Here is a 533,634-nt window from a genome sequence, read left to right as displayed (position 1 = left end):
TTGTCCCACAGAATCTCCAACATTACTGAATTACAAATTTCATAGGAAATAGTATTTCAGTGGCTGTCAATCTGTGGGGATAGCTCACAGAATTATTCTCTTTGGGAGAAGCCATAACTATGAAATTATCTTAAAAACCAACTTACAATAAATGGCCCTTCAGAAAGCAAGAACTCAGTCTTTAAGACATGCCTGGGATAAAACCAAATTTCTGTGTTTTTGATAGGCCATCAATCTGTTAGCACTTTGAAATCTCCACCTGATTTGGGTATATGACAATATAGTGAAGTTTTTCTCAGTAATGAAGACATGCTGTTATTTTCATTCTTATTGTCAGAAAGGCACACATTAATCACAAAAATTATTAATTTCCTTGCTGTAGCTCTAACTCTTCTGACCTGAGATCACCATGTGACATTTGTTCCACTTGTGACATAACTAATTTATGTAGATACATAAATACATTCTAGGGAATTAAAACCACTTTTATATGGTCATTGAAAATGGATTCTCATAAATTCACAACATTATAGACATATTTCTATTTAACAAACAAATTTAATAACAATGCATGTTTTTTTTGTTCTTTAAGTCTTCATAAATCCTGGTTTGAAATAGATTTTTGAAACAGTTTTCCCTTTAGTGCAGTGGTTCCCAACCATTTCTATACCCCACACCCCTAGAACACTTCTGATATATTCTCATGCCCCTTACAAAAGTTCAAAATAACAGCAACAAATTATGCATATACATTATAATTTTGAAAATCCAAGTTTTTGCACCCCCTGGAATACCGTCTCGTATCCCCAGTGGGTGCAAGCACTCTTGGTTGGAACCCCTGCTTTAGTGGAAAAGCAAAAATGAAAAGACTGAATAATCCTGTCACTCAGAAAGCTCAGAATTACATATTCCAAAGCATTCCTATGGGCAGGTTTGCTGAATCTGTTATTCAGGGATAAGAGTCACATTGCTGAATTGAAATGTACATATCCCTGAAAGAGAAAGCTCTGGAACAATTCTCACAAGTCACATGCATCTATGTTTTAGCAGATAGAGTTATGTGAAAGAATTGATTCAGATCTAATATTTTGGCATGAGCTTTCTTATGAATTGAATGTACACTGGGCCATTTTTGATTATCAAATTATGACAAAGTAGATTACTTCTATACAACAAATGTTAATCAATTTCTAATTGGTTTAATCAGCAAAACATAATTGCTGATACATAATTGTAATTTTGCAAAAGCAAGTTCACTGAACTACAATTTCCTGGGTTTCTTGGAGGAGTTTCATAGCTGTTAAACTGGTATGAATCTAATTCAATGTGGTGGCTTTCTTCAAAAAAAATCCCATTGTTGATTAAGAAGGTCCTTCACTAGCACTCTTTGTAGAATTGTACTGTACTTTGCACCCAGTGAGCATAATACAATTGTATAGTCTCTTGCTTCTCATGTATTTTAAGAAAATGAATGATGATAAGGTTCATGCATATGTCTGTGAATCCATGTAACATATCTGCTCACTATTTTGGTATGCATAGCTTTGAAACATTTATATATCATCTTCTTGAGAAATATTGGTAATCCGAATTAACTGTAGTTCAACATACTAAAAAATCCTATTCTCTTTTAGCTGAGTCTATAGTTTTGGGGGGGATGTATAGGAGTCGGGAATAAAATTACTTCCATATTTCAACACTCTTGCAAGTTGTTATACACACCTGTAGATCTGTCTGCCAGTCTGCCTCTTTCCATCCAATGAGTGAGGGATGTCCCTCAGTTTTAGAAAGCCATCAGTGCCTTTGTGAGAATAGCAGCCATTATGCCAGCTCTCTTTATTCTTTTAGCATTCCGCTAACCAGCATGGATCTCACAAAGCATAGACTACCATGTTAAGAAAGGATGTGAAGACAACAATCAACAAATATGTTTTATGTAAACCCTTATAATTTGATAGATATATAATGTTAATCATTTTTCTAATATTTCTTTTCTATATTTTTGAGACTTTTAAAGTCTTTATCATATGTGAGGATTTATTGCTTTGTTACATTAATTCTTTATCAAGTATTCTCCTTCAACAAAAGAAGACTAATGAAATAATTGCAGTCTGTTATAATAACTATCTGACCATAATGTCACCTCATCAATACAAAACACGTTCACATATAAAGCCACAGTAATGGTGATGATAATAGCAATGATGATATTTTTATTATTTCTTTGTTTGTTTGTTTGTTTATATCCTGCCTTTTATTCCTTTTAGAAATAATCTACATCTTCCTCCTTCTATTTTGCCAACCACAACAATAATCCTATGAGGTGACTTGAGCTGAAAGAGAGTGACTGGTCCAAGTTCACTCAGCTGGTTTTCATAGTTAATGCAGGACATGAACTCACAGTCTTTTGCTTTCTAGCCTAATGCCTTAACCCAGGCATGTCAAACTCACGATGTCACATGACATCACACGATGTATCACGGCTTTTTCCCCATTGCCGGCAATGGGGTGAGCGTGGTTTCGTCGTTACGCATCTGGCCCGTGGGCCGGCAGTTTGACATGTCTGCCTTAATCACTAAACCAAACTGGCTCCTATATAATTATATAGTCACAAGTGCATAGTGAGTACACCAGATGGAGATCAGTTTGCCTAGAACCCTTTATGGAGAAATAGCAACATCTCAAAGGCAATTTTCAGCAGCTGTAACAAAATTAACAAAAGCTTATGGGAATTGTAGTTCAACAGCAAACATTCACATGCTTGAGCTAGAATAAACATGCTAAGTTCCACATTTAGCATGTTTACTATTTCTAAATTCTTACTTAGTCAATTTTAGTATGTTATAGCATAGTAAAAGAAGAATTATTGTTGTGGTGATGTGACCAACTTTTCCTTTCTGATTTAGCCTAATAAGTTACATGTTTAGTTCCCTACTGAACAAGGAAATGTCCAAATTACCTAGTTAGATTCAACACATACTATCAAAATTTACAGACAACATTAGCATGATCAGTTTTTTCCTTATTCACAATACATGATATTTTCACAGGGCTTTTAGCTCTGAGGTAAAAATTGTCCACAAATAGCTATTATAGCTATTATAAATTGACTGTTGCATTACTAAGTTATTAAAATACCTTTTTGATGAACATCAAAAATAGAATGTTACACTTGGCACTGAAAAATCTAAAATGTACTGCTATGTCTTGAAGTTCACTGAGTAACTTTGGATTTAGGACAAAAAACAACCACAGCTGTTGGTACCATATTTCAGTTTAACACTGGGTGGGAGAGGTTCTAATGATGTCTCTGAGGGATGGCACTTGAGCTGCTATGTCTTGCCATAGCAAATGGTGATCTGGTAGCTACAGAGAATTATTAACCACTGATATTCTTACTACTCACTGACACATTGCCTCCTTTAACAATAAGATGTGGTACAGCCCACTTATGTGATCAGTTAAGACACACGTGTGTCTTCTGCACATACTTGTTTACTTATCTTTAGAAATTACAACTGCTTCTAGCATAGTTATAACACATTTAGGTGACTAATTTTGTTTTGTTTTGTTCAAGTAGGCACAGAGAATAGGGAATGAGTAGATTGAAACAAACTTCTCCATTTCTATAAAGCTGTGAATAGGAACTAACCTAGCTTTGATGGCTTTTCTACCCCTCATTTTAATCCTAAATATCAAAAAGGACAGCTATAATCTTATAGCTAAATTATACATGTATGTGCCTGCTTCACATACTTGAAAGATCACATCTATCTATGTCCCGAGCATTGCTAAACTGGACTGTGATACACATTAATCCATTTTTATGCACATTTTAAAAAATTTATACAAACATTACAGAGTGAGAGGAAAATTTCTATTTGTGATTGCAAAATATTCTTGGTAACATCCATATATCACGTATGAAAACGTGGTAAAAGCCAGGAATAGCCATAGTGATAACTATTAGCACATCTACTGAAGATACATGGCTGGACTACTGACTTCAGTGGAACAGGAGCAGAAAAAGATGGAGCCAAACAATGAATTAAGATGCATGTCCATAGTACTGTGGGAGTTATTGAAGTTATGGCAATAAGTGCTTTCTGCAGATTATGTCTTTTAAAAAGTATGGACTGTTCAAGCCTTAAACTAGTCAGTCCTTTCCTTTTTCCTTTTTATTTACTTTTTATTATAAACTGTTTTATGACACTGGCTCCATTACTAATATTGCTGGGAAACAAATTCTGCATTAGAAATTAGGAGGATACAATTAGAAAAATGAAATCACCTAGGATTAAATCTCCCAAGCTAATAAATAGGAAATAAGTGTAACAGGGGCAACTGAAATAAATACGACAGAGCAGTGCATGTTATAATTCTGTTTATATTAATTATTCCTAAACTTCCATCTGTGCTAGTAACTATGCATGTACCATTTTGTGAATATTTTAGATTTTGGGCAGGGGGAAAGGAAGGATTCCTAAGTGACCATTCTTTTATACCATCACAAACCTCTGAGTTTCTTAAGAGAAGGAATGCTTTTTAAATCAATGATAACACCTCTACCTCCTCTTTGAAGAAAAGGAAAAGAGAAGGAAAAAAAATAGACAATTAAGCCTAAAAGGAAAAGAGAATAAGAGTGATAATCATGACACAGACGATGATTTGTTTCTCTGTAAAACTTGGTAAAATTAGGAATCAGAGGTATATTTACAGTGTTGATTTTATATAATCAATCATTTCTTTAAAATGACTATGGAAATAGGGGAAAATGCACTGTACTATATTAACATTATGTCCTAATCTGGCAAAGTTAGGATGTTCTGGTAAATGGGCTTTTAGGGCCATTGATCTTTTCATATCAAGTGGAATGCATGTATTATGAGTGCCTGATGCTAAATCTCAGAACCCACTTTGCCTTCACCTCCTGAGCAGAAGATCAATATAGTCAGACACTATCTGTTCATTTGAAAGTTCAAGTTTAACATGCTTAGTATGTTATTTATTGTCAAAAACAAAGTGAAAGTAGTTCTGTGGACAGAATAAGAGGACTTTGGACAGCTGAATGAAGAACAACACTAGATGACAATGGGTAGGTCACTACAAAAATAATCCAGACCTGCTGAAGCACCAAATAAGATAATCCCTAGACATCCTATTCTAACCTCTCACAAATTGCAGATGGAATGTGATCATAAAATGGGGATTTATTTTATTTATTATTTTTGTAAGTAGCATATTTAATATTCCTTCCTCCTCCAATTTTCTCCTCCACAACAACCCTTTGAGGTGGGCTGGGTTGAGAGAGAGTGATTGGCACAAGATCACCCAGCCATCTTTCATGCCTAAAGCAGGACTAGAACTCACAGTCTCCCTGTTTCTAGACTGTAGCTTTAACTATTAGTCTAAACTGGAATTTCATTTATTGAGAAAGGAGAGAAAAGTTTTAGATGTTGAGTTTCTTCAGGTATAAAACTTTGTGAAAAAATGGTCAACTCTTGCTGAATATTTTATGCAAAACAAATCCTTCCAGGAAAGGTGATAATGCATGCCAAACAACTTCATTTCATTCAAAATACACAGAAACTTTATTAGTTTTTTGGTAATGAAAATAATTTGGATAAAGTGTTGGTAGAGAAGGAAGACTGCAAATATGCTGGCTTCCATTTTATTGCTAAATGTATAGATATTTTTATGGAAATGTTTATAAGTGTCCTTTGCATTGTCCTGTTCTAGCTTCTTATTTTACACATTGACTAATCATAATTATTTAGAAGTACAAAATAGCTGCAGACCAGACCATCAATTCTAGGCTACATGGAAAATATTTCCTTTGAGAAGGCAAGCTTGCTCATGCACCAGCAATTTGCATGTTCTGAATTTTTCTTTAAACTAGTCTTTTCCTTTTTAAGTTAGTGTCTGCCCCTCAGACTACCTTTCTGAGGAATCCAGAAATAAGGTAACCTTATGTCTAATGCAGAGATAATGTCACAATCCAGGATTCAGGTGTAGTAAAATTCATTATAGAAGCCTTCTCAGGCATTCATTCTACACATATGCACAATAAAAATGGGTTCCTTTTCATAATGAACTGGAATGTTGTGAGGCTCTTTTAATCCTTGCTTAGCAACACTATTTGCATAGAACTTTTATTAGATAAGAATTTACTGGGGTTGGGTTAAAATGAGCACTATTCTCTACTTGAAATAAGTATTTTTCTCAATGAGTTTCCAGGCAACAAAAGCTTTCCATTTCAGTAGCCTTTTTTCCTGCCCTCTTTTAGCCTTTTGTCCAGTATTTTCAGAACAATGGTGGGATTTTTAGAATTCCTGTCATCTGCTAGCTATAACATGGACTGTATATTAATCAGATGATACATATGTTGAAGTAGATTTGGATCAGTTGTGCATGGAGTCTCTTAACTCTGATGAACATAGAATAATGGGCACATTTAACACAATAGCTTAATTTTCCAGAAATATTTGAGATTCAGTTGGTTTTTCAATGATACTGCCATGAAGAGCTGATAAAGAATTTTTTAAAAAATTAACTCAAGATCTCACAGATTTTTTTAAAAAAGGAAAACCTTATCTCAAATCCCACATTTTCAGCATTCTTCAATAAAAGATCTGATTGGTTCTTTTCTTTAAGGGAATAAATTCACAATGTGCTAAATTTATGCCCTTTTTATCCATCAAAAAGGTTCTCTACCAGAATGTGGCTTCTTCATACAACTAGATTTAAGAATATTAGATATCTTGGATTCCTCCAGTTCTAGGCATGTCTTCTATAAAATGTTTGTTCTATTATGCTATTATAATCATGCCTAATTCAGTACACAGGAATAATTTAAAATTATGTCTCTTTTAGGGGAATGGTTTGTAAATTTCTAAAGAGTGTAACTCTGTAAGGCCTTATCTAATATATGTAAAAGTACATTAAAGGAGCCTTGTCAGGTTGACTATATTCTGTGGTGGTGTTTTATCTTTTCTTAAAAAGAAAGTTAAAATTGCTTGCCATAATATTTTTATTAAAATAGAATACAAAAAAACAAAAGTTAGAGAATTAAGAGAAAGGAAGGAAATGCTAAAAGAAAAAAGTTGTAACTTCCAACTTTTTGCAGTACCATAAAATGCAAAAAAAGCACAGAAAAATACACTCTCGAGCTTTTCCGTTACACTTCATTATATTTCAAGCTATTTATAAAATAACAAAATCATTCTAATCGTCAACACCTAGAATCAAAGTTTCCTTTTTTTCAGTATGATGCAAGATAAGATAAGATAAACTTTATTGTCATTTTTTTTACTGTGGGCACAACGGCACACATCAAAAATGAAATTTAGTTGCCCGCTCTCAAAATGGAACACATACATGACACACATCTAACCATACTATATACACATATGCAGGGCTTTTTTTCTCATAGAACACCCAGAATGGAGTTCCAGCACCTTTTTTGGATGGAACTTTGTAGGGTAGGCAAGGCGGGTTGTATGACGTGTGAGTTCCGGCACCTTTATTTTTTTACAAAAAAAGCACTGCACATATGTATAGACCCACACCCCTACATATACATAACAAATAAATATTAAATATTAAATACTGTCCATCTTAAATATATAATGGAAGGAGGAAGCTAGAGAGTTCACAAGGTTAATGCTGTATGGAATGAAACTGGCTGAATCTGGATGTTCTGCTGCAGATACCATGAAGCTTCCTCCCAGAAGGTAACAAGGAAAACAGGTCATGAAGAGGATGTGTAGTGTCCCAGATAATTTTACAGACCCTGCTCAAGCAACGCTTCTGTGCTATGTCCTGGATGGAGGGGAGGGAACTGCCAATGATCTTTTTGGCCATCCTCACCACTCTCTGCACTGCCTTCCTGTATGAAGCAGTGATGCTTCCAAACCAGACTGTGATGCTGTATGACAGGATGCTCTTGATGCTCTCCCTGTAGAAATTGGTCAGGACAGGGGAAGGAAGATGTGCTTTTCTCATGCGAGGCAGAAAATGGAGGTGCTGCTGTGCCCACTTCACCAGTTTCTCACTGTTGAGCAACCAAGCCAGCCTACTTGTTAGTTGCACACCCAGGAATTTGATGCTGGTAACCATCTCCACAGGTGAATCATTTATGCACAGAGAAGTGTGGCTGTGCCTGCCTTTTCTGAAATCAACAATGATCTCTTTGGTTTTCCGGTATTTAAAACTAGGCTGTTTTCCTTACACCAGTTCACCAACCCCTCAACCTCCTTGCGGTAAGCTTCCACCTTGTCATCATGAATAAGGCCCACCACTGTTGTATCATCTGCAAACTTCACAATATGGTTGGTGGCAAACCTAGCACAACAGTCATGGGTCAACAAGATGAACAGCAGCGGACTTAGGATGCAGCCCTGAGGAGAACCTGTGCTCAAGAAAATGGTATTAGAGGTATTTGTTCCAACTTGCACATATTGCGGCCTGTTGGTAAGAAAATCAAGAATCCAGTTGTACAAAGGAGTGTTTAAGCCTAGAAGGCCCAGTTTGTCTAAAAAATCCAAAAGTGGTTTCCAAATGGAAACAAAACTACCTAAATTCTTCTTTTTAATCAAAACAGTTTTGCTATCTCTGCTTACGCATGGCTTAAAAAAAAACCTTCTTGGATAACAACCAAAAAAGTATTTTAGAAGAAAGCCTTGTTTGCATTTAATCCAGAATCTTAACCTACCAAAAATAAAAATAAAATTCATTCAATCTAGAGCTACCCAAAGCATAGTGAGGTGCTCATTTTTAGCTGTGACAATATGTGTATCCCACAAGGAAGCTTTTCAGGTCCACAGATTAGTATAATTTCAGTAAACATCAAAGGTCTGTCTGCATTTAAGAAACATTTGAGGAGATGGAACAACATTTAATTGAAGCCCTAGTAGAGTTGCATCAATACTAATAACCAGTTGTTAAATATTCAGTTCTTGAAGGCGTTAAGCGAGACGAGGTGCTCAAACAGCAACAAGTTTTTTCTTAACTCAGAACAGAACAGAAGCAAGCTAATATCTGCTCCACAGCTATTTATATGGTTGGCCTCTAGGCGGCGACCAATAGGTTTAAAGTAGCAGTTTCCCACCCCAAACCTACTTAACAGACTGGAGACAGCAAGTCTAGCTCAGCCCAGCAACCATTACATAACACACAGAAAGTAGGTCAGCCATTAAGCAAGCAGTCAGACACAAAGCAAGTGAATTACACAGATAAGGCCAATACATTACACCAGTTAAGACCAAATCCAGCAAAAACTCAGATATGTGCCTTTCATCTTCACAATAAGCAGGAAAGGGACGTTATTAGAATATTGCTACAGCCCTAAATATTTAGGGGTCACTCTAGATAGGACCCTAACATACAAGGAATGCTGTACCAACACTAAACTGAAGATCAGTGGATGAAACAACATCCTCAGGAAATTAATAATAATAATAATAATAATAATAATAATAATAATAATAATAATAATAATAATAATAATAATAATTACTATTATTATTATTATTATTATTATTATTATTATTATTATTATTATTATTATTATTATTATTATTATTATTATTATTATTATTATTATTATTTAATTTTTATACCGCCCTTCTCCCGAAGAACTCAGGGCGGTGTACAGGGCAATACAATAAAATACAATATATAAAAATTAAAAGAAATATTAAATACAGTAGCCCAATTAAATAGATTAATACAAAATGTTAAAATACCCCTAAACCCATCAGACCAGGCCGGCTTGTTCAAATAAATATGTTTTTAGGTCACGTCGGAAGGAGCGAAGGTCGGGAGCCATCCGGAACTCCACCGGTAAACGGTTCCAAAGGTCTGGCACGCCCACAGAGAACGCCCTCCCCCTGGGGGCCGCCAGTCGACACTCTTTGACCGACGGCACCCTAAGGAGGCCCTCTGTGTGGGAGCGCACTGGACGAAGGGACGTTGATGCCGGCAGCAGATGCTCCCGTAAGTAACCCGGACCCATGCCATTTAGGGCTTTATAGGTAGTAACCAGCACCTTGAATCTTACCCGGAGGGCAACCGGAAGCCAATGCAGCTCACGGAGTAGAGGTGTTACATGGGAGTATCGGGAAGCCCCTACCACCACTCGTGCGGCTGCATTCTGGACCTGCTGGAGCCTCCGAGTAGTCCTCAAGGGCAGCCCCATGTAGAGAGCATTGCAGTAGTCCAAACGGGAGGTCACGAGTGCATGAGTGACTGTGCGCAAAGCATCCCGGTCTAGATAGGGCCACAACTGACGCACCAGGCGAACCTGAGCGAAGGCCCCCCTAGTCACAGCTCCTATATGATCATCCAAGGAGAGCTGTGAATCTAGGAGGACACCCAAGTTACGAGCCCTATCTACAGGGGGTAATATCTCACCACCCATAATTAGCGATGGAATATTCTGAATTTCCCGAGACGCCGGCACACACAGCCACTCAGTCTTGTCAGAGTTGAGTCGAAGCCTGTTCCTCCCCATCCAGACCCGGACCGCCTCCAGGCAATGGGACTGTCGGGCCTGGCACGCCCGACATTCGGACGGGCCGCGGGGCGACTCACCAGACTGCCGGCACCTGCAGAATGCCCCGCCACGCCCCGAAAACTGCCGGCACCCGCGGAACGCCCCGCCAGGCCCCGACAACTGCCAGCACCCGCGGAACGCCCCGCCAGGCCCCGAAAATCACCGCCGTCACCCACGGAGCGCTCCGCCAGGCCCCGAGACTGGTTGCCGGCGTCCGCAGATTCCTGGAGGGCCGGGACGGTGCTCGGCCGTTGCCCCGCCCCAGCGCCCGTCTGCCCGGCACCCGCCAAGACCGCGGAGCACCTTACCCGTTCCCAGCGACCCCTGCCAATCTCCTCTTGCTCCTGGCGAGCTGCGGCGCTCCGGAAAAGACCGCCCGTCAGCTGGGAGGACGGCGGCGGCCCGCTCGTCAGCTGGGGAGGCGCGGATCGGCCCGGCGGCTCCCGGAAGTGGCCAACGAGCCGGGGGGAAGTGCAGTTGCCGTGTTCAGCCGGGGAACGAGCTACCGGCCTTCAGAAACTGGGGACACATTGTGGCTGGGTGCCAGGGTAACTCTGGGGGTGGTGGAGAACCCCCACGGGTTGGGGAAGGGCTCAGGGCGAGACTTGCGGCGGATTGGGAAACTGAGGGAGAAGGTGGAAGCGCGCGAGACTCTGGGGAGAGGGAGGGTGGTTTGGGCTGGGGGGTGGCTTACCGGCTGCAGTGGTGGTGGGGCGGGTGCCAAAGGGTGGGGGCCATGGGAGGCGTTAGTTAAGAAGGGTGTGGGCGGGGTGGAATGATTAGGGGTGTGGTGGAGGGTGGTGGCTTGGCTGGCTATTTAACAGCGTTGATGATTCTGTAGAATCAACGCTGACTTCATCAGTCTTCGAGCATTTGTTTATGAAGCTAATAAACGTGGCTTAGAAGAACCAGCTCCCGTTCCGGTTTCATTTGTTTGGTGACTCGTCGGACGGGCCCTGAAAGTAAGTCAGCGTTCCTTTAACCTTTGTGGAGAGTTCTCTTTGGGTGTTTGCTATGGCAGAAGGTACGGAGGATTCTGCGCCGCTGGCTGAGGAGCAGGAGGAAGCTGGAGCTGCGGCTGGGCTCTTGGAGTCGGTGGAAGTGGGGGAGGAGGCGTTGCCCTCGGTGCGGCGGAAGGAAAGGCCTCCCCCACTCGACGGCCCTGGTCCGGGGCCTCAGGAGGCTGGAGTGAGGGTTCGCAGCAGTGATCAGTGGCCACACTCTGATGGGGGTTACAGAGGACTTGGCCAAGGCCAGGCGGGCTGGCCTAAAGGTGCGTCTACAGAGTGGAGGGAGCGGTGTTACATGGAGGACAGCGGTGAAGAATGGAGCTACTCCACCGCTCCGGGCAGCCGCACTATGGAGGTTCTCAGAGAGCGGTTCGGGGAGGTGAGGGGTCGGGAGCCAGAGTTTTGGACTGTTCCAGATGAGTCAGACCAGGGGCAGTGGTCTCTCCCAGGGGCCCCTGCCCGGCGGTCTAGTCCGCCCCGCTTCCGTATGGACAGCCCAAGGTACCAGGGGCCAGTCCGTCAGCCTGAAGTTCGTAGAGGTCCTGGGGTCCCGGCTCCCGCAACGGCAGTACCGAGTGGCACGGCTCCTTGGGATAGCGTGACTGGAAGACCGAGACAACAACCGTCACGCCCAGATGGGGGGGTCCCGATCCAGGGGGTGCCGCTGGGACCTTGGGGTCCAGGGCTGCCGTGGGGCCCTCCGCCCCTGACTGCGGTCTATGATGGACATCCAGACCGTCTGGCAATGTTCCTGGGCCAGGTGATTAACCATATGGACCAGTACGGGCCAGCCTATACGTCCCAGTGGGCGATGGTAGTGGCCGTGACAGCGTGTCTTCAAGGAGAGGCCGCGGCCTGGGCGGCCGACCTATACGGCGATCATGCCCGTGAGCTCGGGGACCTTGGCCTTTTCCTGGAGGCTCTACGAGCCCGTTTTGAAGATATCTCACGGGTGCTCCGCGCCGAGGCCGAAGTGTTGGATCTGCTCCAGCAAGGAAGACCAGCGGTGCGGTATGTCGGGGAGTTCCAGAAAGTGGCCGGGAGGCTACGGTCATGGCCTGAACGCCTTCTTGTACACCACTTCAAGGCTGGACTGGACAGTGCCCTGCGGCGAGCTTGTGTGGTAAGGGGGGTGCCGGCCCGTCTGCAGGACTGGTTCTGGGTGGCTGTTGAGTTGGACATTGGCTTGCAGGATACCCGAGGAGGGCCTGAGGGGGTGACCGGAGCCCGGCGGCCGGCCGAAAAGGTGAAGGTGGAGGAGCGGCCTGGCTTGTCGGCGTCCAAAGCCCCTTCTGTACAGCCACCACGGCCTGGTATCAGGTGTTTCAGGTGTGACCAGCCGGGTCATCGGGCGGCTGAATGCCCGCTCCCGCCAGCCCGAATGGCCCCCCCTGCGACCTCGACACGGGCTTTGTCCGCTAGGAAGACCTCGGAGCGGTCCCGAACTGCCTATCAGGCAGTTGATGACAGCCGGCGAGCGACTACCCCATTGGCGACCGGACCCGTAACCACCCAGCCCACACCGACGGAGGACCTTGAGGATCTGGAGCTGGAGGAGGACCCAATGGTAAGCGCCCCGGTGTGTCCCTTCGTGTTCCCGGTGGTATTGGTGAGCCCAGTGTCTGGGCAAAGGCGGGCAGTTAGGGCTTTGGTCGATTCTGGGAGCACCCGGTGTCTTATCAACCGGAAAACAGCGGCTGCAGTGGGTATCCGGTTGCAACGCCTGGTAACCCCCCTTCGCTTCCAGCAAGTGGATGGGTTGCTCCTCGGCGGAGCCCCTATCACCCATGTCACCGAACCAGTCCGGCTGGAATTGGGGGCCCACTGGGAGACTTTGCGTTTTGTTGTGGTGCCCTCTATGACTGAAGCTGTTATCCTGGGCCTTACGTGGCTTGATAAATGGGGTCCCACGATTTGGTGGGAGGGGGGGTTGTCGTCATCTCTGGGTGGGTCTGGGTCCCGAGCCCCCTCTCCACCATTCTTTTCTGGGGCCGGAGGACACGGGGTCGCGGGAGAAGGTTTGCGGGGTCAAGGAGGACTCAAAGGTGCATATACCCCGAGTTTACTCCGACTTAATGGACGTCTTCGATGAGCGGGAGTGCGATTCGTTACCACCCCACCGGCCGACGGATTGTGCCATCGAGTTTGAACCTGGTGCCAGACTGCCTAAACCCCGTATGTACGCCATGTCCCCGAAGGAGATGCAGGAGTTACGGCGGTACATAGATAAGAACTTGGAGAGAGGGTTTATCCAACCAGCCCGATCTCGGGTGGCGGCGCCAGTGCTCTTCTGCGAGAAGAAGGATGGGGGCTTGCGCTTGTGTGTGGACTACTGGGGGGTTAACGCGGTGTGCGTGGAGCACCTCTATCCCCTTCCTTTGATGAAGGACCTGCTGGCCCATTTGGCAACAGGCCGGGTATTTACTAAGTTGGACCTGAGAGAAGCCTACTACCGGGTGAGGGTCAAAGCAGGGGACGAGTGGAAGACTGCGTTTAATTGTCCCCTTGGTAGCTTCCAGTTCCGAGTGATGCCGTTTGGCCTACAAGGAGCTCCGGCTGTATTCATGCAATTGATCAATCAGGTCTTGCATGAGTTCCTGTATCGGGGAGTTTTGGTGTACTTAGACGACATCCTAATTTACTCGGACACATTGGAGGACCATGTACTTCTAGTGCGCCAGATGTTGACTAGACTGTTGGAAGCGCAGCTCTATGTTAAACTGTCCAAATGTGAGTTCCACAGGGCCCAGCTGGACTACCTTGGGTATCGTATATCGGCGGCAGGAGTGGAGATGGATCCTAGAAAGGTACACGCTATTCAACAGTGGCAGCCTCCGCGAACTCGTCGACAGTTGCAGAGTTTCCTTGGCTTTGCCAACTTCTACAGACAGTTCATCCCGCGTTTCGCGGCCATCGCCCTGCCGTTAACAGATCTTCTGCGCACACGACAATTAAAGACACGTCCACGTCCAGGGCTTAAGTTGGAGTGGTCCACAGCGTGTCAGCGGGCATTTGAGGAACTGAAGTCCCTCTTCGCTAAAGAGCCCGTTTTGCGACACCACGACCCCGAACTGGCCTATGTCGTACAGGCGGATGCAAGCGATGTTGCTCTTGGGGCCGTCCTTCTTCAGCGGAATAGTGCCGGGGTCCTGCAGCCGTGTGCTTACACCTCCAAGAAACTGACTCCCACTGAACGGGCCTGGGCAGTGTGGGAGAAGGAGGCTTTTGCGGTCCGTTGGGCCTTAGAGACTTGGCGACACCTCCTGGAAGGGGCCTCCCGTCCATTTGAACTGTGGACGGACCATAAAAACCTGGAGGCCCTACAAACCCCTCGCCGCCTGTCGCCTAAGCATGTCAGGTGGGCGCTATACTTCTGTCGCTTCAGGTTTGTGCTGAAGTATGTGCCGGGGGGTCGAAATTTTCTGGCGGATGCTTTATCCCGCATGCCACAGTTTGACAGCAAGAGGGAGGAGGTGGTGCAGGCACTCATCCCGACACTGGTGGAGGAGGGGGATGCTTCAGAGAGTGCTGGACGGGTGATGGAGGAAAATTTGAACCAGGCCATCCAAAGGGCCCTACAGGAGGATGCCTGGTTACGGGGTAATCCGGGACTATTGACTATGCGGGACGGCCTGGCGTGGCATGGAACACGGTTGTATGTACCTGAAACTGTGCGGCCACGCGTTCTGCATGGGTGTCATGACACCAAACAGGCGGGACATTTCGGATTTGTGAAAACCTTGCATCTGGCACGTCGTCAATTTTGGTGGCCCCGCATGAAGAGTGACATCGAGGAGTACGTGCGGCGTTGTCATGTCTGTGCTACTACAAAACCCCAGGTTGGGAAACCTTTGGGGCTTTTGCAACAAGTAGCTGACCCGTCTCGGCCATGGCAAGACATCGCCATGGACTTCGTTGTGGACCTCCCAGAGAGCAAGGGTCACACCGTTATTTGGACAGTGGTCGACCTGTTTTCCAAACAGGCACACTTTATTCCGTGTAAGGGTTTACCATCAGCTCGTCGACTAGCTTGGTTGTTTCTCACGCAAATATACCGACTGCATGGAGTGCCATGACGTGTAATCTCAGACAGAGGGGTGCAGTTCACGGCTCGATTTTGGAGAGACTTCTTGCGTCATATCGGCTCGTCACAGGGACTGAGTACGGCCTATCACCCCAGCACCAACGGGGCCGCAGAACGAGCCAACGCTGCCGTTGAACGTTATCTACGAACCTACGTCTCGTTCCGGCAGACGGATTGGGTAGACCTGTTAGCGCTTGCTGAAGTGGCGTACAATAACGCCGTCCATAGTAGCACTGGCTTCTCTCCATATCGGGTGGTCACAGGTCATGAATTTGTACCCTTTGCTGAATGCCTCCAGGAGGAGGGGTCTTCGTGTGCACCGCAGGACTGGATGCGTCAGATCACGGCCATCTGGGGGGCGGCGAAGGAAGCATTGGACCGGTCTGCCGTGGTGGCCAAAACACAGGCGGACAAGAAGCGGAAACCCTTTGTTACGCCGCGGGTGGGGGACCTAGTGTACTTGTCCACCAAGTACTTACGGTTACAGGTACCGTGCCGCAAGCTGGGACCCAAATACCTCGGGCCATTCCGGGTGGTGCAGGTGGTAAACCCGGTGACGGTGCGACTGCGGTTGCCTAAATTCTTGGGTAAGGTCCACCCGGTGTTCCATAGCAGCCTGCTGAAACCCGCTCCAGCGGCTACTACGGCGGCAGGGGAGGGGGGTCCTGGACCGGTTCACGCTGACCAGTATGAGGTGCAAGAGGTGTTGGACTCCAGGGTGCGGAGGGGCGTCATACAGTATCTCCTTCGGTGGAAGGGGTACCCGGTGGAGGAGGCAACGTGGGTGTCACGGGAAAACGTCCATGCTCCACGTTTGGTCCGAGCATTCCATCGGGCCCATCCTACCAGGCCGGGAGGTAGGGGACATGGAGGTGTAGGCAGAGTCACTGATTCTATAACCTTGTTCTCTACGTCCGCAGGAGGACCCTTGGTAGGGGGGGCGGCATGTCGGGCCTGGCACGCCCGACATTCGGACGGGCCGCGGGGCGACTCACCAGACTGCCGGCACCCGCGGAACGCCCCGCCACGCCCCGAAAACTGCCGGCACCCGCGGAACGCCCCGCCAGGCCCCGACAACTGCCGGCACCCGCGGAACGCCCCGCCAGGCCCCGAAAATCACCGCCGTCACCCACGGAGCGCTCCGCCAGGCCCCGAGACTGGTTGCCGGCGTCCGCAGATTCCTGGAGGGCCGGGACAGTGCTCGGCCGTTGCCACGCCCCAGCGCCCGTCTGCCCGGCACCCGCCAAGACCGCGGAGCACCTTACCCGTTCCCAGCGACCCCTGCCAATCTCCTCTTGCTCCTGGCGAGCTGCGGCGCTCCAGAAAAGACCGCCCGTCAGCTGGGAGGACGGCGGCGGCCCGCTCGTCAGCTGGGGAGGCGCGGATCGGCCCGGCGGCTCCCGGAAGTGGCCAACGAGCCGGGGGGAAGTGCAGTTGCCGTGTTCGGCCGGGGAACGAGCTACCGGCCTTCAGAAACTGGGGACACATTGTGGCTGGGTGCCAGGGTAACTCTGGGGGTGGTGGAGAACCCCCACGGGTTGGGGAAGGGCTCAGGGCGAGACGTGCGGCGGATTGGGAAACTGAGGGAGAAGGTGGAAGCGCGCGAGACTCTGGGGAGAGGGAGGGTGGTTTGGGCTGGGGGGTGGCTTACCGGCTGCAGTGGTGGTGGGGCGGGTGCCAAAGGGTGGGGGCCATGGGAGGCGTTAGTTAAGAAGGGTGTGGGCGGGGTGGAATGATTAGGGGTGTGGTGGAGGGTGGTGGCTTGGCTGGCTATTTAACAGCGTTGATGATTCTGTAGAATCAACGCTGACTTCATCAGTCTTCGAGCATTTGTTTATGAAGCTAATAAACGTGGCTTAGAAGAACCAGCTCCCGTTCCGGTTTCATTTGTTTGGTGACTCGTCGGACGGGCCCTGAAAGGGACATCACAGAGAGGGCATCACTGGGGTGGTTTGGGGTGGAGATAAAAAGCTGGGTATCATCAGCATATTGATGATACCCCACCCCAAAACCACGAATGATCTCACCCAGCGGCTTCATATAGATGTTGAACAGGAGAGGCGAGAGGACCGACCCCGAGGCACTCCACAAACAAGAGGCCTCGAGGCCGACCTCTGCCCTCCTGCCAACACCGACTGCGAACGTCCCAGGAGGTAGGAGGAGAACCACCGTAAAACGGTGCCTCCCACTCCCAACCCCCAAAGACGCCGCTGGTCGATGGTATCAAAAACCGCTGAGAGGTCTAATAGGACTAGGAGAGAGGAACAACCCCTGTCCCGAGCCCACCAAAGATCATTCACCAGCACGACCAATGCCATCTCCGTGCTGTACCCGGGCCTGAAGCCCGATTGGTAAGGGTCTAGATAATCAGCTTCCTCCAGGAACAGAGGGAGCTGCTGCACCACCACACTCTCAACAACCTTCGCAAAAAAGTGAAGGTTGGAGACTGGTCGAAAGTTGTTTAAAACAGCTGGGTCCAGGGCAGGCTTCTTGAGGAGGGGTCTCACCACCGCCTCCTTCAAGGCGGCGGGAAAACTACCCTCATTCAGAGAAGCAGTTATCACTGCCTGGAGTCAGCCTCGTGTCCCCTCCCGAGCCGAATAAACCAGCCAGGAGGGGCACGGGTCCAATAAACAGGTGGTGGAGCCAAGCCTCCTCATAATCCTGTCCACCTCTTCCAGAGTCACAGGGTCGAACTCCTCCCAGATGACATCAACAAGATCACCCATGTTCTCACCGTCAGACTCTGCCCAGTCAGAGGCCAGACCGGTCCAGATCTGAGCAATTTTGTCCGACAGATGCTGGCGAAACTCCTCAGCACGACCCTGCAAGGGCTCCTCCCTCACCTCCTGATTCAGGAGGGAGCGAGTCACCCTAAACAGGGCAGCCGGGTGATTATCTGCGGATGCGATGAGAGCAGCAAAGTAGTTTGACCTCGCTGCCCTCATCGCCGCAAGGTAAGACCTTGTAAAGGACCTTAGTCGCAATCGGTCGGATTCAGACCGGCTAGACCTCCAACAGCTCTCTAGGCCCCGTCTCCGACGCTTCATCTCCCAGAGCTCCGCAGAGAACCACGGAGCCCACTGGGATCTGCACCGGGTCAGGGGCCGCATGGGTACAACTTGGTCGAGTGCCTCAGTGGCTGCCTTTTACCAGGCTTCCACAAGGGCCTCGGCCAAGCTGTGAACTAAGGCGGCAGGTGGGGACCCAAGGGCCGCCTGGAACCGCTCAGGGTCCATTAGGTGCCTGGGGCGGAACCATCTAGTTGGTTCAAGAGCCCCATGATGGGGGTTGGCAAAATGGAAGACCAGCCGCAGGAGATGATGATCGGTCCATGACAGGGGCGTAACAATTGGAGAGCCTCCACCCAGATCATCCAACCACCGGCCAGATAGAAAAATCAAATCGAGTGTGTGACACCCCCCCATGAGTCGGGCCCTGAATTACTTGCATCAGGTCCATGGCCGTCATGGAAGCCATGAACTCCCGAGCTAAATCAGATGATCCCCCCAGGGATGGCAGATTGAAGTCACCCAAAATTATAAATCTGGGGAACTCAATCACCAACCCCGAGAGGATATCGAGAAGCTCAGGCAGGGCTGCTGCTATGCACCTAGGCGAAAGGTACACAAGCAGCAAGCCCAACTGAGCCCTAGGGCCACATCTCATGAGGAGAGACTCACATCCGGCTATTTGGACAACGGTGGCCTCCCGGGGACATAAGGTCTCCCTCACGACTACCGCCACACCCCCACCCCTACCCTGAGCCCAAGGCCGGTGCAGCACCCGGAAACCCGGTGTTGTGATTCAGGGTCAGCCTGTGGGTTCGGCAGTTGGGTCGGACGACTCAGAGGAGGAGGAGGGGGTGTTGAAGACCTTGCTGATGAGAGCCCTCAGCCAGGCCCCTCCCACTTGGTCACCACGGAGACCCAGCTGTGTGAGCCTGACAGCATGGATGAAGATGACCCACAGCTGGCCCTGTTCAAGGACGCCCGACGCAGGAGGCAGTCAATTAGGAGTAAACAGAGGAAGGCAATGGGGCTTCTCGGAAGGAAGCAGAGAGAAGCCACGCCCTGAACTCTATATAAGGGGAATGTGTGGGTAGGGCTGGTTTGCTGAAGGCAACCGCTTGGATAGTTCGTGTTTCTTAAAGCTCCTGTTTCTTGGTTCGTGTCTTGTTTGTTTTTGTAGCTGGTACAGAACAGTTTGCCTTCAGCCTCCCACCCCTTACTAATATTATGGAGCAGCTACGTGCTGAGAATGCCCAGCTCACCCAGCAACTCACTTTGCTGGCAGCTCAGGTGGCTCAACTGCAAGCTCAGGTTCATGCTGCACCCCCACCATCACCCCCACCCAGGAGAAAATGCCAAGTTGCAATGCCGGATAAATTTACTGGCAATCCAGAACTGTTTCCTGCTTTCCTGGGACAATGCCAGCTCTTTATCAGCGTGAGAGCAGCTGATTTCCCCACTGACCGGGATAAGGTGGGGTTTGTGTTAAGCCTTCTTTCGGGTGATGCAGCTCGTTGGGGCACGCCTCTGCTGGCTCAACCTAGCCCATTGTTGGACAACTTTGTGGGGTTTTGTGATCATATGCGTCTGATGTATGAGGACCCTATTAAGACGCAGACTGCTACTCGACGTCTGAAAGCTCTGAGGCAGGGTCAATGCCCCCTACAGGGCTATATCAGCGATTTTCAGCTGCTTAGCCAGGATTCCACCTGGAATGAGGCTGCGCTTGTGGATGCCTTCCAGGATGGATTGTCAGAGGAGATGTTGGATGAGCTGGCCCGTGTGGATATTCCCTCAGACCTGAATGGGCTGATCCATCTCTGCTTGCGGATCGATGCTCGGTTGCAGCAGCGAAGGAGTCGCCGTGCCACCCCACAGACCCCTGCAGCCCCTGTTGTGCATGAGCCCCCAGTTCAAAGGGAGGAGCCAATGGAGCTGGGTGCCGCCAGGTCTCATCTATCGGTGACTGAAATGAACAGATGACAATCGTGGGGGTTGTGTTTTTACTGTGGGGACCCTGGTCATTTGGCTGCTTTTTGCCCAAAGAAGCGACAGCGGGCATCAGTGACCGAGTCTGCCCTGAGAAAGTCCCCTACTTTTCTGTCGGGAAACGCCCCGAGCCCGATCTAGACGGTGTGATAGATCGGGCGTCCCATAACAACACTGAGCAATGTCTTTCCGATGCTGCCTGTGGACCTCCACGGCATCTGATATTGGAGGCACGTCTGATCCTTCCTGGCAAGCCAGAGGGGATTCCAGTCCATGCCTTAATTGACTCTGGGGCCACCACAAATTTTATGGACTCAGCATTTGTGGCCAAATGGGCTGTTCCCCAGTGCCCGGTGGATCCGCCCATGTTAGTGGAGACTATCGATGGTCGAGTGCTCCTGTCTGGGCCAATTACGGCCGCCACGCAACCATTATGTATGACCATCAGTTCCCATGTGGAGGCCATCCAGTTCTATATCACCTCAGATCTGCATTTCCCCGTGGTCTTGGGACTGGCGTGGCTCCGGGCGCATGACCCACAGATCTATTGGTCACAGAACTTGGTCACCTTCCCAAGCTTGCAGTGCGTGGACCACTCCCGCCATATCTGTGCCGGCCAGGTGGAGGGTTCCCCAGGGGTTTCCTTGCCTCCCGAACTGTCCGACTTTGCTGATGTGTTCAGCGAGACAGAGGCGGATCAATTACCCCCACACAGGCCCTATGACTGCCCCATTGATTTAGTCCCTGATGCGCCTCTCCCAGTGGGGCGTTTGTACTCTATGTCGGACCCCGAGTTGGCTGCATTGTGGGACTTTCTGGAGAAGAATTTGGCTCGCGGTTTCATCTGGCCCTCGTCCTCGCCAGTGTCTGCACCCATGCTCTTCGTCAAAAAGAACTCCGGTGAATTGCGGCTTTGCTGCGATTATAGGAAACTCAACGCCATCACGGTGCGCAATCGTTACCCGCTGCCCCTCATCCCCGAACTCTTGGACCGACTCCCGGAGGCTAAGATCTTCACGAAACTGGACCTGCGTGGAGCTTACAACCTCGTCAGGGTTCGGCCGGGTGATGAGTGGAAGACAGTGTTTGGTACTCGCTATGGACATTTTGAGTACACGGTGATGCCGTTTGGCCTGACCAACGCCCTCGCTGTGTTTCAGCATTTCATGAATGACATTTTCTGGGATTTGTTGGATCAGTTTGTCGTGATCTACTTGGATGACATCCTGATCTACTCCCCGTCGCATGAGGTGCACCATCAGCATCTCCATCAGGTCCTGCAGCGACTCCGAGAACATCGGCTGTTTGCCAAGTTGGAGAAGTGCCAGTTCTACCGGGTGACCATCGATTTCCTGGGTCACCGCATTTCTCCTGAGGGCATCGCCATGGAGCCGAGTAAGGTTGAGTCTTTGCAGAGTTGGCAACCCCCGCATCGCATGAAGGATGTTCAGCGACTTCTTGGGTTCACCAACTATTACCGAACTTTCATCCCTGGGATTGCTGCCTTGACAGCCCCCCTCACCCGGCTCCTGCAGAAGAAGACTCAGTTCCAGTAGAACGCTCCAGAACAACAGGCTTTCCAGACTTTGAAGGAAGCCTTCATGAAGGAGCCCTTCTTGAAGCATCCTGACCCGCAACGGCCATTTGTTGTGGAGGCGGACGCCTCCGACATTGCCATTGGGGCAGTGTTACTCCAGGCAACGACGCCCAGCGGTACCCTCTTCCTTTGCGCGTACCATTCACGAAAACTGAACCCTTCGGAGCGCAATTATACAATCTGGGAGAAGGAGCTGCTGGCCATCAAAGTGGCGTTCGAGGCCTGGAGGCATCATCTGGAGGGAGCGCGGCATCAAATCGAGGTCCGGACGGACCATAAGAATTTGGAAAGCCTGCAGACCGCTCGGAATTTGAACCAACGCCAGATCCGGTGGTCTCTTTTCTTTGCGAGGTTTGACTTCCGGGTTTGGTACATACCTAGCGGGCACAATCAAAGAGTGCATGCTCTGTCCAGGAAGCCCGAATATTCCCGAGTGGAAAACAAGCTTCTGCCCAGGACAGTGATCCCCATAGAGTCTTTTGCTGCGGTGCGGGAGCCGGTTGATATACGGGCTCGGATCTGGGAGGCACAGCAGCAGGATGTATGGGTGGCTCAGTGGAAGGAGGAGGTGGGGCCAGATTCTCCTTGGACGGTCACAGATGGACTCTCGTATTATCGTGACCGGCTCTACGTTCCGGGAGGGCCACTCAGGGGACTCATCCTCAGCCAGTGTCACGATAACCCGGCGGCGGGGGATTTTGGCCTGTTCAAGACCCTGAACCTGGTCTCCCATACCTTCTGGTGGCCCCGAGTCCGACACGACATTCAGTCCTATGTTACCTCCTGCATCCCATGCAGGCAGGCCAAGTCAGCGACAGGGGCCCCGCCTGGATTACTGCAGCCTTTGCCAACACCCAAAAGACCCTGGGGGGCTGTGTCCATGGACTTTCTGATGGATTTACCCCCATCCTCTGGTTTTACGACAGTGTATGTGGTGGTGGACATGCTGACCAAGATGGCGCACTTCATCCCCTGTCGCGGCTTACAGTCATACTAGTCGTATGTTCATTCAGCAGGTGTTTTGGCTGCACGGCCTCCCTGATAGAGTCGTCTCTGATAGGGGGGCCCAGTTTACAGCCCGCTTCTGGCAGGAGTTGATGCATGCGTTGGATATCAAGATTTGCCTCTCGTCCGCACATCATCCTCAAACTGACGGGGGAACCGAGAAGGTCATTGGTATCCTGGAACAATATCTGCGCTGCTACGTCAATCTGCAGCAAAACAATTGGGTCGACTATCTGGCCATAGCTGAGTTTGCATTTAACAATTCGCAGCACACCTCCACACAGATGACACCGTTCTTGTCCAATGTGGGATATCACCCCCAGTTTTTCCCCCTTTCTCCCGTGGACTCACCGGAGCCGGCAGCGAACGACTTCATGGCAGAGTTACAGGCGATCCATTGATTGGTGCGACGTCAGTTAGAGAAGGCCAAGGCCGATTACAAAAAATTTGCTGATTGGTCAAGACGGGATACGCCTCCACTATCGGTGGGAGATCGGGTCTGGTTGTCCACCAGGAACCTACCGTCAACACGGCCGGTGAGAAAGTTAGATCACCGATATTTAGGACCGTTCCCAGTCAAGGCTGACATTAATCCAGTCGCCTATCGCTTAACTCTGCCACGTTCCCTGCGCGTGCACCCAGTTTTTCATCGGTCTCTGTTGGTCCCCAAGCAACCGGCCTGTCCACTCCGCCGAGCGGAACCTTCCCCATCAGGACCTCATGATGGAGGCAGAACCCCTGAGTACGAGGTCGCCAGCATCAGGGATTCCCGTTGGCTGAAAGGTCGTTTCCAGTACCTGATTGAATGGAAAGGTTACAGACCAGAGGATTTCACCTGGGAAGACGCAACCACCATTCATGCCCCTGCATTGATGACCGCTTTTCATGAACAATTTCATCCCGACCGCATCCGGATCGGCAGACCCGGGGGAAGGGCCCTGCGCTGCGGGATAGTGTTGTGATTCAGGGTCAGCCTGTGGGTTCGGCATTTGGGTCGGACGACTCAGAGGAGGAGGAGGGGGGTGTTGAAAACCTTGCTGAGGGGGTTGAAGATCTTGCTGATGAGAGCCCTCAGCCAGGCCCCTCCCACTTGGTCACCACGGAGACCCAGCTGTGTGAGCCTGACAGCATGGATGAAGATGACCCACAGCTGGCCCTGTTCAAGGACGCCCAACGCAGGAGGCAGTCAATTAGGAGTAAACAGAGGAAGGCAATGGGGCTTCTCGGAAGGAAGCAGAGAGAAGCCACACCCTGAACTCTATATAAGGGGAATGTGTGGGTAGGGCTGGTTTGCTGAAGGCAACCGCTTGGATAGTTCGTGTTTCTTAAAGCTCCTGTTTCTTGGTTCGTGTCTTGTTTGTTTTTGTAGCTATAAATTTGGCAGGCGTAATTCCAGCCTCTTGCCTTCTTGTAAAAGGGGTTGTCCCTGCCTTTTCTGCAGGGCCGGTAGCAGGCTGGTACAGAACACCCGGTGGGCAAATATCAACCAGGGGGACACCTCCCTCTGGGCCCAACCAGGTTTCCGTGATGCAAGCCAGGTCCGCACGCTCCTCCTCAACCTCAAGATCACGGATAAGTGGAGCCTTGTTAACTACGGACCTGGCATTGAAATACACAAGCCTGAGCTCGGGTGGCTGCTCATCCCTGTTCCCGGGACCACGGGACGAAACCAGAGGGTCGGAGCGCATCACCGCTTGAAGACAGCGGGGACGCACTCCCAGGTACTGATACGGCCCTCTGTTCGAGCATCTGCTGCCATTCCCTAATGTCATGGGAATAGGTATTCCCACACCCCGCTCCGGGGGCCCAGAGGCAACCCGCCCAAGCCCCGTCCGACCGTGATCTATTCCAGTCCTGGCCTAAACAGCGAATGGTGGACACCCCCCAAAGTCCAACCAAGAACGCAAACCCTCCCCCCTCCCTAACCCTATAAAATATTTAGATAAGAAACAAATCAGTAGCCTCTTCTTAAATTTATACAAGGGGTTCCTGTCCCTACCCAACCATCTCTCAGGGTACCAATAATTGGGCAATAAACCTTTATTGTCAAAGTACAACATGTTTACATTGAGATTAGCTGAGCCTCCCCCCCGTGCTCTCTCCCCCCAACACACAGTGACAACAAACCCTCCATCCCACCACACCATGTGAACCAACTACACCACACACCGGTCTCCCAAGTCAATTCTGCATAAGATTATGTCCCATTTAAAAGCCTAACAGCCCACGGATAAAAGCTATTTTTCAGCCTGTTGGTACGGCTGGCTATATTCCTGTATCTCCTACCGGATGGTAGTAGAATAAAGAGATACCGTCCAGGGTTTGAGTCATCCCTGAGAATCTTCCTCACTCTTCCAAGGCAACGAGCCCTGGCAATGTCATCCAGTGGTGTCAGGGAACAGCCCACAATGTCTTGTGCTGTGCTCACTACCCTCTGTAATACTTTCCTGTCTGCGGCTGTCAGACCAGCATACCAAACCACAATACCATACGAGAGGACGCTCTCTATGGTAGACCGTGTCAAGGTAAAAATCACCTTTGTAGAGGGCGACGGACCGTGCTTCAGAGAATGCATGATACACTTGCAGGAAGGCAATAAAAACACGACGCATAATCTTACTAAATACCTTTTACTTACAAAAATATAAAAACTAAATATATATTATACAGAGAGCTGGCTAGCTACATCCTAACGTAACAGACAGTAACAGCAAAGAGAATAAAACAATACAGATAACAACCCAGAACTTTCTCTAGACATGCGCAATAAACAGACTGAAACCATAACATAGCTAGTCATATGGGATTCACTATGGTTACCAGATAAGTTATCACAACAGGTGCAGAGAGCAGGGGAAATGTACAGTTAGAAATGAACTTTCTGACGAACACAAAAAAACGTGCAGTGACATTCCCCTTCTTTCGTCAGCAAAGTGAAGACTCAAGTAAGGCACATCTTCTCACGCAGATACTCATGCTGGGCTGTAGGAAGTGGTTTGTTCAGCATGTCAGCAATTTGATCACGTGTAGGCACATACTGTAATGACACAAAACCTTGTTTAACCAGTTGCCTTATGTTTTGATATCGGATGTCAATGTGTCTGGACCTTGAACCTGTAAAACGTGTTTCAGAAATATAAACCACAGATTCATTATCTTCCATCACTGTGATTGGTCGAATCGGATGTGTCCAGATATCTGTGATTAAAGCATCAAACCAGGTTAAAGAATTGCATGCATCAGACACACAAGCATACTCAGCTTCTGTAGAGGAACAAGAAACAAGATTCTGTTTACGCACATGCCAGTAAACAGGACATCCATTTAAAAACATCATGTAACCTGATGTACTTTTCCGTGACTTCTTATCACTCGCCCAATCTGAATCTGCAAAACAACATAACTCTGCATAGTCAGTATGTGTGGGTTCCAACAACAACTTCATGTCTTTGGTGTGTTTTAGATACCTCAATAACTTTTTAACACATGTCCAATGAAACTGTTTTGCCTTGCCTACGTGTCGTGATAAAAGATTAACACTAAGTGCAATGTCGGGTCTAGTCCAACTACTAATATACAGCAGCGACCCAATGACTGAGCGATATAGTGTTTGATCTTCGAACTCAGGACTTGGTTCATGTGCCAAAATGTGAAAGTCAGTTTGCATGGGTATACTCACAGGCTTAGCGTCCTCCATGTTACAGTGATGTAACAGTTGTTCAATCTTCTCTTCTTGTGTGAGACTAAACCCCTTCTGAGTTTTGGCAATTTGAACACCTAAATAAGTGTTAATACACCCTAAACACTTCAACGTGAAAAACTTTTGTAACGCTTTAGCAAAAACCTCACTCATCTGCTTATTTGGACCAATATAAACAATATCATTGACATTTTTTTTTTTGCCACGCCTCCTGGAAGATGGCCGCTCGCAGCTGATCGCGGAGATCAAAGGATGCGAGTTTGGCATGGAGCCCTGCAGGGGGCTGCTGTTCCCTAGCCCGGATGGGTGACAGGACCCTCCGAGGCTTTGGTGGAGCCCGTAATGAGCGCCAGTAGTAACAACGGGGCGGTATTGGAAAGGGATGGCGAAGCGGCAAGGAGGCAAGGCTCCCGGACTCGAAGGGGCCAAGCGGAACGGCTCGATCAGGCTGACGGTCGAATTACAATGGCCGAAAGCAACCGGCGGCACCCTACGGCAACCTGTAAAGCGGCCGAGGATGGTCGGGCTGCAACGTGCAGTTTGCAGCCTTTTCTGGCTCGCTCAAACCAGCAAAGAGCATATACCAGCCGGCAGCTGCCGATGGGATCTTGCGGCGGTCCCCAAATCAGCTGTTAAGCGGCCAGCTTGGATGCGAGTAACCGGCGGCACCCCGCGGCAGCCTGTAAAGCGGCCGGTGATGGGCGGGCTGCAACGCGCAGTTTCCAGCCTTTTCTGGCTCGTTCAGACCGGCAGAGAGCATATACTAGCCGGCAGCTGCCGGTGGGATCTTGCGGCGGCCTCCAAATCAGCTGTTAAGCGGCCTGCTTGGATGCGCGGCATGTGGAAGCCTGCAACGGACATACAACGACCTGATCGATCTCCCTTCGATAGACAAACGGTCCGGCCCTGCAGCCACCTGCGGAGGAGCTGTAACGACCTGGGGCTGCCTACAAAGGTAGCCTGGACGGCGAGGCTCCAGAATTGGTGGCTGCTGCCCCCCATCTGCCCATCTATAAGATCTTCGCGCTCCCCCCCCACGACAGAGGTCTGTGGGATGATGGCCACCGTCTGTAGGCTAGAGCGCCATTTAAAACCCTCCTATATCTGGTCTGGAGGGCGGAATTCACCAGGGACCACCTGAAGCTTTATTTGGAGGTGGGATGTGCCGAAAGGCCCCCGAGATAGCAGTTATCCTCTCGGGATCATAACTTTAAGTCCAGATAATCCCTCCTTCATTTTTTCACCGGAGACTGACTACAGCCCCTCGGTCGCGATGACATCTTAGGCATGGAGATAGATGAACTACCACCGCTCATCACCGGAGCTACGAAGTTATCCACCAACAGACTATGCTAGCATTCACCGGACTCTCTCTCCTCCTGCGACCTACCCGGAGCTGGATGGTGACCCCCTGAGATCCTGATCACTGTGAGAGGGTGACCATGTTCTCAGGAGCCACTACTTCAGCTCTGTGGTCTTGATATGCAGTTGTTCCTACCAGCTCGTCCTTTACTCCTATTTCCACCTCTGATGGCTTACACCAGAAGTGAGCTACTTGCCCTGAGAGCTTCCCCACTCTCTCAGAGATGGCCATCAGACCTACGCCGCCGTTTCCTTAATGACGGGTCCTGGGACCCCGAGAGGTGGCATGGCGCCAAGAAGAGGCTCTTGGGTTTTCTTTTAAATTTTTTTGAAGGGTTAGGGAGGGGGGAGGGTCAGGCCCAGCAAATCGAGGGGAAGATCCCACCGGACCTGTCTCAGCCTAAGTTGGCCAATGGTCGCGGCAATATGAGGGCCATGGAGAGTCTTGTAAACCAGGGGGATGGGACAGGGATACCGATCCCCACAGTAATTGGGAATGGCAGCAGATGGAGGAGCAGAGGGTCATATCGTATTCTGAGATCACGCCCACGCTATCTTCTTGCTGTGGCGCGCTCTGACCCTCTGGCTCCCGCTTGCTGCCCTGGGGAAGAGGGAGGTCTGACTCCTGAGCTCAGGCTGATCTATTTTAATGCCAGGTCTGTTGTGAATAAAGCTCCCCTCATCCATGACTTGATCGAGGAGGAAGGCGCAGACCTGGCATGCATCACGGAAACCTGGCTGGGCCCAGAGGGAGGGGTCCCTCTGACTGATTTATCCCCCCCAGGTTTCCGTGTGCTACATCAACCTCGAGCTCAGGGTAGGGGAGGTGGCGTGGCGATCGTTATCAGAGAGACCCTCCATCCGCGGGAGGCCACTGCCCCTCAGATAGACGGATGTGAATCCCTCCTCTTAAGGTGGGGTCCTGGTGGTCAGTTGGGCCTACTTCTGGTATACCTCTCTCCAAGCTGCACAGCAACGGTTCTACCCAAGCTACCTGACGCCATCTCAGGATTGGCGGTCGAATTTCCAAAGCTTATGGTACTGGGAGATTTTAATCTACCTTCCCTGGGCAGTGCATCAGAAGTGGCCCGAGAGTTCATGGCCTCCATGACGGCCATGGACCTTACTCAAATTACTCAGGACCCAACTCACGAGGGAGGAAACATGCCGGATCTAATTTTTGTCTCTGGGCAGTGGCTAAATGGGCTGGGTGGGGTTACTCCAACATCACAACCCCTTTCATGGACAGACCACTACCTCCTGCGGTTGGGCCTCCGTCACGTCACCCCCCGATGTCAGGAAGCGGAACCGACCAGGTGGTTCCGCCCCAGGCGCCTGATGGACCCAGATAAATTCCAGATGGCGCTTGGACCGATTCCCACCTCCCTCTCCCACAACCCGGTCGAGTCCTTAGTTAATGCCTGGCAACAGGCTGCTTCGGAGGCGCTCAACCGCGTTGTCCCTTTGCGGCCTCTGACCCGGCGCAAGTCCCGACTCGCTCCTTGGTTCTCCAAGGACCTGCGGGAGATGAAGCGCCAGAGAAGGGGCCTAGAGAGCATTTGGAGAGCCAGTCGGTCCGAGTCTGACCGAACACAGTTAAGATCCTTTTCTAGATCCTATCTTGTGGCAATGAGGGTGGCAAAGCGCGCCTACTTCACCACCCTCATTGCGTCCGCAGATAATCGCCCGGCCGCCCTATTTAGAGTGGTCCGCTCCCTTTTAAGTCAAGAGACGGGAGAGGACCCCCTACATGGACGGGCTGAGGAATTTAGTAAATATCTGGTGGACAAAATTGCTCAGATTCGGGCTGGTCTGGACTCTGACTGGGCAGTATCTAACGAGAGGAAAACGATGAAGTTGGCCAAGTACATTTGGGAAGAGTTCGATCCTGTGACTCCGGATGAAGTGGACAAGATCATGGGGAAACTAAGTGCCGCCACATGTTTGTTGGACCCGTGTCCCTCCTGGCTAGTCTATGCTTCTCGGGAGGTTACACGAGGCTGGCTCCTAGCAGTTATCAATGCCTCACTGAGTGAAGGGTACTTCCCTGCTGCCTTGAAAGAGGCGGTGGTAAGGCCCCTCCTCAAGAAACCGGCACTGGACCCAGCTGTTTTAAACAACTTCCGTCCTGTCTCCAACCTTCGCTTCCTTGCGAAGGTCGTTGAGAGCGTGGTGGCACGACAGCTCCCTTTGAACCTGGAGGAAGCTGAATATCTAGATCCGTACCAATCGGGTTTCAGACCGGGGCACAGCACGGAGACGGCATTGGTCACGCTGGTGAATGATCTCTGGCGGGCCCGAGATAGAGGTTATTCTTCTGTCCTGGTCCTATTAGATCTATCAGCGGCTTTTGATACCATCGACCATGGTATCTTACTGCGTCGTCTTGAGGGGCTGGGAGTGGGAGGCACCGTTCTGCGTTGGTTCTCCTCCTACCTCTCGGACCGTTCGCAGACGGTGTTGGCAGGAGGGCAGAGGTCAAGCCCTAGGCCTCTTAATTGTGGAGTGCCTCAGGGTTCGGTGCTCTCGCCCCTCCTGTTCAACATCTATATGAAGCCGCTGGGAGAGATCATCCGTAGCTTCGGGGTGAAATATCATCAATATGCTGATGATACCCAGCTATTCATCTCCACCCCGAACCAACCCAGTGATGCCCTCGATGTGATGTCCCGTTGTCTGGAAGCGGTACAGATTTGGATGGGAGAAAACAGGCTTCGACTCAACCCGGCCAAGACTGAGTGGCTGTACATACCGTCATCTCGTTTAGTCCAAGAGGTTCCATCTCTGACTATAGGAGGAGAGATGTTACCTCCCATTGATAAAGCACGCAATCTGGGCGTCCTCCTAGATTCACGACTCAGTTTTGAAGATCACATTGGAACCGTGGCTAGGGGGGCATTTGCCCAGATTCGTCTTATATACCAATTACGCCCCTTTTTTGACCGAGATGCCCTACGTACAGTCACCCACGCACTCGTTACCTCCCGTATTGATTACTGTAATGCTCTCTACATGGGGCTGCCCTTAAAGACCACCCGGAGGCTTCAGCTGGTGCAGAATGCAGCTGCGCGGGTTGTGATGGGAGCTTCCCGATACTCCCATATTACACACCTCCTGCGGGAGCTGCATTGGCTACCAGTTGCCCTCCGGGTGAGATTTAAGGTGCTGGTACTTACCTTTAAAGCCCTACATGGCTTAGGTCCGGGATACTTGCAGGACCATCTGCTGCCGGGAACAAATTCCCATCGTCCAGTACGCTCACACAGAGTAGGCCTCCTCAGGGTACCGTCAGCTAGGCAATGTCGGCTGGCGACCCCCAGGGGGAGGGCCTTCTCTGTGGGAGCACCAACCCTATGGAATCAGCTCCCCCCTGAGCTTCGGATAGCCCAAAACCTCCAATCCTTTCGCCGCGGCCTCAAAACACACCTGTTCCACCAAGCTGACCTAGACTGACAGGCATCTTAATTAATTTATATTTAGTATTTTTAATTCATTTTTAAATTCTCTAATTTTTTATTGCACTGATGTTCTCAATTTCATTTATCTTGATTTATGCACTTATTATATGTTTTATTGTGAGCCGCCCTGAGTCCTTCAGGAGATAGGGCGGGATATAAATCCCATCAATAAATAAATAATAAATAAATAAACAAGAATTATCTCATACCTATTACCGGATCTTTTAGTAAACACGCATTCATCTGTTTCGGACTTAATAAAGCCCATTGAATTTAGTTTGTCAGAAAGACATAAGTACCACATTAAACCAGACTGTTTCAGACCATAAAGACTTTTGTGTAGAAACCAGGTATCCCCTTCTTGCTGTCTGAAACCTGGAGGACCTTTCACGTAGATTTCTTCATCAAGATCAGCGTGTAGATAAGCCGTTTCAACGTCGAACTGGAACACTTCCAGGCCAAGGATAGTTGCAGTGGCTAATGCAAGTTTCACACTTTCAGTCCGCACTGTGGGTGAGTATGTATTTGTATAGTCCTCAGGATAACATTGAGCGAAACCCTGGGCTACGAGTCTGGCCTTGTACAACGACTCACCATTCGGCTTCTTTTTGATCCTGTAGACCCATCGAGTACCAATAACTTTCTTGTTTGCTGGAGGGCTTGCAGGCGTAAACACTTGGAGTTTCTTTAGACTTTCCATTTCAGCCTGCATTGCCTCAAACCATTTATCTTGTTCTGATTCAGGAAGATGTTTGATCTGTGTGAACTTCTCAGGTGGAAGTGTAACATTACAAATCAAAGGTACAGGTGTTTTTGTTACTTGCCACGAATAACGTTTTGGAGGGATTCCCTTTGTGGTCCTCTTGGAACGTCTCGGGCCAACCGTCCATTCTTCTTCCGTGTCGTCCTCGTCTTCATCATCGTCGCCAGCAGCAACATCAGCGGCTTGCGAAGACGGAACAGTAGGTGGAGAAGAACGCGTGGAAGGAACATTATCCTGTGAATCTTGATCATCAGGTTGTGTGGCATCAGCAACATCATCTCTAGGAAAATAAACTCCAGGATCGTTAGAATGAATCCTGGACCAGTCAGCATCTTCCTCAAAAGTAGCAGATTGTGAAACCACAATAACATGATGAGAGTCAATGTATTTGCTCCATTTTGAATTATCATCAATGCCCATAAATCTCATCCTTTTTGCTGCAGGACCCCCTTTCTTTCTTTGGGCTAAAGGAATATTCACCATAGCATAGGAACCAAAAATATGGAGATGTGAGAGATCAGGCTTGTGTCCATACAACATGAAATAAGGGGTCTGATTTATCACACTACTCCAAGTACGGTTGATGATATGGTTAGCATATTTGATAGCTTCACCCCAGTATGGAAGACTGAGGTTAGCATCTTCAAGGAGGCAACGCATCATGGTTTGCAGAACTCCATTTCTGCGTTCTGCCACTCCATTTTCAGCTGGAGTATAAGGAGCAGATGTCTGATGTACTATCCCATTCTCACGCATCCAGTCCTGGAAACGCTGAGACATGAATTCAGCACCACGATCACTCTGGATTCTGGCAATGTTGACATCGAATTGGGTATAGACAAGACTAGCAAAGTCTTTAAAGATCTGAAAGGTCTCAGATTTTTCTTTCATAGGATATACATATCCATATCTAGAATAATTGTCAACGATTGTCAAGAAATATCTTTTACCACCAAGTGTTGGTGCAAAAGGACCAACTATGTCAGTGTGTACCAAATCAAAAATGCGTGTTGACAGGCGTGTAGCGCGTTTTGGAATTGCTGCTGCTTTGGATTTGGCTTTCTTGCAGACAGCACAGTCCAAAAACACCTTACACCCCTTTAGATCCAAACCTCTTGCGAACTCTGGCATCTTCTTCAGAACACGGAAACTGGCATGACCCAATCTTCTGTGCCACTTATGGATACACCTGGAATGCAAAGGTTTACCTGTTAGTGAATTCTCAACATTAGCATTTTTATTAGGAACCCCAGGCTTGCTGTGAGCAACCTGTGTCTTTTTTGTATTTTTATCATTATTAGGAACCTTTGGAGTAGCAACAGGATCTCTCTCTGGGACGTCTCTCTCTGGGCCTGTGCTTTTTGGAACATGTATACTTGCCTGCTCTTGCTGCTTAGGCTTTGGTTTTAAGTAATAAACACCACCAATCAACATGGTTTCAGCAACAATATCTCCGTCTTTGACTATATAACTTGCTTTTTCAAGATGGTGGACCTGAAAATGAGAAAACCTAGACAAATGACTCTGACTAAGCAAATTACTACTGGCAGATGGAACATAGTAAACATTTGGAATGAGAGCACCGAGCTCTTCAATGTAGACAGTTCCTTTTCCCATGACCTGAACAGGATGATTGGAAAAAGAATAAAGTTCACGAAGTTCAAGTTCAGGCTCGTACATCTCAGTGTAAAGCTCTTTTCTGTAGGTAACATGTAATGCTGCTCCACTGTCCAAAGTCCAAAGAAGTCGTCTGTCGTACTCTGGTTGAGGCTGTGGATCGTTGGTCACAACCAATGTGACAAGTGGAGCTTGTGGATCACGCCTGGAACCACGACCTTGTCATCCGCCTCTACCTCTGCCTCCTCTGGAATCTGTTCCTCTGGGCTGGTATCTGACGGGCGCTGGAACTCGTTGGGGACAATCCCGGGTGGCATGTCCCACACGATTGCAGATGTAGCATCTTGGCATTCTTGGAACGTAGGTCCTTCCACGGAAGGCACGCCTCGCTGAAGCTCTTGATGCAGGTGGTTCCCTTAAATGTGGCGCAGCTTGCATAAGTGCCTCTTCTTCGGCTAAGATCCTGCATACATGATCCACTGTGCGTTGAGCAATAGGCACTTGATTGATCTTGGAAATAGCATCTTTCCACTCATGATTCAAAGAATTGATGATAATGCTGATCATTTGAAAATCATCAATAGGATAGCCTTTTTCACCCAGTTCTTTTCTAATACCTTTCATTTTAGTCAAATGTGCTCCAATATGTTCACCAGGTTTTAATTTGGAACCATGGAACTCAGACAAAAGCAAACATGTAGACTCAATTGATGTAGGCCGATAACATGTCTCTAACTGAGTCCAAATTTGTTGGGCAGTTGCATCATGTGAAAACGTGAGCTGCAATTCAGTGTCCATTGACATCAATAATGTTGTGCATGCTCTATTATCCAAGTCCCATATGTCAGGAGTCCATGGCTGGGCAGGAGGATTAAACACCATCATGTGAGTACCTTCTCTGCGTAACAAAAGTCCAACCTCACTGACCCATGCCCTGTAATTCTGTCCTGACTTCTTTAATTTTGAATCACCAGCCAGTGGTACAATGGAAGGTGTTTGATGAGGAAAATACAATTGAGGTACTGGCTGTGCAGGTTGTGCAATCCGACCATAACCTGCAGGGGGCACCAGTGGCGTCTGTGCCTGGACATGCGGCAGTTGCATTGAAGCTGCCGGTAGTCTTGGTGCTGGCTGTGACTGTCTTTGAGCTGCTATTCCACCCTGGCCAGCAGGAGGCGCTGGCGCTGGGGCTGGTGCATTAGCATAATCTGCAGATGACACTGGCCTTCGCATATAAGAACCCGGTGGCAATTGCATGTGGGTTAAATATGGCTGTGTTCTGCCAGGTAGAGGGGCTTGCATAGAAGCAATATTAACAGGAGAAGCAATAGTAACAGGAATCCTAGCACCATCAGGGACTGGAGCCTCAGATAACGGCAGAAATCTTGTATCTCTGAGCAAAGACTCCTCCATAGACAATTGCGAGAGTGAGAGCTCCAATTCATGTCTTAATGCAGCTTCACCAGTAGATGGTGCTATAACATTTGCTTCAGGCATCACTGTGGCTCTGTATGTCCTTTGGGACAGCCCATAATCATGTGACATAGGAGCCTCCGGTTCCCAATCGTCTTGCATGACACTCAATGATGGGCGTGACTTTGGCTTTGGGAAAGAAGGAGGCAATATGGCTTCTCCTTGTGGGTGTGGCAATATGGCCGGTTCATGCTCATAATTCCTCTCATATTGCTGAACCATTGACACATATTCCTTTGCCTGCTGCAAACGCCTTTCAAAACCCCCAATTTGTTCACAGTAGCCTTGCATAGCCCTATCTCGAATAGTTTGCTTGGGGCTTGAAGGAGCAGAAGAAATTTTCTTTGGCTGAACTTTAGGTTTCGCTCCAAGCCCTTGAAATTCATCTTGAGCCCCTGGAGTGTGAACATTTCCAAAAGCAGCTGCCAGGGAGCTTGGAAAAGTAGAAAAAGGAGTGACTGACCTTGCATCGTAGACAGGAGCAGGTGCGTCTTCTCCAAGGCATGTGGCCGAAGCTATCGGAGGTCTTAAAGTTGAAGGGAGATGCCCAACAGACAAACTCCTGGCCTCCCGTTTCAGCCGTGGCTTCCTTCCTGACATGTTTCAGCAGTTAATCACCGCTGCCTCACTAGCACTAACTAACTGATAACAGCCGCAGAAACATGCATCTCCAAAAACATAAATCAAACCATCCTCGATACCAAAATGTCAAGGTAAAAATCACCTTTGTAGAGGGCGACGGACCGTGCTTCAGAGAATGCATGATACACTTGCAGGAAGGCAATAAAAACACGACGCATAATCTTACTAAATACCTTTTACTTACAAAAATATAAAAACTAAATATATATTATACAGAGAGCTGGCTAGCTACATCCTAACGTAACAGACAGTAACAGCAAAGAGAATAAAACAATACAGATAACAACCCAGAACTTTCTCTAGACATGCGCAATAAACAGACTGAAACCATAACATAGCTAGTCATATGGGATTCACTATGGTTACCAAATAAGTTATCACAACAGGTGCAGAGAGCAGGGGAAATGTACAGTTAGAAATGAACTTTCTGACGAACAAAAAAAAACGTGCAGTGACAGACCGGTAAAAGAGGGTCATTAGCTGTTCTTCTACCCTGTTCTTCCGCAAGACCCTAAGAAAGTGAAGCCTCTGTTGGGCCTTTCTAGGCATTTGAGTTGTGTTAACTTTCCAGGTCAGATCTTCACAGAGGTAGACTCCCAGAAATTTAAAGGAGGAAACTCTCTCTACACAGTTCTCTCCGATGTGAACTGGGGCAGGTTCCTCCTTTTTTCTCCGGAAGTCTAACACCATCTCTTTCGTCTTGCCGATGTTTAGGTGCAAGTTGTTGTTACTACACCATATGGATAGTTTTTGTACCTCCGCCCTATATGCTGTCTCATCCCCACCTGTAATAAGACCCACCACAGTTGTATCATCTGCGAACTTGATTATCGCAGTGGATGGGTCAGATGATACACAATCATAAGTGTGTAAAGAGTACAGGTAGGGGCTAAGCACACAGCCCTGTGGCGTGCCGGTGCAAAGCTTCAGGGGGGTGGACAAAGCAGAGCCGACCCTCACTGTTTGTAACCGATCCCTAAGAAAGTCTTGAATCCAATCGCAGAAGGCGGGGGAGAATTTCAAGTCAGTCAGGTTCTCGATGAGAATGCTCGGCAAAAAGGTGTTGAAAGCTGAGCTGTAGTCAACAAAAAGCATCCTGACGTAACTTCCAGGCTTCTCGAGATGACTTGCTACAGAGTGTAAAGCAGTAGCTATGGCATCGTCTGTCGACCTATTTCCCCTGTAGGCAAATTGATGTTTATCAAAGTCCAGTGGGAGGCATGTCCTAAGATGTTGGAGAACCAATCTTTCAAAGCATTTCATGACTACAGAGGTTAATGCAATAGGTCTGTAGTCATTCAGGCACTCAACTGCAGTTTTCTTGGGGACTGGGACAATGGTAGCTGCTTTCAAGCACGATGGTACACATGCTGTTTGCAAGGAGATGTTAAAAATCCTTGTCAGGACCCCTGCTAATTGATCGGCACAATTCCTGACCACTATCCCCAGCACCCCATCTGGGCCTGCGGCTTTGCTGGGATTCACAGCTTTCAATACAGCTCTCACTTGGTGTTCACACAGGGTGAGTGGCTGAGAGTCAGAAGGCCGGCCAGCAAAGGCTACGGGGTCTGGTCTTTTAACCTTGTAGCGGGCGAAGAAGATATTCAGCTCCTCAGCCAACGAGGCATCGGTGTTTGCCATGCTCCTCGTGCTGCCCTTATAGTTGGTTAAGTGCTGCAGTCCCTGCCATACTTGCCTTGGATCGTTGTTCGCTAAATGGTTCTCCACCTTTTGTTTGTATTGTTGTTTTGCCATCCTAATGCCTCTTCTGAGATTTGCCCTGGCCTCTCTGTATCTGTCCCTGTCCCCCGCCTTAAAGGCAGAATCCCGGGCTCTCAGGAGTGTTCGTATCTCTGCAGTCATCCAGGGTTTACAGTTCCCGTAAACTCTAATGCACTTATCCGTTGTTACACTATCAGTGCATGTTCTAATATAAGAGAGTACAGCATCTGTATATGAATTTAGATCTTGTTCTTCAAATATACTCCAGTCAGTGGTTTCAAAGCAGTCCTGCAACTGACTGAGAGCACCCACTGGCCAGGTTCTGACCCTTTTTGTGACTGCCTGAGTCCTTTTCCTGAGAGGAACATACTTTGGGCACAACAGGAGTGAAAGATGGTCAGATGTACCCAGGTGGGGAAGAGGGAAAGCTCTGTATGCCTGTTTCAGATTGGAATACACATGGTCCAAAGTGTTCTTCCCTCTGGTGGAAACTTGCACATACTGTACAAACTTAGGGAGAACTGTCTTCAGACAAGCTTGATTGAAGTCCCTAGCCACGACAAGAGCGCCCTCTGGGTGAGTTTGCTGCTGCCTGGTGATGACATCATACAGCTTAGAAAGTGCCATGTTGACATTGGCATCAGGTGGAACATAAACAGCTATAATAATTACCACAGTAATTTCTCTAGGCAGATAGAAAGGCCTACATATAACAGTCATCAGTTCCACATCTGGGGAGCAATACGTGTATACCAGTCTGCTGTTAACACACCATTCACAGTGTATGTACACACACACAGTCCTCCTCTGAAGTGGCTGACAGACCACTCAGAGACAGCAGGCTTAACATCAACTGGTTTATTTAGAATTGGACAAACAGGTGTTAGGGTTTCGTACTTTTATAGCCGGCAGCCGGCCGGCTAGTCCAATCAGCGGCCGTTCTTCTCCCGCCAGGATTACGGAGCCAATCCGCTGTCGGCTGTGTTTGACAGCTCCTTCGTCCGCGTGGCTGGGTGCGTGCGTGGTTCCGTGCTTGTGTTGACAGCGGAGAGCTGTCATCTGGCTGCGCCTGCGCCTTCGCTAAGGAGGTTTTGACAGCTGTCAAAACTCCCACGTGTTCGGCTGTCATGGTGTTTACCTCACGAATAATACAACTGTTTAACTATTAACGTTAACAATCTTACATATAATACATCCTCCTTTACCCTTCCCGGAGCATTTATCTCTGTCAGAGCGGTGAAAAACTCGGCCTATCAACTCCACAGCTTCATTCGGTATCTCTGAATGTAGCCAGGTCTCCATGACAACGATCACACAGCATTCCTGGAGAGGCCTGCTTTCTGCTAACTGCAGCTGTAATTCGTCAATTTTATGGACGAGGGATCTGGCATTGCTCAGAAAAAGGCTTGGCAATGTTGGTCTAAAAGGCTGCCTTCGAAGTCGAGTCAGAATCCCAGCCCTGCAGCCACGTTTTTGCTTTCGCTCCTTTCTCTTTCACTTACGTCGTCTCCTCCCCAGCCCGAAGACAATCCATGGAGATCCTGGAGGCCTCGCTATGCAGTTCGGTATGTTTTGTGACTGCTGAAAATCACTAGTAATTTCAGATTGCCTTGCAAGCCCGATGTTTAACAGCTCTATACGTGAGTAGGCTATTTTAGCCCCTTGCACTACACTGTGCACATTCATCCATACGCATATTAATCCAATCACCACACACCAGTACCGGGAGCTCAGAGCCGCTGCGTGTGAATGCGCCGCCATCTTGAGATATATCATCATCAGAATGTATAATGAGCTCTACCTGGGATTAAAGGTCCTTAAAACAGCAGCTTTGACTCATTGACTGGTCAAATATGCCTACCCAGTTTGGGATAAATCAGCATACATGCTGGGAAAATAGATGTTGTTCTGCATGAAGCTAGCAGAATTATTACTGGATGCTTTAAAACTATCTCTCTAGTAAGATCTACCTCCTAGCCAATATTGCCCCATCTGCTATTTGCAAAGAAGAAGAAGCATACAGAGACAAACTTAAATCATCTATATCTAGGTAATGATCTCTCTATGGCAGGCATGTCAAACTGCCGGCCCACAGGCTGGATGCGTCACGCCAAAACCACACTCACCCCTTTGCCAGCAATGGGGAAAAAGTCACGATACATCACGCGACAATTAAGGAGCTATTAAGAAAAACTGGGCCTGCTTTTTTGCTTTAAGATCCTCAAATAATATTCTGCTTATTAAATATTCCCCAAAATATTTCTTTCTTGGGGGGAAGTGCTGTTCTCTCATGAAACCAATGGAGAAGTTGGTATCTGGATCTGACAAAAGCTGGAAAATATGGAAATCATTGAATAGACTGTGCACAGAAACAACAGATCCAGAGACACCCTAAACCAGTGTGGCGAACCTTTTAGATACCGAGTGCCCAAACTGCAACCCAAAAACCACTTATGCATTGCCGGTTGCCAGGTGGGCATGGTCCACCGAGTGGGCATGGCCACTGAGTGGGCGTGACCAAATGGGCATGGCTATGGTAGTCATGGCAGTGTGGGTGGGCGTGGCCAGGGTAGGCGTGACCACCTCGATGTCGATCCTGGGGAGGGATGCCTGTGGGGGCCAGGCAGGGTTGGGGAGATCCAGGGGTTCTCTGGCAGGTGAGGCAGTGGGTAGGGGGCTCGTCGTGTAGGTTGAGGTGAGGCAAGGGAGGGGGCAGGGCAAAGGTGCCATTGCCATCGGGCAAGGCAAGGCAGGGACTGGGGCTGGTTGCAGACAAAGGGAGGCTCCAGTGAGGAGGAGGAGGTGGGTTTAAGCAAGTTTAGCAACTGGAGTGGGGATCCCCCTCCAAAATAAATGTGCTTCATGGGTAACCTCAAAGCATGACAGAAGACACCAAAACCTGCTGCAACCATCCAGCAGATGGGAGGGGAATAAAAACAAAAAACCCTGCCAATCTTCAATGAAAGCCTCAGACAGGGGGAAGAGCACGAGCAGGCGGGCATCTTGCTCAACTTATGGCTTGGAAGAGAAGGGCAGCTACACCCCCTCCCAAATGCTGCCCTTTCACAAAAGCAAGATGAAAACTACAAAAAGCGACAAGGAAAAAAAGTTAAAACAGAAAAGTGTCTTGCGATGGTTTTCTTCCCCACTTCCTTCTAGCTGCAGGTTAAATACCCTTGGCTCATAGTTTGTAAGTTTGAGGGCAACACATGCAGCACTCAGGTCATCTGTTAGTCTGCTTCTGGTGTCAGATTTGATTTAATTCAAAGCTGAAAACAGCTGCTCACAAGTGTAAGATGATCCAAACAAAGTAAGGAAAGCAATCCCAAGTACTTTCATGGATTTAAAATTATCTGGCAGAGATTCCACACTTTGAGGATTCCTTCTCAGAACTAACTGTGCTGTCCTTTGTCATCCCTTCCATCTTCTCTAGTGTTTTATGCAGGTCACGGAATTTATTTTTCCAGATAGTGTTTTCTTGAAATTCCAGTAGCTCCATTTCCAGATTCCCCAAATCTAACCACTCTAAGCAAGAAAGATCATTTTTTTTCAAATTTGGCTTTATCTGGAGAAGTAAGAAAACACAGTGTTGTCTCCATCTTAAGGAACTGTGAAAATCTGTTACTAAAATTTACTTTTTCAGCTGCTACAATGCTAGAAAATTCCTTGTAGATTTCCTGATGGGTTGTAGGATTGTATGCAAATGTTGTAGAATTTTCTAAATAAACTTTTAGATTATAAAAATATTTCAGTTGACCACTTTCAAGGTCTCTTTCAAAAACCTGCAGTTTTCTCTCAAATGATTTGATATCACAAAACATCCTTTCTGCTGCTTTCCCTGCACCTTGTAATTGTTTGTTCAGCAGACTGAAGTGGTGGTTAAGTCTGTAAAAAACATGAGGTTGGTAAGCCAGGCCATATCAGTGAGCTATGGATATTCTTGCCCTTTTTCTTACATAAATAGCCTAACTTCATCCAAGCAGGCTACAAATCTCTCCAGGACTCATCCTCTTCTCAGCCACCGGACATTATTGTACATAAATAAACAATCATACTGTGCCTGAACCTCCTCAAGAAGTACTTGAAACTGCCGACAATTCAGAGCACAAGCCATGATGTAATTCGCTATTTTTGTGATGTCTTTGAGGACATCGTCAAATTTTTTGCTGCTTTCCCTGGCACAAAGAGCTTCCTGGTATATAATACAATGGAACTGAATTACTTTATGTTTTGTTTCTTGAATAAACAACTGTATGAAACCAGATGTTGTTCCCACCATAGAAGGTGCTCCATCACTTGTAATTGAAACCACCTTTTCTGGTCTTACGTCTTGTGACAAAAAAGCTTCCTTCACAGCATTATAGATATCTACTGTAATGTAGCACCGGGTTAAGGACCACGTGAGACAGCTGGTACTTCCGCAAAGAGTTGTTTATTCACAGGAGAATCGGACTGCTGACAGTGGGTTAGAGTCACCCTTTTATACACAAGCTTTCAACCCTTTGACCAATCCCTGCGACACATTCTCCCGCTGCAGAACTGACCAATTGGCTGTCGGCAGCCCTTGACAGCTCCGAGCTGTTAACCGGCTGCCGCGCGGGTGCAATCAGCTGGTGGCAGCCTTGACAGCTGAGAGCTGTCAACAAGCTGTCGCGTGTGCACTTCGAACTGTCAGAGAGCTGTCAGCAGTTTTATTTTTTATTTTTTATTTATTTTATTTATTTTAATTCCATTTATATCCCGCCCTTCTCCAAAGACTCAGGGTGGCTTACAAGCTTAGCAGTACCCTTCATTCTATGTATATGCCTGCTTATTAGGGCTTTCACACACCCCCAAGCGGCATTATTACAAAGTCAGCTTAATTGCCCCCAACAATCTGGGTCCTCATTTTACCTACCTCAGAAGGATGGAAGGCTGAGTCAACCTTGAGCCTGGTGGGTTTTACCTCATAACTAATGTTGTTCCCAAACCTTTAACAATCGCAACACAGCACAACACAACACAACACCCCTTCCCCCCCATAACAGGAATGATTAACAAGAGCTAGAATTGCATTTGCGTTGGGGACAGAAGTCCTTTTCCGTGTTTGATCTGATTGTTCCTGGACCATTCATAATCATTTAGATAGGCAGGGGCTCTTCTGGTTCTGCAGGAACGGCAGAGGGGTACTCTGGTGTCCTGTTCCCCTTCCGCCCTAACGGGAGAGGACAGTGGGGGTGTACCTTTGGCCCCAATGTCCCCAAATTTTGGGTCACCCTGTGGGGAAGCAGCAGGGTTAAGGCCTTGAGGTGTATACATGGAAACAGAGGGGTTCTGTTGTCCCAGTGGCCTGTTTGTTACAATGGGTGGTGATAAGTGTCGGGGGAGGTGAGGGTGATTCTGTATGCCCCATTTCCTGAGCTGGTCCACATGCCTCCTGATGTGGCTTCCCCCCCATAGTTCCTTGCCCAAATGAGTTGACCAGTGATGAATGTTCTGGAAGGGATGGGTTGCTCAGCTTCGGCTGCTGCACTGTCTGAATGCAGTCTATCCAGTCTGGTCACCAGTCAACGGCCCCAACGTAGTTCAGCGGGTGACTTCCCGGTGGTTGTGCAGGAGGTGGAATGCTGGGCCAATAGGAACTGGGCCAGCCACCGGTGCCAGTCTCCTCTGATGATTCTGCATAGTGCGTCCTTTGTAGTCTTTACCATAACCTCTGCAAGGCCATTTGAAGACGGGTGGAAAGGGGCCGAAGTGACGTGTCTAATTGAGTTGTCCCTGATGAAAATCTGGAAATCATTGGAAGTAAATTGGGGGCTGTTGTCTGAGACCAGAACATTCGGGAGACCATGAATGGTGAAAAGCCCCCTTAGTACCTGTACAGTAGCAGCCGTGGTCATGCTGGTGACAGGGATGACCTCTAACCATCTAGAGTAACTGTCCACCACTATCAGAAATACTTGTCCCTGGAAGGGCCCTGCAAAATCTATGTGTATTCTGGACCAAGGGTTCTGTGTTGTTTCCCATTTGTGAATTGGGGCATGAGGTTGTGCTGATCTGGATTGTTGGCATAGATAGCATCTGGCTACATGTGCTTCTATATCTTGGTCTAGGCCCGGCCACCACAGGTAGCTGCAGGCCAATGCCTTCATTTTGACTATCCCTGGGTGGCCATCGTGTAATGTCTGGAGGGCCCTAGTTCTGTGTTTGACTGGGATTACAACTCTGCTGCCCCACAGTACGCAACCTAAATGGGAGGACAATTCATGTCACCTGGTAAAGTAAGCCTGGAATTCTGTTCCTGGGCTGTTTGCTTGCCATCCCGAGGTAACCCAGGCCAACACTCTGCTAAGGTTTCTGCCTGTACCCGTGGCTGCAGCAATGTCTTTTGCTAAAAGTGGGCATTCTGGCAGTTCTTGTATTACCAGGATGTGACCTGCCAGAGCTGGGTCCGGGTGGGTGCTAGGCAAAGGCAGTCTGCTTAGCCCATCTGCGTGGCACATTTCTTTACCTGGCTTATAAACCAGCTTAAATGTATAAGCGGATAGGAATGTTGTCCACCTCAAGATCCTGGGAGACAGGATCTTGAGGTGTCTGTTTGTCACAGGTGAATAATCCTAGCAAGGGTTTGTGGTCAGTAAAAATTGTAAGTTGTCAACCGTATAAGTAGTCGTGGAATTTTTTTACACTAGCTACAATTGCTAATGCTTCCTTATCAATTTGGGCATAATTGCGTTCCGCTTTGGAGAGTGTCCTTGAATAATAAGCGACAGATTGTACCCCGTCCTCCTGCAAGTGGCTTGTTTTCTATAAAATGGGTGATAGTGGAGTTGCTGGATAGTAATTTTTTCAGTTGATTGAAACTATTTTCATGGAGTGAAGTCCACTGCCACGGGGCCCCCTTGTCGAGTAGTCTGTGTAGGGGTTCAGCAATGGTTGCCTTTTGGGGTAAGAAGGCATGATAGAAATTTAGGAGCCCCAGAAAGGCTTGTAATTCTGTTTTGTTTTTTTGGAGCTGGGGCTGCTTTGAAGGCTAATATTTTGGAATCGGTGGGGTGGATTCCCTGAGCATCAATTCTGTATCCTAAGAACTCTGTGGAAGTCACCCCTATGGAGCATTTCTCCCTTTTTAGCTTGAGACCTGCAGCATAGAATCTGCTTAATACCTCCTGCAGTCTCTCAGCTAAAACTTCTTCTGATTCCCCTGCAATTAGTATATCGTCAAAATAGGGGCAAACGCCGGGGATTCCCTTAAGAGTTTTTTCCATAACCTCCTGAAATATGCCCGGAGCCACTGATATGCCGAACTGAAGCCGGTTTACTTTAAAAGCCCCGTGGTGTGTCACTATGGTTTGTGCATCTGCTGTCTCCTTAATGACGGGGAGCTGTAAGAACGTATGCGCCAAATCAAGCTTGGCAAAGATGGCACCGGACCGGATTTTGGAGAGGACATCTTTGACTGCGGGGACTGGGTAAGCATGGGGGTTCAATGCGCGGTTTAGGGTCACCTTATAGTCTGCGCAGATCCTTACTTCACCGTTAGGCTTAACTGGAGTGACGATAGGGGTTTCCCAGGTTCCCCCCTCCACGGGTTCTAGTACTCCGCGTTTTACCAGTCAGTCCAGTTCGCTCTCAATTTTACTTTTGAGAGTGAACTGGACTCTTCTGGCCTTGATCCTGACTGGCAAAACTTCGGGTTTTAGTTTTAAAACTACGGGGGAGCCTGTGTATTTCCCTAAAGAGCCATCGAACACGTCTGCAAATTGCTTGCAGACGGCTTCGAGGCCTCTGGCCTGGGTGGAGTTGATTCCTTCTATCCTGATTCCTAAGGCCTCGAACCAGTCGAGCCCTACCAGACTGACCCATTTCCCTTCAGTGACCTGGACAGTTAGCTCCCCTCGGAACCCCTTGAATTCTACCCGTAGTTTGGTCTGCCCCCTTAGCTTAATCGGTGCCCTTTGGAAGTTGGCTAGCAGAATTTTGGTGGGTTGCAGGGGAATTTGTCACCTGCTATGGCTACAAATTTCCTGAAGGATTCCCCATGAAATGATGGAGACTGAGGACCCAGAGTCTACCTCCATTTCGCACGGGACCCCTTGCAACCGGACCCTAATTCTCACTTTAGGCCTTAGCTGGTGGATTGATAGGGGTCCCCTGCCCATGCGAACTGTCTGTACTGAGGACCAAGGGAGTTCTTCGATTTGGGGAAGAGTGGTTCTCCTACCTGGCAGGGATGCTTCTAACTCGTGAAGGTTCTCCCTGTTCTGGCTGTGACATACAGTGTGGATGTGCCCGGTTTTTCCACACCCATGGCACTTGCCATTGCGGAAATGGCAGGTGGCTCTGGCATGGGTCCCGCCGCAGCTGGCACATCTCGATCTCATGTTCTGGTAGCTGGGGTTTTTGCTGGTGGCCCCCAGTTTGTTCAGTCTCTGGTCCCCATCACGGCAGTTTTGGAGCCTGTCAAACTTTTGAAGGATGGCGTCGACCTCATGTTCCCCATTGTCGCAGTCTCTTACGATGTCCTGATGGACTGACCCATTTGGGCCGCTGCCTGGTTTGGCCGAGTTTTCTTGATGGCTGTTCTCGTATGCCATGATTTTCATGGTGACCTCCGCTAGATCCATTGTAGGCTTCGCAACTATTTTCCACTGTAATCGTTCGTTTCTTAGTCCCACTACTATTTGGTCTCGAATTCTGTCCTCGAGGTCAGGGAACTGGCATCTGCGGGCAGCGTGGTGTACCCCTGTGATGAAGGTGGTCGCTGATTCTCCTGGTAATTGGTATCGTTGGGCGACGTTTAGGTGCCAGAAGAGTTCCGACCTCTTCGGCATGAAGTGTTTACAGAGACGCTCTGTTAGGTCTGTGTATGGCACAGTGGCAATCGGGTCTGGGCTGCAGAGTCCGACAGCGATGTCATATACTGCCAGTCTGCTGAGGCACAGTAATGCCGCGGCTTTAAGCCGGTCTTCTGTAATCTTGTTTACCAGGAGGTAGTCTTCCACCTGCCCCCAGTGTGACTCCCAGCCCTCAGGGTGCCAGATATTGAATTCCCGGATGTGTCCGAGGTTAGCCATGCTGTCCTGGTCCAATTTCTGCTTCACGAGTGAGTTGGCAGAAAGTTTCCTTCTTCCACAGCCCAGTGGCTTCAGCTAGTGACTTCACAAACGGGCTTGTGGAATTGGTTCTCCTTTCTCGGCTTGGTGACTTCAGCTCAGTGACTTAGCTCTGTGAAGCAGATGAATCCCACCTTCATCGCCAATGTAATGTAGCACCGGGTTAAGGACCATGCAAGACAGCTGGTACTTCAGCAAAGAGTTGTTTATTCAGAGGAGAATCGGACAGCTGACAGTGGGTTAGAGTCGCCCTTTTATACACAAGCTGTCAACCCTTTGACCAATCTCTGCGGCGCATTCTCCTGCCACAGAACTCTGACCAATCAGCTGTCAGCAGCCCTTGATAGCTCCGAGCTGTCAACCAGCTGCTGCGCGTGTGCAATCAGCTGGCAGCAGCCTTCACAGCTGAGAGCTGTCAACAAGCTGCCGCGTGTGTACTTCGAACTGTCAGAGAGTTGTCAGCGGTTTTATCTCATAACTAATGTTGTTCCCAAACCTTTAACAATCGCAACACAGCACAACACAACACAACACAACATCTACACCTTGTGTTCTTTCAGGCAAAGACATCAGTTTCAGCAGCCCTTCTCTCATGATGTCACCAACAGCATAACGCAAAATTACTGCCAGTCTTGCATGATTATTAATATCTGTGCTTTCAAGCACATGGGCCAAGCACATGGAGTAACAGGCTGCCTTTTCTAGTTCAGTGGTGAGCTGCTGACTAATATCACTTGTGAAAGATCGCAAAGTTGGAATTGATTGATTGACCTTTTTTCCCCCAAAAAAACTTCATTTCCTTGCACATGGTGGGGGCAGGACTGAGGTGAGCTCCCATGACACCAGGACCCCACAGAACTGCCTACCCTAGCCGCAGATCCCTGAAGGAGTGCCCAGCTGCATTTATCTCCTCCTCAAGGCTACTGCTTCTGTGCTCGCTCTCCTTGGACAGGTTGTTCATGGTGGGTGCAGGAGGGCAAAGGTCAGAGGGAGGCCCACTCCCTCTCCATGCAAGGAGACTTGGCTTTGTAACCAAAGCAGCCTTAGCAATAGGATGGGAGACCACCAGGGGATGGCAAAATGGCAACAGGGCTGCTGGTGGCCAAGTGCTAAGGCAGGACTTCCCTCAGACCCTCCCTCCCTTTTATTCCAATCTCCTTCCTTCATTCCTTCCTTCCTTCCTTCCTTCCTTCCTTCCTTCCCTCCCTCCCTCCCTCCCTCCTTCCTTTTCATTCCCATCTCTTTCCTTTTTTCCTTCTCTTTCTTTTTCCTGTTTCCCTCCCCTCCTTCCTTCCTTCTCTCAAAGAGTAAGAGAGTTGGAAGAGACCTTTGAGATCTTTTGTCCACGCCCCTGCTCAAGCAGGGAACGTATACCATTCCAGACAATGGAATATCCAATCTCTACTTAAAAGCCTCCAGTGATGGAGCATCCACAACTTCTGAAGGCAAGCCTTTTCACTGGTTAGTTGTTTTCACAAGTCCTTAGTGCTAGGCTGGTTTTCTCCTTGGTTAGTTTCCATCTATTATTGCCTTCTGATGCTTTGGAAAATAGGTTGACCCCATCTTCTCTGTTGCAGCCATCAAATATTAGAACATTGCTATCATGTCACCACCACTAGTCCTTCTCACTAAGCTAGACACACCCAATTCCCACAAACATTTGTCATATGTTTTAGCCTCCAGCCCCCCAACCATCTCCTAGATAAGGGAGATGCATCCTGCAGGGAAGTGGCAAGACAGTGTGAAGCACCCCCAAAGTATTCCCCTTCCCAACAGAATGGCAGGCCCCAAAAATTGGTTACAAAGGCAGGGACAAATATAAAGAGGGAAACAATACATTTCTTTGGGGGACCTGACACAGGTTTTCTCAGCTTGTATCTCCCCCCCCCCAGCCCCCCCGGCCCAGATATATTGACTTCATTTTCCAGAATTCCCAGTTTACACAGCTATTCATTCAGTTCTGAAAATCTGAATTGTTTAGATCAGGAAAAGTTATTTTTACATCAGCAAGAATTAATGCCTTGGTTGCTGATGCAGGGTTTCCTATGCTGAATATTTTTCTATATCTTTCAAATCCTCAGCTGAATTAATAGACTGTGTTTTTATAAGTGCCCCTCTCTATCTCACTTGGCATCTTTAGTCAATGTGGGCTGGTCCAAAATGAAAGTTAAATTAAAGGAAAAGAATACAGGTCTGCCTTGCTCCTCTTTTGATAGGACTACAGTATATCAAATTGTACTAAGTTGGATATTTGCTGCTTGAACAAAGATAACTTTTTTCTCAGCAACAAGACTGCAAGTAGGAAATCAAGTCCTCTGCTTCTGAAATCAATTGAGAAATGAATTATTTATGCAAGGCCAGACTATGGACTCCACAGTAATATGGCTCTTTTTTGTTTTTGCAACATTTAAGAATGCCAATAATATATTTGCTGTGATTTTAATTGTACTGCAGATTTTCTTGTTAGTGCTTTATTTCATTAGCTGCTGCTCATAAAGATTAAAGAAATAAAAAAATGTTAAAAAAACATTTTCTATGAGCCTTTTTTACTTACTATTCATAAGTCCCAATGAATTTTTTTGTTAAGTCGCGTGCTTCACAGAGAGGCGGACACCGAGCTGGGGTAACGATGAGTTTATTCATAACAGAACGAACTGGGGAAACAGGGAAGCCTGGCGTCTATTTGTACCTGCCCAGGTGGATGGCATCCAATCAGTTCAAACCTGGGCTTCCTGCCAGTGCAGGTGACAATGGGTGTAGATCCTGGCTTCCCACCAGGCTGATCATGTCTGGGGCTGTCAACAACTTAACTCATTAGGCTTATCCTGCGTGAGCAGTTATCGCCCGGAGCTGTCCAACCCCTCTGCTGATCTGCACCATCAGCCTCCTGCTGTGCTGTCCTTTGTGTATTTATTTTATTTATTTATTTATTTGTTTGTTTGTTTTTATATACCGCCCTTCTCCCGAAGGACTCGGGGTGGTGTACAGAGTAAGGTAAGTATACAGTAAAACAATAGTAAAAACAAATGAAACCCCAAAATCTATCAGGCCAGGCTGGCTTGCTGGAATAGGTAGGTTGCTGGGAGGCATACACTGCACCCCTTCCCCCATAGTGAGGAGGATCCTCCGTCGTTCCTTCTTAACTATATACAGCTTATTTACAATTTTTACATTTCACCTTCCAGATTACTCCCCCCCCAGGCTAAGAGTGAACATAATCACTGAGGTAGCTGGGGGCTCTGTGTGTCCTGTTTGACCTTCTTAGGCTTGGCTCTGTAGTGGTTTCGGTTCTGCTTCCTGTTCCTTGGTCTGTTTGTGTGTGTGCGTGTGTTTCTGTGTTGGCTCTTTGTGACCTGCTATCCTCAGGCTCTTGCCTACTTTCCCTGTCAGCTCCCTGCCAGGCAGATGGATGCCCCAAAACTCTTCCTGCTGTTCCCCTGGGTGCCTGTGGTTGTGGCTGTGTGTGTGTGTTTGTGTTTGCTCTGCCTCCTCCCTTGCTGTTTCCATTGATTCTCCACCTGTCCCCTCAGGGGCTCTCTTCCTTAGTTGATCTAAGTGTCTCCTCCACAGGAGTCCCCCCTCCACCCTTACTCTGTAGGAGAGGGGGCCTGTCTGTTCTACCACTTCACCTGGCACCCATGGATGGCCTGTGCTGTAATTTCTGGCCCAGATCTGCTCCCCTATGTTGAAATTGGTTTTGAGGGTTGGGGGTTCTGTGTCTGCTGATACTCTGTCTGGGTGGAGTCTGTCTAACGTAGTTATGAGGTGTCTGCCCCACCTGAGCTCTTTCCTGTGGCTGTGCAGGGTGTTGCATGTTGATGGAGGAGGAATGTGGCCAGTCTCTGTTTCCAGTCCCCTTGTACTATTCGTTTGAGTGCATCCTTGGTAGTCCGCACGAACCTCTCTGCCAATCCGTTACTGGCAGGGTGAAAGGGGGCTGATGTGGCATGCCTAATCCCCAAGGTCCTCAGGAACCCCTGGAAATCCGAGGAGGTAAATTGCGCTCCATTATCAGATACTACTACATCTGGTAGCCCATGCGTGGCAAACACTCCCCTTAGTGCCTGTATCATGCCCGCTGATGTCATGTTGGATAAAAGGTACCACCTCTAACCACTTGGAGTGACTATCTACGATGACTAAGAAGGTGTGACCCTGAAATGGCCCCACATAGTCTATATGGACCCTGGACCAGGGGGTGTGAGTTTGTTCCCACTTGTGGACTGGGGCGTGTGCCTGATCTGGGCGAGACCTTTGGCATGTGTAACATCCTGCCACCAGGCCCTCTATCTCTTTATCCAAACCAGGCCACCACAGGTAACTCCTAGCCAGAGCCTTCATTCTTACCACTCCCAGGTGACCCTTGTGAAGGGACTGAAGGACCTTCTCCCTAAGTTTTGTGGGGATGATGACCCTACTCCCCCACATCAGGCAGCCCTTATGGGTCGAAAGCTCGTGCCTCCTCGTAAAAAATGCTGTGAACTCTGGTCCCGGTGACTTGTCCTGCTACCCACTGCTAACCCAGGACTGAATTATGCTAAGAATCTTGTCCCTGGGGGTTTCGGCTGCTATGTCGCCAGTGTCTAATGGGCACTCAGCCAGCTCCTGTATTGCTAATATCTGATTAGCAGGAGCGGGGTCTGGTCCAGCCTCCCTTAGGGGGAGTCTGCTGAGTCCGTCGGCGTGTCCCATTTCCTTCCCTGGTTTATGGATCAGCTTACAGGAGTATGCTGACAGAAAAATGGACCAACGGAGCATCCTTGGTGATAGGATCTGTGGTGTTTGCTTCTCCGTGGTGAATAGTCCCAGGAGGGGCTTGTGATCTGTGTAAATGAGGAACTCCCTCCTGTACAGGTAGTCGTGGAACTTTTTTACCCCCGCGACCACTGCCAGTGCCTCCTTATCTATCTGCGCATAGTTTCTCTCCGCCGCTGACAGGGTCCTGGAATAGTACGCTATGGGAGCCTGCGTGCCATCCTCCCTTAAGTGGCTGAGGACCGCCCCTATCCCATAAGGGGATGCATCGCACGCTAGGCAGATGGGCTGGTCCTCCCTGAAGTGAGTGACCATTGCATCCCTGGCTAGCATGTTCTTAAGGGTCCTGAACGCGCTTGTGTGTGTGGCAGTCCAGTCCCAGGGTGTTTGTTTGTCCAGGAGCCTGTGCAAAGGCTCCGCGATGGTTGCCTTGTGCGGCAGGAATGTATGATAAAAATTTAAAAGACCAAGGAACGCTTGCAGTTCCGCTTTGTTTTTTGGGATTGGGGCTTCCTTGATAGCCCTTACCTTGGAGGCTGACGGGTGGATGCCCTGAGCGTCTATCCTGAAACCCAGAAACTCTGTCTCCGTGACCCCAATTTTACACTTGTCCCTTTTTAGTCTTAGACCCACATCCCTGAAACGGCCGAGTACCGCTCTTAACCGTGATGCCAGGACGTCCTCCGAGCTGGCCGCTATGAGGATGTCGTCGAAATATAGGCAAACCCCGGGGATCCCCTTTAGCATTTTTTCCATGACTTCCTGGAAAATCCCCGGAGCTACGCTCACTCCAAATTGCAGTTGGTTTACCCGGAACGCCCCTTTGTGGGTGATGATGGTCTGGGCCCTTGCTGCCTCGGGGTCTACTGGCAGCTGCTGATAAGCCTGGGCAAGATCTAATTTTGCGAGTACCGCTCCGCCTTGCAAGGATGCCAGGATGCTGCTTACGGCGGGAACCGGGTAAGAATGCGCACTTAACGCCCGGTTGATTGTCCCTTTGTAATCTGCGCAGATTCTAATGTCCCCATTTGCCTTTAACGGGGTGACTATGGGGGTCTCCCAATCCGCCCCATCTACCGGCGTCAGCACCCCCTGTTCCACTAACCTATCCAGTTCCTGCTCAATTTTATGCTTGAGCGCAAAGGGAACTCTCCTCGCCTTCATCCTGACCGGCGGGACTAAGGGATTTAATTTAAAAGAAATCGGGGTCCCGGTGTACTTCCCCAACCGTTCGTCGAAGACATCCGCGAACTCCCTGCAGATGCCCTCCAGCGAGGGGTGGCTCTGCATTTGGTGGATCCCGGTGATCCCAATGCCCAACGCCCTGAACCACCCTAGCCCCACAAGGCTGGTCCGTTGCCCTTCGACAACCAACACGCTCAGTTTCCCCTTGAACCCTTTGTAGTGGACCATCACCAACGCCTCCCCCCTGACCTTAATCGGAGAGTTCTGGAAGTCTGAGAGGGTCAGTTTGGATGGCCTCAGGGGAACCCGCTGGCCGCTCCGCTTGCAGATCTCACTGAACGTCCGTGCGGAGATAATAGATACGGCTGACCCAGAGTCAAGCTCCATTACACAGGGGACCCCTTGAATTTTGACCCTCAGTTTGATTTTTGGAATGAGGGGTGGGTGTCCCCCGGTCTCGCAAACAACCGACCGTCCCGCCGTGTGGCTAATTGTAAGCCTTGGCGACCGCTCCCCAGTACCTGTGGCCAGCTGGGAATCTGCCTCCACCTCGTGTAGACTATCCCTCGGCCGGCTCCGACAGACCGCCGCGATGTGGCCGGTCTTCCCGCACACTCTGCACTTTGCTGATTTGAAATGGCAGGTAGACCGGGGGTGCTGTCCTCCGCAGCTGGTGCAACGGGTAGATCGGTTGGAGGTTCCTGACCCACAGCCGATGCATGGGGTAGACCGGTGCTGTCCGAGTGAGCCAGGCTGGGTAGACCTGGGGCCGCTGCCGCACTGCTGGGTAGACCGGGAGCGATGGGCGCTGCAGCCGGAGAACTGGGTAGACCAGGGGCCGCTCACTCCGCATCCGCACTCCTGATGCCGCTGCTCGGCTGGCGCTGGGCGTTGCTCCCTCACGCGGTCCCGGGAGTAGGTGGCCGATTGCTGCTGGCGGTGGATGGCGTCTACCTCGAAGACTCCGTCGTCCGCGTCGCCGTGGCCGGACAGCTGATGGATGGCCCCGTTCTCCCTTGCGTTGGACTCCTCCGCTACGTCCCAGGCTAAGAACTCCTCCTGAACGTCCCGTAGGGTCAGCTTCTGCTTGGCAAACATCTTCTGCCGCAGTTTCCGATCCCGTAGTCCGCAGACGATCCGATCTCTCAGGCGGACCTCCAGGTTTTCGAAATTGCAGAGTCTCGCCGCTTGTCACAGGGCAGCCATGTACTGCTTCGCGGACTCGCCTGGACGTTGATCCCATTTCTCAAAACGGTACCACCAAGCTATTTCTGATGTTTCGGGCTTAAAATGCTCCGTTAATTTGGTTATTAGTTCGCTGTACCCGACGGCGTGAATGTCGTTGGGCGCGCACGGACCGACCGCCAGCTGGTATGTCTTCGTGCCACAGCTGCAGAGTAGCCCCGCCACTCTCTGTCGGTCATCCTTGACCCCATTCGCCCGTAGGTAGCACTCGAGCTGACCTACGAACGCCTCCCACTTCTCAGGGCGGTTGCTGTTGAAGATGGGGTATTGTCCCAGTTGCGCCATTGCCTCGGTTCGGTCGGGGTCGTCCTGCGTCGGTTCCTGAGCTGCCAATGGGGGGGTCATCCGTGGCTAGCGTTTTCCGGAGCAGGATCCCACCTTCGGCGCCAGTGTTAAGTCGCGTGTTTCACAGAGAGGCGGACACCGAGCTGGGGTAACGATGAGTTTATTCATAACAGAACGAACTGGGGAAACAGGGAAGCCTGGCATCTATTTGTACCTGCCAAGGTGGATAGCATCCAATCAGTTCAAACCTGGGCTTCCTGCCAGTGCAGGTGACAATGGGTGTAGATCCTGGCTTCCCACCAGGCTGACCATGCCTGGGGCTGTCAACAGCTTAACTCATTAGGCTTATCCTGCATGAGCAGTTATCGCCCGGAGCTGTCCAACCCCTCTGCTGATCTGCACCATCAGCCTCCTGCTGTGCTGTCCTTTGTGTATGCTGGGAGGCATACACTGCATTTTTTTGTTTTCAACTGGATTTTAATCTTTAAAGTTTTTTCTATCATTATGGATTCAGAATTTTCAAGCTCTTTTACAAGTCCACCATATGGGATAAAAATTACCCTTCAGGTTTTCCGCATTTCCAATGTAACGTCCCAAAGGTGCTTTTTCAAGAGGCAAATGGACTTTCTTGTTTTTCTTTGAAGATGTTTTGCTTCTCATCCAAGAAATATCTTCAGCTTTGAGTGGATGTGGGGAATGGAAGGATTTATAATCCTTGCAGACAACTAGTCATTTGCATTTTTAGAGAGTCATTGAGGCCACTTGGAGGTTTATTTATGTCCTCAAGGTCAGATGAGTAATGCAAATGGGTGTAAGATCTCACTGTTGGATACTGGGTTCTTCGCTTCAATGACAAGACGAGGCAAGTGAGTTCAGCAAAGATCATTGTTTATTGCTTGCAGGATCTGAACTGAGAAACAGGGCTACGAATGCAACAATTTATACCCGGGCCTCTAGGGGGCAGCCAATAGGTTTAAAGCAACCTATTGCTACCCTAGAAGCAGCCAATGGCAGCGCTGGAGACGGGTTGTCTGAGGAGCTGGGAGCCGTTAGCCAGTTTCCCTGCTTAAGCAACCTTCCAGAAATTAACCCATGTGGTGTTCCCTTAACAAGACAAAGCCCATTACATTACACCCCTCCCCCCTAGAATGTACAAACATTATAACAACAAAAGGAAAATGATTACAGCAATACAAGTTTACAAAGATACAACAATAGTGTGCATTTACACGTTTTCCATCCTGGCTAATACAGATGCTTCCTAGCTAGCAGCACAATAATGATACAGACAACATTATAGCTTCATTATTTCAGAACAAAATCTTGTAGATATGCACGAGGCTTGCAAACCCTTGTGGAACGCGTGGGGGACCCAGGCACTTCCTGGTCTACCAGCTTGCCTGCCGGGCTGGGTACACCAGTGACTTTAAGCTCAAGTGAGTCTGGTTGACTCGGAATTCTATGGCTGGCTCTTCCAGGTTGACCCACCCCAGAGTCAGTTTGCTCTGCAGAGTTAGCACAGTGGCTGTAGTGTTCTGGTTGGCTTTCTCCATCAGGGGACCCAAGTTGCACTCCTGGGCTTTCCTCCCCTATGGCCATCTCCCCATTGCTCTGGCTGCTTGGGTCCTCAGAGCCTATGAAATGATCGGCCTGGCTGCCGGTTTGCGGTCTGTGAAAAGGACTTGTGACAAAGTCCTTGCTTTGTGGCCATTCTGGAAAACACTTTCTAAGCTGATCGATATGGTGACAGACAACTCGCCCACCCTCTAGGCCCACTTCGTATGAGAGAGGGCCTGATATTTTGGTGATTTTCCCTGGCACCCACAGGTTCCCATACCCATAGTTCTTGGACCACACCCCATCACCAACTTGCAGCCCCCTTGGGGGTTTTGGGTGAGAGGCCTCCGCTGCCACCCAGTCTGGGTGCAACATGTCCAGTTTCATGATTAGTCGCCTCCCCCAGTGCAGCTCTGCTGGGCTTTTCCCTGTAGCCGTGCATGGCGTGGAATGTTGGCACAGCAAGAAGTCGGCCAGTCTGTGGTGCCAGTCCCCATTCACTATACGCCTTAATGACTCTTTTGTGGTGCAAACCATACATTCAGCTTGACCATTAGTAGATGGGTGAAACAGAGCTGATGTCACATGCCTAATGAGGTTTGCTCTAAGGAAGGCCTGAAATTCTGCCGCAGTAAATTGGGCCCCATTATCAGACACTATGATGTCTGGCAGCCCATGCATGGCAAAGAGTTTCCTAAGCACCCAGATGGTCCTAGCAGTAGTCATATTTGTGATTGGTATAACTTCTAGCCATTTAGAGTGGCTGTCGACCACTATAAGAAACAGCTGTCCCTGAAAGGGCCCAGTGAAGTCTATATGAATCCTAGACGAGAGAGTGTGAGTCTCCTCCCACCTGTGAACTGGAGCATGCGGCATTTCAGGCCTTGATTGCTGGCATGTATAACACCCATTCACCTGGGCCTCAATGGCTTTATCTAATCCTGGCCACCATAAGGAGCTTCTTGCCAAAGCTTTCATGTGAACAATACCCGGATGACCTTCATGAAGTGATTGCAATACCGTCTCTTAGTGAGGTAGGAACTATGACCCTGTTCCCCCAAAGAACCCTTGTGAGCTGATAGCCCTTGTGAGCTGATAGCTCGTGTCTCCTAGTAAAGTAGCTCTGAAACTCAGGACCTGGGCTTTTATCCAGCCACCCTGTGTGTACCCAAGATAGCACTCTACTTAGAGTCTTGTCTGCTGCCGTTTCTGCAGCAATGTCCCCCGCATGGAGGGGTAACTCCGGCAAGTCCTGAATGGACAAAACGCGGGCCGCTGGGGCCAGATCTGGTTTGATTTGAGGCAGTGGAAGCCTGCTCAGGCCATCTGCATGGCCCATATTCTTGCCAGGTTTGTGAATTAGCTTAAAAGTATAAGCTGATTAAAAAATTGACCATCTAAGCATCCTAGGGGATAAAATGTGGGGTCTCTGTCTGTCTGTAGTGAATAACCCCAATAGAGGTTTATGGTCTGTGAAGACCATAAAGTCCCTGCTGTATAAATAGTCATGGATTTTTTTTACTCCAGCAACTATAGCCAGTGCCTCTTTATCAATTTGAGCATAATTTCACTCGGCGGAGAACAGTGTCCTTGAATAAAAAGCAATTGGAACTTGAGTCCCATCTCTCTCTAAGTGACTTAGGACTGCACCCACCCCACATGGGGATGCGTCACATGCTAAGCAAACTGGTTTTGACTCCTTGAAATGAGTGATAGTGGAACTAACGGACAGAAGGGCCTTCAATTCCTGGAAAATCTTTTCGTGAACACTAGTCCACTTCCATGTAGCATTTTTATCCAAGAGCTGGTATAGCGGCTCTGCCACTGCGGCCTTGTTAGGAAGGAACGCGTGGTAAAAATTTAGGAGACCTAGGAATGCCTGCAGCTCTCCTATTGTTTTAGGGCTGGGTGCCATTTGAATGGCTTTTACTTTAGATTCAGCAGGGTGGATGCTGTCAGCATCAATGCAAAACCCCAAGAATTCAGTGGAGGGGACTCCGATACTGCACTTATTCTTTTTAAGCTTGAGGCCTGCTTCATGCAGCCTTTGCAGGATGGCTCTGAGCCTCCTTGCTAGCACCTCAGTGGATTTACCGGCAACAAGCACGTCATTGAAATAGGGGCAAACCCCTGGAATGCCCTTGAGTGTATGTTCCATGATGCCCTGAAAAATGCCGGGGGCTACACTGACCCCAAATTGCAGGTGCTTTACCTAAACGCCCCCCTGTGGATTACAATAGTCTGTGCCATGGCTGTGGCCTCATCAACAGGGAGCTGCTGGTAGGCCTGAGCCAAATCTGATTTTGCAAAAATGGTGCCACCCTGCAAAGATGCCAGGATGTGGCTTACTACGGGTACTGGGTATGCATGCTGTTTGAGTGCACAGTTAATTGTGCATTTGTAATCTGCACAGATTCTGACCTCCCCATTGGCTTTAAGAGGTGTTACAATTGGGGTCTCCCACTCACCCTCATCTACTATTCAACAAGTTTATCTAGTTCAGTGTCTATCTTGTGTTTAAGAGCAAATGGAACCCTACGAGGTTTAATCCTGACTGGCACTACATTTGGATCTAGTTTAAATGCTATTGGCGGGCCTGTGTATGTCCCCAGAGCTGAATCAAACACATCTGCAAATTCCTCGCATACTGAGCTAGACTCTCGACTTGTGTCCGGTTGATCCCGGTTACTTGGATGCCTAGTGCATCAAACCAATCGAGCCCGATCAGGCTCATTTGCTGATCCCCTACTACGACAACATCCAGGTGCCCCGAAAACCCCTTAAATTTAATGGCTAGTGTGGCCTCACCCTTGACTGAGACTCTGGCATTCTGAAAATCAGTTAGTACAATATCAGATGGCCTTAGCTTGGCCCATCTCTTGCTGCGACTACAAACGAAATTAAATATTTCAAGGGAAATAATAGAAACGGCAGAGCCCGTGTCCAGCTCCATTTTGCAGGGGACCCCTTGCAGCTCTACCTGAAGTCTATACTTTGGCTTAATTGGGCAGCGAGCCCCGGTACGGCAAATGTTCCTGCGGCTGGAGCAAAACCCCATGCTATACTGTCCCAGGGCCCTGGTACCTCTCCTGGTCAGATCTTCCAACTGGCAATTTGATGGCCGGTCCCTCTGGTGACCTCTGCAGATGGACGCGATGTGGCCCAACTTCCCTCAGGCCTGGCACGTGGCTGTCCAGAACCTACAGTCCAAGCATTGGTGGCAGCCACCACAACCTGGGCATCTAAGGAAGAGATCTGTCTTGTAAGTAGTCCTCTGTTGCTTGTTGCTGCAACCCTGTTGGTCGTGGTGTCTGTGTAGCTTGTTGACTTCTGTGTCATCTTTGGGTTCTTCAGTGTGTTTGGCGTCCTCATGGTGGACAGCTTCTTTGCATTGTGTAGTTTTGATGGGCTGCATGGCTCGTATGGCCTCACTGGCGGCTTCGTCCACCATGACTTCCTTCAGCGTGTCTGGGAATGACAGAGTCTCTTGGGCGTAGAGCTTTTGCTGTTTTGGAGACCGCAGACAAGCCGGTCTTGTAGCCTCTCCTCGATGTCGGAGAACTGGCACAGGCGTGCAACCTGCCTCAAGGCCACGATGACACGGTTTCTGGACTCTTTGCTCAAATGCATAGTGCCAAGCAATTACCAACAGCTTGGGCTGGAAGTGGTCTCCGAGCTTCTTCTTCAAGTCCGCAAATGATACTGACTCCAACGGTGTTGGCACTAACAGGCTCTCCACTATGTCGAACATTGCTGGGACACACACACAGAGGAGTGTGGTGGCCTTCAGTCCATCCTCGGAGAGCTGGTTCACTCAAAGGTAGTTCTCGACCCTGGACAGGTACAAGGACCACCCTTCTGGCTGAGTTATGTTGAATTCTTCCAGCTTTCCGACCTTGGCCATTTCTGCTGGTCTGCGCAGCTGGTGCTCGGCGTCTTCAAATCCTGCTCCTCCATTACCCAGGGACTGGTCCTCTGGGCGCATGGCCACTAGCGTGGCTGTGCTAGCCAACCATAGGGGGGGAATTGCTTTTCTAGCCAGGCGTGCACTGCCTCTCCCCTAGTGACTCTTCAGCTCAGTTGAGGCGCAGGATCCCACCTTCGTCACCAGAGTTGGATACTGGGTTCTTCGCTTCAATGACAAGACGAGGCGAGTGAGTTCAGCAAAGATAATTGTTTATTGCTTGCAGGATCTAAACTGAGAAACAGGGCTGCGAATGCAGCAATTTATACCCGGGCCTCTAGGCAGCGGCCAATAGGTTTAAAGCAACCTATTGCCACCCTAGAGGCAACCAATGGCGGCGCTGGAGATGGGTTGTCTGAGGAGCTGGGAGCCGTTAGCTAGCTTCCCTGCTTAAGCAACCTTCCAGCAATTAACACACGTGGTGTTCCCTTAACAAGACAAAGCCCAATACATTACACTCACTTCAGCTATTCCCTCAAGAAAGTCGAAGTCTTGAAAGAGGCAGCATTTCAAAAGGATCTTTTATTGAAAGGTAGTGATTGCAGAGAAGACATGATATAAAATTCCCACGCAAAAACATTAGATTAAACTCCCATTGTTCAGACCCCTCCCAACTGCCCAGTCCATTGAGAACCAATCAGAGATGTGAAGGTGTTGTGAGAACTCCAAACTGAGAAGGTGATAAGAAATTGTTCTCAGGGATCATGACCTTAATTCTACGGAGACAAGACAAAGCAGATGGCCCCAGGCTCATCCCTTTTCCCCTCCCATTCCCCAGGAAAATACATCAAAGCAAAAGAGGAACAAAGTAAAATGGATACATCACAGAAAGACCTGAGGTTTCCCCTACCACCACCACCACCAGAATGGCAGCATCCTGATAGGGATCTACATTATGGGGACCTCACATGAGCCTTGTTGGAACTGCTGAAAGGACTGTGTTGTAGACTGGTACTTTCTAAACAATGAATAGATGCAATAAAATTTATAGTTAACTACAAGTTTTTAATGTAGTTAAAACTGATCAATGTGCATAGAAAATATTATATGTCCTGCTTTTAACAATTACATTTAGAATTAACATACAAAAATACAGTATATTTTAAAATTCAAATCTGTTGAAAACAGAATTCCAAACCAAGTCATCATTTGAAACAATTCACTGACAATTCCTACATGCCATTCTTTTCTGGTTTGTTTGTTTATTATTTATTTATTTATTTATTTATTTATTTATTTATTTATTTATTTATTTATTTATTTATCTATCTATCTATCTATCTATCTATCTATCTATCTATCTATCTATCTATCTATTTATTTATTTATTTAATGTGCTACTGATCTCATCAGAGACCACCATTATCCTGTCTTATAATCAGAAATATAATATTATAGCAGGCAATGCAACATCTACATGTATTATCACTGCTTTATTGGAATTCCCTTATGTATTTAGGGGTAAGTTTTTTAATTTGGTCAGCAAAGAAATTGCTAGGCATGTATAGCACACATGATCTTTGTTTTATTCACTATTCTACATAATATTCTGCAATTCTTTTAGGTTTAAAAATTAGAAAAGAACATTCCTTTATTTTTTTATTTAAATTGTACAACACCCAACTTTCAACAACTTTCAGTGGCTCACATAATCAAAATAAATAAATTATAATAAAACCAGCTAAAAAGTAAAAATAGGTAAACAATGACAAAAGGACAGACTGGAAGGAAATAAAACAAGAGTCCCAATCTCCCTCACCAAAGAAATTAATGAACAGCCATGTCTTCAATATTCTTCCAACCAACAGCAGAGTGGAAGTCATCTAGATTAGAAGCAATCTCATTCCAGGAGCCAAGCACTTCTATAGAAAAGATGCACTTTCAAGGTTACCATCGATGACATTGGTTAATCAACAGACGTCAAACTGCATTACCTCTGTGGCCAGAGAAATATTATAGGAGGGACTTCTGGTCTTGTATCATAGTGATGCCGAGCTCTGTATCCCATGAGTCTAAAGTCATTCTGGAGAGGTGACAAAGGAGGGGCCCCCTGCTGATTGTGGAACAATGGTGATTTATTCATTTGATCTGGGGGAAGCTCTCCAACCCGACAGGAGAAAGGCTAGCCACACCTCATTGATTCGCCCAGTGATGGTGAACCTTTTAGAGACTGAGTGCCCAAACTCCCCCACCCCCCTCCATCCCTGCCCCATGGGCCACCCACCACCTCCACGGCCTACTGCAGATCACCCAGGTGGCCCAGTATCACCATGGTGACCATGCCCTCTGCCCACACTCCGCAGCATCATCTGCACATGACAGGGCATGAGGGCAGAGTCTTGTCCCTGCTGCCTGGCTGCCATGTCCTTGGCTGCACTGTTCCACATGGGCCACACCCAGGGGCAACTTTTCTCCAGGGGGGCAGCTGGTGAGGACGGGGCTGTGGGGGGAGGTGGGGCTGGCGCAACAACGTGCATGCCCAGAGAGAGGGCTTTGATTGCTGCTTCTGGCACATGTGCGATAGGTTCACCACTACTGGACTAGCCCAAGCTACCAGCAGCTGAAGTCCAAAAGCATTAACCAGAACAACTGTGAACAGCGTGCTTGGAACTGGGTGAGAATATCGATCTTTTCTCTGCTATTTTGTAACTGGTTTCCTGGAAAAGATCCCCAAGAAGCAAAAAAAATCCTCCAAAAGTGAGAAGGGAAGGGATCACACCCCCACCCTTCTATAGGTGGAAGCAGCAAATTAATGTTTATGGGGGACAGAAATATATTGAAATGAAGTTAATAATACTACAGTCTGAATAAATCTGAAAATTATGAAAACTGTTAAGATTTAACATCTGAAAGAGAATTGATAAAATTATAAGAAAATAATTCATAGTCTTAAAAGTGGGGAAATGAATAACTACTGATATCTAGTGGAGGATTAGAGTATAAAACTACAGCTTCATTGACTTAGAAATTGGCAAGACATCCAGAAATAGAGAAAAACTTGTTCTTTTGAACCTCAGTGACTTTTAGCCAAATAAAAAACAGCTGCACAGAAGAAAGAAAATAAACTGGGCTATCTACTACAGAGTGAGAACTACATTTATTTTGTGAATTCTAAGCTCAAGAAGTGTTTGAAGAGAAAGAAAACTTTGACTTTTGGCTAATCTTCTTGGGGGGAATTTACTGGAAAGCTCTCAGGTGGCTAAACATTCCGTATTGCAATTTTGACTGATTGATAATTGTAGGACGCCTGAACAGAAGAATTGTTATAAAATACTGCTTTCAATGGTGCTTTGACAATTGGAAACACATTGGATTACAAAAACCATATATAAAGATAAGAACTATATAAAATTTAGTTGTTTGGATTTTAAAATTGGCTGGTTTAACAAAGCTAATTACAGAGGCTATGGTACTGGTGAAAGACTATCTGGTGGGGGAGACAAAATGGATGTTGCATACCTAACTAAAAGTGACAGGAAACCACACCTAACATTCCCTTCTAAAGGCCCCAGCCTGGAACATTGGAGATCTTCAGGAGCAATACTCAAAGACAAGACAAATACTTTCCAGGAGGAAATGTAGGTAATGCTGCAACAGATTCAAATGACAATCTGTCATGTTTCAAACCATGATTAGATTAAAAACATCTTTGATGACATAAATGAGCACATCTCTAACCTAAACTTACAATTAAACTCTCAGAAAACAACAATAAAAAATGAACAAACAAATCAGATAACAGAACATAAACCAGAGGAAAGTGACCTAAATGGGGAAGCTACAAATGAAGAGAACCACAGCTTAATACAAACAAACAAAAGAAAATCTGTAAGATTTTGCCACAACAATGAAAATGGAAAAAATATTTTATCATTCAGGTCTTCAAAATAAACTTAAGGTTAAGAAAGAAGATCTAACAAAATGGATTATAGAGCTGCCAGAAGAATCATTAGAATTTGGAAGAAAAAATGTACATTCTACTTAACTTGTCTTTCCTATTCCCAACGATATTCACAAAAATACAGGAAGAATCCCCTGGCAAGCGGAAATCCACATGGCAAAAGAAGGCTAGAATTAGATTTAAGAGACTAGATGGAGTACTATATGATTAAACACTTGTTTGAATATGGTTAAAAGAATAGATAAATTTTGAATATAAAGGGGCCTTACAGTAAGAGGGATAAGATATATAAGTAGTATAGTATTTTTTATAATATATGAGATGTAAAAATATTGGTATGGTGTATGTGCATGAAAAGTTTGGATATTTAAAGGTAATTAATTTTGAGAAAATTATGACTGATAACAATGGTCTGAATACTGAGGGGAAATTAAGCTTAAATAAGAATCTTGAAACAGGACACATAGTGAGTTAATAAGATGACTTTTATAAATACAATTGAAACAAGCTGATCAGAAAAGATGTTATATGTGGATGTTATTGTTATTGTTATTTGTACAAACAAACAAGAAAAATGTTTATATCCTACCTTGTATGTATCAAAAATATTAAAAATTATATTCACTTAATGTTCACAAAGGAGAATATTACTGGAAGAAGAGAAGATCAAAGATCAATATATCATTAACTAATATATTGATTATGGAATTATAGAAATTATTGTTGATTGTTTCTAAATATATGAACCCAGACAACACACTGTTTACTAAGCACTAAAGATTGCTATTGTAAAATATCAATAAAATATATTATATAAAAAAGAAATATTATAGGAGGTATTCCATTAAGTAGCCAGGTCTTATGCCATGTAAAGCTTTAAGCATTCTCTGCTCTGACCCTGACTGACAATCTATAGAAATTAGCTTAGACGGCACACCAGGCTTGATTGCCCAAATCAGTTACAGACTTGATTATTGCCTATTTGTTGAATATATTGTGTTTATCAGGAAACAAAATGCAAGAAATAGCCCTTAACAAAAAATTAATTTGAATCTGTTCTTATTATCAACCATTATTTTGACATATAAAATCCCCCTTCAAGGCTAGGGGGCTCAATAATCATCTTCAGGGCCAGGGAGAAGAATTTGTTGAACACCTATTGCAGAGCTTTTCAACCAGTGTTACAGGTACCACCTGTAGTACATTGGCACCTGGCAGGTGGTACGTGACCATCCTAGAAAAGTGGTAGCGGGGGAGGGGAATGAGCTCAACTGGTGGCAGCATCACAGAAGCCTGAACAAGAGATGCCTAGAGCTGCAGGGCTGTCAGGGCTCAGCGGAAGCACCAAGATCAGGGCTCAGTGGAAGTGCCAGGATCAGCACCAGGCTCCAGCTGACCTTGGCACTGATCCTGGCGCTTCTGCTGAGCCCAGAAGAAGCACCGATCAGCTGGAATGTTGCAGCATCCCAGGGTTTTGTGATTTACATTCAGATGCTTGACAACTGATTCATATTTATGACGGTCACAGTGTCCCAGGGTCATTGAAGTGACCAAAACCTGCTGCCACCACCCAGCAGATGGGGGGAATAAAAATCAAACACCCCCACCCCACCCCCGCTGCCAATCCTCAACAGAAATGCTCACAACAATGAAAACCTCAGACAGGAGGAAGAGCGCTGCCAGGCAGACAGGCGTCTTGCTTGGCTGTGGCTTGGGGGGCACTTTTTTCAGTGCCATTGTAACTTTGAATAGTCACTAAGTGAACTGTTGTAAGTCAAGGACTACCTGTACTTCATCACATTTTTTTCCTTTTTTTTTTTGGTCATCAAGTTTTTGACACCTTGAACTTCCGGTGGCGACGCGACGCTGAAGACAGCCATCTCCGGGCTGTCCGCTCCGCGGCTTTGTTGAATTGCTGAAAATAGCGCCGATCAGCTGTTTTGGTGATTCGGAAGCCCCCTCCCCAGGAGAAGAGGAGGGGGTGAGGCCCCAGGTAGGGGTTGAGCTCTCCGGGGCCGCCTGAGCTTTAAGTTTGGGCGGCTGAAGGATCGAGCCCCCCCCCGAAGCCTGGGTTTGCTCCGGGCTGCGCAGCGCCTCTGCTCCGTGTTTTTTGGAGCAGAGCCAAGCGTTAGCAACCACCCCTGCCAGAAGGAAAGACTCTTGAGTGTGAAGATGCAGGAAGAGCAGTACAGGAGGTCAAGGTGAAGTGGACTTTTACTTTTACTCTCTAGTTCAATGGATTTTATGGCTTTAAAGTGAAAGTGCGCAGTAAGTGAAAGTGGGGGAAGATGGCGACTAAAACTTCCAAAGTTCTCCGGAGTGCGGGGGCTTCCCCGGTGCAACAGACCTCGTTGCAAGCTTTGCTTCCTCCTGCACCTGCTCCGGCATTGACGCTTAAGGATTTACAGGATGCCTTTGAAAAGCATTCACAATTAATGTCAGATATGATGGATGAAAAGATGGAAAAGCTGGAGGAGAAACTGGAGGAGAAGATGGAAGAGAAGTTTAGAGCAATGAGGGCAGACATCTTGCCTGCAATTGAAGGTGTGGCTGTATGTGTGCAATGTTTGGATGAAAAAATGGAGGATCTTAGTCAAAAGAATTCCATATTAGAAGCAAAAGTATTAGAGAATGAAAATATAATGGATAAAATGGATGGAGACTTGACCCTCGTCCAGTACCATCAGATGGAGTTTGCTATCAGAATCAGAGGCTTAAAAGAGAATCCTAAAGAAGATTTAAAACAGTTGGTCTCTGAGGCTTTGGAAGCTGTACTGGGCCAGTCAGCAGCTAAAATTGAGGGAAGTATAGACAAAATCTTTCGTGTGAACTCATGGATTGCAAGGCAGAGGAAGTTACCTAGAGATGTGGTGGTTTACTTTACAAAGAGAGCAATTAGGGATGAAGTTATCCAAGTTGCTTATGATACTAAGCTTGTGGTTGCTGAGCAAGAAGTTTTGGTCTTAAAAGAGATTCCTCCAAAGATTTTAAGGAGAAGGAAAGATTTTGCCTTTTTGGCACAAGAACTTAAGAAATGTGACATCAAGTTTAGATGGGAGATTCCAGTGGGCATGGTGGTGATGCATGAAGGCAAGAGACATCATTTGGTCACAGTGACTCAGGCACGTGATTTTTACAGTAAAGTTTTAAAAGCAACCCCTCCACCACTTTTGGTATCTGTAAAGGGAAATGGCGAGGGAAAGCCTCAAGATGCTGAAGGAATACAGACAGAGGAGAATGGTGCTGGAGGGGATCAAATTACAGTTTCATCGGCAGCTGCTGGAGAGCAGAGGATGACGCGTGCCGCCTTAAGACGAGTGAGACAAGAGCAAGAGCAAGATCAGCAGAAAGTTATGGAACCTCCAAAGCGTACTTACAGCGAAGCTGTGGGAGGGGCACAGCCTAAGGAAGTTAAAGGGGTCCTGGCAGACGTGCTCCAGAAGCTTCGGGATGCCAAGAATGGCGACTAAGTTCCTAACCTGGAATGTTAATGGATTAAATTCACCACAGAAGAGAAAGAAAGTTTTTCAATATTTAAAACAATTTAAGACTGATGTTATCTGCTTGCAAGAAATACATATTAGGGTTATGGACCAAAAGTACTTGTTGAACTCAAGGTTGGGCACACAATTTATTGCTTCTGCAATGAATAAGAAAAATGGAGTGGTTATTTATGTTAAGAATACTCTGACAGCGGAACTAATTGAAGTAGATAAACAAGGAAGATATGTTATGATAGACTTGCTGTTAGAAGGCAAAAAAACGCTTTTAGTTGGACTGTATGCTCCTAATCAACAACAAGCTGACTTTTATAGTTCACTACATACAAAGATTACCCAGTTGGATTATAAATCTTTTATTTTTATGGGAGATTGGAATGGTGTCCTGGATGTACAGATGGACAAATTGGGTTTTTTTAAACATGCCCCGAGTCATGCTAGACTGCCTAAATCTTTTTTTGAAATGAAGGATGATCTGGAATTACGAGATATTTGACGTGAAACGCATTTACATGAAAAGGATTATACTTTTTTTTCTGATAGACACCAATCTTTTTCTAGGATTGATTTTATATTACTAACTAATGATTTTTTTTCTAGGATTAAGAAGATAAAGATTTGTGCAAGAACTATATCTGACCATAGTCCAGTCTGGTTAGAGATCAACAAGGACAATAGAGACAGGCGCTCCTGGCGCGTAAATGAGAATTTGTTTAGAAATCAGAGAAATGTGGAAGAATGCAAAAAGCAGATGAAGGATTTTTTTGAAATTAATATGAATAAGGATACTTCTATGGACATGGTTTGGGATGCTAGCAAAGCCTATATGAGAGGGCTGTTAATATATATGAATAATAAATACAGACGTAATTTGGAAGTTAGGAGGAAAGAACTGGAGAATGAAATTAGGGAAAAAGAAAAGGCCCTAATTTTGAATCCATCGGATGTGAAGATTAAAGAGGTTATTAACTTGCTAAGAGGACAATTTGATAAGTTGATGGCTGATCAGGTGGCAACTAACTTACGGTTTGCTAGGCATAATACTTTTTGTAATGCCAATAAACCAGGTAGGTGGTTAGCCTACAGGTTAAGGAAAAAACAAAGGGCTTCTAATATAGATAAAATTGAACATAAAGGCAAGGTTGTGCTTCAACAGGATCTTATTAAGGAAGCCTTTGTGGACTTTTATTCCAAATTATATGTTAAGGATAAGATTAATGAAACAGATATTGATGTATATTTGAAGAATGCTAGCATCCCGGTTCTTATACAAGAACAAAAGGAAGAGATTAATCAATTGATAACAGAAGAAGAAATTCTTTTAGCAATTAAGCAATTGAAGGTGGATAAAGCGCCAGGCACGGACGGACTGACTGCGGTCTATTACAAAAATTTACAATTGGAGCTGATAAAGCCATTAAGGGAATTGTTTCAGACAATTCAGAGGGGAGGAAGGGTGCCTCCGTCTTGGAGAACTGCTTTTATTTCCTTGATTCCGAAGGAAGATCAGGATGTCACCCAAGTAAGAAACTACAGACCAATATCACTTTTAAATACAGACTACAAGATATTTGCTAAGGTTTTAGCCAATAGATTGATGAGGGTTTTGCAACAGATGATTCATGGGGATCAAACTGGGTTTATTAGTGGTAGACAAATGAAAAATAATGTGAGGCATATAGTTGATGTGGTGGAGTTTTTGGAAAGGAACAACCAGATCCCTGCGGCGTTAATTTTTCTAGATGCTGAAAAAGCTTTTGATCAATTGGATTGGCAATTTCTGATGAAAGTTCTAGATAAAATGAATTTTGGGGATAAATTTTTACAACCAATTAGGGCATTATATCAAAAGCAAACTGCCCGAATAATAGTAAATAATAGCCTGACTGAAGTATGCAATATTGAGAAGGGCACAAGACAAGGGTGTCCGTTATCACCTCTATTATTTGTTTTAACATTGGAGATATTATTGATCAAAATACGGAACTCGGAAAAAATTAAGGGTATTCAAATTAGAAATCAGGATTATAGATTGAGGGCGTTTGCAGACGATCTGGTTGTTACGGTGACCCAGCCAGAAAACTCTGTTGTGGACCTGATGGAGATAATAATGCAATATGGGAAGGTTTCTGGATTTAAGGTTAATGTACAAAAAACAAAAATTTTAGCCAAAAACATGACAGCATTGCAAAAGGCCCTTTTAGAAGGATTAACTGGATTTGAGATTGTTAAAAGGGTTAAATATTTGGGGGTGTATTTGTCACCCTCAAATGTAAAGTTATATAAAAATAATTATGAAAAGTTATGGGGAAAAATTCAAAAAGAATTGGAGAGCTGGGAAAAATTGCAATTGTCTTTACTGGGAAGAATTGCAGCAGTGAAAATGAATGTCCTGCCTAAATTTTTATTTTTATTCCAAATGATACCGATTCTTAAAAAAGACTCTAATCTGGAAGAATGGCAATGGGGTATCAATAAATTTGTGTGGGCAGGGAAAAGGCCATGAGTTAAACTTAAGATTATGCAGGATACTCGTGAAAGAGGTGGTCTTAAAATGCCTAATCTTAAATTATATTATGAAGCTGCTGCGTTGTCAGGAATAAGTGATTGGATTAATTTGACACAAGGGAGATTATTAAATCTTGAGGGCCACGACTTGTTATTTGGCTGGCATGCATATTTGTTGTATGATAAGAAGGTAGATAATGTGTTTAAAGTGCATATTTTAAGACAGGCATTGTTGAGAGTATGGAAGAAGTATAGACATAAGTTAGACTATAAGATGCCGTTGTGGGCAATCCCGAAACATGCAATAGAAAACATAAATGTTGGCTTCAAACATGATGTGACTACGTACAAGGAGATCTTAAGCTTGGAGAGGAACGTCTGGTGTTTGAAGCCGTACAATCTCTTGCGAGATCAGAAGATCGTTCAAACTTGGTTTCAATATGGTCAATTACGTGCCAGGTGGAAAGAAGATCAGAAAATTGGTTTCTCAATGACTGATGAAAATTTGATAAAGCAAATTAGAAATCAGGGTCCAGCACATATCAAACGGATTTATCTTGCATTGATAGATATTGACTCAGAAACAGAACTTGTTAAAGATTGTATGATAAAGTGGGCTCAGAATATTCAAGAAGTTATTACAATGGACACGTGGGAAAAGATCTGGGTGAGGAACGTAAAATTTATGCAAGCCCAAAACCTAAGAGAGAACTTTTATAAAATGTTTTATAGATGGCATTTAGATCCTAAAAAGCTTGCAAGTATGTATCCGAACTATCAACCTAAATGTTGGAGATGTGGTAGTGAAGATGCAACGTATTTTCATATATGGTGGACCTGCAAAAAGGTTAAGGCTTTTTGGATAAAAATTTGGTGGAATATGCAGAAGATCTTCAAGCAAAGGATAAAGTTTTGTCCGCAATTGTTTTTATTGGGTATAATTACAGATGCTACTGTTGTGGACATTAAGTTGATGTTGAATTTAATCACAGCAGCAAGACTCTTAATAGGTCAATATTGGAAGAAGGAGGAACTGCCGACTATAGAAGAATGGACTCTAAAAGTTTCTGACCTGGCGGAAATGGCAAAGATTTCGGCTTATTTGAAAGATCATTCGCAAGAACGTTATATTATGGAGTGGAAAAAGTGGATTGATTATATCCAGAACAAATATGGGACTAAAAAGTTTCACTTAGCATTTGAATAAGTTTTCTTCTCTTTTTCTTCTTTCCTTTTATATGTAATATTAGTATTGCTTGTAGTCATTTTATATGAGCTAGAGTGCGATAGACTTAATAGTTTATTGTTGTTAGCATATGGATGTTTATGATTGTTCTTTGTTTCTATACCCTGTACTTAGCTCTGGGAAGTCGGGGGGGAGGGGGGAATGGGGGGGAGGGATAGGGAGGGTTAGGTAGGGGTGGGTGGAGGGAGGGGGGGATTGTTAAAAATAAAATGTATTGTAAAACTTTTCAATAAAAAAAAAAGTTTTTGACACCTTGCTAGGTGACTGGTGGTACTCGGATGTTGCCATATCCTAAAAGTGATACAATGGGTGAAAAGGTTGAAAATTCCTGACCTATTGTATAAAATCACTTGGATTTATCCCAGTTAGAAGCATTGTGAAGTGCTAGTCCTTATAAGATGCCTAGGATTGTGTCTTGCTAAATAATTTAGGAGTGATTTGACCTTGCTGGACCAAAAAAGGTGGACAGGGTTCTCTGCACTGTCAATGCAACCATCTTCAATTAGACCCTTGTCCCTCCTGGCTGGTGAAAGCCTCCAGGATAGTGACAAGCAGGTGGATTCATGCAATAATAAGTTCCAGGCATGATGGCACATGCCTGGAACTTTTTAAGGAGGCTCTGTTTGTCTTCACTTGACTTCACCTACCTAGACAATTTTATCCAGTCTTCCATCTTATTTATTTATTTATTTATTTATTTATTTATTTATTTATTTATTTATTTATTTATTTATTTATTTATTCATTATTGGGACTTATATGCTGCCCTATCTCCCAAAGGACTCAGGACGGCTAACAACAATAACGTACAATAAATACAGAAGTTAAAATAAAAATTAAAATTAAAGGCCCCTGTAGAATAAATAAAAATTAAAATTAAAATAAATTAAAAATTAGAGTTAAAAATTAAAAACATAATTAAAATCCCTGTCAGTCCAGGTCAGACAGGTGGAAAAGGAGTGTTTTGAGACCGCGGCGATAGGACTGGAGATCTGGGGCCATCCGAAGCTCAGGGGGGAGCTGGTTTCATAGGGCTGGAGCTCCCACAGAGAAGGCTCTCCCCTTGGGGGTCACCAGCCGACATTGTCTAGCCGACGGTACCCTGAGGAGGCCTTCTCTGTGTGAGCGTACTGGGCGATGGGAAGTCGTTCCCGGCAGCAGATGGTCCTGCAAGTATCCTGGGCCTAAGCCATGTAGGGCTTTAAAGGTAAGTACCAGCACCTTAAATCTCACCCAGAGGACAACCGGTAACCAATGCAGCTCACGCAGGAGGGGTGTAATATGGGAGTATCGGGTGCTCCCATCACTACCCGCGCGGCCACACTCTGCACCAGCTGAAGCCTCCGGGTGGTCTCCAAGGGTAGCCCCATGTAGAGAGCATTGCAGTAATCTATACGGGAGGTAATGAGTGCGTGGGTGACTGTACGTAGGGCATCTCGGTCCAGAAAGGGGCGCAACTGGCATACCAGGTGAACCTAGGCAAATGCCACGACTCCAATATGATCTTATGGGGAAAGTGGTAGAAAATGTGGTTGCTCAGCAGCTCCAGGGGATCCTGAATGAAACAGATTTCCTGGATGTCTTTCAGTTAGAATTCAGGTCTGGCTATTCAACAACCTTGGTTGCACTCATGCATGATCTCTGGTGGGAGCAGGATGAGGGTAGTGTAAGCCTTCTCACTCTCCTTGATCTCTCAGCTGTCTTCAGTACCATCAGTCATGGTATTCTTTGGGGGCAATCATGTGAGTTGGGGCTGGGTGACAGTTTTACACACCAAAATTGGTCCCAATCATTGTTGATAGGGAATGAGAGATTCAGCCCCCAGCCATTTGCTGATGGTGTCCCACAGAGCTTGAGAGTCTCTCCTCTTTTGTTTCATATCTACCATACATGAAGCATTGAGTGAGATTATTCATCACCATGGCTGAAATTCATTAATATGCTGATAATACTCAGTTCTACGAGGGCAATACAAAAATAATCCTCCATTTGGTTATCCATGATTATCATGAACCAACACCACACTGGAAGACAGCATGCCTCGATGCTTGTTATGGATGGCTCATCTGAGTTTTTGTAACATTTCACAGTAAACTTCTGAATCGATGGTCGAAGCACACTCCATGAACTTCACTAGCAGTACTCCTTTGAGATCTTCACATTTGGCGGGATTTTCTATGACACCACTTCTGGTGTAGTGTTGGTTCATGATAATGCTTGCCTGCACACTGCTAGACACACCCAAGAACTTTTGAAACAGTTCCATTAGGTTGTTTTTTATCAAAATCCCCCCCATAGCCCAGATTTGGCGCTGAGCGACTCCTGCTAAGGAATTTCAAATCTTGTAAGACATTATGACAAATGTCTCAATTTGAATGGCAATTATGTCAAAAAGCAATATAATGTATTTTTCTAATGTGTATAATAAAAGTTCTGTATCTGCGAGTGTCTGACATTGATAACCAAATGGAGGTTTATTTCCAAATTGACCTCATATATCTCTACACATGGTGACCCAAGTACACTATCTCTGCCCTCTCACAAAGCCTGGAGGCTGGATGTTCCTGTAGAGACCTCGATGGAGAACAGAGTTGACTGAAGACTGAGTAGCTTTGAGTGCTGTACTCACTTCTCTTGCTCAAAGTGCAGGTAATAGGCATGACCAGGAGAGTTTTTTACAGCTCTGGTCTGTGCACCAGCTGCAACCTTACCTGTATCATGACTCCCTTCACTCAGTTACTCAATGCCTCTCATCTTCTCTACTGCAATGCGCTGTACAAAGGTTATCCTTGAAATCATTCAAAAGCTTCTGCTGGTGCAAAGTGTGGCAGCAAGAGCAGTCTTTGTGGCTCCTAGGATAGTGTGGGAGGTCAGTTTCCCAGAGAAGGAAGTATTAAAAGAACAGTATATTTCCTCAAAGGTTCTTAAAGAGGCAAGAAAGCACACTCAGAATCAGGTCAAAAGTTCATGACACAGGACTTCCGGTAGCGCTGCCACACCAAATGGCGGCATTTCAGAAGCCGCCCGACCTTGGGAAGCATTAAGCGCTAGGAGACAGCGAAAATCAGCTGTTCCATGGTGCCAAAGTCTCTCCCTCGGGAGAAGAGGGAGAGACAAGCTTGTCTGGGTAGAGGTAGAGCTCCCCTGTCAATTCCTCAACTAGTTTGGGGGTTGATAGGGTGAGTTCCCTCGGAGCCCAGGCTCTCTCTGCTCCTAGGATGCTTTCACTCCAAAAGGAGTGGAACTAGACGCGACAACTACATCTGCTGCTTAGAAGGGACTGTGAGTATTTTTTTTTCTTTGAGAAGCAGGCAGAGCAAAGCAGGAGGATTTGAATTTTCAAGTTGGATTTTAACTTTAACTCAGATTCATTATCTTCTTCAAGTTTTAAGCTGATGGAAATGGAGTAAAAATGGCACTGGAATGTTGCTTTCTTGTGTGAATTGACTGTTTTGGAAAATTGTTATATTTTGCAACATAGCAAGAGATACAATCTGCAACTGATTCTACCCAGTACCGGATTTTGTGTATTTGAAAGCTTGTCCTTTTTTTTTTTATTGAAGGATAAGGAACTTTGAGAGAAAAACCTTTATTTTTTCTCCCTTTCCATTTTTTTCTGAACTTTGATTCTGCTAGAAGAAAGAGGAAATCGAAACTTAAGAGATGGCTGCAAGGCGTGAGGGAGGCCCTACAATTTCTAAAAGTGCCATTTCTTCACCTTTATCACAAGCTGCAGGGCAAACTACAATGAAACCTACAGTACAACCACCTTCCCCCCCACCACCTGCATTTACATTGGCAGACATTCAGCAAGTTGTGATGCAATCAACGCAAGTATTACAGCAAGAAATAAAGGAAACAAAGGAAGAATTTGTTAATCAAAACAAGCAGATGAGGGAGGATATAGTGCTTGCACTTCAGGGCTTGGCTGCACACATTGAACGCCTGGATGTTCGTGTGGATTCAGTTATGGAGTATGTTGAGAATTTGGAAAATAAAATTATCAGTGCTGAACAGAAAGTGGACAGAGCAGAGATTAAAATTGATAGAATAGAAGATGAAATTACCATTTCACAATATAGAGACATGGAGTTTGCATTGCGTATAAGGGGTTTGAAAGAGAACCCTAAAGAAGATTTGGAATGGGAAGTGGCGCAGGCAGTGGCTCCTGTCTTGAAATGTGAACCTGAAGAATTAGTTAAAGAGATGGATAAGACATTTAGGGTTAATTCCTGGATTTCTAGACAGAAAAATTTACCTAGAGATGTAGTGATTTACTTTTCCAGGAGATCAACTAGAAATGCAATCATCCAAGCTTTTTACCGGGAAAGATTCCAAATTGCAGGCCAAGATATTATAATTTTAAAGGAGATACCCCCAAAAATTCTTAGAAAAAGGAAAGACTTCACCTTTTTGTCTGATGAGCTTAAGAAGTGACAAATTCAGTTTAGATGGGAAATACCCATTGGAATTGTGGTGAATTATGCAAGGATGAGGTATAGGTTGAATACAATTTCAAAAGCAAAAGATTTTTATACTAAGGTCCTTAAAGCAGGCTCACCACCATCTCCTCGAGTTAAAAGAACAGAAGTAAGACAAGAAGATAAACAGTTGAGTGAAGGGGCAATGTCACTGCCTCTTGAGGAGACGCAGCAGGCTGAGACTATGGAGCAGAGTTTGGTGTTAAAGGAGGACCCAAGGGAACAGAGGATGACTAGGGCTGCATACAAGCGTAAGGAAAAAGAGCAAAAACAGAAGCTTGTATCTAGTTTAACTACACAAGATGCGGCTGTTTCAGAGCCTGTGGGAGGAGCAAGCCCGAAGAGAGCAACAGGTGATCTTCATGTCATGTTCCAAAGGCTCCTGGTCACCAGAGATTGTGAAGTTCCTGACATGGAATATTAATGGCTTAAACTCACCACAGAAAAGAAAGAAAGTATTTTACTATTTGAAACAACATAAAAATGATATTGTTTGCTTACAAGAGACTCATATTGCATTAAAGGACCAAAAGTATTTGGCTAATTCCCAGTTGGGAACACATTTTGCAGCCTTTGCTCTGGACAAGAAGGCTGGAGTGGTCATTTATCTAAGAAAAGATTTTTCGGCTAGATTAATTGAATCGGATAAACAAGGGAGATATGTTAGTATTGAACTGATGTTACAAGGAAAGAAAGTTCTTCTTATTGGATTATATGCTCCAAATCAACAACAGCAAAAAAGTTTTAAATTTTTACATCAAAGACTAATCGAATTGGATTAGAAATCTGTTATTATGATGGGGGACTGGAATGGAGTTTTGGACTCATTTGAAGATAAGAAGGGATCTTTTAAAAACCCTTCTAATTATTCAAAACTGCCCAAAGCCTTTTTTGATTTGAAGGAGGATTTGGAGCTAAGAGATGTATGGCAGGAAAGGAATATGAAGGACAGAGATTTTACTTTTTTGGGATAGACACAAATCTTTCTCTAGGATTGATTTTATTTTAATTACTACTGATCTTTTCTCTAGGGTTAAGAACGTTAAGATTTTTCCTAGGACATTGTCAGATCATAGTCCTGTTTGGTTGGAGTTCTTTGCTGAAGATGATAATAAAAGATCCTGGAGATTGAATGAAAATCTATTTACAAATGAGGTGTTTTTGCAGAAATGTAGAGAACATCTGAAAGAATTTTTTGTTATAAATATGCATAAAGGTATATTGATGGGAATGGTTTGGGATGATAGTAAAGCTTACATGAGAGGGGTCTTGATTTATATGTATAATGCTTATAGGCGTAAGCAAATGCAAAAACATAAAGATCTTGAGGAAGAGATTAAATCTAAGGAGAAAGATTTTATTTTGAATCCATTGGATAATAATTTAAGGACCTTGATACATTTATTGAAAGAACAATTTAGTATGCTAATGGCTGACCAAGTAGCAACTAATTTGTGTTATGCTAGGCGTAATGCTTTTTGTAACACTAATAAGCCTAGTAGGTGGGTGGTTTATCAATTAAGGAAGAAACAGAAATTACGTACTATAGATAAAATAGAATATAAAGGAAAAGAAGTCTATCAACAAAAATTGATTAAGAGGAGTTTTTTAGATTTTTACTCAAAATTATATTCTAGAGAAAACATACAAGCTTTAGATATAGATAAATATTTACAGGAAGCACATTTTCCTAGGCTTTCAAAAGAAAAACAACTTGAGATGAACCGTTTAATAACATCAGAGGAAATCTCTTTAGCTATTAAACAGTTGAAAGTGGGCAAGGCCCCGGGAACAGATGGATTAACAGCAATTTATTATAAAATGTTGTTGATTGAAATGATTGAAACTTTAAAGATGTTGTTTAATGAAATTCAGACTTGAGGAGCAGTTCCTCCATCTTGGAGGACAGCCTTTGTATCATTGATTCCTAAGGAGGATCAAGACCTTACTCAACCTAAAAATTATAGACCTATATCACTTTTGAATATAGATCATAAGATCTTTGCCAAAGTATTGGCTAATAGATTAATGCAAGTTTTAAAGCAAATGATTCATAGTGATCAATCGGGATTTATATCTGGAAGGTATATGAAATATAATGTAAGACAAATTGTAAATTTGCTTGAATATTTGGATAAGAACAACCAAGTCCCTGCAGCATTGATATTTTTGGATGCAGAAAAAGCTTTTGATCAATTGAATTGGCAATTTTTATTTAGAGTTGTTGAGGAAATGAATTTTGGAGAAGGATTCTTACATTCTATTAAAGCTATATATCAACAACAAACTGCACAAATTATAATTAAGGGGGGGGTTAACAGAGATGTTTAAAATTGAAAAAGGTACAAGACAGGGATGCCCCCTATCACCATTGTTGTTTATATTAACGTTAAAGATTTTAGTAATTAAAATTCGAGAGCCCTCTATGATAAAGGGAATTAAAATAAAACAGAATGATTATAGATTGAGAGCTTTTGCTGATGACTTGGTTGTGACATTATCTCAACTGATACAATCGGTTATAGATTTGATGGAAATTATAACTCAGTATGGTAAGGTTTCTGGGTTTAAGGTAAATAGTAATAAGACTAAGATATTGTCTAAGAATATGTCTATTAGTGAAAAGGAAATGTTAATTAAACTAACAGGTTTTGAAATAGTAAAAAAGTTAAGTATTTGTCAGTGTATATTGCAGCTTCAAATGCAAAATTATATAAGAATAACTAAGAAACACTATGGTTGAAGATACAAAAGGATTTAAATAATTGGAAAAAAATTACAATTATCTCTATTGGGAAGAATTGCAGCTGTTAAAATGAATGTTCTGCCTAAGTTTCTTTTTTTGTTTCAAATGATACCTATATTGAAAAAGGATGCCAACCTTGATGAATGGCAGAAGGGTATTAATAAATTTATCTGGGCGGGGAAGAAACCAAGAGTTAAATTTAAGATTCTGCAAGATGCTAGGGAAAGAGGGGGACTCAAGGCGCCTAACTTGAAATTGTATTATGATGCGGTGGTCTTGACATGGGTTAGCGATTGGCTTAACTTAACTAATAAAAGAATACTTCACCTTGAGGGTTGGGATTTGGTATATGGATGGCATGCATATTTGCTTTATGATAAAAAGGTAGACAGGGCTTTTAAATCTCATATTCTTAGAAGTGCCTTGCTGCGTGTCTGGAAAAAGTATTATTATAAGTTAAATTATAAAATACCAATTTGGGGAATTCCCGGACACGCGATAGAAGGTGTATCTATGGGAGTGAGTTTGGATATGTTTTCCTATAAGGAATTACTTAGATTGGAAGGGAATAATTGGCAACCCCGACAAGACTGAGTGGCTTTGCATACCGGCATCCCGGGTTATTCAGGATATTCCATCTCTCTCTATGGGGGGTGAGGTGTTACCCCCCGTAGATAGGGCTCGCAACTTGGGAGTCCTCCTAGATTCACGGCTCACTCTGGAAGACCACATAGTGGCTGTGACTAGGGGGGCCTTCGCCCAGGTTCACCTGGTGCGCCAGTTGCGGCCCTATCTAGACTGAGATGACTTATGTACGGTCACTCACGCGCTCGTGACCTCTCGTCTAGACTACTGCAATGCTCTCTACATGGGGCTGCCCTTGAGGACCACTCGGAGGCTCCAACTGGTACAGAATGCAGCCGCAAGAGTTGTGTTGGGAGTCTCCCGATACTCCCATGTTACACCTCTGCTCCGTGAGCTGCATTGGTTGCCAGTTGTCTTCCGGGTGAGATTCAAGTACTGGTAATGGTGTTTAAGGCCCTACATGGCATGGGTCCGGAGTACCTTAGGGAACACCTGCTGCCGGCATCAACTTCCCTCCGCCCTGTGCGTTCCCACAGAGAGGGCCTCCTCAGGGTGCCACTGATCAGAGAATGTTGATTGGTGGCCCCCAGGGGGAGGTCCTTCTCTGTGGGCGCCCCGGAACTATGGAATCGGTTACCAGTTGAGCTCCGGATGGCGCCTGACCTTCGCTCCTTCCGTCACGATCTAAAGACATTCTTATTCGAACAAGCCGGCCTGGCCTGATGGGGAATGGGTGGGGTCTTTTATTGTTATTTTAATATTTGTATTCACTGTTTTTAGTTGGGCATATATTTAATTCCTTTTTAACTTTTGTACCTCTGTAATTTTTATGCTTGCCCTGTTCACCGCCCTGAGTCCTTCGGGAGAAGGGCGGTATATAAATAAAATTATTATTATTATTATTATTATTAGATGAGTTAAAACAAGAAAACATAAGTTACTCTTGGTTCCAATACACCCAACTGAAAGCTAGGTGGAAGCTGGATCAGAAGGTTGGCATCACAATTACAGATGAAAACTTAGTAAAACAAATTAGAGATTTAAATCGTGCGCATATAAAGAGGATATATAATGTTTTAATTGAATTGGACTCGGAAACGGAATTAGTTAAAGATTGTATGATCAAAACATGTTGTTGTTAGTTGCGAAGTCGTGTCCGACCAATCGCGACCCTATGGACAATGTTCCTCCAGGCCTTCCTGTCCTCTACCATCTTCTGGAGTCCATTTAAGCTCACGCCTACTGCTTCAGTGACTCCATCCAGCCACCTCATTCTCTGTCGTCCCCTTCTTCTATTGCCCTCAATCTTTCCCAGCATTAGGCTCTTCTCCAGTGAGCCCTTCCTTCTCATTAGGTGGCCAAAGTATTTGAGTTTTAGTTTCACGATCTGGCCTTCTAAAGAGCAGTCAGGGTTGATCTCCTCTAGGACTGACCGGTTTGATCGCCTTGCAGTCCAAGGAACTCGCAGGAGTCTTCTCCAGCACCATAGTTCAAAGGCTTCAATTCTTTGGCGCTCAGCCTTTCTTATGGTCCAGCTTTCACTGCCATACATTGCAACTGGGAAGACCATAGCCTTGACTATACGCACTTTTGTTGACAGGGTGATGTCTCTGCTTTTTAGTGTGCTGTCTAGATTTGCCATGGCTTTCCTCCCCAGGAGCAAGCGTCTTTTAATTTCTTGGCTACAGTCCCCATCTGCAATGATCTTGGAGCCCAGGAAAATAAAATCTGTCACTACCTCCATTTCTTCCCCATCTATTTGCCAGGAATTGAGAGGGCCAGATGCCATGATCTTGGTTTTCTTAATGTTTAGTTTCAACCCAAGTTTTGCACTCTCCTTCTTCACCCGCAACAAGAGGCTCTTTAGTTCTTCTTCACTTTCTGCTATTAGAGTGGTATCATCTGCATATCTTAGGTTGTTGATGTTTCTTCCGGCAATCTTAATTCCAACTTTTGATTCATCTAGCCCTGCCTTTCTCATGATGTGCTCTGCATATAAGTTAAATAGGCAAGGTGACAGTATACAGCCTTGCCGGACTCCTTTCCCAATTTTGAACCAATCAGTGGTTCCGTGTCCAGTTCTCACTGTTGCTTCTTGGCCCGCATATAGGTTTCTCAAGAGACAAATAAGATGGTCTGATATGCCCATCTCTTTAAGGACTTGCCACAGTTTGTTATGATCCACACAATCAAAGGCTTTAGCATAGTCAATGAAGCAGAAGTAGATGTTTTTCTGGAACTCTCTAGCTTTCTCCATGATCCAGCGTATGTTGGCAAATTGATCTCTAGTTCCTCTGCCTCTTCAAAATCCTGCCTGTACTTCTGGTAGTTCTCGATCCACATACTGCTGGAGTCTAGCTTGTAGGATTTTAAGCATAACTTTACTAGCATGAGAAATGAGTGCAATGGTGTGATAGTTTGAACATTCTTTGGCACTGCCTTTCTTTGGAATTGGAATGTAAACTGATCTTTTCCAATCCTGTGGCCACTGTTGAGTTTTCCAAATTTGCTGGCAAATTGAGTGTAGCACTTTTACTGCATCGTCTTTTAAGATTTTGAATAGCTCAGCTGGAATACTGTCACCTCCACTAGCTTTGTTGTTGCTCAGCTTTTCTAAGGGCCACTTCACTTCACATTCTAGGATGTCTGGCTCGAGGTCAGTGACCACCTCATTGTGATTATCAGGGACATTAAGCTCATTCTTGTATAGTTCTTCTGTGTAATTTTGCCACCTCTTCTTAATCTCTTCTGCCTCTGTTAGGTCCCTGCCATTTTGGTCCTTTATCATGCCCATTTTTGCATGAAACGTTCCTTTCATCTCTCCAATTTTCTTGAAAAGATCTCTGGTCCTCCCTATTCTATTGTTTTCTTCTATTTCTTTGCATTGTTCATTTAAGAAGGCATTCTTATCTCTTCTAGCTATTCTTTGGAATTCTACATTTAATTGGGCATATCTTTCTTTTTCTCCCTTGCCTTTCGCTTCCCTCCTTTCCTCAGCTATTTGCAAAGCTTCCTCAGACAGCCATTTTGCTTTCTTGCATTTCTTTTTCTTTGGGATGGTTTTGGTTGCTACCTGTTGTACAATGTTGCGAACCTCTGTCCATAGTTCTTCAGGCACCCTGTCTATCAGATCTAATTCCTTAAATCTATTTGTCACCTCTACTGTATATTCAACAGGGATATGATTTAATTCATACCTGACTGGCCTAGCGCTTTTCCCTACTTTCTTTAATTTAAGCCTAAACTTTGCAACAAGAAGCTCATGGTCTGAGCCACAGTCAGCTCCTGGTCTTGTTTTTACTGACTGTATACAGCTTCTCCATCTTTGGCTGCAGAGCATATAGTCAATCTGATTTCTGTGTTGACCATCTGGTGATGTCCATGTGTAAAGCCGTCTCTTGGGTTGTTGGAAAAGAGTGTTTGCTATGACCATCATATTCTCTTGACAAAATTCTATCAGCCTGTGCCCTGCTTCATTTTGTACTCCAAGGCCAAACTTGCCTGTTATTCCAGTTATCTTTTGGCTTCCTACTTTAGCGTTCCAATCCCCCATGATGATAAGGACATCATTTTTTGGTGTTAGTTCTATAAGGTGCTGTAGGGCTTCATAGAACCGGTCAATTTCATCCTCTTCAGCACCGGTGTTTGGGGCATAGACTTGGCCTACTGTGATATTGAATGGTTTGCCTTGGATTCGAACTGAGATCATTCTGTCATTTTGAGGATTGTATCCCAGTATTGCTTTTCCTATTTTTTTATTGACTATGAAGGCTACTCCATTTCTTCTGAGGGATTCTTGCCCGCAGTAGTATACCTGATGGTCATCTGAATTAAATTCACCCATTCCTGTCCATTTTAGTTCGCTGATACCTAAGATGTCAATGTTTAGTCTTGTCATCTCTTGTTTGACCACGTCCAGCTTTCCTTGATTCATGGATCTTACATTCCAGGTTCCTATGGAGAAAAAATATTTACAGCATCGGACTTTCCTTTCACCACCAGACATATCCACAGCTGAGCGTCCTTTCGGCTTTGGCCCAGTCGCTTCATTCTTTCTGGCGCTACTAGTACTAGCGCTCTGCTCTTCCCCAGTAGCATATTGGACGCCTTCCGACCTGAGGGGCTCATCTTCCAGCGTCATATCGTTTTGCCTTTTGGTACTGTCCATAGGGTTTTCATGGCAAAGATACTGGAGTGGTTTGCCATTTCCTTCTCCAGTTGATCACGTTTTGTCAGAACTCTCTGCTATGACCTTTCCGTCTTGGGTGGCCCTGCACGGCATAGCTCATAGCTTCATTGAATTACGCAAGCCCCTTCGCCATGACAAGGCAGTAATCCATGAAGGGGGATCAAAACATACAGGAACCAATTCCGTTGGATACTTGGGAGGTAATCTGGGTCAGAAATGTTAAATTTACTTAGGCTCAAAATTTAAGAGAAATTTTTTATAAAATGTTTTATAGATGGCATTTGAATCCCAAAAAGTTGTCTAACATGTATCCTAACCTACAGTCTAAATGCTGGAGATGTGGTAGTTTAGATGCTACTTATTTTCATATGTGGTGGACTTGTAGAAATTTAAAAGCTTTTTGGATTAAAATTTGGTGGAACATTCAAAAGATTTTTAAGAGAAAGATAAAGTTTTCTCCACAATTGTTTTTATTGGGTATTGTTGTAGATTGTGATACTAAAGAAATCAATTTGATGTTGAACTTGATAACAGCAGCACGGTTACTGGTGGGACAATATTGGAAGAAGGATAGTTTGCTTACTATAGAAGAATGGGTACTTAAGGTATCAAATCTTGCAGAAATGTCTAAGATTTCTGCTTATTTGAAGGATCACTTGCAAGAAAGATATATTTCAGTTTGGAGGAGATGAATAGATTATATTCAGAATAAATATGGGACTAAAAAGTTCCATTTAGCTTATGAGTAGATTTTAGATTGTTATTAATTTTAGTATTAGTATTGATTATATTTTTGTTTAAGTTATTATTATTATTTTAATAATTTGAATGTATCTATATTAAAGGGGAGTTAAAGCACATTATGAATTTGGTTAATTTTATAATGGATAATCTTAGTTAGAATATGATTATTATATCTATAACCCTGTATTCAGTTCTGGGAAGGGGGTGAAGGGGGGTGGTTTGGGGCGGGTGGGTTTTGGGGATATGTATTGTAAAAAAAATTGTAAAACTTTTTAATAAAAAAAAGTTCATGACGCAGGAAATAGCCTCAAACAGCAACAGGAAGCAACTCCAAACAAAAGGATCCAGAGGGTATAAAAAACACTCCCTACATGTGGTTAGTCCTTTTTTTTCTGCCTGGTTCTCCTCTCCAATAAACTACAACCTTCTTTCCAAAGCAGTTGCCATGTTTATTCACAGCTTGGATGAACCACAATGAAGACCTTTCTTCCAAAAATTTGGCACACCAGAATGGGACTCCAAGCTAAACTCTCCAATGGACTGAGACTGGTAAGCCCCATCTTGCCAGCAGGAGACCCCTTGTGCCTGTGGATGGATTTCCCAGGCCCTGCCCATGTGGAGCCAGGGTGTCATGGTTCTGACTAATGAGACAGTTCAAAGAACATTCAGGCATTGTTTCTTCTAAAAAGTCTATAATAATGAGAACAAAGCATCGGCACACATGGATGGATGCCAAAATCTGAATTCTACTCCTCTGAACACATTGTATCAAACACAATTACCTCCCTTAATTTAAACATCATAAATCACATTCTCCAATTACCATATTTTTCGGACCATAAGACGCACTTTTTTCCCCAAAAGTGGGGGGGGGGGAAACGAGGGTGCGACTTATGGTCCGAAGGTGATCCGTATGGCCAGCCCCAACCTCTGCGAGTGGAGCATGAATCGGCACGTGCTGAGAAATGCCGATCTCACGCTCCTGCACTCTCCCTCGCTCGGTTTCAGCTTCCCTTACTACAAGAGAAAGCAGGCTGAAACGGAGTGAGGGAGATTGCCAGGAATGCGAATTGGCTGATCTCGCGCTGCTGCAATCTGCCTCGTTTCAGCCTGCTTTCTCTTGTAGCAAGGGAAGCTGAAACCGAGTGAGGGAGTTTGCAGGAGCGCGATATCAGCCAACTCGCATTTCTGGCAATCTCCCTCACTCCGTTTCAGCTTGCTTTCTCTTGTAGCAAGGGAAGCTGAAACCGAGCGAGGGAGTTTGCAGGAGTGCGAGATCATCTGATTTGCATTTCTGGCAATCTCCCTCACTCCGTTTCAGCTTGCTTTCTGCAAGAGAAAGCTGGGCTGCAGGGCCGCCTCCACGGGTACTGCTCTAATGCAGAGAGGGAAGGACAAAGAGGGAGGGAAGGAAGGAAGGAAGGAAGGGACAATGGGAGAGGGAGGGAGAGAAAGAGAGAGAGAGAGAGAGAGAGAGAGGGAGAGAGAGAGAAGGAGAAAGAATTTTTTTCTTGTTTTCCTGCTCTAAAAACTGGGTGCGTCTTATGGTCCGGTGTGTCTTATGGTCCGAAAAATACGGTAGCTTAAAATGCAAGCTTCACTTCCATTTATAGCACTATTCCTTATCTTATTTAAACAACCAGGTTAGCATTCTCCTCCCCCGAGCTTCATTTTATTCACAACAAAACAGTTTGAAGAAAAAGGCTTCCTTTTATATTGTCAAAGCAAAAACATCCAATGTTTGCAGCATTGACATCTGGGCCCCCCTTGCAAAAAGGATAGATCCTGTAATGTAAACAAAAGCATATGTCAGGGATTATCTCTTGGTTTGTTGGGGTTTCTTTCATGAAACTTTTTGATGAGTCAGTCAGCCTTCACATTGCTAGATTTCACCCAAGTAGCTTCAGACAGCGAGTGCCCCTTCCATTGTACTAGATACTGCAATTTCCCTTTAAAAATTCTAGAGTCAAGAATGACTTTCACTTCATAGTGTGTCTGACCCGCTACTACGAGGGGCCCGGGTACCTACTTAGGGGGAGGTCTCAAGGTGGAGTCCCGAAAAGGTTTCAGCAGGCTGCAATGGAAGACAGGGTGAACTTTCCCTAAAAGCCTAGGAAGTTTTAGTTCTACTGTGACGGGGTTTGTGATCCTTATGATGGGAAAAGGCCCCAAGAATTTTGGTCCTAATTTCTTGCTAGGTAATTTGAGGTGTAAATATTTAGTCAACAGATAAACCTTTTCCCCAACTTGGAATGTTCTTTGGAGAGCCCTCTTTTTATCAGCCTGTTTTTAATAGGTTTCAGAAGTCTTTTTTAATGGCATTTTCGTGTTTCTCCAAACTTCTTCCCACCCCCTCACCCATTGATCAAGTGTCTGGGTAGCGGAGGGCACCTGAGGATATTTAGATATTGGGCTGAACTCTTTTCCTGTGGCTACTCTGAAAGGCATGTAACCAGTGCTGCTGTGAACAGAATTATTGTAAGCCACCTTGGTGAAAGAGTGGAGGTCAGTCCAGTTTGTCTGTTGGTAGGAAACATAGCATCTGATATATTGCTCCATCATTTTGTTAGCAGATTCTGCAGCCCCATTGATAGCCAGATGAAAAGCAGATGATAAGCCTTGAGATGATCCACTTAATTTAAGAAAAGTCCTCCAAAATTTTGCTGTGAACTGCACTTCTCTATTCGAAATTATTCACTTAGGGGTGCCATGCAGTCTGTAGATATGTTTCAGGAACAATTTAGTCAGTTGTTGGGCAGATGGGAGTCCTTTGCAGGCAATAAAATGAGACTGCTTTGAGAACAGGTCTATCACAGTCCAGATGACAGGGGGTTTCCCTGGAATTCTTTTCATAATAGCACATACGGCACAACTCCTGACAGTTTTCCACATCTCATTTTAGCCCCAGCCACCAAAATCACCAGCGGATGAGGTGTAGAATTTTTAAATATCCAAAGTGTCCAGTCTGTTTTACATCATGACTGTGTTTGAGAGCATTGAGATGGAGAGCTTCAGGCAGATACAGTTCCCCCCCCCCCGTATGCCAAACCATCCCTGCATGTTAAGAAGTTTTGATTATCTTTGAACCATTGATCAGTGAGGAGCTCTTGTTTTATCTTCTTTGATTCAGGCTCATCAGGATTAGGGGTTCTGCAATGTGTGAGTTGTGTCGCAGGTTGTGAACTGGGGATAATTGCCTCGTTGACCTCTTTGCGTTAGCTTTTGTACTGGGGCAATCAGGATAGTGCATCAGTTAAGAAGTTTTTTCCTCCCAGTATGTACTTTATTTTTTTTATTGAAAAGTTTTAAAATACATTTTAAAAACATAAACTCCCTCCCTCCCCTTCCCCCCCTGACTTCCCAGAGCTGAATACAGGGTATTAACTTTTACAAACTTAAGCTAAAGTAAGCTAACTGACTAAAAAAAAAAATTAAAATTCTATCACACTTTAACTCCCCTTAAACATAACTAGATAACTAAATACTAATAACTAAATAATAATACATCTTATAATACTAATACTTATTCATATGCTAAATGAAACTTTTTAGTCCCATATTTATTCTGAATATAATTGATCCATCTTCTCCATTCCAAAATATATCTCTGTTGCGATTGTTCTTTCAAATATGCTGAGATTTTTGCCATTTCTGCCAGGTTTGAAACTTTTAAAGTCCACTTTTCTATCGTAGGCAGATCCTCCTTCTTCCAATATTGAGATACCAAAAGTCTTGCTGCCATTATTAAATTCAACATCAATTTGGTTTCTATAACAGTACAATATGTAATAATACCCAACAGAAATAACTATGGAGAAAACCTTATCTTTTTCTTAAATATTTTCTGCATATTCCACCAAATTTTAATCCAAAAAGCTTTAACTTTTTGCAAGTCCACCATATATGATAATATGTTGCATCATCACAACCACACCTCCAACATTTAGGCTGATAATTTGGATACATACATGCTAATTTTTTCGGATCTAAATGCCATCTATAAAATATTTTATAAAAATTCTCTCTTAAATTTTGTGCCTGTCTGAATTTTACATTTCTGACCCAATCTTTTCCCCAAATATCCATCATTATTGGCTCCTGAAAATTCTGGGCCCATTTTATCATACAATCTTTAACAAGTTTCGTTAATGAATCTATTTCTATCAATGCATTATATATCCTTCTTATATGCGCTTGACTTTGATCTCTGATTTGTTTTACCAAATTTTCATCAGTTGTTGAAATGCCAATTTTCTGGTCTTCTTTCCATCTAGCTTGTAACTGCCCATACTGAAACCAGGTCTGAACTATTTTTTCTTCTTCTAAAATATTAAACGACTTTAATTGCCATACATTCCTTTCCATTCTAAGAATTTCTTTATATGTAGTCACATCATGTTTAAATCCCACACTTATATTTTCTATTGTTTTTTTAGGTATTGCCCAAATTGGTATTTTATAATTTAACTTATATCAGTATTTGTTCCAAACTTGCAACAGAGCATATCTTAATATATGAGTTTTAAAGATATTATCCACCTTCTTATCATACAACAAATATGCATACCAACCATATAATAAATCATATCCCTCAATATTCAGTAATCTTCCTTGTGTTAAATTAAACCAATCACTAATTGATGATAAAACCGCAGCCTCATAATATAATTTAAAATTGGGCATTTTAAGACCACCTCTTTCACGTATATCTTGCATTATCTTAAGTTTTACTCTCGGTCTTTTCCCTGCCCAAACAAATTTATTAATACCTTTCTGCCATTCTTCCAAATTTGAATCTTTTTTAAGTATAGGTATCATTTGAAACAAAAATAAAAAATTTTGGTAAGACATTCATTTTCACTGCTGCAATTCTTCCCAATAAAGACAATTGTAATTTTCTCCAAATATCTAACTTTTTTTGTACTTTTAACCATAACGATTCATAATTATTTTTATATAAGTTCACATTCCCCTTCATGGATTACTGCCTTGTCATGGCGAAGGGGCTTGCGTAATTCAATGAAGCTATGAGCTATGCCGTGCAGGGCCACCCAAGATGGACAGGTCATAGCAGAGAGTTCTGACAAAACGTGATCCACTGGAGAAGGAAATGGCAACCCACTCCAGTATCTTTGCCATGAAAACCCTATGGACAGTACCAAAAGGCAAAACGATATGACGCTGGAAGATGAGCCCCTCAGGTTGGAAGGCGTCCAATATGCTACTGGGGAAGAGCAGAGGGCTAGTACTAGTAGCACCAGAAAGAATGAAGCGACTGGGCCAAAGCCGAAAGGACGTTCAGCTGTGGATATGTCTGGTGGTGAAAGGAAAGTCCGATGCTGTAAATATTTTTTCTCCATAGGAACCTGGAATGTAAGATCCGTGAATCAAGGAAAGCTGGACGTGGTCAAACAAGAGATGACAAGACTGAACATTGACATCTTAGGTATCAGCGAACTAAAATGGACAGGAATGGGTGAATTTAATTCAGATGACCATCAGGTATACTACTGCAGGCAAGAATCCCTCAGAAGAAATGCAGTAGCCTTCATAGTCAATAAAAGAGTAGGAAAAGCAATACTGGGATACAATCCTCAAAATGACAGAATGATCTCAGTTCAAATCCAAGGCAAACCATTCAATATCACAGTAGTCCAAGTCTATACCCCAACCACCGGTGCGGAAGAGGATGAAATTGACTGGTTCTATGAAGCCCTACAGCACCTTATAGAACTAACACCAAAAAATGATGTCCTTATCATCATGGGGGATTGGAAAGCTAAAGTAGGAAGCCAAAAGATAACCGGAATAACAGGCAAGTTTGGCCTTGGAATACAAAATGAAGCAGGGCACAGGCTGATAGAATTTTGTCAAGAGAATACGATGGTCATAGCAAACACTCTTTTCCAACAACCCAAGAGACGGCTCTACACATGGACATCACCAGACGGTCAACACAGAAATCAGATTGACTATATGCTCTGCAGCCAAAGATGGAGAAGCTCTATACAGTCAGTAAAAACAAGACCAGGAGCTGACTGTGGCTCAGACCATGAGCTTCTCGTTGCAAAGTTTAGGCTTAAACTGAAGAAAGTAGGGAATAGCACTAGGCCAGTCAGGTATGAATTAAATCATATCCCTGTTGAATATACAGTAGAGGTGACAAATAGATTTAAGGAATTAGATCTGATAGACAGGGTGCCTGAAGAAATATGGACAGAGGTTCGCAACATTGTACAACAGGTAGCAACCAAAACCATCCCAAAGAAAAAGAAATTCAAGAAAGCAAAATGGCTGTCTGAGGAAGCTTTGCAAATAGCTGAGGAAAGGAGGGAAGTGAAAGGCAAGGGAGAAAAAGAAAGATATGCCCAATTAAATGCAGAATTCCAGAGAATAGCTAGAAGAGATAAGAATGCCTTCTTAAATGAACAGTGCAGAGAAATAGAAGAAAACAATAGAATAGGGAGGACCAGAGATCTTTTCAAGAAAATTGGAGAGATGAAGGGAACATTCAATGCAAAAGTGGGCATGATAAAGGACCAAAATGGCAGGGACCTAACAGAGGCAGAAGAGATTAAGAAGAGATGGCAAAATTACACAGAAGAACTATACAAGAATGAGCTTAATGTCCCTGATAATCACAATGAGGTGGTCACTGACCTTGAGCCAGACATCCTAGAATGTGAAGTGAAGTGGGCCTTAGAAAAACTGAGCAACAACAAAGCTAGTGGAGGTGACAGTATTCCAGCTGAGCTATTCAAAATCTTAAAAGACAATGCAGTAAAAGTGCTACACTCAATTTGCCAGCAAATTTGGAAAACTCAACAGTGGCCACAGGATTGGAAAAGATCGTTTACATTCCAATTCCAAAGAAAGGCAGTGCCAAAGAGTGTTCAAACTATCGCACCATTGCACTCATTTCTCATGCTAGTAAATTTATGCTTAAAATCCTACAAGCTAGACTTCAGCAGTATGTGGATCGAGAACTACCAGAAGTACAGGCAGGATTTCGAAGAGGCAGAGGAACTAGAGATCAATTTGCCAACATACGCTGGATCATGGAGAAAGCTAGAGAGTTCCAGAAAAACATCTACTTCTGCTTCATTGACTATGCTAAAGCCTTTGATTGTGTGGATCATAACAAACTGTGGCAAGTCCTTAAAGAGATGGGTGTACCAGACCATCTTATTTGTCTCTTGAGAAACCTATATGCGGGCCAAGAAGCAACAGTGAGAACTGGACACGGAACCACTGGTTTGTTCAAAATTGAGAAAGGAGTCCGGCAAGTCTGTATACTGTTGCCTTGCCTATTTAACTTATATGCAGAGCACATCATGAGAAAGGCAGGGCTAGATGAATCAAAAGTTGGAATTAAGATTGCTGGAAGAAATATCAACAACATAAGATATGCAGATGATACCACTCTAATGGCAGAAAGTGAAGAGGAACTGAAGAGTCTCTTGTTGCGAGTGAAGAAGGAGAGTGAAAAAGTTGGGTTGAAACTCAACATTAAAAAAACCAAGATCATGGCATCTGGCCCTCTCAATTCCTGGCAAATAGATGGGGAAGAAATGGAGGTAGTGACAGATTTTATTTTCCTGCAGATGGGGACTGTAGCCAAGAAATTAAAAGACGCTTGCTCCTGGGGAGGAAAGCCATGGAAAATCTAGACAGCACACTAAAAAGCAGAGACATCACCCTGTCAACAAAAGTGCATATAGTCAAGGCTATGGTCTTCCCAGTTGCAATGTATGGCAGTGAAAGTTGGACCATAAGAAAGGCTGAGCGCCAAAGAATTGAGGCCTTTGAACTCGTGCTGGAGAAGACTCCTGCGAGTCCCTTGGACTGCAAGGCAATCAAACCGGTCAGTTCTAGAGGAGATCAACGCTGACTGCTCTTTAGAAGGCCAGATCCTGAAGCTAAAACTCAAATACTTTGGCCACCTAATGAGAAGGAAGGACTCACTGGAGAAGAGCCTAATGCTGGGAAAGATTGAGGGCAATAGAAGAAGGGGACGACAGAGAATGAGGTGGCTGGATGGAGTTACTGAAGCAGTAGGCGTGAGCTTAAATGGACTCCAGAAGATGGTAGAGGACAGGAAAGCCTGGAGGAACATTGTCCATAGGGTCGCGATGGGTCGGACACGACTTTGCAACTAACAACAACAACAAATTCACATTTGAAACTGAAATATATACCCCTAAATATTTAATCTTTTTAACAATTTCAAATCCTGTTAATTTTTCTAGGACTTCCTTTTGTTCTATAGTCATATTTTTAGACAGTATTTTAGTTTTTTGCCTATTTATCTTAAATCCAGAAACTTTTCCATATTGCAAAATTATCTCCATCAAGTCTACAACCGACAAAGTCGGTTGACTTAATGTAATAACCAAGTCATCCACAAATGCCCTTAATCTATAATCTTGATCTTTTATTTTAATTCCCTTTATCTTATTTGAATCACGTATCTTGATCAATAATATTTCCAATGTTAAAACAAACAACAAAGGTGACAACGGACATCCCTGTCTTGTACCGTTTTCAATTTTACAAGCCTCTGTTAAACTACCATTAATTATTATTTGAGCTGTTTGTTTTTGATATATTGCCCTAATAGGTTGTAAAAACATATCCCCAAGCTCCATCTTCTCCAATACTTTAAATAAAAATTGCCAATTCAATTGATCAAAGGCCTTTTCAGCATCCAAAAAAATCAGCACTGCGGGGACTTGATTATTTTTTCCCAAAAATTCTAATAAGTTTACAATATGTCTCACATTATTTTTCATTTGTCTACCACTTATAAATCCTGTTTGATCACTATGAATCTTTTGCTGCATAACCTTCATTAATCTATTTGCTAAGATTTTAGCAAATATCTTATAATCAGTATTTAAAAGCAATATTGGTCTGTAATTTTTAGTTTGAGTAAGATCTTGATCTTCCTTTCGAATTAACATTATAAAAGCTGTTTTCCATGAAGGAGGAACTTCTCCAGACTGAATTGTTCTAAATAATTCTTTTAGAGTTTCCACCATTTCTATTTGTAAGTTTTTATAATAAATGGCTGTCAAACCATCTGTTCCAGGTGCCTTACCCACTTTTAATTGTTTAATTGCTAAAATAATTTCTTCAACAGTTATCAATTGATTCATTCCTTCCCTTTGCTCTTGTGTAAGTACAGGGATATTCACACCTTGTGAATATCTATCTATATCTAGACTTTGAGTTACATCCCTAACATATAATTGAGAATAAAATTCAACAAAAGCCTTTTTAATAAAAATTTTCTGAAACACCTCTTTACCCTTATATTCTATCTTATCTATATTATGTAACTTTTGTTTTTTCCTTAACAGATAAGCTAACCACCTACCTGTCTTATTATCATTGCAAAAAGTATTATGTTTAGCATACCGTAAATTAGTTGTCACTTGGTCTCCCATCAACATATTAAACTGCCCTCTTAACAGATTAATTGCTTCTTTTACACTCTTATTAGATGGGTTCAAAATAAAAGCCTTCTCTTTCATCTTTATTTCCTCCTCTAGCTCTTTGCGCTTATATTCCAATTTACGTCTATATTTATTATTCACATATATTAACACTTTTCTCATATAAGCTTTACTTGCATCCCAAACCATTTCAATGTACCTTTATGCATATTTGTTATAAAAAATTCTTTCATATATTTTTTACATTCTTCCACATTTTCTTCATATCTAAACAAATTTTCATTTAACCTCCAAGACCTCCTATCTCCCTTTCCCTTGTCCAACTCCATCCATACTGGGCTATGGTCTGATAAGGTTCTTGGACATAACTTAATCTTCTTAACACTGGAAAAAAATCATTAGTAGTCAATATAAAATCAATCCTGGAAAAGTATTGATGTCTATCAGAAAAAAAAGTAAAATCCTTTTCATCCACGTTTCATTCTCTCCAGACATCTCTCAATTCCAAATCATCTTTCATATCAAAAAAAGATTTAGGCAATCTAGCATGATTTGGTGTGCTTTTAAAAGGTCCTTTTTTATCTTTCTGCATATCTAGCACTCCATTCCAGTCTCCCATCAAAATACACAATTTATAATCCCATTGAATAATTTTATTATGTAAAAATTTATAAAATTCTCCTTGCTGTTGATTAGGTGCATATAGTCCAATTAAAAGTATTTTCTGCCCTTCTATTAAAAGTTCAATTATAATATATCTTCCTTGGTTATCTGCTTCAATTAAATTAGCTGATAAATCCTTCTTCACATAGATAACTACTCCATTCTTCTTTTCTGAAGCAGATGCAAAAAACTGAGTCCCCAATCTAGAATTTATCAAATATTTTTTATCAGATACACGAATATGCATCTCTTGCAAACATGTAACATCATTTTTAAATTGTTTCAAATACTGAAATATTTTCTTTCTCTTTTGTGGTGAATTTAAACCATTAACATTCCAAGTTCGAAACTTTGTCACCATCTTTTGCGACATGAAGCTTTCGGAGCACGTCTTGCAGATCCTCAGGCACCTGCCTCTTTGGTCACGCACCTCCCACTGCTTCACTATAAGTAAATTCTTGAGTTGTAGTTATAGATTTCTGTTGTTCTTGTTCTTGTTGCTTTCGTCTAGCTGCAGCCCGTGTCACTCTTTGAGTCTTAGATTCTTCTAACAATCCCTGGGGCTGCGCAGTTTCCAAAGTTTGCTGAGCTTCTTTTGCAATCAATGAAATAATTTCTGCATCTCCCTGTATATTTTCCATTTGTGCCTGTCTCGCTCCTTCTTCCTTCCTTCTTTTAAATTTTGGGGATGGTGGAGAACCTGCTTTCAGTACATTGCAATAACAATCTCGTGCCTTCAAAACTGTATTAAGACGATATCTTGTACCTACGTAGTTCACCACCAATCCATTTGGTATCTCCCATCTAAACTGGAGCTGCCTCTTCTTTAATTCATCTGCCAAAAAAGCAAACTCTTTCCTTTTCCTTAAAATTCTTGGAGGAATTTCTTTCAGAATCAAAACCTCTTGAGCATCCACTTTAAATCTGTTATTGTAAAAAGCTTGAACAATCACATTTCTAATTGATCTCTTTGTAAAATAAACTACCACATCTCTTGGTAATTTTCTTTGCCTGGCAATCCAGGAGTTGACACGAAATATTTTATCTATATCCACCATAATATCCTCAGCTTGACACCCCAAAATCGGTTCCAGAGCTTCTGCTAAAATCTCCTTCAAATTTTCCTTTGAATCCTCTTTCAAACCTCTTATCCTCAGGGCAAACTCCATGTCTCTATATTGTATCATTACCACATCATCGTCAATCTTATCCATTTTATTCTCTGTTTCAGACATTTTAGCCTCCAATCTCAAATTATTTAGATTTACTTCTCCCACACATTCATCCAGACGCTCAATACAAGCTGCCAGCCCCTGAAACGCCAATAAAATGTCCTCTCGTATTTCCTTATTTTTCTCATCAATAAGCTCTGCCATTTGCTTAGATATTTGCTCAGATTGACTTTTTAAAGCATCTTGTAAAGCATCTTGTAAATCTTTTAATGTCAATGCAGGTGTAGGTGCTGCGGGGGGTGGCATCAAAGTCTGTAATACAGACTGTTGCTGAATTGGTGATGCGCCCGCACTTCTCGAAGTAGAAACTCTGTGTGGTTTAGAAGCCATTTTAACCCCCAATTAACTTTCATCTCTCACCAGCCAAGCACTTTCAATTCTTGTTACAAAGAATCACTCAGGCGCCATCTTCCCCTTCTTTTTAAGATGATTGTTAAAACAGAAAGAAAGTTGAGATTCCAGAGTTAAAGTCTTATACTTGCTAATTATACAGCTCCCACATCTGCTCTGCCTGCTTCAGTTGCTCAAGATAACAATCAAATCCAGCAGGAGTGGATTCAGCATCTTGCTCTGCTTAAAAGCAGAGAAGTCCTCCGATCCGGAGTATCTCCGGGCTTCGGGGGAGTTCTCACCCTTCAAGCCCCAGAATAAATATTCTAGGGCTCTAGGGGAGCTCTACCCCTACCCAGAATGCTCCCCTTCCCCTCTTTGCCCAAGGGGAAGGGTTTTCAAGCTGCAGAACAGCTGATTATCGCTGCTCTGCGGCTTTAACAAGATCGGAGGGGCTGGCGGTCGATCCCGACTGTCTGCGCCACTGAAGAGCCACCCGGAAGTCACCTCCCAGTATGTACTTTAGAGTGAAGTTGAAATGATTAAAGTACTGTGGCCACCACACTTGTTTGGGGGACAGTTTGCAATGGGTCTTCAATGCCTCTAGGGTTTTTTTAAATCCTAAAAAGTCTTTAATCTTCAAAAACAAAGCACTGGCACAGCATGGTAGAATGCCAAGATCTGAATTCCCCTCCCTTCAGCACCTAATATTTCTGAAAAGTGGTTCAGTCTGGATCATTCATTTTCCTCCCTAACCCCCACACTTTTGAGAGCTGAAGCAGCCGCAGCCAAGCAAGGCACTGCCATTTTTCTTTCTGACTATCTATCTTGCCTCTATTCTATCTTGCCTCTAGGTTCCTTATCTTTTCCTGTAGCAGTTCACATAGTTTACATCTAATGCATGTGTAGTTTGGGTGTTCTTTGGGCATGAGCACATACATGGAATATTTATTGCATACCACAATAGTGTCAGTCATCTGTTCCATGAGTATGTTATTTGAAAATCCATCTTTTTGGTTGGTGGATGTGCTTTGCTGTTAACCTTGTTTCTAGCTTCTCTGTTCTGGGTAATTATTTTTTCTGTCATATTTTCTGCCTGATTGTGTTTGTTTTTCTGCCTTGGTATTTGGTGTAGATAAGTATGTGGTGGTATGCCCTTGGGTTTTGGAATAGGGCTATTTAATGAAGGAAAGGGCTGCTTTCTCCTCCACAAGGAGTTTGCTTTTAGCTTTCTGCTCTCTGTTTAAAAATTCTTCACTATCCTTCCTTTTCTTAATTTGCTCCTTGTTTGTCTCTGCCCTCTCTGCCTTGGTTTTGACTGCCTTTCTGTGCTCAGCCAGTCTTTCTAGCTGCCCCCAGTTGCCTCCAGCCATTTCTGGTTTCCAGGTTTAGTAACCAAGTTTTCTTCACTGGGCCTTGCCACCAACTGCCTCCATCTGTCACTCCATCTGTGCTGCTTCCAGCTGCCTTACCGTCTGTAGCTTTGCATTGCCACCAGCCACCACCTCTGTGGTGCCCCCAGCCACCTCACCAGTCAGTAGCTTCACATTGCTGCTGGCTGCCTCTTCTCCACTGCTTAAGCATCTGGTGCACCATGTCACCCAGTTTGCTGCACCAGTCTCTGCTTTGTTGGCCAGGTTGGGTCGTTGGGCTGCTGGGCCTTTCAGGTAGGCCTCCATAGGCCTAGTGGTCTTCCAATGCCCCTTTTGTGATCCTGTGTAACCACTCTGTCAGATGGGGGGGTCTCTAATGTTGATACTGTTTGTCTAATATTGTAAGAGTTGGTAGAATATGAAGGCTCTCCTAAAGTCCACTAACATCTCTAAAGTTGTAAGTGTGTTCACTCCAGCTTGTTCTGGCTGCACCACAGGGCCTGTTTTTCATCCTCCCCAGCTGTTTACAGATTCATCATGATCTCAAATGAGACCAATGACTGTTGTATCATCTGCATACTTCAGTTGTCATGGTTCTGACTAACGAAACACTTCAAAGAACTTTCAGGCATTGTTTATTCTAAAAAGTCTTTAATCCTGAAAAACAAAGCATCGCCACAGCATGGTGGGATGCCAAGATCTGAAATCCCCTCCCTTCAACACCTAGTATCTGGCACAATTCCCTCCTCCAATTAGCAGTCATAAATCATGTTCTCCAATCAGTTTGAAGGGCAAAGCTTCCCTTCCATTCTGTAACAAGCCATTTCTTATCTTATTAAAAACAATGGGGGGAAACATTCTCCCTCCTCCCCCCAGCTTCATCTAATTCTAAGAGCAAAACAATTTAAAGGAAAAGGCTGCTTCTTATATTGTCAAAGCAAAAACATCCAATGTTTGCAGCGTTGACATCTGTCACTTGGCACTGCTACATGTATAACCACTGCTGTCTTCTGGTTTTTGTCTACTACCACTATGTCTGGTTGATTGACCAGTACCTGCCTGTCTGTCTGAATCTGGAAATCTCACAGGATCTTAGCCCCCTTATTTTCCACAACCTTCGGTGGGATTTCCCATCTAGGCTTAGGAGGGTTTAGCCCATATTCTGTACAGATATTCCTGTACACAATGTGTCAGATCCCCTTTTTTGGTGCCTTGCCATTCTGGTGGAAGGGGTAGGAGGATGCTTTGGGGAAACATTCTTTGCATATTTTCACTTTTGCTGTAGTTGCTTGGGAATTAGGGAGGGGGATTGTCATCAGAGACAGGATGGACTCCCTCCCAGCTGCTTTCAGTCTGACTCCAAGGACACTGTGCCCCGAAGATGAACTGTTATCTGTCCTGTGCTTCAGTGTTCTCAAAAAAGATATTGCAGCACTGTATTGGCTGCTGGTGGACAGGGCAGCAGGGTTGGCTTTCAAAGTGGGAAGAATAGCTTGGTGCTTGGTGCAGGAATGTTAGATTCCACTTGTCTTTACTGCAACAACTGTTTCTCAGTAAAATTTCTTTTGATTAACCACATAGCATCAAGAGTTGTACTTTCCTGAGAGGGACAGATGGGGCAGGTCATTACATTAAACAGAATGTGCAATAGTGGTCAACCCAGAGAGGCACCCACCTTTACCATGGGGACCATGCAAGGAATGTTGGTGCAAGGCAGCAACCAAGATGAAGCTGAGTGCTGGAGAGAAGCCTCTGCCAAGTCTAATCCTGCAGCAGATCTCTCTGAATGGATGGAGGAGGCTGCCAGCCTGGGAGATTCAGTAAAACACAGGTGGTCCATTGGTTTCAGAAAGAAAGGTGACTGGGAAGTGAGGACCAAGAAAGTAGCTCTCACCCAAGGCAGCTGAGGCAGCTGATGACATGACTGGCAAGTGGAGCTGGAAGAGCTCGGATATGAAGAGAAAGAAAGTGGTGAGGTGAATCATGCTGACTTCCTCATGAGGAAAGCCATACACATCATGATGGAAGCATTTCAAAGCCTCAAGGCATGCAAGACCCCAGCCAAGACAACCTCTGGGGATGCTCATCAAACCCAAGATGAGGAGGATGGTGGGACAACCTCATCATTAAACACTGGAACAGGAGTCTCAGCACCCCCTCCCCACTGGCCAATGGCAGCTACAGGACAACACAGAGAAGTCCTATCACTGCACCGAGGGGTGAGAGCCACAGGCCCACAGAGGGCAAAAGCCCCACCACTGAGGTTGAGATTCTATGGAGACTGCCAGCAACTGGGGTTTTTCCTGGCTCACGTCCTAACCTACATGTAAGAGTATGAGCCAGATATCCTTGTCGAAGGTGCCAAATTGAGGTATGTCATGTTGGCATTGGAACAGGCAGCTGATTGCTGGATGGTGACCCTCCACAATGCAAATGATCCTGAACTGAGGAACTTCAACCTATTGGCTATTGGTGGAATGGTCAGGGGGGTTGGGTTTCAAAGTGGAAAGAATAGCTTGGTGCTTTGCACAGGAATGTCAGATTCCACTTGACTTTACTGCAACCACTGTTTCTCAGTGAAAGTTCTTTTAATTTAACACAGGTGTCAAGGGCTGTACTTTCCTAAGAGGGACAGCTGGGGCAAGTCCTTACACAATGTCTGCTATTTGGTTGTGCCGTTCAGTGTATATTTCTCTTGCATCCTGGTTGTATCTTGCATCCTGCCATTGTGTGATGGCTGTCTCTGAAACTTCTGTGCACCTTAAGTCCTGTCTAGTGTGATTCCTGCCTCTATGTATCTGGTGTTTGATGCCTTTTCTTCTGCTGCTATGATCAGTGTCTCAGTGCTGTCTTTTAGTCCAGCCCTCTCCAGCCACTGTTAGAATTTTCCAATGTCTGCCGCCTCAGCTATCTGTTGATGCTACATCCCGTGAAAGGTCTTATCTTGCCATGGCACTTCCTCTGCTTGATTTTTCTCCCTCATTAGCTGTTGCTTCAGGCATTCTCTCACCAGTTCACCTTTGTGTGCCATCTTACTGATGTCCTCCTGGATGATCTGGATTTTGTCTAGAAGAGTGACTTTGTTCATCACCACACTCTGACCACCCTCTTCCCATCTAGTGCAAAGGCTTTGGCTGTTGGACTTGGGGTGGAAGCCTCTGTATATTGTGAGCAGCTTCTGGGTCTTCTCTTGCCTTCACTTTTGTTTTCACTTCACACACAAACACACAAACACATATATAGAATTGATTGGATACTACTACCACAATAAGGGACGCGGTGGCTCAGTGGGTTAGGACGCTGAGCTTGTCGATCGGAAGGTCGGCAGTTTGGCGGGTCGAATCCCGAGTGCCGCGTAACAGAGTGAGCGCCTGTTACTCGTCCCAGCTTCTGCCAACCTAGCAGTTCGAAAGCACGTAAAAATGCAAGTAGAAAAATAGGGACCACTCCAGTGGGAAGGTAACAGCGTTCCGTGCGCCTTTGGCGTCTAGTCATGCCGGCCACATGACCACGGAGATGTCCTCGGACAAGCGCTGGCTCTTCGGCTTTGAAACGGAGATGAGCACCGGCCCCTAGAGTCGGAAACGACTAGCACGCATGTGCGGGGGAACCTTTACCTTTACCTTACCTACCACAATAGACCTAAAACAAGAGGAGATACATTTTCTGTAAATATTTTATTAATTTCAAGTTTTACAATCATTAATACTTAATAAACAACTTAGTGTCTGGGTTCCTTTATCATTCAGTGGTATATATTAACTTTCACTCGAAATATCCTATACTACACTATCCAGTATTTCCCTGGTCCTTTCTTCTTCCAGTAATGATCATTTTTCTACATCATGCAAGAATAATTCTTTTTTAAAAAAATATATATTTCATTAACTTTTTAACATAATCACCATTAATATTTGGTAAACAGCATGTTGTCTGGGTTTATATTTATAAACAATCAGTAACAATTCGTTTCTATAGTTCCATACTCCAGATAGTAGCTTTCCTTGATTTTCTCTTCTTCCAATAATTTTCTCTTTTATCAACCTTAAATTAGTACATGTCTTAGTAATTTTAGTAGATAACAATTAAATATAAACATTTTTCTAATATTTCTACAACAATCACATCAATGTGGAGCTTCTTTTCTAATTAATCATCTTAATCACCTTGTCATAGAACCTGTTTTTAAAGTTCTCATTTAAATTTGTTTTCCCCACAATGTTCAAAAACCATTTTTACCTGTTAAGATTTTTTTAGAATTAATTACACTTGTATTTGTTTTTTTCCTCATACAAGCCATCCCAACGCTTTTACATTTCTCATATCTTAAAACAAAAACAAAGACAAAAAAAGAAATAATATACTACTTGAAAAACATGTCCGTCTTAAGCTAAAATACATTTATGTCCAAATTTTTTCTATTCTTTTTAAGCACATTCAAACCAATATTTAATCTTTAAGTATTGTGTCTAATAAATCCACAGCTAATCTTTTAAAACTATACAAAACATTCTTATTAATTAAATTTTTCTCAAAATCCATTATACCTAAGTATCTAAAACATTTTATGCTAAGTTGCTTAAGGAGCCTATCCCTCTTAAACTAAAAATCATTTATATCCAGAATTTTATTTCTTTAATCATATTTGAACAAGTTCTTAATCTTTGAATATTCCATCTGATAAGTCCCATCATCTAATTTCTTAATTCTAAATTTAGCTTCTTCCTTTTTTTGCCAAACATCTTTCCTAATCAGTATGCTCCACTGGACCAAAAGGTCTTCCCATAGCTTTGTAGATATTGTTATAGGTACAAGAAATGAGTCAAGTAAGATGCTTTTGTGGGAGTGTTTCATCCCATCTTATTCCTTGAAAATCTTTTTCTTTCTTCCTATCTTAGTTTCTCGTATCATTTTTTGTCTCTCAAATTCTCGTGGTTCTTCTGACAGCTCTGTAATCCATTTTCTCAAATCTTTTTTCTTGTCCTTAGACTTATTTTGCAATCTTGAAGTGTAGCTTGTCTTTTCCATGTCCAATATTTCCTGCAAGTTTTTCTGCATCTGGGTTAAATCATAGTTCCTTCCATTATTAAATTCCATCTTTAAATCTCTTTCCTCTAATTTATGCTCAATTATCTGCTTTACTTGATCACTCTCTCTTTTTATTTTCTGAGAGTTTGTTTCTTGTGAAGTTAAATTGAAGATATGTTCATTTAAATTTTCAAAGTTATTTTTCATTTCCTCGTGGTTTGAGGTTATTGTCATTGGAATTAATTGTAGCATAGCATACATTTTCTCTGCAAAGTATTTGTTTTTTCTTGATATGTTTTTATGCAGACTTCTGATGCTCCATAATAGCCAAAAATCAAGTTTTCCTTTCTCTGCAAACAGCTTTAAAGTCACAGTTCAATAAGTATTTATAATCCAGGGAGTCAATTTTTTTTCTAAATTTTATAGTTCTCGCTTTATAGATAGTCCAAAATGTTTTCTTTTCTTTATTATTGCTGTTCTTTGTTTAGCTAAAATGTTGAAGGTCACTATAACAAATTATCTTTTCCTGGGCTTGCCAGTTCCTATGTTTAGAGTTATAAAGCAGCTATAATTATGTATTTTCATCCACCACTAGGTATCAGCACCAGTTCATTTTTCAGTTTTCAAAACAGGCAATTGCCTTCTGTTTTCATCAATAATATTTTGCCAGGAAAATTTTAACTTCCACCAATTTCACGGTTATCCAGATTTAAATCTTATGTTCATTTCATTTCAGTATGTTTCTTTCCTCCATAAAAATTAAATTTGCCACTTCCGTCTGTGGGAGGATAAAACAAAAATCTCCCTCCTGTCACTTTCGGGTCATTCTATGTCAAGTGGTCTGGAGGTCTGTGCTCGACCATCACAGATTTTGATGAAATTTTGTGTGAACATGCACACATGTCTCAAATGAACATTGGTAAAGTGTTACATTTGCAGATGCAATACTTGTGGAGATAGTCATTTGTTTGACCCCATACTGCAGCCTTCTACAGTATGACTGTGAGGTTCCAGCAACGTTGAGACATAATATCTTCAGCAATATTTTGTTGAGAGAAACAAAACTTGGCCATCTTGTACAATTTTTGTGCTCTATTATTTATTTATTTTATTGGATTTATATACTGCCCTTCTCCCGAAGGACTCAGGGCAGTGTACAGGGCAGTTAAAACAAAATATACAAGGTTAAAAATAAATTAAATTAAATTAGTCCCAACAAGTAAATCACATTCTAAAAATTAAAAATCCCAAACCCTCAGTCCAGGCTAGCAAGCTCAAATAACCAAGTTTTCAGGTCACGGTGAAAGGAGCAAAGGTCGGGAGCCATCCGGAGCTCAACAGGGAGCTGGTTCCAGAGGGAAGGTGCGCCCACAGAGAATGCTTCCCCCCTGGGGGCTGCCAGTCGGCATTCCCTGGCCGACAGCACCCTGAGGAGGCCCTCTCTGTGGGAGCGCACAGGACGATGGGAAGTTGACGCCGGCAGAAGGTGCTCCCATAAATAATCCGAACCCATGCCATTTAGGGCTTTATAGGTCATCACCAGCACCTTGAATCTCACCCGGAGGGCAACTGGAAGCCAATGCAGCTCACGGAGCAGAGGTGTTATATGGGAGTATCGGGAGACCCCCATCACAACTCGTGCGGCCACATTCTGCACCAGTTGGAGCCTCCGAGTGGTCCTCAAGGGCAGCCCCATGTAGAGAGCATTGCAGTAGTCTATCCAAGAGGTCACGAGCGCATGAGTGACTGTACGTAGGGCATCTCGGTCTAAATAGGGCCACAACTGGCACACCAGGTGAACCTGGGCAAAAGCCCCCCTGGTCACAGCTCCTATATGATCTTCTAAACTGAGCTGTGAATCAAGGACAACGCCCAAGTTGCGAGCCCTATCTACGGGGGGTAACACCTCACCCCCCATAGTTAAAGATGGAATAAACTGGGTAACCCGAGATGCCAGTATGTACAGCCACTCGGTCTTGTCGGGATTAAGACGAAGCCTGTTCCTCCCCATCCAGACCCTCACCGCCTCCAGGCAACGGGACATCATGGCGAGGGCATCACTGGGTTGATTTGGGGTGGAAATAAAAAGTTGGGTATCATCAGCATATTGATGATACCCCACCCCAAACCATGAATAATCTCACACAGCGGCTTTATATAGATGTTGAACAGGAGGGGCAAGAGGACCGACCCCTGAGGGACTCCACAATGACAGGCCTCGAGGCCGACCTCTGCCCCCCTGCCAACCCAGGAGGTAGGAGGAGAATCACTGTAAAACAGTGCCACCCACTCCCAATCCCCTGAGGCGCCGCAGTAAGATACCATGGTCGATGGTATCAAAAGCCACTGAGAGATCTAATTGGACTAGGACAGAGAAACAACTCCTGTCCCGAGCCCGCCAGAGATCATTCACCAGTGTGACCAATGCCATCTCCGTGCTGTACCTGGCCCTAAAACCCGATTGGTAGGGGTCCAGATAATCCAGATAATTAAACAAACTTGGCCATCTTTTACAATTTTTTGTGCTCTATTAAACAAAATAATAAAAACATTCTCATGAGCAATTTTCATCTAGATAATTTGGAGCAAAGTTGGTCAAAAATATTGCGGCTCGAAAAAAGTTTAAAGTTTGGCTTTTTATATCTCTGGAAGAAAAGGTATGATAAACGTGAAACTTTGTGCATAATAAATTAGCAACATAAGGTTTTTGAATATAAAATTTCATTCTCCTATTGCTTTCCAATAGTTTACAAATTGAGTGTAAAGTTGTTTTTTTTGTAAAAATGCCAAAAATAGGGTATTATCAGCCCACTTTTATAAAAAAAAAACAACCTTCTGGAAACTGTTAAATCATTCTCATTAGAAAGAGCATGTTTCAAACCCCCTAAAAATAGGGTTGTGTTTTCATCGCTGATGTATAAAGCCCTAAAAATACGGGCAAAGTTGAGGACATTGCTGTGGAAATATCATATGTATTCTATTTTTTTGTCTTGTTTGTTTTATATAGACATCATTACTACTATTATATTGCATTGGTCCATGGTGACATTGTCATTACCAGTTCAGGCACTTGCAGCAGCAACCCCATTGCCATAGGGGCATGCCTGATAGCCTGTAGTTTGGTTTCTTCCTCCAGGTTCCAAAGCCTTGTGTGGGTATCTGTCTGGTTCCCAAGCTGATGATTGGTCAGCTTATCTTAGGTTCCCAAGCCTAAAATGGGTATCTTATATAGTTCTCAAGCCAAAGTCTGTACTGTTCATATGAACTGCCAAATTCCAATAATCGTTTATTTATTATTGAATTTAGGCACCACGTTCTTTAGCATTGCTTCTGGGAATTGATACTGTTGACCTGACAACAAAACTGAAGGTGCTGGAAGCACGCAAATAATATGTGGTTCTGGAACCCAACAAACATATTGTCTTTCAGGCCAATAAAATGAATGAACAGGGCCTTGCAGATGCATAAATGTTACCAATGCAACATTTTGTTCAATCGAAATTTCCATGATGTTGCCTACCCCCCATTTTTTTCATAAATGCAGGCAATATAACAACCAGGAAATATGTCGGTCAATTTTAAATTCGGATCGACAGTATTGGACATTTTGGCTACAAAGTTAATTGTGTGATTTGAAACTTTACTGACAGAAATCGAACTTGAATCAACTGGCACAAACTAGTGATGATCTCTTGTGTCAGCTATTGTGCTGCTAACTTTCCATCTATCTTCTTGCAGCATCCTGCTTTCTTCGATTTCTTCCTTCGGAACGTATATGTTATGTATGCAGGCACCTGCATAGCAACAGCCACCAGGGGGCGTTGGCCTGAACAGTTTTGGTGGGAAACCCAGTTTCGGCGGGAAACCTAGGGCCAACCCCATTGGCTTTCCGCTTACCTGGCTAGGTATTTAAGGAGGCCAGGTAACCCTCACTCCTCAGTACGCTACCCCCTTCCAATAAAGAGCTGAACACGTACTCCGGCTGGTGTCTCTTCCTTGCGTCAGACCCACTACACAATAGTGGCGACGAAGGTGGGATTGCTGCCGACAAGGAGCTGAAGTCACTGGGGGAAGCGCTCCGCGAGCTGAAGGAAAAGGCATTTTCCTTCCTTCTTCCCCCCCCACGACCACCAGCCGACCGAGCCACGCCGATCGCCGCATCTGCGACTCGAGACCCAAACCAACACCGTGATGGCAAGAGCCGGCCAACCCCGCGAATTCGACACCCACCAACCTGAGACATGGGCCCGTTACCTGGCTCACGCCAAACTGTACATGCGGTTCAATCAGATCTCAGAGGATGGCGCGAAGGCGGCAGCCCTGCTCTGCATCGGGGGACCAGCACTCCTGGAGATCGCAGCGAACCTGTTCGCCCCGGAGGCCATCAACTCCGTCGTGTACCGGGACCTCATGGCCAAGCTCAACGCCCATTTCAGGCCCAGACGTTCCAAAGTGGCCACAAGGTCACAATTTGAAAAAAGGGACCAGCGCCTCGCCGCCCTACAAGAAGCCGCCGTTGCCTGCAAGTTTTTGAACTTGGAAGAATGGCTACGGGACTGGTTGATTTGCGGCCTATGAGACAGGCAGTTGCAAGAACGCCTTTTCGAGAGAGAGGAGGTTTCACTCCAGGAAGCCGAAGATGCCATTCTGGCCCACGAAGCGGCCTGTGGGGCTGTCCAAGCAGTCCAGGAGACCCGGGCCGGCAGCCAGGCGGCCAGCATCCACCGACAGGTCGCCACAGCTGAGGACGAGCTGAACATCGACCTCATCCAGCGGAAGCCGACCCCCGACCAGCGAGCCAGATGCCCAGACAACCCCAGGCCTCCCGGAAATGCCACCAACCCTCAGAAGTGCGCAGGGTGTGGTGGGAACCACGTGCGCAGCCTCTGTAAGTTCTGGTCGGCCACGAGAGGAGATCCACGAGCTGCAACCGGAGGAATCGCCGTTCAAAGGTACTGGGGCCCTGACCAAAAAGCGAATTGGCTATGTTGAGAGCCGGCAGGCCATTAACCACACGACTAGCCGCCGGCTGCTCAAACCAAAAATTAGACTAACAATCCACTTGCAAGGCGTCCCTTGCAGCATGGAGCTTGACTCCAGATCAGCAGTCTCGATCATTTTGGATGAGACCCTTAACTATTTTTTTTTTCAAGATGGTAGCGACCACGGGCGGTGTTTTGTGAGCTCCGTGACGAGCTTTCGCAATGGAAGGCTGGGAGCTCACTTGAGACCCTGCCGAGGCTTGCATCTGGTCGGGGGTGGAATATCGGGCGAGCGTCGCTTTTGCGGCATGGAGCCTTTCCCCCTGGAGCCTCTCCCCTCGGAAGGCAGCAGCAGCATTGATCCCCTCTTGGAGGGTAGCGGCAGCGGCAATTGAGCAGCTTGTGTTCTGCTGCCGATCTTCCTGGCACCTGAGATCAGCTGTTGGGCGCCGTTTCTGACCGTTTCTGACCGTTTCTGACTGCTTTTGAGGTCAGTCCTGCAGGGCAGTGGCAAGGCAGTTTTGCAAGGCAGCAGCGGCTTGGGCGGCCCCCCAGCTGGCTGCGGACCATCTGGCGCCTGATTTCAGCTAGCGGGTGCTGTTTCCCAGCTGCCTGGACTGTTTTTGGATGCTGTTGGCTTTCTGGCCTGTAAAATGGCCACAGAACATCTGGCGCCGGAATCACCTGGTGGGCGCCGTTTCTAACACACTGGCTGTGCGGAGGCTTCTTTCTCTGAAGATGGCAGAGACCTGGCGGCCTGGAAACTGGCTGCGGAATTTCTGATACTGAGGATTAACTGGGTTAGTCTCTGGCAGCATGCTTGTAGCCTTTTATTTTATTTACTTGCTACTGCTGCTTATGGGGTTGGCAGCTTGAAGATTGGCCCTGATTGCGATTGTGATTGCATTGGGATTACATCGGATGATGGCTCGAGACCGATGCAGGATTTGGATGGATTGAGATCTCCTTGCTCTTGTGACTTCCTTTGATGGTACGGAACAAACCCGGGACTGGACCGTGGTGAGAGGGCAGCCCTGAACTGGTCATCAACCTCCCCGCTGGTGTGAGAGGCCAGTGGGGGAGGTTCTACCTGGTAATGACGTTTACCCAATCCAGACTGGATCTCACAGCTGTGGTGAGAGGTCAGCTGTGAGCTCATCATCTGGACCGGCTCAGGTGAGAGCAGAGCTGGATTGATGGACGAAGACATGTTCCGGTTTTAACATCTTAACAACTTTAACATCTTACAACATCTGACAACATCTGACGTTCCATTATGAACAATGGCTCACACAGATATTTGCTCTGTATGGTCCGATTACAATACTCTGGGTCGGACTTGTACGCCCTTAGGGGGGCTTCTCCCTCCTGGTCACGACCAGCCCGTTCGCTTACCATCTCCCTTGATGACGGGCCCAATTGTTGGGATCCCGAGAGGTGGTTGGGTTTACCTAGGGGCCTCTGGGGGAGATGCATTAAGAGGCCCCTGATATGTTTTTTAGCCGGTTATTTTAAAGGGTTAGGGAGGGGGAGGAATAGTGGGGAGGGGAGGGAATTATTAACCAGCACTCAGTCTGGGCCCGTTATGGGCTCTGGTGGGATGGGGTTGGGGGTGGAGGCTGCTGGCTCCGCGTGTGCTGGGGTGGGGTGTTAAATCCCCACGACGATAGGGAATGGCAGCAGGTGGTTGCACGGAGGGCTACATCAATATCTGGGATTGCGCCCTCACTATCTTCGAGCGGTGGTGCTCTCCGACCCTCCGGTTAGCACCCTTTTGCCTAGGAATGAGGGTGATCAGGTCCCTGAGCTTAGGCTGGTGTATCTCAACGCCAGATCCGTTGTTAACAAGGCTCCCCTCATTCGTGATTTGATCGAGGAGGAATGCGCGGATCTGGCACGCATTACCGAAACCTGGTTGGGCTCGGAGGGAGGGGTCCCTCTGACTGAGCTATGCCCCCCAGGTTTCTGTGTGCTACACCAGCCACGGGCTCAGGGTAGGGGTGGTGGGGTGGCGGTGGTGATTCGGGAGACTTTATGTCCGCGGGAGACCACCATTGTCCAGATAGGCGGGAGTGAGTCCCTCCTTCTGAGATTCGGCCCTCGGGTCCAGATGGGCTTGTTGCTCACATAGCTGGCACCCAGCTGTATGGCAACAGCCCTGCCTGGGCTGCTCGACACCCTCTCAGGGTTGGCGGTGGAGTTTCCCAGGCTTATAGTGCTGGGTGACTTCAACCTGCCTTCCCTGGGAGGGTTGTCAGAGGTAGCTCGGGAGTTCATGGCTTCCATGATGGCCATGGACCTGACCCAGGTAATTCAGGCCCCGACTCATGTGGGGGGTCACACTCTCGACCTGGTGTTTTTATCTGGGCAGTGGTTGGATGATCTGGGAGGGGGTTTGCCAGCCATCTTCCCCCTGTCATGGTCCGATCATTATCTCCTGCGGCTGGTCTTCTGCTATGCCACCCCCCGCTGCTGGGCTGCGGAACCGACTAGGTGGTTCCACCCCAGGCGCCTAATGGACCCAGAACGGTTCCAGATGGCGCTTGGGTCTATACCTATAGCCCTCATACACAGCCCGGCCGATGCCTTGGTGGATGCCTGGGAAAGGGCGGCCACTGAGGCACTCGACCGTGTTGTACCCTTGCGACCCCTAACCCGGCGCAGATCCCGTTGGGCTCCATAGTTTTCTGTGGAGCTCCGGGAGATAAAGCGTCGGAGACGGTGTCCGGAGAGCGGTTGGAGGTCCAGTCGATCCGAATCTGACTGATTGCAGTTAAGAACCTTCATAAGGTCTTATCTTGCGGCGATGAGGACAGCAAAGGCTAATTATTTCGATGCCCTTATCGCGTCCGCAGATAATCGCCCGGCTGCCCTGTTTAGGGTGACTCGCTCCCTTCTTAATCAGGAGGTGAGGGAGGATCCCTTACAGGGTCGGGCCGAGGAGTTTAATGATCATCTGACGGACAAAATCGCTCAGATCCGACCGGTTTGGACTCGGACTGGGCAGAGTCTGACGTGGAGGACTGTCTTAAGCATGTTATCTGGACTGAGTTCGATCCTGTTTCCCCTGATGATGTGGACAGGATTATGGGGAGGCTGAGCTCCACCACCTGTTTATTGGACCCGTGCCTCTCCTGGCTGGTTTTTGCGGCCCAGGAGGAGACACGAGGCTGGTTCCAGGCAGTAATAACTGCTTCCCTGAAGGAGGGTGTCTTCCCTGCCGCCTTTAAGGAGGCGGTGGTGAGACCCCTCCTCAAGAAGCCTGCCCTGGACCCGGCTGTTTTAAACAACTATCGTCCGGTCTACAACCTTCACTTTCTGGCGAAGGTTGTTGAGAGTGTGGTGGTGCATCAGCTTCCACTGTTCCTGGAGGAAACTGGTTATCTGGACCCATACCAATCGGGTTTCAGGCCCGGGCACAGCACGGAGACGGCATTGGTCGTGCTGGTGAATGATCTCTGGCGGGCTCGGGACAGGGGTTGTTCCTCTGTCCTAGTCCTATTAGACCTCTCAGCGGCTTTTGATACCATCGACCATGGTATCCTACTGCGGCGTCTCAGGGGGTTGGGAGTGGGAGGCACCATTTTACGGTGGTTCACCTCCTATCTCCTGGGCTGCTCGCAGTCGGTGTTGACGGAACGGCAGAGATCCGCCCCGAGGCCTCTCGTTTGTGGAGTCCCTTCAGGGGTCGGTTCTCTCTTCCCTCCTGTTCAACATCTATATGAAGCCGCTGGGTGAGATCATTCGTGGTTTTGGGGTGGGGTATCATCAGTACGCTGATGATACCCAACTTTTTTTCTCCACCCCGAACCAACCCAGTGATGCCCTCACTGTGATGTCCTGTTGCCTGGAGGCGGTCCGGGTTTGGATGGGGAGAAACAGGCTTTGTCTCAATCCTGCCAAAACTGAGTGGCTGTGCATACCGGCATCTCGGGTTGACCAAACTATTCCAATGGGGGGTGAGGTGTTACCCCCCGTTGATAGGGCTCACAACTTGGGTGTCGTCCTGGATTCACGGCTCAGTTTTGATTACCATATAGGAGCCGTGACCAGGGGGGCTTTTGCCCAGGTTTGCCTGGTGCGCCAGTTGCGACCCTATTTAGACCGAGATGCCCTACACACAGTCACTCATGCGCTCGTGACCTCCCGCTTAGACTACTGCAACGCTCTCTACATGGGGCTGCCCTTGAGGACCACTCAGAGGCTTCAGCTGGTGCAAAATGCAGCCGCGCGAGTTGTGATGGGGGTTTCCCGTTACTCCCATGTAACACCTCTTCTCCGTGAGCTGCATTGGCTTCCAGTTGCCCTCCGGGTGAAATTCAAGGTGCTGGTGATGACCTATAAAGCCCTAAATGGCATGGGTCCGGGATATTTGAGGGAACACCTGCTGCTGGCATCAAGCTTCCTTCGTCCTGTGCGCTCCCACAGGGAGCCGCCGGTCAAAGAATTCCAGCAGATGACACCCAGGGGGAGGGCCTTCTCTGTGGGGGTGCCTGCCATTTGGAACCAGCTGCCCATGGAGCTTAGGACTGCCCCCGACCTTCGATCATTTCGCCAAGTCCTGAAGACCTGGCTCTTCGAGCTTTCCGGCCCAGGCTGAGTTTTAATTGGGGGTTTTAACTGGGGTTTTATATTTTTTCAGGGACTTAGTTTAATCTTTTTAAATTGCTCTTAATTTTTGTATTGATGTTTTATATACCCTGTAAACTGCCCTGAGTCCTTCGGGAAAGGGCGGTATATAAATTCAATAAAATTCAAATTCAAAATTCAAAACTACATAAATAGCCGGAGCAAGCAGCGGATTAAATTACGGCCTACAAATTTAAACCTGACCTATTTCCAGAACTCGCCGGTCAAGTTAAAAGGGGAGGCTACTGTCTCGGTGGGGTTTAAGGGTTGCAAAGAGCACCTGGAGGTTGTAGTGGTAGAGGGCCGGAGGGCCAGCCTGGTCAGCCTAGACTGGTTCGAGGCCCTGGGAATCACAGTCTCTGGGATCCACTGGATCCAAGGGGACTCCATCAAGGCCATCTGCAAGGAGTTCGGAGACGTCTTCGACGGGACGGTAGGCAGGTACACAGCCCCCCCATTTCATTCAAGCTGAACTCGAACGTTCCCCCCATTAGGGTCCGGCCACGGCAAGTCCCCTTCGCGCTCAAACACAAAATAGAGCGCGAACTAGATAAGCTAGTGGCCCAGGGAATCTTAGAGCCCATAGATGGGGGGAGTGGGAAACTCCGATCGTCACTCCCCTCAAATCCAATGGGGAAATTAGGATCTGCGCCGACTACAAGTGTTCGGTGAACTGCGCCCTGAACCTGCATGCTTACCCGGTCCCCACGGTCAGCCACGTTCTCGCTTCCCTCCAAGGTGGAGCCATCTTTGCAAGGCTCGATCTTGCGCAGGCGTACCAGCAACTCACGGTTACTAAGGCAACAGCTGACATTCAAACCATAGTAACACACAGGGGAGTGTTCCAGGTGAACAGGCTGCAGTTTGGGGTCAGTGTTGCTCCTGGCATTTTCCAGGAAGTCATGGAGAAGACACTCAGGGGCATCCCAGGAGTCTGCCCCTATTTTGATGACATCCTGATCATTGGAGCATCAGCAGAAGAGCTGGCAGGTAGGCTCAGGGAGGTACTGTCCAGGCTGCGCATAGCTGGCCTAAACCTAAGAGGGAGAAATGCAGCATAGGTGTTCCCTCCACAGAATTCTTGGGATTCAGGGTAGATGCCAAGGGAATCCACCCCACAGAGTCCAAGGTGAGGGCCATCAAACTAGCACCCACACCCAAGAACAAGGCAGAGCTACAGGCATTCCTGGGCCTGCTGAACTTCTACCACGCATTCCTCCCACACAAGGCAGCCATTGCAGAGCCACTCCACAGGCTACTGGACAAACAGGCAGCATGGGTCTGGACTCCCGCCCACAACCAAAGCTTCAGGGCTTTAAAAGCACTACTGTCGGATAAGTCCACAGTAACCCATTTCATCGAGACAAAGCCCATATGCATCGCATGCGATGCATCCCCTTATGGTGTGGGCGCAGTACTCAGCCACCTCGAGCCCAATGGGGCACAAATTCCCATAGCACACTATTCTAGGACGCTGTCTGGAGCGGAAAGAAACTACGCCCAAATAGACAGAGAAGCCCTGGCAATTGTGGCAGAAATCAAAAAATTCCACGATTATCAGTATGGCAGGGAATTCACTGTCTACACGGACCACAAACCACTCCTAGGCCTGTTCACAACGGACAGGCAGACCCCCCAAATCCTGTCACCCAGAATGCTCTGGTGGTCCATCTTCCTTGCAGCCTACAATTGCAAGCTGGTGCACAAGCCAGGGAAGGAGATGGGCCATGCAGACGGCCTAAGTAGGTTACCCATCGACGCCCCCGAACCAGTTCAGTCTTCTCATCTCTTGTTTGACCACCTCCAGCTTTCCTTGATTCATGGATCTTACATTCCAGGTTCCTATGGAGAAAAAATATTTACAGCATCGGACTTTCCTTTCACCAACAGATACAACCACAGCTGAGCATCCTTTCAGCTTTGGCCCAGTCACTTCAATCTTTCTGGTGCTTCTAGTACTAGTCCTCTGCTCTCCCCCAGTAGCATATTGGATGCCTTCCGACCTGAGGGGCTCATCTTCCAACATCATATCTTTTTTCCTTTTGGTACTGTCCATGGGGTTTTCATGGCAAAGATACTGAAGTGGGTTGCCATTTCCTTCTCCAGTGAATCACATTTTGTCAGAACTCTTTGTAAACTGGTTTTGTTTGTGAACCTTAATGCCATCAAGCCAAATGGAAACACAATCCTTTTTGCTGGGGCACATCATGCTAAATTCAGCATCCTCATAGAAATCTCAAATTCTGTCAGTGATTTCCTTTGGCAGCAGTTTGCTAACTTTTACATCTGGTAGTGCACAAATGCCTCTTTCTTTATTTTTCTCACTGTTTTAACCATACATTCTGAAATGCCAAATGTTTTTGCTATCACCGGTATCGACCAACTCTTTGGGGCCAAAGTCCATAATTGAACCTTCGTTGATCTATCAAAAATTTTAATTTTTGTTTTCATGTCTTCGATTAGGTCAGCATAATCCTGGCAGTATTATCCCTACTTGTCAACTTCTGAATTTTTAATGGAGAAGTCCCTAAATCAGTCAAACTTCAATTAACAGTGTCCAAAATGTCCATGTCATAATTATCTGATGACGAAGAGTCTGCCATGCTTTGGACCATGGAAACATTTTTGGCTTTACATTTGGAACAAATCTTTTGATCTGGCTTCACATTTGTTTTCGCCACTTTTGTTAAATCATTGGATATGGCTAGATCGACTTTCAACAGCCCATGTTTAGCTACTTGATTTTGTTTATCAGATGGGTTGCAGCATGACTTTTGCTTCATTTTGTACTTTTTCAGATACATCGCTTTGTAATGCAAGCAGATTTGGCCATTCTCTGTGAGCTCAACCTCCAATCATTGAGTAATGAATATTTTTTCTTCAGCAGATAAACTCCACATAATGCAGCCCAATTTTGTTAGAATAAAATGAACTATGGTGGCAAGTTGATGACAATTTTTCTCCAACAGTGCATTTGGGCAATGTAGGATTGCCGGTTGACTCATTGATATCCATTTTGCATATTATGGAAATTTTCAATAATATGAAGTGTACAGTATTATTGCAAAATCTGAAATACAGAAGTTATATAAGGTTCTAATGTTATTACAGAAATATGACAACTACACTTGAACAGTTCAGAATTCTATAGCCACAACATGCTAATGTGTGGCATCACTAAAGTACTTACAGCACATTTAACCACTGTCATTAGTGTAGAAGCACCACTAATAGACTAACAGATTCATATAGCATTCAAGAAATGAATTACACACTTTAAATTCCAGCATAAATGAAATGACAATGGCACAATATAAAAGAATGCATGTTGACGTACATGATGTTGCCATAGCAACATCCTCAACTTTGTCACTATTTTTAGGGTTTTATACATCAGCGATGAAAAACCAACCCTACTTTTTTAGAGGGATTGAAACATGGTCTTTCTAATGAGAATGATTTAACAGAGTTTCCAGAAGGTCTTTTTTTGTAAAAGCAGGCTGAAAATACCCTATTTTTGGCATTTTTATAAAAAACATCAACTTTACACTCAATTTATAAACTATTGGAAAGCAGTAGGAGAATGAAATTTTATATTTGAAAATCTTGTGTTGCTAAGTTATTACACGCAAAGTTTCATGTTTACCATATCTTTGAAATCTAGCTAATCCACAGGTGGCACGATGTGTGGGTAACTGGCACAGTTGGTGCACATCTCTAGGTCTTCTCCAGTTTCGTTTCTCTGTAACCATCTCCCTGATAAGGAAGACACATTCCTTTCTCAAGTGGATAGAAGCAGGAGAGGAAGAGCAGAAAGCAAAAGATATCCCAAGTGAAAGCAAATGTCCCCCCCCAGCATAATAGCAGGCTCCAAAGCAAAAGCACAAGAGTATATATGCAAGGAAACTAATGAGGGTTTGGGGACCTAACACGATTAATGTACATTCAACATGACAATAAATTTATTATTCTATTCTATTCTAAAAAGGAGACACATAATACCAGTGCAAAGTGGTTACAGGTTCTGATAACAGACCATAGCACTTTCCTAGAACAGGAACCAGAACTCTCATAGCAACAGACATCCAACAGTGGGTCAAGAAAATGAAGAGCTAGACAGCACTGGTCCAGATATAACCCACACCTACTGGGTAGAAAAAAATAACAGCAGTTCATGAATGCCTAGTAGTACAAGTGAACCAGCTACTAGGAGCAGGCACCCACCCAGACTGGTTAACATAAGGAAAGACAATGTTGCCTTGTGTATATTTGTTTCAATGTATAGACTACTGAAATCAAGGGACTGCCAGTGGTTTACACAATGAAATACACAATAAGCATTATACAATAGATATATACAAATAAAGGGACATATCAAATTTTAAAAGAATAACATTAAGTAACAATGACAAATTGTAACATATTCAAAATAAAACCATGGTCCCAAATGCCCTCCAATGAAGCTTAATGTCAAACTGCTTCTAGATGGTAATAGAATGAGAGCCAACTAGGTGTTCATTGGGAGACTTTACAAAAGGATCAATACAAATATTGAAAAGCAGCAATACTGAATTCCTGCCCATATTACTTCCCCAGAGTGAGGACTCAATAGTAGCTTCTCCCTTGTAGAACAAATTGGCTGAGCAAGACAAACTTACTGTTTGTCCATCAGAATTTTCTTTTTGCAGCCCTTTGCAATCTTTTTTTTAATCCCATTTATATCCCGCCCTTCTCCGAAGACTCAGGGCGGCTTACAATCTAAGCACAAATCAATGTGCTTAGCAATAGCCTTCATTCTATGTATATGCCTGCTTATTAGGGCTTTCGCCCCCGCCCCAAGCGGCATTATTACAAAGTCAGCTTATTGCCCCCAACAATCTGGGTCCTCATCTGATAGTACTGGTGTAGTGCATTCCCACAACGATGTTGATAAGAATATGGCTTAAGCACTCTGAATCACCTGCCTCCTCTCGGGGGTCTCCAAAGTAGTTCCAAGCATAGCATGTTATAGTAATGGGTAAAGATAAGGGCATGAGTCACTACAGCAAGGTCCTCCAATTCCACATAGAAAACCAGCTGAAACTGGACAAAGTTCCTCCTGGTTTCAACTTCATTTGTTGCTCTAGAACATGGGTCCTCAACCTGTGGCCCACAGCCCGGTAGTGGGCCATGGCCTTCTGGCCACTGGGCCACGGGACAGGCTGGCCAGTGTGCTCGTGTTTGAATGCACCCCCCCCTCATTTACACAAGCTCAGCAACCGGGCACAAAAATGGGCTGCTGCCATGCCTCAGGGCATGAAAACGAGCTGCTGCCGCCGCACCTTGGGGCACAGAAAGGAGTCACCACTGCATCATGGGGCACAGAAACAAGGCACTGTGTCACGCAAGAGCAGGGTAAGGCTAGTATCACATGGGTGCTAGCCCTGCCCCATTTGCGGTGCGCACGTGCTTGCAGCCCCGTGCATGTGTTCACACACACACATGTAAATTGCTTCTCCCTCCCTTTTCTTCCTGTCTGCCAACCGATAAAGGTTGGTGACCTCTGCTCTAGAACACAGGTGTCAAATTCGATTACATCATGTGATGTATCATGACATATTGTTTTTTGCCTTTGTGGAGCTGAGGTGGGCATGGCCTGCACATGATGCATCTGGCCTGCAGATCACCAGTTTGACACTTCTGCTCTAGAGGGAGCAAACTAGTTCCTTTATGAGTAATGCCATCCCTGGAAAAGATATAGAATTTTTGCAGACAAACATTCAGTTTAAGTTTGTTATCTAGATCCTTACAGCCTCCAGGCACCAAGACAATGGCATCACCAGTCTGGCCACTTCCACCAATTTGGTAGCAACACAAAGATTGATACTATTAGCATATTGATGATACTGAACACCAAACCATTGTATGACTTTTCCAATAGGTTCATGTAATTGTAAAATAAAAATGGGCAGATGATCAGCCCCTGTGGCATGACATAAAGATGTAACCATCACGCTGCTCTCTATTATTCCCATCACCAAGCCAACTATGGTAATAAAGTCAACTGGAATAAATTACAGAACATTTCACTGCCAAAGTCAGAGATTTCTTAAGTGTGACACTGTGTCAACAGGGTCTACAATGATTATGACTTATTTATCTGAGTCCTTGTTGGTCTATAACTCTCAATGAAGAGGATAGAATATTTTCTAGAACATTGCCATTGCTGATCAAAACCTTATCCTTCCTGGCTTCTGTATGTACCTGGAAGGATCCTGCCCATATGAAGTAAAAACTTAAATAATCCTGAAACTTTATCAGTGAAATGCATTGATTGTTCCAGACAGGAGCTTTTGATGTTAGTTCTTCCCTAAAAGGGAATTAACAGCTTAAAATATAGCCACTGCACAACAATCTGCAAATACAGTAAGACAGGTGATGTAACAGTGTTTCTCCTTTAATTCATGGTCCATAATGTAAAAAAATACATCACTTCTCCTGTACCGTCCTTTTTTATCATCATCTACAAATCACAATTAACAACAAAACAAAACTCTAGGCATATCTACTCTGAAATAAATACATGAAATTCAATATTGCTTACTTTCAGATAACAGTATATTAAAGTCTTACAGCATAAGAACTAAAGTTATGAAAGATTTATGTGCAGTACAACTCCGAGCAGCACACTGCCTCAGTTATAGACCATTTGATTCATGCTGTAACCTATCACCCTGATGCTATTTTCTGACAATATTCCATTTTCTTACACTCAGGTAATCATAAGTTTCATGTATAGTCAAATGCAGTGTATTCAAAAGTTGTAAGATTCTCAAGTTTATTTATGATCAACTAGATTTTATTTTACTTTTCTTGTCATCTTGTTATTCATCTGTCATTCTTTTATACATCTGTGGTTTTAAAACTATATCTAGAGGGCAACCTCACTTGCATTTAGGTTCTACTCCAACATTAGCCATAAGTTAGACCAACAGACTAATATTTAAAAATAGAAAATTTTAGTTACATTTTTTTGGGGAAAAAAAATCTATTTTTTTTTTTAAAAATGAATCTTTTGAAATTTTGAATTTTTTTAATGAATTAGTCATGAAAAGAAATGTAGGCATGGAAATAGAAACTGATGTTGTTGTGATTTGCAAAATATGTTCCATGTGTGTACTAATACCCTTAGAAGACTCAAATTACACATGTAGCAAATGTAAATTAAATGAATTACCTGAAGAAAAATTAAAGGTTCTAGAGGCAATCTTAGCCACTTTGAGATTCAACCTACAAAATGCACCTAGTAGGCAGCAGGAGATAATACAGTCTCTGTTGTGTAGTGAGTTCTTTGGAGGCAGTAAGCGAGACGAGAGGTTGCAAACAGAAATATTGATTTATTGAGGCAAACAGGAACAGAACTGAAACAGAGGCTTCTGCGCAGCTACTTATAAGGTTGGCCACTAGGTGGCAGCCAATAGGTTTAAAGGAACCAATTCCCACCCCAAGTCCTCCAATAATCTTCTTGGAGACAGCTTGTCTGGCAAGTCAGTGACCGTTACAGACACCCCAATTGAGCAACCTTAAGCAGCATTCAAAAGACACATGAAAGCAGTTCAAGTAAATCCCAATACATTACACCCCTCCCCCCTAGAATGTACACACATATTATTAAGATTATTTAAGAATAAAGTCTTGTAGATATGATGGTGGTCTGCATGACCTTGCAGACTGCCTGGGTGATCCAGGCAACTCCTAGTCCACCAGCTTGCCTGCCGGGCTGAGTAGACCAGGATTCATGAGTTCACGAGAGTTGGATTGACTTGAGTCCCTTTGGCTTGCCATTCCAGGTCATCCCAAACCAAAGTCCAGTGAAGAAGCAGAGTTAGCACAGTTGCTGCCTTGTTTGGGTTGACTTTCCCCATCAGAGACCCATGTTGCACTCCCAGACTGTGTCCATCTATGACCACTTCCCCGTTGTACTGACTGCATGAGTCCTCAGAGCGTGTGAATTGCTCTGTTATGTTGCTGTTTTCTGGCTCTAGGAGTGGACCCGTCGTGAGGTCCTCACTTTGTGGCCATTCTGCAGCTGAATGGCCTTCAGCTTGGACTCCGATGGGTGGATTCCTTCAGCATCAATACAGAATCCCAAGAACTCAGTGGAAGGGACCCCAATGTTACATTTGTTTCTTTTCAATTTAAGTCCCACTGCATGGAACTGTTGAAGAACAGCTTTGAGCCTCCTAGCCTCTGCATCAATTTTGTGAAAGCAGTTCAAGTAAATCCCAATACATTACAGTCTCATCCTCAGAGGAAGAGTTGATGGCCTTGCACCAGCCTTAAGATCTTGTACAAGATACTTTCCCCTTCCTACTAGCCCAGCCCAATTCTACATTTATTTAGAATTATAAATCATTACAAAGTACAAATCCTTTTGCAGCAATAAATATAGAATTCACATTTAGCATCCTCACATGCTCAATGCAATTTCTCCATTCTTCCCTTTTTGCAGTGTTGTCAATGCACTCCCCAAACTTTGAAAGGAAACTCATTTAAAAATGAGAATTGAGAATGGAGGCTTTGTACAACTGGAGGGTGTTTCCTCCTCCTCTTTTTCCCCTTTCCCCTCCTTCTCCTTTTCCTCTTTCCCCTTCTCCATTTCTGTGGATTTATGCAAATGGGGTGGAGCTCTTTCCTCTGATTCAGTGAGATTGCTGTGAAAGGACTTGTACTTCATAAGAATTTACAATTCTAGATAAATGTAGAATCCACATTCAGAACTCAGCATCCTCACATGTTCAGTGTGGTTTCTTCATCCTTCCCCTTGTGCAGTATCATGAACCCATCTCTCAAACTTTGAAAGGAAACCCCTCAGACTGAAACTAGAAAATGGAGAAGGGAGCATCCATTGAAATCATAAAAATCAGGGGAAGGAAAGCACAAGCATATGTGCTACCAGGGGCACCTCCTTTTCCCTGTCTCAGGACAAGGAATACAAGGGTTGTTGTTTAGGAAATTATTGTTACTCCCTCCGTTCTTTGTAGGAGATGCTGCAGGTAGAGGGACAACCCATTCATGGAGCTCTCTGGCTGACATCTCAAGCAGTCATCCCCAGGATGGCAGCAGCAGGTCCACAATCTGGAAGTGGATGGAAGCTAACCATGGTGTGCAGTCCAGGTCCTTGCCAGGCTAGGATTATCATCCTGGGAGGTGGGAAGGCATCTGCTGGGGTAAGCCAGCTCTAGTTATGAGCTCCACAACCCCACTGCACCTTGGGCCCAGAATGGGAAAATGTCTCTTCTCTGCCCATTTGGTTTGCAGCGATGATTCCCCTCATCACAAAATGTCCTTGTCCCCACATCCCATCAGCTAGCATATGAAGTTGTTCTTCTGGTGAGGTGCCAAATTCCCCCCATGTCCAGTGGCTGGGGTGACTTGTTATGTGCTGACCAAGCTGCACCCACTTGGCCATGCCCACCATTCATGCCAAGCTGGCTGTGCTGAGCCATCTGTGCCACGTCATCTGCACTGATCCAGCCAGAACCACTCTCTGTGTTGACCCAGCGTGCTGCCCAGCTGGCCACATCCACCTGGCAGCAGTATGTTGTCCTAGACCCTGTGGGAAGGAAAAGAACTCATTAATGAAGCTACAATTTTTCCTACTGAACATTATGATAGAGGTGGGTCTTATGTTACTGTCAGAACCCACTTCAATCCACATCTTTAAAAAGAAGTACTCTTGGAGACAAGGTTGTCCAAGCAGGAACTTTGACTAAGAAATAGAAGATAGTAAGTATAATAGACACGATCTGAGAAATCTCTTCACAGATCGATATTTTTAAATGTCCCCAAGCAAGCCCCACCCCACAGTTCATTTGGTCAGTTATGGATCAGCCAAGTTCCAGGTGGTAAGCCACTTATGGGAAGAGGAGAAACATCAGTCCATTCATAGCAGAATCATTCCCACCTCCTCACATTCCATCCGAAGAAACAACCCAGATTCCGGAGGGTTTCATTCCACCTGCTTTCTTAGTTGCCCGTAAGATGAGAGGGAAAATTAGTGCAGGTTCGCATCCCACCAGGCTCAAGGTTGACTCAGCCTTCCATCCTTCCCAGGTAGGTAAAATGAGGACCCAGATTGTTGGGGGCAATTAAGCTGACTTTGTAATAATGCCGCTTGGGGTGTGTGTGAAAGCCCTAATAAGCAGGCATATACATAGAATGAAGGCTACTGCTAAGTTTGTAAGCCGCCCTGAGTCTTCAGAGAAGGGCGGGATTTAAATGGAATTAAAATAAATAAATAAAATAAATAAAATGCCTCTCATTGATTTTATTGTGATGGATAGCAGGCAGGCAGAATAAATAAAATATTACATTTGAGGAAGGAAGTGAAAACAATAAAAACCCATGCTTGTTCCCTCTCCTCCTTGGGAATGGCAGAATCCAGGGGGGTTGAGATTTGTGTTTGCACAGAAAAGAGAGTTAGAAATGAAATATAAATGGATTCTGACAGTTGCATTATAATTTGAGAGAAAAGACTGCAGGTGTGCACTTGAAGCAGAACTTGCTCTTTGTTGGCTGTGCATCCGAGAAAAGCTGATTTTGAATTACAGGAATTGGGAAGGATAATTGAAATGGGTAAAATGAATGATGTTGAGGAAATCTATGCCTAAAGCATGCATTTCTTTTACCTGACAAGTCCATAAACAGAGAGACACCAACCACTGCTCCGATTGATGATCCCAAGGAAGTGTTCTGTACCAGCCTACTACCGGCCCTGCAGAAAAGGCAGGGACAACCACTTTACAAGAAGGCAAGAGGCTGGAACTAAGCCTGCCAAATTTATTAACGTAAAACAGAGCAAACAGAGCAAACAGAGCAAACGCGAACCATGAAACAGGAGCTATTCAAACGGTTGCCTTCAGCAAACCAGCCCTCCCACACATTCCCCTTTTAAACAGTTCAGGGCGTGGCTTCTCTCTGCCTCCTTCCGAAGTGCCCCATTGCCTTCCTCTGTTTACTCCTGATTGACTGCCTCCTGCATCAGGCATCCTTGAACAGGGCCAGCTGTGGGTCATCTTCATCCATGCTGTCAGGCTCACACAGCTGGGTCTGTGTCGTAACCAGATGGGAGGGGCCTGGCTGAGGGCTCTGCGGAGCCTCAAGGCTATCCTCAGCAAGCTCTCCAACACCCCCTCCTCCTCCTCTGAATCGTCTGACCCAACTGCCGAACCCACAGGCTGACCCTGAATCACAACACTATCCCGCACCGCAGGGCCCTTCCCCCAGGTCTGCCAATCCGGATGCGGTCGGGATGGAAATTGTTCATGAAAAGTGGACACCAAAGCAGGGGAATGAACGGTGGTCGTGTCCTCCCAGGTGAAGTCCTCTGGTCCGTAGCCTTTCCATTCAATCAGGTACTGGAAACGACCTTTCAGCCAACGGGAGTCCCTGATGCTGGCGACCTCGTACTCGGGGGTGCTGTCTCCATCACGAGGTCCTGATGGGGGAGGCGGAGTGGACAGTCCGTTTGCTCGGGGACCAACAGAGACCGATGAAAGACTGGGTGCACGCACAGGGAACGTGGCAGAGTTAAGCGATAGGCGACCGGATCGATCAGCCTCGATTGGGAACGGTCCTAAATATCGGTGATCTAACATTCTCACCGGCCGTGTCGACGGTAGGTTCCTGGTGGACAACCAGACCCGATCTCCCACCGATAGTGGAGGCGTATCCCGCCTTGACCGATCAGCAAACCTTTTGTAATCGGCCTTGGCCTTCTCTAACTGACGTTGCACCAATCGATGGATCGCCTGTAACTCTGCCATGAAGTCGTTCGCTGCCGGCTCGGGTGAGTCCATGGGAGAAAGGGGGAAAAACCGGGGGTGATATCCCACATTGGCCAAGAATGGTGTCATCTGTGTGGAGGTGTGCTGCGAATTGTTGAATGCAAACTCAGCTATGGCCAGATAGTCCACCCAATTGTTTTGCTGCAGATTGACGTAGCAGCGCACATATTGTTCCAGAATACCGATGACCTTCTCGGTCCCCCCGTCAGTTTGAGGATGATGTGCGGACGAGAGGCAAATCTTGATATCCAACGCATGCATCAACTCCTGCCAGAAGCGGGCTGTAAACTGGGCCCCCCTATCAGAGACGACTTTATCAGGGAGGCCGTGCAGCCGAAACACCTGCTGAATGAACATACGATTAGTGGTGCGGGCTGACAGTAAGCCGCGACAGGGGATGAAATGCGCCATCTTCGTCAGCACGTCCACCACCACATACACTGTTGTAAAACCAGAGGATGGGGTAAATCCATCAGAAGGTCCATGGACACAGCCCCCCAGGGTCTTTTGGGTGTCAGCAAGGGCTGCAGTAAACCAGGTGGGGCCCCTGTCACTGACTTGGCCTGCCTGCATGGGATGCAGGAAGTGACATAGGACTGGACGTCGTGTCGGACTCGGGGCCTCCAGAAGGTACGGGAGACCAGGTTCAGGGTCTTGAACAGGCCAAAATGCCCCGCCACCGGGTTATCATGACACTGGCTGAGGATGAGTCTCCTGAGTGGCCCTCCCGGAACATAGAGCCGGTCACGATAATACAAGAGTCCACCCGTGACTGTCCAAGGAGAATCTGGCCCCACCTCCTCCTTCCGCTGAGCCACCCATACCTCCTGCTGCTGTGCCTCCCGGATCCGAGCCCATATATCAACCGGCTCCCGCACTGCAGCAAAAAACTTGACGGGGATCACCGTCCTGGGCAGAAGCTTGTCTTCCACTCGGGAATATTCGGGCTTCCTGGACAGAGCATCTGCTCTTTGATTGTGCCCGCTAGGTATGTACTGAACTCGGAAGTCGAACCTCGCAAAGAAAAGAGACCACCGGATCTGGCGTTGGTTCAAATTCCGAGCGGTCTGCAGGCTTTCCAAATTCTTATGGTCCGTCTGGACCTCGATTTGATGCCGCGCTCCCTCCAGATGACACCTCCAGGCCTTGAATGCCACTTTGATGGCCAGCAGCTCCTTCTCCCAGATTGTATAATTGTGCTCCGAAGGGTTCAGTTTTTGTGAATGGTATGCACAAGGGAAGAGGGTACTGCTGGGCGTCGTTGCCTGGAGTAACACCGCCCCAATGGCAATGTCGGAGGCGTCCACCTCCACGACAAATGGCCATTGCGGGTCAGGATGCTTCAAGATGGGCTCCTTCATGAAGGCTTCCTTCAAAGTCTGGAAAGCCCGTTGTTCTGGAGCGTTCCACTGAAACTGAGTCTTCTTCTGCAGGAGCCGGGTGAGGGGGGCTGTCAAGGCAGCAATCCCAGGGATGAAAGCTCGGTAATAGTTGGCGAACCCAAGAAGTCGCTGAACATCCTTCACACGATGTGGGGGTTGCCAACTCTGCAAAGATTCAACCTTACTCAGCTCCATGGAAATGCCCTCAGGAGAAATGCAGTGACCCAGGAAATCGATGGTCACCCAGTAGAACTGGCACTTCTCCAACTTGGCAAACAGCCAATGTTCTCGGAGTCGCTGCAGGACCTGATGGAGATGTTGATGGTACACTTCACGCGACGGGGAGTAGATCAGGATGTCGTCCAAGTAGATCACGACAAACTGATCCAACAAATCCCGGAAAATATCGTTCATGAAATGCTGAAACACGGCGGGGGCATTGGCCAGGCCAAACAGCATCACCGTGTACTCAAAATTTCCATAACGAGTACCAAACGCTGTCTTCCACTCATCACCCGGCCGAACCCTGATGAGGTTGTAAGCTCCACGCAGGCCCAGTTTCATGAAGATCTTAGCCTCCTGGAGTTGGTCCAAGAGTTCAGGGATGAGGGGCAGTGGTTAATGATTGCGCACCATGATGGCGTTGAGTTTCCTATAATCGCAGCAAAGCCGCAATTCGCCCGAGTTCTTTTTAACGAAGAGCACGGGTGCAGACACTGGCAAGGACGAGGGCCGGATGAAACCGCGAGCCAAATTTTTCTCCAATGCAGCCAACTCAGGGTCCAACATGGAGTACAAACGCCCCACTGGGAGAGGCACATCAGGGACTAAATCAATGGGGCAGTCATAGGGCCTATGCGGGGGTAATTGATCCGCCTCTGTCTCGCTGAACACACAAGTTGTACAGTTCGGGAGGCAAGGAAACCCCTGGGGAACCCTCCACCTGGCCGGCACAGATATGGTGGGTGTGGTCCACACACTGCAAGCTAGGGAAGGTGACCAAGTTCTGTGACCAATAGATCTGTGGGTCATGTGCCCGGAGCCACGCCAGTCCCAAGACCATGGGGAAATGCAGATCTGAGGTGATATAGAACTGTATGGCCTCCACATGGGAACTGATGGCCATACATAATGGTTGCGTGGCGGCCGTAATTGGCCGACACGAGCACTCGACCATCGATAGTCTGCACTAACATGGGCGGATTCACCGGGCACTGGGGAACAGCCCATTTGGCCACAAATGCTGAGTCCATAAAATTTGTGGTGGCCCCAGAGTCAATTAAGGCATGGACTGGAATCCCCTTTGGCTTGCCAGGAAGGATCAGACGTGCCTCCAATATCAGATGCCGTGGAGGTCCACAGGCAGCATCGGAAAGACGTTGCTCAGTGTTGTTGTGGGACGCCCGATCTATCACACTGTCTAGATCGGGCTCGGGGCGTTTCCCGACAGAAAAGTAGGGGACTTTCTCGGGGCAGACTCGGTCACTGATGCCCGCTGTCGCTTCTTTGGGCAAAAAGCAGCCAAATGCCCAGGGTCCCCGCAGTAAAAACACCCCCCCCGATCATCGTCTGTTCATTTCAGTCACCGATAGACGAGACCTGGCGGCACCCAGCCCCATTGGCTCCTCCCTTTGAACTGGGGTCTCACACACAACAGGGGCTGCAGGGGTCTGTGGGGTAGCACGGCGACTCCTTCGCTGCTGCAACCGAGCATCGATCCGCAGGCAGAGATGGATCAGCCCATTGAGGTCTGAGGGAATATCCACACGGGCCAGCTCATCCAACATCTCCTCCGACAATCCATCCTGGAAGGCATCCACAAGTGCAGCCTCATTCCAGGCGGAATCCTGGCTAAGCAGCCAAAAATTGCTGATATAGCCCTGTCTCAGAGCTTTCAAGCGTCGAGTAGCAGTCTGCGTCTTTATACATCAGACGCATATGATCACAAAACCCCACAAAGTTGTCCAACAATGGACTAGGTTGAGCCAGCAGAGGCATGCCCCAACGAGCTGCATCACCCAAAAGAAGGCTTAACACAAACCCCACCTTATCCTGGTCAGTGGGGAAATCAGCTTCTCTCACGCTGATAAAGAGCTGGCATTGTCCCAGGAAAGCAGGAAACAGTTCTGGATTGCCAGTAAATTTATCTGGCATCACAACTTGGCATTTTCTCCTGGGTGGGGGTGATGGTGGGGGTGGAGCATGGACCTGAGCTTGCAATTGAGCCACCTGAGCTGCTGGGTGAGCTGGGCATTCTCAGCACGTAGCTCCTCCATAATAATAATAAGGGGTGGGAGGCTGAAGGCAAACTGTTCTGTACCAGCCTACTACCAGCCCTGCAGAAAAGGCAGGGACAACCCCTTTACAAGAAGGCAAGAGGCTGGAACTAAGCCTGCCAAATTTATTAACGTAAAACAGAGCAAACAGAGCAAACACCAACCATGAAACAGGAGCTATTCAAACGGTTGCCTTCAGCAAACCAGCCCTCCCACACATTCCCCTTTTAAACAGTTCAGGGCGTGACTTCTCTCTGCCTCCTTCCAAGGTGCCCCATTGCCTTCCTCTGTTTACTCCTGATTGACTGCCTCCTGCATCAGGCATCCTTGAACAGGGCCAGCTGTGGGTCATCTTCATCCATGCTGTCAGGCTCACACAGCTGGGTCTGCGTCGTAACCAGATGGGAGGGGCCTGGCTGAGGGCTCTGCGGAGCCTCAAGGCTATCCTCAGCAAGCTCTCCAACACCCCCTCCTCCTCCTCTGAATCGTCTGACCCAACTGCCGAACCCACAGGCTGACCCTGAATCACAACAGGAAGTAAGTCCAACTGAGACATTCCAATCTCTAATGCAAAACTTTATTGAGTACACTGATGAATAGAAAACTAGCTCTGGTGAAAATGGCATCAGAATAATAAATTAAAAGTGTAGAACCTCCCTTCTCCTCTGATAGTGCAGGTCACATTCCCCAATTAAGTGTCAGACATTTGTTATGAGGAAAATCTTCAGTTCCCAGCCAAATGGTTCTCCGATGATCTTGGTTTCTAGGCTAGACCATTTACAGGTGTGCTGAGCACTCCAAACATCCCCTCCGCCCTGCATCTGTAGGCAAGCTAAGAAACAATAATGCTGAAGCATAATAATGTTTCTTTGATGCTTGACAGGCCGCCCCCTAGAAATCAGAAGGAACCTGAAAAACAATAAGTACACATTACTTCTCTTATGAGGGCCCCGGTTTCCAGGGATATTTATTATGGAACTTCTTTATTAAGCAATCTGTTATGAGCTTTTGTCCATCTAGCCTCCGCTATCAAATAGCCCTTCCACTGGATTAGGTACTGGAACTTCCCCTATTTGACTTCATAATGTGTCTCCCCCTGCATGCACACACACACACACACACTATTTTTGGGCTGGGGACTTTTTTCTCAACTAGCTTCATCCTAGAGCCCTGAAAAAGTTTCAGCAGGCTGCAATGGAACACTGTATGTACTTTACCCAATATTCTGGGAACTTTAACTCTACTGTGACAGGACTGATGACCTTTACAATTGGAAAAGGCCCTATGTACTTTGGACTAGCTTTTTGTAAGGTAGTTTCAACTTTAGATATTTTGCAGATAGATAACATTTTTATTTCCTACAAGGAATGTACCTTGCGGAGCTCACCTTTTATCTGCCTGTTTATTCTGACTCTCAGTTGCTTTGTCTAAGGCTTTCTTTGCCTTGCTCCAGACACTCTAGAACAAATCTACCCACTCAGCTAAAGTGCCCGAGGATGGAGGCTCCTGAGGGTATTCTGGCATAGGTGCAAATTCTAGCCCTGTGCTACTGTGTACTGCGTTATTATATGCTACCTCAGCAAATGGCAGGAGTCCTGCCCATTTAGATTGCTGGTAGTTTACTTAATAATGCAGGTACTGTTCCATCATTGCATTGGCTCATTCTGTGACCCCATTCATACTTGGATGAAAAGCTGAACTAAAACAGGTCCATGACAGTCCAAATCACAGTGTTCCCCCCCCCACTCACTGGTCATTCCATGATAAAGTCCATGGCTATCTCCTCCCAGGATCTGATCAGTTGACAACTTGCTGAAGCAAGCCCAGGCTCTTCCCTGGCATTCTCTTGCTGCCTGCACATACAGCACAGCTTTTCCCATAGCTCTCAATGTCCTTTTTTCATTTGTGGCCACCAGAATTGATGGTTGGCTAGATGCAAAATCTTTAGAAATCCAGAGTGACCCGCTTGCTTGGCATCGTGACTATGTTGCAAAACATGTAGCTGCAAGCTGTCTGGGACATACAGCTTGTCCCCCTTCTACACCAATCCCTCCCTTAGAGTTAGCTCTGTTATGTGCTCCTGGCTACTTTCCTTTGTGACCAGAGGCAAGCTCGCCTGACCAATAACCAGCCAAGACACAGTGAAGGCCTTTTGTTTTGTTTATTGCAATAAGGGGGAGAGAACCTATCAAAGCTTGGTTCAACCCAAAATATTCCTTTCTTTATACAGCCCTGTCCAGGCTGCACATCCCTCCTCTTTCCCCATTGGCTGAGGTACTATGAGGTCACACTCTTTCCGTCCGGTTCTTACACATATCCTGCTAACATATTAAATCATATTCATATATACAATAAGAAGAAAAATTAGACATTTAAATAGCTATTTTGAGCTCTGTGGATATTTACATCCCCCTTTTAGAACAATAGGTTCTTTCCTGTTTTTCAATTCAGTATGTCTTTCCTCTTATCTTATTCAGCTTGTTTTCCTGTTTTCAATTCCTTTTCCCACTCTCAGACCCAGCTAATTTTGCCTATGTGTTTCTCTTACATCCTTTATGCTATCCTTTCCTGTTTCCCAGCCATTATACTTGCTTCTTCATCAGTAAATTTCTACTGCAGCAAGTTCAATTTTAAATTTCTCTTTCAATATTAAATTTTTGAAGACTTTTCGTTTACTTCTATCAGCTCTCTCTGATGAGCCCCAAACCATGCATCAGTTTGTAGCTCGTTTTAGTTGCTGGATAAAAGCGTAAGTAAGAGGTGAGCATCTTTTCTTCTCTTGCCGCCTTTTCAACTCAAAGTGAAACGGGTAAAAACTGAGCCCGCTGTATATAAGACCAGGTTTTATTTTCAGGGAAACACTTATAAATAATTTGAGAACCAAATGATGGGATTGTTATTAGGAATTCTAGGCTTCATTAATAGTATTGTAAAATATGATATTAGCACATGACAATTTAGGCCTTTATTTTTAACTTCAGGAAATCATGTTTTCTTCTTCTTTGCCAAAGCCATTTCTTTTGGTATGTGAGAACTCATAGTTTCAGCACTAAAGAATAGAGAATGTCCTTGAATAAGTTTGCAAGGTTTAAGATATAAACCCAGATGGGCAAGAGTAATGTAATCTTTAAATTTGTCACTTCGGGAACACTATCTAGAATCAATATTTTCTATTGTTCAAGTGTCACATTTAATCAATGTCTTTTATTGTTTGATCACTTGCTTTCTGATGTATCACATATATCAAATGTATGTATCATTTATTTTGTGTACCCTATAAAAACTTGATATTCCTTAAATTCTTTTTGCTTTGCCTGAATGATGATTGTAGTGATTCATATTTTTGGACAAATAGCCCCTTTGTAAGGATAAAAGTTATCTTCTCAAATTCAGGGATCAAATTCTTATCAACTCCACCCAAACTCGGGTGCCTGAATTTGTAGGCAACATACACAGTAAGAAACTTATGAAACAGGTTTAGGGACAACAATTAGACTGTCAGCTGTGAATATTTGGTACTTGAATCTTAGTCTTGCTAATCTAACATCTCATTTCCTTCACTCAATGAATTGGTAATCCAAAACTCCACATTTATTATCAGGTAAGAACCGAGCATGTTATGGTTGTTGCCTGATTATTTTCCTATCCCTTTAAGAACCATCTAAATGTTACCTGTTTTAAAACAATCTTACATAAAAACATACTACTGCTATGTACTTCCTCCATGGGAAAAATTCCTACGGCCGTCTGTAATGTTTGCCTCAAAAGGTGCCTGAAGATTGTCGTTATTTTTTAAAAAAATAAGAGATAATGCTTTACTGAGGAATTGAAAGTCTAGTGTCATACAAGCCCTGGAGCATTCCTGAATAGCCATACTAAGTACGTAGCATTTATTGATATATCCCCAAAGTATTGCGTTTGGAAACTAATAATTAAAAATTCTGGCAGAGTAGCAATACTTACATAGAAAATTGAAGAGTCACAGAAATAGTGTTTTGTTTTATCTTCACGATTTAGAGATTTTGGACAGGCTATGCTCCAATCGATGTAAACGGGGTTATTTGGCTTGTCACAGCTTCAAGAGACCTCTAATTAGATGATGGGCCTTATTGCTTGTTAGAAATTGGGTGCTTTATTCCGGTTTAAACTGGTTTAATTATTGATGGGAGCAAAGAGATAAATGGACAAAACAAGTTTGAGCAACAAGATTTAATAGCTGCGCACATCTCTCGCGGTTCATCTGGAAAAGGGAATCTGTCCAATTAAGGAACAAATTAACTCGTTCCTTATTCGCCATTCACTTATGGCAAAGAAAGTAATCCGGAACAATTAACAATTGGCTGGACGTGGGTAGAGGCGCATAGACAGTATCTGAGGAGGGGCCACGCTCGCGCTGCGTTTAAGAAATAAAGCCGAGCCAACAAGGCGGATGACGCTGGTTCTACGGTGGCGGATCCGGAAGAGGCGGGCTCGTGAGTGTGGATGGACGAGGGTGCCGGGGCCTGTCTGGATGATTGTCTGACTGCAGGACGAGCGATGTGTGGGGTGAGGAGGGGCGGGATTCTTCTTCTCTGTGTGGGAAGGTAGGGAGCGAAGACCGTTGGAGAGCCGTAGGTTACGAGGCGTCATAAAAGTAAGACGGACATAGCAGGCCCGGTCCCAGGTTGTGGCGCAGCGAGGCTGAACCGGGTCAAGTGAGGTTGAGCGTGCTGTCGGCAGAGTGGCGGGGTGTTGTTTCGGGTACTCTGAATCGGCGGAGGGGGAAGAGGGAGGGGGACCTGAGAACGCCTGGCTTTCCGCGCCGCGGCCGCTTCTCCTTTTCCATTGTAGGCCTCTCACGAAGGCCGGCGACGCAATGTGGTTGGCGGCGGCGTCTTTGCCGGCAGACAGCAATTAACACCGCATCACCTTCGGCCCGCTTTTCTAGTGAATTACAAAACAAAGAGGCACTCAGCAGCGTGGTCTCTTACTTTTCTTCCTCTGGGCCCTAATCTCAACCTTTTTTACGCGCCGACTACCGAATGCCGCGTTCCTTCTTTGTGCAACGTTTCTTCACTTCCAACTCGCTGTGCTCCTTGTTGGTTATGGCTCACCCGTTTTGCTTTCCCAGCTTTTCAGTTGCCGTTGGCCTGCTGTGTTTCGCCTTCGAATATGCACCTAACAGCCCCCTGCCCCTCCCGCAAATCTCATACTGTGGCCCTTTCCTTGAGGCTGGGGTCTTACCTCTTTCGTGTTTGTCAGGAAAGAGATTGATGTGGGTATCAACGTTGTTCAAATGGGCAAAAACCTGAAGTTTACCGCCAGTTGAATTTATAACGATTTGCACTGGTAAAATATTCACTACTTTAGTTTTTTTCAGCCATTCAGGATTAAATAGTGGAGGACCCAAGAATGTAAATTCGTGTCTGGAAAGTAGGCAGGTGCTTTAGCTCTGCACCAAATTCTTATTCCAGTAATGAATCACCTTTAACAAGCTATTCATCCCTTCATTGTACCTGCTTAACTTTTTAACTATTGACATACATATTGTCTTCTTTTCTGTTTCACTCTTGGTCAGCATGGATTTTTTTCCTTATTTCTTGAGTTGTTTCACTAATGAAATAGCATTTTACTTTAGAGAAAAGCTTTGAATTAATTAAATTTCTAACCAACAAAAGTTTTTTTTTAAGCCTATGTTTTGAAGTGCAGTTGAATTTCATCATATGGAAATTATTGTTGGTACTCTATTTGTCTAGTTAGCATAGAAACTTGGCACAGTAAATTAATTATTATAAATGTCCTTTTAGTGATTTTTATGTTATGTGAAACCTATAGTTATTTCCTCCAGCTCTTGGAATTTAAGTGTGGATTGAGAAACAATTTTCTCACAAAATATATCCATCATAGAATGTTTCTATTTGGCTATTTGTGATTTGTAGGTATAGAAATAAAATAAGCCATTGTAGTTTGTTGATCGGTTCTTAGATAAGGGAACTGAGGAAACCAAGATTCAGATCCTCATTTATTCATGATCAGTTGCTGCTCTTGAGCTAATTCTATTGTCTCGCGTTTAAGTTGCAAAAATAGGACAATTCTAATATATGTAAATTTAAAATATGTTAATATATCGGTAATTTTTAACTGGAGAAGTAGTAAAAGGCATTATTTTAATGTAATGTAATTTAATTTAATTTAATAATTTAATTTAATTTAATTTAATTTAATTTAATTTAATTTAATTTAATTTAATTTAATTTAATTTAATTTAATTATGGGACTTGTATGCCGCCCTATCTCCTGAAGGAGTTAGGGCGGCTAACAACAATAAAACAACAATAAAAACAATACAAATATTAAAAGAGATTAAATTTTACAAAGCCCCACTAAAAACCAATAAAAATTTAAACAAAATTAAAAATCCCGTCGTCAGTCCAGGTCGGCCAGTTGGAAAAGGTATGTCTTTAGGTCGTGACGAAAGGACCGGAGATCTGGGGCCGTCCGAAGTTCTCGGGGGAGCTGATTCCAAAGGGCAGGCGCCCTGACAGAGAAGGCCCTCCCCCTGGGGGTCGCCAGCCGACATTGTCTGGCCGACGGCACCCTGAGGAGACCCTCCCTGTGTGAGCGCACAGGGCGATGGGAAGTCGTTCCTGGCAGCAGACGGTCCTGTAAATATCCCGGGCCTAAGCCATGTAGGGCTTTATAGGTAAGAATCAGCACCTTGAACCTCACCCGGAGGGCAACCAGCAACCAATGCAGCCCACACAGGAGTGGTGTAATATGGGAGTATCAGGATGCTCCCACCACAACCCGCGCAGCCGCATTCTGCACCAGCTGAAGCCTCCGGGTGGTCTTCAAGGGCAGCCCCATGTAGAGAGCGTTGCAGTAATCTATACGGGAGGTAACGAGTGCATGAGTGACCATACGTAAGGCATCTCGGTCCAAATAGGGGCGCAACTGGTGCACCAGGCAAACCTGGACAAATGCCCTCCTGGCCACGACTCCTATATGATCTTCTAAATTGAGTCGTGCATCCAGGAGGATGCCTAAGTTGCGCGCCCTATCAACGGGAGGCAACACCTCTCCCCCCATATCCAAAGATGATAAATCTTGGACAACATGAGATGCCGACACGTAGAGCCACTCGGTCTTGGCTGGGTTGAGTTGGAGCCTGTTCTTCCCCATCCAGATTCGTACTGCTTCCAGGCAACGGGACATCATGTTGAGGGCATCACTGGGTTGGTTCGGAGTGGAGATGAAAAGCTGGGTATCATCAGCATATTAATGATACCTCACTCTGAAACCACGTATGATCTCACCCAGTGACTTCATGTAGATGTTGAACAGGAGGGGAGACAGGACCGACCCCTGAGGCACCCCACAATCAAGGGGCTTCGGGGTTGACCTCTGACCTCCTGCCAACACCATCTGCGAACGGCCTGAGAGGTAGGAGAACCACCATAAAACAGCGCCCCCCACTCCCAACCCCCGGAGACGTCGCAGCAAGATACCATGGTCGATGGTATCAAAAGCCGCTGAGAGATCTAATAGGACCAGGATAGAGGAATAACCCCTATCCCGAGCCCGCCAGAGATCATCCACCAGCGTAACCAATGCCGTCTCCGTGCTGTACCCGGGCCTGAAACCCGATTGGTACAGATCCAGATACTCAGTTTCCTCCAGGACCAACAGGAGCTGCCGTGCCACCACGCTCTCAACAACCTTCGCAATAAAGTGAAGGTTGGAGACAGGACGAAAATTATTTAAAATAGCTGGGTCCAAAGCAGGTTTCTTGAGGAGGGGCCTCACCACCACCTCCTTCAAGGCAGCAGGGAAGCACCCCTCACTCAAAGAAGCATTGATCACTGCCTGGAGCCAGCCTCGTGTAACCTCCCAAGCCGCATAAACCAGCCAGGAGGGACACGGGTCCAATAAACACGTGGCGGCATTTAATCTACCCATGATCCTGTCCACTTCATCCGGAGTCACAGGGTCAAACTCCTCCCAGAAAGTATTGGCCAGACGTGTCGCTTCCCCCTCGTCAGATACTGCCCAATCGGAGTCCAGACCGGTCCGAATCTGAGTGATCTTGTCCAGCAGATGCTGACTAAACTCGGCCCGTCCCCGCAAGGGATCTTCCCCTGTCCCTTGATTTAAAAGGGAGCGGGTCACCCTAAACAGGGCAGCCGGGTGATTATCTGCGGACGAAATGAGGGCGGCAAAGTAAGTACGCTTCGCCGCCTCCATTTCCACAAGATAAGATCTAGTGAAAGATCTTAACTGTGCTCAGTCAGATTCGGACCAACTGGATCTCCAAACGCTCTCTAGGCCCCTCCTCTGGCGCTTCATCTCCTGTAGGTCCATGGAGAACCATGGGGCCAACCGGGACCTGCGCCGGGTCAGAGGCTGCAAAGGAACAACGCGATCAAGAGCCTCAGAAGCAGCCCGTTGCCAGGTATCAACCAAGGTCTCGACCGGGCTGTGGGAGAGGGAGGCAGGAATCAAACCAAGCGCCGTCTGAAACCTTTCCGGGTCCATCAGGCGCCTGGGGCGGAACCACCTGGTCGGTTCCGCCTCCCAGCGGCGGGAGGTGGTATGACAGAGGCCTAGCCGCTGGAGATGATGATCTGTCCATGAAAGGGGCTGCACAGATGGAGAAACCCCACCCAGATCATTTAAAAGCTTGTTTTCACTTCTAAAAACTAGAATGACTTGGTGCCCAGTGAAATAGTTACAATTAGACGTATTTAGACTGATATAATTTATTATGGTAAGACTATTCTGCTGTCTTAGATTTCTGTATTAATTTTGCTTTAAGTGTATTAGTATACTTTGGAAAAATCTAAAAGTGCATCTATGGTAAACCAGTGATTGTCAAACTTTGTGCTACTATGATATGTACAGATTTTTAATCCATGAATAAAATAAATAATTTTACTGAAGATAAGGTTGGGCATCAAATAAGCAACTTTTTTAATAGTTAAATTTTCATGATTATATGAAAAGGATTGTTGCACTTGGGTGATCTGTATGTTGAAAGCAGGAGCTGAATCCTACAATGAGTTTTCTCATTGTTCAAACGTTGGTGTCCAAGCTTAATTAAGGTATTTTTTTTTAATTCCCACTCCCCACAAAGTTGCTGTCAACCCTAGGATGGGGGATGCCTTGAATCCGTAGTAAGTGAACCTTTGTGATAAAGAATTTGCTATTTTGGAGCACATTTGTGACAATATTTACAACAAACAAATTAATTGTAAACTTGAGTATTATATGAAGCCTTAATTAGCAAAAGTAGAGCCATCTATTTGTGAAAAGGAATATTGTTAGTACATGTAAAAACTTACTCTTTGAAGTTCACTATAAGTGAAACTTTATTTTAGTAAAATAGTTTTCCGAGGGATGTGTCTGTAATATTTATTTTTAACATGAAGGTACTCATTATAAGACCAATTAAAATATATGCTACTAAAACTTTTGTATTTGTTTGGTTGTTTCTGTATCCCAAGGAATGCTTGTACTTTCTTAGGATATTTACAGGAAATGAGATGGAGAAATGCCCTTTTCTTGACATTGTTTCCCTGCAAATAGTAAACCCAGAAATAGTTTGAGCCTTCAGGACTATTATTTCTTGTCCTCCATAAATGTATCCAAACTTCCTTTAAAATCATCAGAATTACTGATTGCCATATTTGTGGATTAATTATGCTTTCTGTGAGTGGCTTTTCTAAATTTTGTGGTCTTTGTTAAAATGTTCTGGAATTTTCAGCTTCATTAAAAGATCACTATTAAAACACTTCTCAACCACTTTCTCCTTTCCAGGCATGATTTTATACACCCCAGTCATGTCCATCTTCATCTTCAAGACTTTTTAAAAAATAAAATATTTCAACCTAATCATTTTAGTTGCCTGCTTCTGCACTTTTCTTGCTCTGTGATGTCTGTGCACAGTATTTCAGATGAAGATTTACCATAGATTTGAATAAAGACAATACAGTATTGGAAGTTTTATTTTTGGTTTCATTACTAATAAAACCAAGATTGGAATTTGTTGTTTTCACAATTGCTAGACAATGAGTTAGTATCTTCATTTATTTGTCCACTCTAACTGCTAGAACTCTTTTTTGCTTTTTTTAAATAAAGAGTTCAGATCATTGCATACATGAAGTTAGCGATTTTTTTTTTGCCCTATTTTCTAATAGATTGAATATTCCCACATTTCAGAAATTCTAGTGAAGTAGTCAACATTAGTTTTCTCTTTTATCACCTTGAGTAGTTTGGCAAAATTTACAAATTTAGCTGACTCATTGCCTCATTGATTTCAGGGCACAAACTTAAGGAACAATACTATTTACTCTTATGTATTGAGATTGTCCATTGTTTTGTGATCTTACATTTTTAATCAGTTAACAATCTGTAAAAAGACAAGTCATCTTATTCTATAACTGGTAAGTTTACTGTAGAATCTTTTGATGAGAATTTTATCAAAGGCCATTTGAAAATCCAAGTTAGCACTTAGACTTATATGCTGCTTCATAGTGCTTTACAGCACTCTCTAAACCATTTATAAAATCAGCATATTGCCTCAACGACCTCAGAAAGATGGTAGGCTGAGTCAACCTTGAGCTGGTCAAGGTCAAACTCTTGGCAGTAGGAAAAGTTAGCCTTCAATACTGTATTCTAATCACTGCGCCAATCCTATTCCATGCCACTTATTTGTATGCCACTGAGTAGTTGTAGCAAATGCCACTCAAAAGTTGCTCAGTGCCACTTTTACTCATATGCCTGTTAATACCTCAATTTTTAGAAATTTTGTTGCTATTAATATTCCCATTATTTCTTGTCCTTTTTTAAAATTGATGTCACATTGGCCATCTTCCATTAATCTGGCATTAAGCCTTATTTAAAAAAACAAAGCTATATATGTGTTTGCAATGTTTTGTTAGGACGTTTATAATTTTATTTATTTTAGAAATCTTTTGTGGATACCAAAAGTGCTGGTTATTTATTATTAATTGTAATAAACTAGCAATAAAATACCAGATTCTGCAGTGCTTTACATTTGAAGGAAAAAGAATATTTGGAATATGCAGAGTCATATAAGCAGCTTTTGTGAGCAGCTTCTGAAATCAAACTTATCTTTTCCTAGGATTTGTTGTAGCTGCACAGAAAGTTAGCAAATTCAGAGAAAAGATGAGGCTGTTTTTAGAAGTTGGCAGTATATCCTTGTGCTCTGATATAGCTGATCAGTAATTCCAAAGGAGAGTGAATACTTAAGGGAGAAATATAAAGTATTTAGTTTCTGCCTATTGTCTCTATATGCTTGAGCATCTCACTTTTATTATTGCTCAAATCTTCAGTGGCAAATTTTCTGCATCAGATCTTCACTAAAGAAATATAAAGTTAGTACTTGTTACTGGCACAACAATGATTGGCTGATTCTTTTTTTTTTTTTGATCGTTTTAAAGCAGCATGCGTCACCCTCTGCTCTCTAGGATCATCCAAAGAAGTTGTAGCTTGATCTCCTCCAGCACCGTTCTCCTCTGTCTGTCCATCTTCAGCCTCTTGATGTTCTCCTTCTCCCGATCCCTTTGCAGCTTCCAGAAGTGTTAATGGGGTTGCTTTTAAAACTTTATTGTAAAAATCACGCGCTTGCATCACAGTAACCAGACGGTACCTTTTACCTTCATGCATCACCATCAACCCAACTGGAATCTCCCATCTGAACCTTATATCTCGTTGCTTGAGCTCTTGCACAAGAAATGTAAAGTCCTTCCTTCTCCTTAAAATCTTTGGAGGAATTTCTTTTAGAACCAAGACTTCTTGATCAGCAATCACAACTTTAGCATCATAGGCAGCTTGTATAACTTCATCTCTAATTTCCCTTTTTGCAAAATAAACCACCACATCTCTAGGCAACTTTCTCTGTCTAGCAATCCATGAATTCACACGGAACACTTTATCCATGCCTGCTTTTATTTCAGATGCTGGCTGATTCAATACCACTTCGAGAGCCTCAGAAACCAGCTGCTTTAGATCTTCCTTAATATTCTCTTTTAAGCCTCTAATTCTAACAGCAAACTGCATCTGATAATATTGAGCAAGACTCAATTCTCTATCCATTTTGTCTCTTAAATCTTCATTCTCCAATACTTTTGCTTCTAATGTGGCATTCTTTTGAGTCAAATCTTCCACTTTTTCATCCAAATCTTCCACACATTCAGCCACTTTATGCACTGAGGACAAAATGTCTACCTTCATCACACTGAACTTCTGTTCCATCCTCTCTTCCATTCTCTCCTCCAATTTCTCCTCCATCTGTGCAAATTTATCACCCATTGATTCCAAAATTACCTGGGTATGTTTTTCAAGAGCATCTTGTAAATCCTTCGATGTCAATACATCAGGAGGATGCAACGCCTGCAATGATGATTGTTGCACCGGAGAAGTTCCACCACTCCGAAGAGTTTTAGGGGGAGGTTTAGCCGCCATCTTTTACTTTCAATTGTGACGCACTTTCACTTTAAGTTTAAAAAGTCCATCAAGCTCGAGAGTAAAATAAAATAATCCTCTTCACCTTTTCCTCTTGTACCGCTCTGCCTGCTCTTTTTATTCCATAGTCCTTCCTTCAGGCAGGGGTGGTCGCAGACGCCTGGCTCTGCTCCAAGAAATCCGGAGCAGAGACGCTGACCAGCTGGGAGCGACCCAGGCTACGGGGGAGTTCGATCCTTCAGCCGCCCAAGCTCCAAGCTCAGGCGGCCCCTGAGAACTCGACCCCTACCTGGGGCCTCACCCCCTCCTCTTCTCCCGAGGAGGGGGCTTCAAAAAAAATAAAAGAACAAGATCAGCAGAAGTCTATGGTACTTCCACAACGCACTTACAGCCAAGCAGTGGGAGGAGCACGGCCTAAAAAAGATAGCCCTATCAAAGCAGTGCTCCAAGAGCTTTGGGATGATCTGCATGGCAACTAAATTTTTAACTTGGAACGTTAATGGACTAAATTCACCACAGAAGAGGAAGAAAGTTTTTCAATATTTAAAACAATTTAAGATAGATGTTATATGTTTGCAAGAAACGCATATTAGGGTTGCGGATCAAAAGTATTTATCGAACTCAAGGTTGGGCACGCAATTTGTTGCTTCTGCAATGAATAAGAAAAATGGAGTGGTTGTTTATGTTAAAAGTGCTTTAACAGCAGACTTGATTGAAGCAGATAAGCATGGAAGACACGTTATGATAGAGCTGCTGCTAGAAGGTAAAAAGACGCTTTTAGTTGGATTATATGCTCCTAATCAACAACAAGCTGACTTTTTTAGCTTACTTCATACAAAGCTTACCCAGTTGGATTATAAATCTTTTATTTTTATGGGGGATTGGAATGGTGTTTTGGATGTACAGATGGACAAGGCTGGAGCTTTTAAGCGCGTCCCAAGTCATGCTAGACTGCCTAAATCTTTTTTTGAAATGAAGGATGACTTGGAACTGCGAGATATCTGGCGCGAGAGACATTTGCAGGAAAAGGATTATACTTTTTATTCTGACAGACATCAATCTTTTTCCAGGATTGATTTTATTTTGTTGACTGATGATTTTTTTTAAGGATCAAAAAGGTGAAGATTTGTGCAAGAACTATCTCTGATCATAGTCCAGTTTGGCTAGAGATTGATAAGGAGAATAGAGACAGGCGCTCATGGCGCGTAAACGAGAATTTGTTTAGAAATCAGAGAAATGTGGAAGAATGCAAACAGCGGATGAAGGATTTTTTTGAAATTAATATGAATAAGGGCACCTCTATGGACATGGTTTGGGATGCTAGCAAGGCCTATATGAGAGGGGTGTTGATATATATGAATAATAAACATAGACGTGCTGTGGAAGCCAGGAGGAAAGAACTGGAGAATGAAATAAAGGAAAAAGAAAAGGCTTTGATTTTGAATTCAGAGGATGTGAAGACTAAGGAGGCTATTAAACTGTTAAGAGGACAATTTGATAAATTAATGGCTGACCAAGTGGCAACCAATTTGCGGTTTGCCAGGCATAATACTTTTTGCAACACTAATAAACCAGGTAGATGGTTAGCTTATAGACAGGAAAAAACAAAGGGCTTCTAATATAGACAAAATTGAGTATAAAGGAAGGGTTGTGTTTCAACAGGATCTTATCAAGGATGCTTTTGTGGATTTTTATTCTAAATTATATGCTAAGGAGAAGATTAATGAAAAAGACATTGATATATATTTGGAGAATGCTAGCATCCCGGTTCTTACGCAAATACAAAAAGAGGAGATTAACCAATTAATTACAGAAGAAGAAATTTTTACAGCAATTAAGGAATTGAAGGTGGATAAAGCACCAGGTACGGATGGTTTGTCTGCGGCTTACTACAAAAATTTACAATTAGAGATGATCAAACCGTTAAAGGAACTGTTCCAGACAATCCAGAGGGGGGGAAAGGTGCCACCATCTTGGAGAACAGCTTTTATTTCTTTGATTCCGAAGGAAGACCAAGATGTTACTCAAGTTAAAAATTATAGACCGATATCGCTATTAAATACAGATTACAAGATATTTGCTAAGGTTTTGGCTAATAGACTGATGAGGGTTCTGCAACAGGTGATTCATGGGGACCAAACGGGGTTTATTAGTGGTAGACAAATGAAAAATAATGTGAGGCATATAGTTGATGTGTTAGAGTTTTTGGAAAGGAACAACCAGATCCCTGCGGTGCTAATTTTTCTAGATGCTGAAAAAGCTTTTGATCAATTGAATTGGCAATTTTTGATGAAAGTTTTAGATAAAATGGATTTTGGGGAAAAATTTTTACAACCGATTAGGGCATTATATCAAAAACAAACTGCCCGAATTATAGTTAATAATAGTTTGACAGAAGCATGTAATATTGAGAAGGGCACAAGGCAAGGGTGTCCGTTATCGCCCTTGTTATTTGTGTTAACATTAGAGATATTATTGGTTAAAATACGGAATTCGGAAAAAATTAAGGGGATACAAATTAGAGATCAGGATTATAGATTGAGAGCATTTGCAGATGATCTGGTTGTTACAGTGACCCAGCCAGAGAACTCTGTTGTGGACCTGATGGAGATAATAACACAATATGGGAAGGATTCTGGATTTAAAGTTAATATACAGAAAACCAAAATTTTGGCCAAAAATATGACAGTTTCGCAAAAGGCTCTCTTAGAAGGATTAACTGGATTTGAGATTGTTAAAAGGGTTAAATATTTGGGGGTGCTTTTGTCGCCCTCTAATACAAAGTTATATAAAAATAATTATGAAAAATTATGGGGGAAAATTCAAAAAGAATTGGAGAGTTGGGAAAAATTGCAATTGTCTTTGTTGGGACGGATTGCAGCAGTGAAAATGAATGTCCTGCCTAAATTTTTATTTTTATTTCAAATGATACCGATTCTTAAGAAAGATTCTAATTTGGAGGAATGGCAGCGAGGTATCAATAAATTTGTTTGGGCAGGGAAAAGGCCACGAGTTAAACTTAAGATTATGCAGGATACTCGTGAGAGAGGTGGTCTTAAAATGCCTAATCTTAAACTATATTATGAAGCTGCTGCATTAGCAGGAATAAGTGATTGGATTAATTTGACACAAGAGAGATTATTAAATCTTGAGGGCCACGATTTGTTGTTTGGCTGGCATGCATATCTGTTGTATGACAAGAAGGTAGACAATGTGTTTAGAGTGCATATTTTAAGACAGGCATTGTTGAGAGTTTGGAAGAAGTATAGACATAAGTTAGATTGCAAGATACCACTGTGGGCAATTCCAAAACACGCAATAGAAAATATACATGCTGGTTTCAAACATGATGTGACTACGTACAAGGAGATCCTAAGCTTGGAAAGAAATGTTTGGTGTTTGAAATCATATAGCCTCTTGCGAGAAGAGAAGGTTGTTCAAAATTGGTTTCAATATACTCAGTTACGGGCCAGGTGGAAAGAAGACCAGAAAAATGGTTTTACAATGACTGATGAAAATTTGATAAAGCAAATCAGAAATCAGGGACCAGCACATATTAAACGGATATATCTTGCGTTGATAGAGATTGATTCAGAAACAGAACTTGTTAAGGATTGTATGATAAAATGGGCCCAAACTATCCAGGAAGTTATCACAATGGACACGTGGGAAAAGATCTGGGTGAGGAATGTAAAATTTACACAAGCTCAAAATCTAGGAGAGAATTTTTACAAAATGTTTTATAGATGGCATTTAGATCCTAAAAAGCTTGCAAGTATGTATCCGAATTATCAGCCTAAATGTTGGAGGTGCGGTGATGAAGACGCAACATATTTTCATATATGGTGGACTTGTAAAAAGGTTAAGGCCTTTTGGATAAAAGTCTGGTGGAACATGCAGAAGATTTTTAAACAGAGGATAAAGTTTTGTCCGCAACTTTTTTTGTTGGGAATAATTATAGATGCTACAGTTGTGGACACTAAGTTGATGTTGAATTTAATTACGGCAGCAAGACTCTTGATAGGTCAGTACTGGAAGAAAGAGGAACTGCCGACTATAGAAGAGTGGACTTTAAAGGTTTCCGACCTGGCTGAGATGGCGAAGATTTCGGCCTATTTGAAAGATCACTCGCAAGAACGCTATATTATGGAATGGAGAAAATGGATTGAGTTTATCCAGAACAAGTATAGGGTTAAGAAGTTTCATGTAGCATTTGAATAAGTCTTCTTTCTTTTCTTCTTTTTCTATTTTTGTTTTCTATATATATTTAATATTACTAAGGTTTGTTTTATCCTATATAAGCTAGAGAGTGATGGATTTTAGAGTTTATGGTTGTTAGTATATGGTTGTTTATTATTGTTTTTTTTTATATATACCTTGTATTTAGCTCTGGGAAGTCGGGGGGGGGAGGGGGGAGGGGGGAGAGGTAGGGGGAAGGGAGGGGGAGGGGGGATTTTTTTTAAAGAAAAAATTGTATGTTAAAACTTTTCAATAAAAAAAAACCAAAAAACAATGATTGGCTGATTCTGATTAAATATTGTAAGTTGGTAGAGGAGAAATTGGTTCTCTGAATCTGATATTGATTATCATTTATATTGGTTGTGTTTTACTGTATACCTTTCCCCCTGAATTCTTCCTTAGAACTGGCTTCCAATTTTACAGGTTCCTGAACACTAGAATTATATTGACCTCTTAGCTTGGTTGATTTATTCATGAATTGAGGAATATATTTCACTTGAACTTACAGCTAAATATGGCTCTGTTCTGTTGGCAAATATTTGGGAGCAATGTAATAGCATTATGGTGATAGATTCCAGTGATTTACAGCACAAATTGATTTATGATTTATGAGGTTTTTAGGAGAAATAAACTTAAATTTCTTAGATGTGTATGAATTCATTTGAAATCAAACCAAAGAATAAGTCATGACCAGCTTGGATACATTAAATTCAATGTTTTTTTAACCTTTACAGCTTGGGTCCAACCTGTTCTTCTAACCCTTGATTTATCTTTTGATGTTACACAGTGTTATATGTGATGTGTTACCATATTGTTTACAGTATTCTGATAAAATTACATAGCCAGCAAGGAAGCCCCAAAGTTAAATACAATTGGCAGTGATAGGACAGCTATAACAATTTACAAGTAGTAGCAAGTAGTAGACCAGGTTTTGGCAGCAATTAATGGAGTTAACTTTGAACTATATGCACTCCTCAATTTATAACAATTCATTCACAACTCTTCAAAATTATTACAGTGCAGAACAAAGGAACATGCGGCCTGTGCTGAAAAGTTACAGCACTTGCAGTGCCCACAGGGTCAAGTGATGAAAATTTGGTCACTTGACATTTTTTCCCCTTACAATCAAACACAGAGATTCTGCAATTCTGCTCATCCACCTGTCTCTCCTCCCTTCTGTGCCTAAAATTCCAAGAAGCTCCAAAGACTCATGAAGCAACCACCCCCCACTCCATTTCCATACAAAAGATCAAACATCTGGGAAATAGCCTTTTCCTAGTTGTGGAATAGCATGAACCACTTCCAGACAGAAAGTTGACTGGCCACTGCTATAGTGCAAGCTCCATTCAGTTCAAAACCCAACTGGTATTCATTTACATGCCATGGAGTTTCAATTCCTGCTATTTTCTTTATTATCATTTTAGTCTCATCTATTTTTGTCATCTTTGTAGTACAGGTACTTTAAACAGCATTTTGGGGTTGATTATTTATTTATATAGTACTAATATTTTCTAGGGACTCTACAAAAAGTAAAAAAAATCACAGTTCCAGTCTGCAGGCCTAAAGTCTAAAACTATGAAAACAATGGAAGATACATTAAAACAAATATTAGACACTAATTCTTTGCAAGTGATTTTTTGCATCAGAATATTTATTGAAAGAGGCAGTCCTGAAAAACACAGGCCCAGTAGCAACTAATCTAATAGGCAAAACTGTCATATGTCAAATTTTCCTGTAAACATAAAATATAATTGAAAAATGATTTCAAATATTCTTATTTAAGAGTTCCTTCTGGTGGAGAATGGCAGCTTGATACTCTCTCAATGCTGCAATTAGAAAGCGTGAACATGGTATATTAGATGTTATGAATATGCATCATTGTTGAACCCTAAAATTTTGATCAACCAGTGATTAGATAAAATGGCTTAAAACCAGCTAACTCACTGCTGTGGATTTACATATTAGAATAGAATAGAGCTGGAAGTGACCTTGGAAGTCTTCTAGTCCAGCCCCCTACTCAAGCAGGAGACCCTATAGCCGGGGTGGCAAACCTATGGCACGTGTGCCACAGATGGCACACAGAGCCTTCTGGGCACATGCGCCATTGCCCCAGTCCTAGGCCTTCAGCTGGGTTTTATAAAACCTTTTTGCTTTAGTCCTCCACTGCTGTGTGCAAAAAAAAGGTTCAAGCAATCAATGTCAACTCGCAAGAAAAAAAAATCTTGCAAAGTTGGAATTGATTGATTGAACTTTTTAGTCCCACCCAGTCTGCCATTACCACTGCAGCCACGCCTTCCCAATGGGCCACACCCACCCAATGGGCCACGCCCACCCAGCACCCAAGGATACATAAGTGGGTTTTGGGTTGCAGTTTGGGCACTTGGTCTCTAAAAGGTTCGCCATCACTGCCCTATACCATTTTAGACAAGTGACTGTCCAGTCTCTTCTTTAAAACCTCAAGTGATGGAGTGCCCACGATTTCTGAAGGCAAGCTGTTCCACTGGTTAATTGTCCTCACTGTTAGGAAGTTTCTCATTAATTCCAGGTTGCTTCTCTAGTCAGTTTCCAACCATTGATTCTTGTCCTGCCCTCTGGTCCTTTGGAGAATACTTTGATGCCCTCTTCTTTCTGGCAGCCCCTCAAATACTGGAATACTGCTATCATGTCACCCCCTGTTCCTTCTTTTCTTTAGACTAGCCAAACCCAAGTCCTGCAGCCATTCTTCATATGTTTTAGTCTCCAGGCCTCTGATCATTTTAGTTGCTCTTCTCTGAACTTTTTCCAAGTCTCAACATCTTTTCTGTGGTATGCTGACTAAAATTGGTTGCAGTATTCCAGATGTGGTCTTACTAGTGTTTTACAAAGCAGTACTGATCTTGACTCTATGCCTCTGTTTATACAATCCAGGATTGTATTAGCTTTTTTGGTGGCTGCTGCACACTGCTGGCTCATATTCAAGTGATTGTCCACTAGGACTCCAAGCAAGGTCTCTCTCTTACTGTTTTTGAGCCAGGTCTTGCCTAATCTGTATTTATACCTTTGAATTTTCCTGCCTAAATGTAAAACTTTGCTTTTCTCCCCATTAAAATTTATTTTGTTGGATAGGGTCCATTGTTCAAGTTTGTCAATTTATTTTGGATCCTGAGCTTGTCTTCTGGGGTGTTGGCTATTCCTGCCACCTTAGTGTCATCTGCAAATTTGATGGATTTCCCTCATCTAAGTCATTTATGAAGATATTGAAGAGTACTGGGCCTAAGACAGAGCCTTGTGGTACCCCACTGCTTTCTTCTCTCCATGTGGGTGTAGTACCATTGAGGACTACTCGCTGAGTATGGTTTTTCAGCCAGCTACAGATCCATCTGGCGATGATGTTGTCTATCCCACCTTTTCTAGCTTACTAAGCAGCAGGCTGTGGTTTACTTTGTCAAATGCCTTATTGAAATTTAAATATACTATGTCCACAGCATTTCACTGGTCTACTAATTTAGTCACTATCAAAGAATGAAATAAGATTGGTTTGGCATGATCTGTTTTTAACAAACCCTTGCTGGCTTCTAGTTATAACTTTGTTTGCTTCTAGTTATTGATAGATCTGTTTTTTGATTATCTTTTCCAGGATCTTCTGAGGTATTGATGTTAGACTGATTGGTCTGTAGCGTTGGGCTGTAATTTCTTTTTGTGTGAAGATTGATGCAAGGAATGAGTTAAGCAGCTCTGCTTTTTCCCTACTGCCTATTACTTCCTTGCCATCTTCTCTCTTTAATAGACCTTCAGTTTCCTTGACTTTTTTCTTGTTATTAATATGTTGAAATAAACTTTTTAAGTTGTCCTTGATTTCTGTTGCAAAAGTCTTTGTTCATTCCAAGCCTTTGCTTTTCTAACTTCATCCTTGCACTTTCCGGATGTCTGCTGATAGTCAGCCTTAGTTATGTGTCCCTCTTTCCAGTTTTTGTACTTGTCCTTTTTGTCTTTCAGTTTGTCAGAGAGAGCTTTATGCAGCCATGCTGGTTTCTTCTTGAATTTTTTGCATTTTTTCAGTGGCATTATGGACTGAGCTTTTATGATCATATTTTTCAGAGTTTCCCATGCTTCTTGAATAGTTTTCCCTTTTGGATTTTCATCCATGGAATCTTTCCTAGGTTCTGAGTTTATTAAAATCAGCTCTTTTGAAGTTTTAAGACACTGGTTGGATTATTTTCTGTTGCTTTGTTTCCATTATATTGAATTTAAATATTTATTTATTTATTACATTTAGTTATTACAAATATGATGTGGTCACTTTCACATCTATTTCTTCTGATTGCTTGGGTGGCCTGTAATATACACCTATGGCAATGTCACTTTTCCCCCTTTTATATTAACCCATATACATTCTGGAGGGATTTTATCTTTGATCACATGCATTTCTGTAGATATATAGTGTTTTCTTACATAAGCAACTCCCCCTCCTCTTTTTGTAGATCAATTTTTTTTGAACAATTTGTATCCATCCATTAGTACATTCCAGTCATGGGTTTCAGCCCACCAGGTTTCTGTAATGCCAACTAGGTCATACCCTCCCTCGTGTACTATTGCTTCTATTTCACCCTGTTTGTTCCCCAAGCTTTGAGCATTTGTATATAAGCATTTAAGAGCTTTCTGCCTGTCTCTGGGTATGTTTCCTGCATCTCCTGATTGTTGTTTGAGTTTTTCTTTTTTTCATCACTCCCTACTTCATTATTTGATTTGTTTTCTTGGGATTTATGACTGGTTTTGTGTTCTAGAAATTCTAAAGATTGGTCACCCTTCCCCCTCGATTTTAGTTTAAAGCCCTCCTGATAAGTTAGGCCAGTCTTTTTCCGAGTATATTTTTCCCTGTTTTAGTGAGGTGCAGCCCATGCCTGACCAAGAGTCCTTCATGTAGGAAATTTTATTTATTTATTTATTTTATTGGATTTGTATACTGCCCTATTCCCGTAGGACTCAGGGCGGTTTACAGGGCAGTTAAAACCATGAATACAAAAAATTAAAAACAATTAAAACAATTAAATTAAATTTAAGCCCCAAGAGTAAATCTAAAACCCAGTTAAATTAACAACCCCAGAGTCTGGACCAAACAGATCAAAGAGCCAGGTTTTCAGGTCCCGGCGAAATGAGCGAAGGTCGGGGGCAGTCCTAAGTTCTATGGGTAGTTGGTTCCATAGGGCAGGCGCACCCACAGAGAACGCCCTTCCCCTGGGAATAACCCGCCGGCATTTATTAACCGGCGGTACCCTGAGAAGGCCCTCCCTGTGGGGGCGCACAGGACGATGGGAAGATGATGCCAGCAGCAGGTGTTCCCTTAGATAGTCCAGACCCAAGCCATTTAGGGCTTTATAGGTTATTACCAGCACCTTGAATCTCACCCGGAGGGCAACCGGAAGCCAATGCAGCTCACGGAGAAGAGGTGTTACACGGGAGTATCGGGAAGCTCCCATCAAAACTCGCGCGGCTGAATTCTGCACCAGTTGAAGCCTTCGGGTGGTCCTCAAGGGCAGCCCCATGTAGAGGGCATTGCAGTAGTCTAACCGGGAGGTCACGAGCGCATGAGTGACTGTACGTAGAGCATCTCGGTCCAGATAGGGACGCAACTGGCGCACCAGGCGAATCTGGGCAAAAGCCCCCCTGGTCACGGCTCCTATATGATCTTCCAAACTGAGCCATGAATCCAGGAGGACTCCCAAGTTGCGAGCCCTATCAACCGGGGGTAATACCTCATCCCCTATTGTTAATGATGGAGAAGGCTGGTCAGCCCGAGATGCCGGTATGAACAGCCACTCAGTCTTGTCAGGAAATGCAGTCCATGGTCCAGGAAACCAAAGTTTTCTTGGTGACACCAACCTTTTAGCCAGTGGTTTATTTCTAGAATTCTTTTTCCCCTCAGTGGGGGTTGGCCTTTCGTTGGGAGTATTGATGAGAACACTACTTGTGCTTCTAGCTCTTTAACTTTACCGCCTAGTTGCTCAATATTGTACTCAGGTACTTTGTTGTGTCATTTGTCCCAATGTGAAGGAGGAGGAAAGGGTAGTAATCTGTGGGCCTAATTATTTTGGTTAGGTTCTCAGCCACATCTTTGATTTTTGCTCAAGGGAGATAACAGACCTCCTTGGATTGTGCGTCTGTCTGCAGATGGCTGATTCTGTTCCTTTGAGGATAGAATCTCCTGTTACCAATACTTGCCTTCCTGTTTTGTGGGGTGCAGTCTGGGGTGGTTTCTGTTTATCTCAGGTGTGTTTGTTGATATGACTCTTTTAGGGGTATTTGGTGTTGTTTCTTTGCTAGGTGTCTACATGTTTTCTTTGAGGGGGAGGTTGTGGGTTTACGTATTTACATATAGGGGGAGAAATTGATTGCTCAATTTTAATGGGGCTGCTTCTGTTTGGGTTAAATTAGGCAGTAGGGGTTTGTATGCTGCTTCTTCCTTTGATTAAAACTTGCAGGGTTTTAAATATAAATGGGCTATTTGATACGCATCTGTATCAAATTGCACTTTGAAACATCTATATGTAAATGTGAAATCAATCAACTTCTTTTTCTTACATAATTCCTTGAAAAGGTGTGACTGACCTCTCAATAGAGGACGTGTGAGCAACCCCGGACAATCTGAAGAATTTTTTTCTGTTTGGATTTGAAAGGTTGTATTGCCCTAATTTTATATAAAACAATACTGTTTAATCTGATTACCACATTTATCCTTTTTGCATTATTTAGTATTCTGACATCCCTGCTTGAGAAAGATTATGACATCTTAAAAGCTTGCTTGCTTGCTCATTTATTTATTTATTTATTTATTTATTTATTTATTTATTTATTTATTTATTTATTTATTACTGTATAGATATTCCTTGACTTATAACCAATTCAAAAATGGGAGTTTATGGCCCGGATTTGAAATTTTGATAGTTCAGGGTACTCTGTGGTCACATGACCAAATTTTGGATGCTTAGCAATCTAACTGCATTTACATGTTGCAGCATCCTGCAGTCACATGACCATTTTTACACCTGTTTTGCCAAAATGCATCATTTCCAGCTTTTAGCAAAACCGCGTTGATAATAAACCATTGATAGTAAACCAGTCAGTTACAGTTGCAAGAAAAAGTATGTGAACCCTTTGGGATTACGTGGAGTTTTTGATGTGTCATCAAAAATGTTAGCATGTGCCAGAGATTTCTGTAGGTCTTTAGCTGACACTAGGATTCTTCTTTACCTCATTAAGCATTATGCGCTGTGCTCTTGCAGTCATTTTTACAGGACAACCACGCCTAGGGAGAGTAGCAACAGTGCTAAACTTCATTTGTAGACAGTCTGTCTTACCGTGGACACAAGAACATCAAGGGTTTTGGAGATACTTTTGTAACCCTTTCCAGCTTCATGCAAGTCAACAATTCTTGATCGTAGGTCTTCTGAGAGCTCTTTTCTGCGAGGCATGATTCACATCAGACAGTGCTTCTTGAGACCAGTAAACCCAAAACAGGTGTGTGTTTTTAAAGGGCAGGACAGCTGTCAGCAACACATCCAATATCATCACACTGATTGGAGTCAAGGTTGGCTCACTCCTGGCTCCAATTAGCTCTTGGAGAAGTCATTAGTCTAGGGGTTCACATACTTTTTCCAGCCTGCACTGTGAATGTGTCCATCTTATGTTCAAATAAAACATGACAACAGCTAATGTTTGTGTAGTATTATTTTAAGCAGACTGTGTTTTTCTATTGTTGTGACTTACATGACGTTTAGAGCGCATTTTATGGCCAATTCATGCAAAACTCCACGTAATCCCAAAGGGTTCACATACTTTTTCTTGCAACTGTAATAATTGGATTCATTTAACAATCTTGGTGATTTGCTTAATAATCATCATACAAAAGGTTATTTTACAATTGTTATGACAACAACTATAATAGATTGCCTCCATTACATTTGATGATAGAGGACTACCTGTATATTAGTGACATGACTTTTTGTAGTGCTGTAACAATAGTCAAGTCTTGATTTAACATACTCTTATTTATTAAACTTTAGATTTTTTTTCCTTCTGTTTAGTCATGTTCACTTCTCCTGGCCAAGTCTCTTCAGTTTTCTTAAGGTTTTTAGAAATGGTTACCGTATATACTTGAGTATAAGCCGAATTTTTCAGCCCACTTTTTGGGCTGAAAAATTCCACTTCGGCTTATACTCCAGTCAACAAAAAAAACTTACCGAGGACTTGTGCGCGGCCGAGGCTTTGGTGCTTCCGGGATCGCGCGCACCTCTCCCAAGCCACCGCCGTCCGGAGACCTGCCGAAGTTTGGGGAGGTTTGGGGAGGTGCGCGCGCACCTCCCCAAACCTCCCCAAACGTTGGCAGGTCTCCGGACCTCCGCGCCCTGCCTGCCTGCTTCTTTCCGCAGCGGAAAGAAGCAGGCAGGCAGAGCGCGGAGGAACGGAGACCTGCCGACGTTTGGGGAGGTTTGGGCGCCTCCCCAAACCTCCCCAAACGTCGCCGGGTCTCCGTTCCTCTGCGCCCTGCCTGCCTGCTTCTTTCCACAGCGGAAAGAAGCAGGCAGGCAGGGCGCGGAGGAACGGACACCTGCCGACGTTTGGGGAGGTTTGGGCGCCTCCCCAAACCTCCCCAAACGTCGCCGGGTCTCCGTTCCTCCGCGCCCTGCCTGCCTGCTTCTTTCCACAGCGGAAAGAAGCAGGCAGGCAGGGCGCGGAGGAACGGACACCTGCCGACGTTTGGGGAGGTTTGGGCGCCTCCCCAAACCTCCCCAAACGTCGCCGCGTCTCCGTTCCTCTGCGCCCTGCCTGCCTGCTTTCCACAGCGGAAAGAAGCAGGCAGGCAGGGCGCGGAGGAACGGACACCTGCCGACGTTTGGGGAGGTTTGGGCGCCTCCCCAAACCTCCCCAAACGTCGCCGGGTCTCCGTTCCTCTGCGCCCTGCCTGCCTGCTTCTTTCCACAGCGGAAAGAAGCAGGCAGGCAGGGCGCGGAGGAACGGAGACCTGCCGACGTTTGGGGAGGTTTGGGCGCCTCCCCAAACCTCCCCAAACGTCGCCGGGTCTCCGTTCCTCCGCGCCCTGCCTGCCTGCTTCTTTCCACAGCGGAAAGAAGCAGGCAGGCAGGGCGCGGAGGAACGGACACCTGCCGACGTTTGGGGAGGTTTGGGCGCCTCCCCAAACCTCCCCAAACGTCGCCGCGTCTCCGTTCCTCTGCGCCCTGCCTGCCTGCTTTCCACAGCGGAAAGAAGCAGGCAGGCAGGGCGCGGAGGAACGGACACCTGCCGACGTTTGGGGAGGTTTGGGCGCCTCCCCAAACCTCCCCAAACGTCGCCGGGTCTCCGTTCCTCTGCGCCCTGCCTGCCTGCTTCTTTCCACAGCGGAAAGAAGCAGGCAGGCAGGGCGCGGAGGAACGGACACCTGCCGACGTTTGGGGAGGTTTGGGGAGGTGCGCGCGCACCTCCCCAAACCTCCCCAAACTTCGGCAGGTCTCCGGACGGCGGCGGCTTGGGAGAGGTGCGCGCGATCCTGGAAGCACCGAAGCAAGTCCTCGGTAAGCTCCGGGCGGTCACTTGCTTCGCGTCTCCTGAGGGAAGGGGGGGCGACTGGAGCGGGCGTGTTTCCTCGCCTGCTGGGCGCCGCGATTTGCCCGGGGAACGCGCGGGCCCCGAATGGCAGCGTGGAGCGAGGAAGCTGACAGCCAGGGCTTCCCCGAGAGCCGCGGCCACACAGGGTATTCCTGTGTATTCAGGCTTGCAAAATGGCGGATCGAGCCTCTGCTGGCGGCAGAGGCTTGCAGAACGGCGGATCGGCTTATACTCGAGTCAACAACTTTTTCCAGTTTTTGGGGGTGAAATTGGGGGTCTCGGCTTATACTCGAGTCGGCTTATACTCAAGTATATACGGTAGTCATTGTTTTCTTAGGGCTAAGAGAAAACAACTATCCCAAAGTCACCAAGTTAGTTTTATACCTAAGGCAGGACTAGAACTCATGGTCTGCCAGTTTCAAGTGGATGCCCTTGACCAGAGGTCTCCAACCTTTCTGGGCTCGCTGACCAGAGGGAAGGAGAGCAGCTTCAAAATTGGTGCAGCACTAGCAGTCCCATTTGCACATGCAACATGCGCTGGTGCCGTGCACATGCATGAATGGCTGTGCACACCCTCCCCCACAGCGGCTAGTGCCCCATTCTCACATGCTTGAGCAGGCCACGCATACCACCCAGGCTAGCAGTGCATGCACAAACGGGCTGCAGACACCTGCCCCACACTAGTGTCCCCATTCGCGCCCACACACATACGCAAATGGGGCCACAGGTGCGAGTGGGGGGGAATGCGCGCCCATGCATGCATCAGCCAGCCATTTCCGTGGCCCCTGCCCTTGACCATTTGCATCAAACTGGTTCCCTAAATTTTGAATGCAGTGGAATAAATTTACACCCATTCTCCCTGCCCCCCTGAAATACTGGTATCTGCATCAGTATTTTATTCTAATATTTGCATGCTCATCTGGTTTTGCTCAGTGTCCTGATGAGAGAAAGACACAAGCTATATCCATCCTCAGAGTGAAAAAATTAAAGAAAAGATTCCAGCCAAGTGATCCTTTGCATGTTCTCGGTATTTCTTTACACTTTTGCAATGTTACTTTTTGTTCCTTGCTAGTTACCACAGGACTTTGAATGCTGCTTTTAACTCCTTCATTTGTTAGATTCTCCATTTTCCTTACAAACCATTGTGTATCATTGCACTTTTCATCCCATCTGCCACATTTTGTTTGAGTTGGCATGGGAGTATTTTTTTCCATCTCCTTTTATGTATCTCTTACCAGAAAGAAATACTGTCCTCCTTCTCTTTCCAGGTTTGTGTGTTACTAAGAAAACATTTGTAAGTCATGGTTTATTCACATATGATGTTATAATTTTATGATGGTTTGTTTTGGCTATTATTAAGTTTAAGTTCTCAATTAAATAAGCATCTGTTTTCTTTTTCTCCTTCCCTACAGAGGTTATTGTGAAACAATAACAGCCTTCATATAAAAACATTTTTTCTGCGTGACGATTGTGATAGAATTTGTAATGTTGATTTATTTCTACCCCTGATGGAGGATTAGATTTCTCACTGCTATACTGGAAGACATTACAGAAAATTCAAAATGTCATCAAATAGGAGTCAGAATCCTCATGGACTTAAACAGATTGGTCTTGACCAGATATGGGACGACCTAAGAGCTGGCATTCAACAAGTTTATACAAGGCAAAGCATGGCAAAGTCCAGGTATATGGAACTCTACACGTATCCTAACAAGTATTCCTAAATAAGTGGCTTTAATGGTTTTATCATCATACTCTTATTCTGTTTCATAACTGAAGCAATATGAAGTTTGGGATATTAGCTTCTTAAATGCATTTCTACTGTCTGATTGTGAATGCATGAAATCCAAAATTTATATGTACAAAAGATGATTGATCGTATACAACTTGAACCATTTGATTTAGGATTTTCACAATAGATTTAAATATGAAATTCATAAATTATACATCCTAATCCTCTTAGAATTGGAATTAAGTATAGCTTCTTCCTGAATCATTTGTTGTCACAATTTAGTATATAGAATTGTTGGCAATCAGTACTAAATTTCAACTGCAGCTTTATTAAAAAGCAACCCAAAGATTTTGTATCAACGTATCACCATCATTATTGAAATCAGCTCTCTTAAAGTCTAGGACTTTAATTTGACTTTGTTCTATTTCTTATTCTTGCATAATCATGAATTCCAATATCGCATGATCACTCCCATCCAAGGATCCTATAACGTCAACACCTTCTATTATATTTCAACTCTATTAACGTGTCATCACTTGTCTCTTGGGTAAGAGACTCTTGGTGGTGAACAGTCATGAAAACAAAAACAGTTACAAAACTATATATGGCAGTCATACATAGAGATTTTGCTTATTGGTAATCATACAAAAGTAGGACTAGAAAGTTATGCAATTGCAAGACAAATAAATTTCAAGACATAATGAGATTTCCAATATTTGAACAACTTACTGTTAAGAAACATCTCTCAAATAATTAGTCTAAATTGGCTATATTGTAACTTATGAATCAGGAATGCCATGTTTATACCTTTGCTGTGAACTCTCATCTGGCCCATTGTTCATCCTCACTGTTTGCTCTAGTAGTATAAGAATACTGTTAATAACTTACAAAGAATATAGTAAGAATATAAAAATCATTGTTGAATCCAAAGCAGTTCATTGAAAATTAGTGGGGCATGAATTAGCTGAATTGTTGATCTACTTTCAGTGATTTAGTATTTAGTGTGTGTGTGTGTGTGTGTGTGTGTAAATAATGGTATGCATTATGTATTAATTTACCGTTTCATTGTAATATGTAGCATACAGCATATCCTTAACTCTTTCATCAGTCATGTTTATAACTACTGCACTAGTGTACATCAGTCTAATCAAGCCCGGGGAGCTGGTGTAACCACTTCTAAATCTAAAAAAGGCCAAACACCTGGAGGAGCTCAGTTTGTTGGCTTGGAATTGTACAAACGACTTAAAGAATTTCTGAAGAATTACTTGACAAATCTTCTTAAGGTAAGATAATTTTATCCTTTCCAAAGGCACATTCAGCTAGCAGTCTTCTTGCCCTGGCCATTGAATCTACTGCCACAATCATTTGTGTCTAGCATCGGAGCAGGAGGTTGTTTTGAAAACGTCATTTTGAAAACAGCACGATCAAGCTCAGGCCATTCAGAAGGCCAGAATCACAAGGCATTTTCTTCAAGGGTGCTTATTTAATTTCAGGCTTCTTGGCAGCTCTTATTATAATCAGTAACTGCAACAACATCCTCCAGCCTCACAGCTATTACAGAAGTTTTCAATCGCTCCAGGAATTTCCAAAGGCTTCAGGGCGTGGCTGGGTGCCTGCCTTAACTGCCAGCATTTTCTTCATAGTTTTTTTTACTGCTTCTACTGTGCTGCCCATACCATTAAGTTGGTCTTGCCGCCACCAACAAGATTTGAAGTGTGCTGGCTGTATCATTAAGTTGGTCTTGCCACCACCAACAGAATGATAACGTGTGCTGGCCGTACCATTAAGTTGGTCTTGCCGCCACTACCAGGATTGTGAGTGTGCTGGCTATCCCATTAAGTTGGTTGTGCCGCCACCACTTCTAGCCACCACTTGGCTCTTTGCTACTGGGATCGCGCTCTGTTGCAAACACACTGAGATTGCCATTACTGTGATATCCCTGATTTTGCAATGGCAGATAAAACTACAAGACCTCAGATCTTTCAAGGTGCCTCCAGTACTTCTTCCAGACACATCAAATCCAGGTCAGCCAAGCAGCAGGCTGATGGGAAACTCAGATGCAAAGCTATCTCTGGAAAAAGTCTTCCAAAGCTGCTGAGAAAGAAGCAAGCGGGAGGCACCAGACATTGGAAAAACAATTCTGCAAAGCAAAGGAAAGATGCAAAGGTTGGTCAGATTACTTCTGTTCCCATGGAGGCATCGGTTTTTGGCCCTCAACAAGCTGCTTCAACCTCTGCTGCTCCGAGTGCCTGGTCTCCAGAAGGAGAAACAGGTCAGTTCATTTTTCCCATGGCAGAAGAGGTGGAGATGTCCGGTGAAGGGCTTGGCCTTCAGATCCCTGCTCCTCCCAATACAGCTAGACCTCTGGGCCAGAGGCCACATTCACTCCTACAACAGCAGAGATTTGCCCTCCAGATACTCAGGAGACTTATCAGATCGAATGCAGTTTCTGATTTCTCAGGCTATTGCCCAAGGCATAGCTTCAACCCTACACCAGAGAGCTCAACCTGAGTCGACAGCATCAGAGATTCTATCTCACAGCAGTGTATTGTATCTCTCTCAGGCAGAAGCAGCCATATACCAAGGGTCAGTTTTCTCCTCCCATAGGAGATGAGCAGAAAGAGCAGGGGATGTCAGAAGATGAGGACTTATCTCCTGATCCCCCTCCTTTCATAGGCCTGTTTAATCCGTCCCTCTTTAAATCCTTAGTTCACAAGGCCAGGAGCACTGCTCAACTTGGTCCTGAAAGTGTCCCTCAGGCTGAACCTTCCACCAGCCAGTAAGGTCTTTTCAGAACCAATGTTTACCCAACAAGACATTCCTTGTCCACCTCTTTTCCTCAATGTAGTCCAAAGACAATGGGGAACGCCAGGTCCCTTTCCATCCCTGGGGGTGGGATTGATAAAAGTTATTTGATATGGCTCCAGCACTGTCAGAGGTGCTAGCAGTCCCCATGGTAGATGAGCCTTTGGCACCATGGGTTTCCTCCATCACTGTGTCTGGGGATATAGCGGAGGTTCTGGAGTCAGAGAATAGGAAAGTGGAGCTTAATTTCCGCAGGCCCCATCAAGCCTCAGCATGGGCAGTAAAGGCAGCTATATCAACTTCCTTTTTTGCCAGAATTTCACTCCTCTAGCTTCACCAATTCCAGGCTAGGATCCCACCAGAAGAGGTACGGATGCACCAAGATTTAAGCAAAATTAGTGGCTGCATCAGAATACATGGCTGACTCATCATTGCACGGGGCCAGATTTTCCTCCCGGGCATTAGCATCTAATGTTACCTCCCGTAGACTTATGTGGCTCAGACAGCAGCAAACGGATGCTAGGTCCAAGTGTCGGTTGGCCTCAGCCCCTTTCAAGGGAGGCCAGTTATTGGGAGAGGCACTAAACCCTTATCTGAGAACAAGGATAAGCGTAAGGTCATGTCCCATCTTCTCAGAAGAGCAGACAGGGGAGCTACCCCTTATGCCCATAAGCAGTCGTTTCGCTCAACCGACACAGGATCGTAATTCACTCATTACCTCCGCCCTTATCCTCCCAGACCAAGAACGTCAATTCGATATATCTGATAACGGACAGACCCATACAGCAATTTCAGTCCAAACGGCTCTTTCGAGGTGTGGGAAGCCATCTTTTCAGAAGGTCCAAGTGACAGCAAAGGTGCCTCTCCCATAGGGGGCAGGTTGGCTCTCTTTGCACACAAATGGGAGAACACCACTACAGATTTCTGGGTCCTCAACACCATCAGATTCAACCTGACTAGAGTTTAATCTATCTTCCCCCCCCCAAGACATTTCATCTCTTGCCCACCATCCAAAAGTCCGGTCAGAAGAAGCCTCATGAAAGAGGCCATTCGGCATCTCCTGGAGATCCAGGTCATAGAACCAGTTCCGGCAGGGCAGAAGGAACGGGGGTGCTCTACCATTCGGCCTATCATCGGCCCCCAGAGCATTCACAAAGGTCCTGGCGGTGCTGGCCACACATCTGAGGATCATTCCGGTGTGTGTCCAGTGTTATCTGGATGACATCCTCATTCAATCCTCCTCAGTTCAATTGGCTCAGTCAGAGCTGGCATTGCCCATCAAGACCCTCCAGGAACACAGGTTTTTAGTAAATTTTCAGAAAAGTCAGACAGTTCCCTCCACCCACCTCCTTCACCTGGGCATGGTGATAGATACAAGGAACTGCAAGGTTTCCCTGTCTCAATGTCAGGACAGTATCCAATCCCTAGTCACCTAGATTCAAAGGGAGCGAGTAGTCACCCTAGCAATCCTTTCTCAACTGCTAGGAAAGATGGTTTCCTGCATAGCAGGTGTTCAATGGGCTTGACTCCATTCCAGAACCCTCCAATGGTTCTTGCTCCCATTCCAAAGACTAGGCACCAGTTCCTCTAACCACAGGGTAAGGGTCCCGTCACAGACCCTAAAATCCCTCCAGTGATGGGTCTCCCCAGCAATGGCCAGGGGAACCTTATTCAAGGAGCCCAACTGACTCATCCTAGCATTGGATGCCAGTTTGCTCAGGTGGGGAGCACACCTGCAATTCCAGATGACCCAGAGTCAGTGGTCCCGGTCAGATCTTAAGCACAACATAAACTGCTTGGAGCTCAGAGCTATACATCTGGCTCTACGCCACTTTTGCCACACAGTGGCAAGACAACACATTGTAGTCATCACGGACAACATTGCGGTGAAAGCCCATATCAACAGAGAAGGGGGTACCCACTCCAGGTCCCTCAGGGCCGAGGCTCAATTATTAGGAACCTAGGCAAAGACCAACCTCTTGTCCCTCAAGGCGGAGCACATCTCGGGGGAGACGAACCGGCAAGTCGATTTCTTGAGGGCAACAATGGACCACTTCAAATGGCGCCTGCATCCGGATCTCCTCAGGGAGATATCGGAAAGGTTCGGTCATCCAGCGCTGGACTTGTTTACTACCCTGGCGAATTCCTAGTTCCTGGGATTCTTCTCCCAGTTCCCGTCTCCAGGGGCAGAAAGGGTAGATGCCCTCCATAGTCCATGGTCCAGAGAGCTCCTGTATGCGTGCCTTCCTCTCCCTCTGATCCAGGCAGTTATCCGGGAGATACTGCAGGAATGGGCAGAGGTGATACTCATTGCTCCCCACTGGCCATGACGGCCATGGTATGCCGACCTCGTAGGTCTATTGATCTCTCCTCTGTGGAGGATATCCAAAGATCGAATCTCCCTCAGCCAGGGGGTTCTACAACATCCAGAGCCTCAGTGGCTCCAGTGAACTGCCTGCCAGTTGAAAGGAGACTCCTAACAAAGGAGACCTACTCATCAGATGTGATTACCATGATTCAGGCTTCAAGACAGTCTGCAACTAATAGAATTTATGATTCCACATGGAAAAATTTCTGTAACTGCTGTTGGAGACAACAATTAGATCCAGCTACAATTCCTGTTCCAGGAATTTTGGATTATTTACTGGAGGGGCTTAAGAAGGGCTTAGCACCGAACACTATTCTCAGGCAAGTTGCTGCCCTGTCTACGGTGCTCACATATGGCAACTCAGAACCCTTGGCTCAACACTCCATGGTATGTTTCTTTATCAGGGGAGCAATCAACTGCAAACCACCCGTGGTTCACAGATATTCCTCCTGGGACCTGTCCAAGGTCTTGCAGGCTTTCAATTCACCTCCATTTGAGCCCATCAGAACCTCCATTCTACGGTTCTTGACACTCAAGGTCAACTTCCTAATAGCTGTCACATTGGCTAGGCGCATCTCGGAATTGGCAGCACTCTCAATTAGAGATGACATGTATTTTTCGTAACGACAGGGTGGTCTAACGCTTAGACCCATTCTTCGTCTCCAGAATCAACTCATTATTTCACAGGGCCTAAGATATTGTGCTGCCAGATTTTTGTCCTGAGCCGTCCCATGATTTGGAACGTAGATGGCACACCTTGGATGTTCGTAGAGCCTTGCATCACTATATTTATTTATTTTATTTATTTATAATGAGACTTGTATGCCGCCCTATCTCCCGAAGGACTCAGGGCAGCTAACAACAATAAAATACAATAAATACAAATATTAAAAAAGAATTAAATTATGTCAAAGTCCCACTAAAACCAATAAAAACATTTAAAATCATAATTGAAACCCCATTATCATCAGTCCAGGTCGGCCTGTTGGAAAAGATATGTCTTAAGGTCACGACGAAAGGACCGAAGGTCTGGGGCCATCCGGAGCTCCCGGGGAAGCTGATTCCACAAAGTAGGTGCCCCAACAGAGAAGGCCCTCCCCCTGGGGGTTGCCAGCCGACATTGTCTGGCCGATGGCACCCTGAGGAGACCCTAAGCGAACTGCCTCTTTTCGCAAACCTGAAACTCCATTCGTTTCATTCCAGCCTTCTTCAATGGGTCAGAAGGTGACTACCTCTTCCATCGACAGATGGATTAGGCCTTGCATAGCAGGGGTGTACCAGACGCACTCCTTGCCAGTCCCAAGGCGAATTACCACAGACTCCACTCACAGTGCTGCAACTTCAGCAGTGTGGGCGACACAGTCATCAATAGAAGGGATATGCAAGGCGGCGACGTGGTCATCCCCTTCTCCATTTGTGAGGCATTATAAGTTAGATAAGTTCGCCTCAACAGATGCTTCATTTGCCAGTGACAGATAGTGGGACACAGGCCCAGACTTCTTCCTGCCCATAGGGGCAGTGAGGCTTTGGTATGTCCCATCTGTAGATTCTCCACTTGTCATGCTGGATAAGGGGTGTTGTCTTACCTGACATGCCTTTTCTCAGCATGACGATGGAGAATCCACTCCCCCCCCCAGGGTCAATCCGGTCCTGTGTCAGGGGAAATTGAGCCACCACCTTGAATACTCATCAACTGCGCCTTCTCGTGACTGGGGATTCCTAGTCGGAGGAAGAGAGGCATGGCAAAGGTTGATTGACTTAGTCGCTAGGGCAGAAAGGCAAGATCAACCCATCTGTGGATTCTCCATTGTCATGCTGAGAAAAGGCGTTCAGGTAAGACAACGCCCCTTCTCCAAAATAAAAAAAGGAACCCTGAACCCAGAGCTTGCCAGAGTTCAGTTTTAACTGATTGCTCTCTGTTCACAACTCAATAGATTCTAGGCAACAAGAAAGGGCCATCACAGCATCACTTATCTCACCACATATAGAATTGTACAAATGAGTATCATCAACATATTGATATCTCATCCTGATGATCTTACCCAGTGGTTTCATGTGGACATTAAACAGGAGTAGAGAAAGCATCTGCCTTTGAGTGCCACTTGATGGTATCAAAAGCAGCTGAGAGGCCCAAGCAGAGCAGAGACATATTGCCTCTTCCTGCTCCTTCTAGATGTAATAAAAAGAACAGGACCAATGCTGTTTCTGTCCCATTGACTGAAAGGGGCCCAGATAATCTGTTTCCTCCAGGATCCTCTGGAGCTGCAGCACAACCAATTTCTCAACTGTTCTGCAATAAAGGATAAACATTAGAAGAGGGATCTATCAATGATTTCTAAAGGGGGTGAAGGGGGAAAACTATACTCTCCAGACCTCCACGAAGGTAGACTTGGTGAGCAGACTTCTGCCTTAACTCTTACCTAGAATATTGTTCTGCACAATTTTTGCCAGTCTAAGCATTAGCCCATTTTATAGAATACTGCCTTGTCCACTGGCTCTCATGGTCAGATAACTGTTTGTTGTAGTGTACACATTTTGTAATATATAAACACATTATGTGTATTAACACACTATGTTTTGGACTCATACTTCTTCCAGGCATTATTTTTAGTTGGAAAAAAACAACAGGAAACAAAGTTTCTTGATTTAAACTTATCAGAATTTTCTCCAAATGTGAAAGATGGAAGATTATTCAACCTAAAATCAGGCTCTGGATTATATTGTATTATATTATGTTTGAATTTAAACCATGCTTTAAATAATTTCAGGTACATCATTGTGAGAGAATTTGAAAATGTTTTTGCTTTTACCTATGCATTTCCTTTTCATGATTCAACATTATAGGAGAGGAGGAATGTGCAAATCCATCAGATACTGTCAGTACATTTAAATTAAAAATACAGAACAACTTTTGTCATTTTTGCTTAAATGGCAGTCTTTCAAATTCATCCTCTGAAGTATGCTTCTTAGAACCCCAGTTTAATCCAGATTGATGATTGAATTTGTGCCATCAAATCAACTCCTAACCACATAGATATTGTCCATGACATGACAATCTATCCCTACTCTGTTCTTTTAGCAGTTGTTTAATTTGGAGATTGGTTCAATATTGTATCAAGCATTACTTTGTTCTCCAATAAACATTTTCACCAAATCATTATTTATTGTCTCCCATTATACCAGTTTTCAGCAAACTATGTTTCTAGTAGTCCAAGTCTTTAAAAAAATAATTGAGATATGTCATAAAACATGGAGCAGGCAATTATTTTTCCCTCAGCTTATAGATATTACAGGGCTATGCTAAATAACAAAGTTGAAGAGTAAATTTTAAAACATCAATGAGGTATTGTAGAAAAATTTCTTGGTCTCTTGTCTAAAAGATTTCAGCCAATATTGCAAAAACAAAAGACGGTTCAAGTCTAAAAATTGATTATTGAAAGGAAATATAGTTATATTCTTTTTATGTTAAGGAGTTATAATGAACTTCTGTGGCATAAAGTAACTGACAAGGGAGAGATAGAGGCCCATCCAGCAAGTAAATAGACAAACATATGAAGGGTCCGTTAGGTACTATTTTGCTCTTGAAAAGAGGCGACACGGGAGAAGAAATCTTGCTTGTATTTAGCTTAAGTTCTGTTGATGAATTGTCTCTTTCAGGATGGTGAAGACTTGATGGATGAGAGTGTATTGAAATTCTACACTCAACAATGGGAGGATTATCGATTTTCAAGCAAAGTGCTGAATGGGATTTGTGCCTACCTCAATCGACACTGGGTTCGTCGTGAATGTGATGAGGGCCGGAAGGGAATATACGAAATTTATTCAGTAAGTTGTTATAAAGGCTAATTATTTTCAGTGGAAAAAATGGCCTTTTTGTTTTGAAGGGGGAGATAAAATGTGTGTTTCTTTGTTGATCCACTTGTCTTTTGCTTAAATTTTTCACCTGTCTGTAGACAACCTAAAATAAATTCTTCTGCATATCAGCTATATAAGGTCATATTTTACTTTCAGATCAAAGATAAGGAAAGGGAAATCCATACTTTAGTTTCAGATCAAAATGAAAATAGGGGAAAAAATGTCAAGTTATGAATTGAATAGAGCTAAATAGTTGCTTGCTGGACCAAGAACTCTTTTATTATTATATGCTGTAAAATGAAGAACCTCATATTTAATTTTAAGTGGAAAGAGAGAATACATTTCGTCCACCTTAATATGCTAGATGACATAGGGGGTGGACGAGCTGAGATTCTTGTCTTTACATTTTTAATGGAATCCCTCAAAAAGTGTTTCTGACACAATCAGAAGGGCAGAAAGAAATTTATTTTCTTAAAGTGTTGTTTTGTGACTTACTTTCATTTTACATGTAGGCTTTGCAAATAAGCATTTATCCCTTTTTTGGATTGGTCGTAATCAATTCCATTATTTTACAATGTTTAAAGCAATTTTTATTTGAAGAATTAATTTTTTACAGCCTTGATAAAATGTAGTAATTGAGTTGTTGCAGTCTGAGGTATCATTTTTCCTTCTATAACCAAGGAAGTGTCCTGCTGTGGAGCCCTGCGATGTTTTTATCAGTATTCTTCTTAGAAATTTTTTTGTTTGTTTCTGGCCCCTGTACATCTTTTTCATATCCTGACATACACTTTCTTTGTATTACATCCAGTATACATGCTGCACAGAAAGTCCTACTTTAGTATAATTCATAGCCACATTTGAGATTGACTATTAATGCTATGATTACCGTATATACTTGAGTATAAGCCGACTCGAGTATAAGCCGAGACCCCCAATTTTACCCCCAAAAACTGGGAAAAGTTCTTGACTCAAGTATAAGCCGAGGCTGGGATCCGCCGAGTGGCTTTCAGCACTGGAGAAAATGCAAAATCGCTCGAGACCAAACTCGAAGGAATCAGCTGCCGGTGGGAGCGAGGCGATCCGTGCGGTCCCGTGACAGCCAGTCGGGCAAGCAACGCGAAGAGCGGCAGGGCTTTATTTTTGCACCGTGGAGCTCCCCCTCCCCCTCCTCCCAAACTCCCCCTCTCTCCCCCTTCCCCCCACTTCCCAGAGCTGAATACAGGGTATTAACCGGCGGCGGAGGCTTGCAGAACGGCGGATCGAGCCTCTGTCGCCGGCGGCTGGATCCGCGCTCCACAAGCCTCTGCCGCCGGCTGGATCCGCGCTCCGCAAGCCTCTGCCGCCGGCGGAGGCTGGATCCGCGCTCCGCAAGCCTCTGCCGCCGGCGGAGGCTGGATCCGTGCTCCACAAGCCTCTGCCGCAAGCCTCTGCCGCCGGCGGTTCCAGCCTCCGCCGGCGGCAGAGGCTTGCGGAGCGCGGATCCAGCCGGCGGCAGAGGCTTGCGGAGCGCGGATCCAGTGGGGGGGGGAAAAGCCCTTTAGCAGGATTTGCCTGCATGCCGGCGGAGGCTGGATCCGTGCTCCACAAGCCTCTGCCGCCGGCTGGATCCGCGCCCTGCCGCCGGCAGAGGCTTGCGGAGCGCGGATCCAGTGGGGGGGGGAAAGCCCTTTAGCAGGATTTGCCTGCATGCCGGCGGAGGGTGGATCCGCGCTCCGCAAGCCTCTGCCGCCGGCTGGATCCGCGCCCTGCCGCCGGCAGAGGCTTGCGGAGCGCGGATCCACCCTCCGCCGGCGGCAGAGGCTTGCGGAGCGCGGATCCAGTGGGGGGGAAAAGCCCTTTAGCAGGATTTGCCTGCATGCCGGCGGAGGGTGGATCCATGCTCCGCAAGCCTCTGCCGGCGGCAGGGCGCGGATCCAGCCGGCGGCAGAGGCTTGCGGAGCGTGGATCCACCCTCCGCCGACATGCAGGCAAATCCTGCTAAAGGGCTTTTCCCCCCCACTGGATCCGCGCTCCGCAAGCCTCTGCCGGCGGCAGGGCGCGGATCCAGCCGCCGGCAGAGGCTTGCGGAGCGCGGATCCACCCTCCGCCAGCGGCAGAGGCTTGCGGAGCGCGGATCCAGTGGGGGGGAAAAGCCCTTTAGCAGGATTTGCCTGCATGTCTCAAGTGCTACCTAATGTGCTTTCAGCCTCAGTCGGCCACTCCACATTGTAATCACGAAGGTAGCTCTCTAACGGAAAGGGAAGGGAAGGAAAGGAAAGGAAAGGAAAGGAAAGGAAAGAAGGAAAGGAAAGGAAAGGAAAGGAAAGGAAAGGAAAGGAAAGCCCACCATCTCTCCTCTGCCGCTCGCTCTCGCCGCTCCAGCCCTGGCAAGCCAAAGAGACGAAAGGCCCCGAGCGATAGGAAGGGGATCTCTGCCCTAGAGCGGGAGGGGGGAGGGAAAGGGGGGGGAGGAAAGGCCCGATTGCTTTGTGTTGAGCTGGTTCAGCTCAGCCGGACTAGGCGGGGCTGCGGCTCCCAGCTGATGCCGCTGCCGCCATCCAAGTCCGGCCGGCAAGAACTTTTTTTCTCCCCGCCCCGCAGTGACGAGTAAAGCGCGACTTACTTCCTCCTCCATGCCCACGTCGCCTTCTCGCCCAACAATCCCAAGTAAGGGGCGGCCTCAGAAAGGGGCTCTAACTTTCCCCTACCGCTCGAACTTATCTTGGAGAGGAAGGCAAAATCGGGAGAGGGAAGAAGAGCGAGGACTGGAGCAGCGCTTGCCCGGCTTCTCTTCCCTGCAGGGAGCGGCGGGGTCGGTTCCGCCTCCACCATGTTCTCTCTCGAGAGCCTTGTCCCACCCGCAAAACGCCAGCGCCGCCGCCGCCCCCTTCCTAGCCAGCCCTCAGCCGCTTCACAAGCACCCGTTGCCGGCCCAGTTCTATCAGACCCGCGCGGCGCCGCACGTACTCTGTTTACACGGCCCCCGTACTTCCCCCACACGTCCCTTCTCCCGCCTCCTTCCCATAACGGCCTCTACCTACCGGACGGCGCCTCAGCTCCCTGTGTCCGCCACCGCCGCCGCCACCCTGACCAAACCCTCTCTGCCTGCGCGCGCCCTCCCTCCCTCCCTCCTTCCTCTCTGTCTCTAGCTGGGCGAGGCTTCCAGCCGTTGCCGTGACGCTGCACGCCCAGCTTCTCTCTGATTTCCCTGGCCCAGTCCAGTGATGCTTGAGAGGAAAAAAAAAGCGAGCGGGCGGGCGAGGGGGGGGGAGGGAAAGGCAAGAATGACCGCTTTGTGTTACCTGCCATGAAACCAGTCCTTGCAGGCGTCGCACTCTATCATGAAGCGGGTTACATCGTAGGGCAGCCAGGCAGCAGAAAGAAGCAGGCAGGCAGGGCGTGGAGGTCCGGAGACCTGCCGACGTTTGGGGAGGTTTGGGGAGGTGCGCGCGCACCTCCCCAAACCTCCCCAAACTTCGGCAGGTCTCCGGACGGCGGCGGCTTGGGAGAGGTGCGCGCGATCCCGGAAGCACCGAAGCCTCGGCCGCGCGCAAGTCCTCGGTAAGTTCTTTTTTTTTGTTCACTGGAGTATAAGCCGAAGTGGATTTTTTCAGCCCAAAAAGTGGGCTGAAAAATTCGGCTTATACTCAAGTATATACGGTACATTTGGAAGAGAGAAAGTGACACTTAGGAGTAATATCCTTCAATGTTAATGTTAAATTTTCTTAATATTAACAACTGTATTGAAAAGTAAACCATGTCATGATTGTCTGCTTAAATTTGTCTAAATTTTATATTAAAAATGTTCTTTTTACCTTGAATTTACAGAAATGGACCTGTAGAAAAAATTAAGGTTGAAGCTTGCCCTCTTGTGTTTCATACCAGCAATATTATAATGTAGAACAGTTGTGAGATCAGGACCTCTTAATTAGTTGCTCTAATGAATAATATCCTCTCACTTTACTGGTGTCCCATGACAGTGTGATAGACACAAATTTGAACAATGTTCTTGAAGAAAGAAACATTTGAAAACCGGAGAATGTGCAATATTATAGATAACCATGAGTACAGGAATAAGCATTTCTAATATTTCTCTTTTTAAATCCTAGCTTGCACTGGTGACCTGGCGGGACTGTTTGTTCAGGCCACTAAATAAGCAGGTAATATTTCTATTGATAGATATATTGGCTTGGCTTTGTGTGTGTATGTGTGTGTGTGTAAATGCAGCAAAAACAGTATTAGTGGAGAGGGACTATGACGTGATTTTTAAAAATTTGTTCCAAACTCAGTCTGCCTAGAAAAATTATGAATAGAATAAAAATTAGTTTATTGTATCACTATATTCTCCAGCATGATGAGTGGAGAATCCACAGATGGGTTGATCTTGCCTTTCTGCCCTAGAGACTAAGTCAATCAACCTTTGCCATGCCTCTCTCCTTCCAGCTAGGAATCCCCAGTCACGACTTAGTCTTAGCCCGAGAGAGACATCTACCAGTAGGGTTTTTTTCGGAACCAACCTTCACTCAACAAGACATTCCCTGTCCTCCCCTTTTTCTCAATGTTGTCCAAAGACAATGGGGGGCGTCAGGTAGCTTTCATCCCCAGGGGAACAGATAAAAGGTTATTTAATGTGGCTCCAGCACTGTCAGAGGTGCTAGCAGTTCCCACAGTAAATGAGCCCTTAGCACCCTTGGTTTTGTCTTGCTGTGTCTGGAGATATAGCAGAGGCTCTGAAGTCCAAGGATAAGAAGGCGGAGCTTAATTTCCGCACGACCCATCAAACCTTAGCAGGGGCGGTGAAGGCAGCTTCATCTACTTCTTTCTTTGCCAGAACTTCCTTTCTCTGGCTTCGCCAACTGCAGGCTAGGGTTCCACCAGAAGAGGTACAGATGCACCAACATCTAAATAAATTAGTGGTTGCATCTAGGTACATGGCTGATTCCTCTTTGCACGCTGCCAGATTTTCCTCCCAGGCATTAGCATCTAACATCACCTCCCGCAGGCTTCTGTGGCTCAGACATTGGCAAGCGGATGCTAGATCCAAGTGGAGGTTCGCCTCATGGTTAAGGTTGGCTCTAGTAGAAGGCAACACCATCTTGTATTCTTCCCAGGTTGTATCCTTCCTTCCCTTATTGTTTTCTGCGCTGATATCAGCACTGATTTTTAAAATGCAGTGAGTTACAGGCTTCGGCTGAAGCCTTAAGGTATTTTTAGCTTCTAGCAAGCCATGAGTATAATGGCCACTATTTTGGACACCGCTTTAGTTGTTCCCAAGTGGGGGGGAGAAATCCTCCTTTTCAGCGAAGTTAAATTAGTAGCAAAATAGTCTTATTTGGGCACATCCAGCTACAGCCTTCTTGCCCTGGCTGTTGAATATACTGTTACAGTCAGTTAATTGTTTTTAGCGTCAGAGCAGGAGGTCTTTTTACTGACAGCCGCTATTTTAAAAACGCCATTTTGCAAACTGCACGATCATTTACCAGGCATTCAGAAGAACAAAATAACTCTCTTCAAGGTGCTTTCAGGCTACTGGGCAGCTCTCATTATAATCTCAAAAATGGCAACAACAGCCTCCAGGCTCATAGCTTTATGGAGCTGTGCAATCGCTCAGGCATTTCTAAAGCTTCAGGACATGGCTGAGTGCCTGCCTTAACTACCTTCTTTTATTAGCAGTGTTACTGCTCATAGTATGCTGGCTACCCCATTGACTTGGTCTTGCCACCACCAAAGGAATATTGGAGTGTGCTGGCTGTACCATCAAGTTGGTCTTGCCACCAACAGGACTTTATGTGTGCCGGCCGTACCATTAAGTTGCTCTTGCCACCACCTCCAGGATAGCGTGTATGCTGGCTATCCCATTAAGTTGGTTGTGTTGCCGCCACTTCTAACCACAACTTTACTGTTGAGTTCTCCTTGCTTTTGTAAACACATTGTGATTGCCATTTCCAGACTATCTCTAGTGTCATAATGGCAGACGAATCCTCAGAAGCACAGGTACAAGGTGCTTCCAGCAGTTCACCCAGACGCAAGAAGCTCAGATCAGTCAAGCAGGAGGCAGCTGGGAAGCTCAAATCCAGAGGTATCTCTGGCAAAAGGTCTTCCAAAGCTGAGGAGAAAGAGAAAGAGGCAAGTAGGAGACACCAGGCATTGGAAAGGCAATTCTCCAAAGCAGCAAGAAAAAGGATGGATAAAAAGATTGGTCAGAGCATGTCTGTTTCTATGGAGGCATCAGTTTTTGGCCCTCACCAAGCTCCTTCCTCGGCTGTTCCTACTGCCTGGTCCCCAGTGGGTGAGGAGGTCAATTCAATTTTTCTGTGATGGAGCAGGTGGAGTTGACTTCCATTCCCAGTGAAGGGTTCGGCCTTCAGACCCCTGCTCCTCCTACCACAGCTAGGCCTCTGGGCCCAGAGGCCACATTCACTCCCACAGCGGCAGGGCTTCGCCCTCCAGATGCTCAGGAGCCAGAACTGTCAGAACGTCTGCAGTTTCTGATTTTCCAGGCCATTGCCCAGGGCATAGCTTCAACCATGCATCAGACAGCTCTGCCTGAATCGATGGCATCAGAATATCCATCTTATAGCAATGTGTCATATCTTCCTCAGGCGGAATCCGCTGCATATCAGGGGTCAGTTTCCCCCTCACATTCCTCCAGAAGCAGGATGACATTCACAGGCGACGAGGACCAGAGAGAACAGGGAATGTCAGAAGATGAGGACTTATCTCCTGACCCCCCTCCTTTCATAGGCCTGTTTAATCTGGCCCCCTTCAAATCCTTGCTGCACAAGGCCAGGAGTACTGCCCAACTTGGCCCTGAAAGTGTTTCTCAGGCAGAACTTTCCACCAGCCAAGCGTCTACAATCCTCTTCAGCCCAGTTGGCTTAGTCAGACCTGGCATTGTCTATCAAGACACTCCAGGACCACGGGTTTTCGGTTTTGGAAGAGTCAGACAGTTCCTTCCACCTGCATCCTTCACCTGGGCACAGTGATAGATACAAGGAAGCCCGAAGTTTTCTTCTCTCAGGAACGTCAAGACAGTATCCGATCCCTAGTCTCCCAGATTCAAAGGGAGAGAGTAGTCGCCCTGGCAATCCTTTCACAACTGCTAGGAAAGATGGTTTCCTGCATAGCAGTAGTAAGGATCCCATCACAGACCCTGCAGTCCCTCAAGTTGTGGGTCTCTCCAGCAATGGACAGGGGGACTTTATTCAAGGAGCCTAACCAACTCATCCTAACATCGGATGCCAGTTTGTTTGGCTTGGGAGTGCATCTGCACTCCCAGTTAGCCCAAGGTGGGTGGTCCCAGCCAGTTCTGAAACACAACATAAACTGGTTGGAGCTCAGAGCTATTCATCTGGCCCTGCACCACTTTCTCCACACAGTGGCAAGGCAACACATTCTAGTCCTCACGGACAACATTGCGGCGAAAGCCCATATCAACAGGCAAGGGGGTACCTACTCCAGGTCCCTCATGGCCGAGGCTCAATTATTGGGAACTTGGGCAGAGACCAGCATCTTGTCCCTCAAGGCAAAGCACATCTCGAGAGAGATGAATCGCCGAGCGGATTTTCTGAACAGGGCAACAGTAGACCACTCCAAGTGGTGCCTGTACCCATATCTTCAGGGAAATATTGGAGAGGTTCGGTCATCCTGTGCTGGACTTGTTCACTACCCAGGCGAATTCCCAGCTCCCGAAGTTCTCCCAGTTCCTGTCTCCAGGGGTGGAAAGAGTAGATGCCCTCTGCAGCCCATGGCCCAGAGAACTCCTGTCCTCTCCCTCTGATCCAAGCAGTTATTTTATTTATTTATTTTATTATATTTATATACCGCCCTTTCCCGAAGGACTCAGGGCGGTTTACAGGGTGATTAAAACAAAAAAATACAAAAGTTAAAAACAGTTAAAAAAAAATTATATCCGTCCCTGAACAAATAAAACCCCAATTAAAATTAAAATTAAAATTCTCAGCCTGGGCCAGAGAGCTCGAAGAGCCAGGTCTTCAGGTCCCGGCGGAATGAACGGAGGTCGGGGGCAGTCCTAAGCTTCACTGGCAGCTGGTTCCAAAGGGCAGGCGCACCCAATGAGAAGGCCCTATCCCTGGGTGTTGTCCGCCGGCAATCTCTTACTGGCGGTACCCTGAGAAGACCCTCCCTGTGGGAGCGCACTGGACCAAGGGAGCTTGATGGCGGCAGCAGGTGTTCCCTCAGATAACCCGGACCCCAAGCCATTTAGGGCTTTATAGGTCATCACCAGCACCTTGAATCTCACCCGGAGGGCAACCGGGAGCCAATGCAGCTCGCGGAGTAGAGGTGTTACATGGGAGTATCGGGAAACCCCCATCACAACTCGCGCGGCCGCATTCTGCACCAGCTGAAGCCTCCGAGTGGTCCTCAAGGGCAGCCCCATGTAGAGAGCGTTGCAGTAGTCTAAACGGGAGGTCACGAGCGCATGAGTGACTGTGCATAGGGCATCTTGGTCCAGATAGGGTCGCAACTGGCACACCAGGCGAACCTGGGCAAAAGGCCCCCTGGTCACGGCTCCTATATGGTCTTCAAAATTGAGTCGTGAATCCAGGAGGATGCCCAAGTTGCGAGCCCTATCAACGGGGGGTAACACCTCACCCCCCATCGTTAGAGGTGGAATAGTCTGGTTAGCCCGAGATGCCGATATGCACAGCCACTCAGTCTTGGCGGGATTGAGACGTTATCCAAAAGATACTGCAGGAACAGGCAGAGGTGATACTCTTTGCTCTCCACTGGCCATGACGGCCGTTGTATGCTGACCTTGTAGGCCTATCGATATCTCCCCTGTGAAGGATACCTCAAGATCGGATCTCCCTCAGCCAAGGGGCTCTACAACATCCAGAGCCTCAGTGGCTTCAGCTAACCACCTGGCATTTGAAAGGCAACTCCTAGCAGAGGAGACCTAGTCATCAGGCGTGATTAATATGATTCAGGCTGCAAGATGGCCTGCGACCAATCAAATCTATGATTCCACATGGAAGGATTTCTGTAACACGTGTGGGAGACAACAATTGGATGCGGCTGCCGTTCCTGTTCCCAGAATATTGGATTACTTACTGGAGGGGCTTAAAAAGGGCTTAGCACCCAACACTATTCGCAGTGCTCTGTCCACGGTACTCACATATGGCAACTCAGAAACCTTGGCTCACCATCCCATGATGCAGTCCTTTATCAAGGGAGCAGTCAACACTAAGCCTCCGATGGTCCACAGATATCCCTCTTAGGACCTGTCCAAGGTCTTACAGGCTCTCACTTCATCTCCATTCAAGCCCATCAGAACCTCATCTTTAAGGTTTTTGACATTTAAGGTTGCCTTCCTAGTAGCCAGCACATCGGGTAGGCACATCTCGGAATTGGCAGCACTTTCTATTAGAGAGGACTTATGCATTTTTCACAAGGACAGGGTGGTCTTACCCTTAGACCCTTCATTTGTTTCCAAGGTCAACTCATTGTTTCACAGAGCACAGGAGATTGTGTTGCCAGATTTTTGTGCAGAGCCATCTCATGAATTGGAACATAAATGGCACACCTTGGACGTTCATAGAGCATTGTGTCGCTATATTAAGCGAACTGCCTCCTTTCGAAAATCTTCAATGGGTCAGAAGGTGTCTGCCTCTACTATAGGCAGATGGATTAGGGCTTGCATAGTGAGGGCGTACCAGGCACAATCCTTGCCAGCCCCAAAGTGAATTACCGCACACTCCACTCGCACTGCTGCAACTTCAGCGGCATGGGCAACACAGGCATCGATAGAGGAGATATGCAAGGTGGCAACGTGGTCGTCCCCTTCCTCATTTGTGAGACATTATAAGTTGGATAAGTTCACCTCAGCAGACACTTCATTTGGCAGGAGAGTTCTCCAAAGTGTAGTGTCAGATAGTGGGACACAGGCCCAGATGTCTTCCCGCCCATAGGAACAGTGAGGCTTTGGTGTATCCCATCTGTGGATTATCCACTCGTCATGCTGGAGAAGGGGTGTTGTCTTACACTGAATGCCTTTTCTCAGCATGACAATGGAGAATCTACTCCCCCCCCATCCATCTGGTCCTGTGTCAGGGGAAATTGAGCCACCACCTTGTATAATCATCAACTGCTACACCTTCATCGTGACTAGCTGGAGGAAGAGGTGTGTGGCAAAGGTTGATTGATTTAGTCTCTAGGGCAGAAAGGCAAGAGCAACCCATCTGTGGATTCTCCATCGTCATACTGAGAAAAGGCGTTCAGGTAAGACAATGTCCCTTTGACTGTAACTAATTTAAAACCAAATTTGAGACTTTGGTGAATGGTAATATGATGAAAAATAGATTATTATTCTGTGTATAACTGAGATAGTTAGATTTCATTGTACATAAATTATTCATTAATTTTATCTCTGTTTTAAAAATTTATTTAAATAAAAATGTTTGGGCTGGAGAAACATTAGCAGCTAAATAAATTAATCTAGAGATGAAATAATTAAAAAGATTGTAAAATTTAACATGAGAGAGCCACATTGACAACTTTAAAAATGAGCATGGCTGTGGCCATCTTCCTTATTCATTTTCGGTAGACACATTGAAAGGAGGGAGGGGGGATTGCCAGGTGCTTCACTAGTCTAAATAAACTTTTGTCCTGTGGGAACCAAGGTCATTGGCGGCTCCCAAAACTGCAGGGTGGGTGTTTCATGAAAAGCCTGCCAAGAAGATGTATTGGGGAATGTATTTGCTTGCATAACCTTAGGGGTGAGATTTCTTAACTTTGTATTGGGGAATTGTTACATGTGTCTTCAGACTTGGTTTCACTTTTGACGTGCTGATAACTTTATAACTAATAAATATGTTCTTTGAGGAATTTCCAAGCCTCAGAGTTCTGCTTTATTTGTCTCTGTCGGAACCATGACAGAGTGGTGATACTATCTTCTGGTGATACAGAATATATGTTAGTTTCTAAAACTGCTATAGTGTGGAATGCTTGGGGCATGGGTAGGGGAGGCAATTTGAATTGTTTACCCCAGGCATCTAATGGAGCTACTTGGTTTCCAGAAGGTAGAAGTTTGGAGAGTAGTTCAATTTAGACCCAAACCAATCTCTAAAACCTTGAGAGGATTGCTCCTGAACAACTTCTCTGTTTAGTAATCTTGGTGATTCATTGATTCTCTGAGGAGTTCCAGGATATGAAATTCCACAAGAAATGTCCAGTGCACTGTTGATGAAAGATGGAAGAATCTTCCTAGACATTAATGTGAATACTAAGTTTGGACTGCATGATAAATGTGCAAGAGAAACTTTCCTTAATGCAATCATTGAATGCTACATGAACAACCTTTTTAAAGATAATCCAAGTCTTACAGATAAGAAAAGGCTGCAAATACTGATATTCAGATGCAATGAAATATCAGCTGGGTTACTTTTCAGATGAAATATCAGGACCCAGTTCAAAACCTCATCCCAAGAAAGCAGGAATCTTGGAACAGTTTCATTCCAAAAGGATCTTTTATGAGGAGAAGCTGATAGCACGTATAATAGGCAGGATCTGAGGGTTTCCTGCTCAGATCAATAGGTTAGAAGAGTCCCAAGTAAACCCCACCCCAGTAGTTCAGTTTGAATGGGTCAATCCTCAGGTGTTAAGTTCTCTGTGGGAAAGGAGCTGATAACGGGGTCCATTCCCATGGTTGTGAAGAAGTTGTTGGGTCTTCTCACCTTCCCTTCCACAGTGAGAGATAAGCCAGATGGCCAGAGGCACATTCAAGGAAGAGAGAGTTCAAAGAGCAAGTTGGTAGAAACAGCAGAAAGGATACATTGTAGCAGAGCAGAGAAACATAATGCTGAGCCTTTCCCCCCTTCCCCTCAGGAGGATGGCAGAATCCTCAGAAACAAATGAAAAAGAGATGAAATAGGTCTCCCCCCAGGGAAAGAATGGGCTCTTGACATCCTGCCCCCCTTAGAAAAAAAGAGATATCCACCTGTAGAAATAAAATAGAAAAAAGGGAGAAAAGGATTAGTCTGGTTTATCTGGGTATGCAGCATGAAACTTACTAAGTAGTTGGGGGGGCGTTAACATGTTTCTGAACCCACTCGTTTTGGGAAGTTGGCAGGTGTTTCCACGCTACCAGTTATTGGGTGGAACCATGATGTTTTCTGGAATCTAGGATTTCTTTTATTTCAAAAAGCTGTTCACCTTCTACCATGATAGGAAAAGGACAAGGGGCTGCAGTGGGCCTTAAGGGTGACTGCAATTCACGTTTTAAAAGGCTGCAATGGAAAATTGGATGAACCTGTCTGAATGTTTTTGAGAGCTCCAATTATATTGTGACAGGATTGATTATTCTTTTAATGGGAAATGGTCCCACAAATTTTGGTCCTAGCTTTTTTGAGGACTGCAGGGATTTTAGGTATTTTGTTGACAGGTAAACTTTCTCTCCTACTTGAAATGGTTTGGGTTTGCTTCACTTCTTATCTGCTTGGAATTTATATGCTTCCCTAGCTTCGTCTAATGCCTTTCTCACGACTGGCCAGGTATTTTGCAATTCTGCAATCCAATCTTCAAGGAAGGGATGATTGGATCACTTGATGGGAGTTCAGGCATCAGGTTAAAACTTTGTCCTGTTGCCACCTGGAAAGGAGTGTAGCCCAGGCTGGAATGTACTGCATTGTTATAAGCGATTTCTGCGAACGGGAGTAGGTTGGTCCAATTGTCCTGCTGGTAGTTAATGAAACATCTTAGGTAGTGCTCCAGTACTAAGTTCGACTGTTCAGTCCCACCATTCATCTGCAGATGATGAATAAATGACAGCCCCTGTGTGGTCCCCAACAGTCCTAGGAATGCTTTCCAAAACTCTGGCGTGAACTATCTGATATGATTCGTTGGGCGGCTCATGAAGTTGATAAATGTGCTGGATGAAGAGCTTTGCAAGTGCCTTTGCATTGGGGATTTTTTGGCATGGGATCAAATGTACTTGTTTAGAGAACAAATCCGTCACGACCTAAATGACTGTGTTCCCCTCACTCTTTGGCAACTCCACAATAAAATCCATAGAAATTTCCCTCCAGGGCTCTGATGGGGTCGCTACTGGTTGCAACAAGCCTGGGGTCTTTCCTTGCCTTCTCTTAGCTGCAGCACAAATAGCCAAGTAACTTTCAATGTCCTTTTTTATTGACAGCCACCAAAACTGCCTTTTCACCAGGTGTAAAGTTTTTACAAATCTGAAATACACAGCTGATTTTGAATTGTGGCATAGCTGCATGAATGTCAGTCTCTGGCTTTTTGGGATTTACAGTTTTCTTCCCACCCATGGTAAACCATTGGTCATGGTGCATAGATTCTTGTGGCTTAGAAACCATTTGTCAGTTTCTAGCATTTTTTTTAATTCAATCCCTGCTTGGCTCACTAGGGGCTTTTGGAGTTTGATTTGTGCTCGGGTGGTGACTTGTGCTGCTAAGTGCTTAGATGGCATAAGTGGATCTGTTATCTTTGTTCTGTTGTTATTGTACTGGGGCAGCTAAGAAATTCATTCCTCCCAGTAAGTGTTTTAGAGTGAAATTAAACCAGTGGAAATGCTGTGACCATCTCGCTTGTTTTGGGGTAAATTTTCTGGGCGTCTTTAGTGCTACCAGGTTCTTGTGGTCAGTCCACACCTGGAAAGGAATTTTGTTCCCCTCCAGGAAATGCCACCATGTTAGAAGGGCCCATCAGACTGCATAAGCCTCCCTCTCCCAAACTGCCCACCTTTGCTCTGTCTCTGAGTTTCCTTGATGTGTATGCGCAAGGCCGCAATTTCCCTTCATCATTTCCCTGTAGCAGTACTGTCCCCACAGCTACATCGCTAGCATCATCCTGAATCACAAAAGGCTTTTCAGTGTCAGGGTGCCTTAAAACTGGTTCTGCAGAAAAGTCTTTTCAACCTTTCAAATGTGGTTTGACATTCTCCTGTCCATTTCAATGGCTAACAAGAGCCTTGGTGGAGCAGTGGGCTAATGCCTCCTTAAGTAACACCAGCTGCCTGCAATTAGTGCAGGTTCGCATTCCACCAGGCTCAAGGTTGACTCAGCCTTCTGTCCTTCCGAGGTAGGTAAAATGAGGACCCAGATTGTTGGGGGCAATTAAGCTGACTTTGTAATAATGCCGCTGGGGTGTGTGTGAAAGCCCTAATAAGCAGGCATATACATAGAATGAAGGCTACTGCTAAGCTTGTAAGCCGCCCTGAGTCTTTGGAGAAGGGCGGGATATAAATGGAATTAAAATAAAAAAATAAATAAACTTGGCTTCAGCTTCCCCTCCTCTTTGGTGTTTAGCAAGTTAGTAATCGGTAGCACAATCTGCGCAAAGTAGGGGATGAATTGCCGGTAAAAAATAGCAAATCCAAGGAAACTTTGCAATTGTTTCCTAGTGCACAGTGGGACCAATTCTAGTACAACTTTCTCAGGGTCCATCTCTATGCCATTTGGTGAGATGCGATACCCCAGGTAGTCAATTTTTTTCCTTGCGAAATTCACATTTAGACAGTTTGACATACAGGTCAGCTGCCTGGAGGTTTTTCAGTACAGCTCTGACTAATTTTATGTGCTCCTCCTTTGTTTCAGTGAATATCAGGATATTGTCCAAGTAAACAAGCACCCTTTATACATGTCATCCCGGAGCACATCATTTATTAATTGCATGAACACTACAGGTGCCTCTTGAAGGCCGAAGGGTAGAACCCTGAACTGGTAGCATCCTAATTGAAAACTGTTTGTCTCCGTCTTTAATTCTAATCCTGTAATACATCTCCCTTAAGTCCAGTTTTGAAAAGATTTTTCCTTTCGATAGGTGTGCTAGCATGTCTTTCATGAGAGGGAGGGGGTATAGGCTACTCTTGCTCACTGCGTTCAGAAATCTATAGTCCATGCAGAGGCAAAGAGTCCCGTCCTTTTCTCAAAATAGCCCGGGGGCTGCGGTCTTGGGCTTTGCTGATTGGATAAAGCCCCTTTCCAGATTTTTGTTTATGAACTTTTGCATCTCCTTTAGCTCCCATGGGCTCATAGAATACAGTTTTGGCTTGGGTAGTTTTGCTCCTGGGAGGATTTCGATGGAGCAGTCTGTGGGTCGGGGGGGCAGTTCATCAGATTTCTCCTCGCTGAACACTTCAGCTAAATCCCGGTATTCCTCTGGTATGTCCTGTAACTCTTTTCCCCCCCACCGCTGCTGCACTTTCAGAGGGGCTACCCCTAGTTCAGGGTTGAGTTGGAGTTCTTACTGCCTCTCTGTCTGGGAATCTTGAGTTCTCCTGACCTCCAGTCCACCCATGGGTTCCACTTGGTTAGCCATGCCATGCCCGGGATAAGGAGGCATTCCATGCCAGGGGTCACTACAAACATTATAGTCTATGTGATCCCCCTATTGTGAGTTGGACGGGAAATATTGCAAGAGTAGCAATGGACCCATCTATTTTTTAAAAAAATGTTTTATTGATTTTCTAGTTTTACATTTAAGCATTCAAAAACCAACGTGGCAGCTGGGCCAATCGATAATACAATAACATACAAGTATCTTCAGTACAAGTCTTAAGCTACTACATCAAATTTTTCCTCTTTTTTCCCCTCAGTATTCACTGTCTCCTGTCTAAACTAATAAAATTCTTATTAAATCAATTAAATAAAAATGACATTCTTACATTTATCAATAATTTTTGGCTTATACATATCCTTATTTTAATATTCAGTCTTTATAGATGATCAAACTCCTAATTAGTTTTCCCCAATTTTTAATTTCCCATTAATGTTTAACTTTAACATTTAGTATTTATAATTTCCAAGTTTTAAGTAACCAAAGTTCCAATTATCACAATTTATCACAAAGTCTAATATTTAGAATACACATCTTATCTATTTGGATATATTCTATTTGTCACCATCTTACATCAACTAATTGATAATACAGTATAACATTCTTATTTTCTATTAATTTCCAAATGTCTTAAATTTAGTAACCAAATTTATTCGTTTCAAAATCAAATACTTCCTCTCTTTTTCTCTTAATGTCTATTTATCTCATATTTGAGCTAGTAGTTTTAATTATATCAGCTAAGTAATATGTTTATTACATTTATCAATATATTTTACCTTATATATTATTATATATTAATTAGCTTTACATTCAATCTTTATAAACAAATCAATATTCAAATTTAACTTTTAATATTTATACTTCCAAATTTTAAAATAACCAGTTATCTTTATCTCAATTTGTAACAAAATCTAGTATTCAAAGTACGTATCTTGTCAAATCGAGTATATTCTATTTTAATCCTTACTAATACATCAAAGCCCCAATTTTTTTCAGCTTTATTCTAGCTTTCTTTCTTTGCCAACTCACCTTCCATATCTGTGCTTTTAAATTATTGTATAGATCTCCCTCTATTATTATATATATTGTTTGAAATAAGAAAGTCCACCCAATCACCATTTTTTTGAAGGAGCTAACAAATCGTCTCTCTATTTTTCTCTCTTGGCGTAGTTGTCCTGAAATGTTTATCTTCTCTTTGGTCTGTTCTTCCTCTTGATCCTCAGGTTTCTTCTGGTTTATATATAAAGTCTTTTCCGTTTTCAAAGTTGTCAATCCCTTTTCTGAGTTTTCCGTTAACTGTGTTTGTTGATCAGTTGAATCTTCTATCATAGTATTTGATTGCTCCATTTCTTCTATTATATTCTGTGTAGTTAATTCTTTGGTTGTAATCAAAGCTTGGGTTAGTATATCTTGTTCTTTTCTATACCCTCTTATGTCATCAGTGGCTTTAAGAATAGTTTCATGAATTGCTTTCAGCATAAATAAAATCTCTTCCTGATCTTCATCTTAATAGTGTGAATTAAAAGCTTTACAATCAGTGAATGAAAATAATTTTATCATTGAGAATAGAACACAGCTGGGCTTCTCACAGCTGATTGCCAAGGTTACAAAAGTCTTATCTATACTCTGGGCTTCAAGTCAAGTCTCTTCTAGACAGTAACATCCGCACTGCTTTATATGTGCTTGGTGGTAAGTTTGACTTCGGCTGTCTGCAGCCTAGTGATGAGCCATATTGCTATGGCTGTCCTTTCATTCACTGATTTGGAGGGCTGCACTGGATCAAGTGGAAGGGCTCCTGTGATCAAGCGGGAATCCCCTCCTTGCTGGTTGCCCCTACAGGGCGACTTTCGATCCTTTCCATGGTACCCCAGTGATGCGAAATTGGATGTGGAAGATGGAGCTCAGCTTCCAAATGTTCGAGGTGGCTGCGGCAGCAAACCAGAAGTCTGCAATGGACCCATCTAATTGACCGAATGAGATTGGTTTCTTCAGCCTACTCATCGGAATCCCTAAATTCCCCACTAAAGTTGGGCTTATGAGGCAATGGGTGTAGCCAGAGTTATTAGTGCTCTTGAGTGTCACCATCTCAGGCATTCTGGGGCTAAATAGTTCTACTGTCCTGGTGAGTGGTGCAGTGGGTCCACTTACAGGGGTTCGTCCTCCAAGTTGTCATCTGATGACTCTCTTGGTGGTGTTGGAGTTCCCTTCCCCTGCTTTGATGGAGTTGGGAACTTGACAACCTCCACACTTTTCATGGCCTTCTCCTTTGGCTTCATCAGGCTCTTCCCAGGCTTTCTGACTAGCATTCGGTCAGGCTTCTGGATGGGAGTATGTGAACGGCATTCGGTGGCACGGTGTCCTTCCTTTCCACACTTGAAACATCCTGTTGTCCTTGGGCTAGTTGGTGCTTGCTTCGTTGGTTCACAGGGTGGCTCTGCTGGTGATTTCCCCAAGATCTTCTTTCCTCTAGCTCAATCAATCTCTGCTTCCTTGGCCAGGATGTACCAATTTTTGGAGCCAGTTAGGGTCCCCTCGAGGGATGCAGGCATCATACAAGTCATAGTTCAGGCCATCTTTGAAATTTATTTTTATTTATTTTAATCCCATTTATATCCCGCCCTTCTCCGAAGACTCAGGGCGGCTTACAATTTAAGCACAAATCAATGTGCTTAGCAATGGCCTTCATTCTATGTATATGCCTGCTTATTAGGGCTTTCGCGCCCCCCCCCCCCAGCGGCATTATTACAAAGTCAGCTTATTGCCCCCAACAATCTGGGTCCAGAGCTCGGTGTATTCTGCCATGGGCCGTTGCCCTTGCCTGACAGTTCTGATGTGTTCCAGCGCTTTCCGAGCAGCCATGGGGTCTTCAAATCTGCGTCTGAGGGCTGCCATGAATTGATTGAAATTCTGGAGTTCTGGGGCATTGGCATCTTGGAGATCCGCTACCCAGTCTGCTGCGGTGCCATCTAGGGCTGCTTGGACAATCCGTATTTGGCCGCGATCACTTGGTATGTCTCGGCCATATTCCTCCATGTAGTTCAACACTTGGGTCAGGAAAAATCCCAGCCAGCATGGCTCCCCGCAGTCCTTCACTCCTAGCGACAGGAACTTTTGGATGGATCGATACCCCTTCTTCCACCTGTGTTGGTGTCCATCTCCATCAGCCAGTGCGACTCGCCCGAGGGTGGCAGTGGCGGTAGCAACGGCTGCTTCTTCCATGGCGCTGGAAGGGCCTGGGACTGTTGGTTCACACGCACACCCCTTCAACTGTTTCTTCGACTGAACCTGGGTTAACGGTTCCCTGGCATGGGTTGGCTTTCTCTTCCTTCATGGAATGAAAGGTGACTCAGCATGTTGATAGCTTGCTCCAGGAACCAGCTGGAACGGGGTGGTCAGTTGTCCTCGTCTTCACTAAGGCAAAACCTTCCAACCCAGCTGATGACTGCTGCATCTAAGCATCACTTTCCTGGATCTCTTCTCTCAGTCCTCCTTCTTCCCGACACCTATCGACAACCTGGGTTTGTACTGGTGTTCCACGACTACTACCTTGTCCAACGAGCTCGAGGATTGAGAACTGTATTGGCTGGGCTCTGCTTGGTGGAAGAGCTCTTCCCTCTCCGTTCAGACATTGTTTCCTTAGCCGCTCCAGCAAGGGTCTTCCTTCCGGGTTGACTATTACTGCAGATCCTGCCTAATGTCAGGTCCCAGTTCAAAACCTCATCCCAACAAAGCAGGACTCTTGGAACAGTTTCATTTCAAAAGGAATTTTGAATAGTAGGCATAATAGGCAGGATCTGAGGGTTTCCTGCTCAGATCAATAGGTTAAAGGAGTCCCAAATAAACCCCACCCCAATAGTTCAGTTTGAATGGGCCAATCCTCAGGTGTTAAGTCCACTGTGGGAAAGGAGCTGATAACCAAGTCCGTTCCCGTGGTTGTGAAGATGTTGTTGGGTCTTCGCACCTTCCCTTCCGCAGCGAGAGATAAGCCAGATGGCCAGAGGTACATTCCTTTCTCACCCCAAGGTAACATCAAGAGAGAGAGAGTGTTCAAAGAGCAAGTTGGTAGAAACAGCAGAAAGGATACATTGTAGCAAAGCAAAGAAATATAACTCTGAGCCTTCCCCCCTCCCCCTTAGGAGAATGGCAGAACCCTCAGAAAGAAATGAAGAAAAAATGAAATAGTTTTTTTCCCCCCCCCGGAAGAGAAAGGGTTCTGACATAAACTCCCTCCTTCACCTTAACTTGGCTGGATGATGTGAACTGCTGAGCAAAATGTCCTGCAGTATTATCTGTGTTTGATTCTGTGGATCTTGAGAACATTTTGTGGAATGAACTGTGGATCAGCAAAAATTTTTTATAAAGGGTAAGATTATAAAGGGGGACGTGGTGGCTCAGTGGGTTAGGACGCTGAGCTTGTCGATCAGATGGTCAGCAGTTGGGTCGAATCCCAAGTGCCACGTAACAGAGTGAGCGCCTGTTACTCATCCCAGCTTCTGCCAACTTAGCAGTTTGAAAGCATGTAAAAAAAATTCAAGTAGAAAAATAGGGACCACTACGGTGTGAAGGTAATAGCGTTCCGTGCGCCTTTGGCATCTAGTCATGCCGGCCACATGACCACAGAGACGTCCTCGGAGAAGCGCTGGCTCTTTGGCTTTGAAACGGAGATAAGCACCTGCCCCTAGAGTTGGAAATGACTAGCATGCATGTGCGGGGGAACCTTTACCTTTACCTAAGATTATAAAAATACTTAAAAATATTTTTCTCGGTAAAGTGGAATTACGCGGGAAGAGCCGCGGCTGCTGTGCCCTCCCTCTGGCCTTTTGAGACCCCAGCACAGTACAGTGGTACCTCGGTACTCATCATTAATTGGTTCCAGGAGGAGCTATGAGTACCAAAAATGTTGAATACCAAAACAAATATTTCCCATAAGGAATAATGTAGTGAGTCATAAAGCAGCCAACATCAATAAGTTCTAGCTTGTGCGTCAATTACCAAATAATGAGTACAGGACAAAATGCAGTTGAGTACCAATGTACTACTGTAGTGCAACTTTTACAGCTTGGCAGCCCAGCTGGGGGGGGAGAGGGGGCCACGTGAGTGGTGGGCTGGTGCCTGTGTGTGCATGCGCACAGCTCAACTTGCCCAAGTTGGCCTGGTTCTGAATAGGCCATGGCCCAGTAGTGGGCCACGGCCCAGGATTGGAGACTCCCCTGTGTGGTGCAAGCAGTGGCAGTTAACTTTGGAGACTGGCAGGTCTGAAATGCCTTAGTGGGTGCAACGAAAAGGTCTATAGGCCAAGTTGCATGGTAATTATTAGTGCTAGACCACCAGCAAAAAGAATTGCCAAAGGGCATGCCCTATTTTTGTCTTGCTCTCAATGTTGGCTTTGTCCCCTGGGGTCTATTTGCCCTGTGAACTGTAGTTTTCAGAATCATAAGCTAGGGCTATCCATGGACTTTCCTTTCCTTTTCTTTCCTATCTGGCAGTATGTAGAACTTGGAGAGAATGGGAGCTTGGATCTGAACTATTGTGAATGCTTCATTATGGGAGGGGAAATTTCTTATGTCTTTGAAGAAGCACTGTGTGCCTTCTGTATAAGGAACCACTCTCGGATTCAATAATTTTAAACTGCTAAGACTCCAGCTTTCTCTGGAAGAGAAGATAATGAGTCAGTAGCTATTTTCAGTCAGGACTTAGATGTGGGCATGGATTAAAAATTTAATTGTTTGCTCTTATTTCTAACCTTTTGTGGGACTTAAACAGGAACTTGCTGGTCCAGACATGTCAAACACAAGGCCTGGGGGCCGGATTCGGCCCACAAAGTGGTTTCATGTGGCCTGCAAAGCCACCCTGGAAACAGTGAGGGAACGGCCGCCGCTGCCTTGGCCCCAGCCCAGGCCAGACGGGAGCCAATGTACAATTTCATGGTGGTCATCTATGCTGAAATACATTCAGTCTTAGTACCACAAGACCATCTGGAAACAGCAAGGGACCGGCCCCTGCTGCATCAACACTGCCCCCTGGGCACACACTGGGGAGGTATCACCTTTTGTGAGGAATGAAGAAATGTACCATCACCTGGAAGTGGCCAGCACATGGCTCTGCCTACTTCGGGCAGGCTAGGGGCTGGGCAGCGTTGTGCTTCTCTTCAGATTCATGCCACCCAGTTCAGCCTCTTGGCACTGTGAGGAGAGCAGACCGCTGCCTGCCAAAACTGGGCAGGCTGGGGGCTGGGCAGCATTGTGCAGGTAACATCAACTCTCCCGCTGCTCATGGCATCCCCTACCCCAGAGCCCACCAAGCCACATATGTGAAGTAGGCGAGGGCCATGTGCTGGCCACTTCCAGGCGATGGTGCATTTTTTCATTCCTCACGAGGATGACACTTCCCCAACTGTGTTTCTTGCCTGTTTTTCTCCCTCCCTCATCTCAAATATTTTTCCACCACTCTGTTCGAAGGAAGGAAGGAGAGGGTCTGAGGGAAGTCCTGCCTTAGGACCACTCGGAGGCTCCAACAGGTGCAGAATGCAGCCGCGAGAGTTGTGTTGGGAGTCTCCCGATACTCCCATGTTACTGCTCCGTGAGCTGCATTGGCTTCCAGTTGCCTTCCGGGTGAGATTCAAGGTGCTGGTAATGACCTGTAAAGCCCTACATGGCATGGGTCCGGAGTACCTTAGGGAGCACCTGCGGCCGGCATCAACTTCCCTCCGCCCAGTGCGCTCCCACAGAGAGGGCCTCCTCAGGGTGCCACCGGTTAGAGAATGCCGACTGGTGGCCCCCAGGGGGAGGGCGTTCTCTTTGGGTGCGCCTGACCTGTGGAACTGTTTACTGGTTGAGCTCCGGACGGCTCCCGACCTTCGCTCCTTCCGACGTGATCTAAAAACCTATTTGTTTGAACAAGCCGGCCTGGTCTGATGGGTTTGGGTTTTAATTATTGTTTTTAAGTAATTTATTTATTGTATTTGGGCACTATGGTTTAATCTGTTCTTAATTTTTGTATTTTGGTATTTATTGCCCTGTTCACCACCCTGAGTCCTTCGGGAGAAGGGCGGTATACAAATTAAATAAAATAAATAAATAAAATAAATAAATTAGTCCTGCCCTGCTGCCCTCTCACCATCCCCTTGCCCCCTCCCCCTGACCTATCCTGGGAGGTCTCCCATCCTATTGCTAAGGAAGCTTTGGATGCAAAGCCAGGTCTCCTCACATGGAGAGGCCTTGTACCCATCATGAGCAACCTGGCTAAGGAGAGCAAGCAGAACAGCAGCAGCCTTGAGGAGGAGGTAAGTGCAGCTGGGCGCCCCCTTCGGGAAGTGGGGCTGGGCTTAGTGCCGCAGGTGCTTGAGGGCTGGGCTGGGCATTTCACCTCTGCACCACCGTCCACTCCCCCACCCCGCATGGCCTGAAAGGAACAGTGAGGCTCCACCAGTGGACCAACCATGCCTTGGCACTTGTCCCGGTCCCATTCTCCTTCTGCCAGAGACCCTCAGATCTGTCCCACTGCTGTCCAGGCCCCCATAGGTACTCTTGACGCGAATGATGTAGAGCTGGCCATGCCCACCCAGTAGGCCACACATATTCCAGCCACGCCTACCCAGTAGGCCGTGCCCACCCTGGCCACACCTACCCAGCTTTCTGAGGGCAACCACAATGCTGATGCAACCCTCAATGAAATTGTGTTTGACACCCCTGTGCTAGTCTGACTGAATTATTTTGTGTTCTTAATAGACTGTAGTGCCCTTTGGAACTCTTGCAAGAATTGAAGGTTGGAGACAATTTTACAGTAATTCTTTTCCTTCCTGAGCAGACAGGTAGTTTTCACTTACAACCACAATTGAGCCCAAAATTTCTGTTGCTAAGCGAGATGGTTATTAAGTGAATTTTGCTCCATTTTATGACTTTCTTGTCCCAGTTGTTAAGTGAATCACTGTTAAGTTAATAGCACAGTTGTTAAGTGAATCTGGCTTCAACATTGACTTTGCATAGCAGAAGGTTGCAAATGGTGCTAACATGCCCCTGGGACATTGCAATTGTCATAAATATGAAACAGTTTACAGGCATCTGAATTTTGATCATGTGACCATGGGGATGCTGCAATGGTTGTAAGTTTGAAAACGGTCATAAGTCACTTTTTTCAGGGCCTTTATAACTTTGAATGGTCACTAAACAAACTGTAAGTCGAAGTACCTGTATTTCTAATTGATGCGTATGGATATGAAAAGACCAATGAAGCCCTAAGATACTGCATTTTGGAGCACCTTTGAGCTCAGTTTATCCTCTATCGTTTTTATCATCCACATGAAGTCATTTGATGCTTTGGAGTACAGTATCATCAATATGTTGTTAATATCTAGTTGTATTTCTTTATCATATTTAATAACTCATGTGTACATAGTATTTAATAGTTAAATTTTAATGTTAAACCCCAGTAATTAAAAAAACTGAAATGCAAAAATTCTAACCTCATAAAGAGCTGAATGTATTAACCTGAGGTCTGTTGCAATACGTTGTGGATAATAATAGGCCATAGTTAGTCAAAAATGTTTCAATTATCTCATTAGTAAAGGTAAAGTTTCCCCCGCACATGCGTGCTAGTCGTTTCCGACTCTAGGGGCCGGTGCTCATCTCCGTTTCAAATCCGAAGAGCCAGCGCTTGTCCGAGGACGTTTCTGGTCATGTGGCCAGCATGACTAGATGCCAAATGCTGTTACCTTCCCACCGTAGTGGTCCCTATTTTTCTACTTGCATTTTTACATGCTTTCAAACTGCTAGGTTGGCAGAAGCTGGGACGAGTAACAGGCGCTCACTCTGTTACGCAGCACTCGGGATTCGACCCGCCAAACTGCTGACCTTCTGATCGACAAGCTCAGCGTCCTAACCCACTGAGCCACCGCGTCCCTAATTATCTCATTAATGTACCATTAATAAAGGGATTTTGTATGGCATGTACTTTAAAAAAAAATGAGCTGAAGACCAAAAGTAAGTTTTATTTATTTGAATATTTTTTTAAACAATTCAAATTATTCTTCCCCGGTATTTTATGTAAAATTATTACATTAATATATTAATTTTCTTCTATTTTATTAAACATAATATTTTGGTGCAACGTTTGGAAGGAATCTAGGGATCACATCTGAGGGTTTGGGGCACTGCATGCCACCCAGGTACTCATAGTATCCTATTTACTACAAAAAGATCCATTATATTATTGGAGTGATTAATTTGTATATTTGTCCAATTCATATTTTCAAAGGTTACAAATGCTGTGTTGAAGCTGATTGAAAAAGAAAGAAATGGTGAAACCATCAATACAAGACTGATCAGTGGAGTTGTGCAATCTTATGGTAAAATTAATATTAATTGATTGTTGGTATTTTTTGTTTTATTTTCTTTATCCCATTGTAATGATTACAGCTTGGTTTATATTCAGTCCCTTCTTGTTTCTTTGTAAAGGAATTTGAAATGTGTAATATTTGTATCTTTTCCATATCTACAACATTATATATATATATATATATATATATATATATATATATATATATATATATATATATATATATATATATAGCCTGATCAGATGTCCACTTTGAGTTCCTTTTGTTTACCTTTCTTACTTTAATCCTGTCATATCTCACAAGTGGATTTTTTTTCTTGTTTTTTGTTTGTCTCCTCTTAAGAATTTCATTAGTTTCACATATTGCCTTTTGTAAATCAAGACAATAAAACTTTCCACTCAACTTGTATGTATTCTTTAATTAAGACATTTATTGATTTCATTTGTAAATCCACTGTAGCATCTTTTTCCATATCACTTTTTTAAAAATCCAAATCCACATTCAAATCAGTGTTTGCTTTATTCAGTAAAATTTGTTGTTCTTCTTAATCCTCAGTTATAGTATTAGATAGTCTTGTAAGTGATTTCTGAGAACACTGTTTCCAAACATCCTTACTTTCTTCTATACTCAAATAGTACAAGTAGTCCTCAACTTAACAACAGTTTAGTGACCTTTAGTGACCGTTCAAAGTTACAATGGCACTGAAAAAAGTGACTTATCACCGTTTTTCACACTTACAACCTTTGTAGCATCCCAATGATCATGTGATCAAAGTATTTTAAACATCCCACTGGGATGTTTTCATTCTTTTATATCTATATTGTTCCTTTTCAAAATCAACACCTAAGACCACTTTTTGCTGTTTCCAAAAATTAAGGCTTTTCTTTTCAATCATATTTACATAGATATTTACTGGGTCATAAAATTTGTTCATTTCTGTATTCAGAAATAAACAAAATGCTAGAAAAAGAACAAAAACCTTATTTGTTTTGCTACAAATAGGCTTTTTTCTATATTTAATAAGATAAATAAAACATTAATAAAACAATAGATAAAAACAATGCAAAACCATATATTAACATATAGTTTCTTAGGCATACATGGATGTATATAATTTTATATGATTATTTCAATAAATGATTACCATGTTTCACTATAATTGTCCTTTCATAATCTGTTATCTGTAAACAACTTACAAATCATGAGTGACATCAATCTGCTGGGTAATTGGGGCGATACTTTTTTCTCCAATGTTTCCAGAAATAAAGCTGCAGAAAATTCACTTTCATTGTCCAGCTGTCAGTTTCCATGTAATAATTCAAAATAAGGTGTGCGTCTAAAATGTTCAGCTTCATCTTAAATTCAGCTTAATGCTTCATCTCAGAATTTTCAGATATAGAAAATATTTTGGACTTATCAGAACCCATTAAGTTTATATTTAAAAGGAATGAGTAAATCATGATGTTGGTGGAGATATAAAATAGAATAACACTTCATTAAAGCACACTTTTTTTTCCTGGACTTCTGCTTGTGAACAAACTGTGCAGGAAACATGAAAAAAAAATCACTTCCTTTGCTTTCCATTCAAGTATCCCCATTTTTCATGAGAAACAAGTGGGGAAAATCATGGTTTTTTTTTCTGCTGCCTTGATTTTGTAAACATGAAAAATTAAATGGAAGGTAACAGCTGGTCATTAATTTAGAGATCTGCCTATCTCTAGTCTAAGGTTTGTGGAAAACTTTCTACTATGTAGTGAAGGTCACATGATGTTTTTCATAGGATTGAGTTAACTAATATCACTTCACACTTTCCTGTTACATTTTCTTTTGTTAAATGTAGATTTAGATCCTGTATAACAGGTAAAATTTAATAAACTTCAACAGTATTTGAAATTAGATTTATTTAATCTTAATAATTCCTTTGATGAAGCATCCCTATTATGAATAAATCATGTCTGGAACTTATTTCTAAGAAGATATACATGGGATTAGACTGCAATTTGTGAAATAATAGCCACACTTTTATTTTGGCTTCAGGAAGAAAAACATTATTTTGTTCTTGCAGCCTTCTCTGCAGTCATTCAAATTTAACTTATTTTTAAAAATTATATAATTGTGCATTTAAATAATATCTTAGATGCTATATTATAATTTATAGCCTGCATTTAAATTGTCCTTTTCTATCCTATTAAACTTTTATTAAAAGTTGAACACTTTTAAATGAGGTAAAATTCCATTATATCTGCTAAATGAAATCTGTGCAATTTTAGTAAACTTATCCTAAAATTAATTTTGTGGCTTTTTTTTAAATTTGTGTGCTTTTAGTGGAGCTGGGACTGAATGAAGATGATACTTTTGCTAAAGGGCCTACATTGACTGTATATAAAGAGTCTTTTGAATCTCAATTTCTTGCTGACACAGAAAGATTCTATACAAGAGAGAGCACTGAATTTTTGCAACAAAATCCAGTTACAGAATACATGAAAAAGGTACTATAGTTATATTGCAAGTTCCTGGTTCTAAAAATAATTGGTACTATATTTGAAGTAGGAATTTAAGCACCTCTTTTGCCTGGTAGTTGCTGAACTGCAGGTAGGAGCTAGCTACAAAGCTAAATATACATATAGCGAGTATAGTGTGTTTTTCCTTGGCCTTGTTTAACTAAAGCTATGGGATTTAGATCCAATATTGAGGTATTAAGAAATAAAAGAACTGAAATAATTCTTAACTGCAAACAGAAGGAAATGTCTGAAACATTTCAGCTATTTCAAGAATGAAAATAATAAACATGGAATCTTGAAATATTTAACATAGTTTTAAAATCTCAGAAAAAGTTGGCCAGCTCTGGAAGCTTTTGTGTATTGTATTTCCATTCAAGTGTAGTTATACACCTATTTTATAAGTTCTATAAACAGCTAGCTTGAACCTGGAATTTGTGTAACTGTTCCATGGAGCAGTTACAATGCATTTACAGTGCCTTTTTAAAACAAGAGTTGTATTTTAAATTATTTTACATTTGGAATTTAGACAACTTGTATTTATTTTACAGGCAGAGGCTCGTCTTTTGGAAGAACAGCGTAGGGTTCAGGTATACCTACATGAGAGCACACAAGATGAACTAGCACGGAAATGTGAACAAGTACTAATTGAAAAACACTTAGAAATCTTCCATACAGAATTTCAGAACTTATTGGATGCTGACAAAAATGAAGGTGAACTTTCCCATGTTTAATGATAGTTAATAAATTATGAATTGAAGGTTGAGCTTGTTTCCATATGATTTACATTATTGATATGATTTGGAAATAATTTCTCATCATCATCTACCCACCAAGAATTAACTGATTGCAGCTGGGTAATGTCAAATATGAAAGTATTTTGGTTTCTCAGTGAATGTTTTCATTAATTTGTGAGAAATTAAAGTTATGCTCTTATGAAAAATATTAACTTTGATTATTATTATTGATCGCCTTGCAGTCCAAGGGACTCGCAGGAGTCTTCTCCAGCACCATAGTTCAAAGGCTTCAATTCTTTGGCGCTCAGCCTTTCTTATGGTCCAACTTTCACAGCCATACATTGCAACTGGGAAGACCATAGCCTTGACTATACACACTTTTGTTGGCAGGGTGATGTCTCTGCTTTTTAGTGTGCTGTCTAGATTTTTCCATAGCTTTCCTCCCCAGGAGCAAGCATCTTTTAATTTCTTGGCTGCAGTCCCCGTATGCGGTAATCTTGGAGCCCAGAAAAATAAAATCTGTCACTACCTCCATTTCTTCCCCATCTATTTGCACGGAATTGAGAGGGCCGGATGCCATGATCTTGGTTTTCTTAATGTTTAGTTTCAACCCAACTTTTGCACTCTCCTTCTTCACTCGCAACAAGAGGCTCTTTAGTTCCTCTTCACTTTCTGCCATTAGAGTGGTATCATCTGCATATCTTAGGTTGTTGATATTTCTCCCGGCAATTTTAATTCCAACTTTTGATTCATCTAGCCCTGCCTTTCTCGTGATGTGCTCTGCATATAAGTTAAACAGGCAGGGTGACAGTATACAGCCTTGCCAGACTCCTTTCCCAATTTTGAACCAATCAGTGGTTCCGTATCCAGTTCTCACTGTTGCTTCTTGACCCGCATATAGGTTTCTCAAGAGACAAATAAGATGGTCTGGTACTCCCATCTCTTTAAGAACTTGCCACACACACTTTGTTGTGATCCACACAATCAAAGGCTTTAGCACAGTCAATGAAGCAGAAGTAGATGTTTTTCTGGAACTCCCTAGCTTCCTCCATGATCCAGCATATGTTTACAATTTGATCTCTCGTTCCTCTGCCTCTTCGAAATCCTGCCTGTACTTCTGGTAGTTCTTGATCCACATACTGCTGGAGTCTAGCTTATAGGATTTTAAGCATAACTTTACTAGCATGTGAAATGAGTGCAATGATGCAATAGTTTGATCATTCTTTGGCACTGCCTTTCTTTAGAATTGGAATGTAAACTGATCTTTTCCAATCCTGTGGCCACTGTTGAGTTTCCCAAATTGGCTGGCAAATTGAGTGCAGCACTTTTATTGCATCATCTTTTAAGATTTTGAATAGCTCAACTGGAATATTGTTACCTCCACTAGCTTTCTTGTTGCTCAGCTTTCCTAAGGCCCATTTCACTTCACATTCTAGGATGTCTGGCTCGAGGTCAGTGATCACCTCATCGTAGTTATCAGGGACGTTAAGCTCATTCTTGTATAGTTCTTCTGTGTAATTTTGCCACCTCTTCTTAATCTCTTCTACCTCTGTTAGGTTCTTTCCATTTTGGTCCTTTATCATGCCCATTTTTGCAAGAAATGTTCCCTTCATCTCCAATTTTCTTGAAGAGATCTCTAGTCCTCCCTATTCTATTGTTTTCTTCTATTTCTTTGCACTGTTCATTTAAGAAGGCATTCTTTTCTAGCTATTCTCTGGAATTCTGCATTCAATTGGGTGTATCTTTCTTTTTCTCCTTTGCCTTTCGCTTCCCTCCAGTCCTCAGCTATTTGCAAAGCTTCCTCAGACAGCCATTTCTTGCATTTCTTTTTCTTTGGGATGGTTTTAGTTGCTACTTCTTGTACAATGTTGCGAACCTCCATCCATAGTTCTTCAGGTACTCTGTCTATCAACACATTTCTGTGTTGACCATCTGGTAATGTCCATGTGTAGAGCAGTCTCTTGGGTTGTTGGAAAAGAGTGTTTGCTATGACCATCGTATTCTCTTGACAAAATTCTATCAGCCTGTGCCGTGCTTCATTTTGTACTCCAAGGCCAAACTTGCCTGTTATTCTGGTTATCTTTTGGCTTCCTACTTTAGCATTCCAATACCCCACATGATAAGGACATCATTATGATAAGGACATCATTTTTTAGTGTTAGTTCTATAAGGTGCTGTAGGGCTTCATAGAACCGGTCAGTTTCATCCTCTTCAGCACCGGTGGTTGGGGCATAGACTTGGCCTACTGTGATATTGAATGGTTTGCCTTGGATTCGAACTGAGATCATTCTGTCATTTTGGGGACTGTATCCCAGTATTGCTTTTCCTACTCTTTTATTGACTAAGAAGGCTACTCCATTTCTTCTGAGGGATTCTTGCCCGCAGTAGTATACCTGATGGTCATCTGAATTAAATTCACCCATTCCTGTCCATTTTAGTTCGTTGATTCCTAAGATGTCAATGTTCAGTCTCGTCATCTTGTTTGACCACGTCCAGCTTTCCTTGATTCATGGATCTTACATTCCAGGTTCCCATGGAGAAAAAATCTTTACAGCATCGGACTTTCCTTTCACTACCAGATACTTCCACAACTGAGGGTCCTTTCAGCTTTGGCCCAGTCACTTCATTCTTTCTGGCGCTACTAGTACTAACTTTGCTGTTCCCCAATAGCATATTGGACGCCTTCTGACCTGAGTGGCTCATCTTCCAGCGTCATATCTTTTTTCCTTTTGGTACTGTCCGTGGGGTTTTCATGGCAAAGATACTGGAGTGGGTTGCCATTTCCTTCTCCAGTGGATCATGTTTTGTCAGAACTCTCTGCTATGACCTGTCTGTTTTGGGTGGCCCTGCACGGCATAGCTATAGCTTCATTGAATTACACAAACCCCTTTGCCACGACAAGGCAGTAATCCATCAAGTGGTTTGTTGATTATTTTAGTATATTTTCAGATCTTAATCTCTTCTTAATTCTTAGATTAATAACTGAGATGGTGACGTAAAATATTAATGCAAATTAAAATAAGTCTTGCTTCCTTTTCCCTCCCAGATTTAGGACGCATGTATAACCTTGTGTCTCGAATTCAGGATGGCCTTGGAGAACTGAAAAAACTTTTGGAAACTCACATTCATAATCAGGGTTTAGCTGCCATTGAAAAATGTGGAGAAGCTGCATTAAATGTGAGTATTAGATTGACCACATGTCTTAAATTCATATCACATTCATTAACCGAATCTGAAGAAGTTTGCATCAAATTTCAAAAGGAATAGTAACTCAAAATTTCATTTAGGGAGGTCATGAATATCTATCATGATATGAAGATTTTAGGACTATACATGTAGCAGGCAAGAATGAACCATTCCTCATTCAGAATTGATTGTACCATCTTGCTACTTAGTCTTCTGCAGATAGTGAAGCTTTGCTATGAAAAATCTGTTACTGTGAATATTTAAACAAGCATGTTCAAACTATTTCAGTAAAATAATAATTACTGATAGGAAAGCATATTTGTAGCTCACGATTGAACTGTGCGGTCCCTGATACTCTGAAAATAGCAAGGTCAGAGATTACTAAGAACTCCGCAATAATTTGTAACAGGCTTTGGGGAAATAGAATGTAAAATCATTGCATGCTTCAGTTGAAAAATATTCTTTTTTTTTTTTAATTGAAAAGTTTTAAAATACAGTTTTCCCTTAAGAAACCCCCCTTCCCCCTCCCTGCTCCCCCCCTACCTCCCCCCAACCTCCCTCCCTCCCCCCCTCCCTCCACCCTCCCCCTCCCCCCCCGACTTCCCAGAGCTAAATACAAGGTATATATATAAAAAGCAATCATAAACAATCATATACTAACAACTATAAGTTCTAAAATCCATCACTCTCTAGCTTATATAGGAAAAGACACACCTTAACAATATTAAATATATATAAAAAACTAGAATAAAAAAAAAAAAGAAAAAAAAACGAAAGAAGACTTATTCAAATGCTACGTAAAACTTCTTAACCCTATACTTGTTCTGGATAAACTCAATCCATTTTCTCCATTCCATAATATAGCGTTCTTGCGAATGATCTTTCAAATAAGCCGAAATCTTCGCCATCTCTGCCAGGTCGGAAACCTTTAAAGTCCACTCTTCTATGGTCGGCAGTTCCTCTTTCTTCCAATATTGGCCTATCAAAAGTCTTGCCGCCGTAATTAAGTTCAACATCAGCTTAGTGTCCACAACTGTAGCGTCTGCAATTATTCCCAACAAAAAAAGTTGCGGACAAAACTTTATCCTCTGTTTAAAAATCTTCTGCATATTCCACCAGACTTTTATCCAAAAAGCCTTAACCTTTTTACAAGTCCACCATATGTGGAAATACGTTGCATCTTCATCACCACACCTCCAACACTTAGGCTGATAATTCGGATACATACTTGCAAGCTTTTTAGGATCTAGATGCCATCTATAAAACATTTTGTAAAAGTTCTCTCTTAAATTTTGAGCTTGTGTAAATTTTACGTTCCTCACCCAAATCTTTTCCCACATGTCCATTGTAATAACTTCCTGGATATTTTGGGCCCACTTTATCATACAGTCCTTAACAAGCTCTGTTTCCGAGTCAATCTCTATCAATGCAAGGTATATCCGTTTAATATGTGCTGACCCCTGATTTCTAATCTGCTTTATCAAATTTCCATCAGTCATTGTAAATCCATTTTTCTGGTCTTCTTTCCACCTGGCCTGTAATTGAATATATTGAAACCAAGATTGAACAACCTTCTCTTCTCGCAAGAGGCTATATGATTTCAAACACCAAACATTCCTTTCCAGGCTTAAAATTTCCTTGTACGTAGTCACATCATGTTTGAAACCAGCATGTATATTTTCTATTGCGTGTTTTGGAATTGCCCACAATGGTATCTTGCTGCTTAGCTTATGTCTATACTTCTTCCAAACTCTCAGCAATGCCTGTCTTAAAATATGCATCCTAAACACAGTATCTACCTTCTTATCATACAACAAATATGCATGCCAGCCAAACAACAAATCATGGCCCTCAAGATTTAATAACCTCAATTGCGTCAAATTAATCCAATCACTTATTCCTACTAATGCAGCAGCTTCATAATATAATTTAAGATTAGGCAGTTTAAGGCCACCTCTCTCACGAGTATCCTGCATAATCTTAAGTTTAACTCGTGGCTTTTTCCCTGCCCACACAAATTTATTGATACCTCGCTGCCATTCCTCCAAATTAGAGTCTTTCTTAAGAATCGGTATCATTTGAAACAAGAATAAAAATTTGGGCAGGACATTCATTTTCACTGCTGCAATCCGTCCCAGCAAAGACAATTGCAATTTTTGCCAACTCTCCAATTCCTTTTGAATTTTCCCCCATAGTTTTTCATAATTATTTTTATATAGCTTTGTATTAGAGGGCGACAAAATCACCCCCAGATATTTAACCCTTTTAACAATCTCAAATCCAGTTAATCCTTCTAAGAGAGCCTTCTGTGAAACTGTCATATTTCTAGCCAAAATTTTAGTTTTCTGTATATTTACTTTAAATCCAGAAACCTTCCCATATTGTGTTATTATCTCCATCAGGTCCACAACAGAGTTCTCTGGCTGGGTCACTGTAACAACCAGATCATCTGCAAATGCTCTCAATCTATAGTCCTGATCCCCAACTTGTATCCCTTTAATTTTTTCCGAGTTCCGAATCTTAACCAATAGTATCTCTAATGTTAACACAAATAACAAGGGCGATAACGGACAGCCTTGCCTTGTGCCCTTCTCAATATTACATGCTACTGTCAGGCTATTGTTAACTATGATTCGGGCAGCTTGTTTTTGATATAATGCCCTAATCGGCTGTAAAAAATTTTCCCCAGAATCCATTTTATCTAGAACTTTCAACAAAAATTGCCAATTCAATTGATCAAAAGCCTTTTCAGCATCTAAAAAAATTAGCGCTGCAGAGATCTGGTTGTGCCTTTCCAAAAACTCTAACACATCAACTATATGTCTCACATTATTTTTCATTTGCCTACCACTAATAAACCCCGTTTGATCCCCATGAATCACCTGTTGCAGAACCCTCATCAGTCTATTAGCCAAAACCTTAGCAAATATCTTATAATCTGTATTTAAAAGCGATATCGGTCTGTAATTTTTAACTAAAGTAGCATCCTGGTCTTCCTTCGGAATCAAAGAGATAAAAGCTGTTCTCCAAGACGGAGGCACCTTTCCCCCCCTCTGGATTGTCTGGAACAGTTCCTTTAACGGTTTTATCATCTCTAATTGTAAGTTTTTATAATAGGCCGCAGTCAAGCCATCCGTGCCTGGTGCTTTATCCACCTTCAGTTCCTTAATAGCTCTAAAAATTTCTTCTTCTGTAATCAGTTGATTAATCCCCTCTTTTTGTACTTGCGTAAGAACCGGGATGCTAGCCTTCTCCAAATACTTATCAATATCTTTTGCATTAATGTCCTCTTTAGTATATAATTTCGAGTAAAAATCCACAAAGGCATCCTTAATAAGATTCTGTTGATACACAACCCTTCCTTTATACTCAATCTTATCTATATTAGATGCCCTTTGTTTTTTCCTCAGTCTATAAGCTAACCATCTGCCTGGTTTATTAGCATTGCAGAAAGTATTATGCCTAGCAAATCGCAGATTGGTCGCCACTTGGTCAGCCATTAATTTATCAAATTGTCCTCTTAACAGTCTAATAGCCTCCTTGATCTTCACATCCTCTGGGTTCAAAATCAAAGCCTTTTCTTTTTCCTTTATTTCATTCTCCAGTTCTTTCCTTCTAGTTTCCACTGCACGTCTATGTCTATTATTCATATATATCAACACTCCTCTCATGTAGGCCTTGCTAGCATCCCAAACCATATCCATAGAGGTACCCTTATTCATATTAATCTCAAAAAAATCCTTCATCCGCTGTTTGCATTCTTCCACATTTCTCTGATTTCTAAACAAATTCTCATTTACGCGCCATGAGCGCCTATCTCCTTTTTCCTTATCAATCTCCAACCACACTGGACTGTGATCAGAGATAATTCTTGCGCAGATCTTCACCTTTTTAGTTCTCAAAAGAAAATCATTAGTCAACAAAATAAAGTCAATCCTCGAAAAAGATTGGTGTCTATCAGAATAAAAAGTATAATCCTTCTCCTGCAGATGTCTCTCACGCCAAATATCTCGCAATTCCAGGTCATCCTTCATTTCAAAAAAAGATTTAGGCAGTCTAGCGTGACTTGGAATGCGCTTAAAGGCTCCAGCCTTATCCAACTGTACATCCATAACTCCGTTCCAGTCCCCCATAAAAATAAAGGATTTATAATCCAACTGGGTAAGCTTTGTATGAAGTAAACTAAAAAAGTCAGCTTGTTGTTGATTCGGTGCATATAATCCAACTAAAAGCGTCTTTTTACCTGCTAACAACAGCTCAATCATAACATATCTTCCATGCTTATCTGCTTCGATTAGATCCGCTGTTAAGGCACTTTTAACATAAACAACCACTCCATTTTTCTTATTCTCTGCAGAAGCAACAAATTGCGTACCCAGCCTCGAGTTCAATAAGTACTTTTGATCCAAAACTCTAATATGCGTTTCTTGCAGGCATATAACATCTATCTTAAATTGTTTTAAATATTGAAAAACTTTCTTCCTCTTCTGCGGTGAATTTAGTCCATTAACATTCCAGGTTAAAAATTTAGTTGCCATGTATATCCTCGAAAAGCTCTTGGACCACAGCTTTGATAGGACTAGCTTCCTTAGGCCGTGCTCCTCCCACAGCTTGGCTATGAATGCGTTGTGAAGAATCTGAAGGCTTTTGCTGATCTTGTTCTTTTATTTTCTTTGCTCGTTTTAAAGCAGCACGTGTCACTCTTTGCTCTCTAGGATCATCCAAAGAAATTGTAGCTTGATCTCCTCCAGCACCAATTTCCTCTGTTTCCTCCTCTTGTTGTTCTTCTTCTCCAGATCCCTTTCCAGCTTCCAGAAGCGTTAATGGGGTTGCTTTTAAGACATTATTGTAGAAATCATGCGCTTGTTTCACAGTAATCAGCCTGTACCTTTTACCTTCATACATCACCATCAGCCCATCTGGAATCTCCCATCTGAACCTTATATCTCTTTGCTTAAGCTCTTGCACAAGAAATGTATAGTCCTTTCTTCCCCTTAAAATCCTTGGAGGAATTTCCTTTAAAACCAAGACTTCTTGTTCAGCAATCACGACCTTAGCATCATAGGCAGCTTGTATAACTTGATCTCTAATTTCTCTTTTTGCAAAATAAACCACCACATCTCTAGGCAATTTTCTCTGTCTAGCAATCCATGAATTCACCCGAAACACTTTGTCCATAGCTGCTCTTATTTCAGATGCTGGCTGGTTCAATACCCCTTCGAAAGCCTCAGAGATCAGCTGCTTTAAATCTTCTTTAACATTCTCTTTTAAACCTCTGATTCTGACAGCAAACTGCATCTGGTAATATTGGGTAAGGCTTAACTCCCTTTCCAATTTGCCTCTTACATTTTCATTCTCGCGTGCTTTTACTTCTAATATAGCATTCCTTTGAGCCAAATCATCCACTTTTTCATCTAAATCTTCCACACATTCCGCCACTTTATGCACTGAAGTCAAAATGTCTACCCTCATCACGCTATACTTCTGTTCCATCCTCTCTTCCATTCTTTCCTCGAATTTCTCCAATTTCTCCTCCATCTGTGCAAATTTATCAGCAATTGATTGATTAATTGATTCCAAAAGTACCTGGGCATGTTTATCCAGAGCATCTCGCAAATCCTTCGATGTCAGCACTTCAGGAGGGTGCAACGCCTGTAGTGATGATTGTTGCACCGGCGAGGATCCTCCACTCCGGAGAGTTTTAGAGGGAGGTTTAGCCGCCATCTTTTAATCCTCAATTATGACGTACTTTTAATTAAAGTTTAAAAAGTCCAACAAGTTCGAGAGTATAATAAAATAATCCTCTTCACCTTTTTCCCTCTTGCACCGCTCTGCCTGCTCCTTTAAATCATAGTCCTTTCTTCAGGCAGGGATGGTTCGCAGACGCCTGGCTCTGCTCCAAAAAAATCGGAGCAGAGACGACGGCCAGCTGGGAGCAACCCAGGCTTCGGGGGAGTTCGATCCTTCAGCCGCCCAAGCTCCAAGCTCAGGCGGCCTCGGAGAACTCTACCCCTACCTGGGGCCTCACCCCCTCCTCTTCTCCCGAGGAGGGGGCTTCAATTTCGCCCGAACAGCTGATCGGCGCTGTTTCGGGCGAAAAAACAAACAGCTGAGCCGCGGGCAGCCAGGGGAGGCTGTCTTCGGCGCCGCGCCGCCACCGGAAGCACGAAAAATATTCTTGATTTTTTTCAAGAACATATCTTTTGTTAGCAATAAACTATTTTCTTTTTTCATTTGGAAGATTAAATAATAGAATAAATAAATTGCTTTCTTCAATGAGAAAACAATGGAAAATCTTAAATGATATAAATGTAGCATTTTATTACAAAACAGGCACATGACTAGAATCCTATTCCATGATTTTTGCCAAGTATATTAAAATGTCAGAACCCACTTCAATCCACATCTTAAGAAAGACTCTTGGAGACAAGGTTATCCAAGCAGGAACTTTTACTAAGACATAGATAATAGAGGGTATAATAGACAGGATCTGAAGAATCCCCTCACAGATCGATATTTTTTTTTATTGAAAAGTTTTACAGTACATTTTATCTTTAACAATCCCCCCCTCCCTCCACCCACCCCTACTTAACCCTCCCTATCCCTCCCCCCATTCCCCCCTCCCTCCCCGACTTCCCAGAGCTAAGTACAAGGTATAAAAACAAAGAACAATCATAAACATCCATATGCTAACAACAATAAACTATTAATTCTATCGCACTCTAGCTCATATGAAATGACTACAAGCAATACTAATATTACATATATAAAAAAAAAGAAAAGAAGACTTACTCAAATGCTAAATGAAACTTTTTAGTCCCATATTTGTTCTGGATATAATCAATCCACTTTTTCCACTCCATAATATAACGTTCTTGCGAATGATCTTTCAAGTAAGCCGAAATCTTTGCCATTTCCGCCAGGTCAGAGACTTTTAGTGTCCATTCTTCTATAGTCGGCAGTTCCTCCTTTTTCCAATATTGACCTATTAAGAGTCTTGCTGCTGTGATTAAGTTCAACATCAACTTAGTGTCCACAACAGTAGCATCTGTAATTATGCCCAGTAAAAACAATTGCGGACAAAACTTTATCCTTTGCTTAAAGATCTTCTGCATATTCCACCAAATTTTTATCCAAAAAGCCTTAACCTTTTTGCAGGTCCACCATATATGAAAATACGTTGCATCTTCGCCACCACACCTCCAACATTTAGGTTGATAGTTCGGATACATACTTGCAAGCTTTTTAGGATCTAAATGCCATCTATAAAACATTTTATAAAAGTTCTCTCTTAGGTTTTGGGCTTGCGTAAATTTTACGTTCCTCACCCAGATCTTTTCCCACATGTCCATTGTAATAACTTCTTGAATATTCTGGGCCCATTTTATCATACAGTCTTTAACAAGTTCTGTTTCTGAGTCAATATCTATCAATGCAAGATAAATCCGTTTGATATGTGCTGGACCCTGATTTCTAATTTGCTTTATCAAATTTTCATCGGTCATTGAGAAACCAATTTTCTGATCTTCTTTCCACCTGGCACGTAACTGAGTATATTGAAACCAAGTTTGAACGATCTTCTCATCTCGCAAGAGATTGTACGGCTTCAAACACCAGACGTTCCTTTCCAAGCTTAAGATCTCCTTATACGTAGTCACATCATGTTTGAAGCCAACATTTATGTTTTCTATTGCATGTTTCGGGATTGCCCACAACGGCATCTTGTAGTCTAACTTATGTCTATACAGATCGAAATTTTTAAAGTGTCCCCAAGCAAACTCCACCCCTCAGTTCATTGGGTGAGTTCCAGATCAGCCAAGTTCCAGGTGGTAAGCCACTGGTGGGAAAAGGAGAAACCAGTCCATTCGTAGCAGAATCAATCCCATCCCCTCACATTCCATCTGGAGAAACAAACCAGATTCCCCCATGCCCTTTCTTAGTTTCCCATGAGATGAGAGGGAAAATGCCTCTCATCAATCTTATTGTGTTAGGTAACAGGCAGGCGAAATAAACAAAATTTACATCTAAGGAAAGGAAGTGGAAGCAATAAACCCTCATGTTTATTCCTTCTTTGGAATGGCAGACTCCAAGGGGTGTGAGTGAGAGAGATTTGGGTTTTGCACAGAAGATACAGTTAGAAATGAGATATAAATGGATTCTGACATCCTGCCCCCCCTTTAAAAATAGGAGAGATCCACCTGTAGAGGAAACAAAAATATAGATGATAGCCCGGTTTGCTGGGATATTCTGTATGAAACTTCTTTAGTGTAAGGTTTTACACCTAGCCTCACAATTGCCCCAGCATTACTCAGGAATTTAAAAGAGCCAAAAGAAACTCCTGAGCCGAGGTTTCAGCAAGCAAACAACTTTTATTTTGATCAAAATAGAGTTGGATGACCCCATCTCTCTTCGTGGCTGGTAGAGAGATGAAGGCAACAACCAGGAAAGATGTCTTCCACCTTTTATACCCCTTCAGAACAAAGAGATCTGGTCTTGGTGCTAGGAACCAAAAGGTACAGAAAAATAATTCCTACATGATGACTCATACACAACAACCCAGGTTCCACCATAACTCCTTTTCCCCCTCCCCTCACCATGCTCTTTTCATGTAAGCAATCCCCTGTAGCTAAAGCATGAAACATTTGCTTTTATATAACTAATTTCCCAGTATAAAGCACCTACAAAGCTGCTTGCACATAAAGATGATTACAAAGTATCACTACTAATGCCAATATTACTTACATCAACCTTAAGCATAATAAAATCCCTTCATTCCTCCCTTTTTAATATAAAAGCCGAATAGGCTTAGGGACCCTTGGAAGAGGGGAATATAGTCAGAAGGTAAAGGTTTCAAAATCATTGCTTTTGCCGGTTTATCGTTATTTTGATACAAGTGGCAGCAAAAGTTGGTCTGGATAGAGTGGATCTAACAATTCTCTAAATAAATCAGATAAGGCATGATAAACACAACAACCCTCCTAAGGCCAAAAACCACAATGAACAATATCCTTTTCCAATTATCAAACATTCCCAAAAACTATCCTCCAACATCCAGTGCTCCTGTCCATGTCTGGACAGGAACATGAGTCAACTTTCGCATTTTGTCAGTGACTTCTTTGACATATACCTTATGTGTAATGTTGGACTGGGGTCTAATAATACAGTGTAAGGCCACAGTGACGAAATAGAGGACCCATTTGGTTGGACAGTGCTTTTCTTTCGAAGTCAAATGAAAATAAGTGATGTTCTCTCAAGCTTCACATTTAAAAATGAAACAATTCTTTTGGGCCAGATCAATTAAAAAAAATGTCTTTGATACTAGGGAATCTCAGTTGTGGTTTCCAGTTCATGAAGATCAGCTTGGACCCATATTTATATCTGGTTCAATTGATAGCAAGTTCAAATGATGCTGAGAAATCCATTGGTCTGGTTATCTTGAAGCACATGGGTTGCAGAAATCCTCTGATTATTTCAGGTTGGGTAGGATGTGGAAACATATATTGGCATTTAATGAGTAGGCCTGTCTCCACACTTAGTCCATTTAGCCTGATTATAGTCAATAGCTTTACATGCATAAAAAAAATTCTGGCACTCGTCATAAGTCTGGTATTATTCTTCCCCAAAAGGAAATGTCTGTATGTTCCTCCAGATGTCCAGATTTAAAGTTGTTGGTAAAGCTGCACTGTATTGACATGAGCATAACAAATGACCCCTTTGCAAGTATAATACGTAGTCTTGTTATAAACACAACTCCCTTTTCTTCCATAAAATATTGGGCCCATGGTCCGTCCTTCTACCAAAGAAGGTATGAGGGAAACAACAGTAGCAGAAGAAAAATATTGCAATACATAGTCCAGGTTCCAGGAACACAATTTCCAGAGTAGTCCAATCGATTGATGTTTTTCTCGTACGTAGATGGAAACAGTTCAACAGGTGAGGCAGGTTGAAATTTCATTTGCAGACCGTCCAGCTATGGAGCTTGTCACTGGAGAGGGAATGATGGGACTTTCCATGGACTCAAGCCTTGATTCCTTAAATCAGGAGAACTTGGCATGGTTGAGACCACTCAGGACTGGTATTTCTAGGTGACAGTTCTTTTCACCTGAGCCCACTCTCCAGGAACAACAATCGGCAGAGACAGGTGGTAGGGCAGGCTGGGCCTGTACTGAGACAGAAGACAAAACCTGCGCCAGATTAAATATTGAGTAATTTTCTACTCTTCCTCATTGACATTCTTGAACCTTCATGTAACAAAAGCCTCCCATACATCATTTAAAAGGGACAAAGACAGCTTTCCAATTGAGGCCTATATTGAAATGGCCTCACCGCCAAATTTTGCAAAGCTTTTTATTTACTTATTTTTATCACAGATTTGTACAACCTTTTTTTTATAGTTGCGTCACAGTTTCTATTGTAGGAATGAGAGAAACTGTGAACGAAGAATGGAATGACAAATACCATACAGATATTTCCACTTTTTCAACACAATTTGAAATTCACATTCTTCATGGCAAAAATCCCAGAGATTTTTGATAAAGCAAACCAGTCTTTCATTTATTACACATCCTATGAGGTGTTGAGTGTTCATTGGTTAGTACCATCAGCATTGATCCCTTGCGACCCCCTTTTAGTGGCTGCTTCTATGTTCTAGCTATTGCTTTTCTTTTTCTTTTCTTTCATTCTGTCGTTTCAACATCCATCTCCCATCATGCAACATCCACCTCTCATTTTCTTCTACTTCCCATGTTTCTCTCTTTCTATATTTCTATAATACATTCTTGTTCCTTCAACATTCTAAGGCTTGTATTAAGGCATACAATTCACACGTTTGAGCTGACCCCGTTAGTAGCAGTCTCCCTGCTGCCAACAAGTTTAATGCATGCAATTCACAAGTCTGTGCAGACCAACTTAAAAACAACTTTCCTGTTCCTTCCTTCTATTATCCACACTTTCCCTTCTCTTCTGCCACTCTGGTCTAACTTCTGTCTGTTCTTCATCTTCTATCAACTTTACATGAGCCAACTGTGTCCCTTTACTAGTAATCTTTTCTTTCTTTTCTCCAGAAGTATTCAAGACTCCATAAGCATTCTTGGAGTCAGTGTATGTATTCTGCTTTTCCCTTATTAAAATCCACAGGTTAGTGCTGACCAAGGGAGGGAAATTCTCCCAGCTTCCACTCACATTTTTCTTTTCCTCCATTTACTATCACACCTTCATTATGTCCCTCTTTTTCTTTTCTTTTTTTCTGTTTTTCCCCCAACTACTTTGATATGAACAAGTGGTTACATCCTTTCGGCTTTCTGATTTAAAATTACCCACACTTAATAAGAAATGCTAACCACCAAGACTTACCCAAATGTCAATTTTAGACAATAATGCTACTAGCTGCCTCTTTTCCTAACAGTTTTGCATACAAATCGTTAGTCAAAACAACATAGCCATTCACAATCCTAAAATTCTTCTCAACTGCTTCCCTGTTCCAAACAAGGACCGAACCACAAGTCCCACAATTCTCCCAGATATCACCCTTCATCAATGTGTCCTGCAACTCCACAAAAAGGTATACAAGCCCAAAGAGACATTCTGAGCCACTGAAACAGTTTTATATCAAATTCTAGTATTGCTTTTAATATAAAGTTAGTCAAATTCCAATTTAATCAGATTCCAATCAGATGGAAACAAATTTCCATTAAGTAGGTTAAAACTTACAATTCTAAGCAAAACAATTCAGAGTAATTTCTTTTGGTTGGTGAATATATAGGTCTAATTAAAACTCAAAAGTTTTCCAAAAAAAGATTGTCCAACAATTACACTCTCCTCTTTCGGGTAAAAAAAAATTGCAAGCTGAAACTGCAAGAGTGGGCATTAAATTTCACATCCCCCCCCACCTTCCTCAGACCAGAATTCTAAGCAGAGGAAAAAAACAGTTAAAACGACCAGCCCCCCCCCTTCTATCTCTCTCTCTCTTAAGACAATACAGTGATGTGGAAGAAGAAAGAGACTGGAGGGGGAAAATATAAAAGAAATTTTACAAAAATCTCACCACTAAAAAAAAGTTTGCTCTCCTTCACATGCATTTTCCATAAATTCACTCAAACATTCTCCATGGAACTCTGCACATGCAGACACTTGCTATTGCTTTTCCATTTACAACAATAAAATCAGCAATTTACTGTTCCTTTCACAGCCTGGGACGGGGTGGGGGTGGGTGGGTTTTGAGGGCTAACACACACACATTTACACATCAGCAAATTAACTCATTCACGTCCATTCCAACTGCTTGCATAAACAATTTCACATACAAACATTTCATTTCATACTTTTTCCAGGCAAACCATACATTTTTAAATAAGGCCTTTTTGTTTGGTGTTATCAGAGGGGATTTTAACCCTCTTCCAAGTATTGGAAATAACACAGAACAACACAGACAGACATATATTCACAAATACTAGTAAAACAACATTCATTTAGACATATGGCTTGTCCTGCAAAAAGTGAGAAAAATCATGAGGTGATTCCAACCAAATATGGTTTTATAGGGCCCTTTAACCATCTCCCATTTTGCTCACCATTCCAAGTCCAAGCTTAATGTTCCAAATGTCCAAACATATATAAAACAAAACAAAACACACATCAATTTGGAGTTTGAGGCCAAAACAGGCCTCCCCTTTTAATTAAAAGGAGGGGAACATTTATGGTTACTTCCAATTTATCCCACCAACTTCAAAAGAACATGGGGAAAGACTAAAAGGAATATTGAACCTGGGGTCTTTTGTAGGTGTGAAGGGGGAGGTGTCCTCACCTCCGACAAAAGGGAATCAATCGAATAGTCCAAAGAGCCAGATTAAAAGAAAAAAAGAGAGAAAAAAACTTGCTTTCATTTCCTTGAATCTTCTTTTCTTCCGTGGTTTTAGCTGTTATCAGATAAACTAGCCAACCGGAGGTTTACAAAGTTTTTCAAAGTTGCCTTCTTGAAGATTATTTTTACTGCTATACAGCAAGAAAAAAAAAGCACCACCAGACATTGTCTGACAGGGTTAAACTTGACAGCCACTTGTGGTTTCAAAACCTCCGAATTCTTCAAAACAAATTGCAGAGGAGTACATTTTGATTTATTTCTTTAAATTACTCTGACGATTCCCCATATCTTTTTTTCTTTTTCTTTTTCTTCAAGATAGTTTCATGGCTTCCTCCCTTTTCACTTAGTTAATTTGTAATTTAGTAATTAATTTTTGCTCTGGAGTACTAGTCAGGGAGATCAGACCCCTATCTTATTCCAAAATTACCAAAATCTCTGCAAAAAAATTACATTCCAGTTTAATTACTTTCCTTAAATCACTCTCTAACCTGTATTAAAAGACAGTTTCTCGACTTCCTCTTTTCTTACTCATTTCTTCATTTACTTCTTTATGCTTCATTTATTTTATTATTTTTTATATTTATCTCTAGAGGAACCTCCTGTCTTATTCCAGGATTACCAAAGCTTTTTTATCTCTTTTACTCCCCAAGGCGCCTGTTGCAATTTCTCCCGTCAGTAGAGAAGCATGAAACCTCATTGAATTCGGGCATTCATGTTCCTCAGACATGGATCCACCGGCAAAGATGAAGCATAGGAGTCTTCTAGGTCAAATGCCCAGGAGCGCTCTAAGACTCACGCTTCAGTCACTGTTGGTTTCTTCCCGCTGAGAAATGAAAGCTCCCTGGGACCCTAACAGGGATCTTCAGATGTGGGAGGAGAGAGCCTTTGAAGCTTGTCCCCATGTTTGGGCGCCAAGATGTAAGGTTTTACACTTAGCCTCACAATTGCCCCAGCATTACTCAGGAATTTAAAAGAGCCAAAAGAAACTCCTGAGCCGAGGTTTCAGCAAGCAAACAACTTTTATTTTGATCAAAATAGAGTTGGATGACCCCATCTCTCTTCGTGACTGGTAGAGAGATGAAGGCAACAACCAGGAAAGATGTTTTCCACCTTTTATACCCCTTCAGAACAAAGAGATCTGGTCTTGGTACTAGGAACCAAAAGGTACAGAAAAATAATTCCTAGATGATGACTCATACACAACAACCCAGGTTCCACCCCTCCCCTCACCATGCTCTTTTCATGTAAATGTTTCATGTAAATGAAACATTTGCTTTTATATAACTAATTTCCCGGCTAGACTACTGCAATGCTCTCTACATGGGGTTGCCCCTGAGGACCACTCGGAGGCTTCAGCTGGTGCAGAATGCAGCCGCGCGAGTTGTGATGGGGGTCTCCCGATACTCCCATATAACACCTCTGTGAGCTGCATTGGCTTCCAGTTGCCCTCCGGGTGAGATTCAAGGTGCTGGTGATGACCTATAAAGCCCTAAATGGCATGGGCCCGGATTATCTAAGGGAGCACCTGCTGCCACTGTCAATTTCCCATCGTCCTGTGCGCTCCCACAGTGAGGGCCTCCTGAGGGTACCGCCGGTCAAGGATTGCCGACGGGCAATCCCCAGGGGGAGGGCGTTCTCTGTGGGCGCGCCTACCCTGTGGAATCAACTGCCAACGGAACTCCGGACTGCCCCCGACCTTCGTTCATTTTGCCGGGACCTAAAAACCTGGGTCTTTGAGCTCTCTGGTCTGGACTGAGGGGTTTAAATTGTGATCTTAATTTTTTGTGGCTAGACGTAATTTAATTTAATTTTTATTTTATATTGTATTGTTTTTAAATTTTGCCTTGTAAACCGCCCTGAGTGCTTTGGGAGTAGGGCGGTATATAAACCTAATTTTATATATATATATATATATATATATATATATATATATATATATATATATATATATATATATATATATATATATATATATATATATATATATATATATATATATATATATATATATATATATATATATATATATATATATATATATATATATATATATATATATATATATATATATATATGAATGATTTTTTTTTACACCACTTCAATCCACATCTTAAGAAAGAGAGACTCTTGGAGACAAGGTTATCCAAGCAGGAACTTTTACTAAGACATAGATGATAGAGGATATAATAGACAGGATCTGAAGAATCCCCTCATAGATCAATATTTTTAAAGTGTCCCCAAGCAAACTCCACCCCTCAGTTCATTTGGTCAGTTCCGGATCAACCAAGTTCCAGTGGTAAGCCCCTTGTGGGAAAAGGAGAAACATCAGTCCATTCGTAACAGAATCAATCCCATCCCCTCACATTCCACCCGGAGAAACAAATCAGATTCCCCCACCCCCTTTCTTAGTTTCCCATGAGATGAGAAGGAAAATGCCTCTCATCGATCTTATTGTGATGGGTAAGAGGCAGACGAAATAAAAGTTACATCTAAGGAAAGGAAGTGGAAGCAATCAACCCCCATGTTTATTCCTTCTCCTTGGGAATGGCAGAATCCAGGGGGGGGTGAGTTTTGGGTTTTGCACAGAAGATACAGTTAGAAATGAGATATAAATGGATTGTGAAACAAATGTAAGCCAGTTTTTTCTGATGATACAAGTATCTGCCCATGTTGGTACTTTCTGAATGGGTCCATGCAGGCTACAATGAAGCTACTGCTGTGGTAGCAATAAAGGAAGGAAGTGCCCGTATTTAAAGATTATACATATATGTTTCTTTTAAATTTACTCCCTGAGAAAAAGATAATGAGTTTCAATCACTTGGAAATACAGGTAGTTTCTGCATACAAGTAGTCCTTGGTTAATGACAATAATTGGGACTGGAATTTGTCTTTAGAAGTGATGTGGTCATAAAATACAACATTATGTGACCATATTATTTAGAAATGACAATTCCAACAGTCCCAGTTAACTGTTGTTAAGCGAGGTTTATGGGTCATTAAATGTTATAGCTTCCTGCTATTTCTAACAATCATAGTCAGTGAGGAAGTTGGCAGAAAGCTGTAAATAGGTGGCTCACAAGCAGGCCAGCTGGTAGGTAAGTAGCTGCTGCATGGTGGGAGAGGTACAAAAAAATCTAGTACCACATAACTATAGAAATATTTATGGGGGAGGGAAGGGTATGAAAGGGTCGAGCTCAGTGCAAGGCAGGGAAGTTTGGGGTGGTTGCTGCAGGGAAAGGGAGAGTGAAAGCACACTAGTGCAGTGAAGCTTGGAGTGGCGGCTATAGGGCAGGGGAAAGTGCACAAGATTCTGGCACTGCATGGCACAAGTGCAGGAAATGCTGGATAGGTCCAGCTGGAGGTGACTGTTATGGGGCAGGCAAAAGTGCAAGATAGTTTTGTGCAGCATGAGCACAGCAAGATTTCAGGTGGCTCCTTTGGGATGGGAAAGGTTGCAAGGTTCTGGTGCAGAAAACATACAGATTTGCAGTAGTTGCTTCCAGTGAAGGAGAACATGTGGTCTGGCATAATATAAGCAAATCAAGACATAGAGTGAATCCTTCTGGATAGGAGAGATTTACTTGAGCAACTTGCAACCTTCCCTTCTGGCTTCCCCATTGACTGCTTGTGGGTTTCATTTTTTTCCCATTTCGAGCACAAAGTTCAGAAATAATTTTCAGGTGGAAACAAATTCTTCTCTTTAATTAAGACAGTTTTGTCAGCTCCACCAATTCTATCACCTTTACCATCCATTCTTCCATTGTGAAAATTGATATGTCTTTCTCTCTCTGGGCATACAAACATCTTGCTGCAGATAACGTATATAATTATAAAATCTCTAATTTTCTTTCAAGTTCTTTGTCCTTCGACCCAAAAGGAAAACTATATTTATTTTAAGAGTCTTCTGAATTAAAATGAAAATCTGGTTCAAGTATTTATTTGCTTTAGCACAAATCAGTTGAGATCCAGTTTGGTCTAGTGATTAAAGCACCAGACTAGAGAGCAGAAGAGTATGAGTTCTAGTCCTGCCTTAGGCATTAAAGGCAGCTGGGTGACTTTGAACCAGTCACTCTCAGTCCAGCTCACCTTACAAGGTTGTTTTTATGGGGAAAATAGGAGGAGGAAGGAGTAACACCAGCTGCCTGCAATTAGTGCAGGTTCGCGTCCCACCAGGCTCAAGGTTGACTCAGCCTTCCATCCTTCCGAGGTAGGTAAAATGAGGACCCAGATTGTTGGGGGCAATAAGCTGACTTTGTAATAATGCCGCTTGGGGTGTGTGTGAAAGCCTTAACAAGCAGGCATATACATAGAATGAAGGCTATTGCTAAGCTTGTAAGCCGCCCTGAGTCTTCGGAGAAGGGCGGGATATAAATGTAATAAAAATAAAATAAATAAATAAATAAATGTTTGCCACCTTGTTATTTATGAAAATAATAAACATGTAAGGACCTGCCTCCGTTTCCCTACCAAGAAAGCAGAACTCTTGAAACGTGCATCATTTCAAAAGGAACTTTTATTTCCAGGTACAGACAGCAGGAAAGCTAGGCAGGATCTGAAGGCTTCCCGCCCAAAACGATAGGTAAAACCCGCGAAAACATAACCCCACCCCATCCATTTGTTTGGTTCAAACAAGCCAATCCATAGGTGTCATTGAGCTATGGAAAAAGGCGTCTCTCTCAAGGTTGTTAGGTCTTCGCTGTTTCCTTTCTCTGCACAGAGATAAGGCAGATGGCCCCAAGGCATTCCTTTCACATTCCAAAGAGAATACATCAAACTAGATACAGGAAGCATTGTATATGCAGTACAAAGCCCTCTGGTCTTCCCCCCTCCCTCCATAGGAGAATGGCAAAACTCAAACAGCTAAACATAGAGAATATAAGGGATTAATAATTGAGGGTTCTGACATGTCACACACACACACACACATACACCCCAGAAAAATGAGAGATCCACCTGGAGACAGATAAAATAATAAGGAAAGAACTGAAACAACATTTGTCAGGCTTATCTGGATAACAGGCATGGAACCTTTTCAGGGGCTCTGACATGTTTCTTATGTACCCACTCATTTTAGGAGGGTGGGAGGTCTTTCCACACTACTAAGTATTGGGTCAGCACATGATGTTTTCTGGAATCTAATATTTCTGTAATTTCAAAATGTTGCTCCCCTTCCACCATAATGGGTTGTGGCGGGGGGGGGGGGAGAGCTTTAGCTGGCCTTAAGGAAGAGGTTAGTCCCCGTTTAAGCAGGCTGCAGTGAAATACAGGGTATACTTGTCTTAATGGTTTTGGGAGTGCCAGTTCCACTGTTACTGGATTAATTATGCATTTTATGGGGAAGGATCCTACATATTTTGGCTGCAGCTTTTTTGAAGACTGCAAGGATTTTAGGAATTTGGTTGAGAGGTGTACTTTCCCCCCCTATTTTGAATGGTTTAGGTTCTTTTTTTTAATCTGCCTGTGTTTTATAACCTCCCTCGCCTTATCCAAATCTTTTCTAACCACAGGCCAGGTGTTTTTCAGCTGTTTAATCCACTCTTTCAAGGAGGAGATGGTGGGTTCGTTGACAGGTAACTCAGGCATCAGGTTAAAACTTTGTCCTGTTGCCACTTGGAACAGGGTGTAACCAGTACTTGAATGCACTGCCTTGTTGTAAGCCACTTCCGCAAAAGGTAGCAACTTAGTCCAGTTGTATTTTGTTAATTTATGAAGGTATTGTTCTAGTACTGAGTTTGAACATTCTGTCCCACCATTTCTTTGGGGATGATGACTAGATGACAGGCCTTGGCTGGTACCATGTAGGTCCAAAAAGGCTCTCCAGAACTCCAGAAGTAAACTAGACTCCCCTATCTGATATAATGTGGGGCCCTGTGCAGCTGGTAGATATTCAGTACAAACAATTTGTACTTTAGTGGTGGGAATTTTCTCTCACTACCCAAATGACAATGTTCTTCCACACTCTGGCAGTTCTACTATAAAATCCATAGAGATCTCTCTTCAGGGTGCTGAAGGGTTGGCAATTTGCTTGTAGTAATCCCAGCATTTTCCTCTGTCTCCACTTGGGTGCTGTGCAGATGTTGCAGCTAGCCACATAGTTTTCAATGTCCTTTTTTATAGACGGCCACTAGAATTGCCTTTTAGTCAGATGGAGAGTTTTCATGAACCCGGAATGCCCAGCCATCTTCGAGTCATGGCAAAGTTGCATGGGTTTTTGACACATACAATTCTTTTCCTACCCAGAGCAGTTCATCCCTCAACAAGCAAAGGTTTTTATGGCTAAGGAGCCATTTGTCCTTTTCCAACGCTTGCCTAAACTCAGTTCCTGATTCGCTGCTTATACTGTGGCATCCTCGATAAGGCATTGGCCAAAAAGGTCTCCCCCCCATACCCAGGATGTACTTAATGGAGAAATCAAACCAGTGGAAATGCTGGGACCACCGAGCTTGTTTTGGGGACAGCTTCCTTGGGATTTTCAGTGCTTCGAAGTTTTTGTGATCAGTCCAAAAAGGGGATTTAGCTCCCTTCCAGAAAATGCCTCCAAGTGAGTAGGGCCCAGCATACTACATGTGCCGCCTCCTCCCACAATGCCCACCTCTGTTCAGTTTCAGTGAGCTTTTTGGAGTGCAAGGTTGCAGTTTCCCATCCTGATTCTCTTGGAGCATACCGCCCTCACTGCCACATCGCTAGTGTCTGCCTGAATGACAATTGGCTTCTCTGGGTCCAGATGTTTTAACACCGGCTTGGCAGAAAAAAAAGTCTCTTTAGCTTCTCAAAAGCTACTTGGCACTCCATTGTCCATTTCAATGGCTGACTGGATTTTGGCTTGCTCACCCCATTTGTTTTTAGTAGGTTAGTGATAGGGAGGGTAATCTGAGTGAACGGCACTCAGCTGCTCGATGGCCTTCTTTACCACATCTGAAGCAGGTGGTTGAACACAGATTCACAGTTGGGGTCTTTTTTTCCTTCTGATGGGGAGCATCTCCAGGTTCGACCCAGTCGCCTTTGACTAAGTGCCAGGTCGATTTCCGCCTCCTCCACTATGATGTACCAGCCATGGAGGCATGCTGGGTCCCCCTGGGTGATGCAAGCCTGGTAGAGATCGTCGTTCAGGCCAATCAAGATTTCCTCTGGCCAGTTAAGGCAGCCTGCCAGGTCTCGAAACCCCTCGGGGTACTCGGCCATGGGTCACCTGCCCTGCTTTATAGTCTTGATGCATTCTCTGGCCTTCCGATCAGCTAGAGTGGCCATGAAGAGGTTAAAATTCTGGAGCTCGGGTGCGTCAATGTTGTGTAGGGACACCATCCACCTAGCAGCCACACCTTTCAGAGCCAGGGTCACGATCCTGATGCATCCTCGGTCCCTGGGGATGTCTTGCCCATATTCATACATGTAACTCAGGATGTGGACTAGGAAGAAACTGCTGGGGCGATCCCTCTTACTTTAGCCCCAGGGCTGGAACTTTGCAGTCAGATGGATGAGTTCTTCTTCTGGCCCGGCATCCTATCTCCTCCAACTGGGGTGCTATGGGCTGGGGTAGTGGCCTTGGCTGCCATTCCAACAGCTTCTGAAGCACTCCTGGAAGGGCCGGGGTTCGGATGCTCACTTTCCCGGATTTCTTCTTCCTTTTCTCATCCCATGGCTACTGAGCCATGGCAGGGATCAGCCTCTTCTTGGAGGTTTCTGAACACCTCCACCAGCACAGCGATGGCCTGGTTAAGAAAACAGCTGGAGCACGCTGGCCTCTCACCCTCCTCTTCACTGAAATTGAGCAATCTCTCCATTTCATGCTTTCACCCAGGTTGATGGCTGCCACGCTTGAGGGTTACTTTTCTGACTTTCGTGTCCCAGTCATCCTTCTTCCCCACTCCGATTGATCATTTCGGTTTCTTACAGGTCTGCCTCATCGAACAAGCTGGCAGAGTCTGAGCCACTGCTACTCAGGCAAGCTTTCAGGAGGGCCTCCTCCAAGCACTTGCTTTCCCTCTTCTCCCTGGTGTGATTAGACAATATTCTGCACAGTCCTCATGGTAGGAATTGTCCTCCGGGTTGACCACTTTGCAGATCCTTCCTAATGTAAGCACCTGCCTCCATTTCCCTACCAAGAAAGCAGAACTCTTGAAACTTGCATCATAGTGATAGTTCCTTGTACTTTTAGAGTTCTCGGTTCTTTGGATAGAGTCAATTTTTTTGTATTAGTTTTTTCAATATCTTGTTGTATTGTTCCAGTTTTGTTATATTCTGATTTGCAAATTCTTTAGTTGAAGTCTGGGTTACAGCTTGTAAATTGGAGTTGGCACCTAAATTTTCCAGCCTGGAGATCAACATCTCAGAAACTTTATGGATTGTTTCTAATATGAGCTTATAGTCAAGTTAGGGTTGTGGCTGATCAGTCTCCATTTTGAAGTAGTGGTAAACAGTCCTTAGTGGAGGCTAATTTTTAAACAAAAGTTAGTAAATGTTCACCTCCACAAGCCTTGAGTTCACCTCCAGCTGTTTCAGATTTTTATCTTTAGCTGATAATGTCAAGGGCAGTTCCAAAATAAACAGGTTTATTTGCCAAAAAGGCCACAAGATGTCCCCAGCCTAGTTAAAATCTTTTTCAGACAGAGTAAATTTATCAGTTTTGAGTACTTTTAAGTAACTTTTAAGTAGTTCTTTTCTCTTTTCTCCCTTTTTTAAATCAAATAGACAGAATAGCCAGTTTCTGTAAGGATAAGAGTTTTGGGTCGCCAAAAATAGAAAGGAAGTAAGTCAAATTAAATAGTATTACTCTGTTCAAGGTTTTCTTTTTTCTCCCAAAGTGATCAAAGGCTGCCCTTAAGGAGGGTGGGGGGAAAAAAAGCTCCCTTTTCTCTCTCCTCGCTGGGGGAAGCAAATTCAAGGAGCTTTTGGCAGGAAAAAGTAGACAATTAGGAAAGGAAGAAGGCAATTCTCACCCAGTTTTCAAATGCTTTCAAGTGCTTTGTTGTAATTTTGGCTTCGGCAGGAAACGGCTGAAACAATGGGCCATGGGAGTGGCCAATCCTTTCTTCCTCGATTTGGAGAGTTGCTCCAAGCCGACAGGAGGGCCGCCGCCCTTCTACCACTGACTGGAGAGACCTCTCCCCGCTCGTCACCCCTCCAGGGCAACTTTCGACTCCTTTACAAGGGTCGCCTGATGAAGAAATCCAGACGACGTGGGGAGCATTCCCTCACATGTCTGGCTGTACCGGAACTGGAAGCCCACTCCAGGACCTTAATGCGCTTCTTCTTGAGCCGCTCCTTTGTTGCCTTGGCCATATGTTTTGGGTCATTGTCATGCTGGAATACCCCATCTATGACCCATTTTCAATGCCATGTCTGAGGGAAGGAGGTTCTCACCCAAGATTTGATGGTACATGGCCCCATCCATCATCCCTTTGATGTGGTGGAGTTGTCCTGTCCCCTTAGCAGAAAAACTCCTCCAAAATATAATGTTTCCACCTCTATATTTGATGGTGGGGATGGTGTTCTTGGGGTCATAGGCAGCATTCTTCTTCCTTCAAACACGGTGAGTTGAGTTGATGCCAAAGAGCTTGAATTTTTTCTCATCTGACCACAACACTTTCACCCAGTTGTCCTTTGAATTATTTGGATGTTCACTGGCAAACTTCAGACAGGCCTCTACATGTGTTTTCTTGAGCAGGGGGACCTTGCAAGTGCTGCAGGATTTCAGTCGTTCACAGCATAGTGTGTTACCAATTGTTTTCTTGGTGACTATTGTCCCAGCTGCCTTGAGATCATTGACAAGATCCTCACACGTAGTTCTGGGCTGATTCCTCACCATTTTCATGATTATTGAAACTCCACAAGGTGAGATCTTGCATGGAGACCCAGACCGAGGGAGATTGACAGTTATTTTGTGTTTCTTCCATTTGCGAATAATTGCACCAACTGTTGTCACCTTCTCACCAAGCTGCTTGGCGATAGTCTTGTAGCCCATTCCAGTCTTGTGTAGGTCTACAATCTAGTCCCTGACATCCTTGGACAGCTCTTTGGTCTTGGCCATAGTGGATGAGTTTGTTTGTTTGTTTGTTTGTTTTATTGATTGATTGATTGATTGATTGATTGATTGATTGATTGATTCTGTGGACAGGTGTCTTATATAGGTAACAAGCTGCGATTAGGAGCACTCCCTTTAAGAAAATGCTCCTAATCTCAGTTCATTACCTGTATAAAAGACACCTGGGAACCAGAAATCTTGCTGATTGATAGGGGATCAAATACTTATTTCACTCAATAAAATACAAATCAATTTATAACTTTTTTGAAATGCATTTTTCTTGCTTTTTTGTTATTCTGTCTCTCACTGTTAAAATAAACCTATTAAAATTATAGACTGATCATTTCTTTGTAAGTGGGCAATGTACAAAATCAGCAGGGGATCAAATAAATTTTTCCCTCACTAACTTGTATAAACAAGTATGAATACACCTATTCTGTGTTTTTTTCTGTAATCAGTGATTCTCAAACATTGCAGTCCCAGGACCCCTTTACATTCTTAAAAGGGATTAAAGACCTCAAAGTGGTTTATGCGGATTGCGTCTATCTCTATATTTATTTTGGAAATTAAAACTGAGAAATTTTAAAATAAATATTTTATCTTTGTGGAACCTCAGTGTTTCAGGAATTTGAAACCACAATTTGACAACTGCTGAAATGAATTATTAGAAATAGACAAACTGATTTCATTTGTTTTGATATAATAAAATGTCTGGGTAAGATTTTGTTGAGGGAACATATGTTATTATCCGTTAAGAACAGGTTACCTTGGTACTATAATCAGAAGCTTTTTGTTAAAAGAAATACACTGGTACTGTTTCAGTAGAAGATATATGATTAGGTAAAATGTTAAATGTAATCAAGCTTTCCTTTACAATCAATTTAAATAGATGGATATGAAAATATTTCTCCAAAGCATGCAGTTGAAAGAAATTAAGAGAGTTTGTCACTGCTTTTTTAATTTTTTAGGATCCCAAAATGTATGTGCAAACAGTGTTGGATGTTCATAAGAAATACAATGCACTAGTCATGTCAGCTTTCAACAATGATGCTGGCTTTGTTGCAGCTCTAGACAAGGTAATATGTTTAAGTACTTTATTTATAACTAGCAAGTTACTGATTTTGGAATTGTCTGAACATTTCACTTATATATTTCACAGGCTTGTGGTCGCTTCATAAATAATAATGCAGTAACGAAAATGGCACAATCATCTAGTAAATCTCCAGAGTTGTTGGCACGGTATTGTGATTCTCTGCTAAAGAAAAGGTACCTATTTTGGAGGAAGTTGTATCTTCTGATTTCCTAGATTATTCCCCATTTCACTGATATCTCACTTTTAAACATTATTGCCTATGGGTTGTTGTTTTTTAAGTTGCCCTGGAAGCTACAACTGTTGTAAAATTTTGCAGACTAGATTTTAATTGCATTAGCTGCCATCATATTCTTTAGCCAAGTTCGGTTTCCTTCTGCTAGTAGCGTGTTATATAGTAGAGAACCTGAATCATTATATATTATGTTCTTCTTTGTTTACTTGCCCAGTCATACACATTTACCAGGGATTCTCCATGCAGTAAATTAAATAGGATGTTTCACTTCAGAACAAATACTGAGAACTAGGAATTCCAATCTAGATTAGTGGCAGCAGTTAGCTTTCAGTTATCAAAAACTGAAAGCTTCTTCAACCAGGGATTTGTTGTATTATACATCTATATTTAGTGTGAGAGTATTCTTATTGTCTTGAGCTGTATTCTGTTTAGGAATTATTTTTTAAATGAAAAACAAGTAAAACTATAAATAGATACCGTATTTTTCGGACCATAAGATGCACCTGACCATGAGATGCACCCAGTTTTTAGAGCAGGCAAACAAGAAAAAAAAAATTCTGAACCAAATAGTACTGGTATACTAAAACAGGGCTTTTCAACCTTTTCATCCATTGTACCACTTTTAGTACAAGGCAATGTCCGAGTACCACCAGTCGCCCAGCAAGGTGTCAAAAACTTGACCCCCCACCAAAAAAGGGGAAAAAATGATAAAGTACAGGTAGTCCTTGACTTACAATGATTCACTTAGTGACTGTTCAAAGTTACGACGGCACTGAAAAAAGTGACATGACCATTTTTCACACTTATGACTGTTGCAGCATCCCCAGGGTCATGTGATTTACATTCGGATGCTTGGCAATCGATTCATATTTATGATGGTCACATTGTTCCAGGGTCATGTGATCGCCTTTTGCAACCTTCTGAGAAGCAAAGTTAGTGGGGAAACCAGATTCACCTAACAATCATGTTACTAATTTAATTTCTCTCTCCTTCTCTTTCTCTCCCTCTCTCCCCTTCCCTCTTTCTTTCTCTCTCCTCTCTCTCTCTCCCTTTCTCTCCATCTCCCTCTTTCTCTCCCTATTTTTCTCTTTCCCTCTATCTCTCCCTTTCTCTCTCTCCCTCTATTTCCCTGTCTCTTTCTTTCTCCTCTCTCTCTCTCTCTCTCTCTCTCTCTCCCTTTCTTCATCTCCCTCTCTCTTTTCCTCTCCCTCTTTCTCTCCCTCTATTTCTCTCCCTTTCTTTCTCCTCTCTCCCTCTTTCTCTCCCTCCCTATTTCTTTCTCCTCTCTCTCTCTTTCTCTCCCTCCCTCTCCCATTGTCCCTTCCTTCCTTCCTTCCTTCCTTCCTTCCTTCCTTCCTTCCTTCCTTCCTTCCTTCCTTCCTTCCTTCCCTCTTTGTCCTTCCCTCTCTGCATTAGAGCAGTACCCACGGAAGCGGCCCTGCGGCCCAGCTTTCTCTTGCAAAAAACAAGCTGAAACGGAGCGAGGGAGATTGCCAGAAATGTGAATCGGCCGATCTCGCGCTCCTGCAAACTCCCTCACTTGGTTTCAGCTTCCCTTGCTACAAGAGAAAGCAGGCTGAAACGAGGGAGATTGCAGCAGTGCGAGATCAGCCGATTCGCATTCCTGGCAATCTTCCTCACTCCATTTCAGCCTGCTTTCTCTTGTAGCAAGGGAAGCTGAAACCGAGCGAGGCAGATTGCAGGAGCGTGAGATCGGCGTTTCTCAGCACGTGCCGATTTGTGCTCCACTTGCAGAGGTTGGGGCTGGCCATACAGATCACCTTCGGACCATAAGACGCACCCTCGTTTCCCCCCCTACTTTTGGGGAAAAAAAGTGCGTCTTATGGTCTGAAAAATACGGTAAATCAGTGGAATGTAATTTTCTGTTATGTGGAGATAAGCCATTGTAAAATTGTTTTACTTGTTTATTTATTAAATTTTTATCCTGGCTTTATTACTTTACAAATAACTCAGGCAGCAACCATACATAATACTCCTTCCTGCTCCTGTTTTCCCCATAACACCAACCCTATAAGGTGAGTTTGTCTAAAGAGAGTGACAGGCCCCAAGTCATCCAGCCAGCTTTCATTCTTAAGGAGACAGTAGAACCCACAGTCTCCTGATTTCTAGCCAGCATCTTAACCATTCCCTAAAACTGGGAAACTAGAATACTTTTATATTATTTGATTTGAACCCAATTTATTAAGAATCGAAGGAGTCCAATTACTTTTTTCTGGTTTTAAATCAAATAAGAAAACTTTTTGTTGGCTACCACAGGTTTAAGTTATGGAAAAAAATGCTCTTATAAAATAATGCTATATATATATAATTGAAATAATGTTGCTGGATTATAACAATATTAATGCCTTTTTGACTGCAGCTCAAAGAATCCAGAGGAAGCTGAACTGGAAGATACACTTAACCAAGTGGTAGGTTTATGTATAATTATATGCATATTTTTAGAAATTGATTCACAATGATAGTTGGAGGTGGATTAAAGGAGGATAACTTTCCATATACCTTTCTTGTTTCTATAATTAAAGCACTTATTTTTATGTGATAGTTATTTTTGGAAATCCATATTACTCTCAGTTGATAATTATTTGAAGCAAGAAGTATGTTTTTAGATTGCTTAAAAATATATAGTTATTTCAAATATATAGTTATTTTTGTGTAAAGCAATATATAATATTTTATAAAATATATAAAAATAATTATCTTTTGCTGAGATAAATATGAAGTTGGCTATAAAAGTCATGTTCTAAAAATAAATACCAAAAATCCATGCTTCTTCTAGATGGTGGTCTTCAAATATATTGAAGACAAAGATGTATTTCAAAAATTCTATGCCAAAATGCTGGCAAAGAGGCTTGTGCACCAGAACAGTGCTAGTGATGATGCTGAAGCAAGTATGATCTCCAAACTGAAGGTGTGTTTCCCTTTTGTTTATGTTTCTTTTATTGCTCATATCTGCCAGAACCTTGCTGTATAATGATACTCATAAACTATATAAATATGTATGTATTGATTGAAAATATCTAAAATATCTAAAGAAATCTGGTAATTAAATAAATATTATATTTTATATTTTAAATATAATATAAGAGCCTTGGTGGAGCAGTGGGCTAATGCCTCCTTAAGTAACACCAGCTGCCTGCAATTAGTGCAGGTTCGCATCCCACCAGGCTCAAGGTTGACTCAGCCTTCCATCCTTCCGAGGTAGGTAAAATGAGGACCCAGATTGTTGGGGGCAATTAAGCTGACTTTGTAATAATGCCGCTTGGTGTGTGTGTGAAAGCCCTAATAAGCAGGCATATACATAGAATGAAGGCTACTGCTAAGCTTGTAAGCCGCCCTGAGTCTTCGGAGAAGGGCGGGATATAAATGGAATTTTTTTAAAAAAAATGATTTTCTTTTGTTTATTATAGAATAGTTTCCTCATCTATCTCCCAGTCCAAGATATTGATTTAAAATGGTTCACTATTGCCCATAATAAACATTTATTTTCAAGCATTCCTAAGTTAAATATTTTTTTATTTTGATAATATTCAGATTTTTAAGCTGGACAGTTTTGAACTTTACAGAAATAGTTATTTGTTCACATGAAATCATGTAATTAAATAATTACGCCAGGATTTGAGAATCCAGGGTTTTGTTTTTTATAGGTGAAGTTTATTCAGAACAGCTGTATATGAAATATGAATATTAATCTATTTAAATCAGTTTGTGACTATCATTTGTTCTCAGAAATCTCTTAAGCTGAACTTTGTTGCTTTAAAACATTTTTGAGCATTGATTCTAGAACCTTCTGTTTTCAAAATGTGTATTGACGTCCCATACAAAGAATTTAAAAGTGCATATGTTTACTTGCTTATGAAAGACAGAGTAAACAACAATCATTTGATAAACTTTTTTATTTTTAGTGAGCTTTTAAATTGCCACAAGTGAACGGGTGATTTAAAATAATTATTTTTTTGTGCTTTGGTTGTAATTTCTCCATAAATCTATTTTATTTTATTATTAAAATATATTTTATTGATTTTTTTTAACATAAACACCTTGATATTTGGTAAACAGCATATTGTCTGGGTTTATGTTTTCAAAGTAATCACTAACAGTCAGTTTCTGTATTCCAAAGTCCACATTATAGCTTTGATTGATTTTCTCTTCTTCCAATAGGTTCTCTTTGCAACCTTAAATTAATACAATCTTTATTAATTTGATAGATAACAAGTAAATGTAAAGATTTTTCTAAAATTTCTACCAATAATAATCACATCAATATCATGCTTCTTTTCTATCAGGTCATCTTGGTTGCCTTGTTATGAATCCTGTTTACAATTCTTATTTAAATTTATTTTCCGTACAACAGGAGTGTCAAACTGCTGGCCCACGGGCCAGATGCATCATCTGGAAGCCACACACCACATTGCTGGCAATGGCAAAATAGTCCCAATATGTCTTGCAAAGTCACGTGACATTGCAAGTTTGACATATCTGCTCTACAATGTTCAAAACATTCTTACCGGTTAAAATTTTCCCAGAGATAATTATCTTTAAGTGTTTAATCTATTTTCATGTCTTAAAAAGTAAGTAAGAAAAAGACATAAAAGAAAAACATAGAAAAAGAAAAAACAAGAGAGAGAAAAAGAAAAAAAGGAGAGAAAAATAAGAAAAAAATATACTAAAAATACATATCCCTCTTGAACTAATATACACTTATTTCCCATTTTTTCCTGTTCTTTTTACCCATAAACATGTTTAATCTTTAAAGGTTCCATTTTATTAATCCAATATCTAGTCTTTTTACTCTATTCAAAACATATTTTTTTCTGTTTAGTTATCCATTGGAATTTTCTTAAAATCAATTACATTTAAATATCTAAAACATTTCTTTTATATTGATCATCCCAAGCATTTTTGTATTTCTCAAATTAAAAAACAAAAGAAAAAAGAAAAGAAAAAATACTGTTACTTGGAAAGTTCATCCCTCTTAAACTAAAATATTTCTATTTCTTCAACTATATTCAAACAATTGTTTAATTTTTAAATATTCCCTCTCATATACCCCATCATCTAATTCCTCAATTCTCACTTTAGCCCTCTTCTTTTGCCAAGCATCTTTTCCAATCAATATATTCTTGTAAATGTTGTTGTGTATATACTAGGCAAATCAAACATCATGTCTTTGTAAAAAGATTTTGCCCTTTCATATTCATTGAAGATTTCTCTCATCACTCCGTCTCCCCATTTCTTGTGGTTCTCCCAACAGCTCAGCAATCCATTTGGCAAATCAAATTTACTTTGTGGTCTTAGGGCAGGGCTTTTCAACTGGTGGTACGCGAGCCTCTGGCTGGTCGTACATGAGCCCAGCCTAGCTAATTATAGTGGGGGAGGGAACGAGTCAAAAACGGAGCCTTACAGACCTGGAGATCAGCTGGAGGTGCAGAGCTTGCCAGAATCCCCAGGATCTGTGGAGACATGCTAATTGGAGCTTCCGGTGCACCCGGAAGAGAAAAGGAGGAGGGTGGAGAGAAGAAAAGGTATAAAAGGGGCAGACTGGCCTGTTTTTGGAGGAACAGCGTGTGGAGCGGCGACCAAGGCAGGGTGAGTGAGGAAATGGTGTGTTTGGGGGGGAAGGGTAGTAAGCGAATGGCTCCTGCCCACTCGCTTGCGGAAAACATACTGCTTGCTAAGTGAAGCCCCAGGATCAGCACCGGGAAGCCCACTGATCCTGGGGCTTCACTTAGCAAGCAGCCTATTTCCTGTAAGCAAGTGAGCTGGGCAGTTGCTGGGGATCAGCTGAGCCGCGCTCAGAAACGCTGATCCCGGGTTCCTGGCCAGCTCGCTTGCAGAAAATAGGCTGCTTGCTAAGTGAGCTGGGCAGGAGCCCGGGATCAGCTGAGCCACGCTCAGAAGTTGTGCTCAGAAATGCTGATCCTGGGCTTCTGCCAAGCTCACTTTCAGAAAATAAGCTACTTGCTAAGTGAGCTGGGTAGGGGCCCAGGATCAGCTGAGCCACGCTGATCCCAGGCTCCTGCCCAGCTCACTTAGCAAGCAGCCTATTTTCCGCAAGCGAGCTGGGCAGGAGCCCAGGTGACACCAACGCTTGTGGGTTTTTTTGCAGCGCAGACCCGAGGGCTGCTTCATTCCCACTCGGCCTCTCACAGGACCCGGGCTGCCTGCACTGGTGGGAAACACAGCACTTCTTTTTCTGCAGTGGTGGAGCGCAGGCGTCGCAGTGGGTTTCCCTTTCTGTTAGATATCGGAGGTTTGAAAGGCAAGCTGCTCCCAGGGCATAAAAGTAGAGAGTCCAAACAGCGAGAGTGACTCAGCTCTCTGACTCTGCTTCAGGCTGAAAAGTATCATAGTTGGGTCTGGAGATTTCTTTGCCCAAACGAAGGGTGACTTGGTGGCGATGTGGGTTTGTCTCCCTTCCTTTGGAGGAGGGAGAAAAGCGTCGGTCTCTTCCTTTGGGCAGGTGCAAATGTAACTTAAGAACGGTAGCAATGAGGCCAGAAATGGGTATCTCTTGACAGCGCTTGGGAGAGCTATGGGAAGAACGATGTACATGGAGAGGATTGGGGAACCTGGCTCAAATGCTGGGCTCCAGTAGGGGAAAAATGATTGGGAGAAGTAGCCGGTTCGTAATATACGTGCCTGAAAACGGGAGGTGAACTGGTGACATCCCTGCCCTGCCTGTGCGCATGTGTTGTGATTCAGCATCAACCTGTGGTTTCGGCAGCTGAGTCGGACAATTCTGAAGAGGAGGAGGAGGAGGGGTTTGGAGAGCCTTTGGTGTCAGAGGAAGGTTCTGATGCACCACAGAACTCTCAGCCTGGCCCCTCCGGTCTTGTTCCTCCTCAGACCCAGCTGTGTGAGCATGAAGGATTGGAAGAAGACGATCCACAGCTGGCTCCGTTCAGGGACACTAGGAGCAGGAGGCTATCTAGCAGAACTGAGCAGAGGAAAGCAATGAGACAACTCAGGAGAAGGCAATGAGAAGCCACACCTTGGGACTGCTGTTAAAAGGGGAATGTGTGGGAGGTGCTGGTTGCTGAAGGCAACCCTTTGAAGAGCTTCTGCTAGAGTCCTGGTCTGTTATTGTTTAACTCTTGTTTAACCTTTTTGGTTTAAGTCTTGTTTGAACTTTTCGTTTAACTTTTGTAAATAAATTTGGTTGGGTTAGTTCCGGCCTATTGATTATATAAAAAGGGGTTGTCCCTGACATTCAAACAGGGCCGGTCGTAGGCTGGAACAGAACAGCATGCATAGGCTCAGGTGCATGCGCTCTCTTCTGCCTCTGCGCGCGCAAAGGCAGGACCATGATGTCGGTGGTTTACTTCACCCAGCCACTCCGTGTGGTTGAGAATGTGCTGCTGCCTGCCAAAACCAGGCTGGGATCTGGATGGCGTAGCATAGGACAGTGGGAGGGAGGGAAGGAAGGAAGGGACAAAGAGGGAGAGAAGGAAAGAAAGGAAGAGACAATGGATCAGAGGGAAAGCACCCATCCCAGTCCCATTCCCCTCCACCAGAGACCCACAGATTCCCCCCCACAGGCATCCCACAACCTGAGTGATGAGCTGGCCACGCCCCCCGCCATTGATCACATGACCCTGGGACACAGAACGTCATAAGTATGAATCAGTTGCCAAGCATCCGAATGTAAATCACATGATCCTGGTGATGCTGCAACAGTCATAAGTGTGAAAAATGGTCATAATTCACTTTTTCAGTGCTGTTGTAACTTCAAACAGTCACTTAGCAAATTGTTGTAAGTCGAGGACTACCTGTACCTTATCATTATTTCCTTTTTGGGGGGGTCAAGTTTTTGACACCTTGCTGGGCGACTGGTGGTACTCTGATATTGCCTTATCCTAAATTGGTACAATGGGTGGAAAGGTTGAAAACCCCTGTTTTGAGTACAAGTTACCTTTTCCATGTTCAATGTTTCTTGTAAGTACTTCTCCACTTGAGTCTCCACTAGTTTATATTCAGCTGTCTGCTTTACATGATCTCTCATTTTGTTTTCTGATCATTTAATTGTTGTGACATTAAATTGAGAGTGCATTCATTTAAATTTTCAAATTCATTTTTAATTTTCTCGTGGTTTGAAATGAATATTATTTGCATTTGTTGTAACAGAGCTTACATTTCCTCCTGGTACGTATTTATTTTTTCTTGATATGTTATTTCTGCAAATCTCTGATGCTCCATAATGACCAAAAACCCTTTCTCTGCCAATCACTTTAAAGTCACAATTTTAAAAATATTTATAATCCAGGAAGGTCAGTTTTTTCTAAGTTTTATAGTTCTCACTTTGTAGATAGTCCACAATGTTTTATTTTCTTACACCTGCTCTTTATTTAATCAAAACCTTGAAGGTTACAATAGGCTTTCTTTCTGGGCTGTATATTTAGGGCAGTATTTTCATCCATCACCACATGTCAGCACCAGTCCATCTTTCAATTTTCTGTATTTTTTCCTCCGTAAACTTAATTCACTGCTTCCTTTTAGAGGAAGGTGGAACAAAGACACACACACACCCTCACTTTCAGAGGATTTTTACTTCTGGAGGTTTTCCTTTTATTCCCAGGAAATCAGTCTGATAGAAGAGAGAGAATCAATATTCTTACCCAGTTCACTCATGCTGTTTACAATCATGCTTAGTTTAGTGCTTTTTGGCTTCGGCTGCATGTAGCTTGGGTTAGATTCACGAATGATGCTAGCCTTTCTTCTGTCAGTTTTTGGAGAGCTTTCCCCAGACGTCTGGATCAACCACCGACTCCCCAGGATCGGCAGGGCTTCCCTCCTTCCTTGCCAGCTCTCCAGGGTGGCTTTAGGCCCATTTAGGGTCCCTAAGCAGAGAGAAATCAGCCATAGGACGTGGATCTTTGCAATCCCTCAGCTGTGGCACTAGCTGCGCAGAACTGGAAGCCCATAAATATATTATTTTAAATAATCCAATAATTATAATAACTTAAAGTGAACCATTTTATAAGGAATTGCAAGCTGCAGCTACAGAATTTGTATACCATAGAAGAAATTAAATGATAAATTTACATTAACTTTTAGTGTGCAGATCAAGGCTGGAAATTTTCTACGCTCAGATGCTAAAAATAATTAAGTTGCTAGAAAAATCAGTTTGTTTATTTTGGTCACACTGAAGCTCTAACATAAGTATTACTGTTATACTGTTTACAGTGTATTAAAGGACTTATAGGTGAGATCTTTCTGTAGTGTATGCATTACTTTCTCTCAAAATGTATAATTTCATAATTTTCTCTGATTCATTACAGCAAGCTTGTGGCTTTGAGTATACATCCAAACTTCAAAGGATGTTCCAAGATATAGGTGTAAGCAAAGACCTGAATGAGCAGTTCAAAAAGCACCTATCCAATTCAGAGCCATTGGACTGTAAGCAAAATTTAAATGTATTTGTTTTCAAATCTGTAAATTAATATACTTTTTTATAGATTGGTGAAAGAGAATAGCATGTTAATGAAGGAAGTCTTTTTTTTCTATTCCTTTTTAATCAATGCAATATTGGACATAAATTATATAAATGGATTTAGGATTCTATCAGTAAGGTAACTCTCCAGAAACAAAATAAGAAGGGACCTAAGTGGGCATGGCAAAAGAAAATTTGTTTTAAAAAATGGGTCAATATAAGAAGGGTTTCAGGAGACAATTTATATTGCAAGCAGTGAGAAGGGTCAAAAAGTACAGCAATTTTTTGTTCTATAAGACAAGACTATGTATAACTTTAGGTGATTTGTCCTGAACTATGAGAGATTCCAACTTCAATTTTTAGAAACTGCCTTATCAGTAATTATACTGCTGAGAAAAAGAAAGAAGGCTGGGGTGAGAAGAGTGATTAGAATCCAAGAATGGACTTTTATGTGCAAGACTATTCTGATATTCAGGATAAAATTTTAACTTGGAAGTCTTATTAATTTTAAATGGTTTTACCCTTGGCCTCCAGTTAGGAAATCTCAAAGCTCTAGCAAATACCAACAAAAAAGATAATAACTCTCTCCAGTCAGGCTCAGTTCCTAGAACTGTATAGATATACATATTTAATTTTCTTGACAATTGTCCCAAACTACTTAACTTAGTTTATATGAACTAAGTTTGGCCAGGAGTTATCGTGTGGCTGAATTAAACACGGATAAGATCTTGGACATGGAATTGTGCAGTTAATATTTTTATTAGTTGAAATGATTGCATGATATTTGTAATTTACTTCAATTACTCTTGTGTTTGAAATAATTTCTATGCAGTTTTCTCCAATATCTTTTATGAATCTCTGAAAACAATAGACTTATTTCTTAACATTTTCAGCATATCATATAAATCTGTTTTGTTGGTCAGTGACAGAAACAAAATTACTGACTATTCATGTTTTTATACTAGTGGACTTCAGCATACAAGTGCTAAGCTCTGGATCTTGGCCCTTTCAAATGTCTTGTGCATTTGCTCTTCCATCAGAGGTGAGACCATCTTAGTTTCTAAGTGTATATTTTAAGATTTAGGGAGATTGTAATATTGTGGAAGGCTGATGGTGAAGTAGAATCTGGTTGAGGCATTAAATCTAGCAATGTCTTTTAAGCCTTATTTAATTTTTAATTTGTGACATACACATACTAAGTTCACATACTTAGTACAGTGAGCTCTATTTAGTCCCATCTCATCACATCAGAAGTCTGTAAATTCTGGATGGATTTATTGATTTTGTCAATAGATGTCAGAATAACATATTTTAATTCTTTTTCTCTTTTTTTTTGAGAGAGAGGATTCTGATTGTCCAACTAGGATTCACCCATCTTTTTCTGCTTGTACCCATTGTCACTCACAAATCTATCTTTCACAGCAAATCAGTGATGCTGACTACTTTTTTTCTGTTGTTCTTTATTTGATGTTGAGTCAGAGAGATAGTTTGGACATTCTCCAGGTGTACTTTCCACTCCGTCTAAGCTGATTGTGTGGTTTTAAGCATAATCCTACGAAGTAATATATCCAGTCCTAGAAGCTATAGAATCAACACCTCCTAATACAATATGCCTGTACACGTGATTGAGCAATATGCTAAAGGTCTCCCTCCCAGAATAGATCAGCAGGTTATTGGTCCAAAAGTAAGCCTTCTTTGCAGTTGTCCTAAACTTATGGAGTAGTTTGTCTCTCTATTAAGTTTCTGGAAAGTGGTCAAGATGATGGTCTTCTGCTAAGCTTTAGGAAATAAGGAACAAGTTGAAGTGCAGCTTTTTTTTAGTTGCTGATTGTAAATCTTATTTATGGAACTTTTTCATATTGGATTATAAATCCAATAAATATTATAGCTGCCATGAGAATCAAGGAGTTACTACACAATTAATGCCTTCATTCAGTATTGTTGAGGATGAAATGCCCATTTTCATGTTAAATTAATGTTTTTCATATACTTTACTGATGACAGTCTGTTTTATGTCATTTATGTCAAATAGTATTATGCAACATTGGACTCTGGTAGACTCGGTAATGGATTTTATGATTGTCAATGAACGAAGAAAAGAAACTGTCAAAGTGCTGGTTTTTGTTTAGAAATTAAGTCTAAAATCTATTGTAGACAGCATGCTTTCTCCTCAAAAGGGTTGAGGGTTCTCATAGCCAGTTCATGTTGAGGTAGATTAACTGGCACCAAAATCTTTTGACAAATTTGGCTGAATAACATCAACAATAACTGGCTCCAATTATTGACTCCATTTTTGTATTATCCTTAAGACTTAAAATGTAAATATGGTATGGTTTGATTTGATTTGAAATGCAGCTGGAGCGCAGTTATCAGAGATTTACTGCTTTCTATGCAAGTCGTCACAGTGGAAGAAAATTAACATGGTTATATCAGCTATCAAAAGGTGAACTAGTTACCAATTGCTTCAAAAACCGATATACACTGCAGGTAAAGTACACTGTATTTTGGTTAACAAGCTATTCAAGTAGAATGTTAAGAAATTTGTTTTTTCTGGCACTATAGCTTGAATTTGGAAATTTTGCTAGTATTTCTATCTTTTAGTAATCCTTTAGAAAAATGCAGGAGGGGAAGGCATAATGCATGGAACAAATGTTATGGCTCACATGTAGACACATTTCTATGCTACATATTAAAGTTCTAAAACTCCCCTCATCCCTTCCATGTATGTTATTTGCCTTCTTAATATATATTTGTTTAAATCACACAAAATATGCTGCTAATATATACTAATATTAATATATTAATATGTATGTATGTATGTGATTTGTATGCCGCCCTATCTCCCAAAGGACTCAGGGCGGCTAACAACAATAAAAACACAAAATACAAACATTAAAAGGTATTAAATCAAATTATCCCATAAATAGTCCAATTAAAAACACAATAAAACAAAATTAAGAAAACCTCCCTTCCATCAGTCCAGGTCGGCCTGTTGAAAAAGCCATGTTTTAAGGTCGCGACGAAAGGAACGAGATCTGGGGCCATCCAGAGCTCCAAGGGGAGTTGATTCCAAAGGGCAGGTGCCCCCACAGAGAAGGCCCTCCCCCTGGGGGTCACCAGTCGACATTGTCTGGCCAACGGCACCCTGAGGATGCCCTCCCTGTGTGAGAGCACAGGGCAATGGGCAGTCGTTCCTGGCAGCAGAGGGTCCTGCAAATATTAATGTGTGTGTGTGTGTATTCAGTTGTAAATAAGCCACTTATAGATAAAATTCCTTGAATAGTTAGTGTGCATGTACAGTATATTCAGAAAGTATTCAGACCCCCTTCACTTTTGTCAATTTTGTTATGCTGCAACCTGATTCAACAATTGTTGAAATTTATTTTTTTCTCATTAATCTACACTTAGTACCCCATAATGACAATGTGAAAACAGAATTTTAGAAACGTCTGTAAATTTATTAAAGAAAAAAACTGAAATATCACATTGGCATAAGTATTCAGACTCTTTGTAAAAACATTTGGAATTTAGCTCAGATGCCTCCCATTTCTCTTGATCATTGCTGATGTGTTTGTACACCTTGCTTGGAGTCAACCTGCCGTAAATTAAATTGATTGGACATTATTTGGAAAGGCACACACCTCTCTATAGAAGTCCTCTCAGATGAAAATTCATACTGTAGCAGAGCAAAAGCCATGAAGCCTGCATACCTAATAGACAGGATTATTGTGAGGCAAAAATCTGGGCAAGGCTACAATAAAATTTCTGATGCACTGAAGTTCCTAAGAGCACATGACCTCCATAATTCTCAAATGGAAGAAAACTGGCAGAACCAGGACTCTTCCAAGAGCTGGTCGCCTGGTCAAACTGAGCAGTCAGGTGAGAAGAGCCTTAGTAAGAAAGGTGACCAGGAACCTGATGGTCACTCTGACTGAGTCCCAGAGATATAGTGTGGAGATGGAACAGAGTTCCAGAAGGATAACCATCAATGCAGCCTTCCACTGATAATGGGCTTATGGCAGAGCGGCTAGACAGAAGACTCTCCTTAGTGCAAAACACATGGAGTTTGCAAAAAAGCACCTGAAGGACTCTCAGACTGTGAAGAACAAGATTCTCTGGTCTGATGAAACCAAGATTGAACTTGGCCTCAATTCTAAACGTTATGTCTGGACAAAACCAAACACCGCTCATCACCTGTCCAATATCATCCCAACAGTGAAGCGTGGTTGTGGCAGCATCATGATGTGTTTCAGCAGCCTGGACTAGGAAACTGATCAGAGTTGAGGGAAAGCTGAATAGAGCAAATTATAGGGATATCTTCAATGAAAACCTGCTCTAAATGCTCAGGACCTCAGACTGGGCCAAAGGTTCACTTTCCAACATGACAATGATCCTAAGAACATAGGCAAGACAAAAAAGAAGTGGCTTAGGGACAACTCTGTGAATGTCCTAGAGTGGCCCAGCCAGAGGCCTGATTTGAACCCTATTGAACATCTCTGGAGGGACCTGAAAATGGCTGTCCACTAATGTTCCCCATCCAGCCTGACTGAGCTTGAGAGGATTTGCAAGGAAGAATGGCAGAAAATCCCCCAAACCAGGCATGCAAACTTGTTGTGTCATACCCAAAAAGACTTGAGGCTGTAATTGCTGCTAAAGGTGCTTCAACAAAGTACTGAGTGAAAGGTCTGAATGTCAAGATGATATTTGTTTTTTCTTTTTAATAAATTTACAGACATTTCTAAAATTCTATTTTCACTTTGTCATTATGGGGTACTGAGTGTAGATTAATGGAAAAAATGAATTTCTACAGCTGTAGAATCAGGCTGCAGTATAACAAAATTGACAAAAGTGAAGGGGATATGAATACTTTCTGAATGCACTGTATGTATCTAGCACTCAAATATCTCAAGTCTCTTCATTTTTGCTTTTTTCTTAATTATGTAATTTGAAAACATTCACTGGACATGCAGGATTTGTCTATTGAAAATCTGATTAATAGATATTTTTCAGCTTACATGAAATAGCAAACAATACAGAAAGAATTCTTTGATATGAAAGATAAAGTTTTATACTGTTCTATTTGCTTTGATAAATTTCTTCACATGAATTTGGAAATTCATTCAAATAAAAGTTATCTCTCACTTTTTTAAGGCATCTACATTTCAGATGGCAATCCTGCTGCAGTATAACACAGAAGATGCCTATACAGTCCAGCAGCTGACAGACAGTACTCAAATAAAAATGGTAAAGCTTCATTTCATGTTATTATAGTTTTAATTATTGTATTGTCCCCCTTACTACATCCATTTATTTCTTCTTTAAGTCTAGAATTGTAATGAGAATAAACATTTTCAATTTTTTCAATTCTTTTTTAAACTGCTTTATTAAATTTCAAAAAAATACAAAAGGGATGAAAGAATCAAAAGAGGAAAAAGTAAAAAAAATGAGGAAAAAAGGTAGAGTAATAAAAAATATAATAGAGACTTCCAACTTTTCTCAATAGATAGAAAAACTAATATCAAATAATTTCTTACTCTAAGTTAAACATAACCGATATTAACTCTAACTACAATATTTCTCTTAAACAAATTTATTTTTTTTCTTTTAAAGTTTTTATTAAATTTTCTTCATACAATTCAATAGTATTTATTCAACAAACATGTTGTCTGAATTTATCATTCACTAATACAAATTTAATTACTAATTCTTTATTCTTTTTCTCCAGCCATTGATAAAATAAGCCCCAAATTTAAAAGTATTCTGTTTCTTCTTTTTCTTTCAACTTCTGTCCATTTCCACACATTCTAGTATTTTTTTAATTATTTTTTCCTCTGGTGGTATTTCTTCATTTTTCCAATATTGTGCGAATATGATGGATGTACAAATACTTCCATTGTTGAAAGCCATCCTGGAATTTTCAAGTATATTTTACATTTTATTTTTTCCCATGTTAGTTGTAATGCATTTCTTACACAGTGGTTTTGAAAATACTTATGAATTTTGTTTTTCCCATACCACAGGAAAGTGTGCCAAACAAGTTGTAAATCATGTCCCTCCAAATATAACAACCTTTTATTTCTAAGAGTTATCCATTATTTTACCCATGTTAGTACAGATGCTTGGTAATATAAAACGCACTCTGGCAAACCAGAACCTCCATTTTCCTTAGCTTCTTGTAGCATTTTCAATTTAATTCTAGCTTTCTTTTGTTGCCATATAAATTTCAAAATTAGTGAATTTAAATCTTGAAAAAAAATTCTCTAATTTTATAGGTATCATTTGAAATAGAAACAATATTTTTGGTAATATATTCATTTTCACTATAGCAATTCTTCTAACATCGACAATTGCAAGTTTTTCCAGATCCAGTTTTATTTGGTTTAGTAATTTTATATAGTTATCTTCTTTTATTGTAGAACATCTTGTTGTTAAGTATATTTCTAAGTATTTAACCTTTTTGACTATTTGTAGTTCTATTTCTTCTGACATTTAGGGTTTTTTGTTTATCTGTAAGATTTTTAACTATCACTTTAGTTTTTTCTCTATTTATTTTCAGTCCTGTTATCTATCCACACTCTTCTATCTTTTCCAATAATTTAGGAATTGTCATCTGCAAATGCTTGCAGTTTATAAGTTTCACCTTTTATTTCTAGTCCTTTAATTTCTGTATCTTGCCTATATTTCTATTTAGAACTTCCAAGGTTAGGATAAATAACAATGGAGATAGTGGACATCCTTGTCTGTACCTTTTCTTATCTCAAAGTTCTCTGTGTAGTCTCTGTTTACAATCAATTTTGCTGTTTGTTTGTATATATTGTTTCAATCATATTTATAAAGTTTTGTCCAAAGTCCATTGTTTTTAGTTGTTGAGTCATAAATTGCCAGGAAACATTATCAAACACCTCTTGAGCATCTAGAATAGTAGTGCCAGTTGTTTCCCGGGATGCATTTCATAATATTCCAATATGTCCATTATAATTCTTAAGTTAGTTTTAATTTGTCTCTTTGGTAGAAATCCATTTTGATCTGGATGTATAAATTCATGTAAAAACCTTTTCAGTCTCTCCACTATTATTGAAGTAAAAATTTTATACACATTTAATAATGATATTGGTCTGTAATTTTTTATCTATGTCAAATCTGAGTCTTCTTTTGGTAAAAAATATATATTAATGTTTGCTTCTGTCCATCTATTTGGGAGTTTAGCCTCCAACAAAAGTTCATTACACATGTCTTTCAATGGTATACTTAATGTATCTTGTAGGCATTTATACAACTCTGCCAGAAGCCCATGTGGTCCAGGTGTTTTTTTTATTTTTTTGTCTTCTTATAGCCTCTGTCAATTCCATCATTGTTATTTTTTTTATTTAACATAGTTTTAAAATTTTCTGAAATTTTTGGTAAATTATTTTTTTCCATATATTGAAGCGTTTTCTCCCATGAAATTTTTTCTGTATCATACAGTTTTTCATAGTATTCTTTAATTATCTTTCTTATTTCTTCATTTTTAAATTGTAAACAGCCTTTTTCATATACTAGTTTATTTTTCAGTTTTTTCTCCTGTTATTTAAGTTTATAGGCTACCCATCTTCCTGGTTTATTTGCATTTTCAAAAAAGTTTTGTTTTGCTCTTCTAATTTGCTAAGGCAATTTTTCTGATTCCATTAAATTTAATTTATGTTTTATTGTTTCCATTTATTTTTTCAATATTTTCTTTTGTGGATTTGTTTGTTCTAATTCTAATTTTTAAATTCTTCCCTTAGCAGTTTGTGTTGTCTTTTTTGTTTGTTTTCCCCCCGCCATATATGTTATAGCTACACCTCTAAAATATGCTTTGGCTGTATCCATACATTTTGTAATGCTGTATCTTCTTTTTTATTTTCTTTAAAAAAAGAACTCCATTTCTTTTGTTGCTAGTTCTATAAATTCTTTTTCTTTTAACTTAGATTTGTTCAAGGTCCATCTTAGGTTTTTTTTGTATACCTTTCCATGTACCTAATTTTATCTCAATCTCCTGCATATTGGTTCTTAATTCAGGCATCATCCAAATCATGTCAATTCTGGACCAGGATTTATGGCTGTTTGAAAAGAATGTGTATTGTAGTTTTGCTGGGTTAGTTTCTCCCCAGGTATCTTGTACCCCAATTTCCTCTATCATATTAAAAAAAGTCTTAGATAAACTTTTTCTCTCACTTTTTCCTGTTTTGCCACTTTTATAGTCTAATGTCCCATCTACTATTGCATTAAAGTCTCCTACTAGACAAATATTTTGGTATTCCATTTCTACTATTTTTCTATGAAGATTTTGATAAAATCCTTCTTGTTTATTATTTGGTGCATATATTACTACTAAAAGTATTTGTTTTTGATGTAAAATTATTTCTGCCATCACATTCTTTCTTCTTCATCTCAATAAATCATTTTGGAGTCTATTGTCTCTTAAATGTATACAGCTACTGTCCTGATGCATAGTAAAGGTAAAGGTAAAGGTAAAGGTTCCCCCGCACATGTGTGCTAGTCGTTTCCGACTCTAGGGGCCGGTGCTCATCTCCGTTTCAAAGCCGAAGAGCCAGCGCTTGTCCGAGGACATCTCCGTGGTCATGTGGCCGGCATGACTAGACACCAAAGGTGCACGGAGCGCTGTTACCTTCCCACCGTAGTGGTCCCTATTTTTCTACTTGCATTTTTACATGCTTTCGAACTGCTAGGTTGGCAGAAGCTGGGACGAGTAACAGGCGCTCACTCTGTTACGCGGCACTCGGGATTCGACCCGCCAAACTGCCGACCTTCTGATCGACAAGCTCAGCGTCCTAACCCACTGAGCCACCGCGTCCCTGATGCATAGTAGTGTTTCCCAATTTTTGGGTAGAACAAAAGTTTATAGTATTGTTTTTTTATATTTGTCTCTTGCAAATAAATTATATCAATATTTAATTTTTGTAATTTTTTTTAAAAAAGTTTCTTTTTGATGGAAAGTTCAGTCCACTTATATTCACTGAAAAAATTCCATTTTCTTTCTCCATTTTCTTTATTTATATTTAGGTCTTGTCGATCTTGTGGTCTTCTGTTCTCTTTCCATTCCCTCACCCTCTTGATCCAGCTTCCCTTTCTCTCTTTCTGTTTGTATAGTTGTTTCCTCTGTTGTTTGTTCTGTCTGTTTCTGGCCTTTTCTATCCTTTTCTATTCATCCAGGAATGCTCTGTTTCTTTCATCAAAGTCTTCTGCCTTCCAAACTGAATCCAGTCAATATCTTGTATTATTCCAGTTGATTAAGATCCCTTCTGGCATTAACCATCTAAAATTTATTCCTTTGGCAATTAACTTTGTGGTCAAAAAGTGATATTGTCTTCGGGTATCTCTTATTCTCTTAGGGATCTGTTTCAACTCCACAATTTCTTATTTTTATATTGTAATAGTTCATCTCTAACTCTTCTCAGTATTTCATCTCTTATTGTTTTTTTTATAAATCTTACATGGGCTTCTCTGGGTAATTTATATTTCCTCACATAGCTTGAATTCATTCGAAATATTTCATCTATTTCCATTTGTATCTCTGCTCTTTCTATTTTTAGGGCCTCCGCCAATAGATTAATGATCACTTCTGCTATATCTTCCTCCTTGTCTTCAGGTATATGTTGGAATCTTAAGTAGTGTACACCTTTCTCCATTTCCAAGGCTGCAACTGCTCCTTCTAAGCTTTGGTTTGCTTTTTAATCTGGTCCAAACTCCCAAAGCTTCCCTTCTTCGTTGCCTCTCCAGGGCAACTTTTCGACCCCTTGGGGTCTCCAAACAGAGCGAAATCAGGCTAAGAAGCCAGAGCTCCGGTTTCTTCCACCCATCTCATCATGACATCCTTGATCTTCTCTCCACTTAAACAAAGTTAGTTATCCAATCATTAATTTGAAAATACTTATCCATTACTATCAACCAAGATTTAAAAAAATAATCTCCAGTTGAAAAATAAACTGAAACAAAATCTTAAAATAACCAAAGTAGTCAGTTCCAATATCTCAATCAATTCATTTTCCCAATCCACTCTTTTGTTAAGTTTTACAGTTCTTTCATCTCTGTGCATGTTGCCTCACTAATGTAATCTTAAAAAATAAAATAATAAAGTTCCATATTTCTTCCAGTCTCTTCATCCATCATAACAATAAATTTGATTTCAAATTTAAATGTGAAACAGATTTTGAGTCTTTATGTTTGAATATTAATTTAAAAATGTTAATTATGACTAACATCCAGACAAATTACTATAAATAAAGGCATTTGGGTGGATTTCCAGTGACAGGAAAATAGAATTTTAGTATCTTTCAAAAATTCTTATTTTTTTCTCAAGTCTAGAAAATTTTAAATATCATACAGCACAATTTCACTTCTCTTAATATTACATTCAGCCAATCTGCTGAGTATTTTTGTGTTTAAATTCAGTTTAAACTAAATGCAGTGATTGTATATGTTCTTTACTGTCCTCTGCAAAGCTTATTAACTAGGGAATTAGGTATTGATTAACTCTTTTTTTACTTTTCTGATTTTTAGGATATTTTGGCACAAGTACTTCAGATTTTGTTAAAATCAAAATTGTTGGTAAGTGTTTTTATTTTGGGAGAGTGGTGAAATAATTTGTTAATATGTTCTGACATCGCTTTTTTATTTTTCATAGGTTTTAGAAGATGAAAATGCAAATGTTGATGAAGTGGAATTGAAACCAGATACTTTAATAAAATTGTACCTTGGCTACAAAAAGTAAGAATGATAGTTGAATAAAACTACCTAGTCAGAATTGTTTTTCTTTAGGATACTAGAGTAAAGGTCTGTATTTATTAATGATTGCAATAGCACATTTGCATTTCTGTCAGATTACTATTCCAGCCAAAGTCTCACAATTCTGTATCAATTTTGTTCACGCTGCAAATGAATGGAAACCAACTAGGATTAAATCTTGGCTTTTTGAAAGTTTATTAATAAATAACTTGTGATGCTGTTCTTCAGTGTAAATCAAGTCTAGAATCCCCATCATGTTTCCATAGTAGCCAAATTTTACATTCCCTAAAAAACCATAAATTAAAACTACAGTTTCTGGATGCGGAAATTACATATATAGAAATTGTAAAATAATCTATGGATTAGCAAAATGGACTTGTCAACCGCATACTGAAAATTGAAGTCAGAATAGGACGTGCATGAGATGAACCTGAAATACCATTGGATTGTTAAAAGCTTCAAGATTAAAATGTTCATGATAACTGCTTTATATGAATAAAAATTGCAAGAGTTTGAGTAACATGCAAGAAAATGTCACTGAATCATTGAAATTCTTCACAAACCATTTTGCTTAATATACTTACATGGATAGAGAAATGCCAGATTAATAGGCAACTTTCAGGAAAAAAAGAGGCAGGAGATCAGTCAGCTAACAGAAAAGGTAAAAATGAAGAGAGCAGTTGTATACCTTTTCTGTTTTGAAAACATCAAGGTAACACTGAATATATTTAATTTATACACTATAAGAGTATAGTGTATAGCAGGATTAGAAAAAATACTGAAGTCAAAACACTAAATGTAATACTAACTTGTATATACTAAAGAAAATAGTCCTTGTCAACTAAAAATAAAGGAGACAGTGGAAATTATCACAGTAAAAGTGAAAAATTTTGGTATACTGTTAAATATCAACCTCCAAACTTAATAAAGGTACTGCTGAGAACCAAGAGGTCAAGCTGTTGGTTTCTTCATTAATGAAGATTGATAATGTGTTGAAGAAATAAACATTCTTTATCATCTCTATAAAAGTTTATTATAGAGGAAAGTGATCACAAGTTGGGATAAGATTCTAAAGGACTAGGCCATTTTTATGACAAAAATCACAATAATTAAAATGTATGCACAGATATGAATGGTAATCTATGGCTGTGGAAGCTTATATCCCAGAAAAAAGATGGATGCCTTTTAATTGAGAGCCTGGAGATAGGCTTTAAGTTGGAGTTAAGGCCAACTCAATAGCACCAAACTAACACACATGAATAAAATAAATGTAACTGTAACTTTTTGAAACCTACATCTGAAGGCAGTATTTTTAGATTATTCAGTGATTATGACTAGGTTTATTTGTATATAATTGGCATTATTCAAAATAACTTTTAATTTACTAGATACCATAAAGATTGCTATCAGTACATATGTTTGTTGGAAATATTTGTTTCAGTTGAAATTGATGGAATGAATCTGGTCACAATGGAAACAGCACAGACTGACAGTTTTAAGAAAGATAAAATTGAGATACTGTCTTTAAAGCTCTGTTGATTAGTATGTTTATTTTGTCTTTTTAACCAGATGCTTAGGGGGGAAATGGGAGTTTAAACAATGGATAGGTCACAGTCCAATTTTAAGAAATCCTGTTTGCCAAGCATTAAATTTAAGCCTTCTGAGAAATAGGAAAAGATATAATTATGGATTACCCAGTGCAGGACTCAACAGAAAAAAGACTCCTGCCTTCATTAAATTATGTTGCCTTTCACAACGTGTTTCACCATAAGTTTTCTGTAATTCTTCATTTCTGTTTTGTGGAGCTAATTATTTGCCTAAATTTTCTTGGCAGCAAAAAATTGCGAGTGAATATAAATGTGCCAATGAAGACTGAACAGAAGCAGGAACAGGAAACAACACACAAAAATATAGAGGAAGATCGGAAACTCCTGATCCAGGTACTCGGGAATTTTAGGTGGCTAGCAAATTATTTAATAGTGCTGTTAAAACACAAATTTTTCCACAATAGTACAGGTAATCCCTCCATTTGCAAAGCCTTGTGCCATCATTGCAAAAGGCCTCTGCCGCCAAGAACAGCTTCCCAGGTTGACACGCGTCATCCCCGGCCTCCATTTTCATTAGCAAAGGCTTTTCCTCAAGGCCAGAGGCTGGGAGCAATGCACACATCAATCTGGGGCTCCATTTTTGTTGGCAAAGGCCTTTCCTCAAGGACATTTTGCATGGAGACTGGAAGCCTGAAGTCACATGATAGCGTGCCCCCCCAAGAGCTTCCAGTCTTGGCACCCAACATGTTTGCAAACTGGCCAGACGTTTTGAGGCAGCAATTTCATTGACCCAAAGTCTCCCGTCAGCTTGCAAACATTTTGTGCCGAGAGTGAAAGGTGCTGGGCACTGTGATTTTGTGCGACAGACAGGGTGGAGAGGAGACAGCTTGATAAATTTTCACAAGGTGCATGACCCAGTGTAGCAGGATGGGGAGGGGAACCAATTGTGCGGAGCATAATTATCTCATTGGGTCAGGGGAGGCCTTGGATGGTCTGAAGCAGGTGGCCTGTTCCATCACTAGGCCCCCCCATAGCCTTCCCCACCTGGAATACCTCATGTGCACTTAATGAACTGCACATTTGATTAGTGTGGGCAAAAGCAAGGAATGATTGTGTTCAAGGTACACCACTCCTACGAATCTTTGAGTTACAAATGGAATGGGCAGACTTCATTACAATCCTAACTCAAGGCCTACCTGTAAATACTATTTTTAGTAAGTTTTTATTGCTAGCAGTGTGGTAACTAGCCATTGAAATCCTCATTTCCCAGTCATATACTAAATATGCTATATCCACAGGCTTGTTTTCTTGAAAATAATTTAATCTTTCATGAAAATAACTTGAATGTGTGTATAGTATTTGGATTATTGGTATGGCATGGTCTATTTAGGCTAGTTCTTCAGATCCTCTAGTTTTCCTCATATATACTGCCTGAGATATGTTTCAAGAGATAAGTGGTACTCATTGAGTAGCCACTTGTTCTGCATGTTCACACTTACTATAGCACTGAATGAGTGTACCTGAGACTCACAGCATCCTCATGGTCATATAATCACAATTTGTAATTACCACTCCTACAAGCAAAGTCAATGGCAACCATTTCATGTTGTTTTAATGAGGCCTAAGGAGTAACTTATGATGTCAATTGGACTTGATGGAATTTGCATCACTAAACAGTATGGGCACATGATATTGCACTTCTGGTCCAAAATATCACTGTTGATTATCTGCACACAAGGACTATATTGATAGTATTCTCAGCATCCTATGAATAAAGTTCAGTTTTATTTTGTGTTGGTCCGGCCAAGTTATCTAGTGGAGTTTTACCATGTTGTCTTAGGATGTCTGAGTCTTGAGGAAGTGCATATTTTTTTGCGAGGTGGGAGCTGTCACTATGTGGCTACCTGTTTATTAAATTCTCATCTATCATGGTTGGCTAAGACTTGCCCAGGAAATGACATAGGTGTTGTTTGAAGTGACAGTCTGGAGTGATGTCTTGAGGGAGGCTGTCTTGAAGGAGGCTCTGGTGCTTTCTTCCTCAAACAACCGTCACTAGATACTTTTCAACTGGTATCCAATAATCATGAAAAAGTTGCAGAGGTTACATCTTCAGAATGTCTTGGAGAAAAAAATATTTCTTCCTGGCTTATTAAGGCTGTGTGGGAGGGGATGTGAGATTGGGTCTGGGCTATAGTTAACTTATCCTTGAAAGAAGGAGTGGTCCTGCTAACTCTAAAAGAGGCGGGGGTGCACCCCCTTCTTAAAGGATCATTGCTCAAAACAAGTTTTCATTCAATTTCTAATTTTCCCCTTTTAGGACACGGGTGGTCTTGTCAATGTTATCTGGGAGGAGTTCGATCCTGTAACTCCGGAGGAAGTGGACAGGATTATGGGGAGGCTGAGCTCCACCACATGTTTATTGGACCCGTGCCCTTCCTGGCTGGTTTACGCAGCTCGGGAGAGGAGAGGAGGCTGGTTCCAGGCGGTTATATCTTCCTCTTTGAGTGAGGGTAGTTTCCCCGCCGCCTTGAAGGAGGCGGTGGTGAGACCTCTCCTCAAGAAGCCTGTCTTGGACCCAGCTGTTTTAAATAACTTTTGTCCAGTCTCCAACCTTCGCTTTCTTGCGAAGGTTGTTGAGAGCGTGGTGGCGCATCAGCTCCCTCTGGTTCTGGATGAAGCAGATTATATAGGCCCGTACCAATCGGGCTTCAGGCCCGGGTACAGCACGGAAATGGCATTGGTCACGCTGGTGAATGATCTCTGGAGGGCTCGGGACAGGGGATATTCCTCTGTCCTAGTCCTATTAGACCTCTCAGCGGCTTTCGATACCATCGACCATGGTATCTTGCTGCGGCGTCTCAGGGGATTGGGAGTGGGAGGCACGGTTTTTCAGTGGTTCTCCTCCTATCTCTTGGGACGTTCGCAGTCGGTGTTGGCAGGGGGGCAGAGGTCGACCTCAAGGCCTCTCACTTGTGGAGTCCCTCAGGGGTCGGTCCTCTCGCCTCTCCTGTTCAACATCTACATGAAACCGCTGGGTGAGATCATTCGTGGTTTGGAGTTGGGTATCATCAGTATGCTGATGATACCCAGCTTTTCATTTCGACCCCAAACCACCCCAGTGATGCCCTCGATGTGATGTCCCGCTGCCTGGAGGCGGTTCGGGTCTGGATGGGGAGGAACAGGCTTCAACTCAACCCTAACAAGACTGAGTGGCTGTGCGTACCGGCATCTCGGGATATTCAGGATCCCATCTCTTTCTATGGGGGGTGAGTTATTACCCCCCGTAGATAGGGCTCGCAACTTGGGAGTTCTCTTAGATTCACAGCTTTCTTTAGAAGACCATATAGTAGCTGTGACTAGGGGGGCCTTCGCCCAGGTCCGCCTGGTGCGCCAGTTGCGGCCCTATCTAGACCGGGATACCTTACGTACGGTCACTCATGCACTCGTGACCTCTCGCTTGGACTACTGCAACGCTCTCTACATGGGGCTGCCCTTGAAGACCACTCGGAGGCTCCAACTGGTACAGAATGCAGCCGTGAGAGTTGTGTTGGGAGTTTCCTGATACTCCCATGTTACACCTCTGCTCCGCGAGCTGCGTTGTGCAGATTCTACTCCTTCCTATGGGATAGATGTCAGTCAATATTGATGAGGAGGAAAAGATCGTCTCATTTCTCTCCCCTATCTTATTTAACATCTACATGAGGCCACTGGGTGAGGCTATCCATTTGTGTGGGGCGAGATATAAATATCTCTATTCAAGGCCCCTTTAATGATGCTGTAGAGGTCCTATTCCAGGGAGCTGCACTGATTGCTGCTGCATTTCTGGGTGCAATTCAAGGTGTTGGTTGTCTTTTAAGCCTTACATGGCTTGAGGCTAAATTACCGGAGTGACTTTTTCCAAGAGTTTCTATCTGTGCAATTTGATCCAGCAGATTAGACTGTAGCCCCTGCCTTGTGAAATATTCATCCCAGAGAGATTAGATTGGCTCCAATCAATCTTTCTTTCTTTCTTTCTTTCTTTCTTTCTTTCTTTCTTTCTTTCTTTCTTTCTTTCTTTCTTTCTTTCTTTCTTTCTTTCTTATTTATTTTATTTTATTTTATTTTATTTTATTTTATTTTATTTGTATACCGCCCTTCTCCCAAAGGACTCAGGGCGGTGAACAGGGACATAAATATCAAAATACCCAAATGCAGAAATTGAAAACAAATTAAACCCTAGTGCCCAAATGCAGAAGATAAATTACATTAAAACAATAATTAAAACAAAACCCATCAGACCAGGCCGGATTGTTCAAACAGATAGGTTTTTAGCTCGCGTCGGAAGGAGCGAAGGTCGGGAGCCATCCGGAGCTCAACAGGTAAACGGTTCCACAGGTCAGGCACACCCACAGAGAACGCCCTCCCCCTGGGGGTCACCAGAAGGCATTCTCCGAACGGCGGCACCCTGAGGAGGCCCTCTCTGTGGGAGCGCACTGGGCGGAGGGAAGTTGATGCTGGTCGCAGGTGCTCCCTAAGGTACTCCGGACCCATGCCATGTAGGGCTTTGTAGGTCATAACCAGTACCTTGAATCTCACCCGGAAGGCAACCGGAAGCCAATGCAGCTCACGGAGCAGAGGTGTAATATGGGAGTATCGGGAGACCCCCAACACAACTCGCACGGCTGCATTCTGCACCAGTTGGAGCCTCCGAGTAGTTCTCAAGGGCAGCCCCATGTAGAGAGCGTTGCAGTAGTCTAATCGAGAGGTCACGAGCGCAAGAGTGACTACGTAAGGCATCACGGTCTAGATAGGGCCGTAACTGGCGCACCAGGCGTAATTGGGCGAAGGCTCCCCTAGTCACAGTTAATATATGATCTTCTAAAGAGAGCTGTGAATCTAGGAGAACTCCCAAGTTGCGAGCTCTATCTACGGGAGGTAATAACTCACCTCCCACAGTGAGAGATGGAATGATCTGAGTTTCCTGAGATGCTGGCACGTACAGCCACTCCGTCTTGTCAGGGTTGAGCCGAAGCCTGTTCCTCCCCATCCAGACCCGGACTGCCTCCAGGCAACGGGACATCACGTCGAGGGCATCACTGGGATGGTTTGGGTTTGAAATGAAAAGCTGGGTATCATCAGCATACTGATGATACCCAACTCCAAAGCCGCGAATGATCTCACCCAGAGGTTTCGTATAGATGTTGAACAGGAGAGGCGAGAGGACCGACCCCTGAGGAACTCCACAAACGAGAGGCCTCGAGGTCAATCTCTGTCCCCCTGCCAACACTGACTGCGAACGTCCCAGGAGGTAGGAGGAGAACCACTGAAGAACCGTGCCTCCCACTCCCAATCCTCTGAGACGCTGCAGCAAGATACCATGGTCGATGGTATCAAAAGCCACTGAGAGATCTAGTAGGACTAGGACAGAGGAACAACCTGTCCCAAGCCCTCCAGAGATCATTCACCAGGGCGACCAATGCTGTCTCCGTGCTGTGCCCGGGCCTGAAACCCGATTGGTACGGGTCCAGATAGTCAGTTTCCTCCAGGACCGAAGGGAGCTGATGCGCCACCACACTCTCAACAACCTTAGCAAGAAAGCGAAGGTTGGAGACCGGACGAAAGTTGTTTAATACAGCTGGGTCCAAGGTAGGTTTCTTGAGGAGAGGTCTCACCACCGTTTCTTTCAAGACGGAGGGGAAACAATGTTCACTCAAGGAAGCAGATATCACTGCCTGGAGCCAGCTTCGTGTTCCCTCCTGAGCCGAATAAACCAGCCATGAAGGGCACGGATCTAATAAGTGATGGAGCTCAGCTTCCTCATAATTCTGTCCACTTCCTTTGGAGTCACAGGGTCGAACTCCTCCCAGATAACATCGACAAGACCACCCATGTCCTGATCGTCAGACTGCCCAGTCGGAGTCCAAACCGGTCCGAATCCGAGCGATTTTGTCCGACAGATGTTGGCAAAACTCCTCGGCACGACCCTGTAAGGGATCCTCCTTCACCTCCTGATTAAGGAGGGAGCGAGTTACCCTAAACAGGGCGGCCAGGTGGTTATCTGCGGACGCAATGAGTGTAGCGAATTAATTGGACCTCGCCATCCTCATTGCCGCGAGATAAGATCTAGTAAAGGATCTTAGTCGCGATCGGTCGGATTCAGATCGGGTGGATCTCCAACAGCTCTCTAGGCCCCTTCTCCGACGCTTCATCTCCCGGAGCTCTGCGGAAAACCATGGAGCGCACTGGGATCTGCACTGGGTCAGGGGCCGCAAGGGAACAACTCGGTCAAGTGCATCCGTGGCAGCCTTTTACCAGGCTTCCACTAAGGCATCAACCAAGCTGTGAGCAAAGGAGGCAGACCTCTGGGCCTAGTTATCTGCAGGACCCCATTTCTCCAGTTACATCTGTATATCTTATTAAATCATGCTCCAGCTTGATATATTTAATATATCATTAAAATTATTTTATGAGACTGTGTTTCTGAGGTTCCTCTTTCCCTGATCCTTTAAGAAGGATTCTTAAGAAAGGAGCCAGGACACAATAATAAAAATTCAATATGTGTTATATATTGAATTTTTATCACTACGTTCTGTTTGCTTTCTTCTTCAGACTCCTCCTTAAACGGTTCTTCTCCATTCCCCTTTTTATCTCTCCATCCTTGGAATTTATAGAAAATGAAAAAAAAAATAGTAGCACCATTTTAAACCATTTGCACCATTTTAAAATTTTATTTCTCTGACCCAAAGCATCACCTAATTTGACATGTGTCAAATTCATTTGCATGTGTGTTCTGATCAAAGTTGCTATTCTGTGGCCTTGTAGAACTGTTCCTGGCAGAAAAACATCTGTTTTCCCTACATTGTTTGATTGGTATATCAGAGTGCCAGGGACACACTATTATATCTATATAGGATATATTTAAATCTCAAGATTTAAGGTAGCATTGTTTATTTTTGTTGTGAAATGGCCACAATCAAATGACATACTTGCTAGCATTCATCCATCTTTGAAATAACAATCACCTCTGTACAGCTTCAATGATTATAATAATGACTAAATGATTAAAATAATTTATTAGCCTCCGATAGCATTTGTTGATCAAGGATTGGGCTTTAAGTATAAATTTTGTGTGTATTAGGCTGCTATTGTGAGGATTATGAAGATGAGAAAAGTCCTTAAGCATCAGCAGTTGCTTGGAGAAGTGCTTACCCAGTTGTCATCAAGATTCAAACCACGAGTCCCAGTAATAAAGGTTTGTCTAAAGCAGCGGTCTCTAACCTTCTTACATGACTGACGGAGGCAGTGGGGTGGAGAAGTAGAAGGAATAGTTTTGTGCATGCCACTTTCACAAATGCAGTTACGTGTGTTACCACTTCTGCATCCAGGTTCTGGACTGGCCTAACACTGCGCCATGGCCCCTGGTGCAAAGAATTATCTAGAAGGCAGAAGTCTTAGTTTGGCAAACATTAATATATTCATTAGCATGAAGATTGCTTAACAGGAAAACTTTTAGCTTATTGGAAAATATGTGGTATCACACTAAATTAGGAGAAAGTTATGTTAAATTAGGAGAAAGTTATAAGTTAAACAGTGTCAATAAAAATTAAATAACTTCAATTACATGTTTATATTTAAGCCTTACTATATAGAATAGTAGTTACTGTTTTATAAAGAAACTCAACTTTTTTAGCCATGCTTGTACTTCAATTTCCTTTGAAATCTCTCTACCATTCTTATTAGGTGATAAATTCAGTCCTTTATGCAATATGTGTACTTTATGATTCTTTTGCTTTTTAATTTTTTTTAATACTAACAGGTAATGGTTTCCTGTTAATACTAATGGTAATTAGTAGTTACCATTTCTTTTGGCCTTTCCCTGTCATTTTTTTTTTTGTCAGGTTAAGAAAAGTTTTGTTTCACTGTCTGTACTAGATAAATCATTGTTGAATCACAGGATAAAAGTGGTCAAAAACATCTCAGAATAATTGTTTTTCTTTCTATTTTCAGAAATGCATTGATATTCTAATAGAGAAGGAATACTTGGAACGGGTGGATGGTGAAAAGGACACCTACAGTTATTTGGCTTAACAGTTTGTAGCAGCTGTCTGTGTCACTCTTAAATTGTAGCAAGTTTGAAAGAGAATAAAACTTGTTGATCTGCTGCTGTCTGGACCTCCATTTTTATAATTAAGACCAGGACTACCATCTGCCAGTCCTAGAATTACATCAGACCTGCTCAGGATTGATACATTTCAAGTTTGTACATATGGACACCAATGCCATTTAATCTAATTTAAGAACAGAATGGAATCTGAAACCTTCCCCTCTGGAGGTTGCATGCTACTGCATTTAAATCAATACATTGACTATACAAAGAAGAACTGTTTCCCCAGACAGCACTTACACGCATTGGCAGCACTTTGAGAGAATCTGATTTGGGCACATGTGTAATCTGCTATGAAAAATCATTTGTATAGTGTGCTTCATTTTTTAATGTGCGATAAATAAAAAATTAAAAATTTCTGTATAAGTTGCATTTGGTTTATTGTTAAGTTACATGACTTTTATCTTTCTTAAATGTAAATGAAAGGAGCAATGAATATGAAAACCAGATGATCTGGGTACTGTTTTGCTTTCAGTATTATCTCTAGTGCCACCAAGAAAAACTTCACCAAACTCAAATCAGTCTTGATCTGTTTCCTTTGAAACAGAGGGAAGGAAAAATTAAATACAGGTGGTCCTCAATTTGCAATCACAATTGAACCAAATATTTCTGTTGCTAAATGAGACATTTGTTAAGTTAGTTTTGCCCAGTTTTATGACCTTTCATGCCACAGTTATTAAGTGAATCACTGTCATTGTTCAGTTAGTAACATAGTTATCAAATGAATCTGGCTTCCCTATTGACTTTTTTGTCAGGTTGCAAAAAGTTATCACAAGACCCTGGGACACTGTGATCATCATAAAAATCAAGTCAGTTGCCAAGTATCTAAATTTTGATCATATGATTATAGGGATGCTGTAATGGTTGTAAGTGTAAAAAAAGTCATAAATCATTTTTTTCAGTACTATTGTAACTTCAAACAGCCACTAAATGAACTGTTGTAAGTTGCAGACTATAATATTTCACATGTAAGAATATTTCATCTACAATGTATTGCTAAATAGTACTCTTAGTGATAGGAAGTTATGTGAGCTCATATTTAACATCTAAAATAGTGGGAATATTGGTTCTAACATGGGCACTCTACAGGCTGCCCTAATTATTCATTAGGGATTCTGTTCTGGGTGTGGGTGTGTATACATTTTGATATTCTGAGATAGTTTCTGCTGTTATAAGGATTTTTTTCTACAGCATGTTGAAGAGGGGAGAACAAGCAGTCATGGTGAGCATACATGCTATAGTTCACTGTAAAAAGATGAATAAAGTTCATTAGGACAAAAGAAAATAAGTTTAACAACATACAGCTCCTGATGTAAAAAAGCTAGTAGGATATATTGGTCAAGATACTGAACCAAAAGCAGGTTCTAGTTTTCTGCTAGACACAGAAGCCAAGTAGCTAACCTTGAATCAACAGCCCAAATCAAGCATGTCAGGCAGGTTCTGTGATAAACTAGCTGTAAAAACAAATCCCTTGTCACATATGTTAGTAAGATTCACAGTAAAAACTTGGCGAGTATGCAACTAATTGGGACAAACACTAAAACTGCTCTTGTGGTAAGGTGTTCTTTATGGGATCAACAAAATATTAAATGTTTCACAGGTATTTTTGATTCAGGTTTTGTTAAATTTGTAGTAGATTTCAAATATATTTGCATTCAATACATTCAAGCCAAGCCTTTGTTTAAAGATGGCAACATACAATAGGAATTCAAAGTTCAAGTATCCTTTATTCAAGGTTCAAAAAGTGTACCACACTGCATTATTGCAAAAGATCAATGGTACAAAACATGTTGCAGCTGGTGAAAAGGCATTAAAAAGTTGATTTTAAAATCTGTCAATATAAATTACAGGTACAGTACTTTGCAAATTTTGCATTCCAAATTGCATCAATTCAGTTTTTAAAAATAAAATTGCCCACAGTAGTAGAAACTCCTGAAGATAAGGCAGCTGTTTTATAGGCGAGGTAGTTGGTATCAAGGGATTTCCATTTCTCTTTCAATGCCTACATACTTGAGGGCGTCAGCCTGACTATATCTAAAATAAAAAGAGAAATAACTTGCATAATTGCTTTTAAAGCAAACTGCCCAAGAATAATCTTAAAAAGCTTTTGAAAAGCTACTTTTTCAAAAGAAAAGTAGGGGGTGGAAGATAAAGATACAAAGAAGTGGTTTCCAATCTTTTTTACAGCAGTTAAGAAATACAAATATAATTTTAATTTTTCTCTAAGGTGATGACTCTTCTGTAATTATTCTACCTAATAAACAAAACCATAAATCTTTAGTTCATTTTTTGTTTACATAAAAAGTCCATAAAGGATTTCCAGTCATCCTAAGAATGTATAAAAAAGCACACCAAAGAAATAAAATCAATTATCCCTACGTCCAATAATTTATGAAGCTTACAATGTAATAACTATGCATATTTTTTGCAATTGTTTATTGATAAAAGCTAGTAAAGATATTCTCATGACTTAAATACTGAAATGTATTAGTACCCTGATTTAGGTTTTAGCATTATTATCCCTACCTGTAATCAAAAAAGAGTTCTTCACCAGTCTGAATGGCTCTCTTAGCAAATATTCCTATTCTATGATCTCCATTAACCATCATAACTGTAAAAGAAAAAATGAAGTTGAGGAAAAGTTTTACAAACATCTTGTTTCAAAAGTATGCAAGTATACTCCTGTATCGATATTCACCTTTTGCATAGCAGTTGGGATTGACTGAATGGTTTGCAAATCTTATTTTGTTACCCTTCCGTGTTGCATCAACCACAAAATCTAAATAAAAACAACAGATAAATTCACACTTGCCTGAAAAACTAGGAAATATAGTAATATTCTTAGAAAAAATATCTTATTTTGCAGGTAAAGCTTTGTTTATCTGTCACTTGAATTATTATTCTTTAATTACTGATTTGGCTTACAAATCTTCCCTGCATTATATAACACGATGTATATTTTTTATCTGTATTCTATCAGGTATCATACATAATATTTAAGTGCTTCGTCAATTAACACTTTTCTAGTTTTCATAAAGTGTCATCTTTGCTGTTCACATATCCTACAAATTGGTTTTTTACCATAGTTTGTTAGGTTTTCAATTCTTGGTAACATTTAACACTAAAATATTTTTCCATTGTTAAGAACATTAAACATTTCAAACTTAAAAAAATCTTAGCAATTCTAATTAAGTGACTGGAAGCAGCATTAGTACTGTGGCCAATATTTGTAATAAGAAATGTGAATAAAGTAGAAGGTTAAAGACATCAATACACATACCGTTATTCAAATTGAATAGAAAGCTGCACATGTATTTATCATAGACTTTCCCTCTTCTGTCTGCTTCATCCTGAGAAATAATCTGAAAATAATATTTAAAATATGGTTCTGATAACACCAGAACCTATTTTTACTATTCACTCCCATCCCATCTTTCACTTTTAAATTTGCAGAATATTTGATTCAGCAACTTAGAAATTATTACAAATAAACTTTTCTAATATATTCTGCTGCAACCTTTTGTCTATGACAGGGCTTCTTAAAGTTCGATACCACAACCTCCCTCAAAATTATAAATGATTGTCTGGATTTCTTCTCATAGATAAAAACTATTGAGTCGGTTGGGATTAAGGTTAGACAAAAAAAGTCACTGAGCTTCACTGGCATGTTATATTTCTACAGATTTTCTAGATGTGGATAATTCTGGAGTTACAACTTTAACTGAACTGGCTCATTAGGGTTGGAAGTCAGGACAGACATTCAATGAACTGCCTCAAATAATGACCAACCATCCCTGCTTTCCCAGAGCATTCGTTAAATGAACATGCAGGTTGCTGAGTGGAATATTGTCAGGAGACTACAAGCAAGCAAACAAAAACTTTCTACAGCTTTTTGCCTGGAGAACACAGAGCAGAAGCTGAGTCCTTGGGAGTTTTTTGCTGTTTGACTGCCCTTACAATGCAGCTATGATTTGCCTTTGGAGTCCTACCTGACACAAACACAGGAGTTCTAACTGGATCCTAAAAAAGCTTTTTTCATTTTCTTAATTTCTGTTTTTTTTCTTAAGGTGGCTTTCTGAGGGAGGGAGGGATTAAAAAGAAAGACTTTGGGAAATTCATCCTGAAGTTGCTGCTTTTGCTTGCAGGTGCTGACATCCTAGAGCCTATCAAGAACCAGGAGAGATTTGCAATTTCCTGATGGCCACCTGATCAGTTCCGATTGTTTCGAAAACAATCGCCATTTTCTAAAGGAATTGCCAGAGTGCTGAAAATGGCAAGTGCTTCCAGGAGGCATTGGGAACAAGCCAGGTGCTACAGGGTCCTATAGAGGTGGGATGGGGAAGAGGTGGAGGATGCTGCAGCATCCCCATGGTTGGTATTAAGGGCGAATGACCATAGGGTGCTGTGACCATAGTAATTTTGAAATAGTCATATGTATGGTATAACTCATAATTTTGAACATTCAGTAAGTGAACTTTCATAATTCAAGGATTACCTGTATACTAATACACACCACACCAAAATCACTAGCCAACAACAAACCTAGAAAAGATCATTAAGCAATGGAAAGGAAATCCCAGGGACTTAGGAGAGATGGCGGTCTCTCCGAACAGTCCAGGAGAAGCCTCCCAGAAACCAACGGAAGAAAAGGCTGGCTAACGCCATGTCCAGTCATAGCTGAAGCAAAGGAAGTCATAAGCGATTAAACCAAGTGAAATAATAAACAGCATGCTTGAATCTGGGTAAGAATACTGATTTTCTCTATCCTACCTATTTTCCTGAAGAAGAAAATCCCCCAAATAAGAGATCTCCGAAGAAGGAAAGGGGAGGGGGACTTCGCTCCCTCCCTTTCAGTTGGGCGGCAACATTTACCCTTTAGAGAAAGAAAACAACTAGAAAGACATGAAAAATGAGCAAATGCTGACACCTGCTGGTGGATGAGCATTTTTTTTATTTTTTTCCCTTTGAACTTTTAAGCTTTCAGAAAATGCACCTGTTTTAAACAAAGATAACACAGCTGAAGCAATGAATACTTTACAAAAGGAACCGTGATGAGCGACAATTTCAAAGGACAATGACTTTAAACTACATAGAAATCCAGAATAACTGAGAGTATGAATCAACTCATTTTCAACTTAATTTCACTTCAAGAAATTCCTCAGGAAAATACAGTACACGTGACTGAACAAGATTCTGAAGACAGAGACTCAAAGAAGGAAACTTATAAAACGCTCATTTCAAAAAAGGAAGTATATGATAAGCAGCAAAAATTTCAAAGGACAATGACCTTAAATTACAAGGAAATGCAGAAGAACTTTGAGAGCATGAATCAACTTATTCTCAACTTAATTTCACTTCAAGAACTCTCTCAGGAAAATATAGCAGAGATGATTAAATATAATTTTGAGGATAGAGACTTGAAGATGGAATCATATAAAATAAAAAAATATGATTTAATTCAATTGGGAAATATTTTAATATGTCTAAACAACTTTGAAGATAAGGAAAAGAATGAGAAAAAATTCCCTTTAGGGAAACAAATGATGATGAAACATCAGGAAAAAGATGGAATATATCAGAAAGAATACTTCAAAAAGAAACATTTGTTTGAATATGGCTAACAAATGGGAAAATTTTGAAATATACTACTCTTAGAGGGAAATTTTTTCTTCTTTTTCTTCCTCCAAATCAATATAATTGTGTGTGTGTTTGGTTTTTTTCTATTCTTCTGAGTTGAATTGGTTTAAACAAAAGCAAATGTTTTAGCTACTTAAATGTGATGATAAGAAAAATATAAAAAATGTGTTTTGAATGAGATTTAAAGGATTAGATGATTAGAACTACTGAATGGAATGTTCAAAGTTTAAACAGACTAAATACATTCTTAGCTATGGTTAAAAAGAATGACAAATTGGGGGAATAAATATATATTAAATTAGGAGAAATACATATTTTCATATGTTATCTTTTGTAGTCTAGTACTTAAATCCACTAATGTAAATATAGTTGAATGTTGAACTGATTGTTATTTGTAAGAACATTTAGAATTTGGAGGGAGAAATAAGCTGCTCTTCTTTCTTTTTTTTCCTTTTTTTACTTATTGATTGGGAAATATAAAACTATGAGGGCATGGAAAAAACAGAATGAAATCCACCAAGGTAAATATAATTAACTGTTAAAAAGGGGAGAAATAAGCTGAAATAAACATGGTGACAGGATTTATGATAAGGCAACTAAAATGATATACAGGATTACTGAAACTATACATTGAACTGTTGTTAAGCAAATAAAACTGTCTTAATGTAATGTTTTGCAAAGAAAGATACGTTGGGGAAAGGGGAAATCAAATAATTAACATATGGAATATAGATTATAGAAATTAATTGTTAAGGACTGTCTTATAAATGTTACCCAGACAACATTCTGTTTTATAATTATTTATGTTATGTTAAAAAATTCTAATAAAATATTTACACAAAAAAAGAACGCAGTATTGCAGACTAATTCTGCTGACTGCCAACTGCCAGCAGTTCAGCAGTTTGAGTCTCACCGGCTCAAGGTTGACTCAGACTTCCATCCTTCCTGATCGGTAAAATGAGGACCCAGATTGCTGGGAGCAATATGCTGACTCTGTAAACTTCTTACAGAGGGCTGTAAAGGCACTGTGAAGCTGTATATAAGTGTAAGTGCTATTGCTAAGTGGTATATAAGTCTACTTGCTATTGCTAATGTAAGAACTGCATTTTTGGTCAAATGTCTAAATTACTGTATCTGAGAAATACTATAGATGTAGTTTACTTAGACTTCAGTAATGCATGTGATATAGTAGACCATAGCCTACTACTTGGTAGGATAGAAAAATGTGGAATAGACAGTATCACCACTGGATGCATTTATAACCGGCTGACCAACTGCATTCAACATGCAATCTTCAATGGAATTACATTTACAAGGAAGGAAACATGCAGTCAGGTACCCCAAGGTTCTGTCTGAGGCCCAGTACTCTTCAACATCTTCATAAACGATTTAGATGAGGAAATAGAAGGGGAACTCATCAAATTTGCAGACAGCACAAAACAGGGGAATAGCCAACACTTTAGAACACAGGCTCAAATTCCAAAAGTTGAACACTGGACCCTATCCAACAAAATGCAATTCAGTGGTGAGAAAAGTTAAGGTCTTACACTTAGACAAGAAAAACCAGATGCACAGGTACAGAACAGGTGTACCTGGCATAACAGCAGTAAATATGAGAGGAATTTAGGTGCCCTAGTTGACAGCCACTTAAGTGTGGCCAGCAGTGTGCTGCAGCTGCCAAAAAGCCAATCCAGTCCTAAGCTGCATCAATCAAGGGATAAATCAAGATCACAGGAAGTGTTAATACTGTTTTCTACTGCACTGGTAAGACCACACTTGGAATACTGCAACCATTTTTGGTCATCACAATACAATTTTCTTTTCTGAGATGCTAGAATAAGCGAAGAAGAGCCATAAAAGATTATTAGGGCACTGGAAGCTAAAGCACACGATAAATGATTGCAGGAAGTGGGTGTGTCTACCTAACCAACAGGCATGACATGATAGCAGTCTTCCAATTTTTGAGGGGCTGTGACACAGAAGAGGGGGTTGACCTATTATCCAAAGCACCTAAGGGCTGGATGAGAAGTAATTGATGGAAACCTTCCAAACAAAGATCTAACCAGGAATTAGGAAAATTTCTTATCAGCGAAAATAAGTGGAACACCTTGCCAGATGTTGTGGGTGCTCCATCATCAGATGTTGGTAAGAAGAGACTCAACAATCATTTGTTTGGAATGGTATGTCTCCTGCTTAAGTAAGGGAGACTAGAAGACTTCCAAGATTCCCTCCAACTTTTGTTACTTATCTGCCTAACTCAATGCTTTAAATAGTGGATGTTTTGACAAAGCGATAGAGCCATAAATTTGGTATTATCTCAAAACCTGCTCTGACCCTTGTTCTTTCCTTGGCAAGCAATTTAGGCAACTGTTGATAATGCTCCTGATTTATCTGATCAACTTTTAATGGAAAAAAACAATCCTACAATCTCTAAAAATTGCTTGTGACCCTGGAAAGCTGGTATCATAGTTTGAGAACTGTTGCTGGTGTTTTGAATCCATCTTTCAGACCCTACTTTTTCCAATGCCTTGCCTTTGACAAATGGCATGAGTTTTTTATGTACAATATAAATTTTATTCTCAGTTGAATATCAAATGTACAAACAGCATTTTTTGTGTTATATGGTCTTAAAATACTCCTTTAAATCTTGAGAGCATGTTGTGCTTACACTCTTCAAAAGCTTACTTGGATATGGCAAGTTACAAAATGCTCATTTACTAGAAACAAACTGGTGAAGCTGTTCCTATGCCTAGTCCATCCTACATTTTAGTATGCTTCCCTTACAAATTCAGCTTATTTGTTGTTGTCTTCCTGTCCCTTAAAATGGTGGCCTAGAATTACCTCACTGTTTTTTTTTATGTCAGTAGGTACTAAAGGCTTTCTTGCAAATAAAGATGATACTGTAGAGTGCGTTTTACAGTGCAAGATTAATTCCAAAATTAAAATTAAGAATTGGAATTTACACTGCAGCATTTTACCTCTTTACAATAATGGGATCCAACCAAGAGTTAAATTGAAGATTCTGCAAGATGCTAGGGAAAAGAGGGGGACTCAAGGCGCCTAACTTGAAATTGTATTATGATGCTGTGGTCTTGACATGGGTTAGTGATTGGCTTAACTTAACTAATAAAAGAATACTTCACCTTGAGGGTTGGGATTTGGTATATGGATGGCATGCATATTTGCTTTATGATAAAAAGGTAGACAGGGCTTTTAAATCTCATATTCTTAGAAGTGCCTTGCTGCGTGTCTGGAAAAAGTATTATTATAAGTTAAATTATAAAATACCGATTTGGGGAATTCCTGGACACGCGATAGAAGGTGTATCTATGGGAGTGAGTTTGGATATGTTTTCCTATAAGGAATTACTTAGATTGGAAGGGAATAATTGGCAACTTAAATCATTAGATGATTTAAAACAAGAAAACATAAGTTACTCTTGGTTCCAATACACCCAACTGAAAGCTAGGTGGAAGCTGGATCAGAAGGTTGGCATCACAATTACAGATGAAAACTTAGTAAAACAAATTAAAGATTTAAATCGTGCACAAAGAGGATATATAATGTTTTAATTGAATTGGACTCGGAAACGGAATTAGTTAGATTGTATGATAAAGTGGGCACAAAACATACAGGAACCAATTCCGTTGGATACTTGGGAGGTAATCTGGGTCAGAAATGTTAAATTTACTCAGGCTCAAAATTTAAGAGAAAATTTTTATAAAATGTTTTATAGATGGCATTTGAATCCCAAAAAGTTGTCTAACATGTATCCTAACCTACAGTCTAAATGCTGGAGATGTGGTAGTTTAGATGCTACTTATTTTCATATGTGGTGGACTTGTAGAAATATAAAAGCTTTTTGGATTAAAATTTGGTGGAACATTCAAAAGATTTTTAAGAGAAAAATAAAGTTTTCTCCACAATTGTTTTTATTGGGTATTGTTGTAGATTGTGATACTAAAGAAATCAATTTGATGTTGAACTTGATAACAGTAGCACGGTTACTGGTGGGACAATATTGGAAGAAGGATAGTTTGCCTACTATAGAAGAATGGGTACTTAAGGTATCGAATCTTGCAGAAATGTCTAAGATTTCTGCTTATTTGAAGGATCACTCGCAAGAAAGATATATTTCAGTTTGGAGGAGATGGATAGATTATATACAGAATAACTATGGGACTAAAAAGTTCCATTTAGCTTATGAGTAGATTTTAGATTGTTATTAATTTTAGTATTAGTATTGATTATATTTTTGTTTAAGTTTTTATTATTATGTTTTTAATAATTTGAATGTATCTATGTTAAAGGGGAGTTAAAGCACATTATGAATTTGGTTAATTTTATAATGGATAATCTTAGTTAGAACATGATTATTATATCTATAACCCTGTATTCAGCTCTGGGAAGTGGGGGGGAAGGGGGGTGGTTTGGGGCAGGTGGGTTTTGGGGATATGTATTGTAAAAAAATTTTTGTAAAACTCTTTAATAAAAAAACAATAATGGGATCCAAGTGATCTGTAGATTAAGAACTTCATTACTGTCATACTATTTTCCTGCCTATCAAGTGAATAAAGCAGTTTTTTCTATACATTTGAATACGGAGAAGAGTATTCCATCGGAAAAGCCGCTGGAAGAAATTCAACTCCTGGAGCAACTGATTTTCAGAAGGTAAATTTACACTAATCAATTGAGGACGATTAACCTTGAAATTTGAGTGATAAGAAGGAATCCTAAATATCAAAATCCTATCAAAAGCAAAAGTAACGAGTCCTACCTTCTATAAAAACTGTACATAAGATTATACAGAGAAAGAGGCTTTCGGTAATTTTTATGCAGAGGGGTTTTTACTTGTCAATAAAACTATTTTTATCATCACTTGGATATTAAGAGCGAGGAAGAAGAGATACCTCCCTCTATGTGTCTATTCCTGATTCTCTATTTATGACATCCTTGTGAGACAATTTTTTGGGTGTCTAAGAGGAAAAATAACAGATTTGAAATATTCCCAAAATTTTATTCCTAAAAAAACCAATTATTAGCAACATCCTTCCAAATTATTATACCCTATATTACTAGGGATATTTAGATTCTGTATATAAGAATGCAGGATATTTTTTCTTAAAATGTCATCCTATTTCCCTTCTCTCCATGTATACTACATTCTTCAAAATACAGACCTACCATCTCTCCTACATTACTTACTTATAAAAACATACATTTGAAAAAGATGTAGTTATTAAAAAGAATTCACAATAATTTGGCTGTAAAATACTAACTCCAAAACAGTTGTTCTTACCTCACCACAATATTCAGAGATGAATTCATTTTTCTGCACTGGATCCTTAATGAAAATCCCCCAGCCTGCCACATCAGAAGGTGCTAGCAGCAGATGCTAGCAGAATGAAAAAGCAAGTGCCTTAAACAAGCCAATAAAACTAAAAAGATACTTAATTCTAATAAAACACATAATATGCAATGTTAAAAGGGACAAAAAAACCAATCAAAGTATTGACTAATAAATGATTTTGTTTTTAGTACTTTTCATATAAATAGTGAAGTTCTGACATGCAGACTCATAGACATTCACAGAAAATACAGTTTTGAAACACAAAATGATCTTCCATTGAATCCACTTCAGGGAAATTCTCCATCTCACCCCAATTTTTCATGAGTCTTTTGAAACTTTGCATCAGCATGAATGCAGGTATTTCAAAACTGCAAAGGCATCAAATGAGGTAGGTAAATGTCAGTTAAAATTATACCTCATAAAGGAGCAGCATTTCACTCAAACCTTATTTGTTTTGTGTCATTGCTACTATATTATCTACAAGGAAATTCTCTACAAGCCAATTAAAATGAATAGAATCTGAATAAGAACAATATAGCACTAATTTGCATAGAACTGTGCCATTAAAAGCAAGTTTTAATTAAAACATAAGAACTAATCTGTGGCATTCCCATAAAATTCCACTGTACTATTAGAAATATAACAAATATGAATATATTGTATATTAGCACAATTTCATGTTTTTACATAAACTGAACATGGTGAAACCTTCAGAAGAAAGTGCTATTACAGAACCTTCTGCTTTCCACCACTGAATTTATTCTGTGTTGGTTAATTTCTCTTAAAATGAAAGTAGCAACTTCAGATGTGCATATTTTTTGTCTGTGAAGATAACTCTGTATGATCACTAAACAACAAATTCTATGGAGTAGTCTACCATAAGTGTAATAAGTTTGTGTGCCAATCCTGATGGCTTCTATGTTAAAGCAGTGTTATAGATGGCTGATCACACAAGCTACAATATACAAGCTTTGACAACTGAACTTCCAATAGCGTGTGTAAACTGTGTATTGAGAATATACAATTTCTGAATATACAGTTTCACACTCCTGTAGTTGCAAACACAAAGTAATAAAACTAAAATGATTTACAATCCTAATTTGATTACCATCCCAACAAAAACACACTTAGATGATTCCCCAATAAACTAAGTGTTATAAATCTGGAAACAGGGTATATAAAAAACATCTTCCACTTTCTTGAAGAAGAATGCTCTATATATTTTGCAGAGATGTCTATCGTGAACAAAGATAAAATGTGTCATCTGTTCATAAAAAGATGAACCACCTTTTTGGACCCTCGTTGAATACTGCAGTTCTTGCAAGACACGTTTTTGCTATCCCAATGATCAGCTGCTCCACATGTCAAACAGAGATCTGGATCACACTCACGTACAGCTAAGTAGCAAGGACACTGCTTTGTATTGCATTGTGCTTTACAACGGCACCCAGGAAATCTGTTTTGGCCTTTAAAAGAAAAATGAAAGCTGAATCAATTTATTTAACTCCTGTTACAAACTGCTGGATTGCTCAGGACTTTGTTCAGTTTAAAATGCTAGGCAATGCAAACTGAAGTAGAAACCCAAAGAATTTAAAGTAGACCATGGCATTATATATCTGGAGGTTACTTATCTAAACAGTTCAGGTAGTAACACCTACCAGCACCTCATACATTTAGATATATGTTACAGTATTTAAAATATTGTCTATTCAAACTGCAGTGTTATCATTAAAGCTTTGGGACAATCCTCTTTGAAATTTTCATCCTCTACAAACCCTGTTTTTGAAAAAAATGCTATATGCTGCAGAAGGTTTGTGGACCCATAACAGGAAATCCTTCAGAACCATTTTTAACTTTTCAAAGATTAACTAGCTTTTAAATGGTACTTGGTTTGAAGAATAACTCCTCAAAGTAGGAGACATAGAAAGCAGAACAAAGAAATAGCTGGGGCCATAACAAAAATGAAATGTTCTTTATATTGAATTCAGTTTTTAATTAAATACAAGTAATATTCCTTTAGAGTTAAAAAAAACCTTTTCACCAAAAATTACAATTTTGAGGAAAATTTTGAATGGGCTATAGCAACCAATCTAGCTTCCTAGAGCTGGATATGGTCCGAGGCCTGGAAACGATGAATCTCTCTGCTTCCATGAATTGGGGGTTGCACTTTAGAATATTCTCTATAAATTTCTTTATAAATACCTTCCCTAAAAGAATACCAAAAATACTAGGAAAGATTTCCTTCTAGGATCTTTTTCATTATTATTGATCTTCATGAAAAATATAAGCTTCAAAAGAACAGAATCATGGGGGGAAATTATTGAATTGGGAAATATTAATGGCTGCTATGACTGATAAAATAACTGCCTGCTTTAAATGAGTTTTATTTACAATTTAAGTAAGAAAAAATAGAACATAGAATCACAGGGCTGGAAGGAACCTCAGAGGTTTCCTAGTCCAATCCCCTTTTCAAGGCCAAAACCTTATAACATGCCAGTCAAATGATTGTCCAATCTGTTTTTGAAACAACTAACCTGACCCTGAGTGTTTAAAAAAATCCAGTCTTTCAGTCAGAAAGACTATCTGCTCAGTCTCCTTCCTCTGAAGGGCTACACCTAATATCATAGTTTCAGATTGCAGAGTTATTGATTTTTTTAAAAAAACGTAACAGCTCCAAACCAGAACCAAAAGAAAAAAATACAACTAACTAGACAAGGAGTGTGGAATGAAGTGGAAGAGCTTTAGCAATTTGCCCCTAATATACTTTTAGTTAGAAACCATTCTGTCTTGGATCTTCTACCATATTCTACCATTGAGGAAAAACTTCACAGCAGCACCAAAAAGGCAAATTCTGAACCCTCCTCTTGCCATCTGACCAGATTTTTTAAAAATCAGAATGGATTACAAAATTTTGTTAAACTTTTCACAAGAATGGCTTTAAAACTTCATCAGTGAGACAACCTCATTCAAATCATATTAAAATGAAATTTCCCCAATACTTACATTCTGAACTGCACTGACAGAACTTCTCACAAAAGTTCTGTGCAATGACACACGGACATGAATTGTCACAAGGCTGGCGTGGATGATCACATGGCTGGTAGTTGTAAACATGATTAGATGATCCATCTGAACAACAAATGTAGGCATTATTAAGGACAGAAAAATTGATAAATCTTCTGAAGAATATACTTCCAGCCAAATAATTACATAAACTCCTTGCATATCCCTACATATTTTCAATAATTAGGGAAAGGGTAAGAGAAATAACCTTAAACAGAATAATTCTTAAACAGAATCTTTTAGTACTCCTATCTTTCCCTGTGTTAGGCTAAAGGAGCAATATGGAAAAGGTAGTTTTAGATGTATCCTGATGCACACCATTATTGTTTGTTTATTATAAAAATTCTAGAAAAAAGGGGTGGTTGTATGTCCTAGAAGTGAATCAAGCACAAAATCTTCCCACTGTTCTGCTATATTCTTAGAACTGGAAAAATACTATATTGAGGCTACAGTCAGTATAATTTCTATTCCCCCCATGTAGGACAATCAAATCAAGGGATAGTCTTCTGCCTTAAATTAAACCAAAATACCCTTAGGGAGAATGTATCTCCATTTACATACTAGAACCACTTGCTTATAAAAATTTACTGGTAGGATGTTTGTTAAAATATTAAACAAAAACAGAATTTCAGGACATAAGTTTAAAGATGCTAACCCTTCTTTAGCTGTATCTTTCTGCAATGTGCAGCCCACAGTCTATAAAAAGAAGAACATACAATATAGTTAATAGATTTTTCACATGGAAAATGCACCTAACTCAATCTGCATTTTAAAAGAGATTTTGATATTTTGTATCATTTTCAGAAACAAGTGTCAAAATGTCAATTAAGACTGCATTATTACAAAAAAATACTAATCAGTGAATTCAGTTTTGCTGAATGAACAGTTGTAAATCAAGAACTACCTGTATTATCCCAGTTTTCATAGCCCAGCATACTAATTGTTGCTAGAAACCAATCAACAGCCTATATAGGTCAAACAGAATGGACTGGCTCTGAGGTTACTACCCATCCACCAAAAAAATAAGATATAACCAATTTTTGGTAGAGGGAAATTAGATTTTACATGGGTAGGTTCACTAAAGAAAGCCGATAAAGTATATTTGCCTACAGATAAATGTGGGTATACTCAGGGACTCTAAATTCAAACACTGCTAATATACAGGTGTTTTATGGAGTCTTCTTGTGCACTGACTGAACACTTTTGTGTCTTGCTAATGATGAGCATTCTGGGAGATAGGGGACATAAATGATCCAATCTTGATAACTGGAAAATTCAGTAGTCAGCAGATGAATATTTTCTCATCCCCACTATTTTTATAAAGAATTCATATTCATTTCCCTTGACAATACAGTTTAGCTAATTGATGGATTTTAATAGTGATTTTCATATTTGTGGCTTTAACTGTTATTTATTTTTGATTAGCTATCTTCAATGATCTCTGCATAGAGGAATAGGATACAAATCAAATAACAATTGGGATAGGAGTTCTCTATTATTTTACAATCACAAATAGTGAGGTGATGACATAATAACATCAACAAACTAGACACAAGCTATTTTTGTCCCCTTTTCTCCAAATTGCCATATATTTTAGAAAAAAATCCATTATTTATATTTGTTTTGAATTTTAAAAAGTTAGTTATTACAGGAATATTTAAAGCAGATTTTTTAATATCATAAGGACATTTAATTGCATTTCAATTTGTATAGTGCTTTGCAATAGATTCTTCCACTCAAATATTGAACATTTTGATGCAATCCTAAAACGCACTATTTCATTTATTTAACAAAAATAATATATACTTCCTGTTTGTTGCATTCCTTTCATTAATCTTTTAAAAATTCTTTTTCCCCACTTTAAAATGTTATGGGATAGTTGATATACTATTGATTTACCTGTGTTTCCTTTTTTTTTTCCTTGGAGGAGTATCAACATCTTCAGCAGGTGCTGGAGCAATAATGCTAGATTCCTTTACTCTAAACTCATATACCTGAAAAATATTAATTATCTCCTAAGTTTCATTGCAGTTTTACTGAATTTGATATATTAATGGTTTCCATAAAATTGTAAAAATTGCTATAGTATTTTTGAAAACATTTTCAAAATTTGTGCTTACCTGCCTGCATGTTTTGGTTCCAATTAACCTGGCTATTGCACAGAAATTGTCATAATAGGTGCCAATGAGAACTCTGAACATAGAAGCTTCAGCACCACTCCATTCAACATTTTCTGGAGGCTCTATATTTGGCTTCATCTTGATTGGTGTTTGACACCTAGAATTTGCTTCTGCAATATCAAAAGCAAATAGTTTCAAGTCTCAGAAACCACAGCAATGACCACACTAAAACCAAACCAAACCAAACCAAAATAATCAAGCATCCTACTTTTAGTAAGATGCCATTTTAAATGTAGCCTGATAGGCAATGTGTCCGCTTTACAGCCAGCAGGCATGACAAAAGTTAAAAGATTGTGGGAACTGTAGTCCAAAATGTATGGAGAACTTCACATTACTAGTTTCATATTACTAGCACTGTATGATGCTATCAAACTTGACTTTCACCCCTCAAATTTCTAAAACAAGTTTTTTATTTTATACTTTCAATTAATGGCATATCCAGGACTTCCAGATGTGGAATAGTGAACTAGCATGTCTCTGAATGAGTGGAAATAACATTGTAGCTACAAAGGAGTATAAGTAGATCAGTCTCATGGAATCTCTCTGGATAAAGAGAGAACAGGAGATTGCACACTTGTATGCTGGATAGCTCCTTGTCACACCTGAAGATGAGAAGAAAAACATCTTCAAAGAAAAACAATAAAGTCTAGTTGCCTTGTGAAAAAAGCACCTTTGGGACAACCATGACCTGGATGATTGAGAATCTCCATAGACATTGTGCCATTTGTTTATATAATTCTTTCCAAAATCCTATAGCAAAAAATCCAAATTTGTTTTGTCCCTTAGCTTGTTTATAACTTGATTGAAATAAAATCTTATTTAGCCTTTTGCCATTTTTAAAAACGTTCTCAAACTTATAATTAATTTTTCCTTTATTCTGGAGTAAAGTTAAACTCCCCCTTCATGGATTACTGCCTTGTTGTGGTGAAGGGGCTTGCGTAATTCAATGAAGCTATGAGCTATGCCGTGCAGGGCCACCCAAGATGGACAGGTCATAGCAGAGAGTTCTGACAAAACGTGATCCACTGGAGAAGGAAATGGAAACCCACTCCAGTATCTTTGCCATGAAAAACCCATGGACAGTACCAAAGGAAAAATGATATGACGCTGGAAGATGAGCCCCTCAGGTCGGAAGGCGTCCAATATGCTACTGGGGAAGAGCAGAGGACTAGACCTAGTAGCACCAGAAAGAATGAAGCAACTGGGCCAAAGCTGAAAGGATGCTCAGCTGTGGATGTATCTGGTAGTGAAAGGAAAGTCCGATGCTGTAAAGATTTTTTTCTCCATAGTAACCTGGAATGTAAGTTCCACGTATCAAGGAAAACTGGAGGTGGTCAAACAAGAGATGACAAGACTAAACACTGACATCTTAGGAATCAGCGAACTAAAATGGACAGGAATGGGTGAATTTAATTCAGATAACCATCAGGTATACTACTGCGAGCAAGAATCCCTCAGAAGAAACAGAGTAGCCTTCATAGTCAATAAAAGAGTAGGAAAATCAATACTGGGATACAATCCCCAAAATGACAGAATGATCTCATTTCGACTCCAAGGCAAACCATTCAATATCACAGTAGTCCAAGTCTATGCCCCAACCACCAGTGCTGAAGAGGATGAAATTGACCGGTTCTATGAAGCCCTACAGCACCTTATAGAACTGACACCCAAAAATGATGTCCTTATCATCATGGGGGATTGGAATGCTAAAGTAGGAAGCCAAAAGATAACTGGAATAACAGGCAAATTTGGCCTTGGAGTACAAAATGAAGCAGGGCACAGGCTGATAGAATTTTGTCAAGAGAATACGATGGTCATAGCAAACACTCTTTTCCAACAACCCAAGAGACGGCTCTACACATGGACATCACCAGACGGTCAACATAGAAATCAGACTGACTATGTGCTCTGCAGCCAAAGATAGAGAAGCTCTATACAGTCAGTAAAAACAAGACCAGGAGCTGACTGTGGCTCAGACCATGAGCTTCTCATTGCAAACTTTAGGCTTTAACTGAAGAAAGTAGGGAAAAGCAGTAGGCCACTTAGGTATCAACTAAATCATATCCCTGACGAATATACAGTAGAGGAGACAAATAGATTTAAGGAATTAGATCTGATAGACAGAGTGCCTGAAGAACTATGGACGGAGTTTCGCAACATTGCACAAGAAGTAGCAACTAAAACCATCCCAAAGAAAAAGAAATGCAAGAAAGCAAAATGGCTGTCTGAGGAAGCTTTTGAGGACAGGAGGGAAGCAAAAGGCAAGGGAGAAAAAGAAAGATACACTCAATTGAATGCAGAATTCCAGAGAATAGCTAGAAGAGATAAGAATGCCTTCTTAAATGAACAGTGCAAAGAAATAGAAGAAAACAATAGAATAGGGAGGACTAGAGATCTCTTCAAGAAAATTGGAGAGATGAAGGGAACATTTCACGCAAAAATGGGCATGATAAAGGACCAAAACGGCAGGGACCTAACAGAGGCAGAAGAGATTAAGAAGAGGTGGTAAAATTACACAGAAGAACTATGCAAGAATGAGCTTAACGTCCCTGATAACCATGATAAGGTGGTCACTGACCTTGAGCCAGACATCCTAGAATGTGAAGTGAAGTGGGCCTTAGAAAAACTGAGCAACAAGAAAGCTAGTGGAGGTGACAGTATTCTAGCTGAGCTATTAAAGATCTTAAGACGATGCAGTAAAAGTGCTACACTCAATTTGCCAGCAAATTTGGGAAACTCAAAAGTGGCCACAGGATTGGAAAAGAGCAGTTTACATTCCAATTCCAAAGAAAGGCAGTGCCAAAGAATGTTCAAACTATCTCAACATTGCACTCATTTCACATGCTAGTAAAGTTATGCTTAAAATCCTACAAGCTAGAGTCCAGCAGTACAGTTGCAAGAAAAAGTATGTGAACCCTTTCGGATTACATGGAGTTTTGCATGAATTGGCCATAAAACGCGCTCTAAACGTCATGTAAGCCACAACAATAGAAAAACACAGTCTGCTTAAAATAATACTACACAAACATTAGCTGTTGTCATGTTTTAATTGAACATAAGATGGAAACATTCACAGTGCAGGGTGGAAAAAGTATGTGAACCTTTGGACTTAATAACTGGTTGACCCCCCTTTGGCAGCAATAACCTCAACCAAACGTTTCCTGTAGTTGCAGATCAGACCTGCACAACGATCTGGAGTAATTTTGGACCACTCCTCTTCACAAAACTGTTTCAGTGTAGCAATATTCTTGGGATGTCTGGTGTGAATCGCTCTCTTAAGGTCATGCCACAGCATTTCAATCGGGTTGAGGTCAGGACTCTGACTGGGCCACTCCAGAAGGCGTATTCTATTCTGTTGAAGCCATTGTTTTGTTGAATTACCTGTATGCTTTGGGTCATTGTCCTGTTGCATCACCCATCCTCTGCAGAGCTTCAGTTGGCGGACAGATGGTCATACGTTTTCCTGCAAAATGTCCTGATAAACTCTGGAATTCGTTTTCCCATCAATGACAACAATCTGTCCAGGCCCTGAGGCAGCAAAGCAACCCCAAACCATGATGCTCGCTCCACCATGTTTTACAGTGGGGATGAGGTTTTGATGTTGGTGTGCTGTGCCTTTTTTTTGTCCACATAGTGTTGTGTGTTTTTCCCAAACAACTCAATTTTGGTTTCATCTGTCCACAGTATATTTTGCCAGTAGTGCTGTGGAACATCCAGGTGCTCTTTTGCAAACTTCAAACGTGCTGAAATATTTTTTTGGGACAGCAATGGCTTCCTCCGTGGTGTCCTCCCATGTACTCCATTCTTGTTTAATGTTTTCCTTATTGTAGATGTGTCAACAAAAATGTTAGCATTTGCCAGATATTTCTGTAGGTCTTTAGCTGACACTCTAGGATTCTTCTTTACCTCATTAAGCATTATGCACTGTGCTCTTGCAGTCATTTTTACAGGACGACCACGCCTAGGGAGAGTAGCAACAGTGCTAAACTTTCTCCATTTGTAGACAGTCTGTGGACACATGAACATCACATGTGTCCACATCACATGTGGACACATGAACATCAAGGCTTTTGGAGATACTTTTGTAACCCTTTCCAGCTTCATGCAAGTCAACAATTCTTGATCGTAGGTCTTCTGAGAGCTCTTTTCTGCAAGGCATGGTTCACGTCAGACAGTGCTTCTTGAGACCAGTAAACCCAAAACAGATGTGTTTTTAAAGGGCAGGACAGCTGTCAGCAACACATCCAATATCATCACACTGATTGGAGTCAAGGTTGGCTCACTCCTGGCTCCAATTAGTTCTTGGAGAAGTCATTAGGCTAGGGGTTCACATACTTTTTCCAGCCTGCACTGTGAATGTTTACATGTTATGTTCAATTAAAACATGACAACAGCTAATGTTTGTGCAGTATTATTTTAAGCAGACTGTTTTTCTATTGTGACTTACATGACGTTTAGAGCGCATTTTATGGCCAATTCATGCAAAACTCCACGTAATCTCAAAGGGTTCACATACTTTTTCTTGCAACTGTATGTGAATCGAGAACTACCAGAAGTACAGGCAGGATTTCGAAGAGGCAGAGGAACTAGAGGTCAAATTGCCAACATACGCTGGATCATGGAGAAAGCTAGGGAGTTCCAGAAAAACATCTACTTCTGCTTCATTGACTATGCTAAAGCCTTTGATTGTGTGGTTCACAACAAATTGTGGCAAGTTCTTAAAGAGATGGGAGTACCAGACCATCTTATTTGTCTCATGAGAAACCTATATGCGGGTCAAGAAGCAACAGTGAGAACTGGACACGGAACCACTGATTGGTTCAAAATTGGGAAAGGAGTCCGGCAAGGCTGTATACTGTTACCCTGCCTGTTTAACTTATATGCAGAGCACATCATGAGAAAGGCAGGGCTAGATGAATCAAAAGTTGGAATTAAGATTGCCAAGAGAAATATCAACAACCTAAGATATGCAGATGATACCACTCTAATGGCAGAAAGTGAAGAGGAACTAAAGAGCCTCTTGTTGCGAGTGAAGAAGGAGAGTGCAAAAGTTGGGTTGAAACTAAACATTAAGAAAACCAAGATCATGGCATCCGGCCCTCTCAATTCCTGGCAAATAGATGGGGAAGAAATGGAGGTTCCTTCACTTCTGAGAGCATGATGACTTTTCTTTGCTTTGAAGTATTTAAACCCACAGGAAATTAGTGCTCTCTTTGCAAGGAGCTATCATGACTCCATTTAATTGAAGCAAAGGAACTTTTACTGAAAGAAACTGGTTGCAGCATAGTCGGGCGGAATCCGGTATTCCCGTGTAAAATACAAAGGTATTCTTTCCAACTCCCAAACCCTTCTCCCATGACCAGTCCACTGACAAGTCCATGTGATGCCGGTATCATGTTTTCAGAAATTCTGGGGTGTGAAACTGGTAACATTCCATTCTTAGAACAACCTTGAAGATCCTGGTACCAACCAGTTTGGTGATCTGGTCTTCTTTCCATCTCAGAACCGATTTGCACTTTCACCTATATTCTGCTTCTCTCCCAGCTTGACAAAGAAAAGAGGAGAGGGAAGATGGAATGCAAGGGTGGAGGCAGTTGCATCTGAGTATCAGCTGTTCCTGTGAGAGTGCCCAACCCAAGGACACATCGAGCAGTGGACTAGCATAACTGGCCAGTTTCCATAATAAAATGAACAGAAGTGATTGGTAGACATAATGGACTGGAGGTGACCCATAGGGAAAGGCAGGGATCAACTATGCTACTGTTTGCATGGGAAACCCAGAGCTGGTTTCACTTTATTGTTGCCAATATGGTTTATTCAGTAAAATTTATACTCTTGATAAAATAATGCACCAGGAGTTTCTTTTTCTGGATTTGCCAACTAGACAGTTGACACTTCAGTTGTCACTTCCCCCTCCCCTTTCCCATCATTAGATACACAGGTATAGATTGCCCCACATGCCTCCCCCCTCCCTTCCTCTTTGATGGCAGGAACCCAGCAAGGCGCCAAGGCAAGAATGGAGATCCTGACAAGAGATCAAATCCAACATTAACATCTGAATGAATGAAAGATCAAGATTGCTAGAACCAAAATAAATAAGTACAAAGTGAGTTTGTTTGATGAATGTTAAAATAAGATTAGCTTCTATAAAATTTTAGGCAATCTTTATAAATTTTTGCTGATAACAGGAATGAAATATTAATGATTGATAGACTGGCAAATGGATAAGGCATATTATGAGAAGAAAGATACCTGCATACAATCTTACGGGGGATGAAGAGTTCTAAGTTTATTTGTATTTGTGATGAAAATCAGAGGTCACCTCTTTAAATATTTCTCTTCCCTTTTTATTTTTTTCTTCTTTCCTTTCTTTTCTCTTGCATTTTCTATTCTACCTACACATTCTCTCTCCCTCCCCTCTTTACTCTTCCTTTCTGAGTTTGGTTTTTATTGTCTTTTATTGTTTGTTTTAAAATCAATAAAAATATTTTTAAAAATTCAACATATAATACAATCAGAGAAGCAATCAATAAAAATGTTGCCAATTGTATCCTCAGAAGGTAGGACATTTTGATGGTATTTCTGTTTTAGGTTTGACTGAATCATTCATTTACTCTTGGCACAGAAAGAAAACACGAAAGCATAATGGGGGGAGGGAGACAGACTAAAACAATATATGCCAACTTATTTTATGGTATAAAAGTAACTGATTTTACACAGCACATGACTGAGTACAGTAACATGCTCCAGCATGAAATTAGAAATGTTTGAGCATATTTGTTACCCTTTGAAGTATCAAAAATTATCCATTGTAATTATTAAATCTAACTTGATGAGATAAGGATATCAAACAATGGATTAATTACCACTGTCAAGAAAAGAATTTCTTAAATTTTTATCTTAAATGAAGAGTCTAGCATGTGTTGGAGCATAAAGAAAAAAAATCACACACATTTAATTAATTAGCTATTTCCATCATATTATGTCAGAAGTATCTTAGTAATTATTCAACGCTCCATTTATTTACTTGACTTAAAGTAGTTCCAATTCTGTTGCTCAGTACACATTTCTGAAGAGGAAGTACCTCTGATGAAATTTTGGTGCCAGAAGAATCTAGAAACATATAAAAGGTCTGAAAGATTCTTGTTTTGTTCATCCTTTTGATGAAGCCCAAGTGCCAGAAATGTGATATGGTTTTTTTCAGCATAAATAATCACTATTACATTATTGTTATTATTGTGCTTTAAATAAGTTTCCATTATTAATCAGAGTAGACTGCATATGTTAACTCAATATAGAACTTGAATTAAATGTACTGGCCTACTTGTTCTTTTTGAACTTAGAAAATAATTTCTTTTCATATATACAAGGGGTGTCAAACTGCCGACCTGCAGGCCAGATGCGTCATGGTGAAACCACACCCATCCCATTGCCAGCAATGGAAAAAAAGTTGTGATACGTTGTGACACGTCACGTGACGTTGCGAGTTTGACACCCTTGATATATACCATGAACAAAGGAAAAGAAAGATACACACTAGAAAAGGAAAATCTACCTTCCCAGTCATTAAGAAAGTTAATCCTGTTGCTGGATGCCTACTTGCACTGTTCTGAAAATTTAATGGTTCCAATTACATTAACCTCTTATACAATGACAACTTCATACTTTTAAACAAAAATACACATGTACAATACCAATTTCATATCAAATATTTTTGCTCAGTTTAGATGGATATACATGCATCCATAAAAATACGTAAAATGAAAAAAAATGTTATTGTAAGGTTTTTCCTGTTATCCCCTCAGGAAAGCACGACTCTTGAAAGAGGCATTGTTTCAAAAATGATCTTTTACTGAGAGAAAGTGATTACAGAGAAGAAAGACGGAATCTGAAGTTTCCGCATAAAAGCACTAAGCTAAAAGCGTGCTTCTCCAGCCCTACCCCAATGCCCCAGTACATCAGGAGCCAATCCACTGGCATGAAGATGTTATGAGAACTTCATGCCAAAAAGCTGATAACTGGCTGTTCTCTGGTGCCTCTTCCTTGCTAGCCAAGATGGCCCTGAGAGTTCCCCCCCCCCCTAATTCCCATGCAGATACATCAAAGTGCAAGTAGAAACAATGCAGGAATATCCTCAATCCACAATAATACATGTTCTCCCTCTATTTTGAATGGCAGTGTTCCAATAGGGACCTGACAGTTATACATTCTGAAATTATTATTAATTCAATTCTGAATTTAATTCTTATTCCTTAAAGGATTTTCAGTAATTTAAATTACTTGTGAATTCTGGAAGGTGCACAATAGGGGATGACTGTACTGTAGAACCCAAAACATAACAGTTCAGGAAATTTCTTATAATAAAAAATTAAATTCATTATTTTCAAAAGCAGGTGGTACAAAATACTATGGTCTTTCAATAAAACAACTGAACTTTAATCCAATATTTCCAGCCCCAATATAAACCCTTTTAACAAAATTAGCAACATTCCACAACTGTCTTACCAGAGGAGCTTGAAGTCTCATCTTTTTTCTCTTCTTCTTCTTTATCATTATTTTCACCTCCAGTTTCAGTTCCAGCTTCTCTGTCACTATCTGTATCTTTTGATTCTAGCACATTTATGGTTGGTGTGCTCGGCCTACTGGTATTATTTGGAAGCCTTCCCCTTCGGCGACCTCCTGGACGCTTTGGTGGTGTTTTTATTCTCTCAGCAGTCAAAGCAGCAGCAAACTCTTTAGCTCCTTCCTAGCAGGCACAGAAATATTTCAGGATATAAGAAAATGCATAGAGGATAGAGCCTTGCTAAAAAGGGGTTCAAAAACATTGATCTAGTATTAAAAGCAAATTGATATGTTAGATCAGACTACAAGTAAGATTGCAAATCAAAAAGGTAAATATAATGAAATTAAAACTAAAACTTTAAATACTGATTTACTCAAATCAATTCCCTTAACAATTCTGTACAGTAGTCTTATTATTTTTATTACCAAAAAGGACTTAATATGTGATGTTGCAGATTCTATCAGCTAGGAAAACAACTGATGAAATTTGTCTGCATTGCTTGGCAGATTTTTAATTAAAGATGAATTAGGCAAAACCCATCTTTGATCAATTCAACATCCTGTTTTAGGACATCATTTTAGAGGGTTAGAATATTGTATCTATATCTAAAACTGCAAAAGGAAGGGCATTAACTCATATTCCAGAAAATGACCAGCAATATTTGGAATAAATGGACACACTAAAATAGATTAAAGGAAAGTGGGAATCTCTTAAGGGTCAGTGAATCTTGATCAATTGACTTAATTCATTTTAAAAGTATGTCCTCAATTCACTGTTTCATAATTTCTATCACTATCCTGGATAATTTTTATGGCTATTTCTGGAGGGAATAGCAATAGCAATAGCATTTAGACTTATATACCACTTCATAGTGCTCTACAGCCCCCTCTAAGCCGTTTACAGAGTCAGCATATTTCCCCAAACAATATGAGTTCTCATTTTACCAACCTTGGAAGACTGGATGGCTGAGCCAGCCTTGAGCCGGTCAGGATTGAATTCCTGGGAGTGAGCAGTGAGTTAGTCTTATTACAGGTGGGGATGAGACAGCATACAGGGCGGAGTTACAAAAACTATCCATATGGTGTTGTAACAACAACTTGCACCTGAACATCGGCAAGACGAAAGAGATGGTGCTAGACTTCTGGAGGAAAAAGGAGGAACCTGCCCCACTTTACATCGGGGAGTACTGTGTGGAGAGTTTCCTCCTTTAAATTTCTGGGAGTCTACCTCTGCAAAGATCTGACCTGGAAAGTTAATACAACCCAGGTGGCCAGAAAGGCCCAACAGAGACTTCACTTTCTCAGGGTCTTGCAGAAGAACAGGGTAGAACAACGGCTTATGACCCTCTTTTACCAGTCTACTATAGAGAGCGTCCTCTTGTATGGTATTGTGGTTTGGTATGCTGGTCTGACAGCCACGGATAGGAAAGTATTACAGAGGGTGGCGAGCACAGCACAAGACATTGTGGGCTGTCCCCTAACACCACTGGATGACATCGCCAGGGCTCGCTGCCTTGGAAGAGCGAGGAAAATTCTCAGGGATGACTCACACCCTGGATGGTATCTCTTTACTCTCCTACCATCGGGTAGGAGATATAGGAGTATAGCCAGCCATACCAACAGGCTGAAGAACAGCTTTTATCCATGGGCTGTTAGGCTTTTGAATGGGAAATAATTTTATAAACTTTGGGCATAATTGACTTGCGAGGCCAGTGTGTTGTGCAATTAGCTCACATGGTGTAATAAGATGGAGGGTTTGTCACTGTAAGTTGGGGGTGGGGGCACGAAGGGAGGCTCAGCCAATCTCAATGTATACCTGGTTGTACTTTGACCTTGGTGGAGCCTTGGTGGAGCAGTGGGCTAATGCCTCCTTAAGTAACACCAGCTGCCTGCAATTAGTGCAGGTTCGAGTCCCACCAGGCTCAAGGTTGACTCAGCCTTCCATCCTTCCGAGGTAGGTAAAATGAGGACCCAGATTGTTGGGGGCAATTAAGCTGACTTTGTAATAATGCCGCTTGGGGTGTGTGTGAAAGCCCTAATAAGCAGGCATATACATAGAATGAAGGCTACTGCTAAGCTTGTAAGCCACCCTGAGTCTTCGGAGAAGGGCGGGATATAAATGGAATTAAAAAAATAAAAAAAAAATAAAGGTTCATTCATTCAATACTGCATTCTAATCACTGTGCCAATACAGCCATTTCTAACTTTGTTTTGCTACCATTTAGATTTACAGTTATCAATCATTATTACAGGAAGTATCCCACCTGCGATATTCTATAGTCATAGTTTAAAAATGTCAAGTTTCAATTCTGAGGAGGTTCAATTCTGAGAAGAGCTATCTCTAATATCAAGGCCACAGTGAAAAAGCATCTGGATGTTTGCAAATTAAGAAATCAAAAATTCCTACTTTATTTTCATAGAGACCAAGTCAAGAATCAGAGTTGCATTTACTGTAAAAAAATTAAAATTTGAAGGTTTAAAGAACTAGCACTGAGTTGATAGGATATTTGTTTTTTGTCACTTGTAAGAAAATCTCCATTCAAGCCAATTTTTAAATTCTTTGTATTTTTATTAAAAAATACTACATTTCAAGTAATATAAATTAAAATATCTCTTGGGCATCTAGTTCAATCCTCTTCTCTTGTATTATTACTACGTTTAGAGATAATGAAATAGTTTAATAAATAAAAATTAAATTACTATTTTGTCTAGTTAATTCCAATAAGGTTTACCATTTTTCCTAAAAAGCTTATTTGATCAAAATGTGTTTCATCTGACTTTCAATTCAACAAATCCAGCTTCAGTTTCTTCCTAATCAGAATCTGATCTATTTTTCTTGAAAACAACCTTCAGTATATAAGCCAGACTTATAATTAGTCACAGGGAAATTTCTGCAATACCTATTATTTGTTCATTTATCATGACACAAAATTTCAAGTTAGGTATTTTTTCTATGAACAGCTACACCAATCACAGACAAATACCCCACAGCTGTTGGGTCAATTCTGTTCTAAAGACCATAGGGAAATGAATTTTTATTTATGTCATTTTACGGTGACCATATTTTTTTGTTTTGTGTTGAGTTGGATATGTTCTTTATTACATTTTGATTACTTATTTTATTATTTTAATGCTGTTGTAAATTACTTGAAACCTCTGACCTAAAGCACCTAAATTTATATCTATTTTTTTATAGTGGTACCTCTCAAATGTCCACAGAGAAAAAGTACTTTTCTATATTTTGATAACCAACTGAAATACTAGTTTATTTATTTTTCAATATGATTTGATACATCAGGATATTTTGAACAAAGATTCCTTGTACATTTTTATTTCTAAAAGATAGTAGGTGATATTATTTAACAGAAGAAATAAAGTACAAACAGCTTTCCAAATTGATGATTCTTTAGCATCAATACAAATAATATTTAACAGCTGAAAGAGGAAATATCCTTATAACTGAATTAAGACTGCTTTGATAGGGAAGTAGAATAACTGTCTCATATTTTTACAGTCCGACATGATGTCTATGAAAAGATAAGGTAGCTGTTTTTTTCTTTTCTGTGAGAAACAAAGTACCTTTGGCAGTATCACATAAAATATTCAAGTAGACAGCTTTAATCAAAGTGGGCCCATAAGGCACACAGATCACCTGAATAAAGGTGATAATTAGAAAGGATCACTAAGCAAGAATTTAATTTACACTCTGTAGAAATCTTTTATTGTTTTGAAATGGTTTTAATGTATTATGGCCTTTGGGATTTAATAAAGTAGAAAAATTGCTTCTGATCAAATGAAAAACTGTAGTGAGATACTGAAAAAATACCAGGCTTGACCAGTTTTATGAAAATTTCCAAAACATTCGTAGACTTCTGAAAAATAAAAATAATTCTTACAGAAAGCTTACAGTAGACAGAAAGTTTAAAGACTCTAGGGGCCGGTGCTCATCTCCGTATATATATATATATATATATATATATATATATATATATATATATATATATATATATATATATATATATATATATATATATATATATATATATATATATATATATATATATATATATATATATATATGTGTGTGTGTGTGTGTGTGTGTGTGTGTGTGTGTGTGTGTGTGTGTGTGTGTGTGTGTGTGTGTGTGGTGTGTGTGTGTGTGTGTGTGTGTGTGTGTGTGTGTGTATGTATACGTATATACATATATACATACACACACACACACACACACACACACACACACACACACACACACACACACACACATATATATATATATATATATATATATATATATATATATGAATAAATCACAGTAAAGTTGCCTGAATTTACACTTTTGAAAATTAGCATTCAACTTTTAACATAATATTAATAAATGAGCCTATAAAGAGCAGCAATGACAGTAAATAATACTCAGGAATGCTGCCAGTTTGTCACTCAAAATAAGTAAATTATAGAGCTAAGGCTACCTGATAATACTCAGGTTTGTTATTTAGAACAAGAAGTAACTTTCCAGTGGGGATATGTAAAATGTTCAATCCATTCACAGTCCATAGATGGAACATCTGAACTTGAGTGATCCTAACACTTCTCTTTTTGGAATTTTGGTCTGTGTACATAAGAAAATTGGATTATTGACTTCCGGTGGCTCCGCGGCGACGGAGACAGCCTTCCCGGGCTGCCCGCGGCTCAGCTGAGTTTTTTCGCCCGAAACAGCGCCGATCAGCTGTTCGGGCGAATTTGAAGCCCCCTCCTCGGGAGAAGAGGAGGGGTGAGGCCCCAGGTAGGGGTAGAGTTCTCCGGGGCCGCCTGAGCTTGGAGCTTGGGCGGCTGAAGGATTGAACTCCCCCGAAGCCTGGGTTGCTCCCAGCTAGCCAGCGTCTCTGCTCCGGACTTCTTGGAGCAGAGCCAGCCGTCTGCGACCACCCCTGCCTGAAGAAAGGACTATGGATTAAAAGGAGCAGGCAGAGCGGTACAAGAGGGAAAGGTGAAGAGGATTATTTTATTTTACTCTCGAGCTTGGTGGACTTTTTAAACTTTAAGTGAAAGTGCGTCACAATTGAAAAGTTAAAGATGGCGACTAAACCTCCCCCTAAAACTCTTCGGAGTGGTGGATCTTCTCCGGTGCAACAATCATCGTTGCAGGCGCTGCATCCTCCTGATGTATTGACACCGAAGGATTTACGAGATGCGCTGGATAAACATGCCCAGGTACTTTTGGAATCAATTAATCAATCAATGGGTGATAAATTTGCACAGATGGAGGAGAAATTGGAGAAACTGGAGGAGAGATTAGAAGAGAGGATGGAACAGAAGTGCAGCGTGATGAAGGTAGACATTTTGTCTTCAGTGCATAAAGTGGCGGAATGTGTGGAGGATTTAGATGAAAAAGTGGATGATTTGACCCAAAAGAATGCAATATTAGAAGTAAAAGTACGGGAGAATGAAAATTTAAGAGACAAAATGGAAAGGGAGTTAAGCCTTGCCCAATATTATCAGATGCAGTTTGCTGTTAGAATCAGAGGTTTAAAGGAGAATATTAAGGAAGATTTAAAGCAGCTGGTTTCTGAGGCTCTCGAAGTGGTATTGAACCAGCCAGCATCTGAAATAAGAGCAGCTATGGATAAAGTGTTCCGTGTGAATTCATGGATTGCCAGACAGAGAAAGCTGCCTAGAGACGTGGTGGTTTACTTTGCAAAAAGAGAAATCAGAGATGAAGTTATACAAGCTGCCTATGATGCTAAAGTTGTGATTGCTGATCAAGAAGTTTTGGTTTTAAAAGAAATCCCTCCAAAGATTTTAAGGAGAAGGAAGGACTTTACATTTCTTGTGCAAGAGCTCAAGCAACGAGATATAAGGTTCAGATGGGAGATTCCAGACGGGCTGATGGTGATGCATGAAGGTAAAAGGTATCGGCTGATTACTGTGAAGCAAGCGCGTGATTTCTACAATAATGTTTTAAAAGCAACCCCATCAACACTTCTGGAAGCTGCAAAGGGATCTGGAGAAGGAGAACATCAAGAGGATGAAACAGAGGATAATGGTGCTGGAGGAGATCAAGCTATAACTTCTTTGGACGATCCTAGAGAGCAAAGGGTAACGCGTGCTGCTTTAAAACGAGCAAAGAAAATAAAAGAACAAGACCAGCAAAAGTCTTCAGAATCTTCACAACGTACTCATAGCCAAGCAGTGGGAGGAGCACGGCCTAAAGAAGATAGTCCTATCAAAGCTGTGCTCCAAGAGCTTTGGGAGGATATGCATGGCAACTAAATTCTTAACCTGGAATGTTAATGGACTAAATTCACCACAGAAGAGGAAGAAAGTTTTTCAATATCTAAAACAATTTAAGATAGATGTTATATGTTTGCAAGAAACGCATATTAGAGTTTTGGATCAAAAGTATTTATCGAACTCGAGGTTGGGTACGCAATTTGTTGCTTCTGCAGAGAATAAGAAAAATGGAGTGGTTGTTTATGTTAAAAGTGCCTTAACAGCAGACTTAATTGAAGCAGACAAGCATGGAAGATATGTTATGATTGAGCTGCTGGTAGAAGGTAAAAAGACGCTTTTAGTTGGATTATATGCACCTAATCAACAACAAGCTGACTTTTTTAGTTTACTACACACAAAGCTTACCCAGTTGGATTATAAATCTTTTATTTTTATGGGGGACTGGAATGGTGTTTTGGATGTACAGCTGGACAAGGCTGGAGTTTTCAAGCGCATTCCAAGTCATGCTAGATTGCCTAAATCTTTTTTTGAAATGAAGGATGACCTGGAATTGCGAGATATTTGGCGTGAGAGACATTTGCAGGAGAAGGATTATACTTTTTATTCTGATAGACATCAATCTTTTTCGAGGATTGATTTTATTTTGCTGACTAATGATTTCTTTTTGAGGACCAAAAAGGTGAAGATTTGTGCAAGAACTATCTCTGATCACAGTCCAGTTTGGTTAGAGATTGATAAGGAGAAAAAAGATAGGCGCTCGTGGTGCGTAAATGAGAATCTGTTTAGAAATCAGAGAAATGTGGAAGAATGCAAACAGCGGATGAAGGATTTTTTTGAGACTAACATGAATAAGGGTACCTCTATGGATATGGTTTGGGATGCTAGCAAGGCCTATATGAGAGGGGTGTTGATATATATGAATAATAAACATAGACGTGCAGTGGAAACTAGAAGGAAAGAACTGGAGAATGAAATAAAGGAAAAAGAAAAGGCTTTGATTTTGAACTCAGAGGATGTGAAAACCAAGGAGGCTATTAGACTGTTAAGAGGACAATTTGATAAATTAATGGCTGATCAAGTGGCGACCAATCTGCGGTTTGCCAGGCATAATACTTTTTGCAACGCTAATAAACCAGGCAGATGGTTAGCTTATAGATTGAGGAAAAAACAAAGGGCTTCTAATATAGATAAGATTGAGTATAAAGGAAGGGTTGTGTTCCAACAGAATCTTATTAAGGATGCTTTTGTGGATTTCTATTCGAAATTATATGCTAAAGAGGAAATTAATGAAAAAGATATTGATATATATTTGGAGAATGCTAGCATCCCGGTTCTTACGCAAGTACAAAAAGAGGGGATTAATCAACTGATTACAGAAGAAGAAATTTTTACAGCAATTAAGGAATTGAAGGTGGATAAAGCACCAGGTACGGATGGCTTGACTGCGGCCTATTACAAAAATTTACAATTAGAGATGATAAAACCGTTAAAGGAACTGTTCCAGACAATCCAGAGGGGGGGAAAGGTGCCACCGTCTTGGAGAACAGCTTTTATTTCTTTGATTCCGAAGGAAGACCAAGATGCTACTCAAGTTAAAAACTATAGACCGATATCGCTTTTAAATACAGATTACAAGATATTTGCTAAGGTTTTGGCTAATAGACTGATGAGGGTTCTACAACAGGTGATTCATGGGGATCAAACGGGGTTTATTAGTGGTAGGCAAATGAAAAATAATGTGAGGCATATAGTTGATGTGTTAGAGTTTTTGGAAAGGAACAACAACAAAGGACTCTGACTGGGCAGAGTCTAATGTGGAGGAATCAGGCGGTCTTGAGCACGTTATCTGGAATGAGTTCGACCCTGTTTCCCCTGATGATGTGGACAGGATCATGGGGAGACTGAGCACCACCACCTGTTTGTTGGATCCGTGCCCCTCCTGGCTAGCTTATGCGGCTCGGGAAGGAACACGAGGCTGGTTCCATGCAGTAATAACTGCTTCCTTGAAGGAGGGTGTCTTTCCTGCCGCCTTGAAGGAGGCGGTGGTGAGACCCCTTCTCAAGAAGCCTGCTTTGGACCCGGCTGTTTTAAACAACTACCGTCCAGTCTCCAACCTTCGCTTTCTGGCGAAGGTTGTTGAGAGTGTGGTGGCGCATCAGCTCCCTCTGTTCCTGGAGGAAACTGATTATCTGGACCCGTACCAATCGGGCTTCAGGCCCGGACACAGCACGGAGACAGCATTGGTCGCGCTGGTGAATGATCTCTGGAGGGCTAGGGACAGGGGTTGCTCCTCTGTCCTGGTCCTATTAGATCTCTCAGCGGCGTTCGATACCATCGACCATGGTATCTTACTGCGGCGTCTCAGGGGGCTGGGAGTGGGAGGCACCGTTTTACGGTGGTTCTCCTCCTACCTCCAGGGCCGCTCGCAGTCGGTGTTGACAGGAGGGCAGAGATCCGCCCCGAGGTCTCTCATTTGTGGAGTCCCTCAGGGGTCGGTTCTCTCGCCTCTCCTGTTCAACATCTATATGAAGCCGCTGGGCGAGATCATTCGTGGTTTTGGGGTGGGGTATCATCAGTACGCTGATGATACCCAACTTTTTCTTTCCACCCCGAACCAACCCAGTGATGCCCTCTCCGTGATGTCCCGGTGCCTGGAGGCGGTTCAGGTCTGGATGGGGAGAAACAGGCTTCGTCTCAATCCCGCCAAGACTGAGTGGCTGTGCATATCGGCATCTCGGGTTAACCAAGTTATTCCATCCTTACTGATGGGGGGTGAGGTGTTACCCCCCGTCGATAGGGCTCGCAACTTGGGCGTCCTCCTGGATTCACGGCTCAATTTCGAAGACCATATAGGAGCCGTGACCAGGGGGGCTTTTGCCCAGGTTCGCCTGGTGCGCCAGTTGCGTCCCTATCTGGACCGAGATGCCCTACGCACAGTTACTCATGCGCTTGTGACCTCCCGTTTGGACTACTGTAACGCTCTCTACATGGGGCTGCCCTTGAAGACCACTCGGAGGCTTCAACTGGTGCAGAATGCGGCCGCGCGAGTTGTAATGGGGGTTTCCCGATACTCCCATGTAACACCTCTACTCCGTGACCTGCATTGGCTTCCGGTTGCCCTCCGGGTGAAATTCAAGGTGCTGGTTATCACCTATAAAGCCCTACATGGCCTGTGTCCGGGATATCTGAGGGAACACCTGCTGCCGGCATCAAATGCCCTTTGCCCAGTGCGCTCCCACAGGGAGGGTCTGCTCAGGGTCCCGCCGGTAAGAGACTGCCGGCGGGTGACACCCAGGGATAGGGCCTTCTCGGTGGGAGCGCCTGCCCTCTGGAACCAGCTGCCGGTGGAGCTGAGAACTGCCCCCGACCTTCGATCATTCCGCCGGGGCCTGAAGACCTGGCTCTTTGAGCTCTCGGGCCCAGACTGAGGAGGAATTTTTAATTTGGGGTTCTTTTTAACTGACTACAGGGTTAATTTAATATTTTTTAATTTGGTTCTTAATTTTTGTATTTTGGATTTTTAATTCCCTGTAAACCGCCCTGAGTCCTTAGGGAATAGGGCGGTATATAAATATAACTAAATAAATAAATAAATAAATAAACCAGATCGCTGCGGCGCTAATTTTTTTAGATGCTGAAAAAGCTTTTGATCAATTGAATTGGAAATTTTTGTTGAAAGTTTTAGATAAAATGGATTTTGGGGAAAATTTTTTACAACCGATTAGGGCATTATATCAAAAACAAACTGCCCGAATTATAGTTAATAATAGCTTGACAGAAGCATGTAATATTGAGAAGGGCACAAGGCAAGGGTGTCCGTTATCGCCCTTGTTATTTGTGTTAACATTAGAGATATTATTGGTTAAAATTCGGAATTCGGGAAAAATTAAGGGGATACAAATTGGAGATCAGGACTACAGATTGAGAGCATTCGCAGACGATCTGGTTGTTACAGTGACCCAGCCAGAGAACTCTGTTGTGGACCTGATGGAGATAATAACACAATATGGGAAGGTTTCTGGATTTAAAGTTAATACACAGAAAACCAAAATTTTGGCCAGAAATATGACAGTTTCGCAAAAGGCTCTCTTAGAAGGATTAACTGGATTTGAGATTGTTAAAAGGGTTAAATATTTGGGGGTGATTTTGTCGCCCTCTAATACAAAGCTATATAAGAATAATTATGAAAAACTATGGGGGAAAATTCAAAAAGAATTGGAGAGTTGGGAAAAATTGCAATTGTCTTTGTTGGGACGGATTGCAGCAGTAAAAATGAATGTCCTGCCTAAATTTTTATTTTTATTTCAAATGATACCGATTCTTAAGAAAGATTCTAATTTGGAGGAATGGCAGCGAGGTATCAATAAATTTGTGTGGGCAGGGAAAAAGCCACGAGTTAAACTTAAGATTATGCAGGATACTCGTGAGAGAGGTGGCCTTAAATTGCCTAATTTTAAATTATATTATGAAGCTGCTGCATTAGCAGGAATAAGTGATTGGATTAATTTGACGCAAGGGAGGTTATTAAATCTTGAGGGCCATGATTTGTTGTTTGGCTGGCATGCATATTTGTTGTATGATAAGAAGGTAGACAACGTGTTTAGGGTGCATATTTTAAGACAGGCATTGCTGAGAGTTTGGAAGAAGTATAGACATAAGTTAAGTTGTAAGATACCATTGTGGGCAATTCCAAAACACGCAATAGAAAATATACATGCTGGCTTCAAACATGATGTGACCACGTACAAGGAGATTCTTAGCTTGGAAAGGAATGTTTGGTGTTTGAAATCGTATAGCCTCTTGCGAGAAGAGAAGGTGGTTCAAAACTGGTTTCAATATACTCAGTTACGGGCCAGGTGGAAAGAAGACCAGAAAAATGGATTTACAATGACTGATGAAAATTTGATAAAGCAAATTAGAAATCAGGGACCAGCACATATCAAACGGATATATCTTGCATTGATAGAGATTGACTCAGAAACAGAGCTTGTTAAGGATTGTATGATAAAATGGGCCCAAAACATCCAGGAAGTTATCACAATGGACACCTGGGAAAAGATTTGGGTGAGGAACGTAAAATTTACTCAAGCTCAAAATCTAAGGGAGAACTTTTATAAAATGTTTTATAGATGGCATTTAGATCCTAAAAAGCTTGCAAGTATGTATCCGAATTATCAGCCTAAATGTTGGAGGTGCGGAGATGAAGATGCAACATATTTTCACATATGGTGGACATGTAAGAAGGTTAAGGCTTTTTGGATAAAAGTCTGGTGGAATATGCAGAAGATTTTTAAACAGAGGATAAAGTTTTGTCCGCAACTTTTTTTGTTGGGAATAATTGCAGACGCTACAGTTGTGGACATCAAGTTGATGTTGAACTTAATTACGGCAGCAAGACTTTTGATAGGCCAATATTGGAAGAAAGAGGAACTGCCGACTATAGAAGAGTGGACTTTAAAGGTTTCCGACCTGGCAGAGATGGCGAAGATTTCGGCCTATTTGAAAGATCACTCGCAAGAACGCTATATTATGGAATGGAGAAAATGGATTGAGTTTATCCAGAACAAGTATAGGGTTAAGAAATTTTATGTAGCATTTGAATAAGTCTTCTTTCGTTTTTTTTCCCTCTTTTTTTATTTTAGTTTCTTTTTATATATATTCAATATTATTAAGGCTTGTTTTATCCTATATAAGCTAGAGAGTGTTGGATTTTAGAGTTTATAGTTGTTAGTATATGATTGTTTATGATTGCTTTTTATATATATACCTTGTATTTAGCTTTGGGAAGTCGGGGGGGGAGGGGGGGAGGGGGGGAGGTGGGGGGGGAGGAGGGAGGGGGAAGGGGGGATTTTTAAAAGAAAATTGTACCTTAAAAAGAAAATTGGATTATTTTGTCCTGAGGCACTGACAAGGATTACGGGAGAGGTAGAGAGAGAAAGCTTGTGGATGTTTGGAGAGATCTAGTTGTCTGGTAGGATATCAGCAGTGGCAGCCAAAAAATGGAAGTATAATGGTATGTGGTAATGACTTAGGAAGATGGGGAGAAAAGTTACTGCCTAGGGAATAGTCAGGTAAAAAAAGGGCACAACCCACATGCATAATGTGAGGAGCCTTGAGTAACTGGACGAGAAATATAGTTTCAGGGCCCACTTCAAACTCACATCTTAAGAAAGCAGAACTCTTGGAGACAGTTTTTCCAAGCAGGAACTTTTACTAAGAAATAGGAGATAGCAGGCATAATAGACAGGATCTGAGGGATTCCCTTATAGATCGATATTTTTAAAGTGTCCCCAAGCAAAACTCCACCCCACAGTTCATTTGGTCAGTTCCAGATCAGCCAATCTCCAGGTGGTAAGTCCATCATGGGAAAGGAAAGATAACATCAATCTGGTTCCGTTTGCAGCATGATCATTTCCACAGCTCCTCACACCTCCTTCAGAGAAATAAACCAGATCCCGGAGGGTTGTATCTCTTCCCCCACCCCTTTTCCTAGTTGCCCAGTAAGGGAGGTAAGTTCAGAGAGAATGCATAGCATAGAAAGCAATTTGTTACATTGTAATGGATAGTAGACAGATGGATAAACAAAAGGGTACATTTATGGAGGAAGTGAAAACAATAAAGCCCACATGCTTGTCCCCTCTCCCCTTTGGGAATGGCAGAATCCAGGGGAAGAAGAGATTTGATTTTAGCACAGAGGAAATAATTAGAAATGAAATATAAATGGATTCTGACATATAGAAAGAATGAATGAGGCAACCTTGATGCCCTTGTTTCTCAGCAAATTTTATCAAAACTGCTAGGGCAATTCAATTGGTGTGTTTCTCTTTATTAAAACAATAACTCTTTCTTGAGAACAATAACAGTAGCTGGGTGAGGAAGTAACTTGAGGCTTACTAATTATAAATATTTATGCTTACATCATCTGTTACTTATACATTATGTATGATTATCATTTTCCTTTCCTTTCCTGAAATGTACAGATATGAGTGCATCCTTTTGTCTGTAGAAATCCTCCCCACTATTTTCTGGAGGAAAATTCCTCCATTGTACATTGAATAAATAATTGCAGTGGGCCTCGATTTTTTGGGTTCTGTGCCTAATTCTGAAACTGGTATCAGATGTGGTATTCACAAACTTCAAGGTGTGACTAGGGACAACAAAGGATAAGTGCTGTGAGATTGATCCCACACCTCTTCCTACTACCACATAAGAGCACTATTTTGGTGTGTAATGCAATGGTCTATGGGAAAAGTCAATTTTAGCTATGGAGGTTTGTTTAATGTATGGGATCCTTCCAATCCAATTCTCAGTCATCCTTAGTCCTGTTGCAAGCTCAACTGAGCAATGAGTAGAGATGTCCAGAAAGCAAGGCAGAATTTGGCTTTGGAGGAATGTGCATGACCCTTTTGTGTCGAATAGACTGACTCCTGAGACTCTGTTCAAACACCCTTTCTCCTATTTTCTTAATGAATGAAGATGTCTAAGTTGGTACTATGGCGGGGAGGGAAGTATATAGGGGTGGTTAGGCAGACCTGTGATTGATTAAAGCAGAGGTCCCCAACCTTTTGAGTGCCAGGGACCGGTTCCATGGAGAGAGGTTTTTCCGCAGACTCGAGGGTGTGTAATTGCCTGCATCCTGCAGATGGGGTTTTGGTTGTTTGTGCAGACCGGTTGCTGGCATGCTGCGGCCATGGACAGGGGGTTGGGGACCCCTGGATTAAAGAGTATTTCCCAAACAGATAAAGTTGCTGTGGCCCAGAGCTGGGAATGGGCCTAGTGCCCTCACTCGTGTCTCCAGTTTGTGAAAGAAATAAGAATGTATGAAATTGAAATAGATCTTTAAATGCTGTTCTGCCCCAGTCAGAAGAGAAACAGCTTGAGACATGAATCCAAGACCACAATAATTGACACAAGAAAGAAAAAGGGAAGGAATACCCTTCAACTATAGACAGGGGCAGAAATCATACAGATATATGTAATCTGAACAGAAATGTAGAGAATCTCCCGGAGGAAGGCAAGTGGGAAATTATAGGAGGCTCCACAGGCTGGTTTATGAAACATCCATGTGGACTGGGTGTGGTTCAATATACAAGCAATGGAAATAATAAAACTCAGTGGTCATATTGTGTATAGGAAAATTGACAAGTACCCTCGATTTATTTCATTAGAGGAGACATGGTTGCATTGAGACTTCTTTTGACATAAGACTCTGGGCACAAACTGAAAGATTTAAAAAAATCTTCACCCCTTTCGTTGATCTTCTAGCTCCATCCTACTTTCAGAGAGATGAGTGACCTGGCTCCAGTATTTTGGCTTCCAGGAAGAAGTCAAAAGACAGTGGAGTGAAAATGCAGGACTTGCAATCATGCAGGGTGCTTTCACCCATAAAGCAACAGGCAAGGGTCTGTTGTAGAAGGAGCTATATTCAGCTCTGACATAGCAGATAAGGTTTTGAAGAGTGTATGAGCATGGGAAGGAGGAGAGCCTCAGAGGTTCACCACTTTGTAAAAATAATCAACTAGACTACAGACAATGAAATGACAAAAACAACAATAACATGAAAAGCTAGAACAACTGAAAGCAAGTGACACTATCACAGAAGCAGCTGGACTGTTGTCTTTCAAAATCATCTGATTCACTTATTTACATAAAAATCTGGCAGAAATTTTTGAATAATTATGATAAATAATATATTTATTGTATTTCTGGAGAAAGATACTCAGAAGGGATTCCATGCCCAACATTGTCAGACTATATAGGAGACAGTGGGTGATGTGTATTTCCAGACTTGCAAAACTGATGTCACCCCTCTCAGGTACTTCAGACAGGAAATACAACCAGATAAGCTAATACTATTTTATAGTAAAGCTGCATTAACAAGTCTGAAAGCACTTCCAATTCCTCCTCATCTCCCAAAGTCATGCCCATTTACCATTATGGAAAAAGAGGGGAAATTCTGGTATGACTGTAAGGAACAGCCCAACTAGCCAAAACATAAACCTAATTTGAAATAATTTAATTTAAGCAGATCAAAATTATAAAGCAAATATAGTTAATATTATTTTCTGAGTAGATCACAGATTTCTCCTTCTCATATTAGAAATTACAATATTGACAATTTTTGGAAGCACTTTGAAAACATACTCCTGGCTTTTGGAGATTGCATGTATTCCTGGACCACAAATTGTACAGCTCTGAGTAAAAGTGAATATATTATAGTATGTTACATATAATTTTGATATTTAACAAACTACTAATCTCACTGTACTTTTTTTTCTTGGAACAGATATTTTATACATATAGGTAGTCCTCAAGTTATCAGTGAAATGGAGCCTGACCATTCCACTTGTAACTAAAAAACTCGTGGGAGTGAATCTCATACCTCAAACAAGATCACTCCCTTGCTCATTAAGACACACACGGCTCATTAAGTGAACATGAGGTATCTCAGGGTGGGGAAGACCACGAAGGGCCTAGTGATGGAACTAGGCCCCCAAGGCCTCCCTGACCCACTAAGATACCCACGGAAGCGTCCCAGGCTGCAGATCCAGGCCTGGAAAGCATCCCCCGGCTTCAGTTCCGTTTTCTGTTGCAGAGAACAGAGGTCTAAAGTACAATGAGATCACACAAGATCAGTAGTGTGAGATCTTGCCCCACTGATCTTGTGTGACCTTGTGTTACTTTAGGCCTCCATTCTCTGCAAACGCACCAAAGGCCTGAAGTAGCCAAGAAAGCAAAGGATCTTGATCTTCACAGGGTGAGTACTGAAAGCCTACTTCCTAGGGAGACCCAGAGCGGGAGTGGGGAAGCAGGGAGTAACCAGGGTGAATGTTGCAACGCCTGTGCAATCGCTCAGAAGGGCGAATAACTGCCGTAGTGCTGCAATATTTGTAATTTTGGGACTTGCTTGTAAGTACTAGGGGATGCTTATCGCGTAACTTCGATTAAGCGTTAAATGAACGCTTATAACTTGGGGATTACCTATATCTATTTTCCTTCAAAGAATTTTTAAAAATAAAGCTAAGAAAATAAAATAATCTTACCAGATGTTGATAACAATGAGGTCCACAAGGCTTATTATCTGTTGCAGTTTCTGTATTTTTCCGTTTGTAAGTGTTAGGAGTCGCATGGAATGCTGCAGTGCATTTTGAAAGAAGTAAATAAATCTGATAAGTTTGCCTAAGAATAAGCCTACACTTATTCTTCCTCTCAGCAACATGAAACGTAATGTAATAAATCACCAATGCTCATGATAAACTATTTAACAATATTGAAATAATACAATGAGATGATTGTGAATTTCAGGTACCTCCTGAATGGCATACTGGAATGCCTCCAGTATGACTTTATTGTATGTAATTGTATAATAATTCTGTTTAATAGTTGTACTACACTGACCTATCTTTGCACAAATAATCCTTATCTACCTTATCAGAGGATAGCATTAAATGTCCATTTTTTTTACAATTATTAATTGAGAAATCAATTAAAATAGTTTGGAGGTGATATTAAGATTTCAACATCAAAACTATTATCTTTCCAGACTGGCTTTTTGGAATAGTGGTATATGTTTTCAGATTATTTCATTTCTTTCTGGAACGTAGATTTTTAAAAAATATATTGCTGGAGAACTGGTCAACTTCCATGCTCATTAAAAAATCTTGTACTTTGTAACTTGGAAATACAGTGTCATGCAGATGACACCCAATTGGCAACTGTGATAACAGGACACAGCTAATCAACTACACAATGTTAACTCAGAACTACACTAATACACAATGTGTAGTTGATTAGTGTAGTTCCTCTGAGTCAATTTAGTTTTTGTTTAAACTTTCTTAACCTGGTATTCTTCAGATGTATTGTCTTTGATCCCTCATAATGTTGCTGACTTTTTTACTTACAAGCAGCATACAAAAATAAAGTATTCTTAAATCATAGTCTTATCAAATAATTTGTAACTAGCACATTGAAACATGATTTCATAGTAACTTTCAGGTTAGTATTACATATTGAGTAAAACTGTTACCACATGCCAAAACGCCTTGCCCCAAAACCAAAGAAGGGAAATTGATTTAAGCAAAATGACTAAATGATCACACAAATTTCATATATAGAAAAATGAAATTATTGAAAAATTACACTGATTATAATAGTCATTCTACTTGCTATACAGATCAAAAAACAAAGAGTATGGAAGTAAAAAAAATCACATTATTTGGACTCTCTAGTACTTATGCATGTAGCAGGAGTAAATCAACCAGAAAGGAATGTTTTAATCATTTTTCCTGATAATAAAAATATATTTAAAATTACTTTTCACTTACGATGTAAGAAACAATCATATTTGAAACACCGTCTACAAAAAAGAGTGTGAAAAGAGTGTAGACTCTGCTCCCTCTGAACAGATTTGGCATTTGGTCCATCTATGTTTGGTGTGCACTCAGGAGGAAGAGCTCCTGGAAGTTGTTGTTCAGTAAGTTCTTTGTATCTATAGAAAAAGTAAACTATTATTTTACATGATTTAAAAATGGATTTTATGGTACTTTGAAGAAATACAAAGCGTACCATCTCAATTAAGTAAGCACACTAAATTCAGCAAGAAGCCAATTTTAAACATTATAAACTAGATAAAATCAATAGCTTTTTGGAGTACACTGCAAAAGTAAACATTCATCAACCTATGATGTTATACTAAAAAAGGAACATGTTATCTTGATAATATGTCAGTATTGGACATTGTCATTTCCTATTAATAACAGTACAGAGAACATTTATTATGCATTCCTTGGACTTACAGCCCATCAAGCGTTAAAATGAGCTTCCATGGTTATTTACATTTTATAGCAACAGCAATCTCATGAGATACATTAGGTTAAAAGAGAGGGGTTTACTTTTAAATCACCCAGTGAGTTTGATGGCTAAGATTATACTTAAAGTCTTAATCTAAAACCTTAATCACTACACTAACTGGTACTTTATTTTAAAAAGAGATAGAGACCCAAACAACATATTCAAAATGTAACCATTTTCACCAAGTCAAATAGTATGCTTTTCAAACATTTGATCAATATTAATAGGTTCAGATTGGAATTCCAATCTAAGTCTACAAATTTAGCAACCTAATTTAAACAGTTTTGTTAAGTTTCACCACATCCTACAATTTACTATGAATGTACTACATCATTTCTCCAGAAATGGAGATTCTGTTTTATATAACTTAATAACATCTTACTTTTCTTTCAATTCTTCTGCTGTACCCTTATCAGGAAACATTGAAGAAATGGCTTCGAATATCTTATCAGAAGGAAACTTCCGAGGTGGATGACTCTCTTTCTCTATATAGAAGAAAGAAAAATCTGTAGATACATCTTAGATATGCATTTAAAAGGAAATGATTTTATTGCTTGAATTTTTATTGCTTTTATCTTTTGTATTGGACTTTTGTACATATGTGTGCTGCTTTAATTGAAAAGGCAAGAGGACAAAAAAGGAAAGGAAAAAAGCAAGTGGCAGTAAACAGTTAAAGCGGTTAAGGCTCAGAAGAGACTAGAAAATTTTATTTAGTCATAAATTAACAGTAAGACTTCAGCTCATTGAAATATTAAATCAGACTTTTTTTAAGTAATTGGAAGAGAAGAGACTGAACAAGGACTATAGAATTTGATTATTAGAATGCTTCCATTCCAGAAGGAAATGAAGGTCTCTTTTCCATATGTGTAGCTTCAGGTTGTGGTCACTGTGTTGTTGATTGACTGCCCCTGTAGAGCTTATGTGAGCACCAATGTTTCTCCAAGTTGCAGTGAGCCACTACTGTCATTAGAGTGACTGTTAGGACTGGAACCAGGAGCATGGAGCCCTATATAGAACATGACTGACTCTTTAGCCAGATTATCTGCTGCAAGAACTGATTGCAAGAATTTGTTATGATCTTACTGTGGCTGGCAAAAGAAAAGGTTAATGGGAAGAAGTGGAAGATGGCCACGCTACTTGATCCAACAGAGAATAAGGGGATGTCAGGAATAGAGGCTGACAGCATCTTTTTACCTGGGAATCCAGAAAGGCAGTAGTAGGTTCCACATGCCACAATCAGGATGTTGCCACACAGCAACAGCATTGTTGGGCTGAGGAATCCAGCAGATAAGACTTTTGGTGTATCTCAGTAATGTCAAACTCGTGACATCATGCAACTTATCGGGACAGTTTTGCCATTGGAATGGGGTGGCTGCGGTTTCTGTGTGGCGCATCCAGCCTGCAGACTGGCAGTTTGACACTCCTGGTATATCTTATAGATTTTTGGTAGCTAAGCATGAAAATAACGTGTAAGTTAATCTATCACATTCCTGTTTTATGGGAACCTATTTTTGCAATTTCTTCTTATACATACTTTTTTACTAATTTTCACTAACATTAAAAGATGCTTTGTGCAGCTCTTGCATGTCCAGGCAAGCACCCAGGCAAGCATGACATTTGTGAAACATACAGTTTGGGCACACTTAGACATGCTTAGGCTGGATGGATGCTGTCTGGAAAGGCTACAAAAAGCAGCTGACATGCACAGATGCCACTCATTTTGATGATATCACTTTCCCATGTATTTTGAAGCGATTATTTCATTGTCTTTATATATTAATTTACATAACAAGTAAGCCAGTTATAGACTTGCTGTTAGATACTGGTTACAGCAGGAATGTCTTGGAATGTCAGAACAGCTGTAATAGGTTCTGCTATATTTGTGGTAAATACAGTATAAGATAAGATAAACTTTATTGTCATTTTTTTTACTGAGGGAACAATGTCACACATAAAAAATGAAATTTAGTTGCCCATTCTCAAAGTGGGACAGATACATGACACACACCTAACCATACTAAATACACATATGTATAGACACATAACCCTACATATACATAACAAATAAATATTAAACACTGTCCATCTTGAATATATAACGGAAGGAGGAAGCTTGAGAGTTCACAAGGTTAATGCTGTATGGAATGAAACTATGGCTGAATCTGGATGTTCTGCTACGGATACCACAGTCTCCTCCCAGAAGATAACAAGAAAAACAGGTCGTGAAGAGGATGTGTAGTGTCCCAGATAATCTTATGGACCCTGCTCAAGCAACGCTTCTGTGCTATGTCCTGGATGGAGGGGAGGGAACTGCCAATGATCTTTTTGGCCATCCTCACCACTCTCTGCACCACCTTCCTGTCTGAAGCAGTGATGCTTCCAAACCAGACTGCGATGCTGTATGACAGGATGCTCTCTCTATCGTTCCCCTGTAGAAAGTGGTTAGGACAGGGGAAGGAAGATGTGCTTTTCTCCTGGGACGCAGAAAATGGAGCCGCTGCTGTGCCCGCTTCACCAGTTTCTCACTGTTGAGCGACCAAGCCAGCCTACTCGTTAGCTTCACACCCAGGAATTTGATGCTGGTAACCATATACACTTAGAGGCTCAAAGATGCAGCATGATTGGACTTGTTAAGAAAGCAAAAGACTTGCTTGTAATATTAATGATCAAGACAAGTCCTGAGTTCCTCACATTTTTTGTACAAGATATGCTGTTAATCTTAAAGCTTGGAAGTCAGTGCTGCTTACTGTCCCAATGATATGGCAAGAACAGAATGAACACATGACAGATTGTTAAGAAATCAATTAAATACCCCAATTTGCCTTCAGCAATGACATCAATGACACACAACAACAATATGCCTGTACCAAAATCACCAGAGGAATGGAGCTTAAACGAAATAGACAAAGATGCAGCAATGCACTGGCTAGGCACAGAGAGTGACAATGATCCAAATTTTAATCCTTATATGTCTGGTGAGCTTCATTTCATAACACAGTCAGAATTAAACAATCTGATCAGAGACTTAGGTCTTCCATCCTTCCAAGGTCGGTAAAATGAGGACATAGATTGTTGGGGACAATATGCTCTGTAAATCGCTCAGAGAGTGCTGTAAAGACTATGGGGCAGTATATAAGTCAAATCATCACTCCTGCAGCCTAGAGATTCTTTTTATCAATGTAACATTTTCATTTAAGACCAGCATGAGATGGGTAATTTCCAATTGGTAAATATCTAATCCAATTTTTATAACAAGGGGAGTATGTTGCACCATTATTCTTTAAGGTCTATAGAAATAAAATTGTATGATATCTTATTTTTTTAAAAAAATAATTCCAATCCCTCTAGGCTAGCTGAGAAGCACATTTGGGTATTTTTGTCTAACAATGAAAGTAGCCATCATATCATGACTAGAGGGCTAAAAGTATTAAAACTTGTTGTGCACTATTGTGAAGTTCAGAAATCAAAGGTTTTATTGTTGTTTTATTTGATGGTAGTATTTCATAGTATAGCCACAGAATTTTTAGAACTTGTTGAATGATTTTAGTCATAGGACTCATCAAACTATAATGGAAGGGTGAAAAAAAGAATTTAAAATATAATTGGACGTTTCAGTCCAATTGAACAGGTCATGTTTTAATTACTTAGGGAAAAAGCTCCATTTCCATGGGTGAGAAATACCTATGTCATGGCCTTTCCTGAGATGTTTAACAATTGCAGATCAGCAAGTTGAAAAGATGGGGGGGAGAGTATTCTGGATATAGAATAACTACAGATGGTTTAAATTGTGAGGTACCACTGGAATACCAAGCCAGATAATCATGTCCAGGGCTTTTTTTCTCATAGAACGCTCAGAACGGCGTTCTGGCACCTTTTTTTGCAAAAAAAACCCCCCCAAAAAACAGCTCCCTTATTGGCTTTCCTAAGCCTACTGCAGGGCTAGGCAATCTTGGCTCTTTTTTATGACTCATGGACTTCAACTCCCAGAAATCCTGAGCCAGCCATGCTGAGGGGAAGGGGAGAGGTTTCCAAGCTGAGCCATGCTGGATGAGGAATTCTGGGAGTTGAAGTCCACAAGTCATAAAAGAGCTTGCACTACAGAGGACATTAAAATTATTTACAGGATTACTTCTTTAGGAACTAAACTTTTAGAATCTGAAACAGTTAATTCAAAAAAGCCAACAGGAAAGAACCTCACATTTTTCATCTGCTTCTGTCCTTTGGAAGGTAAAATTAGATAACAAAATAATCTATTTCTTATGTTAACATCTCTGCAATGAAATCAAAGGTAACAGGAAAGAAATGAGAAACATTTTTCTCAATGTAATATGTCTAATTTAGCTGATTCTAGGAAAAAAAATAGTATCTTTTGTACACTCTTGAAAACTATTTTGAATCTAAACAATTCTTAAGAATGAAATATTCTTAATTTGGACTTTACTTTTACTGTTTGGACTGTTGTGTGTTTTGAAAAATAGATTATTTAGAATCTAGTTATGTTGCACTTCGGTCTTTAAATAATTAACCTAGTATATACATAACAATATATGATGTTTTCCATGGTGAGCTTAACATCAATAAAATAAATTTCTGATGGTATTATCTGTATAGTAAAATTTTGGACAAGCAGTGATCAAGTTACATATGTGCATAAGCGTAGTCAATAGCATATGCCTTTTTAAAAATATCAAACATGCAAAGAAACAAAAATAAGTCCAAAATATCTGTATTACATCCAGAAATGCCAACTTTGCAACCAATATCTCTTATCCATAACTATGGCACCCTAAGGATACCTGCATACATGCAAATGTTTCTCTGGGATCAGTAACGCAGCAGGGATTGCTTTTTCCTTCCAGCAACATATACCTAAAACCAGTTTATTGCATTTGGCAATTGTACTAAAAAAATCTCATTGTCAACCAATATAATTCATTTAATTTGAAATCTAGTGAAAAATTGATTTAAATTATTTTATTAAAACAAATTACTGGCAATTCTTTTATAAAAAGTTGCCTCAAACAAAATGAGTTTGACATGCCTGCTCTAGATAGTTGAATGCTCCAAAATAAATTCTAGACCAGGCCTGTCTGTACATGCAGCCTACCAAGCACCCTTGGACAGAGCACAGACTTTTTTTTAAGTAATAAAATCACCACCACTGCCCTGAAAGTCATGTTGCCTAGTGCCTCCATGGCTTACCATGACCACGAGCTCCAACACTGTAGATGCTCCTCTAGTCACCAAATCATTGATTAGCCCACCAGCATTCCTTTGAAGACCACAAAGATTTTTAATTTATCAGTGTGGGCCTTTCCCTTCTACAAGTTGCACAGATCTCTTCTAGATTTTCCTCTTGCCTTTCCGAGTTAACTCCTTGGTCTGTCATTGAGCAAGAACTGACTTTGTAGGGAAGCATATTATCATTTGATGTATATTTAACATATGTTCTACCTTTATTTACCAATTATATAATATTTGTATGCAATCCACATGGTGAGGTTTGGAGAAACTTACAATAGGAAAAAATATATTTTTAAAATCACAATTAAAACATTGCCTGGCCCGCACCGCCTCCGCTGCCCGCACCGCGCAGCCCCGCCATATAGAGTGGGCTATGCTGCTCCCACAGCACCAGCCACACCAGCTCCGGCCCCAGGGGGGAGCCCGTCGCCAACACCCTTCGCACCTGTGACTGAAGCAGTGCCGCCCCCCCACCCCCCTGCCTCCTGCGCCCGCCAAGATGAGAGTTCCGGCACCTTTTTTTTTTAAGAAAAAAAGCACTGATCATGTCCAATCTAATAAACACAAAAGCAATTTGGTGCTTTTTACCTTTTGGTTTAGTACCTAAATATCTGTAGGATTGTCTTCTCTGACCAAAATTGAAACATCATTATTTCTGTGCCATAAAAAAACTGTTGATAGTGCCTTATTTTCATGAAATGAGATGGGCTGAGGACAGGAAATATTAGGTTTTTAGTAACAGCACCTGTATCGTATACTTTAAAACTATGTTCTATGGAACCCTAGGATTCCATAAGAATTTGATGGATTTCCATGAGAGTATTTTTTTAAAAAAAATGCTTGGATTCAATCAATTTTCTGTTACTAGAGTTTTACCTCTTGATTAGAGCTCCAGAATTTTGTTTGAAACAACTTACGTAGCCTTGAAAAAGTATGAAGGTTTCTGCTCTAGAAAGCTAGATTAATCCCAATATCTTCATAAATGATTTAGACAAGAGAATAGATAGGGGAATCATCAAATTTTCAGACTACACCAAGCTAGCAGGTATAGCCCATTCTCCATAAGATAAGTTTAAAATACAGAAGGATCTCTACAGACTTGAACGCTGGGCCCTATCTAACAAAATTCAGTGGTGAAAAAAGTAATCTTCTACATTTAGGCAAGAAAAACCAAATGCACAGGTATAAAATATGTGGTACGTGGCTCAATAGTAGTGAGCAATCACTTAAATATGAGCCAGCAGTGTGCTGCACCTTCTAAAAAAGCCAACACAGCCCTAGGCTGCATTAATAAAGGGAGAAAATCAAGATCACATGAAATGTTAGTCCCACTTTATAATGCCTTAGTAAGACATTAATTGGAATATTGCATCCAATTTTAATCGCCATGATATAAAAAAAAGATGTTGAGATTCCAGAAAGAGTGCTTAGAAGAGCAAACAAAGATGATTAGGGGACTGGATGCTTAGACATACGAAGAACAGTTGCAGGAATTGGGTATGTTTAGTTTCATGAAAAGAAGGATTATGGGTGACATGATAGCAGTGTTCCAATATCTAAGCGTCTGCCACAAAGAAAAAGGAGTCAACCTATTCTTCAAACCATCTGAAAGTTATAAAAATTTAGCAAATAGATAAAATATGAATAGGCAAGAAAACTTCTATATTTCTATGGTTTTAACATGTTTCCTGAAAACAGATTTTTAGAGTAAGACCTCACAATAACAATATGATGGGTACACATCTTCCTTACTTAAATTCTCAACTGGAAGAAACAGAAGAGTTATTATGCATGCCCTCATATTGAAGATTTCAGGATCCCAGAAACTATTTCAGTATACTTTACTATGGATTTTATATATTACTTGGCCATCAGGTTGCATAATGTGTTAAAAACCATAGAAATAAATAGTTTGTATATCTCCTTTCCCACCAACCTTGACTATCAGGGCAATTATAGCTTATAAAATTAGGTACAATTTATAAAGAACTAGGAGTTTAATTCCCAGTAGAATTCTGAACCTCATAAAATCCATACTAATTATAACAGTTGCATGCACATGATGAGTCCCAAAAAAGATAAAACTAGGCTATACTGCCTCTTGATGGTCAAATAATAACTAAATACTAATAAAACAACCATAGGAATCTTGAAGAAGAGTTTGGACTAGAAGACTACCTGTCAGAATCCATTTATATCACATTTCATAAATGTATAGGTAGAACAATGTGCTTATTCTGGGGATTCTGCCATCTCTCCGAAGGGGGGGGGGGAGAGGATAGACTTTAGGCGATCTTCAAACAACAGGGAACATTTGAACTGGGGGAGGGAGGGGGAGAGACAGATCTGGATTGCATCTTCATTTACAACTAAAAAGAAAAGCAATAACCATAAAACCAAGGAGAGTTCCCTTTCCCATGGAAGGACCTGACACCTAAGCAAATGATGAGAGCCTGACCAAATGGATGAGGGGAGGGGCTGAAATGGGAATGCTTTATATAGGATTGAAATGTAACTTTGTTAGATTCCGTCTTGTATTGCCACAATCGATTCCATCCTAGTAAACATTTTCCTTTTGGACTAAACTTGCATCCAAGAGTTCTTATTTCCTAAGATGTGGATTGAGGTGGGTCCTGGCAGTAGACGAAATCTGCTTTAAGAGTCAACCTGGAAGGGAAAACCTTACCGGGGGACTTTACAACAAATACAATGTCTGGCGACGAAGCAATAGAGGAGGGAAGCCCCATGGAGGGGGAGTCTTCCCCCCAAATGGAATCCCAGAGACGATGGGAAGCTGAAGCGGCATATTCCCCGGGGAAGAAGCGGTGGAGCAGTATGACCGAAAACCCGGGTGGTCGATGGGCGTTGGAAGGAAAAGTGAGTGGGAAAAGGCTTCGGGAGAAGCGACCCTGAGGCGGAGTAACCACCAACCGGAATGGAGGCAAGAGATGGAGAGTTCCCTGCATGCCAGCGAGGAGGAGCGGATCCTGGAAAAGGCCATTGATCTGATGAAAGCAACCCTGAGCTCACTGAGGGAGGAGAGAGCTGAAAATCGCAACTGAGGCAGCACCTGGGGACGCAACTGGAAAGGTAATGGGGGGGGATCCAGCACCTGAAACCCCGGGGCCGTCCAATGGAACAGGAATTGCTGCCTCAGCAGTACCCACCCACCCCAGAACCACAGACGGGGACCAGGATGAGGAGCGATACCGGCCACAGCGCAGACAACGCTCCAGCGAAAGACTCCCGCCCCTGGAAGTCAAATTCAAGGGGGAGCCATCACGACTGGGATTTTTCCTAACCCAAGTCCTCAGCTACAAGGAAGAGTACAGACGGGACATCCCCAGTGACAAAACATGCATCCGAATTGTGCAATCTGCCTGGACGGGACGGCTGCAGACTGGGTGGTGAACTTGCATGACTCCAATGCCCCAGAACTCAATGACTTCAACCGATTCATGTCATCTTTGAGGCGGCGGTTCGAGGATCCTTTGGCTGACCGTAAGGCCCGGGAGAGAATCAAAACGGTGAGGCAGGGAAGGCGAGCAGTGGCTGATTATACCCAAGAATTCTGAGCCATTACCAGCAAGCTGAACTGGCCAGAAGACATACTCCTTAGCCACTTCAAAGACGGTCTAAACTACGACCTGTATGACGCTTGCCTGCCTCGAGGAGACCCACCCCATCTCGACAACTGGTACATCCTGGCGGAGGAAGTGGAAATAGACCTACTGAAGAGACACCGCAGAGGAAAACCATGGGGCCGCCTGCCACCCGAGCAAACACGCGAGGGGGAAAAACCACCAGCCACAGCCAAAAAATCAACGGGTTGTTTCAACTGCGGGAGACAGAGCCACCGTGCTGCAGAATGTCGTTCAAAAGCCCCCCCACAAAAACCAGAGGCATCATCCTCCAAGAAGCTGGGGAAGCCCCAAGGCAACACAAAAGAATCTTCCATGAAGGGGACAGAGGCTGTAGAGTCCACAATTCCTGCCAGGAACTGGGATTGGACTCCGGCCTGCACCGCAGGGACGGTGGACAACTCGGAAGACAGCTCAGAGGGAGAACCATTGGTAAGTGGACCCCTTCCACCCATACTTAAGACAGTGACTATATTAGCTTCCCCTATGCCTGAAGCAGCCAAAATAAAAGCTCTGACAGACTCTGGGTGCATCCGCTGCCTTATCAGCCCAACGCTGGTGGAGAGATTGAGCATCCCAGTGAGGAAGCTAAAACAACCAATCTCTTTTAGTCAATTAGATGGGACAATAGCAGGGGGAGGACCAGTCACCCTAGCCACTTTACCAATCCACCTATCACTGGGGCCCCATGAGGAGGACATTATAGTGGCCCCAGGCATGGAATGCCCAATGATTCTAGGACTGGAATGGCTGAAGAAATGGAACCCCGGGATAAACTGGAGGACAGCAGAACTCAATTTCCCAAAGGGGGGGCAGAAGAACTTAGACTCCAAAAGCACCCCCCCCAACCCAGAGGGAAGAGACAGCAGCGGTGGGGAAAGAGAAGGGGTTACCAGAGACACCGGAAGAATACAGGGACCTGGCTGAGGTTTTCAGTGAGGAAAGAGCAGATGAGCTTCCCCCCACCGCCCCACAGACTGCACCATAGAATTCAAACCTGGGGCAAAACTCCCCAAACCCAGGATGTATGCCATGAGCCCAAGGGAAATGGCAGAAATGGAAAGATTCATAAAGAAAAACTTAGAAAGAGGATTTATTGAGCCTGCCAAACCCAAAGTGGCCGCCCCGGTTCTGTTCAGGGAGAAGAAGGATGGGTCTTTTCGCTTGGTTGTGGACTATAGAAATTTGAACACAATTAGTGAATGTAATCTGTACCCCCTTCCCCTAATGAAGGATATGCTATCCCACCTATCGAAAGGAAAGATTTTTACCAAACTAGACCTGAGGGAAGCATACTACCGTATTAGGATTAAGGAAGGAGACGAATGGAAGACTGCATTCAACTGCCCAATGGGGTGCTATCAATTCAAAGTATTGCCATTCGGACTGCAAGGGGCCCCCGCAGTCTTTATGCAATTAATTAATGATGTGCTGAGAGAGCACCTATATAAGGGGGTCCTGGTTTACCTCGATGACATCCTTATCTTCACAGAAACCAAAGAGGAACATATCAAACTAGTCAGAGCAGTCCTGAAGAAGTTGCGAGCTGCCCATTTATATGCTAAGTTATCGAAGTGTGAATTCCATCAGGAAAAAATCGACGACCTGGGGTATCGCATATCTCCAGAGGGCATCGAAATGGACCCTGAGAAGATCAGGGCAGTACTAGAGTGGGCACCCCCCCGCACACGGAAGCAATTACAAAGTTTCCTGGGGTTTGCAAATTTCTACCGCCAATTCATCCCCGCATTTGGCCAAATAGCCATGCCCCTCACAAATTTATTGAAAACGAAGGGGGGGGGGTCACCCGTGAAACCCAGCCAGCCTCTGAAATGGTCAATGGAATGTCAAGCAGCATTTGAGAGGCTAAAGAGACTTTTTTCTGCTGAACCTGTCCTAAAACACCCAGATCCCAACAAACCTTTTGTAATACAGGCAGATGCGAGTGATGTAGCGGTAGGAGCCGTACTATTACAAGAAAATGATGGGGGGACGTTGCAACCATGCACATACACATCCAGAAAACTCACAGAAACAGAACAACGCTGGCCAATATGGGAAAAAGAGGCATTCTCGTTGAGGTGGGCATTACTAACATGGCGCCAATTTTTAGAAGGAAATAAAATACCTTTCCAGGTCTGGACAGACCACAAAAATTTGGAAGCACTAAAAACGCCCAGGAAGCTCACTCCTAAGCAAGCCCGCTGGTCCCAACATTTTCACCGATTCAATTTCACTCTCAAACACTTATCAGGGGGGAAGAACTTCCTGGCAGATGCATTATCCCACATGCCCCAATATAACAGCACAAGAGTTACTGACTTTAAACCACTTGTACCGGAACAACAACTGGCAGCACCAGTCACCACCAGGGCAGAAGAAAAAATGAAGCCGAAGGTAGATAGCCAAACTGGAATAGAATTCAGGAAGTCTTTGGAAAGTGATGAATGGTTCCAGAAAAATAGACATGTGTGCACAATTAAAGATGGACTGCCATGGGTGGGGGAGAAGCTATATATACCTGCCACACAGAGAATCAATTTCATGCAACTGTGCCATGATACAAAATCAGCAGGACACTTTGGCTTTGTAAAAACCCTACACTTAACTAAAAGGCAATTTTGGTGGCCATCTATGAAAAAGGATATAGAAAGCTATGTGGGTAGCTGTCAAATTTGTGCGATGGCCAAAAGACTGCAAGGGAAACCGCCAGGTCTGTTACAACCAGTGGCAAACCCCTCAGCCCCATGGAAAGAAATAGCCATGGATTTTATCGTAGAACTGCCAGAAAGTAATGGAAACACCGTAGTCTGGACTGTCACAGATCTGTTCTCTAAGCAAGTACATTTCATACCTTGCCAAAAAATCCCGACCGCAAAAGCATTAGCAAAACTTTTCGTACAGCATATTTACAGATTGCATGGGGTACCACAACGCATCATATCTGGAACGAATTCCCATCGCCCAGTACGCTCACACAGAGAAGGCCTCCTCAGGGTACCGTCAGCTAGGCAATGTCGGCTGGCGACCCCCAGGGGGAGGGCCTTCTCTGTGGGAGTGCCAGCCCTATGGAATCAGCTCCCCCCTGAGCTTCGGATGGCCGAAAATCTCCAATCCTTTCGCCGCGGCCTCAAAACACTCCTTTTCCACCAGGCTGACCTGTACTGACAGGCATTTTAATTAATTATATTTAGAATTTTTAATTTATTTTTAGTCTTTAATTTTAATTTATTGCACAGATGATTTTAATTTTATTTTTATCTTAATTTCTGTACTTATTATATGTTTTGTTGTTAGCCGCCCTGAGTCCTTCGGGAGATAGGGCGGGATATAAATCCCATCAATCAATCAATCAATCAATCAATCAATCAATAAATAAATAAATAAATAAATAAATTTACGTCGGCATTTTCGAAAGAATTTTTATCCCTCTTAGGAACCACCCAAGGACTGTCATCTAGTCACCATCCTCAGACAGACGGAGCTTCTGAAAGACTTAATAATATACTTGAACAATATCTGAGATGCTTTATTAATTTTCAGCAATCCGACTGGACGGACCTACTGCCTTTCGCAGAAGTAGCATATAATAATGCAGTCCACTCAAGCACAGGTTACACTCCTTTTCAAGTAGCTACAGGCCAGAGTTTCAACCCAATACCAGAACTAACCCCAAAAGAACCCGTTATCCCTGATCTGAAGGAATGGATTGCTCAATTACAAAATACATGGCCAATCGTTAGGAAAGCGTTGGAAGATGCCAGAAAAGCATACAAGACACAGGCAGACAAAAAAAGAACCGATCCCACACCATTTAGGGTAGGAGAGATGGTATATTTATCCACAAAATACCTGAAATCACTCCAACCCTGTAAAAAACTAGGACCAAAATATATTGGACCCTTTCCAATTAAAAGAATCATAAACCCAGTAACAGTTGAATTAGAACTACCCAAAAATCTTAGACGAATACACCCAACCTTCCACTGCAGTCTATTAAAGAGAGAACAACAATCACCACTACGAGCAAAAATCCCACCACCACCACCCCCCATCATGGTGGAAGGAGAACAACATTTTGAAGTGAAAGAAATCTTAGATTCCAGAAAACACCATGGAACGATACAATATTTAGTGGCATGGAAACACCTCCCCTCCTCAGAAAATGAGTGGGTTATCAAACTCCATGTTAAAGCACCTAAGTTGCTTAAGAGGTTTCATACAGAATATCCGAACAAACCAGGCTAACATTTATGTTTTCTTTCCCCACAGATGGACTCATCTTTTTTCTGAAAGGAGAGCCGAATGTCAGAATCCATTTATATCACATTTCATAAATGTATAGGTAGAACAATGTGCTTATTCTGGGGATTCTGCCATCTCTCCGAAGGGGGGGGGGAGAGGATAGACTTTAGGCGATCTTCAAACAACAGGGAACATTTGAACTGGGGGAGGGAGGGGGAGAGACAGATCTGGATTGCATCTTCATTTACAACTAAAAAGAAAAGCAATAACCATAAAACCAAGGAGAGTTCCCTTTCCCATGGAAGGACCTGACACCTAAGCAAATGATGAGAGCCTGACCAAATGGATGAGGAGAGGGGCTGAAATGGGAATGCTTTATATAGGATTGAAATGTAACTTTGTTAGATTCCGTCTTGTATTGCCACAATCGATTCCATCCTAGTAAACATTTTCCTTTTGGACTAAACTTGCATCCAAGAGTTCTTATTTCCTAAGATGTGGATTGAGGTGGGTCCTGACACTACCAATGTCTTTTCCAACTCTGTTATTCTGTTATAACCACATTTTTTTCAGGTTAAATAAGGTTTCTTTTAATGTTTTGCTAGTTTCTTTAGACACTTAATTCATTCTCTTATTAACCCATCTAAATTAGCATTGTTTTCCCCTACCTTAAACATTAGAAAAGGATGTCTTAGAATAGTACACTTTTCTTTAAAAAATATTTTATAAAAAAGTTACCAGGAAGGTGTGGGTTAATAAGTAAAATTTAATTTAATTTATTAAATTAAATGAAGTTATCATTATTTTATTTAACCAGGAAGTGGGAACATGTACACACCGTAAATTTCAAGGATTACTACTAGACAAATTAAATAATTCACTATTACTGCTAATCTCCCTTTCTGCACTATTCCCATTTGTCCTTTGTTTTTGTAACAGTCAGATTTGCTATTATATTGTTCTTGTATTGGCTACTCCCCATTATTTCAGCTTGTCTTGGCTGCACACATCCATCAGAGAATATATTCAATTTGATTTCTTTCATGGAGTCATGGTGTCATCTGATGATGTTTATGTGGTTTTCTTGGCAACAATATGGATGCCTTTTCCTGAGATGTGTTTTTCCAGACTAAGCTGATATATCTTGAAAAAACTACATCCAGGTATTAGACAAGCTGGCCTGGTTAGCTTTCGGAGATCAGAAATATTAATCATCAGTAATGTAATAATTGAAAGGTGATGCTTGTTGGCATTCAGCTTTAGATAATGTACTTCTCATGACATTACATAACTGTTTAGTCAGGCCAGCATACAAAGATCTCTAAATCTTATTAATATACCCATTCTGTTGGTCTCCACAGTTTTCTGTTTTTCATTTCTCCCATCAAGATTGTCATCATCATCCTCATCGTCATCGTCATCTTCATCATCACTGTACTGACCAAGTGCATTAACTAACTCCACGAATATTTCATCATTGATAAATCCACACTCTGAAATTTAAACATAAACAAACATTTAATGAAGCACATATTTATTACAAGTCTGAGTAAAGAAAATTAGCTTACTATGCAAAAAAACACAATACAATTTCTTAAGCCAGAAACAAAATAAGCACTTAAATGACAGTAAGTGCCATGGAATTTACAACATGCAGATATCTAATATTTGTTCCAAATCCAAATCCAAATCAGTTTATTAAAGCCATATTATTTCATTGTTTACGTTTATTGTCAAATAAGAATTGAAAGATCTATGCAAGTTTCAAGCTTAGACAACAGCATAAAATCCTTTATTTATGAAGGAAATTTAAAGCTCATAGAAATAATAGTTATGAATATTTTTAATTCCTAATGATCTAAGATAAAAAAATAAAAAAAAATCATGGAACAAGAGACAGGTACTTAAAACAGGAAAGATAGTGATGAATTTTTGAAGACAGAGAACAAAGGTTCAAGAATTTTTGTAAATTACTGTAAACACACCGCAAGAGGGAAGATTTTTTTAATTTTTTATCAAACAAAAAATTATGGACATAGAAACTGATATTATAGTGACTTGCAAAATATGTCATATGTTTCAGCTTATGCCCACAGAAGACCCAAACTATATATGTTTAAAATCTAAATCATATGAATTATTAGAGGAAAAGGAAAGGGTCTAGAAACAACTCTAGCCACTGTGAAACTCAATGAAAAAAGCAAATATCTCCAACCTAAGAAGACTACACCAAAATTAAACACAATAGGAAGCAAACAGTTTCTAAGAAAATGTCCCTGTCAGAACCCACTTCAGCCCACATCTTAAGAAAAAGGACTCTTGGAGACAAGATTTTCCAAGCAGGAACTTTTACTAAGAAATAGGAGATAGCAGCCATAATAGACAGGATCTGAGGAATCCCCTCACAGATAGATATTTTTAAAGTATCCCCAAGCAAAACCCATCCCACAGTTCATTCGGTCAGTGCTGGATCAGCCAAGCTCCAGGTGCTAAGCTCATCGTGGGAAAGGAGAGATAACAGTCCATTTGCAGCAGGATCATTTCCCCCCCCCACACACACACAGTTCATTCAGAGAAACAAACCAGATTCCGGAGAGTTTCATTCCTCCCTTTTCTACCCCGTGTCCTTGCCCGTAAGATGAGAGGGAATGCCTAGTGCAGAGATGTCAAACACAAGGCCCGGGGGCCGGATGCGGCCCACGAAGTGGTTTCATGTGGCCCGCGAAGCCATCCTGGAAACAGTGAAGGAACGGCCCCCACTGCCTTAGCCCTGGCCCAGGCCAGCCGGGAGCCAATGTACAATTTTGTGGTGGTCATCTATGCTGAAATACATTCAGTCTTAGATCCACAAGGCCATCTGGAAATAGTGAGGGACTGGCCCATGCTGCGTTGGCACTGCCCCCTGGGCGCACACTGGGGAGGTATTACCCTTTGTGAGGAATTAAGAAATGCACCATCACCTGGAAGTGGCCAGCATATGACCCTGCCTACTATGGCCAGGCTAGGGCCTGGGCAGCATTGCGCTTCTCTTCAGATTCATGCCACCCGGCTCAGCCTCACGGCACTGTCAGAAAAGTGCCCCACTGCCTGCCAAAACCAGGCAGGCTGGGGGCTGTGCAGCATTGTGCAGGTAACATCGACTCTCATGCTGCTCATGGCATCCCCTCCCCCAGAGCCCACCAAGCCGGATATGTGAAGTAGGCGAGGGCCATGTGCTGGCCACTTCCAGGCGATCGTGCATTTCTTCGTTCCTCACGAAGGATGACACTTCCCCAGCTGCATTTCTTGCCTGTTTTTCTCCCTCCCTCATCTCAAATATTTTCCTACCACTCTGTTCTTGGAAGGAAGGAAGGAGGGAGGGAGGGAGGGAGGGAGGGAGGGAGGGAGGGAAGGAAGGAAGGAAGGAAGGAAGGAAGGAAGGAGAGGGAGGGTCTGAGGGAAGTCCTGCCTTAGTCCTGCCCTGCTGCCCTTTCACCATCCCCTTGCCCCCTCCTCCTGGCCTATCCTGGGGGTCTCCCATCCTATTGCTAAGGAAGCTTTGGATACAAAGCCAGGTCTCCTCACATGGAGAGGGAGTGGGCCTCCCTCTTGACTTTTCCCTCATACTCATCATGAGCAACCTGGCTAAGGAGAACAAGCACAGCAGCAGCAGCAGCCTTGAGGAGGAGGTAAGTGCAGCTGGGTGCCCCCTTGGGGAAGTGGGGCTGAGCTTAGTGCCATGGGTGCTTGATGGCTGGGCTGGGCATTTGACCTCCACACCACTGTCCAACCCCCTCAAGGCCTGAGAGGAACACTGAGGCTCCTCCAGTGGACCATGCCTTGGCACTTGCCCCGGTCCCATCTTCTTCTGCCAGAGACCCTCAGATCTGTGCCACTCCTGCCCTTGATGCAAATGATGTAGAGCTGGCCATGCCCACCCAGTAGGCCATGCCCACCCTGGCCACACCCACTCGGCCCGCCAAGGGCAACTGCAATGCTGATGTGGCCCTCAATGAAATTGAGTTTGACTCCCCTGGCCTAGTGAGAGAGCAATTGATTATATTGTGATGCATAGCAGGCAGGCGGAATAAACAAAGGTTACATTTAAGGGAGGAAGTGAAAGGCATAAAGCTCCATGCCTGTTTCCTCTCCCCTTGGGAATGGTAGAATCCAGGGGGAAATGAGATTTGGGGTTAGCTCAGAGGAGATACTTAGAAATGAAATATAAATGGATTCTAACGTCCTGCCCCCCTTTAAAAATAGGAGACATCCACCTGTAGAGGAAACAAAAATATACATGTTAGCCTGGTTTGTTAGGATATTCTGTATGAAACCTCTTTAGCAACTTAGGTGCTCTGATGTAACGTTTGAGGAGCCACTCATTTTGTGAGGAGGGAAGGTGTTTCCAGGCTACTAGGTATTGAGTTGCACCATGATACTTCCTAGAATCTAAGATTTCTTTTATCTCAAAGTGTTGTTCTCCTTCAACAATGATTGGAGGTGGTGGTGGTGAGGAGTTTTGGTCGTAAGGATGACTGTTGTTTTGTTTTCAAGCTGCAGTGAAAAATTGGGTGTATTTGCCTGAGGTTTTTGGGTAGTTCTAATTCTACTCTTACTGGGTTTATGATTCTTTTAATTGGAAAAGGTCCTATATATTTTGGTCCATGTTTTTTACAGGGCTGTAGGGATTTTAGATATTTTGTAGATAAATATACCATCTCTCCTACCCTGAATGGTGTGGATTCCACTCTCTTTTTGTATGCCTGTGCTTTGTATGCTTGCCTAGGTTCGTCTAAAGCTTTCCTAATGATTGCCCAGGTGTTTAGCAATTATGCAATCCATTCTTTCAGTGATGGGATTTCCGGTTTGGTTGGGATTAGTTCTGGCACAGAGTTGAAACTTTGACCGGTGGAGTGGACTGCGTTCTTGTAAGCAACTTCTGTGAAGGGGAGTAGGTCCGTTCAATTTCGTTGCTGGAAATTAATAAAGCATCTTAAATATTGCTCAAGTACTGAGTTCCCGTGTTCCGATTAGCTGTTCCCATGAGGATGATGACTAGATGTCATTCTCTCAGTAGTACCTAAGTGTTGTGATTCAGGGTCAGCCTGTGGGTTCAGCAGTTGGGTTGGACGACTCAGAGGAGGAGGGGGGTGTTGAAGACCTTGCTGAGGGGGTTGAAGATCTTGCTGATGATAGCCCTCAGCCAGGCCCCTCCCACGTGGTCACCACAGAGACCCAGCTGTGTGAGCCTGACAGTGTGGATGAAGATGACCCACAGCTGGCCCTGTTCAAGGACGCCCGACGCAGGAGGCAGTCAATTAGGAGTAAACAGAGGAAGGCAATGGGGCTTCTCGGAAGGAGGCAGAGAGAAGCCACGCCCTGAACTCTATATAAGAGGAATGTCTGGGAGGGCTGGTTTGCTGAAGGCAACCACTCGGATGGTTCATGCTTCTTAAAGCTCCGGTTTCTTGGTTCGTGTCTTGTTTGTTTTTGTAGCTATAAATTTGGCAGGCGAGGTTCCAGCCTCTTGCCGTTTGTGGAGGGGTTGTCCCTGCCTTTTCTGCAGGGCCGGTAGCAGGCTGGTACAGAACACTAAGAGGAATAAAAATTCCTTCCAAAACTTTGACATAAATTGCACTCCCCTATCAGATATGATGCGTTGGGGTGCTCAATACAGTCTGTATATATACTGCACTAATAGTTTCACTAAGGTTTTTGCGGTGGGAATCTTTTGGCAAATAACCGCCAAGATGACAGTGTTCCCATTGCTTTCTGGTATTCCACTATAAAATCCATGGCTATTTCTTTCCAGGGGACTGAGGGTTTTGCCACTGGTTGTAACAGTCTGGGTGACTTCCCCTGCAGCCTCTTAGCCATTGCACATGTTTGGCAACAGGCAATGTAGCTTTCTATGTCCTTTTTCATGGATGGCCACCAAAATTGCCTTTTAATTAAAGTTTTTACAAACCCCAAATGTCCTGCTGATTTTGTATCATGGCACAGCTGCATGAAATTGATCCTCTGGGTGGCAGGTATATATAACTTCTCCCCCACCCAGGGTAGTCCGTCTTTGATTGTGCACACGTCTATTTTTCTGGAACTATTCATCTGTTTCCAAAGACCTTTAGACTTCAATTCCAGTTTGGCTATCCAGCTGCAGCTTTATTTTAGCTTGGGCCCTGGTGGTTACTGGCACTGCCAGTTGTTGTTCAGGCATAAGAGGTTTAGAGTCAGTCACTCATGTGCTGTTATATTGGGGCTTGTGAGACAGTGCATCCGCCAGGAAATTCTTTCCTCCCCGTAAGTGTTTAAGTGTGAAACGTAATTGGTGACAATGTTCAGACCAGCGGCTTGCTTAGTAGTGAGTTTCCTGGGTGTTTTTAGTGCTTCCAAATTTTTGTGGTCTGTCCAGACCTGGAAAGGGATTTTATTTCCTTCAAGAAAATGACACCACGTAAGTAATGACCACCTCACAGCGTATGCCTCCTTTTCCCACACAGCCCAACGTTGTTCTGTCTCCGTGGGTTTCCTGGATGTATATGCACACAGTTGCAGTGCCCCATCATTTTCCTGTAATAATACAGGTCTCACTGCCATATTGCTTGCATCTGCCTGTATTACAAATGTTTATCAGGGTCCGGGTGTCTCAGTACGGGTTCAGCAGAAAAGTCTCTCTAGCCTCTCAAATGCTGCTTGACATTCCATTCTCCACTTCAGGGGCTGGCTGGATTTCACTGCCCCCCCCCCATTTTCAACAAGTTCGTGACAGGCAGGGCTATTTGGGTGAATAAAGGGATGAATTGGAAATAGAAGTTTTCAAAACCAGGAAAATTTGCAATTGCTTCCTTGTGCGGGGTGGTGCCCATTCTAATACTGTGCTGATTTTCTCAGGGTCCATTTTGATGCCCTGAGAGGATATGCGATACCCCAGGTAGTCTATTCTTTCCCAGTGGAATTCACATTTTGATAATTTTGCATATAGGTGGGTGGCCTACAATTTTTTTAGAACTGCTCTGACTAGATTAATGTGCTCCTCTTTCGTCTCAGTGAAGATAAGGATGTCATCTAAGTAAACCAGGACCCCCTTAAATAGGTGCTCTCTTAGCACATTGACTAATTGCAAAAAACTGCGGGGGGGCCTTGCAGTCCAAATGGCAGAAGTTTGAACTGATAGCAACCCATTGGACAATTGAATGCGGTCTTCCATTCGTCCCTTGATCCTAACATGGTATTATGCTTCTCTTAGGACTAGTCTGGTAAAAATCCTTCCTTTCGATAAGTGGGATAGCATATTCCTCATGAGGTGTAGGGATACAGATTACTTTCACTAATTACATTCAGGGCGCAGTAATCTACACACAAATGCATAGTGCCGTCCTTCTTCTCCCTAAATAGGACCGGAGCGGCCACTTTGGGTTTGGCAGGCTCAATAAATCCCCTAAGTTTTTATTTGTGAATCTTTCCATCTCTGCCATCACTTTAGGGCTCAGTACAGCCCTAAAGTACAGCCTGGGTTTCGGGAGTTTTGCCCCGGGTTTGAATTCTATAGCACAGTCTGTGGGTCAATGAGGAGGGAGCTCATTTGCCCATTCCTCACTGAAAACTTCAGCAAAGTCTCAGGATTCCTCCAGTATTTCTGGTAACCCCGTCTCTTCTCCCACTGATGCTGTCTCTGCTCCTCGATTTGGGGTTTTAAGTTCACATGCTCCCCCTCTGGGAAGTTGAGTTCTGCTGTCCTCCAATTTACCCAGGGGTTCCATTTAACCATTCCAGCCCTAAAATCATTGGGCATTCCATGCCTGGGGTCACTATAAACTTACTTACTTACTTACTTACTTACTTACTTACTTACTTACTTGATTGATTGATTGATTGATTGATTGATTGATTGATTGATTGATTGGATTTATATCCCGCCCTATCTCCCAAGGGACTCAGGGCGGCTAACAACAACAAACTTAAAGGTCTCTGTACAGTAAATTAAAAATAAAATTTGAAATAAATTAAAATAAATTAAAGAATAGTTAGAATTGTAAATATAATTAAAATCCCTGTCAGTCTAGGTCAGCCAGGTGGAAAGGAGTGTTTTGAGGCCGCGGCGAAAGGACTGGAGATCTTGGGTCATCCGAAGCTCAGGGGGGAGCTGGTTCCACAGGGCTGGCGCTCCCACAGAGAAGGCTCTTCCCCTGGGGGTCGCAAGCCGACATTGTCTAGCCGACGGTACCCTGAGGAGGCCTTCTCTGTGTAAGCGTACTGGGCGATGGGAATTCGTTCCTGGCAGCAGATGGTCCTGCAAGTATCCCGGGCCTAAGCCATGTAGGGCTTTAAAGGTAAGAACCAGCACCTTAAATCTCACCCGGAGGGCAACCGGTAGCCAATGCAGCTCACGCAGGAGGGGTGTAATATGGGAGTATCGGGGTGCTCCCATCACTACCCGTGCAGCTGCACTCTGCACCAGTTGAAGCCTCCGGGTGGTCTTCAAGGGCAGCCCCATGTAGAGAGCATTACAGTAGTCTATACGGGAGGTAACGAGTGTGTGGGTGACTGTACGTAGGGCATCTCGGTCTAGAAAGGGGCGCAACTGGTGTACCAGGCGAATCTGGGCAAATGCCCCCCTAGCCACGACTCCAATATGATCTTCAAAACTGAGTCGTGAATCCAGGAGGACACCCAGATCCCCTGCTGTGGACCCATCTAACTGTCCAAAGGAGATTGGTTGCTTTAGTCTCCTCACCGGAATGCCCAAATTCCCCACTAGCATCGGGCTAATGAGGCAGGAGGTGCAGCCAGAGTCTATTAAGGCTTTCACTTTGACAGCTTCGGGCATGGAGGGAGCTAATATAGTCATTGTCTCGAGGATGAGTGGAATGGATCCACTTACCAGGATTTCGCCCTCCGAGCTGTCCTCCGAGGTGTCCACCACCCCTGACGTGTAGGCCGGAGTTCCCTCCCATTCCTTGGCAAAAGTTAGGAACTCTACAGCCTCTATCCCCCTCATGGCAGGCTCTTTTGGTTTCCCTAATTTCCTGGCCAGTGATGGGTCTGATTTGCGCTGAGGGGCTTTTGAGCGGCATTCTGCAAAGTGGTGGCCCTCTTTCCTGCATTTGAAACAGCCCGTTGATTTCTTAGCCATAGTCAGTGCTTTCATTGGCTCACGCATCTGCTCGGGAGGCAGGAGGCCCCTTGGTTTCCCTTGGCGGTGCCTCTTCAGTAGGTCTACCTCCGCCTCCTCTGCCAGGATGTACAGTCATCGAGGTGGTGTGGGTGGCAGGCAAACATCATACAGGTCGTAGTTTAGCCCGTCTTTCAAATGGATAAGGAGGATATCTTCCGGCCAGTTCAGCTTGTTGACAATGGCCCAGAATTCTTGTGTATATTCAGCCACCGGCCGTCTGCCCTGCCTCACTGTTTTGATTCTCTCACGGGTCTTACAAGCAGCCAGGGGGTCCTCAAATCGCCTTCTCAAGGAACCAGTTGAAATTGTTGAGTTCTGGGGTGTCGGAGTCATGCAGGTTCACCACACAGTCTGCAGAGGTCCATCCAGGGCGGATTGCACAATGCAGATGCGGGCTTTGTCATTGGGGATGTCCCGTCCATATTCTTCCATATAACTGAGGACTTGAGTTAGGAAAAACCCCAAGTGTGGCGGCTCATCCCTGAATTTCATTTCCAGAGGCGGGAGCCTTTGAATGGATCGGTGTCTTCACCGCTGGTGGTATTGCCCCCCATATTGATCCCCACCTGCGGGTCAGCGGGGGAATTGGTGCTGCTGAGGTGGTAGCTCTGGGCTCATCAGACAGGTTCTGGTTTTTCCCACACACACACACACTGTCTGTCCATCTGCAGCTCCAGGCACTGGTGCGGCTGCAGGACTCAGGTTTTTCCTCCCTTACGAGAGCCAAGGGTTTTTTTCATCAACTCAATAGCTTTCTCTAGGATCTAGTCTTAGTGTGGTGCCTAACTCCTGTCCTCCCCGCTGACGTGCAGAGAATTCTCCATCTCTTGCTTCCATTTGGGTTGGTGGCTGCCCCATCTCAGGGTCACTTTCCTCGATGCCTTTTCCCACTCGCTTTTCCTTCCAACGTCCATTGACCACTGTGGTTTGTGGTCACGCATCTCCATCACCTCTTCCCTGGAGGAATATGACACTTCAGCTCCTGATGGTGGGATTTCAGTCTGGGGGAAAGTTCCCTTCCCATGGGGTTTCCCTCCTTCCCTGCCTTGTCGCTAGACATTGTATTTTTGGCAAAGTCCCCCTGTAAGCTTCTTCCTTCCAGGTTGACTCTTAATGCAGATCCTGTCTAATGTCAGAACCCACTTCAGCCCACATGTTAAAAAAGAAGGACTCTTGGAGACAAGATTTTCCAAGCAGGAACTTTTACTAATAGGAGATAGCAGGCATAATAGACAGGATCTGAGGAATCCCCTCACAGCTAGATATTTTTAAAGTGTCCCCAAGCAAAACCCATCCCACAGTTCATTCGGTCAGTGCCGGATCAGCCAAGCTCCAGGTGGTAAGCCTATCGTGGGAGAGGAGAGATAACAGTCCGTTTGCAGCAGGATCATTTCCACCCCCCTCACACTTCATTCAGAGAAACAAAGCAGATTCTGGAGAGTTTCATTCCTCCCTTTTCCACCCCCTTTCCTAGTTGCCCGTAAGATGAGAGAGAATGCCTAGTGAGAAAGCAATTGATTATATTGTGATGGATAGCAGGCAGGTGGAATAAACAAAGGTCAAATTTAAGGGAGGAAGTGAAAGCCATAAAGCTCCATGCCTGTTCCCTCTTCCCCTTGGGAATGGCAGAATCCAGGGGGAGATAAGATTTGGGGTTAGCTCAGAGGAGATAGTTAGAAATGAAATATAAATGGATTCTGACAGTCCCTCTATATCAGGGGTCAGCAACCTGAAACAGTGAAAGCCACTCAGAACCGGTTCCCTCACAAAAGGAAAAACTGGGAGCTGCAAAAACTGTGTGCGCATGCGCGTACATGCACGTGCGCAGAACAGGGTTTGACTGAAGAGTGGAGCCAAGGCAAGATATGCACCTATCCTGCCCCCTCCACTCTCATTCACTCACGTTTAGTTTGGAAAAGCTTCTCTCTCACTCTCATTCACTCAAAAGGCCAGCCGTGGCGCCTCCATTGACTTCTATGTGGACGCTTGGCAATGAAGGGGCCGATTGAAACAGCTCCCGGTAGTGCTGCTACTGCTAAATTTTCCACTTGCTGCTTGGTTGCGATGAAACCAGAAAACCTCTGGATGCCACTGCTGGGGGTGGAGGAGGCTGCCCGGGTTCGGCCATAGCGGAAGCCGACAGTAGCAGTGGAGGTGGCGGCGAGAGACGCTGGAGGTCTGCCACATCTCCATCAGCCTCCGCCTCCCCCACAGAAACAAATTCCTGGGCCGGCCCCCATGACAGCAGCGGGCCCCAAGGGCTGAGGAATCATTCTGGCGATGGCTGCTGCTGTTGGGGTGGCCTAGTGCACTTGCTGAGAGATGCTGGAGGTGCTCCAGGCCAGCATGGTAGCCGCTGTGCTCTCTGTCTTTGGCCCAAAGGAAGAGGGGACACACACACACACACACACAGAGAGAGAGAGAGAGAGAGAGAGAGAAAGAGAGAGAGAGAGAGAGAGAGAGAACTCCCTCTCCCCAGCACGCCGCATCTGACCAACACACTCAACTTTCCAGCAGTCCTCCTGTCTCTTCCTCTGCTGCCGTCATGTGCAGTCCGAAGAAGAAAAGAGGTTTGTGGGCAGTCCCACAAACAGCTTGTGGGAAGTCCCACAAACCAAAGAACTTCAACCAATCAATTCAAGCTTCGCAAGGTGTGTTTTTTCCATGAGAAGTTTGAATTGATTGGTTGAACGTTTTTAGTCCCACTTTTTTTTGGACTGCACATGGCAGAGGACTAGGAGCCGCAGGAGATGGCTGAAAGAGCCGCATGCGGCTCCGGAGCCGCGGGTTGCAGACCTGTGCTCTATATGAACAAAAAGAAGACAACCGATACATACAAATCGAATACAACAGGAAACAAACAGCTTCTGTAAAAAACTAAACCTACATATATACCTAAAGAACAAGGCATGTGAAAACATGTCACTCTTAGAAGAAAACAACCAAGAGCAAAACCCCTACTATTTACCCTAGACCACTGGAATGAAGCCCATCTGGAACTGAACCATCACTTTCATAGCTTCCCCCTGGAAGAAAATATGTAGACACCTATAAAACAGCAGTCACCAATACTTTCAAAAAAGAAGACACAACCCAGCATTCCTGGGAGAGGAAGAATAGTATGCCAGACTTCCCTAGGGAAAAAAAGGTGAATATTGCTGATAGGACATTCAATTCTTTGGGGAACAGCAGGATGGATTTAACTCATGATTTAAATCACTAGTAAAAAGGCTTGATTTAAATCAACTCAATTTAAATCATAATTTTTAAAGAGCAACCGTCATCTCTGTCCTGCAGCGTTTCCTACTGCTGTTGACTCACAGACTGTCCCATTCACTTTAATGCCAAGGTGTCAAACTGCCAGCCTGTGGGCCGGATGCCTTATAGGAAAACCACGCCCACCCACCCTATTGTCAGCAATGGCACAATAGTCACGATACGTCATGACACGTCACGTGACGTTGCAAGTTTGACATCCCTATTTTAATGTGATGGCTGGTGATGACAAACCTAGCAGACAACTTTGTCACCAAAAAAGTAGAGAAGGGAATTAGGGGATTAGCCATATTGGATTTAATTCTCACTAACAGAGATGAATAATAAATAAAATAATAAATAAAATAAACAGCCTTGGTGGAGCAGTGGGCTAATGCCTCCTTACGTAACACCAGCTGCCTGCAATTAGTGCAGGTTCGCATCCCACCAGGCTCAAGGTTGACTCAGCCTTCCATCCTTCCGAGGTAGGTAAAATGAGGACCCAGATTGTTGGGGGCAATTAAGCTGACTTTGTAATAATGCCGCTTGGGGGTGTGTGAAAGCCCTAATAAGCAGGCATATACATAGAATGAAGGCTACTGCTAAGCTTGTAAGCCGCCCTGAGTCTTCGGAGAAGGGCGGGATATAAATGGAATTAAAATAAAATAAAAAATAAAAAAATGAAATGATAGAAAGTGTCGAAGCCACAGAAACCAAGGGAGGAAGTGATCATGCAATATTGGAATTCAACATTATGGAAGCACAAGCAAAAGAATACAGTCAAACTAGAGTCTTGGACTTTAAGAGAACTAATTTCAATAAACTTAGAGAGAGCTTGGGAAGGATTCCATGGATGAAAATCCTCAAGGGGAAATCAAGAAGCTTGGGAAATTTTGAAAAGTGAGATAATAAAAGCCCAGTCTAGCACAATACAAAGAAAGAAGAAAAATAACAGCTCTCAAAAGAAACCAGCATGGCTGCATAAAGAACTCTCTGATAAATTGAAAGATAAAAAGGACAAGTATAGAAAGTGGAAAGAGGAGCACATAACTGTCGGAATATCAGCAAATAGCCCGAGCTTGGAAAGACGAAGTGAGGAAAGCTAAAGCTCAAATTGAACTAAGGCTTGCGACCAAAGTCAAAAATAACAAAAAAGCTTCTTTCAACATGTAAAAAATGAAAAAAAGTAAAGGAAATCATTGGTCCATTAGTGGGTGAAAGTGGCAAGAAGGTGACAAGCAACAGGGAGAAAGCAGAACTATTTAACTCATTTTTTGCATCTGTCTTTACACAAAGGGAAAAAACAGAACAACCTATCAAAAATAGTGCCATAAAAACAGAATGGAAACACAAGTTAAGATAGGCAAGAAAATGGTAAGTGAGCACCTGTCCAGCCTAGATGAGTTCAAATCACCAGGACCAGATGGATTACACCCCAAGGTTCTAAAGGAACTGGCAGACGTGATCTCAGAACCACTGAACTATATCTTTCAAAGACCCTGGAGCACTGGGGAACTATCAGAGGACTGGAAAAGAGCTGATGTAGTTCCCATCTTCAAAAAGGGGGGGGGGGAATGGATCCAGGAAATTATAGACCTATCAGCCTGAACTCAATACCTGGTAAGATTCTGGAAAAGATAATCAAACAACAAATCAGCAAGCACCTAGAGGCAAACAAAGTCATTACTAAAAGCCAACATGGGTTTGTCAAAAACAGATCATACCAGACAAATCTTATTGCATTCTTTGACCAAGTGACAAAATTAGTGGATCAGAGGAATGCTGTGGATATAATTTACTTGGACTTCAGTAAGGCATTTGATAAAGATCACAAACTACTTGATAAGATAGAAAAATGTGGGTTAGACAGCATCACCACCAGATGGATTTGTAGCTGGCTGACCGGCCGTATTCAGCGTGTGGTCCTCAATGGAACCGCATCTACATGGAGAGAACTGTGTAGTGGGGTGTCCCAGGGCTCTGTTCTGGGCCCACTGCTGTTCAACATCTTCATCAACGATTTGGACGAGGGGATATATGGGGATCTCATCAAATTTGCAGACACCAAGCTGGCAGGAATAGCCAACACTCCAGAAGACAGGCTTAAGATACAGGAGGATCTGGACAGACTTGAATACTGGGCGCTATCTAACAAAATGAAATTCAATGGTGAAAAAAGTAAGGTTTTACATTTAGGCAAGAAAAACCAAATGTACAGGTATAGTATAGGGGGTACCTTACTCAATAGTAGTAATTGTGAGAGTGATCTCGGAATCCTTGTGGACAATCACTTAAATATGAGCCAGCAGTGTGCTGCAGCTGCCAAAAAACCCAACACAGTGCTAGGCTGTATTAACAGAGGGATAGAATCAAGATCAAGTGAAGTATTAATACCACTTTACAATGCCTTGGAAAGGCCACACTTGGAATACTGCATCCAGTTTTGGTCACCACGATGCAAAAAGATGTTGAGACTCTGGAAAGAGTACAGAGAAGAGCAACAAAGATGATTAGAGGTCTGGAGGCTAAAACATACAGTATAAGGAATGGCTGCTGGAATTGGGTATGTCTAGTTTAATGAAGAGAAGGACTTAGGGGTGGCATGATAGCAGTGTTCCAATATCTCAGGGGCTGCCACAAAGAAGAGGAAGCCAAGGTATTCTCCAAAGCGCCCGAAGGCAGGACAAGAAGCAACGGATGGAAACTAATCAAGTAGAGAAGCAACCTAGAACTAAGGAGAAACTTCCTAACAGTTAGAACAATTAACCAGTGGAACAACCTGCCTCCGGAAGCTGTGAATGCTCCAACACTGGAAGTTTTTAAGAAGAGATTGGACAGCCATTTGTCTGAAATGGTACAGGGTTTCCTGCCTGAGCAAGGGGTTGGACTAGATGACCTCCAAGGTCCCTCCCAACTTTACTATTATGATTATGATTATACCGCAGTGACACAACAAGGTGAGGGACTCATTTTAGGTTAATAGGTTAATCACACATAGTTGGAAAACTACTCAAATTCTTTTATTTAATTAAAACATTTGGAGCCTGGTACAGAAAAATAGGGACCACTCCGGTGGGAAGGTAACAGCGTTCCGTGCGCCTTTGGCGTCTAGTCATGCCGGCCACATGACCACGGAGACGTCCTCGGACAAGCGCTGGGTCTTCGGCTTTGAAATGGAGATGAGCACCGGTCCCTAGAGTCGGAAACGACTAGCACGCATGTGCGGGGGATCCTTTACCTTTACCTTTTACAGATACATTTCTCTTCAAACAATCATAGAGTTTGTAATGTACATAGATTTGTAAAACAATGGGAAAAGGGAATATTCCTGAACTTTGTTTTATGATTTATCTCATGGTTATTGTGAAATTGTGTGAATGCATCAATGCAGTGCATGTAATCTCAGCTTGGATTCATTGAATGAGTTTACCAAAAATGTAAATATTGCAGAATACAGTCCATGCTGCGTAAACTAAATTATTAATGTATCTTAAATAGAAATCTATATTTAGATATATTTTTATTCCAAAAACATTTTACTAAAATAAATTTGATAAAAATAAAAAAATCCGATTTAAATTTTAAAAACTTTATTTTTTAAAAAAAGAAATCAATTATTATCCACCCTGGAGAATAGAAACTATACTCTGCATACCAAACAATCAATCTAGGGAGGTATGTTATCTCCCTGGAGCAAAAATCAAAAATGTTTCTGAGAACCTTACTAAAATAATAAATCCTATGGATTATTACTCCTTTCTTCTCCTACATGTGAGGACCAAAGACACAATAACGAAGCTAAAAACAATAAGAAGACATTACAGTTAGGAAGGAAAGAATTAGGAGCTCAAGTGGTGCTTTCATCTTTACTTCTGCTGCCGGCGTCAACTTCCCTCCGCCCTGTGCGTTCCCACAGAGGGCCTCCTCAGGGTGCCTCCGGTCAGAGAATGCAGGCTGGTGGCCCCCAGGGGGAGGGCCTTCTCTGTGGGCGCTCTGGCTTTATGGAATCAGCTGCCAGTCGAGCTCCGGATGGCACCTGACCTTCGCTCCTTCCGACGCGGTCTGAAGACCCATCTATTTGAACAAGCCGGCCTGGCCTGATGGGGATATGTTGGGGTTTTAATGGGGATTTTTTTATATTGTTATCGATTGTTTTAGCTGGGCTATTTAATTCTTTTTAATTTTTGTATCCTGTATTTTTTATATGTGCCCTGTTCACCGCCCTGAGTCCTTCGGGAGAAGGGCGGTATACAAATATAATAAAACTAAACTAAACTAAACTTCCAACAAAAGGCCAACATCCAATGAGAGAGCAAAGGATTTTAGAAATGAACTGGTGTCATCCAGAGAACTTCAGTTTCCTAGACCATGGTCTTCACTACCTACAGGAAGGGCTACTGGCAAGGGATGGAGTGAACCTCACAAGAAGTGGAAAGAATATATTCCGAAAACGACTGACTCATTTATCAGAAGGGCTTTAAATTAAAATGGGGGGGGGGCAATCTTCAAGATCTTTAGAACCTGATTCCAAGCAAAAATCATTAGATAACTATTCATATAAGGAGATAGGGGAAGAAGAAGAAGAAGAAGAAGAAGAAGAAGAAGAAGAAGAAGAAGAAGAAGAAGAAGAAGAAGAAGAAGAAGAAGAAGAAGAAGAAGAAGAAGAAGAAGAAGAAGAAGAAGAAGAAGAAGAAGAAGAAGAAGAAGAAGAGGAGGAGGAGGAGGAGGAGGAGGAGGAGGAGGAGGAGGAGGAGGGGGGGGGAAGGATGAAAAACCCAGATACTAAGTAAGATATATAAGAAACATACCCAAGACCTATAAAGGACTCAAATACCTATACATGAATGGTCAAAGTTTAGGGAACAAAACAAGGTGAACATGAATACTAGTACACGAAGGTAAATACGATATAGTTGCCTTAACTGAAACATGGTGGGATGAAACTCAGACTGGAATGTACTGATGGAAAGATACAAGCTATTCAAAAGAAAGACCCAACAAAAGAAAAGATGGAATTGCATTATATACAAAGATCACTACATCTCTAAAGAAATCAAAACAAGGATGAAAACGTCCTAGAATCCATATAGGTCAATATAAAAGGAAAAAGAATGGCATTGCTTACAGGCGTATACTATAGGCCACCTAACCAAGCAGAACTTTTTGTTAAACAATTAACAAATGTATGTATTAAACATACCATAGTAATAATGTGAGACTTTAACTGCTCCAATATCAACTAGGAAACAAACTCTGCAGCAAGTGGAAAATCAAACAGATTCCTACCGAACCTAGCTGATAACTTTTGTCATCCAAAAGGTAGAGGAAAGAACTATAGGAATTGCTATACTGGACCTAATTCTTACTAACAGAGAAGTGATGGAGGGAGTTGAAGTTGCCGGAACTTTGAGCGAGAGTGACCACATCATATTGGAATTCAATATCATGCAAATGGAAGCAATAGAACATAATCCAACCAGTGTCTTAAATTTCAAAACAGCTGATTTTAACAAATTCAGAGAAAATCTTAGAAAAATTCCACAACTCAAGAAGTGTGAGAAACTCTGAAAAATATTATCATAAAAGCACAGTCTAGCACAATACCACTGAAAAAGAAAAAAAACAAGAAATCAAAGAAGAAACTAGCATGGTTGCACAAAGATCTCTCTGATAAACTGAAAGACAAAAAGGACAAGTACAATGCAAAGAGGGACAAATAATCAAGGCAAAGTATTAGCAGACAGCTTGAATCTGCAAATACGAAGTCAGAAAAGCAAGAGGTCAGAATGAACAGAGACTTGCAACAAAAGTCAAAGATAATAATAAAAAAATTCTTTTAACATATAAATAACAAGAAAAAATCACTTAAGAGAGAATATGGGAAGAAAGTAACAGGCAGCTTAACTCATTCTTTGTATCAGTCTTCGCGCAAAAAGAAACTATAGCCCAACCTACAAAAAACATAACTGTAAAAGACAGACTAGAAATAAAAATTACAATAAGCAAGGAAATGGTTAGAGAATACCTATCTGATCTTGATAATTATAAATCACTGGAACCTGATGGATTACATCCCAAATTCTGAAGGAACTGGCAGATGTTATCTCAAAACCATTGTACCATATCTTTCAAAAATCCTGGAACATCTGGGAATTACCTGAGAATTGGAAAAGAGCTGATGTGGTTCCTATCTTCGAAAAAGGGTAAAAAACAGACCCAGGAAACTACAGACCAATCTGTCTAACATCAATACCTGGGAAGATACTGGAAAAAATAATCAAAAAACAGTTCTGCAAAGATCTAGAAACAAATAAATTTATAACTAAAAGCCAGGATGAGTTGGTTAAAAACAGATCATGCCAAACCAATTTTATTTCATTCTTTGACAAGTGATTAAATTAGTAGCCCAGTAAAATGCTGTGGACATAGTATACTTAGACTTTAGCAAGACATTCAACAAAGTAGAACACAATCTACTTCTTGGTAAGCTAAAAAAATGTGGGATAAGACAGCATCACTACCAGATGGATTTGTAACTGGCTAACAAACTATACTCAGTGTGTCATCCTTAATGGTACTACATCTACATGGAGGGAAGTAAGCAGTGGGGTAGCACAAGATTCCATCTTAGGCCCAGGACACTTCAATCTCTTCATAAATGACTTAGATCAAATTTGCAGATGACACTAAGGTGGCAGAAATAGCCAACACCTCAGAAGACAAGCTCAGGATAAGAGCTTGACAGACTTGAACAATGGGCCCTATCTAACAAAATGAAATTCAACATAGAAAAAAGTGAAGACTTACACTGAAGCAAGAAAAACCAAAAGTACGCATACAGATTAGGTGAAATTTGTCTCTGTAACTGTGAGAGGGACCTTGGAGTTCTAATGCATGATCACTTAAATATGAGCCAGCAGTGTGCAGCAGCAGCCAAAAAAGTTAATACAATCCTTGGTTATATAAAAAGAGGCACAGAATCAAAATCACAGGAAGTATTAGTATCGCTTTATAAAGCCTTAGTAAGGCCACATCTGGAATACAGCATCTAGCTTTGGTCACATTACAAAACAGATGTTGAGACTTTGGAAAAAGTGCAAATAAGAGCAAGTAAGATGATTAAAGGCATAGGGACGAGAACATATGAAGAATGGTTGCAGGATTTGGGTTTGGCTAGTCTAGAAAAAAGGACTGGGGGGGGGGGAATGACATGATAGTAGTATTCCAGTATTTGAGAGGTTGCCACAAAGAGGAGGGGTCAACTTATTTTCTAAAGTACCTGTCAGATCCTCAATGAATTTCTTTCTTACGCCTTTCATTTTCGGGTTCTGCCATTCTATTGGAGGGGAAGGCTTGTACTTAGAAGGGGGGGAATGACCTATGAGTCTTCTACAATGTATTTCCTTTGTTTTCTTCTATCCTCTTTCAGGTATGTTACTTGAAGTGTGGAAGGAATGTGCCTCCAGCCATCTACCGTATCTCCAGTTGGATGGGAAGAAGCCACAGAGAAACCTGACAGACATTTGGGGTGGGGTTTGAAAGGGTTCTTTTAATGTAACATTTCGCATGGGAAATCCTCAGATCCTGCCCTACTCTCCTGCCACCAATACCTTCCAATAAAAGTTCCTGTTGAGACAACGCGAGTTTCAAGAGTTCTGCTTTCTTGGAAGAATTAATTGAGGCAGGACCTTACATAAGGCAGGATCTACAAAGTGGTCAACTCGGAGGGAAGAAAACGCCTACCATAGGGACCGTGCACACAATGTCTAACCATGGCAGCGAGAGGGAAGACATAGAGGGCTGGGTAGAGGCCTCCCTGAAGGCTTGCCCTACCGACAGCTCCTCTAACTCCATTGATTCAGGAGACGAGGCTGAGACTAGGGAGACCCTCTCAAAGCCAAGGGGATTGATCAGCATTGGGAAGGAGGAGGACTAGGAAGGGAGGTCTTGGAAAGTAATGATCGACCGCGGCAGCCAAAAGCCGGGCTGGAGATGTGAAATGGAGCATTTGCTTAATCTCAGTGAAGAAAAAAACAAAAGTGGACCTGAGCCAATCGCTTCCTAAAGCAAGCCATAAACCTGATGGTGGAGGCCTTCAAAAAACTCAAGAAGGAAGAGGTAGATGCCTTCCAAGACAAGATCGAGCAGATGCTGGAGGAGGAGGCTGGAAGGGGGGAGAGCAAACCCTCCAACCAAGGAACCTCTGCCATCACCGCAGATGTTGCACGGGCCGCAACAGCAGCTATGACCCCAGCTTGAGCCACACCAGCCAATGGTATGGGCACAAAGCCCAAAGAAGGGGGACTTGCCATCTCGAGCGTTAAGACTCCCCCCCCCCTTGGCTTTGTATGGATGTCTCTTCCGTTACTAACTTTCTCTGTATTTCATCTTCCCTATCCCTTTGTGGTTCCTGTGCTTTCCCTTCAAGGAAACTTCTGTGACTCTCATAAAACTCTGTTGCCTTAAAGATGGAGTCCAATCTGTATCTTTTCGCGTCCAAATTTATTAATATCCCCTCCGGGACTAACCATCTGAAATTCACTCCTTTTCCATTTAGTTTTATGGTCAAAAATTGGTAGTATTTTTGAGAATATCTTATCCTCCTAGGGATCTGTTTCAAAACCACAATTTTTTTTCCTCCATACATCAGTGGTTCATCTCTCACTTTCTTCTATATTTCATCTCTCATTGTTTTTTTTGCAGATCTAACATGTACTTCCCTAGGGAGTCTATGTCTCCTTGCGTAGCTTGAATTAATTCTATATATTTGATCTAATTCTCCTTCCATCACATTTTTTTCCACTAGCACCTCAGCAAACAGGTTAGTAATCAGATCTGTTAGGTCTTCCTCCTTATCTTCAGGTATGTTCTGTAGTCTTTAAAAATGTTATGCTTTCTCCATTTTCAGTATTACAACTGTATCTTCCAAGGTTTTATTTACCTGTGCTAATCTTTGATTTTTTTTCTTTTATTTCCTCCATCTTTTTCTGAGTTTCTTTTGATTTCTCTTCCATTTTCTGGATTCTTTACTCATTCTTTGTAAACACCCATACAAAGAGAAGAATAAGAAAAAGAAAACAGATCAAAAAAGAGAAGAGGTGATAAAAGAACAGGAAAGGTCCACTAGCAGAATAAAATCTATAAGTAAAAAAGATGGAGAAATAAAGTAGAATTCTTTCAATGAACATAAATGGACTGAACTCCCCATCAGAAACGATATTTTTTTTTGCACGATTACAGAAATTAAAACTAGATATAATTTGTCTCCAAGAAACACACCTAAAAACACAATACTATAAATTGCTGGAATGCCCCAAAATTGGAAACTTTATTTTACATCAGAACATCAAAAGAAAAGAGGAGTCGTTTTATATATAAAAGAGACATTGGAATCCAAACAGGTCTATTCAGATGAAGAAGGAAGAATCCTAATGGTAGAAATAATGATAAATCAAAAACAGAAACTGATGGTAGCAGTATATGCACCAAATAATATAACAAGAAGAATTTTACCAAAAATTACACAGGAAAATATTGGAAATGGAACATCAAAACATTTACTTAATAGGAGATTTTAATGCAATTGTAGATAGAAAATTAGATTATAGAAGCAGCAAAGAAGGGAAAAAGGGAAGAAAGACATTCCCTAAGGCATTTTTAGAATGACAGAAGAAATTTCCATGCAGGATATGGGGAGAGAAAGAAACACAAAAAAGACCCAGTACACATTTTATTTCAATAGACATAAATCTTGGTCTAGAACTGATATTATATGGATGTCCCCTGAGCTAAGTACTAATATATATGAGATTGAGGTAGTAGAACCTAACATTTGGGCAGATCACAATCCGATAAAGCTGACCTGGAAAGAGGTAAGGAAGAAATCAAGATGGACTTGAATCAATCTTTATTAAAAGAGAAACAATTTGTAGAACTAGTAATAAAGGAAATGGAGTTTTTCTTTAAAGAAAATAAAAAGGAAGAGACAGAATTCAGAATAATGGGACACAGCCAAAGCATATTTTAGAGGGTTAGCTGTAACATATATGGCTAAAAGGAACAAAGAAAAAACAATTTACAACATTACAAGAAGAATTCAAAAAGTTGGAACTATAATTACAAATACATCCACAAAAGAAAATTGTGAAGAGGCAAATGGAGACAATAAAACATAAATTAAATCTAATAGAGTCAGAAGAACTGTCTCACAAATAAAAAGAGTAAAACAAAACTTTTTTGAAAATGCACACAAGCCGGGAAGATGGTTGGCGTACAAATTGAAAAAAAAAAGAGAAAAAATTGATAAACCATCTACAAGATGAGAAGGGTGACCTACAATTTCAAACTGATGCAATAAAAATAGTTAAAGAATTTTACGAAAAATGATATGATGTAGAAAGAATTTCTCGGGGGGGGGAATGAAACAATACTTGGAAAACACAAATCTACCAAAAATACCAGAAAACCTGAAAAATATACTAAATGAAAAAATTACAATGATGGAAGTGACAGAAGCTATAAAAAATCATAAGAATGATAAAACCCCAGGACCGGATGGGCTACCTGCAGAGGCTTATAAATGTCTACAAGATCTACTGGTGGGTGAGGATTATTAGAGGACAAATTTTTATCTCTGACCTTCAAAGTTTTCAATAAACAAAGCTGTGTAAATAAAGTGAGACTAACAAACCTGAGGCAATGAATACTTCACAAGAGGAAATATATGATAAGCGGCAACTATACTGCTCAAAAAAATAAAGGGAACACAAGATAAGACATCCTACTATTAAATACAATACATTGTGTTGTTTAAGTGTTCCCTTTATTTTTTTGAGCAGTATATTTCAAAGGACAATGATGTTAAACTACAAAGAAGTACAGAACAACTTTGAAAGTATAAACCAACTTATCTCCAATTTAATTTCACTCCAAGAAATTTCTCAGGAAAATACAGCAGAGATGACTGAACATAATTTTGAGGATAGAGACTTAAAGATGGAACCTTATAAAATAAAAAAATCATGATTTAATTCAAGTAGGAGAACAGATAACCTACATTGTAATGCGCCCAAGCAACTTTGAAGATAAGAAAAAAGACAAGAAAAAATACTTTACAGAGAAACAAATGACACAGCAAAATACATTGATTAAGAAAGGCACGGGCCAGAGAAAAAAGATTAAAATGGAAACTAAGAAAATAGATGATGGGACTTATCAGAGAGAATACTTTAAAAAGAAGCATTTGTTTGAATATGGCTAAATAGAAAAACTTCAGAATATACTACTTTTAGAGAGATGATTTTTTAAATTAATACAATATGTTTCTTTCCTTTCTGTAAAAAAATAAAGCTGAAATTATTTAAACAAAGCAAATGTTCTAGGTATTTAAATGTGACTGATAAGAAAAGCATTAAAAATGTGCTTTGAATTAAAGGATAAGATCAGGGCTTTTCAACCAGTGGTACGTGTACCACTGGTGCTACGTGAGCACCTCGCTGGTGGTACCTGGCGTCGCCTTCCTCCCCCCTGCTCCACTCCTTCCCAGCTCACTTACTTGCAGAAAACATGGCTGCGGCCTGAAGCAACCCTACCAAGGGAGCACGAAGAGCTCAGGTGCAGAGCGAGGCCCTGCCTGCCCCAGGGAGTTGTTGTGCAGCAACCTGATTGATTTCTTCTCGTGTGGGATCCGTGTCGCCCTTCCCCCCTCTTCTTACTTTACAAGTAAGCTGTTCTCCAAAGCGCCTGCCGGGCGCATGAGGTTAACGCAGCAAGGCCAGAGCGTGGACATGACACTCCCCAGGGCCGAAGGAGTGACCACAGCAAGGAGGGGGTTTGAGGGGGAAGTGTGTCTGCCAGCCGGTAGGGCCCCAGAAAGTGGGCTTTGCCCAGGACGGTGTGCATGCCCGCCCTACGCGTGCCGTGTTCAGGAAAGCAGGGGCGTGAGACACGGGTCCCTGCGGCCGGGGTCCCGGGAAGGCTGCAGCAGGTTGGACCGCCCAACCAGCCCGCCTGTCAGCTGAGAAAGCAACAAGCTTCCTCCGCCCCCTCGCTTTGGTCTCCTCGTCACAGGCACCCCACTTCCCTTCATCTCAGGGGGGAGCATCGGGGGCCTGCCCCCCGTCAGTGGAGTTCCGTGTTCACCTGGGGCGCCTGGAACGTGTGGAGTCTTTGCGGAGCATTAACCCTTTCCGTGCCACGCCCGGGACACTCCGCGGGGGCAGCCACGCGCTCCAGCCGTGGAGGGATGCCCGAAGGAGGCAGCAGTGACCCTGCTCGGTTTCGAGGGGAGATTTTTCCAGTAAGAGCCTTTCCCAGGGTGGGATTGGCGCCCGTAGAGAAAGCTGAGGTGGCAGGTCTGCACGCAGGGTGGGAGAGCAAGCGGGGGTCTTGCCGAAGCGGGAGGAGCGCAGTGAGGCGGTCTCCACTCGCTGTCTTTGCCCACTGGGAGGAGGGCGGCCAGTCCGGGGGGGGCGCCAGTTCCCGGGACTTTTGCTTTTACTCACTTTTTGCGCCACCACGCTTTCAACGACTCACCCCTCAAGGGGATTCCAGTTCTCACTTTTTCCCTTTGCAAAACGGGCTTCAACTGAGCTGCGCTCTGACTTCGGGTGCCGTTCCTTGGGAATTCTCTCTTCAACCCAAAAAGCAGGGCTTTTACTCGCTTTTCACGCTGCCGCACTTTGCACGACTCTGCCTTTCGCAGCACAAAAAGCAAGTAAAAGCCCTACTTTTTGGGGTGGGGAAAGAAGATTCCCAAGGAATGGCGCCCAAAGTCAGAGCGCAGGTCAATTGAAGCCCATTTTGCAAACGGGAAAAGCGAGAACTGGAATCCCCCTTGAGGGGTGAGTCGTGCAAAGCGCGGTGTGTGTGTGTGTGTATGTGTGTGTGTGTGTGTGAGAGAGAGAGAGAGAGAGAGATCCCCGATTGCAATTCCTGTGCAAGATTTCCTGCTTGCAAAAGGAAGGGACAAAGAGGGAGGGAGGGAGGGAAGGAAGGAATGGAGGGAGAATGGGAGGGAAGGAGGGAAGGGACAAAAGGGAAGGGAGGGAGGGAGGAAGGAAGGAAGGGACAAAGAGGGAGGGAAGGAAAGAAGAAGAAAGGGAGGGACAGTGGGAGAGGGAGGGAAGGAAGGAAGGGACAAAGAGGGAGGAAAGGAAGAAATGTACAGACAATCGGAGAGAGGGAGGGAAGGTACCCACTCCAGTCCCACCCCCCTCCACCAGAGACCAACGGATTCCCCTCCCCCATAGGTACCCTGCAACCTGTGTGATGAGCTGGCCACAATCCCCCCACCAGCCATTGACTTCACTTGTCAAAAAGTTGCAAAAGTTGATCACATGACCCTGTGACACAGAATGTCATAAGTATGAATCAGTTGCCAAGCATCCGAATGTAAATCACATAACCCTAGGGATGCTGCAACAGTCATAAGTGTGAAAAAAGGTCATAAGTCAATTTTTCAGTGCTGTTGTCACTTCAAAAAGTCACTAAGCAAATTGTTGTAAGTCGAGGACTACTTATATTTTATCTTTTTTCCTTTTACTTTTTATTAAAAAAAATTTGGTAAAGTTTTTGACACCTTGCTGGGTGACTGGTGGTACTCGGATATTGCCTTATGCTAAAAGTGGTACAATGGGTGAAAAGGTTGAAAAGCCCTAGATTAGATGATTAGATCTATTGAATGGAATGCTTAAAGTTTAAATAGATTAAATATTTAAATAGATTAAAAATATTCTCGGATATGATTAAAAAGAATAAGAAATTGGGGGAATAAATATATATTAGGAGGGATACATATTTACATATTTTTAGTAGTATGTTATTTTTTTGTATTTCATTGCTTTTGTCTTTTTTCTTCTTCTTTTCCTCCTCTTTTTTCTCTCCTTTTTTTTCTCTCTCTACTCTTTTATCTATTGCTTAAGAAATATAAAAGTGTGAGAGGGCTTATATGGAAAAAATAGAATTAAATCCATCAATGTTGTTGTTGTTGTTAGTTGCGAAGTCGTGTCTGACCCATCGCGACCCTATGGACAACGTTCCTCCAGGCCTTCCTGTCCTCTACCATCTTCTGGAGTCCATTTAAGCTCACGCCTACTGCTTCAGTGACTCCATCCAGCCACCTCATTCTCTGTCGTCCCCTTCTTCTATTGCCCTCAATCTTTCCCAGCATTAGGCTCTTCTCCAGTGAGTCCTTCCTTCTCATTAGGTGGCCAAAGTATTTGAGTTTTAGCTTCAGGATCTGGCCTTCTAAAGAGCAGTCAGGGTTGATCTCCTCTAGGACTGACCGGTTTGATCGCCTTGCAGTCCAAGGGACTCGCAGGAGTCTTCTCAAGCACCATAGTTCAAAGGCTTCAATTCCTTGGCGCTACGCCTTTCTTATGGTCCAACTTTCACTGCCATACATTGCAACTAGGAAGACCATAGCCTTGACTATACGCACTTTTGTTGACAGGGTGATGTCTCTGCTTTTTAGTGTGCTGTCTAGATTTGCCATGGCTTTCCTCCCGAGGAGCAAGCGTCTTTTAATTTCTTGGCTACAGTCCCCATCTGCAGTGATCTTGGAGCCCAGGAAAATAAAATCTGTCACTACCTCCATTTCTTCCCCATCTATTTGCCAGGAATTGAGAGGGCCGGATGCCATGATCTTGGTTTTCTTAATGTTTAGTTTCAACCCAAGTTCTGCACTCTCCTTCTTCACTCGCAACAAGAGGCTCTTTAGTTCCTCTTCACTTTCTGCCATTAGAGTGGTATCATCTGCATATCTTAGGTTGTTGATGTTTCTTCCGGCAATCTTAATTCCAACTTTTGATTCATCTAGCCCTGCCTTTCTCATGATGTGCTCTGCATATAAGTTAAATAGGCAAGGCGACAGTATACAGCCTTGCCGGACTCCTTTCCCAATTTTGAACCAATCAGTGGTTCCGTGTCCAGTTCTCACTGTTGCTTCTTGGTCCGCATATAGGTTTCTTAAGAGACAAATAAGATGGTCCGGTACGCCCATCTCTTTAAGGACTTGCCACAGTTTGTTATGATCCACACAATCAAAGGCTTTAGCATAGTCAATGAAGCAAAAGTAGATGTTTTTCTGGAACTCTCTAGCTTTCTCCATGATCCAGCGTATGTTAGCAATTTGATCTCTAGTTCCTCTGCCTCTTCGAAATCCTGCCTGTACTTCTGGTAGTTCTCGATCCACATACTGCTGGAGTCTAGCTTGTAGAATTTTAAGCATAACTTTACTAGCATGTGAAATGAGTGCAATGGTGCGATAGTTTGAACATTCTTTGGCTCTGCCTTTCTTTGGAATTGGAATGTAAACTGATCTTTTCCAATCCTGTGGCCACTGTTGAGTTTTCCAAATTTGCTGGCAAATTGAGTGTAGCACTTTTACTGCATTGTCTTTTAAGATTTTGAATAGCTCAGCTGGAATACTGTCACCTCCACTAGCTTTGTTGTTGCTCAGCTTTTCTAAGGCCCACTTCAATTCACATTCTAGGATGTCTGGTTCGAGGTCAGTGACCACCTCATTGTGATTATCAGGGACGTTAAGCTCATTCTTGTATAGTTCTTCTGTGTAATTTTGCCACCTCTTCTCAATCTCTTCTGCCTCTGTTAGGTCCCTGCCATTTTGGTCCTTTATCATGCCCATTTTTGCATGAAACGTTCCTTTCATCTCTCCAATTTTCTTGAAAAGATCTCTGGTCCTCCCTATTCTATTGTTTTCTTCTATTTCTTTGCATTGTTCATTTAAGAAGGCATTCTTATCTCTTCTAGCTATTCTTTGGAATTCTGCATTTAATTGGGCGTATCTTTCTTTTTCTCCCTTGCCTTTCGCTTCCCTCCTTTCCTCAGCTATTTGCAAAGCTTCCTCAGACAGCCATTTTGCTTTCTTGCATTTCTTTTTCTTTGGGATGGTTTTGGTTGCTACCTCTTGTACAATGTTGCGAACCTCTGTCCATAGTTCTTCAGGCACTCTGTCTATCAGATCTAATTCCTTAAATCTATTTGTCACCTCTACTGTATATTCAACAGGGATATGATTTAATTCATACCTGACTGGCCTAGTGCTTTTCCCTACTTTCTTTAATTTAAGCCTAAACTTTGCAACAAGAAGCTCATGGTCTGAGCCACAGTCAGCTCCTGGTCTTGTTTTTACTGACTGTATAGAGCTTCTCCATCTTTGGCTGCAGAGCATATAGTCAATCTGATTTCTGTGTTGACCGTCTGGTGATGTCCATGTGTACAGCCGTCTCTTGGGTTGTTGGAAAAGAGTGTTTGCTATGATCATCGTATTCTCTTGACAAAATTCTATCAGCCTGTGCCCTGCTTCATTTTGTACTCCAAGGCCAAACTTACCTGTTATTCCGGTTATCTTTTGGCTTCCTACTTTAGCATTCCAATCCCCCATGATGATAAGGACATCATTTTTTGGTGTTAGTTCTATAAGGTGCTGTAGAGCTTCATAGAACTGGTCAATTTCATCCTCTTCAGCACTGGTGGTTGGGGCATAGACTTGGACTACTGTGATATTGAATGGTTTGCCTTGGATTCGAACTGAGATCATTCTGTCATTTTGAGGATTGTATCCCAGTATTGCTTTTCCTACTCTTTTATTGACTATGAAGGCTACTCCATTTCTCATGAGGGATTCTTGCCCGCAGTAGTATACCTGATGGTCATCTGAATTAAATTCACCCATTCCTGTCCATTTTAGTTTGCTGATACCTAAGATGTCGATGTTTAGTCTTGTCATCTCTTGTTTGACCACATCCAGCTTTCCTTGATTCATGGATCTTACATTTCAGGTTTCTATGGAGAAAAAATCTTTACAGCATCGGACTTTCCTTTCACCACCAGACACATCCACAGCTGAGCGTCCTTTCGGCTTTGGCCCAGTCGCTTCATTCTTTCTGGCGCTACTAGTACTAGCCCTCTGCTCTTCCCCAGTAGCATATTGGATGCCTTCCAACCTGAGGGGCTCATCTTCCAGCGTCATATCGTTTTGCCTTTTGGTACTGTCCATAGGGTTTTCATGGCAAAGATACTGGAGTGTTTTGCCATTTCCTTCTCCAGTGGATCACGTTTTGTCAGAACTCTCTGCTATGACCTGTCCGTTTTGGGTGGCCCTGCACGGCATAGCTCATAGCTTCATTGAATTACGCAAGCCTCTTCGCCACGACAAGGCAGTAATCCATGAAGGGGATCCATCAATGTAAATGTAATCAATTGTTGAGAAAACTGTCACCAGTAAGAATATTTAGAACTTCGGGGGAGAAATAAACTGAAATAAGTACTGTAACAGGATTTATGATAAGGCAACTAAAATGACTAATAGGAAAAGAAACATTAGATCAATATGATTATTATTTTTTCTTAGGAATATTGGAAAAACTATATACTTGTTATTTATCAAAATAATGAGAATTGCATTAATTTAATGTTTGCAAAAGAAGGATACTTTGGGGAAAGGGGAAATCAACTGAAATTAACATACGGAATATAGATTATAGAAATTAATTGTTAAGGATTGTTTTACAAATGTTACCCAGACAACACACTGCTTACTAATTATTGAGTGTTTTATGTTGTGTTAAAAACAACAACAAAATATTTACAAAAAAAATGTCTACAAGTTAAGGCTACCAATGAAGGAAATACGTAATGAGGTATTATTAGTGGCTAAACTACCAAATACACGGAGAGAAGCAAATATTACTTTAACACCAAAAGATTTAGATGTCAATGCTGCTAACATTGAATGTTCTTGCTTTGACAAAAGATGAAGAAGCAGCTATTTCATATTTAAAACTTGTGTGTTAGTTTAGAGCTAGAATCAGTTGTTGCTGGGGGAGAGGAGGAAGAATATCTCTCAAGGCTGTCTTGAAATAAGAGAAGATAAGAATTTGGCGGGTTGTCTAACAGAAGGGAAAACTGACCCTTCAAACTAATTGGAGAATGTGAATGACAGCAATGAAAAGGAGAATTGTGTTTAATATATTGTGCTAAGGGGAGGGGAATTCAGATTCCAGCTTCCCTAGCAAGCTTTTCCGATTTTATAGGGCTCTAATAAAAGACATTTAAGGTAAACAATGCCTCAGAGTCCTTTGAAGAGCTCATCCGTCGGAAACTTGACATTAGATTTGACAGATAAAAAACTATAGACCAATATCATTATTAAATGTGGATTACAAAAATTTTGCCTCAATAACAGCAGAGAAATTGAAAAGATTTTTGGTTGAATTTATCCATTCAGAGCAAAATGGATTTTTACCAAAACAACAAATAAAAAACAATTTGAGGAATATTTTATATACACTGGAATATTATGAAATGCTCAAAAAGCATTTGATAATGTAAATTGGCAATTTATGATACAACAATTAAACTATGTGGACTTTGGAGAAAAGTTCATAAAAACTATTAAGACAATATATGATAAACAAACAGCAAAAGTAATTGTTAATGGAGACTATACGGAGAATTTTAATATAAAAAAGGCACAAGACAAGGATGTCTACTATCCCCACAGCTATTCATACTAACGTTGGAAGTTCTCAATATAACATCAGACAAGATCCGGAAATTAAGGGAATGGAGATAAAAGACGAAAGTTACAAATTACAAGCATTTGCAGATGACTTGGCATTTATTCTAAAATAACCGTTGGAACAATATCCAAATTACTGAAAAAGATAGAAGAATTAGGAGAAATAGCAGGACTGAAAATAAATAGAGAAAAAACTAAAGTTATAGTTAAAAATTTGACAGATAAGCAAAAAACTATCAGAAAAAATAGACCTACAAATAGTTAAAAAAGTAAAATGTCTAGGAATATACCTAACAGCAAGATGTGCAACAATAAAAAGATAATTACATAAAGTTATTAAATCAAATAAAAACTGACTTGGAAAAATGGAAAAACCTACAATTATCAGTGCTAGAAAGAACATCAACTGTGAAAATGAATATTTTACCAAAACTACTTTTTTACTTCAAACAGTACCTGTAAAAATAAAAAAAAATTTTTTGATGATTTGAATAGATTAATCTTGAAATTTATCAAGGAAGGAAAGCCAGAATTAAACTGAAAATGCTAAAACTATAGAAAATGGAGGATTTGGATTACCAGATTGGGCCCTGTACTACCAAAAATGTGTTTTAACATGGCTAAAAGAATAGATAACTTTCAGAAATAAAAGGTTGTTATATTTAGAAGGTCATGACTTACAACTTGGGTAGCACGCATTTTTATGGTATTAAAAGAATAAAACTCATAGATATTTCCAAAATCACTATATAACAAATAATTATCAATATGGGAAAAGATAAAACCTAAAATCTATACAAAAATCCCAGAATGGCTATCAACAATGGAAGCTTTTGCACATACAAATTTAGTTAAATCTGAAAAAATTCTAACATATAAGGATATTCTGAATACAAATGGGAAAATAAAATCTAAACAAGAGTTAGAAGACGAGGGCATTGACTTATCACGGTGAGCCTGATTGCAAAGATGTTAAATATACGGCTTTTATAAAAATCAGGTGGTGACCTCTGATGAAAAAATGATTAAAAAATTGTATAATTTTCTATTCAATTTTTAAAAAAGGAAGACAAACAAGCGAAAGAAACAATAGTTATATGGGCAAAAAACTTTGGACATAACATAGAATTAGAGAAATGGCAAAATCTTTGGGAAAGAAATTACAAATTGACAATGCAACTTCGTATATAAGAAAACTTATATAAAATGTTTTATGGCATTTTCCACCAGTTAGATTAGCAAAAATGTTTAAAAGTATGCCTAGCAAATGTTGGAAATGTAATCAAAATCCTGATACGTTACCACTTGTGGTGGACATGTGAAAAACCAAAACAATTTATGACTAAAATACATACATGGTTAGAAAAAACATTAGGAAAACATATAGATTTTAAACCTGAACTTTTTTTACTAGGCATAATGCCAGAAAAGTTTGATAAACAAAATGTGTATTTAGCATTACATGTAATAACTGCAGCGAGGATTGTATTTGCATAGCATTGGAAAAATGAGATAGCACCATCAGAGGAAATGATAATTAAGAAAATATTGGACTGCGGAAATAGAGACTCACATTGAGAATTAAAGGAAAAAAGATTCAGTATACTTTCAAACATGGAAAATATTTTATCAATGGTTGGAAAAGCAGGATAGAGTAAAAATCATAATAATCATAATGATAATGATGATGACAATAATAATGATTAATGATAATAATGATGATGATGGTGATGTTGGAAGGGACCTTGGAGGTCATCTAGTCCAGAGCTTTTCAACCAGTGGTACGGTTGAATGTACATTGGCACCTGGCAGGTGGTACGCGACCATCCTAGAAAAGTGGTAGCAGGGGAGGGGAATGGGAGTACTCCACAAGCCTGAGCAAGAGATGGCTGGAAAGCTGTCAGGGCTCAGCGGAAGCGCCAGGATCAGCACCAGGCTCCAGCTGGAGCTCGGCGTTGATTCTGGCGCTTCTGAGCCCTGAAGAAGTGCCGATCAGCTGGAATGTTGCAGCGTCTTCAGGGTCTTGTGATTTACATTCAGATGCTTGGCAACTGATTCATATTTATGATGGTCACAGTATCCCAGGGTCAACCACCCAGCAGAGGAGGGGAAATAAAAACCAAACACCCCACCCACCCCACCACCGCTGCCAATCCTCAACAGAAATGCTCACAACAATGAAAACCTCAGACAGAAGGAAGAGGGCAGCCGGGCGGGCAGTTAGGTGTCTTGCTCGGCTGTGACTTGGGGGCACTTTTTCAGTGCCATTGTAACTTTGAACAGTCACTAAGCAAATTGTTGTAAGTCAAGGACTACATGTACTTCATCACTTTTTTTCCTTTGGGGGGGTCATCAAGTTTTTGACACCTTGCTAGGCGACTGGTGGTACTTGGATGTTGCCATATCCTAAAAGTGGTACAATGGGTGAAAAGATTGAAAAGCCCTGATCTAGTCCAACCCCCTACTTGCGCAGGAAACCCTATACCATTTCAGACAAATGCCTGTCCAGTCTCTTCTTAAAAACTTCCAGTGTTGGAACATTCACAGCTTCTGGAGGCAGGTTGTTCCATTGATTTAATTGTTCTGTCAGGAAATTTCTCCTTAGTTCTAGGTTGCTTCTCTCTTTGGTTAGTTTCCATCCGATGCTTCTTGTCCTGCCTTCAGGTGCTTTGGAGAATAGCTTGACTTCCTCTTCTTTGTGGCAGCCCCTGAGATATTGGAATACTGCTATCATGTCACCCCTAGTCCTTCTCTTCATTAAACTAGACATACCCAATTCCAGCAACCGTTCCTTATATGTTTTAGCCTCCAGTCCCCTAATCATCTTTGTTGGTCTTCTCTCTACTCTTTCTAGAGTCTCAATATCTTTTTTACATCATGGTGACCAAACTGGATGCAGTATTCCAAATGTGGCCTTCCAAGGCATTATAAAATGGCATTAACACTTCACGTGATCTTGATTCTATCTCTCTGTTAGGCAAAACTAACCCAGACAACACATTGTTTATTAAGCACAAAGGAATTATAATAATATAAAACTAATAAAATACTTTAAAAAAAAAGACTCCCCCCCCTTGGCATGAAGTACGATGGGGACCCCAAGCAACTGGGGCTCTTCCTGGCCCATGTCCTGACCTACATGCATGAGTATGGCCAAGAGCTCCCTAGTGGGGGCGCCCGGGTCAGTGTCGTTATCATGGCCCTGGGAGGCACGGCAGCTCAGTGAATGGTGACCCTGCACAATGCCAAGACACCCGAGCTTCAAAACTTCAACCAATTCATGGCATCTCTGAGACGGCGGTCGAAGATCCCTTGGCTGATCGGGAAGCCCAGGATCATATTAAGACAGTCAGACAGGGCCAATGCCCAGTGGCCGAATACAGTGAAAAATTTGAGACCTGCCTTGCTGACTCAACTGGTCATAGGACATCCTAGTAAGCTGTTTCAAGGATGGGCTGAACGATGACCTCTACCAAGCTTGTATTGCCTGAGGAGCCCATGCTCACTTCCACATCTAGTGCATCCTAGCCGAGGAAGCAGAGATTGACCAAGCCCAGAATCAACACCATTTTAGTCGGGCGTGGAGAAATGAAATGACGGCAATGAAAACCTCTGCAGTGACCCTACGCAAAACTGCTTGTTTTAAATGCGGCAAAGAGGGCCATCGAGCCACAGAGTGTCGTTCAAAAATTCTGGTGCAAAAAGGAGACTGACCGGGGGGGGAGGGACCTGTCAAAATTCCCCAGTGCCCCAGGGAGATGGCGATGAAAAGTGCTGAGGTCGTGGAGTTCCAACCCACCAAGAAATCAGGAGAAGGAATTCCGACCCCACTGGAGAAGGGTCCAGAGATGTCCGACAGTGACTACGATGATGAACCCTTGGTAAGTGGACCCAGCATGCCAATTACCATAAAACTGCAAATCCCAGGCATAGAGCAGGTGGCCAGGAAAGCCTTACTGGACTCAGGCTGCACCAGATGTTTAATAAGCCTAACCCTGGTGGGGAATTTGGGAATTCGAGTAAGAAAACTAAAGAAGCCAATTTCGTTCTGTCAATTAGACGGGTTTATTGCAGGGGGTATCCTGGACACAATCACCATGGTGTCTGTGAAATTAACCATGGGGGACCATACTGAGACTTTGACTTTTATAGTGATCCTCAGCATGGAATGGCCCCTAGTCCTAGGACTGGCCTGGTTAAAAAAAAAAAGGAACCCGCGGGTGAACTGGAGAAAGCAGGCTTGAGATTTCCTAAGGGTAAACCCCTCTAGCCCGATAGCTGCCACAGCCCCAAAGTGAAGCCTAAGCGTGAAGTGGCAGCAGCACTCAACAATCAGAAACTAGAAGGCATACCCCGAGGGTAGCAGAGGTTTATAGCGAGGGGGGCTCTGATGAACTATCTCCCCACTGACTCAGAGACTGTGCCACTGAAATCATCCTCGGAGCTAAGCTGCCAAAACCCAATCTCTATTCGATGATCCCCTGAGAGTTAGAAGAACTACGCAAATTCATAGATAAGAATTTGGAGCGTCATTTCATTCAACTGGCCACACTGAAAATGGCTGCTCTGATGCTATTCCAAGAAAAAAAAGATGGGTCTCTTAGTCTCTACACGGATTATAGATGTGTGTAGACAATGTATATACCTTATCCCTCATGAAAGACATGCCAGCCAACCTCTCAAAGGGAAAAAATTTCTCCAAGTTAGACCTGCAGGAAGCATGTCACGAGGTTACAATCAAAGAGGGGATAAGTGGAAAACCGCTTTCAACAGCCTCCTGGGGTGCTTCCAATTCAAACTACTTCCATTTGGGCTACAGGAAGCCCCCGCAGTATTTATGCAACTAATTAACTAGGTCCTCCATGAGCACTGTTGTGATTAAATGCCAGTCAGTGGACCTGGCAGTTGAGTCTGGGATATCAGAGGAAGAGGAGGAGGGGCCTGGAGAGCTATCCATCGGAGGAAGGCTCTGATGAGTTCCAGGACTTACAATCTGATGAAGAGTCTGGCCCCTCCACTCATGCTCAGGCTGAGACCCAGCTGTGTTGGGAAACTGAGTCAGACTCTGAGGACTCACAGCTGAAAGACATCATAGACGCTCGCAAATGCCAACAGGCAACAAGAGCAAGACAGAGGGAGGCAATGGGGCGACTCCAAAGGCAAAGGAGAAAGCACTGAGAAGCCACGCCTTGGGGCTGCATAATAAAAAGGAAAGGTGTCGGCGGTGCTGGTTACTGAAGGCAACTGTTTGCAAAGGACTCAAATTTCATGGGATCATGTTCCGATTGTCCTACCTGTGAACAATTCTCCGTTTGAATCGTATTTTGTTTGTCTTTGCTTTTGGGACATTTTGCAGGTCTGTAAATAATATTGAAAGGAGTTTGTTTTCCCTGTGTTTCCAGCGTACTTGTTGAAAGAGGGGTTTGTCCTTGTGAGTTAAAAAGAACTCACGTAAGCTGGGACAGAATAGGTACAAGGGGGGTTTGGTGTTCCTGGACAACATAGAAATGTACGCCAAAATGAAAGCCAAGCATGTAAAATTAGTCAGAGCAGTTTTAAATAAGGTTCATGCAGCCAAACTGTATGCCAAACTTTCGAAAGGTGAATTCCACAAAGAAAAAATTGATTATTTGGGCTACCAAATTTCTCACAAACAGGTGGAAATAGACCCAGAAAAGGTGTGAGCTGTTTTGGAGTGGGCCCCGCCACACACCTGGAAACAGCTGCAAAGTTTTCTGGGCTTTGCAAACTACTATTGCCAATTCATCCCCTCCTTCACTCAGATCACATTCCCCAATACTAACTTACTGAAAACCAAGGGGAAAAACAAGCCAAACCCTAGCCAGCTGCTAAAATGGACTAATGAATGTCAAGCGGTATTTGAGAAATTAAATGGGTTTTTTTCCACAGAGCCAGTGCTAAAATACCCAGATCCGGAAAAGCCGTTTGTCACTCAGGCAAATGCTAGCGATGTAGCAGTGGACGCGGTACTACTCAAGGAAAACTAGGAAGGCCAGTTGCAACTCTGTGCCTACACCTCAAAGAAACTAACAGAAACTGAGCAGCAAGGGCCATCTCGGAGAAGGTAGCTTATGCTGTGCGTTGGGCCTTCCTGATCTGGAAGGGAACAAGATCACTTTCTAAGTATGGACTGGTCATAAAAACCTCGAAGAACTAAAGACACACAGGAAGCTATCCCCTAAACAGGCTCAATGGGCCCAGTACTTCCCATTTCAATTTTACTGTCCAGTACTTATCTGAGGGGAAATCTTTTCGACGGACATCGTCACCAATGCTGCAACACAACAGCATGAAAGCTGAAATAGTCAAACCGCTGTTACCCGCAAAGCAATTAGCCACCCCAGTCACAAGGGCGCAATCTAAGTGTTCCGCCACTGGACAGCACAGCAGGCTGCGAATTCAAACAAGCCCTAGTGAAGGATGACTGGTACCATCTCCCGAAGGACTCAGGGCGGTGAACAGGGCAATACATGTTAAAAAGACAGAATACAAAAATTAAAAAAGATTAAACAAAATGCCCACAACTCTTACAATAGGTTAAAACACATTTAAAAGTAATAAAAACCCAACCCCATCCCATCAGGCCAGGCCAGCTTATTCAAAGAGATACGTCTTTAGATCGCGCCGGAAGGAGCGAAGGTCGGGTGCCATCCGGAGCTCAACCGGAAGACGGTTCCATAAATCCGGCACGCCCACAGAGAACTCCCTCCCCCTGGGGGCCACCAGTCGGCATTCTTTGACCGGTGGCACACTGAGGAGGCCCTCTCTGTGGGAGCGTATTGGGCGGAGGGAAGTTGATGCCGGCCGCAGGTGCTCCCCAAGGTATTCCGGACCCATGCCATACAGGGCTTTGTAGGTCAATACCAGCACCTTGAACCTCACCCAGAAGACAACTGGGAGCCAATGCAGCTCACGGAGCAGAGGTGTAACATATATCCCTATGGCCCACAGATTAAAGTTCATGCAGCTCTGCCACAATTTGTGAAAACCTTCCACCTCATAATGAGGCAGTTTGGGTGGCCATCTTTAAAAAAGGACATTGAGAGTTATGTAGCCAGTTGCCCCATTTGTGCAGCAGCTAAACAGAGACAGGGAAAAGCACCTTGGAGTAAGAGATCGCTATGGACTTTATCGTAGAGCTACCAGAGAGCGCAGGAAACACTGTCATTTGGGTAGTAACGGATTTATTCTCCAAGCAACTTCATTTCATCCCTTGCCAGAAAATTCCAACTGCTAAAGCCTTGGCTAAGAGGTTTGTACAACACGTCTATCGGCTAAATGCATAATCTCAGATTGTTGTTGTTGTTGTTAGCTGCGAAGTCATGTCTGACCCATCGTGACTCTATGGACAACATTCCTCCAGGCCTTCCTGTCCTCTACCATCTTCTGGAGTCCATTTCACCTGCAAGATCTGGAGACCCTTTTTGGACCTACTGGACAACAACCAGGACCTGTCATCCAGTCATCATCCTCAAACAAATGGGGGGGGGCAGAACGAATGAACTCAGTTCTGCAGTCCTTGCAGCCCTCAAAGGTTAGGGCAAAAATTTGTGGGACCCTTCCCTATTAAATGCATCATCAACCCAGTCACAGTAGCACTTGAACTCCCCAAAACATCAAGACAGATCCATCCAGTATTCTACTGCAGCTTGCTAAAGCCTGAGATGAGTTTGACTTTAAGGCCAGTAGTAACCCCTCCACTACAACCTATTATGGCAGAAGATCTAAATTCATATACAGATGCCGTACTCTCTTATATTAGAACATGCACTGATAGTGTAACAACGGATAAGTGCATTAGAGTTTATGGGAACTGTAAACCCTGGATGACTGCAGAGATACGAACACTCCTGAGAGCCTGGGATTCTGCCTTTAAGGCGGGGGACAGGGACAGATACAGAGAGGCCAGGGCAAATCTCAGAAGAGGCATTAGGATGGCAAAACAACAATATAAACAAAAGGTGGAGAACCATTTAGCGAACAACGATCCGAGGCAAGTATGGCAGGGACTGCAGCACTTAACCAACTATAAGGGCAGCACGAGGAGCATGGCAAACACCAATGCCTCGTTGGCTGAGGAGCTGAATATCTTCTTCGCCCGCTACGAGGTTAAAAGACCAGACCCCGTAGCCTCTGCTGGCCGGCCTTCTGACTCTCAGCCACTCACCCTGTGTGAACACCAAGTGAGAGCTGTATTGAAGGCTGTGAATCCCAGCAAAGCCGCAGGCCCAGATGGGGTGCTGGGGATAGTGGTCAGGAATTGTGCCGATCAATTAGCAGGTGTCCTGACAAGGATTTTTAACATCTCCTTGCAAATGGCATGTGTACCATCGTGCTTGAAAGCAGCTACCATTGTCCCAGTCCCCAGGAAAACTGCAGTTGAGTGCCTGAATGACTACAGACCTATTGCATTAACCTCTGTAGTCATGAAATGCTTCGAAAGATTGGTTCTCCAACATCTTAGGACATGCCTTCCACTGGACTTTGATAAACATCAATTTGCCTACAGGGGAAATAGGTCGACAGACGATGCCATAGCTACTGCTTTACATTCTGTAGCAAGTCATCTCGAGAAACCTGGAAGTTACGTCAGGATGCTTTTTGTTGACTACAGCTCGGCTTTCAACACCATTTTGCCGAGCATTCTCATCGAGAAGCTGACTGACTTGAAATTCTCCCCCGCTATCTGTGATTGGATTCAAGACTTTCTTAGGGATCGGGTACAAACAGTGAGGGTCGGGTCTGCTTTGTTCACCCCCCTGAAGCTTTGCACCGGCACACCACAGGGCTGTGTGCTTAGCCCCTACCTGTACTCTTTATACACTTATGATTGTGTATCATCTGACCCATCCACTGCGATAATCAAGTTCGCAGATGATACAACTGTGGTGGGTCTTATTACAGGTGGGGATGAGACAGCATATAGGGCGGAGGTACAAAAACTATCCATATGGTGTAGTAACAACAACTTGCACCTAAACATCGGCAAGACGAAAGAGATGGTGTTAGACGTCCGGAGAAAAAAGGAGGAACCTGCCCCACTTTACATCGGGGAGGACTGTGTAGAGAGAGTTTCCTCCTTTAAATTTCTGGGAGTCTACCTCTGTGAAGATCTGACCTGGAAAGTTAACACAACCCAGGTGGCTAGAAAGGCCCAACAGAGGCTTCACTTTCTTAGGATCTTGCGGAAGAACAGGGTAGAACAACAGCTAATGACCCTCTTTTACCGGTCTACCATAGAGAGCATCCTTTCGTATGGTATTGTGGTTTGGTATGCTGGTCTGACAGCCGCGGATAGGAAAGTATTACAGAGGGTAGTGAGCACAGCACAAGACATTGTGGGCTGTTCCCTGACACCACTGGATGACATCGCCAGGGCTTGTTGCCTTGGAAGAGTGAGGAAGATTCTCAGGGATGACTCACACCCTGGACGGTATCTCTTTACTCTCCTACCATCCGGTAGGAGATATAGGAATATAGCCAGCCGTACCAACAGGCTGAAAAATAGCTTTTATCCGTGGGCTGTTAGGCTTTTAAATGGGACATAATCTTATGCAGAATTGACTTGGGAGGCCGGTGTGTGGTGTAGTTGGTTCACATAGTGTGGTGGGATGGAGGGTTTGTTGTCACTGTGTGTTGGGGGGAGAGAGCACAGGGGGAGGCTCAGCTAATCTCAAATGTACACATGTTGTACTTTGACAATAAAGGTTTATTATTAAAAAAAAAAGATGAACAACATTTTGAAATCAGAGAAATCTTAAGATTCCAAAATGCACCATGGGGCCACCCAATACTTAGTAACATGGAAGGATCTCCCAGGATCCCAGAATGAGTGGGTACACACGAAGCATGTGAGAGCCCCTAGACTGCTCAAACGTGTTCATGCTTGTTATCCTGATAAACCTGACTAACTGTTATGTTTCTTGAGAAACCTATATGCAGGTCAAGAAGCAACTGTGAGAACTGGACACGGAACCAGATTGGTTCAAAAATTGGGAAAGAAGTCCAGCAAGGCTGTATACTGTCACCCTGCCTGTTTAACTTATATGCAGAGCAAATCATGAGAAAGGCAGGGCTAGATGAATCAAAAGTTGGAAATAAGATTGCCGGGAGAAATATCAAGAACCGAAGATATGCAGATGATACCACTCTAATGGCAGAAAGTGAAGAACTAAAGAGCCTCTTGTTGCGAGTGAAGAAGGAGAGTGCAAAAGTTGGGTTGAAACTAACCATTAAGAAAACCAAGATCATGGCATCCGGTCCTCTCAATTCCTGGCAAATAGATGGGGAAGAAATGGAGGTAGTGACAGATTTAATTTTCCTGGGCTCCAAGATCATCGCAGACGGGGACTGCAGCCAAGAAATTAAAAGACGCTTGCTCCTTGGGAGGAAAGCCATGGCAAATCTAGACAGAACACTAAAAAGCAGAGACATCACCCTGCCAACAAAAGTGTGTATAGTCAAGGCTATGGTCTTCCCAATTGTAATGTATGGCAGTGAAAGTTGGACCATAAGAAAGGCCAAAGAATTGAAGCTTTTGAACTATGGTGCTGGAAAAGACTCCTGCGAGTTCCTTGGACTGCAAGGCAATCAAACCGGTCAGTCCTAGACGAGATCAACCCTGACTGCTCTTTAGAAGGTCACATCCTGAAGTTGAAATTCAGATACTTTGGCCACCTAATGAGAAGGAAGGACTCACTGGAGAAGAGCCTATGCTGGGAAAGGTTGAGGGCAAGAGAAGAAGGGGACGACAGAGAATGAGGTGGCTGGATGGAGTCACTGAAGCAGTAGGCGTGAGCCCAAATGGACTCCAGAAGATGGTAGAGGAAAAGAAGGCCTGGAGGAACGTTGTCCATGGGGTCGCGATGGGTCGGACACGACTTTGCAACAAGAACAACTGATATGTTTCATTTTCTCTCCCTGGAGGTCTCCCTCCAGGTAGACCTCTCCTTTTTTTTAGCGGGGACAGCATGTCAAACCCTCAATGTATTTTAATTCAAACCCATTTTTGTGTATTTTGGAACTTAAAATCCTAAGTTTATACACACATATATAGAGTATTTATGCATTTCCAGAATATCCTTGGTGGAGCAGTGGGCTAATGCCTCCTTAAGTAACACCAGCTACCTGCAATTAATGCAGGTTCGCATCCCACCAGGCTCAAGGTTGACTCAGCCTTCCATCCTTCCGAGGTAGGTAAAATGAGGACCCAGATTGTTGGGGGCAATAAGCTGACTTTGTAATAATGTCGCTTGGGGGGGGCTAATAAGCAGGCATATACATATACATATACAAATGTATGAAGGCTATTGCTAAGCACATTGGTTTGTGCTTAAATTGTAAGCCGCCTTGAGTCTTCAGAGAAGGGCGGGATATAAATGGGATTAAAAAATGTATTTTTTTCTTATGCCTTTCATTTTCAGGTTCTGCCATTCTATTGGGAGGGAGGCTTATGCTTAGAAGGGGGGAATGACCTATGAGTCTTCTACAGTGTATTTCCTTTGCTCTGTTCTCTTTGAAGTATCTTACTTGGGGTATGAAAGGAATGTGCCTCAGGCCATTTGCCTTTTCTCAGATAGGAAGAAGCCGTGGAGAAACCTGACAGCCTTGAGAATTGCACCTTATCCCTTGTTTCCCACAACAACTTAACACCTATGGATTGGTTCAATTCAAACCAGTGGTTGGACATTTGGGGTGGGGTTTGAAAGGGTTTTTTTTAATTTAACATTTCACGTGGGAAATCCTCAGATCCTGCCTTACTCTCCTTCCAATAAAAGTTCCTGTTGAAACAATGCGAGTTTCAAGAGTTCTGCTTTCTTGGGAGAATTAATTGAGCAGAGCCTTACAGTACCAGAGGGCAGGACAAGAAGCAATAGATGGAAACTAATCAAGGAAAGAAGCAACCTGGAATAGCTTGCTGTCAAACGTTGTGGGTGCTTCATCACTGGAGGTTTTTAAGAAGAGACTGGACAATCACTTGTCAAAAATGGTATAATGGGTTGGACTAGAACAGACATCACTTGACGTCACACAACGTATCAGGATAGTTTTGCCATTGCCGGCAATGGGGTGTGCATGGCTTCTGGATGACACATCCAGCCCACGGGCTGGGAGTTTGACACCCCTGGACTAGAAGATCTTGAAGGTCCTTTCCAGCTTTATTCTGATTCTGACGTAATGAATGCTTTTTCAGGAACAATGCATGATATTATATTTAACAGATAGACCATATCAATTACCAGGAAAAATGCTCAACAAAAAGATACATCATAACTTACCCCTATCTCCATGTACCTTTCCGTCATAATTTTTGATTAATTCTTCAATAAATGTTCCATCCTGATCAAGCACTTCATCACCCATATAAGGAATGTTATGTAAAACTGTTTCATCCTCTACCTAAAAAATATTGAAATATGACAAAGTAAAACATTTTGCTTTTGTGAATAAAGATAACATGTAAATAAGGAAACAAAAATATATCATACAGAAAAAGTCAAAATGATATTCTATCCTACAAATTACCATTGACAATATTTCTTATTATGGTAGCTGTCATAATCTCAAGTCTCTGCCCCCACCACCCCTTCTCCTTCTCCCTCTTTCAGGAAAAGGTTGCTTCAAAATGAAAATATTCTCTATTTTCTGACTTTTTTGTCAGTTTCCAGCAAAAAAATCACCATTTGGGAGAATGGATTTGCTTAATGTTTCAATGATGACCCAATAGTATACTATTGCAGAAATAACAACAAAAGGAATAAATACATAATAATAAAAATATAAATGCAGGTAGACTGCCAAGTGTCCAAATTACATAATTACAGGAGGACTGCAACATAAGTTTGAAGACCAGCTGTGACTACCATTTCTTCAACACCACCGTCAGTCATCAAAGGAATGATTGTTAAGCAAAGACTACTTGTGGAAGGGAAGGGTCTCTGCAGATTTTACTCACTAATCACTGCCAACTATACGGTGCGGCGTACACTTGTTTCTTTTTAAAAAAAATATGTTTTATTGATTTTTAAGATACACCTTAATATATGGTAAACTTTGTGTTGTTTAGGTTAATGTTTAAAAACAATCAATAACAATTAATTTCTATAATTCTATGATCCATATGATAGCTTTACATGATTTCCTTCTTCCAATATTCTCTTTTGCCAACCGTAAATTAATACAATTCTTATTTAAATAAATGGTAATTAAATATAAACATTTTTTTCATGTCTCTGCAAGTAATAACCACATCAATATAAAGCTTCTTTTCATTGATCATCTAGATTGCCTCATCATAAGTAGTGTTTAGATTCTTATTTAAATTTGCTTACACTACAATATTCAAAACTTTTCTTACTGGTTAAGATTTTCCCAAATTAGTTACACTTAAATATTTAAGTCTTTTTTCTCATACAAGCCATCACATTTTTACATTTCTCATATCTTAAAAAAAAGAGCAAAAAACCAAAGCAAAACAGAGAAAACATTTCTTTTATATAAACCATCCCAACATTTTTATATTTCTCATATCAAAAAACCAAACACAAAAAAGAAAGAAAGAAAGAAGGCATACTATATTACTTTAGGACACAGGCCGGCAACCTGCAGTTCCGGAGCTGCATGCGGCTCTTTCAGCCGTCTCCTGCGGCTCCGAGTCCTCCGGCATGTGCAGTCCCCCCCCCAAAAAAAAGTGGGACTAAAAAAGTTCAACCAATCAATTCAAACTTCTCACGGGGAAAAAAAACTCACGAAGTTTGAATTGATTGGCTGAACTTCTTTGGTTTGTGGGACTGCCCACAAACCTCCTTTCTTCTTCGGACTCCACATGGCGGCAGCGGAGGAAGACACTGGAAGACTGCTGGAAAGGTGAGTGGGCCAATTTTCCATCTGCTGCGCCTTCCTCGGGCTCCCCTCCTCCGAACACACCCCTGCCATCTCGCCCGACTCTCTTTCCAGCCCACTCTTTCGCAGCAGGTCCGTTTGGGTGATTTTCCATCTGCTGTGCCTTCCTCAGGCTCCCCTCCTCCAAACACACCGCTGTCCTCTCACCTGACTCTCTTTCCACCCCACTCTTTCGCGGCAGAGCCATTCGGGCATTTTCCCACCTGCTGCAATTTCATTGGGCTCCCCTCCTCCAAACACCGCTGCCGTCTCACCCGACTCTCTCCTGACCTCACTGGGCAAAACAGTGGAGCCCAAGGAAGGCGCCGCAGACGGAAAAACGGCCGAACGGCCCTGCTGCAAAAGAGTGGGGTAGAGAGTCGGACGAGATGGTAGTGGTATATTTGGAGGGGAGCCCAACAAAGTTGCAGCAGGTAGAAAAACGCCCAAACGGCCCTGCCACGAAAGAGTGGGGTGGAAAGAGAGGCAGGCGAGATGGCAGCGGTGTGTTTGGAGGAGGGGAGCCCAACGAAGTTGCAGCAGGTGGAAAAACAGCCGAACGGCCCTGCCACGAACGAGTGGGGTGGAAAGAAAGGCAGGTGAGATGGCAGCGGTGTGTTTGGAGGTGAGCCCAACTAAGTTGCAGCAGGTGGAAAAATGACCGAACAGCCCTGCCGCAAAAGAGTGGGGTGGAAAGAGAGTTGGGTGAGACGGCAGAAAAAGCAGTGATTGACAAACTGCCAGCCAAACTCTTTGGGAAAGGGGGCGCAGGATGGAGAGGAGGGCAGCTTGCCTTGGAGAGGGAGGAGCCCTCCTAGTCTGCCTTTCGTTCTCTTTATCTGCCCTATTCCCCTCACTGCGCCGCCCTTCCTCCTCCTCCCCAAGTAAACTGCATGCAAAAATCCCACAAAAACCCTCAAATCCCGCAGCAAGCTGAGATAGATTTGCTGCAGCAGCTCCTTCTCCCCGTCAGCCTCTTCCTCCACTCCCTCAGAGCAGTCTTTTCCAAGGGGAGAAGCCAGGACAGCAGAGCCGTCCACACCAGAGCTGGATGGGGGCAGGGGCGGTGCATGTCTCACCTTAGGGCGGCTCTACTCTTCAATCAAGCCCCCTGCTCTGTGCAAGTGCGTGCGCGCATGCATGCACACATTTTGCAGCTCCCCGGGGTTTTTTTTTAGAGGGAACCGGTTCCGAGTGGCTCTTTCACTGTTTCAGGTTGCGGACCCCTGCTTTAGGAGCTCATCCCTCTTAAACTAATCTTCATTTATATTTAAAATCTTTCTGTTCTTTAACCATATTCAAACAAATTTTTAATTTTTAAATACTCCCTCTGGTAATTTCCATCATCAAATTTCTTAATTCTCACTTTAGCCTATTTTTTTTTTTGCCCAACATCCTTCTTGTTCAATATGCTTTGGTGAGTCAGAGTCTTCCCATAATCTTATAAATGTTGTTGCAGGTACAAAAGGCCAAACAGGTAAGATGTTTTTATAGGAAGGTTTGCCCTTTCCTGTTCATTGAAAACATTTTCCTTTTTCTCTTTCTTGATTTTATTTATTATTTTTTGTCTCTCAAGATCTCGTAATTCTTCTGGCAAAATCCATTTTACCAAATTTTTCTTATCCTCAAATTTATTTTGTAATCTTAAAATGTAGTTTGTCTTTTCCATATCCAGAATTTCTTGTAATTTTTTTTCCATCTGGGTTAAGTCCTTGTATTGTTAAATTCCATCTTGAAATCTCTCTCCTCTATTTCGTAGTCAGTTTGTTTTTTCTGCTCACTCTCTATTTTTATTTTCTGAGAATTCACGGTTTGAAATTATTGTTGTTTGCATTAGTTGCAACACAGCACAGATCTCATTCTGGAAAGTGTTTTTTCTTGGTATATTCTTTTTGCAGATGTCTGGTTTTCCATGATAGCCAAAAATCAAAGTTTTCTTTTCTCTGCAGACAGCTTAGAGTCACAGTTGAGTTAGTATTTGTAATCCAGAAATGTCAATTCTTTTTTTTTAGTATTTATAATTCTCACTTTGTAGAAATCCAAGATTATTATTTTTTGTCACACCTGTTCTTTGTTATTAAGACACTGAAGGTCACCAAAATCAAATTTATCTTTTCCTGAGCTTTGCCAGGCTCTGTAGTAAAGCAGCTGTTGTATATTTTCATCCGCCACTAGATGTCAGCACCAGTTCTTTCAGTAATAGACAATTATTTACTTCTATTTTCATGATATAAAAGGAAAATCTTAACAGATTCCACCGATTTCAAACTTCTCCAAATTAAATTTTATAGTCTTTTCATTTCAATATATTTCCCCCCCTGAAAGGTTTAATTTGCCGCTTCCATCTACAGGAGGGTAGGGCAAAAGCCCCCCCCCTTCTCACTTTCAGAGCTTTTTGCTTCTTGGAGTTTTTCTTTTTTTCAGGAAATCAATTTCCAAATAGGAGACACAAAAATCACTGTCCTTACTCAGTTTCAAAGACGTTTACAGCCAGCTTAAAGTAGTACTTTTGGACCAGTTGCTTGTAGCTTGGGCTAGAGTCAGAAGTTGAGCTAGCCTCTTCTCCTGCTGCTTTCTGGAGGGCTTTTCCAGGGCTTTTGACTGTCTCAGCAATCAGCGGGATTTTCCCCCTTCTATGTTGCCTCTATGGGGCAACTTCAGGCTCATTTAGGGTCCCTTGGCAGGCAGAAATCAGCCATAGGGAGCAGAGCCCCACGATCGCTCGGCTGCTGCACTACTTCTGTTTCAATGCTATGAGCTAGAATGTCCAAAGAAATTTCCTAGGTCAGTGATGGGAAACCTTTTAGAGACCGAGTGCCCAAACTGCAACCCAAAACCCACTTATGTATCATCGGGTGCCAGGTGGGCATGGCCCTGAGTGGGCGTAGCCAATTGGGTGGGTGTGGCTGCAGTGGTAAAGGCAGACTGGGTAGGACTAAAAAGTTCAATCAATTCCAACTTTGCGAGAACTTTTTTTTCCATGCAAGAAGTTGAAATTGATTGATTGAACCTTTGTTTTTTGTACACGGCGGCAGAGACCTAAAGCAAAAAGGTACTATAAAACCCACCTGAGGGCCTAGGACTAGGGTGGCAGCACGCGTGCCCACAGAGAGGGCTTTGCGTGCCACCTGTTGCATAGGTTCGCCACCACAGTCCTAGGTTATGTGGCCAGCATGATGTCACAGAGTGCTGCTTCCTTCTCACCAAAATGGTGGGAGGAAACTTGTAGAAGACACAGTTAAAACTATTGAGCATTGATATTCTTTATTGTCACTTAAGAAATTTGAATTTACAACATAATATAAATCTGACATTCATATTTAGTATAATCCAGCAACTATATTCTACAAAGTACATTGATTTGATTATTTCAATTTCATCATTTTCAAGGTCATATTCACTTACCATAAAATTTTGTTGAAGGGGTGACCAAGAGTACATTATGGGAACTGAGGCAACAGCATTCAGAGTTTTGAGAGGAATAACTTGTTTTGGAAAGTCTAAGTCACTGCTGACAGAACACTAAGAGAAAATGTAAGTTATATAAATAATAGTAAATTGTTTTCAAATTAGATATAGCAGTAGCAAAAAACTGATTTTAGCAGAAAATCAGTGTTTTCAAATATAATTTGAACAATTCTTAAGAAACATTAACAGAGATAAGAATACTCAGAACTATTGCTTTCACTCCTATGTGTTTTCATATATATGAAATATTTTTTTTTTCCAATCATCTTCTAAGAAGACAAGGATAATAAATAGTCATGTAATTTAAGAGTTTAACTGAACTGTATATGCTACTTAAACCAATGTTTCTTCTGGGAAGAGATGCATAGTGAATATGAATTTCATACATATCAAGCAGAGGAGCCTTATAGATAGTCCTTGACTTATGACCATTTGTTTAGTGACTGTTCAAAGCTACAAAGGCATTGAAAAAAGTGGCTTACAATCAGTCCCCAAACTTGCAATTGTTATCAGAATCCTCACAGTCACATGATCAAAATTCAGGTGTTTAGCAACTGGTATATACAGTCATGGCCGAAATTGTTGGCATCCCAGAATTTTTTTCAGAAAATCAAGTATTTCTCACATAAAAGTATTGCAGGAACACATGTTTTGCTATACACAGGTTTATTCCCTTTGTGTGTATTGGAATACAACAAAAAAGGGAGGAAAAAAAGCAAATTGGACATAATGTCAAACAATAACTCCAAAAATGGGCTGGACAAAATTATTGGCACCCTTTCAAAATTGTGGATAAACAAGATTGTTTCAAGCATGTGATGCTCCTTTAAACTCACCTGGGGCAAGTAACAGGTGTGGGCAATATAAAAATCACACCTGAAAGCAGATAAAAAGGAGAGAAGTTCACTTAGTCTTTGCATTGTGTGTCTGTGTGTGCCACGCTAAGCATGGACAACAGAAAGAGGAGAAGAGAACTGTCTGAGGACTTGAGAACCAAAATTGAGGACAAATATCAACAATCTCAAGGTTACAAGTCCATCTCCAGAGATCTAGATTTGCCTTTGTCCACAGTGCGCAACATTATCAAGAAGTTTGCAACCCATGGCACTGTAGCTAATCTCCCTGGTCGTGGATGGAAGAGAAAAATTGATGAAAGGTTGCAACACAGGATAGTCCGGATGGTGGATAAGCAGCCCCAAACAAGTTCCAAAGGAATGCAAGCTGTCCTGCAGGCTCAGGGAGCATCAGTGTCAGCGCGAATTATCCATCGACATTTAAATGAAATGAAACGCTATGGCAGGAGACCCAGGAGGACCCCACTGCTGACACAGAGACATAAAAAAGCAAGATTACAGTTTGTCAAAATGTACTTGAGTAAGCCAAAATCCTTCAGGGAAAACGTCTTGTGGACAGATGAGACCAAGATAGAGCTTTTTGGTAAAGCACATCATTCTACTGTTTACCGAAAACGAAATGAGGCCTACAAAGAAAAGAACACAGTACCTACAGTGAAATATGGTGGAGGTTCAATGATGTTTTGGGGTTGTTTTGCTGCCTCTGGCACTGGGTGCCTTGAATGTGTGCAAGGCATCATGAAATCTGAGGATTACCAAAGGATTTTGGGTCGCACTGTAGAGCCCAGTGTCAGAATGCTGGGTTTGCGTCCGAGATCTTGGGTTTTCCAGCAGGACAATGACCCCAAACATACGTCAAAAAGCACCCAGAAATGGATAGCAAGAAAGCGCTGGAGAGTTCTGAAGTGGCCAGCAATGAGTCCAGATCTGAATCCCATTGAACACCTGTGGAGAGATCTTAAAATTGCTGTTGGGAAAAGGCGCCCTTCCAATAAGAGAGACCTGGAGCAGTTTGCAAAGGAAGAGTGGTCCAAAATTCTGGGTGAGAGGTGTAAGAAGCTTATTGATGGTTATAGGAAGCGACTGATTTCAGTTATTTTTTCCAAAGGGTGTGCAACCAAATATTAAGTTAAGGGTGCCAATAATTTTGTCCAGCCCATTTCTGGAGTTTTGTTTGACATTATGTCCAATTTGCTTTTTTCCCTCCCTTTTTTGTTGTGTTCCAATACACACAAAGGGAATAAACCTGTGTATAGCAAAACATGTGTTCCTGCAATACTTTTCTGTGAGAAATACTTGATTTTCTGGAAAAATTTCTGGGGTGCCAACAATTAAGGCCATGACTGTATCTATGATAGTTGTGGCTTTCCTGGGTCACATGATCATTATTTGTGACCTTCCCAACTAGCTTCCAACAAGCAAAGTCAACAGGGAAAGCTGGATTCACTTAATCACTGTGTGATTCACATAATTACTATGGTGATTCACTTAATCACTGCAAAAATGGTCATAAAAGTAGGTGTGTCTCACTTAACTGCTGCTTCATTTAGTGATAAAAGTTCTGGTCATAATTGTGGTTATAAGTCAAATATTTAATATGAAAAGGGTCAACCAACTGCAAACTAGGATGCAGAAATTAGTTTTCATCAAGAAAGTTCTTCCAAGGTTTTTTCCTCACTTCTCCATGTCAGCCTTCTCCTTTTTTATTTGATTTTGTTTTACTATCCAACAAGATTTATAAAAGGAATACTTCTTAAGGCTTCTGTTTTTTCTTATATGATGGAGAAGAGAGCCAATTGCTTTATCACAATTACCAAGGGGAAAGTTGTACAGTATTATTTATTTATTTATTTATTTAGTTGCATTTATATACCGCCCTATTCCCTGAGGACTCAGGGCGGTTTACAGGGAATTAAAAATCCACCATACAAAAGTTAAAAAACCAATTAAAAAATATTAAATTACCCTGTATACATTAAAACCCGAATTAAAAATTTCTCCTCAGCCTGGGCCTGAGAGCTCAAAGAGCCAGGTCTTCAGGCCCCGGCGGAATGATCGGAGGTCGGGGGCAGTCCTCAGCTCCACCGGCAGCTGGTTCCAGAGGGCAGGCGCTCCCACAGAGAAGGCCCTATCCCTGGGTGTCACCCGCCGGCAATCTCTCACCGGCGGCACCCTGAGCAGACCCTCCCTGTGGGAGCGCACTGGGCGAAGGGCGTTTGATGCCGGCAGCAGGTGTTCCCTCAAATAGCCCGGACCCAGGCCATGTAGGGCTTTATAGGTAATAACCAGCACCTTGAATTTCACCCGGAGGGCAACCGGAAGCCAATGCAGCTCGCGGAGTAGAGGTGTTAAAGGGATCATGAACAAAAATTCCCAGAAATCAATTCTATATGTAAAAGCAAAAATGTTTTGTCTTTGCCAGTTTTATGTGAAACTTATTTTTTCTAGCTAAAAGATAAATACAGTAATGCAAACAAAGAGGATAGAAAGAAGGATTGGGGGATGTTAACATTGGTCTCTTACCATAGATTAGGGGTCAGCATCCTTAAACACTCAAAGAGCCACTTGGATCCATTTCCAGAGGGGAAAAAACACTGGGAGCTGCAAAACTTATGTGCGCGCATGCACGCAAGGAGGGGAACTTGATTGAAGAGTTTAATTAAAAAGAAAGAGGCTGCTGTGCATAAGTTCTCTCTCTCTCTCTCTGTCTCTCTCTCTCTCTCTCTCTCTGTCTCTCTCTCTCTCCCTCCCTCCCTCCCTCCCTCTCCCCCCTCCGATCTTCTGCTCACCTGGCAAGCTGGCTTCTCGCTATTCTTGGACAAGCTGACACACATTCTTATTGGGCTGGCTCTCCTGCTGATTCCTGTTTCCTGTGGAGACGCAGCAAAGGCAGGAGCCCCGCCCAATAAGCTTGTCAGCTTCTCGGAGAACAGCATGAGGCCACTCTCTTTTTTACACACACACACACACACACACACACACGCAGAGAGAGAGAGAGAGAGAGAGAGAGAGAGAGAGAGAGAGAGAGAGAGAGAGAGAGAGAGAGAGAGAGAGAAGGGAAGCACAAGTGCCTCTGTCTCTGCAAATGGTGGAGGACGACTGGGAGCCGCAGAAGGCTGAAAGAGCCGCATGCGACTCCAGAGCCGCGGGTTGCCGACCCGTGCCATAGATAGATCACCCTCTAGAGTTCTCTATAGTTACCTCCCACTGCAAGGAAAAGCCTATTTGATTAATCTGCCACATATGACTAACGGACCTAAGGGGTTGCAGAGGGAACTTGAAATTCTTTCCGAAGCTTTGGATCACATTCCTATCTGAGGCCTTGGTAACAATTTGGAATAAGTGAACAATGATGGACTTAAATCAGATGGTATCAATAAAGTCTCTGAGTGATCATGGAGCTCTCACTGATGTTCAGAGAAACTTCAGGAGATGAAATAATTTAAGAAACATCTAAAGTGCCATTGCAGAAAGACAAAGAATGAATTTAATTGAGAACAGGCAGGTATCTTAGGTATTATCTTGTAGCAATAAGATGGTGAAGCAAGCTTTCTTTCCCACTTATTGCATCTGCAGATAGCCATATTGTGGATGACCAGATACCTTCTTGACATGGGATGGAGTGAGAGCACTTGCTGGGCCACTGTGGTTACTTCTCTAGGTATCTGTCAGAGAAAGTGGACATGCTGTGAGCTATTTATTTTATTTATTTTAATTCCATTTATACTCCGCCCTTCTCCGAACTCAGGGAGGCTTACAAGCTTAGCAGTGTTTGTGTTTTAGATTCCTATCTCTCCCTGTTGGTCAAGGCTTCCCAATAGGTGAGATGTTGTTAGTTCAAGTAGTGATTATTACTTCTTTCTAATACAGGGTAGTTCCACCTTCCTTGAAGGAGGCAGTGGTCAGTCACCTCTTCAAGAAGTTATCTTTGCATCCAACAATATTGGAAAATTTTCATTAACTCTTTTTTTAGAAAAGGGGAAAAATAGACCCTCAGAGTCACTTCAAACCATGAAATAGGCAATAATAATAATAATAATAATGATGATGATGATGATGATGATGATGATGATGATGATGACGACGACTGGATAATCAACTGCCTAAAAATAACAGGAGTCAGTAGAAACATCAGAAGTTTTGTGCAAAGATGGATGGCACAATGGAAGATACAGTTGCTGGTCAATGGTGATAGAAGATGTTAATATTAAGACTCTTCCAAGGAGACTCAATATTGCTACTACCATTTGTCATTGCACTGATTATTAACAATACTGAATAATGCAGGCCATCAAATATCAAAACCATCTACCAGGCTATCCCATCTCCTTTGCATGGACAATTTGAAGCTGTATGGATAAACACCATCTGAAATAGAATCACTACTCAATGCTGTCTGTATATATAGCCAAGATATTGTCCATTCAGACTAGACAAATGAGTCATGCTTATCATTAAACAGGGGAAAATAGTAAAAACTGAAGGAATCAAGATGCCCTATGGAAATAATATCAAGAGTCTGAATGAAGACAATCAGTATAAATACCTGAGAATCCTTCAAGTTGACATCAAGCACACTGAGGTTAGGAAAAAAGTTAGAAATAAATACATCAAGAGAGTGAAGATTTTAAATTCCAAACTCAGAAGAGGAAATACCATCAAGGAAATCAACACCTGGGCAATTCCAGTCATTATATACACTGCTAGAATAGTGGACTGGACTCAAGCTGACTAAAAGCCTTGGATAGGAAGACTAGAGAAATATTGACAATGAATCATGTCAATCCACACAGCAACATTGACAAAGAAAATGGGTGGGTGTGGAATTTTGCAAGTACATTGGTTTTGAAGAAGGGCATTGGAAGAATATCTGAAAGATAATGAAGAAGATGCATAAAGCTAGTATACTAAGAAGGCCTACTGAGTACTGGAGAGACCAAACTGACCTATAATAAGGAGCAAGGAAGCACAGAAAGACAAATCATTACATGGCCAGTACATTAAAAAAAATAGCAGGAAAAGCAGATAATAAGACCTGGCAATGGCTAAGAGCAGGAAAGTTGAAGAAAGAGTTAGAGGAGCTAATTTTGGCTGCACAACACCAAGCCTTAAGGAAAAATGCATACCAAGACAGAATTAAGAAGATAGCAACAGACAGCAAGTGCAGCCTCTACAAAGAAGCTGAAGAAACAATGGACCACCTGCTTTGGTGCTGCAAGAAAATTATACAGAGTGACTATAATGGCATGACAAAATCCAACAATAATGCATTGGAAGATCTGCAAAAAATATCATTTGCCTGCAATTAAGAACTGGTGCGATCATAATATAAAGTAATAGAAAAAGAAGAAGTGCTCTGGGACTTTAGATTTCAAACAGACAGCCACCTGCCACATAATATCCCAGACTTAACAATTGTCAATAAGAATGAAAAAAAGCTGGATAGTGGATGTGGTAGTACCTGGAGACAGCAGAAAAGAAGAGAAGGAACTGGAGAAGATAGCAGGATACAAAGATCTGCAAATAGAAACAGAACAACTGTGACAAAAGAAAGCAAAGATAGTACCAATAGTAATAGGTGCCTTGGGAGAAGTATCACTTGAACATTGACAAATTTATCATTAGCCAGTTGAAAAAGCAGCTTTACTCAGAACAGCTTTCATCCTGTGGTAATATCTGTAACACTATCAAAAATCCACATCTGCCTATCCCAGGTCCTTGGGAAGGACTCAACAGGTGGACAAAAATGCCAAATCCTGTCTGAACATCTGCCCAACTGTGCAAAGGAATATAATAATAATAAATTAATAATTACACAGTTTCAAAGGGTCCTGGAAGAAAATTATTTTGAACCTTTTTAGTTAGGATTCAGGTCAGGTATTTACCATTGGTCATGGTATCTTTTGGACCAGCTTAACGGATTTGGCACTGTTCTGGTGTGATTTCCTTCAGAACTGGTTTCAGTTTGGGAGGCAGAGAAAGATCGAGCCCTAGGTTCCTTTTATATAAGATAAACCAAAGTACCTCTATAATGATAAGTGGGAATAAATGTGGGAGACAGAGAAGACATTTTACAATCAGCATGTAAAATACATCTCATTCCACAGAAAGAGAGGAAAGGAAGTGCAGGGAGCATTTCAAAAGGAACCCTCCTTAGTTTTCCAAAAGAATAAAAGAAAACAAAGGGAGAACTATTTTCAGTCTTGCAGGATTCTGTTAATATAAGCTTAACAAGTACTCTTGATTGCTGTTCTTGTCTGGACTACCTAACAGAGCTAGTATCTCCCAACATACACTCCTATTTTCCCTACTCCATATGAAGCCTCTGAAGGAATTCATTTGTTAGCATGAAGTGAAGTAGCATCAGTAGGCTGCTCATATTCATGTATGCATCTCCACCCCTAGCCAGATAAGCGATGCCAACAAGAAGTTTATTTAATCAATGCCAGGAGCTTATGAGGGGCTGGATAGGAAGAACAGGTTTGTGACTCAACTTTAGGAAGACTGAACAGTTTTGAGTTTTTGGACCCCTTGGAAGATTTTTTTATTCTCAGTGGGTTAGCGCAGGCACATGCATACATACACATACACACACACACACACACACACACACACACACACACACACACCTCCAAAAGAGCACAATCAAAGACTCCTTCTGGACTCACAGCTCTTGACTGAACAGCAGTTAGGAGCCATACCTGACTGGTTCACTGTCATTCATTTCTCACATCCCAACTGAATTACTGCAATATGATCTATGTGGGGGCTGCCCTTGAAAAATAGAATAGATTGGCACATGCAGTTCTAAAATACCAAGATCCATCCAGGTTACACTATTGTTCCACAAGCTGCATTGGAACCCAGTCTGCTTTAGTGTGCAATTCACGTTTGGCCTGGCATACACCAGATTGTCAGATCATCTATTCCTGAGGGTGTCTGCCTATCCCACCAAATTGTCTGCCTGACCCACCAAAGCAAGTGAATGCCAGGATCCTTCTGTTAAACATCATCCTGCAAGACTAAGAAGTTCATGCCTTGTCTGTAGCAGTGCCTGCCATATGGAACATCCTGTCCCCAAGATCTGGAGGGTGGATGTTCTGATCTATCTGGCCTTTGGGAAAACTGTGAGTATCTGGCTTTTCATGTAGGTGCTGGGTCAGGATGTTATATTAGCCCAATATGTGTGATTTGTATGGTTAGATTTGTTATAAATTGATTATTGTATTATGAACATCTTCATTCTGTTTTTTGCTTGGTTCATAGTAATTTCATTATATTGGTTTTTGCTAATCAAAAGATAAGCAACCATATACATTTTCTAAATTAAATAAACTAACCCCTTTCTTCCATACAATTTTATATAAATTAGTTGCCCAATTCAAAGAAATGAAGTTCCTACTTAGAACAGTTCATAAGCACAGAATAACAAACTGCATAATAAAAAAAGCAAACCAATTTTCTTCCAGTAAAACAAAGACGTGTTGACAACTTTGTAACTGGATTTCCACAACACAGGTTAACAAACCTCCCTGGTCCCACGCAATGAGCTCACAGAAGTCATGATGTGTACAGGTTGTATCCGGCGTTGTTTCCATTCTTGATTTAAGATTTCTGTTCTTTCTTGTATCTTCTGACGATTACAATTAAACATGCTCTGGAAATAAATAGTAGAAACATATCCATCTCATTGTTAAAGATTAGTATTTTCACAAAAGCATATCCACTATATGTATCATATTTATATACAGTAATTTAATTTTTAAAATATACTAACTTTCAACTCTTAGAGCTATCCAATAGAAACAGATTGTGGTTTCTCTGCTGCTAACTGAAGAGAAAAAAATCTTTCCTGGAATCTCGGTGATAGGGAGACACTGAGCTTTACTGCTCTCCTTGTAGCCATACTCTGCAAAATCACTATTTCTCCTGTTCTAAGTAAAATTATCACTCTTATTAAGGATTGTGAGGGTGAGACCCCTCCTCAAGAAGCCTGCCTTGGACCCGGCTGTTTTAAATAACTATCGTCCAGTCTCCAACCTTCGCTTTTTGGCGAAGGTTGTTGAGAGTGTGGTGGCGCATCAGCTTCCTCTGTTCCTGGAGGAAACTGATTATCTGGACCCGTACCAATCGGGTTTCAGGCCCGGATACAGCACGGAGACGGCATTGGTCGCGCTGGTGAATGATCTCTGGAGGGCTAGGGACAGGGGTTGCTCCTCTGTCCTGGTCCTATTAGATCTCTCAGCGGCTTTTGATACCATCGACCATGGTATCCTACTGCGGCGTCTCAGGGGGTTGGGAGTGGGAGGCACCGTTTTACGGTGGTTCTCCTCCTATCTCCTGGGCCGCTCGCAGTCGGTGTTGACGGGAGGGCAGAGATCCGCCCCGAGGCCTCTCATTTGTGGAGTTCCTCAGGGGTCGGTTCTCTCGCCCCTCCTGTTCAACATCTATATGAAGCCGCTGGGCGAGATCATTCCCAACTTTTTCTTTCCACCCCAAACCAACCCAGCGATGCCCTCGCCGTGATGTCCCGTTGCCTGGAGGCGGTCCAGGTCTGGATGGGGAGAAACAGGCTTCATCTCAATCCCGCCAAGACTGAGTGGCTGTGCATATCGGCATCTCGGGTCAACCAGACTATTCCATCTCTAACGATGGGGGGTGAGGTGTTACCCCCCGTTGATAGGGCTCGCAACTTGGGCGTCCTCCTGGATTCACAACTCAATTTTGAAGACCATATAGGAGCCGTGACCAGGGGGGCTTTTGCCCAGGTTCGCCTGGTGCGCCAGATGCGACCCTATCTGGACCAAGATGCCCTACGCACAGTCACTCATGCGCTCGTGACCTCCCGTTTGGACTACTGCAACGCTCTCTACATGGGGCTGCCCTTGAGGACCACTCGGAGGCTTCAGCTGGTGCAGAATGCGGCCGCGCGAGTTGTGATGGGGGTCTCCCGATACTCCCATGTAACACCTCTACTCCGCGAGCTGCATTGGCTTCCAGTTGCCGTCCGGGTGAGATTCAAGGTGCTGGTGATGACCTATAAAGCCCTAAATGGCTTGGGTCCTGGATATCTGAGGGAACACCTGCTGCCGGCATCAAGTTCCCTTCGTCCAGTGCGCTCCCACAGGGAGGGTCTTCTCAGGGTGCCACCGGTAAGAGATTGCCGGCGGACGACACCCAGGGATAGGGCCTTCTCAGTGGGGGCGCCTGCCCTTTGGAACCAGCTGCCAGTGGAGCTGAGGACTGCCCCCGACCTCCGTTCATTCCGCCGGGACCTGAAGACCTGGCTCTTCGAGCTCTCTGGCCCAGGCTGAGGATTAATCTTATTTTAACTGGGGTTTTACTTATACAGGGACAAATTTAATTTTTTTTAAACTTGTTTTTAACTTTTGTATTTTGGTTTTTAATTACCCTGTAAACCGCCCTGAGTCCTTCGGGAAAGGGCGGTATATAAATGTAATTAAATAAATAAATAAATAAATTGTGTTATAGTTATAGTTATACAGTTATAACTTCTCCCACCATGATCCTGAGTGTGCCTGACAATATATAGGTAGTCCTCATCTTACGACAATTGAGCCTGCAATTTCTGTTGCTAAGCAAAGCAGTTTTGAAATGAATTGTGCCTCATTTTACAATCTTTTTTGCCAAAGTTGATAAGAGAACTATTAGTCATTATGTGAATCTGGGTTTCCCCACTGACTTTGGTTGTCAGAACATGCCTGGGAAGGTTACAAATGGTGATGGTATGACACTGGGACAATGCAACTCTCATAAATAAATGCCTATTGCCAAGCATCTGAATTTTGATTACATTACCATAGAGATACTTCAATAGTCGTAGGTGTGAAAAACGGCCATAAATCACTTTTTCGGTGCTTTGTAACTTTGAATAGTCACTAGATCTATTCATATGTAACAACACTCAAATATCTCAAAAATGGCTAATTAAAATCTAAAAATCTGTTTCAGACAAAACAAGGTCAACTAAGCTATAAAATATTCTATTACCGTATATACTTGAGTATAAGCCGAATTTTTCAGCCCACTTTTTGGGCTGAAAAATTCCACTTCGGCTTATACTCCAGTCAACAAAAAAACTTACCGAGGACTTGTGCGCGGCCGAGGCTTTGGTGCTTCCGGGATCGCGCGCACCTCTCCCAAGCCACCGCCGTCCGAGACCTGCCGAAGTTTGGGGAGGTTTGGGGAGGTGCGCGCGCACCTCCCCAAACCTCCCCAAACGGCAGGTCTCCGTTCCTCCGCGCCCTGCCTGCCTGCTTCTTTCCGCAGCGGAAAGAAGCAGGCAGGCAGGGCGCGGAGGAACGGAGACCTGCCGACGTTTGGGGAGGTTTGGGCGCCTCCCCAAACCTCGGCAGGTCTCCGTTCCTCCTGCCGACGTTTGGGGAGGTTTGGGCGCCTCCCCAAACCTCCCCAGGTCTCCGTTCCTCCTGCCGACGTTTGGGGAGGTTTGGGCGCCTCCCCAAACCTCCCCAGGTCTCCGTTCCTCCGCGCAGACCTGCCGACGTTTGGGGAGGTTTGGGCGCCTCCCCAAACCTCCCCAAACGTCGGCAGGTCTCCGTTCCTCCTGCCGACGTTTGGGGAGGTTTGGGCGCCTCCCCAAACCTCCCCAGGTCTCCGTTCCTCCGCGCAGACCTGCCGACGTTTGGGGAGGTTTGGGCGCCTCCCCAAATGTCGGCAGGTCTCCGTTCCTCCTGCCGACGTTTGGGGAGGTTTGGGCGCCTCCCCAAACCTCCCCAGGTCTCCGTTCCTCCGCGCAGACCTGCCGATGTTTGGGGAGGTTTGGGCGCCTCCCCAAACGTCAGCAGGTCTCCGTTCCTCCTGCCGACGTTTGGGGAGGTTTGGGCGCCTCCCCAAACCTCCCCAGGTCTCCGTTCCTCCGCGCAGACCTGCCGACGTTTGGGGAGGTTTGGGCGCCTCCCCAAACCTCCCCAGGTCTCCGTTCCTCCGCGCAGACCTGCCGACGTTTGGGGAGGCGCCCAAACCTTCCCAAACGTCGGCAGGTCTGCGCGGAGGAACGGAGACCTGGGGAGGTTTGGGGAGGCGCCCAAACCTCCCCAAACGTCGGCAGGAGGAACGGAGACCTGCCGACGTTTGGGGAGGTTTGGGGAGGCGCCCAAACCTCCCCAAACGTCGGCAGGTCTGCGCGGAGGAACGGAGACCTGGGGAGGTTTGGGGAGGTGCCCAAACCTCCCCAAACGTCGGCAGGTCTGCGCGGAGGAACGGAGACCTGGGGAGGTTTGGGGAGGCGCCCAAACCTCCCCAAACGTCGGCAGGTCTGCGCGGAGGAACGGAGACCTGGGGAGGTTTGGGGAGGCGCCCAAACCTCCCCAAACGTCGGCAGGTCTGCGCGGAGGAACGGAGACCTGCCGACGTTTGGGGAGGTTTGGGGAGGTGCGCGCGCACCTCCCCAAACTTCGGCAGGTCTCCGGACGACGGCGGCTTGGGAGAGGTGCGCGCGATCCTGGAAGCACCGAAGCCTCGGCCGCGCGCAAGTCCTCGGTAAGCTCCGGGCGGTCACTTGCTTCGTGTCTCCTGAGGGAAGGGGGGGCGACTGGAGCGGGCGTGTTTCCTCGCCTGCTGGGCGCCGCGATTTGCCCGGGGAACGCGCGGGCCCCGAATGGCAGCGTGGAGCGAGGAAGCGGACAGCCAGGGCTTCCCCGAGAGCCGCGGCCACACAGGGTATTCCTGTGTATTCAGGCTTGCAAAATGGCAGATCGAGCCTCTGCTGGCGGCAGAGGCTTGCAGAACGGCGGATCCAGCCTCCGCCGGCGGCGGAGGCTTGCAGAGCGCGGATCCAGCCTCCGCCGGCGGCGGAGGCTTGCAGAACGGCGGATCGGCTTATACTCGAGTCAACAGCTTTTCCCAGTTTTTGGGGGTGAAATTGGGGGTCTCGGCTTATACTCGAGTCGGCTTATACTCAAGTATATACGGTATATATTATTATCTACATTACCATACAGCAGAATGCCAACACTAGTATAGGCATCAAAATCAAAGAATTGCAATGGGATTGAAGGGTGTTGAGGTAAATATTTTGCACAACCCTTAAGAGTATCTTAAGTATCTTAACAGAATAATGAATGGATATAAACTAATGGGAATCCTATTAATTAATTATAATGAACTGAAATAGAATGAAATCTTAAAAGCTGGCATCTTTTACAATCATCTTTCTTAGTCTATATTGCTAGTCTCACATTCTGAGTTTTAGGTACAAATAATTGAAAGGAAGAAAAAGAAGCTATTCATAGAAAAGGCCTTGAAAGTTATTATGTTCATGCAGAAGTGCTTTTAATTTTGCATATAATCATAATAGTAAAATTGGAAGGGACCTTGGAGGTCATCTAGTACAACCCCCTGCTCAGGCAGGAAACCCTATTCCATTTCAGACAAACGGCTGTCCAGTCTCTTCTTAAAAACTTCCAGTGTTGGACCATTCACAATTCTGGAGGCAGGTTGTTCCACTGGTTAATTGTTCTAACTGTCAGGAAGTTTCTTCTTAGTTCTAGGTTGCTTCTCTACTTGATTAGTTTCTATCCATTACTTCTTGTCCTGCCTTCGGGCGCTTTGGAGAATAGCCTGACTCCCTCTTCTTTGTGGCAGCCCCTGAGATATTGGAACACTATCATGTCACCCCTAGTCTTTCTCTTCATTAAACTAGACATACCCAATTCCAGCAGCCGTTCCTTATATGTTTTAGCCTCCAGACCTCTAATCATCTTTGTTGCTCTTCTCTGTACTCTTTCCAGAGTCTCAACAACTTTTTGCATCGTGGTGACCAAAACTGGATGCAGTATTCCAAGTGTGGCCTTTCCAAGGCATTGTAAAGTGGTATTAATACTTCACATGATCTTGATTCTATCCCTCTGTTAATGCAGCCTAGCACTGTGTTGGCTTTTTTGGCAGCTGCAGCACACTGCTGGCTCATATTTAAGTGATTGTCCACTAGGACTCCAAGATCCCTCTCAAAGTTATTACTATTGAGCAAGGTACCCTCTATACCAGACATGTCAAACACAAGGCCCAGGGGCCGGATGCGGCCCGCGAAGTGGTTTCATGTGGCCCGCGAACGCATCCTGGAAACAGTGAGGGAACAGCCCCTGCTCCCTTGGCCCCGGCCCAGGCCAGCCAGGAGCCAATGTACAATTTTGTGGTGGCCATCAATGCTGAAACGCAGTCTTAGCTCCACAAGTCTGTCTGGAAACAGCGAGGGACCAGCCCCTGCCGCATTGGCCCCTCCCCCTGGGCACGCGCTGGGGAGGTGTCACCCTTTGTGAAGAATGAAGAAATGCACCATTGCCTGGAACTGGCCAGCCCATGACCCTGCCTACTTTGGGCAGGCAAGGGGTTGGGAAGCGTTGCGCTTCTCTACACATTCATGCCACCCGGCTCAGCCACTAGGCACTGTGAGGAGAGCACCCCGCTGCCTGCCAAAACTGGGCAGACTGGGGGCTGGGCAGCATTGCGCAGGTTACATCGACTCTCATGCTGCTCATGGCATCCCCTCCCCCACCAAGCCAGATATGTGAAGTAGGTGAGGGCCATGTGCTGGCCACTTCCAGGCGATGGTGCATTTCTTCATTCCTCACGAAGGATGACACTTCCCCAGCTGCATTTCTTACCTGTTTTTCTCCCTCCCTCATCTCAAATATTTTCCTACGACTCGAAGGAAGGAAGGAAGGAAGGAAGGAGAGGGAGGGTCTGAGGGAAGTCCTGCCTTAGTCCTTCCCTGCTGCCCTTTCACCATCCTCTTGCCCCCTCCTCCTGTCCTATCCTGGGGGGTCTCCCATCCTATTGCTAAGGAAGCTTTGAATACAAAGCCAGGTCTCCTCACATGGACAGAGAGTGGGCCTCCCTCTTGACTTTGCCCTCGTACACATCATGAGCAACCTGGCTAAGGAGAGCAAGCACAGCAGCAGCAGCCTTGAGGAGTTAAGTGCAGCTGGGCACCCCCTTGGGGAAGTGGGGCTGGGCTTAGTGCCATGGGTGCTTGAGGGCATTTGACCTCCGTGCCACCATCCAGCCCCCCCCCCCACATGGCCTGAGAGGAACAGTGTGGCTCCTCCAGTGGACCACGCCTTGGCACTTGCCCCAGTCCCTTCTCCTTCTGCCAGAGACCCTTAGATCTGTCCCACTTCTGCCCAGGCCCCCACAGCTACCCTTGACGCAAATGATGTAGAGCTGGCCATGCCCACCCAGTAGGCCATATGCACTCCAGCCACATCCACCCAGTAGACCACGCCCACCTTGGCCACACCCACCCGGCCCCCCAAGGGCAATGCTGATGTGGCCCAATTGAGTTTAACACCTCTGCTCTATACTATACCTGTACATTTGGTTTTTCTTGCCTAAATGTAGAACCTTACTTTTTTCACCATTGAATTTCATTTTGTTAGATAATAAATGAAGAACATTGAACATATATTTATTAGTCACAAATATTCCTATAGGGTGAAATTAAACCAACAATTTAAAAACATACATCATTCTACTACACTACCAATTTGTACTTTTTCTAGCAACTATTTTAATATAATTTTCAGAATATATTTAAAACTATTATTGTGTGGTTATTATATTCTGCATATAAATTGGTCTAGATCACATGTGATTGATATTAATGTAATTTCTCATCAAACTGATGAACAGAATTAGAAGCAGTCAATTTTACATGATTTGGAAAATCAATTCTATTGGAAGATTTAACTGACTTGCCTTCAAATTAATCACAAATTGAATTTTTGCAGCTAAATTTCAGAAGACTCTGTATCTTACTTATTCCATGCTTATAAGTAGTGGCACTTGAAATGGGATCCCAAGAACTATACTAATTTCACACACTCAAAAACTGTCTTAAGCTTATATTTTTTTTCCAGCAACAACCTTCTCACACCCAGCTAGCCAATTCAAAAACTGGAGAAAAACTTCTATGTAAAATAAAAAAATCATATAGTAGTCATTCTGCTATTAAAACTCCAAACTGTATGCTCGGAAAGATTAAAATTATGCATTTTGGATATATATGCATATAAATACCTTTATGCAAGGCGATCAAACCGGTCAGTCCTAGAGGAGATCAATCCTGACTGCTCTTTAGAAGGCCAGATTCTGAAGCTAAAACTCAAGTACTTTGGCCACCTAATGAGAAGGAAGGACTCACTGGAGAAGAGCCTAATGCTGGGAAAGATCGAGGGCAATAGAAGAAGGGGACGACAGAGAATGAGGTGGCTGGATGGAGTCACTGAAGCAGTAGGCGCGAGCTTAAATGGACTCCAGAAGATGGTAGAGGACAGGAAGGCCTGGAGGAATGTTGTCCATAGGGTCGCGATGGGTCGGACACGACTTCGCAGCTAACAACAACAACAAATACCTTTATGGTAACAATTTTTATAATCTATCTAAAAGAGACAAAAATATCAAATGGAAACCAGCTAAATACCCATACCAGGAACAATTGCTAAGACAGCCTTACTATTTAATGCTGATATTGTGGGTTTCCTTCAGAATCAGCATATTTTAGTTTAAAAAGTAACAAAAAAACCCTAGAAATATTCTTTGGTTTAAATCTTTGGAATTAGAAATTAATTACCTTTACTTCATCTGCTCGTCTGAACCTCTTGAGCTGTCTAAGCCTCATATATTCTGATTTTACACGCTTCCTCCAACAAATTGGTCCTTTCTCAGATTTCTTTCCAGTCTGACCCATAGTTACACCTGAAAAGAAAATGTGGATGCGACATCAAACACAATCACCATTCTACATTGACATGCATGTCTGCCATTGATTATGTAAGAATGTTTATATAAATAAAAAGAAACTTATACTTATGGACATAACTTGTCAATTGGAAAATTCTTTTCCTCCTTTTCCTTTTCATATCCCCCAGCAAAACAGTTACTCCATTCTAATGATACTGGATTCAAGACGATATGTTAATAGCAGGTAGTTTTGATAGCTACTATTTGTAATTTCAAATACTAACAATAAGTGAATCATTTATCTCTTGCTATCAGAAAAGGGCTGGTCAAAAGATAGGTTAAAAAAGTGCAATTTCTAGTTGTGAACAATAATTCAAACATCCCATTAACTATAGTTATAGGTCATAGGCAAGGGACGGGAATAAAAGTATCTATCATTAGCAGTTATGGACATAAATTTTCACTCTGCGATTACTATTATCTCATTAATTATCTCCAATTAATTTTATCTGAATTTCATATTTAGAAGAATCCCACTTCTCCCATTGATGTTATCTGAGATTGCAAATGGTGATCATGTGCCTCAAGGATGCTGCAATTGTTGTAAATACATGCTGAATTTTGATCATGGTCAAGTGATCAAAATTCAAGTACCTGAATTTTGACCACATGCCCATGGAGATGTTGTGATAGCCATATATGTAAGGGCTAATTGTAAATCACCATTTTCAATGCCATTGTAACTTCAAACAGTCACTAAATAAATAGTCAAGGAATACTTGTGTGCCTCTCTCTCCCTCTCTCCCTGTGTGTGTGTGTGTGTGTGTGTGTGCGCGCACACACACACACACACACACACACGCAGGCACAATACCTCACAGCAATTGTCTTTTACCCAGGACTGAGATTCTTCGTAACAGCTTTTGATAGCAAGGATCAATAATTTTGTAACCTCTGGGTGGCAGGGGAGAGCAATCTCTTTACCAGTTGGAGGCTGACTAGCAGTATTAAGAGCACAAAAGATCATTAAAAATGCACATCTTTCAGAATCAAAATTAAGCTGGAAGGTCTTGGAGGTCTTCTATTCCAACCCTCTGCTCAAGCAGGAGACCTTATACAGTTTGAGACAAGTGGCTGTCCAGTCTCTTTTTAAAAATCTTGTGATGTAACCATCCAGAACTTCTGAAGGCAAGCTGTTCTACTGGTTAATTGTTCTCATTAATTCTAGGTTGCTTTTCTCCTTGATTAGATTCCATTTATTGTTTCTTGCCTTGCCTTCTAGTGCTTTGGGAAGTAAGTTGATCCCTCTTTTTTGTGGCAGACCCTCAAATACTGCTATCATGTCATCCCTGGTCCTTTTCTCTAGACTAGCCATACCGTTTTTGCAACCATTCTACGTATATTTTAATCTCCAGGCCTTTAGTCATCTTACCGTGTTTCCCCAAAAGTAAGACCTACTCTGAAAATAAGCCTTAGCTTGATTTTTGGGGGTGGGTGAGGCACACACCTAAAAATCAAACTAGGGTGGAGGTTGGGGTGTGGATCTGTGCCATGCATCCTGCACCCACTTACCTTGCAGCCAGGCCTCTCCTCACTGGCACACTTCTTCTGCAGTGTCTTCTGCAGCCAGGCCTGCATTTCTCAGTCACAGGTCTTTCTGGAAGGCCTGTGCAACTGAGAACCAAGCTATGGATTCAATCCATAGCTCGGTTCTGCAAGACCTCTGCAATTGAGAACTGAGATATGGATTCAATCCATAGATCGGTACTCAGCTGCCTAGGCCTTCCAGAAAGGCCTAACTGCAAAATGCAGACCAGAATGCAGCTGCAGAATGAAGCTGTTCCCTCAGCCCCAGAAGTGGACCAGCTAAGTGGAGCTGTCAGCGACAGAAATAAGACATCCCCCAAAAATAAGACCTGGTGCCTCTTTTGGAGGAAAAATAAATAAAACCCTGGTCTTATTTTTGGGAAAACATGGTAGTTGCTCTTCTCTGCACTTTTTCCAAAGTCTCAACCTCTTTTTTGTAATGGATGCTGGATGCTGTATATTTTTTAAAGGGAAATTTGTCCAGACTATTTAAAAAGTGTTATAGTAAATCCAATGTTCCATTTTCCTACAGTGGCTGAGAAGTATCTATAAATAGAATATAACAGAGCTGTTCCCAGATTAGGTAGTACTTACTGAGCATAATTTATTTTTTAATATAAGCTGTTGTTAGTTGCAAAGAGTATACTTAAGATGAGTGCTCAAAGAAAATTTCTAAATGAATAAGACAGTCCTTGTTTCAAGGGTCTTCTACTGAAGTAAGCTTCTGACAAGGCCCAAAATTTAAAGTATGATACCTCAAATCAGGAGTGTGGTAGACCTTCCTAAGCTAACCTGATTTATTAAAGACATATCTTTCATGACTATATTCATTTAATGAGATGCATGCAGGATGTAACTCTTGTGATGCCTCATGAAAGTAGAGCTGTTGCTTGCTTATGTTGCTCAACAGCATTAATGGATAACATATGAAGTAGCTGCAGTTGTACTAGGAAGTGATACCAATAAGAGAAACAACATATCATTTCCTAGCAGTGGACTACGCAAGCTTTGATACACCTGGAAATTATCATAGATACACTTGTAATGAAAAAGACACTGCTGGAATGAGACAAAAGGATAGTTTAACCAGCACTGATACTTGGTCCTTTGGGGATAGTTTGATGGTTCTTGAGCATCCAGCTTATGCTACTGTTTTTTGAGGTGAGTGGCTGAATGAAGGCAAAGAATGGTAGGCATTACTCTTCCATACAACTGGACTGAAATAAAATAAAGAGCACCCAAAGAAATCATAACAAACCTCTGCAGGTATTTCAGGAAAACCCCTTATTTGGACTGTATCACTTCTCCAATATTGCTAATATTCCAAAAGGTTATTTAGATGCTGTTTGCCAGAAATACAACAAAAATATGCACAAACAACCATATTTAAATTCTGCAAATGAAAATTTCAAACTGTAACTTCAGTCATATTAGCCATAAAGTGGGAGATATGTGAATAGTACCATCCACAATTTTAAAAAATAGCAACAATATGGAATTGAAAAGCAAAGCCCAATTGGAATTACTTATCTTGTTTTTTAAATGTCAAGTCCAAATGCTCCCTTTTATACAAATGCTGATAAAAACAGTCATTTATTCAAGTCATCTGAATAGTTTGTGCATAATGCTAGTTTTTCTTTTGAAATAATATATAGAGATGCAAGGTTACAACTTACCGTAACTTGGAAAGCATATATTGTAATAGTTAAGCAAGGTAATCATGTGGGCAACAACCTTAACAACTGTCATAACTTATAATTCTGGACTTAATTGTAGTTGAATGTTGAGGACTATTTGTATTAATATTTATTCTTCACAAAGAACTGAAAGTCTGTTTTTTTCAAACATCATTCTGCAGAGTTATGCTTAATAATATAAGCTATAAATTACTGTTTATACAATAAACCTAGTGTACAAGTTAGGTATTCTGTATATAAGAATTTATTAGCTTCCATAAATAGAAATAGAGTATGCGATTTTTGAGAAAATGAAATGCTTTAATGGGAATAATAGAGGGATGTTAAAAAGAATCTAGTGATTTTTCAGGAAAACATTATTGAAAGCAAACAAATGAAGAATTAGGATACCCAAATGTCAGCTTCATTTACATATTTTATGGAAAATGGTGGTAAATGAAGCCTCTATAATTTTTAAGCTATATAAAAAAAACTTATCCTCTTTTCAGTGTTTTATCAAATGAACCATAATAATTAAAATTCTGTACATCTTAAGGATAAGCTTTCTATACTTAGTGGATGGTTTATCACTACCGTGTCCAATTGAGTCACAAAAAGAAGCACGATGGTGGGAAGAGGTCCAAGGATGTAGGATCCAGCTGGGCAGGAAGCTGGGCAAAGGGTATCTCAGGGATCTGAGGTAGGCCTGGGAGACCCAGCGCAGGCCATGTATAAATTAGGGAGGTATTCCAGCATGGCCTGCACTAGGCTTCCTAGGGCCTTCTACATTTTGAGGCAACAAATGCTTCACATAATGACATATATGGTCGCTTAGCCAGGATTGTAGTCATTAAGCAAGGCAATCACAGGGGTGGCCAGTTTAACAACCATCACAATTTATGACTATAGTTTCAGGGTCAATTGTGATTGTAAATCAAGCCTATCTGTACTCTGTTTGTATTCTAAAACAATAATTATGTTCCTCTGTGATGGTCTTTCCATTATTTGAAAGTGTAATCACATCTCCACTTGAGTTATACATTTCCAATTCCTTTCAAATGTTTTAACAAGTACTACAAGAGTTAAAAAGGGACGCGGTGGCTCAGTGGTTTAGGACACTGAGCTTGTCAATCAGGTCGGCAGTTTGGCGGGTCAAATCCCGAGTGCCGCGTAACAGAGTGAGCACCTGTTACTCATCCCAGCTTCTGCCAACCTAGCAGTTCGAAAGCACGTAAAAATGCAAGTAGAAAAATAGGGACCACTCCAGTGGGAAGGTAACAGCGTTCCGTGCGGCTTTGGCATCTAGTCATGCCGGCCACATGACCACGGAGACGTCCTCGGACAAGCGCTGGCTCTTCGGCTTTCAAACGGAGATGAGCACCGGCCCCTAGTGTCAGAAACGACTAGCACGCATGTGAGGGGGAACCTTTACCTTTACTTTACCTTACAAGAGTTAAATGATAGTATGCTTCCATCTCCTTAACTTTAAGTTATTTATTAAGAATATTTTAATAAAAAGAGGAAAATAATTTTCAAGATAAATTCTTTTGTTACCTCTATTTACATCTCCACATAATCACCACCATTTATTATGCACTTTTTAAAATTGCCACAAAAGAACTTAATACTCTGTCTCTTCAGCCAGGTACTGACAATCCTTCGTATTTCTTCATGAAAATCAAACGGTTGCCCATAAAATAACTCTTCAACTTTGAAAAAAGGTGAAAGATGCATGCTGTCATGTCTAGACTATATGATAAAAAGGTAAGTGTGAAATCCAGTTTAACAATAATTTCTCTAAAATACCAAACAACAGCATTGTCTCTTTGACTATTTACTAATTGTCCCTTAATTAATCAATCTTTCTCTTATTACATGATGTTGCTATCATAAGCCAACCACTTTATTCTTGAACACACAAATTAACTCTTCCCGGTTAATCTTTTTTGGCTCATCAATGTACAGTACTCACTTCAAAACCAGCATCACCATACACCACCTGCTTTGGATTGCAAGGTTCTCTTTGACAGTAAAAAAATTAATTAATGGACATTTATTTATTTATTTAGATTTATATACTGCCCTTTCCCGAAGGACTCAGGGCGGTTTACAGGGTATTTAAAAGAAAATCCATACAAAAGTTAAAACAATTAAAAAAGATTAAATGAAACCCTGAGAGAAAATAAAAACCCCAGTTAAAATTAAAAATTAAAAATTCTCAGCCTGGGCCAGAGAGCTCGAAGAGCCAGGTCTTCAGGTCCCGGCGGAATGAATGGAGGTTGGGGGCAGTCCTAAGCTCCGTGGGCAGCTGGTTCCAAAGGGCAGGCGCGCCCACTGAGAAGGCCCTACCCCTGGGTATTACCCGCCGGCAATCTTTAACCGGCGGCACCCTGAGAAGACCCTCCCTGTGGGAGCGCACAGGACGAAGGGAGCTTGATGCCGGCAGCAGGTGTTCCCTCAGATAACCCGGACCCAAGCCATTTAGGGCTTTATAGGTCATCACCAGCACCTTGAATCTCACCCGGACGGCAACCGGGAGCCAATGCAGCTCGCGGAGTAGAGGTGTTACATGGGAGTATCGGGAGACCCCCATCACAACTCGCGCAGCCACATTCTGCACCAGCTGAAGCCTCCGAGTGGTCCTCAAGGGCAGCCCCATGTAGAGAGCGTTGCAGTAGTCTAAATGGGAAGTCACGAGCGCATGAGTGACTGTGCGTAGGGCATCTCGGTCCAGGTAGGGTCGCAACTGGCGCACCAGGCGAACCTGGGCAAAAGCCCCCCTGGTCACGGCTCCTATATGATCTTCAAAATTGAGCCGTGAATCCAGGAGGACACCCAAGTTGCAAGCCGTATCAACGGGGGGGTAACACCTCACCCCCCCATCGTTAGAGATGGAATAGTCTGGTTGACCCGAGATGCCGGTATGCACAGCCACTCGGTCTTGGCAGGATTGAGACGAAGCCTGTTTCTCCCCATCCAGACCCGGACCGCTTCCAGGCAACGGGCCATCACAGCGAGGGCATCGCTGGGTTGGTTCAGGGTGAAGAAAAAAAGTTGGGTATCATCAGCGTACTGATGATACCCCACCCCAAAACCACGAATGATCTCGCCCAGCAGCTTTATATAGATGTTGAACAGGAGGGGCGAGAGAACCGACCCCTGAGGAACTCCACAAACGAGAGGCCTCGGGGCAGACCTCTGCCCTCCCGTCAACACCGACTGCGAGAGGCCCAGGAGATAGGAGGAGAACCACCGCAAAACAGTGCCTCCCACTCCCAATCCCCTGAGACGCCGCAGTAGGATACCATGGTCGATGGTATCGAAAGCCGCTGAGAGATCTAAAAGGACTAGGACAGAGGAACAACCCCTGTCCCGAGCCTGCCAGAGATCATTCACCAGCGCGACCAATGCCGTCTCCGTGCTGTGCCCAGGCCTGAAAGCCGATTGGTATGGGTCCAGATAATCAGCTTCATCCAGGAACAGAGGAAGCTGATGCGCCACCACACTCTCAACAACCATTGTTTAAAGCATGCTGATAAGTATTCATTTTGGGCTTTTATTTCACAAAATATAACACAAACATTTCTTACTGCAACCTTTTGACCCCTAACTGAACTAATATATAACCTTTATTTTTCTTATCTGAAAGATCTGAAAGATTCACAAGTTCAGTAGATTCACAAGTTCATTTAGACTGGAAGATCTGATTATTAATAAGATAAAATCTGTAATTTTTATTTCACAATGGCTTAGTTGAACTGTCTGGTTTTAATATCTTTAAATAAGTAGCATAAGTAGAGAGTTTACAAAAACATGTAGCACATACAGATTTGACTGAATATGAAAATCTTATAATGCATAATTTGGAGCATCTGCTAGGTCTTAAAAATTGTTGAAATATGACTGAGAGCCTGTTAATCAAATTAAATGAATGATTTAAATGGATCCAGGATTTAAATGGGATAATAAATATTCAACAATTGGAATTTTAATGAAATACTTTATACCAAATTTTATACTTAAAGAAAATTTGCATGTTTCATCATTGATATGCTATCTCAGTTTTGGTTGAGAAAAGAGAGAGTTCATTCTCTAAAAAATGATGGAAAAAATGATGGAACTGCAATAATCTGGTTGGATCATTCTTTTATATTTGGTGAGAATGTTTAAAGCTCAATAATTTTGGAAAATAACTCATACTAAAATGAATAAAATCTTAACAGTTAAATTCCCATTTCAGCCGAATATTTACTAAACTTTACAAAATCATTTATTCCAAATAGTATACCAATTTAGCACAGTATATACTAACTGTTGCAAGGCTATTATATGCCTTTTATTGGAATAGATGTTTGGTCTCTTTTATGGCAAAATGGTTAATTAAATTTCTGTATAAAAGTATATACCGATATATGAACCTTGCATCTCAAAAAAAATCTGAAACAGAATTTAATAAAAACTGGAAACCACTCAATGTCAACATAATTCAATAAACAAATCTGTACTACAGGAAGTCCTCACTTAATGACCACTTGTTCAGCAACCATTCAAAGTAACAACAATGCTGAACAAGGTGACTTACAGCTGGTTCTTGTAATTGCAGCTGTTGCATCATCCCCATGGTCACATAATAATTGAGACACTCAGAAACTGGTTCACAATCACAATGTTTAAATATCTGTGGAGCTTCCAGATCATGATTGTCCCAAAGGTGCTTTTCCAAAAGTCAACTGGACATTCTTGGTTTTTCACCTTGAAATCGTCTTGCTTCTCCTCCAAGAAGCTTGTTTAGTTTTGACTGAATGGTGGGGAATGGACGGATTTATATTCTTTGTAGTCATCTGGTAGTTAGCACTCCGAGGTTTGGTCATTAGCTCTCTGAGAGTCATTGAGGCCACTTGGGAGGTTTATCTATATCCTAGGTAATCTGAATCAAAGTTCAAATGGGTATGGAAACTTCTTGAGACTGCTAAAATACATCTGTTGTAAACAGGGGATAGATGGTATCATATCCCTCCCCTTTTGTAGAGAGGGCTGTTCAATTTTAACATAGATGGCCTCTTTGACCTCTTTCAAACCAGTGGTCCTGTCAGGAATGTGAACTTTGCTGTCTTCAAGAAACTGACCTGTCTTTCAGATGCAGATGGACTGCTGAATCTGTCCTGATGGTTTTGTTCTCCTATGTTGTGCCATACATTTGTTTTGTTTCCCCAATGTACAGCTCTGCACGTCTCAATGCATTGTGCTGCATATACCACATTGATTTATTTTATTTTTTAATTCCATTTATATCCCGCCCTTCTCCGAAGACTCAGGGCGGCTTACAAGCTTAGCAGTAGCCTTCATTCTATGCATATGCCTGCTTATTAGGGCTTTCACACACACCCAAGCGGCATTATTACAAAGTCAGCTTAATTGCCCCCAACAATCTGGGTCCTCATTTTACCTACCTCGGAAGGATGGAAGGCTGAGTCAACCTTGAGCCTGGTGGGATGCGAACCTGCATCAGTTTATGTCTGAGTGTTTTATCCTTCAGGTAGAGAAGAACATCAAAGAAGCCTCAGAACTTGGAGCTATGCCGACTAGGCCTTCATCAAATCCAGAAAAAGATAGTACAGTAGAAGCTCCTCCATAACAAAGAAGAGCACAACAAATGGAGCAATGTTGCTATTTCATACCATACAGGAATATCTGAAAATCTCAGGAGGATTTTCAGCTCAACACAACATACATGCATATTTTAAACCCAAGAATACATAAAAGCAGAAGCTTCTCCACACCAAGGATAAAACACACAGATATAAATCCTTCTATTCTCCACCATTCAGTCAGAACTGAAGAAGCTTTTTGAATGAACAAAATGTTTTTAAGGAAAAAAATCAAGTCCAGTTGTATTTTAGAAAAGAATCTTTGGATGGTTGCATAGTCCCACAGTCACAGGATCACCATTTGCAACCTTCATTGCTGGCTTCCAAGAAACAAAATCAGTAAGGAAGCTGGCAGAAGGTCATAAATGGCAGTCACATGATGCTGTGCTTACTGACTCAGAAAATTCATTTAATGATAGCAACCAAAATTGCTGCAACTACCACTATAAGTTGCCATGGTCACATGACACTACATTTACCATAAACACTCCTAATTACCATAAACAAGCAAATATTACCTTTATATTAAAAGTTGGGGTTCTTTCTAAACATAAAATTTTACTTTTAATAGGATTTCTAGGATATTTTCATTCCAGTCTGATGATAAAACACTAATGAACACAATTATTCAATTTTACTCATTTAATTGACATGCCATCTAATCTACTCAGGAAATGATATGAGATAAAGTTAGTCTGGAAAAATTATTTTTGATAAATCCATGCCAACTTCATATCATTACGACTTTGTCTTACAAAGATCTTACCTTTTTAGATATGATAAGAATTTAAGCAGGAATAACTTTTTTTTAGTTTGTTAGAATTGCTCTATTTTCTAAGTATAAGATTCGTGTTTGACTACATTCCACAGTAAGGTAAAGGTAAAGTTTCCCCCGCACATGTGTGCTAGTCGTTTCCAACTCTAGGGGCCAGTGCTCATCTCCATTTCAAAGCAAAAGAGCTAGCACTTGTCCGAGGACGTCTCTGTGGTCATGTGGCCAGCATGACTAGATGCCAAAGGCACATGGAACGCTGTTACCTTCCCACCGTAGTGGTCCCTATTTTTATACTTGCATTTTTTACGTCCTTTCGAACTGCTAGGTTGGCAGAAGCTGGGACAAGTAACAGGCGCTCACTCTGTTACGCGGCACTCGGGATTTAACCCGCCAAACTGCCGACCTTCTGATCGACAAGCTCAGCATCCTAACCCACTGAGCCACCGCGTCCCTTTTACATTCCACAGTAAAAAGGTAAAGGTAAAGGTTCCCCCGCACATGCGTGCTAGTCGTTTCCAACTCTAGGGGGTGGTGCTTATCTCCGTTTCAAAGCCGAAGAGCCAGCACTTATCCGAGGACGTCTCCGTGGTCATGTGGCCGGCATGACTAGACACCAAAGGCACACGGAACACTGTTACCTTCCCACCATAGTGGTCCCTATTTTTCTACTTGCATTTTTACGTGCTTTCGAACTGCTAGGCTGGCAGAAGCTGGGATGAGTAACAGGCGCTCACTCTGTTACGCGGCACTCGGGATTCCCCTGATAATCCTGCAATTTCCATTTTCTTGACTATACTTTCAATATTGGTGATTATCAGGTCAAATATTGGTTCTTGGTTCTCCAAAGGAAAAAGTCAGCATCAAAGCAATTTAGGAATAACTGCAATGGCCATGCTTTTCAGAACTGAATTCCAAACATGTGTCGCTATATGCTTCATACCTCCAGACACCAGTAGAATTATTACTACTCTTTCTTTCTAGCTAATCGTTTACAGCCAAAATATTTAACCACCCTGAAATGTGACTCAAGATAAGATCCCATTATTACATTTCCATTTTCTTCTATAGCACATAAGCACTTATCTGAAGATTTTCCTTCAGGATATCTATCTCTAATCCCATGGGATACAGTATAAAGCCCTTCTCATCACGCTCACCATAGTTAAGCCAGTTTTCTTTTAACAGATAAAAGACATCTCATACCTGCAGTCCATAATCCAGATAATTAAGGCCATGGTCCCAAAAATCAAATATCATCACCAACATATCCACAGTCATTCACTTGTAATATAATTCTCTTTCTTCCAGTATTTTTCTACAGACTGGGAAGCTGGATGATAAACTATTCATAACTTTTCTTCCTAGATCTTCTTTGCAGTATCTTTTGTCCATGTAGTTAATAGTTGCCAGAGGATTTGATAAAGAGTTGAAAATAGTTTTTGTTGCTCACTTTTGCTTCAACATGGGTGAAATCATTCTATATTTGATTCCTCATAATAATCACTCTCTGCCCTCTTTAGGAAGCTGTATCTCCGATACCCTTCATATATACACTGTCTTTGTTGCCTATACTGCACTAGTTTGTTAAAAGCTCAAACCTTATCTCATCTGCAAAGATCCTTCAAGCATTTCTAAGTTTTAATAAGGACTTTTCACTTGCTTCTTATACATTGGACTTGTCTCTTTGATTCTCTTACTTATGTAGATGTGTTTGGTCTTGTTAACCATGGCAATTGCTTCTTTATCTAATAAATCTCTGCTCTTTAGTATATGTATTTGCTTCTCAGGTCGTTTGACTTTTCTTCAAATATTGCTACAAGCTTCCAAATATATGCCTTGTTGTTTGCAAAAACCCAAAATATGCCATATGCATTGCAGCTACAACTTTTTTCTTCACTATTGTTTAAAGCATCTTTTCAAGTTACCGGTAATTAAGTTGAGCACTGCTGATAAGACCTCCATTAAAGCTCTAAGAGAAGGGAATTTTTTCTTACTGGATCTGACATCTGACAATCTGACTTAGAAGATCTATAATTTTTTAGACAACTTACTGAAGCATCAATTCATTGATCAAACATTGCTTGAAAATGATTGCTAGGAATAGAGACATTACATGACCATATAATATGCATAACTGTTATGTTATGAAAGGATTAACATGCTGTGATTTTCTAATCTATTTGTAAACACATAAGACTAATTTTCTTGAGTGCTTTTTTCAGTACAAATTATTGACATGATGATGAAATCACTGTCCCTATATTCAATTACATATGTATGACAAATCCTTAATTTTGTTCTTTCAGTACAATTAGTGTTAGCTCAGAAATACAGATGATAATAGGCAAAGACCAAAAAACCAAAAAGGGAATATGCCTAAATTTAATTTAGATCAATACTATTTACTATATTCCTCCATAACGTTCTAACTTGCAAATCATCTTTGCTTCCATTTCTTCCATACAATTTGTATATTCTTTTGTACTTTATTCTGTATAAATTTATACATTCATATGCAGCAATAAAACTCCAGATAACATTAATGCACTTTCTGACATGTATCTTATTTTTTCCCATTATTAAACCTATCCTTCACTTCCACAATCCAACTCCAATATACCAGGACACTTTCGTTTAAATTTATGATGTTCTTCCCTTTTCTTATAGTTTTATATACTCACAATACATTTATTCTTCTTTCATTTAATTAAGTTATTCTATTTTGCCTTTATTCTCTTGTATTCCATGGCAATCTTCTTCATGATAGGCAACTAAGTTGCCAATCTTAAGTCATATCCTTTTCATATGCAATGTTTATTGGGTATGGTTTCAGTGAGCCTAAACTTAGTTGTCCTGTTTACCAGAAGCATAACTCATTTTTACCCAAGTCTGCTCATTCTAATTTAAGCAAGCTTGATTCTCTAATTAAGCAACTTTCTAGAAAGTCAGCATATTGTTATTCATACCTCATTACCTAAAAAGTACAGACAGGCATGTTGTATGTCAGGAACTTTCAGTTTTTTCATGCCATAGAACTTGCTAGTTAAAGTCTCAGAACCTCTGTTCAGCTGGCACTGCTTAGTGATAGAAACTTGGCAATAAAAAAAACTTGATATAATTTATTTATGCTAATTTATGTATTAAAATTATCAGAACTGCATAAAAATGCATGTATCAGTTACTCCATTTATTCCAAGTATACAAATATACAAATTTAACTATTTCGATGTACAAAAATTAAAACCTGAATTTCACAATTACTCAGGCAATCAATAAATGTTCTGGCCAAATAAATCAATATTCAGTGACTGTTTTTCTTCAAAAAAATTATTACATACAGCCATGGCTGCATTCCGAAGAATTTTTGTTAACTTAATTTCACCAAAACCTTATCAAAACCACTTTGTTTTTGCATTATGAAATGATCTGCTTTGGTCGTTTACTTCTTTATTGCACCCTCCCTTTGCAAATATCTGTGGTATTCACTTTAGTGAACCTAGTCATATCACTGCAATGGCTGGATATTGAATTTAGGCAGATAATAAATTGTTTTTAAAATCCATATGTTCTATTTCATCAATGACAATATTTGTCACTCAGGATGGCTAAAAGTTAATATTTTCCTCTATTTCCATTGCTCTGATAGATGAAAGCAAATATATTTAAAAAGAACTACAGTAGATTTAAAAACCAAAACTATTTACGGTAACTTGTTTTATTTCAATCTATTGTGGTGTTCCTACACTTTGATGAATTACTACTACTTGAGCAACTTTAGGCAGAATCACCAGTACCAAAGGATTCTGGTAGTAAAGTTCAGCAATCTTTAGAGATTGATGGTTCCCTGCTTGAGTTTTGGTATTTCACTTTTTGACAAAGTTTCTTTTATGCTTATCAAGTGTGCTTGTAATGTAGTGAGAAAAAGTTAAAAAAAAACCCATAAGTTTGAAAATTCCTGATGTATCATGCATTACTGATGTTCAAAATCCTTAAGGAAGTACAGTGAGGGGAAAAAATATTTGATCCCCTGCTGATTTTGTACATTTGCCCACTGACAAAGAAATGATCAGTCTATAATTGTAATGGTAGGTTTATTTTAACAGTGAGAGACAGAATAACAACAAAAAATCCAGAAAAACGCATTTCAAAAAAGTTATAAATTGATTTGCATTTTAATGAGTGAAATAAGTATTTGATCCCCTATCGATCAGCAAGATTTCTGGCTCCCAGGTGTCTTTTATATAGGTAACGAACTGAGATTAGGAGCAGTCTCTTAAAGGGAATGCTCCTAATCTCATCTTGTTACCTGTATAAAAGACACTTGTCCACAGAAGCAATCAATCAATCAGATTCCAATCTCTCCACCATGGCCAAGACCAAAAAGTCTGTCCAAGGATGTCTGCGACAAGATTGTACACCTACACAAGGCTGGAATGGGCTACAACAGGGGTCCCCAACCCCTGGTCCATGGACTAGTAACAGGATGTGGCATGCCAGCAAGCAGTCTGCACAAACAAGCAAAGCCCCATCCGCGGGATGTAAGCAGCACACAAAACCACACCTCTCTACACGGAATTGGTCCATGGTGCCCAAAGGTTTGGGGACCTCTGGGCTACAAGACTATCACCAAGTAGCTTGGTGAGGTGATAATAGTTGGTGTGATTATTCCCAAATGGAAGAAACAGAAAATAACTGTCAATCTCCCTTGGTCTGGGGCTCCATGCAAGATCTCACCTTGTGGAGTTTCAATGATCATGAAAATAGTGAGGAATCAGCCCAGAACTACACGTGAGGATCTTGTCAATGATCTCAAGACAGCTGGAACCATAGTCACCAAGAAAACAATTGGTAACACACTATGCCATGAAGGACTGAAACCCTGCAGCACCCGCAGGGTACCCCTGCTCAAGAAAACATATCTACAGGCCTGTCTGAAGTCTGCCAATGAACATCTGAATGATTCAGAGAACTGGGTGTAAGTGTTGTGGTCAGATGAGACCAAAATCGAGCTCTTTGGCATTAACTCAACTTGCTGTGTTTGGAGGAGGAATGCTGTCTATGATCTCAAGAACACCATTCCCACCGTCAAATATGGAGGTGGAAACATTATGCTTTGGGGGTGTTTTTCTGCTAAGGGGACAGGACAATTCCACCACATCAAAGGGACAATGGACGGGGCCAGGGCATTGAAAATGGGTCGTAGATGGGTATTCCAGCATGACAATGACCCAAAACATGTGGCCAAGGCAACAAAGCGGCTCAAGAAGGTCCTGGAGTGGCCTAGCCAATCTCCAGACCTTAATCCCATAGAAAATCTGTGGAGGGAGCTGAACATTCGAGCTGCCAATCATCAGCCTTGAAACCTTAATGATTTGGAGAAAATCTGCGAAGAAGAGTGAGACAAAATCCCTCCTAAGATGTGTGCAAACCTGGTGGCCAGCTACAAAAAACGTCTGACCTCTGTGATTGGCAACAAGTGTTTTGCCACCAAGTACTAAGTCATGTTTTGCAAAGGGGTCAAATACTTATTTCACTCATTAAAACGCAAATCAATTTTTAACCTTTTTGAAATGCGTTTTTCTGGATTTTTTGTCATTATTCTGTCTCTCACTGTTACAATAAACCTACCATTAAAATTATAGACTGATCATTTCTTTGTCAGTGGGCAAACATACAAAATCACCAGGGGATCAAATATTTTTTCTCTCACTTTATCTTATTTAATTCTGATTATACTGTATCAATAAATACTGACAACTCACATATGTCTGTTGTACAAAAACAGTAACAGTGGACTAATACATATGTTAAAACATATTATTTATTTCATTATAGCCATCCCACTTCAAACGACAGTACTTACTGATGCTAATGTGAAGGGATACTACAGTAAAGAGCTGGTATTTTATTATAAAGTACTGTTTACATTTTCAAATAATTTGTATATGAGATATATATAGGCCAGAAAGTCTGTCGTTAATTTCCTCATTGTAAAAAAATAATACAAGGAAATAAACAGTTGTCTCAAAAAGAAAGTACACCCCCTTTGAGTTTATGGTTTTATGTACTGTGACGTAATAAAAATCATTTATTCCTTAGCAGTTATTAAAAGTAGGTAAATACAACCTCAGATGAACAAAATGCATGACACATTGCATGTCATCATTTATTTTACAAAAAGAAAGCCAAAATAAAGAAGCCAGGTATGTAAAACTAAATACACTTTTTGATTCAATAGCTTGTAGAAACACCTTTAACAGCAATAACTCTAAGTAATTGTTTTCTGTATGACTTTATCAGTCTTTCACATTGTTGTGGAGGAATTTTGACCCACTCTTCTTTATAACATTGTTTCAGTTCATTGAGGTTTGTGGGTATTTGTTTATGCACAGCTCTCTTGAGGTACTGTCACAGCATTTCAATCAGGTTGAGGTCTGGACTTTGACTGGGCCATTGTAACTCCTTGATTCTTTTCTTTTTCAGCCATTCTGTTATAGATTGGCTGGTGTGCTTGGGATCATTGTTCTGTTACAAGATCCAATGTCAGCCAAGCTCTAGCTGTCAGACAGATGACCTCACATTTGACTCTAGAATACTTTAATATACAGAGGAGTTCATAGTTTACTCAATGACTCCAAGGCTTCCAGGTCTTCTGGCTGCAAAACAAGCCCAAATCATCACTCCTCCACCACTGTATTTGACATTTGGTATGTTTGTGCTAAGTTGTGTTTGGTTTTGGTCAAACACGGCACTGTGCATTATCGCCAAATATCTCCACTTTGGTCTCCTCTGTCCAAATGACAGCATTCCATAAGTCTTGTGATTTGTTCACATGCAACTTTGGAAACCTAAGTGATATTGCCATGTTCTTTTAGAGAGAAAAGTCTTTCTCCTAGCAATCCTTCCAAATAAACCATACTTGTTCAGTCTTTTTCTAATTGTACTGTCATGAAGCATAATATTTAACTGAGGCCTCTAGTCTGCAATGTAACTCTCGGATTTTTTTTTCAATCTGAGTCTTGCAGTCTGACCTTATGGTGAATTTGCTGGGATATCCACTCTTGGGAAGATTGGCAATTGTCTTGAATTTTCTCCATTTGTGAATAATGATGGACTTTAAATTGCTTGGAAATGTCCTTATAACCATTTCCAGATTGATGGGCAGCAACAATTCCTTTTCTAAGATCATTGCTGATGTCTTTACTCTTTGGCATTGTGTTAATACACACCACAATGCTGGGGACCAGCAAACTCCTAAAATTTTGGCTTTTATAGAGGTTGCTGATGATCAATTGATCAAGGGCACTTCATTAGCAACACCTGGCTGTTACATAGCCTTTCCATACTTTTGAAAGCAATAAGGGTGTGCAATTACTTCAAGTTATTGCTGCTAAAGGGATTTCTACAAGCTGTTGAATCATAAGGTGTATTTAGTTTTACACACTAGTTGATTTTTACTATGTCCTAAGTAAAACCATAGAATTCAGAGGGTGTATTTTCTTTTTCACATGACTGTAGACAAGGCTTTTTCAATATAATTATTGCAGAAGGCATTTACCTAAACAATAATGATTTTAGTCAGGTAAACATAACTTTTAAAGTTCTTGCTCATTTCATTCAATAAATAAAATTGAATAATTTTAATAATTTCAAATTTTAATCCTATCACAGCCACAAAATACTGCGAAGAAAAATAACAATTTTCTTTCTTAAAGCAAACCTTTGTAGGTTATATGCTACAGTGAGCTGTATAGCAGTATCAACTTCATATAGTGAGCAGAGCTGCTGGTGATCATATAAATCAACTGGAAATTTTTAGATCAATTTAAAAAATCTGATAATTAAGTGAACAGTTCAATTCAAAAGAAACAATCTTATAAATATGCAAATATTTGCAAAAACTTTAAGTGGCACTTCTTAAATAAGATTCTGTTACAGTACAGAATGTTAATTCCAACACAGTACATACTGAGACATATCCAGGGATTATCTGAAATAAAAAATACTTCCACTGATAAAATATTCTGAGCAAAAAATCCATTATGGGCCAAAATTGTTCAGGGTAATCACTGTTTGCCATATTGCAATCTGCTTACAAAATCTGGGTATTTTAATATTAGTAGTTTAAATATTGATATTTAAATCAGAAATGAACTGAAGGAAGGTCAATATATTTTTTTTACCAATACCGCCCCAGGATAGATTTACTCATCCCTATTCATAAGTCAATCTCTTCCACTCAAACATTTATTTCCAAATAAGATATATACAGAATCACAGCTGGTATCTTTACATTTTGGAAATTATAATACTAAAACTTTTTCATTGGGAACTTATATTCCATTCCATACCCAGCTTATACAGAAGATTCAGAAGACTTAAAGCTTTTCTCTCTAGAACCTCACTTTGGAAGTAATTTTCCTTTGTTAGCATTAAGTGAGAATTCTAGTGTTTCAATTAAACTATTTTGAATTCCCAGTAATTTACAGATCTCCCTTCAAATAATTACTGCATCCCAAAATAGAATGCAGGGAAGAGTATTGTTGGACTTGAGTAGAGGACAGGAATACATTCTATCTCTAAAAATATAATCAGTTCTGCCCCTTCCTTCTGCAGATTAGCTTCCGACTCTTCATTCATCTATCTGTTTAATCACATTACAGATCTCGAAATACTTAGGTGATCCAGAACAAAGTATACTTTTCATTCACCACTTGTTCTCAATCACATCCCAAGAGTTTGCACCTCTTTAAAGTATTCTTATAAAAAGCTAGTGCCTTAATTCTCATGAAGGAAATTGGCCCTGCGACAGGAGATTCAAATTCATCCTCACGATTCTTTAAATTCTCTTAAAATATGTCATACTGGATGCCACTGTCTAATCACGTACTATGTTTAGTTATGAGCTAGGTGCTGAACGAAGAAGTAAAATGATAATTTCGTCAATTCTGAGCAATATCTGCTTCCCCGAAAACCACCTTTCCTTTCTCATAAGTTCATTTCCACCCTATTATCTAATCTTCCATACGCCCTCTCAGTCGCCGCCCCCCATTTATCCTAATTTCTCCGCAGACTTGGTGTACCCTCACAGCCTCGCTTACCCTAGTACTAACCCTTTCTAATTCAAGCCCTACTGCATTTAACTAGAGCAGGGGCTTTCAGAGACACCTCTCCCAGGCTGCCCTTCGTAGGAAGCCCGCCCCTGTCGCCCTATAGACAACCCCCACCTTAACTTGCGTGAGTCCCATCCCCCGCCCCCAAGCACGACAAAGAGCCCCTGAGCGGGTGTGTCTTTCCCTTCCTCTACCCGTCGCCCGTTTACTCGTTAGCCCACTCCCTGGTAGTAGCACCTACTGCCGCCGGTGGCTTCTCGCCCACCGCGCTGCCTTTCACTTTCTGTCCGAGCGTCGGGTTCACTTCACTGATCTTCCTTGTCTTCTTGTCCCCAGCTCCGGACAACAGAGCGCCAAACCCCGCGGCGGCCCAATGGCCATCGCTCTCATTGGAGAAAACCTACCGTCGTCAGGATTGGATATCTCTCCCTTCCCCGCCCAGCAGGACCAGGCAGCTACCAATCGGCGGCAGAAGGAGGCAGTATCAGCAGCAATGGAGGGGTGGAGAATTCGCTTCTCCCCCCCCCCCCTTACACGTGCGGGGCGGGAAAAAGAGGGAAGTTCTTTGTTCTCGCGCTGACTGGCTAGAAGAGATAGGGAGCTTTCTCCTTTTTCTCTTTTCAAAAACTTAATACCCTCTCTTTACCGCCAAGTTCTGTCCCCGTATAACTGCGGAAATATGTGGCTGAAGCGTAAATCTTCCTCCTGACCTGCCATCGGAGAAAGAAAATTCAAGCCCCGTCTAAACAGAAGGATAAGCGTCTTAGCGGAGCATTCAGCTCTTTAAGACAGGCTACCGTTAACGGTTTCAACAGCTGGAGGTTTTTTGGGTTTTTTTGCGCGCAAGTGTCAGGGTGCGCGCCTGCTGTGGAACACAAATGCGCGCCTCGAGATCGGGCTCGGTGCCCAGCTCCCGCCGTCTCCTGTTTCAGTCACCGCCCACTCGGAGAGTTGCTGTTTGCTCCAGTAACGAAACGGATGTAGGCAAAGCCTTGTCGATGAGCGAATTTGCCTAAAATATTTCCCTGATTTCTAGCAGAATTGCATCAGCGGATATTCAATACATACATTACATCAAGAAATACTAATAGGAGAATGGTGCTTTTGTTTTCAAATTCAACTGCAAATCATGTCACATACTAACGAAGACCAAAAATCTTGAACTTAGAATCCTATATCTCCCGCGCCTTAGAAACTTAGACTGCAACTGCATATAAAGGGACATATAGTGTGAGCCACATTTTTTCATAAAAATAGATAAGGTTGAATTGTGATGCATTCATTTACATGTCTCAGCTTACCACACCTTGGAGAGAATTGTACTTCAGGGTATGTAATTTGGAATCACCGCCATAGTATAATTTATCTTGAGTATTTTTATTCAGAAAAAAATCCTTTCTGGCTTTTTTGCAGGACATAAATCTTCAGTTAACAATGATTTAACCATTAAAGTTAAATGAAAAATGGGTCTAAGATGAAATATAGAGAAAACCAAATAAATGGCCATATTTTCAGCACCCAAGCTCTATCTATTTACATAGTAATAAATGAAGATTGGTTGATAAGTTCTGTCATTTAGGACTGACTGTACAATAAAGGCACTGGCAGTCAAGAAACATTCTGCAGACTAGCACTTGGTAAAATAGCAATGCATCTTAGAAAATATACTTAGAAGCTGTGATGTGTCAATATGTGCAAAGATCAGATTTGTGACAAATATGGAAGTGAAAGTTGGACTTTGAAAAGTAGAAGAGAAAGTACATTCATACTTAATGCTGGAAAAGATTGCTGACAATTCCAAGGATAAGCCAGAAAATTTAACAAATGGACCATGGAATAAATCAATTCACAGTTCTTTTTCAAGAAATGAATAAGCAGGCTCAAATCTGTCCCATTTTGGACATATGCAATTATGTAACTTTCTGAGAAATTCATGATGCTCAGTAAACTGGAAGGAAAGAAGAGAAGATAACTAATAGCTGGATGGACTTAATTATAGGAATGATGGATGCCTTGTTAGAAAAGTAAGAATCAGATCTAAGGTTATTATGGAGAGGTCTATTTATATAGTTATGACATAGATTTGATGGCACACAATCACACATTAAGACAGTTTACAGGTAATCCTCACTTTAACTATTCAAAGTTACAACCAACCTCCCAAAAGTTACTTTTGACATGTCCACAACTTTCAGTGCTATGTGCACATGCACACACACTCAGAGCAGGCACTTGGTCACATTTAGGGCTCTTGGCAACAAGCTCACATTTACAACCAGTTGCAGTGGCAACAATCACATAACTACAATTTGTAACTTTTCCCAGATTCTTATAAAAAAACCACCCATTTAGAACAATAGATTTACTTAAGGACTATGTGATTTGCTCACTAACCATGTGGTTCACTTAACTGGTGGCTGACTTTACAACTGTCATAAAAGTGGTTGTAAATGTGAGTCATTTCACTTCGTGACTGGCTTAACAACTGCAACAACTTAGGATAGAAATTCTGGGCTCAGTTGTAATCCGAAAGATTATAGTCGAGTCTTCTGGACCACAATAAAGAAAAATTAAGACAGAACTATCTGTAATGTGGTTCTGTGTATTGTTGTTGTTGGCTGCGAAGTCATGTCTGACCCATCACAACCCCATGGACAATGTTCCTCCAGGCCTTCCTGTCTTCTACCATCTTCTGGAGTCCATTTAAGCTCACGCCTACTGCTTCAGTGACTCCATCCAGCCACCACATTCTCTGTCATCCCCTTCTTCTATTGCCCTCAATCTTTCCCAGCATTAGGCTCTTCTCCAGTGAGTCCTTCCTTCTCATTAGGTGGCCAAAGTATTTGAGTTTCAACTTCAGGATCTAGCCTTCTAAAGAGCAGTCAGGGTTGAACTCTAGGACTGACCGGTTTGATCGCCTTGCAGTCCAAGGGACTCGCAGGAGTCTTTTCCAGCACCATAGTTCAAAGGCCTCAATTCTTTGGCGCTCAGCCTTTCTTATGGTCCAAATTTCACTGCCATACATTGCAACTGGGAGACCATGGCCTTGACTATACGCACTTTTGTTGACAGGGTGATGTCTCTGCTTTTTAGTGTGCTGTCTAGATTTGCCATGGCTTTCTTCCCCAGGAGCAAGCGTCTTTTAATTTCTTGGCTACAGTCCCCATCTGCAGTGATCTTGGAGCCCAGGAAAATAAAATCTGTCGCTACCTCCATTTCTTCCACATCTATTTGCCAGGAATTGAGAGGGCAGGATGCCATGATCTTGGTTTTCTTAATATTAAGTTTCAACCCAACTTTTGCACTCTCCTTCTTCACCTGCATCAAGAGGCTCTTTAGTTCCTCTTCACTTTCTGCCATTATTGAAAAGTTTTAACATACAATTTTTCCCTTAAAAAAATCCCCCCTCCCCCACCCTTCTCCCTCCCCCCCTTCCTCTCCCCCCTCCCCCCCTCCCGCCCCCCGACTTCCCAGAGCTAAATACAAGGTATATATAAAAAAAACAATCATAAACAACCATATACTAACAACCATAAACTCTAAAATCTATCACTCTCTAGCTTATATAGGATAAAACAAACCTTAGTAATATAAATATATATAAAAAAAACTAATATAGAAAAAGAAACAAAGAAAGAAGACTTATTCAAATATAAAACTTCTTAACCCTATACTTATTCTAGATAAACTCAAGTAAAAGATGGCGGCTAAACCTCCCCCTAAAACTCTTCGGAGTGCTGGAACTTCTCCGGTGCAACAATCATCATTGCAGGCATTGCATCCTCCTGATGTATTGACATCGAAGGACTTACAAGATGCTCTTGAAAAACATACCCAGGTAATTTTGAAATCAATGGGTGATAAATTTGCACAGATGGAGGAGAAATTGAAGAAGTTGGAGGAGAGAATGGAGGAGAGGATGGAACAGAAGTTCAGGGTGATGAAGGTAGACATTTTGTCTTCAGTGTATAAAGTGGCTGAATGTGTGGAAGATTTGGATGAAAAAGTGGAAGATTTGACTCAAAAGAATGCCATATTAGAAGCAAAAGTATTGGAGAATGAAGATTTAAGAGACAAAACGGATAGAGAATTGAGTCTTGCTCAATATTTCCAGATGCAGTTTGCCATTAGAATCAGAGGTTTAAAGGAGAATATTAAGGAAGATCTAAAGCAGCTGGTTTCTGAGGCTCTCGAAGTGGTATTGAATCAGCCAGCATCTGAAATAAAAGGAGGCATGGATAAAGTGTTTCGTGTGAACTCATGGATTGCTAGACAGAGAAAGTTGCCTAGAGATGTGGTGGTTTATTTTGTAAAAAGGGAAATTAGAGATGAAGTTATACAAGCTGCCTATGATACTAAAGTCGTGATTGCTGATCAAGAAGTTCTGGTTCTAAAAGAAATTCCTCCAAAGATTTTAAGGAGAAGGAAGGATTTTACATTTCTTGTGCAAGAGCTCAAGCAACGAGATATAAGGTTCAGATGGGAGATCCCAGCTGGGTTGATGGTGATGCATGAAGGTAAAAGGTACCGTCTGGTTACTGTGATGCAAGCGCGTGATTTTTACAATAATGTTTTAAAAGCAACCCCATTAACACTTCTGGAAGCTGCAAAGGGATCTGGAGAAGGTGAACATCAAGAGGCTGAAGATGGACAGACAGAGGAGAATGGTGCTGGAGGAGATCAAGTTATAACACCTTTGGATGATCCCAGAGAACAGAGGGTGACGCGTGCTGCTTTAAAACGATCAAAAAAGATAAAAGAACAAGATCAGCAGAAGTCTATGGAACTTTCACAACGTACTTACAGCCAAGTAGTGGGAGGTGGGAAAAGATTTGGGTGAGGAATGTAAAATTTATACAAGTTTGAAATCTAAGAGAGAATTTTTACAAAATGTTTTATAGATGGTATTTAGATTTTAAAAAGCTAAGTATGTATTTGAATTATTAGCCTAAATGTTGGAGGTGCGGTGATGAAGACGTAATATATTTTCATATATGCTGGACTTGTAAAAAGGTTAAGGCTTTTTGGATAAAAGTCTGGTGGAACATACTAAGTTGATGTTGAATTTAATTACGGCAGCAAGACTTTTGATAGGTTAGTACTGAAAGAGGAACTGCCGACCATAGAAGAGTGGACTTTAAAGGTTTCCGACCTGGTTGAAATGGCGAAGATTTCGGCCTATTTGAAAGATTACTTGCAGGAACGCTATATTATGGAAGGGAGAAAATGCACTTTCTGCCATTAGATTGGTATCATCTGCATATCTTAGATTGTTGATATTTCTCCTGGTACTCTTAATTCCAACTTTTGATTCATCTAGCCCTGCCTTTCTCATGATGTGCTCTGCATATAAGTTAAATAGGCAGGGTGACAGTATACAAGCCTTGCCGGACTCCTTTCCCAATTTTGAACCAATCAGTGGCTCCATGTCCAGTTCTCATTGTTGCTTCTTGACCCGCATATAGGTTTCTCAAGAGACAAATAAGATGGTCTGGTACTCGCATCTCTTTAAGAACTTGCCACAGTTTGTTGTGATCCACACAATCAAATGTTTTAGCATAATCAATGAAGCAGATGTTTTTCTGGAACTCCCTAGCTTTCTCCATGATCCAGCGTATGTTGGCAATTTGATCTCTAGTTCCTCTGCCTCCCTTACCTTTTGCTTCCCTCCTTTCCTCAGCTATTTGCAAAGCTTCCTCAGACAGCCATTTTGCTTTCTTGCATTTCTTTTTCTCTGGGATGGTTTTAGTTGCTACCTCTTGTACAATGTTGTGAACCTCTGCTCATAGTTCTTCAGGCACTCTGTCTATCAGATCTAATTCCTTAAATCTATTTGTCACCTCTACTGTATATTCACCAGGGATATGATTTAATTCATACCTGAATGGCCTAGTGCTTTTCCCTACTTTCTTCAGTTTGAGCCTAAACTTTGCAACGAGAAGCTCATCGTCTGAGCCACAGTCAGCTCCTGGTCTTGTTTTTACTGACTGTATAGAGCTTCTCCATCTTTGACTGCAGAGCACATAGTCAATCCGATTTCTGTGTTGACCATCTGGTGATGTCCATGTGTAGAGCCGTCTCTTGGGTTGTTAGAAAAGAGTGTTTGCTATGACCATCGTATTCTCTTGACAAAATTCTATCACCCTGTGCCCTGCTTCATTTTGTACTCCAAGGCCAAACTTGCCTGTTATTCCAGTTATCTTTTGGCTTCCTACTTTAGCATTCTAATGCCCCATGATGGTAAGGACATCATTTTTGGTGTTAGTTCTATAAGGTGCTGTAGGGCTTCATAGAACCGGTCAATTTCATCCTCTTCAGCACTGGTGATTGGGGCATAGACTTGGACTACTGTGATATTGAATGGTTTGCCTTGGATTCAAACTGAGATCATTCTGTCATTTTGGGGATTGTATCCCAGTATTGCTTTTCCTACTCTTTTATTGACTATGAAGGCTACTCCATTTCTTCTGAGGGATTCTTGCCCACAGTAGTATACCTGATGGTCATCTGAATTAAATTCACCCATTCCTGTCCATTTTAGTTCGTTGATTCCTAAGATGTCGATGTTCAGTCTTGTCATCTCTTGTTTGACCACATCCAGCTTTCCTTGATTCATGGATCTTACATTCCAGGTTCCTATGGAGAAAAAATCTTTACAGCATCGGACTTTCTTTTCGCCACCAGATACATCCACAGCTGAGCGTCCTTTCGGCTTTGGCCCAGTTGCTTCATTCTTTCTGGCGCTACTAGTACTAGCCCTCTGCTCTTCCCCAGTAGCATATTGGACACCTTCCGACCTGAGGGGCTCATCTTTCAATGTCATAATGTTTTGCCTTTTGGTACTGTCCATAGGGTTTTAATGGCAAAGTTACTGGAGTGTGTTGCCATTTCCTTCTCCAGTGGATCACGTTTTGTCAGAACTCTCTGCTATGACCTGTCCGTCTTGGGTGGCCCTGCACGGCATAGCTCATAGCTTCATTGAATTATGCAAGCCCCTTCACCACGACAAGGCAGTAATCCATGAAGGGGTTCTGTGTATTATATGAATGCAATTCTTGTGTTCAGAAGATTGACATTTTTTTCTACAATGGAGGACATTGCGGATTATAAACTCCTTAAAGGAAGAATTTTAATACTTAGTTCATATGGTTATGTTATCTGCTATAATAATAAAGGGAGTTACAAGTGTACAAAAAAGAATACAAGTTAAAATCAGTTAATATGCATATCATTGCATTGTCTTTATTTATTTGATGATGTTCTTGGATGCTCAACTCCCAATTATAAACAAAACAATTGTACAGTTAATGCAGTTAACAGTTGAATCTCTCATTGCATCAGGCCATGGTTCCATCATGTTTTAGGACTACAATGATTGTACCAGTGCCCCCCAAAACTAAAATCACATGCCTTAATGATTACCATCCAGTTGCAATCGCTTCCATTATGATGAAGTGTTTTGAGAGATTGGTAAAGGACTACATGGTTTCATGCCTTCCCCCTACATTTGACTCATTACAGTTTACCTATTGGAAGAACCGCTCTGTAGAAGATGTACTTTCCTGCATGCTTCATCTTAGCTTGGTGCACCCAGGTCTTTTCCTCAAGGCCTTTGCTGCTGAAAATGAAACCCAGGAGCAACATGCAGAAATTGGAAACTTCTCAGCACTGTAATCTCGTGGTTGAAGTCAAGCGAGATTATGGCGCTGAGAAGCTTCTAGTTTCGGTACCCAAAGTGTTTGCAAGCTGAACGGATGCTTTGATTTTGCTGCCTCAGAGTGTCCAATCAGCTTGCAAGCACTTTGGGCACCAAAACTGGAAGCTTCTCAGTGCCATGATTTTGTATGGCAGAGATGCTGGAGAGGAGACAACTGGAAAGGAGACAGACAGCTTTACTAGATTTTCGCAAGTTAAGTGAGTCTGGCACAGCAGGATGGGGGGGAAGCAATTCTGGGGAGAATGCGGTATCTCAGTGGGTTGGGGAAGGCCTTGGGTGGTCTGAAGCAGGTGACCTTTTTCATCACTAGGTCCCCCATCTCCTTCCTAGTCCTAGGAAGGAGAAAATGGCAAACCACTTCAGAAAACTTTGACAAAAAACCTTCATGCTAGTTTTTTCAGAGCAGGTTTTTACCATGGAGTTATTCAAGTCTGATTCAGGTTTGGAGACCTGAATCATTCCAACTAGCAGCTGACTGGCAGGAGGAAACTATGTGGTGAAGCAGGAGTTTCTGTCTGCAACTTTGTGATATAAATGGTTCATTCCCATGTATATCACTTGTTCAGGCTGCTTTTAAACACAGATTTAGTTCTAAATTTGTGCTCAAAAGCAGTCCAAACAATAGTTGATGGGAGGATACGCTGTACTGTAGGTTGCACAGTAGTTTTGTACTACTTTGAACAGGTTAGCACTCTTCCAGTAGAGCACTAAAGCTATACAAATGAGTCATGCTTTAATTGGCAGATGATCCCACTGGCTGATGATGTTGATAAAGTTGGAGGAGAGCAGTCATCACTGCAAAGGAAATGATAATAATGTTCTCTAGCTGCAAGCCAGAACACCAGAAATTCAAACAAAGCACCTTAAGCTGTGGGGAAAAGTCTTATCGATGCAAGCATTTCTATCTGGTTTCATGATTTTTTAAGGTAAATAACTTTTGAACTTAAACTTTAAAAACATTAATAATTTATTAAAGTAGGCCAGCTTCTGGTTTTGTACCCACAGTGCATGGCCGTGTGAGAGTGGACCTCCGCTCCCCACAACTAGTTTCTTCTTGCTTGGAGGACCCTAGATGGGTCTGAGGTTGCCCTGGAGAGGTGACTGTGAAAGAGGGGTGCCCCGTTGATCACGAAGTGACAGAAATCACTTCATTTGATCTGGGGAAAGCCCTCCGAACCCGACAGGAGAAAGCCTAGTGTGAGATCAGTGTCTAGCTCAAGCATGAACATAAACATTGGTGAACAGCGTGCTTTGAATTGGTGAGAGTACTGATCTTCTTCTATCTACTATCTAAATCCTTGAAAAGATACCCAAAGCAAGAAAACCTCCAGAAGTGAAGGGAGGGGACTATATCCCCATTCCCTTACAGATGGAAGCGGCAAATTAATATTAAAGGAGGGAAGAAATATATTAAAATTTGATTTAAAATACTTCAGTCTGGACAAATTTAGGAACTAAAAAACTGTCAAGATTATACCCTAATTTTTTTTATGGAATTATAAAAATATATAACAAAAATAACTTTTTGATTGAAAGAAAAACTGAAAACAGAAATAACTGGTGACATCTAGTGGAGACTCAGAGAATAGAACACTAACAATAAGGACTCAGAAATTGGCAGAGTGCCTAGAAAACAAAGAAAAAGTTATTCCTTTGAATTGCAAATAACCTTGAAGACAGCTGGGAACAAAGGAAGAGCCAGCTATAAGATTAAAAAGTGTTTGAAAGAAAAAAAAATACCTGGACTGTTGCTTAAATCTAAGAACTGTTTATGGAAAAGAAAAACCTTGGCTTTTTGGCTAATCTTTTAGAGGAGAATCTGTAGGGAGGATTTAAAGTGGCTTAACATACTGAACTGTAATTTTGACTGACTGATAAATTGACTTTTGAATTAAAACATTGATGAAAAATTATTTGGAGGGGGAAACAACATTGATATTACATACGTATCAAAAAATGACAGGATGTCACATTCAATATTTTCTCCTGAAGGATGTAGCCTGGAAAATCAAGGGCCTCCAGGAGCAATACTTCAAGGCAAGATAAATACTTTTCAGGAGGAAATATATGTAATGTGAGGACAAATACAAATGACAATAGACTCAAAACACAAGGAAATCCAAAACAACTTTGATGATTTAAATAAGCATATTTTCAATCTAAAGTTACAATTAAAAATATCCAAGAAATAACAACAAAGGCGCAAATAAATCAAACAGCAGACTACAAATTAGAAGAGTATGATCAAATTGAGGAAACAACAACAAAAAGAATTACAATTTGACACAAACAAGAAAAAATCTTCAAGGTTCTGATACAACAAGAAAAATGGAATTATTAGGAGAACCATCAAAGTTTGGGAGACAGAAAGTATTTATCTTACTTATTTCATCTTTTGCATTCCCAACAACATTTGTAAAAATACAGGAACTGCTGGGTAAGCGGATTACATCAACTTGGAAAATTACTCAGCAAAAGAAGACCAGAGACAGATACAAGAGATTTGACTCACCCTACCAGTTGGACTATTACATGAATAAACATTTGTTTGAATATGGCTAAAAGAACAGAGAATTTTGAACACAAAGGGGCCTTATAACAAGAAGGATGAGATTTAAGTAATATAGTATGTTTTATAATATATGACATGTTAAAATAGTAGGTTGGAGTAACTTTTATTAATATATAAGTGAAATATAAACTGATTAAAAAGGATGTTCTATCTAGATATTCTAAGATAGATAAAAAGTATAGTATTTTTATAATGCAGATATAAAATATTGGGACAATGTACCTAAATGGGAGAATTTGGACAGTTAGATAACTAATATGAAGAAATTATGACAGATAAGAATTAGATTGAATATAAGGGAATTTAAATGAACAAAAATTATAAAAATTGGATGTATGCTGAACTAATGAGATGATGGTTATGAGAATAATACAAGCTGAAAAAATGTTATATAGAGAGATTATTATTTGTATAAATAAAAAATGCTTATATCTAATCATTTATATATTGAAAATATTAAGAATTATATTTTGGCTAAGGTTGGAGAAGGAATACAAACGGGAGAAGGGAAGATCAAAGTAATGTATCATTAATTAATATAATATGGAATTATCAAATTTAATTATTATTGATTGTTAATTAATCATTATTGTCCTTTTTTGTTCTTGTTAAAATATAACTAAAGACAACACCAGGCACTGGAGATTGTTATAGTTAAAAACTAATAAAATATCTATAAAACAAAGTAGGCCAGAAATATATAGTTCATTTTAAAAAGCATCTATGTGAGGTCACATTTTATTACTAGATGATAGAAAGGTAATTACATGTAAAATAATATAGTACTATCACATGAATTGAGCACAGTGGCTCACATGGTTCGGATGATGGGTTAGCAAGCCTGCATTTGAGACTCAAGTGCTGCTGTGTGGCAGGGTGAGTTCTCATCATTCGCTACAGCTCCTTGCCGGGGACATTGTTGCAGTGCCTGTGATCATGTAATCAAAATTCAAGCACTTTGCAGCATGCACATCCTTACAATTGTGGGAGCACTACAACTCCCCCACCCCCATAATGAGTTGGAAGGCCTTGGCCAGCTAGACCTATCTGTATACAGAAAGAGTCTCTGTAATAAAGGCAATCTTCTCCAAGGCCAGAGACAGAAAGATTGCCTCTGTAGGCTTCAGGAAGATTGCAGGAAAAGGAGAAACAATTTGGACCCAGGTTAGTAGAGCAAGATGGAGCTTGACTCCAGCTCTGCAGTTTCCATAATCTCGCATGAGACGTTTAAAGTTGTGTGCAAGCAGCGGCCTCAATTGAGGCCGACCAACCTAAAACTAACCGACTTCCAACACGCCCCAGTCAAAATTAAGGGGGAGGTCACCCTGTCGGTGGGGTTCAGGAAGTTCCATGGGCACTTGGATGTCCTCGTGGTCGAGGGCCGGAGGACTAGTCTAGTGGGGTTGGACTGGTTTGAGGCTCTGGGCATAGGGATCTCAGGTATCCACCACACCCAGGCCAAAAGCATCAAGTCCGTCTTCAGAACTTTAAGGGCAACTGCAACGGAAGCGTGACTGTGTCTGATACCTCCCTATCTTGGACTTCAGAAAGCAGTTTTCCTAAACTAAGAGTGCTTGGTAGCAAGACGAAATAATGGTGAAAGGAGACGGGGTGGGGCGAATCAGTATGAATCAGTTGCCAAGCATCCGAATGTAAATCACATGACCCTGGGGGTGCTGCAACAGTCATAAGTGTGAAAAATGGTCATAAGCCACTTTTTTCAGTGCCGTCGTCACTTCAAACAGTCACTAAGTGAATTGTTGTAAGTCGAGGACTACCTGTATTTTATCTTTTTTCCCCCCTTTTTTTGGTCAAGTTTTTGACACCTTGCTGGGCGACTGGTGGTACTCGGACATTGCCTTATCCTAAAAGTGGTATAATAGGTGAAACGGTTGAAAAGCCCTGGCTTAATTCATTCTTTCCATCTGTCTTCATGCAAAAAGAAAATATAACCAAACCTACCAAAAACATTACCAAAAAACAGATTAGAAATAAAAATTCTATTTTTCTAGCTTACCAAGGAGTAGGTTGTGGTCTACTTTATCAAATGCTTTACTGAAGTCTAAGTATACTACGTCCACAGCATTTCGCTGGTCTATTAGTTTAGTCACTTTATCAAAGAATGAAATAAGATTGGTTTGGCATGATCTGTTTTTAACAAACCTGTGCATCTGGTTCACAGGTCTGCAACCCGCGGCTCCGGAGCCGCATGCGGCTCTTTCAGCCATCTCCTGCGGCTCTCAGTCCTCTGCCATGTGCAGTCCAAAAAAAAAAAAGTGGGACTAAAAAAGTTCAACCAATTCAAATATGCAGGGTAGGTGCATATCTCGCCTTGGCTCCACTCTTCAGTCAAACCCTGTTCTGCACATGTGCGCATGTATGCGCATGCGCACACATTTTTTGTGGCTCCCAGTTTTTCCTTTTGTGAGGGAACCGGTTCCGAGTGGCTCTTTCACTGTTTCAGGTTGCTGACCCCTGATCTAGTTGTTCATGGATCTGATTTGTGATTATTTTTTCTAGAATCTTTCCAGATATTGATGGTAAACTGATTGGTCTGTAGTTTCCTGGGTGTTTTTTTCCATTTCTTGAAGATGGGAACCACATCAGCCCTTTTCCAATGCTCAGGTACTTCCCCAGTGCTCCAGGATTTATGAAAGATATGGTGCAATGATTCTGAGATAACATCTGCCAGCTCCTTCAGAACTCTGGGATGTAATGTCGGGTCCCAGCAATTTATATTCATCAAGGTCGGATAGGTGTTCTCTTACCATTTTCTTGCTTATTTTATTTTTTGTTTCTAGTTTATCTTTTGCAGTGTTTTTTTGTCAAGATGGATCTTGACAGACTTGAACACTGGGCTCTATCTAACAAAATAAAATTCAGTGTAAAGAAAATAAGGTTTTCCACTTAGGCAAGAAAAATCTGTACAAGTACAGATTAGCTGAAACCTGGCTCAAGACCAGTAACTGTGAGAGGGATCATGAAGTCCTCCTGGACAACACTTAAATATGAGGCAGCAGTATGGGGCAGCAGCCAAAGAAGCCAATGCAATCTCAAGATTCTACCCCAGGGGGATAGAATCAAGATCACATCAAGTATTAATACTACTTTATAAAACCTTAGTAAGACCACATCTGGGATACTGCATTTAGTTTTGCTCACCGCATTATAAAAAAGATGTAGAGACTCTGGAAAGAGCACAGAGAACAGCAACTGATGAAGGCTCTGGAGACTAAAACTTATGAAAAATTGTTGCAGGAATTGGATATGTCTAGTCTAGTGAAAAGAAAGACTAGCGATGACATGATTGCAGCATTTCAATATATAAGGGACTCACAAAGAAAAGGGCATCGGCCTATTTTCCAAAGGCAAAACAAGAAACAATGGATGGAAACTAATTAAGGAGAGATGCAACCTAGAACTAAGGAGAAATTTTCTGATGGTGAGCATTATTAATCAGTCTTCAGAAGTTGTGGGTGCTCCATCATTGGAGGCTTTTAAGAAGAGATTTCCCTACTGTATATGAAATGGTAGTGTGTGGTCTCTTGCCTGAGCAGTGGGTTGGATTAGAAGACCTCCAAGGTCCCTTCCAATTCTGTTATTCAGTATGTTACAATTTACAGAAGACTTTTTTGTACATTGTAGATTGCATTTCACTGCCAGTGAAATATAATAAATAGACTGTTAACAGAGGGTTTTGAAGTTTAATTTTTCTATTAACTATCTTTTCATATAGTGGATTGATATCAGGCTAAGTGGATTGGGTAAACAGTGTTGTAGAAATTTATAAGTTGTATGCCTGCTTCACAAGGGGGGGAGGAGTTATCTTAGACATATATTTATCAATATTCAACTCAGAGGGACAATTTATGTATATGTCTTTTGTTTTTAATGCATTTTTGGTGTAGTTTTGTTTAGTTTAGTTTTTGTATTTTTCCCCATTTTTGGAGTTTGTATTTTAATAGTTTGAATAAAATAAAAAAATGATTTTAAAATAGGCATTTAAATATTGATATAAACAGTCTGGAATATTTTAATTCTCCTTTCCTTGGGTATGTCTTCAGCAGTAATATACAATATTTTATGAATGGCAAACAAAATAGTAAAAGTATATCATGTATTAATTAGTTGTAATAGGATGAACATTTTTCCAAGCAAACAGGTTAAAAATTAAAAGATTTTGACATTATGAGTAGATCAGAGGATTTTCCTTGCTCTCTAGTCTAATGAAATTAGTTTTTAATGGAGCACTTATCAGCAAAACTGTGTTTTAACTGTAAATGAAGTCAGTGAAAGTAAGGAAGTACTATTGCCATCTAGCAGTTGACACTCTCTTACATGATATTGGCTCAGTTTCTAGAGACACAACAGCAGTTTACATGCAAAACAAGTAATTTTACACAAAATGTAAAACTGGAAGTTACATAAATGTTGATATTAAGTTTGTATCTGACATATTATTGAAGTAATTGTTAAAATTGCTCCGTAAGTAAAGCTCTTATTTAAATGAGGAACATATATTTGCAGATTACTTTCATTTTTTAAAATTGTCTTCCACAGTTTGGATGTTGAATATATATAATGGTATTTGTTATATGTATATATAACTTCCATGACTAACAGCCTTTATTTCTTTTTTGTTATTTTGTATTTTTTTCTCCTCATCCACATCATAGAATTGTATTTGAAAGTAAAATAAAAATAATGAGTTTACATTGCTAACATATAAAAGGAATTTTTAAAAAGCACGGGAAAACATTCATCATTTCTGTAGATGATGTGTATGATTTGAAGACACCATCATTTCAGAACTAATGATTATAAAGTCGTATCTGTTAGCTATTATTAAAGCAATTTGCCATAGTAAATTATTTGTTTAAAAAGATGGTAGATATGAACTTAGTTGGATTAGATTGTTTATTTCAATCTGAGTTTGCACTTTCACAATATGTTTAAATTTAAACCAAACAGTAAGTAAAATGTCTTTCATGTATTTGTTATATACACAGTACATCTACATTAGCTTTGAAAATTATAGACCATAGAAGCCTGACTTTAATCTGCTGCTATTCATTTTAATACTCTAGGAAGTATCTCATGATCTGTGAGACATGAACATGTACATATTTGCATTTTAAACAGAAACCTATATTATTTGCCAACATGTGCTAAAAATTGCCAACAGTTTCTCTTCTATTTTAAAAAAAACTTAGGGGGGGTGAAATTAGGGGTAGGAAAGTGGTATTTTGCAAAAATTAATCTAGATAGTTCTCATTGTGAATCACTCACCACTGTAGCAACATTGCAAAGAAAGAGTAACAATTAGGATTTTACACCAAGAGTGGGTGGGTGTTGTTTTATTCTGGTAAAAGCAGAAATGGGAAAATCAGTTCTCAGTTTCTAATTTGGTAAAATCAAACAAAGTAGATTAATTAAAACTGATGAAGAAAAGTTCTTTTAAGTATTTCCACTGCTCAAAACTGGTGAAAATGTGTAGAAAAATGCAACTCACTAACAGTTTGTCATTTAACAGGAGGACATGAATCATTTTAAGTGATTCATTTTATGATCAGTCATAGCCTCATCTAAGACTTTTCAAATTGGGTAACCCCAATAAGCTTCTGCAACCAAGACAACACAAAGGTTAGACATTAGTAGATGAAGATTCTCTGCCTAGTTCATTGGCCTATATTCTTCAATATGTCGCTGAATTTAATATCAGAACATACAGGCTATGTTGCTCAATGGGAAAAGATATTCTGAAAAATATCTCAATATACACTTGGTGAGAAAAAAGTAACAATTTGATATAGGATAAGTCAAGCATAAAGTGAGACAGAAAATGTAGGCAGTTGAAAAGTGATTATTTGAGTAAAGGTGACAAAATTAGTGGACCAGAGGAATGCTGTGGATATAATTTACTTGGACTTCAGTAAGGCATTTGATCAAGTAGACCACAATTTACTACTTGATAAGATAAAACTGTGGGTTAGATAGCATCACCACCAAATGGATTTGTAGCTGGCTGACCAGCGGTACTCAGCATGTGGTCCTCAATGGAACTGCATCTACGTGGAGGGAAGTGTGTAGTGGGGTGCCCCAGGGCTCTGTTTTGGGTCGAGTGCTCTTCAACATCTTCATCAATGATTTGGATGAGGGGATAGATGGGGAACCAATCAAATTTGCAGATGACACCAAGCTGGCAGGAATAGCCAACACTCCAGAAGACAGGCTTAAGATACAGAAGGATCTTGACAGATTTGAATATTGGGTGCTAATCTAACAAAATGAAATTCAATGGTAAAAAAGTAAGGTTCTACATTTATGCAAGAAAAGCCAAATGCACAGGTATAGTATAGGCGGTACCTTTCTCAATAGTAGTAACTGTGAGCGGGATCTCGGAGTCCTTGTGGACAATCACTTAAATATGAGCCAGCAGTATGCTGCAGCTGCCAAAAAAGCCAACACAGTGCTAGGCAGCATTAACAGAGGGATAGAATCAAGATCATGTGAAGTCTTAACAATTAACCAATGGAACAACCTGCCTCCAGAACCTGTGAATGCTCCAACACTGGAAGTTTTTAAGAAGAGACTGGACAGCCATTTGTCTGAAATGGTATAGGGTTTCCTGCCTGAGCAGGGGGTTGAAATTGAACTAGATGACCTCCAAGGTCCCTTCCACCACCACCACCATCATCATCATCACCACCACCACCATCATCATCGTTATTATTATTATTATTATTATTATTATTATTATTATTATTATTATTATTATTATTATTATTATTATTATTATTATTATTATTATTATTATTATTATTATTATTATTATTATGTACCCAACTAATCCTGGAAAAAAATCAGTTTTTTTCAATTCAAATGAAAAATGTATATATTTATATTAACTGTCTCAGTTATTCACATGAGTATCCCAAAGGTACTCCTGAATTACACACCAGGTCCATCTGTGGCAGTTCAAACCCATTCAAGACAAAAGTCAAAAGACAGTAAACCTCTGGATATAGAGGAGTCCTCCACCCACAACCAATCCATTTTACCAGGGATTAATTGAAGCCTGATGTATGGCATACAAAAACATTCATTGGGGGGAGGGTCTTTTTATATTTACAGAAACAAATTATATATAGATTTGATGTATAAGTCAGAAAGCAAGTGATTAAACAATAAAAGGCATTGATTACATGTGAAACTTAAACAAGAGAAGACAGAAAATAGAATTTAAGCAAGATAGCATTCCGCAAGTGGCAAATATATGGGTTATATCATTCTTTCCCAGCTGAGTTTATATTTATTTATTTAATTTAATTTAATTTAATTTATTAATATTTGTATACCGCCCTTCTCCCGAAGGACTCAGGGCGGTGTACAGGGCAAGAATAAAACACAAAGCTACAAAAATTAAAAAGTAATTAAATACATGCCCAACAATAAATACATTAATAAAACCCCAATAAAGTGATAGTAAAAACCCCACCAATCCCCCCTCAGGCCAGGCCGGCTTGTTCGAACAGGTATGTTTTCAGATCGCGGCGAAAGGAGCGAAGATCGGGCGCCGTCCGGAGCTCAACCGGTAACTGGTTCCATAGCTCCGGGGCGCCCACAGAGAAAGACCTCCCCCTGGGGGCCACCAATCTACATTCTCTGACCGGTGGCACCCTGAGGAGGCCCTCTCTGTGGGAACGCACAGGGCGGAGGGAAGTTGACGCCGGCAGCAGGTGTTCCCTGAGGTACTCCGGACCCCTGCCATGTAGGGCTTTAAACACCATGACTAGTACCTTGAATCTCACCCGGAAGACAACTGGCAACCAATGCAGCTCACGGAGCAGAGGTGTAACATGGGAGTATCGGGAAACTCCCAACACAACTCTCGCGGCTGCATTCTGTGCCAGTTGGAGCTTCCGGGTGGTCCTCAAGGGCAGCCCCATGTAGAGAGCGTTGCAGTAGTCTAGTCGAGAGGTCACGAGCGCGTGAGTGACTGTGCATAGATCATCCCGGCTTAGATAGGGCCGCAACTGGCGCACCAGGCGAACCTGGGCGAAAGCCCCCCTAGTCACAGCTCCTATGTGGTCTTCCAGAGTGAGCCGTGAATCCAGGAGGACTCCCAAGTTGCGAGCCCTATCTACGGGGGGTAATAATTCGCCCCCCATAGAAAGAGATGGAATGTCCGAATAAACCCGGGATGAAGGTATGCAAAGCCACTCGGTCTTGTCGGGGTTGAGTTGAAGTCTATTCCTCCCCATCCAGACCCGAACCGCCTCCAGGCAATGGGACATCACGGTGAGGGCATCACTGGGGTGGTTTGGGGTCGAAAAGAAAAGCTGGGTATCATCAGCATACTGATGATACCCAACTCCAAAACCACGAATGATCTCACCCAGCGGTTTCATATAGATGTTGAACAGGAGAGGCGAGAGGACCGACCCCTGAGGAACTCCACAAATGAGAGACCTCGCGGTCGACCTCTGCCCTCCTGCCAACACCGACTGCGAGCGTCCCTGGAGATAGGAGGAGAACCACTGTAAAACCGTGCCTCCCACTCCCAATCCCCTAAGACGCCGCAGCAAGATACCATGGTCGATGGTATCGAAAGCTGCTGAGAGGTCTAATAGGACCAGAACAGAGGAATGCCCCCTGTCCCGGGCCCTCCAGAGATCATTCACCAGCGCGACCAATGCCGTCTCCGTGCTGTACCCGGGCCTGAAACCCGATTGGTACGGGTCTAGATAATCCGCTTCATCCAGGACCAGAGGGAGCTGATGTGCCACCACACTCTCAACAACCTTCGCAAGAAAGCGAAGGTTGGAGACAGGACGAAAGTTGTTCAATACAGCTGGGTCCAAGGCAGGCTTCTTGAGGAGAGGCCTCACCACCGCCTCTTTCAAGACGGCGGGGAAGCTACCCTCAGTCAAAGAAGCCAATATAACTGCCTGGAACCAGCTGCGTGTCCTCTCCCGGGCTGCATAGACCAGCCAGGAAGGGCACGGGTCCAATAAACATGTGGTGGTGCTCAGCCTCCCCATGATCCTGTCCACTTCCTCCGGAGTCACAGAATCAAACTCCTCCCAGGTGATATCGACAAGACCACCCGTGTCCTGCTCGACAGACTCTGCCCAGTCAGAGTCCAGACCGATCCGAATCCGAGCGATTTTGTCCGACAGATGCTGGTTAAACTCCTCGGCACGACCCTGCAAGGGATCCTCCCTCACCTCCTGATTCAGGAGGGAGCGAGTCACCCTAAACAGGGCGGCCGGGCGATTATCTGCGGACGCGATAAGGGTGGCGAAGTGGTTAGACCTCGCCTCCCTTATCGCAGCGAGATAAGACCTAGTGTAGGTTCTTAGTCGCAATCGATCGGATTCGGATCGGCTGGATCTCCAACCGCTCTCTAGGCCCCGTCTCCGACGCTTCATCTCCCGGAGCTCCACGGAGAACCATGGGGCTCGACGGGATCTGCACCGGGTCAGGGGCCGCAGGGGTACAACTCGGTCAAGAGCCTCAGTGGCCGCCCTTTCCCAGGCTTCCACTAAGGCGTCTGCCGAGCTGTGAGCAAGGGAGGCAGGTGGGGACCCCAGCGCCGCCTGGAACCTCTGGGGATCCATTTTTATTTTTATTTTTATTTTTATTCCATTTATATCCCGCCCTTCTCCGAAGACTCAGGGCGGCTTACAAGCTTAGCAGTAGCCTTCATTCTATGTATATGCCTGCTTATTAGGGCTTTCACACACACACACCCCAAGCGGCATTATTACAAAGTCAGCTTAATTGCCCCCAACAATCTGGGTCCTCATATGGTTTTTAAAACTTGCAAGTACTGTATATTTAATGATGTTTGCTATTGTTTAGTGCTGAAAAGACAAGTTCCCACATACCAAAGTAAATGGCCTTGGTCAAGAAGAACAAAAAATGTTTTCCTGAAGTTAAAAAAGAGGCCTAGAATGCCATGTTAAAGAGCTGGTATCATCTTTTGAATTGCTTATTATGAAGTCTAAAATTCCAGAGGACAATTTCTCCATTTGCTTCTCAGGCTATTTATATTTTGCCAAAGCACTATTACTGGTAGCAAGCAAGTGCACAGTTAGCATTTGAACTACATAGAATTTTAGACCAGATTTTAAAAAGTTGTTGCAGGTTGTGTGGCAGGCAAATAAACAAACAAAAAAACCTATCACAGCATAATAAGGAGTACCAATGTAATAATGCCAAGAATAAATGTTTCTTGAAAAATTTTACAATTTCTAGTTATGGAGGCAACTACTCTAATTAACTTTTGTTATTGTGTATTTAAGCTTTCATGAAACATGCAGAGAGCTTTGAGTAATACACATATAAACTCCCTATGCTCTAATAACTGATATAAGGCCAGCCAGTTTGCAATACTATTATCTTTCAGAGAAAGGGATTTCCTCTGAAGCAGCTAATTACTCTATGAGATATCATTAAGAAAGCCTTCAAAAATTACAGACTTACAACAAGTGCAGCCAAATGATGAATGCCTTTGTTGAAGGATCCAATCTGGGTTGGTCACCAGGACCAGAGGTTTAGTCTTCCGAGCTTTCAGATTCATGCTGGAGCCCATCATAAGGGAACTTCTCTGCATATTCCAGTAGAGAGAAGATCCCTGAGGATGGGCTCAAGCATGAGTCCAAAAGTTGGAAGACTAAACTTCTGGTCCTGGCAACCAACCCAAATAGGATACTGCAACATTATCCTGGGATACATATATTTGCCTTCATTCATAACATATCTGTTTTCTATAGTTTACTCTGTGTAACTGTATAACAGGAGCAACTGCCCTGCATGTTCTATATGGCTAAATGACCATTTAATCTCTTGTAGTAAGTGCAAGTGAATTCCTCCTGGCTTTAGGCAAGAAATTGTACAAGGTTCTTACTAGGACTTTGGTAGAGTTTTAAAACCATGAATGTAGGAAGTCCATCCATAATCCATCAGATATTCTGATGGTTTCAGTATTATATGTCAAGGTCCAGACAATATTCTTTAAAGTATAGGCACCATTATGTTTGGCTATTTGCACTGTGCGGATTTGTATTTGTTAGATGTTTTTGTGCCAGCCATGGCAGTTCCCCAAAAAAGGTCATCAGATGGGAGCAAAGAGGCATCTTTGCTCCCACTGGTGGGTCAGGGGTCCCCGCTGAGAGTTAATTGGTAAGGGGGGGACTGAGGACCCCCCATAAAAAACCTCTGCTCAGGGGCTGCTCTCTCTGCTCTGCTCTCTTTGTTCTCTCTTCTGCTTGCTTGCTTGCTGATCCATGAGCTCAATCCAGGCATGGATGCCTCCATGCCAGGGAACTCTTTCTATTTACTTTATCGTTAAATAAAGCTTTGAATGATTGCATCCCTGCGTGATGCCTTTTACTTGGAAGCACCTTAACGAACCATCGATCTTGTGAGGCCATCTCACAAATTGGTAGAAAGAAGATGGTTTAAGGCAACGCTTCCAAGGCAACGCTTCCAAGGCAACGCTTCCATCTACAATCAAGATGCCTGGAGGTTCCAGCAAGAACCCATTTGAGACGGATGGCAGGAGATCTCCGATTGTGACAAGGAGTCTACAATCAAAGTCGGCAGCCCTGCATCCAGCCCGACGCAAGCTCCGCTCCAGGTGAGAGCACAGATGACCTCTACTCCCCCAGAGGACCCAGCGGAGCACCAGGGACCCCTTCGCATGCCTCCCCACAGCTGCAAGCCACAGAGGGAAGCATGGAAGGCTTACAGTCCGCCCAAGACAGGCACCACGTGGACCAGATGACTGACCAGGAACGCAAGGAGCTGCTCCTAACGCTCCTTGCAGCACAAAGGATGCCACAAGCCTCTCCACGAGAGATGCCAGCGTAGGGGGCCTCTGGACACTGGGTAAGTCCTTCCCCAGCGCCCACAAGGCCCCCTAACATGGTGCCGGCCACCCTGGGGGACCCCGGAACCCCAGAGCTTTTGGCGTGAAATTTCCCGCCAAACTGTAATCTGCAGCTTCCGGGGCCAACCGGAAGCAAGATGGCGGCCCCCAGGACACCCACGTGGCTTGATAGGCCTCAGCCAAGCCTCGAGGCCCAGCAATCGGTGGCATCCAGCCGAAGCAGCATGGAAACCCCCCGGTCCTCCCCACCGGAAAGCCTCAAGGCCTATGATGGCCTCAAAGCCTGCCCAGCTGAGACTGCTACAGCAGGGCTTGAAGCAGCCATCCAGGTCCTGGTTACGGCCCTGGAAGCCAAAAAGACCGCAGCCTCAACATCGGGGGTAGCCAGCCTCCCTCGCTACCCCCAGGAGTCTCCCGGAGGTGCTCTGGGGCCCCCAATCCTCTCCACGGGGCCTAACTGCCAGGAGGGGTCCAACCTGGAGCCTCCCAGCTACGTCCTGCAACCCCAGAGGGCCCCCAGTGAACCCCCGGGCCCTCCAGCCTACTTTTCGCCGCCACCCAGACACCCTGCTTGCCAGATGGTCTTCGGGGGAGCTCCGGATGAGGCCCCCCCTCCAGTGCCGTCTTCAGCCGCCTTCAGGGTCTTCAGGACCAGCGATGGGCTCCTCCAGGCAATCCACGGCATCTCTGTGCCATCCAGGCCCCATCCTGCAATCTTCGCCCCCCGGTGAGTGTTCAAGTGCCAGGGGGGCTTCAGGAGGAATCTTCGGGGCTTCTCCGGCCTTCAGTCCCTCTTCAGGCCCAAATCCCGGCTCAAATGAACTCTGAGCATGCCCAGTTGGGGCCATCCAACTCTGAGCATGCCCAGTCGGGGCCATCCAAAAATCAGAGAAAAATACCACCACCTGCCACCAGAGGGATCCCTCTTCCATTCACCTCAGTGGAGAGCTTCCAGATATATAGAGATGAACATAGAGCTAACAAAAATTCTCTTTCATCTGCTTCTGCCCTCCCAAATAATTTTGAAAAACTGCAACTTGGGGGGGAGAATTACAGCAGTTGGAGTAGAGATGTGCAGGTATGTCTATTGAAGGATGGGACTCTAGAGATGGTTCTGGATCCCCCACCTCTTCCCTGGGGACCCAAAAAAGAGTGGTATCATAGACAAGCATATACCACTCTACTAAGCTCACTGGATGGCAACTTGTACCTCAGCATTCCAGATGGGCTCACAGCTGGTGAAGTTTGGGGGTTATTATACAATTTATTCAACAGCGACAGCATCGGTTCGATCACCAGACTCACAACTGAGTTTTACACCACCAGACTGAGGTTTGGGGCTAGCATGGCTGAGCACCTGGGAAAAGTGAAGATGCTCAGAGCAGAACTGATGTCCAGAGACTACCTTGTACCTGAGGTGAACATGGTCGCTGTCATTCTGGCTTCCCTGGACAAAAATTGGAGCAGTTTCATTGTTTCACTGGAGGGGACCAGGAAGAAAGCCATGACTCTATCCTACCTCGCAGGGAGGCTCATTGAGGAAGATAGAAGGCGCAGAGATGCAGGAGAATACGCCAGAGTCACCACCAAGCGAGCCAGCAGAAGGCACCACAACTCAGAGCAGGTTAATGCTCTACTTAAGTGTTTCATCTGTGGCTCTGAGGGGCTTCTGAAGAAGGACTGCCCCCATCAACAACAAGGCCCCAAGCGCGGTCCCAATCAAGGAAGGGGCAAGGAGCAAGGAAGGGGGCGTGGCGGGGGCAAAGGTAGTGCCAAGGGCAATTTTGTGCATACTTGTCCTCTCACCCCCACCACAAAGGCTGATAGCCCCACTGACTTATGGTTACTGGACTCTGGAGCTTCATCTCACATTACCAATATGAAACAAGGGTTTAAAAGGTTAAAGAAAATTAACTCATCTGTCAAGGTGGCCAATGGTGATAAGGCTTTGGTTGTTGGGGAGGGCGCTGTCTCTGTACCCGGACTAGGAAATGTTGAAGGGGTATTGCATGCTCTCTCCATTGCCAACAACCTATTAAGCATTATCAAATTATGTGACGATGACAGGGTGGAAGTTTTATTTCGCAAAGGGGGAGGTCATGTCACCCAGAACCAGAGGGTCATTGGAAGTATTGCCATCATAAATGGTTTGCCATACTTCTCCCCCGAGAACCCAGCCACAGAGGACAGTCCACCAGGTGCCATTTCAGAAGGGGCCTGCGCATGGAAAGAGAGAAAGCCCCCACAGCCAGCCCCAAGGCTGTCTAAGGAGCGCAAGGCCGAAGCGGTTGCACCCAAGCCACCTCAGCCAGCCCCAAGGCTTTCCAAGGGCAGTGTGGACAAGAAACCCGAACCTCAGCAGGCACCCAAAGCACCGCTCAAGGCAACCAGAGCCAAGAGTGTATCAGTGGGGAAGCCGCTCCACGATAAGTGTGCCCATCTCTTACACCGAAGATTAGGTCATGCGAGCTTCCCTGTGGTTAAAAAGATGGGAGAGTTTGCTGAGGGAGTCCAGCTCAAGGATTGTGAGGTGTTCCTGGACTGTGCCATCTGTAAGAGGACAAAGAGGAAGGCTGCCCCCATCCCTAAGGTGTCACTGTGTAAGGCCCAATACCCGTACCAACTAGTACATGTTTATTTGGTTGGGCCATTCACACCATCCCTAGGGAAAAGACAGTATTTTCTCACTGCCGTTGACGATTTTTCACGATACGGCCACGTGTATACCCTCACAGAAAAATCCGAAGCCTTTGACGCCATAAAATCACTGTATGACTTTGTAGAGACCCAGTATAAGACCAAGATCGCACAACTGCAGAGCGACCGCGGGGCAGAGTTCATGTCCCGAAAATTCCAGGACTGGGTAAGGTGTAAGGGCATCCGCCATTTTCTTACGGCGCCATTCACTCCTGCTCAAAATGGCGTGGCTGAGAAAAGAAATGGAATCCTACAAACTATGATGCGTAGTCTGATTGCGGACGCTGGGGTCGCAGAATCATACTGGGCAGAGGCAGTACACTACGCCAATTACACCTTAAACCGCACCTGGAGCAGTGTTGTGGACCAGACCCCATATTTCCTGGTCCACGGTAGGAAACCAAGTCTGGGACACTTGCGTGTGTTTGGCTCCTACGCTTGGGTGCACATCCCCAAGCAGCTGCGGAAGAAGGGGAGATCTGTCTCCCAGAGACTGAGGTTCTTGGGCTATGCTCCTGGCTCCAAGGCCTACCGTTTCCTGGGAGAAGGGGCAGGACTGTGACTTCCCAATCTGCCTCCTTCGAAGAGGACTCCAATTGGACCCAGATCCACTCGAATGATCTGAGCCAATATGTCAACCGACCAAGCAAGGACACACCTACCACGACATCACCTGAGACGACCACATACCCTGCCACTGACGAAAGCGAGGAACAAGACGAAGATGTCATCCTACCTGGTTCAGATGGGGAGGATGAGCCGTCCAGTCCCAAGGGAGAAGACACGCCGTCTTCACCCCCAGCGACGCCTCAGAGACCCGCGATACCCAGCACCTGGGACCGAGGGTCTACACGTCCCAATTATGAAATGCCGGCGGATGTGGAACCCGCAGAAGAAAAGGGCGGTGAGTGGCAGAAGGTCAGGAGATCAAAGCGGTCCAACAAAGGGATCCCGCCAAAGAGAATCGACATTGGGCACATCGCATCTGTCAACAGCGTTGTGGTCACCCCAAAATCCTTCTCTGACATCCAGGAGCTGCCCATCGAAGAACAGGAGAAATGGCAGCTCGCGATGGAGCAGGAGATGGCGAGCCTGAAAAAGCTCAAGGTCTTCACCCCCCAGCAACCACCAAAGGAGAGGAAAGTCATTGGCACAAGGTGGGTTTTTAAGACTAAACCACTTGCCAATGGCCTCTACCTGTATAAGGCTCGTTTGGTAGCTCAGGGGTTCGCCCAGCGCTACATGGAGGACTACGGGGAGACCTACTCTCCAACCGTCTGGGCAGAGAGCATCAAGGCTGCCCTCGTAACTGCAGCCGCTCTGGGGGAGGAAGTCTTCCAATTCGACATCCAGACGGCTTACCTCCACGCCAACCTGGACTGGCAGATCTATGTGAAGGCTCCTCCTGGCTACCAGCAGGAAGGGGGAAATACATGGCTGCTCCGCAAAGGGTTATATGGCCTCAAGCAGTTGGGGAAACTATGGTACGACTGCCTTAGAAAAAGTTTAGAATGAGTTGGTTTCAGTGCATCCCATGCAGATGAATGTGTTTTCACACGCAACTCCAAGGGTACCACAGAACGGGTGTTAGTTTATGTGGACGACCTCCTATATGTAGGGCCTGGCAAGGATGGGTGTGATGAATTTGCCAAGGCCCTGGGGGAAAAGTTTACCCTGACGTCTTTGGGGCGGGTTGACAAGTACTTGGGTGTGCACATCTTGGCCACTAAGGGGGGGTTTGCCCTATCTCAGAAAGAAAAGATAGAGGAGTTATTGGCCAAATGCAAAATGGCAGAATCTAACCCAACACATAGCCCTATACAAAGTGACTATTACAATCACACTCACAAGGACGGTCCTGAGTTCACAGATAATGGGCTTTACAGATCTGTGATTGGCTCCTTGCTATATATCAGCAATTGGAGCAGGCCTGACAAAGCTTTAGCTGTGAATCTACTGTCCAGGCATGTGGAACACCCAAAGGAATTCCACTGGACTGCTGTTAAGAGGGTACTTAAGTACCTCAGGGGCACGACCGATGCTCTCCTTGTGCTGGAACCAGAGAAGGGGAAGACGGCCCAGCTCTCCGCTTACTCAGATGCAGACTGGGCTGGTGACACTAAGAGTACACGGAGCACCTCTGGTTTCCTCATATTGCTAAATGGCTGTCCTATCCATTGGCATGTTAGGCAGCAAAAATTTGTTTCTTGCTCCATGGCCGAGGCGGAATATGCCAGCCTGTCAGGCATGGCCAATGATTTGATTTGGTTCGATGCTCTGATAACGAGCATCTGGGCACCTCCTCCTCTGCCCATCCAAATTCAAGAGGATAATATGGCTGCAATTGCAATCTCGGGGGCATATGCAGTGGGCTCTAGGTCCCGCCACATAGACATACGCTATAAAAATGTCAGGCAGCTTGCCAAAAATGAGGTTTATACATGTTGAGCATTGTCATACAACTGACCAGATAGCTGACCTGTTCACCAAACCTGTTCACATTGACCGGCACAACCTTCTGTGTAAGCATTTGTGTTTGGTCTTCTGAATGTGTATATGCATGTCTATGACACCTTCTCGCCCCCTCACATACATTCACTGGTCCCTGTCATTGGCTGGCAAGAAGGGGAATTGTTAGATGTTTTTGTGCCAGCCATGGCAGTTCCCCAAAAAAGGTCATCAGATGGGAGCAAAGAGGCATCTTTGCTCCCACTGGTGGGTCAGGGGTCCCCGGCCCCTGCAGCCCCATTGGTGAGAGTTAATTGGTAAGGGAGGGACTGAGGACCCCCCATAAAAAACCTCTGCTCAGGGGCTGCTCTCTCTGCTCTGCTCTCTTTGTTCTCTCTTCTGCTTGCTTGCTTGCTGATCCATGAGCTCAATCCAGGCATGGATGCCTCCATGCCAGGGAACTCTTTCTATTTACTTTATCGTTAAATAAAGCTTTGAATGATTGCATCCCTGCGTGATGCCTTTTACTTGGAAGCACCTTAACGAACCATCGATCTTGTGAGGCCATCTCACAGTGTTTTGATATTCCAAGCTCCTTCATAATTAGTTTGATTAATACAAGTATAGTAAAAATATCATTTGTGTATTTGAGCAATTGATGTCCTTTAATAAATATTGAGCTATTAGAGTATTCTGCATAATAGTGAAATCAAATACAATAATGTGATTTATCTACCAATCAGTATGTCGGAATCCATTTATATCACATTCATAAATGTATATTTAAAACATTATCCCCACCCCTGGATTCTGCCATCTCTTTAGGAAGGAGGAGCGGATGTGGATTCAGCCTGCCTTAGGTTATTTCAAAGACCAAAGGAAACCTTTTGAACTGGGGGAACAAAGGGGAGGGTTAGGGAAGAAGGCATCTGGCCTGTGTCTCCATTTTAATCTGTAAACGAAGAAGGCAATAACCGTAAAGATCCGAAGTTCCCTTTTTCCCACGAAAGGGATGACACGAAGTAAATGATGGGGGGGCTGACCAAATGGGGTTGAGGGAAGGGGGGTTGAACCGGGAACTCTTTATAAAGTTTCAATCTGTAAAACAATACCAGGTCCTGTCTTGTATTTCCACAACCAAACATGTCCTAATAAAAATTCCTTTTGGACTAGAACTGATTCCAAGAATTTTTGTTTTCCTAAGACGTGGATTGGGGTGGGTCCTGACTTATAGAACTAAAGAAAGAGGACATCCCTTACCTCCATGAATTCTTCAAACAGGAAATCCAACAATTATATTTTTCAAGCCAGCATTTTGGGGTGAATAAGAATTTTATTCTTTCAGCCTATTCCACTTCTAATTACAATATTATTTATTCCTCTCAATAATGGATGCGATGAAATGGCAGGGAGTCTCCCATTTGTGAATTCACAGCCTAGAAGAAACTCCTGGAAATTTTCACAAAGGCTCCAGGAATAAGCCAGTCTATAAGAATTTGAGTACTATAATGTCCTTTCGTATGTTGTTGCTGAGCCAAAATACAAAGAAAAGCACATGAGGCAATTAATTGTTCTTTAGGAACCATCCAGAAGAAGCCATACCAAGTTAATACCATTGCAAGTTGCAATTCCAGCACTAATAACTATAAGAGATTTCTCATAAGCAATACCAGAGGGAACCTGAAGCACAGGTACAAAGTCACAAGTAATTGAGCAGTTTATTTAGCAAACTTATCAGCAAAGTGATTGCCTTTAGCAATAAAAGGAGAAAAGCATCCAAAAGTGAAATGACCAGGTCCGTGTGAGCAGTCTGGCAGCCTGAGGTGAAGAATCTTCTCAGCTTCCATAAAGACATCTGCAGCATGGCAAAACATACTAACAGTTTTATCTCTGGTAATACAATAAACATAAATTTAGACAGTAAGTTCAACTGCTCAGGCTCCCAAGGAAGGTGGAAAGAAAATGGAGCCCTTGTAATGTGAACCCTTTCAACTACAAAGCAAAACCCATCCAAAAGGCTTTGAAATTTTCTTGTAAAGTTTAAACCATTTAGAGTACAATGGACAGTGACTCCATCTGATTACAAACTTGTCAAGTAAAAGAAAGGCATGATTTAAAAGCAATGTACAAATAATTGTGGACAATGCACAAATTACTTCAACAACGAGTCCATTTTCACCACATTTCAATTATCTTTCCTAATCTCTGGAATTCAAAATCAGCTTTCCTGAGATGCACAGTCAACAAAGAACAAGACGTTCTGCATCAGGTAAACACCATAAGAATGTTCAGTAAGCAAAACTAGTCCTTTTCTTTCCCATATACTCATCATTGTACTCAGTGGTAGGATTCAAATAATTTAACATCTGATACTCTGCCCTACTGACAGTTTTAAGTATAAAAAACAATATAGGAAAGGTAGTTTATTATTTCATGCATTTAATACTTAAATAAGAACAATAAAAGAGGTACACAAAACTAGATTACGAGTTTTAAAATATTAATGAAAAAATAATAAATACTACTCGACAAAAAACAATATAACTGTTATTTAAGATATTTCCATATTGCTTCTTGATTGGCATCCTCACTAGCAATTTTCTTCCCTTTTATCTGAGCATCATCAGCTGTGTCATTTCTCCTTAACCATCTTTCCCACAGTAGGAGTAGGATCCCGGTTGGGCGGGAGGCTGCATGTCTTGTGCTGATCGTGCAAATGCTGCTGCTCATGGCAAGAGGCTGTGTAACACATTACACTGATTGCACTGCTACAGCTGCTTGAGACAGGAGTCTGCGCAGCACATGATGCTGATAGTGCTGGTGCCACACTCATGGCAGGAGGCTGTGCAGCACATCATGCCAATTGCACCACTGCTGCTACTTGTGTCAGGATGCTGCACAGTACATCACACCGATCACATTAATGCCTCCACTTGTGACATGAGGCCACACGGTGCATCGCACCGATCACACTGGTGCTGCCACTTGTGGCAGGAGGCAACATGGCATGACACTGATGCCACTGCTCATGGTGGAGGCCACACAATGCATCGCAATGATCATGCTGCTATCCGAGCAGCAACAGCGGCATAATTGGTATGAAGAGCCCCATGGCATCCTGCCCAAGGAGCAGCAACACACAATTGGCACAGCCATGCAGCATCCTGCCCAAGCAGTAGCAATGGCGTGATCAGCATAAAGAGCCACATGGCAGCAACAGCGGCATAATTGGTATGAAGAGCCCCACGGCGTCCTGCCCAAGGAGCAGCAACACGCAATTGGCACAGCCATGCAGCATCCTGCCCAAGCAGTAGCAATGGCGTGATCAGCATAAAGAGCCACATGGCATCATGCCTGAGCAGCAGCAGCTGCACAATTGGCATGAAGAGCCATGTGGCATCCTGCCCGAGCAACAGCAGTGGCATGTTTGGCATGAAAAGCCATGCAGCATCTTGCCTGACCTGTAGCAATAGCGTGATTGACACAAAGAGCCACATGGCATCTTACCAGAGCAGCAGCAGCCACACGATGGGCACAAAGAGCCATAAGACGTGGTGCCCATACAGCAGCAGCAGCACAATTGGCACAAAGAGCCACATGGTGTGCTGCCGAAGCAGCAGCAGCACGATCAGGATAAAGAGCCACACAGTGTCTTGCCATGAGTGGCGGCAGCATCACAATTGGCATGAAGAGCCACACGGCATTCTGCCCAAGCAGCAGCAGCGGTGTGATCAGCATGGAGACCAACTCGGAGTCCTGCCATGAGTGGCAGCAGTGGCACGATGCGCCACATGGCATGCAGCCACAAGTGGCCACAGAAGAACTCAGATTTATCATAACCGGTTCACTTCTGCCGAACTGGTGTGAACTGGCTGAATGCCACCACTGGTTGTACTGGAGGAACTGGAGATAGAGAAGTTCTGATAGATAAAGAATGTACTCAGAGAAGTTCTGATAGATAAAGAATGAGGCCTGAAAAGAATTATAATCACTAGAAACAAAGTAACAATTCAATAGAAATATTTTTTTAGTCCACCAAGACAGTCTCAATGTTTTATGGTTTGCACTCTACACACATAAAAATACTTAGTGAAATCTTGATGCAAACTCAGAGGACTGAATTTGAAGTGAATGAAAATGTGCAAACATCCTGAAAAGGGGGAGGGGAAACAGGCTTTCTGTAGAATACATTACATTATTCTCCCATTGTTGTTGTCCTGCTCCTCCTCCTCCTCTTTTTAACCTTCAATCAATGCGCAGCAAATTTTATAGAATCTGAAGGAATGGGTCTTTGAATCAGAGTAAAGGTAAGGCCCCCTTCATGGATTACTGCCTTGTCGTGGCGAAGGGGCTTGCGTAATTCAATGAAGCTATGAGCTATGCCGTGCAGGGCCACCCAAGACGGACAGGTCATAGCAGAGAGTTCTGACAAAACGTGATCCACTGGAGAAGGAAATGGCAACCCACTCCAGTATCCTTGCCATGAAAACCCTATGGACAGTACCAAAAGGCAAAACGATATGACGCTGGAAGATGAGCCCCTCAGGTCGGAAGGCGTCCAATATGCTACTGGGGAAGAGCAGAGGGCTAGTACTAGTAGCGCCAGAAAGAATGAAGCGACTGGGCCAAAGCCGAAAGGACGCTCAGCTGTGGATGTGTCTGGTGGTGAAAGGAAAGTCCAATGCTGTAAAGATTTTTTCTCCATAGGAACCTGGAATGTAAGATCCATGAATCAAGGAAAGCTGGACGTGGTCAAACAAGAGATGACAAGACTGAACATTGACATCTTAGGTATCAGCGAAGTAAAATGGACAGGAATGGGTGAATTTAATTCAGATGACCATCAGGTATACTACTGTGGGCAAGAATCCTTCAGAAGAAATGGAGTAGCCTTCATAGTCAATAAAAGAGTAGGAAAAGCAATACTGGGATACAATCCTCAAAATGACAGAATGATCTCAGTTCGAATCCAAGGCAAACCATTCAATATCACAGTAGTCCAAGTCTATGCCCCAACCACCAGTGCTGAAGAGGATGAAATTGACCAGTTCTATGAAGCACTACAGCACCTTATAGAACTAACACCAAAAAATGATGTTCTTATCATCATGGGGGATTGGAATGCTAAAGTAGGAAGCCAAAAGATAACTGGAATAACAGGCAAGTTTGGCCTTGGAGTGCAAAATGAAGCAGGGCACAGGCTGATAGAATTCTGTCAAGAGAATGCGATGGTCATAGCAAACACTCTTTTCCAACAACCCAAGAGACGGCTCTACACATGGACATCACCAGATGGTCAACACAGAAATCAGATTGACTATATGCTCTGCAGCCAAAGATGGAGAAGCTCTATACAGTCAGTAAAAACAAGACCAGGAGCTGACTGTGGCTCAGACCATGAGCTGCTCCTTGCAAAGTTTAGGCTTAAACTGAAGAAAGTAGGGAAAAGCACTAGGCCACTCAGGTATGAATTAAATCATATCCCTGTTGAATATACAGTAGAGGTGACAAATAGATTTAAGGAATTAGATCTGATAGACAGAGTGCCTGAAGAACTATGGACAGAGGTTCGCGACATTGTACAACAGGTAACAACCAAAACCATCCCAAAGAAAAAGAAATGCAAGAAAGCAAAATGGCTGTCTGAGGAAGCTTTGCAAATAGCTGAGGAAAGGAGGGAAGCGAAAGGCAAGGGAGAAAAAGAAAGATACGCCCAATTGAATGCAGAATTCCAGAGAATAGGTAGAAGAGATAAGAATGCCTTCTTAAATGAACAGTGCAAAGAAATAGAAGAAAACAATAGAATAGGGAGGACCAGAGATCTTTTCAAGAAAATTGGAGAAATGAAGGGCACGTTTAATGCAAAAATGGGCATGATAAAGGACCAAAATGGCAGGGACCTAACAGAGGCAGAAGAGATTAAGAAGAGGTGGCAAAATTACACAGAAGAACTATACAAGAATGAGCTTAACGTCCCTGATAATCACAATGAGGTGGTCACTGACCTCGAGCCAGACATCCTAGAATGTGAAGTGAAGTGGGCCTTAGAAAAACTGAGCAACAACAAAGCTAGTGGAAGTGACAGTATTCCAGCTGAGCTATTCAAAATCTTAAAAGACAATGCAGTAAAAGTGCTACACTCAATTTGTCAGCAAATTTGGAAAACTCAACAGTGGCCACAGGATTGGAAAAGATCAGTTTACATTCCAATTCCAAAGAAAGGCAGTGCCAAAGAATGTTCAAACTATCGCACCATTGCACTCATTTCTCATGCTAGTAAAGTCATGCTTAAAATCCTACAAGCTAGACTTCAGCAGTATGTGGATCGAGAACTACCAGAAGTACAGGCAGGATTTCGAAGAGGCAGAGGAACTAGAGATCAAATTGCCAACATACGCTGGATCATGGAGAAAGCTAGGGAGTTCCAGAAAAACATCTACTTCTGCTTCATTGACTATGCTAAAGCCTTTGATTGTGTGGATCACAACAAACTGTGGCAAGTTCTTAAAGAGATGGGAGTACCAGACCATCTTATTTGTCTCTTGAGAAACCTATATGCGGGTCAAGAAGCAACAGTGAGAACTGGACACGGAACCACTGATTGGTTCAAAATTGGGAAAGGAGTCCGGCAAGGCTGTATACTGTCGCCCTGCCTATTTAACTTATATGCAGAGCACATCATGAGAAAGGCAGGGCTAGATGAATCAAAAGTTGGAATTAAGATTGCCGGAAGAAATATCAACAACCTAAGATACGCAGATGATACCACTCTAATGGCAGAAAGTGAAGAAGAACTAAAGAGCCTCTTGTTGCAGGTGAAGAAGGAGAGTGCAAAACTTGGGTTGAAACTTAACATTAAGAAAACCAAGATCATGGCATCTGGCCCTCTCAATTCCTGGCAAATAGATGGGGAAGAAATGGAGGTAGTGACAGATTTTATTTTCCTGGGCTCCAAGATCACTGCAGACGGGGACTGTAGCCAAGAAATTAAAAGACGCTTGCTCCTGGGGAGGAAAGCCATGGCAAATCTAGACAGCACACTAAAAAGCAGAGACATCACCCTGTCAACAAAAGTGTGTATAGTCAAGGCTATGGTCTTCCCAGTTGCAATGTATGGCAGTGAAAGTTGGACCATAAGAAAGGCTGAGCGCCAAAGAATTGAGGCCTTTGAACTGTGGTGCTGGAGAAGACTCCTGCGAGTCCCTTGGACTGCAAGGCGATCAAACCGGTCAGTCCTAGAGGAGATCAATCCTGACTGCTCTTTAGAAGGCCAGATTCTGAAGCTAAAACTCAAGTACTTTGGCCACCTAATGAGAAGGAAGGACTCACTGGAGAAGAGCCTAATGCTGGGAAAGATCGAGGGCAATAGAAGAAGGGGACGACAGAGAATGAGGTGGCTGGATGGAGTCACTGAAGCAGTAGGCGCGAGCTTAAATGGACTCCAGAAGATGGTAGAGGACAGGAAGGCCTGGAGGAATGTTGTCCATAGGGTCGCGATGGGTCGGACACGACTTCGCAGCTAACAACAACAACAAAGGTAAGGCAAATAGGAAAAACTTAAAACATCAAACAATGAAGAATAAATGCAGACAATAGAAACAATTTTTGCAGTCAATATACATAAATCACAAAATATATGCTAAACTAATTCTAATGCCATTAGAACTAGTTTGGCTTTTGAGTACCAGATGGACACTTCCACATAATTTTCTTCACAGGACTAATTAAGAATTTTTCTTATTATCCTTTTCAGCATGCAGCATATTTTCAGCTCCCCTAGTCTAGTTTATAGCATGCAAAGTTGAAAAATTGTTTTGAATTGTGAAGAGACATTCATTCCAGGGTGAATTACTTTAGCATTTATGTTCCAATATATGAGGTGCTATAATGGATCACCCACAACTTCTGAAGGCAAGCTGTTCTACTGGTTAATTGTTCTGTTAGGAAATTTCTCCTTAGTTCTAGAATAGAATAGAGCTGGAAGGCACCTTGGAGATCTTCTAATCCAGCCCCCTGCTCAAGCTGTCTGAAGCACCCACAACTTCTGAAGAAAAATCATTCAACTGATTAATAATGCTCATGGTCAGGAAATTTCTCCTTAGCTCTCCTTAATTAGTTTCTATCTATTGTTTCTTTTCTTGCTTTCTGGTGCTTTGGAAAATAGGTTGACTCTTCTTCTTTGTTACAGCCCCTCATATACTGGAACATTGCTATCATGTCATCCCTAGTCCTTCTTTTCACTAGACCAGAAGCTCCCAACCTTTTCTATACACTGCACTGCACCCCTAGATTGTTTCTGATATATTCTTGCACCCCTTACAAAACTTTGAAATAATGGCAACGAATTTATACATATTCACTATAATTTTGAAAACCCAAGTTTTTGCAACCCCTGAAATATCATCTCACACCCCCAGGGGGTGCAAGCACCCCCAGTTGGGAACCCCAACACTAGACTAAAAAGGTAAAGGTAAAGGTTCCCCCACACATGCATGCTAGTCGTTTCCAACTCTAGGGGCCAGTGCTCATCTCCGTTTCAAAGCCGAAGAGCCAGCGCTTGCCCGAGGACATCTCTGTGGTCATGTGGCCAGCATGACTAGACGCCAAAGGCACACGGAACGCTGTTACCTTCCCACTGGAGTGGTCCCTATTTTTCTACTTGCATTTTTACGTGCTTTCGAACTGCTAGGTTGGCAGAAGCTGGGACAAGTAACAGGCGCTCACTCTGTTATGCGGCACTCGGGATTCAACCCACCAAACTGCCGACCATCTGATCAACAACCTCAGCGTCCTAACCCACTGAGCCACCGTGTCCCTTTCACTAGACTAAACATACCCAATTCCTGCAACCATTCTTCATATGTTTTAACCTCCAACTCTCTAATCATCTTTGTTGCTCTTTCCTGCACTCTTTCCAGAGTCTCTGTATCTTTTTTATAATACAGTGCCCCAAACTGGATGCAATATTCTAAGTGTGGTCTTACTAAGGCTTTATAAAGTGGTACTACCAGTAATATTTCACAAGATCTTGATTCTAACTCTCAGTTAGTGCAGCCTAGGATTACATTGGCTTCTTTGGCTGCTGCCACACACTGCTGCTTCATATTTAAGTGATTGTCCATTAGGACTCCAAGATCCTTCTCATAGTTATTGCTATTGAGCAGTAACTGCTAAATGATATAAAAGTTGTGTGATATTGCTAAATATAATAAAGTTATAAATGATATGAAAGTTGTGTGATATTGCTAAATAAAATGATATTGCTAAATATAAAAGTTGTGTGCTATTTTAAAAAATGATTTTTTTACTCAGGTGAAATATTGCCTGTCCCTTCCCAAAACTGAGAATACCAATATTATTTCTAGATCTCTGCGTTCAATTTAGTACAAGAGCAACCCAGAATAACTATGGGAGAATTTTCTTTATGCATTACTGCCCTCTGCTGTAATTTCAGTATAACCCTTGTATAACAATGGAGAATTATCTACTTTTCAAAGTGTGAAAACATGGAGACTATTTCTATCATTTGGGAAAATAAATCTCTCAAATACATCACACACTGTCATAACTTTCTCCTTATTTCTTTTCCTATGCTACAAATTTGTTATCTGAAACATCTTTTCTGAATATACAGAAGAGAAACTGCTTTTCGTTAATTTACTTACATTTCCCATCATGCAGTTTCTGAAATACAAATAGTGTTATTTCTTGATTTTGCTATAAAAAGCAAGCTAATCCAGTCACCTGTTTCTTAGTTTCTGACATACACTGAAACCACACATCAATTTTGCTTCTGACTTGTTCATTTAAAAATTAATCATCCTAACTTAAGAAAACTCTAACTTGAGGACTATATATAGAAACTGGGCAAGGTACTTACTGCGACTGGTCCGAAAGTAGTGGGTTACCAGAAATTATTACTGTTAGTTCACTAACCCTTCTAAGTTCCACCCCACTGCTAACCTCGACTGGTCTTTTGATGCACCCTCCCTCTCCAAAGAACTAATTTGGAACTAACCTCCTCATTTGGATCAAACAATTGTCAAATATGTATCTGTCTGATTATTATATATAGCTATCGATTTGGAACAAATGTTTTGATCCATTTGTTTATTTACATATTTATTGATGGAATTTATATTCTGTCACAATCCAGCTGGACATTGGGCAGTTTACAATAAATGAACTTTTGATACCCAAACTCACAAAGTCAGGGAGAAACCCACTGTGAAATATTGCAGGATTTTGTTCTCTCTATTATGCTTAGGAAAATATCAACTGAACATAAAGAGACTGAAAAAGCAAAAGTAGTTTTGATTAATGTAGTGTTAAACTTCTACTTAAATGTTGATGTTTTCCAAAATGTGAATAATATGTGTTTATCATACAAAAATGTCGCCAATCTCCATTTGTCCCTTATAGGTACTTTGATATTATGACAATTTAAACTAGTGAGTGTTATCCATTGCTGCTGATTGCTGCTAATGCTCTTATTTCCAAGTGTGATGATCATGATACAGATTCTTGAAAAGAGATCTACATTGCCTTTGTTACAAACTAATTTTCCCTGCTTTCCTTTAATAAACCCAGTTTATTCTATAAGCAATTATGTTGACCATATCTGCTAATATTCCTAAAAATATTTTTGCATGGTAATTTATTAAATGAATAGGCTACCACCCCCTATCTAAATTATCTTTTTGTTCTTCCAGGACTAACCTCATTTAAAGGTATAGAAATTCTTCAGGCTTCTACTGTAATGTAACTAGGTGAAACATAAGAAAGAGTAAGGCTAGCACAAATACTTGATTAATATAGGAACAAAATAAGATAAATTTTATTAAATAATTAAAGAGGGTTTTTGAAACAGGTTCACTGATTTCTACGAATTGCCTTTATTCTGCCCATCATCCTAAAATTATTCCTTAACCAGCTTCCCTAACCTAAGCTTCTCTCAGATCTGTTATTCATTCTGCAATTCCCAAAAAACATGCCCACTGTTGCCATCCTTTGATTTATTTATTTATTTATTATTTAAACTTGTATACCACCCTATTCCCGTAGGACTCAGGGCGGTTTACAGGGAAAAATTAAAAATACATAACATACAAAGTTAAAATCGATTAAAACTAAGATTAAATTAAGTCCCTGAATTTAAACTAAAACCCCATTAATAAATAATTAAAACCCCTCAGTCTGGGCCAGACAGCTCAAAAAACCAAGTTTTCAAGTCCCTGCGAAATGAGCAAAGGTCGGGGGCAGTCCTAAGCTCCGTGGAAAGTTGGTTCCAAAGGGCCGGCGCGCCCACAGAGAACGCCCTTCCCCTGGGGATAACCCGCCGGCATTCCTTGACCAGCGGTACCCTAAGAAGGCCCTCCCTGTGGGAGCACACAGGACGATGGGAAGTTGATGCCGGCAGCAGGTGTTCCCTTAGATAATCTGGACCCAAGCCATTTAGAGCTTTATATTTTTTTTTATTTTTTTATTTTAATTCCATTTATATCCCGCCCTTCTCCGAAGACTCAGGGCGGCTTACAAGCTTAGCAGTAGCCTTCATTCTATGTATATGCCTGCTTATTAGGGCTTTCACACCCCTCCCAAGCAGCATTATTACAAAGTCAGCTTAATTGCCCCCAAACAATCTGGGTCCTCATTTTACCTACCTCGGAAGGATGGAAGGCTGAGTCAACCTTGAGCCTGGTGGGATGCGAACCTGCACTAATAGCAGGCAGCTAGTGTTACTTAAGGAGGCATTAGCCCACTGCTCCACCAAGGCTCTTTATAGGTCATTACCAGCACCTTGAATCTCACCTAGAGGGCAACCGGAAGCCAATGCAGCTCACGGAGAAGAGGTGTTACACGGGAGTATCGGGAAACTCCCATAACAACTCGCGCAGCTGCATTCTGCACCAGTTGAAGCCTCCGAGTGGTCCTCAAGGGCAGCCCCATGTAGAGAGCGTTGCAGTAGTCTAGCTGGGAGGTCACGAGCGCATGGGTGACTGTGTGTAGGGCATCTCGGTCCAGATAGGGCTGCAACTGGCGCACCAGACGAAGCTGGGCAAAAGCCCCCCTGGTCACGGCTCCTATATGGTCTTCAAAATTGAGCCGTGAATCCAAGAGGACGCCCAAGTTGTGAGCCCTATCGACGGGGGGTAACACCTCACCCCCCCCATCATTAGTGGTGGAACAACCTAGTTTATCCGAGATGCCGGTATGCAATTACAGCAATCACATAGGTCTACATAAATCAGTTATATTTAATTAACTAATTAACTAATTAATTAATTTTTATGTTGCCTATCTCCCCTTAAGGTGACTCTAGGCAGTTTGCAGATTATAAAAAGACAATAGAAAAATAATTAAAATATTAAAACTATGCAAATTGAAATTTAAAACTGTACAAAACACCAGGACTAAGAGATGAGCAGCTTAAGAATGAGATCTTCTTACCCTGTCAACTACGTCTATCTGCAAGTGCTCCCCATGAAGTCCCATGCCAGCTGGCAAAGTAAAGTTTTAATGCCCTTTTGGAAGATCAAAAAAAGTGGGAGATGTTCTTGCTTCTGGTGGTATAGTGCTCCATAGAGACGCCCACAGCAGAAAAGATTCTTCTTGCCCCCACCCACCGGAATTTTAACCGGGCTTAGCTAATGACTCTTAGCCTAGTAGTTTCTTTCTGTGATATATTTTGTTGGATAGGATAGGATAGGATAGGATAGGATAGGATAGGATAGGATAGGATAGGATAGGATAGGATAGGATTCTTTATTGGCCAAGTGTGATTAGATACACAAGAATTTGTCTTTGGTGCATAAGTTCTCAGTGTACATACAAACAACAAAGTGATAGGTCATAAATCACAGTTACCATCTTTAATCATAAGATACAAACAAGTGATAAATCATAAGATACCAATAGAAGAAGATAGTAGGAAAAATGAGAAAGATAAGATGAAAAGATGAGATGAAAAGATGAGAACTATAGTAGTAATACAGCCTACTACATGGGTAAACCCCTTCATGCATTGCTGCCTTGTTGTGGCGAAGGGGCATGCATAACTCAATGAAGCTATGAGCTATGCCATGCAGGGCCACCCAAGACGGACAGGTCATAGCAGACAGTTCTGACAAAATGTAATCCACTGGAGAAGGAAATGGCAAGCCATAGGAACCTGGAATGTAAGATCCATGAATCAAGGAAAGCTGGACATGGTCAAACAAGAGATGACAAGACTGAACATCGACATCTTAGGAATCAGCGAACTAAAATGGACAGGAATGGGTGAATTTAATTCAGATGACCATCAGGTATACTACTGCGGGCAAGAATCCCTCAGAAGAAATGGAGTAGTCAATAAAAGAGTAGGAAAAGCAATACTGGGATACAATCCCCAAAATGACAGAATGATCTCAGTTTGAATCCAAGGCAAACCATTCAATATCACAGTAGTCCAAGTCTATGCCCCAACCACCAGTGCTGAAGAGGATGAAATTGACCGGTTCTATGAAGCTTTACAGCACCTTATAGAACTAACATCAAAAAATGATGTCCTTGTCATCATGGGGGATTGGAATGCTAAAGTATCTGGATCCGTACCAATCGGGTTCCGGGCCCGGGTACAGCACGGAGATGGCATTGGTCACGCTGGTGGATGATCTCTGGCGGGCCTGGGATAGGGGTTATTCCTCTGTCCTGGTCCTATTAGATCTCTCAGCAGCTTTTGATACCATCGACCATGGTATCTTGCTGCGACGTCTTGGGGGGTTGGGAGTAGGAGGCACCATTTTACGATGGTTCTCCTCCTACCTCTCAGGCCGTTCACAGATGGTGTTGGCAGGAGGGCAGAGGTCAACCCCGAGGCCCCTTAGTTGTGGGCTGCCCCAGGGGTCGGTGGTCTCTCCCCTCCTGTTCAACATCTATATGAAGCCACTGGCTGAGATCATCCATGGTTTCAGGGTGAGGTATCATCAATATGCTGATGATACCCAGCTTTTCATCTCCACCCCGAACCAACCCAGTGATGCCCTCGACGTGATGTCCACTGACTGGAAGCAGTACGAATCTGGATGGGGAAAATCAGGCTCCAGCTCAACCCGGCCAAGACTGAGTGGCTCTACATACCAGCATCTCATTTAGTCCAAGAGGTTCCATCTTTGGTTATGGGAGGAGAGGTGTTACCTCCCATTGATAGGGCGCACAACTTAGGCATCCTCCTGGATACACAACTCAGTTTTGAAGATCATATAGGAGTTGTGGCCAGGGGGGCTTTTGCCCAGGTTCGCCTGGTGCACCAGTTGCACCCTTATCTGGACCGAGATGCTCTATGTACGGTCACTCATGCGCTCGTCACCTCCCGTATAGATTACTGCAATGCTCTCTACATGGGGCTGCCCTTGAAGACCACCCAGAGGCTCCAGCTGGTGCAGAATGCGGCCGCATGGGTTGTGATGGGAGTATCCCGATACTCCCATATTACACCCCTCCTGCATGAGATTTAAGGTGCTGGTTCTTACCTATAAAGCCCTACATGGCTTAGGCCCAGGATATTTGCGGGACCGTCTGCTGCCAGGAAAGACTTCCCATCGCCTGGTGTGCTCACACAGGGAGGGCCTCCTCAGGGTGCCGTCGGCTAGACAATGTCAGCTGGCGACCCCCAGGGGGAGGGCCTTCTTTGGGAGTGCCTGCCCTGTGGAATCAGCTTCCCCTTGAGCTCTGGATGGCCCTGGATCTCCGGTCCCTTCGTTGCAACCTCAAAACATTTCTTTTCCATCAGGCTGACCTGGACTGACGATAGGGTTTTTTTTAAAAAAAAAATGCTTTTAATATTTTATCACTGGGGTTTGTTAGTTTCATTGTTTTTTTAACATTTGTATTATTGTGTTTTATTGTTGTTAGCCGCCCTGAGTCCTTCGGGAGATAGGGCGGCATATAAGTCGCAATAATAAATAAATAAATAAATAAATAAAGTAGGAAGCCAAAAGACAACCAGAATAAAAGGCAAGTTTGGCCTTGGAGTACAAAATGAAACAGGGCACAGGTTGACAGAATTTTGTCAAGAGAATATGATGGTCATATTTCCAACAACCCAAGAGATGATTCTACACATGGACATCACCAGACGGTCAACACAGAATCAGATTGACTATGTGCTCTGCAGCCAAAGATGGAGAAGCTCTATACAGTCAGTAAAAACAAGACCAGGAGCTGACTGTGGCTCAGACCATGAGCTTCTCGTTGCAAAATTTAGGTTTAAACTGAAGAAAGTAGGGAAAAGCACTAGGCCACTCAGGTATGAACTAAATCATATCCCTGATGAATATAAATTAGAGGTGACAAATAGATTTAAGGAATTAGATCTGATAGGCAGAGTGCCTGAAGAACTATGGATGGAGGTTTGCAACACTGTACAAGAGGTAGCAACTAAAACCATCCCAAAGAAAAAGAAATGCAAGAAAGCAAAATGGCTATCTGAGGAAGCTTTGCAAATAGCTGAGGAAAGAAGGGAAGTGAAAGGTAAGGGAGAGAAAAAAAGATACATCCAATTGAATGCAGAATTCAGAGAATAGGTAGAAGAGATAAGGATGCCTTCTTAAATGAACAATGCAAAGAAATAGAAGAAAACAATAGAATAGGGAGGACCAGAGATCTCTTCAAGAAAATTGGAGAGATGACTTCTGGGTGGCGCTTCAGCAGCGTGGACGGTCGAAATCGACCGCCAGCCCTCTGATTCCATAAAAGCTGTGGAGCAGCCGAAAATCAGCTGTTCCATGGCTGAAAACCCTTCCCCTCGGGTGAAGAGGGGAAGGGGAGATTCCAGGTAGGGGTAGAGCTCCCCTAGAGCCCCAGAGTGTTTATTCTGGGGCTTGGAGGGTGAGAGCTCCCCCAAAGCCTGGAAACACTCCAGATCGGAAGATTTCTCTGCTTCAAAGCAGAGCAAGACTCTGAATCCACTCCTGCTGAATGCAGGCAGAGCGGATGCGGGAGCAGTATAAACAGCAAGTATAAGACTTTAACTCTGGAATCTCAACTTTCTGTCATTTTAAAAAGAAAGGGAAGATGGCGCCTGAATGATTCTTTGTAACAAAGAATCGAAAGTGCTTTGAAAGTGAAAGTGGCTGTTTGGATATTGAAAACTGTAAAGACTATAAGAAAATTATAAGAACCTAAAAGAATTTTAAGAAGAGAACAGCAAGACTATAAACATTTTGACTTGATTAATCTTTTTAAATACAGAGAATAAAATTGATTTAAGATGTCATTAAAATCATCAAAACCTGGGGCCCCCAGGAGTGCAGGGACTTCACCAGCACAGCAATCAAACTTACAGGCTTTAATGCCCCCCCCAAACTTTGAAATTAAAAGACCTGCAGGAGGCTTTGAAATCTCAAACTAAAGAAATAGAAAAAGAAATAAATGATAAGATGGAGAAAATAGAAAACAAGATGGAAAAATAGATGAAAAAATGAATGATAAATTTGAGTTAATGTCATAAGAGATTGGAGAAATTAAAGAAACTATGCAGATTAAAAATAAAGAAATAAGGGAAGATATTCTATTGGTATTTCAGGGATTGGCACAACATATTCAAAACATGGATGATTGTATGGAAGAATTAACTCAAGGCAATATTGCTTTGGAAGATAAGATGACTGAGGCTCAAAATAAAATGGAAAAGATGGAAGATGAAATTGTAATGCTACAATATAGAAAAATGGAATTTGCTTTAAGAATTAGAGGATTGAAGGAGAACAAACAGGAAAACCTGAGAGAGATACTGGCAAAGGCCTTTGCTCCAATAATGGGTTGGCAAGTTGAGGATTTCATACGGGAAATTGAAAAAGTTTTTAGAGTCAACTCATGGATTGCGAAGCAGAGGAATTTACCAAGAGATGTGGTGATTTATTTTTCGAAGAGGGTGATTCGAAATTAAATTATTCAAGCTTTTTATAATAATAGGTTCCAAGTGGAAAATCAAGAAGTTTTGATATTGAAAGAAATTCCTCCAAAAATTTTAAGAAAAAGGAAAGAGTTTGCTTTTCTGGTAAATGAATTGAAAAAAAGACAGCATCAGTTCAGATGGGATATACCGGCTGGAATAGTGGTCAACTACTTAGGTACTAGATATTGTCTTAATACAATAGGGAAAGCAAAAGAATTTTATTTTAATGTGCTGAAAGTAGATTTGCCACTATTTCCTGAAAAAAAAGAAGTGAAGGAGAGAAAAAACAGTCTCAAATGGAAGAGAAGCAGATTCATGTGGAAGGTTTGAATTTGTTGGTTGAAGAAGAACTACAATTAGTTGTGGATATGGACCAGCCTTTGAAATCAATAGAGGAACCTAGAGGCCAAAGAGTGATGTGAGCAGCAGCCAGACGAAAAGCGCAAGAACAGCAGAAACAGCAAGATCAAATTAAAACTCAAGACGTTACTAAAATGGAAGCAGTGGGAGGGGCAAGACCAAAGCAACAGGTTCATATGAATCTGCAGGAATTGTTCCAAAAGCTTCTAGTCGCAAAAGATGGCGACCAAGTTTCTAACTTGGAATGTTAATGGCTTAAATTCACCACAAAAGAGGAAAAAAATATTTCATTATTTGAAATAATATAAAAATGATGTTATTTGTTTGCAAGAGACACATATTAGAGTAGTAGACCAAAAGTATTTGACAAACTCCAGATTGGGAATACATTTTGTTGCATCTGCCCCGGATAAAAAGAATGAAGTAGTTATATACTTAAAGAAAGATCTAACTGCTAAATTAATTGAGGCAGATGCACAAGGACGATATATTGCAATTGAACTTATAATAGAAGGAAAGATAATACTTTTGGTTGGAATATATGCACCAACTCAACATCAAGAAAAATTTTACAAACTTTTACATGACAGAATAACCCAATGGGATTATAAATCTTGTATTTTAATGGGAGATTGGAATGGAGTTCTGGACACAGGAAAAGATAAAAGAAGGTCTTCTAATGGAATATCAAACTGTGCGAAACTGCCTAGATCTTTTTTTGAGCTTATGGATGACCTGGAATTGAGAGACATTTGGAGAGAGCGAAATATGGAAGAGAGGGATTTTACATTTTTTTCAGATAGGCACCAATCTTTTTCAAGGATTGATTTTATACTAATTACCAATGATTTTCTTTCTAGGGTGAAGAAAATTAAGATATGCCCAAGAACATTAACAGATCATAGTCCAGTGTGGATGGAACTGGTTCAAGAGAAAAGGGATAGAAGACCTTGGAGATTAAATGAAAATTTGTTTAGATATGAGGAAATTGTGAATGAATGTAGAAAACAAATGAGAGAATTTTTTGTAACAAATATGCATAAGGGCACCTCGATTGAAATGGTTTGAGATGCAAGTAAAGTTTATATGAGAGGAGTCCTAATACATTTGAATAACAAGTATAGACGTAAAAAGGAACAAAAGCAAAAGGAGTTAGAAGAGGAAATAAAGATGAAGGAGAGGTTACTTATCTTGAACCCAGCTGATAAGAAAGTGAAAGAAACAATTAACTTATTGAAAGGGCAGTTTAATATGTTGATGGCAGACCAGGTGGCAACCAACATATGATATACTAAACATAATACTTTTTATAACGCTAATAAGCCAGGTAGATGGTTAGCTTACTTTTTAAGGAAAAAAGAAAAGTCTCGGACGATAGAGAAAATAGAATATAAAGGTAAAAAGGTTTATCAACAAGATATTATCTGAAAGGTATTTTCAGAATTTTATTCTAAATTATATGCAAGTGATACAATTCAAAGTATAGATATAGATAAATATTTACAAGAGGTGAATATTCCTAAGGTTACTCAAGAACAGTGGGATGGAATGAATCAGTTAATAACTTCTGAAGAGATTGTTTTAGCAATTAAACAGTTGAAATTGGGTAAATCACCAGGGACAGATGGATTGACAGCTAGTTATTATAAAAATTTGCAGTCAGAAATGGTGGAGCCTTTGAAGGACTTATTTAGAACAATTCAACTTGGGGGAGTAGTGCCCCCATCATGGAGAACAGCTTTCATTACATTGATTCCAAAGAAGGATCAAGATCTTAGTCAACCAAAGAATTATAGACCAATATCTCTTTTAAACACTGATTATAAGATATTTGCTAAAGTATTGGCAAATAGAATAATGAATATAATGCAACAAGTGACACATAATGATCAATCGGGGTTTATACCTGGTAGACAAATGAAGTACAATGTAAGACAAATTGTTAATTTATTGGAATATTTGGAAAGAAACAACCAAGTCTCTGCTGCATTGATATTTTTAGATGAAGAGAAGGCTTTTGATCAATTGAATTGGCAATTTTTATTGAAAGTAATAGAAAAGATGTAATTTGGGGATTATTTTTACAGGCTATTAAAACAATATATCAAAAGCAAATGGCACAAATAATTGTTAACGGTAATTTAACAGAAATTTGTAAAATTGAAAAAGGAACAAGGCAGGGATGCTCTTTATCACCATTGTTGTTTGTTCTAACACTGGAAATAATATTGATTAAAATATGTGAATCAAATAAGATAAAGGGAATTAAAATTAGGCATCAAGATTATAGATTGATTGCATTTGCAGATGACTTGGTTGTTACTTTAAGTCAACCTACTCAATCAGTTTCAGAATTTATTGGATGTGATAATACAATATGGGCAAGTTTCTGGATTTAAAGTTAATAAGCAAAAAACTAAAATATTAACAAAAAATATGACCATAAAACAAAGAGAAGCGTTAGAAAAATCAACAGGATTTGAAATAGTAAAAAAGGTTAAATACTTGGGGGTATATATCACAGCATCAAATGTGAAATTATATAAAAACAATTATGAATTGTTATGGCAAAAAGTACAAAAGGAGATTGATAGTTGGAAAAAATTACAATTGTCTTGGTTGGGGAGAGTAGCAGCCGTGAAGATGAATGTCTTACCAAATTTTTTATTTTTGTTTCAAATGATACCAATGCTTAAGAAAGATGCAAATTTAAATGAGTGGCAAAAAGGTATTAATAAATTTATCTGGGCAGGGAAAAGACCGAGAGTAAAGCTTAAAATAATGCAAGATGCACGTGAGAGAGGGGGTTTGAAGATGCCCAATTTGAGATTATATTATGATGCAGTTGTGTTATCAACAATTAGTGATTGGTTCAATTTAACAGATGAAAGAATATTGAATATTGAGGGGTATGATTTATTGTATGGATGGCATGCGTATTTATTTTATGGCAAAAAGGTCGATAATATTTTTAAGACTCATATTTTAAGGAACGCTTTGTTCCAAATTTGGAAAAAGTACCAATATATATTAAATAATAAAATACCTATATGGGCAATACCCAGACATGCAATAGGAAATATAAATGTGGAGCAGAAACAAGATGTGATTACTTATAAAGAACTTCTTAGGATGGAAGGGAATATTTTGAAACTGAAACCTCTAAATGTTTTAAAGGAAGAAAAGATAGTACAGACTTGGTTTCAGTTTATACAATTACAAGCTAGATGGAAAGAAGATCAGAAAATTGGTATAATAAAAGTTGATGAAAATTTGATAAAGCAAATTAGAGATCAAAGTCAATCGCATATAAAAAGGTTATATAATGCTCTTATAGAGATTGATTCAGAATCGGAGTTAGTTAAAGATTGTATGATAAAATGAGTTCAGAATATTCAAGAGCCCATAATGATGGATACTTGGGGAAAAATTTGGGTTAGAAATGTAAAATTTACACAAGCACAAAATCTAAGAGAGAATTTTTATAAGATGTTTTATAGATGGCATCTAGATGCTAAAAAGTTAGCATGTATGTATCCAAATCAACCACCTAAGTGTTGGAGATGTGGTAGTGAAGAGGCTATTATCATATATGGTGCACATGTAAAAATGTTAAAGCCTTTTGGATAAAAATATTGTGGATTTTTCAGAAAGTTTTTAAGAAAAAAATAAGATTTACTCCGCAGTTATTCTTATTGGGGATTATTTCGGATTGTACTGTTATAGAAACTAAATTAATGTTACACTTAATAACAGCAGCCAGACTTTTGGTGGCGCAACATTGGAAGAAAGAAGATTTACTTACAATAGAACAATGGATACTTATTATTAAAATTTTGTAAAACTTTTCAATAAAAAAAAAGAAAATTGGAGAGATGAAGGGAACGTTTCATGCAAAAATTGACATGATAAAGGACCAAATGGGTGGGAGTTAACACAGGCAGAAGAGATTAAGAAGAGGTGGAAAAATTACACAGAAGAACTATTCAACCTTTTCAGAAATTGTACCACTTTTAGGACATGACAATATTCAAGTACCACCACTGCTTAACAAAGTGTCAAAAACTTGATGACTAATAAAAAGGGGGAGGGGTGATCGCGGCACTGGCAGACATGTGAAGAGATCTTCCCACCAGGGGAAAAAGTGTCAGAAGTCGCCCTGTAGGGGTGATGAGTGTGAAGAGGACCCCTGAGTGATCGCGGAAGGGCGGCAGCCCTCCCATTTGATCCAGGACAGCTCTTCAAACTAACGGGAAAAAGATCAGCCATTTATGGCTCATCATCAAACTGCTGACAGCCGAGGCCAAACTTACTAACAAGCACCCAGAGGAAACAAAGCTTTGAAAAGATAACTTAATACAACTGGATATTTATTTTCTGTTTGGAATTTGGGGACCCAAAAAATTCCTATTCTTAATGGAATCTGTTATTTTGCTTTATTTGCAAAAAAGAACTTAAATTGGATAAGAACTTAGCCCGTGATCTGAAAAAGTTTCATTAAGGGCCACATCAGCATTGCAGTTGCCCTTGGCGGGCCGAGTGGGTGTGGCCAGGGTGGGCATGGCCTACTGGGTGGGCATGGCCAGCTCTACATCATTTGCATCAAGGGCAGGAGTGGCACAGATCTGAGGGTCTCTGGCAGAAGAAGATGGGACCGGGGCAAGTGCCAAGGCATGGTCCACTGGAGGAGCCTCAGTGTTCCTCTCAGGCCTTGGGGGGGTTGGACAGTGGTGTGGAGGTCAAATGCCCAGCCCAGCCATCAAGCACCCATGGCACTAAGCTCAGCCCCACTTCCCCAAGGGGGCACCCAGCTGCACTTACCTCCTCCTCAAGGCTGCTGCTGCTGCTGTACTTGTTCTCCTTAGCCAGGTTGCTCATGATGGGTATGAGGGAAAAGTCAAGAGGGAGGCCCACTCCCTCTCCATGTGAGGAGACCTGGCTTTGTATCCAAAGCTTCCTTAGCAATAGGATGGGAGACCCCCAGGATAGGCCAGGAGGAGGGGGCAAGGGGATGGTGAAAGGGCAGCAGGGCAGGACTAAGGCAGGACTTCCCTCAGACCCTCCCTCTCCTTCCTTCCTTCCTTCCTTCCTTCCTTCCTTCCTTCCTTCCTTCCTTCCTTCCTTCCTTCCTTCCCTCCCTCCCTCCCTCCCTCCTTCCTTCCTTCCTTCCAAGAACAGAGTGGTAGGAAAATATTTGAGATGAGGGAGAGAGAAAAACAGGCAAGAAATGCAGCTGGGGAAGTGTCATCCTTCGTGAGGAACGAAGAAATGCACGATCGCCTGGAAGTGGTCAGCACATGGCCCTCGCCTACTTCACATATCCGGCTTGGTGGGCTCTGGGGGAGGGGATGCCATGAGCAGCATGAGAGTCGATGTTACCTGCACAATGCTGCACAGCCTCCAGCCTGCCCGGTTTTGGCAGGCAGTGGGGCACTTTTCTGACAGTGCCGTGAGGCTGAGCCGGGTGGCACGAATCTGAAGAGAAGTGCAATGCTGCACAGGCCCTAGCCTGCCCAAAGTAGGCAGGGTCATATGCTGGCCACTTCCAGGTGATGGTGCATTTCTTAATTCCTCACAAAGGGTGATACCTCCCCAGCGTGCGCCCAGGGGGCAGTGCCAACGCAGCATGGGCCAGTCCCTCACTGTTTCCAGATGACCTTGTGGATCTAAGACTGAATGTATTTCAGCATAGATGACCACCACAAAATTGTACATTGGCTCCCGGCTGGCCTGGGCCAGGGCTAAGGCAGTGGGGGCCGTTCCCTCACTGTTTCCAGGATGGCTTCGCGGGCCACATGAAACCACTTCGTGGGCCGCATCCGGCCCCCGGGCCTTGTGTTTGACATGTCTGACATAGATGATGGATCTGAACTAATAAAGGATACTCTATTATTCAGGTAGTGATGTATTAGGATGGGAAGTAGAAAATGTTTATGGAATAGAATAAGAATATATTTAAGTACTAATAGGTGTATTTTATATGTTATAACTTTTATGAAGTGAGATAAAGGAAATCTGGGTTACCTGAAAGTTAAATACTATGGATGTTAAAGGTCAAACTGGAATACTGTAATTAAAAATTAAAATTAGGTAAAATTTAACAACATGACATTGATTATTTATTAAGATATGTATAAGCAAAAAGAAAAAAAATGTATTTATAAATGTGATAATGAAATTTTTACTGAATTTTGAGATAATTAGAAATTTATTAGCTTAAATATGAAATAGCAAATGTCAAGGGAAACTGGGAAGAAATATTTGATGATGTAACCTGAGATACTCACTAAAGATTGTATTACTGATGTATTGTTTAACCCAATTACCACATTGCCCTGTAAGTACCTATATGTAAAATTGGAAAACCAATAAAATATTTTTTTAAAAAGGGGGGTATTTGGGGTTTTATTGGTTAGATTCATTTGTTGTTATAGAAATGGCTAGTTTATAATATTATGGACAAGTAAAAAGTTGAGGTTCAATGTTAATGTTTCTTTCTATTCCTGCAACAGAGGAAGTCAGAAGTCAGCACCTTTTCTTTTTCCCTTCTCCCCCTCACTTTTCCCTTTTTCTCTCATCCTTCGCTCACAAAAGGCCCCCCTCCTTATTGATTAATTTGGCTAAACATGACAAGCATTCCAAATCTAACTAAGATTAGCACAGGAAAGAGGGCAACAACACAGGGGCAAGGGATGTCTTCAAGTCCTTCTAGCCAGAAGTCCATTGAGGACATGTTACAAAGGGAAAGATGACTTCCGGTAGCGCTGCCGCGCCGAATGGCGCCGTTCTGAAGCCGCCCAATCTTGGGATGCATTAGAGTGCCCGGAGGCAGCTAAAATCAGCTGCCCCGTGGCGCCAAAGTCTCTCCCTCGGGAGAAGAGGGAGAGGCGAGCTTGTTTGGGTAGAGGTAGAGCTCCTCTGTGATTCCCCCAATGTGTTTGGAGGCTAACGGAGTGAGTTCCCTCAGAGCCCAGGCTTTCTCCGCTCCTAGGACGCTTTCACTCCAAAAGGAGTGGAACTAGACGCGACAACTACATCTGCTGCTTAGAAGGGACTGTGAGTATTTTTTTTCTTTGAGAAGCAGGCAAAGCAAAGCAGGAGGATTTGAATTTTCAAGTTGGATTTTAACTTTAACTCAGATTCATTATCTTCTTCAAGTTTTAAGCTGATGGAAATGGAGTAAAAATGGCACTGGAATGTTGCTTTCTTGTGTGAATTGACTGTTTTGGAAAATTGTTATATTTTGCAACATAGCAAGAGATACAATCTGCAACTGATTCTACCCAGTACCGGATTTTGTGTATTTGAAAGCTTGTCCTTTTTTTAAATTGAAGGATAAGGAACTTGGGGAGAAAAACCTTTATTTTGTTCTCCCTTCTCCTTTCTTTTTTTTCGTTTTGAACTTTGATTCTGCTGGGAGAAAGAGGAAATTGAAACCTAAGAGATGGCTGCGAGGCGTGGGGGAGGCCCTACAATCTCTAAAAGTGTTATTTCTTCACCTTTACCACAAGCTGCAGGGCAGACTACAATGAAACCTACAGTACAACCACCTTCCCCCCCACCACCTGCATTTAGAGCTTAATCTGTAATGGGCTACACATGCCCAAGATGGCGGATGTGCTCGGCTGAGCTCCGCGAGCTCCAGCTGTTAGGCGTCCCTTAGGAGCCCCTCAGGAGCCTTCGGGCCCTCTGTGTTGGGGATTGGGGATTAATGTTGACAGGCAGTGAGGCAGGTGACGAGGTAAGCAGTGATCCGTTAAGGCTCTTACCTGTTGGTCTGCCCGTCTGCTGGCTCTGCTGCCTTCCGTCCACTTGCTTTTTGCCTTTCCCAGGCCGTTTGCAGCCGTTTGCAGCCGGCGCCGGCGTTTTTTGCGGTTTTGGGCCGTTTCGGGCCGCTTTCGGGCCGCTTTCGGCGGCGGCGTCCTCAAGCTGTTCTCGGTCGGCGGAGGGGCCACCCGCGAGTTTATCTTGGTGGCATCGGCGGCAGCGTCGGCATCGGCTTCGGCATCGGCGATGGCGGTCTTTTCGGGCCGTATTCGGCGGCGGTGGCGGCGGCGGCAGCGGTGGCATCCTTGGGCCGTGTTCAGGCTGTTTTCAGCGGTCGGCGGTTGGCGGTGGTGTTTCTGGGCCTTTTGGCCCGTTTCGCCAGCGGCGACATCTAACCTGTTTTCGGGCCGCTTTCGGCGGTGTCGGCGTCCTCGGGCCTTGCTCGGGCCGTTTGCGGTGGTCGGCGGTCGGCGGTGGCGTTTTCCGGGCTTTTTGGCCCGTTTTGCTGGCGGCGGCATTTCCATGTTGCTCTGGGCTGCCTCGGGCTGCTTTCGGCGGCAGCGGCGTCTTCGGGCCGCTTTAGCGGCGGAGAGGACGACCGCGGGTCATCTCGGCGGCGGCGTGTGTTTCCTGCACCATTTTCGGGCTGCCTTTGGCGGCGGCGGCATCTTCAGGCTGCCTTTACCACCTTGGCCTGCCTAGCCCTCTGCCTTGGTTATATATATCTACCAACTTTCTGCCTGCCTCCCTCTCCCCTTTGGACTTGGACGGACCTGGGTACTAGCCACGGTGGGAGAGTGGCTTGGGTTTACATCTGCAGCCCCAAAGAGGTGGGAGCTCTATGGGGTATGCCCTACCCAGGGTGCATATCTTGGACCACCCCCGGGAACAGAGTTGCAACCCATCGTGAGAGGACGGGGGGTGGCCTGTTTCTGGGGGCACCCAACTGAGTGGCAGTGAAGTTGGGTGAGGGTCCAGATATTCACTTCCTCTGTTTCGATCCTCCTATTGAACTTATCAACTATGGGACTGCCTTTCCTGGACTCTCCTGGACCTATATGCATCGGTACACCAGCACGGACTTGTTTGCCCTCAGGGGTGCCCCCCTCTCCTGGGTGCGACCTGCCTTTTTTAATACCTCCAATCTCGATGAAGGGCCCGATTACTGGGACCCTGAGAGATGGCCGGGCAGGGGCAGGGGCCTTCGATATAAATTTAATAGGAGGCCCCTGGTTAACTTTTTAGTAAAAAATTTTATGGGGTTAGGGAGAGGGGTGGGAGTGGGTGGGGGTTGTTTGGCTATGAGGGGTGGTCAATCAACCGTGGCTCAGGCCAGGCCTGGGTCTGATCGCGTGGGGGGAGAGCGGGGTGTGGTTGCCTCCGGGGCTCGGGAGCGGGTCGTGGGACTACCAATTCCCAGGACGTTGGGGAATGGCAGCAGGTGCATAAACAGAGGGCCGTATCATTACCGGGGGGGGTCGTCTCCGCTACTTACAAGCGGTGAGGCACTCCGACCCTCTGTTTCTTCCCCGAGGTCCCGGGAGCGAGGATGCGCAGCCTCCTGAGCTCCGGCTGGTGTACCTGAATGCCAGGTCCGTGGTTAATAAAGCTCCCCTTGTTCGGGATTTAGTTGAGGGTGAGCATGCGGACCTGGCTTGCATCACGGAGACTTGGTTGGGCCCAGAGGGTGGGGTCCCTTTGGTTGATCTCTGCCCACCAGGTTTCCGGGTGCTACACCGGCCCCGGGCTCAAGGTAGGGGCGGGGGTGTGGCGGTAGCTATCAGGGAGACCTTATGTCCGCGGGAGACCACCATTCCTCAGATAGTCGGGTGTGAGTCTCTCTTTTTGAGATTTGGTCCGGGGGCGCAGTTGGGCTTGCTGCTGGTGTACTTTTTGCCTAGTCGCACAGCGGCAGCCCTGCCTGAGCTACTCGATGTCCTCTCTGGGTTGGTGATTGAGTTCCCCAAACTTATAGTTTTGGGTGACTTCAATCTACCATCCCTGGGAGGTTCATCTGAGTTAGCTCGGGAGTTCATGGCTTCCATGATGGCCATGGACCTGACGCAAGTAATTTCTGAACCAACTCATGAGGGAGGCCACACCCTTGACCTAGTTTCCTTATCTGGACGGTGGTTTGATGATCTTGGTGGGGGCTCTCCATTCATTATGCCCCTGTCATGGACCGATCATTACCTCCTGCGGCTGGTCTTCCGTTTTGCCACCCCCTGCCGTGGGGGAACGGAGCCAACTAGATGGTACCACCCGGCGCTTAATGGACCCTGACAGGTTCCAGGCAGCGCTGGGGTCCCCACCTGCCTCCGTTGCTCACAACTCGGCAGATGCCTTAGTGGAAGCCTGGGAAAGGGCGGCCACTGGGGCACTTGACCGAGTTGTACCCTTGCGGCCCCTGACCCGGTGCAGATCCCAACGAGCTCCATGGTTCTCTACGGAGCTCCGGGAGATGAAGCGTCGGAAACGGGGCCTAGAGAGCTGTTGGAGGTCCAGCCGATCCGAATCTGACCAGTTGCGACTAAGAACCTTTATTAGGTCTTATCTCGCAGCGATGAGGTCGGCGAGGTGTAATTACTTCTCTGCCCTCATTGCGTCCGCAGATAATTGCCCGGCCGCCCTGTTTAGGGTGACCCACTCCCTCCTTAATCAGGAGGTGAGGGAGGAACCCTTGCAGGGTCGTGCCGAGGAGTTTGGTCAACATCTGCTGGATAAAATCGCTCGGATTCGGACCGGTCTGGACTCCAACTGGGCAGAGTTCGACGATCAGGACACGGGCGGTCTTGTCGATGTTATATGGGAGGAGTTTGATTCTGTGACCCCTAAGGAAGTGGACAGGATTATGGGGAGGTTGAGCTCCACCACATGTTTATTGGACCCGTGCCCTTCTTGGCTGGTCTATGCAGCTCGGGAGAGGACACGAGGCTGGTTCCAGGCAGTTATATCTGCTTCTTTGAGTGAGGGTAATTTCCCCACCGTCTTGAAGGAGGCGGTGGTGAGACCTCTCCTCAAGAAGCCTGCCCTGGACCCAGCTGTGTTGAATAACTTTCGTCCGGTCTCCAACCTTCGCTTTCTTGCTAAGGTTGTTGAGAGTGTTGTGGCGCATCAGCTCCCCCTGGTTCTGGATGAAGCGGATTATCTAGACCCGTTCCAATCGGGTTTCAGGCCCGGGTACAGCATGGAGACAGCATTGGTTGCTCTGGTGAATGATTTCTGGAGGGCCCGGGACAGAGGATATTCCTCTGTCCTTGTCCTATTAGACCTCTCGGTGGCTTTCGATACCATCGACCATGGTATCCTGCTGCGGCGTCTCAGGGGATTGGGAGTGGGAGGCACAGTTCTTCAGTGGTTCTCCTCCTATCTCCTGGGACGCTCGCAGTCGGTGTTGGCAGGGGGGCAGAGGTCGACCCCAAGGACTCTCGTTTGTGGAGTTCCTCAGGGGTCGGTCCTCTCGCCTCTCCTGTTCAACATCTACATGAAACCGCTGGGTGAGATCATTCGTGGTTTTGGAGTTGGGTATCATCAGTACGCCGATGATACCCAGCTTTTCATTTCGACCCCAAACCACCCCAGTGATGCCCTCGATGTGATGTCCCATTGCCTGGAGGTGGTTCGGGCCTGGATGGGGAGGAACAGACTTCAGCTCAACCCTGACAAGACTGAGTGGCTGTGCATTCTGGCATCCCGGGACATTCAAAATATTCCACCTCTCTCTATGGGAGGTGAGTTTTTACCCCCCGTGGATAGGGCTCGCAACTTGGGAGTCCTCCTAGAGACTCACGGCTTACCCTGGAAGGCCATATAGTAGCCGTGACTAGGGGGGCTTTCGCCCAGGTTCGCCTGGTGCACCAGTTGCTGCCCTATCTAGACCGGGATGCCCTGTGTATGGTCACTCATGCGCTCGTGACCTCTCGCCTGGACTACTGCAATGCTCTTTACATGGGGCTCCCCTTGAAGACCACTCGGAGGCTCCAACTGGTACAGAATGCGGCCGCGAGAGTTGTCTTGGGAATTTCCCGGTACTCCCATGTTACACCTTTGCTCCGCGAGCTACATTGGTTACCAGTTGTCTTCCGGGTGAGATTCAAGGTTTTGGTTATGATCTTCAAGTCCTTACATGGCATGGGTCCGGGGTACCTCGGGGACCACCTGCTGCCGGCGTCAACTTCCCTCCGCCCTGTGCATTCCCACATAGAGGGCCTCCTCAGGGTGCCTCCGGTCAGAGAATGTCGACTGGTGGCCCCCAGGGGGAGGGCCTTCTCTGTGGGCGCTCCGGCTCAATGGAACCAACTGCCGGTGGAGCTCCAGATGGCACCGGACCTTCGCTCCTTCCGGCGCGGTCTGAAGACCCATTTATTTGAACAAGCTGGTCTGGCCTGATGGGGGACGTTAGGGTTTTTAATGGGTTTCTTATATTGTTATTGTTTTTTATCTGGGCACTTGTTTAACTCCCTTTTAATTTTTGTATTTGCTATTTATATATGCCCTGTTCACCGCCCTGAGTCTTTCGGGAGAAGGGCGGTATACAAATTTAATAAAAGTAAAAAAGTAAAGTAAATTTACATTGGCAGACATACAGCAAGTTGTGATGCAGTCAACACAAGTATTGACACAAATATTACAGCAAGAAACAAAGGAAACAAAGGAAGAATTTGTTAATCAAAATAAACAGATGAGGGAGGATATAGTGCTCGCACTTCAGGGTTTGGCTGCACATATTGAACGCCTGGATGTTCGTGTGGATTCAGTTATGGAGTATGTGGAGAATCGGGAAAATAAAATCATCAGTACTGAACAGAAAATAGACAGAGCAGAGGTTAAGATTGATATAACAGAAGATGAAGTCACCATATCACAATATAAAAACATGGAGTTTGCATTGCGTATCAGAGGCCTTAAAGAGAATCCTAAAGAAGACTTGGAATGGGAAGTAGCACAAGCAGTGGCTCCTGTTTTGAAATGTGAACCTGAAGAATTACTTAAAGAAATGGATAAGACATTTAGGGTTAATTCCTGGATTGCTACACAGAAAAACTTACCTAGAGATGTAGTGATTTACTTTTCCAGGAGATCAACCAGAAATTCTCTTTTATTTCTTTTTTTTTATTGAAAAGTTTTACAATACATTTTTTTAAAAAGACAAAACCCCTCCCATCCCCATCCCCTCTCCCCAACCCTCCCCAACACCTCCCTCCCATCCCCCTCCCCCCTCCCCAACTTCCTAGAGCTCAATACAGGGTATAAAAATACAAACAATCATAGTCTACCTTATGCAAACAACAATAAAATATTAAATCTATCGCACTTTAACTCTTATAAAATAACAACAAGCAATTTAAATATCACATCAATACTTATTCAAATGCTAGATGAAACTTTTTAGTCCCATATTTATTCTAGATATAATCAATCCATCTTCTCCACTCCACAATATATCTCTGTTGCGACTGATCTTTCAAGTACGCTGAGATCTTTGCCATTTCTGCCAAATTGGAAACTTTTAAAGTCCATTTTTCTATAGTCGGCAGTTCTTCCTTCTTCCAATATTGCGCTACTAAAAGTCTCGCTGCCGTAATTAAGTTCAACATCAGCTTAGTGTCCACAACAGTAGTATCAGTAATAATGCCCAGTAGAAACAGTTGTGGACAAAACTTTATCCTTTTCTTGAATATCTTTTGCATGTTCCACCAAATTTTAATCCAAAAAGCTTTAACCTTTTTACAGGTCCACCATATATGAAAATACGTTGCATCTTCACCGCCACACCTCCAACATTTGGGCTGGCAGTTCGGATACATACTTGCTAATTTTTTAGGATCTAAGTGCCACCTATAAAACATTTTATAAAAGTTCTCTCTTAAGTTTTGAGCCTGCGTAAATTTTACATTTCTCACCCAAATCTTTTCCCAAGTATCCATTGTAATGACTTCTTGAAAATTCTGAGCCCACTTTATCATACAATCTTTAACAAGTTCTGTCTCTGAATCAATTTCTATCAATGAAAGATATATCCTTTTAATATGTGCTTGACCTTGATCTCTAATTTGCTTTACCAAATTTTCATCAATCATTGAAAAACCAATTTTCTGATCTTCCTTCCACCTGGCCTGTAATTGCCCATACTGAAACCAAGTTTGTACAATCTTTTCTTCTCTTAAAATATTATATGGCTTTAATTGCCATACATTCCTTTCCAAACTTAAAATTTCCTTATATGTAGTCACATCATGTTTAAACCCAACCTTTATATTTTCTATTGCGTGTTTCGGTATTGCCCATATAGTTTAACTTATAATTTAACTTGTGTCTATACTTTTTCCAAACTCGCAACAGAGCATACCTTAAAATATGTACCTTGAACACATTATCCACCTTCTTATCATACAATAAGTATGCATGCCATCCAAATAACAAATCATTGCCTTCAAGATTTAGTAATCTCGCTTGTGTTAAATTAAACCAATCACTTATCGCTGACAAAGCAGCAGCTTCATAATATAATTTAAAATTAGGCATTTTAAGACCACCTCTCTCACGCGTATCCTGCATAATCTTAAATTTAACTCGTGGCTTTTTCCCTGCCCAGACAAATTTATTAATTCCTTTTTGCCATTCCTCCAAGTTTAAATCCTTTTTAAGTATAGGTATCATTTGAAATAAAAATAAAAATTTTGGCAAAACATTCATTTTCACAGCTGCAATTCTTCCCAATAAAGATAATTGTAATTTTTTCCAACTATCTAATTCTTTTTGAACTTTTCCCCATAACTTTTCATAATTATTTTTATATAACTTTACATTTGAGGGTGACAAATATATCCCCAAATATTTAACCCTTTTAACTATTTCAAATCCCGTTAGCTCTTCTAAGACAGCCTTTTGTGATACTGTCATATTCTTAGACATTTTAGTTTTTTGTATATTAACCTTAAATCCAGAAACTTTCCCATATTGCATTATTATCTCCATCAATTCTACAACTGAATAGTCAGGCTGAGTCACTGTAACAACCAGATCGTCTGCAAACGCCCTCAATCTATAATCCTGGTCTCTAATTTGAATTCCCTTAATTTTGTCCGAACCCCGTATTTTAATCAATAATATCTCCAATGTTAAAACAAATAATAAGGGTGACAACGGGCACCCCTGCCTTGTACCCTTTTCAATGTTACATACTTCAGTCAAACTATTATTAACTATTATGCAGGCTGTTTGCTTTTGATATAATGCCCTGATTGGTTGTAAAAATTTATCCCCAAATTTCATTTTATCTAATACTTTCAACAAAAATTGCCAATCCAATTGATCAAAGGCTTTTTCAGCATCCAACAAGATCAACGCTGCAGGGATCTGATTGTTTCTTTCCAAAAATTCCAACAAATCTACTATATGCCTCACATTGTTCTTCATTTGTCTACCACTTATAAACCCAGTTTGATCACCATGAATTACTTGTTGCAATACCCTCATTAGTCTGTTAGCTAGAACTTTAGCAAATATCTTGTAGTCCATGTTCAAAAGTGATATTGGCCTATAATTTTTTGCTTGGGTGACATCCTGGTCTTCCTTCGGAATCAAAGAGATAAAAGCAGTTTTCCAAGACGGAGGTACCCCTCCTCCCATTTGAATTGTCTGAAACAATTCCCTTAATGGCTTCACCATCTCTAACTGTAAATTTTTGTAATACACAGCAGTCAATCCATCCGTACCTGGCGCTTTGCCCACTTTCAATTGTTTAATTGCTGAAAAAAATTCTTCTTCAGTTATCAATTGGTTCATCTCTTCCTTTTGTTCTTGCGTAAGAACCGGAATATTAGCTTTCATCAAATATTCATCAATATCTACCTCACTAATCTTATCTCTAGCGTACAACTTAGAATAAAAATCAACAAAGGTCTTTTTGATAAGACTCTGCTGGTACACTACCTTACCCTTATGTTCTATTCTATCTATATTAGAAGCCCTTTGCTTCTTCCTTAATAAGCTAGCCATCTACCTGGTTTATTGGCATTGCAAAAAGTATTATGTCTAACATACCGTAAGTTAGTTGCCACTTGATCAGCCATCAACTTATCAAACTGTCCCCTTAATAAATTAATTACCTCTTTAATCTTCCCATCCGATGGATTCAAAATTAAAGCCTTTTCTTTTTCCCTAATTTCATTCTCTAATTCTTTCCTCCTAAATTCCAAGTTACGTCTATATTTGTTGTTCAAATATATTAATACACCTCTCATATAAGCTTTACTAGCATCCCAGACCATTTCAATAGAAGTACCTTTATGCATATTAATTTTAAAAAAATCCTTCATCTCTTCCACATTTTCCTGATTTCCACATTTTCCTGATTTTTAAACAAATTTTCATTTAAACGCCAGGAGCGCCTATCCCTGTTATCTTTTTCTATCTCTAACCATACTGGACTATGATCAGACATAGTTCTTGGACAAATCTTAATCTTCTTAATCCTAGAAAAGAAATCATTAGCAATTAATATGAAGTCAATCCTGGAAAAAGATTGATGTCTATCAGAGAAAAAAGTATAGTCCTTTTCTTGCAAATTTCTTTCTCTCCAAATATCTCGCAATTCCAAATCATCCTTCATCTCAAAAAAAAATTTAGGCAGTTTAGCATGACTTGGGGTACTTTTAAAAAAAAAACCTTTGTCCATTTGTACATCCAAAACGCCATTCCAGTCCCCCATAAAAATACAAGATTTATAATCCCACTGAGTAATCTTGCTGTGTAATAAACTATAAAAGTCTGCTTGTTGTTGGTTAGGAGCATATAATCCAACCAAAAGCGTTTTCTTGCCTTCTATTAACAGTTCAATTATAACATATCTTCCTTGTTTATCTGCTTCAATTAACACCGCTGTCAAGGTATTCTTAACAACCACTCCATTTTTCTTATCCATTGCGGAAGCAACAAATTGTGTACCCAGTCTTGAGTTTAACAAATACTTTTGATCCGTGACTCTAATATGTGTTTCTTGTAAACAAATAACATCATTCTTAAATTGTTTTAAATATTGGAAAACTTTCTTTCTCTTCTGTGGTGAATTTAAGCCATTAACATTCCAGGTTAGAAACTTTGTCGCCATCTTTCGTGACCTGAAGCTTTTGGAGCGCTTCTTCCAAAATCACCTGCACTCTCTTAGGTCGCGCTCCTCCCACAGCTTCACTATAAGTAAGTTTTGGAGGTGCCATCATAACTTTCTGCTGTTCTTGTTCTTGCTCTCATCTCATTCGTCTGGAAGCAGCACGTGTCATTCTCTGATCTCTAACCTCCTCCGATGATACTGAAATTTGATCCACTCCTGTAGCTTTCTCTTTCATCTGCGTTGTTCCTTCAGCACCTTGTAAATTCTCACTGTGTGATTGAGACTCTCCCTCACCATTCTTGTTTGTAGATTCCAAAAGTGGTATGGGGACTGCTTTTAAAACATTGGTATAAAAATCACATGCCTGCAGCACTGTAAGAAGACGATGTCTCGTGCCTTCATGCATCACCACCATACCCACTGGTATATCCCATCTGAACTTAATATCACGTCTTCTTAATTCTTGTGCCAAAAAAGCAAATTCCTTCCTTCTCCTTAGGATTCTTGGAAGGATCTCTTTTAAAATCAAAACTTCTTGTTCAGCAATTGCAAATTTATTATTGTAAAAGGCTTGAATAACCTCATTTCTAATTGCTCTCTTTGTAAAATAAACCACCACATCTCTGGGTAATTTCCTTTGTCTTGCAATCCACGAATTAACACAGAAAATTTTGTCTATATCCTCCATAATTGCTTCTGCTGGTCGCTCCAAAACACCTTCCAAAGCCTCGGAAACTATTTTTTTCAAATTTTCTTTAGGATCCTCTTTTAAGCCTCTAATTCTCACAGCGAACTCCATCTCATGGTACTGTACCAAGGTCAAATCGTCGTCAATTTTATCCACCACATTTTCAGTCTCTGTCATTTTTGCATCTAATCTGATATTATTTTGGCTGAGATCTTCCACTCTCTCATCCAGGCGCTCTATGCATACAGCCATGCCTTGAAATGCAAGTAAGATGTCTGCCCTCATTTCAGTAAACCTCTCATCCATAAGATCAACTAGTTGTTGAGATTGCTTTTTCAAAGCCTCTTGCAAAACATCCTGCAAATCTTTAACTGTAAAAGTTGGTACAGGTGCAGGTGCAGGTGCAGAGGGGGGGGGCATTAAGGCTTGTAATGAAGATTGCTGCACCGGAGAAGCCCCCGCACTTCTAGGAACTTTTGAAGATTTGGCAGCCATTTTCACCCACTATTGCCTGCTACGCACTTTCACTTTCATCAAACTCCACAAAGTCCACCGAGTTAAAGATCATAAATTCACTTTCACCTGATTCTCCTGTATCGCTCTGCCTGCATCCAAGTTCTCTAAAGTTCTCTCTTGCTGGCAGGGATGGTTGCTGACGCCCTGCTCTGCTCCAAAAACCCGGAGCAGAGGCGCCCCGCAGTCCGGAGCAAACTCAGGCTTCGGGGGGGCTCAATCCTTCAGCCGCCAGAATTTTAGCTCTGGCGGCCCCGGAGAGCTCTACCCCTACCTGGGCGCTCACCCCCTCCTCTTCTCCCGAGGAGCGGGCTTCCGAGCCGTCAAAACAGCTGATCGGCGCTGCTTTCGGCGGCTCTACGGAGACGATGGGGCTGACAGCCAGAATGGCTGCCTGCGGCGAAGCCTTGCCACCCAGAAGCCCCAGATCAACCAGAAATTCTATTATCCAGGCTTTTTATGGGGAAAGATTTCAAATTGCAGGCCAAGATATTATAATTTTAAAGGAGATACCTCCAAAAATTCTTAGAAAAAGGAAAGATTTCGCTTTTCTGTCCGATGAGCTTAAGAAGCGACAGATTCAGTTTAGATGGGAAATACCCAATGGAATTGTGGTGAATTATGCAGGGACGAGGTACAGATTGGATACAATTTTAAAAGGAAAAGATTTTTATACTAAGGTCCTTAAAGCAGGCTCACCACCGTCTCCTCGAGTCAAAAGAACAGAAGTAAGACAAGAAGACAAACAATTGAGTGAAGGGGCAATGTCATTGCCTCTTGAGGAGATACGGCAGGCAGAGCTAATGGAGCAGAGTTTGGCATTAAAGGAGGACCCAAAAGAACAGAGGATGACTAGGGCTGCATACAAGCGTATGGAAAAAGAGCAAAAACAGAAGCCTGTATCTGGTCTAACTACGCAAGATGCGGCTGTTTCAGAGCCTGTGGGAGGAGCACGTCCGAAGAGAGCAACAGGTGATCTTCAGGCTATGTTCCAAAGGCTCATGGTCACCAGAGATGGTGAAGTTCCTGACATGGAATGTTAATGGCTTAAATTCACCACAGAAAAGAAAGAAAGTATTTTATTATCTGAAACAACATAAAAATGGCATTGTTTACAAGAGACACATATTGCATTAAAAGACCAAAAGTATCTGATTAATTCCCGATTGGGAACACATTTTGCATCTTTTGCTCTGGACAAGAAGGCTGGAGTGGTCATTTATTTAAGAAAAGACTTTTCAGCTAGATTAATTGAATCGGATAAACAAGGGAGATGTGTTAGTATTGAATTAATGTTACAAGGAAAGAAAATTATATAAGAATAATTATGAAACACTATGGTTGAAGGTACAAAGGGATTTAAATAATTGAAAAAAATTACAATAATCTTTATTGGGAAGAATCGCAGTTGTTAAAATGAATATTCTGCCAAAGTTTCTCTTTTTGTTTCAAATGATACCTATATTGAAAAAGGATGCCAACCTTGATGAATGGCAGAAGGGTATTAATAAATTTATTTGGGCAGGGGAAAAAACAAGAGTTAAATTTAAGATTTTACAAGATGCTAGGGAAAGAGGGGGACTCAAGGCGCCGAATTTGAAATTGTATTATGATGCGGTGGCCTTGACATGGGTTAGCGATTGGCTTAATTTAACTAATAAGAGAATACTTCATCTTGAGGGTTGGGATTTGGTATATGGATGGCATGCATATTTGCTTTATGATAAGAAGGTGGATAGGGCTTTTAAATCTCATATTCTTAGAAGTGCCTTGTTGCGTGTCTGGAAAAAGTATTATTATAAGTTAAATTATAAGATACCGATTTGGGGAATCCCTGGACACACGATAGAAGGTGTATCTATGGGAGTGAGTTTGGATATGTTTTCCTATAAGGAATTACTTAGATTGGAAGGGAATGATTGGCAACTTAAATCATTAGAGGAGTTAAGACAAGAAAACATAAGTTACTCTTGGTTTCAATATACTCAATTGAAAGCTAGGTGGAAGTTGGATCAGAAGGTTGGCATCACAATTACAGATGAAAATTTAGTAAAACAAATTAGAGATTTAAATCGTGCACATATAAAGAGGATATATAATGTTTTAATTGAATTGGACTCAGAAACGGAATTAGTTAAAGATTGTATGATAAAGTGGGCACAAAATATTCAGGAACCAATTCCGCTGGATACATGGGAGGTAATTTGGGTTAGAAATGTTAAATTTACTCAGGCTCAAAATTTAAGAGAAAATTTTTATAAAATGTTTTATAGATAGCATCTGGATCCCAAAAAGTTGTCTAACATGTATCCTAACTTACAGTCTAAATGCTGGAGATGTGGTAGTTTAGAAGCCACCTATTTTCATATGTGGTGGACTTGCAGAAATATAAAAGCTTTTTGGGTTAAAATTTGGTGGAACATTCAAAAGATTTTTAAGAGAAAGATAAAGTTCTCTCCGCAATTGTTTTTATTGGGTATTGTTGTAGATTGTGATGTTAAAGAAACCAATTTGATGTTGAATTTGATAACAGCAGCACGGTTACTGGTGGGACAATACTGGAAGAAGGATAGTTTGCCTACTATAGAAGAATGGGTGTTTAAAGTTTCGAATCCTGCAGAAATGTCTAAGATTTCTGCTTATTTGAAGGATCATTCACAAGAAAGATATATTTCAGTTTGGAGGAGATGGATAGATTATATTCAGAATAAATATGGGACTAAAAAGTTCCATTTAGCTTATGAGTAGATTTTAGAGGGATATTGTTATTAATTTTAGTGTTAGTACTTTGTATGTATCTATGTTAAAGGGGAGTTAAAGCACATTATGAATTTGGTTAATTTTATATTATGGATAATTTTTAGTTAGAATATGATTATTATAACTATACCCCTGTATTTAGCTCTGGGAAGTGGGGGTGGGAAGGGGGGTGGTTTGGGGTGGGGGGGATTTGGGGATGTACTGTAAAATCTTGTTTTTGTAAAACTCTTTAATAAAAAAAACAAAGGGAAAGATCAAACTCTTTTAAAGATTTACAAGTCCTCTTACAAAACATGCATGGGGCAATGACCAAAAATCATGAGGAGATGAAGAAAGAGATAGGCCAAATAAGAAATGACACTGGTGAACTTAAGGGGAAAATTCAAGCGATAGATAGAATTTGAAGGGATTCAACAACAACTAATTAAAAATGAACAAAGGTTACAGGATATGGAAGCTAGAATGGAGAAAGAGGAGAAGAAAGTAGAGGATTTAAGTGAAACACTACTTCAGGCAAATAAGGAACTAGAGACAACAGTTATTTTTCTGGAAGCGGAAAAGGCTGCTCACTACTTACGTTTCCAAAATGTTCAAGAAAAAAGAGGGGAAGATCTGCCAGATACGATGGCAGAATTAATGGCAAAGGCGCTCGGTATAGGGAAAGAGGAAATGTTGGCGGAACTTGATGAAACATATAGGGTTCAAACTAACTATACGAGGACTATCCACGCACGGTTTCTCAAAGACTCAATCTCCGAGACTCCAAAGTTTATCTTTGTCCCGTTGCTTTTCTATCGATTTGTCTGCTTTCACAGCTAGTTTACAGTCTATTAACTTCCTGGCTTCCTCCTCTCATCACTCTCACCTATCACCTTCTCTCAACGCTTCTCTCGCCACTCACTCCCTCTCCGTAAGGCACCCACTTCAACCTCCCGAAAGAAGTACATGTAAGGTTGGTTAAAAAATCGATCCAGGATGAACTTCTACATAGATTAAGAGAGGAGCCATTAGAATTTCGTGGACAACAAATAACTATCCTTAAATAAATACCTAGAAGGATGAGGGATTTGAGACGCGGCTATCAATTTTTAACATCAAAATTGATTACTTGCAATGTGAACTTTAGATGGCTAACTCCAGAAGGTATTTTAGTTACATGGCAGGATAGAAGGTACAGATTGGATTTGATAGAGAAGGCAGAAGATTTCTATAAACTCCACTTTAACAACCAAGATGAAGTAGAAGTAAAAGATCAAGACAGAAGGGAGGTAAGAGAAAGAGATACAAGATGGATAGCTACGGAAGGGAAAGTTTTAGGAGTAGAGGACAGAGGGAATAAATCTGGAGAGATTACAGAGATATATAGAGCTAGAGATAAAGATGTGAGAGTGCCCCGAACAACGAGAAGCACAAAACCTAGATATAAGTAAAATAATGGGAGAAGAGCATAGAATTCTGTCCTTAAATATCAATGGGTTAAACTCACCAATGAAAAGACGGAAACTTTTTAATAAGCTCATTCATCAAAAACTAGATATAGTTGCAATCCAGGAAGTCCATATAAAGGAACAACAAAAATATCTGCTAGCCCAACCAAAATTAGGGAATCTATTTGTCTCATTAGATCGACAAAAAAAAAGAGGGGGGTGGCACCATATGTGAATGAGAAATTGGTAGCCAAACAAATCTATAATGATAAAGAGGGTAGAATATTGATAGTTGAGGTAGAAATAAATTATAGGAAGGTGTTGATGGTAGAAATATACACCCCGAACCGAAATCAAGAACAGTTTTTTAAAACATTACACAATAAGATATGTAGTATAGATTATGATGAGATTTGTTTGCTAGGAGACTTTAATGCCATTCTAGATAACAATTTGGACTATAAGGGCAATGCGATCAGGAAAAGGAAAAGAAGAACATTACCGAGATCTTTTTTAAATTTGGCTAAAGACTTAAACATCCAGGATATATAGAGGGAAAGAAACCGTGAGGCAAGGCAGTATACATATTATTCTAATCGACATAATTCATGGTTCAGAATTGATATGGTGTGGATGTCAAAAGAAATTAACTCCGAGGTTGAAGAGGTGTGTATTGAGACAGGTACTTGGGCAGACCATAACCCTATGAAATCTAGTTGGAAAGGCTCCAAAAAAAATACCCAGATGGGCCCTACAAAGATCAATTTTAAAAGAAGACGACTTTAGGTTAAAGATGGAGAAAGAATTAGATTTTTTCTTTAAGAAAATTAAGCTGAAGACACCTCTGTACAAAATAATTGGGATACAGCCAAGGCGATAATGAGAGGGGTAGCAATGGCATATATGATAAATAAGAACAAGGAGAAAAAACAACAACAGACAAGGTTATAAAGGGAATACAAAAGATTAGAAACAATACTCCAACAAGAACCACAAAAAAAGAATGTCAGACAATCAATGGATTTAATTAAACATAAACTTAATATTCTAGATAAAGAGAAACTACCACAACAGATGAGAGGCATAAAACAGAACTTTTTTGAAATGCAAACAAACCGGGCTGATGGATTGCATATAAATTGAAAAAACAAAAGGAGAAAAGTTGGATTAGTAAACTATGTGATGATAAAGGGAGAATACACCATCAAGAAGAGGAGAAAAAAACTATAGCCCAGGAATTTTACGAGCAATTATACAAAGATGATAGTCAGGCAAGTGTGGAGAAAGTGGAGGAGTGTTTCCAAAAAGCCAAATTACCTAAGGTTACAGAGGAAATCAGAAATATGTTGAACAAAGAAATTACGCTGTCCGAGGCGATAATGGCCATTAATAAACAAAAAAATAATAAAACATTGGGTCCTGATGGTCTTCCGATAGAAATTTACAAGGAACAACAAAATATTCTAGCACAACTTTTACTGGAGGTGTTCAATGCGGTATTAGAAGATGCAAGAATTCCTAAATCATGGTCTGAGGCAAATATAGTCCTCATTCCAAAAGACAATACTGATTATACATTAATTCAAAATTACAGACCCATATCTTTACTCAATTCGGACTATAAGATATTCACAACAATTATAGCTGAACGACTCAAAAGATTCCTGAATGACTTCATACATGTAGACCAGAACGGTTTTCTTGCTAAAAGGCAAACTAAACATAATATTAGAGTAATACTGGATACGTTAGAATATTATGAACTACACAGCAGACAACAGATGGCGTTATTATTCCTAGATGCCCAGAAGGCCTTGGATAACGTTAAATGGTCATTTTTACATCAACAACTTAATTATATGGCGATGGGTGAAAAATTTATAAATACAATAAGGGCAATATATACCAACCAGGAAGCAAAAGTAATTATTAATGGGGAAACATCTAGGAAATTTCAAATACAAAAGGGAACACAGCAAGGTGGCCCTTTATCTCCACTGCTGTTCATATTGACACTAGAAGTCCTAACGAGAATAATTAGAAATGAACCACAGATAAAAGGATTAGATATTAAAAAGGAAACTTTCAAACTCCGAGCATTTGTGGACGATCTGGTCTTTATCATGGAGGACCCACAACATTCGGGACCAAAATTACTGGAAGAATTAGTTAAATATGGTGAAGTCACGGGGTTGAAAATAAATAGACATAAGACTAAGATGATTGTTAAAAATATGGCTAACAGAAAGAAAACCTGGCTAGAATTATGGACATAGAAATATTAAAAAATAAAATAAAATACTTAGGAATCAATATCACGGCTAGATGCACTTCACTTAAAGAAGATAACTACGATAAAATAGTGAAACAAATAAAAGGTGATTTGGAAAGATGGGGAAACTTGAACCTTTCATTATTGGGGAGAATTGCGGTGATTAAGATGAACGTCTTGCCTAAAAACTTGTTCCAAAATATCCCAATACAACTTGACTCAAAATTTTCCCGAAACTTGAACATTTTATTTGGCAAGGGATAAAACCAAGAATTAAAATGAAATATTTGCAGGATACAAAGGAAAATGGGGGATTTGGATTGCCAGTCTGGGAACTATATTACCATGCCGCGGCGTTAAATTGGATTAGAGAATGGATAATTCTGAAAAATATAAGATTATTGACTTTAGAATGTCATGATTTACAATTTGGTTGGCATGCTTTTTTAATGGACCGAGAAACAAGGATTATTTTCACATTTTCAAAAACATCAGATTAGGCAAGCACTATTTAACATTTGGAATAAAATCAGAAAATATAACTATACTAAATTACCAGTCTAGCTATCCACACTTTATTTTATTTATTTTATTTTAATTCCATTTATATCCCGCCCTTCTCCGAAGACTCAGGGCGGCTTACAAACTTAGCAGTAGCCTTCATTCTATGTATATGCCTGCTTATTAGGGCTTTCACACACACCCCAGCGGCATTATTACAAAGTCAGCTTAATTGCCCCCAACAATCTGGGTCCTCATTTTACCTACCTCGGAAGGATGGAAGGCTGAGTCAACCTTGAGCCTGGTGGGATGCGAACCTGCACTAATTGCAGGCAGCTGGTGTTACTTAAGGAGGCATTAGCCCACTGCTCCACCAAGGCTCTTGAAGCGATTGTCTATCCAAATTTATTTAACTTGAGTAACAAAACTTCATATAAGGACATCATGAATAATGAGGGGGAATTGAAATCCAGAAATGAATTAGAATTACAAGGGATAAAACTAGATTGGTGGGCCTATTTACAGATTCAATCAAGATTCGGGAAAGATAAAAAAGAATGGGGGATAAATACCAAGGAAACTGCTTTGGATAAAATATTATTGGGGCCAGATAATAAACAGATAAAGAAATTATATAATTTGTTCTTGGGATATAAATTGTTTGAGGAACAAGTGAAGGACCCTATGTTGACTTGGGCCAAAAATTTGGGTTATGGCATTGATCTTGATACATGGCAAACGCTCTGGGACAGAAATAAAAGAATAACACTGGCCTCAGCCTACAAAGAAAATTTATTTAAAATGTTCTATTGATGGCATCTTCCTCCAGCATGCTTAGCCAAAATGTATAAGACAGTATTTCCTAAATGTTGGAAATGCTCCGAAGAAATAGGCACATATTTTCACACATAGTGGTCTTGCAGCAAGACACAAAGATATTGGCAAATGATTTGGACTTGGCTAAAAGAAATACTAAGACGAAAAGTTGAGTTTAGTCCAGAATTTTTCCTATTGGGCATAGTAAAAGAGAAATACTCCAAAGAAGAGTTGTATCTGATGATTCATACTATTACGGCAGCAAGAATGTCATTTGCCCAGAATTGGAAAAGGAGTGAAATTCCGGTAGAAAATGAGGTAATAAGGAAAATTTGGGAGTGCGCAGAAATGGACAAATTAACTCTGGAAATTAAGAATAAAGATCAATCAGGCTACTATAAAATCTGGAATAAGTTCTATTCCTGGTGGGAACAAAAGGGAGGTCTTCATTAGAATTTATAGATTGGTTGATTGCTTTAAATATTGTATTATTATATATAACTGATATGTATTTTAAGTGTATCTTATGTATATATATGTATACATGTATGTAAATTTTAAAAATAATGTAGACAAGAAGGTATGTCAGTCTGTCCGCACCGTGTGCAATGTTTTAAATAATAAATTCAGTAAAATAATTTTTTTTAAAAAAAAAGACTGAGTGCCAAAGAATTGAGGCCTTCGAACTATGGTGCTGGAGAAGACTCCTGTGAGTCCCTTGGACTGCAAGGTGATCAAACCAGTCAGTCCTAGAGAAGATCAACCCTGACTGCTCTTTAGAAGGCCAGATCCTGAAGTTGAAACTCAAATACTTTGGCAACCTAATGAGAAGGTAGGACTCACTGAGAAAAGCCTAATGCTGGGAAAGATTGAGGGCAAGAGAAGAAATGGACAACAGAGAATGAGGTGGCTGGAAGGAGTCACTGAAGCAGTAGGTGTGAGCTTAAATGGACTAGAAGATGGTAGAGGACAGAAAGGCCTGGAGGAACATTGTCCATGGGGTCAAGATGGGTCAGACACGATTTTGCAACTAACAACAACAAAAACAACATGGGTAAATCTTTAGGCCTAAGATAGTATTTGGTCATAGCAGACACTCTTTTCCAACAACCCAAGAGACGGCTTTATACATGGACATCACCAGACGGTCAACACAGAAATCAGATTGACTATATGCTCTGCAGCCAAAGATGGAGAAGCTCTATACAGTCAGTAAAAACAAGACCAGGAGCTGACTGTGGCTCAGACCATGAGCTTGGGTTTACATTCCAATTCCAAAGAAAGGCAGTGCCAAAGAATGTTCAAACTATCGCACCATTGCACTCATTTCTCATGCTAGTAAAGTTATGCTTAAAATTCTACAAGCTAGACTTCAGCAGTATGTGGATCGAGAACTACCAGAAGTACAGGCACGATTTCGAAGAGGCAGAGGAACTAGAGATCAAATTGCTAACATACGCTGGATCATGGAGAAAGCTAGAGAGTTCCAGAAAAACATCTACTTCTGCTTCATTAACTATGCTAAAGCCTTATATGAGGGCCAAGAAGCAACAGTGAGAACTGGACACGGAACCACTGATTGGTTCAAAATTGGGAAAGGAGTCCGGCAAGGCTGTATACTGTCGCCTTGCCTATTTAACTTATATGCAGAGCACATCATGAGAAAGGCAGGGCTAGATGAATCAAAAGTTGGAATTAAGATTGCCGGAAGAAACATCAACAACCTAAGATATGCAGATGATACCACTCTAATGGCAGAAAGTGAAGAGGAACTAAAGAGCCTCTTGTTGCGAGTGAAGAAGGAGAGTGCAAAACTTGGGTTGAAACTAAACATTAAGAAAACCAAGATCATGGCATCTGGCCCTCTCAATTCCTGGCAAATAGATGGGGAAGAAATGGAGGTAGTGACAGATTTTATTTTCCTGGGCTCCAAGATCACTGCAGATGGGGACTGTAGCCAAGAAATTAAAAGATGCTTGCTCCTGGGGAGGAAAGCTATGGCAAATCTAGACAGCACACTAAAAAGCAGAGACATCACCCTGTCAACAAAAGTGCGTATAGTCAAGGCTATGGTCTTCCCAGTTGCAATGTATGGCAGTGAAAGCTGGACCATAAGAAAGGCTGAGCGCCAAAGAATTGAAGCCTTTGAACTATGGTGCTGGAGAAGACTCCTGCGAGTCCCTTGGACTGCAAGGCGATCAAACCGGTCAGTCCTAGAGGAGATCAACCCTGACTGCTCTTTAGAAGGCCAGATCCTGAAGCTAAAACTCAAATACTTTGGCCACCTAATGAGAAGGAAGGACTCACTGGAGAAGAGCCTAATGCTGGGAAAGATTGAGGGCAATAGAAGAAAGGGACGACAGAGAATGAGGTGGCTGGATGGAGTTACTGAAGCAGTAGGCGTGAGCTTAAATGGACTCCAGAAGATGGTAGAGGACAGGAAGGCCTGGAGGAACATTGTCCATAGGGTCGCGATGGGTCGGACACAACTTCGCAACTAACAACAACAACAGTATTGTGGGAATTAGGTATTCAGCAGAGTGATGGCATGGGAAAAACTTTCTTGGTGCCTAGTTGTTTCGGCATGCAGTGCCCAATAGTGGTATCTTGAGGGGAGAAGTTCAAGCTGTTTATGTCCAGGATGTGAGAGGTTTGTAGACAATTTCTCAACTCTCTTTTTGGTCTGTGCGGTACCTGTTAGATTGTGGGCTCTGGACTGCATGGCCAAGATGGATGATGCAGGACAACAGGGTTCAGCATAACATTCTTTATTGATGTAGCACAGACTTGGCAAACAAACGGGCAACTGCCCCTCTTATATACCTAGCCAGGTATACTTGGAACCAATCCCATTGTCTGGATTTCCCACCAAAGTCTGCCCTGCCAATCCTGACAGGGCACCCTGCCACCTGGTGGTGTCAGTGGCTATCTCTGTGAACATCTCCGATATACATATATACAGTGGAAGGCAGGCTGGTTGCAATTGTTTGTCCTACAGTCCTAATTATTGGTTGAAGTCTGTACCTGTCCTGTTTGGTGGCTGTACCAATCAGACAGTTTTTGAGGTACAAATGACACACTCAATAATTACTCTAGAACTGCATTAGTAGATTCTTAATAACATGAATATATGCTGGAACAAAATGAAATCAAATTTCTACTAGAATTCAATATTATGTCTAGTCCTAGTTACATTTTCCCCTTCATGGATTACTGCCTTGTCGTGGCGAAGGGGCTTGCGTAATTCAATGAAGCTATGAGCTATGCCGTGCAGGGCCACCCAAGACGGAAAGGTCATAGCAGAGAGTTCTGACAAAACGTGATCCACTGGAGAAGGAAATGGCAAACCACTCCAGTATCTTTGCCATGAAAACCCTATGGACAGTACCAAAAGGCAAAACGATATGACGCTGGAAGATGAGCCCCTCAGGTCGGAAGGCGTCCAATATGCTACTGGGGAAGAGCAGAGGGCTAGTACTAGTAGCACCAGAAAGAATGAAGCGACTGGGCCAAAGCCGAAAGGACGCTCAGCTGTGGATATGTCTGGTGGTGAAAGGAAAGTCCGATGCTGTAAAGATTTTTTCTCCATAGGAACCTGGAATGTAAGATCCATGAATCAAGGAAAGCTGGACGTGGTCAAACAAGAGATGGCAAGACTAAACATCGACATCTTAGGTATCAGCGAACTAAAATGGACAGGAATGGGTGAATTTAATTCAGATGACCATCAGGTATACTACTGCGGGCAAGAATCCCTCAGAAGAAATGGAGTAGCCTTCATAGTCAATAAAAAAATAGGAAAAGCAATACTGGGATACAATCCTCAAAATGACAGAATGATCTCAGTTCGAATCCAAGGCAAACCATTCAATATCACAGTAGTCCAAGTCTATGCCCCAACCACCAGTGCTGAAGAGGATGAAATTGACCGGTTCTATGAAGCCCTACAGCACCTTATAGAACTAACACCCAAAAATGATGTCCTTATTGTCATGGGGGATTGGAATGCTAAAGTAGGAAGCCAAAAGATAACTGGAATAACAGGCAAGTTTGGCCTTGGAGTACAAAATGAAGCAGGGCACAGGCTGATAGAATTTTGTCAAGAGAATACGATGGTCATAGCAAACACTCTTTTCCAACAACCCAAGAGACGGCTTTACACATGGACATCACCAGACGGTCAACACAGAAATCAGATTGACTATATGCTCTGCAGCCAAAGATGGAGAAGCTCTATACAGTCAGTAAAAACAAGACCAGGAGCTGACTGTGGCTCAGACCATGAGCTTCTTGTTGCAAAGTTTAGGCTTAAATTAAAGAAAGTAGGGAAAAGTGCTAGGCCAGTCAGGTATGAATTAAATCATATCCCTGTTCAATATACAGTAGAGGTGACAAATAGATTTAAGGAATTAGATCTGATAGACAGAGTGCCTGAAGAACTATGGACAGAGGTTCGCAACATTGTACAACAGGTAGCAGCCAAAACCATCCCAAAGAAAAAGAAATGCAAGAAAGCAAAATGGCTGTCTGAGGAAGCTTTGCAAATAGCTGAGGAAAGGAGGGAAGCGAAAGGCAAGGGAGAAAAAGAAAGATATGCCCAATTAAATGCAGAATTCCAAAGAATAGCTAGAAGAGATAAGAATGCCTTCTTAAATGAACAATGCAAAGAAATAGAAGAAAACAATAGAATAGGGAGGACCAGAGATCTTTTCAAGAAAATTGGAGAGATGAAAGGAACGTTTCATGCAAAAATGGGCATGATAAAGGACCAAAATGGCAGGGACCTAACAGAGGCAGAAGAGATTAAGAAGAGGTGGCAAAATTACACAGAAGAACTATACAGGAATGAGCTTAACATCCCTGACAATCACAATGAGGTGGTCACTGACCTCGAGCCAGACATCCTAGAATGTGAAGTGAAGTGGGCCTTAGAAAAGCTGAGCAACAACAAAGCTAGTGGAGGTGACAGTATTCCAGCTGAGCTATTCAAAATCTTAAAAGACGATGCAGTAAAAGTGCTACACTCAATTTGCCAGCAAATTTGGAAAACTCAACAGTGGCCACAGGATTGGAAAAGATCAGTTTACATTCCAATTCCAAAGAAAGGCAGTGCCAAAGAATGTTCAAACTATCGCACCATTGCACTCATTTCTCATGCTAGTAAAGTTATGCTTAAAATTCTACAAGCTAGACTCCAGCAGTATGTGGATCGAGAACTACCAGAAGTACAGGCACGATTTCGAAGAGGCAGAGGAACTAGAGATCAAATTGCTAACATACGCTGGATCATGGAGAAAGCTAGAGAGTTCCAGAAAAACATCTACTTCTGCTTCATTGACTATGCTAAAGCCTTTGATTGTGTGGATCATAACAAACTGTGGCAAGTCCTTAAAGAGATGGGCATACCAGACCATCTTATTTGTCTTTTGAGAAACCTATATGCGGGCCAAGAAGCAACAGTGAGAACTGGACACGGAACCACTGATTGGTTCAAAATTGGGAAAGGAGTCCGGCAAGGCTGTATACTGTCGCCTTGCCTATTTAATTTATATGCAGAGCACATCATGAGAAAGGCAGGGCTAGATGAATCAAAAGTTGGAATTAAGATTGCCGGAAGAAACATCAACAACCTAAGATATGCAGATGACACCACTCTAATGGCAGAAAGTGAAGAGGAACTAAAGAGCCTCTTGTTGCGAGTGAAGAAGGAGAGTGCAAAACTTGGGTTGAAACTAAACATTAAGAAAACCAAGATCATGGCATCTGGCCCTCTCAATTCCTGGCAAATAGATGGGGAAGAAATGGAGGTAGTGACAGATTTTATTTTCCTGGGCTCCAAGATCACTGCAGATGGGGACTGTAGCCAAGAAATTAAAAGACGCTTGCTCCTGGGGAGGAAAGCCATGGCAAATCTAGACAGCACACTAAAAAGCAGAGACATCACCCTGTCAACAAAAGTGCGTATAGTCAAGGCTATGGTCTTCCCAGTTGCAATGTATGGCAGTGAAAGCTGGACCATAAGAAAGGCTGAACGCCAAAGAATTGAAGCCTTTGAACTATGGTGCTGGAGAAGACTCCTGCGAGTCCCTTGGACTGCAAGGCGATCAAACCGGTCAGTCCTAGAGGAGATCGACCCTGACTGCTCTTTAGAAGGCCAGGTCCTGAAGCTAAAACTCAAATACTTTGGCCATCTAATGAGAAGGAAGGACTCACTGGAGAAGAGCCTAATGCTGGGAAAGATTGAGGGCAATAGAAGAAGGGGACGACAGAGAATGAGGTGGCTGGATGGAGTCACTGAAGCAGTGGGTGTGAGCTTGAATGGACTCCGGAGGATGGTGGATGACAGGAAGGCCTGGAGGAACGTTGTCCATAGGGTCACGATGGGTCGGACACGACTTCGCAACTAACAACAACAAGAAGTTACATTTTGATTGATCTATCATTTCATTTTGATTTCAATTATTCCTGAAAGTAGAGGGATTCAGAGAAGCATGAAATTCTGGTGGGGGTGGCCCTGTAAGGGGGAAACCCACATGCCCCAAAGGTCTGGTGAATTTCAACTAATCACTTAACTTTTAAAGACACAGAAACTATTTTAAGTGATGCTCTATTATGGTGAAAATTTCGGTGGGGAAGAAAAGTTGCCTGCTATTTTATTATTTCTTATTCATTCTGAATTTATTTTAGAGAAAAGTTAAAGTATTCTCAACCCGACACAAAAGCAACTAGAATTTTAACTAATATTAGCCCTTATACAGGAATTGTGCTTCCAGAGAAAAGGAAGTTACCAAACAGTACCGTTGATAAAGAGGTTTTCAAATGAAAGCTTGTGTTTTCGCTTTGATGGTTACAGACGTAATGAACTCTCTTGTTGCACATCCGTTTCAAGGCATGAAGTAATATACCGTATTGGTAAAACGAGATCAGAAAAACAAAGGAGGTATATTTGCTGCCTGTTTTATCCGATTTCTGCCTTATTCTGTACGTAATTCACTCTCCAAAAATTGCGTGCGGTCTATTAGTATTTTTGTCTCAAGGACTTAATCACATGGTTTTTAGAACGTTGGCATTATTTTTAGCAAAATTTATCACAACTTATTACGTACAAATCCAAGGAATGTAAACCTGAAGTCCACTCCCTCCGCTCATTTGGATTTTTCTGTTTGCCGAAGGCAGTCTTCATTTGCATAGAATTTACCCAGAACACCATTCTTTCTCCTTGACTCTGGTAACAAGAGTTCTTACAAGTCTTTTTATTTTTATAACAACTAGGAGCCATCATACAACAAATAAAATAAATATTATAGCTTGAAAAAGAAATCAATTAAATTAAGAACTTGGAGACATGACCTTGATAGATTTTTATTTAACGGTTTTATATTCAACTTGAAGCAAGATATATGTTGGCTGGTCCGATTACAGTGGTGCTTATAATTAATTGATCACAGGCAGTTACAGGTTTCTTTGTTCTTTCTCCACTCCCACTGTTTCACTTGACTAGTCTTTTGATTTGTACTTTATTTTAAATTCCTCTTCCTTTAAGAATAAAATTTATATTAATCTCCTAATGCACTCAGGGATTAAATCACCTTACTTCTTAACAGGTGTCTTTTAAATAGCAATCTGCTTCTGTATGGTTTGAACTCTGAAATTACACTTTCCCATTAGCTGACACATTAGCCCTTTCTGGTTCACTAATTTTAATATCATTGTGATGGATCAACCTAGAGTTAATTCGCAGAGTGAGATGAGTGGCATATAAATAAAAACATCAACAAAAATGATTTTTAAAAGTGTACAACTTTGGCTATCATATTATAATTTGACCAAAATTTTATTTCAGTTATAGTTAAAATTAATAGTATATAATGGAAATAAGTAAATTTCTTTGCTTATTTACTCAACTGCATCATGGAGAAAATAAATCTAACAAACAAAATAGAGACTACAACTTTTTTCCCCTCTCTGACATTTAGATATAACCAGGATCAAACCATTTTTGCCTAATCCTATTAAACCAAACTGATCCTTCCACTCCCAGAAAATTCCCTCTGAAATCCTTTAAATAAGATACTCCTTACCAGCTCAAAGCACAATCCTAATAAAAGATTTGTCAAAAACAGATCACGCCAGACAAATATTATTGCATTCTTTGACCAAGTGACAAAATTAGTGCACCAGAGGAAGACACCATCTATCTTTACACAAAGGGGGGAAAAACCAGACCAAACTATCAAAAATAGTGCCATAAAAACTGTTTGGTTCTGATAGACGAGGACTCAGAGTGGTTTAACAATGAACGAGTTTATTGAATACACAAAGTCAACTGACTAACTGTCAATTGTTGCAACCTTTTATATGAGAAGTGTGTGAACTGTAACCAATCAATGGAGCCTATTTTCCCGCTCCTAGGTTATTGCAACCAATGAATGCACCTTAATTTCCCGCTCTAAACCCTGCTATGCTGCAATCTGTTTGCAATCTGTTAAGTACCTTGTTAATAACTATTTACATACACAACACCCCTTACCCCCCAGTTGATGTTATTTCTTTACAAAATCCTTTAAATATTTTGGTGGCCTATGTATTCTAGAAGGGTATCTGTTATTCTGGCTGCTAGGGACCTCTCTTCCTGATTGATTGCTTGGCTGCATGTCACTATTGGACCTGGGCTCTGGGTTGCTAGGCTCTGAAGTTTCTCTGCTGCTGTTTTGTGTATTAGTTGGTGTTTGAAGATCAGCGGTCACTGGCCTACTTCGCAGGGGTACCTCCCAGTCAATTTGACTAAATTGATGTTGTTGTTGTTGGGCACCAGGGGATGAGATGTTTTGCCATTCCTCTACCGCACTTCCTAGCATGTTGTTATCCCTGAATCTGGATGTACTGTTTCCCCCCAATATACTTTGGTCCCCCTCTACTGGCAAGCATCCACTGGATCTCTTCCTCAGCTGATCTATGTGTCTTTTACAGATCCTATTCCCTTCCCCCTCAATAATGTACGATAGGGGACCTAAGATTTCAGTCACCACCCCGGGAATCCATTTATCCCCTTGGCCGTAGTTCCTGGCCCAGATCAAATCCCCCACTTTAAATGTTCTGTTAGGAATGTCCAATTCAGTGTTTGATTGAAGTCTGTCAGGGTGTAATCTGTCCAATTTGGTAGTCAGTTTCCTGCCCCACCTCATTTCAGCTGGACTTTTCCCTGTAGCAGAACATGGGGTCGTGTGTTGGGCCAACAAGAACTCGGCCAGTCTCTGATGCCAGTCGCCCCGAATGATTCTTTTTAAAGCGTCCTTCGTGGTCCTCACGTTCCGTTCAGCCAAGCCGTTGGTGGATGGGTGGAAGGGTGCTGATGTCTTATGCTTAATCGAGTTGGCCTTGAGGAAATCCTGAAATTCAATAGATGTGAATTGTGGCCCATTATCAGACACAATTAAATCCGGCAACCCATGAGTGGCAAAGAGGCCCCTTAATGCCTGTATTGTTCTCCCTGAAGTTACTGAACTGACTGGTACTACCTCTAGCCATCTAGAGAAGCTGTCAACCACTACTAGAAATGTTAACCCTTGGAAAGGTCCAGCAAAATCAATATGAATCCTGGACCAAGGATTCCTAGCTAACTCCCACTTATGCGTACGGATGTGCTGTTGTTCAGGCCTAGAACGTTGGCACAGATGGCAATTGGCAACACATTCCTCAATGTCGTTGTCCAGTCCTGGCCACCACAAGTGACTCCTAGCCAACGCCTTCATCCGTACTATTCCAGGGTGTCCTTCATGTAATTCTAGTAAAATAGCTGATTTGTGAATTCCTGGAATAACCACACGATTTCCCCAGAGTAAGCATCCCAAATGAACTGATAATTCATCCTTCCTTCTAAAATAGGGCCTGTATTTTTCGTCCGGGTTGGCATTTGGCCACCCGCTCATGACCCAGGCCAATACTCTCTTTAAGGTGTGGTCCTTATTTGTTGCCTCAGCTATGTCTTTAGCAGTTAGGGGTAAATCAGGAATATCCTGTAGGGACATTATTTGTCCCACAGGTGCAGGGTCCTCCTCTGTTATGCTTAGGGGCAATCTGCTAAGGGCGTCAGCGTGTCCCATGTCCTTGCCCGGTCTGTATTGGAGGGAAAATGAGTATGCTGAGAGGAAAATGGACCACCTCAGCATTCTGGGCGACATAATTTGGGGAGTCTGTTTATCCGTGGTAAACAGTCCCAACAGGGGTTTGTGGTCAGTCAGTATGGTGAAGTTCCTACCATAAAGGTAGTCATGGAACTTTTTTACTCCTGCCACTATTGCTAATGCCTCCCTGTCTATCTGAGCATAATTCCGCTCTGCCTTGGTTAGTGTCCGGGAATAATATGCAATGGGTCTTTGTATTCCTTGGTTGTCTAAGTGGCTGATCACAGCCCCTACACCATAAGGCGAAGCATCGCACGCCAGATAAATTGGTTTGTTTTCTATAAAGTGGGTTACAGTTGATTTACTGGAAAGAATGTCTTTTAACGTTTGGAAACTCACTTTGTGTTTGTTCTGCCATTGCCAGGGAGTCTTCTTATCTAAGAGTCTGTGGAGGGGTTCTGCAATGGCAGCCTTGTGTGGCACAAACGTGTGGTAAAAATTTACCAAGCCAAGGAAGGCCTGTAGTTCCGCCTTGTTCCTTGGTTCAGGGGCCCATTTTATTGCTTTAATTTTGTCAGGGGTAGGGTGGATTCCACTTTTGTCAATCCTGAACCCCAAAAAATCAGTGGATTTAACCCCTATACTACATTTTTCCTTTTTTAGTTTCAATCCAGCCCTCCTAAATCTGCCCAGTACCTGTTCCAGCCGCTCTACTAACATTTCTTCATCTTTTCCAGCTATCAGGACATCATCAAAGTAAGGGCATACACCAGGTATGCCCTTTAAGGTCCTCTCCATCACTTCTTGGAAGATGCCTGGAGCAGCTGCAATACCAAATTGCAGTCTGTGGACCCGGAACGCCCCCTTGTGGGTAACTATCGTCTGTGCTTCTGCAGCCTCTTCAGAAACAGTCAACTGTAAGTACGCATGCGCCAAGTCTAACTTGGCAAACATGGCGCCGTCCTGGATTGTTGCGAGGACCTGCTTCACCGTCGGGACCGGGTAAGCATGCTTTTTCATTCCAATGTTCAGGGTGGCTTTGTAGTCAGCGCAGATTCTCACATCCCCATTGGGTTTTAGGGGTGTGACAATCGGCGTTTCCCACAAACCACCCTCAACAGGTTCTAATACCCCTTGGCCTACAAGCCGGTCGAGCTCGGCCTCGATTTTTCCCTTTAAGGCGAAAGGTACCCTTCGGGCCTTAAGCCTGATTGGTTTTACTGAGGGGTCTAGGTTAAATTTAATTGGGGGCCCTTTGTACTTCCCCAAAGATCCATCGAATACGTCTGCAAATTCATTGCAGACTGATTCGAGGGTCTTCTTCTTAATCACTGAATTTATCCCCCCAATCCAAATGCCCAGGGCAGGGAACCAGTTAAGTCCAATTAAACTAGTCCTATGTCCCTCCGTAACAATTAATTCTAAGACCCCCTTAAATCCCTTAAATTTAACGTTAAGGCTGGTCTTCCCTTTTATTTTTATGGGGCTTTTTTGGAAGTCGGTTAATTGAATATTTGTTGAACTAAGTGGAATTCTTCTTCCACTTATTTGTTCAATCCTCTCAAGGGTTTCAGTGGAAATTATTGACACTGAAGCCCCTGAGTCAATTTCCATTCTGCAAGGGACCCCTTGCAGCTGGACTGTAATTTTTAATTTTCCTATTGGAAAATTGTGACTTTTCCCCTGTCTCCTCCGGTTGACTCGCGCCACCTCCCCTAGATTTGGGACTTTAACCCGGGGTTTAGGGGTCTCCTTGCCACTGAAATTAGGGGTTACCTTACCCTCAGGCCACACATCGACTTCGTGAAGGCGGTTGTCGCGAGCACGGCTCCTACAGATGGCCTGGATGTGGCCGGTCTTGCCGCATGCCCTGCACTTTGCGGTTCGGAATCGGCAAGAGGCGCGGGGATGGTTGCCGCCACAGCTGCCGCACCGGTTCTGGTTGTCGATGTCTCGCGGTTTGGTTGCGGTGTCCCGCCATGGTCGTTGTGCCCTCGTCGCTTGTCTTTGCGGAGTTGCGGTTTGTTGACGGTGGGCAGGTTCAGGCCCTTCACTTCTGGGTTGTCTTGGCGCCAATTTTCCGAATCGCCTGGAGACTTCAGCGATATCTTCCTCCCACTGCTGGTCCACCTCCCCGCAGTCCACATAGCCCTCTTGGTTGATCTCGGACGTTGCTGCCATGCTGCTGCGGGGGGGGTCGCGATACCCGGTTGACTCGTAAGTTAAAAGTTCGTCGATCACTTCCTGTAAATCGCCGGTGGGTTTGGCGATTATTCTGTTTTGTAGCTGCTCATCACGCAAGCCCAGTACTACTCTGTCCCGAATTCTAATTTCTAAATTATCGTATTTACATCGTACTGCGGCTTCCCTGACGGCAGCGACAAACTTTTGTATGGATTCTCACGGTCTCTGGTTCCTCTTCTCAAAGATGCGCCGCCAGAAGAGCTCGGATCTCCTGGGTGTAAAGTGGACCTTTAGTTTGGCTAGGAGGTCGGCATAAGGCACGCTTGAGACCGGTTGCGGTTGACACAGTCCGACAGCGATTCGGTAAACCGGTGTGCCACAAATCGTTAGTAAAGCTGCCGCTTTTTTACGGTCGTCTGTGATTCCGTTCACTAACAGGAACCCTTCGACTTGTCCGATGTATTCTTCCCAATCCTCGGGGAAGTTTGGGTCGAATTCCTTCAATGACCCGATTTGCGCCATTCGGAGAATTTTTTTTTTTTTTATTCTGCCGCGGCCGCTCGGTTGACTGTGACTCGTTCTGAATTTGCCGCCTTTGCGCGACAATTCTGCCGATTCTCTGGTCTTCTGTCTATCCCACCTTCGTCGCCAATTGTTTGGTTCTGATAGACGAGGACTCAGAGTGGTTTAACAATGAACGAGTTTATTGAATACACAAAGTCAACTGACTAACTGTCAATTGTTGCAACCTTTTATATGAGAAGTGTGTGAACTGTAACCAATCAATGGAGCCTATTTTCCCGCTCCTAGGTTATTGCAACCAATGAATGCACCTTAATTTCCCGCTCTAAACCCTGCTATGCTGCAATCTGTTTGCAATCTGTTAAGTACCTTGTTAATAACTATTTACATACACAACAAAAACAGAATAGAAACACAAGTTAAGATAGGCAAGAAAATGATAAATGAGCACCTATCCAGCCAGGACCAGATGGATTACAGCCCAAAGTTCTCAAGGAACTGGAAGATGTGATCTCAGAACCACTGAACTATATCTTTCAAAGATCCTGGAGCACTGGGGAACTATCAGAGGACTGGAAAAGAGCTGATGTAGTTCCCATCTTCAAAAAAGGAAAAAAATGGATCCAGAAAATTACAGACTATCAGCCAGACCTCAATACCTGGGAAGATTCTGTAAAAGATAATCAAACAACGAATCAGTGAGCACCTAGAGGCAAACAAAGACATTTCTAAAAGCCAACATGGGTTTGTCAAAAACAGATGATGCCAGACAAATCTTATTGCATTCTTTGACCAAGTGACAAAATTAGTGGATCAGAGGAATGCTGTAGATATAATTTACTTGGACTTCAGTAAGGCATTTGATAAAGTAGATCACAAACTACTTGATAAGATAGAAAAATGTGGGTTAGACAGCATCACCACCAGATGGATTCATAGCTGGCTGACCGCCGTACTCAGCATGTGGTCCTCAATGGAACCGCATCTACATGGAGGAAAGTGTGTAGTGGGGTGTCCCAGGGCTCTGTTCTGGGTCCAGTGCTCTTCAACATCTTCATCAATGATTTGGATGAGGGAATAGATGGGGAACTCATCAAATTAGCAGATGACACCAAGCTGGCAGGAATAGCCAACACTCCAGAAGACAAGCTTAAGATACAGAAGGATCTTGACAGATTTGAATATTGGGTGCTGATCTAACAAAATGAAATTCAATGGTGAAAAAAGTAAGGTTCTACATTTATGCAAGAAAAGCCAAATGCACAGGTATAGTATAGGCGGTACCTTTCTCAATAGTAGTAACTGTGAGAGGGATCTTGGAGTCCTAGTGGACAATCACTTAAATATGAGCCAGCAGTATGCTGCAGCTGCCAAAAAAGCCAACAGTGCTAGGCAACATTAACAGAGGGATAGAATCAAGATCATGTGAAGTCTTAACAATTAACCAGTAGAACAACCTGCCTCCAGAACCTGTGAATGCTCCAACACTGGAAGTTTTTAAGAAGAGACTGGACAGCCATTTGTCTGAAATGGTATAAGGTTTCCTGCCTGAGCAGGAGGTTGAAATTGAACTAGATAACCTCCAAGGTCCCTTCCATCATCATCATCATCATCATCATCATCATCATCATCATCATCATCATCATCATCAGGCTTAAGATACAGAAGGATCTTGACAGATTTGAACACTAGGTGCTATCTAAAAAAATGAAATTCAATAGTGAAAGAAGTAAGGATCTATATTTAGGCAAGAAAAACCAAATGTACAGGTATAGTATAGGGGGTACCTTGCTCAATAGTAGTAATTGTGAGAGTGATCTCGGAGTCCTTGTGGACAATCAAATATGAGCCAGCAGTGTGCTGCAGCTGCCAAAAAAGCCAACACAGTGCTAGGCTGCATTAACAGAGGGATAGAATCAAGATCACGTGAAGTACTAATACCACTTTACAATGCCTTGGTAAGGCCATACCTGGAATACTGCATCCAGTTTTGGTCACCACGATGTAAAAAAGATGTCGAGACTCTAGAAAGAGTACACAGAAGAGCAACAAAGATGATTGGGGGACTGGAGGCTAAAACATATAGGGAACGGTTGCTAGAATTGGGTATGTCTAGTTTAATGAAGAGAAGGGTGAGGGGTGACATGATAGCAGTGTTTCCAATATCTCAGAGGCTGCCACAGAGAAGAGGGAGTCAAGCTATTCTCCAAAGCACCTGGTGGCAGAACAAGAGGCAATGGATGGAAACTAATCAAAGAGAGAAGCAACCTAGAACTAAGGAGAAATTTCCTGACAGTTAGAACAATTAACCAGTGGAACAACCTGCCTCCAGAATTGTGAATGCTCCAACACTGGAAGTTTTTAAGAAGAGACTGGACAGCCGTTTGTCTGAAATGGTATAGGGTTTCCTGCCTGAGCAGGGGTTTGAAGTTGAACTAGATGACCTCCAGGGTCCCTATCATCATCATCATCATTATTATTTAACAATTTGGAAAACCTCAGCCTTCCCTCTTCAGTGAGCCTAATGACTTCAGCATTCCATCTCCTTTAAGAACTGACCTTCTCAGTATGGTTGCTCTTTTTAAAGGTTTTCTTTGCCTAACAAGTGAATTAACACCAGATACTCAGGCAAGGACTTGCCTAGTTTTCCCTAAAGATGCCAACCAATCAGATTGTCAGAATCCATTTATATTTCATTCCTAACTCCCTATCTGGGCAAACCTAAATCTCACCCCCTTACTGGATTCTGCCATTCCCAAGGAGGGGAAGAGAAGACAGGATGTTAATTGGCCATCTCTATCCCTTAGACGCAAGGGTTGTTTATTCAGCCTGCCTGGAGGCTATCACAAAAGACCAGGGAAGAAACCTTTTGAACTAAGAAGAACAAAGAAACAGGGAAGGGGGGATTCTGGTTTGTATCTTCCACGGGAATGTGAAGGGGAGGAAGTAATAATGTTGCAAATGTACTGAGGCTCTCTTTTTCCAGGAGGAGTCTTGACATCTGAAACTTGACTGACACGGTACTGACCAAATGGACTGAGGGGAGGGGTTTTTCTTGGGGACACTTTAAAAGTATCGATCTGTGAGACAGTTTCCAGATCCTGTCTAGATTATCCACCATCAACCATGTTTTAGTAAAATTTCTTGTTTGTACAATCCTGTCTTCAAGAGTTCTTCTTTCCTAAGATGTGGATAGGGGTGGGTTTTGACATTAGACAGGATCTGCATTAAGAGTCAACCTGGAAGGGAGAACCTTACTGGGGGACTTTGCAAAAAATACAATGTGTGGCAATGAAGAAAGGGAGGAAGAAAGCCCCATGGAAAGAGAACTTTCCCCTAAACAAAACTCCACCAATGATCTGAAGCTGAAGTGTCATATTCCTCTGGGGAAGAGGTGGTGGAGACGCACGACCGCAACCATGGTGGTCGATGGGCGTTGGAAGGAAAACTGAGTGGGAAAAGACATTGAGGAAAGTGACCCTGAGGCGGGGCGGCCACCAACCCGAATGGAGGCAAGAGATGGAGAGCTCCCTGCATGTCAGTGAAGAGGAGCGGATCCTAGAGAAAGCTATTGACCTGATGAAGAAAACTCTTAGCTCACTAAGAGACGAGAAACCTGAATACCACAGCCACAAGAGTGCCTAGGGCTGTAACTGGAGAGACAGTGGGGGGAATCCAGAACCTGCAACACTGGGGCCATCCACTGGACCAGGAGCTGGCGCCTCAGCTGCACCCACCCCCAGCCAAACCACAGACGGGGATCAGGATGGGAGGCAATACCACCCACTGTGCAGACTCTGATCCATTCAAAGACTACGGCCCCTGGAAGTGAAATTCAGGGAAGAGCCACCACGCTTGGGGTCTTTCCTAACCCAAGTCCTCAGCTATATGGAACAATACGGACGGGACATCCCCAGTGACAAAGCCCGCATCTGCATCATGTAATCTGCCCTGGACGGGCCAGTTGCAGACTGGGTGGTGAACCTGCATGACTCCAACACCTCAGAACTCAACAACTTCAACCGTATCATGTCATCCTTCAGGAGGCAGTTTGAGGACCCTTTGGCTGATCGTAAGGCCCAGCAGAGAATCAAAATGGTGAGGCAGGGCAGATGGGCAGTGGCTGAATATACCCAAGAATTCCAAGCCATTCCCAGCAAGCTGAACTGGCCAGAAGACATCCTCCTTAGCCATTTCAAAGATGGGCTAAACTATGACCTGTATGACACTTGCCTGCCTCAAGGAGACCAACACCATCTTGATGACTGGTATGTCCTGGCAGAGGAAGTGGAGATAGACCTACTAAAAAGGCACCACTGGGGAAAACCATGGGGCTGCCTGCCACCCAAGCAAACATGCAAGCAAGGGAAACCACCATCCATGGCTAAGAAGTCAACAGGCTGTTTCAAATGTGGGTGAGAGGGTCACTGCACCACAGAATGCCGCTCAAAAGCCCCTCAGCACAAATCAGAGGCATTACCCTCCAGGAGACCAGGGAAGTCCCAAGGCATCCCAAACGAACCTGCCATGAGTGGGACAGAGGCTGTAGAGTCCCCAAACCCTGCCAAGCACTGGGAGGGGATTCCGGCCTACACTGCAGAGGTGGTGAACACCTCAGAAGACAGCTCGGAGGGAGAAACACTGGTAAGTGGATCCATTCCACCCACCCTTAAGACAGTGACTATATTAGCTTCCTCCATGCCTGAAGTCATCAAAGTAAAAGCCCTAATAGACTCTGGCTGCACCCATTAACTCATCAGCCCGATGCTGGTGGGGAATTTGGGCATTCCAGTGAGGAGACTAAAACAACCAATCTCCTTTGGCCAGTTAGATGGGTCCATAGCAGGGGGAGGTCCCAGCTACCCTAGCCACCTTACCAGTTCACCTGTCCCTGGGGATTCATGAGGAAGACATAATGTTTGTAGTGACTCCAGGCATGGAATGCCCAATGATATTAGGACTGGAATGGCTGAAAAAATGGAACCCCTGGGTAAATTGGAGGACAGCAGAACTCAACTTCCCAGAGGGCGAGCATAGGAGCTTAAAACCCCAAAGCACCCCCCAATCCAAAGAGAGGAGAGAGCATCAGTGGGGGAAGAGAAGGAGTTACCAGAAATACTGAAGGAATACAGGGACCTTGTTGAAGTTTTCAGTGAGGAATGGGCAGATGAGCTTCCCCCTCACTGGCCCACAGACTGTGCTATAGAATTCAAACCCTGGGAAAAACTCCTGAAGCCCAGGATGTATGCCATGAGCCCAAAATAAACAGTGGAGATGAAAAGATTCATAAATAAAAACCTAGAAAGGGGATTTATTGAGCCTGCCAAACCCAAAGTGGCCACCCCGGTCCTATTCAGGGAGAAGAAGGATGGCACTTTTCGTTTGTGCATGGATTATAGATCTCTGAACACAATTAGTGAATGTAATCTATATCCCCTACCCCTAATGAAGGATATGCTATCCCACCTATCAAAAGGAATGATTTTTACCAAACTAGACCTGAGGGAAGCATACTACTGCATTAGAATTAAGGAAGGAGACAAATGGAAGACTGCATTCAATTGCCCAATGGGTTGCTACCAGTTCAAAGTTCTGCCATTTGAACTGCAAGGGCCCTCCACAGTTTTTATGCACATGCCCAGAGCATCCACCAATACTTTACAGACAGTGGCGACACACGGCATATGTGGCAGGGCATCCAAGCCATCACTAATTACAGAATATTACCATCTGCCTGTGAGAGTAATGGCTTACTTCCAGATGCGTTGAACAGTTTTTACGCCCATTTTGAAGCACAGAACGACGTGACAGCAAGGAAGACTACACCTCCTTCCAATGACCAGATACTTTGTCTCTCCACTGCTGACGTGAGGAAAGCCCTAAGTAGAGTCGACCCATGGAAAGCTGCAGGACCAGACAATATTTCTGGCAGGGTACTCAGAGGATGTGCAGACCAACTATTAGATGTTTTCACCGACATCTTTAACATTTCTCTGAGCACCACTGTTGTCCCAAAGTGCTTCAAGACAACAAAACCATCTGTGTCTTGCCTCAATGACTACTGTCCCATTGCACTTACTTCCATTGTCATGAAGTGTTTTTGAGAGGCTTGTCATGAGGCATATAAAGACCCTGCTGCCTGTAACATTGGATCCACTGCAGTTTGTGTACCCTCAAATCGTTCCACTGATGATGCCATCTCTACTACACTTCGTCTAGCTCTTACTCATCTAGAAAACAAGGACTCATACATACGTATGCTGTTCATAGACTTTAGTTCAGCTTTCAACACTATTATCCCCCAACACCTGATGGGGAAGCTGGCCCTATTGGGCCTGAACACCTCCCTCTGTAACTGGGTCCTGGACTTTTTGACTGGAAGACCTCAGTCATTCCGGATCGCGAATAATGTTTCTAACATCATCATATTGAACACTGGGCTGTGTGCTCAGCCCCCTGTTGTTCACCCTGCTGACACACGACTGTGTAGCAATGCACAGTGCGAACCACATCATTAAGTTCGCTGATGATACGACCGTGGTGGGTCTCATCAGCAAAAATGATGAGTCAGCATATAGAGAGGAGGTGGAGAAGTTAATAGACTGTTGCAAAGCCAACAACCTGTCTCTGAATGTAGATAAAACAAAAGAGATGCTTGTTGACTTTGAGGAGAAAATACGACCATTCTCCACTGAACATCGATGGTTCCTTCATGATCGTAAGGAGCACCAAATTTCTTGGTGCTCACTTGGTGGAGAATCTCACTTGGTCCCTCAACACCTGTTCCATAACAAGGAAGGCCCACCAGTGTCTTTACTTTCTGAGGAAACTGAGGAAGGCACAGCTTCCACCACACATCCTCACAATTTTCTATAGAGGGTCTATTGAGAGCACCCTGAGCAGTTGCATTATTGCCTGGTTTGGAAACTGCACCGTTTTGGATCGAAAAACCCTACAGCGTATAGTGAGGATGGCAGAGAAGTTCTTTTTTTTTTATTGAAAAGTTTTAACATACAGTTTATCTTTAACAGTCCCCCCTCCCCCTCCCCTCTCCCTCCCTCCCTACCCCTCCCCCCCTCCCCCCCCCGACTTCCCAGAGCTAAATACAAGGTATAGAAAAGAAAAACAATCATAAACAACCATATACTAACAACCATAAACTCTAAAATCCATCACTCTCTAGCTTATACAGGATAGTACAACTCTTAATGATATTAAATATATATAGAAAAGAAAAAAGAAAGGAAAATAAAGGAAAATAAAGAAAGAAAAAGCGAAGGAAGACTTATTCAAATGCTACATGAAACTTCTTAACCCTATATTTGTTCTGGATGTACTCAACCCATTTACTCCATTCCATAATATAACATTCTTGCGAGTGATCTTTCAAGTAAGCTGAAATCTTTGCCATCTCTGCCAGGTCGGAAACCTTTAAAGTCTATAGTCGGCAGTTCCTCTTTCTTCCAATACTGACCTATTAAAAGTCTTGCTGCCGTGATTAAATTCAACATCAACTTAGTGTCCACAACCGTAGCATCTGTAATTATTCCCAGCAAGAAGAGTTGCGGACAAAACTTTATCCTTTGCTTGAAAATCTTCTGCATATTCCACCAAATTTTTATCCAAAAGGCCTTAACCTTTTTACAAGTCCACCATACATGAAAATATGTTGCATCTTCATCACCACACCTCCAACATTTTGGTTGATAATTCGGATACATGCTTGCCAGCTTTTTAGGATCTAAATGCCATCTATAAAACATTTTATAAAAGTTCTCTCTTAGATTTTGAGCTTGTGTAAATTTTACATTCCTCACCCAAATCTTTTCCCACATGTCAGGATGGCAGAGAAGTTCATTGGGGTTGCTCTTCCCTCTGTCATGGATATTTACATCACATATTGCATCCGTAAAGCCAGAAACATTGTGGCTGATTACACACACCCCTCATACACACTCTTTACTCTTTTGACATCTGGAAAGAGGTACAGGAGCATTCAGGCTCGGACATCCAGATTGTGTAACAGTTTCTTCCTACAAGCCATTAGAATTCTCAACACGAAGAAACTGGAACTATAAATACTTGTATTGTAGTTTTTAAGTTTTTAGTTTAGAGTTATGTGTAGTTTGTTGTTTTGTTCTTCTTTTGATTCGGTGTCGTCTGATGTAGCACCTTGGTTCTGGGGAAACGTTCTTTCATTTCACTTTGTACTGTACTGTATAATGTTGAAATGACAATAAAGTCTACTACTACTACTACTACTATATAAGGGGGTCCTGGTTTACCTAGATGACATCCTTATCTTCACTGAGACCAAAGACAAGCATGTTAACCTAGTAGAGCAGTTTTGAAAAAATTGCGGGCTGCCCACCTACATGTGAAATTATCGAAATGTGAATTCCATCAGGAAGCAATAGACTACCTGGAGTATCGCATATCCCCACAGGGCATCAAAATGGACCCTGAGAAAGTCAGGGCAGTATTAGAATGGGCACCTGCTCCCCTGCACAAGGAAGCAATTGCAAAGTTGCCTGGGGTTTGCAAATTTCTACTGCTAATTCATCCCTTTGTTTGCCCAAATAGCCCTGCCCCTCACAAACTTGTTTAAAACAAAGGGAAGGGTGTGTCCCCAGTGAAAACCAGCCAGCCCCTGAAGTGGACAATGGAATGTCAAGCAGCATTTGAGAGGCTAGAGACTTTTTTCTGCTAAACCTATCCTGAGACACCCAGATCCCAATTAACCTTTTGTAATACAGGCAGATGCTAGCGATGTGGCGGTGGGAGCTGTATTATTACAGGAAAATGATGAGGGGCATTGCAGCCATGTGCATATACGTCCAGGAAACTCACGGAGACAGAACAACATTGGGCTGTGTGGGAAAAGGAGGTGTATGCTTTGAGGTGGTCATTACTTACATGCCGCCATTTCCTTGAAGGAAATAAAATCCCTTTCCAGGTCTGGACAGACCACAAAAATTTGGAAGCACTAAAAATACCCAAGAAACTCACTCCTAAGCAAGCACACTGGTCCCAACATTTTCACCGATTCCATTTCACTCTCAAACACTTACTGGGTGGGAAGAACTTCTTGGCAATGCATTATCTCGCATGCTGCAATATAACAGCACACGAGTCACTGACTCTAAACCATTTATGCCTGAGCAACAACTGGCAGCACCAGTCACCACCACGGGTAGATAGCCAAACTGGAATAGAATTCTGAAAGTCTTTGGAAAAAGATGAATGGTTCCAGAAAAATAGACATGTGTGCACAATTTGCTTGGCAGCTAAGAGGCTGCAAGGGAAGTCGCCAGGACTGTTACAACCAGTGGTGAACCCCTCAGCCCCATGAAAAGAGATAGCCATGGATTTTATAGTGGAATTACCAGAAAGCAACGGGAACACGGTAGTCTGGATGGTCACAGACTTGTTTTCCAAACAGGTGCACTTCATCCCTTGCCAAAAGATCCCCATCACAAAAGCCTTAGTGAAACTTTTCGTGCAGCATATTTACAGATTGCATGGGGCACCGCAATGCATCGTATCTGATAGGGGGGTGTAATTTACATTGGCATTTTGGAATGAATTTTTATCCTTTTTAGGAGCCACCCAAGGACTGACATCTAGTCATCATCCTCAAGGGAACGGTCAATGTGAAAAATCGAACTCAGTACTTGAGCAATATTTAAGATGCTTTATTAATTTCCAGCAAACAAATTGGATGGACCTAGTACTTTTCTCAGAAGTGGCATATAATAATGCAGTCCACTCCAGCACAGGTTACACTCCTTTTCAAATAGCTACTGGTCAAAGTTTCAACCCCATGCCAGAACCAACCCCAAACGAACCGGTAATCCCAGCATTGAATGAATGGATTGCACAATTACAAAACATCTAGCCAATTGTTAGGAAAGCTTTAGACGAAGCTAGACAAGCATACAAAACACAAACAGGCAAAAAAAGAGTCGATCCCAAACCATTCAGGGTGGGAGAGATGGTATATTTATCCATAAAACGCCTTAAATCCCTACAACACTGTAAAAAACTCAGACCAAAATACATTGGAACTTTTCCAATTAAAAGAATCATAAACCCAGTAACAGTAGAATTAGAATTACCCAAAAATCGTAGGCAGATACACCCAATTTTTCACTGCAGTTTACTAAAAAGAGAACAACAGTCACCCCTATGAGCAACCCCCCCCCACCTCCTATCATGGTGGGAGGAGAACAACATTTCGAAGTGAAAGAAATCCTGGATTCTAGGAAACACCATGGAGCAATTCAATATCTAGTAGCTTGGAAACACCTCCCCTCCGCAGAAAATGAGTGGGTCAATAAACATCACATTAGAGCACCTACGTTGCTTAAGAAGTTTCATACAGAATATCCTAACAAACAGGGCTAACATTTATATTTTGTTTCCTCTACAGGTGGACCTCTCTTTTTTTTAAGAAGAGGGCAGATTGTCAGAATCCATTTATATTTCATTCCTACTTCCCTATCTGGGCAAACCTAAATCTCACCCCCTTACTGGATTCTGCCATTCCCAAGGAGGGGAAGAGAAGACAGGATGTTAATTGGCCATCTCTATCCCTTAGACGCAAGGGTTATTTATTCAGCCTGCCTAGAGGCCACCACAAAAGACCAGGGAAGAAACCTTTTGAACTAAGAAGAACAAAGAAAGGGGGAAAAATTCTGGTTTGTATCTCTGACGGGAATGTGAAGGGGAGGAATAATGTTGCAAATGTACTGGGGCTCTCTTTTCCCATGAGGAGTCTTGACACCTGAAACCTGACTGACCCGGTACTGACCAAATGGACTGAGGGGAGTGGTTTTACTTGGGGACACTTTAAAAGTATCGATCTGTGAGACAGTTTCCAGATCCTGTCTAGATTATCCACTGTCAACCATGTTTTAGTAAAATTTCCTGTTTGGACAATCCTGTCTTCAAGAGTTCTTCTTTCCTAAGACGTGGATTGGGGTGGGTTTTGACACAGATCCTGAAAAATCCATTCTCACTTTATAGCTCTCACCTTCCATAAAAAGCTTTGCTTTTCTATTGTTTGTTGTCCCTTTTTTGTACAGTAAAGCAGGCACCCAACAGTTATTGCTAGGCAATATATTTCTGAATTTTCTACATTATTAATTTTTGAATGATACGTTTTATTGTTTCTTAGCATTTTTATTGTATCTTTTGAATGGTGTATAAATATGGATTATCTCTATGTGTCTATTGATGGTTGATATTTCTGAATATCAAGCTTCCAAGAATTCCCTAGCAGTTTTGGATTTAGCTTGGTCAAGAAGAATAACCATATTCCCACCAACAATTGGCAGGAGAACTTACTGTATATAAAGAAAAAGTAAATGTGATACTCCCTAGCACGGATGTCACATTGGTATTTCTGCAACCAAATAACCAAGTCAAAGAGCACCAATTCTCTTCTGCTGTTAGAAATATTTTAATATGTTTAACACATTGTGTTGAGCAAAACTGTGGCTTGTTAACCTTTGAATCAGCCCAAAGTCAAACATTGTAGTTTGTCAATATTTTAGAGATTCACATTATATGATTAGTGAAATATGTGAATCAGATTAGTCAGGTCCCATCCTGCAATTAAATATAAGCATCATCAATATTAACAGATCTCTAAAGTATATTTTTCACAGACATGGAGATCACAATTAAATTAGCAGAAACTTAACTTTTCAGTTTTTTAAAAAACATTTCTATCTTATCTTGCAATTTGTGGAGTATTATCAAGTCCCAGTGACAATATCTTCCAAGGGTCCTTTAGTCACATTTTTCTAGGATGTACGAATCAGCCATGATTGAGTTCAAATTCATATTTTGACGGTGGCAAAATTTATTTGGAACTAAGTTGAGATTTAATCCAATAAAAGCTTCAACTATAACCTATGATGGCAAGCACTAAATAGGCCTGCACCTATTTCATTGTTTTAATAGAATGGGATGAAAAAGGCAGGAATGGTTGACACTTTAGATGGCAATGACTGCCTTGTTTTAGCCAGAAAATTGTTCAAGACATCTTTTTTAAAATCTTCCCCAAGATACTCAAACCTCTGTTTAGAATGGGCATGAGAGAAGACAAGTGGCCCCCAAAGTGTCCAACAGCCTTTTGAATAGCTGGGCAGAATACAAAAGTGTTTCCTAGAAATAAAAAAAATGAAAATTTTATTAAAGACCAAACTATTCACTATCCACAGACTTCTTGAATTCTCTGTTGGATTGATTCATTAACAAGATTATTTTGTGAATAATGTGCTATGTGTCATTTATTTGTTGTTATATTTTCATAAAAGAGGTTTAGGTATGTGTATGATCAGGGTGTCTATAATATACCATACAAGAAACACCATGCATTATATGGTACTGTATTATATGGTACAGTAATATAGTGAGCAAGCACACTGTCTTAGAATAACTTAATCAAGGAAGACATTCATTTATATGTCAACCCAAAAGCCAACAACTAGCAGGAAGGACATAGACAAAGTTTTGTTGCTACTTTTTAAAAAGAAAGTGGGGAAAATGAAAGGCAATAAAAGAGGGGCCTAAATAACATTCAGAAAGAGAAGAATAAAAATTATGGATTTGCAAAAAGGCAGAATTTCATAAGAGCAGACCAAATTTAAATAGATGAACAGTCTGACTTTCTCTTTCAGAACAGGATTCCTCAACTATTCAGTCAGGCACTACAGCAGTTTACAAATCTGACTTGCTTATGTTTATTCAAGAGTCATATCATTCAGCCTCTTGTTTTCCACCAGAAAGAAAGAAAGCTGCAATGCTGTTAGAAACTGCAAAACCAGTGGATCCACTAAATTCCTAAATTCACTTTGAATCTTTAAAAGGTACCTAATCTGATGCCTTGAAATTCAAAGTGATAACTTGATTGAATCTATATCTAATCATCCTCTCAAAGCTGATTACAGACCAATTTTACAGACCAAGAGTACCAAAATACATCAGCCAAGAACAAAAGAATAGTTTATCTCCCAAGATACCAGAGGCCTGTTGAGTCCTTGCCATAGACAACGGGAGAATGAAATGGGTGGATTCTATACTATTATATACCAAAGAAACTACAGTTGGAGCAGTATTTTGTCAGTAAAATAGCCAATATTATCAATTAGTTAAACTGCCATAACAAGAACTAACCCCACTGTGGTAGCAGCTATTTATTTGTATACTTACACATATGTGTAGTAGGTATAATAAGCCTACAGAACTGCATATAACTGTAACATATCTGTTACAGCTATTTTGTCCAGTTTCAGCTCTGGAATCAACTCATTGCTATATTTTTGCATATTGGTTTCCCATCATGCATGAGGGTATGAAATAGAGGATTAATACGCAAATTTAAAAAATACATTTGTCTTGTTGTGCTGGTTGATTAATTGTATTTGAACATTTATATTGTATCAATTTTTTTAAAAGGAATGACTGTAATACAAGTTCACTATATCTTGAAAAATAATGCAATAAAAGATTTATAAATAAAAAGTGTCATTGGATCAAATCCCAACTCGTCTGAGAGTAGAGGATAATTTCAGTTTCAATTGATTGTTCAACATCAGTTACAGATTGATCTCCTTATTCTCTCTTCTCTCTTTCCTACTAACTGCCTTTGACTAGTCTTTTGATTTACCACAATTGTATCTGTTCAGTTCTGATAACATAGCTCCAAATGCACCAAGGGTGTACATGCTTTTGTCTAAGGTTTAGCTTGCTTGTTACTGAAAGATTGTAATATTGTAATTCCAGATAGGAAAAAAATGTAATTTGTAATACCTATGCACCAATATTTGAGTACAGATTTTATCATTTACTTAAGTTTTCTTAAATTAATTAAAAGAATTGTGGCTGATACTATTCCTGATTAGCATACAGTAGTTGACCAGAAATAACTGCTTCTTTGAAGGAGGGTGTCTTCCCTGCCGCCTTGAAGGAGGCGGTGGTGAGACCCCTCCTCAAGAAGCCTGCCTTGGACCCGGCTGTTTTAAATAACTATCGTCCAGTCTCCAACCTTCGCTTTTTGGCGAAGGTTGTTGAGAGTGTGGTGGCGCATCAGCTTCCTCTGTTCCTGGAGGAAACTGATTATCTGGACCCGTACCAATCGGGTTTCAGACCCGGACACAGCACGGAGACGGCATTGGTCGCGCTGGTGAATGATCTCTGGAGGGCTAGGGACAGGGGTTGCTCCTCTGTCCTGGTCCTATTAGATCTCTCAGCGGCTTTCGATACCATCGACCATGGTATCCTGCTGCGGCGTCTCAGGGGGTTGGGAGTGGGAGGCACCGTTTTACGGTGGTTCTCCTCCTATCTCCTGGGCCGCTCGCAGTTGGTGTTGACGGGAGGGCAGAGATCCGCCCCGAGGCCTCTCATTTGTGGAGTTCCTCAGGGGTCGGTTCTCTCGCCCCTCCTGTTCAACATCTATATGAAGCCGCTGGGTGAGATCATTCGTGGTTTCGGGGTGGGGTATCATCAGTATGCTGATGATACCCAACTTTTTCTTTCCACCCTGAACCAACCCAGTGATGCCCTCGCCGTGATGTCCCGGTGCCTGGAGGCGGTCCAGGTCTGGATGGGGAGAAACAGGCTTCGTCTCAATCCCGCCAAGACTGAGTGGCTGTGCATATCGGCATCTCGGGTCAACCAGACTATTCCATCTCTAATGATGGGGGGGTGAGGTGTTACCCCCATTGATAGGGCTCGCAACTTGGGCGTCCTCGTGGATTCACGACTCAATTTTGAAGACCACATAGGAGCCGTGACCAGGGGGGCTTTTGCCCAGGTTCGCCTGGTGCGCCAGTTGCATCCCTATCTGGACCGAGATGCCCTACGCACAGTTACTCATGCGCTCGTGACCTCCCATTTGGACTACTGCAACGCTCTCTACATGGGGCTGCCCTTGAGGACCACTCGGAGGCTTCAACTGGTGCAGAATGCAGCCGTGCGAGTTGTAATGGGGGTCTCCCGATACTCCCATGTAACACCTCTACTCCGCGAGCTGCATTGGCTTCCGGTTGCCCTCCGGGTGAAATTCAAGGTGCTGGTCATTACCTATAAAGCCCTACATGGCTTGGGTCCAGGGTATTTGAGGGAACACCTGCTGCCAGCATCAAGTTCCCTTCATCCAGTGCGCTCCCACAGGGAGGGTCTTCTCAGGGTCCCACCGGTAAGAGATTGCCGGCGGGTAACACCCAGGGATAGGGCCTTCTCAGTGGGGGCGCCTGCCCTCTGGAACCAGCTGCCAGTGGAGCTGAGGACTGCCCCCGACCTCCGTTCATTCCGCCGGGGCCTGAAGACCTGGCTCTTCGAGCTCTCTGGCCCAGGCTGAGGATTAATTTATTTTAATTGGGGTTTTATTTGTACAGGGATAAATTTAATCTTTTTTAAACTGGTTTTAACTTTTGTATTTTTGGTTTTTAATTCCCTGTAAACCGCCCTGAGTCCTCCGGGAAAGGGCGGTATATAAATGTAATAAAATTAAATAAATAAATAAATAAATAAATAAATAAATAAATAAATAAATAATGAGGGCAATTCCAGCTATAATCAGACCCATGCCTTTTCAGTTGACTTTAAATTGTTTCAGAAGGGTATTTGTACAGATGCTCTAAGGAACTGTTTAGAATGGGTGCCAAATTTGCAATGTCATATGACGTGTTGTGACATATCTCAACTTTTTTTCCATTGCCAACAATGGGGTGGGCGCGGTTTCAGCATGACCCATCCAGTCCATGGGCTGACAGTTTGGTTTAGAATTATGTACATAAAAATATCAAAAAGAAAATTGGATTAAAATGAAACACTTGCAAGATGCTAAAGAAAATGGGGGTTTTGGACTACCGGACTGGGAAACATATTACCATGAAGCGGTGCTAACCTGGATTAGAGAATGGATAATTTTAAAGAATAAAAGATTATTAATTTTAGAAGGCCATGATTTGCAATTAGGCTGGCACGCATTCCTATGGAATGAGAAACAAGGGCTATATCAACATTTTCAAACCCATTGGATTAGACAAGCGCTACTCAAAATTTGGAATAAAATTAGAAAACAAAATTACATTAAAGTACCAGTCTGGCTGTCCACCCTAGAGGTGATAGTCTACCCAAATTTGTTCAATTTAGAGAACAGCACTACGTATAAAGATATTATGAATGATGTGGGAGAATTGAAATCCAGACAGGAACTAGAACAAGAAGGGATAAAACTGAAATGGTGGGCTTACTTACAGATGCAAACACGATATGGGAAAGAGTGGGGGATAAATATTCAAGAAACTGCATTGGATAAAATCTTATTGGGGCCAGATGAGAAACAAATAAGGAAATTGTATAGATTGTTATTGGGGTATAAAATGTTTGAGGAACAAGTTAAAGAAACAATGTTGATATGGGCTAAAAATTTGGGACATGGTATTGATCTTGATATATGGCAAACTCTTTGGACTAGAAATAAAAAGATAACGCTGGGCTCAGCTTACAAAGAAAATTTATATAAGATGTTTTACTGGTGGCATCTCCCTCCAGCATGATTAGCCAAAATGTACAAAACAATACCCCTAGTTGCTAGAAATGTTCCAAAGAACTAGATACTTATTTTCATGTTTGGTGGTCCTGTAATAAGATGCAAAAGTTTTGGCAAAAAATACGGACATGGCTAGAAGAAATATCAGGACGGAGAGTAGATTACAGACCAGAATTTTTCCTGCTTGGAATAACAACAGGAAAGAAGAGTTATATATAATGATACATATCATCACAGCAGCGAGAATGACGTTCGCCCAGAAATTGAAAGATAGTAAAATACTTGATGAGAGTGAAGTGATAAATAAAATATGGGCGTGTGCATAAATGGACAACTTTGGAAATAAAAAATAAAGATGAGTCACATTATTACAAAATTTGGAATAAGTTTTACCTATGGTGGGAACAGAAAGGAAGGTCTCAATAGATATATATAAGATGCTGATTCCACATATTACTAGAATAAGGTGGTAGATAAGATTGAATATTGTATAATTGTATATAAATTATATGTATATAAAATGTATATAAAACACAAAAATGATGTAAGACAAGAAGGAATGTCAGACCGTTAACACCTTGTCCAAAGGTTTAAATAATAAAATTTGTAAAAAAGAAAATTGGCAGTTATTTAGAGAGGTATAATAAGAGGAAGACAGAAACTGTGCTGAGAAATAAGCAGTTTGATCTAGTGGTTAAGGCACCAAGATAGAAACCAGGCGATTGTGAGTTCTAGTTCCAGAATGAAAACTACTCAATTAATCTTGGCCCAACCCACTTCATAGATTGTGTGGAATCAAAATGTAAGACACAAAGCAAGTAATCAAGGCTCACTTCAGTGTTTTATTACATTATATTTACTGGAGAGACTCTTCTCCAGAATAGTGGGAGACACACCCCTGAGAAAAAGAGATGAACAAGATGTCCTCAACTTACAACCATTTGTGATCAAACTTACAAGGACACTAACAAAGTGAATTATGACCAGTTTGCACACTTATGAAACAAGTATTTTTATGGTCACGTGATCAAAAGTTGGGCACTTGGCAACTGCATGTATCTATGGTATTTCTGATATTCCACTGTCCTGGGGTCATGTGATTACTGTTTGTAACTTTCCTGATCAGCTTTTGACATAAAGAGTCAAAGGAGGAAGTCAGATTTGTTTAATGACAATGGGATTTCCTTAACGGCTGCAGTGATTCACTGTGACAAAAAAGATCATAAAATGGGGCACAACTCACTTAACAATTAACTTGCTTAACAACAGAAATTTGGGCTTGATTTTGTTTGTAAGTTGAAGACTACCTGCAGTATTACAGCATTTTTCGATGATGCTGCCTAATGGAGATTACTATTTTCAACCAAAATATAGCACAGAAAGAAACTATCAAGATTTACTAAGCTCTAGCATTCAGACTATTTTTTCTCACAAAAAATAAAAGACCTAAGAATAATGAAGTCATCAGAAACACAGAATATTACCTAGTTGTGTGTCCAAACCAATGTAAACATTAAGAAAATTCATTTTGCATCTCTCCACCTGTTTAGAAATGATGAGGATTTCCAAAATTCTATAGCTAAAGCATGGTGAATGTCTTCAAGTTATTCCTGATATCTCTGCAGTTTTCTTCACTTCTTTATGGATATGGCTTATTGGATTTTAGGGATTTTTTTATTTTACTTCCCAGTCTAGCTAATAGGCTTGGAGCTCCCAGGTTGTCCCCATGTAATTACACTGTGTACACAATTATTAGGCATTAGTATTTTGACCATATCATTTTCATGCATGTTTTCCACCTTCAAGTTATATAAGCTTGAATGCTTAGTGGATATAAGCATATCAGGTGTTGTGTATTTGTGTAATGCCCCTTCATGGATTACTGCCTTGTTGTGGCAAAGGGGCTTGCATAATTCAATGAAGCTATGAGCTATGCCGTGCAGGGCCACCCAAGACGGACAGGTCATAGCAGAGAGTTCTGACAAAACGTGATCCACTGGAGAAGGAAATGGCAACACACTCCAGTAACTTTGCCATTAAAACCCTATGGACAGTACCAAAAAGCAAAATGATATGACGTTGGAAAATGAGCCCCTCAGGTCGGAAGGCGTCCAATATGCTACTGGGGAAGAGCAGAGGGCTAGTACTAGTAGCGCCAGAAAGAATGAAGCGACTGGGCCAAAGCCGAAAGGACGCTCAGCTGTGGATATGTCTGGTGGTGAAAGGAAAGTCCGATGCTGTAAAGATTTTTTCTCCATAGGAACCTGGAATGTAAGATCCATGAATCAAGGAAAGCTGGACGTGGTCAAACAAGAGATGACAAGACTGAACATCGACATCTTAGGTATCAGCGAACTAAAATGGACAGGAATGGGTGAATTTAATTCAGATGACCATCAGGTATACTATTGTGGGCAAGAATCCTTCAGAAGAAATGGAGTAGCCTTCATAGTCAATAAAAGAGTAGGAAAAGCAATACTGGGATACAATCCTCAAAATGACAGAATGATCTCAGTTCGAATCCAAGGCAAACCATTCAATATCACAGTAGTCCAAGTCTATGCCCCAACCACCGATGCTGAAGAGGATGAAATTGACTGGTTCTATGAAGCCCTACAGCACCTTATAGAACTAACACCAAAAAATGATGTCCTTATCATCATGGGGGATTGGAATGCTAAAGTAGGAAGCCAAAAGATAACCTGAATAACAGGCAAGTTTGGCCTTGGAGTACAAAATGAAGCAGGGCACAGGCTGATAGAATTTTGTCAAGAGAATACGATGGTCATAGCAAACACTCTTTTCCAACAACCCAAGAGACGGCTCTACACATGGACATCACCAGACGGTCAACACAGAAATCAGATAGACTATATGCTCTGCAGCCAAAGATGGAGAAGCTCTATACAGTCAGTAAAAACAAGACCAGGAGCTGACTGTGGCTCAGACCATGAGCTTCTCGTTGCAAAGTTTAGGCTTAAACTGAAGAAAGTAGGGAAAAGCGCTAGGCCACTCAGGTATGAATTAAATCATATCCCTGTTGAATATACAGTAGAGGTGACAAATAGATTTAAGGAATTAGGTCTGATAGACAGGGTGCCTGACGAACTACGGACAGAGGTTCGCAACATTGTACAACAGGTAGCAACCAAAACCATCCCAAAGAAAAAGAAATGCAAGAAAGCAAAATGGCTTTCTGAGGAAGCTTTGCAAATAGCTGAGGAAAGGAGGGAAGCGAAAGGCAAGGGAGAAAAAGAAAGATACGCCCAATTGAATGCAGAATTCCAAAAAATAGCTAGAAGAGATAAGAATGCCTTCTTAAATGAACAGTGCAAAGAAATGGAAGAAAACAATAGAATAGGGAGGACCAGAGATCTTTTCAAGAAAATTGGAGAGATGAAGGGAACGTTCAATGCAAAAATGGGCATGATAAAGAACCAAAATGGCAGGGACCTAACAGAGGCAGAAGAGATTAAGAAGAGATGGCAAAATTACAGAGAAGAACTATACAAGAATGAGCTTAATGTCCCTGATAACCACAATGAGGTGATCACTGACCTCAAGCCAGACATCCTAAAATGTGAAGTGAAGTGGGCCTTAGAAAAGCTGAGCAACAACAAAGCTAGTGGAGGTGACAGTATTCCAGCTGAGCTATTCAAAATCTTAAAAGACGATACAGTAAAAGTGCTACACTCAATTTGCCAGCACATTTGGAAAACTCAACAGTGGCCACAGGATTGGAAAAGATCAGTTTACATTCCAATTCCAAAGAAAGGCAGAGCCAAAGAATGTTCAAACTATCACACCATTGCACTCATTTCTCATGCTAGTAAAGTTATGCTTAAAATCCTACAAGCTAGACTCCAGCAGTATGTGGATCGAGAACTACCAGAAGTACAGGCACGATTTCGAAGAGGCAGAGGGACTAGACATCAAATTGCCAACATACGCTGGATCATGGAGAAAGCTAGAGAGTTCCAGAAAAACATCTACTTCTGCTTCATTGACTATGCTAAAGCCTTTGATTGTGTGGATCATAACAAACTGTGGCAAGTCCTGAAAGAGATGGGTGTACCAGACCAACTTATTTGTCTCTTGAGAAACCTATATGCGGGCCAAGAAGCAACAGTGAGAACTGGACACGGAACCACTGATTGGTTCAAAATTGGGAAAGGAGTCTGGCGAGGCTGTATACTGTCGCCTTGCCTATTTTTTTTAATTACATTTATATCCCGCCCTCCTCCGAAGACTCAGGGCGGCTTACAATTTTAGCAGTAGCCTTCATTCTATGTATATGCCTGCTTGTTAGGGCTTTCACACACACCCCCAAGCGGCATTATTACAAAGTCAGCTTATTGCCCCCAACAATCTGGGTCCTCATTTTACCTACCTCGGAAGGATGGAAGGCTGAGTCAACCTTGAGCCTGGTGGGATGCGAACCTGCACTAATTGCAGGCAGCTGGTGTTACTTAAGGAGGCATTAGCCCACTGTTCCACCAAGGCTCTTTTTAATTTTATTTAACTTATATGCAGAGCACATCATGAGAAAGGCAGGGCTAGATGAATCAAAAGTTGGAATTAAGATTGCTGGAAGAAATATCAACTACCTAAGATATGCAGATGATACCACTCTAATGGCAGAAAGTGAAGAGGAACTGAAGACTCTCTTGTTGCGAGTGAAGAAGGAGAGTGCAAAAGTTGGGTTGAAACTAAACATTAAGAAAACCAAGATCATGGCATCCGGCCCTCTCAATTCCTGGCAAATAGATGGGGAAGAAATGGAGGTAGTGACAGATTTTATTTTCCTGGGCTCCAAGATCACCGCAGATGGGGACTGTAGCCAAGAAATTAAAAGACGCTCCTCGGGAGGAAAGCCATGACAAATCTAGACAGCATACTAAAAAGCAGAGACATCACCCTGTCAACAAAAGTGCGTATAGTCAAGGCTATGGTCTTCCCAGTTGCAATGTATGGCAGTGAAAGCTGGACCATAAAAAAGGCTGAGCGCCAAAGAATTGAAGCCTTTGAGCTATGGTGCTGGAGAAGACTCCTGCGAGTCCCTTGGATTACCTACGGCAACATCTGCTGCCGGCGTCAACCTCCCTCCGTCCAGTGCGCTCCCACAGAGAGGGCCTCCTCAGGGTGCCACCGGTCAGAGAATGTCAACTGGTGACCCCCAGGGGGAGGGCGTTCTCTGTGGGCACGCCAGACCTGTGGAACCGCTTACCGGTTGAGCTCCGGATGGCTCCCGACCTTCGCTCCTTCCGACGTGATCTAAAAACTTATTTATTTGAACAAGCCGGCCTGGTCTGATGGGTTTGGGGTCTGGGGTTTTAACATGGATTTTAACCAATGTACTACATCGGGCATAATTATTTAATGTTTTTTAACTTTTGTATTTCGTATTTTCATATTTATTGTCCTGTACACCGCCGTGAGTCCTTCGGGAGAAGGGCGGTATAAAAATCTAATAAAATAAAATAAAAATAAATAAATAAATAAACTGGTCAGTCCTAGAAGAGATCAACCCTGACTGCTCTTTAGAAGGCCAGATCCTGAAGCTAAAACTCAAATACTTTGGCCACCTAATGAGAAGGAAGGACTCACTGGAGAAGAGCCTAATGCTGGAAAAGATTGAGGGCAATAGAAGAAGGGGACGACAGAGAATCAGGTGGCTGGATGGAGTTACTGAAGCAGTAGGCGTGAGCTTAAATGGATTCCAGAAGATGGTAGAGGACAGGAAAGCCTGGAGGAACGTTGTCCATAGGGTCGCGATGGGTCAGACACGACTTCGCAACTAACAACAATTTGTGTAATGAGGGAGGGTGTGGCCTAAGGAGATCAACACTCTATATCAGGGGTGGCAAACTCAGTTTCATTGAGGGCCACATCAGCATTGTGGTTGCCCTTGGGGGGGGCGGCTGGGTGTGGCCAGGGTGGGCATGGCCTACTGAGTGGGCGTGGCTGGAGTGCATGTAGCCTACTGGGTGGGCATGGCCAGCTCTACATCGTTTGTGTCAAGGGTGCCTATGGGGGGCTGGCCAGGAGTGGGACAGATCTGAAGGTCTCTGGCAGGAGATCGGACTGGGGCAAGTGCTAAGGCATGGTCCACTGGAGGAGCCTCACTGTTCCTCTCAGGCCATGCGGTAGTGGGCTGGACCGTGGTGCGGAGGTTAAATGCCCAGCCCAGCCCTCAAGCACCCACAGCACTAAGCCCAGCCCCACTTCCCCAAGGGGGGCAGCCAGCTGCACTTACTTCCTCCTCAAGGCTGCTGCTGCTGTGCTTGCTCTCCTAAGCCAGGTTGCTCATGATGGCTACAAGGGCAAAGTCAAGAGGGCGGCCTACTCCCTCTCCATGTGAGGAGACCTGGCTTTGTATCCAAAGCTTCTTTAGCAATAGGATGGGAGACACCGCTCCAGGATAGGCCAGGAGGATGGGGCATGGGGATGGTGAAAGGGCAGCAGGGCAGGACTATGGCAGGACCTCCCTCAGACCCTCCCTCCCTCTCCTTTCTTCCAAGAACAGAGTGGTGGGAAAATAAAGGAGGGAGAAAAATAGGCAAGAAACGCAGCTGGGGAAGTGTCATCCTTCATGAGGAATGAAGAAATGCACCATCACCTGGAAGTGGCCAGCACATGGCCCTCGCCTACTTCTCATATCCAACTTGGTGGGCTGTGGGGGCAGGGATGCCATGAGCAACGTGAGTTGTGCAATGCTGCCCAGCCCCCAGCCTGCCCGGTTTTGGCAGGCAGCGGGGCGCTCTCCTCACAGTGCCAAGAGGCTGAGCCGGGTGGCACAAATCTGAAGAGAAGTGCAATGCTGCCCAGGTCCTAGCCTGCCCGAAGTAGGCAGGGCCATGTCCTGGCCACTTCCAGGTGATGGTGCATTTCTTCATTCCTCACAAGTGGTGATACTTCCCCAGCGTGCACCCAGGGGGCAGTGCCGATGTGGCAGGGGCCAGTCCCTTGCTGTTTCCAGACAGCCTTGTGGAGCTAAGACTGAATGTAAGAAATGTGTTGAGAAAAAGAGCCTTGGTGGAGCAGTAGGCTAATGCCTCCTTAAGTAACACCAGCTGCCTGCAATTAGTGCAGGTTCGCCAGGCTCAAGGTTGACTCAGCCTTCCATCCTTCCGAGGTAGGTAAAATGAGGACCCAGATTGTTGGGGGCAATAAGCTGACTTTGTAATAATGCCGCTTGGGGGGAGGGAGGGAGCCCTAATAAGCAGGCATATGCATAGAATGAAGGCTATTGCTAAGCATATTGGTTTGTGCTTAAAATTGTAAGCTGCCCTGAGTCTTCGGAGAAGGGCGGGATATAAATGGGATTTTTAAAAAAAGGACTCACATTAACTGCCAGAAGATTTGAGAAGAATCAAACATGAAGCTACCAGGAATCCATTATCCTCTAGTACTATCATATTCCAGAACTGCAACTTACCTGGAGTACAAGGTGGTCATTGCTCAGAGAAATGGCTAAGGTAAGGAAGGCTGAAACCTGACTACCACTGAACAAGACACATAACTTGAAATGGCAAGACTGGGCCAAAAAATAACTGAAAACAGATTTTCAAAGGTTTTATGGACTGATGAGATGAGAGTGACTCTTTTCTTTAATAAATATTTTATTAATTTTCTATTTTTACAATCAAATGCCTAATAGACAATGTGATGACTGAGTCCATTAATGATTCTGTGGTACATGTAGGCTTCTTCAAACTAAATCCATGTTACACCCTCCAGTATAACCTTCTTCTGGTAGTAGACATTTTTCCACACTCGGAAAATACAATTCTTATTGTTATAAGCAAATATACAATTGCCTATCAATATTTGTTACAATTTTCTAATAGTGTTAGTATCTTTACTAATCAAAACATATCTTAATTACATTTGCACTCAATATCCATTTATTCAGTTTATATCCTATTTTTGCTTTTTTCAATTTTAATTCCCCATCCATGTTCAAAATATCCCAATCATTTATAGTTTCAGCTTCCCTTATTCAAAGTTCTTAACATATTCTAATTTCCCTTTTCATACCAAGATGTGATATTCTGATTACAAATCCTATCTATCTAGTTATAATAATAATACTTCTATTTCTAGCCAACTTTTCTAAACCATATTCAAACAACTAATTGATGATATAACATCCCCTCTAATAGGTCAAAGCTTCTATTTCCTTCAGTCTTATTCTAGCTTTCTTCCTTTGCCAACTAACTTTCCAAGTCAGTGCATTTGGATCATCAAATGGTTCTTCCTCTGTTTTTGAGTATATTATCTGAGACAAGAGAAACAATTTAGTTAAAGTATTTTTTGAAGAACTAGCCTGTTGATATTCATTAAACAGCCTCCCTACTTCTCCAATTCCCCACAGTTCTGTTAATGGCTATATCTTTCATTCCATCAGCTCTTCTTCCTTATCCTCCACAATGTTCTGAAAACTTGGTTTGTAAAATGTCTTTTCCATTTCTAATGTTATCACTGTGTCTTCTACATTTATCTGAGTCGTCACTGGTTTCTTCCTTTAGATCAGGCATGTCAAACTTGCGATGCCATGTGACATCGCGTGACATATCACAACATTTTCCTCATTGCCTCAGATCAAACAGGAGGGCTGCCACCACCCCACAATCAATGAGGGTCCCCTCCTTGCTTGCCCCTGCGGGGTGACTTTCAACTCTTTCCAGGGTCCCCCAGCAGGGCAAAATCAAACGCAGAAGACGGAGCTCCGTCTCCCTGCCTTTTCCTCGCCACGAACCAAAACCGGAAGCTGAGATGAGAGTGACTCTTGATGGACCAAATGGATGGGCCCATGGCTGGATCATTAATGGGCACAGAGCTCCACTTTGACTCAGACACCAGCAAGGTGAAGGTGGGGTACTGGTATGGGCTGATATTATTAAAGATGAGCTAGTTGGACCTTTTCAGGTTGAAGGTGGACTCAAAATGAACTCCCAAATGTACTGCCAGTTTTTGGAAGACACTTTCTTCAAGCAGTGGTACAGGAAAAAGTCTGCATCTTTCAAGAAGACCATGATTTTTTTATGCAGGACAATGCTCCATTGTACGCATTGATGTACTCCACTGCCTGACAAGCCAGTAAAGGCCTTAAAGATGAAAGAATAATGACACAGTCCTTTTCCTCACCTGACCTAAGTCCTATTGAGAATTGTGGGTCCTTCTTAAATGGGAGATTTACGATGAAGGGAAACAGTACACCTCTTTGAATAGTGTCTGGGAGGCTGTGATTGCTACTGCACAAAACATTGATCATTAACAGATCAAGAAACTGATAGACTCCATGAATGGAAGGCTCATGACTATTACTGGAAAAAAAGTATAGCTATATTGGTCACTGATTTTTTTTGAAATGTCAGAAATATTTGTACATTTTGTTATTATTCTCATTTTAACAGATACAAATAAATGAGATGGACAAATTTTTGTTTTTCATTTAGTTGCATAATTCTGTACACTAATAGTCACCAAAAACTGTGCACACCTAGATATTCTCCTAAGTAAGCCAAAACTTCACATTTACTTTCTTAAATATTCAGGTTTGAGGTTTATTACCATTTTGGATGGACTGAGATCACTAGAGTTGTTCAATAAGAAAATTAATCCTCCAAAATACAACTTGCCTAATGATCGTGCATACAGCGTAGTACTTGGGGCTTAGTATTATAGATCAGCTAAGACTTTATATGCCACCTGCCAATGTGGAGACAGCACCAGGATATCAGATTGAAATATGAGGAATCACATTGGCTAATACTGTTCTTTAGTCTACAAACAATTTACTTCAAGCAGTCAAGCTATACTTTCCCTGTAACACATATTTAACTTCCAAAGCGCACCACAAGAATTAGTGTGTTCAAACATTTTCATCATCTAAGGTGCAGATAGGCAGCTTAATGTTCTTCAGGTTCTCATCTTCAATTGTTAACAAATTCAGCTATTATTTATAATATTCAGAATTTATTGGACTGTTATGCTTGTACCAAAAAGGATTGTCAAAAATAGCATTTTGTTTCATAACTGGATATCTGACTTCCTTATTGATAGGCCCGTTTGTACAAGTTGGAAGAAAAATTTCCAATTCCATTTTTTTGAAGACGGGTTCCCCACAGGGCTGTTTTGAGTCCATTACTTGACGACCCATGATTTCTGTGCTAAGTCTGCTTAAAGTATGCACATAACACAGTAGAGGTGGGTCTTATCTGGGATGATAACAAAGATTCTTATAGGGAAGAGGTGAAAGGCTTTGGTGGGCTAGTGCAATAAAAATAACCTGGTTTTGAAAACAAAGGAGATTGTTTTTTTTATTTTAGAAAGAGCTGATATAGCCATATTCCACTTTGTATCAAGGCTGTAGCTGTGGAGGTGGTCAATAGTATTAAGTACCTAGGGATGCAGATAACTAATAATCTGAGTTGGTCTCTTCATAGGTTAGTTTTAGTGAAGTGTGCAAAGCAGCATTTGCATTTCTTGCGTTGGATGAGGAGACATCTTTCTCCTTCTGTCCTGGCCACTTTTTACAGAAGCATGATTGAGTGTTTTAACAAACTGCATCACTGTTTTGTTTGGTGGTAGCAGTGCCTCAGATAGAAGGTCCAGAGAGTGGTAAAGACAGCTGAAAAGATTATAGGAAGTTCGCTTCCTGATATTCAGGATACTGCTTAAAAGCGCTATGTGCTTAGAACTTGAAGTATTGTTAGAGACCCCACACACCCACTTCACAACCTGTTTCTGTTGCTCCTCTCCGGGAGGAGGTTTCGAAGTATTTATAGTGAAACTACTAGATTCTTGTTCCTTATGCAATCCCGTCTTATAAATTTGCAAGATTCTTTCTTTCACCATGTATATACACATTTGACCTAGACTGATGTGTCATATTTATTTATTTATTTATTGAATTTCTATACTGCCCTTCTCCCGAAGGACTCAGGGCGGTGTACAGGGCATGTGTATGTGTGTGTGTGTGGGGGGGGTATCTGCGTAATGGTATTTTTTATTTCAGTTTTAATAAATGCTGATTAATGTACATTTAAAATGACAAGATTCTCTTTTCTTCTATATATGTCTGAAGTAGCATATTATAATGTACACTGAGGGAAAAAATTATTTGATCCTCTGCTGATTTTGTATGTTTGCCCACTGACAAAGAAATGATCAGTCTATAATTTTAATGGTAGGTTTATTTTAACAGTGAGAGACAGAATAACAACCAAAAAATCCAGAAAAACACATTTCAAGAAAGTTATAAATTTGCTTTTTAATGAGTGAAATAAATATTTGATCCCCTATCAATCAGCAAGATTTCTGGCTCCCAGGTGTCTTTTATACAGGTAACAAGCTGAGATTAAGAGCAGTCTCTTAAAGGGAGTGCTCCTAATCTCAGCTGTATAAAAGACACCTGTGCACAGAAGCAATAATCAGATTCCAGACTCTCCACCATGGCCAAGACCAAAAAGTCTGTCTAAGGATGTCAGGGACAAGATTGTAGACCTACACAAGGCTGGAATGGGCTACAAGACTATCGCTAAGCAGCTTGGTGTAAAGGTAACAACAATTGGTGCAATTATTTGTAAATGGAAAAAACACAAAATAATTGTCAATCTCCCTCAATCTGGGGCTTCATATAAGATCTCACCAGGTGGAGTTTCAATGATCATGAGAATGGTGAGGAATCAGCCCAGAACTACACGGGAGGATCTTGTCAATGATCTCAAGGCAGCTGGGACCATAGTCATCAAGAAAACAATTGGTAATACACTACGCTGTGAAGGACTGAAATCCTGCAGCGCCTGCAAGGTCTCCCTGCCCAAGAAAGCACATGTACAGGCCCGTCCTAAGTTTGCCAATGAACATCTGAATGAATCAGAGGAGAACTGGGTGAAAGTGTTGTGCTCAGATGAGACCAAAATCAAGCTCTTTGACATCAACTCAACTTGCCATGTTTGGAGGAGGAGGAATGCTGCCTAGGTCCCCAAGAACACCATCCCCACTGTCAACATGGTGATGGAAACATTATGCTTTGGGGGTGTTTTTCTGCTAAGGGGACAGGGCAATTTCACCGCATCAAAGGGATGAAGCCATGTACCGTCAAATCTTGGGTGAGAACCTCCTTCCCTCAGCCAGGGCATTGAAAATGGGTCGTGGATGGGTATTCCAGCATGCCAATGACCCAAAACACATGGCCAAGGCAACAAAGGAACAGCTCAGGAAGAAGCACATTAAAGTCCTGGAGTGACCTAGCCAGACCTTAATCTGTGAAGAGAGCTGAAGGTTAAAGCTACCAAACGTCAGCATTGAAACCTTAATGACTTGGAGAAGATATGCAAAGAGGAGTGGGACAAAATCCCTCCTGAGATATGTGCAAACTACAAAAAAGTCTGACCTCTGTGACTGGCACCAAGTGTTTTGCCACCAAGTACTAAATCATGTTTTGCAAAGGAGTCAAATACTTATTTCACTCATTAAAATGCAAATCAATTTATAACTTTTTTGAAATGCGTTTTTCTGGATTTTTTTGTCGTTATTCTGTCTCTCACTGTTAAAATAAACCTACCATTAAAATTATAGACTGATCATTTCTTTCAGTGGGCAAATGTGCAAAATCAGCAGGGGATCAAATAATTTTTTCCCTCACTGTACATAATATGCTACTTCAGACATTTATCAAGTAGGCAGTTATATATTAGAAATGTTTTGATGTATTTTTTTCAATTTTCAAAAGTGCTTGCTAAAATCTAATTTTGTTCTTTGTATTTCCTGTTTTATTTTTTTCTAAAAATAAATCAGATTACTTAGTTTTTATATAAAGATGAGTAGCGATTAACCAGTGGAATGGTTTGCCTTCAGAGGTTATGGGTGCTCCATCATTGAAGGCTTTTAAAAAGAGACTAGACAGCCATTTGTCTGAAATGGTATAGGATCTCCTGCTTGAACAGGGGTTGAACTAGAAGACCTCCAATGTCCCTTTCAACTCTGTTCTGTTAAGATTACAAGAATGGAGTTACTACTGTGACTTAATGTGTCAGCACACAACTTTTGATCAAAAAATATAGTTTTAATTTCTAACAACAAAATTCAACAAATATCCAGATTACTGTCTTTTACAGGAAGCTAAACTGTTGATTTATAAAAGTGAAAAAACTAGCCTATGAATATACAACTGAGAAGAATGTGCACTGGTTTCCTGAATTTTAAATGTTTCCTTTTGGATATAGCCTGAAATATGTAAGTTTCAATCAAACATCTGTTAAGTTATAATATAGTGGTACTTTACTGTGATTAAACAATAACTGAACAGGCATCTTGTAACTTTAGAATTGATTTTATCTTGTAATAATTGTTAAAAATAAATTTCACAAGAAGTATGAATGTATGTGATCATTTGTTAAAACAGAGACACTATTCCCATCAAAAATTTGTTTTGCATAGATATAGAAAGTATAGGACCAGCATAGAGATCAGTTCATATATTGCTATGTGTTTGGCCATGTGCTTTTATGTCCATATCACCTTTAAGAAATCACATGGAATTAGAACAAACATTGATTGGTTTGAGAAAGTTTTAACACTTTGTTTTCATGTAGAGAAAAAAGAATTGAGAACTTGAGTCACAAAAAATGTATTTGTCTTATATCCAAACTGTTAAACTAATAAAATTTCACATCAAAAAGTGCAGTGTTCAGATTTGCTTTATAATACAAAAATCTCATTGTAATATTTGTCATGTCAAACCAACTTTGTTCCAGATGCTGCACTGCTCCATTTTTTCCATAATTTTCAATGACTTTTTCTTAAATCTGAAAAATGTTCTAAAGTTCATCTTTTGTTCTACTTAATTTGGTGGCATGTTCTTCAACAAATTTACTCAAGTTCTCCAAATCTCTTTTCCCAATTTCAAATTTAATTGGATTATTCTTGTTGTTGCTGGGAGCAAAATAGATGGTGGGGAAACCTTCTATTTTATAACTGTCATTTGTGACATCATTAGTAGTTGCATCCATTTTAGCAATTATTATTTTTTTCTGATTTTTGTATTTTTTACCCAATTCCACATAAATGGGCTCTAGTTTCTTGCAATGCCCACACCAGGGAGCATAGAACTCTATAAGAACATCTGTATTTGGATCCATTACTATAGATTCAAAAGTTTTACCAACTACAATCTTCACTGGACCTTTGTTATTTTTTGGTATTGGCTGGGATTTCACAATGGGCTTTAGTTTACCTACAAAGAAACAGAAAAGTATTGTTATACCAACACCACACGATATTCCCACTTGAAAAATTGCAATCCCAACATAAGCTGTTCCATGCTAGAATTTTTACTGGTTCTTTAAATCAAACACAAAACACTTTTTTCTGATCATCAGAGCATACAGGTAGCCTTTGACTCATGACCACACTCTTAGCAATCCTTCAAAATTATGACAAAATCCCCCAACAGCTATTATGATCAAGTTTCAAAGTTATGACCGCTGCAGTGTCCCCCCACTAACTATTTCTCCTCACATTCTGCACTGCTGGATCCCAGCAGGTATTCAGCCTGCTTTGCCACTCACCAGTTCCACATGGTCCTCTCTACCCATCACCACCAATCACTCATTTAGCTTTTACTGTAGATCTCCTTCTGGAAATGCCAGATTGCATTGGGGGGAAAATAGCAAACTGGTTCTTTTCCTAGGCCAGCTGGCCTGCTCCAGGAAATAAGGTCCATTTTTGAAGTAGCCTACAAACACTATCTAGCAACACAGCCTAGATTGCCAAGCAATGGAGAAGCCTACTGATCTTTCACAGCGCCTTTCTTTCTAGCCCAGGTGCTCCAGAAGCTATGAGGGAAATAAAGCTGGGAGAGCTTTGTTGTACCTTCATTTCTCCTCTTGCAGCTTCTTGCCTTCCTTTTTAGCCTGTTTCATCTTTGTTTCCTCTGCACCTTCTAGTGTGCAAGTACCCAACTGTATACATAAATCCAAGGCCATTTACCTTTTTTGAATGACAAAACAAATTCTCTAAGTACATCAGAATCAAATTCTTCCGGTTCCATGGCATATTTTTTACCAGCTTCATCAAATATGGCAACATTAACATCTTCTCCACTGTCAATCAATCCCAAATCTTTTATTTCTGAAGAGTAGTTTTCTTCATCAGCAATTGCAAACGTGTATTCCGGAAAGTCCTTAGCCACCTCTAAAACTTTATTTCGCCAATACTGGGTAGCTGGAAGTACCAAACAGATCATTTATAGGTTAGCAGATGATATTATACTAGATCTTTAAGAAAATTATTTTATAGCTATACCTACCAACATTGTAGTCAAAGCTGAAGTCTACCATATAATAAACAACTACTAAGGGCTTCTTAGCATATCTCTTAGCATCATTAGCAGTCTTGCGATGACCAACAAGAGGCAGGGCATATTTCACCACATGGTTTTTCACTTCTGCAACATCAGTAGATTCCTGTTTATACCAACAAAAATTCTTACTTAATTACTGCATTATGAAGCTTACAAGAGGCTTCATTATGGAGAATATTCATACACAAATCCTAGCAGAAAACTGAAGAACTTTATATTTTATGTGGGTTATTGAGATGTATTCATTCACAAAAGCTGAATGAAAAGAATAATTCAATGAATAATTAGCCCCAAGATTCCTTCCTTTCAATCTATAGAAATCTTTCCTTGACACTGGATTGCCATACAATACTAAGCCTTTAAAAACATCTATTGTTATCTATAAATCTTTTAACAATCTCTTTTTTTTGTAAAGAGAGTGCAACTGGAAAGAGATTACACCCATCCCATACAAATATAGAGTTAAACTTAGTCAGAAGTATAGTTCAAGAAAAAGCTACTGAAAGTAAGTGGGCTTTCAACTTTTTCTGAAAGCATATTAAGAAGTTTAAAGTTCATGCCAAAATTGAGGATTAGAAGCCATAAAACATTTTATGTGTACTGACCACATTAAATATTCAGGATTTCACGAACTGTGAACTTTGAGTATGTTTATATGCATGCACGCATACCAGAGTATAACTTCATTTACATTTATGATTACAGTTATGAAATCCCATTAGGGTATAAAAAACATTTTTGAAAGGAATAAGGCAGGTCAGGTTCTAATATGGGCTTGTCATAGCTACTCACTTTTATATCCAAAATATGTACTGAAGCCTCATATTTTGATTGAAATTTTTCTGGCTGCGTGATCACCAGTTTCCCAGGATCTACTTTCAGGAAGTTTGATATTTCACTACTAAAAGTATGGTAGAATTTGTAATCTTCTCTCAAGCTGTTAGCTAAAAAAGAAAACCCAAAGCATTAGGGAAAAATTCTGCAGAAAAATTAGGAGATCCTGGAGTTTGAAAAATCTGAATACCTTTCACATTATAGTTTTTCCCCAGGGTTTATTAAAAGATTGACAATACCCAGAAAGGCTATAATAAAACCTTTTTCTATATTTATCCTGTTTTAGTTTCTGTTCTACATCACATTGACCACTGAAGTGCCACATTATGACATCATCAAAGCTTTAATTAGGATAATTAAAATTATTAATCAAATAATAAATAAATTTTAATTAAAATTTAAAATAATTATGAGAACCAGTTTGATCTGATGGTTAAGGCACTAAGCTAGAAACCAAAACACTGCAAATTCTAGTCCCAATTCTAGGCATGAAAACCAGTTGGGTGGCCTTGTGCCAGTCACTCTCTTTTAGCCTATCTCATCTCACAGGATTGCTGTTGTAGGCAAATATGACAACTGCAAAATTCAGATACTTGGCAACTCGTTCGTATTTATGACCTTTGTTGTGTCCCAAGATCATGTGATCACCTTTTGTGACCTTCTGACAAGCAAACTCAATGGGAAAGCCAGATTCATTTAACAACCAGGTTACTAACTTATCAACTGCAGTGATTTTCTTAACAACAGAGGGAAGAAAGGTCATAAAATGGGGCAAAATTCACTTAACAAATGTCTCACTGAATAGAAATTTTAGGCTCAATTGTGGTCATAAGTTGAGGAATATTGTATTATGTTTTCCTCTGAAAAAAGACAGGAAAATTATGTCACTCCATTTTAGTAAAGCAGCAACAGGAGGTTGAAGTGACAGTCCTATGAGAATTAATGTGGCACTGCAATTACAAAAGATGAAGACAGCATGGTATTATTTAATTTTTGCATTTACAGTATGAAGAATATTTTTCTATCACTCTGCATTCACAGAAACATTCAAAAAGTAATTTCTATGTGCTGAACAATCTTTGCAACTTCATAATAAAAAAAATGTACCTGCATCCTGATAGAGATGAAAAGCTGGGTCCTGGCTTTCCTTAAAAACACCAATAATAATAACATCATCTCCATCTTTCAGAAATTCTTGTACTTGTTTAATGGCCTGTATTTGTTTGGATGGAGGGCCAGCCTGTTCTATCATGTAATCAACAATCCCTGAAAACAAAAATAGTCTCTTATTATTGTCTAGAAAAGCATCCATTTAGTATATTATAATTGAAAAAACAAAGTTTACCATACCATACTTTTCTCTTGGCCCACTATAGTTAAAAGATTTGCCCTTGCGGAAGATCTTGAGAGAAGGGTATCCAGACACATCAAATCTCTTTGCAAGTTCTGTTTCAGCAACAGCATCAACTTTTGCTAGAGGGATTGGAGGAATATGCTTGTTAAGCTCCTTCGCTGCTTTCTCATATTCTGGAGCTAATCTTTTGCAATGCCCACACCTGTATCAGAACAAAAGCAGAAAGATTAAAGAAAGAAATTCTATTAAAAAAATTCCCAAGTTTTCTGTGAATTAAGCACAATGAAAAGAAAAAGGCATTTTAGGTGAAAGATAAAATAAGGTTTTCTCCATTTTAAAACGAAAAATGTTACTGTTATCCTTTTAGGTAAAAGTTATTTAAACATATATTTTGATATAAATTATTTACATAGGAGTTTGCAATTGGTTGTGGGTGTAAATATACACAGTATTTATGGAAGTGGTATCTGTTGCCATATTGTTTCACATCTGCCCTGAAGAAGGCAACTTGTCTATTGAAATAGTTTATATCTATATTATACATGGTATCTGATGAAATATAGGTGGCCATACAAGCTATACCCCTGAATTGAGGGATGAATGCCACAGGGGGCTCCCCCACCCACCCAAATAGGTTAAGTGCCTTGGACATGGAGCAGATTTAAGAACTTCATGTAGACTCAAGTGGATGTGCAACTGATATGAAAAATATCAATTTGTCCTTAATGGGCTGCTTTTCAATTCTAAAATTCAGATTATAATAGCATGGTTTCCAGGGAGAAATGTGAGATATTTGAACCAATAGAAGAAAGTTTTGAAATAAGGAAAGGCACAAGGCAAGGATGTCATCTGTCCCCTCTGCTATTCATTTTTACTTTGGAAGTTTTAAATCGAAATATAAGACAAGATTAGAGGTTTGGAATTAGAGGTTTGGAATTAAAAGGTGAAACATAAATTACAAGCATTTGCTGATGATTTGGTATTCATTTTGGAAGATCCTTTGAAGATGATTCCAAAATTGTGGAAGAAATTGGAACAATATGGTGAAGTAGCAGGATTAAAAATTAATAAGGAAAAAACTAAAATAATAGTGAAAAATGTTACGGATAAGCAAAAAAATCGAATATCAGAGGTGACAGAAGTACAGATAGTGAAAAGTAAAATATTTGGGTATATATTTATCAGCTAAATGTTCAACATTAAAAGAAGACAACTATATAAGACTATTGAAACAAATAAAGTTAGACCTGGAAAAATGGAAGAATTTAAAATTGTCCTTTTTAGGAAGGATAGCTACAATTAAAATGAATATATTGCCTAAGATTTTATTTTTGTTTCAGACAATCCTGATAAAACTTGGGGGACTTTTTTTTAAAGAGTTGGACTCTTTAGTTTTGAAGTTTATATGGCAGGGGAAAAAAGCTAGAATAAAAAAGAAAACTTTGCAAGATACTAAAGAAAATGGGGGTTTTGGTTTACCTGAGTGGACTTTGTATTATCAAGCATCAGTATTGACATGGGTGAAAGAATGGATAATGCTTAGGAATAACAGTTTGTTATGCTTGGAGGGACATGATTTACAGTTGGGATGGCACGTGTTTTGATGGTATGGGAAAAACAAAATTCATAGATATTTTCAAAACCACTGTATTAGAAATGCTTTGATAACTGTATGGGGAAAAAAATCAAAATGAAAATATATGTAAAAATTCCAGGGTGGTTATCAATAATTGAAGCTTTTTCACATGTAAACTTGTTAGATTTTGAAAAAACGTGGACATATAAAGATATTTTAAATATTGATGGGACATTAAAATCGAAGCAAGAACTGGAACATCAGGGTATCAACATATCATAGTGGGTACGTTTACAAATACAAAATAGATATGAAAAAGATATGAAAATGTATGGATTTTATAAAGAACAAAATGTGTTTGATATTACTAACATCTGATGAGAAACTAATTAAAAATTGTATAATTTTTTGTTAACTTTAGAGATGAAAGTGAACAAATTAAAGGGACAATGACAAGATGGGCGGAGAATTTTGGTTATACTATAGAGTTAGAAGAATAGCAAAAATTATGGGAGAGAAATTATAAACTGACAATGTCAACTGCATATGAAGAAAATCTGTATAAAATGTTTTATAGATGGCATTTACCTCCAGCCAGATTAGCAAAAATGTAAAATGTATCAGGCAAATGTTGGAAATGTAAGCATAATATAGGTACATATTACCATACTTGGTGGACATGTGATAAAGCAAAAGCTTATTGGAGAAAAATACATGCTTGGCTAGAAAATATATTAGGAGAACATGTAGCATTTAATCCCGAATTATTTTTATTAGGTATATTACCAGAAAAGACTGATAAACAAAATACATACTTGGTTCTACATATCATAACCGCACCAAGAATAAGCTATGCACAATGCTGGAAAAATGAACAAGTACCATCAGAAGAAGAGCTAATAAAGAAGATATTGGAATGCGCAGAGATGGACAGACTAACTATGAGACTAAAAGACAAAGCAGAAACAGAATATTATGAAAGCTGGAATTTATTTTATAAATGGTTGGAAAAAAGAATCAAAGAGTGAGATTTGTATATGTATTAATGAATTATAAACTCAGTTCGCACATTGTTTGGAAAATTAACATATGTATGTAAAGAATAAAAATAAAATATTAAAAAAAAGAAAATATGTGTAATCAGGGTTGAATGATGGAGTCCTTGGTGTTCTCTGAGTTTGGTTGTTTGCTTGCAGATGTTTTATTACCTGACTAGGTAATACCAAGGACTCCATATGTGAATCATACGTAAATACGATATAGCTTAAATAGGATAGAGTCAAATCTAAGTGTCAATTCTAAAATAAAATTCAAATTTGAAACACATGTACCATATAAACATCTAATTGATTAAAATAATTCTGAATTTTCAAATCCAGTCTATAAGATGATAGCTATAAAAACAGATAATCTTGTACAGCCTTGAAATATTAGCTGTATTAAGCTTTTCAATGTACAGATCGGATTTAAAAAAAAAAACCTGCAGGATTTTTAAATTTCAATGACCTGATTACTGTGAAATATGTGACCATTAAAACATTATCTATGGAGAGCAAACTTGGAAAGAAGTGCCACATTCCAATAGTGCTGGCTTATGCCAAAGGAGGGAAAAATGTATGTATGATAAAATACTTTTTCTTACCATGGAGCATAGAATTCAACCAGAATTATGTCTGCTTCATTCACTGTTTCATCAAAGTTCTCTTTTGTTAAAACCAATGTAGCTTCAGGAGGAGGGACCCACTCAGGTTGTGAAACTTCTTTTACTTTAGCCACAATTTCTAAAAACACAATATTTTATTTTTAATTAGCAAAATTTGTATCAGTTTAACAAGTGTAATTTGGAAATGCATCTTATTCCAGAACAGAAGTCTAGGTCACTTTAATTAGGTCAGATTTCTACCTGAAGAAATACTTCAGCAAAGTTGAAACTGACAATGAGAATCAAACTTTATTTATGAAGCTGTTCTGCAGTTTTGAATCAGGCGAAATGTGAGAGAACTGGCTTTCACCAAGCAGAAATCAATCCATAATAAATATCATTTGGACATTTATTATTGATATTATCATCTTTGCAGCCATTTTTTGAGATGGTTGGAAAACTGACTCATAGGTCCTGCTCCAATACAAAGGACACTATAAGAAAGTATGCAAATCCTTAACCTGAACCAATATCTCATTCTAGATTTTCAAAAGTGCAATATAATTGAATGCAAACAAATAAATAAAGTACTCTTCCCAGAATTGCTTGTAAAATTAATAAGTAATCAAAAATTAATCAATAAATTGGGTTGGTATCCTGTCCGCTCCTGGATAGGTTTGGGCCCTCTGTGAGAGGGAGGTGCCCGATCTGTCTCGGACGTTACCTGGAAGGTATCCAGCTCAAGTGGCAGGGAGCTGGTGGACTGGACATTGTTGACCTTCTATTTTACATCCTCCTGAGTGACTATGGGACTGCCTGGCTGGACCTACCCGAAAAATGGTTTATTTGTCTTATTCAAGCACGGACTTATTTGCGCTCAGGGGTGCCCCACCTTCCTGGGCGCGACCCGCCTTTATTTCAACCTATCCTCTTGATGACGGGCCCAATTATTGGGACCCTGAGAGATGGTTGGGCAAGGACAGGAGCCTCTGTCATAAATTTAATAAGAGGCCCCTGGTGCACTTTTTAGCTCAATTTTTTGTGGGGTTAGGGAGGGGGGAGGGTTCTCAAAAGGTTTGGTTGGAGACTGGGGGGGTTCCACCAACCGTTTCTCAGACCAGGCCTGGGACTGATCGCGCCGTGACGAGGCTTGGGTTGGGTGCCTCCGGGGCCCCGGAGCGGGGTGTGGGTTTGTCTATTCCCACGGCGGTAGGGAATGGCAGCAGGCGTGCAAACAGAGGGCCGTTTCAATATCCGGGAGTGCGTCCCCACTGTCTCCAAGCGGTGATGCGCTCCGACCCTCTGGTTTCGGCCCATGGTTCCGGGAGCGAGGATGAGCAGCCACCTGAGCTCAGGCTCATGTATTTCAATGCCAGGTCCGTAGCTAATAAGGCTCCTCTTATAGTGATTTGAACGAGGAGGAGCATGCGGACCTGGCTTGCATTACGGAGACCTGGTTGGGCCCAGAGGGCGGTGTCCCTCTGGTTGATCTTTGTCCATCGGGTTTCCGGGTGCTGCACCAGCCTCGGGCTCAGGGTAGGGGCGGAGGAGTGGCGGTAGTCGTGAGGGAGACCTTATGTCCGCGGGAGGCCACCGTTGTCCAAATAGTCGGGTGTGAGTCCCTCCTCCTGAGATGTGGCCCTAGAGCTCAGTTGGGCTTGCTGCTGGTGTACCTTTCGCCTAGTCGCGCAGCAGCAGCCCTGCCTGAGCTTCTCGACATCCTCTCAGGGTTGGTGATTGAGTTCCCCAAACTTATGGTTTTGGGTGACTTTAATCTACCATCCCTGGGGGGATCATCTGAGTTAGCTCGGGAGTTCATGCCTTCCATGACGGCCATGGACCTGACGCAAGTTATTCAGGGTCCAACTCATAGGGGGGTCACATGCTCGATTTGGTTTTTCTATCTAGACGGTGGTTAGATGATCTGGGTGGGGGTTCTCCAATTATTATGCCCCTGTCATGGACCGATCATCACCTCCTGCGGTTGGTCTTCCGTTTTGCCACTCCCCGTCGTGGGGTTGTTGAACCAACAAGATGGTTCCGCCCTAGGCGCTTAATGGACCCTGAGCGGTTCCAGGCGGCGCTTGGGTCCCCACCTGCCTCCTTTGCTCACAGCTCGGCTGATGCCCTAGTGCACGGGTCAGCAACCCGCGGCTCCGGAGCCGCATGCGGCTCTTTGAGCCGTCTCATGCGGCTCCCAGCCGCCCGGTGCGCGCGCACCTCTTCGAACGGGCAGTGGTGCGCGCGCACCTCTCCAAATGGAGAGTGGCACCGCCCGTTTGGAGAGGTGCGCGCGCACCTCCCAGAATGGGTGGAGGTGCGCGCGCACCTCCCCAAACCTTTGGAGAGGTGCGCAAGTACCTCCGCGCGAACGGGCTGCGGCGTCGTTCTTTGAGGAAGCTGCCGTGGCCCGTCTGCAAAGCTGCCGAAAGCGGCAGCTTTGCAGATGGGCCACGGCAGCTTCCTCAAAGAGCGACGCCGTGGCCCGTTCCGAGAGGTGCGCGCGCACCTCCCCGAATGGGCGGAGCTGCGCGCGCACCTCCCCAAACCTTTGGAGAGGTGCGCGCGTACCTCCGCACGAACGGGCCGCGGCGTCGTTCTTTGAGGAAGCTGCCGTGGCCCGTCTGCAAAGCTGCCGAAAGCGGCAGCTTTGCAGATGGGCCACGGCAGCTTCCTCAAAGAGCGACGCCACGGCCCGTTCCGAGAGGTGCGCGCGCACCTCCCCGAATGGGCGGAGCTGCGCGCGCACCTCCCCAAACCTTTGGAGAGGTGCGCGCGTACCTCCGCGCGAACGGGCCGCTGCGTCGCTCTTTGAGGAAGCTGCCGCGGCCCGTCTGCAAAGCTGCCGAAAGCGGCAGCTTTGCAGGTGGGCCACGGCAGCTTCCTCAAAGAGCGACGCCGCGGCCCGTTCCGAGAGGTGCGCGTGCACCTCTCCGAACGACCGGAGGTGCGCGCGCACCTCCCCAAACCTTTGGAGAGGTGCGCGCGTACCTCCGGGCAAACGGGCAGCGGTGCCGCTCTTTGAGGAAGCTGCCGCGGCCCGTCTGCAAAGCTGCCGAAAGCGGCAGCTTTGCAGACGGGCCGTCGCCGTCGGGCAACCGGGAACCGGTTCCATCTCACTTTTTTAAAAAAATTGCAACCGCGTGCGTCCGCACATGCACAAAAAACCGTTTTGTGCATGCGCAAAATGTTTTTTGCGCATGCGCGTGCATGGACACACGCACGCGGCTCCCAGTTTTTTTAATTTCTGATGGAACCGGTTCCCGGTGGCTCTTTTCCTTTTTTAGGTTGCCGACCCCTGCCCTAGTGGAAGCCTGGGAAAAGGCGGCCATGGAGGTACTCGACCGAGTTGTACTCATGCGGCCCTTGACCCGGTGCAGATCCCAATGGGCTCCATGGTTTTCCATGGAGCTCTGGGAGATGAAGCGTCGGAGACGGGGCCTAGAGAGCTGTTGGAGATCCAGCCGATCTTAATCCGACCGGTTGCGACTAAGGTCTTTTACGAGATCTTATCTCGCGGCGATGAGGACAGCAAGGTCTAATCACTTTGCCGCCCTCATTGCGTCCGCAGATAATCACCCGGCCGCCCTGTTTAGGGTGACCCGCTCCCTCCTTAATCAGGAGGTGAGGGAGGAGCCCTTGCAGGGTCGTGCCAAGGAGTTTAGTCAACATCTGTCGGACAAAATCGCTCGGATTCGGACCGGTTTGGACTCCGACTGGGCAGAGTCTGACGATGAGGACGAGGGAAGTCTTGTCGATATTATCTGGGAGGAGTTTGATCCTGTGACTGCTGAAGATGTGGACAGGATCATGGGGAAGCTGAGCTCCACCACGTGTTTATTAGACCCGTTTATGCAGCCCGGGATGGGACACGAGGCTGGCTCCAGGCAGTGATAACTGCTTCTTTGAGTGAGGGTAGTTTTCCCGCCGCCTTGAAGGAGGCGGTGGTGAGACCCCTCCTCAAGAAGCCTGCCCTGGACCCAGCTGTATTAAATAACTTTCGTCTGGTCTCCAACCTTCGCTTTCTCGCGAAGGTTGTTGACAGCGTGGTGGCGCATCAGCTCCCTTTGTTCTTGGAGGAAGCTGATTATCTGGACCCGTACCAATCGGGTTTCAGGCCCGGGTACAGCACGGAAACGGCATTGGTCGCGCTGGTGAATGATCTTTGGCGGGCTCAGGACAGGGGTTGTTCCTCTGTCCTAGTCCTGTTAGACCTCTCAGCGGCTTTTGATACCATCGACCATGGTATCTTGCTGCGGCGCCTCAGGGGGTTGGGAGTGGGAGGCACAGTTCTTCAGTGGTTCTCCTCCTACCTTCTGGGGCGTTCACAGTCGGTGTTGGCAGGGGGGCTGAGGTCGACCCTGAGGCCTCTCGTTTGTGGAGTTCCTCAGGGATCGGTCCTCTCGCCTCTCCTGTTTAACATCTATATGAAGCCTCTGGGTGAGATCATTCATGGTTTTGGAGTTGGTTATCATCAGTATGCTGATGATACCCAGCTTTTTATTTCAACCCCAAACCACCCCAGTGATGCCCTCGACGTGATGTCCCGTTGCCTGGACGTGGTCCGGGTCTGGATGGGGAGGAACAGGCTTCAGCTCAACCCTGACAAGACTGAGTGGCTGTGCGTGCTGGCATCTCGGGAAACGCAGATTATTCCATCTCTTAATAATGGGGAGTGAGTTATTACCCCCCGTAGATCGGGCTCACAACTTGGGGGTCCTCCTAGATTCACAGCTCTCCTTAGATCATATAGGAGCTGTGACTAGGGGGGCCCTCGCCCAGATTCGCCTGGTGCGCCAGTTGCGGCCCTATCTAGACCAGGATGCCTTGCGTACAGTCACTCATGCGCTCGTGACCTCCCGTTTGGACTACTGCAACGCTCTCTACATGGGGCTGCCCTTGAGGACCACTCGGAGGCTTCAACTGGTGCAGAATGCAGCCGCGCAAGTGGTGTTGGGGGTCTCCCGATACTCCCGTTACACCTCTACTCCGCGAGCTGCATTGGCTGCCAGTTGCCCTCCGGGTGAGATTCAAGGTGCTGGTAATGACCTATAAAGTCCTATATGGCATGGGTCCGGATTACCTATGGCAGCACCTGCTTCCGGCGTCAACCTCTCTCCATCCAGTGCGCTCCCACAGAGTGAGCCTCCTCAGGGTGTCTCCGATCAGAGAATGTCGATTGGTGGCCCCCAGGGGGAGGGCGTTCTCTGTGGGCGCGCCAGACCTATGGAACCGCTTGCCGGTTGAGCTCTGGATGGCCCCTGACCTTCGCTCCTTCCGACGCGATCTAAAAACCTATCTATTTCAACAATCTGGCCTGGTCTGATGGGTTTGGATTTGATTTTAATATAGTTTTAATTGTTGTATTATATTGGGCATAATTATTTAATCTTTTTTAACTTTTGTATTTATATTTCGATATTTATTGCCCTGTACACTGCCCTGAGTCCTTCGGGAGAAGGGCGGTATAAAAATTTAATAAATAAAATAAAATTAATAAATACGTGGCTGGTGTTGTAATAAACTTTGTACACATAATGATGTAGCAAAGCACTTGGGGCATCCTCTTTCCAGGTTTTGTCCAAGAGACAATAAAGATTTACTTCGCACAAGGAGATTTTGTGCATTTGGAATAAATTGTACCTTGTGTCTAAATATGTTACTACCTACCAGTTTCTGTTCTTGAACCATCATAATCCACTGGTTGTCCTTTCTTCAGAATTTTGATAGTTGGATAACCACTAACATCAAATCGACTTGACAAAGTAGAGGCTGATGTAGCATCTATTTTGGCAACAGGAATAGGTGGGTCATTTTCTTTTAATGTTTTGGCTATTTTTTCATATTCTGAAGCAAACTGCTTACAGTGCCCACACCTAAAGAAAATGAGAGAGTAAACGTGACAGGAGCTTGCTGTTTCTACAACAAAATTGAGAAACTTTAGATTAAGGACAGAGGCAATTTTATCTTAATACTATGTTTAGTTAGATAGCACTCTGATCACATAGGAAAGAATGAAGTGGGTGATAGAAGTAAATAATTAGAAAAATAAGGATCATTGGTAGACTTCAGTGTTGGGGGCCCAACACAAATGAAACCGTTCACCCAAATATGTTAGTTTTGTGCATTTATTTCTAATTTTTATACATTTTATACATCAGACTCAAGACAATAAATATATAAAACCAAAACCTAACATGTTGTCAATCTGACTTTTGGGGAATTTTTTTCATAGGACAGGAACCCCCAGTAAACTCACCTGTCATAAGCTGGAATTCATAACAATTCAAAGAGGAATAGACTAGATGTACTGTTTCTATTTTAATAAGGCAGTTCTCTAAAAATTTCAGAATCAAGCTACTTTGGATTTTAAACACCAAAGTTCATCCTCTGAAATGTACCCAGAGTTCATCCTCTGAAATGTACCCAGTGGCTTACTGACTCTCACCCATCCACACATAGGCCAGAGTATTTTAAATAGCAACATAGGTATTCACTTAAGTACCATTTGCTTAATGATCAAAGTTATACTGGTGCTGGAACTAGTCATTTGTGATCAGTCCTTACAGTCCTTTTTATTGCAGCATCCCTGGGGACAAAAATCAGATACTTGGCAACTAGCATGTATTTTTGATTGCTGCCGCATTCTAGGGTTATAGTGATCATCATTAACCACCCCAGGTGGCTTCCAACAAGCAAAGTCAATGGGAAAGCCAGATTTGCTTAATAAATATATGATTCACTAATTAACAACTGGTGTTTTTCTTAATCATAGCAAAACAAGACTTTAAAAATTGGGTGAAACTCACTTAACTGTCACTTATCACAGGAAGTTCCAATTGCAATGATAGTCTTAGTTGAAGGACTACTAATAAACCTGAATCAGTTTCAAAGATAAAAACAAAGAAGCAAAAGCATCATGCTTACCAGGGAGCATAAAACTCCAGAAGTACAGTATCTTTGCCTTCAACAAAATTGTCAAAGTTTGCATCATTCAACAGTAAAACACCATTTTCTTCTTCTACATCTGAATTGTCTTCATCATCAATTTCCTCACTGACAACAGAATCTAATTTAAAGGAATACAAATTTCTCATATCTAAGTTCTGCATTATAATGTACATGAAATGCACTGCTACAAACCTATTTTAGCAATACCCAGATGTTTAGAATGGACTATAAGAGACTATGCAAACAAATATCACACTATCTTTTCCTTAACCATGCTTCTCCTTCAAAACTTCAATTATACAGTGGTGTTCTTCATGCAGTCTTGCACAACTTCTGAATCCCTAATGCTGAAGAAGCTCAGTATTTCCCTATTATTGCTACCTTAGAACTTATTTTTTTTAATTGAAAGGTTTTTCAATACATTTTATCTTTAACATCATTATTGCTACCTTAGAACTTATTAAGGATCTGGAAAGCCTTAATTTTATCTAGCATTTGACAAATTATGCATTTTTACATGGTCTTGTAAGAAATAAGTGCAAAATATAACAGTGTTTTGGAGGAAATTATGAAATCATAGTCACCATGCCACAAACTGCACATCAAAAATGTTGATCTAAAGTAGGGAATCTGTTGTTTTACATGTTTCAACCTACAATTCATTACAAATAATATTAATAGCTGAGACTTATTCAGAAACTGTAGATCAACACATTAGGAAGGCAAAATTATTGATGAAATACTGTATTAACAAATATGTCTTCAGATAATGCCATCTGAACAAATTTTCCAAAGATTCTTAAATTCAAGGTTGTAAAACGGTGTTCAGCCATTCTGGAAGAATTACGAGGTCAACAGAGTTTAAACTAATTTTAAATCCTTGCAAAACAGTTCAAACAGCCCATTTCAGGTTTAAACAATTTCTTCAAAATTCAAAACCATATGCCACATTTCTAAATCCAATTTTTCATTAATATGTGAAAGGAAAAAACTCCAGCTTACATTAGCCACAACATAACCTATCTTGACAGATACTTACACAGCAGCATGTTTTTCAGAAGTTCTTAAATGATATTTCATAAACCACAATAAATTCATTCTACTTCTTTTAACAGGTGAAATTAAACATGTTGAAATGAATTAGGGGGAAAAGAAATGTTTACTACTTTAAATCAGTACAAATTCTATTTCTGATTACAATTTGCCTATGTAGAATAAACTAATTATAGAGTTAGGCAGATTTAATTATATATGGTTAAATCAACATAATTTTAAAGAAAACAAACATATCATCCCAAAAGATCTAATTTGTATGCCACAATAAATAATTGGCACATTCTAGCATAAACATGCTTATTGTGCAGCAGAAAACATTGTTTCCATAGCCTGCAAGAGCTGAGGCAGTTAGGGATGCAGATGTGCATTCTGTCCCTTGTTTCCTCTTTCTGCATTCACACACAAACACAGGAGAATCATCACTTAGTAATGATTATCTGGCATCCTTTATAACTGCTTTTCCTGCTTGTGGATATCAGTGACTGAACTTGAGAACTTTTCATGAAAAAAATATGTTTTCTGCATTTATAATAACTGTTTTCATGTGCAAATTCTAAAAAGTTAGGGGGCAAGAAAAGGATGAAATATTGCATTAGCTATGTGTATTTTTAACAAGATGATTCCAAAATTCTTAAGTCACTTTAAAAATTCAACATTGGTCCTGACAACAGTTTAATTCTTCCTAAATCCCAACAAGATGATCAGTTTTGCCCTACTGTTGCCCAATATTAAGGGAAACACTCCTCTTGAATATGGACATTCCATTTACTTATAATTGGTAAAACAAACAATGTGCCTTCTCCCCAGTTCTGAAAGGAGGATTTTCCAAATTTATAGTAGAGCTTACCCTGATGTATGGTCCTTTTTTGCCAAATGTGCCCAAAAGCAGCATGAAAACTAAACGATTACGTGAAGAAACAAACTTCAACACATGTGGATGTTAAATACGATCAATTCGAGAAGCCCGCCCGGCATTCGGGGTCTCTTCCACACCTTTGTGTCTTCTGCTTTATGATCTCTAGTTTGTCCACCAGCACTTACCCAATCCAAAAGGCCTTCCGCTTGTACAGATAAGGAAAGAGTTACTTCTACAATTTTCTTACTTCCAGTAAGATGGAATAAGTCAACGATTCTCAGCGTAAAGAAAGGGGTTTTTTTTCTCTCGACATAAATTCTTACCTCCCTCTTCTTGGCATCTGGCTAATACAGCAAGCTGCGCCAGTACTAGGATAAGCGTTAGCAGGCACACTCTTCTGATGTTCATTGCAGCATCAATGTCCTCTTTCACGTCCAATTCTTCTCGGCAACACGCCTCCTCCACGCTCTTCCCTTAAGAAAAGAAAGCCTCTTCTTCCCAGAAGGCGAATTTACAGGAAGTCGTGCGTCCTGATTGGCTAACAAAGCAGTGAGACTCCTGAATAGTCAACCAATCCAAGAGCGACGTATGATGAAAGGAATGAAAGTTGTGTTTTAAAAAGTGACTTTCAGCAGGAGTGGGGGAGAGGATCAATTTCAGAAAGTGGAACGTCCCCGCGCCTGCATCCCCCACGGCGAATCTTGTCTGTTTGCAAGAAGGTGTGGCGGTACACACAAAAGAAAGCCCAGTGAAGTGTGTCACTGTATGTGCGACTTCTTTTTAAACTACAAAACTCCTCTGAGGTGCCCCTCACGGATTGGCTATCCTGGAAACTACCAATCACGACTTACCACTCGTTTGGATAGGCAAACAAATTCTGGGGTGGAGCAAAAGAAAAGCGGATTAAAAAAATGGGGGCGGGGAGGTATGGGGTTCGGTTAGTCCGACGGGGTCAAGACACTTCTCAGTGTTGCATTGGTCTGTGAGGGACAGGAATAGTTAGAGGGCGGGTGAGCCGTAGCCGCTTAGCCTGGCCCACGTCAGTTGAGCAATGGGTTGGCTCTAAGGCCTTGAAGTAGCCTTATTAAGAAGAACATAAGTGTTAATGTTATTAGCAGAATAAAGTGTAACTACTAACTATTATTTCACAGGCTTATTGCAGAATTTTGGATGGAAAGTATACTGGAATGTTCAGGATTGAGGCCTTTGTCTTTTAACACAGATGCAGATCTTGAGGAAGAATTTGGGTTTGGATAACTATTTTGATAGCTTATCAAAAGTTAAATATCATGTAGGAACATTATATTCTTGGGCAACAGTGTTACTTAATGGAAACAGAGTTTTTTTCTGTAAAACTAGCTCCCCAAAACTGATGTTCATTCTTTTGTGGGAAGTCAGCTCCCCAGAGAAGGAAATATTAAAAGGGCAGAAAAATATACCGTATTTTCCGGCGTATAAGACGGCCCCCTACATTTCCTGTTAAATTATAGGGTTTGGGCTATACTCGCTGTATAAGACTACCCCTCTTCCAACGCACACCAAATAAAAATTAAAAAACATCAGATTTGATTTTAATATGGTAATTTTAATTCAAATGCTTATGACATGCAGGTGCTTAGTAGGAAAACTGTCACTTATAAACATAAGGCTGTTTGTCATCAAACATGTAAACATAAAACAGTGCAAGTGGATTAAACTATAATATAAGAAGAAGAAGTTGGAGGGGACCTTGGAGGCCATCTAGTCCAACCCCCTGCTAAGGCAGGAAACCCTATACCATTTCAGACAAATGGCTGTCCAGTCTCTTCTTAAAAACTTCCAATGTTGGAGCATTCACCACTTCTGGAGGCAGGTTGTTCCACTGGTTAATTGTTCTAACTGTCAGGAAGTTTCTCCTTAGTTCTAGGTTGCTTCTCTCCTTGACTAGTTTCCATCCATTGCTTCTTGTCCTGCTTTCAGGTGCTTTGGAGAATAGCTTAGCTCCCTCTGCTTTGTGGCAGCCCCTGAGATATTGGATCACTGCTATCATGTCACCCCTCACCCTTCTCTTCGTTAAGCTACACATACCCAATTCCAGCAACCGTTCCCTATTTTCCTAATTCACTTTTTCACTTTTCCTAATTCACTCTAAAGCTTTCCCTGCACAGAGCCTTAAATAACACCAGCTGCCTGCAATTAGTGCAGGTTCGCATCCCACCAGGCTCAAGGTTGACTCAGCTTTCCATCCTTCCAAGGTAGGTAAAATAAGGACCCAGATTGTTGGGGGCAATAAGCTGACTTTGTAATAATGCTGCTTGGGGGGTGTGAAAGCCCTAATAAACAGGCATATACACAGAATGAAGGCTATTGCTAAGCACATTGATTTGTGCTTTAAATTGTAAGCCACCCTGAGTCTTCGGAGAAGGGCAGGATTTAAAAAAAAAGACCAAATGGGAGATCCGCTCCAGGTTTTCCAGCCAGCCCGCCCAGTTCCTGAGTCAAATGTGTCCTTAGAGCTAAGCCGCTGCTCTGGCTGCTGCCTTCCCCACCTGCCTTTCAAGTTGGGATATACTACAGCTGCTCTTCAACTTTAGAAGGAAAGTTGCCCAGACCCCAGCCTGTAAAAAATCACAGACTGCAGCTTCTTCTCCAATTGGTCCTGCTTTCCCTACGCAGACTAAATGGGAGATCCACTCCAGGTTTTCCAGCCAGCCCTGTCCCTAAATTTTCAGCACCCGGCGTATAAGACGACCCCTGACTTTTGAGAAGATTTTCATGGGTTAAAAGTAGTCTTATACGCCGGAAACTACGGTATTTCCTAAAAAGACATTGAAGAACCAGGAAAGCATGCCCAGTTTTCTTAATAGTCCCAGGTCTTCTTCCCCCAAGCAGAAAACCAGTTTATAGACATGCAAATGTAAACCATTAGGAAGGTTGCAGGCCCCCAGTTGGGAGATTTAGAAGACAAAAACACCTAAAATCTACATACCCCAGCCCCAGGGAAGCAGGACATAACCTTTGGACATAATAGGATTAACCCATCACCATCAGAATACCAGAAAGGCACAGTCAGACTCAGGTCCAAAGTTTATGACACAGGAAAACAGGAACAGAAAGCAGCTCCAAAGGAAAGGCTCCAGAGGTTATAAAAATCTCCCTACATTTGTTCAGCCCTTCTTTTCTGCCAGCCATCTTCCTGTCTGGTTCTCCTCTTTAATTACAACCTTCTTCCAAAAGCAGTTACCATGTTTATTCCCAGCTTGGATGAACCATAATGAAGATTTTTCTTCTAACACTTTTAAACTTTTGTGAAAAAACATTTTAAAAACAATGCAGCACTATAATGAAGAGAAAACAGAATATAGACTGGTTCACCTATTGCTGAGTACATCATTTCAATTGAATGAGATACAAGCAACTCCCCAAAAGTTGTTTTGTGATAATCAGAATTTAATAGATTAAATAGGATGTATCCTGGTTGAAAAGCCAGTCCATTTTCGTATTTTTCCTATTCTTCAATTTTTATTTGTTACTGGGATGTAGATATGCTATTTAATATTCTCTGTAATATAAAACCTCCCAAATGAAGGGAGTATTAATGGAAGCAGCCTATAAAGATACCATTGTTAGGAAAATGTCTTTTATTTATCTTTACCAAGTTATCTCTTTAAAGTATTGCCTTTATCTGTCACATCATTTGTAGCATTGAGTTTCTCTGACTTTATTCAGTTGCTGGTTTAAATATTGTTAGATGGCTAGTATCAAAAGCTTGGGATACCGTAGAACTGAAGGGATTTTATTATGCTTAAGGTTGATCTTTCCTGGTTGTTGCCTTCATCTCTCTACCAGCCACAAAGAGAGATGTGGTCACCCAACTCTATTTTGATCAAAATAAAAGTTGGCTTGCTGAAACCTCGGCTCAGGAGTTTCTTTTGGTTCTTTTAAATTCCTGAGTAATGCTGGGGCAATTGTGAGGCTAAGTGTAAAACCTTACAGAATTAAAAAGAAAATACAGGTAGCCCTTGTTAGAAGTACATAAGTTTAAAAATAAAATGATTCTTTAAACCCATTCCTATCCTATGTCCCCTGGAGGGGAGGGGGGGAAATGTACCTACGAGGTTATGGCTTCCTTTATGTACTATTGTTTATTGCCCTTTGATCTGTATAACCTTGTTTATTCATTTTGTTTGCCTGTTTCTTTAACTGCAGTATTAATGCGTTTTCAAATTCTGTCTGTAGGCACAAAACCCCCTTTTTCTGACTGTGATGCTTTAAGAGCGAGAGAGACAGAAAGGAAGAAGGGAGGGGTCTGATCTTTTTAACTATTTTTTTTCTTTCTCTCTGCTTAGAATTCTGGGTTGAGAAAGGAGGGGTGGATGTGAAATTTAATACTCATTCTTGCAGTTTCAACATGTAGAGTTTGATACAAAACTATTTCAGTAACTCAATATCTTATTAAGCTTGTCTATTTTTTGTGGAATTGCTTTTGTTGCTTTATTTTTTATGTTTTTATGTCCGTGTGAAGGACACACTGATAGAAAATAATACCTAAGAGAATTGAAGGAATTGTAATTCAACCGTTGTTTAAAACGAAGGAGTTGAGAAAATTTTGGGGATTATAAATGAGCTATGTTGTTTTGAATAAAGATTTGTCTGCAAACAAACTCAAACAGAGCTTTGTTGGCTCTTTACTAACCAATTCCTTTGTAAATACAGACAAAGGAATGGGTAGGAGAGGGGGGGTTTACCCAGAAGTGGGGGGAAAGAGGTAGCCAGTGGCATTTTTATCTAAAATTTACATTTGTGGAAGTCTTGGTGATAAAAGCAATAGCTAGGACACAGAAGCAGCCACTGAAGGAAGGGAACCAGACCCGCTCAGGTGATTTGAAATTCATATACCCTGACTGAGGAAGTATTCAGGAATGTATCCTAAGGATGCAGTAAATGTGCCACTTGTCAGAATCCAGTTTGTAACAAAGGCATGGTCAGATATTTTAAAGACATAGGAGAAACTAAATGATTGGACTACAAAGTGCATAGATGATTTATTGAAGAAAGCTCAGAAGTTACATGTCCAGAAAGACACAAGGAAGTAGGAATAGCACGGGTCAGGAGGAACGCATAAGGAGATTATTATTATTATTATTATTTATTAAACATATACTGCCCTTCTCCCACAGGACCCAGGGCGGTTCACAAGGCAATTAAAACAACATCACAGTACAAAAATTAATAACAATTAAAATAGATTAAATTATCCTTAATTAAAATCTAAAACCCCTATAACTCTGATTAAAAACCCAATTACAGTAAGTTAAAAAATTAAAAAATCCTCAGTCCTGGCCGGAAAGCTCAAAAAGCCAAGTCTTCAGGTCCCGGCGGAACGAACGAAAATCAGGGGCAGTCAAAAGCTCTACGTGTAACTGGTTCCAGAGGGCAGGCGTGCCCACAGAAAAGGCCCTTCCCCTGGGTGTTGCCCGCTGGCAATCCTTTGCCGGCGGCACCCTGAGAAGGCCCTCCCTGTGGGAGTGCACAGGACAAAGGGAACTTGATGCCGGCAGCAGGTGTTCACTCAGATATCCCGGACCCAAGCCATTTAGGGCTTTATAGGTCATCACCAGCAGATTGAATCTTACCCGGAGGGCAACCAGAAGCCAATGCAGCTCGCGGAGCAGAGGTGTTATATGGGAGTATCGGGAAGCCCCCATCACAACTCGCGCAGCTGCATTCTGCACCAGTTGAAGCCTCCGAGTAGTCCTCAAGGGCAGCCCCATGTAGAGAGCATTGCAGTAGTCTAACCGGGAGGTCAAGAGCGCATGAGTGACTGTGCGCAAGGCATCTTGGTCCAGATAGGGCCGCAACTGGCACACCAGGCGAACCTGGGCAAAAGCCCCCCTGGTCACGGCTCCTATATGATCCTCAGCCACGAATCCAGGAGGACACCCAAGTTGCGAGCCCTATCGACGGGGGGGGTAACACCTCACCCCCCATCATTAAAGTTGGAATAAAATGGTTCACTCGAGATGCCTGTATGCACAGGCACTCAGTCTTGGCAGGATTGAGTCGGAGCCTGTTTCTCCCCATCCACACCCGAACCGCCTCCAGGCAACGGGACATCACGTCAAGGGCATCACTGAGTTGGTATGGGGTGGAAAGAAAAAGTTGGGTATCATCGGCGTACTGATGATACCCCACCCCAAAACCACGAATGATCTCACCCAGCAGCTTCATATAGATATTGAACAGGAGGGGAGAGAGGACCGACCCCTGAGGAACTCCACAAACGAGAGACCTCGGGGCGGACCTCTGCCCTCCCATCAACACCGACTGCGAACGGCCCAAGAGGTAGGAGGAGAACCACCGCAAAACAGTGCCCCCCACTCCCAACCCCCTGAGACGTCGCAGCAGGATACCATGGTCGATGGTATCAAAAGCCGCTGAGAGATCTAATAGGACTAGGACAGAGGAACAACCCCTGTCCCGAGCCCGCCAGAGATCATTCATCAGCGTGACCAATGCTGTCGGCCTGAAACCCGATTGGTACGGGTCAAGATAATCAGTTTCCTCCAGGAACAGAGGAAGCTGATGTAACACCACACACTAAAAAGCGAAAATTGGAGACTGGATGATAGTTATTCAAAATAGCTGGATCCAAGGCAGGCTTCTTGAGAAGGGGTCTCACCACCGCTTCCTTCAAGGTGGCGGGAAAGACACCCTCGCTCAAAGAAGCAGATATCATTGCCTGGAACCAGCCTCGTGTCTCCTCCCGAGCTGAATAAACCAGCCAGGAAGGGCACGGGTCCAATAAACAGGTGGTAGAGCTCAGCCTCCCCATAATCCTGTCCACCTCCTCGGGAGTCACAGGATCAAACTCAGTCCAGATAATACTCTCAAGACCACTTGATTCCTCCCCGTCAGACTCTGCCCAGTCAGAGTCCAAACCGGTCCGAATCTGAGCAATTTTGTGCACCAGATGCTGGCTAAACTCCTCGGCCCGCCGCTGCAAGGGCTCCTCCCTCACCTCCTGAGAAAGGAGGGAATGAGTTACCCTAAACAGGGCGGCTGGGTGATTATCTGCGGACGCGATGAGGGCGGCGAAGTAATTAGACTTCGCCATCCTCATCACCGCGAGATAAGACCTAGTGAAAGATCTTATTCACAATCGGTCAGAATCAGACCGGCTGGATCTCCAGCAGCTCTCCAGACTCCATCTCTGATGCTTCATCTCCCATAGCTCCACAGAAAACCATGGAGCCCATTGGGATCTGCGCAGGGTCAGGGGTCATAAGGGTACAACCCGGTCAAGTGCCTCGGTGGCAGCCCTCTCCCAAGCCTCCACCAAGGCATCAGCCGGGCTGTGAGTGAGGGAGATAGGTATAGACCCAAGCGCCGTCTGGAACCGTTCTGGATCCATTAGGCACCTGGGGTAGAACCACCTGGTCGGCTCCGCAGCCCAACAGCGAGGGGTAGTGTATCGGAAGACCAGCCGTAGGAGGTGATGATCGGACCATGACAGGGGGACAGTATTTGTCGTACCCCCTCCCAGATCATCAAACCACTGTCCAGATAGGAAAACCAGGTCGAGAGTGTGCCCCCCTCCATGGGTCAGGCCCTGAATTATCTGGGTCAGGTCCATGGCCGTCATGGAGGCCATGAACTCCCGAGCTAACTCTGACGACCCGCCCAGGGATGGAAGGTTGAAATCACCCAGAACCATAAGTCTGGGAAATTCAACCACCAGCCCTGAAAGGGTGTCGAGAAGCCCAGGCAGAGTTGTTGCAACACAGCTTGGCGCCAGGTATGTCAGCAACAAACCCAACTGAACCCCAAAGCCAAACTTCAGGAGGAGCGACTCACTCCCGCCAATCTGTACGACAGTGGTCTCCCAAGGGTATAAGGTCTCCCGTATAACCACCACCACCACCCCGCCCCTACCCTGAGCCCGTGGCCAGTTCAGCACACAGAAACCTGGAGGGCAGAGCTCAGTCAGAAGGACACCTCCCTCTGAGCCCAACCAGGTTTCCATAATGCATGCCAGATCCGCGCGTTCCTCCTCGATCAAATCTCGGAAGAGGGGAGCTTTGTTGACTATGGATCTGGCATTAAAATACACCAGCCTAAGCTCAGGGGCCCGATCTCCCTCACCCCCGGGTAAACGGGTATCAACCGGAGGGTCGGAGCACGCCACCGCTTGAAGACAGCGGGGGCGTGATCCCAGATGTTGATACGGCCCTCCGTGCAACCACCTGCTACCATTCCCAATCGTCGTGGGGATTTGAAACCCCACCCCACAACCAGAGGAACCAGAAATCCCTAACCCCAAGCTCGTCTCGTTGGGAACCATCTCTGGCCTGGACTGACAGCCAGTTGATAAAATACCCTTATCCCTCCCACCCCTATCATTCACCCCCCTCCCTAACCCCCTAAAACAACCGGCTAAAAACATAGTAGGGGCTCTTTAATCCGCTTCAACCAGCAGCCCCTATCTATGCCCAACCACCTCTCAGGGTCCCAGCAATTGGGCCCTGATGCTTTGGGTGTGGCCAACACGGACATTTTCATTTCATTTCATTTCATTTATTGGATTTCTATACCGCCCTTCTCCCTAGGGACTCAGGGCGGTTCACAGGGCATAGATAAATAACTGTACAAAAATTAAAAAAGAATTAAACCATGCCCAATTAAAATACAGCAATAGTAAAAAATAAAACCAATTAAAAACCCATATTCCCCTTCAGGCCAGACCAGCTAACTCAAACAAGTGGGTCTTCAACCCGCGATGGAAGGTTCGGAGGTCCGATGCCATCCGGAGCTCAACCGGCAGTTGGTTCCATAGTGCCGGGGCACCCACAGAGAAGGCCCTCCCCCTGGGGGCCACCAGTCGACATTCCCTGACCGGAGGCACCCTGAGGAGGCCCTCTCTGTGGGCACGCACAGGGCGGAGGGGAGTTGACGCCGGCAGCAGGTGGTCCTCGAGGTATCCCGGACCCATGCCATGTAAGGACTTAAAGATCATAACCAAGACCTTGAACCTCACCCGGAAGACAACTGGTAACCAATGCAGCTCGCGGAGCAAAGGTGTAACATGGGAGTACCGGGAAACTCCCAAGACAACTCTCGCGGCCACATTCTGTACCAGTTGGAGCCTCCGAGTGGTCTTCAAGGGAAGCCCCATGTAGAGAGCATTACAATAGTCTAGGCAAGAGGTCACGAGCGCATGAGTGACCGTACACAGGGCATCCCGGTCCAGATAGGGCCGCAACTGGCGCACCAGGCGAACCTGGGCGAAAGCCCCCCTAGTCACGGCTACTATATGGTCTTCCAGGGTAAGTCGTGAATCTAGGAGGACTCCCAAGTTGAGAGCCCTATCCACGGGGGGTAAGAACTCACCCCCCATAGAAAGCGATGGAACATTTTGAATGTCCCGGGATGCCGGAATGTACAGCCACTCAGTCTTGTCAGGGTTGAGTTGAAGTCTGTTCCTCCCCATCCAGACCCGAACCGCCTCCAGGCAGCGGGACATCACAGCGAGGGCATCACTGGGGTGGTTTGGGGTCGAAATGAAAAGTTGGGTATCATCGGCATATTGATGATACCCAACTCCAAAACCACGAATGATCTCACCCAGCGGTTTCATGTAGATGTTGAACAGGAGAGGCGAGAGAACCGACCCCTGAGGAACTCCACAAACGAGAGACCTAGGGGCCGATCTCTGCCCCCCTGCCAACACCGACTGCGAGTGTCCCAGGAGATAGGAGGAGAACCACTGAAGAACTGTGCCTCCCACTCCCAATCCCCTGAGACGCCGCAGCAAGATACCATGGTCGATGGTATCGAAAGCCGCCGAGAGGTCTAATAGGACTAGGACAGAGGAATATCCTCTATCCCTAGCCCTCCAGAGATCATTCACCAGAGCGACCAATGCCGTCTCCATGCTGTACCCGGGCCTGAAACCCGATTGGTAAGGGTCCAGATAATCCGCTTCATCCAGGACCAGAGGGAGCTGATGCGCCACCACACTCTCAACAACCTTCGCAAGAAAGCGAAGGTTGGAGACTGGACGAAAGTTGTTCAATACAGCTGGGTCCAAGGCAGGCTTCTTGAGGAGAGGTCTCACCACCGCCTCCTTCAAGACGGTGGGGAAATAACCCTCACTCAAAGAAGCAGATATAACCGCCTGGAGCCAGCCTCGTGTCCTCTCCCTAGCTGCATAAACCAGCCAGGAAGGGCACGGATCCAATAAACATGTGGTGGAGCTCAGCCTCCCCATAATCCTGTCCACTTCATCAGGGGTCACAGAATCAAACTCCTCCCAGGTAACATTGACAAGACCGCCCGTGTCCTGATTTTAAGAAAGATTGTCCCGTGCAACAGCAGGAAATGCAAGTGTACAAGTTAATGGAAGGGGATGAGGAGCAATATGGGGGGGTCAGGGGCTCTTTATATTTAAGTCCCATGCGGTCGCGTGTTCAGCGGATTCATTCCCTGAGCCTAAGAAGCAGGATCCAAGAACGCAGGAATCGAGGAAAGATGCCGAAGGTCAGCAAACTCAGAGAGTTCAATGTAAAGCATCCAGAAAAATGGCCGTCTTACCTCTTGCAAGTGGAGAACTATCTACAAGCAAACCAAATTGCAGAGGAAGGCCTAAAAGCTGCCACGTTACTATGCATGTGTGGACCAGCAACTTTCGACCTAGCAGAGAATCTTTTCGTGCCAATGCCCATTGAAGCAGTATTGTTTGCAGACCTTAAGAAGAAGCTGACTGGGCAGCCCAAGATGTCGGAGATGGTGTGGTGTTTTAAATTTGACCAAAGATTGCAGCTACCTGGAGAGACAGCTTCAGAGTTTATCGCAGGCCTAAGGCAGGCCGCACGCCTTTCCAAGTTCTCGAACTTAGAGGAACGACTAAGAGACTGGCTCGTCTGTGGCCTTCGAGACAGAACCCTCCAGCAGAGACTGTTTGCTAGACCCAATCTCACATTCTCCGAGGCACAGGACAAGGTCATGGCCGACGAAGCCACTGGGGGTGGAGTGCAGATAGTTCAACCCACCAAACCTTCAAAGGTTGAAGATTCCGTCCATCTTAAGGTCACCAAATGCGTCAGAGAATTGTCAGAAGATGAAGAACCCGAAATCAACAAGCTCCAAAGGCAACCAAACGTGCAAAACCACAGCACCACCAACGAGAATACGATTACAAGGCAGTTCTCTTACCTAGATGTAAGGGGTGCAGAAGCAACCATCTGCATGCGAATTGCAGATTTTGCTCGGCCACGTGTAGAGCTTGCGGAAGGACCGGCCACATTGCACTGGTTTGCAGAGCCTGCCAGAGAGACAGGCCACCCAAACACCAGTCAGAGGAACTGACTAGGAGAGGTACTGGGGCCCAGGGTCCAGTTAGTGTGGGGTTCTTCAGAAGCCGGAGAGTCGTTTGCCGCACCGGGGCTCATCGCCCCCTCAAGCCTAAACTCAAGCTCTCGGTAGAGCTACAAGGAGTTCCATGTAAGATGGAGTTGGACTCCGACTTCGCAGTATCGATCATTTCACAAGACACATTCAACTTTGTGTGTAGGCGCAGTAACAATTGGGCTAAACTAAGACCCTCAGATATCATTTTAATGGATTTTCAGAATGCTCATGTTAAAGTTAAGGGTGAAGCCACATTATTGGTAAAATTTAAAGGGTTTTTGGGGCACCTGGATGTAATAGTAGTAGAGGGCCAAAGAATGAGTCTTATTGGACTGGATTGGTTTGATGCTCTAGGCATTCAAATTACAGGCATTAACCGGACACAAACTGCAGACCTCATGACTGTTTGTGAAGAATACGCGGATGTTTTTGATTCAACTCTGGGGACTTACACTGGCCTGCCAATTTCTTTTAAGTTAGGTCCTAACGTTGTGCCAATTAGGATTAAGCCTCGCAGGGTCCCCTTTGCCCTAAAGCACAAAATCAATAAGCTAGTAGAACAGGGCGTATTACAGCCTGTTGTTGGGGGGGGAAAGTGGAAAACTCCTATTGTCACCCCACTGAAGTCCAACGGGGAAGTTCGTATTTGTGCTGATTATAAATGCACATTAAATAAGGCCCTTAAGCAACATGCTCACCCGGTTCCTGTAGTCAACCATATTTTAGCCTCCTTGCAAGGGGAAACCATTTTTGCTAAACTTGATTTAGCGCAGGCGTATCAGCAATTGCTGGTTGACGAGGCCACAGCCACGGCTCAAACAATAGTAACTCACAGAGGGGCATTCAAAGTCAAACGCTTACAGTCTGGAGTCAGTTTTGCACCGGGTATTTTCCAAGGGATTATGGAATGCACACTTAAGGGTATTCAGGGTGTCTGCCCTTATTTTGATGATGTTCTCATTGCCGGGGAATCCCCAAACGTGTTGGCCAATAGGCTCAGGGCTGTTTTGCAGAGGCTCCGCAATGCGGGCCTCCAATTGAAGAAAAACAAATGTAGTATTGGGGTCTCATCAATGGAATTCTTGGGGTTCCGTATCGATGCTAATGGAATTCACCCTGCTGATTCAAAAGTGAAGGCCATCAAAATGGCTCCAAGGCCAAAATCAAAAGGAGAGCTGCAAGCATTTTTGGGCCTCCTGAATTTTTATCACACATTCCTACCTCATAAGGCTGCAATAGCAGAGCCCCTCCACAGGCTGCTTGATTAAAAAGCCCCTTGGAAATGGACTAACTTACACAGAAAAAGTTTCCAGGATCTGAAAGCCCTTCTATCAGAAAAGTCCACTGTAACTCATTACATAGAGTCTAAACCTGTATGTCTTGCATGTGATGCATCTCCCTATGGGGTGGGGGCAGTCTTAAGCCACACAGAGAAAAATGGGAAACAGGTTCCTTTTGCATTTTACTCTAGGACTTTATCTTCTGCTGAGCGCAATTATGCACAGATTGATAAAGAAGCCTTGGCCATAGTGGCTGGAGTTAAGAAATTTCATGATTATTTATATGGCAGGGATATCACTGTCTGCACTGACCACAAACCTCTCTTGGGGTTGTTCACAACAGACAGACAAACTCCCCACATACTATCTTCAAGAATGTTGAGATGGTCTATATTTTTGTCTGCATACAATTTTAAGTTAATTCATAAACCAGGGAAGGAAATGGGCCATGCAGATGGCCTCAGCAGACTACCACTGCCACTAATGGATTCTGATCCAGCTCCTGCTGCTAAAATATTGTCCATTCAAGACTTACCTGAGTTTCCCCTCCATGCAGGGGATATTGCTGCTGAAACTGCCACAGATAAAATTCTGAGTAGAATGTTGTCATGGGTATACACAGGCTGGTTGGAAAAAAGTCCAGGCTCTGAGTTTCAAAGTTATTTTGTCAGGAGACATGAGTTGTCTGCACACAAGGGCTGCATTTTATGGGGCAACAGAGTCATAATTCCCACTTCATTGAGGGACAGAGTCTTACACTCTTTACATGAAGGCCATCCAGGCATTGTCAGAATGAAAGCCTTAGTGAGAAGCTACCTTTGGTGGCCCGGCCTGGATAAGGCTGTAGAGGATCAAGTTCATGGTTGCTATACATGCCAGCAATCTAGGCCTGAAATGCCTCAGGCCCCAGTTCACAGGTGGGAGGAAACACATACCCCCTGGTCTAGGGTTCACATAGACATGGGCCTTTTCAAGGACAGCTTTTCCTGATAGTAGTGGATAGCCACTCAAAATGGCTGGAAGTAGTTCCAGTTCCTAATATGACTACTGCTAGGACCATCCAGGTGCTGAGAAAACTCTTTCCAACCCATGGGTTGCCTGACGTTTTACTTTCTGATAATGGGGCTCAATTCACTGCTACTGAGTTTCAGACTTTTCTTAGAGCTAATCTCATCAGACATGCTATGTCTGCACCGTTTCATCCTTCTTCAAATGGACAAGCCAAACGCATGGTGAGGACAACAAAGGAGGCACTCAAGTGTATTATCACAGGTGACTGGCATCACAGATTGGCAGGGTTTTTTGCTGTGCCAGCATTCTACGCCCTGCACTGCTACAGGTAAAAGTCCTGCTGAGCTACGTTGGGGAAGGCGTTTGATTACTAAACGGGACAGGTTGCATCCAGACAGAGTGGTATCAGAAGCCTCTAGACCACAGGCTGGCAACCCGCAGCTCCAGAGCCACATGCGGCTCTTTAAGCTGTCTCCTGTGGCTCCCAGTCCTCCTCCACCATGTGCAGTTCCAAAAAAAAGTGGGACTAAAAATCAATCAATTCAAACTGCTCACAAAAAAAACCTCCCTAAGTTTGAATTGATTGGTTGAACTTTGGTTTGTGGGACTGCCCACAAACCTCTTTGCTTCTTCGGACTGCACGTGGTAGCAGCGGAGGAAGCAGAGGAAGAGATGGGAGGACTGGAAAGGTGAGTGGGCCCTTTTTCTACCAGCTGCGCGAGTGGGAGTGGCCAGTCCCAACATGCCCCAGGCCTGCCTCTTTTCTGCCTGGCAGGTCTCCCCTTGCCCTGCTCTGCTGCTACCTGTGCTAGCCCGGGGGGCGGGGTTTCCCACTGGGGGTCTCAGAAATCTTCCCGTCAGCCTCCACCTTTTGGCCGTCCCCTTTTCTCAGCTGGCTGGCCCAAATGAAGAGGAGCCGAAGGTAGCAGCTCTGCAAGCCTCCGCCACCCCCTTCATTCGGGCCAGGCAGCTGAGAGAAGGGGGAAGCAGAGGCTGGATGGCCTGAAAGAAAAGGAGCCAAAGGCAGCAGCTCTGCAAGCCTCCGCCACCCCCATCTCTCAGCTGCCTGGCCCGAATGAAGAGCAGCAGAAGGCAGAAGCTCTGCGGCAGAGGCAGGCGGATCCTCATACAGGGGTGGGGATGCCTCTGGGTCCCTGCACAAATGGCGACGGGGCAGGCAGTACTCGGCAAGCGGGTGTGGGTGATGCTGCCAGCAGCAGAAGAAGGAGGTGCGAGCTGTGAAGAAAGAAACTTTGCACTCTGGTTCTTCCCAGAGAGGGACTTTCATTACTTGTTTTTATTCGGGAATTAAATTTCACATATGTTTGGCAATGTTCATGCCAAAGCAGGACACATGTGCACGGTA

General features: G+C 42.5%; 3 protein-coding genes across 13 annotated transcripts; 1 reads left to right on the top strand and 2 right to left on the bottom strand.

Annotated features, from left to right (window-relative positions):
- The first annotated feature begins 131,610 nt into the window (after positions 1-131,610).
- On the top strand, positions 131,611-249,719 carry CUL1 (cullin 1). 9 transcript variants are annotated; one of them, XM_081345029.1, is made up of 24 exons: positions 131,643-131,700; positions 150,434-150,512; positions 154,707-154,732; positions 154,851-155,140; positions 156,279-156,453; positions 164,001-164,168; positions 168,287-168,337; positions 188,748-188,838; positions 191,155-191,318; positions 191,879-192,041; positions 195,111-195,241; positions 219,099-219,206; positions 219,290-219,396; positions 221,836-221,884; positions 222,253-222,384; positions 228,755-228,872; positions 229,872-229,948; positions 231,262-231,393; positions 234,058-234,150; positions 239,446-239,493; positions 239,570-239,652; positions 241,505-241,610; positions 248,335-248,448; positions 249,204-249,719. In XM_081345029.1, exons 4-24 carry the CDS (start codon positions 155,001-155,003, stop codon positions 249,282-249,284), a joined length of 2,331 nt encoding a protein of 776 aa, XP_081201155.1. In that variant the 5' UTR covers positions 131,643-131,700; positions 150,434-150,512; positions 154,707-154,732; positions 154,851-155,000; the 3' UTR covers positions 249,285-249,719. The 9 variants fall into 9 exon arrangements, with proteins under 9 accessions (XP_081201157.1, XP_081201154.1, XP_081201153.1 ...); XM_081345031.1 differs by lacking the exon at positions 154,707-154,732 and having other exon boundaries at positions 131,611-131,700; positions 154,953-155,140; XM_081345028.1 differs by lacking the exon at positions 154,707-154,732 and having other exon boundaries at positions 131,612-131,700; positions 154,959-155,140.
- A 1,190-nt stretch (positions 249,720-250,909) lies between these two features.
- EZH2 (enhancer of zeste 2 polycomb repressive complex 2 subunit) lies at positions 250,910-389,435 on the bottom strand. Of its 3 annotated transcripts, none has more exons than XM_081345035.1 (20): positions 389,304-389,435; positions 370,154-370,278; positions 362,072-362,200; positions 353,627-353,743; positions 348,619-348,739; positions 306,707-306,859; positions 292,619-292,721; positions 291,711-291,874; positions 290,430-290,521; positions 274,096-274,336; positions 265,531-265,700; positions 265,310-265,404; positions 264,066-264,106; positions 263,351-263,476; positions 261,635-261,813; positions 260,297-260,392; positions 252,641-252,722; positions 252,059-252,139; positions 251,887-251,971; positions 250,910-251,394 (listed from the first exon to the last, which is right to left on the bottom strand). In XM_081345035.1, the coding sequence occupies exons 2-20, from the start codon at positions 370,268-370,270 to the stop codon at positions 251,334-251,336; spliced, it is 2,253 nt and encodes a 750-aa protein (XP_081201161.1). In that variant the 5' UTR covers positions 370,271-370,278; positions 389,304-389,435; the 3' UTR covers positions 250,910-251,333. The 3 variants fall into 3 exon arrangements, with proteins under 3 accessions (XP_081201161.1, XP_081201163.1, XP_081201162.1); XM_081345037.1 differs by having other exon boundaries at positions 362,099-362,200; XM_081345036.1 differs by having other exon boundaries at positions 389,300-389,353.
- Positions 389,436-502,214: 112,779 nt separating this feature from the next.
- PDIA4 (protein disulfide isomerase family A member 4) lies at positions 502,215-519,315 on the bottom strand. The gene is made up of 10 exons (XM_081345038.1): positions 518,913-519,315; positions 516,654-516,795; positions 515,397-515,602; positions 509,727-509,865; positions 506,505-506,710; positions 506,262-506,420; positions 505,113-505,264; positions 504,267-504,423; positions 503,948-504,181; positions 502,215-503,192 (listed from the first exon to the last, which is right to left on the bottom strand). The coding sequence occupies exons 1-10, from the start codon at positions 518,995-518,997 to the stop codon at positions 502,777-502,779; spliced, it is 1,896 nt and encodes a 631-aa protein (XP_081201164.1). The 5' UTR covers positions 518,998-519,315; the 3' UTR covers positions 502,215-502,776.
- Between the last annotated feature and the right edge of the window lie 14,319 nt (positions 519,316-533,634).

The sequence above is a fragment of the Vipera berus genome, assembly GCF_964194415.1.
Source record: "Vipera berus genome assembly, chromosome: Z".
Classification (NCBI taxonomy): Eukaryota; Metazoa; Chordata; class Lepidosauria; order Squamata; family Viperidae; genus Vipera; species Vipera berus.
The sequence above is the reverse complement of the archived record's forward strand: the minus strand, read 5'-3'. Positions and strand labels throughout refer to the sequence as shown.

Coding starts and splice junctions, on each gene's coding strand:
- CUL1 (XM_081345026.1), top strand. CDS start 131,638: ATGGACGAGGGTGCCGGGGCCTGTCTGGATGATTGTCTGACTGCAGGA. Junction 239,653..241,504: donor TTGTACCTTGGCTACAAAAA/GTAAGAATGATA, acceptor TTTTCTTGGCAG/CAAAAAATTGCGAGTGAATA. Junction 248,449..249,203: donor CACGAGTCCCAGTAATAAAG/GTTTGTCTAAAG, acceptor TTCTATTTTCAG/AAATGCATTGATATTCTAAT.
- EZH2 (XM_081345035.1), bottom strand. CDS start 370,270: ATGGGTCAGACTGGAAAGAAATCTGAGAAAGGACCAATTTGTTGGAGG. Junction 292,722..306,706: donor TGTGGAGACCAACAGAATGG/GTATATTAATAA, acceptor TCTTCTATATAG/AGAAAGAGAGTCATCCACCT. Junction 252,140..252,640: donor TCTATTCAATTTGAATAACG/GTATGTGTATTG, acceptor GTTTTTATTTAG/ATTTTGTGGTTGATGCAACA.
- PDIA4 (XM_081345038.1), bottom strand. CDS start 518,997: ATGAACATCAGAAGAGTGTGCCTGCTAACGCTTATCCTAGTACTGGCG. Junction 506,711..509,726: donor GTTGAATTCTATGCTCCATG/GTAAGAAAAAGT, acceptor GTTCTGATACAG/GTGTGGGCATTGCAAAAGAT. Junction 505,265..506,261: donor TCATCTCTATCAGGATGCAG/GTACATTTTTTT, acceptor TTTCTTTTTTAG/CTAACAGCTTGAGAGAAGAT.